The 498,796-nt window shown below is 39.8% G+C and overlaps 5 protein-coding genes and 1 long non-coding RNA gene across 10 annotated transcripts; 1 reads left to right on the forward strand and 5 right to left on the reverse strand.

The window, feature by feature from the left end:
• The first annotated feature begins 383 nt into the window (after window positions 1-383).
• LOC148187737 (uncharacterized) lies at window positions 384-1,127 on the forward strand. Its single transcript, XR_015778502.1, has 2 exons — window positions 384-605; window positions 865-1,127. It is a non-coding gene; the product is annotated as an uncharacterized LOC148187737 (long non-coding RNA).
• A 4,511-nt stretch (window positions 1,128-5,638) lies between these two features.
• Window positions 5,639-6,504, reverse strand: ventx (VENT homeobox). Its single transcript, XM_042502621.2, has 3 exons — window positions 6,372-6,504; window positions 6,078-6,277; window positions 5,639-5,893 (listed from the first exon to the last, which is right to left on the reverse strand). Exons 1-3 carry the CDS (start codon window positions 6,502-6,504, stop codon window positions 5,639-5,641), a joined length of 588 nt encoding a protein of 195 aa, XP_042358555.1.
• A 2,108-nt stretch (window positions 6,505-8,612) lies between these two features.
• Window positions 8,613-9,578, reverse strand: vox (ventral homeobox). Its single transcript, XM_042502622.2, has 3 exons — window positions 9,308-9,578; window positions 8,974-9,206; window positions 8,613-8,858 (listed from the first exon to the last, which is right to left on the reverse strand). Exons 1-3 carry the CDS (start codon window positions 9,576-9,578, stop codon window positions 8,613-8,615), a joined length of 750 nt encoding a protein of 249 aa, XP_042358556.1.
• A 25,904-nt stretch (window positions 9,579-35,482) lies between these two features.
• kndc1 (kinase non-catalytic C-lobe domain containing 1) lies at window positions 35,483-91,144 on the reverse strand. 2 transcript variants are annotated; one of them, XM_042502460.2, is made up of 31 exons: window positions 90,573-91,144; window positions 83,919-84,117; window positions 78,000-78,058; window positions 72,689-72,835; window positions 70,755-70,872; window positions 70,527-70,666; window positions 68,607-69,242; window positions 67,200-67,314; window positions 66,986-67,057; window positions 66,045-66,106; window positions 65,784-65,942; window positions 62,489-62,566; window positions 62,229-62,313; window positions 61,143-61,335; window positions 59,242-59,942; window positions 58,314-58,452; window positions 55,560-55,819; window positions 53,998-54,353; window positions 51,591-51,684; window positions 51,390-51,487; window positions 51,120-51,304; window positions 48,067-48,177; window positions 47,736-47,883; window positions 46,676-46,831; window positions 45,518-45,724; window positions 45,296-45,378; window positions 43,783-43,936; window positions 41,804-41,926; window positions 41,374-41,433; window positions 40,734-40,891; window positions 35,483-38,657 (listed from the first exon to the last, which is right to left on the reverse strand). In XM_042502460.2, exons 1-31 carry the CDS (start codon window positions 90,675-90,677, stop codon window positions 38,429-38,431), a joined length of 5,430 nt encoding a protein of 1,809 aa, XP_042358394.2. In that variant the 5' UTR covers window positions 90,678-91,144; the 3' UTR covers window positions 35,483-38,428. The 2 variants fall into 2 exon arrangements, with proteins under 2 accessions (XP_042358394.2, XP_087942646.1); XM_088086520.1 differs by lacking the exons at window positions 78,000-78,058; window positions 83,919-84,117; window positions 90,573-91,144 and adding an exon at window positions 75,577-75,730.
• A 19,687-nt stretch (window positions 91,145-110,831) lies between these two features.
• Window positions 110,832-377,551, reverse strand: adgra1b (adhesion G protein-coupled receptor A1b). Of its 2 annotated transcripts, XM_088086276.1 has the most exons (20): window positions 377,327-377,551; window positions 376,279-376,464; window positions 308,189-308,260; window positions 292,951-293,022; window positions 289,802-289,873; window positions 289,539-289,610; window positions 288,197-288,360; window positions 275,820-276,033; window positions 263,622-263,786; window positions 257,854-258,073; window positions 257,240-257,389; window positions 255,680-255,841; window positions 253,772-254,005; window positions 183,516-183,726; window positions 182,859-183,067; window positions 153,809-153,936; window positions 143,085-143,208; window positions 130,674-130,819; window positions 116,199-116,294; window positions 110,832-115,953 (listed from the first exon to the last, which is right to left on the reverse strand). In XM_088086276.1, exons 2-20 carry the CDS (start codon window positions 376,281-376,283, stop codon window positions 114,522-114,524), a joined length of 3,948 nt encoding a protein of 1,315 aa, XP_087942402.1. In that variant the 5' UTR covers window positions 376,284-376,464; window positions 377,327-377,551; the 3' UTR covers window positions 110,832-114,521. The 2 variants fall into 2 exon arrangements, with proteins under 2 accessions (XP_087942402.1, XP_042357818.2); XM_042501884.2 differs by lacking the exons at window positions 376,279-376,464; window positions 377,327-377,551 and adding an exon at window positions 327,584-328,373.
• A 2,090-nt stretch (window positions 377,552-379,641) lies between these two features.
• Window positions 379,642-447,493, reverse strand: gabrzb (gamma-aminobutyric acid type A receptor subunit zeta, b). Of its 3 annotated transcripts, XM_088086507.1 has the most exons (11): window positions 447,196-447,490; window positions 432,639-432,728; window positions 402,417-402,529; window positions 398,191-398,258; window positions 396,229-396,446; window positions 391,864-391,946; window positions 386,324-386,461; window positions 385,999-386,151; window positions 384,478-384,668; window positions 383,828-384,238; window positions 379,642-383,359 (listed from the first exon to the last, which is right to left on the reverse strand). In XM_088086507.1, the coding sequence occupies exons 2-10, from the start codon at window positions 432,689-432,691 to the stop codon at window positions 383,876-383,878; spliced, it is 1,380 nt and encodes a 459-aa protein (XP_087942633.1). In that variant the 5' UTR covers window positions 432,692-432,728; window positions 447,196-447,490; the 3' UTR covers window positions 379,642-383,359; window positions 383,828-383,875. The 3 variants fall into 3 exon arrangements, with proteins under 3 accessions (XP_087942633.1, XP_087942634.1, XP_042357878.1); XM_088086508.1 differs by lacking the exon at window positions 383,828-384,238 and having other exon boundaries at window positions 447,196-447,493; XM_042501944.2 differs by having other exon boundaries at window positions 379,642-384,238; window positions 447,196-447,489.
• Between the last annotated feature and the right edge of the window lie 51,303 nt (window positions 447,494-498,796).

The raw sequence follows: 498,796 nt of genomic DNA on the forward strand, positions 1-498,796 counted from the left end.
ACTCCCTCTACCACACACTGCATGGCATGTGTGTGTGTGTGTGTGTGTGTGTGTGTGTGTGTGTGTGTGTGTGTGTGTGGGTGTGTGTGTGTGTGTGTGTGTGTGTGTGTGCATGTGTGTGTGTGTGTGTGCTGGTGTCAGTGTCTCACTTCAGCACACCCTGAGAGTCCTTGTCTGAGACCTTGAGTGCTAAAAAGCATGGGGGCCCCTCTTCTGGGAGAGAGAAAGGAAGCAAAAAAAAGAAAGAAAAAAAAAACCCTGAACAGATAAGAAACTTCTCCAGCGGCAGGAACGAGCCGTCCTGAACCCTTCCTCCACGCTCCGTCTCTGACGTCCACAGCATGTGCAGATAGGAGATAATCACAACTGTAACCACTGTTGACCAGAGTCATCGGGACACAACAGACAATGAACAATGTGTATCAGAGTTGGTGTCCACAGGTGTGCCGCCGCCGTGGCTTCTAACCAAGGAGGGAGGAGAAGTGCTGAGTGTGCACGCACAACAGCTACTCTGTCTCTCTCAAACATCTTCAAGGTCCCTGTTGAGGGATAAATGGCCAAGAGGAGGTGCCTTCTCAAGGGAGACTCATCTGGAGCTTTACAGGGTAAGTCCTCTTCACGCCTCATTCATTTCAAAACTGCATTTCATTTTTTTAAAAAAAGGTTGGAAACTAGAAAATTGACTTACATGCATTGTTTTTTTTAAGATCTGTCATTTCTATACTCAACATTCAGTCCGCTGCTATGTGTCAAACGCTCTACCCGGTCAAAAAGCCAAAGAATATTTGAGTTATTACTTCTGTTGAACGTTTAGTCATGTAACTGACCAGTTTCTCTTTTTTATTTTCCTTCCCTGCCCTCCAGGCTCCAGCATGCGGAGAGAGGGCAGCAGGGCTCTTTGCACTCGCTGTTCCTTTTTCCTATGCATATACCTCTTTCAGATGTAACTTTAAAGAGGCATAGGGCATGGGAAAATGGGGCTGCAGAGGTATTCCACCAGGCAGACAGCCATTTCATCATCCTCTCTGCATGACGGCTGACCTCAAAGCACACTCACACACATGCACACACACACACACACACACACACACACACACACACACACACACACACACACACACACACACCATGCTCCAGCCTGCTTTGGACTAACAGTATAGAGGAAAGAAGACTGTAAAGTGCAGATCCTGACACACTGACCGCAGGTGATTTTTCTGTCTCTGCAATTTCTTTTTGTATTTTTTTCATAACTTAAAGTTCATCTTTTATTCATGTTGACATTGTGTGTGTGGAGTTTCATTTTTGCTACCGTATCGTTCCAGTAAAACTGCTTCTGAATCATTTGTCTGCTGTTGTTTTTGAATAAAGTACTCTTGGCATTAAATACTGGATTTGACACTTGTGCATTCTGACTCTTTAGACGGTTATTTATGGGGTCTTTAAGCTGAGTATATTCTTATTATTACCTGCACATATATGATTTAGGGTGGTGATACACTAGGCAATTTTTTTGGGCAACTGTGATGGGCAACAGTGCTCAAGAAACTGCCTCAGTATTGCTGCTTTAACCTCATAAAAAACACACATTTTGAACAGATTCTACCATTTTTTATTTGCCACTAAAAGTGTTGTCATATATACACTGCCAAACTGTCCAGTGTGTCACCACCAAATAACTTCTAAAAGTCTAAAAGTACTAAAAGTCTCTTAAAGCTTCCGTTCGTGTGTGTTTTTATAAGCCTCGGATGAGAATCTCAGTTTATCATATTATATAATTATCTATTTCATGCTTCATGAAAAGACTGAAACAAAAGGTGGGAGAAGTACTCAGACCACTATGTAAAGTAACAACATTGTATTAATACTCTATTAAAATTTTAGTTAGAAATTAAAAACTCTTCTTCAGTAAAAGTGTAAAAGTATAACAACAAAATGAATTTAAAGTATTAAAAGTAAAGGTCTACAGAAAATGGCCTCTTTGATTGATACAGTTTATTTACTGTATGATTAAGTACATAAATATAATTGTACTGTTTGGTGTGAAGCCAAGCTCACCAGCTAAATTTGAGGGGTACTGATGATTGATGGTCATGGAAAAGAGGAAAAGGGGATTTTAGACTGAATCATTGCTTTTATGTGAACTGTTAAATAAGTTGACCTCTTTGGGCTTCAAACACCTATTTTAATGAAACCATCTAAGAAAAGGGGGAATGACTCTTTGCTGGGAAAAAATATAACTCAAACATCTGAAATGTAAGTGGGAGCTCAACTGGACACTGCTTTTGAGGGTGCAAGCCAAAAAAATTGGAAACCACCTTTCCAATTTGTAGCAAATGTGTTGCATTATATCAGCTTCCAAATTTGTCATATGCACAGCGATTATAGAGATGGAGTTGCTGGCAATGAAAATCTTAAGTCTCAGGCTCCCCTCAACAATGCTTATGAAAATATGTATAAAAAGAAAATGAACATCATACAAGGAAAAACCATTTAAAAAATCTAAACATAACACATAAAAATATATATAAAATAAAGTTAGAGCAAACAGATAGTAATTACAAATTAATCAGCTGGTGGTAAGCAGCAGTGTAGTAAATATATAAACATGGTGTTAAGTAGCCTACAAATATATTATATATACAGATGTGTAAACAGTTGTGAAACACTACCTAAAAGTCTTTGAAAGTGCTGTAGGTATCATCATCATGGACAGATTATGAGAAGCATTGGGCCCCTGAGCAAAGATATGCAAGAGGCTCTCCCCTGCTACACAGACGCAAGAAACACAGACTTTGTGGTGGCTTTGCTGTTCTTTGTAGTCATTATGTATCTTTTTGTGGTTTTGTGACACTTTTTGGTAATTTTATGTTGTTTTTTAGTTGTTATGTGTCTATTTGTAGTAATTTTGTGTCTCCTTGTGGTTGTTGGTGTCTTTTTGTAGTTGTTAATGTCTCCTTGGGGTAATTTTGTGTCTTACTGTGTCTTTGGGTCACTTTTTTTAGTGACTCTTTGTAGCTGTTTTGACTATTTTTGCAGTTATTTTGTGTCTCTTTGCAGTTCCTTTATATCTCTTTGTGGTCATTTTAAGGCTCTTCCTGGTCAGAACATGATGATTTGGGTGACATTTTGCAAGCAAAGGCCAGGGGATCCCTTGACATATTTTTGGCTCCTGGGTCTGTGCCTGGCAGACCTGTTTATAAATCCACTGTGTTTTTTAGGAAAAGTAACTATCATATAAATGTTGTTGACTATAGAGTACTGCCACATTAATACTAACCTCTGAAATGTAGTGGAGTAAAAGTTTAAAGTAAAGTAAAATGGAAATACCTAGTACACATACCTCAAAATTGACTTGAATTGTTAGGCCTGTATACTATATCATTATGTATTGACTTCTGGGTTTTTTTGGGTATAACTTTAACAACATTTTATTATCTGACCAAACATTTTTTGAGTGATTTTCCATATGTAAAAAAAGTTGAAATACTTCATTTCGCAGCCACATAATGTGAGCTTGATTCCATCACTGTAATCATCAGTTTATGTTGCATCTCATTAGCTACCCTCTTCTTGCTGAACTTGGTGAACAGCCTTTGTCCTCTCCCCATCATCCAGCCCTGACTCCAGTCTGTCTGCTGCCATCCAGCTGCAGCTTCAGCGAGACTGTTCACACCTCTCCACCCAGGCAGCCACTCACCTGAGTCAAAAGGATCAGTGAAACACTCATTGTCATTCATGTCATCAATGCTCTGCCCTCTTCTCACAATGGATCGTTTACTGATGCTCATGTTTCCATTAGTGCCAGGAACTGTACCAGCTATTGCCACAGACTGAGGCCTTTGCACTGCATGCTGCTTCATGTAAATGCTGTGCATCAATGGATATATGGTCCAGTAAGCCTTTAAAAGAATAATGTTCCTCTCATTATTGTGGTGCCTCATGCATTGAATTGTCTCCTTTGATAATTGTGCCTCCTGGTGGGAGGTGTCAGTATTTATTTTCCTTTTAAACTGAACTTGTATGTGGAGGGAGATGGGCCTTTTGCATCCTCCTTTGAATCAACTGTGAACCATAAAACCCACAGAAGGCACCCAGATCTGACTGACAGCGCATATGTCAGCATCTGATAACCTGCAGTAAATGTAATCACTCCACCAGCAGGTATTAATCCCAACTCCAAATCATAACTTAACAAGGCATGTCTGCTTTATGACAGAGTGACTCAATCAGTTACCTATTTAGCTGGTGTCAACTAATGACTTTAAAGTGAGGCAATATACACCTCTGGCAGACTGGAGGGCGCCGTCCCTGCGCGCCTCTCAACTAGGTGCGAATTGTTCGATCGGGAGACAATAGAGCTCAATGGATCTCAATGATCTGGCAGTTAGCTCCGCTTTGATGTCCCTTTGAAGATTCAAATCTACAACGAGCAGAGAGCCATCGCAGCTTGGAGCCATGCCCCCGGATGCCAAAGGAAAATATTTACCTGCAGCAGCCAGAGACAGCATCTGAGAGCCTGTGATACCTCAAACTTCATCCTAATGTGTAGCTGTGGATATTTTAAATAAGCGACCTGAGTGTGAGGTAACTGGCCACTTTACTTGTCTATGATCCTCCGTGGCCGATGTGAAGTTTCTTTAAAGAAAAAGATGGAGTAAGAGACGGGGCGTGAGAATAAAGCGCAGCATGGTCGCAATATGGTGGGAACAGGAACACTAGACTGCGGCATTTGTTCCTTTTGTTAAAAGTTAACATCAATGTTGCAACAGATGGCAAGACACGATCTACTGGTTTAGTGGTGGCTTTGGTTATGTGGCCAAGAGTTCATGTGTTTTCTCTTTGAAGATATTTGGAAGGATGAAATCATATTTAAGATATGCGCAAATAATTTGTTTTTTATCGGAAAACATATCACTAGTCAGAATCCCTGACCCAGCCCCCAAACTCTGGCCTCTGACCCCCGAACAACTCGCAAAACTGACGAAGGGTTGGTACTTGATCAAAAAAAAAAAAAAAAAAAAAATCGGAGGGGTCACGACTTTCCGTGTCAAAAAAAAAAAAAAAAAATCAAAGATAATCATCAAAATGCCCCTTTAAAAGCACACGAACTTTTCGTGTAATAACTTAGTATCATGTTATAGGTGTTGTGATTGTTTAAAATGCATTTTATCCCTGGAGGATAAATAAAGTCTTAATATAACTCCTGGGGAAAATATCCCATGCAGCTTTGATTGTAAGACAAAGAAGCAAAACCACAGTTTCTGATCTTTAATTTTATTTTCGACACTGAATATATAATATTTGCAGCAAATACATTTACATTTATATCATACACAAAAGTTATATCGTTAGTGCTTCATGTATATATTAAAACATCGTTTAAAGCCTCTTTTAAAGAGAGCAATAATAAAGTATCTAGATTCTAGACAACACTGCATTTTCATGAGGCATAGTGCCCTTATTTCAAGAATATTTATTTGCAGGAAGCATGATTACTTTTAAACTTTAAAAATGTATATTATTTTGCGTGACGGGAGGTTGACATTTTAGGAATCCCATTGTAACCTGTTGTATTTGTACTGTGCATATGACAATAAAGGTCTTATATCTTGAACATTGGCTTTTTGGGTGTCAGAGTTCAGTAGAAGTGTGGCGGTATGGTGAGAGGGTGGGAGCGGTGCTGGTGATGGAGAGAGGCCGGCAGGGTCGTCCTGTGGAGCGGCTGCAGCTGCGGGTAGTGGCCGTTGCCGGTGGGGAACTGTCCACTGAGGGCGGGGTGCTGAAACAGCCGAGGCGGCAGCAGACCGGCTACGGTGAGCGACGGGAAGTCCGGACGCAGATCCTGGACCTCTCGTTTCAGCTTCATCCTTCTGTTTTGGAACCAAGTTTTCACCTGGGGGAATACAAAGCAGTCATTAATAAATATGCCCAGTAATTAAATAGGATATAACTGAACACATTCACCAGGAGCCTCACACTAACTATTTGAGGAGATTGAGCTCCAACTAATGAATTTTGAAATGTTCTTAATTTTACTGTGACTTTCGATGCCTCGAGGCTCACTGCCCCAAACTTACCTGAGTTTCGGAGAGATTCAGCTTCTCTGCAACCTTCCCCCTCTGCACTGCACCCAGGTATTTGTGCTTGCTGAATTCCTTTTCCAAATTGCTGATCTGCTCGGAGGTAAACTTGGTCCTCATCCTTCGTTGTTGGGTGGCCTCCCCCTCGCTGTCATCCCCCAACTCGCTCTCGGAGCCCGAAGTGTGACCGCAACTATCTGAAAGCGACAACAGGGCTTTTAATTCATTCATCCAGAATCAATAAGAGCCGTCAATCTCATCTTTTAAGACAAAGTTTATCAATGTACTTACTGTTTGGCGAGGTCGTTGAGTATTGGTTTCTTGATCTCTTTGCAAATTCCTCCATTTCTTCGTGGACCTTTGTATGGATCGCAGCATCCTCATAATAACTTCTGGACAGCCATTCTACAGAGAAGTTTGCCATGTTTAACCCGAGCAGAGGTCTCGGTGTGTGTGTGTTATAGTCGCTTAGGTGACTCTTGGCCGCTATGTAGGAGGGACACACGTCTTTATTTGCATATGCAAAGGGCTCTCAACGGAACGATAGAAACTTGATGGTGGTTGTAATTGAGGTTAATAGAGTCTGGAGTTGTGGTTTTTCTCACGTTCATGGCTGGCTGAGATGCTCTGGCGCCAGTGAGTCTGAGTATCATTTAGCTGGCATCTCACACTAAATGATCTCTGCATAAAGTGAATCAGGGCGGTATCCGCTATGAATACAAGGCCATCAATTAAAATATCAGCACAATAACAGAACGATTTCCAGTAGGCTTGATTCCTGGCCACAGACATTCTTAAAGTGATCCATATTCCATAAATATATATACAACAAGTCACGTGTTAAGATTTTAATAAAATCTTTTAAAATTAAAAACATTTTTCAAATTGAAATGTCTTAATCCTGGCTGGCAAATCTGTGGTTGGCTTTTGCAGCCACAGACAGATGGAGCCCAGCTGTCTGGTGATGATGAAGCCTTTGTTATGGTGGGACAGGCTGGGTGTGACTGCAGTCAGAAAGTGAGAAGGCTCTGTTTGATCTTTGTTGACTTTATTTGAATGAGACATTTGCTGAGGCCCCTTCAAAACCCATACAACAGGTAACCTGTATAGGTGTAGATTTTGGGGAGGATAGAGGGAGAAAGTTGCATGGGACTTTTATTTAGACAAAATCGGAGACATTTATACCTCTAACTGATGCAGAAGAGGCCAAAATCGGTGCATGAAGTTATTACTGATACACTAATATGTAAGCACTGTAAGCACACAATATTTAAGTACTTTGATTCTGTAGATGATCGACGTGGATAAAACTATACCTGATTTGTGAAACAAAGCACCATATTTCATATACTGGTCATGGTTTGTGCACAAACTCTCAGTCATAAATTGCACATTAAAATATTTTTCAATACATCTTTTAATTGTTCAGCAAGTGCTTTGTTTCTTCTCAATGCTAATGACTAATATACTTTTACTAATATTTATAATGCCAAGGCTAATCAAGGTGCTAAAGTGCATATGAAACATAAAAATAGAGTCTGTTCATGAAAAAAAAAATCCAGGGGATGACGCTATAATTTTGACTGGAAACACTGAAGAAATATCCCGACTCAACTGTAAACCCATGCAACCCTTTAATTATCTCAAAGTAGCTGTGAATCAAGCGTGTCTATCTCCACATCTCATCACATAATCAAGTTTTAACTTCAGGCCCCAGACTTCAAACCAGAGCTCAGATTTGTGATCCACATAAAAGCCCAGACTCTCTGGAGCCAGGCCGGAGGGCTCCGTGTAAACTCATCAATAAGCGGCTTAATTAGGACTAATTGTTGACCATGATCTCCCCGTTAGGTGCCGTTTGAAGTGCAGAGATGGGGACAAACAACGCACAAGAAAGCCGAGCATATGGTCAGTCTTTGTTGACAGTTGTGTGTGTGTGTGTGTGTGTGTGTGTGTGTGTGTGTGTGTGTGGAGACGGGGGTGAGACGCACATTAAGAATCTGATGCAGCCTGCTTTATTGTAGACAATGCACAGTCCTCAGTGATTGAATTTATTATGATTTGTTTATATGGACTGGCTTGACTGTGTGCTGGCCTCGTACCATATTGATATTATGACAGAATCAAAAGCCATACAATGCATGGTGATAAGCCTTTATGGACAACTCCCACCCTTATCAGTCTTTTAACCTCCTCCCGCCTTGAGATGAAACACAGGATGATCTATTCATGTTGAGCTAATCCTGCAATAAAGATAACATCATCACCTTTATCTTTGAGATATCCAGTGTTGTGGGCTTGTCTAATAGCTTAGATGTTATGCATGCAAGGCAAAGAATAGACAGAGTCCAGTGCTGCAGTGTAGCAAATAAACTTTAATCAACAATAAATATACTTTTTTTTTAGTAAATTATATATACAACTTTTATACCAAATATAATAAAAATCACACATCAAATAAAACAACTCTGGATTGCACTTGTTTGGATTCTAAGTGTTTCAGTAGGAAAAGTTTCTAAAGTTGGCATCTCTTCAGTAGAAACGTGGGTTGTGGATCATGACATGTTGAGGGTGGTGAGGCGGCATCTGGACCAGCTGCGGGACTGGGAGCGGGTAAAAGGCCGGGTTGGTAGCAGGGTAATGGGGTCGCTGTCCAGCCACGCTGTGGTACTGAACCGGGGGTAGAGGCTGGAACATCACGGGTGGCATTTGGGGGGCGAGGTAGTCCTGCACCTCCCGTTTCAGCTTCATCCTCCTGTTCTGGAACCAGGTTCTCACCTGTGAGAGAGAGCAAAAATGCAGTTAGTATCCAGAGCAACGCGCAATCGGAGAATTTGAAACAGTGTTATTAATCAATTATTCAAAACGTGATATTTAAAATCTGACATCGTACCTGAGTTTCTGTGAGGTTCAGCTTCTGCGCTGTTTTCACTCTCTCTCCTGCATCCAGATATTTGTGCTTAGTGAAGATGATTTCCAGTTTGTTGATCTGCTCGGGGGTGAACTTGGTGCGCACGCGGCGCTGAGGTCCGTCTTTCTCCATGTCGCTTCCCTCATCTACAGAAGGACACTCAGAGGAAGCCGCCTCGCTCTCGTATCCGGATGAATACCCGCTGATTTCTGAAACTGAGGAACAGGAAACTCTGGTTATGTACAGTGCTTGTGCGTAAAGACGCATTTAATGATATTAATAGGCTATAGGAGTTTTAGGCTACTGCTGTACTTACTTGGTGAGGCGCAACTTGTTGGATGAGAAGGTGAACATAGGCTGGAGTCCTGCCCGCTGCTCTCCACTTGCTCCAGATGTTCAGCAAGCTTCGACGCTTTGGGTTTTGGCTGCAGGTAACCCTTGCCAAAAGTCGGCGGCCGCGGCTGCACCATGCAGGGAATATGGGGTCTGCAGGTCGGCGCAGTGTCCGTGCCAGCTCCACGCTCCTCGGCCGCCGTGGTGTGGTGATGGCTCTGGGCCAGCCAGTCCACTGAAAAGTATTTCACCATGTTCGCAGTGCTGCTCAGTGACCTGTAAATCCACTAAAAGTCACAGGGAGTGTGTGGTGGCGGTCCCTGTCCAGGGTCAGCTTTTATAGGGGCCCTGGCTCTTGCTGGCTTGCAATTTGCATATGTAGAGGCCCTTGTTAACGCCTGATCGATCGCGATGATTAGGGGTTAATGGCTCGTTATTGAAGTCTTTACATATCCTGTGAGTGTGTGAAGACCTGGCGCCACCGAGTCTGTGAGAACCCTCCTGAGCTCATACATTTGTCCGCCCCGACTGAAACTCTGCAGAAACAGCTGTATCTCCTGCAGAGGTGGAGACATTACATTACTTTCATGTTGCTGCTGCATACAGGAGCACTGGAGGAGAGGTGTCAAAAATGACCTGGCTTCTCAGGCCAGGCTCAGTCAGGGCTCTTATTTTAAACAGTAATGTTCATGACTGATCTATCCCCCTTAAACTTCAAATAAGTTATCACATATAAAGCATCTGTAGTTGATTGAAAGCAAGGCTATATGTTTCGTTTCAACAGTGAGGTGTACAAGTCAAATATTAAGGGTCTGGGGGGTCCTCTGCCTGAAATTTTTGTGTTAAACACAGTGGTGTAGCCTAATGTAACAAAGTAATAACGTCAATTATATCTTGTTATATTAATGAAATAATTATGCTTTGTTACATTATCGAAGTAATTATACTTTGTAGCAGTACTTGAGCATTTTTTCACTTTATTTCAGTTTTTATAATTTTGACAACTTTCACTTTCTATTCACTACACTTCCCTTAATAAAATGTATACTTTAACTCAAATACATTTCCACTAAGTAGCTGAGTTACCTTTGACAAAGTAGGGAAGGAAGCAAAGGACAGATGGATGAGTGAATGGAAGGGAAGACAGAAATGGATTTTGTCCTTTAAGTCCTTTAAACTGTGAAAAAAATACCTTGTATTTCATCAAGTAGGCTCCATTTAGGGCTTTTTAGGGTGGCGTATGTTACCAAGAAATAAAGTATATATATATATATATTCTCAAAATTCTTACTGCTTACTTTTTGATTAACAGAATTTATTTGTAGTTATACATGTACTTGAAATTTGCCCTGTAATGTCCTGCATTCTGGTGAATCAAAATGCACCAATTTGTATATATTTCTGCATCACATTGTGGTTTAAATGTATTCAATTTTGTCAAAATAAAAGCCAGAGTGAAAGTAATAATTTAGAGCTTCTGTACTCTTATATATGTCTTTACTAGATTTCAGGAGCTAATATTTTACTCACAACTACTTTTCTGATCAAGAGTTTACACACAAAACATGATCAGTTAAGATACCCATTATTATAATATACAGTAGGTAAAAGCTGCTCCACTTCAAACCACTTTTTTTTGTTGTTGACAAAAATATGAATGTAGGAATGTAGGAGTTGCACTTGTAATGTAGTGTTTTGACATTACTTTTACATAAATAAATAATGTGGATACATCTTCTGGCACTAGATATGACGATTTTGTACCCTAGGGAGCCAAATATGAGTACTTACACCTAATGTATTAATTGGGACGGATGGATGGATGATGCTAAAAGATAGATCTAAGCTCTCAGTTGTACTTCGTTAAAATGGGAGGAAACACAAGCAATCCTGGATCGTATTGACATGTCTTTAATACCCTGGTGAGGAGCTGGCGCCGGCTACCCTGAGAGCCAGCATTTGGCACAGGCGCTTCAAACATTACAGATCAAAGGTATTACAGTAGCAACACAATTACGGCTGATTGTCGGCCCGTTCAAATGTAAATATGCTAAAACAAGCTGCGAGGAAGCTGGGGGGGCTGTGAGCGCAAAGCCCAGAGGATGATGAGGTAATCCTGTAATTGGCTGCTTCACATACCAAAGGCTACATAGATTACATATATTCATAATAAAATTAGGCAAGATCCAGCCCAAAGAATAATTTGGAACAGACACTTTCGGTTTTAAATGCTCAGTTCTGTCCACTTAAGTGTTGACACGATGACTGACAGATTCACATCATGTTCATTAGCTGTCCAATAACCCAAGCAGACAGAGCCTAAGCTGTGGGATCTGCAGGCCTCCCGTGAGAGATCTCCGCGTGAAGCAGCTCGGGGACAATGCCACCAAACTGATCGTTTAGTCATTGGACAAAGCAGATAAGAGGCCGGGCCCGGTCGTCTCCTTTATCGATGATCTGTCGCTGTGGAGGCAGGAGTCCCTTCAGCCTTTTGGAGCTCTTTATCTGGGGAGCTTTGAAGATGCGCCCTGATCCAGTTAGATAACAATAAAAAGCGCCCGGGACGTCGCCTTCACACTGCGCCTATTTCCTCAGCTCTGCCTGCCTGGACTCTGTCTGTCCCAGAGGAGAGGGCACTGTATTCTAATTTCTAATGGGACACTAAAGCCTGAGACAAATCATCCAGTGGTTAATATTTTGCAGTGTTTTCATTGGAAAGAAAACAAGAAGAAATCAATAAATTCACTCTTAGACAAGCACAGTGTTCTCAAATATTCAATAACTTCACTTTGAGAAAATTAACAAGCTTCGGTCGATGGATGTAATTACTGATCTTCTCATGTAAAACAAAGGTTTAAATTTTAATTTTGAAAGGTTTTCTTAACACTCAAATTATTATGTGGCACACCATTTAAATATTTCTCTCTCTCTCTCTCTCTCTCTCTATATATATATATATATATATATATATGTATGTGTGTGTGTGTGTGTGTGTGTGTGTCAGCATAGCAAAATGAGGTAGCTACACAAAAATATATGTAATCCAATGCAATACTTGCACACAGATTTGCGCATGTTGGTCGAACATTTTGCACAGACCCATACGTTTGCTGCTATACATTCATTGAATAACCATAAATGAAATATGTCTTCTAGAAAAAAATAGAAAAAAGACTGATAAGTAAAAGAAAAAAAGTTCTGTAACCTAAAATACACCTAACCTCACCTAAGTAAAATCCCAGAATTTAAGTTAAAGCACTCCAGTTACCTGATCCCAGAGCACCCCCAACACTCATCAAACTTCTTCCAGGATTTTTTGGGTCACAGGCACATTGTGTAGCTACAAACTTCAGAAATCAAAAAGTAAAACATGAATAAATAAAAATATATATTTTATGCTTTAACATATGTATTTATTTTTGAATTATCCTCTTCAAATTCTACCATGTTTATCTTTAATTTCTATTTTTCATTAGCTCCTGACCTAAATTTGGTGTTATGCCAAATTTGTGTTAATCCATCTACCTCTCCACAAATTTTACCCACACCCACCCATGACTGCCTCCTTCCATGTACATTGGCAAACACCTAAACAATATTCCATTTTACATTATTTCCTATAATCATATCAGTTTTTATAATTCTATCCCATTTTGATTCATAGTCAGCTTCTGTTTTCAATTCATCATGTTTGAAGCATAAGAATGATTATATGTACAGTAGTGGATCTAACATAGGGCCGGCTCAACCCAATTTGGTGCCCTAGGCGCCCTAACCCTAACCCGCACCTCCGCACCCAATAATGACACATCACATGCTCACACATAATTTAGGAACATGTCACTGTTTATTTATTTGTAATGTTAATATATATATATTTTTCTAGACAGAAAACACTAAGTGAGGGTGCCAGTGGGCATAGAAAATTATTATTTTATTATTATTTTCCCTCGAGGCCAAGGGGGACTGGCGGCGTGGCGGCACCCCTCCAGCAGATGGCGCCCTAACCGACCGCCTATATCGCCTATGCCAAGAGCTGGCCCTGATCTAACACATTTTCATACTTATTATTTCCATGGAATCATGTTTTTTTTGCCAATGTATTTATTATTGTTACTACTACTACTACTACTACTACTACTACTACTACTTTATTAATTTATTTTCTTATTATTTTATTTTTTAATTTATTGATTTTTTTCCTCTTATTCTTCTTCTTCTTTGTAAGATTTTGTATCTGTTCATCTATAATTATGTTTTTTTGGGGGGGGGGTTTGCCAGCAATACTGGAAGCTACATATCTTCATGTAATGAAACATGTACTATTGACTATTATGCATCTTGTATTTATTTTGTCATTAAACCCATGAGGGATGGGCCACTAGGTGGCATGACACTAAAATAAAAGCATTCATCCATTCATTCATTCATGTAAGGATTCATGACGATAAATGTGAGGGGAAAGGAGTGTGAGCAATCATCTCATGTGACAACGCTACATTTCACTTCTGTGTCTGGGAGCTTATATTAGCCTACGCTTCATTTTATTTCTTTTTTCGGCTACTTTTCACCAGGTTGTCCCCGTTTAGCCTTTTAACGTGAATTAAACAACGTGGCGAGTAGCCTACGCACGGAGCAAAGCAGGGCTGATTAACGTAGTAACGATGACAATAATTATATTAATAATAATTATAATTGTATTCATGATCATAATATTAATACTCAGAATTTATGGCGCATTATTTAAGGTCCACGTCACAAAGGAGAAGGCAGCAATAAAATTTTTTAAAAAGAAAACGCAAAGAAAACAATTACAAACAAAACTTTTTGCTGCACAAAAACAAAACAGTGAGAATGTGCTTTTTGTAGTCCATCATGTCAACATTGTAGTTTCATGACAGCAGACCTACGTCAATAACATCCGCCGTCGCATCATCACAGAACCCAGAAGTGCGCTCGGATTCTCGAAACACCGCGATCGTCTTTTCCGACGTCCTGATGAAGTTTCCTTCACATCTTTCCTTGACTTCTTGACGTTTTCTCTGGAGATGAAGGAAAAGTGGTCAGGAAAGGAAATTATTTGAATTTTTCGACCGCAGATTAGGTTGCCAGAGACTGACGGCAGGCCAGTTAGCAAAGACAGCTAACGTTAATGTGCGGGCTCTGTGGACAGAAGAATGGGCATCTGTGGTTCAGAAGGACCAAGGATGAGACAGACAAGGCTGAATCCATCAAACCTGCCGTGTCCAGGTATGGGAACCAAGCAAACGCCCTTTTTCTACACTTAAAGATCATGCTACAGAAGCAAGCTACCCCACTGCTCATCGCATTGCGAAACGTGGAAAGCCATTCACTGACGGCGAAGTATGTCAAGGACGCTTTCCTCTGATGCTCGGAGGTTTTGTTAAATGGCTTTCCAAACAAAGAGACAATAAAGTCAGGAATAAAAGACATTTTCATCAGAGAGCTAGCAGACAGCTGGTTTGAAAGAAGCCACTGTTTTTAGCATTGCACTTGATGAGACATGTCTGGCAGTCATGGCTGTGCTCTTTAAAACCTGACTGCAAGGTGCAGGACAAACTGTTTTGGACAGGTATGACAAGCGACATTGCAAGCTCCACTTTCCGCTACTTCACACACTTTGGAGGAGCTGTCCACTCAACACAGCATCAGCACCGCGGAAATATGCAAATGCATCAGCTGGCTGGAGTCAGAGTTCACGGCACGATTTCAGGAATATCAGAGGTGAGGATCCATGTTCTCTTTCTTGATCAAACCCGAAAGCTGTGGATGGACATGAACTGGATTTATCTCTGATGGACTGGCTGTATACACAGATTTTAGTGTGTAGTTTTGGTTATCCGCAGATAGCATACTTCCAGAGCTTCGGCCTGCCAATTGGTTGGCCACACCCCTGCAGCAAGATGCTTTAACGTTTAACTGTTTTTATAGGATTACTGCTAGTGACCTACTATATATATATATATATATAAAGCCAGGCATTTTTACCCATTTTACACTGACTGCTTGCTTTGTTATTGAAGTATTGAAGTTCACTTGTAGGTATTTTAATCAGGTGGTACATTATCTAAACATCATTAAATAAATCTATAGCTGTCTGGAATCTCAGTGTGGAGTGTGAAGGTGTTTGACGAGCATTTCTTGAGAAAGCTGCAAGCTGCCCATACCAAACTTACTTTTTCATGAGCACTGCGCTAGTGTCTTTGCAGACTTGTAAACTTGCAACACTCCCTTTTCACCCTGAGTCAGCCTGAGATCAGTTGAGTAAAGGTCTGGACCCAGGCGATGAATGTCTTAATGATAAAGGAAAAAACCTGTGATAAAACAGTGTGTCATAAAAAACTAAAGCAATGGCTTATTGGTATGTCTAGAAGAAAAGAAAACAAACGAAAACAAAAAACATAGTGTGTCAAGAAAGTGCAACAAAAGTTATGGTATAGTAATTCAAATAAACATAATTGTGTAGTATGTCATGGAACTGAAAAAAAAGGTCACAGTAGTATGTCAAAACATTGAAAAATTCATAGAATGGTATTTTAGAATGAGTCTTAATATAGTATGTCTTAAAATGCATTAAAAAAGTCATAGCATATTATGTAGCAAAATGTCAGTGTATACTATATTATAAAAATGTAAAAAAAAAAATCATAGTATAGTATGCTATAGAAATAAAAAAACACCAAAGAAGAAGTATGTCATAAATGATGATCATCAAAATGCCAAAAAGGTCCTAGTGTAATATGTCATCAAGATGCAAAAAAAGTCATATTAAAGTATGTAAAAAAACCCAACCTTCATAGTATATTATGTATGAAAAAAATGAAAAATAGAACAGAATAATATAATAAATAAATAAGATATAAGGCATAGTGTTGTATATGATAAAAATGTTATAGTATGTAATGAAAACTGAGAGAAAAGTAGTATGTCATAAAAATCAGGAAAAAGTCATACTGTAGCATGACAAAAAACATTGTATTATATTTCTTCTTCAAGACATAACATAATAAAATATGTCTTAAAAAATGCAAAAAAAAAAGTCATTGTATACTATTTCCAAAATAATTACATTATAACATGTCGAAAAAAACTCTTGGTACAGTGTTTTAAAAATGCAAAACAAAAAAAACCCCAAACAAACAAACAAACAAACAAACAAACCAAAAAAAAAAAAAAAAATTGTCATAGTATAATATAGCATAAAGTTTTGAGAAAAAAAACATCCTCACACAGTATGTTGTAAAACTGCTAAACAGTGTAGTGTAATCATGTCATAAAAATCGAAAAACAAATTGTCATAGTATACTATGTAATAAAAATCAGCAAAATGTCATAGCCAAAAAAGTCATAGCCAAAAAAGTCATAAGCAAGTAATATGTCGGGGGAAAAGTCATAGTATAATATGATTTTAAAAAGTCATAGTATAATATGATTTTAAAAAGTCATAGTATAATATGATTAAAAAAAGTCATAGTATAATATGATTTTAAAAAGTCATAGTATAATATGATTTAAAAAAAAGTCATAGTATAATATGTCAAAAAAGCATCACAGTAAAGCATGAAAAAAGTAATGGCATAATATATTGAAAAATAAGTCTTTGACTAGTATGTCAAAAAAAAATTAAAAAGTCTTAGTAAACTATGTTGAAATGAAGTCATTATACAGAATGTCAAAAAGTCCTGGAAGTCCTGGAAGTCCTGGAAGTCATATGTTGGGAAAAAAAATCACTGTAAAAAGTATGTTGAAAAAAAATGCCATTTTATACTATGTTGTAGAAAGTCTTAGTATAACACGATAGCATATGGAAAAAAAGTCATACTATAGTATGTTGAAATAGTAAAAAAAAAAAATTAAAGTATTATACATTGAAACAAAGTATTTATGCAGTGTGTTAAAAAAGAAAAACTCCTTGCATACTATGTTGAAAAAAGTCATTGTATTGTATTTTTTAAAAAAGCTATACTATTGTATTTAAAGAAAAGTCATAGCATAGTAGGTTGAAAAAAAAAAGTCATATGATGTTGGAAAAAACGTCGTAATATGGTATATCCAATAAAAGGGAACAGGGAAGAGCAGGCGGCTAGAGCAGCTTAGTGGCGGCGCAAGTGGGTTAAGCGAATCAGATGTTCAGAGGCGAATCAGCTGGCTGTCAGCTGATGAGGGCTTTCATGATATCAGCTGATATCAACAGTAGCAGCGCTCGACTCCGTGGCCTGCCTGAACTAACGCTACGCTCAATTTAATTCTTGGGGGTTGTATTTGACTAATTGTAATCACACCAGTCATTTTTTTCTGGTATTTTCCAATATGTCATTTTCAGCCATTTTTTCGACATGTCAAAATTTTACATTTTTTGACATACTATGTCGTTTTGAGTCATTTTTTTCAAAATGCCATATATCAGCTTTTTTGCTCTTTTTTTTCTACATGCCATAGTATGACGTGTATCGACATGCTAGATTATGTTGTTTTCAGCCATTTTTCGACATACTATACTATACCCTTTTCATCTGAATTTTCAACATGCTATATTATGACGTTTTTTGGCTGTTTTTTCGACATGCTATACTATGACGTTTTTTGACATGCTAGATTATTTCGTTTTAAACCATTTTTTTGACATGTCAAAATTTGCCATTTTTCGACATACTATACTATCCATCCATTTTTTCAACATGCTATATTATGTTTTTAGCAGTTTTTTTTTCCGACATGTTATACTATGATGTGTTTTGGCATGCTCTAATCTGTCGTTTCAGTTGTTATTTCGACATGTCAATATTTCACATTTTTCAACATACTATAGTATGTCGTTTACAGCTGATTTATCAAATGCTATATTATGACATTTTTGGCTGTTTTTTTGATTTGCTATTGTAAAGTGTTTCGCCGTGCTTTAATGTGCCGTTTTTAACCTTTTTGTTTGACATGTTAAAATTCAAATTTTTTTGACATACTATGCTATGTCGATTTGAACTGTTTTGTTTCCAACATGCTATATTATGAGCTTTTTGGCTTGTTTTCGACATGCCATACTATGACATGTTGTGGCATGCTCTAATCTGTGATTTTCAACCATTTTTTCGACATGTCAAAATTTGATGTTTTTTCAACCGAAAATGCCGAACTGTAGAATGGCGAAAAATGACATAACATGACATGTCCATAAAACAGCTGAAAACTGCACAAACAGGCATGCATAGCATAGAAGGTTGCAAAATCAGCCAAAAACACCATATAATAGCACGTCCAAAAAAAAAAGGAATGAAAATGCCTTACAATAGTATGGTGAAATGGCACCATACATTTGACATTTGTATTTGTCAAATTACGTATTACATTTATATTTGAAATGTCAAAATGTGACATGTCCAAAAAACAGATTAAAACCAAAAAAACAAGCATGCTGACACATTAAATAGCATAGAATGTGTCTGCCAAACTGGTATGGCAAAAATGTCAAAATCTGACATGTCCCAAAAACAGCTGAAAACAACTCAAAACAGTGTAAAATAGCGTGCCAAGACACACCATAGCATAGAATGTTGCAAAAATTGCCAAAAACAGCATAAAAATGGATGTTGAAAAAAATGACGAAAAAGGCAAGGCTATAGTATGGCAAAAATGTCAAAATATGACATGTCCCAAAAACAGCTGAAAACACCTCAAAACAGCGTAAAATAGCGTGCCAAGACACACCATAGCAAAGAATGTTGCTAAAAAGGCCAAAAAAGTATAAAAATGGATGTTGAAAAAATGATCAAAAAGGCAAGGCTATAGTATGGCAAAAATGTCAAAATATGACATGTCCCAAAAACAGCTGAAAACAACTCAAAACAGCCTGAAATAGCGTGCCAAGACACAGCATAGTAAAGAATGTTGCAAAAATTGCCAAAAACAGCATAAAAATGGATGTTGAAAAAATGACCAAAAAGGCAAGGCTATATATAGTATGGCAAAAATGTCAAAATATGACATGTCCCAAAAACAGCTGAAAACAACTCAAAACAGCCTTAAATAGCGTGCCAAGACACAGCATAGCAAAGAATGTTGCTAAAAAGGCCAAAAAAAGTATAAAAATGCATGTTGAAAAAATGACGAAAAAGGCAAGGCTATAGTATGGCAAAAATGTCAAAATATGACATGTCCCAAAAACAGCTGAAAACAACTCAAAACAGCCTGAAATAGCGTGCCAAGACACAGCATAGCAAAGAATGTTGCAAAAATTGCCAAAAACAGCATAAAAATGGATGTTGAAAAAATGACGAAAAAGGCAAGGCTATAGTATGGCAAAAATGTCAAAATATGACATGTCCCAAAAACAGCTGAAAACACCTCAAAACAGCGTAAAATAGCGTGCCAAGACACAGCATAGTAAAGAATGTTGCTAAAAAGTCCACAAGCAGCATAAAAATGCATGTTGAAAAAATGACGAAAAAGGCAAGGCTATAGTATGGCAAAAATGTCAAAATATGACATGTCCCAAAAACAGCTGAAAACAACTCAAAACAGCCTGAAATAGCGTGCCAAGACACACAGCATAGCAAAGAATGTTGCAAAAAGGCCAAAAAAGTATAAAATGCATGTTGAAAGAATGACGAAAAAGGCAAGGCTATAGTATGGCAAAAATGTCAAAATATGACATGTCCCAAAAACAGCTGAAAACAACTCAAAACAGCCTGAAATAGCGTGCCAAGACACAGCATAGCAAAGAATGTTGCAAAAATTGCCAAAAACATCATAAAAATGCATGTTGAAAAAATGATCAAAAAGGCAAGGCTATAGTATGGCAAAAATGTCAAAATATGACATGTCCCAAAAACAGCTGAAAACAACTCAAAACAGCCTGAAATAGCGTGCCAAGACACAGCATAGCAAAGAATGTTGCTAAAAAGGCCAAAAAAGTATAAAAATGCATGTTGAAAGAATGACGAAAAAGGCAAGGCTATAGTATGGCAAAAATGTCAAAATATGACATGTCCCAAAAACAGCTGAAAACAACTCAAAACAGCCTGAAATAGCGTGCCAAGACACACCATAGCATAGAATGTTGGAAAAATTGCCAAAAACAGCATAAAAATGCATGTTGAAAAAATGATCAAAAAGGCAAGGCTATAGTATGGCAAAAATGTCAAAATATGACATGTCCCAAAAACAGCTGAAAACAACTCAAAACAGCGTAAAATAGCGTGCCAAGACACACCATAGCAAAGAATGTTGCTAAAAAGGCCAAAAACAGCATAAAAATGGATGTTGAAAAAATGATCAAAAAGGCAAGGCTATAGTATGGCAAAAATGTCAAAATATGACATGTCCCAAAAACAGCTGAAAACACCTCAAAACAGCGTAAAATAGCGTGCCAAGACACACCATAGCATAGAATGTTGCTAAAAAGGCCAAAAAAAGTATAAAAATGGATGTTGAAAAAATGATCCAAAAGGCAAGGCTATAGTATGGCAAAAATGTCAAAATATGTCATGTCCCAAAAACAGCTGAAAACAACTCAAAACAGCCTGAAATAGCGTGCCAAGACACAGCATAGCAAAGAATGTTGCTAAAAAGGCCAAAAAAAGTATAAAAATGCATGTTGAAAAAATGACGAAAAAGGCAAGGCTATAGTATGGCAAAAATGTCAAAATATGACATGTCCCAAAAACAGCTGAAAACACCTCAAAACAGCACGCAATAGCGTGCCAAGACACACCATAGCATAGAATGTTGCTAAAACGGCCAAAGCAGCATAAAAATGCATGTTGAAAAAATGACCAAAAAGGCAAGGCTATAGTATGGCAAAAATGTCAAAATATGACATGTCCCAAAAACAGCTGAAAACAACTCAAAACAGCCTTAAATAGCGTGCCAAGACACAGCATAGCAAACAATGTTGCCAAAAAGGCTAAAAAAAGTATAAAAATGCATGTTGAAAAAATGATGAAAAACGCAAGGCTATAGTATGGCAAAAATGTCAAAATATGACATGTCCCAAAAACAGCTGAAAACAACTCAAAACAGCCTTAAATAGCGTGCCAAGACACAGCATAGCAAAGAATGTTGCTAAAAAGGCCAAAAAAAGTATAAAAATGCATGTTGAAAAAATGACCAAAAAGGCAAGGCTATAGTATGGCAAAAATGTCAAAATATGACATGTCCCAAAAACAGCTGAAAACACCTCAAAACAGCGTAAAATAGCGTGCCAAGACACACCATAGCATAGAATGTTGCAAAAATTGCCAAAAACATCATAAAAATGGATGTTGAAAAAATGACCAAAAAGGCAAGGCTATAGTATGGCAAAAATGTCAAAATATGACATGTCCCAAAAACAGCTGAAAACACCTCAAAACAGCCTTAAATAGCGTGCCAAGACACAGCATAGCAAAGACTATTGCTAAAAAGGCCAAAAAAAGTCTGAAAATGCATGTTGAAAAAATGACGAAAAAGGCAAGGCTATAGTATGGCAAAAATGTCAAAATATGACATGTCCCAAAAACAGCTGAAAACACCTCAAAACAGCGTAAAATAGCGTGCCAAGACACACCATAGCATAGAATGTTGTTGAAATGGCCAAAAACAGCATAAAAATGCATGTTGAAAAAATGACCAAAAAGGCAAGGCTATAGTATGGCAAAAATGTCAAAATATGACATGTCCCAAAAACAGCTGAAAACAACTCAAAACAGCCTTAAATAGCGTGCCAAGACACAGCATAGCAAAGAATGTTGCTAAAAAGGCCAAAAAAAGTATAAAAATGCATGTTGAAAAAATGACCAAAAAGGCAAGGCTATAGTATGGCAAAAATGTCAAAATATGACATGTCCCAAAAACAGCTGAAAAACAACTCAAAACAGCCTGAAATAGCGTGCCAAGACACAGCATAGCAAAGAATGTTGCTAAAAAGGCCAAAAAAGTATAAAAATGCATGTTGAAAAAATGACGAAAAAGGCAAGGCTATAGTATGGCAAAAATGTCAAAATATGACATGTCCCAAAAACAGCTGAAAACAACTCAAAACAGCCTGAAATAGCGTGCCAAGACACACCATAGCATAGAATGCTGCAAAAATTGCCAAAAAGTCTAAAAATGCATGTTGAAAAAATGACCAGAAAGCAAGGCTATAGTATGGCAAAAATGTCAAAATATGACATGTCCCAAAAACAGCTGAAAACACCTCAAAACAGCCTTAAATAGCGTGCCAAGACACAGCATAGCAAAGACTATTGCTAAAAAGGCCAAAAAAAGTATAAAAATGCATGTTGAAAAAATGACGAAAAAGGCAAGGCTATAGTATGGCAAAAATGTCAAAATATGACATGTCCCAAAAACAGCTGAAAACACCTCAAAACAGCGTAAAATAGTGTGCCAAGACACACCATAGCATAGAATGTTGCAAAAATTGCCAAAAACAGCATAAAAATGCATGTTGAAAAAATGACGAAAAAGGCAAGGCTATAGTATGGCAAAAATGTCAAAATATGACATGTCCCAAAAACAGCTGAAAACAACTCAAAACAGCCTGAAATAGCGTGCCAAGACACAGCATAGCAAAGAATGTTGCTAAAAAGGCCAAAAAAAGTATAAAAATGCATGTTGAAAAAATGACCAAAAAGGCAAGGCTATAGTATGGCAAAAATGTCAAAATATGACATGTCCCAAAAACAGCTGAAAACACCTCAAAACAGCGTAAAATAGCGTGCCAAGACACACCATAGCATAGAATGTTGCTAAAATAGCAGAAAACATCATTAAAATGGATGTTGAAAAAATGACCAAAAAGGCAAGGGTATAGTATGGCAAAAATGTCAAAATATGACATGTCCCAAAAACAGCTGAAAACACCTCAAAACAGTGTAAAATAGCGTGCCAAGACACACCATAGCATAGAATGTTGTTGAAATGGCCAAAAACAGCATAAAAATGCATGTTGAAAAAATGACGAAAAACGCAAGGCTATAGTATGGCAAAAATGTCAAAATATGACATGTCCCAAAAACAGCTGAAAACAACTCAAAACAGCGTAAAATAGCGTGCCAAGACACAGCATAGCAAATAATGTTGCTAAAAAAGGCCAAAAAAGTATAAAAATGCATGTTGAAAAAAATGACCAAAAAGGCAAGGCTATAGTATGGCAAAAATGTCAAAATATGACATGTCCCAAAAACAGCTGAAAACAACTCAAAACAGCCTTAAACAGCGTGCCAAGACACAGCATAGCAAAGAATGTTGCAAAAATTGCCAAAAACAGCATAAAAATGCATGTTGAAAAAATGACGAAAAACGCAAGGCTATAGTATGGCAAAAATGTCAAAATATGACATGTCCCAAAAACAGCTGAAAACAACTCAAAACAGCGTAAAATAGCGTGCCAAGACACACCATAGCATAGAATGTTGTTGAAATGGCCAAAAACAGCATAAAAATGCATGTTGAAAAAATGACGAAAAACGCAAGGCTATAGTATGGCAAAAATGTCAAAATATGACATGTCCCAAAAACAGCTGAAAACAACTCAAAACAGCCTTAAATAGCATGCCAAGACACAGCATAGCAAAGACTGTTGCTAAAAAGGCCAAAAAAAGTATAAAAATGCATGTTGAAAAAATGACCAAAAAGGCAAGGCTATAGTATGGCAAAAATGTCAAAATATGACATGTCCCAAAAACAGCTGAAAACAACTCAAAACAGCCTGAAATAGCGTGCCAAGACACAGCATAGCATAGAATGTTGCAAAAATTGCCAAAAACAGCATAAAAATGCATGTTGAAAAAATGACGAAAAAGGCAAGGCTATAGTATGGCAAAAATGTCAAAATATGACATGTCCCAAAAACAGCTGAAAACAACTCAAAACAGCGTAAAATAGCGTGCCAAGACACAGCATAGCAAAGACTGTTGCTAAAATTGCCAAAAACAGCATAAAAATGCATGTTGAAAAAATGACGAAAAAGGCAAGGCTATAGTATGGCAAAAATGTCAAAATATGACATGTCCCAAAAACAGCTGAAAACAACTCAAAACAGCCTTAAACAGCGTGCCAAGACACAGCATAGCAAAGAATGTTGCAAAAATTGCCAAAAACAGCATAAAAATGCATGTTGAAAAAATGACGAAAAAGGCAAGGCTATAGTATGGCAAAAATGTCAAAATATGACATGTCCCAAAAACAGCTGAAAACAACTCAAAACAGCGTAAAATAGCGTGCCAAGACACACCATAGCAAAGAATGTTGCAAAAATTGCCAAAAACAGCATAAAAATGGATGTTGAAAAAATGACCAAAAAGGCAAGGCTATAGTATGGCAAAAATGTCAAAATATGACATGTCCCAAAAACAGCTGAAAACAACTCAAAACAGCCTTAAATAGCGTGCCAAGACACAGCATAGCAAAGACTATTGCTAAAAAGGCCAAAAAAAGTCTGAAAATGCATGTTGAAAAAATGACCAAAAAGGCAAGGCTATAGTATGGCAAAAATGTCAAAATATGACATGTCCCAAAAACAGCTGAAAACAACTCAAAACAGCGTAAAATAGCGTGCCAAGACACACCATAGCATAGAATGTTGTTGAAATGGCCAAAAACAGCATAAAAATGCATGTTGAAAAAATGACCAAAAAGGCAAGGCTATAGTATGGCAAAAATGTCAAAATATGACATGTCCCAAAAACAGCTGAAAACAACTCAAAACAGCCTTAAATAGCATGCCAAGACACAGCATAGCAAAGAATGTTGCTAAAAAGGCCAAAAAAAGTATAAAAATGCATGTTGAAAAAATGACGAAAAAGGCAAGGCTATAGTATGGCAAAAATGTCAAAATATGTCATGTCCCAAAAACAGCTGAAAAACAACTCAAAACAGCCTGAAATAGCGTGCCAAGACACACCATAGCAAAGAATGTTGCTAAAAAAGGCCAAAAAAGTATAAAAATGCATGTTGAAAGAATGACGAAAAAGGCAAGGCTATAGTATGGCAAAAATGTCAAAATATGACATGTCCCAAAAACAGCTGAAAACAACTCAAAACAGCCTTAAATAGCGTGCCAAGACACAGCATAGCAAAGAATGTTGCTAAAAAGGCCAAAAAAAGTCTAAAAATGCATGTTGAAAAAATGACCAAAAAGGCAAGGCTATAGTATGGCAAAAATGTCAAAATATGACATGTCCCAAAAACAGCTGAAAACAACTCAAAACAGCCTGAAATAGCGTGCCAAGACACAGCATAGCAAAGAATGTTGCAAAAATTGCCAAAAACAGCATAAAAATGCATGTTGAAAAAATGACCAAAAAGGCAAGGCTATAGTATGGCAAAAATGTCAAAATATGACATGTCCCAAAAACAGCTGAAAACACCTCAAAATAGCGTAAAATAGTGTGCCAAGACACACCATAGCATAGAATGTTGCAAAAATTGCCAAAAACAGCATAAAATGCATGTTGAAAAATGATGAAAAAAGGCAAGGCTATAGTATGGCAAAATGTCAAAATATGTCATGTCCCAAAAACAGCTGAAAACAACTCAAAACAGCCTGAAATAGCGTGCCAAGACACAGCATAGCAAAGAATGTTGCCAAAAAGGCCAAACAAAGTCTAAAAATGCATGTTGAAAAAATGACCAAAAAGGCAAGGCTATAGTATGGCAAAAATGTCAAAATATGACATGTCCCAAAAACAGCTGAAAACAACTCAAAACAGCCTTAAATAGCGTGCCAAGACACAGCATAGCAAAGAATGTTGCCAAAAAGGCCAAAAAAAGTATAAAAATGCATGTTGAAAAAATGACCAAAAAGGCAAGGCTATAGTATGGCAAAAATGTCAAAATATGACATGTCCCAAAAACAGCTGAAAACAACTCAAAACAGCCTTAAATAGCATGTCAAGACACAGCATAGCAAAGACTGTTGCTAAAAAGGCCAAAAAAAGTATAAAAATGCATGTTGATGGCAAAAATGTCAAAATATGACATGTCCCAAAAACAGCTGAAAACAACTCAAAACAGCCTTAAACAGCGTGCCAAGACACAGCATAGCAAAGAATGTTGTTGAAATTGCCAAAAACAGCATAAAATGCATGTTGAAAAAATGACCAAAAGGCAAGGCTATAGTATGGCAAAAATGTCAAAATATGACATGTCCCAAAAACAGCTGAAAACAACTCAAAACAGCGTAAAATAGCGTGCCAAGACACAGCATAGCAAAGAATGTTGCTAAAAAGGCCAAAAAAAGTATAAAAATGCATGTTGAAAAAATGACGAAAAAGGCAAGGCTATAGTATGGCAAAAATGTCAAAATATGACATGTCCCAAAAACAGCTGAAAACAACTCAAAACAGCCTTAAATAGCGTGCCAAGACACAGCATAGCAAAGAATGTTGCTAAAAAGGCCAAAAAAAGTCTGAAAATGCATGTTGAAAAAATGACCAAAAAGGCAAGGCTATAGTATGGCAAAAATGTCAAAATATGACATGTCCCAAAAACAGCTGAAAACACCTCAAAACAGCAGTAATTAGCATGCCAAGACACACCATAGCATAGAATGTTGCTAAAATAGCAGAAAACAGCATAAAAATGCATGTTGAAAAAATGACCAAAAAGGCAAGGCTATAGTATGGCAAAAATGTCAAAATATGTCATGTCCCAAAAACAGCTGAAAACACCTCAAAACAGCCTTAAATAGCGTGTCAAGACACAGCATAGCAAAGAATGTTGCTAAAAAGGCCAAAAAAAGTATAAAAATGCATGTTGAAAAAATGACGAAAAAGGCAAGGCTATAGTATGGCAAAAATGTCAAAATATGACATGTCCCAAAAACAGCTGAAAACACCTCAAAACAGCCTGAAATAGCGTGCCAAGACACACCATAGCATAGAATGTTGCAAAAATTGCCAAAAACATCATAAAAATGCATGTTGAAAAAATGACCAAAAAGGCAAGGCTATAGTATGGCAAAAATGTCAAAATATGACATGTCCCAAAAACAGCTGAAAACAACTCAAAACAGCGTAAAATAGCGTGCCAAGACACAGCATAGCAAAGAATGTTGCTAAAAAGGCCAAAAAAAGTATAAAAATGCATGTTGAAAAAATGACGAAAAAGGCAAGGCTATAGTATGGCAAAAATGTCAAAATATGACATGTCCCAAAAACAGCTGAAAACAACTCAAAACAGCCTGAAATAGCGTGCCAAGACACACCATAGCATAGAATGTTGCAAAAATTGCCAAAAACATCATAAAAATGCATGTTGAAAAAAATGACCAAAAAGGCAAGGCTATAGTATGGCAAAAATGTCAAAATATGACATGTCCCAAAAACAGCTGAAAACAACTCAAAACAGCCTGAAATAGCATGCCAAGACACAGCATAGCAAAGAATGTTGCTAAAAAGGCCAAAAAAGTATAAAAATGCATGTTGAAAAAATGACGAAAAAGGCAAGGCTATAGTATGGCAAAAATGTCAAAATATGACATGTCCCAAAAACAGCTGAAAACACCTCAAAACAGCAGTAATTAGCATGCCAAGACACACCATAGCATAGAATGTTGCAACAATTGCCAAAAACATCATAAAAATGGATGTTGAAAAAATGACGAAAAAGGCAAGGCTATAGTATGGCAAAAATGTCAAAATATGACATGTCCCAAAAACAGCTGAAAACACCTAAAAACAGTGTAAAATAGTGTGCCAAGACACATCATAGCATAGAATGTTGTTGAAATTGCCAAAAACGCCACAAAAATGCATGTTGAAAAACTGATCAAAAAGGCAAGGCTATAGTATGGCAAAAATGTCAAAATATGACATGTCCCAAAAACAGCTGAAAACAACTCAAAACAGCGTAAAATAGCGTGCCAAGACACAGCATAGCAAATAATGTTGCTAAAAAAGGCCAAAAAAGTATAAAAATGCATGTTGAAAAAATGACGAAAAAGGCAAGGCTATAGTATGGCAAAAATGTCAAAATATGACATGTCCCAAAAACAGCTGAAAACACCTCAAAACAGCCTTAAATAGCGTGCCAAGACACAGCATAGCAAAGAATGTTGCCAAAAAGGCCAAAAAAAGTCTAAAAATGCATGTTGAAAAAATGACGAAAAAGGCAAGGCTATAGTATGGCAAAAATGTCAAAATATGACATGTCCCAAAAACAGCTGAAAACAACTCAAAACAGCGTAAAATAGCGTGCCAAGACACAGCATAGCATAGAATGTTGCTAAAATTGCTAAAACAGTATAAAATGCATGTTGAAAAAATGACGAAAAACGCAAGGCTATAGTATGGCAAAAATGTCAAAATATGACATGTCCCAAAAACAGCTGAAAACACCTCAAAACAGCATTAAATAGCGTGCCAAGACACAGCATAGCAAAGAATGTTGCTAAAATAGCAGAAAACATCATAAAAATGCATGTTGAAAAAATGACCAAAAAGGCAAGGCTATAGTATGGCAAAAATGTCAAAATATGACATGTCCCAAAAACAGCTGAAAACAACTCAAAACAGCGTAAAATAGCGTGCCAAGACACACCATAGCATAGAATGTTGTTGAAATGGCCAAAAACAGCATAAAAATGCATGTTGAAAAAATGACGAAAAACGCAAGGCTATAGTATGGCAAAACTGTCAAAATATGACATGTCCCAAAAACAGCTGAAAACAACTCAAAACAGCCTTAAATAGCATGTCAAGACACAGCATAGCAAAGACTGTTGCTAAAAAGGCCAAAAAAAGTATAAAAATGCATGTTGAAAAAATGACCAAAAAGGCAAGGCTATAGTATGGCAAAAATGTCAAAATATGACATGTCCCAAAAACAGCTGAAAACAACTCAAAACAGTGTAAAATAGCGTGCCAAGACACACCATAGCATAGAATGTTGTTGAAATGGCCAAAAACAGCATAAAAATGCATGTTGAAAAAATGACCAAAAAGGCAAGGCTATAGTATGGCAAAAATGTCAAAATATGACATGTCCCAAAAACAGCCGAAAGCACCTCAAAACAGCCTTAAATGGCATGCCAAGACACACCATAGCAAAGAATGTTGCCAAAAAGGCCAAAAAAAGTCTAAAAATGCATGTTGAAAAAATGACCAAAAAGGCAAGGCTATAGTATGGCAAAAATGTCAAAATATGACATGTCCCAAAAACAGCCGAAAGCACCTCAAAACAGCCTTAAATGGCATGCCAAGACACACCATAGCGAAGAATGTTGCTAAAAAGGCCAAAAAAAGTATAAAAATGCATGTTGAAAAAATGACGAAAAAGGCAAGGCTATAGTATGGCAAAAATGTCAAAATATGACATGTCCCAAAAACAGCTGAAAACACCTCAAAACAGCCTTAAATAGCGTGCCAAGACACAGCATAGCAAAGAATGTTGCCAAAAAGGCCAAAACAGTATAAAATGCATGTTGAAAAAATGACCAAAAAAGGCAAGGCTATAGTATGGCAAAAATGTCAAAATATGACATGTCCCAAAAACAGCTGAAAACACCTCAAAACAGCGTAAAATAGTGTGCCAAGACACACCATAGCATAGAATGTTGCTAAAATAGCAGAAAACAGCATAAAAATGGATGTTGAAAAAATGACGAAAAAGGCAAGGCTATAGTATGGCAAAAATGTCAAAATATGACATGTCCCGACAACAGCTGAAAACACCTCAAAACAGCGTAAAATAGCGTACCAAGACACACCATAGCATAGAATGTTGCTAAAAGGCCAAAAAAGTCATAAAATGCATGTTGAAAAATGACAAAAGGCAAGGCTATAGTATGGCAAAAATGTCAAAATATGACATGTCCCAAAAACAGCTGAAAACACCTCAAAACAGCGTAAAATAGCGTGCCAAGACACACCATAGCATAGAATGTTGTTGAAATGGCCAAAAACAGCATAAAAATGCATGTTGAAAAAATGACGAAAAACGCAAGGCTATAGTATGGCAAAAATGTCAAAATATGACATGTCCCAAAAACAGCTGAAAACACCTCAAAACAGCCTTAAATAGCGTGCCAAGACACACCATAGCATAGAATGTTGTTGAAATGGCCAAAAACGCCACAAAAATGCATGTTGAAAAAATGACAAAAAAGGCATGGCTATAGTATGGCAGAAATATCAAAATATGACATGTCCCAAAAAGAGCTGAAAACACCTCAATACAGCATAAATTACCGTGCCAAGACACAGCATAGCATAGAATATTGAAAAAAAAATGGCCAAAAACGCCATAAAAATGCATGTTGAAAAAATGACCAAAAAGTCAAGGCTATAGTATGGCAAAAAAATCAAAAATGACATGTCCCAAAAACAGCTGAAAACAACTCAAAACAGCAGTAATTAGCATGCCAAGACACACCATAGCATAGAATGTTGCTAAAACGGCAGGAAACATAATAAAAATGCATGTTGAAAAAATGACCAGAAAGCAAGGCTATAGTATGGCATAACTGTCAAAAAATATGACATGTTCCAAAAAGAGCTGAAAACACCTCAAAAAAGCATAAAATAGTGTGCCAAGACACAACATAGCATAGAATGTTGCTAAAATTGCCAAAAAACGCCATAAAAATGCATGTTGAAAAAATGACCAAAAAGGCAAGGCTATAGTATGGCAAAAATGTCAAAATATGAAAAACACCTGAAAACACCTCAAAACAGTGTTAAATAGTGTGCCAAGACACACCATAGCATAGAATGTTGCAAAAAGGCCAAAAAAGTATAAAAATGCATGTTGAAAAAATGATCAAAAAGGCAAGGCTATAGTATGGCAAAAATGTCAAAATATGACATGTCCCAAAAACAGCTGAAAACACCTCAAAACAGCGTAAAATAGTGTGCCAAGACACACCATAGTATAGAATGTTGCAAAAATTGCCAAAAACAGCATAAAAATGCATGTTGAAAAAATGACGAAAAACGCAAGGCTATAGTATGGCAAAAATGTCAAAATATGACATGTCCCAAAAACAGCTGAAAACAACTCAAAACAGCCTTAAACAGCGTGCCAAGACACAGCATAGCAAAGAATGTTGCTAAAAAGGCCAAAAAAAGTATAAAAATGCATGTTGAAAAAACGACGAAAAAGGCAAGGCTATAGTATGGCAAAAATGTCAAAATATGACATGTCCCAAAAACAGCTGAAAACAAGTCAAAACAGCGTAAAATAGCGTGCCAAGACACAGCATAGCAAAGAATGTTGCTAAGAAAGGCCAAAAAAAACTATAAAAATGCATGTTGAAAAAATGACGAAAAAGGCAAGGCTATAGTATGGCAAAAATGTCAAAATATGACATGTCCCAAAAACAGCTGAAAACAACTCAAAACAGCTTTAAACAGCGTGCCAAGACACACCATAGCAAAGAATGTTGCTAAAAAGGCCAAAAAAAGTCTAAAAATGCATGTTGAAAAAATGACGAAAAAGGCAAGGCTATAGTATGGCAAAAATGTCAAAATATGACATGTCCCAAAAACAGCTGAAAACAACTCAAAACAGCCTTAAACAGCGTGCCAAGACACAGCATAGCAAAGAATGTTGCTAAAAAGGCCAAAAAAAGTATAAAAATGCATGTTGAAAAAATGACGAAAAAGGCAAGGCTATAGTATGGCAAAAATGTCAAAATATGACATGTCCCAAAAACAGCTGAAAACAACTCATAACAGCGTAAAATAGCGTGCCAAGACACACCATAGCATAGAATGTTGCTAAAAAGGCCAAAAAAACTATAAAAATGCATGTTGAAAAAATGAAGAAAAAGGCAAGGCTATAGTATGTCAAAAATGTCAAAATATGACATGTCCCAAAAACAGCTGAAAACAACTCAAAACAACCTTAAATACCGTCTGCATTACTGCAGACGCTGCATCAATCCGCCTGTCGATTTCCTGCTCCACGCCCTGGCTGTGCCTAGAAATTCTTTCCATAAAAGTTATGAACAGAATCGGTGACAAAGGGCAACCCTCACTGGAAACAAGTTTGATTTACTGCCGACAATGCGGACCAAGCTCTGGCACTGGTCGTACAGGGAACAGACGGCCTGTATCAGGGGTCTGATACCCCATACTCCCGGAGAACGCCCCACTGGACTGCCAAAGGGATACAGGTGAATGCCTTCTCCAAGTCCACAAAGCACATGTGGACTGGTTGGGCAAACTCCCATCCACCCTCAAGGATCCTGCCGAGGGTACAGAGCTGGTCCACAGTTCCACAACCAAGACGAAAACCGCATTGCTCCTTCTGAATCCGAGGTTTGACTATCCGGTGGACCCCCCTCTCCAGTACCCCTGAATTGACCTTACCAGGGAGACTGAGGAGTGTGATCCCTCTGTAGTTGAAACACACCCTCCGGTCCCCCTTCTTAAAAAGAGGGACCACTACCACGGTCTGCCAGCCCAGAGGCACTGCCCCCGATAACCACACAATGTTGCAGAGTGGTGTCAACTATGACAGCCCCACAATATCCAGGGCCTTAAGTAAATCTGGGTGGATCTCATCCTCCCCTGGGGCCCTGCCACCGAGGAGCTTTTTGACCACCTCGGAAACATCAGATCCAGAGATGGGAGAGACCACTCCCGGGTCCCCAGGCCCTGCGTCCTCACCGGAAGGTGTGTCGGTGGGATTGAGGAGATCTTCGAAGTATTCCTTCCACCAATTCCCAACGTCCCGTCCAGGTCAGCAGCACACCATCCCCACCATACACAGTGTTGACAGAGCACTGCTTCTCCCTCCTGAGATGCCGGATGGTGGTCCAGAACCCCTTCGAAGCTGTCCGGAAGTCGTTCTCCATCCATGGAACTCCTTCCATGCCCGGGTTTTCGCCTCGGCGACCGCCATAGCTGCACTCTGCTTGGCCTGGCGGTACCTGTCTACTGCCTCCGGAATCCCACAGGCCAAGCAGGGCCAATAGGACTCCTTCTTCAGTTTGACGGCATCCCTCACTGCCGGTGTCCACCAACGGGTTCGGGTGTTGCCGACACGACAGGCACCGACCACCTTACAGCCAGAGCACCGATCAGCCGCCCCAACAGCGAGGCATGGAACATGGCCCACTCGGACTCAATGTCCCCCACCTCCCTTGGGACATGGTCAAAGCTCTACCGTAGGTGGGAGTTGAAGTTCAATCTGACAGGAGACTCTGTCAGTCTGACCGGCTACCTCCCCCACTATCGGAGCCAACTGACCAACAGGTGGTGATCGGTTGACAGCTCCGCCCCTCTCTTCATCCGAGTGTCCAAGACATGTGACGGCAAGTCCAACAACACGACTACAAAGTCGATTGTCGAATTGCAGCCTAGGGTGTCCTGATGCCAAGTGCACATATGGACACCCTTATACCTGAACATGGTGTTCGTTATGGACAATCTGTGGCGAGCACATAAGTCCAAAAACAAAACATCGCTCGGGTTCAGATCAGGGGGGCCATTCCTCCCGATCACACCTCTCCAGGTCACACTGTCGTTGCCAACGTGAGCGTTGAAGTCCCCCAGCAGAACGAAAGAATAACCAGAAGGAGCACTCTCCAGCACCCCTTCTAAGGACTCCAAAAATGGTGGATGCTCTGAGCTGCCATTTGGACCATAGGCATAAACAACAGTCAGGATCTGTCCCCCCACCTGAAGGCGGAGGGAGGCTACCCTTCGTCCACTAGGGTAAACTCCAACATACAGGCACTGAGCCAGGGGGCAACAACAAGTATTGCCACCCAAGCCCGGCGACTCAGAATGGAAGAGAGTCCAACCAGAGTGGCAACTCAAAGTGGAAGAGAGTCCAACCCCTCTCGAGAAGACTGGTTCCGGAGCCCATGCTATGTGTCGAGGTGAGGCCTACATTATGTTGTTTTCAGCTGCTTTTTTGACATCTCAAAATTTGACATTTTTCAACTGTCATTTTCCAACATTTTTTCAACAGGCTATATTATGATGATTTTGGCTGTATTTTCAACATGCTATACTATGACGTGCTTCGGCATGCTGTAATGTGTCGTTTTCAAACATTTTTTTGACATGTCAAAATTTTAATTTTTTCAACATACTGTACTATGTCATTTAAATGCATTTTTTTCAAAATGCTATATTGTGACTTCTTTGGCTGTTTTTTTCGACATGCTATACTAAGATGTGTCTTGACATGGGACACTGTCATTTTTCATATGCTATACTATGATGTGCTTTGACATACTAGATCATGTTGTTTTCAGCCATAGTATAGTATGTCTTCAAAAATGTCCCAAAATGTGACAAAAACATCATAGTATAGTATGCTGTCAAAAATAACCCAAAATGTGACAAATAAGTCATAGTATAGTATGTCATCAAAAATGACCCAAGATCTGATATATAGTTTGATGAGTTAAGTCATATTATCGGCAAAAGTCATAGTATCTAGTAACTCTCCTGGTATCGTAAAAGAACAAGTCATATCATAGTATGTCGAAAAAAACTTTTAAGACCGTCATAGTATAGTGTGTCAAATAAGTTTTACTATGGTATGGTAATAAAAAAAAAAGGTGATAGTATAGTATGTGGAAATAAAAGTCATAATATAGTATGTTGATTTTTTTTTAAGTTGTAGTGTAGTTTGACAAAACAAAAAAAAAGTCATCGTATAATATGTTGAAAAAGTCATTATATTGTATGTAGTAAAAAAGTAGTAAAAAAATCAGTATAGTAAGTACAAAAACAGTCATAGCATAGTAAAAAGTTCAGTGTATAATTTGATTTAAAAAAGTCATATTTTAGTATGTTAAAAAAATTTAAAAAGTCATAGTATAGTATGTTGAAAGAAGTCATGGTATCATATGTCAAAAAAACATTAAAAGGTCATAGTAAAGCATGTTTTGCTTTTTGGGGGTTGTTTTAGGTTCAGAGAAAGTGTTTTAATGATTAATTTTGACATGTTTGTTTTAGCTACAAATGGTATATTATATATATTGTTTATTAAATGAAATTGATGAAAATGAAAAATTTAAAGAAGAAAAAGTTAGGGGAAATACAATTGTAAATATTTTTTTGTAGCATGTGTCTTCATTAATCAGATTCCATTAAAAATAGCTAAATGATTTCTTTTTTGTATTTGTCCAAATAAAAGTTATTCATTACATTTGTTTTATATTCTCTTTCCAAAATGTATCAAATATAAGTAACTGTTGTTATTTTTATTTAACCATTTATTCACCATTTAGTGCATACATACAAACAAATACAAAGTCAACAAAGCAATAATATGGGGTTGAATACTGGATAGAAGTAAGAAAGAAACATCAGTTATGAACATAAATATGCTTAAAAAAAGAGTAATAAAATAAAAGTGAGGAAAAAAAGACAAAAGACAATGCAAACAAATAAACAAATAGAAAGAGTTTGCAGGATGAGTTTGTTTTGGCGTTACTAATTCTTTCTCCTAGTGTCTTCCCACATACTTTTTTTTTTTAAAAACCCCCTTTCTCTTTTCCTTTCCTGCGTTCCCCCTTTTCCCTTCCTTTCATTCCATACACTTCCACAGCTACACAATTGTGCTTACATTTATAACTGTATTGTATTGTGGCATCAGCTCACCGGCAATTTGATGGAGCTGAGAATTGTTGAATATAGACTAGTGAACTCTAACTGGTACACAAAGAAGCAAAATATACTGTCTGTTTTTCCTAAAAGTCAAACACATTTCAGCGACATCAGATAGATTTTCTTTGATGTTTGACATGGCTTGATTAATATGCAACAGGGCCAGCTGATATGTTTAAATCTAATTTAGGAATATGCACTTTGCAAGCACAATATAAGCTGAAAAGATGAAAGACTTACAACTAAATCTTGACACCAGTGGCAACAGTCCATCAGAACTGGTTGTCGCATGGCTGAAGAGACTCAGAATTCAGGGGCACTACGATTTCTGTAACTCCCTGATCCCACCTTCACTCCCACTTCACACAATAATTGGCCAGGTGCACAGAGGTTAGAGAATCCAGGATTTGAACTTCTGTCTCTTTCTTTCTTTCTTTATATCTGACACAACTCTGTCACATTTTGTACGTCAAAATAACTATAACACTGGGCCGTATCCACAAAAGGATTGCGCTTGCTTTTGCTGCTTTCGCTGTGCAAATGAAGAGGAAAGAAAGCATGTGATCCACAAAGCACCTGCAAAGGGTGAAATGCAGGCAAACTGCACTGCCAAGCAGACAGCGTCCTGGTTGCGCCTGTCCCATTTCCATGTATATAAATTAGAGAACAATCAAAATCAGGTGCAAAATTGCCCCTATGCCTATGCAAATAATCCTTGTAGCAAATATATTTTAATTCACAAAGACCAGCATTAATTGACACAGGCAGTTACAATGGTGCTATTTTTTTTAACGCCATCGAGACTTGTGTTTTAAATAGGTGCAATTTCTTTCTCTTCAAAGCTTGTGAGCTTCAAATGATATTGAATTGATATTGAGTCATGTTAGGGGTGAATTCTTAAGTCAGAGCGGGCAATCAAGTGAGTTCTGAGCTTATATCGGATTTTTGAAATGAAACAGTTCCGATGGAACAACTGTGTGGATATCGAGCAGAATGTGGAAAATTAATTACCACCAAATCCTGGCCGATCCTCTTAATGAAGCAACTGCAGTTTTCATTTTCATTCTGAATCAATCTGTGTTCTGAAATATGGAGAAAAGCCCGAAACACTGGGAATAGATCCACTTAGTCAATTAAACGATAAAGAAGGGCAAACTGCGCTCAGCTGCTAACCTTTGTGGGCATGTTAGCGCTGGCATATAATTAGTGCAAAGTCTTTTGTGAATAGAGTGCTAAAACAGGGCAGATTGCTGGTGCTAATTCATTCCATTGTTTGTGGATCTGGTCCTATAAATGTCATCCAGAAGACAGCTTGAAAGCATGCACCGTTATCCAAATTATCAAATGATTTTACTGCCTTGACCCCTCTATGATGGCCAGGATTTCACTCAGTGACCCAGTGCGCCGTTCAGGACTGCTTAACGTTAGGGCTGGGCGATAAATCAATTTTATCAGTTAATTTGAATTTCTGGTTTAGGACAATTTTTTAAAATGCAAATCTAGATTTACGGAAAAATCAACATGACAAGCAACATGACAGCAAACATAAATGACAGTGAAGTACATTCCCAAAAAAGTCTTGTCAGTGATTTGGAACTGGTTCGGTTTTGCTGCGACAGATACGTTAAACTTAAAAACTTTATATGGAAAACAAAACAAATCGTTGACTATTCACATTAAAAAGCCAATTCTGATACAAAAGGTATAATTCTCAGTCAGATACTGATTAAATTCATTACATTGAGAAAGATTTTACTAAATTTTATTGAAATCCATGTAACAGCTGTTGTCATATTTCAATCTGTGCCAGACTGGAGGTTTTCTGACAGGCGGAAGGACATGAAAAGAAAAAAGAAAAGAAAAATTCCACCTAAACACCCTTATCGTGTCAGTTAATATTGCGCTTGGGTGGTAAATATCCCCAAAGAAAGTTACAATAGACCTCCTTACCACATTGTTACACAGTCCACCTGTTGCTTTTGGGGGTCCCTTGGGGTCTCTGGGCCCGGTGCAGTTGCTCAATTTGCCAAGTTCTTGATCCAACCTTGATGTTGGACATGCAGTCTACATTGCTGCAATCTTCAGTCCATGTATGAGGCCTTAACAGCTAAACCACAGGGTCAATTCACAAAAAAATGACCAAAAAAAAGTCCATATATGAGCTGAAAAAGAATCACTACAAATTATAAACACTGCCTGATACTTACCATTGTGAAAGAAAAAGGATTATATCAAAACCAAAAAGATTTGTTAGGAAAAGTACTTGTGTAATCTTCAGGGTGTGAGTCCTCAAAAAGATTTGCCTGGGAGTTTAAACTGATATTACTTGACTTAAGTTAAGGGGCATGTGACTGATAGTGAGCATATGACTGCGGAAAAAGTTTTCCAATCCACAAGGCTCTGTTGCCAGGACAACGGAGACATCTGAGGATTGTGGTTTAGGCATGAAGCCTCAGTCTGGGCTTGGACATGAGGTGCTGACCCGATGGCGGTGTCTCGCTCTGGGCTGTGACATGTGACTGGTGCAGGGTTCATTGGAAAGTGGCCTTAACCCTCCTCATCGTGTCCTGGATCCTCCGTGTTTGTCTCTCACTTGACTGCTGGAAGTTGGCATCGTTGTCTGCGGCCAAGAGGTGGATGTCAGAGGTGGAGAGCCGGATGATGCGGCGCTGAAGGTAGGCCTGCAGATCCCGGTCTGGGCTGTAGGAGTATACGGCCTCTTGGAAGGCCTGGACCTGACTCACGACCTTTGCTATGCTCCTTCGGCGAAGGACGATGTGAGAGGACGAGGCAACATGTAATTAAAAAAAACAAAAAGGTAAGTGAAAACATGAAAAGTATTTTCATCTAGATGCATATTCTACCCAAGTTTCTTTCCTGGCAGCATCCTCAGCTTCGTCTGTGACCTGATTTGAAGAAGGCAGCTAAAACTGTAGGCCCACAGTAACCAGCTGTGTCTCTGCCTCTCTCTCTGCTAGATCTCTTGACCCCAGCATCTGGCTACAGCCAGTCGCCTCTCAGCATCTGGCCTAGAACCTCTTTTCCAATCAAACCCCATCCCACGGGCGCCATCTGGTGCAACACTGGCACCCGTACCAACAACCCAAATCAGACAGCTGTGCCATTACCATCCAACCGCCACTTGTTGTGACCTCGGCATCTGGTCAGCCATATTGAAGAGAAGGAGAAGGACACGGGGAAAAGGCGTCCTCATAGCGAGTTGGCCGACTTTGTCATAGATGGATACTTGGGATGTGGGGAGAGAGCTAATTTTCAGTTAATGACACTAACTGTTAATATAATGCGTCACTGCAAGATAGCCGAGAGGCATCAGGATTATCTCTCTGATTGTATCAATCTCACACCTTGAACAAAATTAAAAGAGTGCAGATTTCGTGCAGGTAAACTACAGTTGCAATGCTAGAGGAAGGGAGGAGACCAGGCATTTCATGTTTTTTATTCTTGTTGACTTACATAAGGAATTAGATTTTTTGTGAACGTCAAAACCCCCATCAAACAAGTAATTCACTACCAAGATTTAGGGCCATCTAGTTTGATGACAGAGCTTAGTCGCTCTGCTGGCAGAAGTTACCCGCTCGGGCACACTCAGCCGTGCTTGGCTGCCGTAAGTCTCTAGTGTAAGTCTCATGGGGCCGGTAATGCGGAAGATTTGGGTACCTTCATACCCTGGAAATAATTTGGGTGTTTTTTGCTTCATGCGCTACTGAGCAGCTCTTATAGGAATGAACGGGGCTTCGCCTCCGTGCCGTATATTCATCTTTTTAATAAATCCATGGTTGGGATGAGACGTGAATGGCTTCAGTTGCCCATCTTCATCAAAGCCACCAGACTCTATTGACAAAAACTGTCATTTTAGCTTGCTGACCACAGGAGCTGCTGGTGCACTGCTGTTTCAATCAGTTGTTTTATGTTACTGTGTGAGTTTTGTGAACCTGGACTTACCCTTTTTAACGCCACAGTAACAAAATAACAGAAACAAAATTTAGGCAGTGGAAGACCAGTAGCTTCTGTATTCAATTATGTTAAATCACTGTTTTTCTCAGTGGAGTCTGGCTTTGAATGGAGTTATATTACAGCTTCAGTTCACAGTCAAAAATCACTGTCTGACTGCAAGGTAGAGCATCGAACATATTGTAAATATCGCGTACACTTAAAATGGTAATAATTTCCTTTAATAACTTTTTTTGTGTGGCTAAAATATGTTTTATGTAAAATATGTCTACCCCCGTCCACTCCTGCCACATTTATTGTAAATAATACACTAACTATGATGAGTACGCCATACAACCCCACTCAAAAAGAACCAAACTAGTCCTTTAACCCTTTGAAACCTGGATCATTATCAGTTTTCTTGTGCCTTTCTCAAGCATTTGTGATTTCTTCCAAAAGCATGTAAAAAAAAAAAAAGGTAATAAATAATTTAGCATGAAAGGTCTTATAAATTGCAAAAAAAAATTGAAAGATGACAGAAAATTAACTGACAGAATCATTGGAAACTTTTCAAATAATGAAGGGAAAACACACAAAATATATATTTATAGTCTTTACAATCATCACATTTTTTTTTATTTCAGCACTTTTTTAGGTCATTTCCTGTTTTGGTTCTTGTACTTTTCTTTTACTTTTTGTTTGGCTAATATCGAGTTATTTTCGTCTAACTTTTTACTGATTTCTTGCAATTTTTTTTGGTCTTTTTTTTAAGTTGCTCATTGCCTGCTTTTAATTTTTTCGAAAAACATCAGGCCAACTTGAGGTTTTAAGGGGTTAATGTCAACAGCAGCTTATTTAACTAAAAATGACTCAGATCCTCCTTACCTGAGCTTGGTCCACTTGTAAGCCCCAGTAGTGAGCGTGAAGGCTCCGATCTCCCGCTGCTGGATGTGCATGGCGAGGATGTGCGCCGAAGGCAGTGTGGGCTTCCTCCTCGTGTGCTCCCCCCCCATCAGACAGAGGTCGTCACTCTTCAGAAACACCTGAGGAGACAGCAATTTATCCGCATAGTATACAAATTAGTTCGTACTAAAATAGAAAATTTAGACAATTTCCAATTAAGCCAAAGTCTCAGGTCCTTCACGCAGTAACAACCATGTCCAATATAGCAGTTTAATATGATTTAGACTCTGAGAGGACTTCCAATAAATAAAACCTCTTAACATTTCAAAGCTAGGAGAGTATACATGATTCTCTTTATTCTAGCTAAGAATGAAAGTTGGCGAAAGAGTGGTGCTTGTTGTTTGATGCATCAGTTTCTTCAGAGGGTAACTTTCAGAAGCAGAGCCAGCTGTAAGCTCTCAGCAAACAGGCGAGTTGCTGGAAGCTGTTTTTCTATTGATTTGTTTGCCCTGCAGCCCAGTTTCACAATATGTGACCAGCCTAGCCTTCAGTTACAAACAACATACGCGTGCGCTTGCTCAAACACACACACACACACACACACACACTCACACAGACACACCTGCACGGCTCGTAGCTCCTCCAGGATCTCACACACCTTGGAAGACAGATGTTTCCAAGCCTGTTGGCAAGAGAGGAGGACGTTTTATTTATTAGCTCCAAAAAGGAAGACTAATTATACCCTTCAAGACCAGAGTCAATGAATATAACCCATGGAAATATGGAAATTTCTTATATATTCTCAACACTGGTGTCTTTTAATTGTGTGTTGCTTCTTTTTCTATTTTAAATTTACTACTATTCAGGGGCCTCCTCACTGCGCACACTTTCAACATCATATTTGAATGAATTAATGCAAATTCCTCATTTGCGAAACTAATTAAACACCACCCAATTCTATCACAGCCGGAGAAAACATTTAGCTCGAGGGCATCTGACTTATTACAGAAGCTCAGTTTGTCTGAGGAGGAATTTGTGAGATGCAGCCTTACGGGTAATTGCCTGACAATCACGTTCTCCAGGCCTCCGAGGACCTGCATGGCTGTGGCAAAGTTCCTGGATTCGTAGCAGTGTTTTCCTATCCACAGACACTTGGTCAGCAGAGCAACTTGGGTCTGCAAGGGAGGAGAGAGTTGAGGGGAAAAATGCAAAAGAAGGCAAAATGCAAAAAAAAAAGAAAAACTCAGTAGGTCTTTACAGTGGTGGAGGCTGCAGGAGGCTGTATAACGAAGCATGTCCACTGGAAACGAGCAAGAAAAATACTGCATGGATTCATCAGTGCATTACAGTATACAGTATGCTGTTCAATAAAAGTGTGCTCTGTTATGCTGAAAACTGTAGCTGCTAACCATCGATAAATGTTAATTACACCTGAGATATTAAGTTTTATTTGCAGCTTCATCTATTGGCAGACACTGAATATAATACTCAGACCTATTTATAATCACCTAAAGCTGGGTTTTTGTAACCTAAGGATTCATAATAACCTAAAACTGGGTTTTTGTAACCTAACAATGAATACAGAGCAAGACTGCTTTCATGGAGTCCACCATGTTGTTTCTACAGTAGCCCAGAAAGGACAAACCAAACTATGGGTCTAGATAGGGCCATTCATGTTTTTGCAGGGTTTTTTTGCACTGGCCACCACAGATCTCAGGAGAAGTTTCAGTTTTGCAACATCATCCCTAAATGCCACTAAATACTACACGCTGGACCTTTAAGCTGAAGCACTGAAAACTGATTTCAGCAGCTTTTTAAGAGAAGACCTGAAAGCAGCTAAAATCAGTTGAAGCTTAATTGATGGAAGCATTCAGAATTTTAATTTCAAGTTTAAACTGTGTCAACTGTCAGCTTGTATGTAAGCAGCGCAAGCAGTTCAAGTGTAAAAGAGGAAAGCAGTTGAATTGTGAAAGATAAAAGCATGATTCAAAGTACGTGTCCACAAAGGTGTTTTTTTTTTTACGTGATGCATGCCTGCCCACACTCCCGATTTACGCGGGAGTCTCCCTTTTTTTAAACCTTTCTCCAGCCCTGCTCCCAATTGGTAATTACTCCTGCTAATCTCCTGATATCATACTGATATGACTCAAAAGGGTGTTTCACAGTTTCTGTGATATGTTTCGTGTATATTGTATTCATTTTTGGTGTAGGGTTATATGAGGGCAGGGATGTTGCAAGCAGGCCATTCCAACAGATACCCCAGAAAATCCCCCCCTTGTTCACAGCTCAATGTTAGCAGGTATGTTGATGGATTTGGCCCCTTCCCAGCACTGGACAATTGATGAGTATGTCCACTACAAGATTTAATACCATCTGACATGGTGTCTCGTTAGGAAACTTTCGAAAATATTACAAAAACAGTGTTTTTCTGGAAAAAAAGGAGGCAAGAAATAAGACATAGTTGCTGAATTTGTCTTCATTTTACATAGGCAGTGGTTAGTTTAAAAGTTTTCCAAGAGTTTCCAGAGGCGGCGGGTCATGCAATACACCCCTGCTTTACGTAAATAGCTTAGATTACATTTTATGCAAATAAGGAGTGGATGCCCTGTCTATTGAAACCCAATGCTAAACTACCAGAATGCATTTTAAGACTGCCTACAGGGACAATGAATAGGAAGTGTGACAGAGACAGATCCTGTGGACACGCACCATAAGAGATGAACGCAGTTGAAATGTCACAGGAGATAGTTAAAGTACTCTGTAAATAGCTGTAGTGTGTGTTTGCGTGTTTGAGCTGCCTCGTCAGCATGAGAGATATTTGCTCAGATACACAGATGTTCTAAACAAATGTAATCTATTTTCATTGAGATTCTCTTTTTTTGTTGTTGACAATAACGGCTTATGAAACTATTTTTGACCCATGTGTTTTTGCTCCTGTCAATAAACCATTCACTCATGAGACTACAGAAGCAACAGGAAGCACGTAGGCTATATGTGACTGACGTGAGAGTCTGTGTCCGATGCCTCTCACCTTGAGGGAGTCACAGATGACTATTTCAGCAGAGATCCAGTTAGCAACACTGTCAGCATATGTGAGCAGCTGCTGAAGGTAGCTGTCAGATGGCGTCTCCTCATTTACAGGTAGACTGCTGCCCTCTGCTGGCGGGATGTGTTGAGACACGTTTCTGGTGGGGGGGGCAGAGATGCAGGGAATCAATACCAGAAATTATCAGTGAAACAATAATAACCATACAATTATGTACTAGAGGGTTTGTTAACTGATTCATTGTTTCAGTTATTTATCGAGTTAAAATTGCTGGTTGAAGATTCTCAAATGGGATTTATGCTGTTTTTCTCTTCATTCTGGACAGTGATCTGGTTGACGTGTAGTTTGGGAGAAAGAAAATAGTTCCTACAGGAAACTGCTCACAAAAAGGTTTGTGGATTATCTTGAGTAACTGTTGAGTAACTACTTTGAGCACCACGAGCCAAATGCCATCTAGTTCCATTATATTTGAGAGAAGGCAGACTTTTCTAGCACTACAGGTAAAAGGGAAAATATGTATGTTTTGGGGTGAACTGTCCCTTTAAGAATACAACTGGGAGATCAATCAAAGGGCAGATGTGATTTCCTCCCCTCCAAAAAAGTATCAGCATGATAGTTGTTCCATAAACATTTAGAAAAGACTCACAAATGTATGTTCTATGTAACACTATGAGACTAGTGTCGTTCACACACTCATTAATGGATCTTGCTGTTGCAATGATACAACAATACAACAATATCTTAAAGAAAACAAAGTAAACTAATCTAAAAATTTTTTATGGTCAAAGACACTAAATTAAAACTGTTTGAATTCTAGTGGTGCTTGTGTTAATGGATATTAATATAATTTATTCATCTGGTAAGTTTGTTAGAATTTATATCAGCTCCTGGCAGCAGAATGAAGCACAGCAGCCTCAGTTTGCATTGATCTTGCTTCATGTGGAGCAGCAAAAAATTAATGTTAATTAACCAACATGAGCCATGTATTTACATTGTTTTCAATTAAAATGGAAAATGTAATTTCATAACTTTCATAAGGGGGTCTAAAAGTTCTGTCAAGGGGCAGGTTTGGACCACTGGCCACTATTTGCCGACCACTGCCGTACATTTAATGTATATAAATGTATGTGTGCTGCATATCCATAATGACAGTTTGCTGTTCCAGTACGCATATATTCAGACACGTTACCAAGACAACAGGACATAATATACTGTGCTGAAGAGTAGAAAAAAACATACTAGAAAACATATACTATGTTCTTACAGACAGGTGGCAAATTACAGGAAAAAGACAAGGCCACAATGATTTACAATGGAAAAAAAAAAAAAAAAGAGTTAACATTTTTTTGGTGGAATGGTGTTCATCCCTCCAGTCATGAAACTTAAAAAATCCATGCCATGGAGCACTGAATACCTCATTAATACACTTTGTTTTTCCTTTAACTTTGTCACCTGTCAGAAAGTAAACAGTATGTAGAGACAGAGATGCTACACTCACTTGTTTTGGGTCGATGCTTTGTCCCTGACTCCTTGTATTCGGGAGTTGAGGAAATGAACTGGATGGCATCTTTGAAACATTTCCTGTGTTACAAAAGATCCAACTTCAGTATCAGATCGGCTGTAATCATCAGCCTTACTATATATTGTTTGAGGCATGTCTCCCTCTAGTGTTAAAAAGAGACAACAGCGACTTGCTGGTGGAGTAGACCTACGTATGTACCTGCTGCAGGAGCGTGAGCTGTTGGCCTATGTGCTGTGCGCTGTATTCATTCTGGCTGAAGGGCAGTCGCTCCTCGCTGTGCAGGCAAACGTTGGAGAGGTCGTCCACCAGGGAGCCATAGCAAGGCACAGGCAGCGCTGCGGCGATGGAATAGGTCTTGTCTTTAGGCAGGGATGCAGAGGGCTCCACTGCTCTGGAGAATTTCCACTGAATAGTTTAAAAAATGTTTGACAAGAGAGGACACATGCTCTGAATAACACGCTGATGAAACGGTAAAAGAGAGAGGAGCGTTATTTTGTATGGCATGCAGGGTGCTTTTGATTTAAAGCAGCAAGACGGGAGAATTAAAAAAAAATGAGATTTATATTTTAAAGACAGTTTACTTGTCAGCAGGAAGTCAAAATGCAACTGAACTTCTCTAAAATAAATACACTGCCATACACTTGTAAACCTCCATGAGCCAGTCAAGTTCCACTTACAGTTTACATCCATGTCTGTGAAAACATGGATGCTTCGAACACATCGCCCACCCAGCAGCACAAAAGATCAGTTCAATCAGCACAATTTCAAAGTGGCCACCCAAGAATCTAAAGTTATGGCCAGTTACATATTTTATGAGGTAACTGTGACTGTGACCTTGACCTTTGATTTCTGACTACCAGATTCTAATCAGTTCATTCTTGATTCCAAGTGGACATGTAAGCCAAATTTGAGGAAATCTTTTAAGACCATCTTTAGATGTTGCGTTCGTGAAAATAATATGGATGTAAGGCCACAGTGACCTTGACCTTTAACCATCAAAACTCTAATCATGTCATTATTGAGTCTAAGTGAATGTTTGTGTCAAATTTGAAAAAAATGCCTCAGGGAGTTCTTGAAATACAGATTTGTGCAAGATCACTGTGTCTTTGTGTCTGAGTCCACTCAAACCTTTGTGCCAAAAAGGAATTCCCTCATGGTGTTCTTGAGATATATCACTGTCCAGAAAATCTTTGACTTATCAGCAAGGGCTGAACCTGCAGGTACTGAATAGCATTGAATGGCAAAATTAATTTGTCTTCAACTGTAGTTCATCACCATATAAAACCTTAATAAATTGATGACAGTGGTTAACGACAGAAGAAGGTATTTAGAAACTTTTCAACATATTATACTGACTTTTCTACCAAGATCCTCCATAGATGAATGCAAACACACAGAATCATCATCCTCCTCAAAGCTGGTTAGGCTTCCTCTTCCTTGGCTCACAGTCATACATGGAGGGTTGTGGAGAGCAGCAAGAAGGCCCTCCCCTTTGCCGTCTATAGGGATGACCTGTGGGGAGAAAAGAAAATAGGCAGCTGTAGAATATAGACATTGATTCATCATGTCCAAGCATCAACAATGTTATCAAAGTCAATGCAGAAATGTAAAAACTACAGTTACTGTTATCCGAACTGAGTACATTTGATTGTGTGGCAAAGTGCAGTCAAACTTAAAGTTTGAGATAGTACAACTTTTAGCGGAAAATTGCAGTCAAAGTATACACTCAGCCAAACAGTCCCGTGACTTCTGTGACACGCTGACCTGTGTTACAAAGAATTTCTTCCAATCTAACACATGAACATGCTTTCCAACCGCAGAAAAATGTAATTATTGTGTCAAGCCGCACTTTGCCTCTGCTTGATGTGTTTTGGGCCTAAAAAGTCTTGTTCTGCATTTGGTTAAACTAAAAGACCCTCTATGGAGTTGGAGGTTCAGTTTTTATGTTAAGTACATTTTGTTTTAAATGCTTTATGCCTGTTTTTTGCTAGAAAAAAGCATTAGCATTATTACAGTTAACCGTAGCTGTTAATGCACCGTGCTAACCAACCTAGCATCTAGGTTGGCTCCACACTTGTGTCCACATATGGTCACTTCCGGCTCCAAAAAATCCAACATGGCGACAGTTAAATTGCCAAACTTGAGACCTCAGAACAGGAGTCAGTGGACCAATGGATGACGCCACAGTGGCTTTGTCCAATATTATATATTCTATAATCATGTCACCATTTTATCTTTTACGATGCATCCTTTAACAGAAAGATTATAATTAACAGACAGTGGACTGTGAAGGTAGCATGGGTAGAAATAGCCACCTTCAGGATTTCACATTTTAGTCAGAAAATACTGTGTATCACAGCACAGCCTTTAGTCATCTACATTAAGTGCAGAGGAAAGAGTGTGTTTATGTGGTTACCTCAGTATTAAGGAAGTTTTCCAACGTATCCAGAAGGCTGGATTTAGGTGTGAAGTCCACCCGTTTACAGTCTGTTATCCACAACTGGAGCAGGTCCAAACTGCGATGGAAGATCTTTTCAGTGTCTCCTGACATGTCTGGACCTTGTCTGGCGTGGAAAACAAACAGAATCATCACACAATCTGTGCAAGATGTTTTATACTGTTTGCTTTAATGTTTTGTTTACAGGTGAGGCCTGACTGTGGATTCTCATGGGTTTGCTGACATACTGTACCATACTGTATGCTGTTTCTCCACTGTACGTAAATATGAGCTAGTGGGTATACAGTACCTTGCAGCACTGATGAATTTATCCATTATGAACTGCAGGAACTGCTCAGGAGTGCAGAAGAAACGATAGGTATACAGGAACTGCTGGATGTAGCCCTCCACAGCAGCATTTCTATGATGAAAACATGGGAAAGAAATTAGCAGAAAAATTAATTTTTTTCCCCCATTTCTTATGTTGGTCAACCTAAATATTCCTGGCATAATCCTTCAGGTCTCTCCGGTCGTTCGGGGGACCCTTTAAGCACCATGTGGGAGATCCAGCTTGTCTGGCCCAGGGTCTCCTCCCTTTTACTTGTGCCCAGAACATTTTGAAAAAGAGATTTCCCGGGGGTGTTCTCACTAGTTGCCATGAACTACTTTAAATGGCCCCTTTCAGTGGGAGTTGTACTATACCAAAGACATCTTCCCCCCTTCATCACAACACTGTTAGTTGTAGTGGGTGTCATGTGAGCTGCCAGACAAATGGGTATTCATTGTGGATGTATAAAGTATTGTTGATAAAGATCAACAAAGTCAGAGTTTCTTTAGCAAGAAACAAAATATATACACAATTTGATTTAATCCTCTTTATTTATATAAATTTCATATCATCTAGAAAATCAGAAATAGTGATTAAATTGGTTAAAAAAACATTTAAAAAAAAGCATGTTAGTTATGTTGGTTAAAAAGCAACATAAATTGCCTTATTATAATCATGCTCTAACCCAATCACCAATAATTTCCTTGACACAGATCTGAAAGTTATGCTCTCTCATTCTTTTAGCGAATGAGTCACTGTAAAACTGTAAAAATAAGGAGAACAAAGGTAAGATTTTTAAAAGTGAGGGGGAGAGGTCCCTAAAGGAAATTGCACCCTTGCCATTGTTTATTTCTTACTGTAAACGGATCGCTAATTTGACTGAAAAGCTTATCTATATACTAAGCTGTTAAATAAACCACTGTTTTGGAAGTAAACTGAAGACAACCCTCATCAATGCTTTTAAAAGTTAAAAAAAAAGTAAGTGCTTCAGCTGTAGGCAGTGGGCTGAATTGACTAAAAACACTATGTATTGTGTCCTTGTTTCTCTGGTTGTTGACACAGTTTCCCATGGCAACTCAAAACAGATGCTGAAATGTCAGACTTCAGAGCAGCTGTGCTTGTATCTTTGTTTACAGATCAGATTCGAATTAGGCATGGCAATTTCAGGCATTATTATTGTACAGATTGATATATTAGAGAACACGGGTGGTGATTTTTTTTCTTATTAAAAAACTAATAAACCACTGTGCCCTTTTAAAAATAAGGAGTATAAATTTCCAACTCATTTTTAAAGACCAAAGTCAGTGGGATTCAGTGGGAGCCACACTGCTGGCATATGTTGTATGCATCCTCAAACCAGTCAAGTTGCACTTACAGTTTACATCCATGTGAAGTCACTGATGCCTCACACACATCTTACACCCCACAACATAGAAGATCTATACAATCAGCACAGTTTTAAGATGCGCACCCAAGTTCAGTGTCACCAATTCAGTTTCTGGCTTTGTTATGACCTTGAATAATGGAATATTATGATATCACAGTGAAGTTGCCCTTTTACTTTTGAGATATATAATATCATCTCTTCATCATTTTATCCTCTTAGACACTTGTGTGAAATGTTATAATTAGCGTATTAATTCTGGAGTCATGGCAAAAAAAAAAAACGTGTTTTGTGAGGCCACAGTGACATTTGACTATATTCTTATCAGTTCATTGTTGAATCCAAGTGGCAGTTGTGCAAAATTTAGAGGAAAATCTCTAAAGGTGCTTTTAAGATATTGCATTCACAAGAATGAGATGGGCACAAGGTCATGGTGAACTTTACCTTGACCAGTGACCAACAAGTTCTAATCAGTCATTATTGAGTGCAAATGGACATTGGTGTCAAGTTTGAAAAAAAGATCCCACGAGATGAGATTGCATTCACAAGAATGAGAGAGACAAGGTCACAGTGACCTTAACCTTTGACCCATGACCACCAAAGTCTAAGAAGTTTATCATTGACCGCAAGTGAATATTTGTGCCAAACTTGAAGAAATCCCCACAAGATTCTTGGGAGTGCAACTATCGAGACTAAATGCATTTATTGTCTATTTATTATTGTTGTTTTGTAAATATTTGCTGTTGTTATTTAACTTTTGTCTATGTGTTTTTTACCTTCTACCACTGAGAGAAGATGCACTGAAATTTCCAGATACATTTGTGCACAACAAAGTATTCTACTCTAGGCATACAGACAGATGACCTGAAATCATCAATGCCTTCAGCAACAGCTGTTGCTGATGAAGAGGCAAATAAAGACATTACAGATACCAGCAACACATTGCTTTGAAACTAGCTGTAATTAAAGTCCTTGATTTAGGAAAAATATGTCTTGTTGTAATTTTGTAATTGTCTAACTAGTGTCCTTGTGAAATCCTTTTCCTGAAGTTGGCCCATTTTTCTGGCGGCCCATTGTTACGACAACCCAAAGCCAAAAAAAGGCCAATTGGACTGAAAGGTTCCATTTCCAAAAGCCCGTTATCCCCAAAACAAATGCCCATGTCTCCAAAAATACACTTTCCCAAGCTGAAGTACATGGTTTATTGGAAAGAATTTCTTGATGTACGCACATATGTAAATATTTGTAAGAGGTTTTATGTCTGGAGCAGCTGAATTTCAGTTCCGACAGCAATATTTATACAGATGCTCCCAATTAACTGTGAAAAAGAGGGCATGAAAAATTAGGAGGCAGAAAGAGTGTATTTTTGTAGCAATGGGCATTTGTTTCAGGTTAACGGGCTGTCACACAAATGGGCTCTAGTTGCAATAGGACATTTTTTTGGACTTCTGGGATTTTGGAATAATGAGCTCTCGAAACAATAGCATTTCACCTTATTGGACTGATCAAAAGCAGCAGGGAGGGTAAATAACTGAACACAAAAAGGAATCACAAAGGCTGCACAACATGCTGAACATTTCATCTGACTCGTGACTTGACTCGAGAAAAGCAAGGCTACCACATTTCAAATTTAAACCCTCATCAATAATACCTGGCGTAGAGGTAAGCCATGAGGCCCAGAGGAGATCCAGCTTGCAGAGTGCTCCTCCCTTTGCTGGTACCAAAGCTGAGAACAGACGGGTCTTCAGACGACTGGAAGTCCAAAGACCCAGGTCCACAGGCAGCAAAAGACGGGAGCAATGAAACCTCCAAACCCCACTGGTCTACACTCAGAATCTGCAGAAATACAAGGAATCATATCAAAGGATAAAGGAGCCAGGTTGTTGAAAGATGAAGGAGAAACAGCAGTGTTGGGAAGTACCTCAAGGTATCTCTTCACACAATCCAAGAAGACCACTTTGGATCTGAGTTCTTCAAGCTGGGCCTTGAGTTTGGACAGCATCAATTTGTTGTCAGAACCTTTGGGATACATGCACCATATTTGTTTGTTTAGATCACACTGGAAGCTACACATATTATTTCTATACAGTATATAAGAAGTGTTACAAAAGGGGTACACAACCTTTGTTTTTTCTCTCCTGTTGAATCAGTTTCTGGTAGAAATTTCTCGTTTTCTTTAGATTCCTTGTTTCAATCATCAGCTGCTGCTGCAGTTCCTGTTCAAAGGAAATCACGCAAAATCACACAAAAGGCCCAAAAATAACACCACATGCCTCTCACTGAAAGAACCCTTCGGGTCTTTCCACTGCGTATGGAGCAGGGTTTTCTTTTTTCCCCTCTCTTCACCCTGGCAACCGAACGCAAAAGCTCTTTTGAAGTGAAAAGAGTGAGAAGGGCAGCAGCATGCCTCTTAAGGTGTGTTATTAGCTGTTATACAAACGCTCTGAAGAAGCAGTGGTGCCATCAAAGTCTACAAACACAAAGACTGTTCATTAATATTCTTTTCCAAATGATAATAACTTCCCTTGCCAAGGGGCTAAGTTCAACATATTAATATTCAGATCCAGTTTGGAGAGAATAATATGCCAATTATCTTAAAGTCCCCAACACGTTCTCGTCCTATTTACCCCAAAGCCTGACCGTGTCCCACTTCATTACAGATAGGAAAACAATTCCTGCACTTATTCATGAAACCCAACCACGTGAGGGGGCTGAATAAAACTAGGAGGTGAAACTGCATTCAGTAAGCACTTGGATGGATACAATGCAGAGAGAATTGAAATGAAAACACTGAATACGTTCTTTAAACATTCTGTGTGTAGGATTTAGGGGAAGTAATTGGCAGAAATGGAATAAAATATAATAAGTATGTTTTCTTTAATGTACGTATAATACACTGAAAATTAGAATCGCTGATTTTTTTTGTTACATCAGAATAAGCCATTTATATCTACACATGGAGCAGGCCCTCATCAATGGATATCTACAGTATGTTGCGCTGTCATGTTTTTACAGTAGCTCAGAACGGACAAACCAAACACTGGCTCGAGACAGGGCTAGTCACGCTTTGCATCGGCCACTTTAGGTAACAGCCCCTCTGTGACAAGTGTCAGAAGAACTGATTCAAGACTAATGTTTTGGGGTTGTTTTTGTAATAATATTGCCTTATTCAGTGTTTTTAGCAGTTTTAAATTGTTGGGTCTGTTTGTTTTGGAGAGGAAACTCACTGGGTCAGTTTGTTTTAAAGAAGAGACCTCTGCAACTAATTCAGCTCCAGGTAAAAACCTTCTTAACATCTGGATGGAAAAAAGGTGAGCACAGACAGCAGGCGTTCGGTGAGCGGTGTCAGAGAAGCACTGATTTGTAACGTTTAAACTGCTTTATTCTGTGTTTTTACCAGTTGCTATCATCTGGTCAGCTTCCTTTGGAGAGACCTCGGCAGATAATTTGGCTCCTGGTTAAAACCTCCTCACATTGAACACTGAAGGAATTCTAACTGGGAGAAGTTTATGCTTTTTGCAATCTGCAATCTTCACCACTAGATGCAACTAAATGCCACTAAATATTAATAATGCTTCTATAAATTATACCATTTACTTTTCAATCTGAAGTTTATAACATCACATAAAAGTGATGAAACCAATAGCAATTATATCAGGCAGTATTTTGATTGAAATATACTAAGGCTGTCAGCGTTAATATGTTAATTGCGATGCTATTAAGGTCCGCACATATTGGGTTTTTTTTTATTACTATTTATTTAAAATCGTGTTAACCACCAGCCAACATTCTTGTCTGTAAGAGGCTGTATCGGGCTGAGTTTTAAAGCTCTGATGAAACTTTTATCATCAAACTAGAAAATCTAAGGAATCCAGTGGTACCAACCATGTTGTGCTAGCTTGTCAGGAAGGGGGAAAATAACACTCCAAATTTAGGCAGAATTTTGGTGATGGAAAACAGCATAATCATTTAAGAGGAGTTCCTTGACCTCTGACCTCAAGATGTCTGTATATATATGGATATCCGAGTCTCCCCTTCACAGACATGCCCACTTTATGCTAGTCCCATGCAGTTTTTTGCTGTCATTTGATTCTTAATCAAGACAATCTGGTACGAATTGATTCACCTTGTTAATATGGACTTAACTGTTCATAATGCAAAATAATGTAAATGAAAACATGTACATTAAAAAAGGTGATTCATTGCAATTAACTATTGAAATTCTGTAATTAATCTCAAAAATGAAGAATTTGACAGCACTCAAATATACCTTTTTTTTGTTTTGAAAACCTGTTCTTTCTTTCTTTTGAAAAAGCATCTACCAAATTACAGAATAGCAGCTTCTGCATTAATTTACCCAACTCTTCTTCCTCATCACTGCAACATACATTACATATGGAAACACATACTTAATGATATACATTTGTCTATGTTTATGCCATAGAATCTGATTAATAAAACATGCTATCTGCTGTTTGTTCAGACACAGGCTTAAGGTCAAATATGAATCACTGGCAGTGAGCACTCACCTGTGTTTTCACATCCACACACGGTGATCCTGTGTGCTGCCCCAGATTCACTGTGTACTGGATCACCTCTGGACTAAACCAATCTTCTCCAAAGAAGGCCAAGGCCCAGGCTGGGCTGCAGCTGAGGCCCAGCCCTTCTGCTCTAGATCCGGGCGAGAGGAGCCGCTCCGACACCAGAGACTCACTGTCCTCCATGTCTACCGAGCAGTCTGGGCTCATCTGTTCGTCGGGGGCTCCCGTTAGCCCTTCGTCTCTTCCCGATAGAAACTCAGCTTCAGAGGGGCTTTCATCGCTGCCCCCTGCCGAATGATCTCCTCCCTCCATGACCCCCGCGTCCGAACTGTCAGTGCTCACCCCTCGATCGGTAAACAGAGGCAGAGCAGAGAGAGGGAGAAGAGAAGAGAAAGAGAGAGGGACTGAATCACATGGAGAACAAACTGGATTTGTGAAGTAATAACCCGAACAGAGATCCAAGGGTGGTGCTGGGGGTATTTGTTGCTAACTCCGTCATGGCTGCACAATACACCCACTGTTAAACACATGAGCTCAAAGGCAATTCCAGCCTAACTTCTAAGTATTGCTGTTTCTTTATCTCAAGTATCTTGTAAGAGCCTGTTTGTAATCAAGACCACATGTCTGGCATATATTTTATTACAACAAAAGCAGATGCATGGGTGTGTTTGTCAAATTCATCAGACAGGAATGAGTCCCACAGGAGACAAGGATCTTTAGAGTTAGCTAGCATGCCTTGGACTCGTATGAATGTGTTTCAGTCTTAAGAACTGCATCCAACAGCCAGTCACCTCTCTCATGACTTCAGTCAGCAGGCAAATCAAGTGAAATATATCAAAACATTGCACACAGGTTGAGGTTAAATGCTTGTTGTTCTTTTCAAATCTAAAATTAGTATGTAATCCAATTAACAAATGCAAAGACTTCAGGGGGACAGCATTTCTTAGTGAAATACAGTGTAGTTTTAATTAGACTCAGAGGAGCAGTTATGGGCTATACCTTAGTATGTTTGCATGTCTATAAGTGCAAGTTTTAGGTAGACCTACTTCATGTTTTTTTAGAGGAGTGGGGAGTTAAATTTTAACAGATATTACATATATGTAAATAGTCTTGGCAGCAAATATGGTATGCCATAAAATGAAAAGGAAAGCCATAAAAAAACCAAACACAAAACTAAACCAAACAACAGCTCGGATTACATTATACAGGCAGCCAGACTTCATTCTCAGTTATCTTTACATAGCAAGTAGTTTGCTGCTATATTAATGTTCTGAATGTAATAAATAACTTTTGAGTAAAAATCCTAAAAGAACATTTGCTATCACTAATTTTGTGAGGGTGAAGGGTTTTAGTAGTCAGCTTTGTGTTTTAGTTCTGAAATATTAGCCTTAAAATTTACAATTTCTAAATTTGGATTCAAAGCTGAACTGGCTATCGGCACTCAACAGATCTATTTTCCCATGACCAAGACTTACACAGTGTTACCAAAACAGATTGAATCTTTGTTTACACAACAAAAATAATATTGAGTATCAAAGTTTCTCTCCTACCTTGATAGATGCAGCGTTGACTGTCCTCTGATCTTAATTCAAAATCTTCAAGTGCAGCCTCATTTTCTCCATGACAGGACTGGGCCTCGGTTCCTTCCCAAGAATCCACAGCAGCAGGACCGGATGTGTGAATGTTTCCATTCAGGTCAAGACAACCGTCGAAGCAAACTTCTCTTTTCTCTCCCCACACAGCGGCTGTTACGGGCGGGGTAAAGGCTGCCCTTTTCACAGCCTTTGATGGAAGCTGCTCATTAGTACGGCTGCAGGAGGTGCATTAGGTGAGAGCAAACACACATAGTGTGAGTTCAAAGCTGGCCAAATGTCAAAAACGATGACAATCAGATGCATTGAAGAATGTTATAAAAAAAAAAATCAGAATACAGCACACAACTTTTACTGGGGTGTGTTTACTGATTTAATATGACACAGCAGAGACCCCAAAGGCAACAAACAGGAATCAAACAAAAAAAAGTCTCATTTTGCAGCTTGTCACTCACTTTTCGGAGATCAGCACTAGCAAATCACACCAATCGATTAATAAAAAGTGTCTGCATCCAGACTGTACACCGTCTCATCTGTCAATAGAGAGCCTACAGTCCTCCCTCTATCCCACAGTGGAAAAAAATACCCCACCACAGCTGAGCCCTGTGAACAAGCCCACAGCCCGAGGAAGAGTGTCTATCTCTATGCAAAGCTGTGATGTCTACCCTCCACAGCAGATTAAAGGCTCTCTCCACATATTGCCCTGAGCATAAGAGCATGGCAACGGCTGGATAAAAAGATATCTGTGACAACTGACACGCTCTTCCCTCCACTTGTCTCCAGCATACATTTAAATGAAGAGAGACGTGCAATGTGTGGACTTTGTTGCCTTCGTTCATGTATTCATTCATGTACTTAAGAAACATTGATCAGTGACAATGCAGAGGAGGCTTTACATGTATGTTCAGTGTTTCCAGTCATGCACCCAACACTAATAGACATATCAGTTACCATAGGGACTGTTTAAGATGGAGGCATATGTTAATGTACGAAGTGCATATTGTACAAAGGCTCATTTGTATGCTGTATGAGTGTGACGGTCATGCTAAGTAAGGCCTGGACACACAAAAATAAATAAAAGAATTGCATCACAAGCAGCAACATTTTCATTTCACTTTTTAGATGGCAGTTCTGGCTGCTTTATTGTTAACAAGATATTCTTTTTCAATTTAGGGTAATTATTCTGGCACCAAAGATAATCTCTTTAAGTCATAATGTAGGCTAACTGTGCAGATTGGATTCATTAGCCAGCCCACTCCCTGAAAAACACTTATTTATCTTGAGGATTAAAAACTGATGATGATCATGATGATAAAATACATATTTCAGCATGAAGAATTCCATGAACTGAATACATGTGTAACTTTTCACATGTTGATGACTGGAAAATTCAGTGCACTGAGGCAGTTTTGAAAGCACTGCACTGGCATTATCAGGTGCAGGTAGCCTGATAATCAGAGCGAACTGACATTTTATCTTTATTTATTTATTATTTGAATTATTTAACAAATCTGAGCAGTGGATAAATAAATGGTCAGTTTTATTAAAATGCCCAAATGTCAATATAGTGAAGAAACGTCCATCATTGTTTTCCAAAGGCCAAGGTGCAACTTCAAATTGCTAAACCCCTAAATGTATTCAATCAGCAAGGGTAATTAAACCTCAAACCACCTTTTTTTTAACTGAAAACTAATGTATATTGGTATTTAGAAGTGTTGATTAATTTTGGTAGTAAGAGCAAGGCCTTTGAATTACTGACCTTTGGCCTTTTGGATATAAAGTATCCTCACTTCATCATTATATCCTGACATTTATGTGAAATTTTGTCCTAATTACCATACAGATTCTTGAGTTATGGCCAAAATATATGTTTTGTGAACTCACAGTGATCTTGACATTTGATCTCTAAATTCTAATCAGTTCATTCTTGAGTCCAAGTGGACATTTGTGCCACATTTGAGAAAATTTCCTCAAAGCTTCTTAAGATATTGCCATCACGAGACTAAGGCCGACACAAGGTTACAGTGACCTTGACATTTAACTCCAAAATCCAAGATATTCATGAGATATTGTGCTCACAAGAGTGAGACAGATGAGGTCACAGGGACCTTGACCTTTGGCCTATGAACACCAAAACCTATTCAGTTAATTGCTGAGTCCAAGTGGACGTTTTTGCCAAATTTGAAACAATTCACTAGCGGTGTTCTTGAGATATCGCGTTCATGAGAATGGGACGGGCAACCCAAAAACATAATGCCTCTGGCCAGTTATTGCTGGCGCCGAGGCATAAAAACAACTTATTTTCTGGTATAGCTTGTAAATGCCACATTTACAAAAACAATTGCTGTAGTGATCCAACAACAAGTAGATGTGTTCATTTGACCACCAGTCTCTTATAAGGAGCTTTCTATTTCTGTAACAACAAATCATGTTTAGCTTTAGGGAAGGCTGATTTGGGAATAAATGTATGAAGTAACTGTACCCTTATTATTAAGTGTTTGGGATTATGTTTCATTGGATCAGGATGTAAAATGCTTGAGGCACAGCTTGACATTTCATCCCTCACTCTTCACTTAGTAAACAGTTACTGAAAAGAGTGGTGGACCAAAACAACCAGCTGTGCCACTGGCTGCACTGACAAGATGTCCTTTGTGTGGTCCAAATAAAGAAAATGATGTTTAAAGAGACACAAGCGTTTGAAGTCCTACTCACAGTGTGGATGAGCTGTAGTTAACCAGGCAGTGCAATACACCCAGCAAGTCATCTTCCCAGTACAGATCACTGAATCTCTCCCTCACAACACCGGCAAATGTGTGGTACTGGAGGTCCTTCATAGAGAAAATATACTCCCCTCGGAGAAGAGAAAAAGACAGTTTTCTAAATGAATATGTCTGAAGATGATGATGGAGTGGGTCATTGTTTTGTTGTTGTATTTTAAAATGAAATCAGAATTTACGCATGGTGGTTGTATTCCTTAAAGCACCAGTCAAGTTGCAGTTAAAAATTTTCACCTATATGGAGCATCTGGTGGCTGAGTGGATAAAGCAATCGCCCCATGTAAATGGCAGCATCGTTGCCGCAGCAGCCTCGGGTTCAACTCTCGTTCGAGGCCCTTTGCTGCACATTGATCCCTCTCTCTCCCCCTTTCACGCTAATGATTTGTCCTGTCTAATAAAGACTAAAATGCCAAAAAAATAGTGTGTATGCATTGTTTTTGAGATTTCACATTCAAAAGAATGAGACAGATGAGTTCACAGTGACCTTGACTTACGACCTATGACCACCTAAATCTTATCAGTTCATCGCTGAGTCAAAGTGAAGGTTTGTGCCAAATTTGAAGAAATTCTCTTGAGACGTTCTTGAGATATCGCATTCACAAGAATGGGACAGACAGACACGCACCCATATGACAGACAGACAACCCGAAAACATAAAACCTCAGCTATCGCCGGAGCGGTGGCATAAAAATACCTGCAGGTAAAGGATTAAAGGAGTGTTTATTCTCTGTAATACTGCAGCTGTCTAGTTTAATTTACTAGATTTAGATATAGATATAGATATAGTAGGTTTTTCACCATTTATGTAAAAAGTGAATAAAGCAACAACATGATAATACAGTCTAAATATTCAAAATACTTACCCATGGCGATGTCCTCGTGTCTATTGTCCAAATACCCATCGAGGGAAAACTCTCCCCTGAGCAGGTCAATCACCTCCTGTAGGGCAGGGTGTACCTTTGGAGAGACGGACTCTGAAGGGGACCGCTTCTCACCTTGTGCTCCTGGATTTGATTGTCCATTGTTAGCTGTGGGCACATTGTGCTTCAGGAGGCTGTCAGAGATGACGGAGCTACCATTTAAACAGGACGATGGTGGGCCATAACTCCGGGGACCAGGCATCACAGGTACATTCAGACAGTCAATAAATGGACCATCAGTGCTCTCTGGAACTGTGATTAGTCCCTGTAAAGCCTGTGGCACTAAGGAGAGATTTATATCCAACCCGAGGAGTGCCTCAGGAGCCCTCACCTGCACAGGCACTAAGGAAAGATGTCCTGTTGTGGGATCCTGACGGAAGAGGTAATTGTTGAAAACACCACAACCACTGAGGTTAGTGGATAATGGTGGAGGAAGGGAGACTTGAAGACAAGAAATATCAGGGAGTGGAGAAGTATAGTTGACCAGCATTTTGTTTTTGGTAGTTGAAGTTACGTCTGCTTGATGAGCAGGCAACTCCTGCGTATGTAGACTGGGTTCAGTTGGTGTAGGACATGGGTACTCAGAAGTGAAATCAAGGTCCCTTTCCTCAATGTGTTCACAGCTTGTGAATCCATCCACAGTCCTGCAAAATAAGCAATCCTGAGTAAGGTACCTCCTTTTTATGTATAGTTATTACATTTACTGCTTTCTCTTCTTTCAATTCCTCCTTTGAAATCAAAGTTCTGTTCTGTGTTGGGGTTTAGAGTAGAAGACTGCTACCACTTCCATATCTGTCAATTGTAAAATATTAAAGATTAATAGTAAATATAAAGTTACAGCCAGGAGCCGAATAGCTTTGCTTAGCATAAAGACAACAACAATTGGCAATTTTACGTAGGATACTATGCTGGACTACTTTTTGTTCTGAAAGGAAAATATTAAAGGGCCAGTGTGTAAGATTTTGGGGGTATATTGGAAGAAATGGATATGTTTTCTTTAGTGTATAATCACCTGAAAATAAGAATCATTTTGTTCTTCTTATCCTAGAATGAGTCCATCTACATAAGGAGGAGGTCCCTAGTTTATGGGGCTATTATGCACCGCCATGTTTCTACAGTAGCCCAGAATGGACAAACCAAGAAGCCAAAAGCTGGCCAGAGATACAGCCAGTGCAATGAGATGCGCCAGGGTTTATAATGTGAAAGTGCTCAACTTAGTGTTTCTAGCAGTTTAAATTATCAGATTCAGTTGTTTTGAAGAGGAAGAGACCTTAGTGGATAATTCCGCTTACATGAAAACCTCCTGAATATCTGGATCCTAACTTACCAGTGAGAACAAGTGACTTCACTTGAGAATATGCTATTGTGTCAAAGCGCATTGGAAATACCTTCCATGGATTTTTAAGCTAAAAATGCTTTATTCATTTTTTGCTAAGTAGAAATCACCAGGTCTGTTTGTTTTGGAAAGTAGGAGACTTCTACAGACAATTCAGCTGACAGTAAGAACCTCCTGAAAGTCTGGATCAGAAAAAGGTGAGCACACATTAACTTATGAGAGAAGAGGGGTGAGCATGTTGTGGGCCTGCAGCCTGTCCCACAGGTTTCACTGATTTTAACATGAAACTGCTTTATTTGATGTTTTAGCTGTTTAATTGTCTGGTTTGTTTGTTCTGGAGAGGAAGAGACCTCTGTGAATCATTTGGCTCAGGATCAAAAAAAATTCTAAATAATGAAAACTTAAGGAATTCTCGCCTGGAGAAGTCTTAGCTGGTTGCAATCGACACCACCCTCATTTTTACACACTTAACTTTTAAAACCAGAAAAAAATGTATGGAACACCCTACCCTTCAATGGCAGCTCCAAACTGTTGGCTCTCCTCCTCTGAGTCCCCTTCATTGGTCAGGACGATGGGGGTGAAGTGTGTGGCAGTGGAAGTGAAGGCCTCTGGGAGTTGGAGTTCCTGGTTGACTGGATAGCTGTGGGGAACAGGGCCAGGCACAGGAGCCAGTCGGCTCTCAATGGCCATGGGCACAAAGCCTACGCACAGTTACAACAATGCCAGTTACAATATCAGTGATATTGTCTCATGCAATGCACATCTGTAAATTACACAGAGGGGCGGATTACACCTGCACACATATGATGAAAAGACACCGAGTAATGTGCCCCTAACTCTGCTAAGATCTGCTGCTATAAAAATCTTTTAAAATTATTAAAAGCCATGCTCCTGTCTTCACCATAGCCTTTATATGAAGATGGATGACACACCTCCACTGTCCCCACCCCCGCCGTGCTTAAGTGTAGCTAAAATGTCCGGGATAAGGCCGCTGCTATCTTGGGCTGGTGACGTCATTCGGAGCCGAGGCTGCGCAGTAGCAGTATCTGTGGTGGGGGAGTTCCAGCCAGAACACCCATCCGACCAATCGCAAACAGCTCCATTGAAAGCAAACACTTGGATTTGCTGTCACAGCTGTCAATCATGGCAGAAAATCCCCTTTTTGTAGAACTGAATAACTCATTAAAACTGAACTTAACATAAAAACAATCACCTGAACAAACATCAGGCTGATGAGAACTTTCTTCAGTGACAGACACCATCTTTGGGAAAAATTTATTTGTTGTGTACTTTGGGTTTTTATGTTTATCCCATATCCCATTCACTAATATGGAGGGGCGGGCTCTATGACCTATACTACAGACAGACACCAGGGGGCAATCGAAACTGAAAAGCTTCACTTTGGAGGAATTGTCATGTTGTCCATCTTTATATACGGTTTATGGTCTTTACTGAATATTCTGTCATGAATGTTAGAAAAAGGATATTTTTAGGGTCTGTCTGACATTTGGCAAATTTAGCACAGTCATTCGGCACATTTCAAGGTCAGCTATATTGCATGAGGGTCATTTATACTTAAGTGAAGATGTCCTACCGCTGTTTTGTGCAGACTCTTCACATGAGCTTTGTTTAATTTCAGTTGCATTTAAATCATCTGCATCACTGGATTTTGAGGCTGGCTGAAAGAAAACGGAATTGGTTCATTACAACAGAGAGAGACAAAACAGGACACAGTGAGAGGACGATCCAAAAAAAAAAAACAAAACTGACTCTGACATTGATACTTAAATAAAAGACTATTAGTAAGCACAAGGGTGTGAATTCATTAGTGGGCAAAAACAAAGAAAGTCTAACCGGGTGAACTCTGCTGATGAGGTTGATCCACACAGTCTCTGCATTCGTCCCTTGACATGATAAGTAGTCACGACAGCTCTGGAACAGATCCACATAAAAAACAAATGAGGTAACAGTATAGGACACTTTACACACAATCACACACAGACACCAATAATAATGGCAGATTAATTGTGCCCTGAAATAACTTAAGTGTTGATTGAAAAAAAAACATCAAGTAGCCTATTTGAAGAACTCACAGCTACTTCTACAAAATGACTGACAGCATAACAACAAAAGCAAATTGTGGTATTTTGTAGGAGAGTCCTTTGTTGACAAAATGACAAAGCACTTTTACAAACTGGATTCTCTATATTTAAAATTACAAGTGATTTTCTTTCAAAGAGGATATGACTATTGAGAAAGGTGCTCCTCTGTGAAGCCGTGCCCACTGAGATGTTCAAATCAAATCAGGCTTATTTTTAATGAGAACCTTTCCTAAAATGAAATTCTTTTCAAAGTGCTTTCCGGGAGAAGTTATAAAAGGATTAAAAAAAGGTTGTTTTAAAATATAAAACCAAATGTAAAACTAGAAAATAAATGAACATAAATACAAGGAAAAGTGCAATGAGAAGGAATTCAGTTTTGTTTGAGAATGTAATATACTAATGCCTAATTATAAGAAAAGATTAATAAATGTGATGCACAATTAACCCAATTTCATTCAAAAACATGGTAAGAAGGCATAAGAAATGAAAGAAGAAATGGGTCAAAAATGAGCAAGAATATTGCAAAGAAACCTACATGATAATTAGTTTTTTTTAAAAGGAGAGAAGATGAGGAAGAGGAAGAAGAAAAAGAAGAAGAGTATCTTTTTTCTCTAGACATTTCCCCAAGCTTTCTGAAAATGATTTATTACAAAGTTGCTCATTGCCTTTTTTCCCCATGTTTTTGAAAGAAATCTCACCAAATTGTTTGCGGATCAACAGTTTAACTTGGAGTCTAAGAGTGGAAACAGGATTTGTGGGTAAAACATTTGCATGCACAATTTAGGCACAGATTTGTGTGTACACACAGTTTTTGAATGAGGCCCATAGTGGACATGTTAAGCTGAAGTTAGCAATACGCCTAAAGCAAGTACAACCTCACAAAGCTGCTTGCTCTAGCTAAGCTAAACATTTGCTAAATATTAAATAAAGCTGAGGCTAATCGGAATGTCAGAAGTCTTACAGGTATTTGGTCATTAAACAAAGTATTGGAGACATTACAACTTTGACCTGCTGATCAAAGTCAGCGGGATTCACTTTATGGGCACCACAAATGCTGCACAAAAAAATTGTAATAATGTATCTTATAGATGTTGAGAAAAAAATAATACTTGGGCAGCTAGTAAGAAGCATTTTATTGCAATCCATCTAATAGCTTTTGGGAAATGTCACTAAAAGCCAATGAAGGTAACCTCTATAGTTGCTACACTAACCCCTGAAGGGGAAAGCACATCAGCAAAACACAAATCACAACAGCAATTTGCAAAACAAAGCACTAAAAGAGAGAACACAATGGCATTCAGACTCAAACCGGAGTAGTGTGTTGTATGTTGGACAATGATTCCTCATTGCTGATTGGATGGACTATTTGTCAGTCTACAATAAATGGAAGTATTTTTATTTTCCTTTGGATTTCCTGCAAACTAGTTCCCTTGCAACACATTACTGTGGTGCAGCAACGGCGTTTGGAGGCTGGTGGCAGGAGCCATAAAGGACCCAGAGGCAGCCGAGCGTCACCACCTGAAGTGTGGCACTGAGGGTGCTGCAGCACCCCCTGCTGGATTTTAGATGATATGAGTATTGGAGTATGTCAGTGATCATCAAATAGATCTGTTCAGGAGCCAACATTTTTGTAAGCAGACACTGTGGGGGCCAGACTTTCAGAAAAAAATAGAAAGAGTGTGTGTGTGTGTGTGTGTGTGTGTGTGTGTGTGACAGAGAGAATGCTTTAATGTTTCTGTGAGATGTTAGTTATTAGCTGCAGGACGCTGCTTTGCTCTTTTTAACATTTGATATTTTGATATTTTGAGCTTACAAACTCACCACTGCTAACAATAAGCTGTCAGATGGATTTATAATGCCCTTAGTACCTGCAGCTCAAATGCATGTGTGGTTGGTTAAATCAAAGGAGGAAGAAAAACACTAGATATTCTAAATAGGGTAATCCAATTTATTCCTCCACATACTGTCTGAATCAATTTATATTTGGGGGGCCAGATGGAAAGCTGTGGCGGGCTGGATATGGCACATGGGCCACCAGCTGGCGATCCCTTGAGTATGTTTTTACAGACACTTGAAATAAATCAGCACATTTGCAGCCATTACTGAAGTTGTGACTTTTGATTGTTGCATCAAATTAATTTTAATATCCTGATTTATGCACAGAATGTGATGTTTAGTTGTGTTCTTTGAATCACTGTTGTGCTTTGCCCTCCAGCGTCCACCGTAAGTTGCGTTACCAAAACGGTGAACCAACTGACTGGACCAGGGACCAGTATTGCCATTCATGGAGCTGTATCACTAAAGAGGTAAGATAAAGGGTTGTTCCGAACTAGTGAACTAGTGAACTAGTGATCTGACTCAGACAAGAGAGAGACTGTAAAATGTAACTGTAGGAAGTCTGGTAATGCATCTGAACACTCAAAACAACTAAAACCTCAAGTCAATATCTCTCGACTTCAGCTTCCCTGTGTAAATATCAGCGGTTCCCTCAGTGCTGTTTGAGTATGAAACATAACTTGGAGGAGAGGCTTCTGTTTAAGCTGTCAGTCTGTTTGTTCTCAAACAGTTCAAAACACACAACCAAGTTTACATTATAATAATAAAACCAAAAGTACATATATTAATCAAAGCCATTCTTGAAGTAAAACTGTCTTTCGTAATTTGCTTGTAAAATTCTTTTATTTTAGTAAATTTCATCAGGCCTGCTTTGATGCCAGTAGAAATACTGTTAGTCAGGGCGGATGAAGTTGGAGAGTTCAGTCAGAGGACTGGAATCAGAAAACTAGTGGGACAGGCAAAACACTGTAATGGTAGACACAAGATCAATTTCATGCCAAAGCAGTAGGAGTTTGAAAAAAGTAGTTGCTTGTTCCCAGTAAAAGAAGAAAACTGGATAACAGCCAGCTACTTATAAAACACAAGCTTTCTAGTCTGCCAGTGTCAGGCAGAGAGCCTTGCCAAACATTTGTCTGAAAAAAACACAAATAATCAAGTTGAAGGAACGATTTGTTCTTGTTAAGAGATTGATAAAACAAAAAGATGAATACCTTTTTAGCCATGACGATAGAAGGCCTCTCAATGGGCGTCCTCTTTGCCATCTCCAGGAGCAGTCTCTTCAGTTTGCGAGGCATTGCCAGTTTTTGATTAGGTGCTAAACTGAACTTGGCTGTCGCCCAGAGAATAGCAGCAACCCCATAAACACAAACCTGAGCCAGGAAAGAGGAGATTAGAAGAGTAATACATCTAAAGCCAAAGCAAGATATTGGTCAAAGTTACTTTTGAAAGTATGAAAAGGCAGACAGACAAACCTTCTCAGTCACAATTCCATGTTCTTGATATTCAGGAGCAAGAAAAAATTCATCACGGGATCCTAAAAGAACACTCAAAGTCAGTTTCTGAAGTCAACAAAACCTCCAGACACTGCTGCCGCATATATTCGTACTGTAAAATGTTTGACCATATATTTACAATAAATTACAGGCTACTGCATTTTTTCATGATGAGTTACTGTATCATTTTAACAGAAAATTATTGTGAAATATTAGTTACATCCTGTAAAATTCTGGAAATTGTTAACAGTTAACAAAGATGCCGTGACTATTTCCAGGAGTTTATAGGATGCAACTTTAATATTTCACCATAAATTACTTTAAAAAAAAAGGTTGGTTGTATATACATGTATATGAAGATGCTATCAATATTTCAAGGGTTTTACAGGATGAAACTTTACTATTTCACAATAGATTACTATAGAACTGATAGTATACAGATATGAAGATGCTATGAATAAGTCAACAGTTTTACAGCATGTAACTGTATTTTTTCACAATAAATTACTGTAAAAATATATAATTATATAGATATGAAGATACTATGATTATTTCCAGGATTTTACAGGATGTAACTTTACTATTTCACAATAAATAACTGTAATAATGAAACAGTTATATAGATATGAAGATGCTATGACTATTTAAAGAGTTTTTCACAACGATACTGTATAATTTCACAAAAAAATTACTGGCTACTAGTTGCATTACTTTCACAGTTAGTTACTGTATCATTTTTACAGTTATCCATTTTGAAATATTTTAGTTGCATTCTGCAAAATCCTGTAAATAATTAACAGTGTGGATTAAGAATGCATTTTTAACGTTTATTCTGCAAGTAAACAACAAAATATAAAAAAGGCATATCATTAGGCTGCTTTGCAGGAGCACATCAGACTGCAGCATAGCACTAAACCTACCAATGTTTTTAGGTTTCAGGAAAAGTACTTCCCCCTCACAGCCCACGTGCAGCGTGTCCAGGCAGAGATACCCTAAAGGAAGGGAGAGAAATCAGCTGCACAGAAAAAAAATGTAGGTAATGTGTGCTCTTACATAATACATGTTGGGACCTAAACTGTCCTGGAGCAATCAGTATTAAATACTGGTTTCATGCATGAAGAAGGTTCAGTTCACCTGGAAAGTCAATGTAGGTCTGCAGCGAGGACAGGCAGGTGTAACACAGAGCCCATAGCTCATTAACTGTCAGCCTCCGTCCACACCGTGTCAGTAACTCTCTCAGAGAGATCCACTGCAGAGAAAATAAAGACCAAACTGAATATAAAAAAGGAATAAGTTACTGAGCTGATCCCTCAGAAGGCCTCATTAACTCAAACTGAAGTAATCCCAAACTTGACTTTCTCCCAATGTGTTTCTGAATGTTCCAGCCTTCACAAGTGATTTCTCTCATGGAGCTTTCATTACAGGCTTTAAAGACAGACTATATCTACTGATTTTAATGGGCATAGCTCCTTTTTGTAAATTAAAAAAGCTGAGGAGACCTCAACATGTCTCAACACAAACTTATTTTTATCCCCCAAAAAAATTGCTTGGCAATATAGTCAGCAAGCTAATTAGCTCACTGGTGTTCAAGAATCAAAGTGCTCATTTAAGAATTTTGGAAATAGTAGGAAATAAAAGTAGACAAAGTAGGAATACAAGACTAAACCTAAATGGATAGTTCAGTTTTTTGAAGAGTGGTTGTATGAGGTACTCATCCAGAGTCAGTGTATTACGTTCAGCAGATGTCAGTTGGCATGCCCTCAGTTTGGAGAAGCAGGCTTGAGTAACGACACGGGGGCTACTGCTGTGGAGGTGTCAGCAACAAAATATATATTTTTAGCCACTCAAACAATTCAATGTGTAAGTGTATGCTATATTTATAGTATTATTGCTGTTTTACCTTACCATTAGATACTTATTTTTAAAAGGAAATAAAGCCTTTACATCGTTCAAAGCCAGACTCCAGTGAGAAAAACAGTGATCACATCAATGAACAGCACAGCAGATTGCTTGACGTCCACATAGGTACTCCCACCTGTTTCTCCAAACTGTGGGTGCGCTGACCGAATACCTCATACACTGACTATGGTACCTGATGCAACACCACTTCCACAAAATCTCAAACCATTTATTTTAATCTTAACGTGTTCCACTTACTCGCTTTCCCCACCATCAACCATCTGTTATCACATGCTTTTAGGTCACATGATGACAAAGCAAAGACTCAGTGCCAACTAAGCAAACTCCACTTGATGATTAAGATTGCTGGTGAATATGAACCTCGACTTAAGATTATTGTGTTGGTCTAACATCTAAACTCAGCTTCTTTTCAAGTTACCACCCACGCATTTCGCATTTCCAACTGTCTCCATTTTTAAACAGATCCACACCCACTACAAGAAACTTCCATGTTTTTATCTTTTTTTCTCACAGCTACTCTCTTTAGTGGATCTCCATGACAGCAGCAGGCATGACTGCAAGAAACAATCTGAGCTGCAACTGCAAAGACAGAGATTTGAGAGCCATCTGGCTTCATCTAACCTCATCCTGAGATTCTTCGTTGAGGCACAGCATGCTTTTGGTCATGTAGTTATTCGGGATGTAGAGGCCGCGGGTCAGTGAGCTCTGGTCTTCAGAAGAGTCCTGTTCCATGTCCAGCTCCTGACAGGAAGCACAGGAAGATGCAGAATCCTGGGTGCAATCCTTGGATTCACATTCATGGCACCCTTCAATCTTTGTGTCTCCGCTGCATAATGTCTCGGCTGTATCCTCATCTGATCGTGACATTTGGTTGTCCAAAACTGAGTTCCCGCAATCCTCAGAGCTACTGTGTGGGTAAGACTCGCAGGACTTGCCTCGGTTGAGTCTCTGAAGTCTGTTACTCCACACAGACGTGCAGTTCAAGTGTTCGTCTGCTCCGATCTCAGTCAGGTCCGATATAGGTACGCTGATATCACCGTGAGTTTGAGGGGAAAGACAGGGGGGGTTGTTGGAGTCTGGGACGGAGCAGGATCGGTTCAGAGCTCCCCTCACTCTGTTCAGCCTCTGCTGGGCTCTCCTCCTCACTGGAGAGCTGTTGTGGGACCTGCAGTCCAACTCGTCTGCCAAGATCATGCCGTCTCCTTCACCGCTGTCCATATCCTCCGCCCAGAGAGAGGAGTCCCAGCCCCCGCACACCTGCACATTAAATGAACAAAGAAATAATCCCAATTAAAGGCCCTACACTCTATAATGAAACGTGCAAAATCTATACACAAGCTACAACAACTTCCTATTTTGTGTCAAATAATGTGTTACCATGGCAATGCCATTCAATAAAAATTCAAAATATTTACTAGAAGGTATCAACAAGGTCTAAAACATGTCATTTCCTGTTGCCAGTAGTTGGCGCTATGACTATGAAAAAATATTGGCATGTACATGTTTTCAGGGTGGGACTCAACATCTACAAGTGAGTTACAAATCACTTCCTGGAAAAGAAATTTGATGCCCAGCCACAGTCACACAGTGTCACTAAATCTCAAGTTTTTAACAACCTTTAATGTCAAAGGTATTTGGCTGTCACACAGAAAAAAAATGAAGTCATTCAGATGAAATTTCTAGAAGGAGTTTGTTGAAGCATGACTCCTGTAAATGTGTTCTGAGTTTGTCACATCACAGAAAGATGAAAGATTAAACATCTGACCATATTTGAATGACCAAAAACAGCGGAGGCCACGCCCAATCACAGGACTATGCTTACGATGCTTCTCATTTTTATACTGCTGCATTGTCAGGGGCGGGGTTATGTTGAGTATAGCTCTAGTGCATCATCGAGCAACGGTTTTAGGCCCGCCTAAAAAAATCTTAAAACAGGAAAATGGTGAAAAAACAGTCCAACCGTTTAACTCCACAATTCAGTACTATATGGTAAAGGATCTTTGTAACATGTCTTCAACAATCAGTTTCCAACATCTATGTGTTTTGAAACAAATCTTTGAATTCACTTTACCCGGACTTTAAATTCAAAATAGCTGACTTCCTGTTGGGTTTAGGGTAAGGTTCCAAGAGACTTTTTTTGTATGTCTTCGCATGTCTTACATACACACACACACACACACATATATGCATATATATAGACACATTTATTGCAATTTGTGGGACATTTCTTGCTAAACTGCTTACTGCCTTTTCTGGAGAAATGTTTTCTGTTTTCTGAAGAAATCAAAACAATCTGCTTAGGTTTCAAAGGGTTAAACAGCTTGTAAAAGGCATCTGAATGCAGCATAAGAAAACTGATGTCAAACCAGATTTCAAAGGGTTAAATCCTATTATCACACTGGCATCCACTACTATGACATCTAATATTAAGAGGCTTCTTTGCTCTTAATTTGTACATTTTTCACAGCTTTAAAATGCAAACATAACAAGTGTAAGTCTGAAGCTATAAACAAATGTTTACAGCCTCAGACTGTCGCGTACCTGCTGCCTGGACAGACCATTAGCTTTAACAGAAGTGTCAACACACAGGTCTTTGGCATTATCTTCCGAGCTAAGTCTTTTAAGCAGACATCTGGGTTTGGGATGCTGCCATCTTGCCTCCCAAGAGCCTTCCTGTCCATCTGTGGGTACACAAAGAGAGCAATTAGTACCAGGAGAGACAACAGCAGACACAAAACAGTGATGTGTCAATTGAGGGGAAAAAATGACCTTGGAAGGTTGATACTGATTCAATTGAGAGCACTCGTCGCCCAACAGAAGACAGTTTCCGGCACACAGCTGCACAGGAGGTGTGACAAAGCCTGGCTTCAGCCACAGACAGGATGTCCTGAGGGACAACAAAACTTAGAGGTTTGCGATTTTCAAGAAATAATGATTATGCTCTACCTATAAAGAAACTGGTCTTGTCTTGAGAAGAAAAAGAGGAAAAACATTTGTATAGGATGCATATTGTGTGCAAAGTTGTCCGTTAAGTGTCTTATAACTTGGAATGAGTGATTCTGATTGTACATTTGAAAAGCTGTTTTCGTCACTCGTTTTATTATATATTATTGTACTGCATTATAGAGGTTCCCTAGATTATTCACCTATTTTTTGTCAAAAATGTTCCAGTGCATTACTTCATTGTTCTGTATTATGTTATTATGGTATAGTATTGCAATGTTCTATTGAAAGAATAATACACTTGCACGATGTCTACAGTAAAGGTAGTTGGCTTTATTTTTTTTTCATTTGGGTTTTTTTAGTGGATATGTTTTTGTTTTTTTTTATTTTATTGAATTGTCCAGCTTTAGAGGGGCGGCACGGTGGCTTTGTGGTTAGCACTGTTGCCTCACAGCGAGAGGGTCTCTGATTCAAATCCCAGTTGGGGTTCGGTCCAGTGGGTGCGGAGTTTGCATGTTCTCCCCGTATCTGCATGGGTTCTCTCCGGGGTCTCCAGCTTCCTCATGCAGACATGCAGCTCAGGTTAATTGGTGACTCTAAATTGCCCTTAGGTGTGTGTGTGGTTGTGTGTGGTTGTTTGTCTATATGTGTCAGCCCTGCGATGGTCTGGCGAACTGTCCAGGGTGTACCCCGCCTTGGCTCCAGCCCCCCCCACGACCCTTACGAGGACAAGCGGTTACAGAAAATGACTGACTGACTGTTCAGCTTTAGACTTTTAAAAGTGTATGGTGGGCATAACATGCGTGAGCGCTCTAAGAAATATGTAACATACTTATCAAGTGTACATCTGAGATAAATTATGTATAAGATTATGAGCCAAACCATAATAATACGAATATTATTATGATTATTATTATTATCATTAGTAGTAGTAATAGTAATAGTAGTAGTGGTAGCAGTAGTAGTAATGGTGGTGGTGGTAGTAGTAGTAGTCAGGTCACCATTAAAAAGTTTAGCAAAAAATTTACTTTTATTTTGTGTTTTTGTCTGACTGGGACTGATGCCTGAAGTACATTTACACTGTGTGCTTTGCACTGACACAACACTGCCACTTGGTGCTGCTCAGGAGCACTGACTCACTGTATGCAGTGTCAATTATTGTAGTTCATCTAATGGTCATGAGAGAAAAATAGAACTAACTTAATGCTACAGCCATAATCACTGTAAACATGCTGTACTGCACGGGGAGATATTCTATGATCTTGTTGTGTGAGGACATTATCAGGGCTGCCCAAACACTGACTCATGCTGCTGTGCAATCATTATCCATCTCCTCCAGTCAGGATCACTCTGTAGCTTTATGCTTGTGTTTTTATGGGTATCGTATATATATCTTACGTAAAAGCAGTTGAGAATGAATTGAACCTGCAATAATCACTAATACTAACTGATCACATTAAAATGTTCTTAATTTTCTAATCCCTACTTTTTGATTTTACTTCAACATTTCTATTTTTTTAATCACTGAATATAAAGCAAATCACACAATCCCACTAATTTGGCATATGTATTTAAAATAAAACTAATTCAGCAAATTACTGAGCGCTTCCAATGCCTTTGATTAAGACACTTTACCTCTTTTTAAATCTGGATGCCATGACAACGTATTTGCTCTAGTGAGATCTGTAAACATTCCACCATTTTCACACCTTTCTATGAATCATTCTAGCAATAAAGACGAGTCAGCAGAGTGTTTATACCTGCAGGAGCGGTCTGTCCTCAGGCTTCTCCTCCTGCATCTGCTCCAACAGCCTCTGGATCTCTTCTCCCAGCTCCGCCTCCAGCTCTGGCTCAATGACAAAGTTCAGTGCAGCAGAGAGCGTGGAGCCCAGAGAGTAAACATGGCCCTGAAGCCGGGGATAAAAGAGGAGAAAACACTATCATCATCATCATCAGGAGCCAACTGCAGCTGTGAATTTACAGTAAGTCCAGAAATCTGAATCTGTGAATGACTACAGCAAAGGTTAAGAAAACACAGGATCTTCTTACCATTCTGGGCAGTAATTGTAATGCATTGTAGATATTTATGACAGGGCTTTTGTTTTGCTTTGCTACCCTGACAGTGGGTATTATGGTCAGCTGGACGACAGCAGCGGATTTGAACCAGGTGCTTCTGAGTTCACATCAGACGTAATGATCCCTCCCAACAACTGAAGTGGACTGCACCCGTATTTATGTGGTAAACACATGCAAGGCGGATCCCAGTGTGGGTCACCAAAATAGTCACGTAAATACTCAGCTGAAGGTCTTAACTCTTGTTTTGCTTACGCTATTACTTTGGCAGTGAGTAATATCCCCCTCTGGAAAAACACACTTTAGAAAAACAAGAGAGAAGTGAAGGAGAAGGGGTTCATTTTTGTTAGACATTTTGTGTATTTTGACCGACAGCAAAACTAGAATTTATTTTGAAATTCGGTTATGTAAGTCTAGTGTAAATTTATTCATGTTATGTGAGAACAGTGACAGCAGTCAATGGGAGTGTGTGAGCTTCACATTTTATGCTGCATTTTTTTCCACAGAGGAAGCCAATAGCTTTGGAATCCAGTCGAATCAGAGGCAGCAAAAAGACTTACAGGGCAGCAGACACAGATGTTAAAGGATGTTTCTAAAGATGGATGTAAAGGTTACAGAGGTCAGTTCAGTTAAACTGAAAGAGCATAAGCAATGTATTTGGACATTCATAAACCTGCAAAAGTCATTGAGAATAATGCATACTTCAACAATAAGGACAGAATGGAAGCATAAAGCAGTAAAGACGATATATATACACAGACGCATCATGTATGAAGCTGCAGGTATATTCTGACATATGATCCATATCTATACACTGCCCCACTAATGAAGTTCAAGTTCAACCCCCTAAAACGTGGGCAAATTAGTTTGATTTCTTTCAATAACATGAGAGAAGGCAATGAGGAACTTAAGAAGACATGGTCCCGAAAAAATGCAAAAAAATAGCAATGAAGTTACAAGAAAATCACCTAAAAATAAGCCAAAAAAGGCAAAAAAAAGAGAGAAAAAGACATAAAAGAAAGTGCTGAAAATAAAAAGTATATATACGTGTGTGTGTATGTATATGTATATATATATGTGTGTGTGTGTGTGTGTGTGTGTGTATATACTGTATATGTATGCATGTAGATAGTTAACTGGATATTTTTCCCTATTATTTTGATATTTTCTGATAATTCTACCATCCTTTTAATTTTTTTGTGATATTTTCTTGTCCTCTTTTACTCATTTCTTGTAATCTGTGGGACATTTTTTGCCACGTTGGTCATAGCCTTTTCTCCCCATTTTTTTTTTTAAAGAAATCAAACCAGTTTGCTAATGGTTAAATTTGTCAAACAGCTTGTGAAAGTCTTGTGAATGCAGCATAAAAAAATGTATGTCAATACAGGTTTGATGATTGTATGCATTGCATTGGCCCTTTTAAGGCACTGAGTCAGGTAAAAATGACTGGAATGATAACAGAAGGCAGAATCAACCTTTCAGTAACAAGATAGCCGCTGCAATCACTTTTTGGAAAGTTGAAAATTGCATTTTACTTGTTACATTTGTCTTTTATGGGTATTTAAACAGTTAAAAGGGACTGGTGAGCTACAGTCTTTCAAATATATTCACTATAAATGAAATCCAGTGAGTATGAGGCAGAAACAACTTTTCAGTGACAAGTTAGCAGCTGCAATCACTTTTTGGCAAGTAAGAAACTGCACGTCATGCTTTGCATTGGCCCTTTAAAGGTAGTTGCACTGGTAATTGGGACTGAAGTGATTACAATTAGTCAAATAAAGCCCCCCAAAATTACATCTAGTCATTTTGAGGCAGAAACGACCTTTCAGTGGTGATATAGCAGCTGCAATCACTTTGGAGCAAGTTGAAAATTGCAGTGGCCCTTTAAAGGCATTTACACAGGTAAAAGTGACTGGAGTGATTACAATTAGTCAAATACAACCCCCAAGAATTAAATCTAGTCATTTTTAGGCAGAAACAACCTTCCAGTAATAAGATAGCAGCTGCAGTAACTTTGGCAAGTTGAAAATTGCATTTTATTTGTTACATTGGCCCTTTAAAGGTATTAACACAGGTAAGAAAGGACTCGGTGAGCTATAATCTGTCAAATATATCACTATGAATGGAAATCAAGCCATTTTGAGGCAGAATGTGTTGTATTGGCTCTTCAAAGGTATGTCAACAGGTAAAAGAAAATAAAAAGAACTGGAGTGGTTATAATCTCCGGCACAGAGCAGGTAATATAATGCAGACACATAAGGATAATAGCAGATATTACCTTTATTTCTAAATTATGCAAATGTAAACAAGATTTTAGACATATTAAACATATACAAACAACGGGAACCATTGTATTGTCCATAACTGCGTAAATGTCATGCCTGATCAAACTATAAATCGCAAAAACGTGAAAATTGGGTCTCAAGAAATATTAAAGTTTCACAAAGACACACCTATGCTCTTACCACGGACATCAAGTTATGTGTATTTACATGCTACGACAGTTTGAGAGCAGCTGAAGACGTGAATACTGGGCGATACAGCTTCAGCGCACTGCTCTGAAAAAGATAGATACCTTTGGCAGGTTTGTTAAGAACTCCTGTTTTTTTCTCCTTTTTCTTCCTTTTATGTGAACCGCTCTCGTAGCTACGCTTCATGGTTTATCTCGACTAGTCTCTCTGTCCGTGTTGTGTTTACATGAATTGATTCTTAGCGCGCTGGAATCATTTCCGCATAAGCGCTGCGCAGTACGGTGGTGCGCATCATGGAATAGTCCATGTAGTGCCAACTGAAGGGGGGTGGTACTTGGATATTCTCTGACATTAAACTTGTACATTAAAGGGAAAAGATACAGGAAAGTCAGGAGGAAGTTGGATGAATGAATCAAGCACATGGCTTTCACCAAGGACACCTGGATTTGTGTCCTTTGTGAGCTGACATTGGCTTATTATTTTGAGACTAAGTAACTTATTATTGTCAGTTTTTAGAAAGTATAAAGCTGCTGAATGTACACTGTGTACACAAACTGGGCCAACTACAGGACTTTCACTGTTGTTTAAAGCGTCCAAACAAGGCAACCCAATTAAGATTCAAAGTTCCAAAATATACATGCCATTACCTGGCTGCCATCAGCTGGACATCCTTCCTTGACACACTAGAATAGCAACTTTGAAATATGATGTTAACACAAATGGGCCAATTCAGCTATGCAAGGTATCTTCAGACAACGGTTCACATGATATCCTACAAATTTGTGCTAAAGAGCTACTCTGCAAAATTTTATGTGTACAGTGTGCATTTAGTAGCTTTATACGTCCTAAAAACTGATAGTAACAAGTCAGCTAAGTCTAAAAAATATTAAGCCAACAATAAGCAGGTTTCCATTAACCCTTAAATTGCACAAATTGAAATTGCAAATATAAAATACGCCTAATGGAAACGCATCAATTTTAAAAAAAAGAGTTGCTCCATTATCATTCGCATAACACGGCTAGGTCACCTTTAATTGGAAATAATCAGCAGTGGTTGCAACTGAAATAAACCTGCTAATGTTTTGAACATCCATTGCCATGCTTCTTCGAATGTTATTGAGGAGAAGTGCGTAACATCACTCAGTGGAAACACATTCATCTCGCAATTGTGTACTATAGAAATTCCAAAATATCGTTTAAATTTTGTGCAAATCTGTGACAGAAATCCATCCAATGACTTACATAGGACACAACCCCGTCTCCTTGGTGAACGTCCTGTGTTTGACCCATTTATCCATCACAACTTCCTCCCTGCATGAAGCTGCTTTTACACAAAGATTGCGCTTAAGTCCCTTCTTCACACTGCCTTGCATTTTTACACCAGAACCAAACAACTGCGGCATAATTCTACTCCAGTGTGCAATTATACACTACATCACGGCATCCCACAATCAAAAGAGATGTGATGGACGTGACATGCAATAAGGACAGCGTCAGTCTCTAATGTAACATATGTGTCTGCAGTGCTTTCAAAACGATCACAATGGCATAAGAACCATTTACCTTCTCTGTTACATGGCAGCTGATTTCCCGCACCTCATAGTTTCCCTAGTTTGTGGACATTATCAATTGATGTTCCTCTTTGAATTAGCTGCTAATTGCTGAAAGCCAACATAAAATGTAATCGAAACATCCCACCTCCCCAGCCATGGTCACGTGTTTTTGCCTTCATATTTTACACAGACCTTGTTTTGACACTGCTACTACATCTGTTTCCAGCTCAGAGGCGAAACCACTCCGTTCCCCTTGTCCGCAGTAGAACTTTTTTTACAGAACAGTGAGGCAGCATAACAGCGTGATTTTCCCCACTTGAAGAGATAGTATAAATGCAGCTTAAATCACCTGACCTTTGGGCAGTACAGTTCTGACTTTTAATTGATCACTTTAATCTGAAAGAAAATCCAAGGGTTTTTTTCTTTTAAATTTATAACTTTAATCTCGGGAATTCTGAGTTCTTTCTTGGAATATAACCCCTTTATTTATATATATATATATATATATATTCACTACTTCACCCAACTCTCTGCCAATTTGACTTGACTTTTTTTCTCGTAAATCCATCACCTAAGAAAATATCCAGCCTTTTTATTTTTGCATTGGCCACTTTAATCTCAGAAATGATGAGCCTTTTCTCCAAATATCCTCTCTACCCCAACTCCGTATTTATTTATTTATGTTTTACCTACAAGAAGGTGGAAGAGAATACTGTCACAAGCATAAACCATGCACGTTAGAGTTGTGCCTCCTCCCTATTTCACATTGTCAGATAGAGGTGACAGAGGTGAGCTTGTAGCTGAATGATTGCTGGTTTATGTGGGGGGATTTTAGGTGAGGAAAGACTGTCTCCTCCCTCGGCAAACATCACCAAGGTGCCCGTGAGTGCGCTGTGTACTGAGAAACTCCCAGGGGTTTACTGTGTGCAACTGTGACCAGAATAAAATCTTGAAGAAGATTTGGCATCTCTCACCTCGAACGTGCTGCCCGTGTTGTCGAATTCAGGAGGCACAAAGGAACCTTCCGGATCATCTGCAAGGATGAAAGCGTACCAATTAACTGCACCATTAAGCACGTCTGAAAAGCATGCAGCATCTCTGTCACAGAGAGGGAACAAACGGTGCAGCTGTTGTTTGATGTGAACACTGTGATGTATAGCCATGTCACTTCTGTACTGTAACCTACTTGCTAAGCCTCCGCTGTAATGAGATGCAAATCACAGTCCAGTGAGCGAGTGCAGCCGTTTCCCTTCATTTGCTTAATTCATGTGTCAGAGATAATCCCTGACAAACAAGACAGGAGCTATCTGCAGATCAGAAGATGAAGCAGCCGCCGAGGAGCAGTGTGGCATCCTCCTTCTCCTCCACCACCTCCTCTTCCTCCTAAATCAGACTTCTATTCTGTCCCTTTATACTCCCATAACTTACTGCGTGGAAGTGTGGGGAAAAACATGTAAAACACAAATCCTATCTCCAAGAGCCATAAGAGCTATAAATAAAACCACTTATAGAGAACCAACAAACCCACTCCTTATCAAATTAAAAGCACTCAAACTCAAAGACCCACCCCCCCTCTACATCAACGGTGAATGCGTGGAGAGGGTCCACACATTCAGGTTCCTGGGAGTCCAGATCTCCGACGACCTCTCCTGGACCGACAACACCACAGCGGTCATCAAGAAGGCTCAGCAGCGACTACACTTCCTGAGAATCCTCAGGAAGAACAACCTGGACAGGAAGCTGCTGCTGGCGTTCTACCGCTCGTCCATCGAGAGCCTGCTGACTTACTGCATCTCCACCTGGCACGGGAGCTGCACTGAGGCAGACAGGGAGAGGCTACGGAGGACAGTCAGAACAGCCCAGAAGATCATTGGCTGCCCTCTCCCCTCCCTGGAGGACATATACACCACCCGGTGCCTCAGCAGAGCACATAACATGATCAAGGACAGCTCACACCCTGGCGCTCAGCTGTTTGACCTGTTGCCCTCAGGCAGGCGCTACAGGTGCATCAAGGCAAGGACAAACAGACTGAGAAACAGTTTCTTTCCGAGAGCCATCACCACCGTGAACTCTCACAAATAACTACCCCGGACATCACAACAGACAATAGACAATGCACATCACATCTCTACCTCAATCCACCCGGCGCACACCCTAATTATCTACCTATGTGCAATATATTTCCTGTGCAATATATTTCTATCTGTGCAATATACTTCACATACTGTGCAATATGTCGTGCAATACACCGAGTCGCTCTACTTATATTTATTATTTAACTTATACCTCCACACCCATGTACATAGCTGTATTTAAGTCTATTTTTATTTTTATTTCTATTTTTTTTTTTTTATTCTTATTCCTATTGCTATTTTTTTTATACCTATTTTGTACTTAATTCTGTAAAAGCTTTTGTACTTTTGCACTGAAGGAATGGAGAAGCTCTCCAATCTCGTTATACACTGTATAATGACAATAAAGAGCATTCTGATTCTGATTCTGATTCTGATTTCAAAACGGTTCAAATCATGTACAGAGCTAAAAAATCAGCTACTACCAAGGCGTATTACGGCAGTATTACGGTATACCGGGTATTTAGAAGTCCCGACAGTGTGATTTTAAATACCGTCAAAAACATGGCCCCTTACCTTTCTATTAACTTCATACTGGAGAGGCTGTATTGAGGATGTTTTGAACACACTGTATGTGTGAGCAGTGTGTGTTCACATTGGCAGCATTTGTTGTTGCGGCGCTAATGTATTTCCACAATTAAAAGCACATGCTTTCTAAATGCTTCACAATAAAATGCCTTGTGTCAACAACTGAGGGAATTCTGTCAACAGAAACATTGTCAGAGGGCTTTTATTTTGAAAGAGGAAAGGTTGAGTAAAAGATACTTTGTACTTCCTCATCTCTGTGAACAATAAAGATATTGAAACTGTACTAAAAAGTGACACAGAGTTAATATAATTATCAAAAGACCATTTTGACCACAAGCGTGATGCAGAAAAAAATCAGTGAGACTCAGTGGATGTCTTAGTTTCTGTAAATGAAAATAAGGAAAATGAGAGTAAGAATATGACCTTATGCTGACATGCGCCCAAACCTACTACCACCTAACAGTATTCAAAATATGTTTTTAAAATGGAAGAACATTTAGATGATTTGAGAGGAATTTGTATGTTTAAGAAAGAGTAAGTAAGGAGCAATGCTAAATGTCATCATTACAGTCAAAGGTGTTCGTTTATGGAACAGCTGTAGTGTCAAATATGAAAACATAGAACATTTAACAAATTTAAAAACACTTTTTAAAAAAACATATTGAAGCGATATGAGACAGTAGAGCAGAGGGGGGAAGTGGCATGGTAAGACAGGGTACAACATAAGTCTGCCGCTTTTGACTGTGACTTTGTTTTGTTTGTCACAAGCGAGGCGAAACTAGAGTAGAGTTAGGATCAAATTTAAACAGGAGGACAAATAATGCAGGATGCTAAATGTCAACAAACACAATAAAAAAATAAAAGGAAATGAAATAATAAAAAATAAACAAAATAGGTTCAATTAATAAAAATAAATATAGACATGAAATGCTTCTGTTGTTTACTGAATATGTCCGATGGGCATTCTGGTGTTTTTTTTCTTATTTCTATATTTTATTTTTACTCTCCCATTTTATTTGGCATGATCGAAATAAAGATCAAAACTAACGAACAAACAAACTCCTCCTCCTCCAATTGCTCAGACTGGCTATAAGCAGGACACAGTGAGACATGAAAAACACCCACACAGACATGCTCTCCCTTCACTGGAGGTAGGACAAGAGAAGGAGAGACGCACATGGAGACAGAAAGAGAGAGAGAGATTGTATGCACAGTTGGAGGGGAAGAAGGAGAGAAGGAGAGAGGGGAGTAAAGTGGGTCATGACAGATCTGGGTTTGTCTGCTGGAGTTATGATATCCCCTCCCAGCTGGAGTGAGGCTGATCTCCATTTCTCTTTTCCGCTCCTCTCCTCTCCTCTCCTCTCCTCATTCACCTTTTTTAATCTTCTATCCTTCCTTTTTTATTTCCTTCCTATTCACCTCATTGCCTCTTTCCTTATTATTTTCCCGTCCATTTTTCCCTCTCTTCATCACCCTTTCCTCACATTTCTCTCTCCCCTCTTACTTTCCTCCCTATTCCCTTTGTTTTTTCTCTCCCAGTTTTCTATCTGTTCTTACCCTCTCCCCTCTTTTCCCTACTTTAAATTACCTTGCCCTCCCATTGATCCTGTTTCTTCCTTAACTCTTTTCCTTAACCGTTCTTCTCTCCTCTGCACCCCACCTTTCTCTTACACTCCTTTATTCTTTCCTTTCCCTTCTTACACTCTCCCATTCCCTACCTTTCCTTTCCTCTCATCTGTATTTTAACTTCTTTTCCTAATTATTCTTTTGCATCTCTTCTCATTTTCACTGTTCCCTTACTTATCTCACCTCCTCTTTCCTTTTTCTATCCCTCTACTTTTCCTTCCCTTTCAATTCCTCTCCTCTCTCCTCACCTTTTTCTTACTCACCTCTCTCCTTCCAATTCTATTTCCTTTCCTCTTCTCTCCTCACCTCTTTCATTTCCTCCCCTTCTCAGCTTTTTTCATCTCCTCTTGCTTTATCTATTTTCTTTCCATTCCTCTCCACTCTTCTGTCCTCCCCTCCTTGTTCCATCTCCTCCCCTCCCCTGTCCTCTCAAAGAGGTCGACAGTTCAAACAAACGATAAAAGGAAAGGGACAAACAGGAATACAAAAAGAAGACAAGATATCTGAACCTTTTGTAGTCTGGGGGAATTGTAACACGGTGAAATAGGCATTGAAAAATAGAAGAAAAAAAAAGGACAGCCGTTGTGAGTGACGCAGTTGCCTCGGGGGTGATGGTGAGAGCTCGGTGAGTCATGAGTGCCTACAGCGTTTTAGCACAACAGGTAGTGCAAGATGATTCTACACACTCTCCACATGGGCTGATCAGATTTCACACTGAGCACAGACAGCCCAGTTTGATCAGAAATGGAGCAGCTTGCGATGCTTAACCTTGGCAGCTTTTCTTGGTCATCGTCGTACGAAAACCATCAGAGGACATTTTGTTACTCTGTCTGGCTGCTGACGCCGGCGCCGCCACGGCACCCACAGTCACGAACAACCACCTCCCTGCCATTACTGCAGTAATTAATTAGCTGAAACGAACACTATTGATGAGTCGTTGTGGCAACAGCGATTCTCACTGAGAATCATAACCACGGCGCTCAAGGTCACTCTATTGTACAGGCGTACAGGGGGGAGCCTGTTTGTGTGCAAGCGGAGTGTGAGTCAGCTTGAAATTTCATCACAATCACACAAAGCGCTCAATTAAAAGGAATGAATGTGAGACGGTGCAGCAAGTAAAGCGGATTGTGTTTTGATTAACGATGTAGATGCACTGTGTTCAGAGCGAACACAAGAAGGGTAATGTCGGCGCCGCGGCTTCTTTTTCTATCCACAGGATGAATCACAGCCGAAGGACTCAACACAATCCAATAAAGCATGACAACAAATGAGGCTGCGAAGGATTTTAGCTGACAGAGTCATCAAAACAACTCTTCAAAGTTTCTGTGTTGAAGACTGGAGATTTGAGCGAAGATAAAAAAAATGAACACAACACTTGGTGGTGTGTGTGTGTGTGTGCAGGTTGACTGCTGACAGACGAACCAAGCTGTTACCACAACATCAATCGCCCCCGGCAACTCTAACTACTGCCTCACCAATCAATGCTTATCAGTTTTTTTGATGATTGGCACCACAGCATGGGATGAATGCTGGCTACAAGTGTTGAGATAGAAAAGGAATGAGAAAGAAAAATGGAGAATTACCAGAGAGAAAGAAAAACAAGACAGAAGACGGAGAAAGAGAAGCGGTGAGGAATGATAGGATGTTTTTCATTGGATGTCACGGAAAGAACTGTGAGGGAGAAGGATGTTGTCCGTGCAAATCAGAGCAGACCTCTGCAAAGTCGGACAGTGAGACGCTAATGTATTTTCAAGGAGGAATTTGCAAACCGAGACTTGTACAGATCAGGGCAACAAATCACTGAGGGGAAAAAGGGCCCTCTCTCTGAGCCAAACAGTGCTGAAACCACACTTGATGTCACATTTAACCCTTTGAAACCTGTATGAACATCAGTTTTCTTGTGGTGCATTCCGACGCCTTGACAAGTATTTAAACCTTCAAACTCCTGCTTTGATCCTGCTTTATTCTCTGCTTTTTTCTGATTTCAAAAAGATGGGAAAATATGATTGAACAACTAAGCAAGAAATCTCCACAAAATTGCAACAAGTAGGTAAATTTTGGGGAATAAAATTAAAGTGTCCAAAAATATATATGTAATAAATACATGTATAATTATAATAATTATATATTTAAAATGATTTTACAGAATTATTATCATTTTTAAAGTACTTTCCTTCAATCTCCTTGTTTGTTTGTTTTTGCTTCTTCTTTATTTTCTCCTTTTTTCCCAGTTAATTTTCTAGTGCTTTGCTATAATGGCTACTGCTACTTGCCAATTTTTCTGTAATTTCGTCTTAAGTTGCTCACTGATTTCTTCCCTTGTTTTGAAAAGAAATCAAGCCAATTTGCTCAGGTTTCAAAGGGTTAAACTCTGAAATTCAGTTTTAATTTCTAAACATTCAGATTACGATTCAGGATTTGTGCTGGAAAATATGAAAAAAAAAAAAAAAACTTGTTACTGGTCAACCTAAAGTCAAACCTAGACAGACTAAGATAAGACAAAACTCATGCAAAGGGTGCAAATCAAGAGGTAAACAATGTCCTGAAAATGGTGCTATTATTGTCCAAAAATAGAAATGACAGTGTGTGTCTGTGCTGTAGACTCACCACTGAGCTGCTCCATGAAACAAACATTCCCATGGGCGTTGAAGGCCAGCGTGTCCGGTGTGATACACAGGGTGTGGAAGAGGTGGGAGGGTCGGATGCTCTGCAGCGCCAGGACACACTCTGCACACACTGCCCACACCTCCTCTTCAGACAGACAGCTGTCCCGCAAAGACAGGATGTCTGCCAGAGACACATTCTCCTGTGGACAAACACATTAAAGAATGTCCTGGTAGGTCGAGTCAAATTTACTTATAAAGCACATTTCATACAACAGGCATACACTTAATGTGCTTTATATAAAAAGCAAAAACTATAGGCAAAGATCATACATTAGCAAAACATTAGAAAGAACATGTTGCACTGTTAAAAAAGAGAAAAAGATTTAGGTTGCTTGAATTTCTTAAACCTGATCTGTGTTTCCCACAAAATTACAGTGCTTTGGGCAGCTGTGGCTCAGAGATAGCACGAATCGTCCAATAATCAGAAGATCAGCGGTTCGATTCCAGCTCCTTTGGTCAACATGTCGAAGCATCCTTAGGCAAGATACTGAAACCCAAATTGCTCCTGATGCTGCGCCATCTGTGTGTCTCTGTGTGTCATTACATAAACTGAGTAGCAGCAGTCTCGGCCACCTGTGTGTGTGTGTGTGTGTGTGTGTGAATTGATGAATGTGACATGTGGTGTAAAGGCGCTTTGAGTGGTTGGAAGATTTAAAAAGCGCTAAACAAATGAAGTCCACTTATATTTTATGTGTGGAGCTAGCCGACAATACGTGGTGGGGGCAAGGTCAACAGCAAACCATCATTTTTTTGTATTTAAAAGCATCTTTGTCCCTTCATATCATTCTGTGTCCCCTCGCTAAATTCTTAGGTTTTTGCAGGTCTGTGAATGCAGCAGTTTGTGACTGATGGGCTGGAAAATCGATCCATCAATCTGTTCAGCTGTATCCATCTGCTCCTCTCATCCACTGATCTGATCCGATCAGTTGTGAGTGAATGCCAACATTTCAATTCAGCAGAGCGAATGGTTAAGTTTAACTTTCAATGCTCCTGACGCTCTGCTGCTCCATCTGTTGCTTGGAGTATGCTCTGAGCTCTGAGAGTGTGGTGCAATTAATAACCAAGAGGTATATATATTCCAATAGTGCTGCTAATGAACGGTCCTGCTCCAAAAGTAGAAAATCTATTCTTGACGCCGGATAAATGGATGGGTTAGAAATCTTACTATCAGTGCTCTGGTACAATCTAAGGTTAATATTAATGAGAAACTCTTATGAGTCCAATTCAGCCCTTTAATATAACCTGGCTCATAACATTCGGGCCACGGCTGGCTCACACAACACTTGCCAGTGCCGTATCTTAGTCACGAGTGCCAAAAATGGCCCAGATTAGGCTAAAAAGTGTTCGCTATCTGGGTACCTTATAACGACATAGAAACTAGAAACTTCCAAGTCAAGTTGAGCAACCCACTTTATTACAGTGACTCAGCTCCTTCAGAAAGGGCTTTTAACATGGTGGGGACTCTCTGCAGAGCACATCATACATTTTAATGCCCAGCAGTAGAGACCAGAATCCAGAGCATTCACGTTTTCCTTCCACACGATGAGCACCTAAACGCACCACCACACAAGATTTGTCTAAACAGTCCCTGCTCTCCAGTCAGCCGACTCATGTGGAACCAATTTATTAAAATGTAAATATGGAGTGTGCAAAGTTAAAGTTTGGCGTTAAGGCTCTGACCTCATCACTCTCTGCATCACCGAGGGGCGCTGGAGGAAGATAAAGCTTTACCTAAGGGCCTGGAGATTCTACAGGTGGATGCTGGGTGAAAATGGGTGCTACGTAGCACAGTGATGATGCAGTCCTACAGCAGTTTATATAGAGTGCCTTCTTGCAAAGATAAAGATAGGGAGATAGTACAACCAAATGTGATTGTTTTTGGCCAATCCAGTTATTTAAAGTTGCCCTGTGGAGATTTTACATCCAGGATTATTTAAAGTGATCAGACAAACAAATTTAATGTATTTGCTTGCAAAATATTAGCATGCACATGTTTAAGTTCTTTTTTTTTTCAATCCAGCATTGTTTAAATCCGGGTTAACTAGAAAGCAGTCTTCTTCTTTTCTGCATTTGAGGTGTATTTCTGTTTATTGTGGCACATTACTGTCATCTGTAGCTCACTGGAATACCAAAATGTATCTATGTCATGCTACTAGATATTAAAAACAAAAACTCCACAGGACACCTTTAAATAGCTGAGAAGTCAAATTGATGCAAAAACAGTTACCATAAAGCAGCAGTGATTCAAAACACTGCATTAGTGATTGCGTGCTACTGGCCATGTTGTTCTCTAGGGGCGTCTTAAATAACAACAAAAGATAACCTCAAATCTTTTTGCTCAGCAACTACTTTGAACTATATACACTCAGCTGACAGACCGCCCTCCCGCCCCCACCATTGCAAATGTCCCTGCTGTGGGATTAATAAAGGAATATCTGATTTTATCTTATCATACTGCTGCATATGTTCAGCGGTGCTGTTTAAGACTGCATTCCTGGAGAACTGCATCTCTCTCCGTGTAGCTGAGAAAGATAGAAGTTGCACATGTCCTTGAAAAAGAATCAGTTTTTCACTGCTCTTGAAACATTCTGTCCTCTATAGGGCGACTTTTCTTTTAGGTTTACAAAGAGGCAGTATGATGTCAGGTGTACTGTGGACTGCATTGAACAGTAAACAGAGATACTAAAGCTACCTCTGTGTAAACTGTGTTTCAGACTCTCTACAGGCTGGTACACAGTAGTCTATCATCTCCCAGTGTATGTTGTCATATTCCTTATCCTGGCCATGTACTGCAGAACGCACAAGGTGTCACATGACTGCAGTAACCAGTCTAGTGCTCCCAGGCTCCAATATCAGACATGATGACTAAGGCAACGTTTAATCGAGAACAGTTCTACAAAAAACAGAAAAGTCTTTCCTTTTTGTTTTTAAAAAAAAGTAGTTGTACTAAGAGTTAGCCTATGTCTAATTGGATTTTTAGTTTTTTAGTACATACATATTGTTTTAATTGTTCTAAGCCCGCTTTTCACTTACATAAATTAGAATTAGCATTTTAACCTTATCAGTAAATGCACCATCGATAGCATTATTGCTCGCATAACACGTCTATGTCACCTACTGGAAACAATGACGGCTAGTGCGGTGGCTGCAATAGAAATAAAGCTGCTAATGTTTTGAACATCCATCGCCATGCTTCTTGGAATGTTATCTAGAGAGGAGAGGCCGCATAGCATGATTCAACAGAAACGCAGTCTCCTCGCAAATGTGTTTTATCGACATTTTGAAAAAAAATTCAATTAAGTTTTGTGCAAATCTGCAATAGAAATTCACCTACAGTGACTACATCCATTGCTTTTTGCAATCTTTGATCTAATTCTCTGAATCACATCACCTGAAAAGTGCCCTAATTGTGTCACTAGCAGCAGAAAATCCTGCATTTGGTACACAAAGTACATGACATTCTGCGCACACAAACGCACACACACATGCGTTTTATGCCATTGAGAGTGACTCTGCACACCCACACTGACACACTACATCGTCTGTGATCCACTATCACCAAATGGCCCCATTTATCCTGGCAGACGCAGTGATCTCAGATATTCCACACGGCATCCGGCATAATGCTGCGGTCTCATCATTACGGGATCTTCTGTTCAGTTTGCAAGTGAACACAAAAGCTGGCCATAACTCAGACAGAGGGGTGGGAGAGGGCAGTGTGGGGCATCACAAAGCAACAACTGTCAAACACTATATCCAGCTCTTTTTTCTTCCATGACATTATTTATGCCACACCAGAGTATCTCAATGGGAACTTATTTTTACTCTAACTGTGAAAGTCTTAAAGCCTGGATTGTCTTTCAACAACTGAAAATGACTGTATTATCTCTGACCGGCTGAGGGAGAAGTGTCTTTCCGATTTGCACTATGACTCTTGGAGGTGCAGGAGAGTTGCAGCAGATTGCGAACAAAGCATATCGATGTGATGTAGTGGGGTAGAGCACAATTACAGGGCAGGAAAGTGCCACTTCAAGCAGCAGCAGCAGTAGCGGCCCCATAAATAGACAGTTTCCCCTGAGATCAGTGCAGAGGGAAGCTGGAAGTCTCTCTCACCCCCCTCAAGTTAAATATGCTGTCCTACATAAGTTTGCCTCTGAGCTCTGAGGTTCTGATGAGACTGGGTGAGCGCGCTGTGACAGAGAGGCACAGTGAAAGAAAGTGGCAGCAGTCAATATTTTAATGTTTGACTGAAGTTCCCTAACACTTTAAAAGTACATAATACTCTAGTACAATTTTGAAGTTTTCGCACTTCACTCGAGTATATCCATTTTATGCCACTGTACACTGTAAAAATCAACCATTTCTTTCAACTTCTGCAGGCTGCTGTAAAATTTAAAGTTGACTGAATTGGAATAGAAAAGTTGAGGTTATTTTGTTCAACTTGCCTTCTCCAATTCAGTCAGTTTAAAAATGTAACTTCTTAAGTTAAAACAAAAAAAAAGTTTACTTTTACAGTGTCAGCTTTCACAGTATTGTACTTTTACTGCAGAACATTTATTGGACAGCTATAGTTCTTCTCGGATGAAAATTTTATTCATGGTTTGTTCAAGCTTTTAAAATACATGCTACAAAAATTACGAAATAGAGGTGTCTTGTCACATTTAAAGGGAAACTGTGTTCATATTCAAAACTTCACACACATTAATGCTTTGGTCCAAGACAGTTCAAAAAATTTAGTTAACATGAATGGCTATCCTAAATCAAAACACTACAGTACTAAAACTCATAACAAAGTATGGAGGTGCTCCATTGGAGTAAACTGACTGAATGAAGATGTTTTAGATCAGTGGTTCCCAACAGGTGGGTCGATGTCAAAAAGTGGGTTGCAAGTTCATTCTGAGTACCTCAACTATTTTATAACCCTCTTTTTTGGTATTATTTGGCCTATTGACATGCTGGACCTTTAAAGTGTCGCTGGTCTTGAAGCGATATGTACTTTTTTGGTTGCAGCACTATTTAATCACAAATTTATAAATAATTGCACTTTATTCTTACATTGTGTTTTATTTCATTGTGTTCTAAGCCCACCTTCACATTTTGTGAAATAAAATGAAAAATGTGATAATTTAATCTTATGTGTGGACCGTGAACTAATGACTAAAAAGAAATCTGGACCCCATGGCTGGACCAGTTGGAAACCACTGTTTTAAATGACTGTGTGAGCACCTAGGGGAATGTTTTGAGTGGGTGTATAATAAAACAGAGTGCGTTTGGGTATTTTAAAAAAAGAAAAAAAACATTCTGTATGCCCACAAAATCCCCTTCATTATTTTGTGGAGCAGCTCCAGACTTAATACCCTATGAGATCACAAGTTTGAGGCTTACTTCTCTGGTTTCTGGCTCTAAGAGAGAGTAGCTCATATTCAAATATGGACTGAATTTTCCTAGACCATGGATATAACATTTTGGAATTCTTGATTTTGGTGGTTGGTTGGTTTAGGTGTGGTGTTCCCCTTTAAGATGTTAATGAGCTGCTAGCAGTTTCACCATAGAGTGATTTACCCTCTCAACTTCTCCCAAAGTTTAAATAGCTGTAACAAGGCTAAAATATAATATTATCTAATATTAAGGGTGGGAATCACCAGAGGCCCAACAATATGATATTATTGCAATATTTAAGTCACAATATTGCAATTTAAAATGTTTTGCAATGTGCAAAGAATTATGATAACATATACTGTGATACATACAATGTATTATACATCACTTTTTTTCAAATGCAAATTATGTCACCACAGAAAAACTAATAATCTAATAAAATAAAGTTTTCATTCTGTTCATCTCACTTTTCACATTTTCACTGTAGCAAAATGCATCTAGTGGACTGACAAAAGACATTTGTTTTATTATTCTAGTAAGCTATGAAAGTTTAACTGGTATTTGCAATATTCATGATTTATACAATAAAAACAAATCAATACTTGGCATCCGTGTGGATACAATATTATTGCCATGCAAAATATTGCGATACTATGCTATATTGATTTTGTTTCCTCAAAGCTGTATTTAATATTTAATAAAAAAGAGCAAAGACGAAGTCCAAAGTCCAAGGAATGAATACAAATGTATAATCTTTGTTTTTTTTCTTCTTTCCTACAAGCATAATCATCATTTATCTTGTGACCCCTAAACTACTTAACTGCATAGAAAATAGTTACAACAGTGCAAATTACTGTTACTGATCCTTTAAATACATTTTACTGCTAACACTTTTGTACTTTCCCTTGAGTATAATTTCAAATGAATGGCTTTTTTTGTAGATTATTGGTACTTTGACTTAAAGGATCTGAGTAGACCTTCCGTCACTGGTCATGGGTAGAAATTAATAATTACCACTGACAGTGACAATCTTTGGGTGACACATACATATATAGAAGAATGCAGCGTCAGTTTCATTGCCATTTGGTGCAGAACTTTGACATAAATTGACAAATTCAGAGTCTTGATGCAGCTGCAGGTGCAAATCCAATTAAATATGAACCTGATTTACCTTTTTTAAAAGGAAATAAATCATATTTATTATATCCTGTCTCACCTCATCTTCCAGCAGCGGAGGCAGATGCTCCAGATCATAATAACCGTCTCTGTCCTCAGTTTTCTCCAAGTATGTGACCGCTGCATCACTCCCAGAAGTCTCCATTGCAGCAACTTTGATTCCCTCAAGTAGTAAAGCGAATATCTGCCCAGACAACAATCGAGACAGATGGCATGCCTGAGCTCCTTGGGTGCACCGAGCACTTCTTGCTGCAGTCAGTCAGTCAGTCGGTCGATGGTCACTGCGGGACACTCGGGTCCAAAAACAACGGCGGAGAAAACGGGGGAAGCTTAGCAATGCGCCGGAGAGGAGCGTCCACAGCGAGCCGGGGGAGGAGGAGGAGGAGGTGGGGGGAGCTGGCCGGTGTCTGGGGCTGTCATGACTACTACACCTCCACACAAACAGGCGACACAGCGAAGGCGATCATGAGCTGCAGTTTAGTGAATCCTCCCCTCCGAGTGGAGGAGCCAGTGTTGGCAGAGCCGCTCACTGAGCTGCCCGCCTGCCTGCCTGCTACAGTTGGCTGCACGCCTCCGCTCACAGAGCCGCCTGAGTGACTCATATTCAACACTTTATTATCTCTTCTTATTCCTGGGATCTGGATTTGACTGGATTTTACGCTATTAATGCATGTGCTGTCACTTACATTATTCCACCACACCGTCTGTGTGTCTGTTTGCTAAAGGTCTGTGCTAACCCTGTAAATCCCGAACCATGAAATAATAACTAGAAAATTCATATTCTTTTTTAAATTGAAGTGTTATGGGCCCTTTTTAAAATATGTGAAAAAATATATATTTGGAAGAAAATGTTTATATGGAAATAATTTTGTATCATATTTTATAAGTCAGGCATTTGTGAAAAGTAATTACCTAAATATAAACAGAATAAATAATACAAGGCACAAATGTATAGTTTTTACATTGCGATTGGATCACTTCAACTGGTTTTTGTCATTTTTTTCCAAAGCACAAACCTTTTTTAACCACCTTTTAAGTGCTTTGCGGTGGGCAAAAATGCCACATTTTTAATCTAACATGGGCTTAATTTTACCACAGAAAACATTATTAGGACAGCCATCCATCCTTCGAATGCCCAATGATTCTAGTTTGTGGCTGTAAAGTTTCATCATGTATTGATTATCCAAGAGGTCACAATAGGTCATTTAGTAAAATTAGGTCAAGTTTTTTGTTTTTTTTAAAAATGGTCTTGCTACAATAAAATGGCAACTATGGGGGCTTGCATGACCACACACAAATAAAACTGAGCTCATCAAGTTTGCAAGATTCTCAGCTTTCCAGTCATACCCAAATTACGCAGTTCTAACACTGTTAAGGTACCAAGGTGTGCAGAAATATTCAAATTCACCATATTTAGAATAAACAAAAATAACACATTTATACTGCATGCAAAAAAACCTTAATGTTTATGCCAAAATCTAAATAAAGTGTCTGTAAAGGTGAGACCCATGAGTAAGCTACCTATAGAACCCATTTCATTCAGATTTATTGAGGTCAGAGGTCAAGGGACCCCTGTGAAATGGTCATGCCAGTTTCTTCAGTGCCAAAATTTAGCCCAAGTTTGGAGTGTTACTTATCTCCCTTTACTACAAGCTGCCATGAAATGATTGGTACCAATAGATGCCTTAGATTGTGTAGTTTCATATGATGCCACTACATCCACGTTAGCTTAAAAAATGAGCCTCACATACAGTCTAGATCAGTCCTTCGGGTTTGTTATGAAATAATACCTGCAGGATCATATTTGATACATACGTTTTCCACACACAATTTTACTACATATTAAGCTACAAAATATTTTGAGTTCCTTCAATCCAGAGAATGCTCTTTTACAGTATCTTAATGTTCTTAATATAAGCAAAGATTTCCTTGCAAAAACTCAAGTCTGAGAGGGAGGCCATGTTTGTTGTTTTACCTGAAGGACCTATACTGTCTGCAGTGCACTTACGGTCCACCAGGGGGCAGGTGACATGTATCAGATTGTATACAGGTTTGTAGGTTGTAAAAAGGTTATAGATAGGTTTTTCAGTAAAGTATTGTAAATATGGAGGTAGAGGTCACGGAAAGTAATGTATCAGATATAATACAAATGGTGTTATAGTGTTAAGTGTGGCTAAATTTAGCGTAGAATTACTTTACATTTTTTTGTAATTATTATGGTAAAGAAGTGACTGAACCAAACAGAACCAATAAAGGTTATAGTCATATAGTTTTCTGGACAATTCTAATAATTTTTTGATCTTACTGAAATTCCTTTTCAGGTCATTTTCTTGTCATCTTTTACTGCTTTCTTAAAGTTTTCAAAATAGTTTTTGTCAAGTTGCTCACTGTCTTTTTCCTTGTGTTTTCGAAAGAAACCAAACCAACTTTCTGAGGTTTCAAGGGTTGAAAGCCATCTCAAAGCAGCACAAGAAAACTGATGTCAATACAGATTTCAAGCATGTTGGACCTCGTCTATGCAAGCTATCAATCATAGATGCACTCCTGCTGTTTATAGACCAAATATTGACCAGATGGCTGATGGTGGTTATGCTTTATATGTGTATAATCTTCTACACATGTTTTGCTTTTTTATCTAAATATTATTTGTGATATATCTTATGATGATCCTGATGTGGGCCACAAGCCAAAATACAGTCCGACAATAATTTGGTCTTCTCCTTGAATTATAATAATGATGATAACAATAACAATAATACATTTTATGAATAGGTGCCTTTTAGAGCACTCAAGGACACATTAAAAACACACTTAAAAACAAGCAGCAAAGCATCCATAGATCATTAAGTCAATCATGACGATACAGAAATAAGTTAATATAATAATTTGACAAATTATTATTAAAAAACTAGGTATAAAAGATGAATCAAGGTGTGTGTGTGTGTGTGTGTGTGTGTGTGTGTGTGTGTGTGTGTGTGTGTGTGTGTCAACGTATAGTCAGAGCAGATTTGAAGGTGCAAGGGTGTCAGTATTCCAAATGCTGGAAGTTGTGGCAGAAATCCCAAACCCTGCTTCCCCAAATGTTGATCTGCTGACATTTGCCCAGGCTTCTTCACTGATATTTTCCTATGCTTTGCAGACTCTCTCAGACTTCTTACATGCCAGACTTTAACCACAGCCCTCAGTCTTGATACATGGTGACCTACTTTGCAGGCTCGGAAAACAAATCCATCGCTGGAGAGCACAGAACCTCAACCCTGACAATGCCTGGTAGCATCCTGCCGATTTAATTTATTTTACTGGCGTGGTGTGAAGCACGTCAACTCTCTTGAGGAGTATGAGCTCCTCAGCCATGCAACCCTTTCTTGAGCTTCAATATTACTGGTGCAGTTACACTCTTGCACACTTGTTCTGGATCAATACTATTTGTACACACTCTGATCCATCTTAATTGCCCACTCTATTTTGAATATCATCTTGCGCTGTGTGCTCGTGATGATGGAAAGCCTGTCTGGGCGCCTGCTGAGCCCACGGTGGCGGGGAATGAGATTGCTATTACGCCTGCAGTGCCCTGTGGCTGCTGAGCAGTGATAGAGAGGCCGCTCTGGCCAGGCAGAGGGGAACCACTATTAGATTTGTTGACTGCTCAGTGCTCTGGCATGTTGAGATAATAGACGGAAATACTTTTACTTCAGCAGCCAGGCAATTAATGCGATCATACATATTCCAGCATATCTCCTCAATGACTTATTATTTGAGAACAAGGCATCCCATTTGATCCTTGTTGGCACTGTACAGTAGCCAGCTGAGAGATGCATTCAGAATGTGTTTCATCTTCAAAAGGATTATCTCCTAATGTGGAAATGCTGCACAGCTCCTCACCACTGAATCATTAACAGTGAGGAAGCACTTGGCGTAACACTGGAATCTGAACTTATCTGATCGTATTGTGATTACTCAGTTTTGTCTACTCTCATTTGTTAGAAAGAGACCAACTGTTTTTCTCAAATCTAATTTTAGCTTCTGTTCTTTCAGATTTAGCCACATCTTTTTGCTCCTTTCAGGGATATAACTCCAGGCAGATCCATTTAAAGTATAAGTAAACGCTGAATTACAAATGGTTTTAATTATCTTTTGGGATTACTGCTTTTAAGAAATGTTGCACTTTACGCCGTACCTAATTCATGACATCACAACACAGAACTTTGAATTCATACCACAATAAGTGGTCTGCCAAAGACTCCTTCAGCATCTTTATGAAATGCACCAGGCTTTTAAGAAACTTCAACATGAACCTATATGCAGCCAAACTTGACACTGAGAGCAACTGACGAAGTATTAAGAGCGAGAAAGTCTGTGTAGAGCGGGAAGGAAGTGTAGGAGGACTGGTCAAACAAAACCGGACTTTCACTCAGGAGACTTTCGATTTGTGAAGTCATTTTGTCCTAACATAAGGATACGTGATTAACACAGAGTCATTGTACATTTATTTCATTACATTTTTTGAAACCCAACCAAGTAGTTTTGTCGCCTAAGCCTAACCACAACTGTTTCACAACATTACCTAAAATGTCACAATGTGCTGCATATAAACACTAAAGGGTGGCCTGTAAGTTTATACTGGTAAAACCGGTATATTACCTACGCATTAGTATGGACTTAAAATTTTGTTAGAGTCACTTGGATATAGTCTCTAGTGATTGGTTAGGAAAAATCGAAGCCACTCCCTCACAGAAGCCGGTTAGAGTGGACCCAATGTCAGACTGAAGATGGAAACAGAGTGTAAAGAAGAGTTGACAGTTCTGTCTGCTATCAGGAAACATCAAAACCTTAGTGATCTGCCTGCTAGTATATGCCCCTCTGGCAAGGTTTTCTCTTTTTTACTGCTTACCTGTTGCACATGTTTACCTGCCATATCAAACAAGAAAACCTGTTTTTTTTACTCCAACTGCCATCTGTCAGTCAGGCTTTGGGGTGCAAACTTTCACAAACTCATTCAGTCAGAGTTTTGAGATATGAAAGCTGATGTAAGTAAGACATGATGCAGCAGAGACCTTACCTAGGTAGCCAAAATGCCTTGGACCAACAGCAGTCTGATTACTCGACTTATGCTTGACTTACATCCAAGTACAATAATCCAATTACAGCTGCCAAAACTGGCCCAAAGCTGGCACAAGTGCTACTAGCTGGAGCTGATTCTGAACTTGCCTGCACCTCCAAACTCCGGCCAAATCATGCAAAACACATGGATCAGAGCCGGCTCACATTTGGTCCGATGTTTCCCCAACACAGATGAATGTCACATATCACACACAGTATCTTCATTATTCATAGCAACCCTGAGTCACTTGGCTTGATTTTTTGTAAAAACATCGAAAGAAGGTAAAACAAATTAGCAAGACATTGGTTAAAAAGTGAAAAGACAATAACCCCAAATTAGCAAAAATTTAAAAAAAAAACAAAAAACAACTAAAAAATAGCAGGAAACAGAAAATGACCTGAAAAGGGTTGCTTGCATAAAAACACATTTATTTCTATAATGTAAATTTAAATGTATAATTATATTCTAAATATAAAATGTTATAATTATAATCATGAAAAGCACAAGATTCACTGTCTTGATAGTTTTTTTCCATTCATCTGATAGTTATCTTTCTCTTTTTTAAATGTAATGTTTAGGTCAATTTCTTGCCACCTTTTACTTTTTCTTTTTGCAATTTACAGAACATTTCAACAACAACAAGTTGCTGATTGCGTTTTTCCCATGTGTTTGAAAAAAATTAAACCAATTTCCTTATGTCTCAAATGTTTAAATGCTTGTGAAAGGCATCACACAAGAAAACTGATGTCGATTTAGGTTTCAAAGGGTTAATGAAGAAGAAAACTAAATGTCCTGTTCCATACAGGAGCCAAATAAACATTTTGAAAAAGATTCCCAGTAGATATGTTATTCCCCATATAAATATTCATATAAAACACGATACAACAGAAAAGAACAGTCACACACACAAATGGAAAAGAGGTCTGCGACCCATAATTGGGACTCCGTGTGTATCCCAGGCTGGCTGACCTATGCAGTCTGGACCGTATTGTTCCGGAGCAGAACCATGACGAAGCTGGAAGGTCAAGCGTGTGGACAGTTGTCAGTCCTTGGGGAATGCTGAATACTGGCAGATGTGCCCCAGAAAAATACCCTGCGAGGCGTCAAAAGTTCCTGGAGCCGACAGTTCCAGCGTGGTGCTTTAAAAGTGGAGCTCGGGGTTGTGTCTCAGTGGGGAAGCTCCTCTGAGAATATCTGACTTAGCAAAGCAGCCAGAAAGGCTTTGGGATGTTAAGGTATGCAGGCGCTGAAGCGTTGTGTTGAAATGAGCGGGAGCATTGTGTGGAACCGGATGAAACCACAGTTAGTTGTGTTGATTCTGTGCTAGGAATTTGCAAATGTGGATTCCCCTATAACCTTTTACATCACATTTAGGATTTATAACAGCAAAAGCAAAATTATAGAGCGCTAAGGAGCTGGATCTGCTGCAAGCTGGGGGAAATGAGTGCGGTTTGGAGCATATTTGTTTGCTGATGCACTCTAGAACTGAGCATTTTAGAGGTCAGTTCACCCAGTTTACAAAAAACAAAAATCTCACTGTGGTATCTAACCATGCAGATACTTTTGGAATCTTGTTTCACACAAAGTGCTTTTCCATCCACGCTTTAATGTGCATTTCATATTTTTATGCCTTTTATTTTCTACAGCTGTGGCTGGAAGCATTATGATTCCTGGTCGTCCGTCTGTCTGTCTCTGAAACGCAGTATCTCAAGAACACCTTGGGGGGGTTTTTTTTTCAAATTCGGCACAAACATTTACTTGGACTCAAAGATGAACTGATTAGATTTTGGTGGTTAAAGGTCAAAGGTTAGTGTGACCTTGTATCTGTCTCATTCTCATGAATGCAATATTTCAAGACACCTTGAGGGAGTTTCCTCAAATTTGGTAAGACAGAATTTCACACAAATGTCTAATACTATATATAATGATGAAGTGATGACATTTTATATCCAAAGGGCCAAAGATCAGCTTCACTATGACATAATGTTTTGCAAAAACACTTGCCTGGCCACAACTCAACGTCATAACTCATAACAGAAGTGGGACATTTGGTCAGATACTGCACTGGTGAAAAAAAACAGAGATGGAAGAAGAAGTACTCTGATCTTTTACTCATGTCAAAGTAGCAATACCATGCAAAAATACTCTGTTACAAGTAAAAGTCCTGCATTCAAAATTCTAAAGAACTATTATTATAAGCACTCAGTATGCAGAATGGTGAATCTCAGAATAAGAATGAATTGCTGAACTATAAATAATAATGCATTAAAATGTAGCCTTAGTGTCACCAGTGTTGCAGCTGGTAGAAGTGGATTTATTTTTATATATATACATCTGCCAAAGGAGGTTGCATTTTCAGTTATGTTCAGCTTGTTTGTCTGTTGGTCAGCAGGAGTACAGAAAAAACTACTGGCCCGATTTTCACGAAATTTGGTAGAGGGGTGTAGAATGGCCAATGCAGATCTCATGACATTTTGGAGTAGATGTGATTCAAGTGACGGATACACAAATTATTTTTTGCTTCCGTTAACACTGTGAGATCGGGATTGTTGGTGGAATAAATGCCATAAATCTTGAAATCTATTAGATGGTGGTAAAGTTCAATTGTGAAAAACAGCCCATTGTAGAAATTAGATTAGAATAAATTAGATTAACTTTATTAATCCCGAAGAAAACTGAAGGGCCAAGTAGCTCACAGTAAAACGAATACCACAACAAGACAATAAAAGCAAGTTAAAAAGAACAGCTATAAACAACAAACAGATTTTTTAAAAAATGCAAGCCTAGAAAAAAACCAAAGAACTAAAACCTGAAAATTAAAATAAAAACCAGAGGGTCAATAGCAGAAAAACTTAGCAGTAAAAAACACTCTGAGGATAAAGTGCATTATAAGTGCTTCATTCCTGCAATGAAAAATACAGTGATTCCATATACTAATCCACATTCATGGGCACCAGTCATCCTCTCTCTCTGCCTTTTTTTATTGCACCTCCATTCCCTCCCTGTAGAGCTTTAGACATCAACATTTGCAGCACGTTGTACATCATAGTTGTCCTGGCAGGATTTGATGTTGTGAGTAGTGTCTTGAAGTAGCAGCTTTACTGCAAGTTCCCTCAGCACTCCCAGAGGTGTGTCCTGCTCTCACCTTTACTGTCACCTTAACTCTCAACTCATCTGCTTGAAAATACTGTGTGTTCAGGGTTTAGACAAGCACAAAGGGAAATGTATCTGACAACAGCAATGGTGACACCTGTTTCCCCAGGACTTTGTTTAGAAGCAGGGAGGGGAAAACAACCTATTTGGCCCCATTGGCCAGAAGGGGAACAACATAAACCCCCTGAACAGCAAACACATAGACACACACAGTTAAACACTTGCTACAAGGCAACTCTGCTCGCCTTGTAACTCCTCCAATTTCATTTAGCGTGACAAGCTTTCAGTGGGTAGACCTACAGTAATATCTGGGGGATTACATAATCAAACACTGGCAAAAGAAAATAAATGGAAACTGTCTTGATTGCTGTAGTTACAACATGATGTTGAAAGCTATTCCCATAAACAGGACTGAGACCTGCAGAGGAGAAGCTTTAAGTCTGTGTGTGTCACCAGAGGTGGAGCTGAGGGCAGCACAATCTGTCCACAGTTTGGAAAACACATTTTAGTTCAGTGATCCAGATCACAATGACTCATTTAAAGTTTTAACCTCTGAATGTGTTGAATGTTTTTGCCAAGTATAGCTCCAGTCTTTAGAGATACTCAAGTAACACAGACTTTAACAAAAACAGCTCAAACTATTCTTAACATAGAATAAAAAACCCTTCAAAACATCCTTTTGCAATCTTTTTCCAATCACTTTTCATGCCCAGGCTGTCATTTTCATAACTTATTTATTTATTTATGTTTTGAGTTCTAACATAGCTTAGTATGTTTATTTACATATTTTGTGGTGGCAGCTAAATGATTGGCACTTACACAAATTAGTCAGTAAAAACAAATCAGTCCCTTAAGCCAGATATAATTCTCGAGGTGAAAGAGACTCTCTCTGTGTTCTGTAGTGTGGCTCACTGATTTGGCCCTGCAGTTTGCATCAAAACAGCACTGCTCTGAGTCACCAGTCAAATCTGAACACACAGAAACGACCTATTTTTAGATTCAGTGTGACTTTTCAATGATATCATTTTCTGGCATTTCCATTGCGACTAAAAGTCAATAAAGCCATTTAGAAATCACAGAAAACTCCAGAACTTACCTGAGAATCTTCACATTAAGTTTCCTTCAGTATCTCCAGAAGCAGTTGTTACTGTAAATCCATTCATAACAAATAGGAACTGTTAATAGTTCATTTGGCATTCTTTTATTGGTGCCTATTTGGAAATGTAAACAAATATAGGCTAAAGAAAACAGGACTCAAGTTGAAGAGAATCTACTGTGGATGGCAACATTTTACTTCCTGCTTACAGGAGGGGTGGTATGGAAGCCCATTTATGCCAAAATGATTAAAAAAAAGATATTCTTTAAGTCGTTATAATGGGAAACATTCTCAAAATACTGACTTAGTTTAAAAAATAATGACCCACTATTGCAAAATTATGACTTAGTATTTTAAAATAATGACTTAGTATCCCAACATAATAAGAAACTACCTCTGCCTCTATAGTATTTTGACATAGGCACACCATCACAAAGTCGAGTGCACTAGCTAATGTTCTGTCATTGCTAAATCACTGTTTTGAGATACTACGTCATTATTTAAAAAAAAAAATCTCATGATTTTGAAATATTATGCCATTAATTTGAGATACTGATTCTTTATTTTTAACTACTAACTTATTATTTTGAAATAGGTTATAATTAAGGCTGAAAATTATTTTTTAAAAGCAAAAAAAGGAAAAAAAAGATGAGAAGAAGTTTTACAAACAAATACGGCAAACAAGACTTGAAGAAATCCTAATCTTGCATTTTACATTTCTTAGCAAGTTGCTAACTGCTTTTCTCACGTTTTTTTTTTTTTTTTTAAGAAATCGCACCAATTTGCTCAGGGACCAAAGGTTTAAATACTTGTAATATATGTCTAATCAGCACAAGAAAAGTGATATTGCTCGAGGTATCAAAGGGTTAAGGAATGAGTACTGTAGTTTATTATATTCCATTCTAGTTTGTACTTCCTTTATCTTTTTTTAATATAAAAATGTGTTTACTTCATCATTTTTGTATTATTTCCATTGTTTTTTGCATTTATTTTCTCCTACTGCTTTTATAATCTTGAGGATGTGAGACAAAGGTTCGTTTAAGCATATTAAATATTTCAATAATAATTACCAGATTTTCATCATTGACAAAAAAATCTTACACAAGCATACAAATTATTTAAAGAGATTAAATTACTGGCTATATTAAGCACAATGGTATTAAATCAATAAATTTAATGAAAAATGCATTGCTAGCAAAGTGCATTATTGCATTGCATTATTGCATATAAACCGTATTGTATGCATGTGGATTGGTGTTGTGCTCAAATGTGTGTTTGTGCAAGCCTGTGTGTGTGTGTGTGCTTGTGTGAGAGTGAGGAAGTACTCAGGCATAAAAGTCAGTGAGGGGAAAAAATGCATATTCATCAGGCCTCGCAGACAAAATATTACTGGCATAATCTCTAAATAGCTGCAGCAAGACTTGATATGTTACAGTAGCACAAACATTTATGAACTCAGCCCATGGACTTGCCATATGATAATGCTTCACAGGAAGACAGAGAGGAAGGAGTTGGAGTGTATCCCTGCATACATTTACATTTGGCTGGGGGGGGTGGGGGTGGGGGGTGAGTTCAGCAAAGGCCCCTCATTTTTCACCTCCATCTGAACACTTAATTACTTCAGCTGGCTAATCTTTCACTTAATAAAAAATCTATTGTGGGATGCGATTTAGAGAGACAATGCTCCAGTGTGTCTAGCCAAGACAGTATTTTGTGATGACAAGATCAAGCTTACACTTCCATACATGTGAAAATCTCAAACTGACTAATGTTTTGACCACAATCATTTGCATAATCTTTGATTTTGTTTTGTTTTTTTTTGTCTGTTAATAGAGGCAGCAGAAATAGTCTCTCCTCTGGTTTATGATGAGTTTCCCTTTGTAGAATAATCCCTCTGCAGCCACAGCTCATGCATTAACCTGCCTGTTGACCTCTGTCTGCAACTCACAGCTGCTGTAAATAAAGGCAGTTACACCCACTTGTGTCCCTCCAGTTACCAGTTTTAACCACTAGATGGTATTCCTGTATAAAGAGCAGAAAATAGCACAACTCTGAAACTAAAGACAGGAGTGGCAATCGGATGTTTCACTGCGTTTGCCCTGTTGACAGTTGAAGCCACTACCAGCTACGTTACATCATGCATTAATGTCACTGCCTGGTTTCTTTTCTGTGAGTAAATGTCAGTATCTCTTCCCAACTCACAGCATCTCTTTAAGTGAGAGCTCGATTTGTGGCACACTGAAAGGAAAACTCTGAGGAGCTCTCTGAAGGCTTCTCACATTTGCACATTTAACCACATGCTTAAAGCCTTTGAGAGTCCAGGGCACATTTGCAATCTGAGATTCCCCAAGCTCATGAAAACAAATGAATCTGATGACAGATTGACTTTCTGGAGCATACAGTCAGTACTATGAATCCTAAATGAGGGGATATCGAGTCTAAAATGAAAGATTGGACCCACTGTCACAGCCAGGATTTTAGAAATGCTGAAGCTCACTCACTGAAAATTAAGACTATAACCCTTATTTTTTTTCCTTGTTGTTATTCATTTTATTAGACATAAACAGAGGTAATGAGAGGAGAGAGAGATGGGGAGTGGCATGCAACAAAGGACGCAAACTGGAGCCATTGGAGTTCATGGCCTTTAACCCCTTCAGCACACTGTGCAGTGCCACTTTACTGTCTGCTAATGTAATTTCCCTAAATTAAGGTCCTAATGCTTTTTTAAGAGTTCTGGACCTGACAAAAGGCAGTAAAAGCTTTTACCCTGGCTGTAATTAACATTCCCTGCATCATCTGGTGTGATGAAATGATGAACGCTAGCTGCAGGTGGGTGGCATCACTGCTAATGCTACATGTTCATCCCCTAGACAAGAGGTCAGCAACCTTAATGATCAAAAGAGCCACTTCTGGCCAAAAAAAAGGGTGAAAACCCTATAATGAAGGCAGCACAGCCTATTAAGTTCAAATTAGACAGTCAACATTACTATTAGGTCTATATGTGCATTTTTTAACTTGTTGAACCACAAGGTGGCTACTCTGTAGAGGGATTTCTGTTTGGTGTTTTCATATTTACCTTTCACTGGAGCCACAGGCTGCCTAACCCTTTCCTTGACCAACCTTTTGCCCTGGACACACATGGACGCAGTGTCTAACTAGCGAAAATACATGAATAAATGAATAAACAAGTGAGTCAGTAAGTAAGTTTTAATGGATGAAACGTTGCTGAAAGGTTGCAATAACTTTTTAATTTATGATTAGTAAGTTAGCGTGTGGGAGTTTTTCTGCAAATTTTGTCTGCTACCTGTTATGAAATATATGTTGAATGTGAAATATATGTCATCGGTTCATACACAGACCCGCCCATGTCAATATCGTATAGGGTTATTGGTCGTGTTGAAGAAAATTGGAAATGTGCTTGGTAAAAATGTGGGGGAATGGCAAAATATTAAATGTGTGTTTTGATGAGCAAAAAATAATAATAATAAAAAAAATATGAAGATGAAAACTTAAATGAGCTAGTAAATAATAAACATAAGAAATTAATACTTTTTTTACTTCATCAACTGGTTAAAGTTAAAGAAAAAAATCTTTTTTTTTTTACTGATTTAAAGGTTAGAAAAAAAGATTTATATTTGTTTTAACAACATATCTTAATTATTTCACAATTTTATTTAATCAGCTACATTTTTGTTTTGTTTGATAACCTTTCACTATTTTTTGGGATCTCGCCATCACAAAAACTTTTTTTCAAATAAGACTGCTTTTGGACAAAACAGAATTTTGTCCAAAAGCAGTCTTATTTGAACTTACTAAGCTTAAAAATTGGATTAAAAATTGGAAGCCAATACCAAATACTTGGATTTTTTTCTTCTAGAAAGTAAAGTCTCAGCAAAAGAGAAAAAAAATGTATATAACCAACACATTTTAGCACACTGGTGTGTCACGTTTGATTTCACTTGGCACCCTTGTGCAGAGTTGTTTGCAGCTTTTTCCTTTTTTTTAACAAGCTATCTGATAATCACTGCAGCAATGGTTTTTATGAGTAGGGATTACTATTACTATTTCAATTTGCAAACTTCTGTTTGGTGGATAAACCTTCATCTTCTGGATATAGAGGAGATAGACACTGGTTACTGGTAGCTGCATGCAGGATTTAACACAGCCTTAACAAACGGCTAGTGTAGCGTAATCTCCTGGCTTCACTCTTCCCTCTCCATCCTCTCAACTCTCCTTCCTGCTCCCTGGTCCTTTGCCCGCCATGCCGTCCCCAGCTGTCCTGTTCTCTCTCTTCTGAAGGAGCAAGGAAGAAGTGGAGGGAGGAGGGGAAGGAGGGAGCTGGCCAGCTTCATCCCTGCATGCTTGGCTGTCATGTTCACGCCTTGATGTTACAGACTGCAGCAGCAGCCTCTTAGGCCACCATAATCCACTGGATTGTTGCATTAAAACCATCACACGATTCCTTGCTCCTTTCCAGTTGTGCCACATTGCATCACCATTCGAGGAAGCTATAAATAACAAAAGAGGATCTGGGGGGGGGGGCGACCGTCAAACACATGGAGCAACACAGATTGGCAGCTACCGGTTCCCTCTGAACCTAACACACAGCTTTGAGTTAGAGAGCGCAGTAATATTCACACTCACCTGAGTTAGTCTTTGGCACGCATCACAATACTCACAAAGGATCTGATGCATTTAGAAATTCAGCGGCGCAGCAGGGGCCAATGGCTGTGACAAGACAACAAGTTAAAGGAAATATGCAGACGTGTCACTCACCAAGACGTCAAAGTCTTTTTTTTTTTCCCCCCCAGAATGAGAAGCTTCCTCGGATTGTCACATCATAAACTGAAAATCAGGTGCGGCTGTGTTGACAGTAAGCCACTGTGAAATAGCAGAATGGGGTTGAGCTTGGTAAAATAGGTTGGGGTTTTTGTTCATTACTTTCATGTGCTTTGACAGGCAATGTAAGTCTTCAGAGGTCTTCTTGAGGGAAGCTGAGAGATAGGAATTGGCTGGAAGGCAACCTCTGCAGAGGGAGACACATACTGAGGCGAAACATAGCTATGACAAGCAATGAAACCAATAGAGCTGTTTTTTTGTTTTCCCATGTCTGGAGCCCCTGTGCACTGCATTAGCATACATCCTATCCTTTGCCCGCCAGGCAAACAAGTAGCTACAGTACACACGTCTGAGTGAGGAAGAGCAGGCTGTGTCTGTGAATATGTAGGATGACAGAGCAGCATGCTTTGTAGGCGTGGACGTCATTATCAATAACTGTGTCACTATGACTGCATCACTGCTAACGCTACCGTACAGTGGAGGGGTGGAAGTGTTCAGGTCTTTGGATATATAGCTGAGCTACTAGTTCTTATATTACAGGTGGCATTGTGCAGCAAGCTAAGATAGTGAAGCATGTGGCAAATTAAAGAGCCAAACATCTTTTTCAACAGTCGGTAGAGACCAAAACTAAACTAAAAGGAGTGTAAATATTTGACTTATATTCATAAGATTTGCAGAATCACAACGTCAAATGAATGATGATGTTGTTACATGTTGACTTGATGTGCAAATGGTCAATTGTTGGTGAACATGTTCACCACAACTGGTTTTACTAATAATATATGCCAGCATTTACAATACCACAATCTTGAAACTGAAATGGCTAAATGGAATTCAGCCGTTAAATGTATCAACGACATTTTTTACACCTGTGTTTTACCTACTGTGACATGTCAGAATACTGTGAAAAGGGCCTGTGTCAAAATTCTCTATTACAGATGAAAGTGTTAAAAATATATTAAAATATACTTAAATATCCAAGTAAAAACATTCATTATATGATCAGTGTCATGTTATGATATTAATTGCACACTGGATTGTTGCATTCAAGTATACGCAGCATTTTTATGTAGTTAAAGTTTGACTATTCTAAATAATACAGGTTTGGGTAGTTTCATAATTCTTTTTTTCTTTTATACAAATCAAACAGTATATTTTAGATGTCAAATCCTAATTTACAAAGTATCCGTCAGCTGTCAGATAGCTGTGTAAAAAGTACAGAGAGGTAGAAGTATAAAGTAGCATAAAATGGAAAGGAGTATCTAAAACTGTTCCAGAGTTAGTGATGCTGCAAAGTTAAAGATTTAAAAAAGGTCAAAATCCTACATTGACCTATATGCAAAAGTGTTTTTCATTAGATTCTTCCTGCCATGTAAATTCCCATATCTTTTACACTCCAAGTCCCTGGGCTTTTCATTAAATATTTAAAGTCCGCCTCTACTCAAAAATGTGTTTTTCTTTTGTTTATGTCCCCTAAAATGTCTGACCTTGACTATACTGACTTTCATCTGTGACAAGTTTGTCACTGGAGAGGTGTTTTCACATTCCTCTGCAGGAGGCTGTGGTGTCTGTGCAATTCCCAAAAATCTATGAATGAGAAGGTAAGCTGGACAAGCTTCATTAGGCACATCACTTATACCAAAGCCATCTTTTATAAAGGCCCAGATACCCCAAACCAACATCAAAGGACTAGCGTTGCCCGTGTCTTAGCCAAAAAATTGCACTTCAACACACCACAAAGACAGCTAATGGCCAAACACAGATTTAATTAAGCTGAACAGCCAATCGGAGTGATTCCTCTCGACTGGCTCTGTCGCTGATTCAGCATGGTGAATCGTGAGACCGATAATATATATATTAAATGTGCTGAATCTGCAAAAAAAACACTGATATTGACCGACAAGTGCCAACGCTTTGAGACGCACCTCAAAAACTAGGGCTCGCCAATGGCTAACCATCAACCTCATGTTTCAGGGCCTTAATACGTGCAGTGCAAAGCAGACTTGTCACAGTTAGCATTAACAGGGTGAAAGTTTTGACGGCAGGCATGGTAGAATGTATAGGTTTTTTTTAAAAAAAGTAAACCAGACCGCTTTCTTTCATTATCTACCCTACATCCCATCATTGCATATTTAGTACTGTATGTTTCACAACAACTACCGCTGAGTCAGCCACTGCCAGTTTGCATCATAGCTAATGAACTATAACAAATAACATAGGCAGATAAAATAAACTAACTGTACTTGCCATTCTATGGTCTGCTAGTTGCTGATTTTGGTGCACAGCAAGACTCCTGATTTGAGTCTGACTGAGGCTCAAAAATGCATGGCTGTATCGTTTGAATTTTACCTCAAATGCCAAGGTTCGCCATCTTGATGCTACCTGCTTTCTCAGGTCAACCTCATGAGAAAAAAAAAGGAAGCAAATTCTACTGTGGCCATATTCAGAATTAGCATGTGTTTTTACATACTTTAAAATGTGTCTGGAGGGGGACTTTGAGCCTCAAAGTCCAACCTGAGATAACCCTGATGACATCATTAGGGTTATTTTCTCAGACTTGTCAAAGCTCCTTTAGAGCCACAGAAAATGTTATACAACAGTGTTCACAGAATAAGCAGTGCTCCCAAAGATGACTAAGTTATTATTCATGTGTAAAATGTGTGTCTTATGTACAGCACTTGTAAGTTTGTAGCATTGGACACACACTGAGTCACACACACATCCCAACACAAGGGAAGATTTCATGAACACACACACACAGCCCCCCCATTAGAAATGTAGCTTCCAAGAACCCAAGTGATGATATCTAATAAGAAGTTTTGCCCACCTCTTTCTGTCTTCTCTTCCTCTTTGATCTCGCCACCTCACTCCTTCTGTTCCTCTCTTCCTGTAAGCCTCAAACTATCCCTTCAAATCCCCCCCTTTCTCTGTCTCTCTCCATTCACTCTGCGGCTCTGCCTCGTTCTCCCGCCCTGTGAGTCTGGCATGTTATTTAAGTCAAGGACGGCATTAGCATGACGATCACAGCCTTCTATCACAAGTCTTGTCTGCCAAGGCTGGAGCCGGAGGAGCAGGCTTCGTTATTAGGGTGGGGAGAGAGCGACTAAACATGTCGAATGCAGAAAGGAACATAGAGAGAGATGGAGCCGAGGGCATGCAGAGACAGGATAACACGGCCAATAAGAAATTGGAGATGATTTGTGATTACGCAAGACAAAGCATACATGTGTCTACATTAAAGAAAAACATAATCCATTTGCGTGCCCGATAGGTCTACACACTCGAACAAACACCTTTCACTCTCTGTCAATGAAAGACAAAAGCGTTTTTCGCAAGTGTCAAGAGATGGGCCAACAAAGAGACTCTGAAATCATGCCCCCATCACATGTGCGACTCCTACATCATTATGTGAAACACTCATTGAAATCAGATCCGGCTGCATGTATGAATCCCTGCTTGTTATTCCAGATCTGATTACTCATGCATGCCAACAGGAAAAAAATGCATGCCACTTATTGTCTTCTCAGGAGCACACATGTTTTTATTTATTTATTTTTTGTGGGGCAGATTCTCACTTTGTCTCCCCCAAGACAGTAATTAGAATATATATTTGAGGGGGGCACTTCCCTCCCAATATTCAAATATGCTTAAAATGCTTGCCCAGCCCCCACCGCAATATATTGATAAAAAATACATATAGAGACAATAAATACTGCCTCACAGTCACATGCCAGTCAACTTGCAGTTTTCATCCATGTTTGTTTGGATGTAGCTATGACAGTAGACAATGCAACAAATATGGATGTTGCTGCAAAGAAGCTACATATTCATAGATGCCTCACACGCATTTCAAACCCAGCAGAACAGAAGATCTATACAATCAACATAGCGTCAAGGTGGTTACCAAATATTATTAATGCCAAATGAGTGTATGAGCAAATGTCTCCCTTCTGTTCCTGAGATTTGACTTTGAATCATAAACAGATGTCTTATCTGGCAGAACATGATGTCACAGTGAAGTCTACCTTTGATCTTTTGGATATAAAATGCCGTCTGTTTATTATTTTAACCCATGAGGCATTAGTGTGAAATTTAGTCACAATGTATGTATGAATTTTGGAGTTACAACCCCCGAAAATGACAAAATGATTTGTGAGGTCACAGTTATCTTAACATTTGACCTTCGACCACCACGATCTAATGAGTTCACCCTTAAGTCCAACTGGATGTTCGTGCCAAATTTGAAGAAAGTCCTTCACTGCGTTCTTTAGATATCCCTTTCACGAAGAATGGGACAGACAAAACACACAGTGATCTTGACCTTGGACCACTAAAATCTAAGTTTGTCTTTTAGTCCAAGTGGACGTTTGTGCAAAATTCGAAGAGTTTTCCTCAGTGAGCTCTTGAGATATTGCTTTCATGTAAACAAGACTGCAAAATTTGTAGTAATCTTGACCTTTGAATGCCAAAAATTTATTAGGGTCACCCTTGAGTTCAAATGGATGTTTGTGGCAAATTTGAAAAAATTCCCTCAATGCTCTCCTGAAGTATTGCTTTCTAAAAAATGGGATGGTTGCCAGTCACAGTGATCTTGAATGGCTGCCCTTAATGTGGAATCCTACAAAATCTTCTATGCTATGACAGACAAGTACACACTACTGTCCAAAATAATCATTTTCAAATGTAATCATAATCATAAAAAAAGACAAATTCCCTGCACTATTAATGCTGGTTCTTCTATTGCAGTGCACTGCTGTTCTGTGTGTGGTTTTTACAAGTGATGTTGCCATACCCTGAGAAAAGCTGTTGCTTGACTGCTTTGGTACAGTCAATGTTAGCCATTGTTCTATCGCTCTAATTCATTACTTTTGAATGTATTAAAAAGGGGAAAACTGGTCTAGTGCCAATTGTTTGTAGTACGTTTCATGTGTATGTAGTGGTTTTTATTTGTTGCATATTGGTATAGTATACTGTAAAGCTTTACTTGCGTATGATAAATGACATAGAGTATAGGCTAATAGGAGTTCTGATTATTATTTTTTGGGTGGGGGTGCCCAAAACAGATTTGGAGCCCCCAGTGTTGACTCTACTGGCTACGGCCCTGGTCTCCCTCTCACTCTGCACATGCTCTGTATTTACACACCTATTTATTACAACACGAAATTAAAACACAGTTAATTGTATCATAAACACACATCTGTGTTACTAAAAGCAGATGAATTTTTAATGAAACAGATGCCATCCTGGGCCAATTTCTCCCTTCGCCAATCACCGCGGTCCAACCTACCGCGGCCTGCTGTCTTACAACCACATGGTGAAGAAGCATCCTTTTGCTTTACTGACTCTCTGTGTTTTACAACGACAGCATCTCTGTGGCAAAACACACTCACTGGTTCAAAGACACCCCCGGTAATTAAAGCCATCGTAGCCTTATCCTCATTATCTATATAATCACCACTGCAGCTCATTTGACACTGCAGCACACTTTTTTTTCTTGAAAAGATACTAGCTTCAGACGTCAATGACTCACCTTTAATGGACACCCTGCAGTACTCATGTTCAGTCTGGGTCTTCATAGCAGACAGAGAACGAGAGATGGGCTCTGACATTTCGCATGGCTTTCAGTCAGACGAATAATCTGATGGTCGGGAAGGAGGGAGGGGGGAAGCGGCGCGGCCTTGGAAAAGAAAAAAAAATCCAGCTGCATATTAAATGTGTTCAGGCGTTTCATGGCCTGTCAAACCTGGGTGTGATTTGTGATGCACGAAAGACACACTGTCTCATTTCCTGGGCGATGTGTGCATAGGTGGATGCCTGCGCATGTATGTGTACAAGGTCTGGGCATGCACACACACACACACACACATGCACACACACACAGCGGCAGTCAAGCCTGCTATCGTTTGAATTCCTCCCCTGTGGTGGCTCTGTAAGGCATCTCAATCTCCATCACGCTGTCAGAAGAAATAAACACATTACGGTGAGAATTGAGACAAAAAAACAACAAAAAAAACAGGCTTTTTCTTTCACTCACATTCATCGTCATACAAGCTGAATGCACACACAAACGTGGCGGACATACAAACACAAGCCAAAGATGCTCTCATCCGTTGCATGGTGAAAAAATACATTTATTGGAATCTGTGTCAATGTAGAAAAAAGTGAAAACTGGCTTTAGGTTTTGTCACAGTACCACAGGTGAAGAATTCCAGCAGCCGTCCGGTGAGCTGAAACTAAGTCAGCAAGCTTGTTTAGGGCAGTACATCTGCTACTGATGACAACAGAGAAGTTGGCCTACCGTGGCCCATGAACACATCGTCTCACAGACACTGAAAAAGCTCAGGCTGCCTCTAAGAAACCACCACCAGCAAATACACATGTTGTACAGCAATTAACCTAGCCCCGTGTTCTCTCACTTTAATGTGGGTTTAGCAGGAGATTTCAAATGTTTCGTTGTGATACTGTTACAAATCCCTTTCCAATAACTATAAAGCCAAGGGCCACTGACTGCCAGCATCTAAGGTAGCTCGAAGGAGCCCACACTGTGTGATCAATTGCGGGCCACTGTTTTATAACTCATAAGTTGAGCCCATAATATCCCATTTTGTCTCAGACCCTGGAAATAACTCGTGGCCCTGTGCAAAGCTATGAGGTTCATGCATCACTTCTGATGTCTACTAGGGCCTCCTTCCACTAGTCATAGCCTGATGTCCAAATAAAGGGAGTATCACATTAATATCTCTCTTTTGTCTTGTCACTTTTTTTTTTTTAATTCAAACAGTTCTGTCTGAACAAACATTTCTATAATAAACATAAGTGACAAATTCTACTCTGGCAGGCCAAATGTTATTATGGGTAGTGCATTTCTATTTCTGATATGACAGGATAAAACTCACAACACACGGCGAGTCTGCATACTTTATGAATTCAACTCAATTTGCAACAGAAAGAAAAGGCATTAGAAAACGAAGAATAAAATGACATTTCTAAACTCAGATACTGAGCATTAACATTGAGAGGTCAGGTTTTTTTTCCCCATACAACTTTCTTTACATATAGACTTATTTTTATTCTTAAATATCTTAAATCTCATATAAAATAATTCATCAGAAACTGATTCTATATACACAGACAAGAGTGCACAGGATGGATAAAGAGACGGTGCATGCCGAGGTGGTTTTTTCGCGAGAGCGGGCTTTGCTGTGAGATTATAATATGCCCTGCTTGGGTGTATCTTTTTTTTCGGGGGGTGGAGGGGTTGGCTTTTCTGACGAAATTTGCGAGTGGTTTTGCCAGGAGTATCATACTCAATATCATCATTCATAAAACAAACAAGTGCTGCTAGATCAATACAGAGCCTTCTCTTTTGAGTGGCAATTCTTCAAAGAGAATGTGACCTTCATGGTAACAAAATAAAGAAAAAACATAGATAAAAGATCTATATTTCAACCTCGACCTCTCCTGACACAAGTTACCAAAGCAGAACCGTTGAGCCACGAGCTGACTTTCTAAACTGGATTCTCAGATAAACTTAGCCTTGTTAAATCGAGATCACCAGTGGGGAATAGTACAGTAGTTGTTGGGAGTTAAGCTTAATTCAAGGGTGTAACAAAAATGATACATGGCAAGCTGCAAGGCAAATATGTCTATGGATGGGCATTCATTTATACAGTTAAAATACAGCACATGGCTAGATACAACAAGGCGTGCATGCTTTGGGGCTTTTATGAGACGAGTGAAAAATAAATAAAGAATACAGTGACTAGATTTGCACTAATTGCTGCCATGTGTCACTTTGAGGCTTTAGCTAATAGTGGGTGAGGTTGGTTAAATGTTTTATTAAATTCTATTAAGAGGGAAAATAAAAGAACGTTGGTCACAGGCAGCAAGGGTGTAGTGCTATTTGTTTAAGTACCGGAGCACACCAATGACATGCTCACGCACAATTTAGCTGTGGTATATTTCAAAGGTTATGTAACAGCGATGGTAAGGTAACATAAGTCTCTATAAAGTCAAACGTTGGACGAATTTTCTGAATATTTTCATCATGTTGAGAATTTTACATTTTTTTTTAGTCCTGTTATACTCTTTTATCTCAGTAGATGGTAGTATTTAGCCGTAGTTTCACTGGAGATGCTCTTCAAAGCAAACTCCATTTACTGCTGTTTACAACTATTTACATCTAGCATAATCTCTTCAAAGACCAAGTTCAGGACCCCTAACACTAACACTGTTTTTCATTGCTGTTGCCTGTCCAAATTGTAGCTACTTGTGCACCTTCACATATTTCAGATACATTTTGTTTTGAAAGTGGGCCTAAATTATCATCATCAAATGAATAAAATACAGATGCTTCTCATTCATATAAACTGATGCTGTTTTGTGGCAATGTAGTGCACAGCATGCACCAACAGAGGGCAGTGTCTACTGGTAGAGCAGGCAGCTGAGCCGAGAAGGATAACGTTGGGGATAACGTTACAGGATTTTTAAAAACTAAAAAGCCTATAACCCTGTTTGGGAGTATTACCACACCAAAATTTATCTTGAAATGACTTTTTAAACTACTAAAGCAGTTTAAAGATACAATATTTTACTTACCAAATCAATAAGTCCCTTGATTTTAATGGCTCTCCTGCTGAGATACGCTTCAGTGATCACTGGATCTTTAAAAAATTATATTGGAATTTCAACAGAAATTTGAGAAAAAAGTGGACATGGTGGTATTTGGTGCACTCCGGCAGCACTACACCTATAACAGGCAATTTTCCAAAAGCAGCTTGTTGTTTCTTTTTGTAATCACATTCACATTTTTCTCCTAAAATGTTTGTTTTATTTTTCAAGAGAACCATCTGCTCATTTTTTAATGCCTGATATAGCATGTGCAAGCTGAGAAACAAATGAAAAAACCTGCACACTAGTCTGGAAATGAACTGGCTGTGAGGACCTGGCTCTCTGTGGCACAGTGTTAATAAAAAATTGCACTGGATCCAATGAGTCAATGACACCAACTCTCTATTCACAACGGCCACGCTGTTTGCTGTTGATGCTGCCGTTATTTACTTCTCTCCAGCAAAAAAAGGGAACACAACAGTGAAGACATCATACAGACAGCACGATCAATACCAACCTGGAAGAGGATGCTTAATTTCACGTCTCTTTTTTTCTGTTGCTTTGAATTTTCACCACTCAACTGGCATCCACACACACCTCTGGCAAGCGACAGTATCCTTGTATATTATTTAGAAAATCTCTAGTGGATGTTCACAGTTGCTTGACTGAATGGCAAAAATACCCATGAAGTCTAAAATTGCTGGTTTAGTCGTCTAAAACATGGATGCCAAGAGTTCGTTAAAGTACTGGAGGTTCACTGTCATCATTGGATGGATTCAAAGTGTAAAAAAATCTTGCAGCGTGTTGCCTTTGAGCACTAACACACACATATTCATACATACAACCATTCATTTTCTTGTATATATATATAGAGAGAGATCTGTAGTAATATGGAACAGTGGAAATACCTTCAATTACATCTGATGGCGCGATGCGACACGTTTCATAAATTCTTCTGGGTTCTGTTTTTGTGTATGTTCGCTCTTCAAGGAGCATTTACATGGTATCAGATTTCTGTACAGTAAAACAGCACACATAGAAACATGAGGACATCAAAATAAAAATATCCCACGCTGATTGTGATGTTTAAAATGTTCAATTCCTTTTTTTTTTTTTAAATTCTAGAAAGGGAGGCGAGGGTTTATTTTTGGCGGGACGAGGCGTGCTGCCTATCTCCCGTGTTTTCCACACTACACAGTAGTTTCATTCTTCCAGGGTCCAGTGCGTATATTCCCTGTGCTGTCCGATGTGAACAGGAGTCCTTCGTGCAGGCCCCCCTTTAGAATCCCATTCTGATTGGGTGGGTTCTGGGGGTAGGATTGTCTGCGCGGGGCGTGCATCTCCAGATGGTGATGTGTCGCCATCGGGTCCTGCTCGGCCACTTTGCCGCAGCCGCACAGGAAGATGCCCGTGTCGCCGGCCTCTGCCGGGCACAAGGAAGGGAAAAGGTCTGCCTTGGCACAGCAGATGTGCCTGTGGCAGGGATTATGGCATGCCAGGGCCTCGTGCGTGGTGGCGGCAGCGGCGTGGCATGTGTGATGCCCATCGTGGTGGCCTTCGTGGGCCAGATGTGGACAGACGTGGGCGTGACGCTCATGTGTGCTGTGCGGGCTGTCAGTGTGTGAGCTGTGCACGCTGCCTCCGTCCACGCTGGAAGGGATGTGATAGGCGTACTCCCTCTCACTCGCCGCCCCACAGGTGCTGGCCCCAGCCCGGCGGCTAAAGTGACGGCCTTTAGTCCTACTGCTGCTCTTTAAGCAGGGGTGCAACTGGATCCCTGGCCGATAACCCTCTGGGTCGGCATGTAGCAGCACGTGTGTGGCCGCGGGCTCCTCTTCCATCAGCTGCTGGCTATGCAGTGCGGCGCAGCACGGCGTCACCGGCGCCAGACACGTTACGTGATTTTGCGAGGACGGAAGAGTGGCGTGTTTACAGTGACCTATACTGCCATGACTGCAGCTCATCAGCGCTTTACCCGGACATGGCGAGTCATGGTGGCAGTGGCTGTGACCATGGCCGTGCCCGGGGGTGTCTCCATTCACGTTGACCTTGGGCCGCGCCTGAGCGGGCCCATGGGCGCCAGAGCAGGCGTTGGCTTGTCGTCCGGGACAACAGGAACACCAGCAATGCCAGACATCATCACGCTTGGCACAGTGATGGATGAGGATGAAGAGGCCAAGAGTGACGGAGAAGGCACCATAAAGGCAGCTGAAGATCATATCCAGGAAGTGGCCCTGTGACACGGCCAGCGCCCCGAAAGTCCACGTGGCCAGAAACAGGAAAAGAGTAAAGGCCGCCGTTCGTAGCTGAGCCTTGAAGGAGTGCTCATTCGCCAGCAGTGCAGGGTTGATGGGAACGCCTGGGCAGCCAGCAGGACAGTGGCCACCACCGGTTGGGGCTGCCATAGCTCCGGGCTCGGCGCCCTGCTGGTGGCAGTGAGTCGGCACATCGATGGCAGCCAGCCTCTGCTGCTCCTCCGTCAGCTGCTTGAGCTCGTACTTCTTCTCGGGGTGTCGCCGTAGCTGGATGAAGGTGCAGAGGAAGTAGACGCATGTCACCAGGACGATGAAGGCCACGGGGCCGAAAAAGGCTCCCAGGCTGGGCTCCCACGCCATCCAGCAGCTGCAACACACACGAGTATCAGTGCATGTTAATCCTTTGATTTATGCTCACATTTTTTAAATACCTGCAGAATATCACCACTTGTTTAATAATTTCCAATGAAACCTTTAGCTTTAACACCCACATATGCTGTCTACACAGTGAAAACATAACCACATGTTTTGTATACACATATAACCTTGTTTTAGAAGCTTCAACACAGTGTGTTATTTAACCTTGAGAGCAGAAACAAATGTCCGACTTACTACGGCGCCTGCTCCCCGCTGCCATAGTTGTCTATATTGACGGCTGCCGTGACCCCGCAGATGATGAGGGGCACTCCACCGCTGACTAAATAAAATCTGCGAGGTGACAGAGGGACACACAGACGCAGAAAGAATAAGAAAGAAGAAAGTTTGGCGTGAAAAGGCATTTACAAATCTCACATCTGGATTACAACAGCATGCTGTCAAAAATGTGACTGAGAACCAGTTTTAGACAAGAGGAAGATAATAACCACACGATCCAAACAGACAAAATAAGATTACAGACTGGTGCAGCGACTGAAGCTCACCACAAACAAACAATGACACCCAGGAACAGGCATGAGAACATATCTGTCAGTTATCCCCCCATTTTCCTCAAATATGACTTTTGAGCTTGTCAATGTGTTTGTGATGATCACACTCCACGGGTGCGATCACACCTACAGTTTGTTTTCTTTGCCGCAAACCAAAGCGTGAATTTTACTCTGAAAACAAATCTGTTTCTCGACGATGTAAGCATGATTGACTTGTCAGCGCTCATTGCTGCAATTTGTGGCATCTGCTGATCATAACAGCTCAGGAGACGTGGAGAGAAACCTGCATTTGAGCAGAAGGAGACACTGAATTTAGATTCAGTTTTGGGCTGCAAAGCATCAGGAGTTTCTTACAGCCAGATGTCAACATGAATACACTTATGTTTGTAGAAGCCTTCTTTCTGAGATTGTACCTTTAGCTTAGATTGGGATACTTTGCAATGATCCTGACTGACAAACCTGCAAACATTCTCTAGTAAGTAGCTTTGGTTTCCTCTTTACATTCAAAGACTAAAGGTGTGAATTCACATCAGATGCAAGAAGTCAGCTGTGGCTACATTGTAAAATTATATTATATTGTATTATATTATATTATATTATATTATATTATATTATATTATATTATATTATATTATATTATATTATATTATATTATATTATATTGTATTATATTATATTATATTATATTATATCCATCAAGTTGAGTTTACTTAAACAAATCTAGGAAACCAACTGCCTTGAAAAATGTAAGTACATGAAACTATTAGTCTTAAATTAAGTTCACTTTTTATCTTAAGTTTATTTTAAATTTAGTTATAGTTACTTGATTTTTTTTTTTTAAGTTGTTGCGACTTAAAAATGACAAGTTTCTTAAATTAATCTTTCTAAGTTTTAGTAACTCAAGTGAACCAGGTATACTGTGCTATATATCTGTATTCTGCTGGATGCAAAGTAGTCAATCATATTTGTATTTTTGTAACTATGTTAACACAACAGAACTCACAGATCTCTTAACTTCATCATTGACAAAATCCTCTTTGTCATGATCAAGTTAAGTCAGTTGCTAACACTTAGAAATAACAAGGCAATTTCACTTGTTATTCTTAAATTGAAACAACTTCACAAAATTGAGTAAATACAGCTTGATTTTGAGTAAATGAATAAGATATAAAATAAACATAAATTAAGAATATAATAATAGTAATAATAGTTAATAGTTAATAAAAGTTATATTTACTTTCCTTTTTCAAGGCAATCTGTTCCCAAGATTATTGAAGTGAGATCAACTTGTCAGATTTTTTAGTGTACCCTCCTCTGTCCATCCTTTCAAGCAGAACTGACTCCGACCTTTGTTACGGCATCACTGCCCTCAGAACCAGCTGTCCTGTTAGCAGCGCCGCTCCCGAGAGCTGTCAGGACAGCAGCAGTACAAACTCTCCTCTCCACGCTCACTGACATGAAAAGCTTGGTAAAGCACTGCTCATATAAGGTTCATGAGGAGTTTACAGGTAGGAAATGGGATTACTTTCATTTACAGAATAATTTAATTTCCCTGCACATGGCACCTACAATGAAACTGTGCTCTTTGACAGATTGTTATAGATACAGTTCAACAAAATTAAGAAAATTAGATTTTGTGTGTGCTGATTTTGTGTGTGATAAGACATTCTTATCACATATAACATATGTAATATAATATTAGGCTTATTAACCCTATGACCCAAAAAAACAGCTCAAAAATTATAATAATTCTGTAAATACATTTAAAGAATAGAATAATGATCACAAATGTAGTTTTCTGGACATTCTTTCCAAAGCTTTTCTAAATCCACACATTTCTTCCAGTTCCCTAATTCCCTTTTTTAGGTTTAAAGTCTTGTCTGAAAGCAGCACAAGGGAAGAAGTGTTGCTCCAGGGGTTAAAACAACATTATGCTGATTCATATTTTTGGGATTTGGCGCCCCTAAAGTTTTGGACTGGCACATAATTCCTGAATACATACACCTGCACCATTACCGACTCTGTCTCAGGGCTAACAGGAAAGCAGCCACAATCCAGGAGCAGCATGTACATTCCTGCTAATGTAATTAATGAAAGATGCAGGCTGTAACCTTATTGAGTCATCCCTGTCTGACAGAGTCTCGTGGACATCTGTGCGCATGCATTTGTTGACAAACTGAACCAGTAAATACGAAAAGAACTATTTCAACTGAAAGGGCAGTGTAATATTACATGGTTTACACAAATATGACTCTGCACAGTCTGCACACGAATTGTGACACGAAGATGAACACTAATACAGGAATGAAAGAATGTTTTAGTTTTGCTGAAATACTGCTAACATTTCAGCCCACATACACAGTTTGCTGACCATCTGAATGCATCCACAAAACTGTGACATGATGACGCTGGTAACATTACAGCCAATGTTGGAATCTTTCATGATTAACAGTGACAGGGACGTACACTTGGCTGTTTGGCTGTTGTTAGTTGTGAGTAATGGTAACTTAAATGGTAACCAATTAATTTATTTTTTGTTTACTTCGTCTCTGGCCTTTTGCTCAGTTCAGTTCAGTACACATTGTTCTGCATTTCCATTGTGAAAAGTTGTTGATGGTACCCTTTGGTACCTTTGGAACTGAACTCAGTGTACCTAGCACACAGATCTGGTACTAAAAGAGCAACAAAACCCTGCAGTCTTTTCATTGGTCAGTAGAGAATCGACACTGAGTTGTGGCTGGTTTAACCACTGTTCATACTGTGACAAGTTTTCATATATTAGTTAACTATAACTATAAAATGAAAGGATGTTTTGTAGCCTCTTGCAGTAGCTACAGACTGAGAAAAAAATACTTCATGGCTCCATCAAAATCCATCGGGCTGACTGCCAGCAACTTTTAAGGTGGAATGTTTACTTGTAATGTTACTCAGTGCATGAGCTGACAATGTGAATCCATCAACACACGTTAAATTTCAGTATGACAACTTTTACCAGTCCATCTGTTTTTACTGTCTCTCTTGGGTGACACACACTTTTAGTAATGGATGGATCTTAACACCTTTAAAAAATGTATATTAATTGCAACTGAATTATGTGAACTGCATATAATCTAATCCACATTTGGGGAAAAAAAATGTGTCAGAGTTTTATTCAGTGTGCTCACCCCCCTGCTCTTGCCTGAAAATGAGTCAATGCACATACCCATTATTTTTATTATCCCATCGACAGAAACTCTCTCTCTATAGGTACTATACTGAAAGACTTTGATGGAAATTCAGCTATAGCACAGAAGCAGGTGTTTGTAATGCAGGTGGGCAAGCCCTGTTCCATGTCAGTGTACCATCAAAATGATGCAGATGCTGTACTTTTAATGGAACGAGTAGTATAATGCTGCTTAAACTTCAGAGGAAATGAGCAATAGCAATACATCACACAAAAAAAGTCAACATACTTAATGAGTGAGGCAATTTAAACCATCATAGCTTGATTTATGGCAGGGTGCTTGACACTTTTGAAGAGTGTCCTACTGAATGCAGGTCTGAGTCAGTGTAAATTGAAAACTGCTATCTCCATGGCGACGGCAGTCAAATCAAATTGTGCGATGAAATATGACGTTGTCTGCGATAAACATCACCAGGTGCGTGACATGCAAAGTCGGGTCGTGCAACCATTGCATACGTCATTTATGTCAGCTGACACTCTTCAAAAGTGTTGAGCACCCCACGCTTAACGTCTGCAAGGTGCAATTAAACAAGGCAAGGTGTATCAGACTGTGAAGTATAAGTTCAGCAGCAGACTGTGAAAAAATGACAATAACAATGGCATGGAGCTTTGAAAAGAAAAAACTATGTCGCTGTTTTCTCTGCCATGCTATTAACATTGACACGACTGTACCTCCCTGTGGTATCGCCATGATTAGTTATGCTTACGTGGTGTAAAATTGGAAGTTCTTAGAAAAAAAAAAGGTATTCTAATGTCGGCTTGGGATGATTCGGCCCTCATCTGCTGCCTCGTGAATACACGTTTTAATTCTTCAGGTACACGCAGTATGAAGGCAAGTATCTGCACAATGCACTTGCGTCACAGTATACATATGATGAGCCTTTAGAATTCAGCGCAGGAACAAAGCTAATCCCCAGCAGCTCCCTCTCTGCACTGTCCTTGTCCCCGCTCTCTGCACTGTCATCCACTTTCCTCCATAACACTATGCTATTTCCTCTTCCTGCCAGTTCAATCTCAACCTCTGTCACTGCCGTAACCTTTCCACCACTCCATCTTCCTCCATCTTCATCCTCAGCTTCCTCGCCTTTTCTCTCTCTCTCCCAATCTGTCCTCTGTCACACAGCACCCGTCGCAAAAATTCAATTACAATCAAGATGTTTGTCTGGGCTGGTTTGGCGAGGGAAGGTTGGGTGGATGGAAGAGGAGGGGGGGTGGTGATGGTGGTGGCGGCATTACCGGCCTGTCACTGTCTCTGAGTGGAACGGTTCCCCCGGGGGACTCTCCTCCAACAGAAAGCCATTTACACACCCGTCAGCCAGATAAGCATAAATGAGAAGAACTAGTGGATGTTAAAGCACCCTGCGCTTTATAAGCTTCATTCCCCTTTATCCCCCTCTCGGAAAGCCTGCTTGTGCATCCTGCAGGCCTCTCCCCAACAAAGCACATGTAGTGTCCATGCAAAAAAATGCAAATCACGTGTGATCTAAGTACCATCTACATGCTCTGTTGTATTCAAAAAGCGCTCCTTCACATTAAAATTCTTTTGCCGTTTCATCTGTGAACACACACACATTTCTGTTGGCCATTCTATTAAAGACGGCCTTCAAACTCTAACAAAATGGCTGTGTATGCAGGGTTGTGCTTTTTGAGTGAGTTTAGGAACAGCAATCATCTGATATAAATAGACCCTGAAGTGCTTTTTAGCCAGCAGCAGCTACACAGTGACTCTCCCCTCCCATCCTTGTTCCTCCGCTTATGCACTGTCCTCTGATTTGGGACTACGAGTTGTCCTCTCTCTGGACCTGGTCCAGGATATACATAGCACAGCTGGGGACAACGGATGGTCATGGAGCTCCAACACAGGGCAAAGGCTTATGGGTAAAGCTAAAAAATGCAACAGTAATATAAGGCTTGGACGGTATAGGTTTACCTTCATACCTGTCTGGAATTTCACTGGGGTATACATCATGTGTGTATCAGTGTGCTGTCTTGCCATTTTCAGTCAACTTAATACACAATGCACTCACGAGATGTCAACTAAAGGTAATATTCTTACACCAATTTTCCCTATTAAAACAGAGAAATGCAACCATACACCTGCTATATTTATGTTTCTCTCTTTTACTGAAACTAAGAATTCCATGTTGTGGAACCTGTTGCTTTGGGGTTTTTTTTTTTGGTCCCCATGTTACCATGTTAGAGGAGCCACACTGATGGCGTGAGCAGTGCTGCTCAGCTGCGGCACATCTAGAGAAACTAAGTCTTGCTGATTTTTTCAATGTAACACATATAGTTTTGGCAAAAACAGACAGTGTTTTTTTTTGATAATTATGTTGACTCTATATCAGCTTTTACAACAGTTTCATAATCTTCATTTGTCACAGATATGAGTAAAATGAGGAAACACAATACCCATAGTAGCTTGCATGGCTTCATAAATGAGTGGAGTATGTGCTTTTAATTGTGGAAATACAGTAGTTTTAATAGAAGGCAGCTCTGCAGCAGCGCCGCAACAACAAACGCTGCTAATGTGAACACACACTGCTCACGCATGCAGTGTGGCCCGGGCTTAACCTCCAGTGTATGTGATTTGCACTGCATCAAAAACATCTTAAATGCGGCCTCTCCAGTATGAAAGTTAAAAGAAAGATGAGGGTCTGTATTTTTGATGGTATTCAAAATCACACTGTGGGGATTTCTTAATACCCTGGTATAATGTGATACTAAGATACCGCCCATGCTTAATATACTCCCCTTAAAGTAAATTCCTGCATGTCTGAAGTGAGCTAATTTTGAAGCAGTAATTAATTTTGGGGGGAAATATGCACATTTGCTTACTTCTATCCATATCCATACAATCACCATTAAATATGAAGCTAATGCCAGCAGCCAGTTACCTTTGATTAGCATAAAGATTAGAAAATAGGGCAAGTGCTAATCTGGCCCTGTACAAAGGTAACAGCTCTTCTAAAACTCAGTAATTTACCCATTCAATTGCATTTAACCCGCACAAAAATTGTAAAAACTTGTAGGTTGTGGTTACATAAGGAGTTATGTGCCTCATTGTTTTTTGGTTATTCAGAAATTGTTACACTGTGGACAGAGCCAAGCTAGCTGTTCCCCTCTGTTTCAAGTGCAGGGAAGGAGCCAGATGTTGTAAACATTTGGGTCTAGACCCAAACTCAGGGGGGGCTAGGGGCATTTTTTCCCCCATTCACAGCAGACATATGCACTATTTTTCAAGGTATTTTAGAAAATGGAAGGGCCTAAAATCTGTACATAATTTGGGAAACACATAATGGTTATCAACGAAAAAAAAATCATCCTGTACAGCCTACATCCTATTTTGTGTGTAATTGCTCTCCAACTGTAACAATTAAGTAAAATGCTGGCACTCAGTTGGAGAGAAAGCACCACACACCATGAACAGTTTATCTGATCCAAATCTTGGGTGACTGGGGCTCATAAACATGAGGACAGTCGGCAAAGGCAGAAAAATGTGTTTAGGGAAATTACACATGAAACAAAGTTCATAAAACACAAGAGAGTCAAAAACCAGGGAATCAAACATGAGAACATGGCTGGAGAGCATGAACACACAAAGCCAACAATGACATCTGTACATCTGGCAAATAAATGAAGGAAAAAGTGGGCCTTAAATACAAAGGGGCTGAGTTCCAACCAAACACAGGTTAGTGAAAGAAGACAGGTGAAACACATGAGCTAATCAACAAAGGCCGGAAACCTCAAGAAGGAAAAATAACACTAAAAACAAGGAGAGCACTTTCAAAATAAAACGGGGACTGGACACAAACACATGAACATAAACTTGACTGAACATCACACCAACTGTCTTCATCATTCTGAAACCATAACACAACAAATGTTGAGGATGACTCATTTTCACTCCTGCCCCTAAAAAGAGTTACTGTTTTTAAGCTACATAACATATGGTGGGAATTTGGTTAAAACATAACATATTATCAACTTTCATTTAAAACATCCTAAGCCGTATCTTGAGTTTACATTTTTGGAGCCAGACTGTTCGACAGGAGCACTGTTGGAATATATCTACTGGAGCGCGGAGTGTACTCCGGGCACAGATGGAGCAGCATAATGCCAGCCACAATGAGAATGAAACTTGACCATTAATTGTGCTGGGTCTAAAAGTTTGCCTCTACTCTACACCAGCTGCTCCTCCTCTCATCCGTTGATCTGATCAGCTCTGATTGATTAAATCAATTATCCTCCATGACTCAAACTCCTTAAACTGTTGCTGAGGGGAAAAAAGCCGCCAATTCCACCTGTGCTGCATTCACAGACCCACAAAACGGGACAAAATTGATATAACAAGTTTGTTGTAAGGGCTCTAAAAGATTCAGGGCTTTTTGAGAAACAATTTGAGAAACCTCACTGCCCCCTGTTGAGACCCTGCTCTACTCTGTTCCAGAAATTAAGCTAAACTAAGCTAATTGGCTGCTAGTGGTAGCCTTATATTTAATGGACAGATATGAGAGTGGCTTCAATTCTCTCATGACTCGACAAGAAAGCAAACAACCAAATTTTCTGAAAACATCAAACAATTGCTTTAAGAATGCAAAGTGTAACAGTCTAGTGTATTCATTTAATGTTCTCTCCAGTGGTGTCGGGCCATTTTGTGATTTTAAGAGAGATATTAAACCTCACTGGACCATTTCATTTTTTAATACACTTATTTCATAGTTCATGCATCACCAGTCACTGGAACTAGCCATTTTCCTTTCAAAAGCTAAGAGTAGCTTTTCTGAAGCGTCCCCAACCAGAGAGAAGCTGATCTATGTGATATCATTTTACTCTCTGTCTCAGAATGGGCTTTTAAGAACTGAAATTGCCTGTTTGAAGTTCCTAATATTGACAGCTGGGGAGAAATGCTGGTGGTGACATTCAACAGATGCTGGGGATTCTATACTACAAGAGAAAATGTTCTTTCAAAGTCAAGTGTTGCTTTATAGGAATGATCTGCACCCATCAGGCCAGATGACTGTCAGCTAATGGCATGAACAGAGGCGTTTGACGTGTGCGGTCCAACACGGCGTAGCAAAATTCTGACAGAGGGTCAGTGTGATGGTCTGCTGGATCCGCCATCAGATCCTGTCAGGAGAGGAGGGACAGGCGAAGAGGTAGAGGAGGAGGAATAGGTCGGTTGTTGAGAGGGGGGGCTCAGAGGAGAAATTGATTTGTCTCCAGCTGCTAAGTCTCATTGCATGAGCCTGTCTGACGGGGAGCATTACAGTCAATCACTGTGGATCAACTCGACTGCCGCGCCACACGATCCCTCCGCCTGCCCCCAGACAAATTATCTCATTCACAAGAGCGGTGCATGATGGGAGAGCCTCGAGAACGTTCTACATTAAAGCCCCCAATCACGCAGGTGTCTGAGGATTTGCTTTGCAAGGAAAGTGCCGTTTATAGGGTGAGGGGATCCTTATCTGGCGGGCTCCTTATCCTCAGCGCTTTTCAGTGACTCTACAGGAAGACAATATTATTGAGCAGATTTTAATAATGTCAGACATATCATACTGCTCATTTATAGATTTTTATAGATATTAGTTTGAACTGTAACGTTTGAGGTTCACAAAAAAAGTAAATAAACCAGCAAATGCATGTTCATATTGTGACTAATATGCCCAATGATTGACGGCATATTACGGGGGAAGGACCCCCACAACTAAGGTTTGAACCTGCAATGTAACAGTTAAAAAAAACAGTTAGTTAAAGTAAATTTGTTTGTTTGTTTGTATGTTAATACATTTGAATAGTTAGTCCACATCCCTATATCCCTGCAAGATAATACAAGTTATTGGTTCTGTGTTGTTGTTTTTTTTAACAAATTTAAATAATATTAAATAGTTAAAATTTGGCTAATGCCATCAGGAACCCCTGAACCAATGAAAACTTTGTGTATATGGGTAATAAATATCCATGTGATTTCAACATGTGTCGCAATAATCCTCTAAAACAGCCCACAGAAAGCAAGTCTAAAAGCACATATTAAGTCGGGTTCATATTCAGTGCAGCTCCACATGTGTAAATCATTTTTGTCCGGGGTCATCCTCCATATCCTCTTCCAAATATTTTTTAATGAAATAAAAAAAAAAGAAAAAGAAAAAAATCCGGCAACTGAAACAGCCACTTCATATTTCCCATCAGCTTTAAAGAAAATGACTCTCTAAAGGCGAATACAAGATTAAATGACAAACAGGCATTTGTTACGGTGCAGCCTCTGTTTGCCTCCATATCTCTGCTCTCAAACCTTCCCTTAAAAGGATTTCTGGTTGATGCTTCTGGAGTGCAGCTCTGCGGCAACGGTTGCGTTGTGCAGAAGAGCTCACACAGCACCTTCTCACCACAGAGGAGGAGCACCGCATGTGTCCAAAAGCTGATCCTCTTAAACATGCCAAAAGTCGCGAGTAAGCAGAAAAGGAATGAAGTGGAGAATGAGTTGAGAAATTAAAAAAAGAAAATCACAAAAAGCAGAAATTCAATCTGATGTGTGTGTCTGAGCAAATAGGAATTTAATGGGTCAAAAGGCTAAATGCATTTAGATTTGTGATAAAGCTCCTGGCTCAGCAGCCTCCTGGGTGACTGAGGTAATTAGTTATAGCATGGGGGTGATGCCATGGTAACAGGTTGGTTTAAGTCGTTCGCTTCTTCCTCCGTCTTCCTCCTCCTCTGACATTCATCTGCCCTCCATTCTTTTTTGCCTCGCAGGGTAGGAAGCCTCAAACAGAATAACTGAGCCAAAACATTTTACTGCACACCCAGTTCAACTATTCCAGACATTTTCCTCTGACAAATGCCTGCAAGAATGTGGATCTGTACCTGTGGGAAAACTGCAGGATCTGAGGCTTCAAAATGTTTAAAAACTACAAAAATTATACATCATTGTCAGGCTGGAGCTCCGGTTCCTAACCTTTTTGTATGTGATGTAACTCCACATCCCTATCAGACAAACTCAACACCATCTGTCATGTTCGCTGTTGTTTTTTTGTTGTTTTTTTTTACTGTTTACCCATCACTTTGAGCAAACAACTTCACCTATAATTTTTTTTAAACCTGAGCAAAATGGCTTGATTTCTTCATAAATATGGGAAGACGACAATGAGGAACAACTGAAGAAATGACCCATACATTTGCAATAAATTGTAAAAAATTGTAAAAAGAAAACTGAAAAAAAATGAAAAAGATTGAGAAAGTTAAAAAAAAAAGCAAACAAGGAAATTAATAGAAAAAGTGCTTGAAAATGAAAAGTCTAAAGTAAAAAAAGGCTAGTAAAATCATTGTAACCCATCCCATGTCCTGTGTTCAGCACATGAACTGCTTCCATCAGACAGACACTATATGGTTCCAGTTAAATACTGGAGCGGATACCTGAATAGGTATAAAAACTCTTTCATCCCTCTATCAGTGTACTCAGAACATAAAGAGGGTGTAATATGAGAGGCTGTGTCACACATACTTGAATGCACTTTATGTTTGCACCTGTCTGTTCTGTGCATTTTATGTCTGTTTCGGCACTATGCATTTTTATGTGGCCGCCTTAATGTCCAAGACAAATTTCCCTTGGGACAAATAAAGTAATCTTTGATCTTGAGGATTTGTAGTTCTCACATTTATAATCCTATTTGTATCTAAAAGTCACTGTAAAATCTGACTAGTTGATTTTACTTTTTAAAAAAATATCTAGGATTGCCTTGAAAAATGTAATTATAACTATTAATCTTAATTTATGTCAACTTTATATCCAATCGTTAAGTTTACTTAAAATGTAGTTATATTGACTTAATTTTGTGAAGTCTTTGCAACTTAAAAATGACAAGTTTAATTCACTCAGTCTTTCTAAGTTTTAGCAACTCCACTAAACCAAGTTTACCCATGCTATTCTATTGGTTACCCATGCTATTCTGCTGGTTACACACTAGTCAGTTAATTCTTAATTATATCCATCTTTTCAAGCTTTTGTGACTTAAACCGAGTATACTGTGATAGATATTTCTATTTATATTCTGCTAAATGTATCATATTTGCATATTCTCAAACAAGTTAACAAAACAGAACTCGCAGATCTCCTGGCTTCATCGTTGGCAAAACCCTGACATTAAGTCAAACTAACTTGGTTTACTGAAGCTGCTAACACTTAGAAAAAACAAGGTAATTAATCTTGTCATTTTTAAGTTGCAATAACTTCACAAAATTAAGTAAATGCAGCTAAATTTCAAGAACACTTAACACTTAAGTAATTAAGATTTCCAGTTATTGTGACTTCACGTTTTTCCAAGACTATTTAAGTCAGATCAACTTGGTACTGAGATTAAAACAGCTGCTTATCAGTCCTGTATAGTTCCTTCTGACCAGCCGTTGCGTTATTTAAATTGCTTCAGTTAAACTTTTTCTGAACTTCATGAGGATCCCAAAATAGTGTGATGTGCAGACAAGCACAGCAGGGGAAGGCAAGAAAAGCTCTACTGATGAATGACATTAATACTAATTCATATTAACTTGACTGGCTGATCAGAAATGTTATAGAGATGCTCATCAGTGTTTTACCACTCCCTCTGTCAGAGTTATTGTTGCTGAGCAGCTTGAATATCACCTGAAACAGGTGAGTCTGAGCGAAAAAGGCCTCAGACCATAAAACCTACTGATTAAAAGGGAATTCACTCAGCTCCTTTAATTAGGCATTCAATTTTCACTTAACATCACCATTCTAAACCTACACTTCTTCCCTCGTGGCTGACAGTGACTCAGATTAAAAATGCAATTTCTTAACATGACATGAAGTCCACAAGGAGAGCCAAAAATGGTATAAACAGAAGAGCTGACAGCTATGTCACTACAGAGTGAACAAAGCCAGAGGCTTGAAAAAATGCAAACTAGCTGTGGACGTCTCTGCAGATAAACAATGCAATAACTCTTCTGTGTACAGCTATTGTTTCCGTCTAAAGGAAACATGAGCCAGCAAACACCTGCAAAACATTACGTAAGCTAGCATAAATCAACAAGACTTGCTTAAATATGTAGTCGATATACACATCCGCACACACAAACGAGAGGACGACAATAACAAACACACCGATGAATGAATACACACTTCACTTCAACAATATTCATCCTGATATTTGTAATTCTTTTTAAAAAAGTGAACAATATTCGATGGCAAGAATTTATGGTGCAAAATAAAGTATAACTACTCATCAGTATAAGTATTTAATCCAATGTTGCATTGTGCTTTACGGAATTTGTATTCATGCTTCAGAATATTTGACTAGTAATATTTAGTTACTTTCCAGGTTAAGATGTACATTAAAAACATAACAGCTTGCTAACTTGTTTGATATGTGATGTAAAAGGTCAACCAAAAGAAGGTCCTAGCTGAAAGAGGACATATTGCCACCCACCATGACGGAGTTGGACATACACCAGTCAATAAATGGATTGTCCCCTGGTGCTTCTCTACTGGGACGAGGACAGTAGTCCAATTAAACAGCCTAATTGAGCTGTAATCATACCTTAGCTTAACTGCATGTAAACATACTGACTGCCATTTTCTTCATCTGTCAGTGATTTTAATGTTAAAGCTGAACATTGTTTTTTTGTATTGATGCTAGGGATGTACATTGTTAATGTTTATTGATCGATCCAAGTTCTTATCGATACCACTATCAATCCTTTTCTATTATTTGGTGGAAAGGCAAAATATTTTTTTCATATATTTTGATTTAGATATTGACTTTGAAAAATCTTGGCATCAGTAGTTTTAATTATGTATTAAAAACCGATATGATAGGTTGTTAAACAGGTTGTTATTCCATCTCTACCAGCTGTTTTATATTGCTGGGAAAACTAGTTTCTCACCCAAACAACTGTTTTATTCAAGTTTCTCACCAAAAACAAAATTTTATTTTTCTTAATGTTACATTTGAACACATCGCGACAACGTTTTATTTACCTTGGCCTCAATGAAATCTTATGGAACCTCGTTTATTCAGCTAATTAGCTCTTTTTTCTGCCAATTTCAACTGGGGTTTCAAGATTGGATTGTTATTTTTAACTGATGGGACGTGTTACAAAGTTTATAAAGTAGGTGAACACTGTGCTGGCTGTGCCGACAGAGCTGGAGGAGTTGTTTCTTTTCTTTTAAACCCGAAGACAGTTGAAGGCTCTGCAGTTTTAGGTTTGATTTGATGCACAGTGTTGATGTGCTTGGCCATAGAGGTTGTGTTCCTCTTTGCTTGGTTAAATAAATGTTTGCTGGCCATTCAATTATATTCAAAAACTTTATTGGATAATTGATGTGTGCTGTGTTGTTGTGTTTGGATTTAAATAACGTAACTTGACTTGAGTGTAATGTTACATTACAGGACCCACAGGACTTGACAGCAATATTGATAAGCTCAAATGTTATCGATTTACAGATTTTGAGAAAAAAAAAAAAGTAACCGTGTCCTCAATAGAACCGGGTCTTGATCCTGATCCCTAGTTGGTACTTTTACTCAAGTCAAGAACCAGAATACTTCTCAAACCAAGCTTAAAATCATATTGCTGAGTTGGTCGAGGAAAAGTCTCGACTGTATAAAACTTCTACTTACATCTCACAGTCTCAGTTGGGTCATGTACTGATAGAAAAACATGAAATAAGGATGCTAATAATGGTGCAGTGAACCAGTCTCTGGCCTCTGAAGACACACACACAGCAAGCAGCAATAACAGCGCAAAGAAGATCAAGAGCACTGGCCGCACACACACACACACACACACACACACACACACACACACACACACACACACACACACACACACAATTACAAAGAAACATATGCACACATACATAGCCGTTTATGTGCTTTTCTGCTCATGGCAGTCAGGGTTGAGGAGGATTGGGAAGATGCTCGTGCTTACCTCAACAGGGGCTGTTTAGGGGGCGGTGGCGGGTCACCATCTTGGCTCTGCGGTGGCTTTTTGGTCACCTGCTTGTAAATGTTCCTGGCTGTCACCCCGAGCCACAGCATGGTCGACAGCGACGAGTAGTGCAGCACGACCCCGACCTGACAGAGAGCGAAAGAGGGTACGTCAAGATGTTTATTTGACTTTTGTGAACTTTTGCTTGTATATACTGTACAGCATGTCTCTGTGAAAACTGTCAGACTCGATTATATTCCTGTAACTCAAAGGAAAGATGTTCAGGAAGAGCTGTCACTCTCTCAAACTCATCATCAATGTCACTCCAAGGGTGTCTCCACAGACGTTTTCCTTCAAGACCTGCCTGCTTTGTCTCATCCTCCACTTAAAGACAATAATACAAGAATGGAAAGACAGGTTCAAAAAGTGCTATTGAATCATCAAGGTTGTTTGGGATAAGAGCATTATGGTGAGGTTATACTGGCAGATACTGAGCAGCTCCTTATCAGTTGAGTTAGAGGACATGAGGTGTGCTCTGCGAATAGCAAATCTGAATATAAATGATAGTCACGTTGACAACTATCAGCGCGTGATTGTTTTCCAAAATGTATTGTATACATATCTCTGCTCTCCCCCGTTTTAATATTCATGAATTATGTTTGAATGGGGGGAACTGATCTAACTTTGTTTAAAGGCTTTGCCGGCTCACGGAAAGAGCGCAGAGAGTTACAGGAAAGAGAGAGAAAGAGGAGAGCAGAGGGAGAAAATTAAAATGCGCTGAACATTTTCTCCACCCAGTCAGTCTGCTCATGAGGTGAGCAACCTGAGACACCCAATCAAATGGCTCCTCTGCAGCCTGGTAGGCCTAGGGACTGGAGCTGCTGTACCAGAGTCCAGATGCTAATTGGAAGTGTCCTTGAGCTGGTTGAGAGAGCAAAGAGCGGGTGGTAAGTCAATCACTGCGGCAGAGTTTCACACACTTCAGAGCTTCATTAGTGCAGAGAACAGACAGAAAGGTAGCGTGTTTGTAATATGGAAATAAGGCAAGAGCAGGAGTTCTCAAATGAACAGGAATGGTACAGGTAGGGGTGCACACAGAGATCAGAACTGGCTGATTAAGGACCCATGTCCACATAGAGTTTTTCTTGGGTTCTGGGGAATGCCTCTTTCCAACTAGGGATGAGGATCAAAAATCCGGTTGTATTGAGGACCCAGTTCCATATTTTTGAACACCCGAAAAGCTTATTGATATTGCTATCGAGTCCCGTGGGTCTGTATCAAACTAAACCTGAATGCAGCACCTTTGACTGTCTTCGGGTTAAAAAAACCTCCTTCAACTCCATCAGCTGCTGCTGCGGCACAGTATTCATCATCATCCACTTAAAGCAGCAGCAATAAGCACACCCAAACTCTGTTACAAGTCACGTCAGTTAATGTATAGTAATCCATTGTTGAAATCCAAGTTGGCAAAAAAAGAGCTAGTTCGCTAAATCAATGAGGTTGTGCAAGATTTCATTGTGATTCAAGGTCAGCTCAGTAAAACGGCTATTAGGCAGAGGTAAATAACATGTTATCATGAGGCGTTCAACTGTAACATAAGGAAATCGAAAATTTAGTTTTTGGCAAGAAACTTGAAAAACACACTTGTTTGGATGATAAATTTGTTTTCCAATTAATCTAAAAGAAACAGTCACTTGGCAAGCAATAACAGCAAAACCAGTTCTGTTAAAAAAAATATATTGTTGCCTCATCTTTCCACCAAATAATAGGAAAGTATCAAGAGTGGCATTAATAAAGACTCAGATCATTACTGAGTCTTGATAATGATATCAATATCAATAGAAATTAACGATCCCCATCCATATTTGCAACGCTGCATGAAAAAAAGTTAGCTGGGTAACTAACCTAACATTATGTCAGCATAGGGGTTGACAACAAGCTTACTTGTACAATGATAAAAGCACTTATCAGCATTATTTAGCGCCTGGCCGATACGCTTTTCTGTCCACTGTGGCAGTTTCCGACTGACATTTCATACAGTTAGGGATAGACAGAATAGCTGCAGGCGCTGCAGTTACAAAACCAGCGCCTCTGTAAGGTTCTGAGATATTCAGCTATTGGTGACTGCATGAAAAAGAGCTCTGCAAAAAGGCACAGCGCTTTGGTCATTGGTAGCAATTGCAAAAAGACCACGGCACCCACAAAGAAGAGCTATGTCCTAAGTTTAAATAACAAATAAATAAAGCACTATAGCCATGTTGTCAAATGGGCTGTTTTTCAAAATATCTAATACAGACCACACAATTACAGTCTTCATATTAGGGTTCAAGCATATCCCGTACAAATATCCAGTTAACATATTTAATCCCATTTTTTCTAACTATAGACCTTTTTTTTTATTATTCTGTTACTAGGGCAACGGCTTTGGTCACTGTTTACTTCCTGTCAGCTACTGCATTAACAATCATTCCAACAGGAGATACAGAGGGACTCATTTAGTGAACTCATTTATGTTGTCGTTTGAAAAGGTCTGTTTAATGCACATGTGCTGGCTTGGCCTGATTTGGTCTGACTGGGCGTGACAGGGATTTGCAGCAGGGCTACCCACGTAAAGGTGTGTCTCTAACTGATGCTCGTTTTTCTGTCCGCCGTGCTAGCATTTTTGCAGTCAACAACTGTCTTACTGTTGACAGCGTTTTTAATTTTCTGTCAGCACTGCATGAACGTACACCAGATGCCATCTCCTCCAGTTTGCTTTAAGTGTCAGTGAAGCATAAGTGTACTGCTGCCGCAGTGCACTAGAACAACGCTCAACATCACCTCTTCTCTCCAAGTGAGGAGATAGAATATTTACACTTTGCATAATTTGTTCGAAATTCATGATTTTTTTTAAGCCCCTGAATATCCAATTATCACTGAAGTGTATCCCATGCAAGAAAGCCAATTAAAACAAATGGAATGGTCAAAGTTGACAAATTGACATTTAAGGTGTGTTGATTAATTCACATTGTCTACACATGCAGTGAGTGACATGCAAGAAAAAAATCCACCTTAAAAGTTGGTTGGTAGCTGCTGGTAGCCTCTGAATGCATGTCTTTATTGTTACCCACATTGAGGCGGTTGGGCACTCTGGAGATGGGCCATCTTGGGCACGACTTGGTGTGACTTGGCACAACATGCCCGGTTAAAACTGGTAATGGAAACAACTCAGCATGGTTTGACTTGGCACAACCAGAAGTGCAAATGGCAAAGTCCTTCAGATGAACTTCTGAGGAGTCTGTAAATACAGTTTCAGTGACCTGCCCCCATGTATGATTCCCTCTTTATATTTTAGATTGACTTTAAATCTGGTTTTGGACATCCTCCGTCAAGATGAGCCCTCAGGGGCAACTTGCACCAATACAATTATCCCCTTGGCTGAACAAATGCCATTCTAAGTAATTGTGACAGCAGTGCATCAGGTTTTGACTACGAGGAAGAAACTGGCCATTTACCAACACGTCCTCTCAATCCATCAGCTGACACTTTTGGTTTTGACCAGAAAGTGAAAACCATAGTTTGATTAACGAGACGCCTCTCACCTTACCGGCAGCAACAACCCTGCAAGAGACAGTCAACACAACTCTAATACAAAATCCCATGATGAGCACACCCACTGATCTCAGACTGCCAGTGAGCACCAAGTAATGATGCCAACCCAAACCCAGATCATCTGCCAGGACAGCAAATGGGAAATCCAACAAGAAGCCTGCCATCTCAGACAAGTAACCCACAATGCCAGTAGTATCACCAGTATCACCACAAAAACTACAACATTGCTCATTTGTTTGTTTTTCCACATTTTGCACACTCCCTTTCACTGTTTCAACACTAAATTTGCAAAAGCATACATATTCGTGAGTATAATTTAAGTAAATGTGTATGTGAGAAAGGTTTGGAATTAAATGAGATAACATTTCAAACCTGGATCGAAATCACATTTCTTGTGCTGCATTCAGACACCATTCAAGAGTATTAAAACCTTTGAGCCTTAAGCAAATTTGTTTGATTTCTGTCCTAATTATGGGGAAAAGGAAATGAGCAACTTGGCCAGAAATGGCCCACGATTTGTATGGAATCTATGATTTAAAAAAAAATCTATATTTAAAGTTATTTCAGCACTTTTTTCAGGTTGTCTCCTTGTTTTTGTTGTCGTTTTTTTTTTAAACTTTCCAGCTTTTTTGTGTACTTTTTACTAATTTCTTGCTAATTTTGGGGCAATTTCTTTTTAAGTTGTCTTGGTCTTCCACCCAAGTTTTAAAAAAAAATAAAATAAATCAAGTCAATTTGATCATGCTTTAAAGGGCTACATACAGTATGTTTTGATAAGCCCCATAATCAGTCAGCACATGGACAGGTTGATTGAGACAGTTCAGTCCTATTTTGATGTTTTGCTGTTCACAGTTTGCGGTGTGCTTTCACCTGATGTCCTTTGGTTAGCAAAAATCTGGGAAAATACATAATTTCAGTGAGTGATCGGCTCAGTGAGCAGCACAATGATCACACAGTTAACACAACGGGAAGCTGGAAACAGCCCCAGAAAACTTGATCAATGTGTCCCTGTTAAAAAGCCACAGCTTCTGTCACCTCAAACTCCCTCTTACATCACGCAGGACGGGTGTCAATGATGCATGAATTCATTAAACTGCCCACCAGTAAAAAAATAGTTTGATTCAGACTCATGAAATCGTGACAGCAAAAGGGTAATTCTGTATTTTGCATACTACATGTGAGGCCACTTAAACAAATGTGTCTCTCTGTAGTATTAATACACAGTGTTAACAGCTTTACACGTACTATACAACAACATACAGTCGACTTGTTAACTGCAGTTAGCCAGTGAGCTCTGCAGTGCTTCTAGGTAAGTGCCCTTCATGGCCATTTGTGTAAAACAGGAACTGATGTGACAAGACAAAGACAAAGACGTCATGTTTGATACAAGTCAAGTCTTGATGTCTTCAGTGGGAAGAGACAGAGGATGTGACTTAATGTGTAATGTAAAATTAATAAGTCACCACAACAAGCTGTGCATTTTTCTGCACTTAACCCCTTGAAACCTGAGTAAACTGATTTGATTTTTTTTTTTCAAATACATGACAAGGAAGCAATGAGCAACGGAAAAAAAGAAGTGACCCAAAAATTAGCAAGAAATTATTAAAAAGTTCAAGAAAATTACCTGACAAATGATTCTAAAAAGTGAGAGAAAAAGAAAGTGAAAAAAAAACAGGGAAATTACCTTCATAAAAATCTTAAAAATTCTAATAATGTGTTTAAATAATTAATATATTTTAAATATTTATCATGATGATTCTTTCTAGCTTTTTTCTATTTGCTCTTGCTTTAAATACAAAATCTAAATCTACTAATTTCTAGCAAAACAATCAAGACTGAAAACAATTTAGATTGATAAATAGCACTACAAGTGAGAGAAAAAAAATGTATTTCTGATTCAAGGAGAACTGTCCCTTTAATAGCGCAACAATGTACACAGTACAAACCCACTGCCAACAGTTTAAAACAGCACAAAAGCAATAGTGCCACAGAGTTATAATACAAAACAGAACAATGCAGATAATAAGCTGCGAGCTCATCTAACAGCCTGAAGGACAAAACAAACCGATTGTTTGTTCTGGACCTAATATGTCGCTATTTAAACAGTGAGTAACTCACTCCATTATTCAGTTATTGACATGTGTGGCTGACTTCACTGACATCATTCTCTGCAAAGCTTTACACCTCAGCACTTTTAGTTTATTTAGAGTTTATTTAGAACAACACCTTTAGTGTAGTGTGGAATTTCCTTTAAAGGTAACACTGTCAGATGAATAGTTTTAACAACTTTAGCATATACTAACAGTGAGCTAAATTCAAAGGTCCCTCTAAGCTGTCTTCCATGGCTGTATTCATTATATCGGCTCCCTACTGTTTTAGATGCATAAGTAACCAGTCTACCGGAAGCATTTCACATGTGAGGGGAATGAGCTCAGGAACACTCAAATTGGACCCAATGGAAGTACAAAGCAAATCACTGCAGATACTGTAATATGTAGAGTTTTTTTTTTTTCCCACTTTGCCGTCACAACTAATTTCACAGTGGCACACTAATGAGGAAATCCTCTGTAAAGCATCTTTAAGCTGACAGTTGGATGTAACCTCAGATCTAGGTCACATCCTCAGCCGAGCTCTTTGCTAAATTAATAGGTTATTTAACGGTGGTCACACTCGCTGAACAATCAACTCATCCAAATTGTGATGGTCTAAGGTAAGATGAGGTGAGAGCGGGGGAGGGAGGGGGCAAGGATACGCTGCATGCTGTTGTGCTTAATACAAGCAAACAGAAGATGTAGTGTGACAGCCGGGGCGTTGCTCAAATCAATGACAAAACGAGCCCTGTTGGAGGAAAAGATAGAAACAGAGATCAGAGATGACTTTGACTTTGAGGCCGTAAAGACATCGGATGCTGCATAGCGGCAGTGCCACAATGGGCGGGGAGGCGGTGCAAGACTGAAGAGTGGCATACAGATAGAGAGCGGGAGGATGAGTATAGGATGCAGGTGGGGATAGGGAGGGAGGAGGGTGTGGGGTGGAGGGCTGGGTGGGGAGTGCATGCTTGAAGTGCTGCGAGAGCTGCCAGAGCTAGTTTCAGAGCTCCTTGAAGTTCCCTCTGTCGGAGGGAGAGCATGTACTTATGTGTCCCCCTGGGAGGAGGGAAGGGGAGGGGGGTGTATGTGTGTGTGTATAGAGGGGAGGTGGGATGATTGGGGAGAGAACTCAGCAGGCAGTGCGCGTACGAGTGTGTGCATTTCGGCGTGTATGTGTGCCCGTGTGCGTCGTGCGATCACACATCTCCTCGAGCGGTCCTGTAATTATCCCAAATTGTGTCTGGTGGGGCCTGCCTCCATCCCAGCGGAGCAGCAGACAATCTGGGCTCCTGCCCAAATCTGTGGAGAGTTGTCCTGTTAGCGGTGATTGGGTAAAGGAGGAGCAGCAAGAAACATGCAGAGGCCCTGGGATAAAAAAATTAGATAAATGAACGAATGTTAAATAAGTTAAAGAGCGACAGCAGGGCCGCATGACGGCACTGCCAGCGACACCTGCACTCGAACTGCAGGAGGTGTGCCACATGAGCAGACGTCACTGACATTTGGAATAGGGGTCAGCCTGGATAATTATTGGGGCTGATATTTGGCATCATCTGTATCTGCGTTTTATTTCAATAATCGCCGATAAAACTGATTGATTAAAAAGTGCGCCACTTTGGCTCTGCTGCAGCTGTGTCTCTCTCTCTCTCTGGTCTGTTTTCACCAAAGACTGTATAAAGATGGACGATGCACACCCGCTTACCCCCCGCATTGCTAAAGAAAAGAGCCAAAAGTGCAGTGCAGTGTTAACCACAGATCTTATTTAAAGCTTCTTAACAGAAACCCATGTTTTCGAAATGAGAGAACTGGACATGCTGAAATGCTAACAGATTTCCGGGTTCTCATTACTGGGGTTTTCTATAGCCAGTGCAATAAACACCCTAGTGGCTTGGCTGGATATTACATTAAACATGACTCAAATATATAGTTTCTGTAGGAACATATATACAAACTCACTTATATGTTTTGCTTTATCAAAATCCCTTTCTTTTTGTGACATTTAAACATTTTGACTCATCCTGCAATAGGGCCAATTGAATGTGATTTGGGGCAAATATCCAATCCAGGGGAGTGTGCTCAATGTTAGTTGGTGAAAAACTATGTCGACATATCCAAAAAAAGTTTTTATTTATCCATTTCCTACAGCACTGTATCACTGGGTATTCGCAAAGCCATACCCAATTTTGATCTAACCATGCCTGCATATTCATTTAACTCTGGAGTATCTTATGTTACTGAAGCTGAAGATGCTCAATTTAGCTTTTAAAATGTAACAGAGATTTGTACCAAACATGCTGCAGTTGGAAAATGAAGGTGAGATTATTCTCTGGTTTACACAATTTAGCATTGCATTGCTCTTTAAGTGCCTTAAACAAATCTTCGCCATTTGTGCTCTAACTTCTTGTTACTTATCATCCGCCAATCCAGTGCCAATAAATAATTGTAATTAATACAGGACTGACAATTTATTGGTCTGGCTCAAGCTATGACTTATACACCTTCTATAAAGTATGCCTCATTAGAAAATGATGATCATTTTCAGTATTAACACACTATTAAAGCTGCATTTTGATGTCTTCTGATCTTGCACGGGTGGTGGGGAGTATTTAGACTGTGAGCCACATCCTTAAAATGAGTGTCAGCAGACTAAAGAGTCAAATAGTTACTATATGTGGTAAGGTGATTAACGGGATGTTAAATAGCAGGCAGCAGGTGTGAGAGCGAAGCTGCCTTTTGAGAAAAACCTGACGGCCGTGACACGAATGGTGACTCCTTACAGAGTTCCCTGTCACTGAGCCTCGTGCTAGGAGGCTCAGGCATGAAATATGACGCTCTGCATTTCAGCATGTCGAGGTGGAGTCTTTACTCTGTGTAATACGTTGGCCACCTTAAGCGGTTATGACAGCAGGAGAAGCAGCTGAGTCCCAAACCGGCTGCAGCTCACAGTAAAGGCAGCGAACAAGGCCAGTTCATAGTGAACAGCGTGTGAGCGAAGGCAGTTGAAAGCGTGAGTGAAAAGTAGAAAAGAAGTGAACATCAATCTCTTTGTGGCTACATACAGCAAATGCACCCCCGCTCAGGTGAGCTGACAGTGGAGGAATACCAGCTCCAGCTGACGTTTCATGCTCACAACCTGAACAGGTCCAGCTATCAATCAACTGGAAAGGAAATCCACAGAGACCACATGGCTTTCCAACCATGTGAAAAAGTAACCAGAAAAAAGAAGAAAACATTACAATTTCATTCTCACATTCTCTCTTTTTGACTTTCATCTTGACACAGATTTCAACACCATCAAACATATGTCAAGTCTTATCCGTCTCTCCAAAATAGTTCCGCTGTAAAAAAAAAAAAAAAAAATGTATGTGAAGTTAACATCAAAGTGCTGTAAAAATCATAAAACTGTAAATAAAAAAAACAATAACACAGTGTTCAGTTTACAGTAGTATTGTGTAAAGCACTGGACCACAGAAAACAGCTGATTTTAAAGTAAGAATATGTTGAAATAATGATATTTCTTTGTAGAATTTAGATTACTGTAGGTTTTTTTTTACAGGAATAAAGTTAGATTTTACAATAATTTAATTTAATTTAATTTTACAATACAATAATTTAATATAATTTAATTTAATTTTACAGGGATAAAGTTAGATTTTACAATAATTTAATTTAAAAGTAATTTGTAGCCAACAAATGGATTTTATTACGGAATTTAAAACACTTGAGTGTTACATGTTCCTTAAAATTTAAAACTCTAAAAAATGATCAGCTTGTTTTTTGGCATAAATATTAGGACATTGATGATTTTCTAATGTGTAGTTTTTTAATAATTAATTAATTTATCTTTTACACATGATGTGACTGGTGATGGAACCCCCCAAAAAAAACAACAAAAAAATGTTTTACAGTGTATTTCCATCAACAACACACTTTGATTTTTTTCCAGTTCCTTTAAAATGTTATAGACAGTCTGTATTTATTACACATCTAGGTCTTCCGCCTTGTTGCGCCTCCATTTTTGACTTATAACATCCTAAAAATAGTGATGGGCCAGCAGGCAAGAAAGCTTTTCTCTGACCTGTTTCCAAATCTATCCTGACATCCCAAATCTCCATGTCTCTCACCAAGCCTCGCTCACTCATTCATAACTGCTGGCTGCAGAGATGGAGGCGCCACCCATGTGGCCAAACACACTGATTGCAAAGGGTCAAAGAGTCCAACTGAGGGGACACACCGCTGCATCACAAGATGGGGCCAGCTCCTCTTTATCCATCATCTCGGGCAGTGGGAGACGGTATTGCATGTACGGTGATCCAAGGAGACTTCAGAAAGCCATCTTTCCTCTTTTTCTATTCATATTTTGCAGACTAAAGGTTGAGTGTTTCCTATAGAGATCACCTTTACAAGCTGCACCAATATAAATGCTTCATGTAAGCAAAGAGATGAAGGTCGATGGAAGTAAAGGTAATTAGTCGCCAAGAGGAATTGTTGGCATTATATTTTCTTGCAAACCACAGATGCGCTTGTGATGTATTATTTGGGGTTACTTTGTCGGGAACGATGGATGGCATGACACCAAGGCGACACGCCTGCCAAGCTGCAGACCACTGTTCGAGACCATTGGGTTTTCAACTTGTTTTTAACAGCCAAACATGGGTGTTTTTAGTGACCCGTGTCTGTGTTTCCACAGGGGATAATATCATGAAAAGCTTTTGTTTTGTACAGTGACACTGCTGTTTTTCCACCGGGGACAGAAAAAAAGCGGTTATTTTTAGACAATGCAACATTTATGCCAGAATACTGTAACGAAAAGCAGTTGTTTTTTAGCTTGACAATGTCACATTTTCGGTCAGAGTACTGCAATGAAAAGTGGTTGTTTTTTTACCTTGACAATGCAATATTTCTGGACTACTGGAATACTGCAATGATTTTTTTTTTTTTTACTGAGACATTGTTGTGTTTCCTGCCAGGATAGTTCCATGTAAAGCCATTATTTTTAGAGAGACAATGTCACATTTTTTTCTGGGACTTTGCTGCCAAAAGTGAGTATTTTAATCCATTACATGATGTTTTCTTTACATAACCTAGTGGTTTCTGTCCCTAAACCTAACCACAGCGTTAATGGAATGTAGAGAAATGTTGTTTCAACATTTCTGCCACATAGTAACATACAAATGTAATGTATCCGGGGTTTGAAAACAATGCCAACATTTTGCTGGTAATTGCATTTAGGTGAAGCTAATTTGCAACCACATGAAAGAGCACAGAGTCAACATGCAAGACAATCTTAAACAAGATGGAGATCAAACAGCCATGCTCAGAGCTAAGGCTCTTTAAGGGTGTACTTAGGCTTAGAGACGCTTTGACAAAACACTAATGTGAGTGGATGCTCAGTGACAGTGCCAACATGCCTATGTTTCGCAAGTAAACTGTTTACCATCTTACCATCTACAAGTGGTCCTCATGGGAAAGTTGTTAATTTTGCAGGTATTCAGTCATAAAATATGAGAAAACTACAGTATGTGACTTGATTATTAGAGCTAAATGACGATCAATTTGGATACATCAGATCAGTATTGAGCTTAGTAAAGTACTTTTTAGTTTTATTATTTTGCACCAAATAACTGGGTATGTCACAAGAGGTATTGAAATGGTGTCTATTATAATGTGTCTGTCATTTTAAGTTTATGTTAGATGTACAGTACGTTGCTCCTGCTGTGGTTGATTCACAGACATGATCGTGATTTATTGTTTTTATTGTCAGAATTATTACCATTTGTTTTTCTGTTGTGCATTTTTTTCACTAGTTGCATGTTGGTTTGCTAGTTAATTTTGTTCACCCCTTTTCTTACAGATTTTATTGCAATCTACCACTTTTGACAGTCATTGCTGCTAGTTATTTGTTTTTATTGAATTTATTACTGTCATGCATTATATATCCTTTTAGCCTCCTGAAGGGCATCGCTGTAAAAGAGCTAATTGCTCAGTCAATTTTCCCTGAATAAACAAAACCCTCTGCAAACTATGGATATCTGTTGCAAATCCTTCTAATAGATGTTGAGATACCGGGACAAGTGAAAACTCTGACATGCTGATGGTGGAGTGTGATTAATCCTCTAGGGACCATATCATGGCAATACATCCAGTAGTTATTTAAATATTTCAGAACAAGCAACCGATCAACAGACTGACATCCATAAAGAGCATTGCTTCAAAATCCAACTGCATTGCTCAGGTTTCAAATGGTTAATCCCAAATTGTTAATGGATCAAAAATGTTAAAATACCTATGTTAAAGTCATCAAACAGCGACATGGTAAGTGCAAAGTTAAACCTCCATGGAAAAACACTTCTGTATGGAATTCTAATGAGCAGAAAATGGTCTGTACACTGCCACTTTTGAAAAATTTCCACAAAAATGATATAACATTTTGGCTACGCCACCCACCACTAACCCCAGGCAACAAAAGTGGACACAGACAATAGAGAGACAGAGAGTGAATGCATTCATGACGTGAAAGCCTGAATCATCGGGGCTCATTGTGTCAACACTTTACTGAAAGAGTGACTCGACCATACATGCAGCTGAAGCATAAAAGACACATAAAGCTGGGTTACTATACATCCACATACTGCACTCTGGTTCTGGTTGCCAACACCTGAATAGACATTCATAATCAATTTTCTGGAAAGCATTGAGAGTGGGACGAATGAAAAGGGAATGCACTTACTGCTTGACAGATGATGGGGTATTTGATTCGATTGATGCCGCCGGCAAACACAGCAAAGGTCAGAGCCGTGTGGAAACAGAAGTTGAGAAGCATATGCCATCCCTTCCGACTGATGCGGATTGCGCTGCCAAAAGAGAACAAGAATCAAAGTAATTAGCAGGTGAATACCATACCCCACAATGTTTCGTGGTTTATCATAAAGTAAAACCTCATTGAGATTCGGTTTTCGAGGTATATAGCCCATCAGTCACTTCGGGTATGATTTAAGACGGCCTTTTTTTACAAGGTCTGCATAAATCCTCCTTTTCTTTTACCTTGCTACTGCCATATAGATTAACAACCACAGGAGTGCCTGGGGAATGCTGCTCATAGACTTTGAGTACCGCAAACAAGCCATTACATACACTGCTGCAAAGACATGTGCTGAATAATGGAATGTTTTCAAGTGTACTGATAAACACTTCGACCTTGGCTCATCTTTGAAAGGTAGCTATTCACATTAATATTTCCAAGTTGTTCAACATAATTAATTGAACAAAAAAAACAAAATTTTCATGAGTTAAAGAAACAGTTCACCACAAATCAAAAATGCATATTTTTCCTCTGACCTGTAGTGCTATTTTACATCCAGATGTTTTTTGGTAGAGCAAGAGATTTCTGCCTTCTCACCAATCAAATGGAACTAGATGGTTTGTGGAGCTCAAAGAACCAAGAAAATACATTTAAACATGACTAATGTCTTTTGCCAGAAATCATGACCTGGTTACTCAAGATAATCCACAGACCATGTTGTGAGCAGTTTCATGTAGGATTTTTTTTCTTTCTATCAAAATACACCCACCAACTGTATCACTGGACAGACGGACGCATGCATCACTGCTAACTCAGCTAGCACTACTGAGCTAACTGACGCTACAGCTCAGCTGCGGAAGACGCCATTAGTGTTTTTATCGCTTCAAGCACCACATGCTAAGTGCCATATATTTCCATAATACTGGCAAGAAGGCAGACATCTCTACAACTAATATCTCCAACACTGCAACTCAAACCAAAGTAATCTAGATTGATAAATAGCACTACAGGTAAGAGAAAAAAAATGCATTTTTGATTTTGTGATGAACTGTCCCTTTAAGGCAAATTATTTAAAGGACCTGTTTTTTGTTGTTTTTTTATGTCACATACCATTTATTTTTTATGGTTGTTACCAAATCAAACATTGCAACATTTTAATTACACCACATTGTGCTTATCAATCTCTATTTTGTGCATTAGGAGCAACATGAGGTTTTATGACTGACCAAATACACTTCAAAAGAGAGTGAATTTTTACCGTAAACAAATGTTTAATTGGGTATGTCATCAATCATGCTACCACATGAACTCATAAAATCTACTAATATTACACTCAAATAAGGATTTTCAAACTTTAGCCCCTATTGCAGATTTAATTTAATCCAAATAAAAGAGTACACTCGTCAGAATCTAAAATAAAATCGAGACTATATGAATAATTTGAGTCAACATTAAAAGTCAAAATGTGAACTCTGATTATCTAGTAGAAATAAGTAGAACTTGAAACCATGCTGCTGTCTTTCACTTTTGGGGCGACTGTACAAAAAACAAATGCTTTTCTCATAAGATTTCCTTTATGCAGAGCTTAAACAACACAAACATTCAAAGAAGATCTATGCCATTCACTGACAGACACGTACTGCTTTTAAGTTCATTTTGACTGAACTTCAGAGGAATAGTGTTCACAGGAATGTTTATATGTGTTTTTTTTTTAAAGATTTGTTTTCACGATCTACAACTTCTCAAAAGGTCGAACCCTACGTGTATGCTGTGAAAGACAATAATTCGAATGTATTTTTTTTAAATTTAAACTGTCAGATGAGAAAATGCTTACACTTCCTACAAATTGTATAATCTGTATTTTGGTTGATGGACCTCAGGCGGAGGGCTTTTCACAGATCTGATTCTTAAAAGAGCTTAAACTCATACTGTACTGCACAATACATGCGGCGGTATATGCAAAGAAACAGGAATCACTGCTGGTTTGATGATAAAATAAAAAGAGATCGCTTCCAGTTGGCTGGGCCAATTGAGGTTTTCACTATGTGAAACTATGCACTCATATGCACTTTGTGAAATATGGCATCGGCCGCAGGGTTACATAGTCATGGGCAGGTCACTTAACCCACATTACAATTTTCCATCTAGCTGTTAGAGAGTAGGCTAAATAGGACAGACAATACTAACATATTTGTTGCAGTGTGCGAATTAAGAGACCATCCATTCATTTAATTATTTTCCTGTGTCAGCTCCTTCCCTACATGGTTACAGTCACTGTCACCATTTGAAATTATATAACCTTGTTCTGGAAATCTCCACTCCCCAAAATGGAGGAGCGGAGCCCCGGCTGCACGTGAGTCAACTGTAGATGAAGCAGTGGCTCAGCAGTGAGCTATGAGGCGTGTCTGGGGCCGGGCTTCACTGCTCTGTGGAAGAGGAGGGAGAGTTAAAGCTGCTGTTGTCGATGCCTGTGCCATGGTCCAAGTGCTGAACTCCATCCAGCAAAGAGGCCATAAATCAGGCCGGCTCCTGGCCTCCCTGGAAGGGGGTTTTCATAGGCTCTGCTCTGGGCTTTCATTGGGTCAAGTACATTAACCTGGCAACCCTCCATATCCCCGTCTCCCAGAGGGTAGGTGGTGGTGGGGGGGAACTGTCCTCTCTCTGCATCTGCTCTCTCACCCTGCACCCACTGCTGAGCCAACTGTAAGGGACAATAAAGCTATGCACAGTATAATATGACATATTATGCAATGGGTAGAGTCAACTGAGCCATTTCACTGGTGGAAGACACGCTCCAAACATGCTGATAAGTCCCATAAACCATAGGTAGCAGCACTGTTAAATGGAGGAATGGAAGTGGTTTCATGCTAATTATGATGGAGAAAAGGCAGCAACCTGGCAGCAACAGGCCTGCGCTGTGTGACTGAAATCAATAACACAATATAAAAAAATATCCCTGATACTAATATATGTATAAAAATCTGGCAAGTCACCTATATAAAATGTAATTTATGTTTAGGGCAATAAACTGTACATCACACAAAAACAGTTTTTTCTGGCCACTTGAGGATCGGAGCAAGCTGTTAACATGACAGTGACAAAGTATCTCCTCATAATATGTGGGGAATTATTTTTTTGCTCTCTTTTGGTCTCCAGCCTAGACTGTATATAAACCTGGACGACACACTCCCACTTAACCTCCGCTATGCTTAAGTGAGGCTAAAATATCCCTGATATGGCCGCTGCCACATTGCGCTGGTGACTTCATTTGGAGCCAGAGTTTGCGCAGTAGCAACATCCACGATGGGGGAGTTCCACCCAAAACACCCGTCCAACAAATTGCAAGCAGCCCCACTGAATGCGAGCGCATGGATCGGCGCACACAGCTGTCGATCATGGCGGAAAATCCTTTTTTTGTGGAATGTAATAACTCATTCAAAACAAACTTATTAAAATGATAACAAATGACTTAAAAAACACCATGCTGAAAAGAACTACCTTCAGTGACAAAAAACATCTTTTGGAAAAATGTATTTGGTGTACTTTGAGTTTTTAGTTTGGCCTATATCCCATTCACTTACATTGAGGGGAGGGCTTTATGACCTATACCGCAGCCAGACACCAGGGGGTGATCCAGATCGAAAAGTTACACTTTTAGGGGCGCTGTCATGTTGTCCATAGAGTCTATGGTCTCCACCAACTCCTAAGAAAACATGTAGCTCTTTTGCTGCTAAATTTTCTGCTATGTTCACCATCAAACTGCTAATGTCTGTCTGATGTGTGTTGCAGAGCAGGTGTTGTACAGTGGGCTTATCAGAGCTTTGTCACAGCAAACAGCTGCCTGATACAGCTGGAAAGGACACTGATGAGAGCCATGAAACTGAATTAAAACAGTAGAGGCTGTAAAACTGAAATGGTGAGTCAAAAGACGCTATAGAGCTTTGTAGAGCTGAATTAGATTAGACATAGTCAGCTGACCCTTTTTGAAGGGCCTGGATGCAAGATTCAGAGTATATATATTATCTGGCTCACAACATTGAGGCTGAGCCATAGGCTAGCAGCTAACTGTGCATACTTCAAAAACAGGTCTAAACAACAGTGCTTATGGTCTAAACCTGGTTAGCCTGGAGGGTGAGCCCCTGGTAACAACTGTGGTGCAAAGTGGTTGCACTGAGCTTGCCAGTGGGATAAACACCAACCACAACAAACCAGAGAGCAGCTTGGATTATAGCACAAACAGAAACATTACTCCACTATATCTTTACATAGCAAGTAATGGCTCAGTGCTTTATTAATGCCCTGAATCCTACAGAACCTTTAATATAAACATACTGATCAGAGGAGCTTTAAGTATCTTATTTTGTTGCCTGTGAATCTTTGATCTGGATGGAAAATACACACAAAACAGCATGATTAAATTGCCATTATCATTCAACTTAAAGCTGATAAATAAATTAATTGAACTATCGCCCCCAGCTCTGCATGAGAGTATATATTCATACTTAGTTTGTTTATTTAGGGCCATTACTTCTCTCTAAACATGATCAAATTCGCACAATCATAGTCATTATTAACCGCATAAGCACATCTCAAACTGTATGCAGTACATTTTTATCATTTCTTTTGTATTTCTCCTTCTCATGGAATCATTAGCAAGTAATTCTTTCACCAAGATTCCCATCATGCTTTGCATTAACAGAAAGTGTAATTATGTTACTGAGTGTTTTTTTTTTTAATTTTATTTATCTATCTATCTATTTTTTTTTTTTTTGCATATAAGCAACATGTCTTTGCATGTTGGCATCTCTACCACGGAAAGTCATCCTGTGTCAGTTGCTAACAAACTCTTTATCTACAGAGTAATTCTATTAACACATTAGTATTAGCACCACTACCAGCACAATGTGATAGTTGTCCACCTCGCAGCAATCTGGGCAAAAACCAAACTGTAACAAGATCTGAAGTCACAGGATAAATCCTACAAATTCTAAATTGTTTTAATATTTGTCCTCGTTTCGTATCATTGAGCACTGAAAAGACTACGTTCTTCTGACATCTGACTCCATCAGTATGTGCGTGACATCAGTGTGCTAATGGAATAACCTGCAAAAGAACTTAAATTTAGACACTCTTCCACCATTACAGCTGTTTAAATGCCTTTTTTCAGATCATGTTTTACTTGAGTTTAAATGTTTTTATTTGCACTTCTACACCACAGCATGTTTGTTATCCTGTTTTTCTTTATCTTTAGTTTTTTTTTCATGCTATTATTGTGTGCTGTTATCATGTATATTTTAATTGCAACTATTTGTTTTTAAAGTCATTGTTCATGCTGGGCATCGTTGAAAATAAGGGTCTCCGTCAACTGATTTCCCAAGTCTTAAATAAAGGCTTGAATGAATCTCTAAGAACACTTTTGACACAAATTGTGCCAAAGGATTCTGGGTTCAAAGACATAATGCAAGGGCTGGGTACTGGCACTCAATACCTTTAAGGTATCAATCAAAACAATCTAGTACTACCTGTATTTGGTCATTTTTGTATGCAGATATAGGGCAAAAAAAAAAGACTATTAGCATGGTTTTGCTCACTGCCAATCAAAGCGTTCTTTTTTTTTAATGTGATTGGCCCCCCACCATGGCACGTACAACCCATACAGCCTGTGGTATGGTGCAGTCGAGGGTGGTCTATTTGATAGATTTGGCAGTTTATCATGTGAAGATGGAACCTATTTATCAAAAGTATGGCTATACTACCCGCCAGTGGCATCTGGTGACATTTAACACAGCTGAATGCTTCCATTCACATGATGGGTATCAAATGAAGCAAAGAAAAAAAACATATAAAATGAATTACTTACTTGGTATTTCAATTTTTCAAACGATACTCAGCCCTACATGATAGCTACCATTGTGTTACGCGAGGCTCACACATCACATATCAGCCCTGCACCCATAATCACAGATCAGATTCCATCTTGCTGGCAGAGACAGAACCAACAGCACATGCTGTAGCCTATGCATATATTTATGCATGTGTGTATGTGTCAGCGAGCTGCAGTGAGAAAGTGACAAATTCAAACATGCACAATCTACTGTGCCTATTCTTGAACAGCCTCCCTCACATTCTGCCCATTTAACACGCAGTCCCGGGGCTTTGCGGCTCCGATACTGTCAGTCAGCTGGAGTGATACTACATAACTAAAGTGTTACTAAACAGAGATGTGTTTTAGTGCTGGGGAGTGCCTAGAGGGAGGTGTGGAGGATGAGTAGGTGTTGGATTTTGTTAATGTGAGCGCCGTTGAAAGAAAAACCCTCTAACCCTCCCTTGTGTGTGACAGACACCACAAAAGCTCTGGCTTCATATCTTAAATATGGGCTTTTTTTCTCTCTGGTTTGGATTGGAATTAATGTCTTTTAGCTCTGAAAAGCACTTTGTGAGGAATGGGTGTGTTTACATGCATGCAAGTATCATATTTTGGAGTATACCAGTTATGTTTCACCTATGTAAACACCTTATCCTGATTTCAGAAAGTAGGGTAAGCTCTTCCTCCGGTCTTAGTGCTTGCTGAAGCACTCCCATAGAAATAGGCTACTGTTGCATGTAAACATGCTCTGCAGGTGAAGACACACCCAAAGGCAAGCAATCACAAACCTGGATATTGCTATGTTTGTCTATACATGGATTTAAATAACTAGATTTTTCATGTTCCATATCAACTTCATATCCCAACTAGTTACGTAACCAATAACCAATTAAGTTGCAGTGACAGTTTACATCAATATCTGAAAACATGGATGCCACACACATCTAAAACCAGCAGCACAAAAGATCTCTGCAATCAGCACATTTTGTATGTTGTTTTTGCAAAACATTATCATGTCACAGTGAAGTTGACCTTTGACCTTTTAGATATAAAATGTCATTACATCATTATTTTATCCTATTTGACATTTGTGTGGAAAACTGTCATAATTAGCATATAAATCCTTGAGTTATGCCCAAAAAACATGTTGTGGAGCTTACCATGACCATGACTTTGACCTTCTGACCACTAATTTCAAATCACTTCTTTTCAGAGTCAAAGTGGACGTTTGTGCCAAATGTGTGGAAACTCCCCGAAGGCCTTCTGAAGATATTACATTCCCAAGAATGAGACAGACACAAGGTCACAGTGACTTTTGACTACCAAAATCTAATTGGTTCATTGTTGAGTCTTGTTGAACTACTGTGTCAAATTGGAGGAAAAATCCTCAAAATGTTCTTGAGATATCAAGTTCACAAGAAGGAGGATGGATTTAAGATCACAGTGACTTTGACCTCCAAAATCTGATCACTTCATCCTTGAGTCCAAGTAAATGTTCGTGCCAAATTTGAAGTAATTCCTTAAAGGCAGTTTTGAGATATCATGTTCAGAAGAAAGAAAAGATCTATGACCACCAAAATCTAATCAAATCATCATCGAATCCACATGGACATTTGTGCCAAATTTGAATCGATTCCCTCAAGTAATTCTTCAGTTTTTAAATTGACAAGAATGGTACAGATGTACGGAGTGGGGGACATAAAAATGAACAAAACCAGAAAAAGGGACACATACACGCCGCTTTTTTTTTCTGCCATCAAATCTATAGTTTAAGTGTAGATGGGCAGAAGGCCTGCTCAAAAGAGAAAGCAACACCGGCAAGCAAGTGTTCCTGAATGCCAGTTTTTAAGGGAGCAACGGTTGTGCTCTGAGGTAACCTTTTGAAATGCAAAAACACTAATGCATGTTATGTGACCAGGAACAACCGATCACAGCCAGTGGATATCTTTCTTTCTTTCATAACTATCAGTCTGTTGTAAATATGGAGAAGAAGTCATTTTAGTGCAGGGCTCACCAGAGATACCAGAGTACTATGGACAACATTTTAGGCCAAATACACACTTAAAAATAACGCCTGGAAGAAGAAACTCTGAACTTTGCATTTCTGGTTAAGTAGGCTTCAGCTACAGATTCGGGTGCTGGTTACGGTTGCTTAGCAACATCAGGCGCAACCTGCTTCTGCGCCCTTGAAAGTTGGCACAGACTAGGCACGGGAGTAGAACCCAGCGCCCCACCTCGCATTTTCCAGGCAGTAAAAGACACAGCATGTGTCCCAGCCTTAAGACCAGAATACTAATGCGTGTGAACACATTTAGTTCGCTCTGAAAGAAATATTAATACATTTGGCAAAACTGCAAAAGGCATCATTGCATGTTTATAAATGCAAATAATGATTTTTCACATATAAATTGTAATGGGGTGAAAGTTAAGATGCTAAATCTTAGACTTTAATGCAGACAGGCCCCATCTTTATAAAATATAAGCTTGCAAATCTAATATAATACCTGTTAAACAGCCGTTTTAGATCTTTATGTAACTTTGTTTACACTTAAATTCAACAATGATGACTTGGTTATTTTAGTTTAGCACCTATAATGTCAATGTTTGTTTCAAAGATTCCTTTTAAAGAGATCTTTTTAATATATGTTTTTTCCCATACATTAAAGGGGGCTCAGTTTTTTATATCTCATTTCAAATAAAATGTCTTCACACCCTCCAACCAACCCAACAATGTCATGGTTGTGTATTTTATTTTGCATAAAGTTTTACTAAAATACACAAATCCTGCACACAACACCAGAATCTCCAGTGGCGTTTGGAAAACTGTTTACATTTCACTCGAATCAAAAATCTCAATCTTCTGCAATTTTGAAATTGCTCCTGCTGCCTGTATTGCAGTTTCAATTTTTCCTTCAGTCAATACTGCAGTGCTAGACGACAGTATAAGTGATGCTGCTGTTTGGAGCCCCAGATGCTGTCATCACCGTCTGACTGCAGAAGGACGCACCCTGTCTCTGTCCCAGGTGTCACAGATGGATGCAAACTCAAACTGCTGCTGTGTGCTCACACACTTTCATGCATTTTGCGCTTTAGTCACAGTAACAACATGAGAAGATAAATAAAACCCAGTACTTCTGTCTAAGAAAATATCAGTCAACTGCGTTATTCTAGGAATAAAACAATATTTCTTGACAAATATGACATTTTAGACGTTTCCCATTTCCTTTATATTAAAATGGATGGGGAGCTATTACAATAATATTGCATTATTGCCATGGACATGATAAAGTGACTGATGCTCTACAAGAAAAACAGATGATGAATTGGTGTGCTGAAATAATATGCCAGTCAGGCTCCCTCTGCTTTAATAGCAGCATCTACAACAGATGAACCAAAGACGAGCAGACAGACGCCACAGAGCGAAAACCATCCTCTGTTCATCTCCATATGGAATAACACGAGTAGAGGTGGCCTAAATGCCCTGTAGGAATGTATTAGAAGCATACATTTCTGCTATGACTGTCAAACACACACACAGACACACACACACACACGCACAGTGGTGTATGTGTTTTAGATCCTCTTAGCCAGACAGGCTGCAGTGCTTTACGCCAGCCTAAAGCATCTGACTCACAGCCAGGATCTGTGACAGAGGAGTCAGAAATAAACCGCAAACCATGGAGGAAAAAAGGTGAGAGATTACAAAAGTGTCCAGATGTAGCAACGTTAGTGGCTTAAAGATGCATTTCACTGCTGGGAAAATGGCCTCTTTATAGGATGTCTATGCTGAGGAAAGACACAAATACTTTCCTAATTGGCGCTATATGGCCAGAGAAAACAGAAAAAAAGGATGCTTTTGCTCAAGAGGTAGAAAACCTACAACTACCAGAATGCACTGCGGTGCACCAGACCAATAAACACTCCTGCTGGTGGTTGATGTCACACAAACTGGTACGTGTGAAACTAGGCTGCTGCTATTCACAGTGCAGGAAGCAGTCTGGCTTCTACTTGCTGTTTTGTAAACTTTTGCTATTACAGCTTAACACAGCATCCCTCTGGTGGCTGTGGGGTGGTGGGTGTTCATCAGGTCACAGTTCCACCAAACATACCACCCACATTGTTTTGATGCAAAGCTGGTTACAAATTGGTCAAGTGTCATTTTAAATTGAAGGGAAATTTGAGCATTTTTTAACCTGGACCCCATTTTCCCATGTTTTTGCATCTGATGTGAACATTAATTTTTTTTAAGTTGTCCAGTACTGAGGGAGAGGGCTGTACAGCTGTGCAAAGCCCACAATGTAACCAAATAGGGCAGTTGTAGTGCAATATTGTTTTAATATATGTCAAAAGTGTCTCTTTACCTGATGTTTTCTTGGATCTGTTTGTTTTTGTGTCTAAGTCTTGCTCAAGGACACAATTTGCTCTGAAACGTAACGAAAATCTTTCAGATAACACTTAGCTGTGCTTTCTGTACTCCAACACAACACACTAATTACCACTTAAGGTCTTCCGCTATTCTGTCATTGACTTCCTGCAAAATAAAAAAATAACCACTTTTAATCGATGATCAGTGACAGTGCACAATTGCCCCATTTGCTTACATTGCAGGCATTGAGTGGCTGTCAGCTGTAGCCCTTGGCCTCAATACTGAACCAAATTCAAAAAATATTTTTTACACCAATCACTTAGAAACAAAAAAAGGGGACAATAGAGTTTAGCTTGAAAAATGCCAAAGTTATCCTTTAAGGTGAAGTTAAAATGTAAACTTCAGCAACTTTCTTCTTACCTGTGGTGCACTATGTACGTGATGATGGAGGCGAAGAGGCAGAGCAACATGACCGCCGTGCAGGCATACACGACCGGGTGCAGAAACTCCCCTGGGTACGGGGGGAAAGACAGCACCTTCTTCAGATCCTAAAGCAGAAAAAGGGAAAGAGGACAAAGTGAGGATCAGACAGAAGTCATCACAAATACAGTATCATAAATATAATCAGCAAGCAAGAGCCAGGCCTGCACAGTCCTGGCAATCCACCCGAAAGACGGAGATGATGAGCTCTCCACATGCATAGGCACAGTAAACTGCGCCGACGAGATATGCGAGCGAAATACAAATGAATGTCAAGGAAATGTCTCCGAGTCACAACGCCGTCCAAATCAGCATAAAAGAGTAACAACCCTGTCGAGTGAATATTCTTCCCCTTTGCATTTACATTTTGCATTTCAGGCATTTAGCAGACACTCTTAGTCGGAGCGACTGAGTGCAACAATAGCATAATCTTCCTAGTCAGCCAACATAAAAAGCAAAACAAAAATGGATAGCAGCCAGGCAAAAAGGAGGAAAAAAAGAAAAGAAAACAAAGTTAAGTCGCTTTTTGTGTCTCTAAGAGACACATTGTTAACAGACGCTCATTAAGCCCTTATCAACATCACAGTCCATTTTGCTTGGTAATTTATTCAACGAGAAACTCCTTCAACGCTCACAGCACACATTCTGACAGCTACGGCTTAAAACTCTCAAAGTCAAGACAACTTTTAAATTTATCGCATCCTTTAGATCTCTTCAATTAAGACACAAGACAAACTAAAATCTGTCCACCTGTTTCATTCGGCGGTGATGTCACAGTTTAGGCTCCGTCATGTTGACATAACTAAATAAAGAGCACCTTATCTCCATAACCTCACCAGCTCCCTGTGAGTTTTTGTCTGCAAGTGATCCCACAAACACACACACACACACACACGCACACACACGCACGCTGTCTGACTCCATCACTGTCTTGGTGAGTAGCCAAGTGGGATATTCTCTATCTGTGTTTATCCAAAGGCTGATGAGCCTGTCGGGGCCTGTGAGAGGTCGTGACCTTCAACGGGTATTTATAAGCACGGTTGTAAAATAGTGGCTCGAGATGAAATAAAAGGTTTGGGGGACACGACGCCGGGGAGATGTAGAGCAGGAGAGTGTGTGGTGCACACACTCGGTCTAACACTCATCAGTCTAATAAAGGCCTTACTGTGTGAATTGAAGGGAAAAAAAGAAAGGGACAGATTTGGAGCCAAGATTTAACCCTTTAGAACCTGAGCAAATTGGCTTGATTTCTTTGAAAAATGGGAAGAAGGCGAACGAGCAACTAAAACAGAAATGGCCCAAACATTTCCAAGAAATTAGTAAAATGTTTCAAGAAAGTAAAAAACAAAAGAGAAAATGACCCGCCTGCTAAAAAATAATCTAAAATCAAATTTTACGAATTATAAACAGTTTTCTGGAGATTTCACAGGATCTTTTTTTCCCATGTTTGCAAAAGAAACCAATTTTTCCAGGTTTCAGAGGTTTGAACGCTCATGAAAGGCATTTGAATGCAGCACAAGAAAACTGATGCTGATCCAGGTGTTAAAGGCTTAAAGTCAAGTTATAAAAGGGAATTTTGGTGGCTTTTTTATTTTTGTTGGAGGTATTATTATTTGATACTTCTGCTACTTCCAAGAGATCACTGGGTCTTTATTGCAAACTGCATAAAATGCATCACTTCTGATGCACTAAAAACATGCTACTCATCCATCATCTATACCCAGTTACTCTGTACAGACTCCTGAGGGTCTTAAGTCTTTTTCTGGCTCAGAATAGGTGAGAGGCAGAGTACACCTTGAGCAGGGCTGACACATATAGAGAACCTGAGCTACTCTCACATTCACATCTAATGTAAGACTCAGCATATTGTCCCGGTAAAAACACCTCGGTGTCCAGACATGCGCTGGTAAAACATCTCCAGATGCTACAAAACACCCATTTTTGGTGCCAAAAAAGTAAATGGAAACATAGCAATGTTTCGCTAAATCACAACTGGTTTTGTTGTTTGTTGGTTCTGAACAGTGGTCTGCGACTTGGAATGATGTCTGCAGTCTTGCCTACTATGCATCCCACCATCCACTGTAACTCCCACCTCCAAATGACAACGTCAGCTCATATACTACATCACTTTAGAAATGTATTGAATAACAACATTTCACATTCACAATAAGTGTGAATATAACGTATTTGTTGTTTGCAAAAACAAGTAGAAAAAGTAAGAGAAAAGTACAATGTAAACATTTTCTTCTCAGCCAGTGAAGACATTCTCAACTAACTCTCGGCATTAAAGTTAGTTAAATTAGCTACCTTGCTACAGCTGATCAAAGCTGCCCGCAACAATTGTAATATCAGGTGGTCAAATTGGTGGCTAGAAACTAGACGCCTGCTTTTTGTGTTCCTCTGAAATCAAGGACCTATTGTTTCAAAAACAACAAGAATTTCAAGTGATAAATCTGCCACTGTTATGATGTGCCATCTTTGGGATTTTGGGAAGAAACCAAGGCACCCACTGGAAATTTACACATCAGGAGAAAATGCTAACTCGCAGAGATTTTTTTTTTCTTAACTGGTGGGCTGTGCTGTGTTTTGGCTCAACTTTTTTTAAAACGGTGGCTGAGTAACAAACTTTCTCATTAGTTTAAAAGAGAAATAGACCTACTGATCACAACACAACAGAGAGACACCACAAAAATGTTCATACTTTGTTAAATAAAGTATGAACAAATGTTCCTCCAAATGTAAACAATACAATAGCAAGTAAAGTGCCAACAAAATTAAAGGGCCAAATAATTCAAATAAATAAGACTGTGTGAACAAACTTTTTTTTTTAACAATTTCATAAATGTATCTATATGTAAAATTAGTTGGGCACTTCTCTGGTACATTATTGCCTCTCAGGTTTTAGACTGAATTCCACCTATATAAAAGAAAATTCAGTTTACTCCTCAAATTGTTCAAACTGACTGGACAGCCAGTCATAACAGGGTGGCACCTGGGGTGACCAATCACATTTCAGGGGTGGCTCGTGCCACCTAATACCACACCCTAGACACACCCCTGTTTTAATGTGCAGTGTAAATGCCATTAAAAGCATCAGGAAGAGGCAGAAGAATGTGATTTTTTTTTCTCCACAGATGATCTGTCTCATGTACTACTTACTGTGTGGATACAGTGACAATTTCAGCAAAAATGATAATTTTCTTTTTAAACGAAGTTATCAGGGGTAAAACCAGAACTAAAAGCTAAAAAGTGCTAAAACAAACCATAGAGCTGAGGGGATTTGCAGTAGGGTGATAATTGTCTGAGGCTTTCTCACAGACTCCTTCCAGATACATGTAGGTATTTGATCCATTTCTAATAAAAAAAGTATTGATTAGAGCAGCTTTAAAACCAAGCATACTATCTCTGAAGAACTAATCTTGCCTAAGTTTAAAAGGCAATGCAACAAAAAAATATTGATCTTTAAAAATGACAGACATTTATGAGTTTGCAGCTTGTAGCTTGGCCAGAAAATTAAAAGATCACAAGATAGAGGGATAAAGAGAAGAGCTGGAGAGATGACTTTAATTAGACCTGAGCAATAAAATGTAGCATCATTTGGGAATGCAGCAGCACACAGACAGATAGAGGAAGGAAAAAAAAATGTGTCAAAGAGAAGGGAAGGACAGCGAGGGGGTGGCCCTTTTGGGGGAAAAACACACGACAAACATATTCCAAAATTGTAAACAGCTTCTCATAATTTGGTAGCTGCAGATTTACAGGGAATTATTAAGTTTGTATTTGTCCCCGGAGCGATGTCATGGAAGGACAATGAAAACGGGTGTTAATTACAGCTCAATGAATTGATGTTGCTGGAAAAAAATCAAGGCCTGAAGCATCAGCAAGAAATCCTGCCACAACCAAGCTTTTAAGTCAGTAAGCTGATTTATATACTTAAAGAGCAAATAACACTTCATATGGGTTTAGATCATGAAAAATAACCCCGCGCACAAACATCAACTTAACCAAAGGTCAAAGAGAAAACGTTCCCGCGGGAATCAGTCACTGCATCTGTAAAAACTAAACCGTGCTCAGACATATCGAGCGCCTCAGTGTGACGGCAGGCGTCACATGGTGAGTGACGGCAGCCGTGGTTAAATGGCTTTAGGTGTGAGGGAGGAAGTCAAGCGTTCTCATGGGATATATTATTATCATCACCGGGTTTATAATGTCGTCTGGGAATGTCCACCTCTTGCCTCCAGAGTCTAACTATTTCTCACCCCAACAAATAAAGCTCAGCGGCCCATAGCAGCACTCTGCTGCTTTGCTCAAGACGTCATGCATCTTAGAAGTGGTTAACAGCAAAACCATACATGTACCCCAGTGCCTTATTACTAAAAAGTAGAAAACTGAATTTGACTATTCACAAAATAAATGTATTCTGCACAAAGAGTGCACAGGCAGATGGCAACCGCAACTTTGAACGTTTGTCCATTTAGAAAACATTAAAAAAAAACAGCTTTTAGAAACATTTTTATAAAAGTGCTGCATTTCTTTATCTTTTATTTGATTTATTCACAGTGCTGTCTGCCATCTTTTTTTTTTTTCTTTTACTCCTCGCCGTCTCTAGCAGCTCCTCCGTTTCTGTCAAACACTGCTTTGTGAGACAGTAAAGTCCATTAACACAGTGAAAACCAAACAATGTCATTATGTGCTCTTTTTGAGCTTACTTAATTTATTTTCACTGTGTATGTGCTCCATGCTTGAAACACATTTTGAGTTTATTAAAAGCCTAAAAGCTCTGCTAACAGCAGAGTACCGTCCCCAGGCATCCGAATGAAGCAAGTCAGACTGACATCGCCATCACAGCTGAGCTGCTGATGGTGGAGCAAAAAATCTTGTGTGACTAAAGCTGCAGAAGAAGGAAAGGTCTTCATATCTGAGCAGTACGACCGGACACACACACACAAACACACACACACACACACACACACACACACACACACACACACACACAAACACACACACACACACAGGGCCTGCTGAGGTCTTAACTTCTTGCTATAGGGGGTATTAAAACTTCCAGTGATGAGTCAGTGCCTGCTTTTTTTAGTTTACTGTAAGGAATGGACAGCGAGCTTGCAGAAAGCCCAGGACTGATTAGAACAAGCAAGAATGTAGGTTTCCTTTTAACATTAGGGGGAATATATAGGGGGCTTGGGGTTCTTCAAACCTTAAGAATACCAAACAATTAATATCCTGCTTTCTGGTGAATTTATCTGCATCTATTTATGTCGTAAATGTCTTTAATTCTGTCAAAATAAAGGTCCTCCGCTACTTTCATGTTGTTATTGGTGGGGAGAATACATGTTCTAAATACTCAGGACATGTCCCCTGTGTTCCCATCCAAATGCTACATCTAGCAAGTGTCATTGGAACAAAGTGAATTTAAAAAAGATTACTCCATAGTTTTTGCAATTATAAATGACGGCAAATAATTATCATTCTTAATACATGAGAAAAGTCCTGACTTTTTCTCATTGCATGCTCACTGCATTAATTCACACAAGAGCTGCAGCAGATAATTAATGAATTAGTAAGTTGACAGAAGATTACATTTATAATAATCCATTATGTTTTGCATCTTTTTAAACAAAACCACAGAATATTCACTGATTCAGCTTCTCAGTTGTGAATATTTGCCGGTTGTCTTCTATCTTGTATGAAGTGCATATGTTTGCATTTTGGATGGTTGATCAGTCAAAACAGGCAGTCTAGATATGTCATTTTGGAATATGGAAAAATGTAACAGACATTTTCACTATTTTTTTAATATCTTGTAGACCAAATGACTATGTTATTTAGGAAATTGGAATAATGGGAAAAAAAAGAGGAAAAATCAGCTGCGGGCCTGTAGCATGTGAAACAGATGTAAAAAGTTAACATTATCAAAATCTGCGGAGCACAAAAGTGGGACAAAATATAGCTGAAACAATAGATCAATAGTCAAACAGAAAACCACTCTGCAACTATTTTTATAATTGATCACTCGTTTAGTGCAGCTCCACTACACTGAATCAACAGCAACACAAAAACTATAAAAACAGCTTCAGAGGACTAATGCCAACCATATATGAGAAGACTTTGAAAACATTTTGAAAAGACCTGAGTCTGACACCCTCTCACATCCAGAGGCACTGTGAGCTTTTGGTCACACGCTAAGATTTTGCTAAGACTGGGGATCTTGCAGGGTCACTATGTGCAGGACTAGAATTCTTTAAAGATAATAATCATACTGCTCCAAGTAGGAAATGTTACGCTAAACTCCCTTTAAAAAATATGACATATTAACAATTCCATGAGTCCACAAAAACACAGAACCTTAGAAACTCCTTAACTTGGTACCAGCCTCTGTTGGTTAGCTGTGCTACTTTGGTGGGAGGAGACCGTGGGAATGGTTTTGGAAATTAAGATTTCTCAACAAAATAGGAGTCAGTCGGTGGATTAGATACACACCAAACACGGACTCTTGATCACTTCATGACTCCTCATTTTCCACATTACAAGAGAGCTGAGACTTTCTCACAGTCTTGCACTTCCCTGGAGCCCCTTCAGTGTTTACTATCTACTTGGTTTCCTGCTTCCTGTTTGGTGCTTGTTGTTGGTTGTTGACAATGTTCATGTCATTGAACTTTAGTATTTGCATGAGCCAAGATAAATAACGTATGCTATTAAACGTGTTTGATTTTGTTGGAACTTCAAGGCGAGTTAAAGACTGACTAAAACGGACTAAGTTTTATGACCACCTTATACCACATGACCAAGATCACAGGAGCGCACACCAACTGAAGTAAAACTCTTGTGATTATGTTCTGACACTGGAAATGTGTCTGCAATAGTAAAATTGTTTACGAAGTGTAAGCTCGCTCAACAAACACAAACAGAAGTGCTAGTGGACCCGGCAGCATCCAGACCAGTCAAGCAAGGACAACAGTAGCCTAAAGCTTTGAGAAGAAGCAGGCTGGCTGGCAGAAAGTGAATGACTAACAACCCTTCTTCAACAGCTACTACAGAGGTACCCTGTCCAAGGTGCTGAACAGCTGCTCAGAGGCCAACAATAGAGGACCTGCCATTTTATGGGGCAGCATATATAGCAGGAGAGCATGAAAGCTAAGAAGGGCAAAGCTGGAATGGAGCATGCATGCTCAGCAGAACCCTCCCCTGGACAAATAAAGGTTAAAAAAAAGCTGGGGGAGAGAATAGAGAGAAAAGGGAAGAGGGATGAAGGGAGACTGTCCCTTTCAGCAGACGAATGGACCCAAACAAAGACTGGTGAGGCGGACTACAGGGTGCCCTGAACAAATTGTTCATATGGCTCCTAGAGGCACTGTTTATGCTCCCGGGGTGATTTGAGGCAAACTGCTGCAGCACATTCAGAAGAGAACAGGATGTACACTGTATATACTGAACACTAACTCACATTTATGCCAGTGCTGGAATATAATTAGGTATGTTTAAAGCACTGTACTTGAAGCACAAATTTGAGAATCTTGAAAGATTGTTGAGTATTTCCATTTTAGGCCACTTTCTACTTCTATTTCACCACATCTCAGAGGCAAAAGTATTTATTTCTTTTACTCCACTACATTTATTAGACAGCTTTTGTTTCTGGTTACTTTTCAAATAAGGATTTTTTTTTTGTGTGTGTTTGTTTTAGATTCAAATTCACAAAACTGTTGCAAAAAACACTGCTGTTAAATGTCCCGACGGCTTGTTAAAAATACCTGGTTTACTAGAAATGCGCCTGCTAAATGTCCTGATCCCACATTAAAGAAATACCTGGCTTCGATGACAACCAAACAGCCCTTAAATTTCCCAACCCTTTCGTTAAAAAATATTTTGCTTTGTTGCCAGAAAACTCCTGCTGAATGACCCTATCTCATGTTAAAAATACCTGGCTTTATTGACAGAGAAACAGCTGCTAAATGTCCTATCTTTTGTTTAAAAAATTCTGGTTTTGTAGACAGTAGAATGGATGCTAAATGTTTCCATGCCTCGTTAAATGTACCGGTTTTGTTGACAGAAAATCAGTTGCTTAATTTCCCTACAACGACCTACAAATATGTGGTTTTGTTGATAGAAGGATATCTGCTAAATGTCCCAATGCCTCGTTAAAGATACCTGGTTTTGTCGCCAGAAAACAAAACATTTTCTAAAAATCACAACATAACTTGGTTCTGATGCCAGAAAAATGCCCCTTAATGTTTAAATATCCTGACATGTCATTAAAAATACCCAGTTTTGTCACCAGAAAAACATCGAAAACACTCACCCTCTTTTACAGTGTGGTGTTGGTACTTCTACTCAAGTAAAGGATCTGAGTACATCCTCCACCTCTGGTTTCTGCACTGTTGTTATTCATCATTTCCTGGACAGCATGTGCAGATTCCTTTACAGTTGTGTCTCTTTCTATTTGTGTCTCTGTTTAAGCGTCGCTGCATTGGACTTTTACTCTGACTCCTGTACATTTCAGTTATGTATAGATCTCACCGTGCTGTGCAACAGATACACACTGTAAAGTTGCAATTCCCTTGTTGACCCGGCTGTCATGATGACTGATAGGCCATTGGCGTAGCTCGCGGCGTGCTCTAAACAACTCTTCCCTGTTGTACTCTTGCTTTGCAGAACAGCAGGATGTCAGCTGGGGACAGACGCAGCCGGCTTCAAATGCGATTCCTCCGCTATTATCATTATTGCTATCGTATTACATCACGGCACCACTGGCCACTTTATTACTGTGTCTGTGTGTGGCAGGACAATGTGACCAGCCCTCTGATGGCGCATTTCATTACAGAGGCAACAATATTACCACACAGGGCAGCTTAGCTTTGCCTATTCTGGATTAGCACTGGCATGTTACGTCTAAACATGCCTCCATTGTCCCCTAGCCTCTGCGGCTAAACAGGCCCCTGATCCCCCTGTTTGTGTTGTAGTTACAACTTTAATCCAGGATCCTCCCTCCCCATGCCAAAATCAGATTACCAGAGTCAATTAAAGTTGATCCATAATCTCAGCGCACAGGCACAGTGGGTGCAAGGTTATCAGGCCTGCAAAACAAAAATGGGACAAAAACACTGCTGATGTGAGAGGAATCGCAGGCTCTTGTTTCAGCCTTGTGATCAGTTATGATGAACCTGCAGAGGCCAAACTCTTGCAAATGCAAAGCATTTTGCTTTTAATTGATGCCGCAGAATCTGTAAGCCAATCTGTGACATATGTCTTCGCAAATGTGCTCCTTTCCCCCCGTTGTAATCACATTGGTGCACGCAAGAATGCACAAACATTGTGGGAGAGAGGGAAGAGAAAAGGGAGTGAGAGAAAAACAAAATTAAAATCCTCTAGTGAACAGCCTGCGGGCGCCCAGCTCCCAGCTCCCATCCAGTACTGTATTTTATCATCCTTGAGTGGCCGCGTGAACGCCGGAACAGAACCGGAGTGAGTGTGCAAATCAAACCCACTCTGGCTCGTCCCGTTCTTCGGCGGGTAACGGAGAGAGACAAGACGGTGGCGGGACGGAATAACCTCCGGACTTGACAACAGTCGGGGAAAAAAAAAATGGTCTTGCACCATTAACGCAGGTCATCAGTGTTTCAGCTGCACCTTGTGGCTGTCACTCAGCTCGTAGCTTTGAGATACGGTCGTGCTGGTAATCAGCCGCCTCGCCCGGAGAGTGTTCAACAGCGGAGGCAAACAAGGCCCACTGTGAAAAGAGTAATCAAATCACGTGGAATCAAGCACACATCCATCAAATCAACAAACATTACAAGCTGATGAGGAGCCCTCCAGATGAGCGCCGTCATCTGAGGCTCAGACGCATCCGTCGTGGTGTATTTATCTCCTCAAACATCAAGGGGGCATTGTTTCATTAGCATTAATTTCTCTAGAGCCTCAGATTAGAAGTGTTGTATTTAGCTTTAGGCTATTCAAATTCCTATACAAAAGTTATTGTAATCGCTGTTCTGTGGAGATGTTTAAAGCGTGACTATCAAATAAATGAGCCTTGTGCTCTGCTCAACCTTGCAAACAGAGTACAAGTTCATAATTCACTGTAGGCAAAAACCCCACTACAGTTGGAACAAAGAGACGTGAGCACTCACGTCTGCTGCAAACAGAAAGAATCAATATGAACAAATGTGAAAGCAGGGAGAAGATAGCTTTTTAATATAGAACGGAGACGCGGGAATGACTCTAATCTCTTGCTTTCTTTTTATTTATCCAAGGATGATTTGCTGAGCGTGATGCCTCCTTTCACACTCCTACAGTAAAAACACATGGCTACTGGGAGCTACCCAATTTTACCACAGACTGGTGTTTACTGAGGAGCTCCGCTTCGCTCAAAAGCTCTCTGACACACTGATGTGGGTTTTCTTTTTTTTTTTTTTGCAGCGCTGGGCTATAAAGAGCGTTGCATCAGATCTTAATCTAAAACTGAATTCAAATTCTTTTCACATTCCTTATTGAATATACTCTCAGTTGCCATTTTATTAAGCATACCTCGATAAAAATAATGCAGCATAACACAACAGTCCTGCAATATAACTCACCCTGCAGATTAAAATGTTCTCTTTTTTTGGCTAAAAGATTTTGAAAGGCAAATGAATGATCATTTTGGAGAATGTAGTTTGTGGTGCTGTTGAACTGATTTGCGTTATATGATCCTCGAAAAAATAACATTTTGTTTTCTCTGTGTGAAGTTTAATTGGTAAGGTAAAGTCCCCAGCTGACTGAAATCAGTCAATAACTATAACAAGGCTAGCATTGTGTCCAATACCACATACTATGCACTAGATATCCAATCCATCTTTTTAGAATTTGGATATTGTAATATGATACGTTTAGTCCTTTCCCAGTTTCAAAGGCTAAATTACAGGAAAGTGAAGAAATCATCTGAACTAACCAGACTTTTCTTTTTTAGTCATTATTATACATTATTCATGATTATTCATCAAAAATCTTACTGTGTCATCCTAATCTTACAATAGTCAACCTTACAATATCATAGCATTATCAATATAGAGATGGTAAAAAAAAGCAAAATAGTTCCTCCAGCACAACTACAAATAAAAAGTAGTATGCATCTTTTTGGGCGCACTGATCTGTAAATTATTATGTTCCTACCTACGAGCTTCCTTGCTGGTTGGAGACATGTAACCATGGTAACCCATGCTGACCTCAAAACTACTGGCAATTTAAAATGAATTCAAAACATACTAAGCTGAGCAAAGTGTAATCAAAACTAAATTCTTGCTGTTATTACACGGCTGTCTTAGTCTCTGTCCACCATTGTTTAATGTAAAAATTGTCGTCTTCCACATTGCATTGTGGGATATTTATGCCAGCGTAATGTCCAGTGTTTGCATTCATTGAAACCAGTACACAACTCACACACTACTGATTTCACACCAAGGTCTGCTGCCCCTTTTACTCTTTCACAAATGACCTTTGTTCAAAACAAAAACACCAGCTTGCTGAGTGCATGATGACAAAATCCAAGATTCATTTTATATTCTGCTGAGATTACTCACAGAATTACTGTAAAGTACCCTCTGCTGATACAATCTGCCATTTCAACCCATAAAGTGACAGTTGGTGCTGGCTAAAATGAGCAAAATTTGACCTTAATGTTTTGCATCTTGCTCTTTGATAATAAAAAGGAGCAAGAAAAAATTCTGTATGATATCTAAGACTTTTGTAAATCCAGGTGTATAGCCAACTTGGAACCAAATCTTTCCATTTGACCCTAACCCTGATTCCATGTTGAGATTTTTCAATCCAAACGTGGCATTCAAGCCACCACCCTGCTCCTCCTAACATATGAGAAAACCTTCCATCTCCTCAGTCTGGGAACATGAATCAATAAAAGTAAATCTACAGGAAGATTGTTTTAAAATATAGAGCAAAGAGGCTGAAATGAGACAAACCTCTCTGTTTTAAGCGTGATACTCTGCCTGCCGACATCATGTCTCCCATCGTCTTTGCACGTGTGTGTGTGCACACGAGAGAAGGAGAGGCAGAGAGAGATCGGTTGGTAGGTGTTGTCTGAGCGGGGTGACTCATCTCTTCCAATCGCTACATGCCACAGAATGCTCAATAGACTGGGGTCTGCGTGCGCTCACATGTGCGCACGTAAACACACACACACACACACACACACACACACACACACACTCAACAGTCACAGATAAAGCACACACGAGGGCTTATCTAAGCACACGCATGCCAGAAACACCTCAGCCCTCTTACACACACTGCTCACGCTCTTTCCTCAGGTCCCTGAGACGGCGTGCTGTTCAGCACACAGAGTGAGAGCATACATTACACCGGTCCGCACCTCGTTCACTCGCCGGTCGATACGTTGTACCAAAACATGCCATTTTTTTCCCCCCCTGTAACAATAGATAAGAATAGGGCAGCGCTCCACAGGTTCTGCTCTGTTAACACTTAAAGACGGCGCAGCAGAGAGGAGGGACTGTAAAGCCAGCATCTGCAAGCAGCACAATGCAAACAGCCTCTCTAGCAGAATGCATTGCTCTCTGGCAATGGAGGTCTCAGTGGGTAAATAAGCTTACATTTGCGTGTGTGGTGCTTAACTGCACCGAGCTAGTGCCTTTGCAGAGCCCTCTCTCTCACATACACACACACACACACACACACACACACACATCTGTTGCTGTCCACCATTTTCACATGCCCTCTGTCTGTCTCCAGTTACAAACCTCTAAACAAACAGCTCCTCCAATGAGCTCTTCTCTAATGTTGGGTATTACATAGTTCTATTAGCATTGCCATAGAAACCACAGTGCACATTTGCAGGTATGGGGTCCTGCCACCAGTAATCTCTATGAACGGATATCTGCACACTACGTATATGCAGAATCTGCAGCCAGTGGGACAAGATTTTGGTATCGAATGTGTTCTGGCCAAACAGTCACTACTTTTAGTGACTTATAAAACTGTTGTGTGATTTTATGTGAGTCTCATAGGTGCGAAGCTTTTTTTTTTCATGTTGTTTGAGACCCTAATTTGTAGTCTGAGGGGTAATGACCAATCACATTTGAGCAGCAGGTAAAACAGTCCATATGGAGAGGTGGAACACATTGCCTGGAATGGAACCTCTGAACCTATTGTCTATTGTTTGATGGTGAATTAGCCAAGTGCTTCTCAACAAGGGGCCCAGGGACCCCCGGCAGTCCTTGAGGGAGTTCCATGGCGTCCCTAGAAAAATGGGTAAGAGTTAATGTTCACTATTTTGTTCACTATAGAAATTGTATGCCAGAAAAGGCATGAGAAAGATTATTTTGCTTATAGGTTTCACTTCTTCCATGTTTAGTGCATGAAAGAGGAAGTCTTGGTCGGGATATCTTGTTGTTACGTCGAAATCCAACACATCTTCACTCCAAACTCATTAAATATTGATGCTTGATAAGTGGCCCTACATGTCAAACTATAATACTCTAGGTACCCCTCCAGCATCAGTTTTGGATGTTTAGGGAAGGAGTGTTAATTTAAACTCATAACATACATTTTGTCTTTTCAAAATAAGCTAAAATTTTCACTGTAAATGTATAATTTCCACTCAATAAAATGCATGAAATCAAAACACAGTATGAAGTAAAATAATAAAAAACTGTTAAATAATCTTTGTATTAAACAATCTTCATCAGTGTACCTCTTGTCAGCTTTTTTGATATTTCATGGGGATTTAAAAAAAAAATAAAATCATTTATTAATTATTTTACTTTCATATTTTTCCTCTTTACTCTTTTATAAGTCTCTATCCTTTAATATGTTTTATTGCTCTGAAAAAGCACTCTGAAACGCCCTGTGGTTTGAAAAATAAAGCTGCTTAGCCTTGTTTTTAGGTTTATTTCCGACAAAAGCATGTGGTGAGATTTAGAAAAAATAATATAATGGTTTGGCTTAAAATATGTGTGTGTGTGTGTTACTAACTTGTCACGTTATGTGACATATGTTTTGTCAAATATGTCACTGCACAGCACACCACATTGTTAATAAAATAACTCGGATGACTTTTGGCTGAACAAGGGATACAAACAGCAGTCTGCAGGGTGAAAGTCCAGAGTTTGTTTGACACGTCTGCCTTCCCTCTCCCCCATGACAGCTTTCTTGCTCTTTATACTATGGCAGCTGATCAGAGCGTATAAATATGCCATCAACCAGCGTGTCTCATACCGCCACTGAAGGGTGCCTTTGTGCATCTATATATATATATATATCTGACTCTGGGGCCCACTGACCAAGTGTCAGTATTTGACAAGTTGGCAGTGAGACTGGGTAATCAAATCTCACAAATTATGGCTGTTGTCCTCAGAGATTTATCATTGTCAGACCGATAGCCAGTGGGTAAAGACTGTGCCACCAACTCCCTGAAAAGGCAAAATAAAAGCCTTAAAAAACTGAATGCCCTTGTCATTTTAAGAGAAAGTGCAGCCAGTGCTGGACTTTTGCTGGCATGTTCCCTAACTGTGGCAACATATACCCCAGAGACAAAGGTGCTGAGAGGGGTGTGAGGGATGCTCTCGAATGACTGCAGTCAACCGTGCACTGAGTAAAAGCATGAAGAATGTCCTGCATCTAACAGACAACAATGAAAAGCAGCGATAGGGGAGATAAGGAGATGAAGAGTGATTATATAGACAAAAAGCATGGAGACAGATGGAGAGAGGAGAACAGACAGGTAAATCATTACCCCTTCTGCCCCGGAAACTACTGTATGTCTGACTTAGATCTCTCGCCTCTTTTCCCATCCCTATATACCCCAACCGCAATGCAATTTTCCTCCATTTTTGATTACAGATTGCTCGCCGTGATCTCAGCCCAGTTCCATTTTACCATCTGACAGTTGTGCTATCTGTGCCATTTAGGCCTAAGTGGACGCTCCATCTCCTCCAACAGCAATTTACATGTTTGCATCTCATTAGGGCCATTTGTACGGCAAAGGCGAAGTGTCAGGACAGTGAAAGGGGGAGGGGAATTTCAGTGCCCAGATTGGTTTTCACCTTTGATACCAGAGCGCATCGCTCACTCGCTGATAGAAAGGCCCATTCTATGGATGGGTAATTCACTCCGACATGCATATCTTCATCAGTACACATGAGCTCATACCAAGATGGATGCCCAGAGAAAACACTTGAGGACACAATGCCACTCAACGCTGCTGATAAACCCAATGGAGAAAGATTCCTTTTAAAAATAATCTCCACTGTCATCCATCAAGCTAACTTTGTTCCTCATGTTGTGCAGCATCAAGGAAAAGCTATCTACAGCCGGTGCTCCCCAATCTTTCAAACTACCTTGCTGCTCCTCCAAACTATACACCGATCCTAACCTGCTGGCACCCTATGACTGATCTTGAATCTTTCATGGACACGTTTCTTTGGACCCTTTCCTTAGACGTACATAATTGGACTCCTTTTATCAGATCACATTGTTCAATTATAATCCCATTGTTGCACTGTGTTTCTTTTTTCTTCTATTACTTTCTGTTCATTTTAATATCCATTTTTTTACCACCTACAGCAGCTGTTGAACACCCAGCTGTCCAAAGAGGAGAATTCTCTCTTTGAATAGACTCTCCTGAGATTTCCTCTTTTTTTTCCCCCCTCTGTGCTGAGGTTGTTTGAGGAGTTATTCCTTGTTGCTGTCTCGGGCCTGTAAAGCCCTGTGAGACCCTGTATGTGATACTGTGCTATGCAAACAAATCTGACTTTTGAAGCCCTATCTTACACCCTCTACAGCCCTGTTGATGTATGATCAATCCCCTTGTAAAATCCAAGCAGCCGAGATGGCCATTTCTAATCCTCCTTCAAAGGTCAGGCTGGCTTTGTTCTGTGCTGTTCTCATTGTTCAGGCTGTTCTCATGCAGTGTTTGGAGGTTTTCCTATGAAAAGTAATGCACCAAAATTTGTACATATTGAAACCTGGGCAAATTTAACAAATCCTATGAAAAGACCAAAACCACAATCCACTTCCCCAGGTTGTTTATGTCAGTCCAATGTCCATATACCTATAACAAAGACATATATCTTTAAAACTGGTAATAAATATATAGTGTCTTTATTTGAAAAAGACTCTGTAATTTTCCTCCAGCTGGGAACTGCAGTTTTATGCAAATTTTAAACAGGAGTGAATAGAGCATTTACAGGGACTCTTTCTAGCTGCAGATTATTACGCACTAGTGAGTATTTATGACATCAGGATGTTAAATTTAAATGGACTCCAAATAAACTACAGTGTGTGTGTGTGTTTACGGTAATGACTGAGCAGTGAGGCTCACTGATGTGTTTCAGTGGTTTTTGGACAACAGTGGAGCTCTATGGCACAGAGGAATAAGCTACAGGTATATCAGGCTTTGGCTCACAGTCAATTCTTTGTAAGAAGGATAAACATGTTGTTGTTTTTGGCCTTTTTATTGGATTTGTAGAGAAAACGGAAAGAAATGAATATCACTGGTGTTATCATTAATGTCAGTTTAATGTATGGTTCCTGCTAGTTCTCGGCACGTCCTATCAGAGAGCACAAATGCATGGTTGGCCTGCCCCGTCTGTGGAATAATCTGTCCCAGATATCATCAGGTGTTCTTGCAGTCCGTGATTGGATATGAAAAAATGGAAAATTGTGAACAATTTGCAAGGTTGGATGTAATCTAATAAATCCTTGGCAGCCCCGAGAAGCCAACAAGAGAATACTTCCCTGCATGAAAACACTGACACATATATATTCGTATCACATCCTAAAAAAAAAAAAAAAATCCAAAATGGTGAGACCTCTAATAAAAATCTGAAGGGCTCTTAATAGACCTTGCCTAAAGATATACCCCTTCGACTGTTATGTTATCGCACCCCCTTCAAAATTACGCAAGTCTCATTTTCTGCTGTCCTTATCTTCCCCCTACAAGTGCACAGGGGGCCACATTGCATCAGTAGCTGCTCCCTAATTAGAACCAGAGCAGCAGCAGCTTCACACCCGTACAGTAGAATTAAAAAAGACGCAACTGCGGGGCACTGCTGTGGAGAAGAACACACTTAAACAAAGCGCCATGAGGTCAAAAGTCAGGAGTTCACCGTGATCGTGATTAGCAGTGGCAGAAAAGGCCATGATGCATAATAAACCACTTGCAAGAGCTTAATTTTGCAACTTTGTTATGAAAATGACCGTTGCCTTTGACCATTTGGCCTTTTCTGTTTGTTTTTTGTGATAAACTTTTGCTAATCGGAGCCTGGCAGAAGCAGCAGCAGTGAAATGGAGGGGCAGAGGCGGACGTGCTGGAAGCCGCCGAGGTGGACATGCAGAGGACAGCCACAGGGTTGGATCACTTTCTACATCGCCCTAATAGAGAAAAAAAGATCAGCTCTTAATGTGTTTGTCTAGACTGCCCAGCATTGTGCAAATGAGGTGCTGTCCGGTTCGGTTAAACGCGGAGCACAAATACAGCAACGCAACTGAAAGTCAGTGTAAGAAACTCAAACTGAGGCAGAGAGAGAGGAGGAAGAGACAGACAGAAAAAAAGAGAGAGAGATAGAGAGGGAGGCTGTTTACACGGCATGCCCTCATTTCTACCAAGCTGTCTCTGGGGTTCAGAGAGGGTCGCACTGTCGACTAGGGAACAGCTGGTGAGAGGAGGGGGTGGGGGGGGACATTTGAACGCGGACAGTTTCAGATCAGATGCCATATTATGATGTGAACACTTCTTTTTTCCCCCCGCCTTTGCTCGAGGACTGTTTGGTGGAGACTGTGTGTACCGACTGCAAGGCATGAATCATGTATGTCAGATCTGTCACATTCAAACAACAAGCAGGACCTGCTTCATTTGAATCATTTAATCAGAGACTATGTGGCAGATGTAGCGAGTCCGCACAGTATTGCCATTAAGAAAAAAAAAACCTCATTTATACCTCATCCAAGTGTTCATATCTCCCTAATTGTCTGAGAAAATGTGTGCCAAAATCATCAACTTGGAAATAAAATTAAAATGCAACTGCATCATTATCTTTCATAAAGACTTGCTTGTCAGCAAGGACAGTTTTACATTTCAAGCAAGCGGTTTGCCTCTCTGTACAAAAAAGAAAAAGCGCAGCACAGTTTTGGCTGCCAATTAATCAGTGACTGTATATAAACAACATCAAAACCATGAGACCATCGCGTAGCCTATTAACTTTCTTCACATAAACACACAGGCGCACACATTAAGTGCAACAATCCCTTCTGCTGCGAGCAGCACTATTATAATCTGTCATACACTCAGTTGAGGAGCATACATAATTTGAATAACAATAGGTTAAAGCAATGCAATTTGTATCCAGGCTCAAAGAGGGATACACACTGCATTAAAAATAGAGCGTCCACTGCAGAGCGTTGGGGAAAAGGGCCAATAGTACACTGTAAAATCTGACAACTTGATCTTACTAATAATAATCTTGGAGACCCATTGTCTTAAAAAAGTAAGGGAAATATAGCTAATAATCTTACTTAATGTTTACTTTACATCAAATTGTTAAGTTAACTTGAAATTTAGCTGTATTTAATTAATTTGGTAAAGTTTTCTTCACTTATAAATGACAAGTGGAGTTACTTTGTTCTTTCTGAGTGTTAACTTGATCGTCACAGAAAGGATTTCCCCCATGATGAATTTAGGAGATCTGTTAGTTCTCTTCTGTTTAAGACAAAAACAACAAATATAATTCACTAGTTTGCAACCAGCAGAATACAGATAAAAAGCACAGTAAACTGAGTTTATTGAAGTTGCTACAACTAAGAAAGATTGCCCAGCTGGCAGGGAACGTTCCCACAACATTGGCTAATGTTACCTACAAGAGACAATAAAGCTTTTAAAGAAAAGCAAATGTCCCTATCAGGTTAAAAGTTGATCAAGATGTAATGTTACCACAGATAATAGTTCTAATTCATAAAATGTACCCACAATGTTATAAGAACAAGGGAGAATATTTTCAAAGCAGCATTCAGAAAATGTTATTGAGGATGTAATGTGATGTGATATGTCAACAACAAAAAAAAACTTTAACATTTTTTGATATATAGAGAGATTCTATAGAGGATGTTACCCTAACTTTAAGCAGAGCATTATGCAAACTAAAAGAAAATGTTACTAAAACATTGCATTGGTTGCACTGTACCGTTCTCATAATGTTATTAGAACCAAAAATTGCTAGCTGGGTGATTTTATTTTCAAGTTGCTTCACAAAATCAGGTAAATATAACTCAATTTTATGCAAACTTAACAATTAGATAAAAACTAAACATAAATTAAGACTAATAGTTACATTTATTTACATTTTTCAAGGCAATCGTGTCCTAGATTTTGAAGTAAAATCAGCTTGTCAGATTTTACAGTGCAGCTCAGTCCAGCAGTGCTGGGGCAAAACTGTTGATGTTTCAGATAAATGGTGGTCTGTGCGCTCTGAACTCATTAGTCAGGGAGAAAACAATCTGCATCACATGTCAGGTTACTGGCCAACAGCAATCTGTTCTGGGAGTGCAGGGGAAAGTGGGGGGGCTGCTGGATGAGCCCAGACCCTTCCCCTTTCACACCAAAACCGCAGTCAGCAAACACTGAGAGGTTAAAGCAACAGAGGAGAGTCTGCAGTGGTGATGTGGTTTCACCACACACACTCCCTTCACACACAGCAATCCCCCTGCGTTAAAGTAATCATGCCTGACATCAAATTTAAGTTAATGCTTACAAATGGAACATGAGTGCATGTATTAAATATTAACCTAAGCCAAACCTTGACTCATGTGCAGTTAAGTTCACACAGCGCGGCGCAGACCTTTAAGCCCTTAGTGTAACTGGTTAAGTCAGCGGCTGGTGAGGAAGCTCGCACGGCTGCCTCCTCGCCGACTGAGGTGGATTAGTGCCCGTCTGTCAGCTGCCACGTTCGGAGCGAGTGCAAGCGGGGTAAAAGGGTGAAAGGTAGCTGATGCTAAGTGGGCTGCAAATAATTAGCATTTGCTCTAAGAATTAACTTAAGCTGCGTAATTATGACAAAGCTTAACACCAACACAAACACATTATGCATTAGTGATTACTCACATCCTGTAAAACTATGTGGGCACTTTTACTTAGATTAGTGGTTTACTCTGCATCCGTAGAAAGTCATGTCTCACATTTATTAAGCGTTTAGCAAGTGTACAGAAGTGGCATCTCTCATTTAACCCAGAATCATGGCAAGGTGCAAAACTTCTGGAAAACACACCAATTTGCTGTCTTGTCTTGAGAGTTGGATGAGAGGATTATTGCCACTCTCATGTCTGTTTGGCAAATATGAAGTAAACCCAGCAGACAGTTAGCTTAGCTTAGCATAAAGACTGAAAACGGGGAACAGGTAGCATGGCTCTGTCCAAAGGTATCAAAATACAAGGATCTCTAAAGCTCACTTATTTACACACTATACCTTGCTTGTTTAATCTGTACAAAAAAGCTCCCTTTGTTTTTAATGTGTATCCCTTTTGTACCACTATGTCACCTCTCTAAATTCTGATGCTTTTGCGGGTAAATCTCATCATGAGACGTTTTTTTTTCCTCAGCAGCAGTTTGAGGAGTTTGAGTTGTAGTGTGGATAAGATCAATAAATAAATGAGAGGAGCAGCTGCTGAAGTGGCGAGTGAATGTAAACTTTTAGACCCAGCACAATTACTCTGCCTGACGTTCTGTTGCTCCGTCTGTGCCCAAACCGCTCACTGTGCTACAAGAGTATGGTGCGCATGAATAACCCAGCAGTATATATATTCCAAGAGCACTGCTAATGACCTGTCCAATTTTAGAAATATAAAATCAATATGTGGCGACAGATGTTTTAGTGACTTCCTTGAGACTTGGCATCGCAGTGAGGTTGTCTATTAAGACCCAGACACACCAAACCAAGATTAAAGAACTTAGTGATAAACGCTAACTGTTGCATTGCCTCAGGTCGCCCGTGTCATGGCCAAAATGTTGCACATGAACACACCACAAAGACTACAGCCAACGGCAAACTAACAGCTATGTTTTGTACCTACTTGAGAGAGAGTAACTCTCCATACCAGCATGTGGCCATAGTCTTTAATCATTATTAAAAATGTAGGGTTGATTGGATGTATTCAAGATGCTTAGTCAGTTAGCACATTAACAACACAACTAGATGTTGAAAGAACAAACAATTTTTTTGCTGTGCGCTAGTAAACAATAACACAAACAACTGTTTCAGCTAAAGAGCTCAATGGCTTTAAAAAAAAGACCTCTCCTAATACGAGGTATTTGTTAAGATCTCACTTCCTCTTGACTTTTGTTGTTTGTTTTCTTACCAAACTTCTCTTTCTCTTCTTGTGTACTGTACTGCCACCAGAAGGCTCTGCTGTCTCCTTATTGAAAATGCTGAGTCAGCAAAAAACCAACAACAAAAAAACCAACAGTGTGGGACACACCGTAAAAACTAGGGCAGACACACACCGACAGCCTGACATTAACCACCAGCCTACCGGCGGCATGGTGTGTCAGGGTCTTAAGCCTCTTCTCCAGAGGCTAAGACGCATGTATTGTGTTCCCTGTTCCTCTAACACAAACCTCCTTCGTTTTAATCCACTATCAGCTAACAAACACACAACCACAAGGCATTGCCCCTCTCTGTTGATATCACGCTCTGTCATCGCCCCGTTCCTCCTCCCTTGCCACTAAAGTGCAAAAGAAAATGCCAACACAGTGCTGTGAGATGCGGCTGTATATCTAAACAGGTCATCATCATTATCACTGTAAATCCCTTCATCTCCTTAAACACACACACCAAAGCTCCTTTAGTAAGAACATGTCTCAGAGACAGAAAAGTCCACAGCATGAGGATAAAGTTGACCCCGCCAAAGCTGGAGCGTGCTTGTGGGTGAACAATAAAAACTGGCTTGTTGTCTCATTATGTCTGCCTTGGGCGAGGATGTGGACAAAGGACTAATGAGGACACACAGCTCAGAGATTGCCATATGCTGAAAAACAGACAGGGAAAATGAGACACAAACACTGCGACTGAGACAGAGAAGATCTGAAGGTTGCCCGGAGGTTATATTAGCAGCACATATCCTTACAGTATGTGTCTATCAGCCATAAATTGCTAAACAAGAAAGCACCGTTGTGGATTGAATTTGAATAAACAACTCGCTTTAAAGGATGTTTTCTTTATAAATACGCTCACAATCAATTGGCGATTCCTTTCCTCCAAAGCACAGAAGGCTTTTTAATTTCATCTTTTCTACCCTTATGCCATCCATTCATCCTTCATTTCCTCCAAGTTAGTACCCTTTGAGTGACAATAACAGTGACTGAGTAGGCAATAAAGATTTTGCACCAAAACACAGTATAAGCTGATATATTGTTAAGAGCAGTCTGATTATTTGTGTGTTCCTCCTTATCAAGATAAGCAGTCTGAAGAACGGGTGGATTCTCACAGTCGCTCTGCTGTATTTTGTTCCTCTGCACGGGAGACAAGACCTTGTGGTCAGCTCCAGCAGTCAGCAGTAATGTCACACTGGTATCAAGCCTGTGGAAGGCTCAGCCAATGAGAACTAATGTATCAAGATGGGATCCTGTCGTGGTTGGTTTGGTTTAAGATGGAGGTGCAGCAGCGAAGACAAGTGAAATGTGGCCTGTTTGGCCATTTTTAAACAGCAGATACTCCAACTGAGGGCATGAAGGCTCAGGATGAGACAACCCAAAGGCCAGAGTAAATGCTGGAATTGTATTTTTCTGCAAAATATGGATATGTCAGATTTGTATGTTGTAGTTGATATGTTGAAGCTTTATATTTCAATTTAAGCATTGTACCTTGTTTGGACACTACAAACATGGCTAGAAATGGAGATGGATCGTGAAAAAAAATGCTTTTGTTGCTACATCACAGCTGGAAATGTCTCAACAAGTTATGAAAAAATACCAAATTTTATTACCACAAACACAGCTGGATATGCTGAGACATTTCGTGAAAAAAAAAATATTTTTGTTGCTACATCACAGCTGGAAATATCTCAACAAGTTATGAAAAAATACTCAGTTTTATTACCACAAACAGGGCTGGAAATGTACTGTTAAAAAATACCCTGCTTTGTTGCCAGAAACACAGTTAGAAATGTGTATTATTAAAAAATACTTCCTTTTGTTGACACAAATGTGGCTGGAAATGCCCAAATATGTTGTGAAAAACATACTCAGTTTTGTCATCCCAAACACAGCTGGAAATGTCCAAACAAGTCATTGAAAAATATCCAGTTTTGTAACCAAAAAACATGGCTGGAAATGTCCAAACATATCATGAAAAGAAAGTCTGTTGTCGCCACAAACACCGTTGGAAATGTCACGATATGCTGATAAAAACATCCGTTTTTGTGACCACCACTACAGTTGGAAATTCTCCAACATGTTAAAAAATACCCAGTGTTGTCACCACAGCTAGAAATGTCCCAACACGTCGTGAAAAGAGAACCCGTTTTGTCACCACAAACATAGCTGTAAATGTCTCTTTAAATTGTGAAAAAATATCCGTTTTGTCGCTACAAACATGCCTGGAAATGTGTCAGTTGTCTCACTTAGGTCTCATGCTTTGCACCATAACCTTCCTTCTCTGAATGAGAAATTTATATGTACATGTAATCTAAACCATGTCACTCTATAAATGTTAATATCAGATGCATGAAATGTGCAAAAGTAAAATATCCAGGATTTGAACACATTGCACATTTGCAGTGTACAATAGCAACATGTTATCCTGGCAAATGGGCTGAATGAGAAGTGAGCTCAATAGGACTATGTGAGAACATTTTTATGAAATAAAATCCTATTATTAAAATGCTATATAAAGCTGCCTTTTCTGCTGTGGGCCAGATTTATTAAAGTCCTGCTATCGGACACCAACAAACAAAAACATAGTAGTCGTGTTAGTGGACCTGAAAAATGAAAAAAAAAATATCATTACAGCTGACAAGGTTGCACCATGCCAGAAATAATGAAGCAATGATTTCACATTGAGGTTAGATGCTTAGAAAACATCTTTCAAAGATGTGAGCATCTACAATAATTACTTGATCGTCGTTTAGTAAATCAACAGGAAATCCATCTGCTACTTTGATATTTGTTTCAGTCATAAATCATCCAGAGATGCCAATTTCTCTCTGGTTCCTTCTCCTAAAATGTGAGGAGCTGCTGCTTCGCTCTGATTGCAAACTGAAATTCTTTGGGTTTTGGACTGTTGGTTGGACGTCATCTTGGGCTTTGAGAAAATTAGATTTTTTTTCACGATTAGTTTTCATTTCAGACAAAACCATTCATTGAGAAAATAATTGTCAGGTTAATCTCAAATGAAAATAATCACTTGTCACAGCCCATAATTACTCCACTAATAAAACAGAGAGGAGGTGTTGCTAATGGATTTCAGTAACATTTAACATTTAACTTGAAATAAAGTGTTAAGACCTATTGTTAAGAAACAACAGGTGTGACCCACATCGCCACTGTAATAAGACTGACACTTTCTATCCTACTAATATTTAAAAATCAACTCAAACTAGTCCAGTGGTGAAAAATAACTCAGTACATTTACTTAGTGCTGTACTTAATGACAATTTTGGAGTTGTACTTTACATGAGAATTTTCATGTGATGCTACTTGATACCTCTAATACATTTCTGCGTAAAATACCTTCACTTTCAGCTTATTTATTTAACATTTGTAGTTATTTCATAGATAGATTTAAACTAAACAATATATGATTAAAAGTAATGCATGTAGCTCTGGTGAAAGATGTTGATGTGAGACTTATTCTCAGGTTGTCAAACACTAATGTTTTGGGATGGTGGTTTCATCCTCCTAACATCCAAAAGCATCAGTATTTGATGACCTAGAACAATATTTTCCCAGACTTACATACTGCATCTCTAAACCAGTGGTTGCTAAACATTTTGGTTTGAGACCCATTATGGAACAGCAGTGTGTAGTTGTAGCCCCTTGTCACATTTCAGATGTTTATGTGTTGTTGGCAATTCCACCAAAAAAAAAAGAAAATTTCAGACTAAAATTCTCAGTTGCATTCATTTAAATAACTGTTAGAGGCCAAAACAGGTGAGTCTGAGGACGAAAAATTAATTTCAGTGCAAACTGAAAATGAAGTTGTATTGTATCATATGACTTTTATTTGTAGGATTTCTTGTGGGATTGTGGATTCATTTAAATAACTGTTAAGAGCCCCAGATAGTAGGTGGGTCTAAGGATGAAAAAGGGACTTCAGTGAAAACTGAAAATAAGGTTGTATTGTATCATATCGTTTCATATCATATGACTTTTACTTGTAGGACATCGTGTAGAGCTGTGGATTCCTTTGAATAATTGTTAGAGCCACAGATAATGGGTCTAAGGATGCAAAGGGGACCTTAGTGCAAACTGAAAATAAAGTTGCATCATATTGTATCATACTGTATCGTATTGTATCATACTGTATCTATCGTATCATATCATACAATTTAACTTTTAAGATATCATGCAGGATTGTGGATCCCTTTAAATAACAGTTAGAAGCCCAGATAAGAAGGTCTAAGGACACAAAAGGAATTTCAGAGTAAACTCAAAATAAACATCATATCATATTGTATCATATAGTATCGTATCGTATCATATTGTATGGTATCGTATCGTAGAACTTTTACTTGTAGTATTTTTACATTAATGTACTGGTATTTTTACTGAAGTAAAAGATCTGAGTACTTCTTCCACCACTAGACTCTCCTTTGCTCTCTTTATCTGTCTTCTCAATTATCTACCCTGCAAACCATCATCAACCTTCATCCACAGTTACAGCCCCACTGTATGAAACTCAACACAACACGTCACCTGCTCTACTGTAACTGATGCAGAGGCATCACCAGAGGAGCCTCCTGCTTCCAGGAATCCACTTCACTTCACATATTCATTAGATTCTGTACAGTGTATGGGAATACATCTCTGAAAAGCTCACCCCTTATTGGACTGCAGCCTTAGGGCCTTTGTTATGATTGGATGCGTACAAAAAGCCAGCCACCCCCTCCGTGTGTCTCTCGTTGTAAAGGTCTGCTCCTGCATATTAAACAGACTGGAGCGTTGCTGCAATCAAATGCAGGAACTCCTTCATCTACATTATCACTTCAGTGAATAAATAAATAACTAATCACTACTGAGACAATGAGAACATGAAGTACACAGTGTGGCTGCAGAGAAGAGGTGTGTCTTTTTTGGAGGGGGTCAAAAAGAGGGTTGGGGGTAGTGGTGGTGGGGGGGGACAAGACTTGTCAATGTGATGAAGACAGATGATGAGGCTGCATTGCTGTAAACGAGTGAGTCAGCCCTCCCCTCAGACAGACACAGGGCTGCGGGAGGCAGAAGGAGGGGAGGAGGAGGCGGGACAGAAGGAGGGAGATGAGGAAATGCATGGGAACTGTCCCCGGTGCTGAAATCTAGAACGGCTGCTTTCTAACAGTTCAGCTCAGTACAGGAAGGAGGAGGAAAAAAAATCCAAAGCAGAGGCATGCTGTCTTTCAAAAGCTGACCCACATCTGGAACAATCAGTATCACCAGTTTTAGTGTAACAGGTCAGTAATTGACCTGCTTTCTAATGCGAGAGAAACAAAATGATGCATTTATCACACCTGCCGAGCTCCAAAATCCAACGCGGGGGGAGTGTAATATATGCCCAAACAAAAGCTTTGCTGTTGAGTTTTTCCACACAGATGCCGTCCCAAGTCAGTTATTTGGCATTCTGATCACAAAGCCAGGGGAGGGAGATTCTCCACCATGTAATTCTTTCTGAGCCAAGTCAAAAAGATTCTCATTAAAGTGCTTTTTATATCCCAAAACCTCAGTCCCCAGGGACAATTGTATTGGGTTGTCATGCCATTTGTAGACTAATCATCTTCACACACACACACACACACACACACGCTTCATAAGAAGTGAATGTGAAAGGGCCTGGATCAACAGGAATTGGATATTGCAAATTGAAAGGCATCTACCTCCCCAATACACACACATATTCTTTGAAATTATTTTGTTGCATTATTCATCTTTCAAAGCTGTCATGCTTTGTGGCGAAACCCTCTGTCAGTTTGCTCCACATCACAGATGCACCATGAGATGGATTCTTACTCTGTGTGTTGCAGACAGCTGATCTAAGGAGGAATTCAGCTCTATCATTTAGAAGCAAGGAAGGTGATACAGCTATATTAGATAGTGATGTGACTGCCAAGATCAGGCTACAAAGCACACTTCACACTCGCAAAAAAAAACCTCAAGCACTGCTGCTGTCACCTTTTTGTCACAGCAGCTGAGATCCAACTTTGGTTGTATAGACTTTGTTACCCTGATTTTTTTTTCTCTCTCCACAACACCAAAGCTGCTTTATTGCCTGCTTTCATTTAAAACTCATGACAAATGAGAGCTTCACTGATGGAGCCTCCTCACTTGCAAATACTGTAAATTAAAAAAAAATGGTCAACTTGCAGTCAGGCAGCAATTCCTCTCAGTTTGACATGTAAAGATTATGCAACAGGTCTAGTACTTGCAGAAGCCACCCCATAAGGGTCATTGTTGCAAATATTGAGTGTTTTAGAAGAGGCCATCAGGAGAATGATGTCACAAGTCCGTAAATAAGGGTCCTTTTCTCGGGCACTGCAGAGACCAGGCGGGTGTGGTGACTGCATTAGTAGACGCGCAATCCCCGGCGCAAACGCTCGCACAAGACCACGATGTGGACATCCCTGTGACGGCTTTCCACCATCGCTATGACTACCTTCTACTTGTCGGACGTGTCTTGAAGTTCAAATCATTAACGTGCAGCCGGGGAGATTTGACAAATTCAACCGATCTCGCATTTTATTCCGACAGCCACAAGGTGCCCATTGACGGTGCGCCTCCCCAAACCCCGTGTTTGATAGACAAATACATGCACAATGACAATCTGACATCTGCTCCCCATCTGACAACAGCTTAGTATTCTCCACAGACACCCCGCTCTCTCCCTCAGAGCACCCCATGCCGTTTTTCTACCCCTCTGAACCCCACTCTTTCTCATTCCTATGCGGCTCTTTTTTTTGCTCTCTCTCTCTCTCTCCGAGCCAGCTTATTTCCACACACGAACAACAACGGAATTGAACAGCGGCTTCATAAAATATGCAGGTAAAAAAAGGTAACTCGGAAAGCAGCACATCACTTTTCATGCTCTGCTGAGAACTGACCTCCCAGTCTAACGAATCCCACTCTTCGGTAAACATCCGGAGGATTTCTTTTCATCCAAAAAAGCGGACCAGGCGCAGCGGCTCTATGGAGCGACTGGGCGATGCGATGCCATTGCGCTTTTGGTATTATCCTCATGAAATCAATTTGAACAGGGGGACGTCGTCAGGAGAAGGCATCTCGGGCGCCGTCGAGACCAACTTGAGAGCGACACAGATGAGCGATGCTACGCTTTACAGTCCAACATTTTTCGCTCGCTCGATGGTTGCAACCAATTAGCACACCACTTGCGCTCGGAGGCGAATAGCTCCTGACAAGGCGCTCCTTCTCTTGAGCCTCGCTGCTATTTCAGCTGCTGTGCTGCTTTTTGGAAAAAGGTGGCAGACTATACAACACAACGCAACTTCTCATTTCCAGGATATGGGGGGGTATTTAGCGTAGCGCACACTCCAAAGCCAATAAATCCCCCGTAGCGCATTTGACAAATCCTTTCCCTCTGCTGAGGAGCAACAATAAATGAAGCCTTTAAAAGGTCCCTGCATGAAGTGCCTCTTAAAACACGTGACTCCATCTATTCCATGGTGTGAAAAAAAGATGCATTTGATCCATAAAAGGCCCTAAGCAGTGGGAGACGCGTTATGTGAGGGGGCATTGGTGGGGCTTAAAAAAAAAGAAGAATGACACTACAGTAGACTTACTCACCATTAGCACTGCAAAGTTATTATGATGGGTGCAATGAATAGTGGTCGTGTTGCCCCCGGAGCCTGTTATGTGGCAGCCCTCTGCCCTCCAGCCACCGTGTCCATCAAGCAGGTCAAAATCCCAATAGGCTGCGGTGGGGTCTACACCCAGTGCGAAGTGCCTGAGAGCAATAGTAACGGAGTGCACGGCGCTCCCGAGGCTGCACCCATCTGCAAAACAAAAAAAAAAAAAAAAAGAAACACATTCAATTAAGGAAGCCAAGTGGAAAGTGGCCAAAAGAAGCGTGGACACAAGGCGCGCACGTTTCACATGCAAACACGCGCGTTGTGCAGACATTACTCAAGTGTCACGCTGCAGTTGACAGACTGTTTGTGTGAAGTGTTGTGCATGAACTTTCAATTTTTTTTTCTTTCTCTCTCTCCAGGGATAGAAATGCAGCGGTGATGTTGATGTGCATGCAGTGATTTTATTCATTTCAAATAAACAGTGATGTATTTTGGCACACTATGTCTGCAAAGCGTGTTCCAACATGTTGCGCAGAACAAACTGCCAGACTGCGTGCGTGCGCGTGTTTGTGTGTCTGTGTGTGTAAGCATGTCGGCAATACATACAGCGTTGACATCACAGGCATGATGATAAAAATGGATTTCCTCTTACCTAATTTGGTGAAAGCAACTGGTGTTGAAACGCTCCTACGCTTCCCATCGTCGGCGAGATTTGACGAATTCCCCGTGCAAGGGAAGAGTTTCCCATTGCGAAACACAATAAACTGCAGCTTGCAAGTGGAGTTATCAACAGATTGCAACGCAGAGGAGGAGATAGGCGTACCAGCCAGCGGTAAATGGATTGAGGCGACTGCCACTGAGTTCTGCGGATGGAACAAAAAAAGAGAGGAAAATAAAAATTAAATAATGTCTCCGAGATGCGCAGGGGGGAGAAAAGAGAAAAAAACAAACTCCCATAGAAAAAGACTGACAAATTGCTTTCCTCTCCAGGAGTGGAGGCGACCATAAACCACAAGTGACCAAGGGAATGAGAATCACGTTTGAAGCGCTCTAGTGCGCCTATTTGGTCAGGCTCCCTGCCGCAGAGGTGGAAATGGTTCTTACCATTTCAGCTTGAGGGCACATCAACACTGCAGCTTGATTTAAAGAGACAACCGGTCTGACTTTATCTTCTTTTCACCGACTATAAACACCGAGGAACCCCCCCGAAAAAGAAAAAAAACAAAACATCCTTGGGAACATTATGGGTGAAAAGGGGGTTCTGGGAGGAAGGCATGGCTTGTATGTCAAGGTGTAGACAACTCGCCATCTTTGAGCACAAGTGAATCCAAAGTGTAAAACTTGCTTTTTATTGCTATCACTAAAACCCCTCCAAGGATCCCCTGAGCACCCAAAAATCCCATCAGAGTCGAGATCCACTGTGATCATTTTGCATTTTAAACAAAACTGCACATGAGCAGTCAGGAATTCTGAGCCTTCCCTGTCCCAAGAAAATCTGTGCTAAAAATCAGGAACCAGCCTTTTTTTTTTTTTTTTTTTTTTTTGGAGCTGCATGATAACAGCTGCAGGAACTTTGCCACATGCATTAGTGAGCTGACGCCCCTGGTGGACAAAATGTTGTTAAAGGGTGTGTGTGGACCTGCACTTACAGGACAGTACGGACGGCACTTAACCCTACCAAAAGATCAAGTTTAATAATAAAAAAAGCTTTCAGAGTGGTGCTGTCAGCATATAAGATCCGCACACACTCCATGCATCCTATCAGGTGATAGAACTGCACCGGCTCTGATCTGCTCAATATTTCATAGAAGAGGTACATGTACAGACAAAAACACATTATTGGAAAGTAGAGGCTTCTGCACACATGATCCCAGCTGATATTTACTCAGAAAATTGCTAATCTTCTGGCCAGTGACCTTCATCAGAGTATGAGACACTCCAGTACCCAGAAGAGGCTGATATCCTCTTTATTGATGATTACACTGAAATTGTTTATTCATCAACTGAAGTTATTAACACATTTTTTGCACCGTGAACAATTTCCAAGAAAAAGCAAAAACACAATTTATCCATTAAACGGCCCTAATTGAGAATGATGCTAATGACGAGGCTGATGATGTGTTCATAGTAAAGATAATGATTGTGTTTTCAAATGTTTTGTTCGGCTTTCAATCACGTCACCCCGCAGCGTGAGGGGGATCAGCGCTTTGAGCCTAGAGGGGAGGGAAGCTTCCTGCCCAAGATGAATGTAGATGCCCATAAAGTGCCCTTACAGTTAATGGGGAGCTGCTTAGTCAGACGTTCAGCCCCAATCAATGTCAGGGTGAAAGATGGCCAAATTTCTTAATCAAGTTAAACAAGAGCTCTTTTGTCCATTCCTATGTTTCTTGTGCTGGCTACAGTGTTGTGGTGTTTGTTAAATGTGTGTAGGGATGTTAATTTTGCTTTCAACAGCCCAATATCCAGTAATCGGTAATTAAGCAGATACATTTTAAGGAGAAAAAAACTGACAAACACAAAATTGACATACAAAAGGCCTTTCTTTTTAGTTCAGTGCTCCATTGTCCCAGTGAGCGTTAGTGCTGCATTTAGGCTGCGTTAAAATGCAGAAACAAAGTGCCCAAGTGAGCAAGTGCACTAGAAACTTCTGCCGGTCAGTTTGACTACTTCCGGTTTAGCACTCTGCTAACTGGAATAGGTGTTATCAGACCAAAGTGATCAGATCCCGATAAGTCAATTGAGTCATTTTGCAGGGATTTGACTCATATATAGACATCCCTTTCCCAGGGTAAGTAGGGGGCCCAATAGCATCAAATGACAGACTCAGAGTTTGTAATTCCACTTAGGGAATTAGAAAAAATAGCTAGAAAAAACAGCTAGAAAAAATTTGCTTCAAAGCCCAACGCACTTCCTGCTGGCCTGGATACCAGTGGCAAATGCACGAGTGGCATTGCAAGCTAGCTCCCGCCAAACCTGAGCGGTGCGCAGTTCAGTGGTGGTTAACCGATTAACACTTAACCATTGACATTCTTAACACTGTAGCAATGACAGACTTTGTGGCCTCCTCAGATACAAGAGTCTGGGTTGTTTTGTTTCTCTGGCCTTTCTATTATTGTGGAAAATAATGCTACATAGGTGATAAAGAGCAGCAGCGTGCTTAAGCACAATGTCTTTACATTACACCAACCGTGTGTGAGGAGCCTGTGGTGATTTTTACAGCATCGGGTTAGTTCGCTATTAGTTTCTGCATTGACTCACACTTGAAAGGCTATTGATTTTCATCCTGCGGTGTGTGTATGTGTGCGGGGAGGAAGAAAGACACAGAATCCTTGCCTTGAAATTTATGTTGCATCATTTCCTTTCTCCAAACAGCTCAAGCCTGGCAGTCTGTTTCCGAGACGTCATGAGATACAGACATCAGAAGACAGAGGCGGAGAGGGGTTGAGCCTCGGTGACCATCGAGAGACGGGAGATATAAGGGGTCCCTTCTCACACGGCAAACACACATGTCAGGTGACCCCTACGCCCCTGGGGAACGTTTCAAGGCGTACGACTCACAAAAAGAAATCTTATCTCGTATACTTGTCTCCTCATCTCTTTTTACATCTTTTATCCCCTTTTATGTAGCGTATCAAAGGGATTTACAGCCCAGAGGGTGCGCTATAAGCCACGGCGTGTGCAAGGTCCCGTTCTAAGTGACAATCTATGTTCCTCCTGAGCAACCTAAACAGCTACATTTCCTCAACCCCAACGCCACCGGGGACCTCACACTTCAGAGTTGATTTAGCTGGTTGTACCTCAGCCGTCTGACCTTCCTCCGAGCCCCTGCCTTTCCAACAGGGCAGCATGCTGTAGCCTTAGTAACCATAATCACACGCTCCCCTCCGTTTCTCGCTCTAGCCTCGGGATCGTTCTCTTTCTCCCTTTTTTATTCTACTTCTTCCTCTCCTTACAGAGGGCATCCAGGTGAATGTCAGCTCCTATTTCAGGCTGTTCCCTCTCCAACTTCCTCCTTCCCTCTCTCCTCCGTCCTCCTCCACCTGCTCCGTGATGCAGGGCCCTGCTTGATTGAACCACAAAGCTGCAAAACAGCCTGCAGGGCAAAACACAACAGCGCCGTGTGACCCGGGGCAGCCACCAAATCACAGCATAAACATCACGCTTAAACGTGGCTCCTTGACTTCACAGGGGGGATTACTGTGGATGTGTGTTTAGACAAAGAGGTGAGAATTAAGAGCCAGCAAGTGTGCTTTTATTGCATAATCCAAAATTAGAAAAAGCTACGGCTCTGTGCCTTTGTAGATATATCTGTGGGAGAGATAAATTTATTTATTTGCGCAGGCGGCAACTTGAAAATTAACTATAAATGAAATGAATTTAGTTTAAAGGGCAGCCTGCTGAGCTCGGCCCCAGCCGAGAAGAACTGCTGATGAGCAGGATGGGAGATTTGCATAATTTTTTTTGTGTGTGTGTGTGTGTGTAGTCATTGGCAGTCCTGTCACCCCAGACGTGGTCAAAGACACAGTGACCATGACAAACAGGTAGACATCGGAGAACTTCACTGGGTCATTTCTACCAATAAATCAGTTTGCACACATTTAGTGAGACCTGGTGCACATGCCTCTGCAGGAGCTACTTTTGCGTTTTTATTGCCTGACATTAAAAAATACAAACAAAGGACACATAATTCTACTGAAGTGATTGCCATGGTTGCAGCATGAAAGGCGTTCTCCTTTTGAGTGTTATTATATTGTATTGTTATTAGCAATACTTATCAAGAGAAATTAAACACAGCCCTACGCGGTTGCCATGCCAACAAGAGTCTGTTTCCTCCAGACGGGTTGCGCTGGTTGAGGGTTGGGGGGGGGTGGTATTTGAGCAGATTTGAAGCAGGAAACCAGGCTCTTTGGAAAGGAAGGGATGTGCTTCAGCTGTCAGCTGCACTCCCCTCAGTCAGCTCTGACTCAAACTGTCACATCGCAGCGATGGGTCTGAACAAAACCATTCAAGAGGCTGCAACAGATGGACAACATTGTTTGACTAAAAAGGCATTGTGGATTACAGATTAATGAGTTTATTGTGTGTAAAAGCATAACTAACACATTAGCTGCGGGGTGGTAGATAATGAGCCAAAAGGAGCCAAGTCTTTGAAACAGAACAGATCTTAGGAGGGAAGTTTTTGGTGTTAATTAATGCTAATAAATGACTCTCTGCAGAAGCTCATTGGCTGTTGTCATCTTCCTGCGTACCTAGAATTGTATCATAAAAGTGTGTCTCATCAGTCTCCTGATACCACGTCAATGCAGCCGACATGCCCATTATTAGTGAAGGCAAAGATGACTGTGACTCAGTGCAGAGTGTCTCTTGAAAGCACATATTTTCATTCAGCATTGTCATGATAAGAAACAATTTGGGCACACAAAGAAAAAAAAAAACAAACATTCATATGAGTCATCGCCCATCCATTCTCAAAGGGTCAGTTCACCCAAATCCCAAAATAACATATTCTACCTTGGTGGTATCACGACATCCAGATAGTTTCTGTTTAATGTGCAAAGATTGAAAGATATCCCCCAATGAATCTTAAGCTTTAACTAGCAGAACAATGGCAGCTATTCACAGTGAGGTCTGTAGATTTATCCACAGTGAAAGGAACACGGTTTGTGGAAAGCATTCTTAAAGCCAGACAAAATGTTGATATCGGAAGATTCTGCGGAAAAAAAAAATCTGGATTGTGTGAATGAACGATTTTTTTATTTTAGGTTCAATCTCAACCTTTTTAAAGATAGGAGATATTACTTTTTCTTTTGTCTGTGCATGACAATTACAGAATAGTTAAGATGAGGGAAAGATAGTAGTGATGAGAAAGAAACCATGGTTAAATTATGGTTAGGTTTGGACAACTGAAACAAACTCAAGTGTAAACCTATCCGTGGCAATGACATATTATGAAAAGTGTGCATAATAGAAAGATGGTGGATAGGTCGAAGAACACGCAGGACTTTCACTCGAGAGACTGGTGTTCATGCTCAGTGTAAAACCAAAAGTCAGTGCTGAGGTTATTTATTTTACTTAACATCATGTCTCATACGTGTCATGTGACTTATGTCAAAGTAAACCTGCCTTTCCAGTGAATACAGAAGTTAATTTGAAAGGACACTTTAGTATATATAACAACCAGAGATTAACACTCCATCCCAATGCATCAAACACTGATGCCGGAGGGGAACCTGAAGTATCATAGTTAGAAACATAGTAAAAAACAGTTCTTAATGCAGCTTTTAATGCAGGAGGCCTCTTAATGTTGGTGTTGGATATTAATCAGAAAGTGCGGATTCATCCTTTATGAATGTATTTCTGGGGGGTACGAGACCGTATAAAGGCCAGACCTCTGATTTAATGGCCAAATTTCCATTTTTTTCAGCAGTTACAATAGATCTGTTTTTGTCTTCATTGTTGATGATGGCTGATTCCCAGTTGGGAAATTACTAATCCAATCTAAGCTTTGTGGGCCTGATTAAGAGCAACGAACACAATCTTCCTGCTATACAGCCAAAAAAGTATGCTACTTCCATGAATGATAGTGTCAGAAGAATAGCTGCAAATATGGATGAAATCAATGACACTGTCAGGGTTTGTTTTTTAAAGTCAAACTTAAAAAAATAACAAAGTTTTAGTCTGCAATCACTGTGACATACATTATCTTTAAGAATATAATTAAAACACAATATGGCCAGGTAGGTACAGAGGTACAATGTTGTAAAATGTAGTCAGCGGGCCAAATCCATTAATAAAAAATAAAATTACTTTTAAATGTAAATGAGACTGCCAATGTCTCCTTACTTCATGCATGAATTCCTCTTTATCAGTAACTGGGTTTATGCACTTTGTGATCCTGAGTACATATCTGGAGATTAGTGGAGTAAAACACACCCACACTTATATATATATATATATATATATATATACACTGAGTATATGGGTATGCTGTGTAACCCTATTTATCTATATTACCTTCTAATAACAACCGCTGCAATTGGTTTTCTAAAAACCTGGATGAATAAAACCAAAACTGTCTGCATGGCTGGATGCCACTAGGAGTATTTGAGAGAATATGATTTTTGCAGTTTGGATGAGATAACTCTTTAGCATGAATCAATCTTTGTTGTCTTTGAGGAAAATTTACATTTCAGTTCAACTGAAATGGTTTTTAAGACAACAGTCTTTTTTCTCTTCTGATTTTAGTTGGAGGCTTTGAATCAGAAAATAAAAGAAACTTCATAATAAGTATTTTGTTTAGACATCTCACTATGTTTTAAGAAATCAATACTGAAAACATGACATCTGTCTCTATCGTCTCACTGTTAATGAGCAGACAGAATAAAGGTTTGAATGCGTCACTGAGTAAATAACATTCATATTCCTGGCCACTGGAGGTGAAGAAACAGCTCTCCAAGCGCCTACAGAGAGCCAATGACAAAACCAGAGCCTTTTATCTATTCATGTATTCATTCACTCTCTAAACCATTCATTACCTGTTTATTCACCAACAACCTCTCTCTGAATACTGCTGAACGAGCTATAATTGGCCTGTTTGTGAAGAAGACTGACTGGAATCCCAAGAAAAGAGTAAGCGTTCGGTCCACAACAATATACCTTTTTACCGTGGGTTGAGATAGACTTTCACAAGCTCTCACACAAACAGTTGTGTGGTCCTTTTGGAGTCGCTCCAGGTCGTGTTTTACTATCACCACATTCTCTCTCCCACGCTCATCCTTCTCAAGTTTGATTCAGCTGCAGGGCATGAGAGACAGGATTAATGGACGGTCATTTGGTGCAGCAATAACAGTTGGATATCACACAAAGTGGGTGTGCGAGCACTGCCCGGGAGGTGAAACACAGTCATAACTTTGGATTAAGCCATGGGGATAAACGTATGAGTTCCCTTTAATTCAGTACATCCAAGAGCTCTGTTTTTTCAATTGCTCCCAGATTAGCCTTCACTTATTTTGGGTCATTGATCCACTGGAGAAAAGGACATGACAGTGATACAATCAAAGTTGTTTTGCGCCCCTAATTCATCAATAGATTTTTCTTTTCTGTTGCACCTGTCGGCTGGTGTTATTTCAGACACGCTGCATAAGCCAGAAATACTGCACCAATATCAAATGTCACAGCTCGTCCGTCCCTCGCGCTGCCGGCGTAGATTCAACCAGAAAGTGTGCATTCCACTCCAACAACGTGATTAAAGTAGATCTCCATTTGAAGAGAGAGGAGGGTGGAACAATTGCGGTCTCGTTGGGCCCCTTTCTCAGATTGTAATTTGAGATTCGGCTCGGAGGTGAAATGAATGTGAACTGGTGTGTGCGCTTGTGCAGATTGAATAATTCAATTACTTTTTCAGCCGCTATTTGATTTTCCTCTTGTGTGGTGTTTATGACAATCTCTCCGTTTTGGCGAGCCAAAGCCGAGTATTGATCTCGCAAACATGTGCCATTGCAGTGCTTGCAGTTTGAGTGGGAAAAGGTGAATTCGATGAATTAAATGCAATGAAATAATTATGCTGTGGAGTGTAACCCCAACAGTTCTTTTTGTAAAAAACACAGATGCATAGAGGACATTTAAGATCTTGTCTCTTTGGCATGATGTATAGTGTGTGTTCACTGATAGTAATAACCACTGAGATACAGCATGTTGGCCCATAGTGCCTCCTCCCATTTATGATTCACTGGCAAGAAGGTATAGAGCTGTCTAAGTGTCTCCATGGTAACCTGCCTATGAATCTGAGTGACTTAACAATTTCCTTCCACAGAGGCAGAGCAGGGGGCTAGCGGACACTTCGTGTGTTAAGTGCCTTTACATCAACATGGGTATGCATGAATATGCATGACTATGGGGAGCTGGGGGTCATTCATCAGCGAAACTAGAGTCCAACATGCTACAGTGAGATGGCTGGCTGCAGACCTACACTTGGGAACGTTATTAAGCACCCTCTCAACCTTGTCTTCAGCAGAGATCAAACTGTAAGGATTTCAAAGATTTAAAAAAAAGCAGACGCAATTAAATTTTTATATGTGATTTGATCAACCCCAAGGAAAGGGTAAATTTTCTTGTGATGATGCAAGATATAGAGTGGTCTGAGAGACGCTCATTGACGGTATTTTTACACAAGCCAAAGCACTGAGCACTGTAGGATTTCTCCTGCGCGGTGGTGTATCAACTCTTGCATTGCACCTTTAACACTTGGTTTAAGGACAAGGTTGCAGCACAGAGGAAACTGGGAACAGCTGGTGATGACGTTTACTGTTACAATTCAGCAGGTACAGGGCAATTAAACTGCACACAATGCTGTTCAATACCCTGGAAAAGCGCCTCAACAAAGTCGGGCTGGTTTGGAAGGCCGAACTGGGCAGTCGAGTAAGCGGTAGTGTTAGCCCAACAACAAACACAGTTCAGTTCAACAATAGGCATCTGTAGGATGGATGAGAAGGCAGGGGACGTAGTTGTGGAAGCTGAAAATCCGGAACCAGGTAAAAAGTCCAAGCAGATGAACCAGAAGAGGATAGGCAAAGTAGGCCAAAGCCAGGTGGAGGATCAAGAAGCCAGCAGGTAAGTACTACAGTCCGTTCTCTTTCTGAAGTTGTGAAATACTGCAGCTTTGTCAGTGCTTTCAGCATAAAATCCAGATGCTAAAAGCCACCTTTCACATCTGCATGATACACCCCTTCAGCATCAGCTGAGAAAGAGGCTGGACAGAACTGGTCGCATTGTTATTATACGCTAATGGATGGCTGGACAGTATCTGCAGCGGTAGCATGATATGCGGACGGATGGAACCTGTTGCGTGTGCATGATACATGGCAGGACAGTGTCAGGTTGAAATGCTGCCAGTAACAATGTAATATAAGGAGTGCAAGGGTGCCTGTAGGTTAAGATCTTTGGACCACATGAAACCACAAGTAAACAGACAGGGACAGTCATACTGTAGCCAAACCAGAGTCAAGGACACAGAAGCAGCACCCATGGTCAGGGACAGACAGCTGGTGTGTTTACCCGGAATCAGACAAAACAGGCACGTCATTAGCAGGCAAGGTTGGCAATGGGAGATCAGTCTGCGATAAAGTGCTGGAGAGTCTTGCCGGAGTGGCGAAGACAGATCTGGCAACAAGCGACTTTGAGTCTGGGGTTTATGTGCTGGCTGTGAGAAATGAGGAACAGGTGAACTGAGCTGCCTTGAAAAGGTGGGCGTGGCTAGTGCCAAGGCGCAGGAAAACCAGGGTGAATGGAAAATAAATGACCAAGTGCTAGGTGACTGGGCATGCATAAAAGAGCATGTAACCAAGAATGCTGAACAGTGACAGCACATACACACACCTGCTGTTGTGTAAACGAATAAGATGCTGGATCCGAGAGTCGCCGCTGTCTGCACAGCAAAGACAAATCACACTGAGGAGAGAGAACAAAGCTTTGGAATGAATCATAATGTCGACGGTCCTATTATTGTGGTAGATGATGCAACAAGCTGACTGCTTCCAGTTGAACCCTGTAGCAGGGAGGCAGCGAACCAATCGGGACACACACAAATGCAAAGACTGCACTGAGAATATTAAATGGCAAATCATCATTGAAGTCTTTACACTGTAATGATGCTGAGAACAATTAGGTAGTGCTACATGCTTAAAAAGGTGTTAATTGTCAATTAAAGAGTGATTTTGTTAACCAGCACAGCAAATTCAAATATCAATCCAGAGAAAAATGAGGCATTGCTTATCTTAAAGGTATTTAAGCTACCATTAGCATTGTCTAGAGATGTGATTGTCTTCAGTGGCCTGTTCCCTTTATTTTACATTTAACTTCTTGCCTGAAAAAGAAATGCCCATGGGCATTGCCAGGGCAAATCTAGTGGATCTGGGAAAGGAAATTAAAGCACAGGAAAGGGGGAGAAGGAGAGCGCCGTATATTTATGGCCTCCTTTCACCATATTAATCCCTTCCTACTAATCCTTCAGCTGCACCAAATAAAACTGTAATGGCTTTGGTGGTCATCTTTCTCTCATCAGGGTGATGATGAACTCGCCGGCAAAAATGACTAACTCATTCCCAGGCCAGTGGTGGGTTTATTACGCTCCTATATTGTTTGTCTCTGCCTGTACATTATTATTGCATATGGTTTGTGAAGGTACAGTCATGATACACCAGAGCTGAAAAATATGTGCAGCCCTTCACAGTTTACACATTAAGGACAGAGGAGTAACAGCAACAGCAGATCAGGATCTGGAGGTGAGCCGGTCTTCAGTGTTGCCCAAACATCTCAGATAAAGACAAGCTTCTGTTAAGCAATCTGTAGACATGGGTGTCTGTGAGAGTGTGAATGTGATGCAAAGCCAAATCAAAAAAGAATAAGTTTATTCACAAGCCAAACCCACCCAGAATAAAGCTTCCGCCCACTGTGCTTAGTCACATAACATTGGCTTTATTAAAATTCTAGCCTCCACATTTTAAAGTCAGCAAAGGTTGTGTTTCCTCACACTGTCATTGCCATAAACATATTATTAACTTTTCTACAGATTAAAGAATATCCTGTTGAAAAGTTTAGGCTTCAAAACGTTGGGGCAAGAAAATGTAAAATCTATAGAAAATACTTCAGCTTGATTTGTATTGTGTTGCAAACACAATAGGTTCTTCATAGCTTAGCAAAGCAAACTTCTGTTTTACAGTTCTTTAAAGATTTAAATCCCCAGTGTTTTGTGTTTAATGGATGGCCCTATTTATTAATTCTAACTAGGGCCATGTAAGGCATTGTTCAATTGCTGTGGATCTTGGTTGTTAATTAGTGGCAGATCCTACTTGAGTTGTGGACTAGAGTCACATGACTTGAGGACTTCCATCATGAATCTGATTACTTGACATGACAAACTCAAAATAGACTTGCAACTCGACTTTGTCCAATGGCTTTTGACGTCAAATATACTTTTGACTCGGAACAAGTTTTTAATGGTTTTGCAACACGGAGACATGGACTCAAACGCATGCAAAGCAATTGAAAGCAATCGATTAATCATTTGCTTGGTAAAAAGTTGAAGGCAGAGTTCAGAAAAAGGAAATCAGTCTGGAAAGTTGTTTTCAGGAAATGGTAGGCAAGCAGGAGGAACAAAGGCTAGAATGCTAAGAGTTGGTACATTGGATGATCTAGAAAAAGACTTGTGATCTACAAATCAATGGCTTCGTCCCACCTCTGCAATGTGCTGCAACCAGTGTTTGCACCAGTGTCACCAGTTCTATTCAGTTCAGTTGTGTTTTGGATCAGATTTAATTATCCTCGGGTTTTTCAACAGGTCTGACTATTCTCAGGACCTCTTTTGAATTGGTTCTCCTGTGGTTAATCATCTATGCACCACAGTTTTTGGTAGGTTTCAGTTAGTACTTTTTGAGTGTAGGTCACCTGCAATTTGGCAGTACTGTAGCTAACTAAGACTCGAAGGGTACAAATATGCCATGTAGCCTGTGTAGACAGCTGTGCTGATTAATGGAGAAGCCTATCTGTTCTGTCAGAAATGCGTGAGACAGACGACTGAAACTCCTCTTGTGCAGACAACCCTTAACCTGAATTGCTTTTGTCCCTGATGAAGGAACAAGCTGTCACTTTTGAAGGAGTGTTTGGACATTATGGAAAAATAATCTTATTTGCTTTCTTGCTAAGAGTTCAAATCAGCAGTCCCATAAAAACTACAAAATGTGGTTTTACACAGACCAGATATAACCTATTAATTAGTAAGTTTGGGAGGAATTGTCAGGTGCATCTTTATACCTTTGGACAGAGCCAAGCTAGCTCTCTCTTGCTGTTTGCAGTCTCTGTGCTAAACTAAGCCAACCATCTGATGGCTCCAGCTTCATACTGCACAGACAGATTGAGTGGTATTGATCTTCTCATCCAACTCTGGGCATGAGCATATTTCACAAATGTCAAACTGTTCCTTTATAGCCTACAAGTGGTAAGAATCTGATACCCAAAAGACAGATTTGCAGTTGAGTTTTCCTCTCATTCAAATGTAATTCTCTTTTTTTGCATATAATAGTGGAAAAAATGAAATTCAGATGTGAGCAAATTAGCACATTTTTCATAAGTAACAGTTACAAATCTTGCCATTAAACAACTTTCAAAGTTTCATCTACCAGATTTTATTTGAATGCATGCACTTTTGATGTGTTTGTCCACAGCTACTGTTTGGTATTCTGTACCAGTCTCCCCGTCTTGGTCATGCTGAGGGATTCAAGACACTTCAACGTGAGCTAGGGTAGGATGGGGGATTTATTGGAGCGCTCTTGTGCCTCAAACGCACATCCCTTTAATCGATCTGTTGAAGCATTACCATAGTCAGCTCACTCTGACTCTTCAGCTTTCTACCATCCCCCTCAATGTTTTGATCAATGAAGGTCCCATCCATAGTCTACCCAGCCCCCCCTCCAGCTACAGTGGGACCAGAGCCAATTGACTCATACATGTACTGAAAAGAGCAGAAGGAAGCATGTATTTCTCAATCAGGACCATCACTCTAACGATCCGGCAGGCAGCAATTTCTCCAGCGCCATAATGGCGATGGTCATGATGGGAATGGCAATTCTCTTAATAAGATGAAAAAAAGATGATGATCTGAGCTTACTACGAGCAAATGAAATCCCCCCGGGATCTGCACTCGATTCGTCAGCCGTTTAATCTGTTAAACAGGAGTGATAAACTGGTGTCAATCTACTGCCTGTTTGTCACAATGGCAGTAACATGGCCTGGCCTAGGCCATGTGCTAATAGAGGTGGGCTGAACTAGTGACATGCTCATGTGCCTTTAAATTTATTAAAATGTCCAGCTGAGATCCAAACAACCGGACATGCATTGTGTAGGCAGTAAGTAGACCTGCGGATTCACATACATAAAATGATGATAAAAATGCACTATAGGGGAAACATCACATATCTACATCCAAACATTCATTCTCTTTTGATGATTAATGCTTTCTTTATGTATTTTTTTTTGGGGGGGGGGTATGACATTATTAGACAGTAAAAAGCTAACAGCAAATGAGGGGAAAGACAAATGTGGAATGACATTCCAGAAAGGGCTCCGAACAGACTTAAACAGTGGGGGATTAGGAACACACATTCAGCATCTTAAGCCTCACCTCTATGCCTGATATTCCTGATCAGAGTGAACGGGTGCTAAAGTCTGTCTCAGCTCACCTGGAGGGAATCCAAGCCAACACTGATTCCCTGGGTCCACGCAGAAAGGTCACAGACGTGATTGAACATTTTTGCTGTAAGGTGACAGCATCGCTTGCCACTGAGCTGCCATTAATTTAATCAATTCGGACAGAACACGCCACATCATGAGAGAGCTATGCAGCTACTGTATACCAGCCAGCAGAGCTGAAAACATGGCTGAAATAAGCTGATGGACAGAAAATGAATTGGCAACTATGGTAAATATCTTTTTTCGTCTACTTGAGTAGACGAAAAAAGATATTGGCAGAAATCTGTCTGTTAAACAACCAAAACACGCCCCACTAGTTGTCAAACACAAGCTAAAAATGAGCAAGAAACATAAGAAGAGCAACAATTGAACTTATTGTAAACATGAGCGTCTTTATGCTGTTTAGTGTATTGAAAACATCTGAGTTAATGACAAACTGAAGCAGAACACTGATGTAAAGGCATGCTTACATGACTTTATATTGGTAATTAAACAGTAGTCTTAATGTTCTCTCAGTCGACTGGAAAATTCAGCTGATGTGAAGTCTACACACATTCTTCTTCATGTCATTATAACGGGCCGCATATCTGCTACATACAGTATAAGGACTACACAGAGCAACAATATGCAAGGAGAAGTAATGCATTACTATCTATTTGCAGCATTTGAGTATTTATGGACAAGTGTTGAGATCCTGCCAAGGTGTCAAAAGGAAGAACTATGTTATCCATTGGACATCTGCAAGTATGAAAAATGACAAGGACATCAAAACTATGCAATTTCTGCAAATATACAAAGCCTCAATGCAAAGTAGTACAATGGATAACAATTTATACTGCAAAAATGCCACAAAGTGTAGCTAAAGTGTCCAAAAAGCTGCAGTCTCTGCAAGCTGTAGTCTTTATTTGCTCTCTGGTGGGAACCTTATAGTGCTTTCTCTTTATAGGTTAGGATCAATCCCATCATGACTCTTTTAATTAACTTCTAGTTAATTGTACACATTATCCTTATGTACTCTGTATTTGTCTCCAGGCATGTAAAAATGAATGCAACGCTCTACTTGTCTTTGACCAAGGCCCAAGGTCAGTATCTATAATTAATGGCTGCACATAATAACGTCAGCGTTAGAAGTCCATTTATCAGGCTTTTACACAGTCACCCGTATAACATCAGTAAAATAAACAGACAGATGATTTGGATGGAGCAGAGCTGACTCGAGCCAATCTACCCACAGCACACACTCATCCATCTACAGAGCCCCCACTTGGCCCAGATTAGCATCAGACAAGAGGGCACACTTTGAAGATTCTGTCTCAAAAAGTGATTAGCTGGGAGCCGGCCATGTAACCCAATGGGGACTTATTAGCCATCCCACTTAGTGTACATAGTGACCACAGAGAGACGGAGATGGAGGGAGGCGGAGGGGGAGAAGTCATTCATCAGAGATTTGTTTTCACCCTGATTAGGAAACAAGTAAAGTAATGGTGTTAACAACCCACTGACCTTTGTCTCTTCGCCCTGCTTAACATATGCTTCAGAATGCTACAATCATCCCTGATCCAAGCGCTGGAGCCTTGAAAAGGTAGAACAAAGAGATTTGAAGCGATTGTTTCTGATTGATTTTTGTGCTTGTTCCAAGTTGGACCGTGCAATCGATGATTTACCTCTCCGGCTTAGTTTGGAGAACACAGCCTCTTTTTCACTGAAGACTATCATCCATTCTTTAAAAACCTCAGGCTCTTGCCTGGCTTTAGTAAAGTGATGCACACTGGTCACTGGTTGATTAATATCACGTGCACAACAAATGCTAACAGTGTGATGACGTTAGTTAAAATATCATTCATTCAAATGTTTTTAAATATTTACACACACACACACACACACACACACACACACACACTGTAAGCAATTATACTGTCATAAAAATTGATTATGATCAATTCTGTGAAAAAAACATGGTAATCCTGGGAAATGGGGTCTATAGCCATAAAATTGTTATGTTCTTTAAATGGTTATAAAATACTGGGGAACAGCCAGGTATTTTTGGGATCTAACTGATAACACCTCAGTTAGAGCAACTATGGTTTTGTAAATTTCATTTATTTTCATTGTTTTTTTTTTTAGTTTTGTTTTCAGTTCAGCTTAGCTTCAATTTGTTTTCAAAGTGGATATTCTCAATTAAGTTCAGAAGAAATGCACCAAAATTCGACTATATCACACATTACCGTGAGCCAGTAATTTGTGAATAACACGCATATTTTGGAGGGCTGCAATAAATGACCAATGCGCTGACAGAATTTAAGAAGGAAGCAGTCTTGAGTGGTCCCGTGGGTTAGGGAGGTAGATTTGAGTTGAGGTTGAGTCACTAAAACCACTGGCTCCTCATGCTTGTTGTGCTGATGAGATATGACCAAAGACTAGAACTATTCTTTGACAAAAAACATTTTCTGTGCAATTTTTGTTTTAGTGAGTTTCATTAGTACATTTTTTAAAAGCTTAATTTTTAATTTCAGTTTACTAAACATATATTTTACACCTAGTTTTTTCTTTTGTTTATATTTAATTAACTATAATAACCTAGCTGACCTGATCACAATATTTTTTTCAAAGTTTATTTGACAAAATACGGGGTAAGTATTCGAATGCACAAATAATTTCGCCTCAAGTAATGGTCATTATTTTTAGGTGACAGTTATGACAAAGACATGTAGGAGATAACCCTCATTATATGGAAGCCTGCTGTGTGAGGGGTGTAACATTAAACTGTTTTTATGTTGATAATATTGTGCACCTAGTAGTATGAAACCAGTAGGTAAAAAATTAATTGGTGCCTCATAAGTATCTCCTCAAAAAATCTCCACCATAATTTGTTGGCTGTAATTGATATCCTGAAAACACTTGTCTCTTGAAACAATTAAAATATCCATCTTGCAGGTCTTGCAAATATGGATATTTTTGCAGCAATGTCCTTAGAGAGCTCCTTGAACTCAATAAGACTATCAGCTAAATAAACCTTATAATGTATGCATAGACATATGCATGGCATTTCCATGAAGAAGCACAAGACATACTCCACCTTGACTCTCCTCTCCAGTGTCAGACTGGAGTGGGATTCAGCTGTGGTAATGGTGGAGGGAACACTGGTGTGTGTTGGGGGGTGATTTATACCAACAAGCTCAGTGCTGCTCTCCCCTCTGTCCTGAGAGAGACACTATCTCGCTGTTTGCCTGCGATCCTTTGACCCCCCGGCCACCACTGCGGGCCATCTCCAGCTCCATCAGACTAAAGAGCCTGCCATATGCCATCAGCGACCGCTGCTACGTCCCAGCATCTGAGCTACATGGATCTCAGGGGTGGGAGCTAATTGGTCACTTTATGGCAGTGAGTCTGTCTCAGCCACTCTCTTCAGAAGAGGTTAGCGCTGTCATCAAGGCGTCATTACGGCGAGAGATCGGACCGTAGCTGTGTTGGGGCGGATACGAAGATCTGCTCCTTGCTTCGACCTCAAATTCATTTAAAAGTCAATCTAGCTGCTTAATGCTCCTGTAATCAAGTGATATTACTTTAGGTTTCTGTGTCCTTAAAGAGGTCGTCCACTAGATCACCATTAAAAAAATGCTGACAGGACTGAGCTAAGTGCTTGCTATCCAGTTTGTGAAGTGCTTTTCCAATAGTTTAGTCGTCAATCTAACAGTTTACGGCGGACTTTACTTAAATTATCTTTTGATAGTTTGAGTTGACATATTTCTTAGACTGTGCAGCCATGGTATTGCTTATGTTGACTGCCCAGCTCTTCCTCTTTTTCTTCAAGTCAGACCATGGCTCCTGCTGCTGTAAACATTACGTGCATCACTTGTTTCAGGCTAATGCTGAAAAAAATAGTTGATACTGTGATTACTCAATCATCAGAAATGTAGGCAACCATTTAACAATGTGGGATTTAGGGGCATGTCTTGGAAGATATAGTATATAGTTTTCATAATTGGTGTGTTTCGTTACCTAAGACATGGTTGCCAAATATGGAATTACAATTTACGCCATTGGGCCAGTTGAGGAAGACACATTTGCAAATCAGTAGAAACATTTTTTTGGGACGTCACAACCCCATAATATGACTCATTTTAGAATCAGAATTTGATCCATTCGGTCAGATAACATTAAAAAAGTCTGGAAGAGCTGCAGGATTTTTATCTCCATTCAAGTTAGCAGAAGGTTAAACTGGAAGTTCGTTGCTGTGACGGTAGGGATGGGTATCCTTTGTTTTCCAATACCTATGCTGAAATGATATTTTCAAAATGACACCGGTGCCTAAACGGTGCTTGAACTGACAGCCATACTACGAACATATGATAATCTTATAAAACACAATGCATTGCTTTCAGTTAAAACTATCCAATAGAATTTAAATGAGTTAAAATGAGCACAACCCTAAACATCTACAGCAGTAGAATGCAACATCCAAAAAAAATAATATGTAATGTACTTAAAGCTTGCTCTATGGCCCCACAATGTGAAAGATCTGGATGACTTCAAATCCCAGAAATCAAGCTTTCTCGGTTTCATGTGCCACTGAACAACTTTCATAGAAATAAACAGGGTCCCGCCTCCAATGCTGTATCCTGGTCTCTTGATATATCAAAGTCCACAGTGTCGTTTCAGAGTAGAACAAACAAACCAGACACTATCTGTGGAGGGGGCTATTTGCGTTTTCGCATCAGTCACTTTAGAAGAGAAGTTTCAGTTGTGCAACCTCATGACTAGATGCCACTACATCCTTCACACCCCACCTTAAAAGTAATTTTTTAAGTAACAATTCCAAACTTTTTAAGCCTCTCAAATGTGAAGATATACTGCCTTTCCTTCTGTGAACTATACTGCATATCAGTGTTTTGGACTGTTGAACAACAGTTGGAACAAGGCAGCAAAAGCTGAAAACACCACACATAACCACATCATTCTAATGTCAGCAAACTGTTTTTCATTTACAGCTGACACAAAGAAACATTTGCATTAACTTGTTGTTGTGTTTCAGATGATTTGGTCAGTGCTTTACAATTCAGTCTCTTTTGAGCTCTGTTTTGGTCTCCACCAACTACAGAGGGACATATCTGGCTCTTGATCTACTCCACTGTGTTTGCCAGTCCCGTTTGGCACTAGGCAGGTAGTGTACAGTTGGTTTATCACTGAAAACAGCTGTCTGCAGCAGATGGAAATCAGGTTGATGAAAGCAGAGTTTAATGTCAAGAAAAACACATCAATGATCCAAAACAGAAAAAAAGGCTCAATTGAACTGAAGGAAACTGCAGAATTTAGTGATCATTTTCTGTGGGTTAATCACTACAAGTGACACCTTTCACACTGCAAAAGGTTATCTGACTGAAAACGGATAAAACATACTGATTAGTGCTTTTTAAACCATCTCTAACAACTGCAATCCCAGCATGGGTCCAAACTCCAGAAAACTACAGTACTATGATCAACTCTAATGGGTTCTTTTTCTTCTTTTTTTTTTAAATAACATCACACCTCTAATAATTTACTATACTTCAGAAATTCTGTTTTCCACCTTGTTAGTTATATGTGGCATACAACTTCTTTCTTTGCACTATTTATGGATGTTTTTATACTAAGGTTAAATATGAACAAAATAAATGTGGGTGCAATTCACTAGTGCATACAGTGCAAGGCAGATCTCAACAAACTCAATCATATCAGACAGGTGAAGAGGAGCAAAATGTGCAAATGCTGCATTGTGCTGCATCAGCTTAGTCATATCCACTGACTCATACGCATAAACAACCAAAGGTTGTGAGTGAGACAATGAGAAAGCGGCTGAATGAGACCACAGAGGTGATTGTGACATGTCTCCCTCAAACAAGCTGCTCAAAAGTGAGCTGCAAACCTGCAGCCTCCAGGGAGATTTGTATGAGAATGGATGCTTGACAGCGGCTAGCACCAGCCAGACTTTAGTTCCACTCCAGGGATGGACCTGCCTTTCCATGTCAGTGTAAATGTAATTTTCACTCAGCTAAAGCACCTCAGGTACCTCCTTTCCTCAGATTCAGGATTAAGGTGTGAGAGTGAGAGTCAGAGATAGACAGCAGCACAGAGACGACGTGAGAAATTAAATCAGTGTGAAACAATCGGTGGATAAGCTTGTATGCATACGTGCAGGCACGCCCAAGTGCATGCTGCAGAGGTGCCGTATCACCTGTACTTTGTCCCATATGAGCACAATACACAGAACATTTACAGCAGTCCTTCATCCACACAAGACAAGACCACCGCTGAGGAGTCGAAAGTAATGTCAAAGCCAACATTTTGACTTGAAGATCCCCAAACCTTTTAAGCACTGTGTCATTATGAGAGTTTGGAGAAAAGCTAAATATCTGTCTAAAAAGTTCAGTACTGTTTCCAGAGAGGTCTACATATTCATAATGCTGTGCTATAATATGATAATATTTATATGCTAGTTATAGAAATGTGAACAATAAACTGTTTATCATTGTAAATGATTTAATTGACTGAAAATATATAAAGTCACAATCTAAGAAGTGAGTGTGAGCTGTCAGAAATATTTGGTGCAGTACCAGGTTGGTCTTTGGGTGGTGCCTCTGTAACATCCTCCAATGGCTGTTCCACTGGGTTAGAATGAATGTTTAAAAACTGAGTAGCAGGTCGCACCTTGTACAGTAGCCTCTGCCACCTGTGTATGAATGTGTGTGTGAAATGGTTGATGTGACTCATAGTGTCAGTGTATCATGCTTACATATATAAAATAATGTCATCCAAGATATTTCCTTGTTGATTTTTAATTTACTTTTTCTTATTATTTTTTTAACTGAATTTCAGGTAATTTTATGTGTTTTTGACTTATTTATTGCTAATTTTTGGGTCATTTTGTGTTTCATTCCTTATTGATTTCTTCTGGTGTATATATCAAAAAAATCAAGCCAATCTGCTCAGGTTTCAAAGAGTGTATCTCATATCCAGAATTTATCTAGAACTGATTAAGCCTCATTATATTGCACTCTCTATGAATATGTCTTTAGTGTTCACATTGAGATCAGATCACTCGGGCCAGCGCAGAAAACCAAATAGTTGTTGTTTTCCTCCATTTGCTTAGGCATTGCCTCGTAAATGGCTTAGCTTCAGGTTTTGCTTGTATACTTATGTCTGACATAATTGAAAGGAGACACTTGTGCAGTGAGGTATCTCTGCCAGTGTAGTTGTTTTGTGTGGACTGAAAATACAATTGCATTTACACTTGTGTTCAATGTGATCACAAAGTGTCCCTGACCACTCTGAAGGTGGTTTGGCCGATCAAAGCATAATCCATTCTCAGTGCAGTTTGGGTGCAATTCCACCGCAATGTGGTCAAGCACTATTTGATTGCAATCCAATCATACAAAATGTGTTTTAATGCAAGTTGTAATGGGGGTCTGTGCTAGTTTATCTGGTATACAGGACATCTTTAACATGTCTGTCTGTCCTGGGAGAGGGATTCCTTCTTTCTGAAGCAATTTTCCATTTGGTTTTCCACGCTAAAGGGTTTACTTTTTTACCCCCCCTTATCTTAGCGTCTAAGGACAAAGGGCGTCGTATTTCGTACAGATTGTAAAGCCCACTCGAGGCGAATTTGCCATTTGTAATATTGGGCTATATAAATAAGATTGACTTGACTTGACTTCGAAGAGACATTCCACCTCTTCAGCTGTAAATCCAATTTACTGTTGGACATGAAATGTTCAGAGATTCCCTGGGTTGGTAAAAGTGGACAGATCGGTACAACTTATTTTATGATTGCTAGTAACAGCTGTATGCTGTTGAAGGCTATATGTTTTTTTTTGATACAAGATCTTACCAGCATTTTTATTTTCATCTACACTGTCCTACAATGAAACCTGCAAGCTGTGCAGCACCATTTGCTATATGAAATATTTTCAACTTATCATGCCATTTATTGTTTGACAAAAAGGAGAGCGACAACTGCAATTTTTGGTGAAGGCAATCATTTTTATCGATCTAAATTATTATTACATATTTGCTCAAATACATTATTTATGCAGCTATTGTGGTGATTAGCAGCCATGCCAGCATTTTAATTGCTATTATTGATTAATTATCAAGAAATTAGTGCGTTTTTAATGATTAGCTGAGTATTGATCATTAACTTACCCAATAATTGATTAAAGAAATCCCTTAAAATGTGCATCCCTTATTAGTCTTTTTTTTCTACCATTTACTGCTGCCAGACATCTTATAAATGGAACAGACAGAGAGCCTGTTTGAAATGAGAGATTTTTATTCCCAACAGTGATTTTGAAGCAATGAGATCTTAGCTTTTTAATAATGTATTTCATATTGCCTTTTTATAATGCATTTGCTGTCCTCTTTCTCTAGTGAGTGGCTGTTGGACACAATTTCTGCATCACATTTTATGTAAATGCTCGGGTTTCTTTTCTTTTTTTTAAAATCTGCATCTCGATAGAGTCTGATAAAACATAGGAAACATACAATAAAATGACATGCTTCTTAAAGACTCTTTAAAGAGAAAAGACTGGATAATATCTGGGGAGAAATTACAGACACGCTCACATGTTCTCAGAGAATAAAGTCGAGAAATGAAAATTAAATGACTTGTTGAGATTTTACAATGCAACAAGGGAGCAATTGGCAATTGTCCCCACCTCCTCTCCTCTGAGAGCAGCAGATATTTAAAGGCCTTTCCATTGATGCGGCAGTAATTGCAGCAGTTCCCTATCTCCACCGCAGAACAACATTCCACCTTATCTACATGACCTTCCATAGACAGCCCTCAGTCCCTGGTCCCAGGGCAGGGGAGGGCAGGAAGACAGAGAGAAAAAGAGAGGTACGCTGGATAACAAAGTACTAACTCCTCATGCGATCCCAAACATCATCGACCTTTGTTGGCTCCCCATGGGAACTCCAGCCTAGGTCTATATCTACTAGACTTAACCTAACACACTCTGCCATCCATCTCTTTCCTCAAGGCCACAATGGATCACATCTACCTTCTCATTTACAACTACACCTCCTTCCAGAGCTGCCAATCCAGGCCAAAGTACACTCCGGGGGCTGCAGGACCCAGATACATGCCCCAAACAGCTCAGTGTGTGTAAACAGGCGCTGTCAATCAATGCTCCTAGAGGGGACGAGATTCTTGTCGGTGTAAAACCATGGTAAGATATTTTATCCATATTCTGTCTCTTCGCTGTGGCCTACTCACTAGCCAGAGGCTCCTGAGTAAGCTCAAACTGTGAGCTGCCGATAGAGTAAATATTTCTAGTGTAAGGTCTGGATGTGGGTGTTGACTGTTGTAATAATATAACAGATACATCCCTAATATTTTCACAAAATAACAACCCAGTTTGTGATACTACTTACGGTGGACATTTTTTCAGCATTGCATTTACTTTGTGAAATTGCCTGTCCAAATAGAAGATTTTATTGTTAGTGGCAGAATCCGCCATTCCCAAGCTGGAGTCAAGTAACCTTCATACATAAGAGTCAGTTCACAGGAAACAACGTATGCATGTAACCCAGTGTTATGGTTGTAATTTGATCTCATTGATAACAGCCTCACTGTTCACTCACCGATGTTCAACTGGCAAAACACAGGGTGGCTTTAACTGTGAATCAGTCACAGGAAACAAAAGCCCACACGCCAGAAAAAAATTGGCATTGTACATTTCTGTTTATTACATTTGTATGTTTCATAGTATCATATCAAAATCTCTAAAGTGATGTAGTATATGAGCTGACTTTGTAGCCCTCAAGTACCAGCGTCTTTGTCTTTCAGTGCAAGATGGTGAAGTCAAAAGCTACCTTTCGCATTCACATGATATACCGTTGGTGATTGTCAACTTATAATACAGCTGAACAGAAGCTTTCACAGTGTTATTATATGCTGACTAACGGCACCTGCCATGGCAGCATGATAAGTGTACAGTTGGTGTACAGAACCTGCCGTGGCCGCGTAATACGCTGCTGGACGGCGTCAGGTTGAAACTCTGCTTGTAACGACATAACATAAGTAGCATGAAGGTCTCTGTTAGGCAGGCGGGAGGGGTGGATGATGGATCCAACACACTCTGGACTTTCTTGCAGAAATCCAGTGTTCGCTTTCCATCCAAACAGGATGTTTTTTTCTTCACCTTACCAATTGGTTCTTTTGCCTAACCCAAACCACCTGTGTCAGCAGGTGCTTTTGCTGCCTAAACATAACCACATGCAGCATAATACCACCATGTGCATTTCTTGACATCACGGTAACGGCATCCCAGAACATCAATAGCAGATACAGAAGGATATCTAGAGGGTAATATGTAGGCACGGATGTCCACTGCAAAGCGGCGATATGTGACAACTTGGGATGAGAATGTGTTGGACTTTGTCACTGAGAGGTGGAGGGGATGGTGGATGGCCTGAAGTCTAAGCAAGATGCCAAAGTGCAGACCACTATTTAAGACCAAGAAACAACAAAACCGAAGGGTGTGGGGTGGTGGTGGCTGAGGATGCTGCAGCACCCCCAACTGACAAGTGGTGGAACAACACAGTTTGTCAATATTTGGCTTTTTCACTGTAACTCATGGGCTACCTTGACATTTGCACATCATAAGGTGTCTGTCAGAAAATATATGAAAAAAAAGATGTTTTAAATGTGTGAATTTCTCCCATCTGTTGAAAAAACATCTTCACATCAGGTCAAAGTACAAGGGATGGGGTCAGCTCATGGGCAGCTAACTTGGAGAGAGATTTGCAGCATCAGGAGCTACTCAATAGTGCAGACAGGCTGCACAGGCTGAGAAAGACCAGAAATTTGCCAGGACAATTTTAAAACTGCTTTGTAGAGTCATAAAATATCTTGAATGTGAGAGACTTCCACTGCAGGGGCATATCCACCGGGGTGGAGTTTTACAGCAACTAATGATGAAGAGGATGATGAGCAGACCTAACTCTATGAGTTGCCCAGGGGACATGAACAGATGTGAAGCGAATAGACAACTGGATGTCCGTCACAATTCAAAAGGAAATATGAGAAATTTTGGCACATTAATTCCAAAGACAAATTGTGTCTAAGGTGAAAGAGCCCACATTTTTTGGGCTTATGATGGAGTGGCAGACGAGCAGACCCAAAGTTATGATTTGCCCAGGGGACATGAGTGGCTTCAGCAAAGAGACAACTGGATGTCGGACACCGTTCAAAATTAAATATTAGAAATTTTGACACTTTGGGTCCAGAGAGAAATTGTGTCTGAGGTGAGAGGGCGTACATTCTTCGGACTAACAGCTTACGGAACCATTGATGTAGGCACATCTTAGCAGTTTTCCTGTAGCTGCTAACTTTAACCATATGTTAACCACAGTGCTGTGAAATGTAGAAACTAACAAATCTGCTATAATAACATATACAGGTGAGGTATCCATGGTTTGCAGAACCATTGTCAAATCAATTTTATTTATATAGCCTATTATCACAAAACACAGTTTGCCTCAGAGGGCTTTACAGCATACGACATGCCTCTGCCCTTAGACCCTCACATCAACTAAGGAATAACTCCCCCCAAAAAACCCTTTACCCACAATGTTTTATCTAGCAGTTAGGTTGGAAACAAATGTATTTGTCACCAGTTTGCATCCACCATTGTCACCATTGTTTGTCTAAAATGTTTCTACAAAACAAAATAACAGTTTTTTTGGACATTTTATTTTGACAGCTGATCACTTTTTATTTGTTTAAGGGAGTAAAAGAACAAGAAGGAGCTGCTGTAGCATGCCATTAGTTGAGAAGGAGCTTTTGTGTGGAAAACTAATTGCTCAGTGTGCAGCAAGAAGTTGTATTGTGTTTGAAATCTTTATTTAAACAAAGTGAGTTTGTTTAGTTGCACTGTAAAACTGATACACTAATGGCTCCTCTGTTGTATTGCTGACAAAGTCGCTGCTGAAAAAGAAATCTGAAGTCTTAAGGATAACAGCTTTCAGGGCATGCTGTTTACTGTGGAGATGCAGATAATTAATCCTTTTTATTACAAACAAATCAAATGCTACAATGAATCATCTCAGTTTGAGGATTGAGGCTTAAAACATGTTTTTATAATTCAGTTTAATTCACTCAATCGTAGACCTGTAGCTCATATTTGAACAAGAAATACTGTCACGCAGTTATATGCCTCCACCTGTCAGGTTGCACTTACAGTTGACATCCATGTCTGTGAAAACATGGATGCTTCGCATCTTCCCCTGGGCAGCACAAAAGATCTGTGCAATCAGCAAAGTTTAAAGATTAATGTCACCAATTTAGTATCTGACAAAATATCTCCCCTTCTGTTCCTGACTTATGACATTGAATAATAGCCAGAAAAGTATTTTAGCAGAACATTTTGGTGTCACAATTGATATTTGACCTCTGGAAACAGAACTTTATCGTTTTATCTTATGAGATAGTTGCATGAAATCTGAGTGTATAAATTCTTGAGTTGTGCCAAAAAAGGTTGTATGAAGTCACATGACTGTGACCCATCACCACCAGATTCGAATCAGTTCATTCGTGAGTTCAAGTGGATGGTCGAGCCAAATTTGGGGAAACGCCCCTCAAGCCCATCTTAGGATATTGCATTCATGAAAATGAGATGGATGCAAGGTCACTGTGACATTAACCTTTGAACACCAAAATCAAATCAGTTCATCTGTGAGTCCACTCAAACGCTTGTGCGAAATGTAAAGGAATTCCCTCAAGGTGTTCTAGAGATATCACAATCATAAGACTGAGACAGACATGGTCATACTGATGTTCACATTTGACTTTTGCGCACGAAAAACTATTTAGTTCATTCTTAAGTAAAAGGGAACGTTGGTGCCAAACTTCCTTTGAGGTGTTCATGAGATAACGTGTTTTCAAGAATGAGATGGATGCAAGGTCACAGTGACCTTAAACCTTTGACCTATGACCACCGAAATCTAATTTGATCATCCTTGAGTTGAAGTGGATGTTTGTGCTAAATTTGAAGAAATTCCATCACAGCATTCTTGAGATATTGCGTTCACAAGAAAGGAGGGACTGACGGATGGACGGACTGCCTAACGTATATATGGACTGATGGACAGCCCAAAAAAATAATGCCTCCGGCCTCCATTATTGCAGGCACAGAAGCATAAAAAGGATAAAAGAAAGAGAAATATTAGATTGGGCTATGTTTAGGTAAGATTTAGGACTTCAAAGGTGTAAAGAGAAAAAGAGGATTTGACCCTGCCCCAAATTTGACCCCGTTTAATGGGCTAATGTCTTAATTGACCCACATAAAAGAGGAGAACACCAGCGATACTACACCACCGCCTAGTGATGATAACCAAAGTCCTGCACTGGCAGTGGGAGGAGAGGAGCCTTGAAAATCCCATTCAAATAAGTACTGAATAAGGAAATCTATGAGAAGGCCTGGACTGAATAAGAATGAGGGCATTAGGATAAATATAGAACAAAGATACTTTTTGGAGGACAGATTTTCAAAGCGGGGTAAACTGAAAGTCTGCAAAGACGACCAACAAAGAGAAAAAATAAAGTTCCTTTTCATACTGTATTCTGAGGTCTGTTTCACCTGAATGTAAACCCAGTTCATTTGCAGCGCTTAGTCACAATTAGTAGTACCCTGCGCAGTGAGGGCACACCTTCCACTGTGTGGTTTGCATGGGTGTGTGCGTCTCTGTTATTATGTTAATTGTCTGTTTGCCGCTGCGGTGCGACAACAGAATGTAGTGTTTTCCTCTGCTACATTATTCATGGGCTCTAGGAGAGGCTTGGCTCCATGTTTGGCACTGGCTTGTTTTGTTTAGCGTCCCCTGTTACACGGGCCCTATCCACCCCCACTTCTCACATTATAAATTCTTAATCGACGCCCGCACTCACTCACAACCAAAATCTTGCTGGCTCTTCTCCTGCGCCGCAGGCGTGAAGAGCTGGAAACAAGTTCAGGTGCATCTCTTCTTTGTCCTCACGTACTGTTTACAGGAACACACCATGCTGATTAATGAAGATAATCAGATAACAGCTTTTAATGAATAAATTATGACTGACTGGACGGGGTCTCACTGGGTTTTCCCCCAGGAGGTAAAAATGAGTGAATGAGTGCTTAAACAACAGTTTTTGCTTCATGTTCAGAAGCTATGATAACAGAGATGTGTGCAGGTGTCCGAGCACCAGTCTGTTTAACCTCCTTGGCTGAACTGAAGGAAAAAAAGATTTATATTTACTGCCATTGTTGCAAAATAAAATTAATAATAATAGTAGTAATCGCTAAAATAATAAAAACATGACGGAATGTGACGCAAAGTGACCCTGTCATGTGAGGCTGTACACTAGAATTTCTGCCTAGAACTGTTGAGGGCTCCTGGGGGTTGAGTCTTTTTAAATTGTGGGAATAAATAACAATGAAGGATTTAACCAATCGGATGCCCTATGAATAAAAATCTCCACATGTGCTTCCGAACAATGCACAGCTCGCACATTTGCATAATGTCGCGTATTATTACTTTATATTATGCTGTCACATGTACCAGTCTTAGCTCGCGAGCTAGCTGGCTAACACAAAGCCAGCAAGCTACATGCAAGACAGAGCCAGCAAAAATAGAGCTGAGGGAGGCAGCTGAGGGAGGCAGCTGAGGCAGGCAGCTGAGGGAGGCAGCTGAGGGAGGCAGCTGAGGGAGGCAGCTGAGGGAGGCAGCTGAGGGGAGCGCAACTTTGCAGAGCTGGATTCAGACTACCAGCAGATAACATGAATAGAAAATGTCATGAAACTGTCTTCTACATTATTAATTAATTTAATGGGAAGTTGACCATAGTATAGTGAATGGGTGTCACCTTTACCATGATGCTAAAGAATGTGCTGTAACGGGCTAACCCCAAAAGCTCCAAGTCAGAGAGCATTTGGGAACCTTGTGTGATTAACTAAAATACCTCTAATAATAAAGTGAAATATGGGATGGTAAGGCAAGAGAATATTATAAAATCTTTTCTGACATTTTGTAATTGTTCTGTATTCTAGCAAAACTTTTTAAATTCAGAATTTGACAGAGCCCACTCCAGTGTAATTTATGTGCTTCACCAGCAATTATTGAGTGGCTGTAAAGTAAAGCAAGCACAATATTTGCATAATTTGGTTGTTCTCTGAAGATCTGTAAACATTTGACAGTACCGAAAAAGACTTTTCAAATTAACCAGGTTTACTTTGGATGCGATTTTTTTTTCAACCTCACCCTTTCTCCCACTGCACATAAAAAAAAAAACAACACCCACTATCATCTGGCTTCTTAATGTAATGGAAAAGGTTACCATTGGCATTCTCACTGCCAGCACTCCCAGGTTGAACTGCTGTAGTCATAGATATTTTTTGGCTTAAAGGTCGATCGACTTTGATTTGAGAGTGATGGAACAACACCCAGGGGGACGTGTCCATTTAAGCCCCGACACTGGCATAATGCAATGACAGGTTGCTATAAAACACAGTTTGTCCCCGCCCAAGCAGCACTTGAACATTGTTCCAAATTAGTTGGCACCGAGTTTCAGTGAGAGACTGAATATGTAAAGAGAAAAAAAGTAAGAACCATAATTTTTCACTGGCCTCCATGCTGCTTTCTACTGTTTACCAATCTGTATTCTGGCCTCTCAATGACTTTGAATGTGGCACACCAGTACAAACACAACAGGGCTGCAGAGCAGTGTAGGCAGTTCTGGTCTACTTGGAAAGGGGAAATAAGTCTATGGTCTATTATATGCTGGTTTTGCATGTTTAAAAAAACAAGGTACATGCACTAATTTTGATGGAAGAGAGATATAACAGTGTGCATTTGTTTAATTTCATTAATTTTTAAATTTGAAAACAATTTTCAAATTTAAAATTGATTAGTAGTTAGTGACATTATCATATCTCTCATTTCCAGGTTGGAGCAACAGCCCTTAAAAATGTCTGCACACATCCCTGTATGACAGTATTCTTTAAAACAATATGGTGAATGTGTACTTGAGTGAATTACATCAGTGATCCAGTTTGAGTTTTTTTGTCCTCCAAATTTCACTTTAAATCCAATTTTTATTCATGCTGTCTTACACACACTGACATAAATCAAATCACTATAGAGAGAGGTTTGACCGTTTTCACCAAGGTCACTCAGGTACAGTAAAACAACAGGCATGAAGTCACTCACCCACGCCTGGAATAAAACCATTCACCACAATAATATTGATGGAGGCTTCATCTCGGGGAAGACAGATTGGTATTTGATATGGTGCTCACTGATATCAAAGGAGTTCACCGTGAACTAAGGGTAGCGGGGGCACTGAGCTGAAAATCAATGCCCCAACAAGTTAAAGCCACATCATCTGGAGCCAATTGTCTTAATTGAAAAGCGATCTGGAGTGCGGATAGCTACACGGCTATAAAAAAGCTGGTCTACATCAGGAGTGTTATTGGAGCGCACAGATGTGAGGAGGCCATTGGAGTGGAGTGGGAGAGCTCGTGACTGTTGGGACGGGTGGGCAGGAGGGCAGTGGTGGGTAAAACTGATTTTTATTGAACCATTAAATCCCCAGTGCCAAATGTAATTTGAGGTTTTTGTTGCTTTGCCACCATTAGCTGCTAACAACCCCGTCGCCCCGGGGCCTGTCCTGATAAAAATAGAGTGGAGAGACAAGGGCGAATCGGAACAACACCGTATTCAATCTGTGCAATTATGGTGCCGTTAACATTAGCCCACCTGATTCCTTAATGTCAAAGCAAACAGACGCATCACTCAGGGAGCTTCCAAATCTCATCAGAGAGGAGGCACAGGTGGAGAGCGCGAGCCAAACACCACGGCGTAATATTGTGATGAAGCGACAAGTGAGAGACAGAGTAATAGACAGTGAGGAAGCGATAGGGACGGATAGAGAGTGGGCGGGTGTGTGTTTGTTTGGGATTGTGTGTTTGTGTGCGCGGCCATGCATGTGTAAAGCTCAGAGGATAAGTGCACATTGAGCGACAAGGGACAGGGCGCATCACCATAAAATGTAATCTATTAAAGCTTATCCCAGACAAGATCGCTACATCTAAATTCATCTCAGTCTGTCAGGCCCTGTTCTATTCCCAATGCTGCCGCGCCATAATGGGATGTGACAGTACATGTCCTGAGGAATGAGGAAATAAGAGCTCTCCGTGTCACATAGCCGTGTCATTTTCATACAGCCGCTTGCCCCATAAAGACACAGAGCAGCCGGGCAAACACACTAAACAATGAGCACAGAATTAAAAGAGTGCATTATGGACTTTCATATACTGATACACACAGTCGTGCACAGAGCAGTATCATATTATCATTTTTGCAGAAATGTTCAGTTCTTACTGTAGTAAGCTACTTAGCCAGACATGCTAGTGATTGTGGCTTACATAAACCCTTTAACATCCTGCTCAGCCATTTGGTAGAGCACATTTTAAGTCAATAAATCTTACTGAAAAATGTGTTGAATTCAACTCAACCTCACTGAGCTATCTCTACCATTCGGTTTAGGTTTGTTATGCTAATCCACTAGATGTGGCTGCGTCTTTAAACAACGTCTTTTTAGTTCACCTCCTACAGGAAGTCGAGGGCTTTGTGTGTATGCGTGTGTGTGTGTGTGTGTGTGTGTGTGTGTGTGTGTGTGTGTGTGAAGGGGATTTTCAAGGAAAGGCCTATTAATTGGGCATGTTATAGTTTCAGAGATCTTAATGAGCAGATTGATGTAACTTTATAAAACAAAATAAATCAAATCAAATAAAAATAAAATAAGGGTCAAATATTTTTTCAAAAACATGCTTCACCCAACAGTTGATTTGGCCGTCTATGGTGAAAGTAGTGAGCAAAGCTGAAAGAAAGTTGAAATTTAAAATGACTATTTGTTAAAATATGAACAAACTTCTGATCATTCATTTTTGTTAGATGATACATTTAGTGTTATCCATTATAAATATGTTGAAAACAATTTGAAAGTATGATTTTTTACTGTCTAAAACCATGCTTTACCTAACGACTGAGTTGGCCTTTTATGGTAAAGGTAGTGATGATATATAATCAATTTACATTTTTTATGAAATAAAAAAAAGATGAATATTCCCTGTTGTTAATACCATATATTCAATGTTAGTCTATTATATATTTGGTGAAAGAAATCATATCAGTATGATTTTTTCATAATTTCTGAGACATTTTCAAAGGACTGTAGTTGTAAAAATGCTTGGAAATTATAGTAATGCTGGTAATACTACTCGTTCCACTGTCACAAATTGATATATGTTGGTATACTACTATGACTATACTACAACTTTAAAGTACTTCTAAGGGTTAAAGTGACAAACATGTGGTTAATCCCTTTCTTAGACTTTTTCTCTTGCGTTTTGGCCTTTGGAAAGGCTTAAAAAGATGACACCAGCCTCTAAACTCTGTAAATGCCGATGGGCCAATTCACAACAGTCTTGTGCAGCTTTTGAGGCAGCTAAAACCATGTAATACTCAAAAGCACCAGCAAAGTGTGAAATGCATTGGAGCGTACCTATTTTCCCCAGCTCAATATCCCCATAATATGAGTCATTAAGGAGACATTGCAAAACGTTTTATGTACTCAGCAAGGTTTTCCCCTTGGTGAAATGTTCAATGTATGTTTTCCTGGGTCTATATGTTGAAATCTCCCACTTGCAGCTTAAAGCCTATTCATGTTATACTCCTTGAAACTTATGCCCTCAAATTTGTACGATGACCCCTAAATGCACCCCTCACTGCACTGCCAAGCAAATTGCATCTCAGTGCTCCTGTGCTGTTTGTATTCAAATTGGGTAATATCCATAAATTTGGCACAATATTGCCCCTTTTCTATGCAAATAAGCCTCTTTGCAAAAACAGTCCAAATCATAAAAATTAGCGCATCTAGAAAAACAGAGTTATGTAAAATTATTACCATCTTCAGAGAGCTGGTGGTAACCATAGAATATATAAATATGAATAACTTAAAGTCTTAAAAAATAATAAAATAAAAAAGTAAACAGGTGAGTTATACAAAAATTCACCCCTAAATATTCTCATAAATGCTGACATGACCTATAGAGACCAAACAGTTACTTTTACCAGGCTGTTTATAGGAAGTGACTGATTCTGGAGCAAGCCTCAAGAGGCCATTCAGGGAACTGCAGTTTTTGGCACTTGCATGTTGGCTTCATTTTTCAGCTCTGGAGATTGTCACTTGGTTTGAAAATATCAACAGCACTTACAAACCAGGGTATCAAAGATCAAGTGTGTAGCATTTAGTGGCTCTTAGCAGTAAGGTTACAAACTGCAACCACCTGAAACGTATGCCCTGTGCCAAGTATGTACGAAATCTGCAGTTTCCAGCATAAAAATAAAGAAGAATACATGAATGGCCTAATAAAGAGTCACCTAATCAAGTGTTTGGTTTGTCTGGTACACTGAATGGAAGAGGAGCCGCTCCGTATGTGGATAAAAACAGCTCATTCTTAAGTAATGAAAACCCCAATGATTCTTATTTTGGGGTGATAAACTAATGAAAACATAAATATGAATAATATATTCCTTTTTTGACAATATATCACCCTAGATCCTCCCCACTGAACCTTTAAATCCCAAATACTGTTTCTCTCTCTCACACATTTAAAGACCTTGCCTCAAGATTTGAGGAATGCCTGATAGGGGTGTTAAAATCAATCGTTTCTAAAATGCATGTAATGGGGATGATCCTGCAACGATGCAGAGACAGCACACAATCGAAAAAAATTAGCCACGTAACACTGCTTGTTGATTTTCTGGCTGCGACTGGACAATTAAGTTGTCAGTTCTACAGTTCAAAGAACTTTCTGGTAGCAACTAGCACAATATGGTAGCAACGTCGCATAGAATTGTGGGAGAACAGAGCTAGGTGACTGCTTGTGTTTAGCCATGTGCATTAATATAATGATGGCAGCACATGTAGATGCAGAGGCCAGTAGCTTCTCAAATCCTTCCTACTTTTTTTGCTATATTTTGCTATATTTTTTTCGCTTCCATGGCTCCTTCTGCTTAAGCACGACTTTTCGACGATAGAGAAGCACTTATCAAAGTTTTGAAAGGTTGTGTGGGCTTTGGACTGAATGCAACGAAGTGTAAGAGGATCTCCACCAACAGCTTACGTCAGGCGGCCTGTAAGACCAGAGGAGAGAAACAAAACCGAATAGGCAGGAGAATAGATGGAAGAGAGCCAGCATCAGGGCAAGGATGACCCACCAAGACCTGTTCCTCTACCAAGCCTTCTTCTGGCAAATGTCCGGTCGCAGGAGGAGAAAGTGGATTAGATGGATGCAATGACAAATTATAATCGAATCAAATCGTGAGACCAGTGAAGATGCACAGCCCTTACACCTGTGGATCTCATCAATGAGGTCCTGTAGCTTGCAGTCAAAAAATTCTGTTTTACTTTTCTCTCTGTTGTTACTCTGCCCTCTGTGTTCTTGGCACAAAGGCAACATTTGTACTTTGACACATGGGTGATTGATATCAGATGCAAAGAAAGGGAAAATGGAGTCAGGTGACAACTTTATGGGTGTGTTTGCACTGCATTATCAATGGCATAATATCTGTTGTGAATCAGACCTTGAAACATGGCAGATAGCAGTTACAAGTGATGTAATCTCAAAAAACGTGTCATGCCTGGTCATGGTTGCTAAGCAATGATTGGACAATTGCTTTGGTGAGTACAATTCTATCATAATGGTAAAACAATGGTCGAAACTACAAAAAAACAAACCTTTAAGTAACCTAAAATTTCTGTTTTCTTGAGAAAGACCGTAAATAACACGGACCCTTTACTGATAATCACCCGGGTCTCATCAAATGTCTCCAAAACTGGGAGTAAGATTGCAAAGAAACCTGTTATCTGAAAGAGCAGCAGGCAGCAGCCACTTTTTTTTCTCTTCCATCCCTCACTGCTCACCTTCTCCCCTTCCTATCGGCCTCTTTCAATGCATCCCACTTCGTCAATCTGCCAGGCAGCGGGCGCCTTGAAACAATGCACCAATCATTGCAAAGGGAGTCGTGGCTCGCGCCTCCTCTCCTGCTGTAGTCCGGTGGGATTGGCTGCGGCCTCGTGCTCCGGGCTTTCCAGACAACAGCCAGATCCTCGGACCACTGTGCGGCTGCCAGGAGCAAAGAGCTCTAATGATCGCCCACTGCCACTGAAGCAGAGCCAGGGACACGCAGGCACAGAAAGACGTGGAAAAACCAGAGTGCTTACGGGGACAGAGGACGGGGGAAAAAATATCACAATTTCTCTATTTTTTAAAGGGGTATTGAAGGCTATCTATCTATCTGTCATCCACAATAATCATCCTATTTAAATTCAACTTGAGATGATCTTATGGGCCATGTCCTTCAGAATCCCTCAGCTTGTGAAAAATGTATTTTGTGTTTGGAGGCCAGTTCCAGGTATGGGCATGGGTAGGCAGTGCCCCCCCCTCAAATGCTCCACCTGTCCCACTAATGCCAAACACAGACATCTTTAGTCCCAAAAACATTCTAATTTTGAGTGATTATTGTCACTAAAGCAAGGATACTCAACTTGCATTAGGATTTTAGGAAATTTCTACGATTTTAGGAAATTCGTCGGATTTTAGAACATTTCTAGGATTTGCAGACATTTCTAGGATTTAGGACATTTTTAAGATTTTAAGACATTTTTCAGATTTTAGAACATTTTGGGGGTTTAGACCATTTCTCTGATTTTAGGACATTATTAGAACTAAAATTCTGGATTTTAGGACATCGCTCAGATTTTAGGACATTGCTTGGATTTTTGGATATTTCTAGGATTTTAAGGACATTTCTAGGATATTAGGATATTTCTAGGATTTTGGACATTTCTTGGATTTTAGGACATTAACTTATCAACTTATCTACATTTATCTACACCCGCCTAAAGAATAACTCATATTACCCACCAATATCTCTTACTGCCCCCCACATTCAAAGCAGTCTAAGACTGGGCCTGTGTTGAGGTATTGCTGGTGCAAGTTTATTGTGCAGGAGGACTCAGTGGTGGACTATTTTACTCTCTTGTGGTGCTAACAGCATCCTGGGACATGTGGTTGGAATGGCTACCTGAGCTCTCTCAAGGGACGGAGAAAACACTTTAAATTCACTCTCTCTCCCTCCTTCATCTATGCTTTATTTATGCCTACCTCTGTCTGTCCCTGTCTCTTCCTCTCGGCCCTCCACATTTATAATTACCCTCACCTTTCCTCTGCCTTTCGGTGCCTTTGCTCTATACGCCTTAATTTTATCCGCCTGATGGACTCTCCTTCCTCTCCGCCATCTGGCTCCTCGTCTCTCTCCCTCTCTGTCACCTGCTTTTTGTCTAAGTAAGGGAAAGCTTTTAGGTTTTAGTTCCTTATCAAACTCTCATGAATTATGAACGTCCACTGTCCGGCGGCCTGGACAGGAACACATCTCACTGTCTGCCTGGCTCTCTGTCGAAGCAGCTCAGAGAGGAGAGCTACTGCAATCCAGTCAGAAACACCTTGTTCTGTAGACCTTTGGGATGAATTATTTAAACTGTTGTGACCTCCACCCGCCCCCAAACTTGTGTGTGACGCACACAAATCACCCATCTGCCGACCAAACCTCAACCCAAACACGCCACGAGCACTGTCACCAGAGAGAGCTTGTCAATACTAAAGTACAGCCTGCAGACTGACTGCAGGTCAAACTTAACCTGTCATGAGAAAGATTCAGCTGGGATCAAAACCTTTTTTATTTAAATAAATGTGTTATTTGAGGTTTCTAAGCATACTTTTTGCCACAGGAGAAGCTTTGTTCTACCAACTAATTCATTTACAAATCAGCTCTAGTCTTGATCGTATTGCTCTAATTCCAAAACAATGAAATAACTCTAAACAATCGGGTCCAGTATCACTGGGACAAATAATGATCTTCTACTACCAGTGTTTCACAGCATTTCACTATCACACAGTCCTAAGTTCATACTACATGCTATTAGCGTACAGTTTGTTCTTTAAGATTCAACTGTTTTTAGGGCAGGCCACTAGGGATGAAGCCAAATTACATGGAAATCCCTCTTTTTCTTTGAAGACTTTTCACTGTTAGCCAGCCCCACATGAAGTCAGGGGGATGGAGGATGCTAGCCAGTCGCTCCACCACCTTAGTTTGCATTGAAATATTCCAACATTTCCTGCTGTAGCTGGCACAGACATTCATGAACACTACAGGATGATTAGGAGGCACTTTGGTGACCCTTTGGCTTGTTATCTAGTGTCATCAAGCCAAATACTTAACCAAATACCTGTAAAACTGACAATGCCATCACGCTAAATTTTACCTCTATGTTTAGTGTTTGTTACCTAAAAGCTAAGTTGGGGACCATGGTAAACATTAACTTTGAAATATCACCATGTCAGCACTCTCAATGGATGCATGTTGCATTGCAGACAATAGTATTTAGCCTAAAGCACCACTGTTGGCCCAGTATCAGTCTCCGGGGCTAAAAAATGAAACCAATGCAGAAATGCCAAAAACTGCAGTTCTGTGAATGGCCACTTGAGGCTGGCTCCAGAAGTGAGTCTATCGCCATAGCAACCAATGTTAAAATGACCAATTTTCCGAGCAGAAATTAAACATGTTGACAGCCTGGTACAAAAACAAAATAAAAAATTGGTCACTATATTTTATTTCAACATTCAAATCAATTCTCCGGGGGATGGGAATTTTTACACAATCATGCATGTTATTATGACTTGAAGTTATTCCTAAGTAAAGGCAGGGCGCTTTAAGTAACAGGGAGGTATCCTCAGGCTCCTCCAAAACTCCACCCGCTCCATCCAAATATGATCACTTCTGGCTCCAAACAAGAAAAAATAGACCGGGCGGCTAATATGCAGAACTCAAAGCTTGAGTCCACAAAATAATTGGTGATGATACTGATTCTATGTCCTTTATTTTTTATAGACTATGGTCTTGGCAAAAATGTGCTTTGTGCCATCTGTGTGCATGCACACATGCGTGGGCTGCCTTGTGCACGATATGAGCTCTGTGGTGCTACCGCAGGTCAAACACTCCACATGGAGCCTTTGAACTTCATGAAGACAAAGAAAAAAGTTTAAAGTTTAAATACTTGTTTCTTTGTTAGCTGCGAAAGCTGACCATCACAGTTCACAAAGTGAATGACTATTTGAATGTAGTATTTCTTCCATTTTATTTTCTCATTGCATTTTGGGATAATAGTGTATATATACAGCACACTAAAAGCCCAGCACATTTAGTTACCATACTGCATATTTTAAAGGATTCTTAATTTTGTCAGTTTTGTATTGTTAGCCCATACAAAGTCAGATTCATTAGAAAATCTGCTGGAGTGCTTTTGGGGCTTAGCAATATAGAGAAAATCAGATAACACAATATTTTTAACCAAATACCTCAATATAGATATTGCAATCATATTATCAAGGTGACTTTTGATGCTTTAATGAATTATTTACACAATGCCAATACATAAAAAAGTCACATCACTTTACGGTAATGCAACCTTTAAAAATGCGGAAAAGACAAATCTTACAATATCAGGATATCTAAAATAAAAGACGACATCGATAAGTCTCAAATCACGATAGATATCGATATATAGACCAGCCTTAACTGCTTTACAGCACAAAGTAGCTGCCAGGGCGGTAGTTACTGTCAAGGACTGACGTCATGTGACAAAAAAAGTCACATCTTCTAATATTGCCAATTCCGATATTTTTAGAATGAATATATCTACATTTGACTACTTTTTTGATGGACACAAAGGTAGAGAATACAGTATTTCCCAACCAGAATTTGAATCCTAGCAATGTGAGGAAGGCTGTCAGCTACCTTGAGTCATCAGACAGTAGCAGAACAATATGGCTGGAAGCAGCGTGAATGCAAAGTAAGTCAGCTAACGAGATGAGCCGAGCTGCTGGCAAATACATACAGATGATCCCTCGTCTTAGGATTGGAGTCGGGCGCTGTGCATAGAAAGAGTTGAGAGCTCCAGTGTGGATTAGTGGGGCTGGGAGTTGCTTATGCTCTTCAGGAGAACACAGAGCAGCGCCACACTGGATTACACAGCTGGGGAAAAGGTTACACACTTCAATGCGCGTGAGAGAGGGATGAACAGGAAGAACAAGCTCACAGCAGCAAAGATAATTAGAGAAGTCTACCTTTCCTCTCTCTGACAGTACAGTCAGACAGGTGTAGACTGGATGGGAATAATATTGGAACTCGGGCTCTGTTTACCTGTTTAAATGAACCACTTCCTGGCCCCTGCTTTCTATGTTTCTCCACTTGTGTCACCAAGACAAATTCCTGTGTATTTATTGTAATTTGGTAATTAGTGCGCTAGGATTCTGATTTTAATTAGCAGTAAGAAAGAAGTTAATCACGGTGGCCTGTTGCTTGACACAATGTGATCTGGATTGTTAGCAGATATTGTTCAACAGAAATTTAATTATGTTTTTTAATGAATTATGGATAATTTAGTATTATCATACCTGACGTAAAAGATGTGGAGAGGTCTTATGAGTGCAGTCAGACGCAACAAAGACCAAAGAAAATCAGACCACAGGCCAGGTCTGTGATTATCTGCAATTAAATGCTGAACAGTATGATTTTGAGGATTAGAATGGATACATTTAAGGATGAGGCTGGTGATATTGTGAATTTTACTGGTCTCACTCCCAACTTGTCAAATGATGCTTGATCAAGCACTGAGGCACCCTTCAGCAGCAATGTGAGACGCATCAGGCAGTGGCATTTTTAGATGCTTCAGGCAACTGCCGGAGTATGGGGAGAAAGAAAGTCCACACAGGGCGGGTGTGAGTGGAGTTGGATGGGTCCAACAAAGTCTGGACTTTCAGACAGGAGACTGCTATTCATGTCCCATGTAAAATCAGAAGTCAATGAAGTTGTTTTAAAGACAAGATAGTGTGCTATGTTTGCTATGTTTTGAATACTATACTAGTGATCTATGTTCTAAGTTTATCTTTTTATTTATTTTTTTTGATACTGTATGAATTTAAGAAGCAGAGACTGTACATTTCCAGTGAAAATAGAGTTTGTTTTTTTTAAAGACACAATTCATGTAACAAGAGGGATACCTAACACATCAGATTTTCATGTAGAGGGCCACTGACAGGGCATCAGTATGCTGGTGAGAATGTGCTGGTATTTTTATAACTGTATACAAATCCTGTTAAAAGACATAACTGTAAATATGCACTTGCAAAACGGCCTTAAAAAAAGTATACAAAAAAAAAAAGATTTAGATCTTCAGTGGCAATGAACTGGCTTGGAGCTGAGAGTGACAGGCATTCTGGAGAGATCATTTTAATATTGGTTTGGGTCTTTTAATGGGATTTCATGGAACAATGAAAAAAATAAATAAATAACCTTAACCTATGAGTATGATAGAGCAGAGCAAATGTGGCAAATCGCACGCTAAATTTGAAAAAATAATTGGAAACTTCTCATAAATTACTATCTTTAATGTAATTTACGCTTGTATGTTTATTTTTAACCAAGCTAATAATAATAAAGGACACAGAGTAAGGTTCAAGCCAGAAAATCTAAGTGTTTTTTATGCAATTGTGCTTGCTCTAGAGTATTTTTGAAAGTGACTTAACACAAGGCATAAGAAGACAGATGGCAGCTCTCAATAAAAGACAAGGGGAGTTATCTTTCAGCATTGCAATTTCTATTTGTCCTTCGAGAAAACTCTTAATACACAATAAACATCCACCAATGTGGTGATAAATGCAGCTTTGACGACATAAACCCCAAAACGTTCGCTCTGATTTCAACTTTTAAGGCTGCTGGAAAAAAAAAAATAGATCGGTTCCCTTGTCTTCCTCCTTCAGCTGCAGTTGTATGCAGCAGGCCTGATAAGGCATTAACATTCCAGGCCTGTGGAGCAGGATCAGTCTCCTCTATTGTAATTACTGCGGTCCACTCCAGCTCCATACTGTATCTACTGCAGGTAGCTATTACACGGAACAGAGTCAACATGCTAGCCATTTCAATGCAGGTATCACCAGAATCACACAGAATCTGGATCAGAATGCACAATGACATGCAAGGCGCAAGAGAAACAAGACGTCACATACTAATACAGAGACGCTGATGATAAATGGCAGGTTAAACACTTACAACTGGATGGGCAATTTACTCCTGAATGCATGTTACACTTCTACCTATAGCTACAGTCATGTTATATTCCCCTGATGCAGCCTGAAACATATTGACCGCTAAATCTTCTGGACAATAAAACTACAGCAAAGGCTCTGTGTTTGTGTTACGGGGGAGAGCTAATGTGCATTCTGAGTCCGACTCAAAGTGATAACAGGGTGTTTGTGAAGGAGTGTGTGGGAGAAGACTGCAGCAGGAGTGGGTGGGCAGACGCAGCGATGAACTCAAGAGGTGAGTGTGAATGAAGACTGAGGATTCCAGATTTCTGCCGTCATAGCACAGAATAATACATGTATTGTGGATTCTGAGGATGCAGCATCACCCTCTGTATAATGTATGGCGCTACTGAGCTGAGAGGAAAACAAGGTGGGGATTTGTTATACAGCTGTAAACTACTGCACCACAGCTGTCCGCAACGCTTGGAAAGCCTCATTTAAGACTGTTAAGATGCTTTAAGTGTTACTGTGATACAGATTTAAGAGAAACCAGCCAGTTTGTAAAACCGTCACAGAAAATATTTGACATAATGTTCGTCTGTAATTTTAATTTTAGGCACTGCAGCTCTTGCTATGCATTAACCTAAATATTCAATAATGCCTACATTTTGTTTGCCCTGAAGCACAGATATTTTTGTGTTTAATTCATTTAGGATCACAATTAGTCTCTAAGCATTGTGTGTAAACAAAAGTCCACAGGCTCAGAAGAAGCTCATTAACTAGACAGAGTTTGGCTGAGCTGTCATCTCGGTAGATAGGGAATCAAAACAAATCTGATCCAGGCTCCTGTAACTTTAATCTAAGTGTGATGGATTTGAGACAGTGGTTTGTCCTCAGTTCATTTTCTAATGATATGGTTTCCAAGAGTGAGCAACTGCTGGCTGCAGAACATCAATATATTTCCTATTAAACCCCGAGACCTCAGAATAACAGTTTGTTAAGACTGCATTCTGATTCTTGAAAACAGACTCTCTTAGAAATATTACGAGGACCAAAATTCAAATGTTTGCTTCACATTATGTTCTCACTTGTCTAAACACAGCAGACTAAATGAAGGCCTCTGACATTGTTTTGATGCATTATACAATATATTTTGGTTTTGGTCTGTTTTGCACACTAGTATATTACAAATCAAACGAGCTGTAAAAATGAACTTTAAAGACAGTTTGAAGGTATGCATGTTATAGGATGGTATTGCCTGTCAAAGTATTCATTTGATGAGTGGTAATGCAAAAAGCAGTTTTCTCTCAAGCTGATTTCATAGAAATGATCTCTGCCTCCTAACACCGCTTTATGTGGCGGTGGCACAGTTGGGTTTAGGCACCCAAACAACTTGGTTAGCTTTAGAAAAAGATTGTGGTTTCCATTAAAATAACTATGTGTGTTACGTATCAGACATAGGTACATCGTAAAGTGATTTAAGTACATAAAGGACACAGGTATATTAACTTAAAATTCGTCAACTTTGACTTTTGGTTTCACTTAGGACACAAACAGCTGTTTGCGTGTTTTTGGTATCTGTTAAAATAACTACATGTCTTATGTATGCATCATGGGTACATTGTTAAGAAGTCAATATTGACTTTAATTTCACACATCAACAGCCATCTGAGAGTCCTGTGCTTGCTTCCGCTAAAATAACTACGTTTGTTAAGGATGAGAAATGTCTTAAAGTGATGTAAGTGCATTCTGTAATATGATGTAACTACGTAAAGGACCTAAGAACATCAAGTTAAAAGAAGTCAACGGAGAGTTTTAGTTTCACATGGGGCACAAATAGTGGCCTCCTCGATGAAAGTCCTGTATTTGTTTGATCCAACCACCTAATTTTAACACATACTACAAAATGTGGTGTTAAAAGGTCATGGTCATTTCATTTATTTCTCTGAGATAAGATCAGTTTGTGGTGGTGGGCAAGATCCCATGTGTGACATGAATTTATTGATTTCCTTTTTCCAAACCACATAAAACTACAATCTTTCTCCAACCCTAACCAAATGTGTTTGCCAGGCATTATATTTCTTAATGCTGCACATAAGCAAACACACATAGATTATTTAAAATACTTATATGAATTGAGGGCATAACATACATGCCTACTAGGAACTGTCACGCAGCAGGAAACATGAAACAGAATTCAGTGTTTTTCTGGTAACGGTTTAAACATATCCACTACATTAATGAAACAACTGTGGAAGTATATGGATGAGACCATGACAAGATGGGCTACAATATTAAGACCTTGAAGAGGATTTTATTTTCGCATGTACCTGTTTTTTTCTAGCAGTACTAACATATACTGTGTACTGTTTATGGAAATAGGGAGATGGAAATAGGAGATCCCTTTTTGGTGAACAGATGGTTTCAATAGCAGTTCAGCTTTTGAATACATGCAAAAATGCACATTAGAAAATCAAGTGTGTTTGGTCTGCTTTCCTCTCATACTATAAACAAATCTCCCTAGAATTCACTTGGACAACAACCAGACCACTTGAGTCCTCACAGCACTCACCCTGGACTAAACGAGCACATGAATTTGTTTGAACTGTTTTGTTAAGCACATACAGGTTTGGTGCGTTTGGTTAAAACATCGCTAAGGACGCAGGGATACCTTCAGAACCTTGCATACAACATGGGTTAAGGACTATGTGTGTGTGCACTCAGCGTGTGTACCCATTTGCTTGTTCCACTCTGAATAACACACACACACACGCGCGCACACACACACACACACACACGCACACGCACACACACACACACACACACACACACACACACACACACACGTTTCATCAAAAATAAGCAGCTTATATTGTTTCAGTAAATCCCAAATTATGGACACTCCGTGGGAGGACTCGTAACTGCTATGCCAAATTTACAGCTTTGCACAGTGCAGTAACAGATACAGTAGGGGGGTGAAAACTACCGTTTCCACATGAGAAATGACAATAATTAGAGAGAAATATACAGAAAGAGAGAGAGAGAGAGAGAGAAAGGGAGAGAGAGAGAGGAGCACAGTGTTACTGTAATTACAACTTGTGAAAGCCGGTGCTCTTGCAGCAGATTCCATCTGAGCAAACACTGGCGGTGCAGTAAAACTCCAATCTCGTTGATCTAAGAATTCTAATTGAGAGAGCGGCAGAAGCTCCACAGATGGTGCAACATGCAAACACACTGCAGAGAAATTAGAAAAAAAGTCATTTCTTTCTCTCCTTTTCACGGCTATTAGAGGAGACTGCTGCCCCCAACACATGATGTGGATTGAACCGATAGGAAGGAAGGCAGAGGAGAGTGATTCACAGGAGGAAGGTGAAAAGATTTACGTGAGAAATGACGGATGTGTTTTTCTCAAAAGTGCATGAAAATGTTCAGATTTTATTCCCCAATAAAAGACTGCAACTGAGCCTGCAGGCATTTTCAGTGCTTCCCATTCATGCAGGTACAAAGTGGCACATCTTGTGTCGTATAGCCAAGCCTATCTCTCGAAAGGTCTGGCTGAAACCACCATAACTGGCCAATCCTAAGTCCAGCCCCCCTTAGTTATCATTGCTATCAGAACAAGCGCACAGGAACAGGGTATTCAATTTGATATAGTGGCTGAACTGTGGAATTACAACATCCAGGTTTGTCACTTGATGCCTCAGACTTACACTGTCAAAGTGATGTAGTAGAGTGTTTTTTGAGTCTGCCAGACCCCACAAATGGACTTTATTCACTATTGGGATTCAGTCCAAAACCATTTCAAAAGTCTCTGAGAGCCACAGGATTACACCATTTTACCCCTATTTACATTAGCAGAGGGCTAAACCAGCTTGGATTGCAAAAGTCTGTTATGTGCCAGCTCTGTGAGCCCCAAAATGTGGAAGCAGAGCTAAAGATCAGGTAATTTTAACATACAGAAATCAAACCTTTTGGGATTTATGCGCCCCTGAGCACCTTTCATAGGGATTAGTGGAGTCCCACCTCAGAAACTTTTATCAGTTCTCTTTATACGCCAATAGTTTGGACAAGGTTGACAAAAAGAAACATGGTGACGCCAGTTCAATTTCGCCGAGTGCTGCAGTGTGTATTAGAAAGGTCCTGGGCATCTGGCAATATTGCTTCAAGAAGTGAACAGCAACAACTACAGCATGCAATGGAAGGATGAATTCACAATGTTAACTTTTGTGAACAAGGCAAAATGACTCACTTTCAGCAAAAAAGGGAAAAAGACATCCATTGTTTGCATCAGTCAACATTTCTCCTGCACAGTTGGGTATGTTTCCCCCTTTCCCCTTCTATAGTATTCTATCTGTGAATTTATTACTGAATACGCACCATGGTGCTGACCTAGTAGCTTTTTACTGTAGGAAGTTACTTCAGGGCAGCACATAGTCTAACAGATAATAGAAACAAAAGAACCTGAGCCTTGATTTTTTATTGCTGAAGATTTTCATAAATCATCTCAGCAATATTTATCTGCTTGCTGCTTTCTGTAAGTTAGCTGGCTAATGTACCAGCACTTTGCTAACACTGATGTATATGGTCAAGATGTGACCACATGAAATAAAATGTGAAAACTGTGACAGTCCTTCAGCAACATCTTTTAACAATCTTTTCAATTTTGGTTCTCTTTACGGAATAGGCGTCCTAGCACATAGCATATCTAAAACAGGAAATATATAAGTTGACAGAGGTTTTGCCAGGTCCCAAGCTGCTATTGGAGGGCAGAGTGAAAAGAGGTGGAACTTTCTCCTCTACACAAAGGTAAAAATATCAAAACTGGCTTGGGCAATGCTAAGCCCAGGATGCAGCAACAGTGCTCTTACTAAAAAGTGTAAGAAGGGAACTTGTTTTGGACATTTGCACATTGGGAAGTGAGCCCTGGAATCAAAATATCACGTGAAATATTGACAGCGTTAGCCCATTAGCCTCGCTAGCTCAGGGATGGCTGTTGTTTCACACAAAAAAATAAAATGAAATGCGAAGACAGACTAGCTTTGCAAGTATAGTTTCACATAATGATGAGGAATGTCAATGACAGGCTTCTCCCCACAGTTTAGATCCTTTGCATATGTCTGCACTGTCTGAGCACTAACACAGCAGCATATGCTGTCCCCGACACATGCATCACACATATGACGAAAGTGCAGGTGCAACATATGTTTCCCATATGTCTGAACTTCTACAGCGAGCATCTCATAGCAACATGTAGGAAGAAGCACAGTTCAACATCAACCCAAGCAATACAGGATGCTACCTGACGCTCATGTCCAAAAGATATTTCAGCCCATTCCAATTCTGAATTAGTCAAATACTGCCGCTTTTGCAGTGATTGCGAAGCAAAGCCACCTTTCGCATCTGCATAATACACTGCTGGACGAGCAAGGTGACAAAGTGGCTTGACCAAAGTGTTTGTGAGTTTAACATACACTGCCGGATGCACCTGCTGCATCAGCATGATACGGTGAGGGTCAGCATGAGTTGAGAACTCATCTGGATGGAACCCTTCGCATTCGCAAAATACGTGGCTGGATTGCATGAGGTGGAAACGCTACCTGTAACAACAGAATATAAAGAGTACGAAGGTCCCCTTAGGTCGAGAGGGAGGGACTGCAGAACACTCAAACAATCCCTTGATTTTCATGTAGGACTCTGGTGTTCCATGTCCTCTGATGTCTTTTTTTCCTACATCTTGCCATGTGTCTCTTTTGCATTATCCTAACTATCTGCACCTTTGTTGCATAATCCAAACCATCTGTGCCAGCAAGTTATGTTGCTGTCCAGGCGTTGTGCTTGCCATGTGCTTTTGTTGTCTAAACATAACCACATGCAGTGTATTCCCATGGCATGCTTGTATTGACATCATGGTAGTACCATCCCGCAATGTCAAAAGCAGTCGCAGAAGGAAACCTAAAGCCTAATATAGGGTAGACAGTAGAAGTCTACTGCAAGGCGGCAATATGTGACGGCTTGGGGTGCGAACATGTTGAAAACTTCTCAACGTTCATTTTGCTGCAGTGTTTACATGGGTTTTGGATGCTGGCTGTCAAATAAACAGCTGTTCTGCTTTAATTTGCAGAGATGCTTTGGTATGCCAGACTGTCTTTGTGTGCGTCACCTGAGGCAGCATAGTACATCATACATATTAGATCAAGATAACAGTCAGTGTTAATTCTAGCATTCTTCATACACTGCTGGCCCCGACCTTGGGCAACCTGCTCTTACAGCATCCTAACACTCTATTAATTTACCTCTAATTACCCCACGTAGCGCAGGCTGTAGGATGAGAGGATAAAAGCAGCTTGCAGCAGACTGAGCGAAACATGGGGGGTAATGTGGGGTGTGTGGGGAGCGTGGACATAGAAGACATGAATAGCAAAGGACTCCCTGCTGCTGCATCCTAGTTTTAGGAGGAGGCACCTAGGACATGAGGGAGGGTAGAAGGAGAGAAAGGAGGATAGAAACGGGAGTCAATTGAGCTGTGATTTGTAGACCAGAAGCAAAGGTGGAAGATAAAGCAGGACAGGCCAGATTAACTAGCGCATGGGAGGCATGGGAGGCAAGCACAGCCAGTTGGCTCAGCATTTGCTGCTTTTAGCCACATGAAAAGAGCCAGAGAAGAAGGATGAGGGCAGCAGGAGGGAGAGCAGGGAGTGAGAGGAATAGTTGAAATGTGTGTGTGTGTGTGTGTGTGTGTGTGTGTGTGTTTGGATTTGTGTGCTTTACACTACTGTAATAAATGTTTATGAAACAGTAAACAGACCGAATCACAATGTTCATTTGAAATATTTACTTCCAAGCAGAAAACTGCCAGGTAACATATATATATAATCAAATGGCTCTAGATAAACTCTGCCTTAATTGATTACTTTGAGTATCTATATTTGAAAAATGGCGTACACTTAACCTTGCCGTAAGACAGCCCTTACAGATGGGGATTTGAAGCTAATAAAAAAAACCCCACCAAACCCCATTCAGAAAAAGTCATTTTACACCACCAAATGGTGGAGTTGCTGCTTTGCCGCTGCCTCGGTCAGCTAGTGTGTTAGGTAAAGCAGAGCAAATATTCAAATAAAGTGTACAATTAAAATTATATATATTTTTTAGGTGGCTAAAATATGTTTTTCTGAGGCCCCATTCACAGCAATACGTTGCTTAGCTCCCGTAGCGGTAGCTGTGGTTTATAAAGATGTTAGCAAAGCAAAACAGTTCATAAAATAAGCACAACAGAAACGTCAGATGGTTTCAGACCATCATGTCTAATCATAGGTCTTTGTATGTTACAGTTACAACAAAAAAATGACAACAGAAATAAAGTTTGCCAAATTTACGTATCTACACAGTTCAAAATAGTAACCAGTTTTCTACCCTGAAGTGACTTTTGTTGTCAGTGCGACATCACAGTGATTCGGTCTATATTAAAGGCCATATGTTTGTGTAGGAAGTAGAGCATGACTTCTGTAGCGTTCTAAACGGCATCTAATGGATTGAAGGTTTAACACTAATGCACACACTTGTGGTTCTTTAATCTCTGCACTATTTGAATCTCATGTAAAACTGAATTTGACGTTAAAATCTGGCATTGAACGTATTCATTTGTATGAGTGTGCGTTTGATGGATTATGAGACGGAGAAAAAGGGCAAGAAATCACACAAGTGTGCAAGTATGCAATGCGGGACTCTTTCTGGCATCTAGATGGGAAAATGCCGATGCTTAAACATGCTTCTTTATAACTCGAACGAAGGGTCAAGTAAGTGCCAATGAGAGGGCAGGGGATGATGAATGCCATCTGACTGTAGAAGAGGAAGAAGTTATGACAAGGCCATAATGACCTAATGTCATGTCAAACTGGAGACACGGTTAACTGGCTGCAGAGATGAAATGTCAGCGGCTGTCACAGAAGTTGAGAAAGTCATTTATAGTGCTAGAATCACTGTTAGATGTAATATATAGCCCCATAATATTTATATAAAGACAAATTTCTGCTTAGCACACATGGGATTTTACTGCAAAGTCTTGCCTCACATTTGGAGTGACACACATAAACAGCTGGCAGCTGCCCAATGCAACAGGCTTCCAATGCTGGCCAGTCTTCTAGTGCTGGCTTCATTTGTTATTTAGGGAGGAAAGATGTTGCTCATTCACTTTCAGAGTTACACTGGGACATGAACCATATTGCCACTGTTGGCAGAAAACCTTTGCATCAACAAAATCAGCATCCACTCTCCAGGAAAACAGCCCTGTTTTCAGCCCGAAAAAAATATTCAAATTTCAGTCTGCATGAGAAAACGTCCGGGTTTCAGGTGGCAGAGAATAATTATCTCATCTCATAGACAACCATGTAATCTCACAAGCGAAGTGAAAACATGAAACAGCACATGTAATTTTTCATCACAGTTAGAGATGTGCCAGTATGCCTTTCTTTGGTGGCGAAACATTTTCATGGTAATAATACCGCCGACGATTCCTATCACCATCATTGCTGTGATTATTATCATTTTCAGAGGGCACGGTGAACACAGCACAGAGCTTCTGGCTTGATCAGCAGTTTGGTTTTGATTAGCCACACGAGACCATCTATTTACCAGTCAGACAGAGGCAAAGCAGTCTCAACAGGACCAGAGAACCAGGCTCCCTGTCTGTTTAGCTCCAGCCACTCTTACAACGACGGTAAGCAAGTCACCGTACTGGAACGCCGCTAGTTCATCTGCGCTGAGTAGTGACGTTCATGGATATTATGTGACTGGCACATGCTGTCAGCTTGGTATCTGTTGGTGGTAATGCAGAGATGGTGTGCAGATGGGTGGGTGGTGCTGGTGGCTTCTGAGAGTCCAGTATGACTGAGCTGCGGCTGATTGCCATCAACACAAGTTCTGACACTTAGCCTTTTAACTATTAACACTCACTAAACAGGCAAGCAACGCAAATGAGAGGGACACTCAGAAAGCCCCCCGCCAAGGGCAAATGCCCCATCTCGCACTATGTTTACATGCACATAATATTCCATTGTTAAAAGACAAGCTAAAGCACACACACGGTACATTTTTTTCTCTAAGTTGTCTTTATTTGTTTAAGTTGCAGGCAGAAGAGAGAGGGGGGTAACAGACAACAAAAATCCCTAGGCTGAGCAGAACTTGGGGCGTTACAGTTATAATATGAGTTTTTTGTCTTTACCTCAGCTACTGAATGTTAACAAACTTGATAGAAAATCTTGTTAAATTTGAAAAAAAATCCCCTCTGATTAAATATCATAAAAACAACGTTTTGCTATGACAAAAAAAAATTAACTGCATATTTCTATTGAATTTCATGAGATCCAGGTACACAAAATGATGTTAAAGCTGAATTAAAGGTCAAGGGGGTAGGATTTGAGCCATTTAGCAGTGAGGTTGCAGGCTGAAAATGACAGTTTCGAGAATGCTAATAGCCTTATCTAGAGTTTGGTTTGTCCGTTCTGGGCTACTGTAGAAACATAGTGGTGCAAGTTGCAGAATTTGTGGATGAGATCCCGCTCTGTGTGTAGATATAACTGACTCATTCTACGATTAAACACAACACAATTATTTATTTTCAGGTGAATATAAACTAATAAAAACACAGTTATTAACATTATATTCCTTTTCTGCTGATATATTCCCCTGAATCCTATTCACTGGACCTGTAAGTATCCCTAAAACATATGTTTGCCTTTTGGCCCTTGGTCTGTCTCATAACAGAGCCCAGCAAACATTCTGACTTTGAATAGAGTCGACTCTGTGGCCTGCGCCGACCTGTATAAATATACTGTAGCACTGAAATGAAAGCCGAAATGACATCCCCGCTTTTTCATTCCCGCTACCTGCCTTGATTTGTGAAATCAGAACCCAAATATCTCTCCGCTGCCAGTTTTCAAAACCGTTTTAAAAGGTATTTCCGGAGCTGAAGTTTTCCATTTCATATTACACTGTGAAACTTCTCTGCTCAATCGAGGTGATGCCGCTGTGAGTGATGCAGGTTTACAGTGCAGCTACGGGCAGGGGGAAATCTTTACCATACTCTCTTTGACATGATTACAGAAGACACTATTCAGATGCAGATACAATATATAATTGAAAATGACCTATTTCTCAAAGGATTATTTTTTCCTAAAGCGGTGGGCAGGCCGGAGCTGTCACTTCTACAGTAGCTGTCAGGACGTGGCTGGCTGGGAATGTGGCACGGCTCGGCAGATAAGAGTGTGGCACATCGCAGAGAAAATTAGATCTTGGCTAAACGTATGAAAAAAAAAAAGGACAGTCAGTGATGAGCAAATACTTCCATTCATCTTCTCGGTGTGGTGCAGAGTGAGAAAAAAACATTGTTGTGCAGCAGTGAAAGACTGCATTGGACAACAGAGCCAACAGAGAGGCTTGGTAAGCACTGCACTGAAGTTCAGAGCAGAGGATCCAGCGTGATTCAACTGAAAGCAAAGAAACTGGTGAGGCAGGAAGAAAAGTAAAGGTGTGAGTGCTCCATTGGTTCTTATTATAGAGTTAGAGAAAGATGGGTAGATTATCAAAGACGATGGGTCAGGGGTCAACCTGGACCCTAACACCATTTCCTAACTAAATGCAAGCATCAGATTATCATGTCACATTGCGTTTGATCACACCTTCTCCATCCACACTGCATCCATTAACATGGAACTCTGTCACGTCATGTAAACAAACCACCATCACATGTGCACAAGACATTACCACTAAAAAGATGGGCGAGTACTTCCTCATTATCCATATTCATAACAGTACTATTGTGGATAACAAAATATCATTGCTGTAGCCTCCACACCCTATAATACCACCATCTTCACTTTGTAATACATTCACCAGATGCTAATTTATTGTAACGACGCCCACATTCCCATCATGCCTCTTGCTGGACTGAGTAGTTTGGAGTTAAGTTTGCTGTTTTATGTTCCGACACACAAATGTCACTATCTGCCAGTGTTAATAATGTGTCTATTGAGAACATGGTGATTTATGCTGATTATCATCTTTTTTTTGATTAATTTATAGTAGGGGTCGACAGATGATGGTCAAGGACGATAAGGCCGATGCCAATACCGATTATTAGTAGTTCATGAAACCGATCACCAATATTTGGGCTCGATATACACTAAAAATGGAAATCTTTCTGTCAATATTTAGAATTTGGAATATTAAAAACTCCAACACAAAACTTTGTTTAAATGCATTTGGCAAATGTTTAATCAAAACTGACATCTGACATACAGCAAGTTTCCAGCATCATTTTTTATAAAGTCGTGAAAATTTTAATTGAAAAATGAATAAATAAAAATATCTCACTGGGGTTTTACACAGTAAAAGTTCCTCCCATGGTGACACTTTCTATGCACGTTTTTTGTAATTAATTAGTTTTATCTGCAATCATTAAAATAATACACTGGTACAGATAATCTGCAAAATGCCCAATAATCGGCCAGGACAAGAATCTGTCGGTCCTATAGTTTACACCATTAGTGAGTTGGCTATTACACCTCATATTGGTGATGTGATATTCATATATAATGAATTTAAAAAGGTAATGACTGAGGTTAATCCCTCAGTAGTTCTAAATACTGAGATGTTTCATTCTTCTACTATCTAAGTACTTTTTCTCCTCCTTTTTAGGGATTATAGTAGGGCTCTACCCGACTCAAAATTTTACAAGTTGCATGAGATTCGGCTGTTAAATACAGACATTCAATAATTCAGTTTTTTTCCATGTAAACTTTGAACAGGCTCAGTTGGATGTTCAATGTGACAGTGGCATTCACCTAATATAGTTAACAAGCTAATGGTGCTCACAATGGGTAGTAGGTCCACAACATTTTTTGCCGACACTAGCTATCAAACAAAAACCAGACTGTATCTTTTTTAGCTGCTGTGAGCTGCAAATTCACCATTTCTAAGTAGAAGAGAGAAGAGAATTTAGCCTCAGAGCCTTTCAGTACAGTCTCTCTTCCTTTTAGTGCCCCTGCATCTCGTCACCTGCAGCTTCTATCAGTGTCATAAAAATCAAGAGCGTTCACTTGGCAGCAAAGTCTGGGGACCAAATTGTCTGCAGAAGTACACTACAGAGCATGCTGACTAGCAAAAAGGAAGCAGAAAACGGCTGCTTGACTTGAAGCAATCTTAGCCGACTGACGGGTCTCTGACTGATGAGTCGAATCTCCAACTTTCATGGTGCAGCACTAGATTATAGCACAAAGGTATAATTTATGCAGATAAATGGAGAAAGTTGTTGCAGATATCCTCATTTTAAAGCCATTTCTTCTCCATTGCTGCACTGTCAATGCAAGCAACAGGAATAAATTAGAAACAGGGCGTGCCCCAAAATTGTTGCTCAAAATGGCGCGCCGCATTGCACTGTATCGCACTGTCTCACTCGTGGACAGTTATGACAGTCCAATAGGAAATAATGTCATCAAACAGATTAAGTCACTGACACTCGCTTGCGTTGTATCCAGTTAGGCAACAGTGTAACTCCCACCCCCTACGCCCTTACCCTAACCTTTGCCCTGACCCTAACCCTGCTGGGACAAATGATTCAGTTGTGGACATCTTGTTCAGGACATACTCAGGAAGTAAAGGATCAAGTCCTCTGCTCCTCTACAAAAGGAAATAAATCTCTGTCTCTCATTCAGTATGAAATGGACAAAAGTCCCCAAGGCCTGCTGATCTCCAGCCACTGATAGGACAGTTTCTCTTTCTCATTCTTCTGCTCTGATCACTCTCCCTTGTTCCCTGCTTAGTCTCACCACCTCACTCCTCACTCTCTATTTCCTGGATATGTCCACCTGTCTGTCTCCAGCCCTTCATATGACACTTTTTTTTATTGCATCCTTTCCTTTTCAATTCCTTTTCTCTGTCTCCCACCCTCCTCCTCCTCTCAACTGCCTTCCTCTCTTATGATGTGTTTAGCATTCAAGGCCTCTCACTGCTGCATCACAGGCCTGTTTGTTTCAGCGAGCTGCAAAGAGAGAGAGAGGAAAAAAAAAGAAAAAGAAAAAAGATGCGATTCCTCAGGGACGGAGTAAAATTTCTATATGCCTTCTCACTGTGGAGTATAATGCATCTGCATGCGTGTGGGGCCACATGCACGTGAATGCTTCATATTCATAACTTTGCAAACACGGCGTGATGCAAGCACGCATATATAAATATTTTTACCTATAATGCCACACACAAGCTTTCAGATTTATACACACACATGCACAACGCACCCACTGTTGATTATCAAGCATAATATGAACTAATAAAACCTTAATACCCATCCAATGTTAATGCCCGCTGCCATTTGACTTTGACACTTCACTGCAGTTTAACACCCATACAATTAACCCCCCAGCCATTTGCATGTCAAATATGGAGGGAAGATTCCCTCAATCTGTGCCCCCTCCATGCAGGTCAACAAGCTAATGAAGAGTCCTTGCACTGTTCGTGTCGGAGTTAAGTACTTGAAATCCGCCGTAGCTTATTAGCGAGCTGTACACAAAGCATCCTTAACATATTCCAATTAGAAGCAAATTATCGAGATATTAAGCATTCACATTCATACAGCACCATGTTTACTGTATCGGGACAAACTGGGTCATATTCGGTTGTCTTAGATGCCTGTGCTGACACAGAGGATTGGTTTACTGCGCGGCAGCCCCCCGGCTCTGTTCTGCTGCAACAGTGTCCCCTGATAGAGTCTTAACCTGGAGGGTGGCTGACTCACACACACACATCCCAAACACACCCTCACACCAAATAGCACAAAAACATCCACATACCCCCCCCCGAAATAATGAAATAAAAAAAGGCAAACACAAACACACACCCACGCACAGCCGGGTGGTTGTAATTAAAAAGCAGTGGAGCTCTGTGGAGCAGAGAGAGGCTATCTGAGGAGAGAGGGAGGTGGGAATACTCCACCCGTTCAGCCTAAAGGCTTCCACTAATTACCTGTCAATGACAAGGAAGAGGGAGATCTAAAGTGGTAAATATTGTCCCAAACTGTCATCCTCAATGAACCATACACTCGGCAATTCAGTTCAAGGATAATGCCCACTGACTTGGGAAATAGGATAAGATGCCATATGTTTCTGTAATTTAGGCACAATTAGCTCCGAATCTGTTCCAAACAAAGTGACACTGTGGTATCAAACAGCGTGATAGCAACTAAAGGTCAGCTGGCAGATGCGCTGTCATCAGGTTAGATGCTGAAAAGATGCAGAGAAAAGTTGTGCTTTTTATTTAAAGCTCATTTTAATTTGAGATTTAAGGGTTTTATTTTTGGATGTAAAGCAGACAAACAAAATACTTTGTTGACAAATAAATATGAGGAGTTATATGTGAAATACGGGGATTGCTCCTTGGTCAGCAGGGTAGGTCAGATCAAAATGGTTTTAACCAAATGTCTTCATCTCTTCCAGCATCCAAATAAACCGGTGAGTATCTTGCAGACTTCTAAATTTTTTCGCAGCTTTGCCCTTTCCATTTTTTTTTTACAGTATTATAGAGCAGCCAATATCCAAAAGCTTTTATACTGGGTGGGCAAATCAACCACTGACCAGCCTGCCCTGACCCAAATGGAAGCATCCTCCGCTCAGATATCCCCTACAGTCATAGCTGTGCTCCCAACTACCAATGTCTCTCTCCACCATCAGTGTTATCCAAGCGGTTACTCAGTCTCTTAAAATATTGAGACAATGTAGAAAACATTTTGAACTGCACAGATCTTCAGTTTTCAGCCATGTAACATAGATTCTGCATTTCAGTTTTGGTTCAACAAGGACATATCATCAGTTAACAATTTATATGACAAGTAAATCTTTATGTGGTTTGTTTGACCTGTCAACCAAATTTCAGACATTTCATTCAGAAACAGTGTCCACATTTTCCAAAGTGTGTTTCTAAAACATTAATCAAAACTCTTCTGACTCTAGACCCAATGCAAAGAGAGAATATTTCTTATGTCCATAATTCCATGAATATTTAGTGCTCACTTTTCCCAAATCAAACTAGAGAAGCATGGGAGCAGGATCCAGCGATCAGCATAGATGATGACCGATGGGGCAACGTCTTTGGCAGGCAGGGAGGGTCTAACTTTCTTTGGGCCAATAAACCGTTGAGTAGGCAGTGGAAAATCTTGTACCTCCCCTAAATTCTAAGGTAGCTTTGCCCTTCCCAATGTTTTACAGTATTACAGCCAGTATTGAAAAGCTTTCATACTGGATGGGTAAATGAAGCATTGACCAGCCTGCCCTGACCCAAATGAAAGCATCCTCAACTGAGATTTTAACTACAGTCAAAGCTGTCCTCCCACCAACCTGTGCCTGTCTCTACCATCAGCAGTAGTCCAGTGGTCAAAAAATATGGAGGCACTTTTAAATGTTTTGACCTATACAGATCCTCTAATTTTGTTTCAACAGGGGCAAAACAGTTGTCATGAAAAAGGAAATCTTAATGTACTTTGCTGATGAGCGACCACATTTCAGCTACCAACATCTCACCTTTTTAGTTTCTTTTTTAATTAAACGTTTTATTCAGAAAGAGTAACCCCTTTATTTTCCCCAAATTTCCTCTTAAAAATGAATTGACTGTAGACACCAATCAGAGAGAAACATTTTTCACACATCTACAACTCCATGGACTCTGCCTGCTTTGTTTTCCCCCAGCCAGCTAGAGAAGCAGGTGAACGTCTTCTGTTTGTGCTCGACATTGAGCTGGTCCATCAATGTATAACACACAGAATTTATTATAAGATTGACTAAATATATACTACAATGTAAGATGTTTGTAACAGATGTGGTCAGTCACCAGCAAACCTTGTACAAATATGTTAACATCATTTCGGTCTATAATATTTGGAACATGACAAAAAAACTCAGTGAGTGACAGATCTAAATCATTTTTGGTATCCCACCAAACAAGGAGCTCTCAGTTGGGTCACAGCATGCCATGACCTTCACAGCTTTGCCAGTCAGGTGTTCAATTATCTTAAATTGTAAGCAACATCAAGGTTCAAGGAGGTTTTCCATCCAGCCATCGTCTCTGAGCTTGTGACCCCATCTCTAAGGCTGAGTGCAACCAACCTACAGAAGAAACTCATTTCAGCCTCATGTGTCTGCAATCCTATTCTCCCGGTCACTGACCATTGGGGAGGGTCGTAATGTTTAAGAACTGGTCAATCGAGACCTTTGCCTTTTGGCTCAGCTCGCTCTTCACCTTGATGGTCCTTTGTCATGCCTGTACATTGTTAAAGCTGCATCAAATCACCCATCCATCTCACACTCAATTTTACCCTCCCTCCTGAACTAGACCTTAAGATACTTGAACTCCTTCACTTGAGGCAGTCACTCATTTCCAACCCAATAGAGGCAATGTAAAGCTGGAAAAACTGAGGTCCTGTCTTCGAGGTTCTTCAGTAACTTTGAAAAGATATGCAAATTGTTTCAATCTCTCCTTGACACTCCTGATATTATGCCTGACAAGTTTGACTGAATTCTTTTGAACCTATAATTAAACCTTTAACCCCCCCCTTTAGATACAGTATCTTCCCTTATCTTATTTTATTTTCCTTTAATATTTGCTTTGTTTTGTTCTGTTTGCTGCCTGAGGCAGCGCAGTGGGTGTGGAGGGGGGTTGATTAAAAAAGTAAGCATTGTGTTTCTGCCTTTCCCTTTTTGTGTATATTAATAATTTACACTTTTGATGCTCAGTAACAATATATATTAAAAAAAATTTAATCACATTTTTACCTGATGTATGTCAACAAGTTCAAGGCCGACTGTTAAATCATTACATGTAGGGATCCACTCGGAGACAAATCTGAGGGGTCCTGAGGTGATTAATAAAATGCTGTTATCAAATTAAAAATAACAGCTTTTAATGGATATAATTAATAATTTAATCTTATTTTATATTGGAAAATATAGGAAATAGGAAGGAATATAGTTTCTGTGCCTCAGAATTATTGCTGCTTGTGTTGGGTATCAATCATTAGACTGTTTTGAACAGTCGCACAAAACTCTCGCAGTTACAACATAAATAACCTATGAAAACTGTCAATCACCTTAATATAAAGAACCTGGCACCGAACACGTCACCGCACCTGACCTTTTTTTTTCCAGCTCAAAACACCCAAGAAAGCTTCAAAAGTGTGACAATTTTAATCTGTGCCAAAAATTTGTTTCACAAATTCTCGCAGAAAAGTGCTCACATTTTAAATATTTGAAGCCGGAGTGTCAAAGCCAACTTTCTACCGCGTGTGAAGACAGAGAAGGCATGCAGATTTTGACGGTGACTTTTTGGGAACGTTCAATAAGCATTCGTTATGTCGGATTTTTCCCTACCAATTAGGGTTTAAAGCAGACCTTTGAAACAGTATGTGCTTGATAAGAATGTGGCCTGAGATCAAAAGCAACTGAGTAAGCGACTCCGTGACTATCGAAAAAAAATGTGTGTTCATTTACATATACTACATTTGTGCGGTGTTGTAATATTAATATGTGGGTGAGATACTCTACATAGAGAGATGTGAAAATAAAATTCGAGTGGGGATCTGAGGAACAAAAGATGTCTCTCACATTTGTTTGATGTTAGAGGTATGGGGCTTTTTCCCCCCCTATCTTTATTCAAGAGCGTGGTCTTTCAATTTGAGAGCATGACTCACTGATTTCACGTTCAGATTTTGTAATGCTTTCCCTCAAAACCCTAGTCTCGCACTCAAATAGCCCTGCTTGCGCTTAGATTTGCTCTGCTTCTGCTCAAACGGTATGCTTGCACTCTGATATAATGTTGCTTGCACAGATTTCCTGCACTCAGGCTTCAGCTCTTCTCCTCGCACTCGGGCTGCTTCTGTATCCTCATCAAACATCAAATTTCTCGTCTGCCCTCCGATTTTTTGTGCAGTTGACCAATGAAATGATCTCTGCCTTGTTGCTAGCATGTTCGCCCTGCTTCTTTGAGCGTCCCTAACAGGTGGTAACTCTTTACCGTGGTTTATCCGTGCTCACCCTCCAATGCTTTATTATACAGTATTTAACTCCCTTGCGTCCTTTACGATTTTCACATTAAAAGAAAAGTTAATATTATATCATGCCTGTAGCTTTTCTTCAACCATAACAGCTACATCGTCCTCCTAACTCTCAGCAGCTGTGTTCCCATGGAAACAGTGCTCACGCAAGTCCCGCAAAGTATGGCAGCTGCAGTAGTTTGGGAAACAGCGTTATGGGGCACTGAATTTGATGAATTTACTGTTCACCAGACCAAAAATGAGACAAGAATACCATCTATATTTGTATTCTGTTATTTGTATTTGTTCTTGTGTTTCATGTAGGTGTCGTTCAGTATTTTGTATTCTTTATTTTGTATTTGTCTTGGTTCTCTTTTGGCATTTCATGTAAAGCTTGAAGTATTTAGAAAAGCAAAATATAAATACATATAAAACAATTATTATTATTAAGAATTAGAGCAGCAAGCACGTCTTTCCACCTCACTCCCCATCGGGAGAAGATCAACTCCAGAGACGGAGCTTCAGTTAGAAGCCGAAGCAACTCGAATTCAGCCAGTGCAAGCCAAGGGTCTCATCCCGGACCGTCCCGCCAATTTGAGTTGCTGCTGTTACTCAGATTAGTCCTAGCACTGCGGCTGGCAGTGCAGGAACAAGGTTTTGAGGGAAAACATTTCAAAATCTGAATGTGAAATCAATGAGTCATGCTCTCAAACTGAAAGACAGGAAAGAAGCCCCTTAAAGAGGGTATAAATAATATGCGCAAATGTCAAGTCTGACACTGTAATTGCTACACCTAGTTTACTAAGTGCAGTTAAATGGAAAATCAAATGCACAATTGAATATTCTGGTTGATATTCAGGCATGACTTGAGTATGCACACTTATCAGGACAAATTCATAGCAAATTGATGATGATTGAACAATAAAACTGATTGCTTTCTTCAAGGTCGATAGATAATCTCCTTCAATTATGTGTGACCTACATACAGACAAACAGAAATGGATGTTTTGGGTATGCCAGTAGTGTGGCTTCATGGAAATGTCATCCGGTGAGTTGATCAACCACTTTGGTCCAAACTGAAATTTCCCAACAGCTATCAGATGAACTGCTATGGATTTTTTTTTTTTTTTTACAAATATCCATGTTGCCAAGATGATGCATCCATGTGACTTTGGAGATTTCCTTACTCTTTATCTAGTTCAAGCAGCAAGTCAAAGGTTTCAATTACAGCAAAAAAGCTGCAGGGTAAACAAATCCCTAAAGCTTTTACAGGTGCTGAATCAAAAAATCATTCTAAGGCTACAATCAGACAAAAGATCCATACACACTATTGGTGTATATAAAAGAGGGATAGTTGTTTACAGAGTTTTTTATATAAACTTTGTGAAGTCTGTTATGTAGGATGTGAATGTATTTATAAGGTAGGAATAAATAAGTGTGTACTTCCTACCACTTTTCAATCATGTGATATATAAGTTTAAGTGGCTTGAGTATTTGTTATCAAGACTGCTTTATAGGCTTCCTTTTTTTTTGTTCATTACAGTTGCATAAGGCTTGTTTGCTTTTATTTTATTTACATCTACTTGATGGATTGGCAAAACTTTAATACAGATATCCACGGTCTTTTAAGGATGAACCCTAATGACTTGATAATTCCCCAACCTTTCCACTTGTGCCACACATTTGTGGGTTTTAAGTGAAATGTCTCAGCAACTACTGGATGGATTATACCATCATAGTATCAAAGTATTGGGAAAAAGCTTACATTTGGCCCAATATGAAAAGTTAAGGGTCAAACACCTGCTGAACTAATTACATTTCCATCGTCCACAGCTGCACTTTGTTTTTAGCACTAGTTAGCTAATGTTAGTGCTAACATGCCAAACTGAGATGGTGGACATGGTTAACAATATACCTGCTACCCATCTGCATTTTACAACTGTTAACATCTACAGAGGGAAGATGTCAGCACAAGCGTTCCTCTAACACCAGGTAGCTTCAGTAAATTTTATTGTGTTTACAGGTTGGAGTACTCTGCTGCTTCAGTGGTCTTGAGAGATATATAAATTTCCTCTTTTTTTCTGTATTTTAGTGTTTATTTAATAGCTGACAGAGAACAACAAGAAACATTGGGAAAAGGAGGAGGAGATGGCACACAGTCCAAACTGGGCTCATTACATCAGACCACTGGGATGCTCATGATACTCAGGTGATTTATGATTTCTATTAAACCCTCTGAAGTTTGTTTTTTAAGGACAATGATATCTCCAATTTTATGTCCATACAGGTTTATATACAACAGGGGCATTATGGTGCTTTTTTTTTTTTTAATTCAACCTAGGAAAAGAATCTAAGAAAAAAATGGAAAAAGATACAGTCAGCTGAGATTCTTTTGACCTTCCTCTATAAAGATATTTAACTATGTGACAAAATGTACCTGTGAAAATACAGAAAATCAATCAGGAGACAAACGCTTTTTTGCAATACAGTGCATTATGTAAGGTGCCGATGTTATAAGGCTGTGTTTTATTATGCCACTTTTTGGCAAGGTGTTAGCACAGCAGGCCCATATGCTGTGTGTCTTAGTCCAGTTGGACCCAAATGGCTCTAAATGGTGCTGAGCTTCTGCCAGAGTGAGACAGAGAGCAGATCACTCAGCCAGTCACTCAGTTACATGAGGATGGAAGGAACAGCCTGAAAAAGAAGCCGAGTTTATGTGGAAGTCTGGAGGGGTTTAGGAGCTAGCCTATTAATCACTTTTAAAGCCCTTCTTAAAAAGTTTGTGTGCCACTGTTCTAGTTAATGACACTCAGACTCCTGGCTTCTGCTGCTGGCAAAGACACATCGGTCGATGAAGACATGTATGTCAACGCCACACAACCAGTTTGGCTTTCACTGACTGATTTATTGCGCTGTATATACAATTCACTTGTAATTTAACAAATTACAGTCTGACAATTTACTAATATGTCAATACAATAGTCGCAAACAACATGCATCCAGTCCTACATCTGTTTTCATCGGCTTATTTGGGGCAATGTCGAAGGGGCAGCAGGCAGAGCAAGGTGCTCCGGAAATCCATCTCCTCGGGAAGGCTTTCCAGCTCTGCCTGGGAGATCTCCAAGCCTGCTCAGGCCAGACGGGATATATAATCCCTCCAGCGTGTTCTAGGTCTAACCTCAAGGGTAGACTAGAACTGCTTTTGGTCACCTCCCAAGGGTCATGACCATAGGTGAGAGTTTGGACACCCAAGCCACCTCCACTGACACTCTTCGATGCAAATAAGCAGCAGCTCTACCCAGAGATCCCTCCAGATGTCTGAGCTCCTCACCCTATCTCTAAGGCTCAGCCCAGCCAGCCAACAAAGGATACTCATTTTAACTGCTTGCCTGTTGTCTGATTCTTTTGGTCACTACCCAAAGCTCATGACCATAGGTGAGAGTTGGGATGTAGATGAACCTTTAAACCAAGAGCATTGCCTTCCAGTCCCATGCAACACTTACATCACTCAGGATGCCGCCCCAAACCACCTGTCCATCTCCAACTCTGTTTTCTCCTCCTCAATCTGAGTTTCGACAGTCGGTTAGAGCCTATTCTCCAGCACCCTGAAATAAACTTTCCCAGGGAGGCTGAGCAGTGTGAAACCTTGATAATTGGTGCACATCCTCTGTCCCCTTTTTGTAAAAATCAGAACCACTACCCCGATCAAGGATCAGGCACTGCACCCGACCTCATCGCCACACAAGCAAAAAACAACAAAAAAACAAAAACTGGCTTAAACTTGATTAACTACCAAAAAACAACACTTTTTAGATAAGAGTCATGATTATGTGATGAGTTTTCCCAGCTTAGTCCTAGTTTTCTGCCCGTTCGCATCTTTGTAGAATCTCCTTTGCTTGATAACAAGCGGTGGTGCTGTGTGTCTATTGCAGCCTTCACAGTGTGCTGTTAAACTGAGCAGTGTCAGACAGCCTGACTGATGAGTCATGGGAGAGCGTGTGCGTGTGCTTTTCGTGCATTTATTTCTGTGCTCCTCCTGATACACCAAATGTATTTATCCCGCGAATTTGCACTGTGAACACACGTGCCACCTTCCTGGTGAGAGAAAAGATGGCTACTTTCACACAACAGACCTTCATTCTTTATTCAGAGTGGCTGCTTTTGTTATTTTAGATGATCTGATATGATATCTCCCTCTAGATCTGTGCTACTGCCTCGTTCAAACACACATTGGTTTCTGTTTTAAATTGGATGCGTCTTTTTAAAGACTAGTTGGTGTATAAGCTTTCCTTCATCCTTCAACTTAACACTGGCTTAGGCAGCCTGCTGTGAGACCCACAATTATGAGATTTGTCTCAGCTGAACGATGTGAAGTTTACTTATTGTCATGGCAACACTTACGCATGACACTTTGAGCATTTTAATATAAGATTATGTAAGGCCTCGAGCGCTGGAAAAAGTCTGAGATGAAACAACTTCAGCAGCAGTGTCAACAATACTGTAAGGCAACGGAACCAAGTCATTATCACAGCAAACTGTCCTATTGGCAGCCTTGCATGGCTGGGCATAGAGTAGGCATAGAGTCAGTTTAGTTTGAAAGGGGGCATGCTGAAGTAATTAAGAGAGACAATTAGGAATGATGTGGAACATTTCTGAGATGTTTCTGAGGGCCACAATGAAGACGGATGGTGGAGGTTTCTACTTTTCCTTATGAAATTTTGTTAAGTTATTGAAATTGAGTACTCTGAAAATGAAATGTCAATGGAGCATCGACACTAAGCAGTGTCCGACCACGAAGAGTGAGCTGACCCCAGGGCAGCAAGGACGCCCACTCTGGTAATATATATATAGACTGCAAATTTGTAAATCCTGGGATAGCAATGGAACGCCATGCCCTACTTTCTCGGTGATTGACTAGTACCTTTTGCCCTTGTTGGCTTAATTGCTTATGCTTAGGAAAGACACGTGGGCTTGGTTAGGATTCGAGAGAGAATGTCAGGGTAAGCCAGTCAGAGGCAGAGTAAGACGGGCCATTTCCTCCCCATTCTAGGACACAAAAGTTCGCATATGGGCAGCCCTGGAAGCACTAGATGAGTCTTAGCCCTAAAAAATAGTATCTCATGCTCAGGGTTGTGTTTGACATAATCAAGATGGTGAAAGATGGGTACCAACCAAAGATAGGTCCCCTGATAGCAGTACTTGTGATGGTCACTTCAAGACTATTTTTAAGGTCTCGCTCCCGTCTCAGATACAATCACATTTGTACTCGGCCTTGTCTTGGTCCTCAACAGAGGAATTTAATTTAAAGACCTGTCAAGATCACAACTGCTGGATTATCACTGAATTACCTGTGCAAAAAAATGAGTGATGAAAAAAAATGCATCAGTTGATTTCAGCTCTTTAGTGTGATTTGCTTGTGATAAACAAAGAAAAATTCCAACATGTAAAATAAACCTCTACAATATCTTTTGGTTATTTAACCAAGACATTTGTAATGGTACAGATACATATAAGCATGTGATTAATGTGGGTGTTTTTACGGGGAATTGGATCTTTAAGATCATTTTGAGAAGTGCCTACGGTTTGTATGTTCGACATTTTATCGTTCATGTGACATGCCGGGGTGTCTGCAGGTATGAGAAACTTAAATTCAGTGTCTTTTTAAGAACTTTTCAAGATCATTTTCACCGTATTTGAGATTGATGTTTGGACACTTTTTCTATTCAACACTGCAACTAAGTGTAAGTATTCATGTAGTCCTGTGTAAAGGTAAGTTTTATGTAGGAATATGATTGTGAGACTGATTTAGGTAATCTACATTTTAACAACAGGTAGTTGTTTAAAGTAAAGCGAAGTCAAGCATTAGGTTACATAATGGGTTTATAGATTTGTAGCAATAGAAACGCAAACTTTCACAAAGAAGACCTTAACTCATTTTAGAAATTGAAAGATCAATACATAAAATCAGATTAAATGTCTGTGGCAATTAAGACTCTCAAATTCAAATGTAACACCATGCAAGCAGTGTAGAACTGCACTGGTCTGGTCTGGGTCTGGAACTCTGTCTCCACTTGAGGAAGTCTTGGTCTGGTCTCAGTCTCAATATACTTTGGTCTTAAATGTTCTTGCCTTCAACATAGCCTGATTGTGAAAACTTTTTAATCTGTAGTTTCTTTGCACACTGTTTGCAGGAAACTAGCAGAAAACCCAAAACTTAAATTATGTCAAGATCAGCAGCAAAAGTTCAACAAGGCATTAAATGTTGATTAAAGGGATCCAATTGTTTAGTCAAAAAACATAGTGTTAATTAAAGAATCAACATTTAACAAACACAATTAAAAAGCAGATATGGATTAGTCTTTAAAGCAAAGCTCTTCAGGTCACATTAATCTCATTTATCAGGCAGGCTGTAGCCTTTAAAGCAGGGAATACTCTGAGCTTCTACCAGTACTAACGTAGTATTCAATTGATGTGTGGCAAAGCATGAGCAAGGAGCTCATCGCTCACTTGACTCTTGACATTTGCATTATGCAATTAAAATTGATTATTAATTTCATTTCAGTACATCAAACCCCCACTCACGTTATTTAACCTCTTGATTTGCTCACAGTACGGTAATAATATAACATTAATAAGAAGTGTGTTGGTGAAGGAGAGGTAGCCTCAGTTGTCTCGTGTCTATGTGAAGCTTAGTAAAAGTTCAATAAGGATCAATGATCTGCATGCTTACTGTGTTTACTTTGATTTTTATTCTTCATTTCATGCTTCCAACGCAGTGTGATGACTGATGACACTTTTCAGTTTAACCAGATGCTGCAATGACCTCTGTGGTTAATACTGTTCCTTTGTCTGCTGCCGTTTGTTTTTCTTGTTTTTTTCAAGAGTCAGATCGATGCGACCCGACTCCACCCTTCCACCTCCGTTCTTGATCAAAACCAGCTGTTCAGTGAATTTATCAGAAATTTTGCTTCAGACTACGTCAAAACGGATCCACACACATCCTGAGCTGCGTCGTCGCTCTTTCACCTCAGACACCTTACATATTGATTTAACTTTTCCTGTCGTGCACACTATGTCATACAAATGAATTCAATGACTCTTTAAGCCATTCTCTCCGTCAAAAAAAAGCAAGGAATTAATGAATGTGAAAATATGAAAAATGAAGGAATGAATACGAATGAATGAATATCTGGTCGAAATGAGAACATGATGGAGAACAAAAAGAGGACATTTACCTGTTTGCGACTTATATGTGACTTCATATAGGCATTTCATGATGCAATTTCAACATTTGTCAACGCACGGTCTGCAAAGTTACAAAGCACAAAATGAACTGGATATGAATTCTTTGTGTACTTATGCTTGCCTTTACTTATGTGTGACTGGTTGCCAGAACATGAGCTTAAGTATTCAGCCTACGAGACTTTCCCAGATTATCAGTAATTGGCAAAGTCTTTCCCACATGCCCTGTGAACGGCAGAGAGAGAGAGAGGTGGGAATGGGGGGTGGGAGAGAGAGATATTGTTGCAGGGTGGTGATACATCCAATAGATTAGAGCCCTTTTATAAGCTGTTGAAGTCACTTTCGTGTCCCTCAACAATTACCATTAAAGTGCTCTCGAGCAGGGCGCCGCTCTTCACCCCACAACTGTTCCAGGGGAGCAGGAGCTGTGGAAACTAGGCAGCTTGTAGGTGTGAGAGTGTGAATCGCCCAGGGAGGACAAGCTGTGTTCATTCTGCATGCTAAATGAGGTGGAAATAGTATTACACTTCTTCATCTCACGCTCAAAAACTGACCTTTCCAGGTTTTTTTTCTTCTTTTTCTTAAAAAAAAACCTACCCAAATATCAAGCCTTTAAAAAAAAGAGTGCAACCAGAAAACCTGGCTGTCTCTCTTGAAATAAAAGCCAAAATGCAGAATTATAGCAGCACACTTCCAAAACTAAGCACAGCCAAGATTCCTCCCAATGATATCTCTTTTTATTTACTGTTGCGCAGAAAAATGCTGCATTGACATCTCTTCAAAGCTCTTAACGTGTTTATACTTGTATTGTCTTAGTCACACTCTGGCAATAGCCAAGTAAAGCACCTTTTAAGTCTGATTAAAAATTGAATGTGTGTGACCCTCTTGCCACATGCAAGCACTCCCCGGAAATCCTGCTGTGAACTGGGTACTTCATTTATATGATGTTCTTAGTCAACATCCCTTGTTAAACCGAGATTAACTTAATGGAGACACATTATGGCTTTAGCCTCTAATGTTCTGCAGTCATATTATTTTGACACCTCCATGCCAACTACCCAGTGAATAATAGTCTCCATCATAGTCTTTTAAGTAGGCAATATATACATAAGACCAGTGTTTTTTTTTATTTTTTATTTTTTTACTGGCAATACAGGTGATATAGTCATGATATCACTGACTGTCTGGAGAAATAATACACATCTTCCTTTTTTGTATAACATGATAGAAAACATCTAAGATGGCACATTTGTGCTGTTGCAAGAATTGCAAAGACACAGACGTTTGTCTTATTTTACTTGGTTAAAAAAAGTGATTACAGGCAGCATCACTGCATGTAGACTGGTGAGATGGACACAGCAAGCGTGAACTGAGCCAAAGAAGTGTACAAGTCAAAATTTTTGGGCGAGAAATTCATCTGACGCAGTAAAGCAAAAAGGCGATGAGCTTGGAGCAAGACTTTATCCTCATGACGAGCTGGATTTATAAGCACAGCGTCATGAGCCGGAGCAAGTGGAGGACAAGAAAAGTGACACCAGGTTATACTTTGACTATGCTACAGTAGATACAGTTTTTAAGCAAGGGTAGTCACTTTTATCTTTCACTAATGTTTCACATTGCAATGCATATTTGCTATATAACTAACTGACAACTGGATTAATAAGTACACTGTCCTTTGACTAAGACCTGCTCAGACCACCAAAACCAACCTAGAGATACACCAGCACCACATAGCCAACACGATCTCATACCAAGTCATCACATATTACATATAGGAACATAAAGGAAGCGAACACCAGCCTTGAAAGTCTGGGGTTTGTTGGACCACCTCCTTCCCTCCCATTCTATAGGGACTGTCATCAGTGGCAGCATTTTTAAATAACGCTGCCCAGTGGCACATCATATCACTGTGACAGACGCCATCCAGCCGTTCAGTGGCATATCATGGGAAACGTGGTCCAGCCACATTACAAACTAATGCTACCCAGGGGTGTATCGTTACTCACGAAAGGTAGCTATTGGCATCGATGTCTGACGCCAAATCATTGACAAAGCAACGGTATTTCATGACTCTGGAATCAGAACAGACATAGCTCAAGTCACACTTCATCAGAATGAAAGGTTCTGTAGGCAACACTGTGTAAAGATATAGTGAACGAATGGCACCTTGAGCAGAGAATGAAGTCTCACTTCCTATGTGTGTTGCAATCTGAGCTTCTCTGTGGTTTGTTGTAAGCTCATCCATGTTAACGCACGTGTCTCCCATTAGCTAGCTCATTGCCGTGTTTATTGTTTATCTATTGCTAACATCGGAACGGCATCATCACAGAAGCGCAGAGCTGAACCCCATTTCCCCCCTTATTAACACCACTAGCAATGGCAGCACTGTTGTTTTTGTTTAGTGCTGTTTATTAAGTTAGCACTGTTCGCTGCTAGGTGCCGGCAACTCATATGCTCTGAATTTTGCATAAAGCCATTTTAACAAGCAAACAAAAATGATAATTCTTGAAATTAAATATGCTAATTTCTACATCAATATATGAAATACCGCCCCCTGCACAGCAATAATAATTATAATATTAATACATGTGTTATAAGTGTTTTTGCTTGCACTTTACTACTGCATTTACAATGCAACTTTGCAATGAAGCATTTTATTTTAGTCACATATTTAACAACTAACACCAAAAATAACTGCAAGCACTGACTGTACAGAAAGACTGTAAAATAGACAGGAGTATTTTTTCTTAAATATGAATCTGGCTGCTTTGAAAGAAAGACTCTTTTTGAGATCAGGCAATGATTAGAAGCTTTGGAGTGCACCAGACATCACCGCATCCTGTCATATTTACAGTTGGTGAAAAGCCAAATCCATCATACACACAGTACACAGAGTGCCAAGACTGGAGGCTATGCCCCACACCTGGCTTTAGCACAGCGAAATCAACAGCTTTTTTTTGTTCTGGATTCAACTAGAGTGTAGAGAAACCTGTCACAACTATGAAGTGCAGGCATGGAGACGTGCTCTCAAAAAGAAAAACTTTTCCCCACATTTGCCTCCTAATTTGACAAAATCCATCTGGAAATCATCGAATAGTGATTCTGAGCAAATTTGTGGAGTGGCCTCTAGAACTGCAGCATCGTCCACCCCATGATGCAGCTGACTTTGCTCAACTCCTAGAAACGCATACTAATATACATATACACACGCACTCTACACACAGCCTGGGGCTGCAACTAAGTGCTATAATTGCTGACAAAACCGCTGAGACTTGACACCGTCGCACCAGAGAAGTAGACGAAGATGAGGGAAATAAAATAAGCAGGCAGACCGAAAGGCAAACACACGCCCAATACACTCTCTCACACATTTCCATGCACAGACAGCGCGCGCTCACATGCACACTGATGAATTCATTGGCAGACTGAATAGCTAGAGGGTGCAAACTGTTCAAATGTTGCACAACTATGCCATTTGAGCGCCAGGGGAGTTGAATGTTTTGCCTGCTGTCTGCACACGCACAGTCCCCCCTTGTCTGTTGATTTCTCATTTGGTGCGGCCACAACTGGAGCCAAGGTGATTTAAAGTGACAGCGACGCAAGGCCATCTTTTTCATCACATGGGAGTGGCCCAAGCTCACTGACTCCCACATTACCATCCTATTTGCAGGCCCTGCCCCTGCTACAACCTCACCTATCACGAGCTGATCTACGGCGTGGCAAAGAATCTAAACAAGGTGTCATATCGCCGGGACAAATAGGCAACAACAGACTTAAGGGCAGGTGGTAATCCTTCCCACATGCTTCAACTGTGTGGTGTTGGAGAATTCATTTTATTGTGCCCACGAGCTGCTGTACAAGCTGTTCTCTCTTTCTCATATTTTATTTCTCACTCTTTTCTCCTCCGTAAGAACATCTTCCCTCCTTCTTTTCCCACTCCTGCATTTGAACACGGTGTCAAAAAATTACAAAAGTGTGTGGCCTTTAAAAAAAGAAGAACCCCGCCGGGAGTGAGAAAGCGAAGCAGTCAGAGAACGTTGTTTCCTGACCTCGGGCTGGTTTCGGTGGATTTTGTAAAGAGAGAGAAGAACGGAGTGGCATGTTTTAGGAAAGTTTCACACCGTTTATTAACTTGCGCCTTACCTTGCTGAGCTGACTGGCCGGCGAGCCGCTGTTGTTGACAGTGTGGCATTTGAAGTTGAGCAACGATTCCCCCACGGCATCACGCTCTCGGCTCGCGTCCTTGTCGGCGTGGGAGTGGCTGTCAGGGACGGGCGACGTGGCGGATGTGGGGGGGCGTTGGAGTGCGGTGCAGGACAAACCAAGGAAGTTAGACGGGCGGATTAGAAAGGCCTCCAGAGCGATGTTAGCAGATACCTTGGGAGGGGAAGCCAAGAATTAGAAGTGGTGTAGAGGCGGGGAAGAGTGGCAGACATATTTACATCATAAAAACTATTTGTTTTAACTTAAAAAATGTTAGTGTCCAGGCTGCCTTAGAATTTCAAGTTGACAGAATTTGGACGGACAAGTTGAGGTAATTCTGTAACATTTTAACTTGTCTTCTTAACCATTTGAAGCTTGAGCAGACTTGATTTCTTACAAAAACTTGGGGGGGAAGGCAATGAACAACTGGGCAAGAAATGCCACAAAATATCAAGAAATTAGTAAAAAGGTGACAAGGAAATTACCTTAAAATTAGTTGAAAATTTATTGAAAAAAAGCGTCAACAGAAACTATATTTATATTTACTATCATTTTATATAAGTGATACCAAAAAAACATGTATGTACAACATGTATGTATGAATTTTAAACAATTTTGTCATAATTTTCTCTTTTTATAACACTTTTTTTGTGCTTATTTTCAGATCATTTTCTTATAACATTTATGAAAATTAATTTCCTGCTATTTTTTAAATTGCTTTCCTGCTGGGGTCATGTTTTGGCAAGTTGCTCATTGCCCCCTCCCCATGTTTTGAAAGAAATAAAATCAATTTGCTCAGGTTTCAAAGGGTTGAATTCCGAAAGCTTCGAATGTTCAATCAGCCTGGACACTAAGTTTTTAAAGTTAAAACAAATAGTTAAAAAAAAGGGAATAAAAATGTACAATAGATGAAACTCTTCATTTGCCCTGTCCTATCATAAGAAGACAACATTGGTCGCAGCTTATCTTTAAAGGTACACATTTCAATTATCCTCACTATTTAAAACAGTTAATGTTACCTTTTACCTTGACTTGCCATTTGTGAGTCTCTACACAGCTGTTTTTTTCTGTTCCTACAGTCTTCAAGTCATTAAAAATGCCCTGTCCTCATCAGTGGTGGAAAGTTGCTAAATACATTAACTCAAGTACTGCATTTAACTTACAATTTTAGGTACTTGGACTTAACTTGAGTATTTCCATTTTCTGCTGCTTAGTAGTTCTATTCCATTCCACCTTGGAGGAGGATATTGTACTTCCTCATGACAAAGGTGGGATCCAAGGAGGTTCTTATAGTTGGGAACATTTATTCTCACTAAAATTTTTGGCGAAACTTAATGAGACACGCAACTTTAATATAATATGCACATTCTAACTATTTCAAGCCACGCCTCTAGAGGCTTTAAGTAAATGTACAATGTTATTGTCCACCACTGCCTCATGAAGAATGTCCAGAGCGGCACAGGACAGACTGAGGAAGTTGGACGGGCGGATCAGAGAGGCCTCCGGAGCTATGTTAGCAGACACCTGGGGAGGGGGAGGCCAGGAATTGGGAGTGGGGCACAGATGGGGAGTGGTGGCGGAAGGAGATTTTTATATTAGTCATTTAGCAGATGCTTTTATCCCAAGTGACAGCACAGAGGGAAAAAAATAGACGGAAGCGAGAAGAAACAAAGGAAGCAATTTATCTTTCTCTTGCCTTATTCCAGCTATCTGCTCGAGCCAAATTAACTTCTCATTATTCTGGGCTGCAAGAAAAAAGGTAAAGCTACGGGACATTTAGTCAGATAATCAACCTTTGCCCTGGCTGAGTGTGGCCGTAAGCGTGGGTGATTCAAAGCCTGGCTGTACCTTAGAAATGACCCGGTTGTCTCCGGTCAGCGCCAGGTCGGCGATGCGCTCCACGCACTGCACGATCCGAGTGCACGCCCGGGCCTCATTCTGCGCCATCCACAGGATATGCTCCTCCACGAGCATCATGTTGCTGGCAATGTCGGATATATAGTCCCCGAGCTGTGGAAACACAAGCAGATATGGATGCAACTACACAAACTGTACACACACATACACACACACACGGCAAGGCAGACTCATCGTGCACATCAATCATATCCGCAACAACAGGCACATTTATAATCTCCAGTCAGAATAGTGAGGGAGGCAATGGTGGCTTCATTCATTATAGAGAGATTTAATTTAGATTAGCGGCTCCAATGGGGCATAATCGCTTCCTTGGGATGGCAGTTCGCTATTTACTTACTGTACTTTTCATTGTTGCTTCATTTGACTATTCTTTATTGGATGAATGAGGGTGGTCTCATCAGCATTGTCTCAGGAATGATAAAACTCTAAGTATCTCCTAATAATATCTCCTCCCGAGTGACCTATGAAGAGTAATTGGACAAGTGAGAGCTAATATTGATTCTTTTTACTGACTAAGCTCGACACCCTTCCCCTCGCAAAAGCTGACCTTCAGTGTGACGTAAAGCCCCTCAGACTGCCTCCGGCCACAGACGGAAAGGGGAGTTCACTTAAGGTAGAACGCGGCTTTGCCAAAAAAAAAAAAAAAAAAAGAGATGCGTCTTCATAACTATGATTGCCACTCAGGTCCGACGCCGCCGCGGGCAAGAGGAAAGCACATGAGGTGAAAAGTTAAGCTGTCTGGAATCGATTGAAGGATTGAAGCCAGAGCGACCACGTGTTGTCATGTCTTTTTGGGAAGCCCCCGCTACCTCTGTGGCTGACATCCACTGAAGTGTCCTTTCCTGTGCGCCTAATTAGGGCTCCAGTTAAAAGTTTACATGATAAACCTCATCGACGGCAAATTATTGCATTCAGAAAACTGTCACTCAACACAGTCATGAATATTGTCAGAATATGAGCAGCAACCAACATAAAGCAGAAAAAAGCAGCAACAGATTGAGTGAAACAGATGTGTTTAAACTGGAAATTTGTATGTATTATGGCATTCATCAGTATGTTTGTAGGGGTTACTGATTTATCTGGTTTATTATTTATTATCTATTTGTTTATCTTCCTCTGTTTTCTGTATATAATAATGAAAACTGTAGATATCTGATTCTGTGTATGTGGGTGTATGCATATACTGTTTGTTAAGTTAATTATGGGTGTAAATATATAACAAAATATGTTATTAAAAATTCAAAGACTTATGGAGAAGGGATGGGATTAAATAAATTGTACTTCTTCTCATGTATGTAAACAAAGCCATCATGTGTTTGACTGTTTGTTTTGCATTATGTTTTTCACTGTCACATTACTTCTTGTCCGTTTTTTTGTATGAAGCTCTCCACTTTCTTTAGTACATGCCCAAAATAAATCAAGTCAGTACAAATCAAATAAAAAAAACAAACAAAAAAAACTATGGCGCATCTATGCGTTCACTCTTACGTCTCTACGTTTCTCCACCAGCCTCGTCAGTCTCTCCACCAGGTGCGTGACAAAGATGACATCCATGACGTCTGTGAAGTGCGCCGCCTTGCTGGTGAACGCCACCAACTGCTGGCCTAACGGCTGAGCATTTGTGGTATTAATAGTAATCTGGAACACAAAGGCAAATTCAAAGCAGCGTTCAGAGACGACGATCACACAGTCCACCGCCACAATTCAGCAGAGACATAACATGAAAAAGCTCCGACAACATATAATAAATAATAAATCACCGTAATGCCATTTGATGTCATGCATGTAGTTTTGAACTTAACGTGGTACAGCAATCCCCTGAGAAATGTAGAGTGAAACATCAGTCAGTTTGCATTATGTGTATAAAGGCTTACACGTACAGATCTGCAAACACCTGCAGGCTATACATGAATCAGTAAAGAGGTTTGTTTCTGTATTCTAGGAATATGAGGGTATCAAATAGTTCTGTTAAACACTCTGAGTAGGCTGGCAAATATGTAAAAGTCAACATGTGGAGCATTAACTTGCAAAATCAGAGCTGATGCTCCGACAATGGAATGAAAACTGTGGAACAGAATGTGTGAATATGTGTGTGTTTCTACCTGTGTGAGCTCGTGCAGCACACGCGTCAGCTCACTGGCATACGGGCACTGAGTGTAGTCCTCCTCAGCCCACCGCCCAGCGCGGTCGCAGCTCCGCCACGCCTTCTTCTCCTTCTGGCCGGAGGGGTGAGGAGCACTGCCAGCGGGGTGGGGGGCAGAGCCAAAGGTGGCGGGAGCGCACGGCAGGAAGGCGAGGATGCCAGCTAAAGTTTTTGGCCACCTGCCACACGAGATATCAGCAATGGAGTGAGTTTAGCAATCTACAATCACTGCACCAGATGGCAATTTCATACTCCCTGTACTTAGGAAATTATTAATTTGCATATTTGATTTACAGCTAGCTCTAATTATTTTTGCAGAAGACTGCCAGATTCTAATAGTTGATTGTGAAACAATGCGTTGTCTTAGTGATGATTTCTGACTTAATTAACTTTGGCTGCTAACTTTATTAATCTACTGCATTGTCTTTCCACTCTGCGCGCAGTCAAACTAAACATTGTGTTTCTGGTTTAACGACAGAATGCACTAAAAGAAGAACGGCACCAATTTTCACATATCAAGATTAGTTCAGTTGTGATGGGGGGAGACTACTGCCTGTGAAAACAGTTGTATAATGCCAACCAACTCACCAGAATAAATGCTGGCAGTGCACATGAATATGTTTCAATTATACATTATTTTGTAGCGGAAATGTTGAAACTTAACATTTTTAACACCACTGTGGTTAACGTGTGGTTGGGTTTAGGCACAAAAACCAACTGCACTATGCAATGCTTTTAGTGGCACTATCCCCGCTGGAAACGCAGCGATGTCTACTACTTTCCCTGACACTATCTAGCAGGAAATGCAACAAGGACTTGGTGAAAACCAATTGCTCTTCGTGGCATTATTCCTGCTAAAATAAATGCAGCGATGTCTCTGTAAAAACACCTGGAACTATCAAAGCAGGAAACATAGTGATGTCTGTAAAATACAACAACTTTCTTGGCATTAACCAGGGAGGAAACACAGCGATTTCTCAGTAAAGAAAACGACTGCTTTTTGTTGCTCTATCCAGCAGTAAATGTAGTGAATACTCAGTAAAACAACCATTTTTTCGTGGCACTTTCCTTAATGGAAACACAGTGACAGGACGCTTAAACCACCCACATTTGGTTGTTGAAAAGCCGCTGGAAACACAGTGAAAAAAACGGTTTAGTTGATTGTCGGTCACAAACATTGCTCTGCAGTTTGGCAGGTGTCTCGCCTTAGCACCATGCCATCCACCATCCCTTCCACTTCCGTATGACAAAGTCAGCTCATATAATACGTTACTTTGGAAACTGATAAAATACGTATGAAACATACAACTGTCATGTTTACACGGTTTGCAGAAACCTACAATGCCAACATTTTCTGCTGGTGACTGGGCTAATATTGAATTTTGTGTCTCTGGATTAGCTGTCTTAATTTTTGTGGTTATGCCTTTGATTTTTTTTACTTATTTATTTTTTAACATTATTTTTGGGGTCCTTATTTACCTTTATTTGATAAGAGATGCAGCAAAGGGCTGCAGGTTGGAGACGAACCAGCGGCCAATGGGATAAGGACACCACCTTTGTACATGAGGCTTCAGCTCTACCAGGTGAGCTACCGGGTGCCCCAAGATTAATATTTTTAACAGAAAGCTTTTGTAACAAACTAGAGGCATGGAGGGTGAAAGACTTGGGAACTTAGGAGGCAGTCATAAACGGCTGGGTCATACCAGGTCATAAATGTCAAGATATCTAAGCCTTTGCTGCTCAAAGTTGAACATCAACTCTTTCATTTGTCTCTCACAACTCCCGAATTTTATGAATGTGCAACACTAAATTCCCACAGATGGAAAACAACAGAGAGAGATGTATATATGCAGAAGAAACCTGCCCATTCCCTCCTGAGGGAGAAATCCAGCCTAAAAGACTAATTACAAGTGTTGTTCATATGGCCATGCAAAGTTCAGCAAGTCTCCTCTCAAGCAAGAAATGAGTCTTTGTCAATAATGTCGTCAAGAGCCAAGTCCACGAGCTGCTCTACTGACCAACCTGTGATAGGGGCTGGGGTGATTTTACGGGAAATGGGAATTTTTCATTTTCTGGGTAATGCCTGTTAGTGTTTCAATAAAATAAAGCTCGTTTGAGTGTAAAAAGTCAGCCAAACATTCAGAGTCCACGACTTTAGCCTCCATTTTCCAAGATAATAAAAACCCTCCAGGTTTTGTTTCTTGGCTCTCTTGCAGATTAGAGGTCTTATTTCTGTGCAGCCTGAGGAAAGAGTTGTTTGTGCACACACATACTGATCAATTTGTCTACAATCAGGGGAGAAAACATGCATCTTGTGTTTTGACACTTTCTCCTTAAGCAAACGTTTAAATCCTGCCGCACAAAAGTAGCTGAAGTAATGCTTAATATGTTAACACTTTTGACTTCAACTCAATGAAAATAAAGGAGCAGCGCACTCATGAGGCAGGTAATCTGTTAGAGACCTGCCATGCTGCCGCTCCCCACCCCCATCCTCATTTTTTTCTCCCCTGTCTCCATCCATGTTGTCGCAGCGGCAGCAGCTACTTAGTAATAAATGGCGTTAATTTCGCCCCCAACAAAATAGGGGGCTCATTTTCCAGCCCATTACTCCAATGCTCCGGCAGAAACAAAGCCTCGCTGCTCGCTGCACTGGAAGGGGGCTGTAAAGTACAGCGGCTACAAAGGAGCGTACACGACAGCAGCACGCCTGCGGGGGAGGAGAGGTGGAGCAAGAGAGTGTGTGTGTACAACCACAAGGTTTTAAGGTGGTCACAAGAAGTGGAGGACAGAAAAGAGGAGGATGGATGGAGGGCAGGAAGATGTGTGGTTTTTGTTCCCCTCTTTATGTGAAACTTGAGTCATGGGAACAACTGCTCCTGTTTTTTTATAGTCCTGCTGTAAAGCTGTGCTATACTGAGCCATAATGTTGGTGGGAGTTTTCATATCACATATCTAATTATTATTCAATATATGTCTGGGCTTCACTGCAGATATACTTAACTTGCTTTGCTTGGGGGCCACTTTGCAAAACAACAAGAGGCCAGGGGCCAGTCCCAGCAGCCCGATACATGTTTGTAGGATTTCAGGATATTTCTAGGATTTCATGGATTTAGGATGTTTCTAGTACTTACAACATTTCTCAGATTTTATGACATTTTGTAGATTTTAGCAGTTTTTTAGGATTTTAGGATGTTTTGAGGATTTCAGGACATTTCAAGGATTTTAGGAAATTTCTAGGATTTGTAGATTTAAGCAAGTTTCTAGCATTTTACAACATTTCTAGGATTTCAGAACTTTTCTAAGATTTTTGAATGTTTCTAGGATTTTAGGACATTTCTCGGTTTTAGCCAGATTTTGGGATTTTTGGAGATTTCAAGGATTTCATAACATTTCCAGGATTTTTTTTTAAATTTCTAGGATTTTAGCACATTTCCAGGACTCCAGGATATTTTTAGTATTTCAGGAAATGTCTAGGATTTACCATGTTTCTATGATTTAAGACATCCTGGTTTCAGGGGATCCTGCACTGGAACTTTCTTTTGTTAAATAAGCTCTATTTTGATGCTGTTATATGCACCCTGGCACCTTATGTATACTAAACGTACAAAACCAAGGAAATTCCTTGGATTTTGCCAAGTCTGTAGGATTTTAGGATGCTTCTAGGACATCCTCTATTTTGATACTGATTTAGCATACACCTGATGTATGCTAAAAGTACAAAAACCCGAAAAAACTTGGTTTCTGGAAAATAATTCCTAGTGTGAACCACTACACACTCATTTCTGGTCTTTGAGTTAATGAGCCACATCTGGTGCGAGGCAGACCAGGTGTGGCAGATTTCTTGACAGGTGGAACAGAAAGCAGCACGACAGCGGCAGGAAACAGACTTAAGTACCTCAACTGCACTGAACATGTAGAGATAATAGCAGAGAGCGAGCGCACTGATTACAGTATTAATTTTATACAGTAGACTGTGTGATTGGAACTGGTGACTTAAATTATAGTGAGGTTAAACTCTTGCCTTATTTTGCTGGAGACCTCCTGGTATCAGCTTTGAAAACCAGCTATTACTGTCCATTACCACTAATTACACAAACTGGCTGGTAAATGAAAACTACACTTAGGATTCGGGGATGTTCTTATTTATAACATCCTATTTTTTTAACTTAAGGCAAGAAAATCATTGCAGTATAGGCGTATTTGATTTCTTTCTGAGTTAGATAGATTGATACCGATGTTTCTACCGATATGAAGCAGTTAGCAGATCACAAAGACTGGACACATGGGGAAACAGCTAGTCTATTTCTGTTCACGGCTCACCAATTAATACATTGTATCTCCTTTCATTGATGTGTGCAAAAAGGACATGTTACAGGTTGCACTCGACCCTTGCTTTATCATTTTTTAGTCACACTGATTCTAAAACACATTTTCAATTTCATACACTGCTGGAAAGAGTAAATCCTTAGCTTTCTGATGTATTGTTTAGTATTGTTTTTATACTCCAAATATTAAGCAAAATACATCACACCACATAATGACTGTTCTTGAGCCATGATTTTGAGAAAAAGGACTCCAAAGTTTGAAGAAGAGGGGCCAAAAGTAAAGCAAACCCGTTTGTCTTCTAAACTGGGAGCACATGCTGTACTGCAGGGGCTCTCCCAGAGTGGAAAATACACAGAAAAGCTGGAGATGCTTTTATTTTGTAGCTAGAAAGTTGACAAAAACAAGCATACCCAACATCACAGTGCAGGTAAACGAGAAAAGAATGTTTTTTCGGTTGAACTTCACACGACAAAATTCACGACTTGGATTCAATGTTATTAAAAACCCTTTTGATTCTTTTGATCGATGAACCCTTACTTACTAAAGGAATATAGATAATCAAGAAAAAGGCGTCTTTATTTTGTTACAAAACCAGTAAATCTAAATGAATGATATATTGGTGCTCATGGTTTTTGTAAATTGGAATGACAGCTGAACTGTAGAGAATCTAACCGAGCTTATGATGTGTAGGACGTGCATTTTGACAAAAGTTTAACATGAAATTCAGATTTTGATGTTAAGCCTCTTAGAACTAGCTTCAGTGAGTCGCTGGTGGGGAGCTGATGGGTTTTAAAGTTTCAGTGCACCTGACCTGACCCGAGTGCTTTTTGCTTTTGTAAAGTATTTGCTCCTAGCTCTGCACAATTTCAAGCTTCAAAACTGTATTTATCATCTGAGCTTGGCAAAAACAGTTTCATGAGAGCAAAGCTTTTGTTAATTCAAAATAAAAACAAAACCCCAAATTGACCAAAAACCAAGAGCCGTTGACTGATTTTGACAGAGCATGCCACATTTCTTAGCAGGCTGCAGTGCTAAAAAAAAATAAACCCCCCTAAACCAGTTGTATAGTTTGGTTTTTGTAAAAATTGAATAAGCGATATATTACATTAATGAGTGAACTTTAGGGGTGCTGGTAGGTGGATTTTTTGGACATGGGCAGGTTAGTTGTTTACCTCTGTTTACAGTCTGCTAAGCTGCCAGCAGTTTTATTTAATGTACACACATGAGAGTGCTATCAGTCTTTTCAACAAACACTTGCCAAGAAAGTCAATAAGTGTACTTCCCAAAAATGTCAAACTACTCCTTTAAGACCTCTTTGTTTCATGATGCTGGAGGTGTCAGTGTTTGGAATTGAACCGACGTGGTCGAGCGTCCATATGTGACCGCTGAGAGGTGACTCACCTGAAGTCCCCCTTGTTGTTGGTGACTCTCTCAGTGGGGCAGTACGGCGCTGATGTTTCCAGGACAACTATCTCCATTTCCTGAGAAGTGTTGCCACGGGAACTGGTCACCAGGCACTCCCAGATGCCAGCTATGCCCACGTCAATGTTGGAAAGGATGACCTCACTGGAGGAGGAGAACAGAGGCGTTTTCACTGAGAGTGTGAGAACTACGTGTCCGTGTGGTGTGTGTGTGTGTGTGTGTGTGTGTGTGCGTGCGTGCGTGCGTGCGTGCGTGCGTGCGTGCGTGCGTGCGTGCGTGTGTGTGTGTGTGCGCACTTGTGTTTGTGTTAGTGGACTTCTTCCTATGAGCCTCAAATGTCCTTAAAAGGTTTGGACAAGGTGCTGGATTAGGATTTGGTCCTGGGTTTAGGGTTAACTGTAGACTGAGGATTATCTTTGTGTTTGGACTTAAATTTGGGGTGGTTTGGATTATTTTGTGGGGATAAGGCTAAGGATTAAAGTTAGTCATGCAGTGGGAGGGTTAAGGTTAGGGTGACATCTAAAGGATTCTGCAGTCAGTGGATGCTCCTCCTCGGGACGGGCCCACGGAAATGTGTGTGCATGTATGTGTGCGCCTCACAAAATCTAATCCATTTGAGAGACCCTCGTGCTTGTATGAGTATGCAGTGGCTTAAAATGTTGGCCGTGACTTAAGATGATCATTACTCACGCTTATCTTTCCTACTTTGTCACAGCGATTTCTATCTCAATGGAAAATGCCTGATTAAACAAAGGATGGTGAAACAGTGACAAAGAGCCAATGCAGGCCATTTGCCAAGGCGACTAATCTTGAGGATTTTACTCCTTGTGGAAAAAAAGGCGGAGATTGCTTAGCAACCAGCATTATCACCATGGAAATACTACCTCCTTCAGAAATGCCAACTGTTTAATTTCTACATACAATTCATTTGTAGTCAAATTTGCTTTATGTGCACTATTTTTGCCCCTAATGCCTATTTTCGTGATTCAATTAAGCTGCGTGTGTTGTTAATATAAGTCACAGTATACCCTCGCAATTCTGTATAAAGTTTTTAAATGCGACTTAGGGAACAATTATTCACAAACGAGAATGCACGACAGTTGACATTAAAAATTATAAGCGACACGCCGGACAAGAAAGTACAATCTCTCAGAGTAAAGATGATTAGTGGCTGAGCGGCTCGGATGTGGAGGAGCTGTAATCCCAGAAAACGATTCTCAGAGGATGGGAGAGAAATATTAGTCCGAAACATTAAATGCCTTCTTTTTGTCTGCTTCTCTCTCCGCCACCCGTTTTTCTCTCGGTATGTTTATTACTAGAACAACTATTTTCGGCCTGAGCCGGTCCCAGCATGCACAGGGGGGAAAGGCAGGAAAACACCCTGGCCCATTAGAAATAACACATAAACACAAATATTATAGTTTCAGATTCACCTGATCTCCATGTGTTTGGACTATTGCAAAGAACTGCAGAACCCAACCCATGTAAATGTATGGAAGGGGGCCAATTATACAGATTTTTCAACAAGTGACCACCAAATTTTCAGGCAATTTTATGTAAAATACTGGAATAAAATTACAAGTCAGTCAGTGTTTTTTTCATCGTGATGTTTTGATAAAAATCAATCAAGTTTCATTTTGTCGTGTGTTTTTAGTCTCATTCTCCTCAGCACCAAATACAGTAGACTAACTTTTTTAATAAGAATATATTTTAATCAACATTGGCGCGTAAATTAAGTCCTTATAGGGGTCACAGTCGTGGAAATTGAATAACTAATGTAGCTGACCCTTTGCAACCTGAGCAAACATGGGAAGAGGGCAAGAAGCAAATTAACAAAAATGACCCCAATATTAATAAATTCTAAGTACATTACCTAAAAATAAGCACAAAAACAAAAGCAGAAATGGCTTAAATCAATTTTAAATAAAAATTTTCTTCTGTTTTTCTGTTTGTCTGTTTGATTTTTTTGTCCTTTTCTTTTTTTCACAGCTTATTTTCAGACCAATTTCTTTGCTGTTTGCATGACATTTCTTGTCCAGTTGCTCATTATGTTTTTACTGTGTTTTTGAAAGACACCATACAAATTTTTCTCCGGTTAAATGCTGCAAAACCGTGTCCGAATGCAATACAAGAAAATTGATGTCAGTCCAGGTGTTAAAGGTTTCAGCGGTCGCTGAGTTCCTAAATTACCTTGTGAATTTATGCCTGAGGTACCATAATAACACATACATATCGAAATTTCCCGAAATACAACAATCAGTTTTAAAGCCCTAATGTGATTGATTGATGAAGAATCTGATGTGTTTATATATGAAACAAAATATGAACACCAACAAAAGAAATTAACACTTCATGAAGTCTGTCAGTCAAATGCTTTCAGTCTATACAAAGTAACAAAGAAGGTGTTAAATGTAATAGAGAGCTAACCTGTGTATACCTTAAAATCCCACCGCTGTCTGTTTTGTGAGAGAAGAGAAGCAGGAATCAAAGAATGCTGTTAACGTTGCGCGTACCGAACGGATCTGCGACTTTGCCGCGATGACTTTCTGTAGGCGAGTTATGAAAATGAATAAAATAAGTCCTGATTTCATCTTCTGTGTTCCACTAAAGCTGTCTTTTCTGAGTGCTTTTCTAAAAGGCCCCTAAATCAGATTTGAACGCTTGACTGAGATGACGACATTGTGAGCTAGAGAACAAATGTGTGTGTGTGTGTGTGTGTGTGTGTGTGTGTGTGTGTGTGTGTTTCAAGTGTGACTCTCTGTAAATGCATATGAGGCGTCTCGCATGTAAGTACATTGTAAGTTGTCTGAAAAGCACATCTGGGCATTTTAAGGTAGTTTCGAAGAGTTTTTGCAACAATCATTTAATATTTTGGACAGGAGCTTTCAAAAAAGTTTTGACACGCTGGAGGAATCTTACTGTAGGAATGAGTCACTCTCCAACTGTGATGATGTCCCTAAGTGTTACCTTTCTTTCACATGCTCATTCTGCCTCATACACACATTATCTCTCCCTCTTTCACTCACTTTCTCTCTCTCGGTCTCTATGTCCCCCTCCCTCTTTAAAACAACACCCTCCCTCTTCCACAGGACGCAATTTGAGTTTAAAGTGTGGATGGGCTTTAAATTGAAACCCTCTGGGCTCAGTCGAGCTATCAGCCTGCCTCTGCAGTGCAACAGTTACATAACAAACCACAATGAGGACATGTGCTGTCTGAAAAGCTAATCTAAACTGATAATATACAGTAGATGACACATCAGACTCTATTAGACTCTATTTGCACAAGACTATTACATCCGGATGGCAGTAATTCATAGAATAACCCTGAAACTGATTTTCATTGTCACACAGGATAATGAAATTGGGATGAAAATACCAGTTTATGTCCTTGTAACAGATACTGTATATTTAGTCAAGATCTTTCACTTTGCTTATCGATTTAGCGGAGTGGAACTTGAGGGATTTGAGCATTCAAGATGTTCCTCTACAGACTCAACAAGATTGAAAACAAACAAAAAAAAGATCATTTGCAGAGGATTATTAGTGGAAATCTGTTTTCATCAAAACAAATGTTTCTATAAACGGTGCTCGGGTGGCGATTGATAGAGCTATAACCCCGCTAGGGATTACAATAGCTCTAGCAAAGCCCAGCTGACAAATTGCCAGACATTTGATATCCAGAATTGCATCTGATTTCCGGTATCTGGCTGGTGTTTCTCTTATTCTCCACATCATCTGGTCTAAAATCGCTAATTTTTTCATCGTAACCTTCTATAAACTGTAATCAAATGAATGACTTGATGCTGCTCACAATAAACACTGCACATTTTACTTAAAAGTGTCACGTGGTGTTCTCTCATTATTAAACAAAAGTTCAGTGTTATTGGCCTCAGTGGATTTTGTGTATCAGTGATGATGACCAACAAGCTGAATGCATCTTCTTTCTATTACTTTTCTACAAAATTTGGAATCCTTGTTTACACCATATGTCCTTGCAATCAGCCATCTTCTTTCCTTTGCTGGTGCTTTGTTGCACCCTAAATCACCGCCACCTGCAGATCAGTGGACTAGTCTGTAACTATTGGCAGTGACAATGCAAGTGAGTGTCTATCTTCATGGGAGTGCATGGGCTGCAGCTTATCCCAGCTGTCATTGGGCGAGATGCGGGGTACACCCTGGACAGGAGTATTACAGAGCTGACACATAGAGACGGCCACTCACCTACACCTTCACACCTTTGGGCAATTTCAAGTCACCAAAATCTAATCTGCATGTCTTTTAATTGTGGGATGTAGCCAAAGAACCCGGAGAAAATGCACGCTAACATGCAAACCCCACACACACTCCCTCTTGCTGTGAGACAACGGTGCTAAGATCGAATCCTGCCAAAGCTGGGACACACTCAGGAAAAAAACAACAAAAAACAGGAATAGGATCCACTCATAGAAAAACCAGAAATGAACAAAAACTCTACTTCTGAGTACACTATTCTAAATGGTAAATGGACTGCACATATACAGCACTTTTCTAGTCTTTTGACCACTCAGTGCTTTTACTCTACATGTCACATTCACCCATTCACACACTGGTGGCAGAGGCTACTGTACATAGTGCCACCTGCTACACTGTGACCATTCACACGCACTCCGACGACGCAGCATTGGGAGTTATTTGGGGTTCATTGTGTTGTATCTTTGACATGATGCCCGGGGGAGCCGGGGATCTGCTGACCTCTCGATTAGAGGGCGACCCGCTCTACCTCTGAGTCACAGCCATATATTCTAGCTTTACATTGATAACACAGCCTCAAACTACAAATGCTTCAGAATTAAATGACCTAACTCGTCGGTTTTCCAGAAACTAGTGAAAATAAGCAGGTGAGGGTAGACATCGAGAGACATGTTTAGACCAGCGGGGACAGGCCACCTGAGACATGCTACAGTAATAAGCTCATGCAGTGTTTTGTTTACTCCCGGCAGTGCTGTTAGTGTTGTTAGACTGGGGTGCTAGGGTTAATATAAAAAGGCCTCATGGCTCATATATCCTGTCACAAAAGATTGAACTTTATGTGTGAGCATTTACTGCAGTATAGTATTTATCTGTGTTGCTTGTTTTTAAAGACATACGCTGTGTCATTTTTTTTTGTTGATTTTTTTAATATTTTCTCTTTAACTTACCTGTTGGACCAAAGGTTTATCAAAGTTAAGTGTTATCTGTTTTTGCATGTCCGCCTTCTGACTGCTCTTGTGAGTATTCAATATTATCATCTTTTTTGACTTAAAGGAATTGTAGTGTTTTGTTTTGTTAGTTGAACTTTTGAATCATCTCCAGCATATGATACATGAAATAGATTTTTCAACTTCCCACATATGCACATCGTTGGTGGGATACTTCTAAAATGTATTCCACTACAGATAACTGGTTACATGGCCTAAAAATGTGATCTGTGAGCTAATTTCAGACGCTGGATGTGGGCATACATTTAAATGGCACACTTGTTAATGAACTCTGACTTCACTCCAAGCTAACAAAGTTCCCCAGGTGTGTCGAAAAGGTTCTGGGATTAATACCAATGTTAAATTAAAGCACAAATGTTTGTATTCAAAAGCATCTGGTGAATGTTTACATAATAATTGAATGAATGGAACAATGGGTGTCCTTGTACAATACATAAAGTAAAACAAATTAATGTGAATTTTTATGGATGATGATGATGATGATGATGATGATGATGATGATGATGGTGTGCTTGGCATGTGTATTGCAACAGTATTATTACATGCATGCAGGCGTGTGTGACAGAGCTGCTGCACTTGTCCTCTCTAACCATGACTAGTCTGCAGAGGGGACAGTTACATCATCGCTGAACATGGGCCAACTGTCTGAATGCTGGGAAATACACAGGGAAATACCCCCCCAACCCAACACACACACACACACACAAACACATTGCCCACCACTCCTCTCCCTTTGCTCCTCCCTCCCTGTCTCCCACCGCCTGCCTCCCAAACAAGAACTTCACTAGTGAAGGCAAAATCTGCTGCAGCCTGATCCCAAACGTCCCCGCTGAACTGCTGCACCCAGACAAAACAAGGAGAGCAGAGGAAACCATCCAACAGCCGGTCCAGTTTACAGAAAAAAAAAGGTCATCCTCACATAACAAACATATGAAGAAATGGCTCAGGTATGTGAAAAGCAGTAGGGCAGGGGCACACATAAACCATACACAAAGCACTGACCTACATCCACACTAACACTGCGCCATTGTGGAGCAGCTCCCCGAGGACTCATTAGGAACATTTATGCTTGCACGCTGATATTTAACAATTTGTTTACATAATGTTGCTTAGGGGACTGTAAACTTTCAATCTGTCCCCTCTACCCGACAAATGTTCCAAAGCTGGGGCATTTTCATGCAAAGCTTGCTCGGTGGTGAATTTGTGCTTCATCACAGCTTGTGAGACAACATGGATAGCTTTTCTGCGCTGTTTATTTTTGTACGTTCTCTACTACTTTTTGTTGATATCTTTGTATTGTTTTTTTTGCCTTCTTCCTTTTCTTTTGTTTTTCACAGCTTTCTTTTACAAATTTATGCTGTTTGATTTTTGCTGTCGAAGCACAGTGCAGGAACTGTGGAGCATGCGCAGAACGCCTACACTAGTTCAGGTCCAGTTCAGGTATAAATATAAAAGAGTAAGAACTACATGATCTAGGTGTGTCACTCCGACTCCAAGTAATTCGACTTGTTATGATTTCAGTTGGACTCACATGTTGACGTGTTTTAAAAGTCCAGTTTTAGTCGCACTAACACAAAAATTCCACTTTTGCTAACGTCATGTAAATAATAGATCTTCTCTGTAATGCCTTTGGGATTTAAGTATGCAGTAAACTCACTATCACTGCGTCGGAGAATGCACCTTATTGTTTCCCTGATAATGATAATTACAACAAATCCATGCGTAAAATGGCAGGAGAGCTAATTAATATTAGCCGCTAGCAGCCGTGGTGGCAACTAACAGCTGATAGATGTTGCACTGAGTTCCTTTATGATGCATTCAAACTCTATTCAGTGAAAAACGAGTATTACGTGAAGATAATTCTGATGTTTTCATGATGTGTTCAAATGTCTTCTTGCACAATGCAGTTTTTGGTGAGAAAATAAAATAATAAAAGCTATTTGAAAGAATAATTTGTTGATGCTTTCACAACATAAATTCCGTGTCAAAAAGGGAACTATGGTATATTTTGAACAGTTAAAGTAGGGATACACAATTGGATTGGATTTTTTGCCAATATCCGATATAAAACAACTCATCTGGCCAGTAACTGATACCAATATCAATATATACATACACTTTCCCCCCACAATTTATGTGATCATCAAGTCTCTTCTGTAGTGGAATTAACATCATATTATGCACACTCTGATCATGATGACCAACCGTCAGATGGAGACATAAAATACAATGCTTTTCAATATCTGTATTATTCATTCTTTGTGCATAATAAAAAAAAAAAACTTTTGTACATCTTCACTTTGTCAATAAAAAAATATACTGGTTTGTGATATTGGAAAAACTCATCATGTTGATTTTGATATTTCATTTTAAAGCCAACTTCTGCCAAACCGATGGCATGGCGATATTATTGTGCAACCCTATTAAAAAGGATTATGGGGGAGTTTTTTTAATGATAAAGATATAAAGGGTTATTTTGAAGTTTGTTTGATTGAAATTGTGTTTATTTAAAAATAGTGTAATGAAGGACTTAATTACTTTGAAACAGTTCAGTTATTTTTTTATAATGTCAATTTATTTGTTTGCCTTTCCCTAAAGGGGGAACAAATAAAGAAAATCGACACTGGTATCAGCTATCGAGGATATAATGTAGACTGTGAATCATCATGTTGCTTTATCCTTTTCAAACCACATTCAGTGTAAAAAAAGAGCTTTTTTTGAGTTTATTGACATAAACAGGTGAGCAGTAAAGTAATAAACCCAGAAATCAAAATTTTCTATATGTGGTCATTATTTCACTTAGTCTCCTAAGAACCAAAAAAGCTTGTAAACAGAGTAAATTCAAGATGGAAAATGAGGGAAAAATAATAAGTGCAACAGAATTGGGGATTTAATGACAGCACATTGACAGTGGAGAGAAATGTAAGAGAGAGGTAAATTTGAAGAAATAATGTTTGTAAGCAGGAGCAGAGACTTTTATAGAAAAAGAAAGAAGAAAACAGAAAGAGCTTTGAGGAGAACACCAGCAGAGACAGCAGGAAAGAGGCAGAGAGATACATTTTCCTTTTTTTCCTTTGCCCTCAGTAATATTTCCGAACCAGGTTCTTCATTTTGTGCAAGATTAGCCTGATTAAAAATGGAGAGGATTAAGTAAGATACATCCAAAGTGTCTGCCGTAGCTAGCTACAGGGCTCTAAAATGTTTGATTAATGAAACATGAATCACAGGCTGGTCCCACTGCTGCCGCTAGCATCGCTAATACTTGGAGTTTGGCTTGACACCATTACTCAGCAGGAGTCTGGCCCACATCGCAGAACCACCGGGCCTCATGGGGCCTGGTTCTTTGCCGCTGCTCACTGTGAGCAATGTAAACGGATCAGCTTATCGGCCCACCTGCGCCAGTGAATAAGAGGCTATAATGACACGGCACAGAGTGAGAGTGGGAGGGAGCTGAAAGATACAATAATAAAACACAAAAACTACAAAAAAAACCCACAAAGCATATTTCATAACATGATGCCCGTTTGAGTGAGCGTGTGATGTTTTGAATGTCTACGCTGGCCGTTTGCCCGATGCAGCCCAAAGCGGGATAAGCAGAATTTAGCTGAGAAAACAGCCGCAAAACATTTTGGGTTCACCTTCAAAGAGGTCACTTCACTGAGGCTTTGGCATCTCCGCTCGCATTGCTGCAACACTGTGCGACAAATCCAGACGAGGGCTTTAAGCCACACGCTAAATCCTGTGTATTCAGTCTTTCCCCTCTGATGGGGCATGCAGGGCAAGGCTGACTGACTCAGAGGACATTTATCCAAGGTGAACGACATGAACATGGGCCGTAATGACTAATATATTGTCCGCCGTGGCTAAACGAGCACTGACAGCGTCTGGCATGTCAGAGGTCAGAGCATTAGTTAAGTTTTTTTTGTTTTTTTTTAATCTTAACGAGTGCCGGACCAGTGAAATCACAGGAGTTTAATGTCCCCCACACGTCTCTCTCAACGCTGCAATTTCAGATGGAGCTCAGGGCGAAGGGTGAAGTTCAGCCCAGTCACGGCAGATTGTTTTTGTTGGATCCAGCTCTGTTACAAACTCATCAGTTATGGAAATGATGTCTGCTCCTCGCAGGTTTTCTGCAGGAGGGAGACATTTTTGGTGCCAAGAGCAACATGACCCGAATGGGTTCCACTTGGGGGGAGAGAATTGCATTATTTGTGCATACAAAAGGAGAGCGGTGGGTAATTGCGAGCGGAGCCCTAATCAGAATGTGAGCAATGAGAAATTCATCATGTCCGTCGGGACACCGAGCTGGAAAAGTAGAGTCAAAATTCTGGGAGACTCATTTTTGAATGGGGGGAGAGACGGGGACCTGTAGAGTCTGTGCTGATGGGGCTGAAGGAGCAGACAGCTGGGACAGGAGCCCACATACGTCACCAGTCAGTACACAGAAAACACAGAGGGTCAGTTACATAAGGAGTCCTTATAATGATCAACAATGAGGATTCATCTTCTCTCTGATGGACTTTTGAGTGTGAAAACAGTAATTTCAGACGTAAATCTCACTCTACTGTTGCTGTAATTGCTGTTGAAAATGGTATCAATACATAAAGCATCATTTAAAGGATCAATATTCAATAATTTTGTTTGTGAAAGTCTCTGCTTTGATTTCACCCCATGCTACAATGTGTTTGACTCCAACACTGAAGGTACCAGTCAGAGATTATTGAGATCTCTACATGCCTTTATTAACGGCAGCTTTAACATGGCGTGAAACGCTGCAATATGTATAATCAACTAAACCTTAACTCAGGAAAGTATCTTTTACAGTGTTATATTATTCAAAACATGTGTATTATATTAATTAAGTTGTTATGTAATGCCATTTAGGTTATATTAATGCTGCTTAGACCTATGAGCAGCTGTTGTTGTAGAGTGGTGGAGATAGGCAGTGTTTGCCTCTAGGTGTGACTCATCACATGCATCATATTTACTAAGCTGATTATGTTTTTATGCACAATTTAAATCTGTGAATAACTAGCTAATAAAGCTGTCAAATAAAACGGCAATTAAAAAGTGCAATATTTGTCTTTGAAGTGCAATATTTGTCTTTAAAATGCAATTAGGCTATTAAGTATAAAGTTGCATAAAGTTGAAAAAAATCAAGAAAATAAGAATTGTTCTTAAAGGGGGCCTCTTAAACATTTCACTCCTATGGCCTAAGGGCAAAAATATGAGTAAACATCAACAACTCTCTCCAAAATCCCCAAAATAGAGTGCTAAAATTCAAATTTTTGATGTCATAGGGTATAAAGTCCGGAGCTGCTCCACAGACTGATTGGTGAAAGCTGTTCTCGATGACATTGAGAGCAGCCAGAGGAAAGTTCTGAGTATTTAAGAACTTTTTATGTTTAACAACCGAGGAACACCACAATAGAAAGAAGCTCATTTGGGTATACAAGAGAAAAAAGTTATTCTGTGGGTCCACAAAATCAGGCTCCCAGCCATTGTCTGTGGAGCAGCTCCTGGCTTTAATACCCAATGAGGGTACAAGTTTGAGACTCACTTCTCTGGTTTCTAGGTTTGAGAGAGAGCAGCTCATATTCACATACAGTATATTGCTTGAACTTTCCAAGGCCGTGGGATGAACATATTGAGATTCTACATTTAGGTAGTGTTCCTCTTTAAGTATAGTACTTGAGTCTCACAGCTGTTGATAATGGCAAGCAATGACTAGAGAATGACACAGTATTACATTGACCCTTATTGATTAATGCCTCAATAAAAAGTCCATGCCAAGAAACATCACTGCTGAGACACTGAAAGCTCACTAAAAGTTCTCTCTCTTCGCTGTAATCCAATTATTCAAGGCAGCGCTTTCACCACAGGGATCACTGAGAATGTCAAACAGAGAGCTGGTACATAATGAAAAGAAAAAAATATTGATATTTGTAGCATTTTTTTTAGTCAGGGGAATGGTACACCTTCCCAGAAATGGAGCGGAAAAGTAGCTGGCATTCTTGTTGCCAAATAAACCACACAACAAGAGGCGTCCTGGCCCTGTTGACACAGGGATACATATTTCTGTCAGCACTCCATCAATATTTATGTTAGAGCGGCCGAGTAAGAGCAGGCAGCAGTTAAACTAATCAACAGCAATGTGCTCCTGCATCTGAGCCCTGTTGCCACAGCATTACGTCAAATGCACTTACTGTAACACACACACACACACACACACACACACACACACACACACACACACACACACACACTCTCTCACACACACACACACACACACACACACGCGTGCCGCAGACCACCTAGAAAACAAAGACAGGAAGGGGATGGAGGCTTGCGGCAATGTCTTCTATCAAAAAAATGTGCAAAACCAGCGTTGCCAGTCTACTTTATCACCGCAATTATGATTCAGCATCTGTTCCCTTTAGTGTGTGATCAGCAAGCGCTGGCGCTGGGGGAGCGGCTGGTCGGCCAACCTCTAGAGACGAGCCGCAGATTGCTCTGAGGTGTTGGCATGCTGCCAAGCCAATTCTGTCCTGTCCTTTCAGATCCTTATCAAGGGCGCCAATAACAAAAGGTAAATCACAGCCCGTATGGGTGAGTGAGGGACAGACAGAGGGACGTCTCTCTGTGTTTATATATATGTTACATCTGTGTGTGACCCCTGTGAACATGTGTGAATGAATGAACATCTTTGATCTGCGTTGTCTGCAAGTGCACATGTGCGTGTTTCTCTGTGTAACATGATGAGACTGTTTATGCAGCAGATTATTTGCAGGTGTATTTTGACTCTACTTGCATGGTTGGACTTAAAAACACCCTCGTGTGTCAGTGCAACAGGCCAGTTAGCAGCTAATCAGCTCACAGCTCACATTCCCCCCATCCATCCTCCTTCCTTGCCTCCCCCTCCTGTCTCCTCTGTGTGTACCTGGTGAGCAGGCAGCAGTCGTGAAGCAGGGTTTCCTCTACGTAAACACCCCGATCCTCTTGCGTGGTCACGATGTGGCCGTTGTGACGCCACCGCAGCTCCACCGAAGGGTCCAGGTAGGAGGCAGTGCACTGCAGAGGTAGGCGGTCCCCACGGAAAACCAGTTGCCTCTGGGAGGGGATGAGCTGGAAGAGAGGCATCTCCAGAGGTCCTTCTGGAAGACGGAGAGAGGATAAAACAGGAAGGTCAGCTTGTAAACCTTCCCTTCCCCCTTCACAAGGAGGGAAGGCAGAGGAAGACAGACAGAGGTCATTCTTCCATCCTTGGGTGAAGAAGATAAATGTAGAATCGAGGTTTCAGAGGATCGGTGTTGGGTGGAAATTTGAGATACACGTGTACACGACATGTCCCTCAGACCAAACCCACCAGTCATATAAGACAAAGCCACCAGGTTTGGACGTTATGCAATATTTCATATCTTCACACATTCCTTAAATTTCGCTGGAGCTTACACCACTTAGCTGCACACTTTTACAACATATTAATACACAATAGAAACCCAGAAACTGTGAAGACAAGTAATATCTTCACACCTATTTCATTTAAAAAAAACAGACAAATAGAACTACACACCTTTTTAATTAATCTTTCTCTTGGGCACAGAAGACTGACACAGCTTAATAACCTTGTTAGCTCAACACTCCTGATTCAAACTTGATAAAATCAAAACAAAACTCACACAAACCATCTTCGTTACTGTTGCTATTAATCTAGTTAGTACCTTCACTGTTCCAACAATCACCAGCTCCAGTTTAGTCAAAATGAATCCTTAAATAACCAAGTTAGATGTGGAAAAACATGCTGTTATTCCCCACAGTCTCTTACTGCCGTTGCTGGCCACTGGCTGTTCACAGTCCAGTAATTATCTATCTACCATTAGGTGTTGCTGTGTGTTTAAGTAGAGCTATGCTTGCTCCACCAGAACAGACCAGAGACTGAGCTCTGGTGATCTGGCTAATTCATGATACATGAAGACATGATTCACTTTATAAGTAAAAGATGCATCCTTCCCATTACCCTCACCCTAACCTTAACCATCTCACTTTTAAAGTAATATTTCATACATAGCTCATTGCTAACTTCTTAATTTTTGTTTGGACTCCAGCTTCTGGGCCAAGGAGCAAAGGGGGCGGATCATGGAGTGGTGTTCAGGTACGGTAGGGAGTCCTGTAGCTAGAGGGGGGTTCATGTAGCTGCTCTTGCTGGAGAAGTTTGCCAGCTAGCAAATATGTTAAAATGTCAATTGCAGACTTACATGGATGGACGAAAGTCAGATTCATATCAATTCTACCACTGTGGCTGAATGAGCATTGACAGTGTTTAGCATGTCAAAGGCCAAAACAGTAATTACATTTTTTGGTGTTGTTGTTAACCCTAACCCATGCACCTACACAGAAACGCATGTGCATGCACCTGAGATATTGTGAACACACATACCCACGAATGCACAGACACATTCTGTCAAGGTCACACCCCTCCCCCCCGTCGTTACCACATGTTGTTGCTGTTGCTGTGTGAGATGAACAGCAGCTGATAAAGAAGAACAGCCTTGAGCGCTGCCCTGGACTCTCCTTGACTCCTTACATGTTCACAATGGAAACCTGCCGCAACACCAGTGATAGGATTATTTACCTAGCAGCTGGCTAAGTCCTCAAGCCTTTTTTTTTTTTGGGCCAGAGAATAGTGATAAGAATGAGATTAGAAAACAGGAGAGAGTGTTTAGCTCAGTGCCAGAATATAAAAAGGGGGTTTGATTTTGATTGAAAATCCCTCAGGCTATGATTGATCTAATCATACCGCGGATACAGAACATACAAGACAATGTTCCTAATCATGATGAGCCAGTGTTTCCTGGCTTGGTGAGCACTGTACTGGCCATGTATCTTTTTTTTTTTGATCCAGGATTAGCCATGTGCTTTGCCAGCTCCCTCTACCACCTCGGGAATTCCTTTGGTTTGTTCATACAAGACATTTCCTTGGACGTGCTCCAAAGAGCAGCGTAAGCAAGCGCTTTGCCTTCGCTTGTATACCAATCAATTGTGGATGTTGCTGCTGACAGGCAATTCGATATAGGGGGTCATAAAGTCTTTTATTGCTCCATGCATTGGTTTGAAAAAAAAAAACCAAAAAAAAAAACACTAAAAGATCCATATCAGGTGAATGTCTACAGCCCACAACTTAACACTTCTTTTGAGCCGAAAAGAGCAGCCAGCGTATTTATGGTAATACATAACCCGCTAAGCAATCATGGATATTAACACATGCAGAGCTCTGACCTCAATTTTCTACATAAGTAATTCATAATCACAGGTGCATAATCAAAAGTGCCATGCTTTGGAGAGTAACATTAAAAATCTGTCACTAATATTGGCTCCTCCATGATGACATCTCTGTGTAATTACTCGAGCCGACCCTGTTAGAGTGCTAAGACTCTATGATAGTCTTCGGCGACAGTGGCTGAGGCTTTGTTATCTCCCGCGGGTGGCACACAGCAGAAACAGCATGGGGGCCATTGACTGTTGACTTGGCTGATGCTGATACTGTTGAAACAACGCTTTGAGCCAAGGATCAGAGTGTGGCTGCTTGCCTTCAGCCGTAGGACACTGCCAGAGCAAAATGCAATTATTGGTTGTGTGTGTGTGTGTGTGTGTGTGTAGTAGAAGGAAAGGAAGGGACAGAGGCATAATGATATGTATGCCTGTATCTGCGAGCGTGAGTATATTAGCACTGTGGCTCAATATGTGCGACAAACACTGATGCACCATGACTACCAGGGCTTTGTTAGGATACAGATAACTAATTACCAGTTGCAGTCTTTCTCAGTGGAGCCTGGTGTGTGTTTTTACAGTGTTCGATCCATACGTTCCTTTAACTACACACACATGAAGATCATAAGATCGCAGCCTTATTTTAAGAGGCTGTATTCTTGCTCTGCTGTCAGTCATGAGTTGCCTTTATTTATGACTGATGGCTGTATATTGCGGTTGTATGGACACAGCAGTAGAACGACATTTTAAGGGGAAATACTGCCCCCCATGCCAATGTTTTTTTTTACTTTTAAGTGAAGATGACATTAGTTTGCGATGTATTTCTTTGTATGTTCATATTCTCCGGTTACGTTACTTCAAGTGTTCACATTACGTAGTCTACACTGCTCCATGCAGCTACATTCTAAAATCAGGGAAATATGTAATCTGGGTTGCTGATATTCTTAATTTCTCCCTGTTTCGGTTCATTTTTCTCCTGGAACATGTTCAGTTGTGAATATTCTGGTTTAGAAGCTTATATAATCTATATTTTATGGTAGAAAGTGTTGCTATTCTCCTTTTATAGTCATTCCCCACCTGCAAGTCCATTACTACATGTAGCTACACGCTAACATCAGACAAATATGTAATTTTGGCTGCTGATGTTGTTTATATCTCCTCGATTTTGGATCTTAATTTTGCTGAAACATGTCCTGTTTTGTTGAGAAGCTTTAATTTGATATTTTTTATGGCGATGCAGTGCAGAGACGGCATGATACGAAAGACGGAGAAACAATAACCAATCAGAGTCAACTTTCGGGAGGGGTGCTCAGAGATAGAGGCGCTAAAATGGAGTGTTCAAGATAGAGGTTCAAGTGTTTTTGGGCCATTAAAGCATGCAAACATGTTCCAGTAGAAGTCCAAAATGCAAGTATGAACCTGAAAATGAGTATAACATGTCCCCTTTTAATGTCTGATTAAACCAAAGCCCAGTTTGATTCTATTTCTGTATTCAGCCTGCCTTCATACTGCATGCATGTAATCTATTTAGTCTCATTGATATCAGTCTCACAGTTTACTGTTTGCTCTCTTCACTCCATATCACAGCTGTATTAAGTTACTGCTGATGCAAATGAAACATCCTACCGCGTCTGCTTCACATTAAACGGCTCTTGTTGTGAAGCAGCCACAGGAAACGTAATGTATTTGTTACCGTAGTTAAAGCTGACTGCCATCGTTCATCAAAAGTGTGTCTGCAAAACAAGAAAAAGCTTATTTATAGGCCTAATTTTTAACTGCAGTCTTACACATTATAAATACATTTGCCAGGCAGCAATTCTAATTCTCCGTTCTGTCTTGAATTTGTCTATTGATGTCTTTGAATTTTAAAACAGGATAATGAAAACTGTTCTAAAGACTTTCACATTTTTACTTTGTATGATCTGATTTACTTAACGGTTTGCCTTCATTCCTGCCACACCTTCAGTTTTTTGCCATTGTGTCCCAGTTAACAGTTACATGCTTTGAAGTCATGACATAGCATGAACAAGTAATGTCAACTGAAAATGTAATGTCCAACCTCCACAGAGACAACAGGAGCTTGATGTGATTCGAGTCTGAGGCCAATCCAAGCTCCCGCTGTGCTGCATCATTAAATGTAAATGAAATTCATCAATTTGTAAAAACATTTTAAATCTATCAATTTATTAATCATCCCTGAATTCTGAAAAGTCAATAATTACTCACATGCTGGCACACGCCAGGCTCCATAATTCTCAGTTAGCATTACAGTTATTGTGGAAAAGATTTTTTGGGGGTGAAAATGACAGATGGATGGATATAAATCTGGATAGAAGAACGGTGATTGATGGATTTATTTCCTTTCCTTGTTTATTAACACAACAAAAGATTTCAGTTTTGAAATGTGATTGTGACGTTGTTTTTTTCATAGTTTCTCAGACTGATACTTGTTTCTAGAGTCACTTTATTATCCCTTTCTTATAGCAACTGACTCCTAAAAAGGTGGCTGAACTTCAAAGACCCCTGTGACAGACTGTCAGGTTATTTCATGATATTAAATGTTATTAAATCATTAGAGGCGCACCACAGGCTAAAAGACACGGGCCTGCATGTGAAATTTCATTTAATGACAAAATGCCCATAAAGGGCAGTTGCACTGCTGTGTCATCATGCAATAAATACTTGCTTTAGAAAGCAGAGGCTTGTCCTGCAGCGCATAATATGCCATGTGCTCCGGACTTTATGTCTGCGCTGCGGCTCCCCTCCCAGCGGTGTTAAAGAACCAGACGGCCGTAGCTAGATGAGTCCAACAGACGCTTGCCCTGACCTCAACACAGGAAGCACCTGATCCTAGCAGGACGCTTCGTGCGCTCCTCCGTTCCCCCTCATTTGCAGGCAGCACCCGACCTGCATCAGCGCGGGGACAAGGGCTCATTGCTGGAATGTACGGTGCAGACATCTGCTACCCATCACGCTGAGGCCGCTGGAGAAAGAAACAGATGCATCTTGTGTGACATGTCTTCATAAAAACAATGGGGGAAAATCTCTGCGGAGAAATATTAATATTTTCAATGAGGTGTGAGCGTAGAGAAGGGATATTTTTGTCCTATCCCATCATTTTTCTTGATAACAAGAACCTTGCATCAGGTGCTGAGCAATATCCCATCCACGCAGCCTTAACAAGGTCCTGGCCAGTGTACGCGGCTGGACGACATTCCCTAACAAAGTGAAGCCTCATGAAAATGACAACCATCAAATAACATTAAAAAATATGGCTGTCAGAGCACCATGCTGTGTCCAATTGAAAACTGTTTGCTGCCAAGTGAATGAATGAGGTATTGTAAGATGGAGTTGTGCTGAGAGGTGGATGGATCCAAGCATGGCGAGAGCAGGGAGCCCAGAACGTTATCATTGTAATCCCATAATGGACGCTTTAGGGCCTGAAAGGAGCGCTTCTCGTCCTGCCACTGGATTCCACTCATGGCTCTTTGTCTGTGGACTGCACAGAATTACCCTGTAATTGCTTTGGATTGTTCTGTGTAAATGAAAAACACATACAATTAGGATTACATAGAATAACCCCACAGTGTCTGTGGTGCAGACGTCTCGGGACGGCGCCGTCTGTGTACGCAAAAAAACCTTCAGGTGGGAGGACATGTGTATGCTGCAGACTGGGACACATTTTTCCTCATTACTTTGCTGCAAACTGTTTCGCATCATGCATACAGTGCATCTTCATATAATGCCCTCCCCCTCACTTCACACATACACACATGCACAAACACACACAGGCACTACTAACCAATGATTTTCTCATTCCACAGCAATATCCCCTACGTGAACCAGATGTAAGGAGAAGAGGAGGATGATTCTATCACATATGAGATACAATTCCCCTGTGGACCGCGGCACAGAGCGGGGAGATAGAGCAGCGGAGGGGAGACGGGGAGGGAGGCATGGGGAGATTGCCTGTCTGTAACCGGTCTTTCAGAGAAATAAAAAAAAAGAAAGTAAAGACTCTTGGATTTCTCTTAACTGTAGCTAACAGCTTCCAGTCAGCAAAGAGGTCATTTTGTTCTGCTTAAAACCCTGTTTGATGCACCCGTTGCAACATTGTCTATATTGATCTTTTTAGTCTTAAAATTAATTTAGCTTTAAAAGTCTTTTGCATAAAGTGTGCATGTTTAAAAAAAAATCACTTTTCTAAAAACCCCTCTTGGATCAGCTGGAAAAATTGTAGCAAAGCTGAAAACAGGGCTGTTTTTCAGAGTTTTTAGAGATCCGTGTTTCTCAGCCACGCTACAATCATGTAATAATCTTACAAAACACAATGCATTGTTGTAGATGAAACCACCTGATACAAAGGAGTTCAAATGAGCACAACTCTAAACATTTACGGCAGTATAACGCAACATACAAATTAATGCAGCAGTGGCACTCATCCAAAAAAAAATAAAAAACAACAGGGAAACAATGATAGTTACAATTTTGCTGCACATTGACTTCTTTTACATGAAGTACTTTTAGTATATTTTACTAATAGGGTTGGGTATCCTAAATCTGCAAAGGCAAAGTTAAACTTAAAAAATGTTACAGCATAGTTTTCAGTCTAAGTATACTAAAATTCATACATATTTATATTATTAATCTGTGCTCACCTGCACACACATTTGCTCGCTCACTCTATTTTTCTCACTCACACTCACAGTCTGTTTCATTATTCACACAATCTGACACCAAAATAAGGCTACGAAATCTGCATTATGACTCGTTCCTGTTGGTACCAGTTGTATAAGAATCTGTGCTATGTTGGCACCGAATTTTGGTACCCAACCCTATTTAGTAATAGCACTTGCATAGTTCATTTTACTTAAGTGCAATTTTAGATGCAGGACCACCTACGTATAGTAGAGTATTTTCCCAGTGTGGTATTATTAGTTCTTTTACTGGAGTAAAGGATCTGAATACTCTCCTCCACTGCAGCTCAGTGTACAGGTGCTGTCAATCTCTCCTCATTCCTTATCAGAGAAGCGCTGCTGTAAATTTACTTTTAACCGGACTACCACTGCGCTGATCTACTACAGCAAAGTGCCAGCACATACTCGCAGACTGTCTCTGCAGCAACAGCCAAATTCTCCTCTGTGGTACCCGACCAGAGCTGCTGCTAATCAGGCTGACCTGTGAGCTAGACAGAGCGAGTATAACTGCAGCGACGGTGAACAGCGAGGGTCAATCAAAGAAAGGTGAAAGGCCACCCTACTGCATGCATGGTAAATGCAAAACAAAATGCATGGACTTAATTTCTTGCAGCGATGTATGCTCATTTCAGCAGCCCGACCTCATTCACCTGGTTCACCCCAGAACGTTGTCCTCACAGACCTTCTCCCCCATTCTATTTCAATCTCCTCGGATCTGCACAAATCACATAAATGGCCTATTTTTGTTTCAAAACAGCTACTTTTGCTTAAAAGCGAAAAGTCTGCACCCCTGTGAAAAAGAAACAAGGACGGACAAGTCTTGCAATGCAGTCTTCTTTCCTTTTGTCTTTCTCAGCATTTCTTGTGTTTTTCTGCTTCTCTGCTGTAGGTAAGGGCAAACACACACCATGCTGTGTAGTTTTCAGATAAAGGGCCCCCCCATTTTCCAAAACTATAATTATAGGGAAGGTTTTGCTGAGCACACCTGATCTTTTCCACCATCCTCCTGCTGCATATTCAGACATTTTCACAACTGGCAACTTCCCAGCTCAACTGCAGTCCTTTAAAGCTGGCCACAGAGCAACTTCAGTATGACTACCAGTTCAAGTATTATATGTTTTACTGAAAGAGCTTTGACAGAAATTTGAGAGGCAGAGGAGAGCACAGCTCATTTATTTTCCTGGCACTTCCTCGGCTGATCTGAGGATTTGAACGAGTGACTTCTGTAGCACAAGCTTCTTCCTCTGGCTCTTGAGGCTATTGCTGCCCCCAACACAAGTGGCACATAATATGGAAAAGACTGCACAAGGATGGCATCAAGACACAATTTTTGCCTGGGGCTTTCTCTCTGGCAATTTTGCACTAAATCACTGCTTTATATCAGGCCTGTCAAACAGTTCACAGCAGGTGGAGAGATAACACTGGAGAGGGGAACCTATTATCAGAATAGATTACTTAATCATGTTCTAATTGTGCTAATCACTTGAAAATGCAATGTTAGTGAAATGAAAGTGTTTCTTGTTAATGAGAAGTCTCAGGAGGCGTACCTAAAGTGTAAAGATACCCCTTATCTTACAGATTGCTTTTTGTTAGCGTGCAGCAAAACATCCATCCTAAAGGGAACCCATTATGCTCATTTTTAGGTTCATACTTAGATTTTTAGGTTTCTACTAGCACATGTTTGCAGGCTTCATAGTTCAAACAACACTTTGTCTGTGTGGAAACACCTGTATTCACCCTTTGTCTGAAATGCTCTCTTGTAGCACCTTTCTCTTTTTTTAAAAAAAGATTATTTTGGGGGGGATTTTTCCCTTTATTGATAGGACAGCTGTAGAATGACAGGAAATGTGGGAGAGAGGGAGAATGACACGCAGCAAAGGGCCACAGGCTGGAATCGAACCCCGACCGCTGCTAAGGCCTCAGCATGTGGGGTGCACACTCTAACAGGTGAGCTACAGGTCACCCCAGCACCTTTATCTTTAAGCCCCCCTCCCAAAAAAGCCCTGTCTGCAGCCATGAGAATAACTGTAATAGAGTATGATGGCACATTCAAGATGAAAGATCACCAATAAAAGCTTCTTAACACAAGCAAACATGTTCCAGCCAAAACTTGATTTGAAATAGGGGGAAATTAACAACAAAACTGTGCAACCAACATGAGCTAATGTATTTCCCTAAAGTTAGCATGTAGGCTAGCTACATGTAGCAGTGTGCTTGCAGCCAAGGAATGACTGCACCTGAATATAACAGCACTTTCTACATGAAAAATCCACGATAAAAGCTTCTAAACCAAAATTGTGACAACCAGACATGTTCCAGCAGGAATATGATCCCAAATCTAGGACAAATTTACAACACTGGCAACAAAGGTAAGATTTTTACCCGATGTTAGCATGTAGCTACATGTAGCAGAGTAGGTTATGAAATATAAATACTTGCAGTAATGCACCCGGATGGGATGACCACATAAAAAAATGAGTCAGGATGTCCCGTTAGAGGTCTTAAAGCCAGATCCAATTGCTTAAACTCAGAATAGTACTATCCTTGTTTCCACATTACAAAATTTCACACAGGCACAGACCCGTACAGGACCTTGCACACTCATGCAAACAAAAAGTCTAAACCTTAAAATCATATATTTTACCCCAAAATAAAGTTGAGAACATACCATCATGAAAGCCAAAAGACTCAAACATGAAATAAGATGTCTTTCTTTTGAAGCTTCACAACTTAAAATAAGTGTCAAGTCACACGGGAGGTCCTGACACAGATGTGCTATTGTGTATCTTTTGCATATAGTTCCCAATATCCACTAGTTCTGAACTGCTAATTGACATAAGATAAGACAAGTAACAAGTAACATGTATGTTACTTAGTTATTAGTGCATTTTTTACCATATACATACTAAAAACAAGTCAATTTCATATTAAATGTAAATATGCCATCATCTCTAGTTTTTTTTGCAGCAAGTTAAGAGAAAAAATATCCCCTACAATCTATTGTTTACAGGTATGATGATTTAAAATGTTTCTCTGCTTGCTTATAAATTAGGGGATACACTAACATGCATGTCAAGAGTTTCCCCTTACTGGAAAAATCTTGAATTTCATGGAAACCAAATGACATCATGTTGTATATTTACATGTGTTTAATAAACACCAAACAGAACCACACAGGCCTGGCATCATTCTCTGAAATATAAGAATCCTCTTCCCTGACTGTTACTCTATTATTTCTCCCAGGCCTTAATCCCTTCAGGAATTGTATTCAATTACATTTGCGACCTGCTTATCTTAAATCAAGATGCATTTGCAGCCTCCTTTGTGAATCATAAACAAAACCAAAATGCATTTATATGCTGTATTCTGTCATTATTTTTCTTGATAAAATTCACATTGTGAGACTATTTCCCCTCAGAGAAAGTAAACTTTTCAGGCATTTCCTATCTGGCTGTCTCTTAAACAGATGATTTCAAAACTCACAGACCTGCTGCTTTCATTCTGGCCTCACACTCAAATAATAATTTTCACCTGGGATGCCAGGTGGAAATCTATTAATGTACTAATTAACAAAAGTGCTAATTCTGTGGAACATTATTTGGGGACTATGGGCAGGATATCAATTTGATGATTCAAATTCAGTCTGACGCAGGAAAAATATTAAGTTCTCTGACTTCAATTATGACTATAATTTTTATGCAAGCTTGCATAAGATATTACACTTCTCACTCAGTTAGTGAGAATATTGAGTATAAAAGTGGGCGTGCTAAGACATTACATTTGTTCTCTTTGAAGAATATATTTGGACTGTTTTTATTTCACACGAAACTGTATTTAGAGCAACATGCTACAAAATCTAAAACAAACTACTGTTAGCCATGGACATATATACATAGACGCCGCATTGCTCACTGAATCGTACGTCATTGTGCCGCCATACTGGATGTGGCAGCAATCTGCCAGGCTGGAAAGAAAACCGAAAAAAAGCTGTGCAAGACGATTAATTTCCGAGGGTTTTAACTTATCTCCATGAGCAGAGCTTCCTACCTGAATATATATAAACAAATGTTGCGTATGTCTCTTTATGCCCACTACAAGTAAAGTAATTTTGAATTTTGAATCAGAAAGTGTTTAGTATTAATTATGCTGGTACTTTTCATCCTATTTTTACTTTTCATCATATTTCGAAGAGGAAACGGAAATCCCTTCACTTGTTTAACCAGTCAAATCATCTCAAGCACTTTGTAACCTTATCATATTACTGGCAAGGTTTCATATCCACAAATGTCAGGAGTTGAGAACTAAACCCTCTTTTCATCCCCTCAAAAAGGAAGCTGAATCCTACATTAGAACACGATATACCTCAAGCTGTATAAAAGCTGTGAATACGAGAAATCTGTGCTCAAAATTTAATGTTAATTTAATTTTAACATATACTTTACTTTTATTCTATTTGTGTATGTATTCTTTTTAATTCATATTCCTCTATTTTCAGCTGGTTATTTTTTTTTCCTTTTTTTTATCATCCCCTGGTGCTGAATGTTTGTATGGCTGTCTGTTCTTTGCTTTTTGTTATTGTTTTATATTCATTTGCTGTCTTGAAAATCAAGTTTAATGCCAAAAAAATGATATTGACCAAACTTTGGATAACTGACTTGCATAAAATTTTGTGCATACTTATAATAGTAGCCCATTACCTGTTTACATATGTTTTTTAGAATAAAATAAGGGTACCTAATTTTCGGAGTATATCACTTCACTGCTAAAAAAAAAAGAGAGCAGACTCACTGCCAGTTGCAGTTTCATATCTTGATTATCAGACTTTGTTCATTTTTTTTGTCTAAATTATTGTATATTAATCACTGAATACAAAAACGATTCATCAGAATCAGTTAAAGGTAAACGTTAATGCTTTTTATTCAGAAAACCCACAGTTTTTACCTCTAATTGTATTTGTTTACAGGGCAGAGCTGCCACATCCAATATGGCGGACACAGTGATGTATCACAGCAACGGGCCAACACTGTCAATGCGGCGTTTACGTATATATGTCAATGCTATTAGCTAGCTAAGAGTACAGCAAGTAACACGCTTAAGTGCAAACCCTACAGCTTTTGTAGTTTAATTAATATGCAAGCTAAATGACAGCAACAAAATACATTTAACTGCAGAAATGTTAAAAATCTTGGTGGTATTTTTATTTTTATCTCATTTTTACTCACACAGTAGGCTCTCTCATGTTGCACACCACATTGTCAATAAAGTGCTTGCTTTAATAGAAAAAAAATAATTAAAAAAATAACCAAACATGGCACCTCTATGTTAACCTCACACTAATACTGTGATTCCTTACCACATTTAAGTTGCTGTTCACGTAGGTTGCGAAACTCCAGTCCGTGGAGATGGGTGGGGAACACACACACCGTGTCGTTGCCAATCCTCACCGAGCTGCTTCGGGCCCAGAGGAGCAGCCACTTCAGCTGACAGTCACAGAACAAAGTCTCAGTGCTGAAGTGCCTGGTGGGAAAACCAGCGTGCAGTTAGCTACAACCTGTGTGACTTGTGTTACTGAATTTGAGTGACTTCCTTCATCCTGTGTTGTCACAGCAACAGGGAAACACAGGTGTAAATGTTACAGTAAATTATGGTTTTATTTAACTTATGCCTTGTGCATGCTGACTCACTGCTTACTAACCCACCCGACAGATCCATCATTAATGTCATTAGTCCAGCTGTGCCTTCCCTGCTATAATCAGTCAAAACATCTGTAATGACTAGAATAACCACCTCACACTCCAGGTGTATCTGCACTCACAGTTTACATACATGTCTGTGAAAACATGAATGCTTCACACACATCTTCCCCCAGCACAGAAGCTGTACACCATCGGTTCAGTATCTGACCAAATGTCTATATCCCTCTGTTCCAGCGGTATGACATTGAATAATGGCTAGAAAAGCTTTTTTTGCAAAACATTACAATACAGGGAAGTTTATCTTTGAGATTTTATATATAAAATGACATCACTTCATCATTTTAACCTATAAGAAATTTTTGTGAAATTTGGTCACAATTACATATGAATTGTTGAGTTTATATGTCCAAAAACATCTTTTGTGAGGTCACAGTGACCTTGACCACTGACTTTTGATCATCAAATTCTAAGCCCTTCAAATTTGGCACTCATGTCCAAGAAGACATTCCCCTGAGGCCTTCTTGAAATAATGAGTTCACCAGAATGAGACAGACACAAGGTCGCAGTGAACTTGACCTTTGGCCACCAAAATCTAACAAATGGATCATAGAGTCAAAGTCAATGTTTGTGCCAAATTTGAGGAAATTCCCTAGAGGTATTCTTGAGATATCGGGTTCACAAGAATGATACGGATGCATGGACACAGTGGCCTATGACCACCAAAATCTAATAAGTTCATCATGGAGCCCAAGTGGACATTTGTGCCAAATTTGAATAAATTCCCTCAAGGCGCTCTTGAGATATTGCATTCATGAGAATGAGACAGACAGACAGACGGATAACATAATGCCTCTGGCCTTGGCTATTATTGGAGCAGAGGCATAAAAACAGCCTAAATTTGTGACTGTATCCTTAACATAACAACAGAAATTTAAATGTTTTTTAAAACTACAACTTGAGGTGAGTGAATGCATTAAATAAATGATAAATTTGCCTTACAGCACTCGGAGAGCCACGAGATGCGTGAAGAGTCCCACAGTCAAAGTGGAGAAGATGTTCCCAGATAGATTCCTGGAAAAGATCAAACACAAAGACATAAAGACATTTATCCAGAAACAGGTCACTCCTCCTCACATGCACTGAAGCCACACACCTGTGCTGTGCCATGTAGTACTAAATTCACATCAAACATCATATTCTAAACAGACAGAAATTTAGCATAAAGCAGCGTAACACATGTTTTTAATTTAGGGATCACTCACAATTTTGAGAGGTTGCCCAGATCGAGGAACATTTCAGGCGAGAGACAGCCAATCCTGTTGTTGGACAGGTCCCTACAAGGACAAAAAAAAAGGCAAAGGAGAAGAACGGCCATCAATTTTACTGATATTCTAATCAGCACAAGAGACAGCAGTTGGAATATGTGTCTGTTTTAGTGTCTGTGTTTATGTTTGCTTTTTTTTTTAATAAAGTAAACCGTGTTCATTTATCTGCTAAACTTCCTGGAATATTTGTCCTGATCTTCTGTAACCTTTACTCTTCATATAACGGTTGTTGGCACACATACGCACACACACACAAGCACATACACACCCACGTGCAAATGCAGTGGGCTTCCGTGTGCGAGTGGCTAAGCACTGTCGCGTCCGTGGCTCCGTGCCCTCGCACTCTGTAATTAAAGAGCTGCTTTGCTGGAGCAGCTGTGGGAAAATAAGCAGAGCACTCGAGTAATCACCAGTTGGGGAGCACTTAAATTAGCACTCTGCTGCTCCCCGAGCTTGGCGCACACGCGCCCCGAATCAGCACAGCTAACTCACTGCCTGCATCCCTGCCAGCCCGGATCCCACTAACTATCAGGCTGCAATCATGTCACTCACTCTGATGCCTATATGTAGAAAGCCAGGACGAGAGCAATCGTCGAGAAAATTACTCTCGTAAAAGAAACCAGAAACAAAGAAAAAAAACTCTACTTTTTTCTACTTTCAAAATCATTACTTTGTGCATGTTTACAATGCAAGTTCATGAGACATTTCAAGTCTTATGTAACACTGAAAGTCCAAGTTTGGAAATTGTTAATAAAAACCTGAAGAAATAAAGAAGCTTTGTTCCAATTAATATGCATGCTGTCATTTTCTCAACAGTGGAGTGGTAAAGCTGCCTTTTGGAGATATTTACTCCAAACTTAAAAGAGGCTTTTGAAAGAGAAAATAATGCAAATTTTCTTTTACAAATAAAACTTTTAACTCATGAGAAAAAACTCACTCTTAGTAAATTCAGTGAGGTACACTTTGGGGTGCTGCCATTACAGTATTTGGTTTGATGTGACCTGTAGTTTATGGTAGATGGGAGACTTTCAATGGACTGCTACGATCTGCAAGGTGAGGGTCACACAACAGACGGAGGCTCCTCAATGTCAGCAGGCTAATTTCTAACTAGCCTTGTCTATTTGTAGTGTAGAAGAGTGTATAACAAAATTGTCCTTAAACCTGCCATATCTCTCTTCTCTAAGATCTCTATTTAATTTCAATAAATTGTCATTTGAATAATGCTTTTTTTTTTTTCAAATGAAGCGTATATTTAAGAAACAAGTTAATGATTTGTAGAAGGTCTAACCTCCCTGCGGAATACAATCAGATTTGGAAAACATCAAAAGTTGAATCATCTTCTATACTACAGTGATATTATCACTGACTCGTTAATATTTGGGTCTGTCACCCACCAAACGACTTCCACCAGCTCAGTTAAAAGGTGTGCTGAAGAAAAAAAACGGATAAAGTCAGCACAGGTCAACACCATATAAATTAATAAGGACAACAAGCATCATTTTCTATAATCAAATCTCACTGGAATGTGTCCATTTTATGTATTTATTTTTTGATGAAAACTACTACTATAATAAAGCCTGACCAGGCCACAACTTTGGGGTTAGTTTGGCCAAACCACTCAACAGCAATTTCCACGTGATAACACTGGGTCTGAAAAAAGACTTTTTTTTTTTTTACAATAGACTTTTGTTGTGCAAGAGACATCTGTGCATGATTTGATTTTATCTCCAATCGAGTTAGCTGAGGGCTTAAAGTTGCTGGCCCAGCCAGCAGAAGTTAGCTGTTCAGCCAGAACCTAAGATTGAAGATCAGTTTTTTTGGCTTAATGCTTCACCACTGAGCAACTTTCATAGGAATGAAAGGCTTCCAATGTAGGGAACAATGACATCAAATTTTGTATTTGGTTTTTTTTTCTTTTTTGGAAATGTGTGTGTATCTATTCTGTGTCCTCTCAAAATCCAGAGGTTCTTGCCGGGCGCAGATGGAGCTCTCCATGACTTCTTTTTTCCCTCAGCAGCAGTTTGTGACTTGTGAGGTGGATAATTGGTTCATCACTTCCCTCAGAACTGACCATATTAGACCGATGGACTAGAGGAGCAGCAGCTGTGAGTGAATGCAAACTTTTAGACCCAGCAGAGTGAACAGTTAAGTTTCACTTTCAATACTCCTTATGTTCTGCTGCTCCATCTGTGCCCAGAGTATGCTCTTTGCTCCAGGGGTGGTGAAACGAATAACTGAACGGCACACATTTTTCAACAGCACTCCGAATGAATGGCCTGGCTCCAAAAATAGAAAATCAATTTGCGGTGGCAGATTTTTTTTTTTTGGACTGGGCTGCCATGAATAAATGATCTTTGGGAAACCCGAATAGTGGGCAGCTAGCAGAAACAAGCATGCTAGCATATCAGACTGCTAGCTTCCGCACTAGCTCGGCTGACTCCATTGGTGACTCTTCTTGCAGGTTGCAGCAGTCCATCTAGAGTCTCTCCACGGTGGCTTGTGTTAGCCATCTGACGGATTTCTGCTTCATCTTGCTGACTTTATGTATCTCTTCCACTTTTGCTTCTGTCAAACATTTTTAACTGAGTCATGTCTCTGATTTTTCCTTAGAGAAACTGCATCAGGAATGATGGGAAATCGAGGGAAATTCAGTGAGCCTTTAGCAAAGGGTTACAAAGTCTTTCTTTGACACACTAAGCGGCATAAGATCAGTGGTTCTAATCTCCAAAATCTCAACGGACAAAGTGAATGACAAATTATCTCCCTGCTGTTGTGCCCTCTAGCAAAACATGAAAACCCTTAAATCCTGCAGATCTGGTCACACCAGGCAGCTCCGAGATGTCAGTGTGTCTGTGTTAACATGGAAATGTTGCTTGAGAAGGGGCACTGTGGCCTCACTTAGCACTGCCTGGACAAAGAAGGCTTAAAAAAACTGAAGTAGTAGTTTCAACACTTTCGCATCAGTTAAATGTTTCAGTCCTCTCTTCACTCTGTACTTTAGACACTCCTTCTCGTTGTCTCTAAAGCCAGAGGACTTGTCCCCGTGTCCCCTGGAGAAGGCTATTACAAGGCTTCATCATACTTACAGTCTCCTCAGAGCCAGCAGACCACGGAAGGCCCCGGGCTCCACTGTACTTATCAAATTATTCTTCAGGTCCCTGGAGAAGAGAGACAGAGAGAGAAAGAGTCAGACGACAGTTAAGTCAGTGATTATTATCTATCTACATATCTGTCTGCCTGTGTCTCTGTCTGTCTGTGCACTGACACTAAGTGGCGGGCAGGCATTGGTTTTGACACGAAATTCACTTGAGCTCGTGCTTGCTGACCGTATAAACATTCCAAGGAAACATGATTCATTGAAATGGAGAAGAGGATGTTTACATTGTTCACACAGTAGAGCACAGTGCACGAAATAATGGCTTGCTAGTTGGAAATAAAGGGATGGACTCAAGAAAGTTTGTAGTCTTGCGGACAGCTGGAACCAATATCAAGTGTGGACCACAGCATTTTCCCTGTTAAGTTTTTAAACTATTTGTATGTTCTTATCTAATCTTATCTTATCCTATCTTATTCTAAGTGACAACTAACCCTTTAAATGCTTGGTCAACATCACTTTTCTTGTGCTGCTCTCAGACGCCTTTCAAAAGTAATTAAACCTTTGAAATCTGACCAAATTGGTTAGATTTGAAATTGTTCAGAGAAATGTATTTTTAATTATTATAAGTAAATATATAAAATTATTGTACAGAATTATTTTAATTTTTAAGTAGTGTTTTTCAGGTCATTTCATCTTTTTTTTGAAAACGTTCCCATGTTATTTTCATAATGTTTTGTTTGTTTTATGGGGTTTTTTGCAAATTTTGAGGTAATCTTTACTAATTTCTTGCTAATTTCTGAGTCATTTCTTCTCATTGTGCCCATTGTCTTCTTACTGTGTTTTTGAAAGCAGTTTGCCCAGGTTTCAAAGTGTTAAGTAACACTGCTATCCGTTAATTAACTTCTAATTAGCACTTAACCTTACTTCATGTATTATTCCAATTTCAAAACACTGGGCCATTTATTATTGCGTTAACTTGCACCTGTTAGCTGGACAGCACACACTATTTCCTGCACGCTTAAGACCCAGACCACATCCAGCCAAGACGTAAAAGCACACACATGTTGAGCATTCAGCCCGGCGCTCCTCATCCACCCCCACCGCTCACCCCTGAAACCTCCAACGCTACTAAAAATGGATCTCAGAAAAATCTCCTCTCTGGTTTTCTCTGCAGGCCAAAGAAAACTTCCTGAAATTGTGTCCCTGGTTTCCTCTAACTTTGCACTGTACGTCCAGTGTGATGAGAATGTGAAGAAGGGTAGCGCCTTTTTCCAAATGCGAGCAACAAAAATTTTTTTTTTTTTAAATTAACAGTCATACAGGCCAGACCAGGGCCAGCCAAAAGAAACAAAACTAGCCCAATAGGACAATCAAAGCCATAACCATAGTCCCAAAGTGAAAATAAAAGTAATGCTTAAACTCTTTATTTGACCAATGGTAGCAAAATGCTCCCTTCTAACTAATCAAGCAGAAGCTAAATAACTCACCAGGATACACTTAGTAGAGTGAATGATTAATAGGAACCATATAATAATGCCCATTTTCTATAAAGAATGTCTACAACACACAAGTGTGGTTGTGTTTCAATACCTGGTGTTTCTTTTGGTCAATGTAAAGCATTCGTTACACATACAGAAGACGAGCCATCATTAGCGGCAGAAAAATGACTCTCATCTGAGGCTAATGATGTGTATCATGTGTAAATTGGTTAAAACACACCATTAGGATTCCCCAACAGCCGTCCAACCAGGTTGTGACCACACCAAAGGTCATCTGACAAAAAACAACCTAACAAGTTATTTTTGTAATCTGGCATTTGATGCAATCTGTGTGCTTGGTTTGAGCACCTGAATACACCAGCTTTCTATTTCTGCTGACTTTTCACAAGAAGGAATTACTAATGAGACTTTCTGTAGACATCCTCCAGGAGACGTCATTCACACAGCGAGGTGTAGCACGCCTTAGGAAGAGCACTGAAGTTGCCTTCCTGACAGACTAACCTCCCGGTCCAGTCAGTTTGGCCAAGGGCTGGCTCTCATCTCCGCTGTCATCCAAAGTTGCCTTTGATCATGTACAATACGATACAAAAGAGCAGGCGGAGGGTGGAGGTCAAGAGGTCATTCGCTGTGCCTGCAGCACCTCCTTTTATCCTGAACTGTCTTGCAGCTCACCACTCTACCCTCTTTGAATGTGCTGAATGTTCAGAACCACCCTATCGAAGGTTCCACCTCGACTGATGGCCATATGACAGGGCAGAGGCCACTGCTCAGTGGGTCTACAAACAGGAAATGTACTAAGAGTATCCAGGAATGCTGAATCCAATTCTGTAATGTACATAAAGAGCGGAGACAATCATAGGGGACACCTTTGTAAGAACTCCAATGACCTTTGTAGTAGAGCGGGTCGTCCACTAATCGGAAGGCTGACAAACGTCCTGTCGAAGATACTGAACCCCTCATCACTCCCGAAGGCTATACCATTAGTGGGTTAGTTCATTCACATGGTAAGCTCGGCCATGAGTGTATGAAAGTCCATGAATAGTTGAATTTGACACAAAGTGTAAAAGCACTTTTGAGTGGTCAGAGAACTAGAAGAGCGCAATACCAATGGCTATCTATTTACCATTTCCACCACTTGCATGTGCACTGCGTTATGGCTCCACTGCGGTTTTGCTCCATGATCCCTCATCCGACAATTCCCACCGGTTGCAATTTGAGTCCAGCACGGCGAGACTGAGGATCAGCCGGAGCAGCGAGACTGAGGAATTCCCACGGTAATTATAGAATCACGCGCATTATATCAGTACAGAAGAAGTAACAACTCCATTCACTCCATGGATTAATTATCGTGATGTTGATTCTGGTAGAAATTAGGGGTTACCATTTGCCTGAAAGACCCCCCTTCACCTAAACCAAAACTATTATTAATCAAAACTAGGTATTCGAACTGAACCATTGCTGTACAGGGGTCACAGTATGATGCTGAAGACCAACAAAGGATAAACAGTATGTAGATTGTTGCAAGAACCAAAAATTACAATTGCAAGGTCTGCCCAAAAACTGTATTTATTTCATTTAAAAGGGACCACTTACAGTTTAAAAAATAAATGTTACCATTTTATGCATCATACCAGATTATAGCTTAGAGCACCACCAAGGTGGAACTAATTGAAACATTTCTAATGCACACAACATTTTCTTTCATTATTCAGTTTATTTCAGTATTTTCAGCTTCATAGCATTAGGGTTGCATTTCAGTTTTGGAGCCTATTGTGGCCTTTTGGGAATGTGTTTTGTCAGTGTTCATAGAATAAAAAATGTCCCTTATTTTATAATGAAAATAGTTTGCCAAAGTCACCAGTGGTCTTTGACATTTGCACTACTGTCTGTTGAAAATGAATGAACAGAAATATGCTTTTGGGTCCTTGGAATTTAAACATGTATGTCTGAGTCCCCTCCAGATGCTATTATATGTCACTATCATAATATTCTCTAGAAAATAATAGTGAGTTACTGGCTTCCTGCATGAGGTCATTTTTTAAAAGCATATAAAACAAAGTTTGGCATCAAAGGCAACATAACAACCTTTTACAGCCATCAGACATGAGCCAACAAATATCTGCAAATAAATGTTATAAATTATGGCTGTGTTATAAACTGCTGAGGTTCCAGACGGGTGGGGTGGGCAACATAATACAACAGAATGGGTGCCAAAAAGATTCAACAATCAGAGGAAACTATTTGAAAGTCCATTGAGCACCCCTTTCTGCATCTTTGTCTGTGATTAATGGTGTTGTATGCAGGGTTTCTACAGCTGAAGGTTAGTTAGATTTAAGCATTTCAATAGACGTTTTAATACCACTTGGAATTGAAATTAAGACCGATTTTTACAATGACAAAAAAATTAAGGAAAACACATGAACTGACATACATTACTACTATTTTCCCAAATGTTTATTTTAACGTAAGAGCATGACCGTTTTGGTCAATTAAAAAAAAGTAAATCGATCTACTTAAAATGTAAAAAAGGTTCTTCTATGCTGATCTGCATGACGTTAATGCAAGAGGCATCCAGTAAATTATTTGCAATATAGATATTAGCAGTTATTTTGAACACAACGTCAGAACAATGTCTTAGCATTTTTGAGACTTTCGTAAGATATATTTAAGACATTTTAACAGTCATTTAAAGCCTTATAAGAATTTTTAAGGATCTGCTGGAACCCTTACATGATCCATAATGTCCTCAGTTAAGTTCCACATGTCTGGTACTACAAAAAGGATGAAACAAACTGAAAAAATGTACACTGTCCCTTTTTGAGGACCCTAGACAGAATTTGATAACATTTCCTGCCCTATTCTTAACACGTTAACTACTTAACTTGCCCTTGGTACAATACCAAATTTGCATTTAGGAAAGAGCAGCACTGATGAGTTCATGAGGTCTCTTTCCCCGTTTCCCTGTCTTTTCACTTTGTATTACCCACACAAACAAGGACACTACCATTGGTTCCCAACTGGTCTGGCCTCGAGGATGCATATTTCATTTAATCAAACTCAACACATAAGCTACCTTAACAACCATTCAGATCTGTTTCCATTTGTCCTGTTAAGGATCACAAGGAGCTGGAGCCAATCCCAGAGCACATCCAGTGAGGGTGCATCTATACAGTACCAGTCCAACACACAGTTGATCACCTGCGGAGCTTTTAATTTACCTAGGTTGCTTGTCTTTCGACTGTGGGAGGTATACTGTGAACTCAACAAATAAAATTAAGGTTAACCCTGAACCTCCTTGCTGTGTTAGCCACTAAACTGTCTAATTTAGGCTCATGCAGGATTCTGAAAGTGCAGAGTAACCTGTGAAGGGGCCTGGCAACAATAAAAGGTCAATAAAGCAATCGAAAGACAACAGAGAAAAGTAGCTGCCAAGGTAGGTTTAAGTCATGCCAGCATTTCCTTGCATACACGACACTAGGTTGTTTTTGTGTAAGTAAAAGTTTGAAATATTGTATGTCATACTTGTGCTGAGCAGTTCTGTAGAGCAAGCTAGCTTCTATTCTGTCATCGCTACTTGCAGGAGTAGAGCAATAAAATGCTAAACAAGGACAACGTATCTAAAACTGCCCAAATCAATAGGGTACTTTTACTTTAAAACTGTACAATTAGTGTACAGCAGACATGAGTACCTCAAAATATATATCTTTCTTTACAAAGTGGATCCATAGTATGGCATGGCAATATGGAGACAAACAAATATCACAATATTTTTGACCAAATACCTCAATATTTACATTGCAGTAGTTAGGACTGACTACTGGGGGGTTTGCTGGATAAGCAAACAATCTTTTGCATGTGTTTGTTCCTTGCGGATGATTCTGTGCCCGCTTTTTTAAATTCTGAGAATTTTTGTGCGTTCATGAATGAAGCGCAGGGCGGATCTCTTCGAATTTTACTTTTTCCTCACTAGCAGTTTGTTGAGTTTCAGTAACTGGATGAAAAATTGAGGAACAAACTGTTTGGTGATCACACTCAAGACTTCCTGTTGATCAGTTTTCTGGTCAGATCAATCAGAGCTGATCTAATCTGATCAGGTCAATGGATTAGAGGAGCAGCTGCTGCAGAGGTGAGTAAAAGCAAATTTTCTTTATCCCAAATCTAATATTCCAAATCTAAGAAAATATCTAGCCTCATATCACAATATCGATAGTGTACTGATTTGTAACCCAACTGTGGTCCTCCCACAATAGATATATCCAATATTTCATTTTAAAGCCAATATCTGCTGATACCAATGATGTGCCAATACTGTTGTGCATACATACTGATTTGCATTTACATACAACTTCACCTTTCCAACAAGACCCCAACAAGTTATAGAGGGGTCTAATGCAAAAGCACACTATGACACATGTTCTGCAGTTGATGTTCACGTGCTCACAAGCATACCCATAAATACTCCTATAAAATCCAGCACTTCTATAAAGGTCACAAAAAAGCAAAATGACTGGTACCATTACGACTTGCATAATAAATTCAGCATAATCTACATTTCCACGACATTATTTCCATCCGTGCAACAACACTCACCACTCCATTAGTCTGAGTTTGGCTTATTTTTAGCAGAAATACTGTATTCTCAATCTGATTATTCAGTTGCACTTTAAAATGCAGCTGTTAATGACAGTCCACATTTCCAATATACCACAATACAGACGTTCCAGGGAAAAGACGAGAATTTGCCATATGAGGCTTTAAATATAAAACAGATATAGAAAGCACAGCATTTGCAGTAAGAGCAGAAAGCAACAGAATATTAACAGTAAAGTGCAGCAAATCAGAAAACAGAGAGTCTTCTGAATGCAGTATATTAAATATACTTTTGGAACAGGGGAAATAAAATCTAAGTAGTGCCTCTGATAATAGTCTGTGTCAAACAAAGACCTGTTTCTCTCTTTAGCCGAGGTAAACAAAAGCCCTGGCCACTATTTGAGAATTTACGGTACACATGCACACACACACACGTACAAACAAATGATAACTACCTTTGGGGAGACTTGCCCCACATATCCACTGTAGATACAGCTGGAGCAGCTCAAATGAGATGAATGTTTAAACAATAACCATTTTCTACTCCCCCGGCCCTGCCTGTTTGAAGAGCAGGAGCAGCCCTCAGTATAAACTCCAACGTTTGTGGTTAATGTTTGAAAAGCTACTGAAGTGCTTCCCAATTAATTTAAACTGCACTGTATATCTTAGCCTGCTCAATTTCTCCCGAGCCATGTGACCCTGAGGACATCAGCCTGCTCACTATGTGACACTAATGGGCAGATTCCTCCCTGAATCTAGATGATTACCACATCACACAGTCACACTGAAGCAGAGGTGTGCGCACACAAATGTGTTGGGTGTGGGTAAAAAATGCACGCAGTAACACTGACCAGACCACACACAATGCTGCAGGCAAAGCCTCCAGACACGGTGCTGCTCTCTCTTTGTGAGCAAACAGTATTTAATCATGCAGAGTCTCATTAAATAGATCTCAATGTTGATGTCATTATCAAAATCAGATTCGCAAAAGGTCACATTCTACATGAAGTACGTAAGCAAATAAAACTGCAGCTTGCCGCGGCCACTCGGGCACTCTTCCAAATGGAAAGTGATACTGCGTGATGTACTCCATTGTACACGCACTTAATGAAATGAGACGATGACATACAGTACGTTCATTAGTATAACTCGTATCATATTTCTCAGTGGCATGTTGGGGTCTACAGCTGGATGTGTGTATGTACTGTGAAGCCAACTTGTTTCCTGTAAACAACAAGAATCTCACATTATGTAAAGGGCTCAGGTCAGAGCACACACACATACACTACATCCAGTTTATAACATATTTCAGACTGGAGAGTTGAGAGTAGAGTCAAAACAATTTGGTCATTTGGTCGGCTGACAGAATTCTGAAGCAATTTAGATAATAAATTGTTTTGGTTTTTTCATCCAGCAAAACATTTGCTGGTTCCAGCTCCTTCAAATATTACCATTTGCCTTTTTTAAAAATTGTTGTATATTGAATATTTGGGGGGTTTTGCACTGTTGGTTAGACAAAACAAGACATTTGAAGACATCACCTTGAGTTCTCAGCACACAGGTGCTGTGACTCTAGAGAGGGCAAGGTCAGACTGCCCACTACTTTCCTCCACACTGAAAAATCTCAAGTTTTCAAAGACGTTTGATGAAATTTTCAGCCCAGCTGTAACAGGAAAGGTTCGCACTGTACGTTTCTGCAAACCATGGATAAATTACATTTGTATGTTTCACACCAATGTTTTTTAAAGCGTTATCGTATATGGGCTGACTTTTTCTGGGGAGGGGATGATGTATGCTGTGTCACATCCGCGAGACTGCCAAGCTGCTGACCGCGGTTCAAAACCAACAAACAACACCAGTTGTTTTTTGGCAACCCTTTACAGTGACTAGTCAGCGGTTTTTGTGGAACTGAACCGGGGTGTTTTTTGGCGACACATTACACCATTTCCCAGCAGAATTTGAGCCACTAAACCTGTGTGGTTTTTAAAAACACATGGCCACTTTCCCCTGCAAACTCATACACCAACCCTGGGTGTTTTTCACCAACACATTGTAGAGTTTTTTTTTTTTTTTAGCAGCAGTTAACCTACCAAACCAAGGCGTTGTTAAATCACCTGTCCTTTCTTTCCCAGCAGCTTTTGTGCTACCAAAAATTGGGTATTTTAAGCCAAAACATGATTTTTTCCCCCCTACCACAGTCAAAGCCATTTTTATGTTCCTAACCTAATCATGCTCTCTCCACGGTGCTGTTGAGAAACGTTACGTTTTTAACATTTCACAGAACAATATACTTATGTAATGTATCTGAGGTTTGTAGGAAATACAAAACAACCTTTTTTTCTGGTGATTTGTCATTTTGTGCAGACATTCATGATTACCAGAGGATGAATCATACTGACTTGGTTGATAGTCTGACTTTTCCTTAAGAGACAGCAGCGGGCTTATAAGTCCTTTTTTTGTTTTTTTTCAGTGAAATATGTACATGAATTTATCTTTAGTACTGCCATGAGGTTGGCATCTGTCTTTTTGAGTCAAATGTCTCAGCAGTTATTGGATGGATTACCATGATATGTAACCATGTCCTCACTAGGCTGAACTGTAATAACTTTGGTGATCCCTTAACTTTTCATCAGACTTAAAGTCTTAATTTGTCCGATTCTTTTGTTCAAAAGAAAATACCTTACTCAATACCTAACCAAACTACTGACGTTCCGATCATTCGCAGCTTTACTTTGTGTTTCGTACTGGTTAGCAAATGTTAGCATGCTAACAAGCTAAACTACGATGGTGAATGTGATCAGCATTATACCTGCTAAACATCAAAATGTTAACACTGTAACTGTAAGCATGTTAGCATGCAGATGTTAGCGTTTAGCCCTAACTGGATCGCGGTAGACTCTGTGCTATGAATTAAATAACTGATCAACAAATAATTCCAAGAGTCACAGATTATTAATTAGCCGTTACAAGTACATACCTTTGATTCTCCACAAAGTGGGGATACTGAGACAGAGGCAGATACGGTATATAGCAACAACATATTTCAGTTTCACAATAATGGAGTTAAAAATCATGCAGCATATCCTTTACTTCACCTCTCTCATCTCTAACTGACTCTAACATTAACAAGCCTAAGTGTAACATATATATTGGCACCGACTGTGATGCTAATGTGGAATCTGTTTATTAAAACCATTTATTCATGTGTTAAATATTCATGGGTCAGTTTGCAAGATGCTTTGAGGACGGGCCTGGCTGCACAGTCCGAATTACAGCAAACACTCACCGAGACAGAAAACCACCTACAGGATTGTAAATTAATATGTGCTGAAAGCTCACTGGAAAAGGTGGACACTCGGACAGTTCAGTCCAATTAAACAGGCTGAATGTGTACGCATTGTGACAGGCCTGTGGCTGCCGCTGCCAGAGCATCAAATGGCTTCAGACTTGTACTCTATCTGTGTTTGCATTATAGAAACATTACATACACTAAAGGGCTGGAGGCCTGTGGCCTGCATTAATTATTCAACCTTCTTGGCAAGACATACAGCACAATCAAATAGCCTATTTGAAACTGTCAACACAAATCAAGTAAAGCAAGTAGTATTTTGCATACATTTTTACAGTATATGTAAAGTCAGACAGGGTTTAAAAAAAAAAGTCTGTGACACTTAAACGTCTCAACAGTCTGAACCCAGTTGGGGCGATGATTAACATTTCTCAAACACCGCTGGAGTGCAATTTATTCCTCGCGGGTGGATGAGCAGTGCTTATGGGATATTTGCAGTGATTTTCTCCGAGATTACAGAAAGGAGTGAAAACAAGCTCGTCACTTTTGTGCGGGCGCCTTCGTTTCAGCCAACTCACAAAATTAAATGAGTCACATGGAGCCAACGGAGGCAATTTTACAGCAGATGGAGTCAAAAAACGCTCCAAGAAACCTTGAACTGTGAAGATGATGCAGTCGTGGTTAACAGCTCAGCAACTGTGTCCTATTTTGGAACTACTGTTCTCATCAGTGTGAGATATTTCTATCAGAACAAAGCAAAAGTTCAAGGAGAGTGTGAAGCAAATTCTTCCAGGAGATGCCTTTGATGCATGGCCCTTTTGCTCTCTTGCTATTTTTTTTTTTTTTTTTTTTTTAAGTAGCATAACAAAACAAAACATGGAATAACTCCTGAGATAGAAATAAATATTGTAAATCTCTCTATGAAGTTATCAGGCTTCCAGCATCCAACTGCTCCTTGTGTAAATTCCCAGAAAAGTCTTCTCTGTGTCTCTCCAAACATGGTCAGTAATGGTGCTCACATGTTTTGCCTCAACTGTGACCCAGCGATGCTAAAACAACAATAAAACCATTCATATTTCAAGACTATGCTTAGATCCATTAAATGCTTCATCTTACTTCATGTCCTCTCAGGTAAACAGATAAAAAAAAATAAAAACAGGCACCATTAGGGAACAAGGAGCAAGCACACATCCGTAAGTAAGTATAAAAAAATAATTCAATGTTAATACCCATATTTTATAGTTAGGAAACTCAATTAAGTACAAATTATTTCTTACTTACATATCAGGGCATGATTTCTGATTGACAAAGCAACACACGATTTAAAATCTAAGATTGAGTGATCCTCTTCCTTAATCAAGTGTTATTGATCCAAACAGGTCAATAATGCTCTTTTTTTTCCGTTGGCCCTGTTAATAACCTCCGACCTCTGACCTGGTGATAACCTCTGGGTCAACACGATTTTCTCTGATCATGTGATCATTGAATTTGTCCCGCCTGCACTCTTCTCTCACAATCTGTCACACATTCTGATGCTCAATGAGCCAGAGGGACGCGTCCGCACACCATGCCCTCATCAATCACCTCCCAAGGAGACGCATTCATGAGGGAGACTGAATAAACGCCACCTCCGCGAAGGGGACAACAGGAAACTTTTTAAAGGACGCCTCCTCTGACATCTACTTTTCAGAGTGAGCAATTGCAAACGCCACTTTGAATCCTGATAGTGTCTCTGCCCCGTGTCGAGGTCCACTCTGTCTCTTCAGCCAGCCTCTGAACTCCTCAGGCTGGATAAGTAATGTTTGGTCACACAGAGCCCGCTGCTCTCAATGAAAAAACATTTAGACGGTCTGCCGAGGATGAAGCGGCTGTCACATCCACCACCACAACAATAAAAATAACCACAGCTGTAAAAAACACAATGTGTTTGTAAGCCAAAAGGATCAGAGGGAATACTTGACAATCTGAAAACACAGTTTTGGTTATATGAATATATTATTCTGAGCTATAGTTGTCTATGTTGTTGTCTAACAAATGGATTGACATCAGCATTTAACCTCTGAAGCCTGAGAAATTGCTTTGATTTCTTTCAAAAAAATATGAGAAACCATAACATAACAAGCCATAACAAGCACCTTGGCAAAAAGTGCCTTGCAAACTATTCCTACAATTTTCTTCATTAAATATTTAAAATTATGTTACAGAAAAACAAGTACATTTTTTTAGCACTCTCTTGAGGTAATTTCTTTATTTTTTGTTTTTTCTTCCTTTTTTCTTATTTTCAGATAATATTCTTATAACTCTTATTTCTTTTTATTTATTATTTTATTTGTTTTATTTATTTAATTTATCTTTTTTTCAGCCCTCACGTTTTTGTGATAAATTGAGCAAATTTGCTTACATATCAAAGGGTTAAAAGTATAGTGAGATTGTACAACAGTCAGAAAACGTGTTTTTTTTTAACTTGTGTGATTTTTTTTTTTTTTGATCATTCTGTTTCATCTCTAAATATGGACATTTCACTGCGTGGCAGCAGATGTTTTAGTCATGCCACAAATAAACGAATGTGTGGGAAACCCTGCATATGTTCCAAGCTTTCCGAATAAAAAAAAATAATTCTACATTTTCTAGATTCAATGCATTTCCAGTCCAAAATATCTACAGAAACATCATCACACCAGCGTCAAATCCGATGCAGTGTGATCAGTATGAAAAATATGCCAGCCTCATCCGTTTCTCACAGATTCTTCACACACTGAGCGCCTCTGCGGTGGGAACCCATGATGAAGCGGCAAAAGCTAGATTCAGTGTCCTGACCAGAGAACAGTGATGGGCTTTGTTCCCGCTTTGCTCCCATGGGACCCAGTTTGGCCGATGGTAATGGGCTTGTGTCCATATGGGGGGATCCAGGCCATCATCCAACATACAGGGACCCTCCATTAAGAGGACACTTCCTCGGCTATAGAGGCAAATCACATTAAGAGCGTCGCCCTGAGGGAGATTAATAAAGTTGCTGATGTGCTTTTGACTTGAATGCCATGATGATGATGATGATGATGATGATGATGATGATGATGATGATGATGATAAGTATATGGATGAAGCAACTAGTGAGGACTGATTAGATGCTAAAAGATGATGCAACTTTACCAGGTTTACACCCTCTGACCTTTGATTTAAGGCTTAAATAAGCAGAAAATTAGCATTTTCCATCTTACCCTTAGAGATACCTAACAATGCAAGATCTCCACCCCCAGTTTCCTGCACAATTATTTGTACCAGTTTGCCATGATTAAAACATCTGCCACCACAAATAGATTTTCTTTTTTTACCAACTGGACTGTTAAGTCAATGTTAAAATAAATATACCTAATAATAAAATAAGATAAATAATATACTTTTCACTGCACCATACTCTCGGAACGTAACATGTACTCTGTGCACAGATGGAGCAGCAGAACATCAGGTTCATTGAAAGCGAAAATTTACGGTTCAATGCGTCTGCTCCTTTCATCAACGTGATCAGCTCTGACTGGATCGACAGATTAATTATCCACCCAGCAACTTAAAAAACTGCTGCTGAAGGAAAAAGAACTGACCAAGAGCTCTGCCTGTACTGTGATTACAGACCTGAAAAAAACTTCAAATTTAGAGAGGGGACACACACACTTTAAAAAAACAAAATAAAACTCATAATTAAGTTTCTTTCACCTCCTTCGTATTTGAGGAAGAAGCATGTCTCAAGATCAGGAAAAAATTCAACCAAATATATCTGCATAGCAAGATACCACCAGAAGTAAATACAAAAATAAGTTTTGGAATTTGGGCAAAGTAGCCCTTTAATCAGGAGAACCTGGTTTTATTTGCATTTTATACAAAGAAAAAGTTTCTTTCTGGGATTACCATGTGTCCATTCCTGCCCTACAAGGTCCACAGCTGCAGCACGAGTGCTTCAAACGCACACCCATGCGTTATTAAGCTTGTCAATCAGCTGCCAGTTCACCGCAACCCTCACATCCAGTCCGGCAGCCAGCCGGCCAGGCAGGCAGGCAGTCGGCCGGGCCAGACGAGAGAACAGCTGGCCGCCACTTTCAACTCACCGAGGCTACCTGGCTTGGCATCGACTGCTAGCGACGGACACATCTCTGCCAAATGCTGCATGTGGCGGGACGGATGGACAGGCTGTACCCAGAGAGCGAGGTGAGGGAAGGGATAGGCCCCGCAAAACGCTGCTCCAAGAGGTCAGCTTAGACAAACCTTTGGCTGAGCATCCTTTAAAGCCTCACAATCAGCTCCATCACTCCAGAGCTAGAGTGGATGACGGCGGAGCAGTTTAATGGCGCTAATAAGGCCCGGGGAGACAGGTGACATCATCCTGTAGGTCGAGCGGTGACACAGCCACCCAAAAAGAAGTGGAAGCGGGGCAGAATTACTCCACTGACATTACAATCCGAATTTAACTGTCAGGGAGACGTGGGGCCGATGAATAATATTCAAAGCAGTCGCCTGCATGCGTGTGTGTGTGTGTGAGCTTAATATGCACGATTATAAGTGTGAGCGCATACATCTGAGGATGATTGACTGAAAGGGGAGAGTTATTAAGCCTTCCTCTCTGTGTGATTTCGGCCCCTCTGTGATTTCCTCATCATCAGCCCATGTCAGTGTCACCATCAGGTGGAGGAGCAGTGATCACTGGTGCTGGACGGAGGTGAAGGCAATCAATAGTTGACTTCAGGGGGGCGCAGGCGGGAAAAGACAGCCATCACTGAGCTCATCATCAGGCTGCACGCACACACCCCTCCGGGACATTGTATATGATGTGGACTCATCAACATGGACTCGGCGCTGTCAGTCCATCTGTCGGAGCGCGCTGCATTAGGCCCGTATATGATGCTATATATTATCCCTTTCAAGAAATTTACTGCGGCAATTGAGGTTAAACGCGAGGGCTGAAAGGTGAAAACCAAGAATTCTGCAGGGTAAACCCCTAAACAAGGATCTCCTCATTCCCACCGTGCCCCTTCTTTGCCTTTTCCCTGCTACAGAGCAGTGGTGGAATCTGAGTACATATACTCATATATGATTTTGAAGTACCTGTACTTTAATTTAGTATTTTACTTTTTATGCTGCTTTATACTTTTATCCGGACTACATCTAAGGGAGAAATTTGGTACTTTTTATCTCACCGCAGTAATCTGACAGCTTTAATTACTTTACAAAGTGAGATTTTTGCATTAAAAACATGAAGAGTTTATAAAATATGACTTTATGTTATAAATTCAATTACCAAACTGTTTATACAAATACAGCTGCAAAATTAGATTGATTAATCAATTAGCAGATAGACAGAAAATATATTTTCTTATTTTTTAATTTGTTTTTTTTAATTTTTTTTATTTTAGTGTTTTTAGATATATTTTGAGTTTCCCAGGTTTTGTTGTTTGGGTGGGTTTTTTTTTCAAAAATGTTTGAGGAGCTTTTTTGGGGGTGTTTTTTTCTATTTTTTTATTCTATTCTATTTTATTTTTTTTTTGTGGGGTTTTTGAGTGTTTTTCTATTTCCCTTATAATTTAGAATTTTTGGATTTGTACTTTAGTTTTTCTACACTGCATACTTAAAAAAAAAAAAAAAATACTTTTGGTACATGTTCCTGAATATATTTTATTTAAGTACCATTGTCAAAGCAGGACTTTTACTGCAACAGTATTTTCAAAGTGTGGTATTAGCACTTTTACTTAAGTAAAACATCGGAATACTTCTACCACTGCTACAGAGCAATACAGCTGATGTGACAACAATTATTAGGACACTAGGGAGGACAAAGCAGAGCGCCTGATTTAAGTACTCACAGTTTTTCCAGGGCAGCCAAGCCATAGAAGGAGCCATTCCTCAGCAGGGAGATCTTGTTGTTACTCAGGTTTCTGTTTAGGGGCAAAAATTAAAAAAAAAGATGTGAGGGAAAGAAGATGAGGTGAGAATGCAGAACAAGTAAAGCACATATAAAAAGAGCTGCGGGAGAAATTATAAAATCACTGATAAATTGTTTATCCTCTGACTGTCAATATGCCGGCAAAAGGCAAGGATTTACGTCTGATGAGATTGCGGATACAAATTACTCATCCTGACCACGTCTGTCTTGTTTATGGACGTTGGTGGTTAAGATGGGTAATGATCCTACACCCAAGCTCCACTCCTCCATGTCAAAATATCCGCCTGATAGAAAACCCCTACAGAAACACCGCTTCAGCATAATTCAACCATCCATTGCTCACATTACAACAGCAAACGAATCGATGAAACGCACCGCAGGGATCTTTAAGTGATGAATTAATATTCAGAGGCGATGCAGCGCCTCCATTGTGATTATTTCAGTGACAGTCGTCGCTGTTTCCTTTTTTTTTTTGCTCTTTTTTTTTAAATGAATTATGTCTGAACACAAAAACTATATGTTCTTTGAATTATGCATTTGTCCAGCACGAAAAAGAGAACTTGGACAGGACTTCCTGCTGAGTGTTACTGCAAGGCACAAACACACAAAACTGTGTCACATTATTCAACACACTGGGCCTCAAGACTTGAGTTTTCCCTCAAATACACCAGAGTGCAAACACAGACACACAGACACACACACATGCACCGACGCAGACTATACTTGTGAGGTGTCTCTCTGTTTTATTCCCCCCCGAGTCTCCCCTTAATCATGAGTACTCTAATTTTAACCTTCAACCTTTGAAACCTGAATCGACAGCTTTCAGACGCCTTTCACAAGAATTGAAACCTTTGAAACTTGAGCAAATTGGTTTGATTTCTCTCAAAAACATGCGGAAAAAAGGGAATCAACACCATGACATGAAATGTCTCTGTAATATGGCTGTGAAATATTATCACGATATTCTAGGTTTTTTTTGCGAAAACAATATTCTTCACAATATGACAGAAAATACTGAGAATATTTAAATATTAATTTTGCAACATGAGTGTGTTACAGATGTAAATGTCAACATAAATGTAGATCACCTTCAAATAATCAGTACAAATGAGCAAAAATGATCTCTCAGTTCTTTAGTTTGTAAACAACAACAGAAATTCAGAGTGAGATCCAGATTCTGTATAAATATTATCGCAACAAAATAAAATTGATCAAAAAATACACATCCAAATAATCTCCAAATATAAATTGTCTTTATCTATAACTAGTATATATATACATGACGGAGCTGTTTTCTCCACCTGGACCTGTATGTGCTGCTATTTTCCCACCAATATACCGCCATTATCACGATATGAATTAATCTCATCAAATTAGAAATCATGCTGATATTATCGTAGACAAAATGATAAGGTACACCCCAATCCTCAAATTGCAAAAAATAGTAAAAGGTGACTTCATAATTAGTTAACACAAAAAAAGGGAGAAAGAATCATTTGAAACTAAAAGCAACTAAAAGAAAAGTACATTTACAATTACTTATTTAAAAATATGTATTATTATTATTCATATATTATTTTTGTATTTTATTCTAGCATTTTTCAGGTCTTTTGTTTTACTTTCACTTTTTTTGTCTTTGTTTTCTAATTACAGGTAATTTTCTTGTAACTTATTACTAATTTCTTGCTTTTTTAAAAGTCATTTTTGTTTAAGTTTCTCATTGCCTTTTTTTCTATGCTTTTATAAGAAAAAAGGCAATTTGCTGAGGTTTCAAAGGGTTAACCCACAAAACCCAAGTCTTGTAGAAACGAGAATGACACATTGTTAACTAAACAGGAAGTCTAACAACACTAAAACACACAGTCTACAGTGCGTACAGTACAGTCCGCAGATTTGATCCCACAGTGACTTGTTAGACCACATCAGGCCTGTGTTACCTGCTGCTGGAGTGTCCGGTCTACTCGTCCACCCAGTTAATAACTTCCACTGTTTGTCCAAACACTGCGATACCAAAAGACTTAACAGGTAGAGCTGTGCACCACATGAGGATAAAGACATGTGTTTGGTTACTGGCAAAGGCAGCTAGCTGTGTGTAAATCCTTACCAATGATTCAAAATATTTTCCGTAAAGCAAATAATGAACGAGATGAAATTCAATAAAACAGAAACAATGATTTTTTTTTTTTAACTGCATTCATAAACTACCCAAAGTTTAAAGGTCATGAAATAGAATTTCTCGATCAGCTTCTCACTTCTCACAACATTTTCTACCAGTGTTTCCACGTTTTTCTCTTGAGAGCTTTCAGTCTGTGCTGTTTTGTCTGAGTTCTTCTCGCTGGTTTGAGGTGCAGCGCTCAGTGAGAAATAGGTGACGTCATGTACATCTGTGCACCAATCAGTCAGAATTCAACAATCCCATACTGACACCGGATAGATGAATCAGGTATTGGTCGATCTATTTAACTCATCTCAAAGTTTACTTCTTCTACTACACGCATGCATATTAGACTGTTTAAAATAATTTATGTATCTATGACAATACACAGACAAATTTAACAAATAAGTGGTAAACATAGCAACAAAAGCAAGCTGTGGAGACCAAAACAGAGATAAAACAAGAGTGCATTCGGGCATGCGTTAATGGTGAAGCTATCAAACATTCAGTGACTTAAAATGACTTCTGTGCCAGTCTTTGCGCACATTCACTGTCACAACTTACTGTGATTGTTATGTTTCAGTTGAAATGAGGACTCAAATGCAGGACTCCAAAACAGACAGGCGAGAAAACTTAAAATAAAACCAAAAATGAATCTGAAAACAAACGGGGTTGTCAGAATGAAAGCAAAGATGAACTCAGGAAGGTAGTGACGCAGGCTGAGAAAACAACTAATCACCCAAAAGAAAGGCTGAAGGGTGGGCACGGGCACAAGGAGAGAAACATGGGGATTGGCTGTCAACAAGTGTGTAGCAGGCAACAGCGGGTGGAGCATACAAGACTAAAACAGAGCAGGTGTGCAGGGAAGACTCTGGGAACAGAGAAGGACTAACGAGACTGACAGAAGACAGGCGTGACATAAAACAGGTGAGAAACACACAAAAGCAGGAAGTGACACAAGAAACGACACTTGAGGATCTTGACTTTCAACGTAAAACAGAATAAACTACAACAAACAAAACCTATGATCATGACAGTGTGTTCTGAATCACAGTTTTTCTTTTTACCTTCAGCAGGTACCGCGGCTGCCCTTACACAGTATGTACTGTTGCATGAAGTACGCACACAGATATGCTACTTCTTCATAGCACCGCCCCCTGAACTTTGACACGCTCGCTCATACATCTGTTACCATGACGATAAAGCCAAATGCCATTTACCAAGCTTGTCAGAGACTGAGGTCAACCTGCAGAGCTCTGATGTTGCTACTTTGCAATGCATGTCTGAAGTTATATCTGCATACATTGTAAATTCTAACAATTTATATTCAGTGAAATTAACCAACATCTGCATTTCTATATCAGTCTTTTCCCTTTTTTCTTTTTGTCACTGGTTATCTTTATGATTTCTTTGATCACTTAAACAATTTATATTCTTATCATTGCTATTCAACTGGTCATTAGTCACTTTCATGCGCTGTCATCTATCGTCACAGCATTAGATAACAAGTTCTTATGTGTTTGTAGCTCAGATGATGTGACATATCTTCCACTGCGCAGAGGATTGTGGGTTAGAATAGCTACAAAAGCATGCTGGTTTACAAAGGCTACTGCAAAATCGGACAGGATGTGGAAGAACATCATGGTGTTTTTGGCATACTGCATTTGAAAAATGATGTATTGGGACATACTAAATCTTTTTCTGACATACTATATAGTATGGTAGTACAGGTATTCAAGCTGAACTGCGCCTCACCTGGAAAGAGGACTAAAGCAGGAGGTTGTGACAAAAAATCAGGTCGGACAGTTTTTTGAGTTTTCCAGCAGCCTTCGGTCTTTACATCCTGCACGATTTGATTCCAATTCATTAACATCTTATCAGATCCGTATATCAGTTTGTTCACAATCTCTTGTTGTAATTATGACACAGTAACCTTTGACAAAGCGATCTGTAATTTCTGCTCATTTCACACACCCCACAAAAACACAGAGTTTCATACAAAGCTGTAAGCTACATTCCAACAGGACTGGCGGCTAATGATTTATACTGCGCTTATTCTACTGCCCAGATTCACATCATTTTAAATACACCTTGGACGGCGTTTCTAGATTTCATATCTGCTGAAATATTGATTACTCCAGCCAGCTCTTAAATCATCCGCTGCAGGGCTGCTCTGTCTCCGTGACGCTGTGGATTTGTGCATGCCCATGTGATCTGCTGGCAACACAGAGCGCTTCTTTGCATGTGTGATGTCGCGTATCTCCTGTCAGCATATGACCACCCACACCCCCCCACACACACACACACAGACACACACACACTTGCGCAAGGTCAGATCCTTTCGTCACCATCCCCCACCACTTTCCTATCTTCTTTTAACAAGGTTCTGGGAGTGATCGCTCAGGTTTAGATAGAGAGGGGTAATTGGGATGTGTCACCGCTCTCTGTGACGACTGAGCGCTCGTTATGGCTGCAGGGAACGTACACTCAATTTTAACCCTAGGATTAAGGAGTGGGATCCCACAATGCATTGTGCTGAACGGGCAAATTGCTGGCCAAACTGCTAGGGGAGCAGAGCGGAAGTGTGTACTCTGAAAACATCACGCTGAAGACTCACACTGCTCAAACACACATGCGAGCTAGTTATAAACTGAGAATGAGAAACATTTGGTCAATTTGGTCACAGGAATGTATAAAAATTGTGCATTTTTTCCTCACGAAACCAGACAAGAAAGACAGATTTTGCACATTTCTAGTAAGTATATTTTGTTACTTTAACAAGCTTGCATATTCTTTTGGGGGGAAAGTACCCATCTCTCCCCCAGAGTGATAACAGTTGTTTTGGCACAAGATGCAGGGCTGAAACTAGGAAGTCCCCTCTCAGCGAAAGGCCAGGATGGACACAAACTTGTGTCAGCAAATTCATGTCAACATCCAAGGTTGTATTTACATTTGGTTCTGCCCCAAAAGTGAACTTCTGAGAATATCAATTTCCTCAGAATTAGACACATATACAAAAGCACTAGTGTCCAAAAGTCAGATCGTAAAAGATAGTGCTGAGCATGTCAGGACAAAATCAGCAGAGCCAGATCAATACACATAGGAGATAGGCTACATGTAATTGTAGCAGTTAGATGAGATAACTGACTGATCCCTACACGCAGCCTCCCTTAGTTACTGTTGCTACGCCTGTCAGGCTTCCTGTTTTAGCAAGAGGCACATGTGCAGTTTACAGCGTTAACACAGGCAGAAATATCACTCAAAATTTATAGTTTTTGTTTTTTAATTGGTTTAGATATAAACTCAGGCAAGCTTTTCATTTCAACCAATTTTATCGGTTGAAATGACGGATGTTGCCAGAATATTTGCTTTAGCTAAAAATGCTACGACGCCGTTGGCTGAAAACTCTTCAACTGACTTTTTAATGTTTTCCACTGATTTGTTTCAGTATGACGAATCTATTAAGGTCTACAAATAAGCACACAATAGATATCTATTGGATATAATGCTAAAAGACAGAGAATAAAGCTAAATGTAACAGGCAATATGTTAACATCTAGATGACATAAAGTAGCCTAAGGAGCAGCATTGGTCATGTAGGCCTATGGCGTGATTAGGCCTAGTACCTATAATTTATAGTTAGCTGATATCACGCCCCGTGTCTTTGTAAATAATATTAGGTTATCGTCATCTTGACACAAAGCTCTCTGACAGAAGGAAATTGCAGCAGATATGAGCCAGTATGGAGTCAACTGGACATGGCGAGAAACTACTTGGAAGACTTAAGTCTGGTTCAATTTCACAGTATTTCATGCACAGATTTATTGAAAAATAACCAAAAGCCTCATTATAGTATTTTAATGTCATTTTTTTGGCTTTGTGGTTAAGCACTGTTGCCTCACAGCAAGAGGGTCTCTGGTTCGAATCCCGGTTGGAACGGGGTTCGGTCCGGGCGGGGGCCCTTCTGTGTGGAGTTTGCATGTTCTCCCCGTGTCCGCGTGGGTTCTCTCCGGTGGGTCCTCCCACGGTCCAAAGACATGCAGCTCAGGTTAATTGATGACTCTAAATTGCCCTTAGGTGTGACTGTGAGCATGTATGGTTGTTCGTCTATATGTGTCGGCCCTGCGGTAGTCTGGCGAACTGTCCAGGGTGTACCCCGCCTTCCGCCCGATGACAGCTGGGATTGGCTCCAGCCCCCCCGCGACCCTTACGAGGACAAGCGGTTACAGAAAATGACTGACTGACTAATAAATCTACCTTTTACCTTATAAGAGGTAGGCTAATTAGCAAGATAAAGGATGTATAAAGAGAACTGCAGAATTCGGGTAGGGGCATTGTTCACTCGAATGAATATTGCACAGTGTTGCATGTAGCCAAAAGAAGTTCAACATCCTGAGTACAAAATTACCCAGATCTTCCAAATCATTGGGCTCACAGGGCAGGCACGCTGCAGACTTTTGCAAGACAAACGGCTAACTTAGGCTAGACTAGAGAAACGGTGGAATATATGGAAATACAGTACTCATAGTACCAGACAGCCTTGCAGAAACGTCACAGCTACAGCGCTGCATTTTGGCGAGGTTGACATCATGTGCTGCTCACACATGCAGTGTATTCCAGGTGTAACAGTTTAGCCCTCTGCTGATTTTAATGGGTTGCAGCTTTTCTAGACTTCCGAAACGCTATTTGACAATGAACAAGTCACTTTGAAAAGGTCTGAAATTTTAACACAAATGTCCACTGATTTACAAATGTCTCTTTTACAATGTCAGTCAACAAGGAAAAGTCATCTTGGGCCCAATTGCTTCATGTGACCAAAAAAAAAAGTTGTAATTCCACTGTATGTCCACTACGAAAATTTGCTTCAAAGCACAGCACACTTCCTTGGGGGCCTCAGACAGAGGTGCTAATGTTTGAGAAATCCAAAGCTTCATAGGCCTGTTGTGGCTCGTCACAGTTTCTATTGGACAATGGCTCTTCGGGGACTGGAGATTGGCAAACAAGAGTCAGACATGTGAGAGCTTGTAAATTTCAGTGAGCCAAAATACCTCTTTTTCCACAAATCAGTCGGAACAGTTCTACCTAAGCTGTGTGGGAATGAACCGCAAGATTTACAGGCAGCCATTTAGGGAGGCAAAAAGTGAGTAAGCAACAATTCATATGGATTTTTATTGTTGTTGATCCACACATCAATATCCTACTGGGGCTCTGTCAGTTTGGATTCATCTTGACACAAAGCTCTCCGAGAGCAGAAAATTGCAGCAGATATGAGCCAGCATGGAGTCAACTGGACATGGTGAGAAACTACTTGGACGCCTGAGTGGGTCAATTTCACAATATTTCACACACAGATTTATAGAAAAATAACCAAAGCCTTCATTATAGTCCCAGTTTCTGCAGCCAGTGAAATTTACTCAGTCATTTCCAGGGCCTAACTGTAAAATAGACTCACTTCAAGCCCTTTTTTTTCTAAGCCCCATATGGATGGTGTGATTAAGTGAAGGTAGTCAACACTGAGATCATGAGATACCAGTGCTGTCACTGTGTTTTGTCCCAGGTCTCCCTTCTGTTCCCCAGACCACTACACCTCCCTCTGCGGACGGACGTCCCACTCAGGGACAGGCAGCCTCTGTTTGTGCAAACTCAAGCGTGTCCTGTGCTGTGCTATGCTGCATGCATGTGTGTGTGTGTTTGTGCGTGCGCGTCTGCTCGCCGACCTCTGCATGCCTATCTCAGGCTTCTGCGTAACGTCCAGGAAATCACAGGAAAAACAGAATTGAACATTGTGTAAACAGCCCCTGACAAACTTCTGGAGCGTCCGTCCAACTCTCTATTTACGTTATCAATTATGCTCACTGCGGATAAGCTGCTTTCAATGAGGGAGGAGTGCACGGATTCAGCATTGTCTCTGTGGGCTGCAGCAAATGGTTTATGTCATTGCTAACTGCGTGTCAGCGGGAGCCACAGCCAGACGTGTAGCATACAAGACGTCTGACCACAGGTTCAGCTTGTAAATGCTGCACTTTCACAGTTCCCTCATATGCCATAGAATGTGTTTGTGCTCCAAATTATAAGGTTAAAAAGTTCATGGAGTCAGACAGATTATCCAAGGCCACAGCTATGGAGGCATATTGGGCGAGCCAGGGGGAAAAATTTGAAACTACAACCACTACATTTGATTTTGTAAGATGTTTATTATTTATATAATGTATTGCTCCTTTCTGCCAGTTTTGCACTTGTGATACATTCTTTTTTTTCGAGCCATATAATGCTCATTTTTGCATTAAATTACATAATGAGTATTTGAACACATATTTTGATAATAACACATCATTCAACTACTTTTTTAAAATATAAATGGGAAAAAAAAGTTGGTTCTCACATGTTAAGACTTGCTGCATCACTTGGTATTACATAACAGTAAACTAAAAAACCATTGCCAACCAGTGCTGTTGGTTGAGCAAAACAAGCAATTTGAGGACTTAACTTTATGCTTTCAGGAGATACGATGGGTATTTTTTTAAAAAAATATTATTAATGACATTTCAGAGACAAAGTAATCAACAGATTAATTGAAAATGAATATAATCAGCCATGAATCCAAAGTCACACTATGCTTCAGTCCTTAAGCTTTGAGGCTACAGAAGTGATTAAACACAGCCAGTGAGATCCATATCAACTCATCCCTAAAACAGGAGCTCTGGCTTTCATTCTCCCTCCACACCACAGCTGGGATATTTCTGTGAGGTCCAACTAAAAAGTCAGCGCTCTAGAACGTAGCCAGGCTGCCATGCACCAGAGACAACCAACTATATTATTACAGGAGAACAGAAACAAAAATAGCATCAACGGACGCCATCCAGCGCACAAATCATGAGGACCAAGTGGAGTAAAGATCGCAATGTGAACTATTACAAACATTTGGATCCGTTGGCCTCAAGGTTTCCAGCCACTTCTTTTCAAACAGCCCAAAGGATGTATTATTTTAGAAGATCGAGTTACTAGACACAGCTAACCAAAACAACATATTTCATTTCTACTAACACTGACCTTGGACAAGAAACAGACACTGCCTCAGGAGTTACCTACTGATGTGCTGGTTGTTAAGGTTATAACATTCTGATGCTAAAAATGAAACCAAGTGGTTAATTAGCTGGTGGTACACAGATGAAATACATTATTGCAAACTTAGACTGGAGTCTCTTCTGACCTTCACACTTCAGTTTTACATTTTGTGCCACTGCTGAATTTCCACCTGGCACAAAATGAGCTCTTGTTAATATCAAAAAAGGGGAAACAAGGAGAGGCAGCGACTCCCCTCTCTTGACAGGAAGCAAGTGAACACCTGGGAAATGTAGCCCCAAATTTGGGTTGGGGTCGCATCATGCCTCTTTCAATGCTCTCAGACTCTTGCCATATTAAGTCAGCAAATTAATAATTCTGCATCAGTAGCCTCAGTCTTTTAGTGCCTGTATACAACGAAACATCATTTCAGATTTCTACATCTTTGAATTTAGTTGATTAAAATTGAAGTGAACTAAAGTGGTGAAAGTTAAACCAAAGCAGATTCCATACAGTGGGTGAATTTAATAGTGAGTTCAGGTTAAGGAAATACAGCCGAACATAAACCCTAGAATTGTTTTTCAGCATGAGCGTATAATAATCACCCTGTTTAAAAATGGTTTTACATTTTTTTTTGGTGAGGTGAACAAAACAGCCAATCTCTGTTCACCACATTTTTGTTTTTCACTTTTCTTTTCTTATTTTTGCCTATTTGCAGATAGTTTTCTTGTACTTTTTTTTTTTCTTGCTATTTTTTGGGCCCATATCTTGTCCCATTGCTTGTCGCCCTTGTCCCATGTTTTTGACAGAAACAGGCTAATTCACGAGGTATCGAGGTATCAAAGGGTTAAGGGCATTTTCTTAACACCCTACAGCTTGCTACTAAAACTTTGAGTCATGAGTGATCTAAAAGTGTCCCGCTCACCACCATGTGATAGAACCACATAATATCAATGGCTTGCATTGATTGAACCGTGGTCTCATGTGGTCGAGGTGCGGGGGCCTTTTCAGTGACAAATATACAACCTGACACTTGCCAAGACTTCTATATATACAGCCCGAAACCCATGCACTGCGACTCCCTTATTCACACAGCATGCACACACACACACACACAGTCAAGCACGTGAACACACACAGCAGCACGCAGCGCTGATAAAGGCCTGCCAAGGCCCCTGTGAGACAGCTAATATGCTTCCCACTGTGATCACACCCTGCTACAGAAGCAACACACATCAGGGTTTTAATCACCTTGTTTTACAATGAGTCGGAAAACGGCGAAAAGACAACAAGCTGTAAGTTACACCTCCTCCGCTCTCAAATTTATGACCGCTTTAAGTAACTTTTACTCAGCGGTGTCGGGAGGAGGCAGGGATAGCAGAGCGCAGACGTATCCTTGGCAGACGCTGTATTTATCTTTACCTAATATTTTTAGACGGTAAGTCTGGCTTTGGACACATTCTTGGTTTTTCAAGGCTGTATGGCAGAATTTACAGACTCCTCCATCCCCCTGCGGTCATGAACTCTCGATAAGTGAATCATTACTGCCGAAAGCAAAACCGATCAGCTGTTTCTTTAAAGCACACCACATGAGCGCTAGTTACAGAGCCTTTTCAGGCAGCCAATCTAAAGGCCGGCAGACCCGCACTGAGCGGAGTATCAATACACATCTGCAGAAGCTTGGCTGAGGGCTTGACAGAGTGCTAACCCTTTGCTGTTAAAGAGATTAATCAATAGATGCTTATTAAGACACTTTCTCACATGCAACAACATTAAGGATCGGACCCTGACCCCACGGTTCCTGAGCGCACGGATAACTCAAGGGCAAATGTTCCTGGCTTTAGCTACCGCAGAGGTGAGAGTGCCGGGGATCTAAAAGTATTATACTCTCTGGGGCTTAGTCGACTGATATCGAAGAGTGCACTCATCTAAAGATGAACCTTTTGCTTTCTTTAAATCTTCCATATCAGTGGAGATAAGCGCGAGAGGAGCCAGCGGAGGGACGGGGAGAGAAAGGGAAGATTGGCATGAACTCCTCGCAGTGTGGGATGTTTGATACAACACATTCTATCGGGGTCATTTTGGTCACGTCTCTTTAGATTAACAGCCAGCTCTCTATGTATACGCGTGACATATCATTTAGGGCATTTTACGCTGTGAATGTGTGCGCACTGGCAGGATTTGTCAGCGGAGGTAATGCACAGGAGAATATGGACGGGCTATGTGTGCATGTCAATGAAATATTCATGCAGAAGTACTCAGAACTCTGAAGAGGGTAGAGCACAAACAGCACCTCGGCAGACGAGAAAAAAGCCCCCAAGGAATAACAGCGAGGGAAAATAAGAGAGAGGGAGTGAATAAGAGACGAGGAGTGGGGGGGGGGGGGATACACAGAATTATATTTATAGCGATACCAAAAAAAATAAGATGAGAGAATGCAGAAAGCCATTTTAGGGAAAGGAAACAAGAAAATGAATTGTGGTCTGACGTGTTTGTTCACACGGATCAATACTAGCCCCTGACTCCTTTGATCATGCTACAGATGATATCAGTGTCCACCTACAGCGCCGCAGCACATGATGTAAAACCAGCAGCTATTTTACGGCCAGTGCTTCCCGCCGTGCCTCCTGGGTCTCTCTCTACCCTGGCAACGATGACTGACATGTTCTTGTAGTGGTTTGGAGCCGACCACGGTCCCGTCCGGATCGCTTCCCTCTAGACACCACAAACAGCCCCTCCTGTCTGTCTCTGGAAGGATGATGATGACGGTGATGAGGGCCCACAGAGCAGGCTACTTTATGCCAAACACCTCCAGATTTTGGGTTGGGTCCAGACCAAATGCCCTTGTTTTCACTCCTTCGAAAAAAAGGAGACAAGCGAGCTTTGGATGAGCTTAGCGTGGTTCTATCAGAGAACACGCATTAATCACCTCCAGCAGCTGAGAGTGCAGTGAATCAGAAGCACTGCATCTCTCCTGCACTGCTGCAACACCACAATTCAAGGAGGATTTAAATGAAAAATACGTGTCATTTCTTTTTCTTCAAGTAGGAAACAAAACAAAATCTAAGAAATAGTAACCTTAAAAAGTGTAAATGATGATTTAAAGTTATACATTTTTTTGCTCGATAATTATTATTAATGTAAAAAAAAAAGTTTTCCCCAATGGCTGGCATATTTCAGTAGATTCGTGCGTTGGTCTGCAGCCCACGATGTGAAAAAACAGCTGCTCATCTCCCAGAGAGTATCTTTTCTCAGAGGTTGATTTTACCACTCGGCCTGTTGCCAATTCTTGGAAACAGATTAAAGGCTTAAACACGTGCACAATCCCACTTTAAATTACAGCTGGAATACACCACTTTTTTTTTTTTAAATTGTATTACTATGAACAACCTGTCTGCTTCAGACAAAAATGCCCATGAAAGCAGTAACAATGAACCGTAATGGAAAAAGTTCTGAAACATAAAAGCAGAATCCATTTAAAATAAAAAATGAAAGTCATGTAAAGCAAATTGGGGGGAACCAGAGTGATAATTCTCTATAGGTTCAGCACAAGCTACCCTCGTCACATACAATTAGTAATGGGACCTATTCTTCAAATAAAAATAGAGATTACTGTCAGTTTTACATTACTTTTAGGATCTTACTTATCTAAATCTTCTGATTAATGATCATAAAAGAAATATTATTGCATAATATTTGATGTTTTAGCTGCTCGTCTCAAGACTAAAAGTAACTAATCTAATGACTAAAATTTGACTTCAAATAGGGATGGGTACTGAGAAGAAGTTCAAGCTGAGAACTGGTTCCACAATATCCATTTCATCAGAATTAGATTCCTTCAAATTTATCAGTTCCATTTCTTGATGTCTGCATGTTTTTTCTGACAGTTTTCAGTTTCAAAACAATGTCAAACTTATGGGTCAACACTGCTGGAAGCTTGCAGCAAGACTGAATCATAATGGAGAGGAATAAAAAGTCCAAAAATTGGCTTCATTTAGGAGAGGAAGATGAGAAAAGTGCTAGCGCTGGGCAATTTATCGATGCTATATTATTATGATGATATATGAAGACTATATATTGTCCTATTTTGGATAACATAATGTGTTGTATTTTTCTGGTTTTAAAGGCTTTATTGCAGTAAAGTGATTGAATTTTCTTACCAGACAGTTGCAGCTGTTCTGTTATCTGCCTTTACCCATGTGGTCATTACATATTTATTACTGATGATTATTTATTATTATCTCATTGTGTAAAGATTTTGTGAAAGCATTTATAGTCAATCCCACAACATGGTCACAATGTCAAAAATATCAGATTTTATTTTCTCGCTCAGACCTAAACAATACTTCTTGTAATGTTACTGTAAATAATAATGCATTTTTCCTCCTATCCTACACTACGTGTGTTTAGAATCAGAGAAAATAAAACAGTTGCAAAGACACTAAAAAACTTTTTTTTTTCATGCAGAATGTTTAACAGGGTAATAACAGAGTAGATGAAAAGCATGATTGATGATAGCACTGCCACCAATAAAATCTTATCAATTCCCAACCCTAAATTCAACTAATATAGATATTTTTCAAAGGATCAATATCAAATCCAGGTGCCACACTAACACTACCCTGTGTTGTACTAAAAGACTTTTGACTGCAGCACAGAGTAATACTCCTGGATCTGCCACCATTGTGTAAAAATATGTTAAAGTCAATTCAAACCCCACACACTGGGCTGGCTGCACTCAGCAGGTAATAACAAGTAGTCAGAATAATATGCAAATGATGCAAACAGGTCTGGTTGCTCAGCAAGAGCGAAAGCAGCAGCAGCTGTAGCACTTTATGAGAAGTTTGTAAGAAGTTTGTAGTTATGTAAGTGCGCAGTGTGTTTCTCTTTGCATGCAGTTTCCAGCAGTGAAGAGTCTCAGACGCTCAGCTACAATCAGCTGTGACTGTGCAACAAGCACCTCCCCGACCAAACAACGTGTTAGTGGCTGCCACATCATCTCAGTCAGCCTCGGCTATCAGGTTACGTTTTAACCAAACACTTCCCATCCCCACTCTCCCAGCATCCTCTCTGTCACTCCCTCTACTCCTCTCATGGCTCTTTCACTGCCTCCCCACGTCTATCTCCCATCTTCACTTTATCCCCCTGTCTCTTCCACAATCTGTCCCTCGTCTCTCCTGGACAAGCGGGGCGTCTTCCTGTTAGAGCGCAGCCTGAGACAGGTGTCGGCTACAATCTCAGCTGCTGCTCTCTGCAGAGAGGAGGAGCTTCTGCTGCATTGAAACCGTTCCACCACATAGTTCCCAAGGTCAACAGAGCTGTCAGGCCCAGATTCAAACTCCTCGACTCCCGATTCCTCCCGTGGACGATAAGGAAAACAGTCAGAAGTGTTAATCGAGGCCATTCAAGGCTTTATAGTGTGAGCAATTCACTCGGAAATTTGCCAAAAAATTAATATGTGCAATGTGGGGTTGACAGATTATCAGCCTGGCAGACTATTGGGGGCGATATTTGGCATTTTGCCAATTATCTGTATCTGCGTTTTATCTTTATGATCGGCAATAAAATAAATTAATTAGAAAGTCCAGAGTTTCAGTGTGGGAGGAACTTTTACTTTGTAAAACCTCAGGGAGCTACTTTTATTTACTCATTTTTATTTAAATTGTATATAAATCAATTTAAATTGCTGTATATGAAGTTTCACTTTGATTAAACATTTGCTAGAGGAATTTAAACAAAGTTTTGTGTTGGAGTTTGTTATATTCTAAATTCTAAATATTGACAGAAAGATTTACATTTTTATTGAAAATGTATATTGATTCCAAATATCCAGTATTGGTCTTATTAATACTACTAATGATTGGTATCCAAAACAAGCCCCTAGTGCAATTAAGAAAAATAATGTGGGAAGCACAGTAAGTGAAGACCAGAAACGCCTTCACAGAAATGTCATTTTAAACTAAAGGGCTTTTAATTTGAAATGAGGGATACAGGAAGTGGGGACACTAACCTCAGTGACAGCACCTTCATCACACAGTCACGCACAAACGACTTTGGCTTGCAAAAACAGTAAGGATACAATAGCTGACTACATGGATAAAACTGAAGCGCATTCATTTTTATTTTGGCGGAGACAAGAGGAAGAACCCGGCGAAGGATATTCACGAGCAGGGTCCGACATTAAAAAGTGCTAAATGCGATTATATTTTTTGTTTGGCGAGAAAATCTCAGAGGGTCAACTGCCACTCTGGAGAGTTACTATTTGTGGCAAAAAAGTCATGTAATTAAATTTTGTTTAAAGTCTCTGTTATGATTTGGTGTCATTTAAGGGTGCAGAGCTCTGCTGCTCCTAAGTTTCTCCCATATCACACACACTCACACACACCTGCTGCCCCACTTTCTGCACTGGACATCAACCTTAACTCTCGTGGTCTGTCTGCTACTAGCTAACATTGTATCCATATTTATGAAGATTATAAAATAATAACACGGCTGCTCTATAATTTGAACCATGATGGCAGACTTTATATTGCCTCTTACCCTTCACAATAAAAGCCTTAGACATAAGCAGTGCATCACAGCTTACCAGAGGGAATGTATTCTCATGCTGAGGCTGTGGTGATGACTTGTTCAATATATTTGAATAATTTTGCCTCAGATTTTGCTCTTGCCTCTTGTTCAGATTCGCCTTCAACATAATACACTATTATCGAAATGAAATGTACTGAAACAAATGTGTATATACATCAAAAAAGGAGAAGATTGAAAAAAGAAAAACTGAATGCAGGGGCGCCTGGTGGCTCAGTGGATAGAGCAGTGCCCCATGTGCAGCGACTGCGTCCTCACAGCAGCGGTCGTGGGTTCAAAACCAACCTCAGCCCCCTGCTGCATGCCTCCCCCTCTCTCCCCCCTTCATGCTCACAATGTTCTGTCAATTAAAGGCAATAAAAGCCCCCCAAAAAATATATATCTTTAAAAAACTGTATTGCAGAACCAATAGTTTAATCAACTTCGTTTCGGAACATTTTCAAACTGTGCTAATTTTCTTTGAGTGCCCATAAAAAGTTTTTCATTTTAGAGCACATGTGCTCCTTGGGGGAAAAAAAAAAAAGTTAGCATAGAGCCGCGCCGTTGTGCTGGATTTACTGACACACTCTTACATACAGTTCATTTTCATCTTTCTTGTTTATGCTAATATTCTTTTATTTGCTTGTTAAGTTGTTTTTCTTGGCATTTGCAAGGCGCTGCATTATTGCAAGGTTTGTTCCTCATAAACATTTTATAGACGCAATAGTAAAAGGCAAAAAGAAAAGCGACAAAGCCCGATCCGCGGCTTTAATTAGAGGTGGCATTTGGATCTGGGTTAGTGTATTTGAACGTGACGCAGTTGTCATTGAGGAAACGGCTCAGCTCAGAGGTGGCGAGATCAGGAGAGAAATGAAGGGAGCATGAGGGGAGATATTTGGGAGATTTGTCGGGCAGTCTACAAGGGGGGTGTCGGTATGTGCATACTTCCCCTGATATATCTGTTTATTTGCACAGCACATCTAAACAAAAGAGCGAACAGGGAGGCCACTTCAGCCTGACAAAGGTCACATTTCCTAACGCAGGAAAACTGCTTCCTGTCCAGAGAGGGCTCGGCTGTCGGATTTAGTTCACCAAGTAATGAGTGAGGAATAGACTTATTTGTACTGATCTAATCACAACAGTTTCTCAAGTGAACGCAGAAAAAAAATGTCATTCTTTGACGCTCAAAGCTCCAGTTGGTTTGATACGTTCTGGATGTTTTTCAGGTAAAACCTTAAGTCTTAGTTTATCTCTGTCGACCAATTTAAAAATCAAACTTCGTTAGTACCTGCGAGCTCCAAAAACCGCCGCGCTTTGATAAATGCTGCAAACAAAACAAAGCCTTTAACCATTCTCCACTTAAAGGAACAAAAGCACCCCTGCCTACACGGAAGCAAACAGCACTCCAAATAAATTGCAGTAAGCAAAGTGCTACCATTAATCAACTGTGCTCTTAGTTCAGAATTAGTGGTCGGCTGTAACTTGTCAAGGGCCTTTGCATTTAGCGTTTGCTTTTACACTCCGAGAGGCAGACCTCAAGTTTCCAAGAATAAAACAGTCTATTAATCTAGCAGTCAATCTGTGCACCTGCAGAGAGAGAGAGAGGGGGAACGTGTGGGGAAAGTTATCAACCCCTCGACTGTTTGAAGTGCTATTTCATCTACAAGAGAGGCGCAGATGAATACTAAGGGAGGTTTCTCAAAGTCCCCGTCGAAGCACAAGATCTATGTTTGAATAACTTTGAATACAATGCAAATAATATCCCTAAAGAGCGCAGGGAAAGGCAAAAGATTTATGTGGAGGTGGTAACAACACAAGACAGGTGAGGCTCTAATGTGGCGAACACGGGGACGGCGTTTCTCAAATGTGGGTTCTGGGGACCAATAAGGGTGGTTTTCTTTGCCATCAGTAATTCAGTAATAACAGCGAGATCTTACAGTGCAGACAGAGTGGCTGTGGACTATATAAAAAGTAGTCTGATCCTCACCAGGAACAAGAAGAGAACTACACACTATCATTTTAGTTTATAAATGTCTCCCACTAAAGCTGCCACATTCAAAACTGTTCATCAGAGCAGATCCCAGAACTGCTTAACTCTTGATACCTCACAAGTGAATCTGGGAAGGTCGCCTTTATATTTTCTGTCCACCAAATAAAAAGAATGAATTACATATAACATCACACACCATTGGATGAATTTAAACTTTTCATTCTGGACCACTCTGGAAATATCTGTTATTGTTTCTGCTATTTGAATGTGAAGTTTCCTTGCAAAACAGATTGTGATCTCAATGAGATTGCTCAGTTAAATTATAGAAATATTAATCTACAATTTCAATAAATCTGATTGAGGTGTCATCTTTTGAATGTCTTTTTTTAAATGACCAATAACCCAAAACTCTATTATATTCCTAAAAAATGATATAATACACAAAAATCAGTAGATTGTCACATTCAAAAGGCTGGAAGCTGCAAACATGGCATTGGCTTTTTTCATATATAATGACTTAAACAACTAATCAATGGAGAGAGTTGTTACCAATTTATTTCCTGTCAATGGACTTCCTGTCAATTAAATCACTAATTGCTTTACATTGTATAGAAAGGCATTTAATTATGAAACTAAATTAGATTTAGTCCTTAATATAATTATTTGTAGCTCTTTGATTTTGTATAATACAAAATAAAACAAAATGCCACTGTGATAACCTGAACTTTTGCTTAGTCAATTAAAGTTATCCATTTAGTTTAGTTTTTCTATGCTTTCTGAATGTGAGGCATCTGAGGTGAATTTAGCATCAGTATTGTGGTATTTGAACCTATGTTGTAGATTTCATGGAAGCTGCAGGGGACACATCCCTCTCTACATTTAGAACATGTGCATTTGTCTCCCTCAATAAAAAGCAGCTGAGGGGTTTTATTTTGACCAAATTTAAGGTATTTAGACCATAAATTAATACAGAAGCGGCACAAATTAGTGCAGAAAATTCACCAAAATGCAGTATTTGAAACTTAAATCTTCTTGCGGAGGACCCTAGAATCCTCCATTTCACATATGTCCCCCACAGCTTTTTTTTTTTTTAAAAGGTACACCCTTGCTTATGGGTGTCATTGTACTATAATATTTTTCTGGAATAATATTAAGTAAGCTGCAGTTTATTGATTCATTTCATTTGTGTGGCATCCTTCTAAACCTCACTTGACCTGAAAAAAAAAAAGATTACTAATGAAATGTGTCAAAACTCTTGAACCTTGTGGAATCAATTTATAACACTTAATGCATTTAGGTCCCATAACTGGGGTTTAAGGATCTCCGGGGGCCCTTTAGAGAGCTCTAAGCCCCCCAAGAAAAATCCCATCCACTAGACAGTATCCCCATTTTAGTAAAAAAAAAAGAACACGAAACTTTGGACTTGTCATCATTATATATTCCTAAACAGTTGATATAGTGACCTGTGGTTGGGCTCCCTGGGACACACACTGTCCTTCTAATTCAGGTAGGAGGTAAGGTGGGCAGTGCAACGTACTTACAGGGACACGGTCCTGTTAGGTAAGAAGCTGGGTGGAAGGGTGTCCATCAGGTCCACATCATCACACACGACTTTGACTCGGACGTGCTGCCTGCTCAGCTCCTTGGACCTCTCCGCCGAGCAGTGACAGCTGTCAACGATCAGATCCGGACAGTTTCTGTTACTCAGGCTCGACTCCCACAGCCCGACTATTACGCACAGCAAAGTCAGCACTCTCATGGTGGACTGAGATTCTTTTATAGATACTTTCAAGTTATATCCTCCCAGCTTTTGGGACAAATCGGGACCATTTCACATCGCCTTCCGTCAAGCACAGCCTGTGATCGAGCTGCAGTCCAAACCTCATGCCCCGCCGGTCACCTGCTGCGTGCCCAACAGCTGGAAACTTTCTTTTCAAACCCGACAGGAAAGTAAATCACCAGAGGTGTGAAACGGTGAATCTTTGCCATTCTGTGTCATAATAAGTCCTCCAAAGTGTTTGCTGTGCGGTGACATGCGGGAAAACTTCCAACGGCGCGCTTTCAAAGTCCGGACAAACTTTCCTGCGACACATCCTTTCCAAGCTGCAGCATGTGTGAATGAAAAATGTGCTCGAGGTGGTAAAATCGTACCTAATTATCCACTAATGATCCGTCTTCTGTTTGTGCTCCTGCATGCCGCGCAGCTATTCACTCTTATCATCCACTTCTTGCGCCCTAACTTGTTGCGCAGTGTCCAGAAAGTCCCTCCCCGCCGAGTCCTGTCAGACTCCAGCGTGGGCTCCCATACCCCAAACAGACACACGAGGCCACAGACACACATTTCACAACATCTGAAATCAATAAACCACAAAACACAACCCTGTTTCCTCTCATTCCTTTCACATAAGTTCCTATGGAGCAAAAGTGAAAGCAAATATCTGATCCAGGTCTCAGGATGAAATAACAATGGAATGAATCTATTTCTCCACTGTGCCACTCCCAAGGGTCCCCGGAGGTCCCTGGGCCCCACTTTGCAGCAGTGCGCACCGCATGTGTCAGGCATGATTTCTCAGACACAAACATTTACACCGCCCCGATGAAAAGTGTCGCTGTTTGTTTTATTCTCTTCATTTACTCGGGCACAGCTGCAGGAGGAACTGTTTGTATCCACTTTCTGCAGCCTGTACACAAACTGAAAATGATCTAAACCTCAAATCACCTCTGAATCACTGTGATACTCCAAAACTGTTTCATAACAAGTCTACAGTGGTTATCTCCCTGCTGTAAATATTTCTATTATAATACCTTCTACTTTATTGTGAGAAAAATCCATACACTAATGTTTATTTCCAAAAGCTTTACTGCAGGCATGTCCAAAGCGCAGGGTCGATCAGGGCCTGCGGACTGATTTTAAATGGCACGTGGCTTGTTTTTCAAATATACTATATGTGCCACACAATATTGTTTAATCGGTTAAGTTTACTTGCATTTTTTTTCTTTGGCAGGACTATCACACAGTATGTAGACAATGCACCAATAAACAACTACGCAGGTGGGACTAATATTTTTTCACAAACAGAAGGTGAACACGCAAATGAACGATTACGCAGTTGCAGACAGAAATGCTACAGAAAATAAGCATAAAGTCATAAAGCCGACAGCCAGGGCCAGCGCTCTCAGGAGCAGTGGAACGTTGAAATACTTTTTCCCTCAAAGATGAAATAGTTATGGTTGTCTTATTTGTATGTGATTTTTTTTTCTACTCCCGATGATGTGAGGAGCAGCTGGCCCCCAGTTATTTTGACGTTATCTAGTTTGGCCCTTAATCATAAAAATTTGGACACCCCTGCTTTACTAGATAAATTACCGCGATACATATCCAGTTTAAAGATATATTACTCTAGTAGCTATAGGTCATCAGAACGATCTTTTCATGCTCCTGACCACCCAAACAGAGCTGTGTAAGCTCTCCGCCTTTGCTTTTCAAGCCAATTGCAAATTTGGGATGAGCTACAATGCACACTGAACCTTTACCCTCTCTAGACATGTTTTAAAATCAATTTGTACAGACCATTGTTATCGCATCTAACAAGTGCCATTATGTCCTTTGATTCTTTTTAGCCACTGACTTCAGTGAAAGTGGAGGAGACACAGGCGGTCTCGCCGCCATAGTTCCAAATATGGTCACTTCTGGCTCTAAAAAAACAAGACGGCAACAGCCGAAATGCCTAACTCAAGGCTTTCAAACAGCAGTCCACAAAACAATGGGTGTTGTTAGGTAGCTACATGCATTATTTTATACAGTCTTTGGTCTTGGTATGTTTTTTGTGAAACTGTCTGTCCTCATCTGTACGTTTTTTAAATTTTTTTAAATTGGCTGCCCATCTTGACCTTGAACTTGGCAGAAGAGATATTGTATTCTCAATGGGACCTTTCTGGTTAAATAGAGGATACATGATGAATAATGCAGAATCCTAAAATCGTTCTTTTTTGCCAAGTGTCCTTCAGAAGAAAGTCTTTTTTTTCTCTTTTTTTACAGCGTCATGTTAATATACCAAGAGCCATATTGCTCCACTTTGATTAGCTGCAATGAGAAGCTGCTGCGGGCATCGGGCGCTTTACGAGCAAAGGACACACTTGTAAACCTGACATTCACTTTGAACGATGGCAATAAATAAAGAATATGAGTTGGAAAGTGACCAGGTTGACACAGTAACACAAGGCCGGACTCGTGGGGGGTGATTAATGGCTCGCTTCTTTAGAGCTGAACTTGAAATATTAGAAAAATGGTCGAAAAAGAAAGAGATAAGAGTGCTTTAATGGTCTAAGAAGTGTCTTTTTCCTTTTGCAGTGTCTGAGAAAGTAAGTGTGATTTGGAAATAAACACGTCTGCCTATGATACATGATGATAGAGAGGTATAACTACAGGTGGAAATGCAGTTTCAGCTTTGTTACACCACTGTGTGCCAATAAAAACCATTTCAGCCCCAGCACTCTTGACATAAAAAAGCGAAGAATGACGCCCAGAAGTGACACTTGTTACTATAACAGGATGGAGGTTTCGAACAACAGCGTGTTCAGTGACATCAGTCATGTATGCTGATGGTGAATCCTGTGTATAAAGTGTCTTGCCCCGGGGAGACAGAAGCTGAGACAGCTGGCTGGTTGGGCTCCCCGGGGCCAGGGAGAGGTGCTTCCCCTGCATGTGTGTGTGTGTGTGCGCTGCACCCCGCGCCAAAATTCCTCCCTCATTATCCACATTGTCTCCAACGCAGGCCTGAGAGCACAAAGAAGGATTTGAGGCCGCTCCCACCGTGTTCCCTATTCTCCTCTCTGACAGGCAAACATGGACTCCGTTCTCCCCACAGGAGCAGGAGAGAACACATCCCTCACCTCTGTGTTTATCCACATATGGAGGCCTTATTCCCTCCTTATTGTGCTCCCATGACGCCCTCTCGGACTGTCACTCACGCTTGTTTACACAGATGTATATTTACCTCGTGAGTGTAAGTGCAGAGGAGGATCTTCCCGCCAGCTGACCCCCGGGAAGCCATAGAAAAGCCACCCGGCGTAGCTGACATTACCATTTGAAGTGATCCATCTTTAATGGAGCCTGCAGAAACATTTCCTTGGACGAGCGCCATGGCTGTTCACTGAGCTACTTGTATGCTCTTAATGGAAAACAGAACCATGAACACGAGCCCGTTCTATAAAGGTTTTCTTTCTGGCAGCGGCTGTATTTTCACACCGGCGGCCTGTTTTGAAAGGGATCACTAATCAGCACAAACAACATTATTTAAACTATAAAATACTTTACAGTTTAGCGTAAACGTTAAAAACGACTCCAGATCGTGGCGTAAACTCAAGATCAAGACTCATTAGCGCACAATGCAGCGATGGAGGCAATTGTATGGGAGCAATGCAAACAGTGAGCCTCCTCAGAGCATGTTCTCGTGTTTTCCCTCTCTCACATTAGTGTTCACGGCTCTCCATTATTACGTGGTGACAGAGATGAATAGGCCATGGCCGGCGGCAATCACAGTCCTCACTAAATATTTACCTGCTCCACTTGAAGGGGCCAGGCTACAGCAGGATGACAGACTCTCATTACTACTCCATGACTTTTGGGATAAAGGCCGGCGGCATTTTGAGCTTCTTCTGGTTTTATGGACCGTGTTGTTGGTGTAGTGTAAAAGAGGGTGATGTTTTGGCTTTTAGCAAATGTGACAGGTGGTTTGTAGTTTCATAGCACGGTCATTAATAGTGGTGTTATCTGTAGGGTGTGAAGCCGTAAAAAGAGGCCAGAACGCTCCCTCGGTGTTTCAGCCTGAAGACAGTCAGCTGAGGTTCAAATACATGGACACGTTGTTTCTATACCTGAACTTAGGAAGCTTTTCTATTTTTTGTGTTTTTTATGTATTTGCAGGGGAAGTAAAGACACACTTTTTTATTGTAATTTAAATGCAAAGCTGAAATTACTTTTTAAAACCAAATGTGTGTTTGTACAGTATTTACATATCATTGGTATTAGATACTAAGTCCCTTTATTTCATATTATTATTTCATATTTAAAAAATAGTTTAAAATAAAATGCCAAAAAGGTTGTTATTTTCACCAAACTCTACAGTGCTCTTCAGCTGTAGGTGCATTTTACCAGCACATTGTTTTGGTTTTAAGGCCCACTACTTTTGTTTTAGTCTCACTGTTCTCATCAGTGTCAATTATGGATGCACTAGGCAGCTGTTATTAACAAAAAAAATTTTCTACCCTACCCACCCAGCATAGTGAAGCATTTAGCAACTACGTAATGAAGTATTTCCCCTCAGGAGTTGGTGGAGACCAAAACAAGAGCTAAAAAGAGAGTGAATATTGGACTTCATTCTCCAAGGGATTAAAAACATGAATTCAGTTCTGATGTAATGCTGCTATGTGTCCTTTAGATATGTAAATGGCAACTGTTTGCTTAAATGTGCATCATATTATGTGTTGAAGATGATAATTCCTCAGTGTTATGTTTATTGAACTGCCCCCAAGCAGACAAAAAATAAATTACCACAGCTTAAAAGATCCCGAAAAAGTATCGAAATCAATGTTTAATTTGTGCAAAACTCCCGAACACAATACTGAGGACATGACCTGTATCATAAAAGCCTGTATTCAATGAGGTGGGCATCTTTCTTTCCTGTTTTACTTCCTTTGCCTTGTCTAAAGCACTTGGTCAGCATTTCGCATGCACACCAACAACTTGCTGCTTCTTACACATAAAATAAAGTAATTTAACTGTTTGTGTAGATTATTGTTCATTCTTAGCAACCTCAGCTGTGAAAAGTGAGACACGTTCATATCTAAATCCCTGAAGGTCATGAAGGTTATTTTTGTTTTATTAGTCAGAAATAAGTTGTCCAGACATTAAATCAGAATATTCACTCAATCTTTTTTTTCCCCCAACTATTAACATGTGCTGGTTGAAGTTTGATGAAATGCGAGTGGGCACTGGGCACCTGTGACATGTATTGTTTTGACACACTGAACACCAACATGAGCCCATGGCTTTTAACCAGCTTAGAGCCCAGAGGATTTTGGTCAAGAAAAGTCAAGTCAAATCAAGTCAGATATATTTATAAAGCACTTTTTAAAACATCTTTCTAGAACAAAGGAAGAGGAGATGTAGGAGGTGACTTAGACTCTGAGGTCAGCATGACAATTTAATCCCAAGAAACAGAATTCCCTGCAATACACGACTAATCACGAGAGATGGGAAAAAGACACCTACAAAGTATATGTTTCACTGCAGAAAAAAGCCAGTTCTTTACTAAAGTCCTTTACATCCTCAAAACTCAGCAGAAACACAGTAAGTCTCATTTGGCCCTCCAAATTCATCTATTGTAGACGAGGTTAATCAACCACCCAAACAGGACTGAGAACAACTGGACTGAGACAATAACAGGGACAAGGAAAGAGACTGAGCCTTTTGGTATTCTACAAGGTGTTGGCACGTTTCAGAAAGAGGGCGAGTGGCAAAGAGAAGGAAAGAGAAGGTGGAAAGTGGACTATTGCACTCATTGTTTCCGTAATTTATTAATAACTTATTGGAATGTTGCTTTGTCACTTTCTGACCCATCCAAATCTGTAAAAAGCTCACCAATCCGTTGTGGGTCGACTTGCGCATCACTAGTTGATTAACATAAATGGCATTCTTTTGCCTTAATATTTAACACCACCAAATAATGCACCGAAGCAGTCAGTTTGGAAACTCATAAGTTATGTGTGCATATTTTTACTTGTTGCATTAGGTATTTCTTGAATAATGTGTTTTGACTGTAGGACAGGTTATACCGTAAGAAGAAGTCAATTTCCTGTGGTGCCTGGGACAGTGTGTCTCTACTCCTGGGACAAAAAAATGCCACTCAGCTGAGTGTATTGCAAAAGCTTCCTGCTTGTTCACAGGTCGGACATTAACCAAAAATAATTTTAAAAATTAAAAAAATAAAAACTACTATTCATGGGAAAGTGCAGGAATGTCTGCTTTAGTTATTTATACAATATCCATCTGTCGGACACCTGTATTCCAGAAACTAAAGTGTAGGTGAAGGTACTGCATTTAGCAGGATAACTCAGCCAGGTAACTTCTAAAATGGCATGCAACAACTTGCTCAATATTTGTTAACAAATAACAATAATCAATAGTAATTGTGGTCAATGGGGGTTCAATTATAGTTGAAAAGCAATAGTAAAATAAAAATACAAAATAATTTCTTTCCTTTTATGGCCCCAAATTGTTTGCTGTTTCAGTAAACTACACAAAACTACACAAAAAATGTGTTAAAAAAAGGAAGTGACAATGCTTATCCTAACCAGAGAGCAACAAGTACAGCGACAAGGCGGTATAAAAAGCTAATTACATGTTATGCGCTGGACAATCTGGCTTCCTCTCCTAGTTAAAGGGGGTCCTGGGATGAATTTACCATCAATAAACTGAGACTCACTATAATGAGGTGCCAAGAGGATTCGGGGAAACCAGTGCTACTTTTAAACTTGAGAACGGAGGACGGTGTGGTGTGAGCTGGCGTGTTAGTGTTCCTACAGCAGCAGGGTGGACCCACTGACCACCAACCACCAGGGTACGGCACAAGGACTTCTGTAAAGGTTTGGAACATGTATAACGATCTAAACAGAGACTACTGGAATTAATCTGCTGAGAGCCCTTTATGAGAGAGTGGATTTGTTATTGCCTCCACACAGCCGTCTTCCACTTTCCCCTCGCCTGAGAATATCAGCACCGCATCACAAACCAGATGCCAACAATGAGTTTGAGCTCCAGTCGTTTTCACCTCATTTACAATCCGGGCACATGACAGCTTTTTCTCAAAATTGTTTTCAAGGGAGGCTGCGGACAAGAAGTTGAGTATATTCATTTGTAATCACTGTTTCCCCTCAAGTCTCATAAAGGCGCTGCACATAAACTCCTCGCTTGTTTTCACATCTCAATACGATCATCGTGAAATTTCATCAGCTTGCTCGTTTGTCATCATTAGCGTCGATGGAGGTCACTCCGCTCCCGTCTGCCGAGCCTCAACAGTAAGTTTGACACAAATAAAAGCTATTTTGGCTCCAAGTGCTCCAAGGCTGTTTACTGTGGCGTTTATATTTTGTTGTTTTGACACACAGTATTGGCGGAGCGATGGGGGCTACGTAGCCCGGCTCTGTCTGTGGTGCAGCAGTGAACCCGGCCTTATAAGTATTCTAGTCTCCATCCATAATCCGGCCTGCGTGAGTGGGGACCCAATGAGGAGATGAAGTACCATGGGAACGTTTCCTGGTAGAGGGGAAGAAGAGGAAGGGCACTGCAAAAGAAATACTATTTCAACAAGTCATTTTATCATGTTTCCAGTCTTAAAAATAAGACTTTTATGAAACACAACATTGAAAACAATCTGCCAGCAGGGAGCACAAAACACACTCGCACCTTTGAGCTCATCTCAGTTCTCTTTTAAAACAAGGAACAGGATTGTGAAAGATATCACGCCATTCCTTGGGTGTACAGATGTCTTCCTGTGGTTTTTTTTTCTCTTTTTAAAGACCTTAGAATAACAGATTTATTTCTGTTGACATTTTTGTTGCAGTATAAAAAAATAAAATTTCTGCTGTTTTTTACTCATCATGTGCGATATTCTTGGACTGTGTGCAGTATTATCTATGTCAGAGAGCTGGGAAAGGGCACGATATGTATGCAAACATAGAAAAAGAGAAAAAGAGACACATGCAAACAGTCCCACCAGTGTGGGAAAAAAAGCTACAGTAGATATCATCCAGAAAAGTAACTCACTGTCATATTAGTGTGAACTGTCACTCAAACCAACACATTCTCATCCCAACTACTCAAATATTGCTGCTTGGTAAGTGGACTTCTACAAACGAAGTGCTAGGTATCCTCCTGCATCCGTTGTTGATGATCTGGGGCAGCTTGTCAAGTTAGAACTGTTGAATGCATTGCGTCTTCTCAAAATAAATTTATACGTCAATAAGACAACTTAATTATATATTTTTTTTGTGCAACACAATGACATGGTTATGTCTAGGCAAAACAAAGCATGTAGTTCGGGTGTAGAAAGACACATCATGGTTTGGCTCAACATTCATATGGGAAGCGAACAAACAGCGGATTCCCTCATGCTTCCAATATATTTGCAAGAATTCACTGCACCTGAATGAAATCAACCAATCAGAGCCAGGACAAGTCCCCAATGCAGCGTCGATCACATGCACAAAAGCGCACATGGGTCACTTTCACAGAAGACAGTCATGTTTACTTGTCTTTGCCTGCATTAAAGACTCCACTTAATGAAATAATAATCAGGTTATAATGCATCTTGCTGATTATGTTTAGAGAATATTTATCTCAGAATGTTTTTCGGCATACTTCAGAAAGGATGTATTGAGTCATGATGACAAAGACTGGAAAATAAAACATTCAATGTGTTTTAAAACACAACTTTAGCCACTGAGTTAACCATCCATTAAAAAATAAATAATCTCACTTTTTTTGTTGAAAAAGGTCTACTAAATCCATTTATTGTCATTTTTACCATTAGGAGAGTTATGTGGTGAGATTGCTAAAAATTGCTAATGATTTATCAGTCAATTTAAAGTGGAAATGCACCATTACAATATATTTTTTTGTGTTTGGGACATAATTGGACTCTAAAAGGGTTAAATTGCAGTGGTCTTTAAAACAGTGGTTCCCACCTGGTGGGTTGCAGTCTAAATGTGGGTTGCAGGTTCATTTTGATTGGACTGCAAGTGACTTACACACACGTCAAGTTTCTAAAAAACTTTTTGCCACAGAGTTGTTACTTTGAAGTGATATTTCTGTTAGCTCTTCTAATGTGTTCTATACATCGTGTTCCTTAAATTTTGTGAAATAAAAGTGAGTATATGGTCATTTTTTGATGTGTGGACTTCTGTGGAAATCTGGACCCTGTGGCTAGACCAGCTTGGAACCATTTGTTTAGAATATGGGGTGCTCAGACCAAAGGGTTTCTTACTATGTCTCACTGGATTTTCGTTGTTTAAAGTACAAACAATGAACAGGAAACTGAAAAGCAAAAACATATTTCAACTGAGCATATATTACCAGAAACTATTTTGGACTTAGTTCAAACAAAGATGTATTGTCCGATAGGTTGAATCTAAAAGCAGCCCTGAGGGCCGGCTTGCATGTGAACTCTGACCTCGACGGCTGTAAACTTAGAATAGCAAGGGGCAGCAGACAGGGCTCCCATAGCCTGCCCTATCATGCCCATTTCTGTAGCATAATTGCTACTTGTTCTCAGTGGTGAGATAGGTCATCACAGAGTCAGAGCTGAGACTCTCCCATGGCAGATATTTCACGCCTGTCGGTGGATCTCTCTTCATCTCTCTCTCTCTTCCTCTATTAAAAAGACATGCTTTGCCTCATTCTGGGGATGTCTTCTTCGCTGCTGCAGAGCGAGGCTTACAGCCGGACACTTTGGTGGGAGAGTATCACGGCCCATCCCGCTTGCTGCACTACACCGCGCTCCCAGTAAGTGCTTCTTTTTTTAACCATCCTTAATTCATTGCAAATCCACTCATCTTTTGACATAGCCTTCATACAGAAACGTCTCTTTTCTGTTTTTCCGCCCCCATCAAAGAGGATGGATAGGAGGAAATCAAGAAAGCATATGTCTCTCACCGCAGGAACCTCCAGCTAAGCCCTGCCTCACCAAGAGACAGCTCGCCAAGAGAGCGAAGCAACTCTGGGCTTTTCAGCGACACATTCTCATGGGCATTTCATGGTCAGGATGAGCTGGTGGCCTTTTTTTTTTTTTTTTCCCCCACCGCCTGCGTCCGGGTGCTGCAACGCTTTCGCACTCTCGTGAGCCCCTCAGTCTGCCATCCAAACCGAACCCAGCGCTCAAAACGCTCTCTAATTGGTCGAAACCGCTTATTTGGCTCGTGCGGCATGGCCTCCCCACAGAATGTTCCGCCGCTGCTCCGCCACAGCAAAGACTGGGAGGATGCAGCGGGCTGTGGGCACAAGGAGGAGGGGCGTGGCTGGCATCGCCCGGGAGAAAAAGAAAAAAAAACATGGCCTCGAAACCCAGAGGGTCATACATAGAGCATTCCCAGATGAGCTAAAACAGCAGAGAGCCTTGAAGAGCTGAGCTCATTAAATCTGAGGGCCTCTATGAGAAAATCGAGACGGCTCCTCTTATTAAATTTAGTGACTGATTCTGCAGCTGGAAGGCAGAGCAGCTATCATACCTGTATTTTATTTGCTGCCCATGTTGCCTTTTGGCACAGTTGCAGTGAAAGTGAACATATCAATATAATGTACCAACAAGAATCATCCAAACTGGCAGAAAAGAGTAAATCCACTTCCAGCACAGAGACTGGATGGTGTCTCGGGCTATCTCAGATCAGTGCGCTGCTGAGCACTCAGCATGTGTTGAGTATTTGGCAGCTGACTACAGGTAAAAACAGACTTGTATGCAGTTGTGAATAATTCATTTTGACTGCTTGGAGTACCAGATGGAGATTTACCAAACTGGGAAAATCTAGATAGTGTTAAGTATGTTGTCACCGGCAGAAAATGTACAAAACTCATTCCCGAGTACTTTTCTCCGATAGTCTCTTTTTGGTTTCTTTAGCAGGAAATCCCCGCCCATCTGTCTCCATTTACTAATCTGCAGTTCCTATTGACCCTTGTCTGGGCTTCATTCTTCACTTACTGGACCACTGACATGTTATATTGACTGAAATGCAACAAGAATTTTAGCAACGTTCTTTTGTTTTACTATTCATGTCAATTAATTCCCTTCACTCTACAAAATACAGACACGAAACCAGGCAGGGTTTCAATGAAATATGTCTCTCAACATGTTAGGACTTTATGGACACTGTTAAAATAGCTACATAAGTTTAACACATGAATAAGCAGGGAATTTATTACCTCTGTTACGTAATTGTCATGAGGCAATAAAGATGTCAGTCCCTCTAACTTTTTGGATGCCATAGCAGTGGGCCTCTGAGCAACTGTAGGATTTTTACGACTGGTTTGTGCTGGAATTATCGAGCATAACACACTTTCTCTGACCTCACTGAAAATGTAACGTTAATGGTTGCAGTTTGAAATAGACATATTTTTCACAGACAGGCTCAAGTAACACTTTTTTACACCACAGAGAAGAGAGTCCTAATTCAGCGTGGAATTTGGTGAGCAACAGCATTAATGAAGGATGGATTGCAAAAGGTGCTTCAACAGATGGGTGCTGAGGTCTTTGGGCTAATGGCATCTTCATGTTTTCAAGGGGGGGGGGCAAGCACCTGATGGTGTCCTGCGTTGACATCTGCTGCCCTGCATAGGCAGAGAACAGTAACTACAGAAACTGTGAAACTGTTTCATTTTTTGCCATTTTCCCCCAAAAAATCATTGCCATAAAACATAAAAATCTGCAGTTAACGGCAAAATACCTGAATTTTCTTCTTAGGATGCAAGAGCTCTTCCAGCAAAATGCCTTCTTTTAGCTCTCTTATCCATTTTAACAAGCTAGATCAATCTTAATTATGAGTCTGTTGTCTTCAGAGCTGTTTTTGGTTGTGTCTGCTTGTCCATGTACTGATTTTTATAGCCTATTGAAATCTATGTGCTAAATAATTTGAATATATCTGTAGATACAAAGGTTGCTTAACCACTCCAAGTCATGTGAATTCAACTGAAAATCAGAGGGGGGTTACTGCTACTCTAGCAGGTGTTTAGCTTGGTGTACCTATTAGTTTTGGACTTGGGTACCAACTTGTGCAGTTCTCTTAAATAACAAACTGTAATGCAAAATGCCAGTTCATCATAATGGACATTACATTACAGGGAGAAAGCTAAAGGATATTAAATTTTAGATTTAGTTAGGTCTAGTTGTGGCTAACAAACCAGCTAGCTAATACTAAACACAATGTTAGCTCTTGCTGTAGCTGTCAGGTTGTTTGTCCATTTGACACCAAAGGTGATCTCTACCGTACTCTTCCCCTACCGAGCAGAAGCCCGGGCGCTAGCCTATAAATGATACCTGGGGCAGCCTTTTGAATTGTATCTCAACGCAAAACGGGTCGGCAGTAAAAAAGGGGTCAGCAACAAAACCAGAATCAGAATCGAATCAGGTTTTATTGTCAAGTACGTTTACACATACAAGGAATTTAACCTGGTGTTTTGGTGCAAAACAAGATAAAGAATAAAATAGTAACTTTAAATAGAATAAGATGTGAGATAAAAATAAAGAAGCAATATAAAAAATATAAAATGAAAAATAGAATTAAAAGGAGGAAATGTACAGATGTTGCCAAAAGACTCTGACTGTAAGTGGCACAAGCCTGGTGGTAAAAACTGATTGTGCAACAAAACTACTCTGTTATGCTTAGGGAAAGATTGCAGGTTTGCAATCTTTGCTTTGAGTGGCACAAATGCGCCTAGAAAGGTGTGACGCTACATAACACCTGGCTTTGAGTGGCACAAACTCAGTCAACGATGTAGCAGTGTGTCAAGACAAAACATCTGGCTTTGATTGTAACTACCATGACTGTAAAGGTACCGGTGTGTATTTGCAAAAAAAAAAAAAAACAGAATTTAAGAGGCATTAACACAGCTGGAAAGTCACTATTGTGTTGCCAGAAACACCCAGCTCTGAGTGAAAGAAACACGGCTGGAAAGCCAGCGGTGTGTCACCTGGCTTTAAGTAGAACAACTGGAGCGGCACTTAAAAAGAAAGAAAGAAGAAAATAAAAAACAGCTGTAAAGATACTGGTGTGATGCTTAATGCCCAGTTTTGAGGGGCACAAATGCCACAACTGATGCTGTTTGCTGGTTTCACACATTTGTCTTCTGGATCAAAATCTGGTGTTTGTTGGACTCATCCACCCACCATCAGCAGACTCTTAAAACAGCATCCATTGCTCTGAGCGTCTCCCAATAACACAAAGGTTACATTTGAGTTTGTGGCAAGCCCGGTAAATCTCACACAGAACTAAACGGTGCCCCGGGCGCTATTATTGTGATACCAGGAGCAATGCCCGAGTGGCATATTTTGATGCCCTGGGAGTTAGACCAATCTTGTACACTAGTTAATGCAAAGTGGGCAGCAATACAAAGTCAGAGTGGCAGTTTGTCTTGTTTTGAAGCTGGTTTGTAGTTACTGCAATGCTGTTTTCAAGGAAAATATATTTCTATTGCACAATCTGTGATATAACAGGTGCCAAAAAGTCAGACTTGAGTGGTAATTTGATTTTGACCAAATATACATGTGCAGTGTGCTTAGCTTTCTGGGGCAATAGGTTCCTATGGAGAGCAGATTAACCCTGTTTAAAGTCAACTCACCCCAAAGGGTTTCTCATGTTCACACATACTGTACTCTCCAGGGAGGTCTTGGAACAAGATGGATGTAACTTGAAGCTGCAGCGCCGGAGTCCTCAAACCCCCGAGGCCGGCTAACCTCTGCTCCGCTGCTCTCTGCTCTGCTCGGCCCTGATGTGTGTTTTTTTTTCACTCTCTCGCTCTCCCCTGATTTCCTGGGCTTATTGAGTCATGATTGCGCACCGGCGCCCAGTGACAGAGGATGTCAGTTGGCTGTCAGGCATTCGGGAGGCTCCAGCTGAATCAACAGTCGATGCACAGAAAACGGCTCACTCAGACACACGCACAGCATTTCAGGCTTGTATATACATAGAAGAGAAAAGCTATAAAAAATGTAGCTATAAAAATGGACAAGGAGATATTTACTACCTCTTTCAGACATCATGGAAACATAACCTGAGGCAAACTGCATGTTGTGAATGACTTCAGACGCTGATGAAAGATCCTGGCTGAGGATACTTCTCCTTCTGGCGGCTCTTATCCTCAGCAGACGGGCCCATACATCTCAGTGACGCACTGCAGGAGTTAAAAATATTAGCTCTTTTTCCTGTTCTCGTTTTTTTTTCTCCTCATTCCTTTCCCTTCCCTTTCACTCCCTCCAGTTCATGACACTGGAAGAGTGCCAAGCAAAATGTTGACCCTGATTCCCTGGCGTCACTTGCAAAGCTGGTTCTGGAGGGCCTCGGCTTTGGACATAAGCAACAGCAACCTACGGTTAGCTGTCGAGAGACAACAGGTATACCTTTAAGAACTTGCTGATGCACAATGACAGGACATGCCAATCGAAAAATAAATGTCTTTTTTGGGCTTGAGAAAAACATTTTCTGATTTTACTTTTTGAAATAACTTCCGCACTGTCTGTCCCAGTCTCCAAGGAGACGGTCCAACAGGATTTATCTTCAAAGAGGCTTGACATGTCTAATGTGCCTGCTGGTCAGTCACCAAGAGGTCAAGCTATTCTCAGAGCCTCCAGTGGAAAAAAACTAATTCAGCATCGAAAGACTCCAAATGAGCACACTTGACCTCCTTTCATTCAACAAAATTGAAGAAATTCACTAAACATTCAAAAATAAACTACATTTACACAAGCATATTCACAGAGAAGTGCCCAGACACTCTAAATATGGATTGAAATAAACCTTCTGAGCCCTCGATTCCCCTACACTGGTTTTGTATGCGACCGAGCTCTTTATAGGTTCCTCATTTGTGGGTAACTGGCCACCACTGCACCAAAGATGCCAGCAGGCCCCAGCCCAAAGTGCCTGCAGCCTGGAGACTGGTACTGTGTGACATCACATCCTGTCATTGTGTTGGGAACACAGAGCTGAACAGACGAGAAAGCGGGCCAGTAACATCCCAATCAAGACTCTGACTGCTCCCAGTCCACCAAGAAAAACACAACTTACAATTAGAGGAAAACTATAAGAACAACAACAGAGTTTAAGTCCAGATGTGTGAGTCATAAGAGATAATAGCTAAAAACAGCCAGTTCTGTCATGGATTGATAAACATTAAGAAAAATGTGTTTTGACGATATGTGACTAATTGAATATGCTGATTGTCTGTACGAAGCTGACCACATTTATCCTCTGACGGCTGTGAACAATAAACACAATAGGTCTACCCAGTTTAGCTTGCCCTTCGATAGTCTGAGAGGCCAAAGGTGTCAGGTCTTTGGAGTTTGTGCAGAGTGCTGGAAATCTATTATAAGTGTTTTTAAAATGCACTGCCTTGTTGGAGAACAATGAAATTACAGAGCTAAATTTCATTAAAAAACAATTTACAATTGTCTTAACTTATCATTTTATCATCATAATCAACAAGATATTCTTTTTTTTGTAACTCTTTTCTACATTCTGCATGGTTTACCTCACCAGGCCTCTAAAACTACTCTAAAAAAGTGATCCAAGAGGAGAAAATCTCTCTTCCGTTCTGCTCAAAATACATGCACATGCAACCTGTGATGAGAGGTCACATGCAGCCTTGACATGGCTTTATATTATGAAGCCCTTCTTATTTCCAGGTCATACTGTCACGCCCCTCAGCATCTCAGAGGGTAATCTTTAGTGCATCTATTAGACGCACAGCTGAAACACATCAAAACACTGTGGTTAAATGTTGTGAGATGGTGACGGTTAGGTTTAGGCAACAAAAATACTTGGTTAGGTTTATAAATGCTTTGGGTTGAAATTAAAATGTTTATTACGTAACCCAAAGTGACATCAACTGTGGTCTTCTGGATGAAAGTTTGACCCATCAACCTCTTCTTCCTCACGCCCTACACTGATTTTCTCGCTCTTTTCTCTACATCAGTCGCTCTTAGTGTCAGGTACTGCAGCGGATTTGTTATCTTTACAGTTAGTTGTGAGCCCAGTGTATCTCATATTGACGCTAATGGGTGCCTTTGGTTTTGAGATGCTATGTCGAGGGGCATGACGAAGGGATGGTATTTGATGCCCTCAGCAGTGGTGTTGTGGTATTAAGGACAATCAACCTGCATAAACACAACATCACTTGCTCAATTTGTCTAGTACTGCAGCAGATTGGTTAACATTAAAGTTAGTTTGGCACCTGGTGTGTCTAAAGGGTGCCTTGGGTGGTTACATCCCATGCCTGAAGGGTCTGACAAAGAGATGGTGTATTTGACACCCTCGGCAGTGTTGTAGTAGAGGATTTAGGTTTACAGGTTATACACACCTTTTTTTCTGGCTATTAACAACATATCCAGCTGTCAACCAAAAAAAAGTTAGAATATATAGGAGAGTACACCCACTTCCTCTTCGGTAACTTACCAACTTAAACTAAACCCCTGGCCCCCTGTGTAAACGTCTAAATCTGTTTAGGCATCCTAAAACTGTCTCTTTTCTGACTCATATGGATAAACAAATTCGAACTGCATCCGAGAGAAGTTGCTGATTCATATTAGCTCAGAAAAAATGAAGTTCTACTGCACATCTGAGTCATCACTGATCCAAAGTGATTGAATAAATGAGATTCCCAGTCATTTATAATCTGTTTTGATATGTATTTGATCTAAATCTCACACTCCCTCCCTCAGTGTTCACCACCAGTACGTCTTGTAAATATATCTCCTCTGCTTAAGTGTTGTTCTGATATGTGGGGCTAATTTAAATGAAGGTTGATAAATATACATGAACTAGCAGCTGCCCAGTATCTTTATACCCACCCTTACACTACACAGTAAAGGCCAAAAAAATGTTTGTGTTACACTGCGTCCGTCAGCTGAAAGTGGGTCAGAATCTCAGTTGTTGTTTTTTTTTTTTTTTAATCTCATTCATTCCTCACCTGTAACACAACTCGTCTACATCTTGTGGGATGGAAAATTCAGCTTGACCTTTACTCAGGCTGCACAATTTTCATTGAAATGTTATTACTGTGCTTCTGTCATGCAAGTGCTTTTAGACACCTGTCAGTTTCAAGTAAGGTTGCAGTTTTCCAACTCAGTGGATGCTGAGGCATTTTATCACCCATCAGGCTCTCTTGTCTCTCAGGGCTGAGAAGAGATGTACCTCACTTCTGACTGTGTCATCTCATGGTGCCTTAAAGCAGGGATTCACAACTACCTCTGCAGATGACAGGGGGTATGCAGATAGATTTGGGAGTAGCAGAACTAATTTTAAAAAACAGAAATTAGGATCTCATTAAAACATACATATCTACATGTTGAACCATATAATGTAACTGATTGCTGGTAGCAATTGATAATGTGAAATAGTTGGCTAAAAGAAACTGAAAACGCGGAAGAGCTGACTAAAGTAATGGATCATGTGAAATAGTTGGTTAAAAGTCATAGGAAATGAGACAAAGATGGCAAAAAGTCATAAAATAGTTGGCAACAGAAAATCGGTTGGAGTAGTTGGCTAATACAAATGGATAAATGGTTTGAATAGCTGGATAAAAGTGATGGAAAATTTGAAATGGTTGGCTAAAAGTAATGACAAATGTGAAATAGCTGGATAAACATAATGGAAAATTTGAAATAGTTGGGTAAAAGTAATGAATAATGTAAAACTGTTGGCTAAAAGTAATTGAACATGTGGATTAGTTGGCTGAAAGTAGAAGGTAATGTGAAATAGCTGGCGTTGAGCAATGGATTTAGTGAATGAAAGTTGGCTGAAAATAATGGACAATGCAAAATACTTGGCTACAGCAAGAAATGGCGGATTTGAGACTGTCAGCTAAAAATAATGTATAAATGGGTTGAATAAAAGTAATGGATAATGTGAAATGGTTGACTTAATGTATTGAAAAATGTGAAATAGTTGGATAAACGTAATTAAAATGTGAAACAGTTGGATAAGAGTGATAGATAATATGAGATCATGGATAAGTAGTTGGATAAACGTAATGGATAACATGAATAAGTTGGCTTAAAGTAATGATTCGTGTGAAATAGTTAGCTAAAATAAATTGTAACTACGAAAAAAGTTGGCTAAAAGTAATGGGTGATGTATAATAGTTGGCTATATGCAATGGACACATGGTTTAAAAAAGTGGCTAAAACTAACTGATAAATTGTACTACAAATAATATGAGTGCAAACCTAAACCAACTCAAATATTCACTTTGATTGTGCAAAAAAATGTTGATTCAACATCCACTTTTAAATAATCAATGGCATTGAACAACATTTTATCAACTCAAACGTTTCTGACATGTAGTACATCTCATATTCCCTTATTTACTGAAGAATATTCTCATGCCACATTGGAAACACCGCTTTTCTAATTAAGGCTTTGAGATTAAACGGCATTTAAAGTCTATTTGTTGTAACATATTGAAGGTAGCAGTTATGTGTGCCCATCCTCGTTCACTTCTCTGGGTCCAGAGTGGCAGATAAGCGCTCACTAAATAACGAGGAGCAGCCAGCAGGCCAATCTGCCCAAGGATAAGACACCCCTAGAGGACTGTTGCCCTCAACTTCAATGACAAGTTAATCTAGCGATGGCTCCTCTTCAACTGGTCTTATTCCTTTGAGTGTTTGTGTGTGATGAAGGCATGTCGGCACCAGGTGTTTGTGCAGCACGCACACACTTCACTGCTTTGACAATAAAATCATAGCTCTTTCAACACATTCCCATCCCCAACTATAAATATTACACTGACCCTGCTTTTACTGTTCCCAGATGCCTGCAATCCCATATAATGAATTGAAGAGACAGGCAGGTAGTATTACTTGAGTGGGAATATTAAAGGGTTTACACTGTATTGATCAACAGCTTCATGTTAATGTGTCTGAGTATAAAGAGTACCAGGGGAGGCATCTGTCTCTTCCTAATATGTTTCTGTTGATGTTTACAGACCGGAAACCTGACGCTCACTAACTGTGATATCTATCTAATATAATATGTGAGTGTGCATCTTCGTGCACCCTCCTGTGTGTTTATGTCACGCACGTATTGTTGTGTATCCGCTTGTTTGTGAATGTGTGCCTTCGCTGTGTGAGGTTGTGTCTATGTTTATATCTACTTGCTCTTAATTAGGGGAAGCAGTGAGCATCGCAGTTCTGGAGGGGATTTTATGGCTATATAAACATCATACATCATGATTCAGCGAGGTGAGGCGAGCGCAGCCCAGCGGCTGCCAAATCTCACTTAGATTGCTGTCGAGATGGTAACAGTCAAGGGTGACACAGCCGGCGAGGAAGCGATGACTGATTTGTTTTCTCCGGGTCAGAACACACGAGGGTGGATAAGATTTAAATGTAAACATGATATTTGTCTCTGGGTATTGCACTCCAAGTATCACATAAAATTAAACCGAATGATTTAGTCACATATTTCATCTTATGTGCTTATTTCTTCCAGCATCAGTAGAAGATAGTGTCAGTTACTGCCAACTTAAAGGAACAGTTCAGAATTTTTGAACCGGGGTTGTATGAGGTAATTACCCATAGACAGTATATTACATACAGTTGATGGCGGTTGGCATGCCCCTAGTTTGGAGAAGCAGCCTTGTGTCCGCCATGGAAGCTAAGCAATCTACCTCTGTGGAGGTTTAGCCTCCCATAAAAAGTCCCACCTATGAAAATCAGTATCACTTTGAGTGCATGCTATATTAAGAACATTTTAACTGCTTTATCTTACTGTCAGTGATTTCCAACGGGAAAATGAAGCTGTTATGTTGCTCACTTCAAAGCCAGATTCCACTCAGAAAAATGGTCATTTAACGTCACTGAACACAGGAGCTGCTGGTCTACTGCTGCCTCTATACGTTCGTTTTGTGATATTGCAACATGTTCTCACCCCAAGTCGTCACATAACGTTGCTTTGTCAATGGACTTTTGCATGTTCATATAATGTTCTAGGTATCCTCCAGCATCTGCTGTTGACATTTTGGAATGCTTCAATCAACGCAGATGTCAAGAAAATCACATGGTTAGGTAAGAAAGACATGGGTGGTCAAGTGGTTCGGTTTAGAAAAAAATATCACTGTTTGGCTCTGCATTCATACAGGAAGCGAATGGTGGGCTCCTAGGTGGAACTGCAGGATTCGTTGATCCCATTCACCATCCCTCCTGCCCACCTTGTAAAGACCTTCCAGCTCCTTGTGCTACGTCTTTACTAGCAGCGTTAAAATCGGCATATCAAATTATGGTGCCAAACCGACAGTATATTGTAACCAGGGGTGTTGTAGTGGGGGGAAAAGTGGGATTGACTACCCAGGGATCCAGTGGGGAGGGGGCCCTTAATAGGCCTGAAATAAAAATTATTTTTTTATTTTCATTTTTTTCTCTCTAAGTTATAACTTCAATAGTTAACTAAAATTGTCTGAAAAAAAATAAATTAACATGAAGAATTCCTTTCTGGAAAAAAATTTGGAGTGGAGTGAGCCGCTCTCACCCCTACTAGATGCGCAAAATGGTTTAGTCCGCCCTACGCCAGTGGACTGGACTGATCTGTCAGTAATCAGTCACGCGAGAGAGTTAGTGATGTCAGGGTATTAAAAAAGGAAAGAAAGAAAAGAGAAACAAAGGAAGCAAGCTGATGGAAAACAACATTTAACAAGTTTCTTTCAAAAGAAAGGTGGGCACACCTTACACAGTTTAAGAATGGTTTAAGCTAATACCAGCAATTTAGATTCAAGGCAGTCAGCCTGCATGAGTCTAACTTGGATTGTGTTTGCATTTTATATAATTAAGCAATATCACACGAGAGGGAGTGACGTTGTGCTCGATTATCTTCGGCACTGGGACTGCGTCCTCATGCCTATGACCGAATCACAGACGTGATGACATATAGCACAACACACGACCTCGAGTGTTCCTGCACGCTTCTTGCTGATCTGTGTTAGCTTGGTCTTCATGTTCTGCACAGAGCAGCTGCTTCGTATCATGAACATTTATTTCTGTGTTTTCAGTGAAATCAGAGTCTGTTAACAGACACTTTGTGAGATTCAGATAGTTTGATCAGACAGTTTGTCGCTGCAGTGTGTGTGTGTGTGTGTGTCCACTCACTAACTAAGTGACAGATTTTGAATGGCCGTGAAGCGGAGTGATACATGCAACCCAGTGATGCCGTACTCCTATATCAGCACTCATGAAATGCCTCTCGACTAATCAAAATACTTGGCCGGAACAAACTGTTGCATAAAAGTTTATTATATTAATACATTACTCAGCATCATAGGTGCAATCTCATATGACATTATATTTATGAATATTACTTCGCGGTAAAGTCAGTCAACTTTGAAACAATATTTAGCCAATTTCCAGGTGAACTTGCTTAACATATTTGATATCAACAGATTCATTACAATCTCTAGAGTCATATGATATAACTGACTTTGCACTAGCTTTAAAAGCCTGCTAATGCCCCAGAACACAGTGTATTTAATTTCAAGTACGATTATTTCCATAAGTGTTAAAGAAGTAAACTAAGAGCTGAGGGAATAATTCCAGTTTTAGGGTCATAGCATCAAGTGTGGCTCAATCTGACTGAAAGTAAACTTTAGTTTTTGGAGGTTTTTCACTTGAGGGGTCAGATTATAACAAATAAGCCTTCGTTATTCAACAAGTCACTTGGCTTCAAATAATCTTGTTTAAAGAGGTGGGGAGTCTGAAGGGCAATATTATGCATGGTAGGCATATACTCATTACTGCTATATCAAGGCAGTGAAATTTGTGATTTATTTGTTTTTTTGTTGGTATTTTCAGTCCAGGTAAACATAAAGGCCTCTAGTGGTTGTAAATTATATATTCCAAACTTACAGCAGGGATGTGATGTTAATGTTAAAATGTGTCTCTGTGTTTGTAAAAATAAATATCAGATCTTGCTGAAGAAACATTACATTAACTCTTTTGATCCACAATTTTCAGGGGTGTAAAACAAAGTTATATTTATTTATTGCTTTTAATTGATCATTGTGTAATGCGGGTGTGGTTATAACAATTGTGCAAGGTTGGCTTGGGCCGTGGTGATGGGGCCCAATGAGATATGTTTTCATGGGGCCCAGAATTTCTGGCGACTCCCCTGATTGTAACACCCCAGAAGGTTGCGTCTGACAATGTTACAAACTACACCACCTCGCAGTGTATCATACAGCGCAAAAGATGGCTCTGGCATCTGTGTCCATTGCCAAAATAACTGAAAAAGCATTTGATTACTTTGGAATTAGAACTGGCTGGTTATTGTGTGATTTTGGCATTTCAAAGTGTTAGTTCAGATTCATCAAAATCACACAATAACACAAACTAACTGATCGAGACAGTTGTAGACCTTCAGCTCCTTTGTTCAATGCGCCAAAATGATATTTCTGTCAACGGAGTCCAGTGGCTTTGACGAGAACATAGACGGAGCACTGAGGCTGTTACCAGCTTTCCCGTCAAAACAGACCGTCTGACAGAAAGGTGAAGCAATGAAAATACTTTTAATATAGTGTACGTTTAAACCAGTAATGATTTCTTTTAGGTGGGAATATTTTAGTAGTCTCAAATATCTTCTGTTACTGACTCCCAACCACAACAGTACATTGTTTAGCTTCCAGGCGTGCCGACTAACATCTACTACTGTATGTAATACTCTGAATATACATAGATAGGAACCCCATACAAACCCACTTGAAAAAAATCCAAACTATCCCTCTAATGAAAAAACTCCCTTCACTATAGTATAAGGAAAATCACATCTGTCCAGTGGATTATTGTCAAAATAATTACACTTGATGCATAACTGCAAACAAAGGAGAATATTTTGAGTATGTATCCTGTATTTTACCCACTATCTCTCTGTTTTTATCTTAACCAAAGAGGGTAAATATGTTTTTCCATCAGCACTTCAGTCCTTCACTTGTTGACACAGACTGTGAAAGCTTTAGTTCAGTTTTTGTTAGATTCTTTTTCCCTGTTTTGGCAATCCAACACATGTACCTCTAAATCTATACTGTGGCACAAAAAGCTGCACGGCTTTTATTGTGGATGTTGTAACAAGCTTTAATGCTAGCTGTATTTACAGGAGCAAAAAAAAAAAAAAAAAATCAATTCCGTTTTCAGTGTACAGTAAAGCTCCCATTTGTTTTTACCAATCCCACAATATCCACTCTGCTATTCATTTCACTGAGAGATATTTAACCCGCTGGCTGTTGTAGCGCCGCTGCAACACATGATGGATGTGTTGTGGATTATCAGGCAGTGCTGTGCATTTGTTATGTATCTGAAGTTTTACATGCTTTTATTCGTTTTGTCACAGGGAACGACAATCACGGCAAGGAGAGGGTTTATACTGGGAATAGCTCTGCTATATCACTAAATGCAAATGTGTCATACAAAACAGAAAAGGTAAAGATTACTTGTTTTGTTTCAACCTGTTCTTTCAGAGAAAATTGCTTTTCGAAGTTGGTGAAGTTATAAGTCTATGCGATAAACAATCCCTAAGGCTGGAAACATGTAAGGGACAGCATGCAGCTGCCACAGAAGACCAATCACAGTTCTTACAGTCTCCACAAAGCCCACGCTGCACCGATGCATCATTAAATTCTTGTGTTTTAGCTCCGCTGGGACCCTTTACACGGGTATCCGACATTCATATATTCCTACACTGCTCTGATCAATGTGATCTAAGAGCACACTCTGACATGCCTCACACCAATTTTTATGAAGGAGCACTGAAAAGTAACATTAAAATTCTGCACTGGTTATTAAAAACTATATAGTGAGTTAAAAGAAAACACAACTTGTCAACTTCTAAAAACAGTAAACACTTGTATGCAATTTAAAAGAAATTAACTTGGTGTTGGAAAAAAATGAATAATTGATTAGTTATTTGGAATTAAGTAAATTGCCAACAATTGTGATTTTTAAGCAATTATCAACCGAAAATGTCACAGATGATTACCGCACCTTAAATGTAAGTATTTGCTGCTTTTCTTTGTCAACTATTAGTGAATATTGAAAAGTGTATGTTTAATTTTTGGATTTTTTTGTTTGAAGACATAAACTTAAGTTCTGGGAAAACAGTGAAGAGACATTTGATAAATTATGCAATTAATCTATTGAAATAAAAAATAAAAACTTTTATTTCTTGTTGATTAAATTCCTTTAAAGGAAGAGAGGTGTAAAGAGTCAATGGTCTTAAAGCCTAAATGACACTGATTCTTCGACAGGAGACATGAAAATCTCAAAGAAATTATATAAGTGCTTTGAATTTGCAAATTTGTAAAACATCAAAATGTTGCTTTCAGCTCAAAGAAAGCGACACCCGCAGTCACCAGGAACCTCAACTCAAACAGGTGAGAGAGAATAAACGCACTAACTTGGTCTCACATACACTGCAAAATGTCATGATTGTTCTGTAAATGTTGAAACATGCTGCCAAATCGATTCTTTAATTATTTTTGTGACAAAGTTCATGGTATTTTTGGTTAATGTTGACTGAGCTACAAACAAACTGTAACTTATAAAGGAGGAGTCTGCAGTTGTAATAAGCATAAATTAATATACTCCCATAATTAACAAGAAAGCTGTGAGATCAGGTTGAAGACAGGAAGAAAATACTGACAGAAGCACAAGGAGCTGCTTTCAGTTCAACCGGACTAAATGCCGTTTGATGAAGAAAAATCTATTTTAAGGCCCATAAGCCTCTACCGAACAGCTGAGATTGTCATTCATCGTAGTGGTAAAATAGAAAGAAAGAAAAATCAAAATAACAAATAAAAAGAAGAGTTATCAATGTTGTAAAATGTTTCCCTCAATTTGTAACTATGGAATTAGTAGCATTACCAGCACTAATATGATTTCCACCCAGTCCCACCACACAGCGCTAATGTCTTGAGTGACTTTTTTTGTTATTAACCTCCTGTAAGAGGTGAACTGAAAAGCCAGACTGTTCAAAGACACAGCAACATCTTGTGGAATTTTTTTATCATAAAAAAATCTAAACTGAACGGTAGAGGTATCTCAGTCTGGCTGAGTGAGTTCAACACATTTTTAATGAAGATGTAGTGAATCAAAATTTGCTCCACCAAATCGGCTGAAGTATGTTTAAGTAAGTTAAAGTTAAAGTAAGTATGTTAAAATTACTGGCTCACTGATTAGGTAGGATATGTACAAATTCAGGTACATGGCTTTTCATGCATGAGAACAGCCTGGTTTGTATATGATGTGTGGACCAGCTTAAAACATTTCCTGTCCAAGTCTTTCTCCAGGGACCTGGCAACTCAGAGCTACAACCCTGCTGTGCGGCAATCTTACTGAGTGCGAGCTTCAGCACTTCAAGGTTTGACGGCTGCTTTAGGCAAGAGGCTGTATGCAAAGACCTTGGGGTGGTACACCAAAACAAAAAGACATAATTGAATTTCCGGAATTCTATTATGCTGGTGAAGTATATGGACTTGTTGAGAAATATGTCAGTATGGGGAGTTAAGGAATCGCATACTGATATACTTTGTTTCTTATTTTACAGTTAATATTACTAATTATCTGATGTACATACAATTATACTATCACAGTTAACATTTTGAGTTCCACAACAATCATCTTTTATCTATTCATGTGTTAGGTGTTTCAATCTTCTTCAAAAAGGGCAGGTTGTTCTTCTTCTTTAAAATAAAAATGTACTGCTTTAATTTGAATCAGTACATTGATTGTAAAGAACAAAACCTTTTTTGAGAACCTATTGAACCCACTTTCATTCTTAAAAATAGACATGCCGGTCTCTACCTCGAAAAAATTTGGCCAACACATGGAGCATTATTTAGCCCCCTTCCAGACAGGCTAATCTGACGTAGTTTGTACCAGTGGATGCCTTGGGTTGTCAAGTTTTACAAGATTCCACTCTGGGTAACAATAATTCCATGTCTAATCCTAACATCACAATAACGTAGAATACTTAGGTTTTTTTGTTAAGTAACCTAAAGCCAGTGTCCTCCAAATGCCTCGTGCCAATGTCACCTTGACGTTAAATAACATTTAGTTGTAAGGTATGACAAATAAGACCAACGTCTCCTTTGTTGACAAGTCATCCAAACAACCCCCCCACTCACCTCGCAGGCAGTTGCAGATTTAATGTGTGCAAATAAAGTCACCATGTGGATAATCATTGCTTCTTTCATAAAGGACATGAGGGGGATATGGTTTCTCTGCACCATTTCTCTTAATATGGTAATGATTTCTAGATGCTAAAAATGCACACATCAAACCTCAGAGTTTTTCAGACTGAATACTTGATGACAGCTGTTATTTTTACAGTAAAAGCTCCTCTCCTCTGCATCGAAGAACCGACTAGTCATAGTAAATTTAAAGTATTTGTTCGGGTTACATCGGGTGAATGCATCGGAGACTGTCAAGGCTTTCATTATGTTCGCTCTTTAGAGGCAGTTTCAGTTGCTCTTGAGTGTCTTTTCGTCTGCCTCATTTTGTCCCATCTTGTCTGCTACACTGTATAAAGAGAGTTTATTCTTCTTCCTTAGGAAGTCAGTGTGCTCACAGTGGGACTAACCTGATTTAATAAAAAATAGATAATAAAAATAAAGACTTATAGACACTGGGAGGTAAGTAGAGTGGAGGAGGAAGTGCTAGTGCTGTTTCTAATCTCAGAGTGTTCTACTCTTTTGCATTTGCTTGAACTTGTGCAGTTTCTGTCCCAAAATAAACTGATTGCAAAAGGATTTAGACCCATCACGAGTGTCACCCAAAGCCAAATATTAGCATTTATGGCTGCATTACATGAGTGCCCTGGTTATGGGCCGAACATTATCCAAAACCCCACGGGAGCATTAACATTTGATTGCAGCACCCCATTAATGAGCAGAAGGTCACACAGAGTCCAGAGTGAAACAGGGTCCTGTCGTAATCTTCACTTTATAAAAAGTCCTCTGACACCTGCTAATTAACGCGGCCCTGCGCACAAGTCAAAAACCACAGCACCTCCCTTTCCGAGCGAGTGGGTGGTTAATCAGCCTTAGCTGCAGATGTGTTATTTCTGATAAACACGGCGCCTAAACTTTCTGATTTAACCCAGGCCTCGAGGCCATCCCTCCGCCAGCTGGCCCCTGCCCACTGGTACACCCCCCCTCCCCTTTTCTTTTCTCTCTCTCAGCAGCGAGCTGTGTGCAGCTACTGACCCTAATCCCAAACCGCTGCTGTCACTTCTGCTTAGCCACTGCTTCTGATTACTCTACAGGGGTATGCCATAAAAACCCACTTTCTCCATTTTCTCCAGCTCAACACATGGCACGGACTGCCGATGAAATGTGATATGAGAGATTTCAAGAACATAGATTTTTTTTCTCTTCTTCGGCTGCCACTCTTTGCCCTCACCCCCTTGTGTGCTGCATTCGCTGACAATCTCAACAGCATCTGTGGAGCAACAAAGACGACATACGAATTCTGCAGGTGTGGAATTGCTTTCCTTGTGGTTGTTTTTTTTCCAGTCTCTTGACATTTCACACCTTCCTGTGTCTCACATGGAAGAAGCCATTTTGAAAGGTTCTTTATGAGAAATTGCGCAGGCGTGAAAGATGCCGTTGCTCACCCTCAGCAACCTCAAATGTGTGTTTGAATTTCATGAAAAGAAGATTCAAATTCCATGAAAAGCACTCTTATTACTTACTCTTAAAATGCCTCACCTTGATCTTCATCATGTCATGATGCTTTCCTACGACAGTTTTCATTTAAGCAGCAAAACCTTTTATACAAAATGAAATAAAAGCAGGAAAAATGCCATATTCGGCAGGGCACCTGGTGTATAAAGAGGAAACCCAAAAAACAGGCTGATCAAAAGCTGCCCAACTATTATGAGCATCTTCAGAGTTGTTTGCCTTTTTCCTCAAGAAAGGATCTTCTTAGTTAAACATGATTGAGCTAAAAGAGTTTGATGATGCTGTGGGATCAAACAGATGAAGATCTGTACGGTAAACACTTGAGAAGAAGTTACTACAGAGCTCCACAGACTGAAAGCTGTAGTCATCTGGAGGAGCTCGACTCTGTGGATTGTTTTTATCCCTCAGTTTGCCTCTTATAAATCATGGGAAATCCACTTAGATGCAGAAAATAGAAGCCAATGACTGTGTTTTATGGGAAGTACAGGTCTGTGCGTGTGTGTGTGTGTGTGTGTGTGTGTGTGTGTCTAGTGGGAATGTGCACCCGTGCTCTAATCTAGTATTGTATTATAATTTAATTTAAATTTTCCTTAAAGATTTTTTGTAGTCGATTAATTATGTCTTGCTCCTTGTTTAATGATGAATGATGATGCCCTTTTTTTAAACTTGAAAAATCTTTACATAGACTCCATGTCTCTTTATAGATGTAGTTTTCAAAGAAAGGCAATGCATGGAAACATGTTGCAGTTGGCATAAAGGAAATAAGATATTTACAGCCACAGTGTGTGTAAGTGGAATATTTCTGCTGCCGTATGGTACTGTAGTATCAAAACCAATGGACTTGAGGCAAAACCTTACAGGTGCATCCTTGGGGGCAGGCAAACTGGCCAGAGCCAAATCTAGCCAAAGATCCCAAAGTCCCCAAATTGTTTGTCTAGCAAGATGTATGTTGTTTGCTTGGTAATATGCACTATTGAAGCATGGTTGAAAATGGTACTGGGTTGCAGCAGAGGAGAAGACCTGCTGACAAGTGGAAAGAACATTTTGAGGAACTCCTGAACCTGGTCTTAACGTCCTCCATGGAGTAGCTAGAGTGTGAAGACTCTGAAGACCTCGTCCATATACCTGGCAGAGGTCACTGAGGTAGTAAAAAGCTCGTCTGTGTCAAGACACCAGGTGAGGATGGCACTCACCCTCAGACGCTGAAGGCTCTTGGCATTGTGCTTTAAAGGAGGCTTTAAGATTGTCAACCCTTGTATTCAGAAGGACCAATGGGGAATCCGTCCTATAGTTGTGAAACAGTGGACCAGCTCTTCACCCGTGCAGGGTTGCTGGAGGGGTCATGGGAGTTTGCCCATCCAGCCTACATGTGTGGGAAAGCTTATGACCTCATCCTACAGGGAGTCTTGTGGGGGGTGTTTGCCTCTGCCAGGATTGTTCCTTTTCACTGATTCTGTTTGTGATATTCATGGACAGGATCTTAGGGTGCAGCTGGGGAAGGAATGGGTCCAGTTTGGGGACCTCAGAATTGCATCTCTGCTCTTTGCAGATGATGTGGTTCTGTTGGCTTCATCACACCGTGACCTCCAGCGTGCACTGTGGTGGTTTGCAGTTAAGTGTCAAGCTGCTGAAATGAGAGTCAGCACGTCTAAGCCTCAGGCCACAGTTTTGCTTACTAGTTTTTTGTTTACTGGTTCAACATATCCCAACACTCATCTATGGTCATGAGCTTTGGGTAGTGAGCAAAGGAATGAGATCATGAGCCTCTGACATGTGTTTCCTCTAGAGGATGGCTGAGCTCAGCATTGGATGGGTGAAGGGCTCAGACATACAGAGGGGGCTTGAAGTAGAACTGCTGCTCTTTCCTGTGGAGACGGGCCAGCTGAGATGGTTTGGACATCTGATCACGATGCTTCCTATCATCCCCCTTAAAGGTGTTCTAGGCATGTCCAACTGGTAGGAGGCCCGAAGGCAGAGCCAGAAAATGATGGGGGAAGGAGAAGGTTGTCTGGAGTACTTTGCCCAGCCTGCTTTCCCTGCAACCAGGCCCCAGATAAGCCATTGAAAATGGATGGATGGAAGGATTAATATGGTACAGAATAGGCTGGGGGAACGTATGTATGGGGAGGGGACCATAGAGGCCTCAAGGTAGTTTTTGCCCATGGGCCGCCCCAGCAGATTAATTCATCCTTGTCCAGAGGGATAAACCTAGTACTGGAGAGTTGGTATGGTCATTTACTCTCTGTTCTATTCTGACCAACTACTGTGAGTAGGGCTCTTCCGCTGATTTAATGACATGTTCAAAACTCGTTCAGTGTGAATGTGAAAGAAAAACATTAACACCACTTGCTGCCTGTCCCACAACTGCTCTGAATCAGCGAAAAGCTCATAAAAACGATGCTCCTGTTGCTTTTCTAATGGTGTATATTCAAAATAGTGTCACCTTTTCAATTTTTATCCAAATGGTTCAGATTTCTAACACTGAGTGAAAATGTAAAGCAGAACCTCGCACTAAAGCCTCATAGGTTTTTTGAGGGTTAGCTTATGGGAGGCTCCAGGTTTTGGTTAAAAGAAGTTACACTGGTTAATTTAAATGAAAATAACTTTTTGTCAGATCTTATGGAACTGTCACCAAATTCCCATGAAACAAATTCTACTGCCGATGTTAAAAAAAAAATCAAAGCAGAGAAGTTTCCAAAGCAGCTGACAATTATGTCAATCACTGCTCGTGAACTGCTTTGAATATTAATCAAGACCCTGGAGCTGCACTGCCTATTTCTCACCTAAAAGAGTTTCAGAAAAATATCTGAGTTTACTGTTTAGCTGTAAAGTGAGAGTTTGCTCCAGTGACAAGAGGGCTCTGTACTGTAAAACTGCTAAACAGTACACTAAAGTATGTTTTTGAATATTTCTTTTTCAGTTTCACCACAATTCAGAAGCAGTGATTTTTATGACTGACAGCTTTGGAGACTTCTTGGCTCTAATTACTTGCTTTTGTTCAAGTACCGTAATTAAAGTACCTCCACTAAGAGGAGGCAGAGGAACATATTTTTATTTTCAAAGATTATGTACCTTGTGTACTACTGTGTGAATATAGTTTCAGTATGACTGATTTTTTTTTTCATGACTTCATTACAAGTTACTTATTACAGCTTTAAAGCAATATCTTGACATTTTGGGAAATACCATGGTTTGTGTTCTTTCCAAGAGTTATATGACAAGATTGTTACAACTCTGATACCTTTCAGCTCAACATACAACTAAAGCCAACAGTCAGAAGACTGGAAACCAGGGAGAAACCGCAAGCCTGGCTCCATCCAAAATCAACCTACCAGCACTTCTAAGGCTCACTAATTAACACACTGTATCAGATCTATTTAATCTGTAAAAAATAAAAATAAAAAAATAAAGTGTAAAGAGGATACTTTGTGATATATGGGGGAATACGTGTCTGAAGCAAATTTGTGTTTCCTGGAATAGCGAAGGCATGGCCTGCCCTACCTCTTCTTTGATTAGCTAGTAGTTGTTGCCTTTGTTGGTTGGGGAGTTAGGTTCAGGCACGAGGAGTAAGCTTGGCTAGGGTTTGAGTAAGACTACCATAGTAAGCAAATCAGAGGCAGAGTAAGGCAGAGGACGGGCCATTCCTCTGTGTCCTAGGAAACACAAATTGACATGCCTGACTACTCTTTTCAGGTACAGCGACTTCCTACAGTCTTGTTGTCAGTACTACGTTACCATGCAACCAGCATAGATAAGTCATGAGGAGTACACACCAGCCTGTTGATAATGTCTTCAGCAGCTTTGGAGGGAATATCCCTATCCCAAAAAATTAACCCTAATGATGTCATAATGAGATTATCTTAGCTTCAGGGCGGCAAACCTTTAATTCTCAAAAAAAAGCCTGCTTAATAATAATAATAATAATAATAATAATAATAATAATAATAATAATAATAATAATAATAATAATACATTGGATTTATATAGTACCTTTCTTGACCTCAAGCGCGCTTTACAAACAACAAACAAAAAGATGGGGGGGGGTTTAGGCAGTGAGATGAGAGTCAAGATGGGTTTTGAGGCGGGACTGAGAGACGGCAAGGGACTCAAAGTCACGGATCTCTTGGGGGAGGGAGAAGAGATTTGTGGAGGCAGATCTGAGGGATCGTAAGGGGGAAGGAGAGCAGTAAGGTAAGGGGGGGCCAGAAGGTGAAGGGTTTTGAAGGTGAGGACCAGGATCTTGAAGGTAATCCGCTGGGAGACAGGGAGCCAGTGAAGGTTTTTTTATGACTGGGGTGAAGTGGTGCCAAGATTTGGTGCTTGGAAGTGGTATCATGCAGTCTCAAAGACATAGGCAGTAATCAATTAAGGAACACAGAGATGCATCATGGGAAATGTAGGATCCAGCTGCTTTGGAACTTAACCCATGCTGGGAACTAAACATGGATATCTCAGCTTCTGTTGCACAAATTTGATCAATTATTAAAAAAAACAAATTTTATCCCTCGCAAGTCCTAAAACTTTGTTACAGTGCAATACTAGCTTTCTGGAGCACCTCTCTAAATCCACTACATTTTTGAGTTTGTAACTTGGTCTGCAGGTGTGTGTGCGTTAAGGTGCTCAGACATGAGCAGGCTGACATCCACAAAGGTGGTTTAACCTTATTCCTTTCTTCCTACCTTGCAGTCATACTGCAGTATTAAAGTGAGTTCACAGGCAGTGTGTGCTCTACAACTGAGACCCAGGTGCTGCATGCTCAAATACACCTGATTTGTTTACTGAATGCAACTGTGAGTAGACCACCTGGCTTCATTCACGGACTGTATTGTGTTGCTGCAGGACATTTGGTATATTACAGTATGAGCCAGAATGCGAATCATGACTCATCTCTATGCTTTCGCTTGCTGGAGGCCGCATACATTCAAACTCCCAGTAAGGCTCACCTGAGTAAATTGAAGACAGTTCTCATCTCTGCACCCCTTTATTCACTTGTGATGCGTTCTATTACATAGCTCAAACCCCCGTCATTGATCAGGGTAGCGGCGGAAACTTGTTTAAGATGAGAAAAGAGCCTCGCCGACGCAGAAGCTCCCCAGCTAAACAGTTTCCAGGGTCGGTGTCACGACTACATAGCCACCACTGCAGCACAAGAGCGAAGCGGGAGAAGAGAAAAGAGCGGTAGTGGGGGGAAAAAAGGAGGGGTTTTAAGATAGGGTTTGCTGAAGGAAGTAGCTGAAATATACATCACAGCATGCTGTTCTTTTGAGATCCCGCTGCAGTCTCGGGAGGTGCAGGGGTGGGAGAATGGAAAACACGCTCTTTAGTCACAGAGAGATGAAACTCAAATACTGTGCGGCGAGAGATGGCAGGGATACAACAGCGGAAACTGTCTTAATGCAGCGATGTGTTAGGTGGTAGCGTGAATTTCAATCACGGCGCAGAGTGAAATTAATCAGGGACACGGAGGGCTCTTGACGATTCCAGCAAAAGTGAATAAGATCACAGGAACGTCACAGTGCTGCATATTACAGGATCAGGGTTAGACAATAAGATAATCTGCTGCTGGGGATGAGGCATTATTATGAATAACAATGTCTGTGAGTGTGCATGCGTGTGTGTGTCCATGAATATTTTTTTTTTTTGTTAATTGGAAGGTATGGCTCCTGAGCTTACACCTTGTCAAAGCCTTCACCTTTGAAAACGCTCCTTCTACCGCAGCGTCTCTGTAGCTTCATCTGAAATGCACACACACACACACACACTTCTCCTCTCTGCATATTTGGACGAGTGCACTGTCATGTTGCTCGTGAATCTGTCCTCCAGTCAGTTTCCCTGCCCCTCTGTGTGTTTGTCCGCCTTCATCCATGTGCATGTGTGTGTTGGTAAAACGCTGGCGCTGCTCTGTATTCCCGGCTCCCCACTGTGATGCAGAGGCTCCAGACTGAGCTATGACTCATCATGGGCTCTCAGCGAGATCTCTGAGGTCAGACACAAAAGAATACAGGCAGACGGAGCGGCAGAGAGACATACCAAGAGGAATAGGCTTAACAAGCGCGTGAACATGGGCTTGAAATCCACCGCCAGGTTGTAGCTGCTCCACTAAAATAACCTCTGAGAAAATATCCCCCTAAAGAGGTAGAGGAGGGGGAGACACACAGAGAAAAAGACATCACGAGGACATAAAGCTTTGGTTTCCAAGCTACCTGACCATACAAACTTATCCTCGTTGTTAATTTCTGCTGTTGGTTACGCCTGAAATGATTTCCACCAACTACAAGAATTACTGCCCTGGGGTTGTATGCCTCTGCTCACCAGTCAAGTTTCTCTTTCAGTTTACATCCATTTCTGTGAAAAAAGAGTGTTTCACACACATCTTCCCCCCAGCAGCACAGAGAATCTCTGCAGTCAGCACAATTTCAAGATTACTGTCACCAATTCAGTATCTGACCAAATGTCTCCCCTTCTGTTTCTGAGTTTGACCTTTGATCTTCAACCACAATACCCAAATTGCTCTTTTCTTCAGTCAAAGTGGACGTTTGTGTAAAATTTGAGGAAATTCCCTAAGGTGTTCTTGAGGTATCATGTTCGCAAGAATGAGATGGATGCAAGGTCCCCGTGACCTTGACCTTTGACCACTAAAATCTAATCAGTTTATTGTTGAGTCTAATCACATGTTTTCGACAAATTTGAAGAAACTCCCTCAAGGCTTTCTTGGGATACAACATTTAAAAGAACGAGACAGACAAAGTTACAGTGACCTTGACCTTTGACCACCAAAATCAAATCAGTTCGCTGTTGAGTCCAAGTGGACATTTTTATTGAATCTGAAGAAACTCCCTTAAGGTGTTCTTGAGATAAGGCGTTCACGAGAATGAGATGGATGCCAGGTCATATTGACCTTGACCTTTGACCTACGACCACCAAAATCCATTCAGTGCAAACCTTTGTGTTAAATTAGAAAAAAAACAAAAAACAAACCCTCAAGGTGTTCTTGAGATATCACATTCACAAGAATGCGACAAAGTCACAGTGACCTTGACCTTTACCCTTTGACCATCAAAATCTTTTCAGTTAATCGTTGAGTTCGAGTGGATGTTTCTGCCAAATCTGAAGACACTCCCTAAAGGCGTTCATGAGATATTGTGATGGACAGACATCCCGAAAATATAATGCCACCGGCCATGGCTATCGCTGGCGTAGAGGCATAAAAATGTGGCCGCTCCTGATGCCTCAGAGACTCGCCTGGAGCTCTGGATGTAAGTCAGCAGAAAAAAGAGACAGACAAACGAACAGAGCGACAGACAGCACAGTGGCCTTATCACACCAAATGCTTGTTACATAAACAAGCTCAGATCCTGCTTCCAATTTGAGCCCAATTACATGGTGCTCACAGGCCATGGGGAGAAACACAGATCCCAGGGCAGATTAGGGATCACTCCAGCACGCCCAGCACGGGGGCTCTCAATAGAGACTAAATGTTGCCATTCTGATGTGATCTCGTAGATGGTCAAAGTGGGGGGCGGATAGAGGTATGTATGTGTCTGTGTATGTGCCGGTGGATGAGGCAGTGAGTAAGGCTCTAACATGACAACGAGCGGGGAAATACATTCGATAAGACTTTGTGCCCCATCTGATAGGACTGTTTGATTGTGTAGGACTGAATAACTGAAGAAGGCATGATAACCACAGCGGAGATTGTGAAACCGCTTCCTCACTTTACATACAGTTACCTGTTTAGTGGCCACATTCAGACTTCCTTGGGTTGAAAAGATAGGTTTGACTTTGTGAAGACGGTAAATTAGAAAAAAAAAAAAGGGTGCAGACAGAGGCGTACTGCAATAACCCGCTTCAAATCTGGTGCTGATGATATTTCATGGAGCTTGTGAGATAAACACATCGACTAAACAACCAAATTACATAATACAATGATCAAAAGGGGCAAAGTCCATCAAAGTCTGCTAAATTGCAGCAGCCGAAATTCTTCATATGTTGACCTACTATAGTTACACGTCAAAGAAATTGGAGTGTGAGCATATCCAACCGCAGCAAGCCTTAGGATGGAAACATCAACCAATCTGGCAGTTGTTAAGATAAAAAACATCCTTGACGAGTAAATAAATAAATAGTGCAATCTGGTGTAATGTGTCGTACTACATGTTAGCTGTATACAGTTTGTACTATATTAATCCTTGAAATAAACAATTTAAGTGGTTAGTACCAAAAATCAACATTCTTTAGATAAAATATACAACGTGCCTCATTGTATATCAAAGTGCATCTTTCGGCTGCCACTGCCAATTAAATTTTGAATTTAATCCTTAAAAAAACACGTTTCACAAAATCTGTCTGGAGCTCTTGCGTGACCATTCATGATTTATTTTTATTTTCTGCAGCTGTGGCAAGTGCCTCCCTTTCCTTTGAGTGTTGCACAGTGGAACAAAGACGTACATCAATAGCATCAAAAATCAAGCAATATTTAGTCTGTGTACTGACAAATTTCAGCAGCAAAACCAATGTGGTTACACATGTCAGTATGCGTCTACAGTTGCAATGATCATCTTACACGTCAAGGCTCAAAATACCACGTGCACATGCACAGAGGTGCACATGAAAAACGATCTGATTCATATACCCGTTTCCCACCAAAATCAGCATTTGCATGCAGGTTTTCAAGACACAATTTAACCTGCTAAATATAGGCGATGGAATACATTCCCATTGCCAGTAGCAGACCTGAGAGCACAGCTGAAGCAGAGAAGTCAGCCTGTCTGTGTGTGTGTGTGTGTGTGTGTGTGTGTGTGTGTGAGTGCGTGTAGTTTTTTGTTGGTGTGTTTGTGTGATGTCACAGACAGGCCTGAGAACAGGTAAACAGTAGACAGCAGCAGGAACAGAGGTCTGAGGAAACTTCACTGTGGTTTCATCTCTTTATATACCTCTTACTTGTTTAGTCTCTCCTTCAAACTCAGTGCAGACTAACTTGGAATAATGTTTTAGCACAGCTTATGAGGAGACAGACAGTGATTTGTGGCAGGTCATTGCAGCTCGCTGGTTAAGGAGTTGACATTACCTGGGTTTTGTGTTCTCATGAATGCCGATTGGAGCAGGAGGCGATAAAAACCTTTGTCATTTGACCCGGGTCTGAATGCTGATCATACGCATTCCCATTGCATCAAAAAAGCCAGATGTTAGCAGAATTTTGTGTGGGGGGGTATGAGACTACACATTTGGTGATACTCTCAATTACACAGAATTTTAAGCATTAATAAAATGTAATTGGTTGAGTCATATAAAAAATAATCTCCCATATAGTTGTCATGAATGATGAGATTACCTAAAAGAAAAACTGTTTTCAGTACTAGGCTGTAAATATGTTTATATCTACATTAAAGTTAAGCATTTTAACATGAAGGTCTATGGGGATTGACTTGCCTTTAATAAAACTATATATATATATTTTTTTTCCACTATCCTTTAACTCGTTCCTGATAAAGATACAAAAGCTCTTTGACTTGATTGACAAACATAAAATCATTATATACAGCAGTGCTCTAGCAAACCAGAAAATTACCCACGAGCACAGTGTGCAGGTAAAGATGACAACCTGTGCAGTAATTTTCTTCCCCATGCCGCTAATCGTTGAAGTCCCACAATTTTTTGTGATAACACAGCTGGTTTCAAGAAAGAAAAAGGTGAATATTAAAAAATGTATTGGTATGATAGCATTAAGTTAATATAAGTACAAAAAAATAAAGACCGTTATTATTATTATCATTATTATTATTATTATATTTATTTTGAAACGGGGCGTTGTGTGGCTCAGTGGATAAAGCGGGCACCCCATATATGAAGGCAGTGTCCTTGCCGCAGCCACCGCAGGTTCGATTCTAGCTTGCGGCCCTTTGGTGCATGTCATCCCCTCTCCCCTTTCACACTAGCAATCTCCTGTCCTATCTAATAAAGGCAAAAATGCCAAAAAATAATCTTAAAAAAAATCTATTCTGAAACAAACACACACATGCTGAGTGAAGGAAAATAAAACAGTACCACAGAACAGATGTCAAATCAGTGTCAGTATTTAAAAAACAATTTCAATGTTTCAAAAAAGTTCTGTTCCAAACCCAGTTTTCAATGTGTCAAAATTTCAAAAATTCAGTTTTTAAGTTTTAAAAAAAGCCATGTCAATATTTTAAGGCCAATGCCTGGTGAGTCTTCCACTTCAGCAGTCGAACACTGGTTTTTCACATCATAATTGAACACAAGGATAAAAAGCACACAAGAAGTATAAATATGCATGAGAAAATGTTAGTATGTACTACAATCTTTTTCTTGAACATTTTTCACTGTGCTTCTAAATGTCTTTGTGTGCGCCTAAATTATTTCATTTAAGAGCACATGTACTCCTTGGGGATAAAGTGAGCGTAGGGCCATGTACAACAAGCTCATTTTGAACAGCATATTAGCTTACTAGTGTTTAATATCACCATTAGGTTGGCCCCTGTATTTTTCTTCCCGCTCTTTGCTAATATTAAAAATGCTCAGGTTAGTTACAAAGGTCTATAAGTTTTGTTTGCCCAAATAAAACCTGAACATTTCACCCTCTGTGCAGCTTTCTTTATTTTTTTTTATACTTACAACTGATTCTCTGTCTACCACTTACTGAGAGTGTAAAAGAATTCAATCCATGTAAAAGAAGCTTATTTGCATCTATACTTCTGTAGCAGAAAAGAAAGTGGTGCATTTCACATTTTGGGACCTTATTCTCTCCTCATTGGCTCACAGGCCTGAGGTCCCCACATGCAAGGTCTGCAGCTGAACCTTTATGTGACAATGGAGTTTTATTTTAACCTTCAACTAATGATTTGGAATAAAATGCTGGTGTTAAATAATAGAAGCAATATCATTAACATGCTACCTGACTGTTCACCCCAAAATCCAAAGTACGTATTTTTCCTCTGACCTGTAGTGCTATTTGTCAGTCCAGATTTTTTTTGATGTAAGTTGACGAGTGTTGGAGATACTGGCCATAAAGACGTCTGTATCATATTGCCATGAGGACAGAATTGTGGATCTACTAATGGATGAGAGGCTTGTGACAGTGTGAGATGTAAACATTTATGGCGTCCTCCTGGGCTGAGCTGGAAGATACTGTTGCTTTTGCACTGATTTCTGCAAAAGATCTCAATGCCAAAAGTCACCTTTCGCGACTTTATGACGCGCGGTGTCAACTGAGAACGCGGCTGGACAGAACTATTTGTGGTGTTATAATATTATAATCCTGATATGCAGATGGACAACGTTAGTTGAGAACACCAGCAGACAGAATTTGTTGCATCTGCATGATACGCCTCTGGATGGTTTCAGGTTGAATGGTACCGGTGATGATGCAATGAAAGGAGCAGATGGGTCCCATAGGGTGAGTGGGAGGGGCGCTGGGTGGATCAAATAAACCCCGGACTTTAACCCAGGTGTCCAGTGTCCCCTTAACATCTGAAAGTGATGTTTTTGGGGTTTTTTTGACACCTTACCATGTGCCTCTTTTGCCTAAACCTAACCAATCGTGCTGCCTGATCGTAAGCATGTGCTTTTGTTGACGTCACTGCATTGGATGCAATGTGCTTTTGTTCCCTAAACATAACAAAGCGCAGCATCCCAATCCCACCATGTGCTTTTGTTCACATCACCATAGCGGAGTCCTCGAAAATCAACAGCAGACACAGGAGGATACCTAGAATGTAACATGTAGATATGGAAGTCTGCAAAGTGGCAATATGTGACAACTTGGGATTAGAACATGTTGTTCCAGGTGAGCAAGCAGAAGATGCATGTTTCCTTCTGAGTGTTGATGCAGTTGGCGGCTGAAGTTCACTAAAAGGAAAATTGTTCCGACATCAAACTGTTCACAACAAGGTCTGTGGATTTATCTTGAGCAACCGGGTCATGATTTCTGAAAAGAGACATTGCTGTTGAGTTTTTCAAATGTATTTTTTTTGGCTCTTTGAGTGTCACAAGCAGAGTGTAGTTCCATTATACTGGAGAGAAGGCAGACATCTCTAAAGCTGATATCTCCAACACTCGACAGCTCGCACCAAAACAATCTAGACTGATAAATAGCACTACTGGTAAGAGGGAAATTTGTGCTTTTGATTTGGGGGTGTTCTGGCCATTTAACGGTGCTTGTTTTTTCTGCACAAAAGATACATTGAAAATCTGGAGTAGGAGAAACAATTTATAATGATTATTAATTGTTAATAATGAAATGAATGATGGCTAAATTGCAGTACATTTAGCCTCTTATGTCTCACACTCCTGGTGTTGTGCATGCTGGCTCACTGTCACACTGTGTTGGCTTACTGGCACAGCTGAATAGAAAGGAGCCATCCTTAATGTGATTAGTAACACCTGTGCTTTTCCTACTATGACGCGTCAGAATGTCTGCAGGATGCAGCGCATGTTCTGCAGTGTGACACAGCACCACATGCGCCTCAACTGTTTGTCCTTATCAGATCCATTTGAATACCACAAGTGAGAAATTTCTTTAAATTGTAAAGCTGGGGTGATACATATATATATGGTAAAGATTTGGCACACAGTGAGGTTTGGATAAAGATCCTTTCATTTCATAGTACAGCAGATAATTACAAAATAGGCTCCTAAAATTTCTTTTTGGCCCTTCTTACCAAACTGGAACATTTATCTCCATCAACCTCAACTCAATAAATAATGTATAATTTACATCCAAATTTGTAGGGAGCTTTTGAAAGCCCTTCAAATAACCCGTGGGCATCATCAGACCTACAAGTAACACTGCTATGAAAAACTTGGGTGTGTGTTAAACATAGTGAGCTAAACGCCTAGTGATTAAAAGGTTTGATTGAAATTCAATTTACAGGATTATGGTCCCAGTGGTCTGAATTTGCAAATTACATTGAAATCTGATTGACAGGGTATGGGCTATAAGAAGTGGGTAACACTACATTTAGTGCTGTAGCTGTGAGAAGGTTGGAGCCCCTTGTACCAGATCAGCTTTTTTTCTTGACTTCTTTACAGTTTTTCTCTTTTACAGTTTAATCTATATGTGAATAATTTAACTGAGTACCACATGTTTTTTTGACATACTGCTGCTTGTTTTCTTAGATATTCCCTTTGTAACTCTTATTTGTCAGCACATTTCCATCAATTTGGTCTAAATTCATTTGATTCTATGTCATTTCAAATGCAATATGACAAATTAAAGCTTATGCTACAGTTTAAAAACTTTTCATAATGCCAATGCCTTAACTTCTGAATGGCATGATTTTGAGAATACTTACAACACTCACTTATTCACAATTTTTGCACTGGCTGAGTGTCTACAAAGAAAGCATTTTTGATGTGTCTATTTTAACAATTTCGGTTGTCTGCACTAGTCATGTAACAGCTCAGTTTTTATCAGCAGTGTACATTTAAAGGGTTGCTGTGAAACTGTGTGCTTCAAGTGTTTGCTTCTGGTTGATTGTGTGTTGACAACCCAATCGCCAGAAACAATTTTGTACCTTTCTGCAAACCAAGGGTAGGAAAAAAAAGCATGTTTGGGCTTGATTTACCAGATTTGGGGGTACAATCCCTGCAGGAAAAGCTGAAATATCTGTTAAAAACAGATGTACATGCCTAAAAAGCACAGCCATGGATTGCTACAAAACACCCATGTTTGGCCTAAAAAGCTGCTGAAAGCACAGCCACTGGTCACTTCAAGACACCCACATTTGGTGCCTAAAAAGCTGCCAGAAGCACAGCAGAAGGTCAAAACACCCACATTTGGTGCATAAAAACCCAGCAGAATCACAGCAACGGGTCGCTACAAAACATCTACATTTGGTGCCTAAAAATCCAATGGAAGCACAGCAATGTGACACTATAAGTCACCCACATTTGGTACCTACAAATCTGCAGAAGCAAAGCGATGGCTTGCTACAAAACACCCACGTTTGGTGCTTAAATAGCCGCCAAGGCACAGCAACTGGCCACTGCAAGATCTGTGGATTCAGCTTGAGCAACCGGGTCATGATTTCTGAAAAGAGACATTGCTGTTGAGTTTTTCAAATGTATTTTTTTTGGCTCTTTGAGTGTCACAAGCAGAGTGTAGTTCCATCATACTGGAGAGAAGGCAGACATCTCTATAGCTGATATCTCCAACACTCGATTTTGCCATTCTGCCATTTTAGTGCCCAAAAAAGCCACCAGAAGCACAGCGACTGGTTGCTACAAAACATACATTTGGAGCCTAAAAAGCAGCCACATTAAAAGCAACAGGTTGCTACAAAACAGCCAAATTTGATGACTAAAAAGCTGCCAGAAGCACAGCCACTCGTCACATCTGATACATAAAAAGTTGCTGGAATCACAGAAATGACCTCCTAAACCTCCAAAGGTTTTGTTCCCTGTTGGGACCAAACAGTGATCTGCAGGCTGGCGGGCATCTCACCTCTGTGTCACTCCATCCAGCATCTCCTCCACCTCCTGATTACAAAGTCAGCCTGTATACTACGGCACTTTTTAAACGTTATGATATAAGTGAAGCATGCAAACTAACATATCTGTGGTCAGCAGAAATGTACAACGCCTACATTCTCTTCTAAAGACTGGGCAGACGTTGGGCCTTATTTGCAGGAAAAACAGAAGAAAAGTTCTGCTTATCTTAGAACTGATGATGATTTCACATACTCATTGTTTATTGCTTGCACTGAAACTTCAGAACACAGTCTCAGGAAAAATATATTTAATATATCATGTTGTTCAACAATGTCCCATTAAAAAATACATGCAGTGCACATTTTCTGAAAGCAGAAAACCACCTTCAAATCACTCATGCATTTGTTAATGAACAGTGCATATGGAATAAAGGATTTGAAGTCAAAGGTGTGAAAAGAAAATGCACATAAGAGTGCACTCACACCAAATAAAATGCTTAAATTATAATATTTTACTAGAGATAAGTCTCCACTGTCAATAAGATCACAAATTCACAAATGTACAATGAATGAAACATCAACTATTGCTTTTAAAGCGGCAGAAGTGCAATTTAAAAAAAAAAAAATCTTCTTTTACATCACAGTTCTATTATTTGTAGGGGATTGTCAGGAAACATCAGAGAAATCAATCAACCAATCAATCGATTGATTCGTCTTTTAGTCTAATCAATTTATTAGGTTGCTTGTCCACACTGGAACATAACAATCAGCTTAAACAATCATCCATCACCCAAGCTGAAAGTCTCTTTAATAAGCATCATGTTTCTGCATGTTTCCCCCTGTGTGTGGAACCTGCAGCTCCCTCAGGACGGCAACACTGACAATTAAACAACAGCCTAACAAGAAACACACACAAGTCTCACACATGTAATCCGCTTAAAATATTGAAAGAGGATTGCCAATAAATTCTGATAAAAGCTTATACTTCCTCAGTGCATCAACATGTGAGTGCATCTCATTGCTTTCATGCTTTGTTGCACGGTGCAGCTCCTGTGCACTGCGGTGGATTTGATGGTGAAATGTGATTCCACACTGCCATCGTGTGGTCACTCAGAGCAGCGCAGTTTGCTCTGCTGGCTGTGTCAGGAGAACATGTTATGGTATTACAAGGTTAAATGGTTTACTGATTTAAATTAACAGTGTGACCGTTTACAGAATTAACAGGCTGTGGACACGTCACACCTTTTACTCTCAAACACTAAAAACAGCCATGTGGAGCTTAATAATGGGTTTGATGTGCAGAGCTGTGGGCACAAACAAAACAAGTCTGTAATGTCACCAGCCCTCGAGACAAGCAAACAGGCAGTGATGGAATAATATCTAAGTACAATTAGTAGTAGAGTGTGGAAATACAAGCAAAATTCCTGCATTCAAATTCTTTTTTGTGTAAAAGTAAAAAAGTTTTAAATTGAAAAATAATATATTCTTTTAAAGAAATATGCAAATATGTCAACCAGAGCTGTTGTCCATGAGCACAGTCTTTGCGTCACATCATCAGCAATCTGTAATGTTGTTTATGTTAATTTGGCAGTACATCCAACAGCAAGCCACATGTATCCAAACCTGCTCAGGATCTCCACATCCAGCATCTTCACCTGCAAGATCATGTGAGAGCAGTCACCTTAACAGCTGATGCAATAACTTGTTTGTACGCCTGAAGAATTTCTGCACCAGCCTTCAGAAACTGTCTCTGGGAAGTTCTTATGCTCAAATCACATGCTCACCAAGTCTTGACCTGACAGCAGTTTGTCATGGTTGGATGTACTGCCGAACTCACAGACACCGAAAGCTCTCGTGGACATTCCTGCAGTCTGCATGCCAGAGGCACGCTCCCTAAAAAATTTGTAACATCTTTGGCACTGTGATCGAACTGCACACATTAGAGTGGCCTTTAATTATGACCAATCCAAGGCGCATGATGCTGTTATCAGCTCCACCTGTCATGTGGAAGAGAAATGCCTACCAACATCGATTTTCTTTTTACAAATTTGTGAACAACATTTAAGAATAATATCTCTATTAAGGACATTAAAGAAGCCATATATCTTTAACATAATATTATTGTTGAAAAATAGCAGCAAAAATAAAAATGTTTTTTTCATTTTTGTTCAGTTGGACATTGAAAAAGGAAATATTAGCACTGGAAAAAAAAGATAATTATTGAATATATTTTGCATCGCTTAATGTTTTTTAGTGAATTTATTCTTCATTCATATTCTTCTTCATTTTTTTAAGTGTCTTTTTTATACCAAAACAGTGATTAAATTGAAACTGAGAAAGACATTGAAATGCAAATTTTGTGAAAAATTATTCAAAACTGACACTGAGCATTTCAAGTCATAAAATATCAAAATGAAATAAAATAGTTTTGATGCCTGTCTTATTTTTCAGTGGATTTTTTTCAGTGCTTGTGTTTTGAATGCCAAATTTTGCTTAAAATGCCAAAAAGTATTGTCACTGTTGTTGCTCCATAAAGGTGGGGATACATTTAATAGTTGTATATAGTGCTGGTTAGATTAACCTATAACAGCATGTCATCATTTATAAGTTAATTTATATTTTTTATAAAAAAAATATAAATATGCACAGTAACTAAAATTAAAAAATATATATATTGCAGTAAAGTGAATGGTATGCGTCCCCATCTTTAGCGCAGTAAAGTATGAAGTAGCATTAAAAAACGCATTACAATTTTGTAGTGCGAGAGCTTGAGTAACATTCACACCACAACTGCATACAAGTATACTTATGGAGGGCTACATTGACATCTTCCCAAAATCCATCATCCACAAACACGCACACTCACGCTTACACAGCGATCAATTTCATGCATGCTTTCTAGAGGTCTCATCAATTCTGTGTCAATACTCTCAATGACTGTAGACATTTATCTCCTCAGTAATATCGTAATTATTCGTGGCCTCTACCTTCTGCCACTGTCCGTTTGATTGGACCTGTATTGATGTTCCGCGGACTGTGAGGAGAAATGATTGCACACATTATTTCATTCACGTCTGCGTGACTCTTGTGATGAGACCAAAGCTGTATCGCTCTCACTCATGCTGAATCTGCCTCCCTGAGATCTGTTTTGATGTTGAGATAACTTTCTCTGCCATGCTCCTTCAAACCACATTCAGCCTCTGCGGGGAGAGTCACAGGCTGCACAATATGACTCTTATCAGTTTTTACACTGATGTAACTGATATCTGAATGTGCCATGCAGCCTCGATACAGATACGCTCTGACTGTTAAAGAAGATAACAGCAGATGTTGAGAAGCAGTGTGTCTGCAGTCCCAGTCACTCCAGAGTGCAGTGGTCATTTGATGGGGACTTTTGAAGTCTCTTCTTTAGAAATGTTCTCTTAAGTTCTCTTATGTTCTCTTAAGGTACTATTTTTACATACCTGACACTGAAGTCCATTTATAATTGCCTGGGCTTAGAGATGTTTCCTTGCGCAAAAATTTATGTTTGATCACAAAATGATGTCCGTCTATACTCGAAAAACACTCAGTCTATAGATAGTATTAACACACGTTTGTAGCTTTTTTGCATATGATGTCACAAATCGGTGCACTTTCCAGAAGGAGGGCAGGCGACAGGGGGCAGGTTCTGAGGCTGTGGCCACCAGCACTGCAGGAATGCCAATAGCTTGCACTGTTTAAGGTGATTAAAAATCAGTGTTTGTTAGAGTACAAAATCACTGCCTCACGTCATGATGAGCAGAAGGACCCTCATGCAGGAGAATGCAGACATCTAAAACAAATCTTTATTCTAGGGCCGAGCGGAGACACAGCAAACACAACAACACACGACCAAAACAAGGATCCAACAAAAAGCAGGTGTCCATTACAGATTTGTGCAAAACTTACGCAATATTTTTAAAATGTCAATAAAACACAATTATGAGATGACTGTTTGTAATGATTACATTTTCAGCACTACTGTTGTTGTCCCATTCTTTATATATAAGCTAATTTGGGATCAAATGAATGATTTTTCTTTCTTTTTTTTTTTTTTTTTTTTAAATGGTGCATTTTGCTCTAGTTTCTTTTTGCATAATCTTGAGGAAATGACATCTGCAGACTCTGGGTGAGAGTTTCTTTTACATGATAGCATTATTTGATGACCATTTTATTTTATATTATGACAATAATTCATTTTGAAAACTGAAACTTTAACCAAGCTATTTTATAAACATCAGACTGGTGCATTAGGTTGGGGGTTTAATTGGTCATGAGATTTCACATTCAACTCAACAATTACTACAAAACATGCAAACAAAATGTATAAAACATTTGTAATTTCAACTGCTTTTTTCCCCAATCATGTGGCATTTTCCACAGCCTCTGCTCATTTTGTTTGATATTCATGACAATTTCCTCACTGCAGGGATCACTGCACCTTCCAAAATACCCGAATAGCAATTCTACCTGTAATATTCATGTTCATTTATAATAACTGTGATTATCTTTTGCAAGGGATCACATTTCATTTCAAGATTGCGGGAAACATATAAGGGGGGTCCTACACCAGAAAATATTGAATGTCAAACACTTTGCCTGCATTTTGATTAATTTTATGCAACAATTCTGCCTTTTCTGAATAAATTTATAGTGGAAATGTGTTTATTTTGTTGTTTAATTTTTTTGTTACCATGGCCATGAGAATTCTGGCTATCTGAACTTGTATGCCTGCCTCTTCCTCTCTCTGCCACAATAACTTGTATTCCAGATTGCACCGAAATGCCTCCAGTTCACACTGAAAACATCTATTATTGAAAATAGATTTATGAATCTATAGGCTGAAATTCAAATTCAAATGTCCCATGCTGTCAGAAAAGTCTGCAGCAGCGTTTTGGATCATTTGTAGACAGTCAAGGGACAACTTGCCACTGCACGTTAAAAGGGATTAAGGGGTTAAAAGGGCATGATATCAAAGCTTGATCATCTCTGGTTCAGGTTGTGATACAGCAGACCTGAGTTTGGCGATGTTTCTTAAATGGAAGACACAAGTTGCCTTCAGATCAGCAATTAAATATGTTGATCAAAATAAATATCAAATATAACGCAGAGATTTCTCAGTTTAGACTGTACAGCTGAGGGAAGGGAACTGAGCAACCTTAGCTTCATGCTTTCTGAAGCAATGATATGGTCCTCAGTCTTATCTGCATTTGGCAATAAAACGCTGTTAGCCATGTAGTCCTTAACGGCAGTTGGGCAATTATGGGAAAAAGGGGAAGCATATACAAAGCAAATAATAGAGGACGCAAGACAGCACCCTGAGGCACACAACAGAGACAAACAGCAGATTCAGACAAGTAGGGACCAAGTGACGTAGAAAAACTCCTCCTCTTAGAGGCTAGAGGAGAACCAGTCCAGGGCGCTCTTAGACACATACCCTCTGCATAAGCCTTTCAGTCAGAGTGTTATTATCAGCAGTATCAAAAGCTGCACAAAGATCCCGTAGCACCAGTTCAGAGCATTCACTTACATCAAACGTGGATCAATGACCCAACACAGTATCCAGATATCACTTATCCAGACAGGTGAGGTGTTGTCTTTAATTAACCAGCCTGGTTAATCACTAGTCTGACTGCACTGCAGAAGCCTTTAACTCCAACTAGATAGCTATTTATTGGAACTGTCACTAGCATCATTTAGAGATTTCCCAAAGTGGACAGTAAATATTCACTTATCTCACTTTGAAAGCCTTGTTTTACCTGCTACACAACAGCTGTTTGGCATTTTCCTGTCTCTCTCCTTGTATGACACATTTTGGAGCTCTGGCCCAATAGTGGCCTCAAGAGTTGTCACATGATGAAATGTTGGGGTGCATTTGCAACCAGTATGTGTTACCACTAAGTACAGTATGGGAAAGAGGATGTTAAAAGCATGTGTACAGATTGACCAGACTCAGAAAGAGGATGGATGACCACAGAGAACAGAAACAGAGGAATCATACATAGATTTTTGGCTGCATATACTGAATGCTTAGAAAAGGTGATAAATAATTGGGCTCTCCAAGTTCAAATTACACTGCAGTTGTATTCACATATTCACTCAGAAAATAACAAACTAAAAATAAACTGTGCACACATAAAAAAAAACAATGAATAAAAAAACAAGTTATGTAGGTCAATATCTCTTTAAGTATCACAGTTTTCAACTCTACTCAAGTGTGAGACTGGTACACAGGAAGGTATGTTTTTTCCCTTTCCTCAGAGCTGTTTGTGTGTGTACAGTTCAATCCTACCTCATTTGACGTACGTGTTCAGTTCACAGCCCCCTCGCTGGGGTAACAGGCTCTGCAGCTGCCATCCGGTGCTAAAAAATGCTTCTCTCTGGAATCGTCTCCATATGTGTGGAATCTCCTCTGATAGCTCTGAGATTTCCTCCAAAATCTTGGCTCTTCTTAGAGGGACTCAATAAAAATCCTGACCTATAAATGAGGTCAGATTGTTACCAATATGGTAATTCTGAGCTTTACTGATCACAGATTACAGCTGATGACATCAACTCAACGCTCCAATTTATGCATTAATAGTTCAACTCAGTTTAAAAAATTACAATTTCACGCATATCTAAAACAAAATAACTAATTAAGAGAGCTGCACTTGTAGTAAATGCTGCAGTTAAAGTGCATAAAATAAGACTCAAACAGCATTCATTTAGTAAATTCAGTGAATCTTTAAAATATTCAGTTCCCTCTAAAATGCATTGGTATCATCATCATCATCAGTATCTGCTGATATTGGCATTAAAATGAAATATCGGCATGTGCCAACATGCTGATTGCATGCCAATAGGAAAAACTTTATTATATTATATTAACTATTTTTTATTTATTTATTTATTTATTTTATTGTGAACATATACAAAACATCCGCCCTAAATTCGACATAAGCATAGGTTATCCGTCAAATGAGTTGTTATATATCAGCATATTGGATAATGCCAAAAAAAGATCCAATAGTGTGCATCCCGAGCAGGCTTAATGGAAAAATGCAATAGCAAAATGCACCTTAACCACAAGTTAGGCAGCAGGAATGAACTATTATAGAAACGAAATAAATGTCTTTTTAATAAACCAACGTAACGGAACACACTTATTGGCAGTGGGTTTTTTTAAGTATTAATTGTCATGCTTTCCAATCACCAACAGCATCCGCAAATTGGATTTTAAATGGCTCAAATTTGGATTAAAGCTAGCGGACAGTTACATGCTAATGTTTTTAGCACATGTGAATGGAGTTTTAACATGGCGAAAATTAGCATCACGGCTAGCGGCTGATTCAACTCACCTGTGGGCAAATTCTCACTGAAGGAAGCGTCGGTCCTCTGTGCACGCGCTGATACAGGCGACGTTTTCTCTTCTTATTTTTAATCAACACTGTGGTTTATATAGTCAACATAAAACATAAATAGAAATATGAAAACATAACAGTATCTTTAAGGGAGTTTTGTCTTGTTTTTAGCTGTTTCTTCTAACTTCAGCGGCCAGGTTTCACTCAACCAAACTGCTTCTCTTAAACGTCACCAACGTAATCTAACCTGTTACCTGGAGGGCGGGATAAACACTCTCATTGGACAACGAGAACGACCCGATAACAATTGGTTGCCAATCAAAATTAATAATACACAAACATTTTATATAGCCTAAAGTAATATTTAAACACTGTTATTTTTTTTAACTATTACATTTCAAGTATTTAATAACATATTATCATTACTGTAGTTAACTTGTTAGGCTTTATTTATTTATTTATCTATTTACTTTTTAATCCCCATTTCTGCTTTGGGCAGAAAAAAAGTTTTTTTTTAGAAAATAGAATTATTATTATTATTATTGTTATTAGTAGTAGTAGTAGTAGTAGTAGTAGTGTTATTATTATTATCATTATTATTTTATATAAGCTATATGATGATATCACCAGGTGTTAGTTGAGAAAATGTCAAAGTGAATGGAAAGCCACAGTACTACATATATGGAGAGGGTATGGTCATACAGTGGCCTGACTGACCATCCGACACTACATTTATTATCAGAGCTCTGCATTAAATATTTGCAGTGGAGAATAGCCTACTTGAGAAGGTGAAAATCTGCAGCTTTGATATGTGCTGTGTCAAGCTGATGGTCTCTTTTTAAAGGGATTTTTGAATTTACAGAGATTGGCTGAGTTGAGGATCTGGAGTAAGTATAAAGACATTAGAGGCATTACAGCACCAGTAGTCCCACTGATGTTTTTAACTCTGAGGCATCTATGGTATTGACTTGAGGTCAGGCCGTCTGGGCTTCATTAGTAATGCCCCTGATTACACTGCATTGCTGGTGGCAGTTGTTAAGCCTACATGTAACATATTAAAATGTGCACTATGCATGTAGTGTTTACTCTAATTCTATTCCAACCTGGTGCTTGCAGAAATAAGTGTACTTTGGTTTAAGACTAAACTATTTGAGTTTTTCTTATTACTTTGTTGTGTTGGTAAATACAGTATATGGAAGCAATAAGAGACTTGCGTATTTAAATTAAACAGCCACTGAATAATTAATATTGAACTTCACTAAATTTACGCTGAATGCATTGAAATATTGTATTTGAAAACCATGTATCTGAATATGTTTGCACTGAATTCACCTCATTGAAACTAAAGTGTGAAATTTCTTATTGAAAAAGCTTCAAAATTTTTACAAACAGAGATTCAGAAAAAACAATCAGGTTGCTCAATTTTAAATTCTGTTTTAAATATTGCATCAAAAATTTCTAAAAGCACGCGATAGGCCTGAATCTGAATACTTTTTTTTACTTGTTTTTTTCCCATGAGGAAATTCATATTTTTATTTCAAAGAGGTGAATTTATGACTATTGAAAAAAGAAAAGGACCAAATAAAATCTGATTTTTAATAGCCCTTCAAAAACAGTCACTCTTTATTTTAAAAATGTAAATTCAGAACAAATAAATTCACATATGAGTTTTCAAAGTAAAATATTTAGATTCAGTGGTTTTTAAATTTCAATATTTAGTATTCAGTGGCTATAAAAAATTCAAATATTTTTTGTCTCATATTTGCTTCCATACAGCACAGCATAATGAATGAATGGAACCACATAGCATGGCCTGGGCATAGTCAGGCTGAACAAAAACACAAATGACTAAAAATAATCAGTCCTTCTAAATCTTAATACGTAAAAATGTAATTTATAGACTGCTCAAATTACATATTGTGATGCTTCCACTTGGAGCCGCCAAAGAGCTGAGTGGCCTTGTACATCTGCAATGGAACACATCTTACAGAATTCACCCATAAAAGTAATCCTGTCTGTGTGTGTGTGTGTGTGTGTGTGTGTGTACTGTATGACGATATCACAGCATCCTCTCATTCTGTATTCTGCTGACTCAGAGCTAATGGAGCTGCAGGGAATTAATACTCACTTCTCCTCCACTCCCACTGGGACATGCTGCCTCAACATCTGCAACACACAAACACACACATTTGCATTCCTGCAGGATATAGCTGGTCTATCCCACTGCACTTTTACTTCACATGTTTGAACAATCACCATCTTTCCTCACATCTAAGAATAATGCAATAACTATATAAAGTGTCACCAATACACACGTTAAACCTCTTTATTGCTATCATTCATATTCATACACCAAATAATCATGCACAGTGTTACTATTTATTTACAACAGGTTAAGCAAACCGATGCCTATATTAGCATGGTACTACAGTGTATAAATACATTTCACATGAAGATGTCCCAGGATCTGTGAGGTTGGTAGCCAACGTCACCTTGAGGCATTATTAGACACGTCCCACAACAGGAAAGAGAGGGCAGTCCAACAGTAGCCATTTTCCATATTTCTGGTGCTGAAAAGTTGCCCCACAAATGTTCCAGTATTGTTGCCCGTAATGTTCGGTTTCATGCCTTTGTTTCTGCAATGAACTCTCACTGTCCTTGGGTATCTGTAACCATCCAAAATGCTGTTCATCCAGAGCAAACCAGCACTGATAATGTAGTTGCGACCGTGGAGCCATAGGACGATTGATACCCTTGAGCTTTGTGTGAGTATCAACTTCATCGCCGAGTGAAAAAAAAAAACGTTCTATGTGGTTGCTCTTGTGGTTCTTTGGCTCCATATTGGCATTCATTTCTTGTACTGTCCTCTGAGAAGATGACTATCAAAACTACATCCGTGGTGCATTATTGTATAAAAGCTGACAGTCTGTGTTTCATCATATTAACCATTTCAATGGGTTGGTGCTCACTGGCTTCCACTGAGCAGCTCAAAGGCAAATGAACACTGTCACTGATCACTCACTCTTTTAAATAGATTCAAATAACTGAAAATGAGAACTCAAGTTCAAACATCGTGCACTTTTGAGACCCCAAATCAAAGTTGCATCATTAGCAATCAAAGAACTAATCCTTCTAATAGCCTCAGCTGAGCATGAACACCGTCCTATGATGATTTCTGTCCATCATAATAAAATAAAACAAAATCAAGCAAAGCAGAAAAAAAGAAAAGTTGCACTTGATAACCATGCAGGAAGAACAGAAACAAAAGAAATCCTACTTTTCTATTATCATCAGGCAAGGAGAGCAATCAAAATGTTTGTCAGTCGATGACATATTCAAAAATAGAGTAAAATATGAGAAACGATGCAGATAAAATACTAATGGAAACAGTTTAAAAGGCGATGAAATCAATAAATAGATATTACCAATTTAGCTTATGTTCAATACACATCGAATGGTAGGGCTTAAAAATGGAATGGAATGACTGAGCATGTGTTACAGTAATATTAACTACAGCAATAGATAAACATGCACCCCTGTAGTTAAAGTGAATCCTGTTTTCTATCGGAAATGTAAAGTGTCATGTTCATCTGCTCATTGACTGCATGCTATTTCAGTATAAACCTATCAATAACAAACATGATATTAACATCTGAAAAATGCACTTAAATTCTCGTAGTTAAAGAACTAAAGGGAAAGAAAGAGGAAATAAAATTGGAATCTTTGGCTCTTTGGTTCACATCACTGGCAGCGAACGTACCATATCACCTGAACTGAAATACTCGATAGTCGCACGGCGAAAGAAGACAACAGCCTCAAAAAAAAACGAGGAGAGAACTGAAACCTCAAGCATAGCATATCCAGGCCCTTTTCCATGTGGATAATGCACAGATGATGACATCCTGTTGAAATATTTTGGCCATTTCATTCATATTCAAATCACTCTACAGTGTCTAACACGTCTAGGTCTGACTACTGTGTTATGTATTACAAAGAGAAACACTATCAGCAGCACATAAAGAGTGCTGCATATGTCACTGTGACATGGCACCTGTCTGTCTACGTGTTGAACATGTCACAGTGTCACCAGTGACAGAGACACAAAATGTTCAGTGTTTTTAAATAAATAAATAATGACAGACAATTTCGTAAAATGTAGTAACATTATTAAATGAACCAATAAATTGTGAAATTATTTAATAAATTTCTAAATATCATCCCACTACAATAAAATGTTGTTGTTTTTTTTAACCCATAATGCAAATAAAAAATGATTAAAGGGGACCTATTATGCTCCTTTTCAAGTTTATACTTGTATTTTGGGTTACTACCAGATTGTGTTTACATGCCTGAATGGTTAAAAAACACTTAATTTTTTTCACATTGTCTGTGCCGGAGCACTTCTAAAATGCTCTGTTTAGTGCCTGTCTCTTTAAGCCTCCCTCCAAGAACAGCATAGTCTGCTCCCTTAATTTCCAGGTTTTCTTTTCCGTGTGTGTCTTCCCTGTCATTGTAGCCAGGGAATTAGCAGCACTTTCTACTATGAAAAACAACCAATAAAAGCTTCTAAACACCATTGTTCCAGCAGGAATATGATGAAATTTAGGAGAAATTAAGAACATCTGCCATCAAGATTACATGTTTTCATGACTTAACCATGTAGCTACACATAGCGGTGCTCTTGCAGCTGAGGAATAACTGTAACTGAGAAAACTTTATATCGTGAATAAGAAATAGAACCTTCTAAACACAGTCCAACAAGTTGCAGCAAAAATATGTGTAACATAACATGTATATGTATATGTATATATGCATATATAACATGTTTTCCAGATATTAGCATGTAGCTACATGTAGCAATGTACTTGCACCAGACTGTAACAGAGCATAGTGGCAAAAAGTAGCCAAAAAAAATCACACACACACGAAAAAAAAAAAGGTTCTTAACAAAAGTAGACATGTTCCAGCAGGGTTATGGTCCATAATCAGAGAGAAGTTTACAACACTTGCAAAAAAGTTGACATTTTTCCTTGACCTTTAGCATGTAGCTACATGTAGCAGCGTACTTGCACCCATGGAATGATTGTAGTGGAGTGTAGCGGCACGGTCTACTGTGACAATACACAGTCAAAATCACAACCACCAATTAAAGCTTCTAAAATTGAATCTTCACAACTAGATGTGTTCCAGCAGGAATATTATCTGAAATCAGGAAAAAAAAAGAACATTGGCCACTAGCTTGACATGTTTTCATGATGTAAGAAAGTAGCTTAATGTTGCAGTGTAAACACTTACATGCACTAGACTTGGAGCAGATGACAACGTAAAGAAATGTGTCACACTATGACATCATTCTGCAGCCAGAGTAGGAAAAACGTTGGAAACAGTGTTCAGAAAGGTAGGAAACCTTGGGTTTTTTCTAACAGGGATTATACTGACCTCATTATTTGAAACTTTGGCCACACTGGATACAAACACCCGAAATTTTACCACTATACACAAGACAAGAAAATACAGAGAAGCATAGTAGGTCCCCTTCACAAAAATAAGTTACAATAACTAGTTGAGGTTTAATATTTAATTATTTCAGAACGTATCTATATTTCACCACTACTCATTTGATCATTAATTTAATGGTGTTATATTTATGCCATGTAATTTATTATTCATCATCATGTAGTTTCATTTCCTTCCTCGTGAATCTGCAGAACAGACCTGTGAGATGACAAGTGCCATAACACTGTTCATGGTGACCAGATTTCCAGAATACAACTGCAGGGATCAAAGGCCACTACATTTATAGTGTCGATGAAAAAATAAACACAAGCAGAAAGAGTCAGCGCTGCCCAGTGAATTCAAAATAACTCATAGAAGGACACAGAAGAAAGAGAGATCTCAACAGCGAACGGAGGCGATCGTCCTTGGGAGACTGGTTTATCGTTTTAAACACACTCTCCTCGTTGAGTTATTTACTCCCTCGTCTCTCTTCTCCCATCCATTATTTTTGCTGTTTCCCTCTAAATGTTGTACCTGCAGGCAGAAATGGAAGATGAAGTTGTAAAGTTCAATAATCAATCCATCACAACAGGGAATGAAAGTGGAATGGGCTGCTCTCCCTCAGCAATACTGGCATATTCCGCCATAAAGCCTTAAATTACAGCTCCATCTTTGGAGTGTCCAGCAGTAACAACCTGCATGGTGATATACTAAAAATGGATATACTACAGCCAAAAAGATGCAAACTGGCCAAGTTTTTCTTTGTGAGCAATGTTCAAATCTCACCGCTGTTTAAAATTTCAAGCAATCCCTTAGTTGGAGTACACAATTTTAAAAATGGAGCTGTAATAACAAGCATTACTTTTACCCAAAGACGACCCTGTGAGTATGCTACTTCGCTCGTGAATCCAAATGCAGAAATTTTACACACTCATCTCGAAACACACCTAAATAACACTTAGTGTACATACATACAGTAAAATACACTTCTTGTCTACATACACTTTCTGTCTCACACTCTCTGGGACGCATGCTGCGCTCAGGCGGATGCTAGAAGTACAGATAATATGTCCAGTAGAGCAGGTTGACCATGACAAAAGAGAGGGGGAAGGTGACTCTGGAATAGTTGTCTATGTGGTGGGGGTTCTCCACGTGACAGCAATTTATGGAGCGGAGCACTTTGCGGACGGTGGCCAGAGCAGTGAGGCACCAGTTGGTGTGCTCCGGGGGCGACGCCTCGGGCTTAGGCTCACTGCCCGAGGGGCTGGACGGGCTGACAGTGAGTTCTAGGGAGGCGGGGGCCGGGGCGGGAGTCGCAGCAGCCTCTTTGCGTCTCTTGGCCCTGTTGTGATTAGCGATGGTGGTGATGATGCCGTTCACCTCATCGTCCAGGTCGTGCATGTGGTGGCCATACTGCAGGAAAGTGAGAACCAAACAAAGAATGAGGTCTGACATGAGACCAAATCATGACTCCTTAATTTGAGAGCACTTGTTCAACTCACCCCTTTGTGCTCATGATGATGATGATGATGACGGTGATGATGATGATGGCGATGACGACAATGACCACCATTACTAAGACAATGACGGTGACCACAACAATGGCAATGAACACAGTTAACAACAACACAGTAAATCCAGGAGGGTCTCACCATGAATATGTGTGAGTCGCTGTGAGTGAGGGTGCAGAAGTGGGCCACGGCGTACTCAATGAGTGCTCCGAAGATAAAACTGAAGCAGATTCCCAAGTAAACATCGATGGCCTTGATGAAGCAGTTAGCGTTGGGCAGTGACGTCCGGGCTCCCATCATCAGAGTGGTCATAGTTAGTACTGTGGTCACTCCTGGCACAAAGAACACACAGAGACACGGGCGGAATACAGATTGTTGGATCAGTGAGTCAATGGTTATTTTTTTTTCTTTTGCCACTAACAAGCTTAGATTACAGTAAATACCCTACAGAGATCAGCCTTTTTATCTAAGACAAAGATCCTTAATGTTTAACAAGAAACAGCCACGAAATCACCATCGCCAGTTCCACAAGACTCCATTTAAAACCTGAAGCGTCATCACTTTTCTTGTGCTGCTTTCAGTGGCCTTTCACAAGTATTAAAACCTTTGAACCCTAAACAAATTTTGTGGTTGTTTCTGACAAAAAGGATTTTACTGCCAATAGCAAAAACAAACACTTTCAGTTGTTGCTGACTATGCAAATATGCCCTTAGTGGTTACACTGCCCCACCATTCACAGCTGCCAGCTGCCAGGAAAATAGTGGCCAGGTTAAGAAATGCTAAACTTACCCTTTTAACACTCATTTTGTCAATCAGCCTATCATTATATGAGTAATGGAGCGCTACATTTACATGCAATTTCTGACAAAGTTAAAAAAAAATTTTGTTGTTATTGTTGTTTTTTTACATGGGAGATTCTGTCTGTATTGTTTTAGCAACAATATATAGGTTAATAGTATAGATAAACTTATTTAAGGGATTCAAATACGTACACAACACTTCCAGTGCCAAGGCTTATGAAAAACATTATCATTATCTGGCCATCAATGACCTAGATGCTGCTCAGCAGGGTGCTCAATTTTTGTACGTCAACTGTGGTAACTGTGACAGTGAAGGAAGTTGGAGAGGGAATGGCAGGGGTCTTGGGGTCTCACAGAATTAAAACTCAAATGCAGCAAATCTGTGCACGTGCCTGAGCATAGGCAACAAAGATCATCTGCCCTGACCTCACCTAAATTAAGCCCTTTAAATCAGTGTGCCATGAAGTAAAACATCTTGTAGTTTTGTTTGTTTTGGGAACCTTGTGTTCTCAAAGCCCCTTGCAGTAGTAGTGGATTTAATTCAATGCTACATCTATGTTTGGATGTTCCCATTTGATAACACTAGTGTCACATATGCTCTCTTCAACCCTCAGCCCTCTAAAGTCAAACCAACACTTGTGCTCACCAAAAGACAGCAAAGGACTCTAATATATTTGTAATAAAAACATCTTACTGATGCCTGACGAAGAAAGAAATATAGTGGATTTCATAACAATACACAGCACCTACAGTGACACAAAATAACCATATAATGTTTGATGCAGTGGAAAAATGTACAATATGACAATAGCCCAGGCACATTTGTACATTTGAGTGTAGAAAAGAATGCTTTGTTCAGTACCTATACAAATACGAGCTGGAACAGAGGACAAGGAAATCCAAAAGGAAACCCATGAGAGGACAACAAGCAGGCTGGAAGGGACGTAAGTCTCCAGGATGAAGTACAGAATGCTCCTCTTCAGCTCAAAATGGAAGACCAGCTTTGGGTAATTGCCTTTGAGAGGAGGGACAAAAGTCTGTCAGTGTACTGGATAACAGAAAATGTGTCATGAATCAGAAATCCTACCCAGAAGGGCTCTAATTTTGCAGTATTTAATGACTGATGTTTTAACATTAGTATCACCCTGGGAGTAACTCAAAGCAATGTTTTTGAAGGTCATTGTTACCGGTTTCATAAACGGCCTCTGAGACAGATGTGTAGTGGTCCTCCACTGTGTACTGAGCCAGCTGTAGGGTGTCCAACCCACTGACAGACTCATTTCCTCTGGTCCAGTAGAACATGACATCATTGACGTTGTAGCCCCCTGTAGGAGAGAAATGGCTTTCTTAGGAAGAGTACAGAAAATAACATAAAGTACACCTATTATGCTCTGTCAAGTTGACATCAGTTTGTGATGTATTTCTTTATATGGTCACGAGCTACAGGCATGCTACTACAAGGGTTTACATGACAAAGCCTACACTGCTACATGTAGCTACATAATAACATTGAAAATCCGGAAATGTTGGTTGCCTATGTTGTTAATGTTTCCCCATTTGTCAATCACACTCCTGCTGGGAAATGTCTGATTGTGTTTAGAATCCTTAATTAGTGATTTTTCACAAAAATGCCCCTATTCTCTGTTCCGCTCATTCTCTGGCTTCAAGGACACTGCTACATGTAGGTGCATGCTAATGCTTAGGAAATCTGCAATCTTGATTGATATTGCTCTAAATTTCTCCCTGGTATTGGATTATATTCCTGCTGGGACATGTCCATGTGTGTTTAGAAGCTTTGATAGGGGATTTTTCATGTTAGAAAGTCCTGATATACAAAGTCATTTCCTGGCTGCAAGTACACTGCTACATGTAGCTATATGCTAACATAAGGTGAAACCAAGAACCTTAGATGTTGATGTTGTTTATTTCTGCCCAATTCTAGATCAAATTCCTGCTGGAACAAGTTTGGTTGCGTTTAGGTGCTGAATACAGGTTTTCCGGCAGAGACAGTCCGGGAAAAATAAAGTGTTTTTTTAAAAATTAAAGCGTGTAAATATGATCTAGTAGAGACCTAAGAAACTAGTATAAACTGATCATAATAGGTCCCCTTTTAAGCTGGACAAATCAAACTTTTCAAATCAATATTAAATCTAATAAGTATGTCCAATATGACACATGCTTCTTGTTGTAAAGAACCCACAGAGAATCCAATAATCAATCTTTAAGTTCCCCTTAGCTGAGACAGACAGATTCCTTCTAACTCATTGTTTTAGTTGTCCAGCCCACAACTTTACTTCCTTGGTTCTGACTCCCAGCTCTCATTAACCTCGTTTCTAGCTGCAGACAGCAGACAGCAGACAGCTGTTTTTCGCAAAAAAAATTCTGATAAACCCACTGTACAACACCTACCCAGCAGCTAACAGTAGCCAGCCAAAGTTAGGGACTAGCTGTTAAATATAGTGGAGCATTTAACAACTAAAGATCCAGATTTCCCATAGAACTCGACTGGTGAGTGAATATTTAACTTACATTCATCAAGTGGGCATAAACACCACTCCAAATGAATGCTAATGTTGCTCCATGTCTGCTGGATGTGTATGTTGGCAGCTGTTTGCTTGTAAAGGTGGAATTATGACTAGCACATTACACATTAGCTTTGAAACCTGCTATAATTCATAATCATTGTGATGATGAAGATGATGATTATGACGATATAGAAACAGAATTAATAAGTTTTACTAAACCCCAAAGTAGCTATGGAGGGAACAGCTGGGAAGGTTAATTGCTCAAGCTATGCAAAGCCTGATCCTCTTATGGTTGAGTTGTTGGGGATTGCAGTCCATAGTGGGTGGTAAATTCCCTCTAATGCTAAACATCAGCACAAGAGAAACATTTGGCAAGAACCAAAGGCAACGAAAACCCTTTGACAATCTAGCTTAAGACATTATGTTACCCCTGAGAAGCAAACGGTTACAGTCTACACTGTGCAACACTCAAGTCCTGCGTCTGCCTTTACAACAACACATGACACTTTAAACACTTAAAAGACAATGTTAATGTTTCATGTGTGTCATTACAGTCACAGCGGAAACAGAACACTCTCCCATTATTCACCCTAACACAGTTTGACACTCACAGATCCAACAGGATTTGCTAATGGAAATGCATTTGTGGTGTTCATGTTCACTTCTTCAAAGAGTCCTGATGAAGAGCTTAACTCTTGCATCATACCATAACAGACTAATCATGCATATTGCACTGGGCCCCAGAGAGCCCTGATAACCCAAATAAATCTTGGAATAGGAAGGCATGCAAAATGAATATGGTCAAAGATGCCACTGCTAAATGTGGCAATGCTTTTGATAGTACAATGATGCTATGAGGACATCAATTAATAATAACTGATGAGGCGAAGAAATCTGCTGAGGACAGAAAGGTGTGATTAACAACGTCTTTGGTGTATTTTTCTCATTTATCTGCAGAGGGAGCAAGAGATTAAGAAAAGTAAGAGGAAGTGCAGTTGGTTGGCACTGGAACACATCTCTGTAATCTGTTGTACGTGAAAGTCCAATTAATTTGCAGTAACCCTCCCCATTTAAAACCACAGAGTCACATATTATTGACCAGGGCGAGCCATGGTGCTGGGAGCGGTCCGCTAATGAAGGGCGGTAGTGACTCTGATGCTGAAAGGTCCTGTAAATCCACTGTTTTCTCTCTCATTGTTCTCCTCCCACTAGAAGATCTCATTATTTCCCTGACCTAGAGCCCTAACATTACTGTACAAATTAGAGACACAAATGGATAGTGACATGTTGTGCAATAGCATGGAAAGAGTTACATGGGGGTACATTCAACCTTGCACGGCCCTGTTGCCCCTTGAAAACAAGAATCCACACTCAAAGAGTTTTTTTAGAGCCACCAACAATAAAGCACACATCACAAAAGACTGCGTCATTCTTCTGATTCTTTCTGCTGTCAGAATGCACTAAATATTTTACCGCAATCCTGATCTAAACACCCCGCACCCTCCCACAACGACGCTCTCTTTAAACCATCCTCCTGTGCAGAGGATCCACTTTTGGCACAGCATTAAAAGAAATAAATCCTTGAATATACATCTTCATAAAGAGACAGAGCAAGAGGGAGGTAGAGATGAGGTACGGAGAGAGAGACACAGAGAGAAAACAGCAGAAAGAGCAGCAGGATGAGAGAGAGATCGTAAGAGAGAGGGTGGGAAAAGAGAGCGAGAGAGAGAGAGAGAGAGACAGAGGGGGAGATGCAGATATTTAGCCTGGAATTATTGAAGCGTTGGAGGATGGATCCATCATCCTCTCAGTTACCTAACTTTAACCTCCAGATGTCTTTTTGTCTGCTAAGTGGGTCTGGAGCTGCCGTTAAATGTTTTATTTGGCACTGAGGTCCTGGTGGGCTTCTGGCAGGGATCAGACTTAGCTTAGCCTGGCTGGCTGTCGTTTAATAGCGTGGAGCAGGAGTGAGCTGGAAAGCAAATATGGCAGATGAGTGAAGGAAGATGGTGAAGAAATGAGGGGGGGAGTTCCCTCTCATTCCTTGCACTGCCAAAAACTCCATCTTGCCATCTTATTTAATCTTAATTGCAATTTGCTTTAATTATAAACATACTGCCACTGCTTTTCCACTTGGAACCATTGAAAACGTGTCAAAATGAGACAAATCACTCCTCTTATTTCAGGAAAATGTCAACAAATTTCGGAATTCTTAACATCTTAATTTCTTAAGTGAACTCTTCTCTAAGCTCACTGTCAAAGGTTTGTATACGTATAGATGTATAGAAATTATTTTGGAATTTAAAGGATTTATAAATGTAGGTGGGCTTGTTGTCAAGGACAGGACCAACCCTAAAATAAGCCTAATGGCTTAGGGGGAAAATGTGTTATTAAAAAGCATTTTTTTGGATCAGTATTGGACTACTTCATCATTTTGGGAAATAAGATGTTTGTCGATAATTGGATGGGAAGACTGATATCACCAGTGCTGGAACTAGCACATTCGACAACCACCAAAATTCCCCTTGTATCAACACTAATAAACAAGCAAGCTCATAAACAATTATAATAAATATCAAAAACTAAAAGAATGTGGTACGTGCCAATTTAAAAGTTTCAACCTCTTTTTTTTCTTTTTTTTAATCATAATGGGCCCTGAGTGGCTTTGTCGCCTATAGGAAGATTAGCTACTGAATATCTCTAAAATCTGCATTATGGTGTAGTTTTGTAAAAAACAAAACAAATGTGTACAAACATTTGGTTTCTCACAAAAAAATACAATGCATATATTATTAATGTCCACTTAAAAGTGGTGGGTGCATTTCCTTCCTCATTAAACATTTGTGAAAGAGATTTATTGAACATTCAAACTGTGCAGTGTTTACATGTGTGATTGTTGGCGGTCCTCTTTTCCCTGCTTTTTGTTAGCACGTTGCCATATTTCCTTGCATGTTACTGCCACCAACCAAGCACGTTCTACAGCATGACATGAAAAGAATGGTGACCAAGTCATAAAAAATAAGGCAGATGCTATTTATGTAAATAATCAATGTGGCTATTTACACCCAGTTGTATATAACATCATATTGGGGGCAAGCACCCAGGTGTCTGTTGCCAGCATTACTATTTGCACCCAGGTGTACATCCCTGGGCGTCCTGGCATGAACAGATCTATTCATCCATCCTACTTAAGTTAATGTACACAGTGTACATTCATCAGCTTTATATTTCCTCAAAACTGAAGAAAATAAGTCAACTATGTCTACACAACCAACAATGACTCACACAGGACGGCCTCTTGTGTGCTCAGCCCACTCAACCACCATGTCTTAATACCTTATTGCCTTTTTCGCTCTTTAAACTACGTCACCTGACTTTTTTTTTCTTATAAATTTACCACGTCAATCTTAGAAAATATCTGAGACTGGCTAGAACTAGCCTTAACTATGACCTCTTTGCCCTTTTCGTGCATGCTTCCAAATTTCAACGTGATGTGTACTAGCCTAACACAGCACGCAGTGGGTTCTGTCATTAAGTGTTGGAAATAGCTGATTAGATGCAGTTTCTCTGTTCTCACCCAGGTGCAAACAGACACTCCTAATGGTCAAAAATTCCACAGGGAATCTTTAAGTATGGTGCTAGAGCCAGGAGATCATTAGCTTAGATTAAAAAAAAAGACTGGGAGCAGGGAAAACAGCTAGCCTAGCTCTGTCTTAATGCCTCCTGCCTTCAGATTCATTCTTTTAGACTTAAGAATGGTGTCTATCCTCTCATCTAACTGTAGGCAGAAAGGTCAGGAGGCATATTTCCCAAACTATTCTTTCAAGGGGCAGTTAATTTTCATATAAGTTACTTCCAAGCTTTATCTTCCTTTTCATGACAGTAATTTATGACAGTAAGACATGCACAGAAAAATACTCAATCACGACCGGAATTGCCCCTACAATATCTATTTGCTGTGTGACATAACCGTGCAGTCTTACACACACGCACACACACAGACACACACACACAAACACACAGAGGCACATAAACACACAGGCACATACACACACCAGCAGTTTAGAAGATGAGAGCAAGTGATCTGTTTGATCCTTCGGTTTGATCAGATTCATTTGACATCACGCCCACCCACCAAGTCACTGCCGCAGCTTCAAGCTGCACAGTTCAGATTTTCTTTATTAAGTATGAAGTGTCCTTACAGCTCTCCAGTTGTAGCGTGCAGGTCTGCTTGTCCATGGGGTACTTCGTCAGATCCATGTTGCAAGCCACAGTGGTGGTGATCCTGAAAAAATTAAAATCGCGATGTTGTTAAAGGGAAAGAGGAAATGTTTTGAGGTAGAATCTGGCAAGTGGCTGCAACTTCAACCAGGCATTTCTTCAAACGAGCAAAGGAGCAGATTTGTGAATAATTTCCCCGCTCTCTGCTTGATATTCTGCTGATGGTTGGAATTGGAATCTGCTGGCTTGGTTTTGGTATAAATGAAATTATGCATGAATTGAGCCCTCTGTGGCACTTGAACAGTTGATGAAGTTTTCACTTTGCATCACTGTCATGCTGCAAATCTGGACCAGTGAAAGCCTCTTGCAGTATAATTTTTGGTGCACTAAATTCAAATAATGATGCAACTCTAGTTTTAGAATTAAGATAAACGTTTTAATCCCACACTGGGGATATGCACTCGTTACTTAAGAGTCAAAAGCAAAGGAGAAACAAAAATAAAAGTGACTGATTGATAAATAACAAGACGTGTACCATGGACTGTGTACAGTGGTTTCCTTCAGGGACTTTCTTTACCATCATTGACTAAACTAATGACATATTTAAGGGATATTTCTTTTTGTGTTAAAATCACAACAATAACTGTAGACAACAACTGATAAACTTAAAAATGAACCCAAATGCCTAACTGAGGGAAGTTTGCGTTAGGTTAGCAATTATGATAAATTTTGATCATTTTATTTTCAATATTGCAGCAAAGATACGTTTTCCTGATATTTGTTGAAACTTTATAGGACTCTACATACCTACAATCATTCACTCTTTAGAGGCTTCTTTTTTGAGAAATTGCTTTTGGTTGGACATCTGTAGGATGAGGCCTTTGAACAGAGAGTTAACGCTCTGTGAATATCACTTGTGTGCCCCATGAGATTAAAAAAAAAAAGTATATCTTGAAAATGTATCTAAATTCAAAATAATGCAATTGCAATTAGTTGTCTCTGCAGAAATTAATGGAAGGCTGAGATAAGCCTACTGTACATTTTATTCTACTTTTAAAATCAAGAAGTGGCATTTATCAGTTAGTATGTACGGTAAAATGGAGCAAATGTTCAAATATGGTGTATACTTACACTGATATTAAGTTTTTAGGTGGCAAAAAATGTATTTTGCTACAGCCCCATCCACAGCAGGACATTGCTTGGCTTTCCATGCCAGTAAATTTTGTTTATCTATAACTATATATAACTATACATCTTTATATGTTACAGTTCTGGCTGAAAATTACAATTTCACCCACATTTGCAATTCAAAACAATTGCCAGTTATCTAACCGTAAGTGTTGTTAGCACAAAGTCCTGGTGATTCGGCCCATACAGTATATCTCCTTATATATATCCGTATGTCCATTATGAATAATTTCACAGGATAATTGTTTTATACTGTTATAATGTTCAAATTCTCAGATTGTCATTATCAAACTCTGTGTTGTTATTCAGACCAAACTACAAACCCAAAGGATCAGTAATGACAACCTGAAAAAGAGACTCACCAATCTACTATCATTCTCCACAGTTACATACAGCACCTTTAAATATTTTATAAGACACATATACACCATATGTGTAATGTTATAATATTTATATATAAATAATATAATACTGTGTGATTAGGGGCGGCACGGTGGAGTCGTGGTTAGCACTGTTGCCTCACAGCAAGAGGGTCCCTGGTTCCAAACCTGGTTGGATCGGGGTTCTGGGCAGGGACCTTTCTGTGCGGAGTTTGCATGTTCTCCCCGTGTCTGCGTGGGTTCTCTCCGGGGTCTGGCTTCCTCCCACAGTCCAAAGACATGCAGCTCAGGTGGATTGGTGACTCTAAATTGCCCTTAGGTGTGACTGTGAGTGTGACTGGTTGTCTGTCTATATGAGTCGGCCCTGCGATACCCTGTCCAGGGTGTACCCTGCCTTCCGCCCGATGACAGCTGGGATTGGCTCCAGCCCCCCCGCGACCCTTATGAGGACAAGCGGTTACAGAAAATGACTGACTGTGTGATTAATATGTATAAATATGTATGATATGAATACATAGGGTGTACTGTATATGACCTAAGGGAAATAGTGCTAGCTGTAAGTGGTGGGTGATGGGAATTAAGAATAAATGCCTTTGCGCTGAGTTAACACTCGGTCTCAGCTTATTTCAGAGAGCTTCAGGGGTCTGATAAGCTGGTTCGGAGTAAGGCAGAGACATTGGCTTCATACTTATATATTTTAGTGTTCTGTGTTTTGGAAGAACAAAAACAATGAAACATGGATTTTATTCATACATTTTTGTACAGAGAGCAAATTTGTGCGTCCTTGCAGAGCAAAAGCGTGATCAGCCCTACTCTGCCTTTTACCGGTTTACTCTAACATTCTTTATTTTATTTTCGTGGTTTAACAAAATCAGCCAACAAAGGCAACAATTAACAGCCAATCAGAGAAAGAGTAGGGTGGGTTTTTCCTTCACTATTGTAGAATATGTAAATTTGCGTAGAGTAAATACAGTGTCCTCTATAAGCTTTCCTCTTGCCAATATATTGAGTCTCGGAAACGTTCGATAGAACTAATGATGAGGTGGCTAAATCATGACAAGGTGTGCATGAAATTCTGATGGTTGATGTAATGCACCTACGATACATCATCTCTGGGGGCTTTCTATTGGCTGATTCAGTGCTTGAGGGATGTTTTAGACATACCTTTAATCCATATTTCATAAGACATAGGAGCCACTGCAGTCAGCATTTTGAGAATTACATTTTGCTAAAAAGTTACAGAACTTTTAAGTTTTGCAAGAATTCAATTACTTGTGAGTCATTTATACAGTTTCTTAGATTTTTCACACATAATTGAGATTTATAATCAGTGACATGGACACTTTTGTATATGAAATTAATATTTGAATGTCTATACATAAATGCGCTGCAGCACAATTGACTTAGGAACATAATGATGGGCCCTCAGAAAATCCATCTTACTGACAGTTCTGATTTATGACTTTGTGATATTTTTTCATTACAAGTATGAACTGGACCCTCCTGAATCATCAAAGCAACAAACAGTAACTCTAATTAAATCTGCCCTCTTAACTGCTCAACCTTTAGCTTCGATCACCACAGTGCTTTCTCATGTATTCCCCCTGGCGCAGCACTGAAACATTTACCACAGCTGTCCAATCCTTCAGCACCTTGCATCTCTCACTTCCCGCTGTCCCTTTTCACAGAACCAATTCCCCGAGGTGGCCATCTCTCTCCTGACTATCTTTTTTGGCTTGTTTTACTCTCACTAGTCCTGCTCTCCGAATGTGAAGCGCTCCCCTCCTCCGCATTCCCCTCTGTCAGCCCAGAAACTGTGCTGCTCTCTCCATGGAGGCAAACGTCCATGAAGAGCAGGGCGCGCACACACATAAATCAACAGAGTCACACTGTATATAGGCACAACAATGTCATCGCTTGTTAAAAAATAAAAGCATAAATCAAAAACTCTCAGACAACTGTGCTCACACACACAAAAGCAATGCAGTGCCCTCTTGATATTTACACTGTACAGAGACATGATTAACTGAGAAGCGAGACTGAACTGAGCCCGAATACCCAGCCCAATTTACTATAACATGACACCCATGTACATTCCTCCCCATTATGGCCACAAAGTTGCTATTAGAACAGCAAGAATGTCTCCCATGTAGCGCTTTTGGTCTGTTTCATTGTGTAACCACGGCTGAACCGCATAAAGAAGTTCAGAACCACTGGGACGAAGGCACGCAAACACTGAGTGGGGGAAATAAAATCAGCACCACGGACAGCTCTTATACAATCCATAGACAGGCTGAGGTTAAAGCATGTGACATAAATACAGTAGGATATGTAAATCCCATCATCACAGGCTTATAACAGCTCAACACATTCACCAGTTGGATCATCTTTAACCTTTCTATCTATAACCTGTCTGCTTGGCCCAACGTCTAATCAGAAAGCTAAGATATTGCATGTTTTAGAAACCTGCCAAGAGCTTGACAAGCTCTGACGCACAGAACAATCAATGCTTGAGAGATTCTAACGGGACATTGCTGTTGATTTGATAGCCCACAGCTCTTTGTATTGACAGATCACATGCTTTAGTATTCGTGCAATCCAATACCCAAGTAATAGAATTGACACAACTCCCTACAGTGCAATCAAATTATCTCAAATTCAACCCACGCTTCCTCCCCCGGCCAATTTCATCTCCATTCCCCGACTTACTTTTCATTGTCTGTTGGAGCAGAAAAAAAAAAACAAGCATTACACCAACAAGCATGTTTGTTATCCCACCTCAGAGCGTAAAGCACGGTCCCGTTGGGGAAGATGCGTATCAGCCTGTTGGCCACGGTGATGTCATGGAGGAAAGACTTCTTGGAGTCGACGATGAAGGTGTCGGGGACCCAGAGGAGCTCCACCAGCCGCCCGTCAAGGCTTAGGCTCTTGTTACCCTCAAACACCAAGCGCTCGTCCGTCCAGCGTTGTCGGAGGAATATGGTGGCGGTGTAGTCCTGCAGGATTTGGGCTCAAAGGTCAAAACAGCACTAGCGGACTATTTTAACAGGCATGCCATAAAATGCTGACAAGCAAGTGAGGTTTTTGCAAACTAAGCCTCTCCCATGTATACGTATTTCATTAGTCAGCTTGTGGCTTTTTTTTTTGCATTGTTGGGTATTGATGGCGTCAGGTCCCTAAGCCCTTCTGTGCCTGAAGCAACAGAAATCCACAACATTGCTTCGTGTCAGCAAGTCTGTTCAGGTTTTTATGACACTGAACATATTTTGTGTCTATCCTAAAAGTCCTCATGTTACATCATGTGTAGCTGCGTAATCAATTTTTCTGTTAAGCGCCAACAAGCTGTGAGTGCAAACATGTTCATCCCCACAAGAATTAATCAGTCCCAGTGGAGTGCCCTCATCCTGTCAACTATTTAAGTGATGCTTACCCACGAAGTGAGCGGTGAATCTCTCTGCCAGTCAACATGTCAAAGGCCCAATTACTTACGAGCAAAATGAGCTGCCGCGCTTTATTATAATCTGTCCCGGTGTGTTGCTATTGAGATTCAAGCAACATTTGCATGTCAGGCTTGCTTGAATCTCTCCTGATTCAGGGGAGAAGGCTTAAAAACAGTGATGGTCAATTTGCCCACTGGCAAAATCTGGCCTGTGATAGGATGCCAGATAGCCAGCAGTGGTGCTTAAATTGAATGAATTCACACATATTTGTACTCTGAATGTAAACATGGTACCAGAGTGGATAAAAATATGCATCAAAATAGAGCTTGTTGAGCAAAAAAGCGCCAGGAGAGGACCCCCGTATTTCACCAATTCCCAGAAACTGGTCCCTCCTGTCATTTTGGAAAAGTGAATTAAATTCCTTATTAGTTAATATACCAAGTATTTTCTAGTATTTTGATATGTAAAATATTGAAATTAACATTTCCTAAAGCCTAAGCTGACATTTTCTAATTGTTTACTTTGTACAACCAACACTCCTAAATGCTAGGATATTCGTTTTGCTGTCATAGAAAACAAACAAACAAACAAACAAACAAAAAAACATCTGCAAATATTCACATTTGAGAGGCGCAAAATAACTTTTAATTTTTAAATCATTTAGAAGGAAATGTTGCTGACTATTCTTCCGTCTGTGGACTAATCTTTTCGATCAAATTCATTATAATGTATTCGTAAATAATTCATAATATGCCAGTGTTGACCCCTGACTAATGTGAAGTCAAACAGAGCAGTGACATGATCTGACTTGTGGAAAAGTTAAATAAAAGTTACTTTTAGTCACAGTTTGTGGCTGCACTTGATCAGTTTTGCCTTGTATTATTTATGTGCTTATATTTGCTGCCAGTCAGACTAAAACCCTCACAGATTTCACTGATTAGTTGGATTACTGTTTTGTAATGAGCTTTCATACTTGATAGCTTCAGAATTCTAAAAGATGCATTTTGTAAATCGTTTTTTCAAGGAAAATATTGACTGCAACTATTAATTTTTTAAACAATGTGGTTATTGTGGGGGAAGAATTGATACATCTACTGTGCAGCACATCTGTTTGAAACTTTAAAGGTAGATCAATGAAATTAGAACAAAAACACAATTTTAGGCTTGTGATCAATATGTACTAAGCACACAAAGAGGCATTAGTGAAAACAATAACCCTTATAAACCTAACAACTCCATGTTAGACTTAATAATTTACATGGTTTTGGGTTTGATGTTGGGCAGGAAAACATTGTCTTACCATGTTGATCTCTGAGATGGTGTCAATGCTGGCGATGTCCAGGCTCATGCCCACCGTTACAGGACCATCTAGAAACAGACAAACAAACAAACAAACAATAAAAATAATGCTGAATGTGTAATCTATAGTATGTCTACAAAATACATTACCTCCAGCTTTTGAAAATATACCTATGTGTGTGTGTGTTATTACAAATGGTTTGTGTATTTGTACCAAACCATCAAAGGACGGGGTAAATGTCCGGTGCACACAGCTGCAGGAAGAATACACAGAATGTTGACTGATGCATGTAATGTGGACCCAAAATTCAAAAGTGCAATTCAAACTTTTAGCCATACATCATAAGCCACATGTACTTAGGTTAGCACAGGGAGCTGATCGGCGAACAGATCTGTCACAGACGAGCAAGAATTTAACGCTGTAGCTTGTGGACCCGCCTGCTGGTTCCTGATCAGCTCCACCAGCAACGGAAAGAGAGTTGGTTGATGAGGTGGACAGTTTGTCAACGTTGTTCTGGCATTGTGAGGTCTGTTAATCTGAAACTCATCCAAGATGCTTAAACACATTCAACGACATCACCCAAATGTGCTGATCAACAGAATGTTCTTTGAATGTTACATATAGAGAAGGTGAAACTGATCATAACATTCCTAATAATGTAAGAGTTTAAATTTTATGTTATTCAGTCAATTTTGGTACTTTCAGTTCCATAACATCACAGATACTTTTGAGTTTTATACCCTAGTGTGACTTGTTGGCTTTCAGCAAAGTGTTTTGGACAGTGTTCATACAGTGTAATATAAAAGTGTTGAAATGTTCTTTACTTTATGTAAACATAGCTTACCAAAGTTGGATGGGCAAAAATGCTACCCCTGTCCTCAGCAAGAGGATTTTGTCTGGCTTAAAGAAACACATCCTTATGCATTGTTTTACCCCTCTGTGCCAAAGTGGCACTTAACTGTGACATTTTGTGAGGTTACACCCCAACATACACACAGATGCTACCACTGTATATGTGACTGAGTTATATGAGTTTACTGAGGAAGCATAGAGATTTACGGTTAAATCAGAAAGCACAGTGTTGTATAATAAAAGGTTCTTGAAGGACAGCATATTTAAAAACACTAAAGACCCCACATAGCTGGCACATCAACAGCTGCAGTCTGTCGAGTGTGAACCTCCTTGAGGGAATTAGTTCTCCCTGATTCACCATCAAAGAGGGGGAACTTTGCTGCTCTCCCACTGTATGTTTCATCTTTCCGTTCTTTTTCTCTCTCACTTATCAGTCTTCATTTTTGTGTGAGAGACTAATGAGCCTGTTGTCATATTGCAGATACTGTATGTGTCTTTGTGTGTGCCTACTGTATGTGTGTGGGTGTGTATTTTTTTGCATGTGTTTCTACAGTAAGCAAGTGTTTGTCTATTTCTTCATATTCATTGTCTTTACAAAACATCAAACAATTAAAAAAGACACCAATATTTAGGCATTTAGTTGATACTTTCATTGGAGCTTAGCTTTAAAGGGATAGCTCTTCATCTTATTATTAAGCCACTGCTAGCAGCCTGTTAGCTTAGCCTAGTATAAAGGCTGGAAACAGTAGAAAACAACTAACTCTGTCCAAAGGAAACAAATCCACCCACCAGCACCTCTAAAGCTCCCAAAAAATATGTTAGATCTCATTTGTTGAATCTGTACAAAAAATGTCAGCATAGAAATCATAGATTTAAAAGGGAAATAATAAATAAGGCATTTAAAAATCTGAGGAGTAAAAATGACGCAAAGTTCCACAAGGCTCGATATTGGGGCCTCTTCTATTTCACATCTGCATGCTTCCACTGGCACAGATTATGGAAAACGACAAAATTCGGTACTATAATTATGCAGAGGACAAGCAAATTTAGATAACCATATCACCAGGGGGAGATGGTCCAGTACAACCTCTGCAACCTCTGACTAAGCGTTTTAAAGAAATCAGTGGCCAGATGTTCCATAATCTTCTTCAGTTAAGCTAAGACAAAACTGAGGTAATTGTTTTTGGAGCCATGGAGGATTAATTAAAAGTCAGCACTCAGCTTCAATTGGCAATTTTAAAAACCACGGAGCAAACCAGAAACTAAGTCCTGAATTTCAATAGCCACACTAAGACTATGTCAGCCCACTATCATCTTAAGAACATATCAAGGGTAAAAGGACTTAAGTCTCAGCAGGATTTAGAAAAACTTGTCCACACGTTTATTTTCAATAGACTTAATGTAGCAAAGTCTTTACAGTTAGAGACACTGTTGCCTGGAAATAGAATAATTTTAAAGGACAACTTTTTGCATGCATCATTTGAGGGTAAAGGAAATGGCTATTGTTGTTAGTTATGGAGACATGACACATCACAGAGGCCTTTTACATTTACATACTACTCCACTGCTTGTTTGGTTGTTACTGCAGAACCTCACCTCAGTGAGTTCTCGACTTGCCGAACATTGGTTACTTTATATGGCAGTTTATATGGCAGTTAATTGTTGCTATGGCAAAGGTACATGTAAAAATGGCTATCACTCTGACCATCCTGCTGTGTTTATTTGAATGTGAATGTCCTTTCTAATTTACCTCTATTTCAATTGTAAAAAAGGCCCATGCTAGCTGTTTCTAGAATTAGGGTGGAGGGGGGAATAGATACAGCATAGTATCACGATATTTTGTGGGGCAAATTGTATTGTTACATAGACGCTAAGTATTGATTTATTTGTAAGAAATTGTTAATAATGCTATAAAGAAATCATTGTCGTTTTCAGTCCACTATATATGTTTTGCTGCAATAAAAATGACTAGAATGAGATGGACAGACTGATTACATAAAACATTCTGATAAAGTTTTCCTTCAGTTGAAATTTGCAGTTTGCAGTTGAAACAAGGAAATAAACTGCAATGAATCACAAGCATATTGCAAAATGTTAAAATTGTAATAGCATATCATGACTTAAATATTGTAATAATATTATATCGCTGGGCCTCAGGTGATACCCACCCCCAGCTGTTTCCCCTCTCCAATTTTAAGACTAAGCTCCACTAACTGTCTGCTTTAGCTTCATAATCAGCCTGCAAACATATAGAGTGGTGTTAATCTTCTCATCTAACTTTGGGCAAGAAAGTGAATAAGCATATTAACCAAAATGTCAAACTAATCCTTACAATACTTCACCATTAGACATAATGATTAAGTTTTGAGTAAGGGGGCGATCTGCCTTAGAAATGTCTGGTCAGACTGCATGGAGTGAACCTGCTGGCTGTGCCTGGGGCTGTCTGGCTGGAAGATGACATTGACAAGCAGTAAAATCCTGCACCTTGCACCAAATGTTGAAAATATTTTAGCTTGCACGGTATGAGTGGCTAAAAATCCCATGAAAACACAAAGCATGAGAGAGGAGTGCATTGTGACAGCGTTACAGGTGTCAAATATCTGGCGGAGCATTGCTAGGTTAGGGAATGAATAAAATCAATGGAAGTTCTCACAATGCAATGCAAATAGACTTGTGTGGGTGCATGTATTCTTGTGTTTGCAAAGCTTTTGCCATCAGCGTGTACCAGACTTGTGCTTCTAAGCAGCAGGACTAATGATTATGCTGAATAGCACAGGGCTTGGTAAAGTCCGAGGTGCTATTACAGATCATACAGCAAGTAAACAAACCATAATCACATTGTGACGGATTCCCAGAGCTTAGAACAATAACGGTGGCGAGGGATTTGCAGGGAATGACATAACATCGTTCCTCTGAGAGCGTACACTGAGATAGACTTTGCTTCACTATTGGAAGTAAATAAGTCGCCTGCTGGAAATTGGAATCTAAATCACAACAAATATTAGCAGCTTTGATCTTGGTTGAGCGACTAACACATTATCTTTTCAGATTTATATAGATATTAGTATTTATCAGGCACTCTTTTACTGGCCTCATATCAATGCCTGCCTTTTTTTTTCTCTTGCATGTATTTTCTAATATCATTTCATTACACCCAATGCAATTATAGGACAAACCAATTTCAAAGATTGATTGGACTTCATCTCATATCATTACATACATATGGAGTAGATTTAAATGTGTCAGCAAATATTACTCAAATGGGACACACAAGCACAAATTGCAATATGAACCCGTCTCGTTCTCTGTCGAACACGCATTTCCCCTGAGTGTTCTGTCATTTCCATGGCTGCATGTGTCTGCAGTTTCCTTACTGTCAAAGAAAGGCCTGAGGTACTTGTTGTATCCTTTCATCAGCCTCTGAATGGTAGGAGGCAGGATCTCTCCCTCCTTCACTTCTGCGTTGAGCAACGAGCTCTCTAACAACCTGAGAACAAAGACAGAGAGAGAAAGACAGAGGTAGGGAAAAAACAGAAATAGGAATTATTGTTCCTTATTCCTCCCGTTGTGCATCTACTAGGCAGATTCCTCTTCACGAGCGCCTCACTATTCAGGGAATCTGCAGGGTGTCGATTGAGTTCCAGAGCGAATGTTGGAGGCCATGCTGAGTGGGAGAAAAGAGGGGAGATTAAAATGGCTACATGGATCTGAAAAACTTAAGAGAAGCGAAACAAAAGAATGTCTTTTAATTGTTTGATTACCTTGAATTGACCAGGTTTGGAATATTTTAAACCATCCATCTTATGTTTTTCCATTCACTTACTCCCTTTAAAATTACCATTTGCTTTCATGAGATTTGTTTTCCCGTTGTTTCTGAATGCTATCCTTAAAGGCACATTGAAGTGTGGGAAGATGATTATATTGCTGGCAATTGCGGTGGGGGAAAAGAACACTCATTGCGTCTTCCCCAGTGGTATGTGTGTTTGTGCATAAATCAGGCTCTAAATACAGAACGCCGACTCTGTAGAGAAAGCCCGGGGGCACGTGCCATGATGTAAGAGGGGCTGAGGCAAGACAGATCAGGCCATGTGCAGAGGCAGAAAACATTCATCTCCATATGCTGGCAGCATTTCAGAGCCCCCTCTGTCACTTGTACGCTGCTGTAGTCAAATGAGTGACAAGGAGAGCGAGAATATAGAAGCAAGATGGGATGCTTTTCTTATCACACAGCATCATCAAATACCCACACATTCAGTCATTCATGGTTAGGGAGAACATGCAAAGTGTTTTTAAGCATCAGTACGTTGCCGAAAATGATTTGTGGTACCTTAATTGCTGTAAACAAGTTAAACAATTTGGGTCAATGAGATTGGTTATTTCAATGTCATACACTTTGTTTAATAGACCATGTTGCTTCTTGTTATAAGGTGCGGGAAGACCAACATCCTCTGTCTGTTTTGGACAATGAAGCTTTTTTTTTTTAGTTTTTGTTGTGAAGTAATCCAGTAGCTTCTGTGCTATGTGTGACCCTGTGGTACACAGTTTCTTCTTGGTGATGACCTTGTTTGTATATGTTAATTATAGAAATGTCTCAAGACAAATGCAATGATTTATTGATGATAAAATGCTGCATGTAACCCTTTATAGTTTTGTTTCCAGCAGGGAGACACATAATTGCATGTTAAAGAACAAAACGACAGTCTATAAAAAGGTCTACAGCCATGCTGCCAGCTCTGGGACACTGTACTTAGACACAGTAGTACTTTGAGAAAAACGCTAGTGGCAACATGTTGACAAGGACTAACACACCAACGTTGAACAGGTGCAGTAATATTTACCATGTTCATCATCTTAGTTTAATGTTTAAGCATGCTAACATTTGTAGTACAGCCAAGCTTAATGGAAGGTCATTCATTTTGGAGGTCTTTCAAGAATCGATGTATTGGACCAAGTGATATTTTTGCCTCATGATGGCATGAGGGGAACACAAATGTCTGTACAACGTTGGCATACCCCATCAGGATGTGATACTAATGCAGCCTTTGCCATCTGTATGAGACACACCGGGCCTTCAACTAATGCCAATGTACAACCATAGAGGGAGAAACAGTGCACATGGTGGGTGACAGATGTGGTCAAACAAACAATGACTTTCACCCAGGAGACCACAGTATCTGTCCTGTCTGATGGCAAATGTTGACTTATTGTAACTTATTATGTATGTAGCATGTAGTATGTAGCATTATGTAACTCATATATGATGTAAAGTACCTTTGCTATTTGTAATTGTTTAAACCCAGAAAATAGACTCTGGTGGAAATTCAAAAAATGCACTGCAGGAATTTAATAATGCCACCAGCAGCAACATGCCCAAAGAACTGGATGGAATCTTCACAGTAGCTGGTGATTTTAATCAACTCATCCTTCAACTCCAAAGATGTAGCAAGATCAAGGGCAAATGTAATTTCTTTTTTTAAACTTTGTTTAAAAAATAATTAATCTAAATTAATCTACCTTCTACCTTCTTCTAACTAAGTTGTTATGTATCCTAAACCTTGCCATGACCATTTGACAACATTATTCAAGTGTAACAAGGTGTTTCACCCAGGAGACAGCTGTTGGTCACATACAAACACTGATGAATGCGGTTTGCTTTGGTATCAGATGCTGAGGGGGACTCAGCGTCTGTGTTTGACTAACTGGGAATAAAATGGGGTTTCCCACTAACTCTAAATAAAAATCAGGAAACCACTTATTAGGATTCATTCTCTGACCTTGATTATCTGTTCAACATTCCATAGAAATCCATTCAGTATTTGTCAAGATATTTCACACTAAACCAAAGAATGTCAACAGGGTGGTGCTGGAAGAAAAGTCAGGGGATCACCAAAGTTTTTAGCATAATATATGTTGGCATCATTGATGTGTGTACCAAAATTCACCCCGATCCATCTGATATTTCAAGAGATATTTTAGTCTGGACCAAAGTGGTGGACCGACCTTAGAGTTGAATGCTAGCATTGCTCACTTCATTTTATTTGTTTTTCACATCAAAGATGCAATTTCCTTCCTAAAATAACCACTTCATTTGTACATTCAAAATCTAACTGATTTAACTAATGATTAACTAAGACAGACAGGGGGGTTACAAAGATGTATAAATCAAATTAATAGCAACTGAAAAAATGTTATTTGAAAAGTATTTTTCTTTACTGAATTACTTTAGAGTGACTGTCCAAATCCACCTGATTCACTTGTCCCTTCTATTTCTTCCCTATGAGAGGACAGGTTGTTCTACTGGGGAATGAATACACCACATAGCCTGAGAGCCGAAGCTCTAAACCAGACAGCCTTCTGCAAAATCGAAAAGCACAGAAAAAGTCCTCCCCACGAAACTCAGAACTTGTTTTACCTGACTGTGTCAAATCAGCTTAGACAGTGGGGTGACTCGCTCCCAGCACACTGTTGCTATGCTGCATAAAATCTCACTCACATGGCTTGTAGCCTGTTGTTTCAGCAGGCAACTGACTTGGATGGGAAAGCCATGTTAGTGATGGTAGTGGCAGCACCCTGCCTCTGGCGTACTGCATTATCAATCTGGGTCACCCTCTATGACCCTCATTACATTCACAAATGGTTTAGCATCTGTGTAACTGTTGAAGTGTTTGTGTGTATTTCAAAATGTGTAACTACAGTGGCCTAAAATTTGAGCCAAACACGGACACATACAGCCATATATCATGGCATTGATTTCCTTGCACACACTGATAGCAACAGAGCTATTCATCTTTGATGTTCGTCATTGGTAACAGTCTGACAATCAAACACAGCCTCTTTGACCAGAATTTGTGCTAAGAGCTTCCTGCTCCTCTCACGCTATCCATCTCTGTAAATCCCCAGACTCTCTAACTGTTGGCTGTCTAAACCTTCACCTGCAGACGGGGATGAGACCTCAGCTCTCCAACCTGCCAAACAGTCGCTATCCACTGAGCCCTGACAATGAAAAAAAAGAGAAAAGGATAGAATCCTCTCAGAATCACGCAGGCTACTAATATTAGCAACTCCTCTTTGTTATTCATGCGCAAGGCAGCATGATCATGAAAACAAGAGGATATTTAGGCTGCGTGCCGCAGTGGAAAACCCACACAGTCACTGTGTGTACACACACACACACACACACACACACACACACACACAAACAGATACACACAAACAAACATCACTCATATTTATGTAATGTAGGGTCCCTCTCTCCCCAGATGAAAGCACAGTCTGCGGAGTGCACAATTTCCCAGAATGCACGCTGACAGACCTGACACACCTGCCCACCAGGCTGCCTATCAAGAATAACAAGATGACATGTTGAATGCCCTCAACTGAGCTGCAGTGGGCCTCTGCCATACTAAGTCACAGACTATTGCTTAGTTTCGTCACAATTTAAAAAACATACAGAAATTTAAACAAGCTGTTTTCATTCACTGTAAGTAGGTTTTCCTCCTAAAAGCAATGCGTCAAAATTCATACATATCCCACCTAATCATGAGCCAGTATTTTGCGTTTAAACCCACGCATGTAGGAAGGCTAAGGCAATGTGACTAATATGCTGACAGGGTTAAAGAACAGAGCATTCCCATAGGCACTAGGAGATCTGTGTTTGGAATCATGCGATTTTCCAAGTTCTCATCCCATGTCATCACATGTTGCCGTTTTGCAATGGACTTCCGCATCTACATATTACGCTCTCAGTATCCCTCTGTGTCTGTTCACATTCTGGGATGCTGCTACCGTGATGTCAACACATGCACATGGTGGGATGACACTGCATGTAATAAAATTTAGGCAACTAAAGCGCATGGTAAGGTGCAGAAAACACACCACATTCCGACTGGAAGCGAACACCAGACTCCCACATGAAAGTCCAGGGTTTGTTGGATAAATCCTCCGACCCTCCCACTCACCCCATAGGCACCCTTGTGCTCCTTATATTACATCGTTACCAGCAGCATTTCAACCTGAAGCTGTCCTGCCACACATCATGTGGATGCGACAGGTTCTGTCCGGCCATGTTCTTAGGTGACGCTGGCAGGTGCTGTCTGGCCATCCGCTGGTGTATAATAACACTGCGACCAGTTCTGTCCGGCAAGGTGGCTTTTGCCGTTGGGATCTTACGTCTAAAGCACTGACAAAGTGTGGTGGTATTTGATGACTTCAGAATGTGAGCGGGTTGGAAATTTACTCATTACAACATACACCATCACCATGTTCCTTGTCTTGAACCTAACCACAGCTAGTTAATTTGATGTCAGGAGCAGATGATATTTTGCAAGTCTTGGTAGGGCTTTTTGTGGCTGGTGTTAGACAGTGGCAGTGGATGTGATTGTAGGTCACTCATCAGGATGAGGACCATTTAACCAGGAGGCTCTGTTTCTATACAGCGATCTGACAGAGAAGAGGACTTTGGTGAGAGACAATGAGAAGGCTTGTGCTTTACGGTAAAAAAGGACTCGTGTGTTGGTGGGAATGTGGAGTGCTCCCAGTCTTGCTGTGGATAACTGCTATAACATCACACCATGCAGAGGCGGCTGCAGTTTGGCGCTGCCATGTTTAGGAAGAGTCCCCGACCATGCAGATGTCATGTTCAGGTCATGATGTGTGGACAGTAAAATTGTTCCACAGCCAGAAGCCATGGAACACTGGAACCATCCGAAGACATGGACAGTTACGAAGCAACAGCCAGCAATGTAGGAGGACGCAAAAAAAAAATAACTCAATAATAGTGCACAAGTGAAAGGAGCTGATGGGAACACAGTTTACTAGAATTGTACATTGTGTAATTTTGTGTGACAAGTAAATACGATCCTTATCAAAACAATCTGGTAAGAATTGCTTTACCTTGTCAATATGGGCATCATATGCAATAAAAAAAATTAACTATTAAAATTCTATGATAAATCATGATTAAAATATAGATAAAACATGTTAAAATGTGCTTTGTGACTACTTTGTTTCTACCGGTAGATGATTTTGTGGCACTACAAAGGCTAAGAAGCACTTTCACCTCACACTTCATCACATGAACGCACCAGCTGAGTTACCACCCACAAACTAAACACATGCAGGTTAAACTTGGATTGCCTGCAGCTATGAGTGTTTCCTGTCTATAAGGACTGACATCCTGTCCAGGGTACCTGACCTCTGACCTACTGCATGCTGAGGCGGGCTCCAGCCCCCTAACAACCTTGAACAGGACAAGCTATATTTAACAGTTGGATGGGTGCATGGTTTTTAACTTTACATTTGACATAAATCAATTACATGATTAAATCCCAGTGACTGACACGTGATCTCTGGTTAGTGCAGTGCATAATGGATACTTAAGTGACACTAAAGAGACGCAAAATAACTTGCATCCAGCATATTAAGACTTCAGCTCCTAGCTCAACAGGATGTCGACATTTGCATCACAGTTGTGTGATATCAGCTGATTTCTGAGGGCCTGATATGTCATGGCACTAGAAACAGCTACATTATCTGCACAGACTACATGACACTGTGGATGTAAACAACATCTTCTGATGTGCTAATTGGCCAGTCCCAATTGATTGCTTCTTAGCCTTCTGAACTTGGTGGGAAGGAAATGCCGGCAGGGGACAAAGATCAGCCTGTCTCTTTTTGTCACGATCAGAGTCTTTGACTATTCTCGGTAATGAGCCCTTTGGTTTGCTTATTGTGCTCCGCTTCTCTCTCGTCCGGGTCTTTCATTATGTCTCTCCTCATCTCTCATTCGTCTTCCCATCTCTCTCGCGCAGACTTAACAATCAATTTCTGAGTTCTTTAAGTGCGTCGTGATGAAAATAGCTATAATATTACCAGTGAAAAAAGAGCATGTAGAGACTGTGTAGTTTGAAAACACAAAAAACAAAATAAAATCAACGCAAGATATTAAGATTTTTCATAAAAGTGTTAAAGGCTGGATGAAGCAGAGATATGAGCATTTTTATTATTTTGTAACGTCTTTTTTGTACTGTCACAGTATGCTGTAATTGGATGTAATCTTAATATTTACCTTTTTACATTTTTTTTTATCATTACTGTTATTGTATGAATGCTATTGTATGTAACATTGATATCTCTTCTTCTTTACTAAAAGCCTAACTAGGGACAGGAGTTGGAGACTAGCAATATTCAATTGCTAGTCTCCAATAGTCAATGTTAAATGCATTGGCCCTATCAAATAAACTATATAGATAAATAAAAAATAAATACTCTTATTCGCATTTGTGAGTAAGTTAAGAGATAAATACCAATCTTTTATCAATGTGTGAAGTATGGAGCTGCAGCTACGTGATTAGCTTACTGTAGCTTAGCATAAAGAAAGGAAGCAGCAGGAAACTTCTAAATTCATTACACCTACTGATACATCCAATGCTGACCATATGTTATGTTGTAGCTTGTTTTATCTATCAGAGAAAGAGATAATGCCAGCATGTAACTCACCCTACAACCACAAATTTTCATTTTTTAATGCGTCTTTTAAAAAAAAAGGTATACACATTGGGAAACATGTTAGTGAGCTTTTGAACTTTAAGCAGAGTCAAGCTAGCTGTTTCCTCCTGCTTCGAGTCGTTATGCTAAGCTATGCTAATTCCCTCCTAGCACGGGCTCAAAAGTGGATTCATTTACACAAGATTGATATAGAGCTTCTCATTATAAATTTGGAAAGAAAGCAAATAAGCTTGTTTTTCAGAACTTTGAACTTGTTTATGTATCCTATATGCTTGAGTGGGCACTGAGAATCGTTACCTGAGTTAAAGCACAATCACTCCCAAATAAAAAAATGTCTAGTAAAGGTAAAAATGACCTTTTTAAAAAATCTACTCAAGTAAAAGTATGGAACCACATGGTCAATAACCTATTCACAGTACATGTAGGCTACAAGTTACTTTTTAGTGTGTGCAGGCCAGAAATTTTTACAAATCATTTTGTGCAAGTCAATTCTTGAGTCTTTGGGGCACAAATCCAAAGTTACTAAGTGTTAGATCTGTTGCACATCAGGTAAGAGATAGCCACTGTGCAACATAGTTCTTTACAGGGAATGTGCTTTGCTTTGTATGTATGTTGATTATCACTTCAAAACATTATTTGCTAACTGCCTAGCCTGATATCATTGCCTATATCTGTTGTTATCTTGATATAGGTAGCTAACCATGCTTTGATATAAAGGGTGCTGCATATGCAATAAAACGATTGTTCCAAATGCATCTTCAAACGTAATCTTAACAACAGTTAAAAACACAGGAGCACCACATTGTTCAAAAAGTAAAGAAAGCCTATATACAGAACTATGCATCAAGGCTCAAGCCCAACAGCACTATTTTATCCAATCAATTATCAGTTATCCTCTGCTTCTTATAATTGATTGCATAATTGATTGCCTAATGAATGAATGAATTCAGTCAGTCAGTCATTTTCTGTAACCGCTTGTCCCCGTAAGGGTCGCAGGGGGGCTGGAGCCAATCCCAGCTGTCATTGGGCGGAAGGTGGGGTACACCCTGGACAGTTCACCAGACCATCGCAGGGCCGACACATATAGACAGACAACCACACATGCTCACAGTCACACCTAAGGGCAATTTAGAGTCACCAATCCACCTGAGCTGCATGTCTTTGGACTGTGGGAGGAAGCCGGACCCCGGAGAGAACCCACGCAGACACGGGGAGAACATGCAAACTCCGCACAGAAGGGCCCCCACCGGCAAAATTCGAATTAACAGATTCATCATTGCTTTGTCAGATTTATCGGTTTTCAGTCAAATCACAAGTATTGCCAAAGTTAGATCATTTCTTTCGTTTAGTGATGCATGAGCTCTCATTCAAAATCAATCAACCGCCTCAAACTTACTTATTACAAGGACTCAGAAATATAAGCACATTTGCCCTATTCTCACCTCATTGCATTGGTTACTCGTGGTGTTCAGGAGGGATTTTTAAAATTTTATCAGAGTGGCCTTGCTCCTTCATACATCATTGACCATCTTGCTCCTTCCTCTCCTGCTCATCCTCTCAGATGTGCAGACCAGCTGTTGCTCTCAGTCCCCAGGGCAAAGCCTGAGACAGAGGGTAGCAGGGCATTTGCCGTAAGGGCTCCACAACGGTGAAATAACCTTTTGGGGCTCAGAGAAGCTACCTCAGTGTCCTCTCTTAAAAACTGTTTTAAAAACTCATTTTGATTAAATGGCTTTTATTTGGAGTTTTTCCTTTGTTTTATGCTTTTATTTATTTGTTTATCCTCACATTTGTATTCATTATTTTAACTTTCTTAGCTGCCTTTAACTTATTTCAATCTTGTACTTGCTCTGTGTCTTTCTGTTTTCTGTGAAGCACTTTGTAAACTTGTTTTTGAAATGCTAGATTAATTAAGTTTATTTTATTACTATTATATAACAACCCATGTGAATTGGAGAAAAGTAACAGACTAATCTCCAAAAGAAAAACATTCTCTGTGCAACAAGAGCACTGTTAATTTATCAATTCAGTTATCATCTGACTATGTTCTTTTGTATTCTGCATAGACCAAACACTTTTAATATGCCGTTAATGGAAAATGAAAGTATTCCTGTCGGCTTGTAAAGGGCAATGCAGGTTGCTTTTCAACGCAGCTACCAGTGTCATGGGGTGCTTTTACTGGATTTGAGTTACATTAGTACAACAATCAAACCCAAATTGAAAATGTATTTGCCTGGTTTTTCATTAATATCTGCATAATGGAATAGCTGTGAGGAAGTTAGTATTGGCAAATGTAGTAAAGTTAAAAGCAAATTACTGGCCCAGAAAAATACTGGAATGAAAAGTAAAAGAAGAGCTTTAAAAAACTAACATGAAAGCTGTGAAACTGTAAAAAAAAAAGAAAAAAAAAGGTTCACTCATTTGTGTTACATGTAACAAATCACTACCCACCCCTGCTTTAATGCAGATATTAAACATGTCACATGTAAGGGACTGACCCATTACACTACACGGTATTAGAGAGAGAACAAAAGAGATAGCATACTTAAGGCAGTGAATATTCAGGGCAATCATGCTACATACACGAGTTAGCTGGTCAATATCTAGCGCAACTGTGTTACTTAATGATTAAAACAAATGTATTTACAACCACAACACATTCTTAACGTTCACAAATGGCATGTCGATTTATTTGTTACATGCATTGTGTCTTTTCAGAATTTACTTCAGTTTTCACAGGAAATCTACAATTTAAAAATTGAAGAAAAAAAGCTCTTTGTTTTTAGATTATTTTCCTGAAGATTAGGCAACAAAAGTCCAGGGGTAAGAAAATAAAAAACATCATTATTTGGCTTAAAATAGGCACAGTTATGTATGTAACGTCATGTGACATACACTAGGCATAGGCGGTATTATAGAATACCAGGGTATTTCAAAATCTTGACAGTGTGATATTAAATATCGTCAAAAATACAGACCCTTATCTTTCTATCAGCTTCATACTGGAGAGGCTGTATTGATGATGTTTTTGCATGCAGTGCACATCACATGCCCTGGAGGTTACACCAGGGCCACACTGCATGTGTGAACAGCGTGTGTTCACATTGGCAGCGTTTGTTGCTGTGGCTCCTGCAGAGCAGTGATCTGTTATAACTAGGATATTTCCACATTAAAAGCACATACTCCGCTTATTTATGAAGCCATGTAAGTTACTGCATTTACAGCAACACGGTCCTGCAAATGTTTCAAAGTAAAATGCCTTAAGACAACAACTAAAAGGACAGAATGGACAGAAATGTTTGAGTATTGAGTGGACTTAAAATAGCAAGACAGCCTGCAGAGTGTAGTGAACTTGCGATTGGCGGTGCATGTGGCGCTGACTTAAAACAATAAAGCCATGGTATTTGATGAGTTGTGTTGGTGCCTATTTCATCAACAACTGCAGCCATGTTAAACCACTGTGAAAGGTACCTTTGTGCATTGGCGAGACGTTGAGATCACCGACAAAGCGGCCGTATTTGACGAGTTGGGAGTGAGAACAGGTTGGTATTTATTTGAATATGTGAACTACTTGAGGATGTAAACGTGAGTACAGAATATCTGGTCAACTGATGTGGTTCAGCCATAAGCCTCCAACACGACAGGATGGCCTCTCTGCCGATACACTCTACACTTCAATGGCCTATAGGCTATGCTTATGTGTCTGTTTGATGTAGGATGTGTGGGTGGAAGAATAGGTTCAGACAGAGTTATGCAGGGGTGACAGGGTGGCTTGGAATGAAGAACTTAAACCCTGTGGCGGAATTTGCCTTTTCAGATCTTGTTTCATGACATAGCCTCCCAAGATACCCCCCCATCCCCCCAATCTTACTCTTCTTTCAATCTCTCAAGGCATCAGTCCAGGCAGCACTTGCACATTTCACAACAGATTAATTCAGTTGAACATAACCCCTGCAGAGAGCTGAGTAACGCTCTCTGTGGACCCCCATCTTTCCATTCTTCCTCCCACTCGGCAGCATGTTCGGCTCCAACCCGCTTCTCACTCTTCTCTCATTGATTCATGTCATTCCTTGTTCCCCAAACTCCCTCCGCTGGCCTCTTCTCAGCTGTCGGCATGCAATGATACCCGAGCTTTACAAAGGAGCACAGTATGTGCATTCTATGTGTGCACAGGGAGCAATACGATTGAACATTTCCAATTCAGGAGCATGTTCAAATCAGCTGAGCGGAGTGGGATTAATGAAGCGGGAGTGCAACTCCATCACTTTTTTTGTTGCTCATTTGCACAAAGCAGCACATGCACAGGTCCCCTGATACATTTTCCAAAGATGAGTTTCCTGATTTGTTGCAGTCAGTCAGTTATATGGACTCTACTGCAGGTTAAATGATAAAATAGTTTAGTTTCCCTCATTATGCTATTAAATAATTAGTTACAATGAGCATTTAATTACACTCCATGTGCTAAATAGTAGAATTTGTGGGTTCCAATTATGTGGGTTATGTAATCCTGATTTAAATAAGGTCACAGACGCATGATGATTAGTTATTCAACGCACTGTATGAAATTAGGCAGGTCCTCAGTTGACCTTCAAGGTCAGACAGAGAATCAGGTTTATTCATATTCAAGTGACAACTAATGACATTTGTGACTTCATTCGGAGCCCCAGATAAAATGGTGATCCATAGAAATTAGTTCATTTTCTCTCTATGAGGGGCTGAAATGACACTGCTCCACTGCATGAAAGGTACCCTCGTGACTTCCTCGGTACAGTAAGTCAGAGCAGGCATCCATTGTGTACTGACAGGCTGCTGCAGAGAACAGGTAAAACATACGGCATTAGCTCAATCCTCAAGGTGTGCTCGAAACATTCGCTCCACACTGGATGCTTCGCCTGTCAACTTGCATTAAATGTCTTCTTTTCTTCTTTTGCAGAGAATATTCATTTTTTGCCGCTGTGAAATGGGATTTGGGGAAAGTCGCTGCTGCTCTCATATACAGAGATTATTCTCTCGCTCATCAGGGACTTTCGAGGCTCCCTCAGACCCCTCAGCCACTCCAGGCTCGGAGATGCAGAGGCAGGCAACCAGGCAACCAAAAAAAAAGTACCCCTGAGTTCATGTCGCAGGCTTTTATGGATAAAAGCAGCTGTTTCTCCCTTTCATGCTATCCAAGGCAGCTCCCCTAAGCCCCTTCTACATAGGAGAATAGAAGTACTCCCTCTTGCCAAATACTTAACATATACTGTCTTTATAGGTCTAAATCTCACAAAAAAATGAGTTATGTATAAAAAACGTGTCTTTTTTAAGGCATATGTAGATGGCACACTTTTATATGGCTTTGGTTACTTGAGTCTCATTTCTAGCCTTAAAAAAAGAAGACGCCTGCTGCAAAATCATCTCGGTAAATTGGTTGTAATTAACCAGCGGGAAGGAAAAAAATTATCATTCCTGCCTTACATATCACCCGGATTACAAGGCTTCATATGCTTAAACATCCTGATAGCTTTACTTTAATGTTAAACTTCCATTTCTTAATCACTACAGATATGGATGTATAGCCCTTTGCTCAATGGATTATACTATTCCAACTTCGTTTTCATTAATATTTCATGCAGGCCTGGAAACTCTGCTCTGCTGATTATTGAAGGGCCAGAATGAGATTTGTCAATGAAGTGCTCTGCTCCATCACCCCCAGCCAATTAAGCTGAAGTATTGCTCACTTTGCGCGATCAACTTGTCATGCACTCTTATATCCACACAGCATTCAATCAATTACAGCACCGGTACAATCAGAAACTAACCAGTATCCTGAATCACACAGTAAAGTGGCTGCATTAACATGTGAGTGATACAGCATGTTCATGTGTTAAAGGAGCAGTGCGTAAGATTTAGAGAAACGTAATGGCATCTAGTGTTGAGGATTGCAACTTGCAACCAGCTGTAACTTCTCCCAGTTTGAATTCCCTCAGTCTTCATCATTCAGGAGGTTTTACCAGGAGCCAAATTATCTGCAATTATTTGGTCTTAGATCTCAAGCACATGCATCCAGATATGACTCATCCGAGAGCTATCCAATCAGTTCAGAACTTCTTCTCTTATTTTAAATGTTTTTTTTCCAAAATTTCCAAAATAAAGCAGCCTAACCGGAGTGGAGCATAAGGCAGATTGTTCACATCGTAATGACAGCAGGTATTTCACAGTAGGTCAACTAAATCAGTGCTTAGCAACACTCTTAAACTCTATAGCTGCATACCTGTGATTTGAGAGCTCTCCCCAACACAAAGGGCCTCAACTAGAACTGGTGCTGCAGTAACTTATCTACTTATGGGTTGAAAACAAATCAAAATCAATTCATCAAATATTTGGCTCAAACTCAACTATATGTGGCTAGTACTTGTTGCTTTTATTGGTGCAGTTGGTTTGGTTTGGTTTGGTTTGGTTTGGTTTAGTTTAGGAAAGAGGAGTGGGATTGGTTAGGGTTAGAGTAAGAATGTCAGGGTAAGCCAATCAGAAACCATTAAGGCAAAGGAACTCGAGCCATTCCTTTGCTATCCTAGGAATCGCAAATTTGACATCCACTCTCAATTAAGATATACACAGTTTATTTGAAGGTAAAAAAAGCATAATGATTCTTTTTCAGGTTATTATACACTAAAGAAAACATTCTTATTACATTATATTTAAATCCTGCCAAGGTATCCCCCAAGATACTACACACTGCACCTGTAATTGTGCTTTTCTTGTACATCAGCTGCTGCTTTTATGCAAGACTGCTCTCCACAGGTGGTTTGTCACTCAAGCAGCTGCAAAGTTGTGAAAGTACAATGTGTGAAAGTGTATTATGTGTATGGCCAATAAAAAATGTCATTGTACTGACAAAACTGCATCTCAACAAAAGAGAATATAACACAACACTCACACAAAATGATAAAACTCACATATGGCTGTCTAAACAACAAGCGGTGCATGATTTGACAAGTGCAATTCAACAAAATGTTTTTCAGAGTGATTGAACACAGCTTTTGTGAGCCTGCTGTGAAACAAATCGAGCAGGCGGTGGCCAGCATGGCTGGCCTGCTTTCAGTCTGATGTTTATAGATTCAAACTCTTGCTCACCTCTCTTTATGCAGTTACAGCGAGATAGCGCTCGGAGAATCAGCCATGAGTAATTGATTGAATGTGTGCACAGTCTCCTGAGTCGGCTGCTGGTTGTCATGAGGGCCAGCAGGTCCCTTACTACTTTCCATCAATGCTAAAGTGTTTTGCTCTGACTGCAAAACACTGATGCAAATTTGAATGCCTCTTAGAAAAAATGGTTTAACTGACATGAAGTAACTCAGACTTCCAAGCGCCATAAGCTGCACAGTATATAGGTATAGCGTCATGTTGACAAACTGACTGAGCTCATCCCTTATTGACTGGTTTGGAATACTAAATTTTGTCTGTTTTAATTAGAGACAGTGTGACACTCACAGGACGGCTGTGTTTGACAAGACTTGAAAAGGGATTCATGAGTAGCCAAGCAATTTATCCATGTTCCACATTCTTCTCCTGTCCAAAACTCAGGGAAGATTGAATTGTAGCGGTGCCAGTGCATTCACAAGACAATACTACTAGTGCAAAGACATTTTGTTTTATTGCCAGGCTAGAAGCTCTATGGCAAGGTCTGTCTGTCAGTATATTGGTCAGTCTACCACTCTTTGTCCAGACTGAAACTTTGTACATATTTTCAGAAAATCTGCAAAAGAAAATGCAATGCATTTAATGTGCATTTCCAGCCACTACTGTTAAGTAAATATTAAGAGTTGGTTAAATGAGGTAAAAAGCTGCTGGTACTAAATTTCCAGCTGGCTGCTTTAGACCATTGTGAGGATGCAATGAGATGACGTAATTAATGGAGCGCCATTCAAACCTCAAACGGTGGGAAAACAATGTAGATAACAAAATAGAAACATGGCATGTATAAATTTGAGGAAGGTTTCATTCATATAAATGTTATGTTTTTGTCATTTAAGTGGAAGCTTGAGTGCCATTTAAGTCACATGCTTCATGCTTGTCTTGATATATTTGCCAAGTCTCTTTAGATTGCCCCGCTCCCACTTTGTTTATCAATACATCAACTTTTTCACCCCTGCCAAGCCTAAAAAGTTTTTAAATTTTAGAAGTGTACTCAATGCATCCTAATGACTCCAGTGACCTCCTGACTGTTCCTGTAGCACAACCAGCAATTAGTGGCTTTGTGTGAAATGTGAAATATCTAACTACTGGACACGTTTGCGTTCCCTCAGGCTGACCTGTAATTATTTTGGTGACCCCCTAATCTTTCGGCAACCTTTTAGCTTTTAAAACTTCCATTAGATCATATTCTCAGTCTGTCCAGTTCTTTGTGTTTTGACCGGACACAAAGAACTGGACTGAACAGGCAGCTGTGTTTTTGTCAGACTCTCATGATGCAGTCCTGATGCTGCACTGCTTGTCTTGTCTGCAACTGATGTTTGAAACCACGTAACAACAAGTGGACAAGTTGTTTCAAGGTATGTTGTCACCATGTTTTCTTGCCCTAAACCTAACCAATGTAACTTTTTATGCCTAAACCAAGCCTACGTAACTTTACTTGTCATCACCCAACCTAACCTTAACTTTACTTTATGTACGCAACTTTATGTACGTAACTATATGTTACGATTCTAAGGTCACTTGTTGGGCTGTAATTTGTTAGATATCATATGAGCCACGGTATGAAAATTTACTTGATATAGAAATAAAAAATAGCCTACAACATGATCAGAAGGTAGAAAAAAACAAGTAGTTGTTTTCAAGGGCTTGAAACAAATGTAATTTTTCAACTTAAACTGAACCATGCACAGAATCTGAAGTTTAATATTAAATATTTTGCAAAAGAATCTTAATCCTATCAAATCAAATATACTGTAATGTTAAACTGAAGCTCAGTGTTGTATTGACGGAAACTATAGACGTCACTCTACCAGATTTGCAATCAACAAGTTGAATTTTCATTAAGGGAAATCATGCAAGATCCATTTTATGCCCCTCTGGGTAATCTATAAGTACTCTTAGAATCTCCTCTCTGCCCATTACATGAAGAGTTAAGCCATTACTGAGGATAAAAGTCATTAGTTATGAAGAAATATTTAACCATCCAGAAAAATCCCATCAGCAGCATAATTAACTGTTTTCTTTTCAACGCCAGATGAAACAGAGTAACAAGCATGTTAATGGATGCCTCCACCAAACATGTCCACACATAACATGCAAATTTATGCTGAATTCAAAGCTATCATGTCGTAAAAAACAATGTTACTGACAACAGTGAGGCTCCATGTGACATTTTTGGTCCAATCAGAAAATAAAACTTCGAATGTTTAATGCCAGCATCAGGTAATGTGTTTGCATATGGTTAAATAATAAAAGTAGACAGCTATTAAGCATCTGCACCAAAAAGACAAACCAGCACTACATCTAACATAGAGCCATGGAAATACAAAGGTGTGTTTCCAAACTCAGGAGAGTGTAAGACCCCTGAAATCACTATTGTCAAGCCAGACACATTTGAAGATCAACCACACACTGAAGTTCACAGTTGTCCAGGTTGAAACACCTCCTCCACCACCCCCAGCTCTAATTAAAGGCTGTCAAAAGTGAGTGGGGCTGCTGTCAAAGAACATAACAGTTGAGAAGAGTTGGCAGCAGTTTCGTCACATCCATAAGACAGCACATTAAATCAGATCCCCGGGGTATTCCAGGGTTAGTCAAGCAACGCTTAATAGAGTTTTGCCGAGCTGAAACATTAAGGTAGGTATGGAGAATGAGAATATCTCCAGGGCAAGTTTAATAAGAGTCTAATTACATTCTGAAAAAGCCACCAACCTACCACTGTATCATTGTGCAGATTAATTTTTAAGGCAGGGATTTGTAATGCATAATTTTGTTTAATATAGGTTTTTTTTTAAAGTTTGGATGGATTCATTATGGAGGAAGAACTATCATCACAGTTACATGCTGCATTAAGTCTCCACGCTGCACAAAGCACACACACTCTGCTAACTGTGATGCATTTATATTCTGCTAAAGAAACCTTGAAGGAAGGACTTTGGCTTGAAAGCTAAAACACGTGCTCTTTGACAATATGTTGCAAGAGTAATTCTCTACTCCAAATGCACTGAAAGAGCACACCAGGCACCTGTAACATTTGATTTTGGTAAATGAGCTTGAAAGTTTAGATCATTAGTATCACTTCATCAGATAGGACTTTTTCGGTTTCCCTGTTAAAGGGCAAATGCATTCATCAAAACCTTTTGCCAACACATTTCCACCGCACAATGTGGAAAACGGTGATTTTCATCATTGAGCTACTCACCCCCGCCCAAAAAAATCGATATTTCAACCAGAGACACTAATTAGTCAAATCAGCTACTGCAAAGTTGGAATATAAACTGACAGACACTGGGAACTAGACAAGAGACTCATATTTGTGATGCCATCAGGGTAAAAAGTTCATACAACTCCCCAGTGGAAGTGTTAAGTGGGAAGCGAGGGACTGGGAGAGCAACAAGAGGGATATTGTTGAGAGAAAAGCATGTTTTGTTTTTGAACAGAAGCTATAAATACTGAAAGGTTAAATGAACTTTTTGAGGACATTAAACTTTGCCTGCACCTTCATTGTGTCTTTTATTGTGAAGAGGCTCAATGTTTACTACTGGTATATATTCAAGAATCACCTGAGAGGACTTCTGGAGTGCTGCACCATCAGCCTTCAACCATCACAAAAAATGTTGACATTTTACATTTCTGCAAACAACTAATACATTATATTTGCATGCTTCATTGTTATATAAATGTTTCTAAAATTATGTGGTAGCTCACTTTGTCATCTGGAGGTGGAGAATTTAGCAATTTAACATTTAGAATTTAGCCTTAAGGCCGCAGACCACTGTTGGAAACCAACACTTATAACTGGTTGTGCTTTAGTTTTTTCCATTAGCTTTTTAGGCTTCAAATTTGGGTTTGTTTTTAGCAGTCCATCTGCGTTTTTAAATTGGATTTTTAGGCTTCAAACATGGGTGTTTTATAGAGGCCCATCTGTGTTATTCTATCATCTTTTTAGGCTGCAAACATGGACCCGTTGGTGTGTTTCCATCGGCTTTATAGGCTTTGAACATGGCTGTTTTGTAGCAAGCCGTTGGTGTGTTTCTATCGGCTTTCCAGGCTTCAAACATGGCCATTTTGTTGTGACCAGTTGGTGTATTTCAATTGCCTTTTTAGGCTTCAAGCATGTTTTCTTTTTGTAGTGACCCTACAATGAGGGTTGAGCCACAATTTTTTAATTTTATTTTTTTAATGTGTTTACTTCTAGGACAATGGCAAGAGAAGCGGTTGTTTTTTTAATCAAGAAACTGCCACATTTGCTGCAGGGAACTCTGTATTAAGCCAAATCATGATCTTTTCCTGAATATGACCAAGTGGTTTTTGTGCCTAAACAACAGTGTTGTTGAAATAGAAAGTTTCAACATATCCACTACATAATCACATGCAAATGTAATGTATCTGTGGTTTGCAAAAACATATGATTCCTACATTTTTTTTCTGGCAATTGGGCAGTTAAATTCTCCTGAACCATAGGCTGGCTGCTTGTTTTAATGGCTTTTTTTTCCTTTTCTGTAAACACCAAATACTGCAGATTCTTTGAAACTACTGAAAGGACTGTAATAAGTGATGTAATGTAATGAGTAATTTATCACAGTTTTCATGTATCTTGTTAATCACTGATACCCCATACCATCCATCAGGGCACTGACAAAGTTATCTGAGAACAAGGAATGAATGCACAGCCTGTTTAATACTGCTGTTTAATATTTAATGTTGAGTAAAACATATCTGTACAGGGTGATACCAATCTGTAAAAACCTTTTGAAGTTTCTCTGTTTGAACTTTCTGTGCCCTGAGATAATGATTCAATTACACTGTTACTCTTGAAATTTATCCTGGGATCATCAGGAAGTGAAGCCTGTAAAGCTGTGGCGTATAAGACAACTGAACACATAAAATCAGCTGGCGAGTGGCTTTTAACCTTGAGAGAGAGGTTTGGTTAGTGAGGAAAATACAAAGTAAACCTCTATGATCTTGAGTTTAGAGTCCCCGTCCAACTGGATAAGCTATCAGCTACAGTCACATCCTTGTTAAGGCGAGGATGTGCTTTCTTTATTAAATCTTCCTTTTTTTTACATGAGCCCTGAGATTTCGGGAGCTCAAAGGAAGGCCAAAATAAGATCTCAGTTGGTATTAATTAAATGACACTACAAAGCGTTATCATGGTAATAAGGGCCTTATCCCTGGCTCTAGCTTTGTAGTCTTGTAATATGAAATGGACCTTCGAGCTTTGGAGGAGCTCATGCACAGATACTGTACATACTGTACGGGCTTAGTTATTTAAATATTCCCAGAAGTTACTGACTTACTTATGTAAATTAATGAAAAGATCACATCCAGACACTGGTATGACAGCTTGCAGGCTATAAGTTAGATTTGAGTTTTTCTATTAAATGTCATTTAAGAAATGAAGTTCTGACTTTTCCTGTTTATATGTCACAGATGAAGGAATCTAACTACAGGACTGAGCCAGTCAGGGAAACCTGGTCATTTTTTAACTATGGGAGATCTGTAATGGTTTTTGCAGTCCCATGTGTATAGTCAGATAATGCCAAGTGATAAATCAGCTCACAGTTGCTCACTGTGAAAGGTATTGAGTGTCCCAAGACCGAGGTCTAAAACGTGAAAAAGTCAATAGGTTTTTGGTTAGTTGCCCAAAGTAAGGTTTGTGGTTAACACAAGCTGAAGAGGCTTTTATGTTTGGTTCTATGACATAAATAACAGTAAATACCCCAACTGTGAACTTTAAAGTTTTTATGTGTCTTTAAAAAAGCGATTGCTAACAAATAGTTAGAACATCATCACACCGTGCTGCGCCAAATATGGCTTTATAGCCTTATTGTTCTGATGATTTTAACTCATGCCACAGTACATTTATAGCCCGACATTAGCTTTTTACTTACGGCGATTGAATTTAGGCTTCAAAAATCCTAAAAGTGGTGTTCATTTGTGAAGATTAGCTTGCTGAACAAAATGTGTAAATATCATGAACATTTGTGCCATAGAGCTTTTTTTTTCCTTGCAATTATCCAAAGGAAAAATCCCATAGGTTTTTGACCAGGGAACCAGGGTGACACTTATGTGGAAAGTAACAAAGCAACAAAGTGAATAAAATAAAGACAAGAATATGTCAGGGTAAAGATAAAATACAATCGGTGAAAGACAGTGATACAAATTTTACCCTCTGATCCTATGAGTAACATCAAACCAGTAAGTTTAAACATGTAATTATTACCTTTTCATTACTGGATGTTAAATTACATTGGTGATAATTAGAGTCAGTTGTATTGGTCAAGTACGTGTGCAATCAAGTTAATAAACAGTTGAACAATAGTGCAAAGGTGCTGAGTGCAAAGGAATGAATATAAGTTGATAAATGGAGCATGTCGCTTATATACATGATGTAGGTGGATCTGACAGTATGGACAGTGTTTACAGCACTCCAGATTATGTTTGACAGATGTTTACATGATAACAGTGTATTCAAAATATAAAAAATATGTTACCTTGTGGTAATCACTAAAATTAACAATTTTCCCTACCATATAAATTAAAAGTAAGATATGACAAAATATATACAAGATATAGTCAATTCCAGCTGCAAACTTGTACATATTGTACAACTGTGAGCTACTCTTCGGGAGCATATTAATTATGACTAGGGCTAGACTGGGCAATAGGTTTTTCAGTCAATTATGTTCAAAGGGACAAAAAATGGAATATAATTTGCCACATTCAGTTTTAATGAAGCGTAAGGACAGGGCGACCCCAATTAACAATCATAATGCCTTAATGTGAATGATTTTAGAGTTTAAATGTGAGAACAAAATTCACTGAAATGAAATATGATATGAAATAAGACTTCAAGCAAAATGAATATTCTGTTAGATATATTATCATCATGTATTGTCAGTTTACTGGGAGATGTCTTAGATTTCCTGATTTTTATTCACATATATTTCAGCACAGAAACTTTAGCTTGTTTCAGAGTGAGAGAAAATTTGTTTAGCAGGTCACTTTGGTACATTGTCCATTATCATCCTTTGTTGCACCTAACAGTGCTACATGCACTGTTGTCTGTAATATTCCCATATAAAACCTTCATTTTACTTGCCAACAAAGCCTTTTTGTAGTCTTATTGGCAATTTCAGGGGTGTGATTTATGGTAATGATGAAATCTTACAAACACACCTCGGCTTGAACAGGTGGTGTTCATCTGGCTGAAACAAGCAATTTACAAGTTTATCCAGTTAAAGCCAGTGAATCTAACTGGGAACACTTGCAAACCTCTGAGGCAAAAGAAAGAGAATTTTCAGGTGAAATTTAAAATGTTCTTGCATGAAGACAAATTATGTTTAACCTTCAATGCCAATGTTGTAAATCTCTATCTTTCTACAGTATCAGTACAGGGAAATAACATGGCTACAGTCAACAAAACAATTGTTGTAGCAAATTAGCTAGTTAATGTAATGTCCTGCTTATCTTTAATGAACAACTAGCTACTTAAATACTTGGCAAAATCATTGGTAGGTTAAAGAAAGCATAGACTTTGCAAGACTAGGTTCAAGGGTGTGAGGTGCAAACTCCCAAACAGTTCTCAGTTTGTCTGATACCAATGATTTGTCACACCTTTCAACATCCCATAGCAACTCGCAGGCCACCTTTTAACAAATCCATGTGACACACAGCTGAAACACACTGTAACATGTGATTATTTTGGTGAAATGAGGGCAGTAAGGTTTAAGCAATAAAACTACTTGGTTTGGTTTTGTAAAAAGGGTCATGTTTTGGGTTAAATCAAGTAGGTTTGCTGTGTAACCTATTAGATGTAAATATGTCACATAAGTGATGTAAGTGTGTGACAGCAGGAGGTCAATAGCGTAACATCATATGGAAACAACAATGACTTTTGGTTTCACCTTGGACACAATCTGCAGTCTTCTGGATGAAAGTCCAGCTTTGTTTTACTCATCTACTTAACGTGCACTTTCTTGCTCTTTATCCTATGTCCCTTGCTCTCATTGTCAAGAACTGGCGTAGATGGGTTTACATTGGAGTTAGCTGAAAGCCCGGTATGTCTTTAAAAGACACTAAAAGCATCAATAGCATACACCGAGGGGCATGATGAAATGGTCATATTGGACGCCCGGGAATGTAAATGGACTGACAATGAAATGAATGCATGTTCTAATTTTGCAAATGAAATTCACAATATTCAAATGACTTTTATGGTTAAGTCGTTACTCTTTAAATCATGTGCCTAAAAATGCGTCACTTCTGAATGTAGAACATCTGTTACATTTGTCATCTGCAGGCAGGCAGTGAAACCAACTCCTCATACAAATTTAACATCGTATCATTTGTTAAGGACGACTCAGTTTGGAGGAATACGTTTCACCCTCTTTCACAAATCATAGTGGTGGTAAGTGCTTTCATTGCTCTGCAGTGACATGTTGAGTTGACGATAAGTTTTTTTCACAGTAATAGAGAGGCCAATGAGGTTCAAAAAGTTTAACAGTATAGAATAATCAGGTCTCTAGTGAGAAAATGCCATGCTGAGGGAAAATATAAGCGACGATGGTACCATGACAAACCGCTGTGAAAATGGAAATGGCAGCGAAACCCAACAGAGGGAAGATATTGTTCCAGATAGGGGACCTACAATTAAACTTAATGAACATGAAAAACTGGTTTTCACTTCTCTCTGCTGCAGAAAGTGATAAATGATGGATCTCAAATAGGCGAGGCGAGGGAATTTCTAACAGCCGCTGTAGGAAGGACAAAAGAGGATTTTGTAAAATTTAAAAGAAGCTCAATTGCCTTCTAATTTACCTCCGAAGAAAAGGGGCACCATGGTTTTTTGTGGGGGGTTTTGAGTAAAAAAGTTAAAACATTCTCTTTTGACCCACAGTTCTGACGCCATCAGTAACTGTAGACCTATTTCTAACAAACTCCCTTCACCAGCCTGGAAGCTTTTAGTAAAATCTCTGACAAACTCATGGATTTAGGTTATCTTGCGTTTCTATGGAAACAGCTGCAATGACAACAACAGCAACAACAACTGTGGTTGCAGTTTTAAGCCATGTAGTATAAAAGCTCAAGTCTCAACTTATATATATTTTGTCTTTCAGTCAAGCTTTAAATGGGCTGTGGCATCAGCTCTGAAACATCAGTGGTATATTTTGGTAACCCCTGACAAGTGACATCAGTGAGCAGCCTCGAGCATTAACTTGTCAGAAGCAGTAAAATTGAGGATCACTCTTCCAAATCAATCTGCCAAAGCACTTGTTGGAGTTCAGTTTCTGTTTTTTATGTGATCTCCTGGAAACTCAGTGTTCAACATACCTTCAAACTGCATGTAGACATCATTTGACACTGTTCAATCCTTTGTATCGACAACCTTAAATACTCCTCATGGACATAGATATTGATTTAGAAAGGGACCGTTCTGTATCTATCAGAGTAGATAGTGGCTGGGGGGTAACTTTATTCATGAATTTATTTTTCATCTTGACCCTCCTTGAAGCTATGACTTTTTCTTTGGGGTAAAGGCATGACTGTCCTTCCATAATGTTCATAATATTTTCATATTCAACCTTTCAAATCTGCCAGTGGGTTTGGGGTTTCAGAGGATATGTAAAATTAACACAAAATATGAGGATTCAAAGTTGGGTGTCCCTCCTCTAAGCCAAAATGAAAAATACAACTCCCTCCCAGTGCTTAGGGATCATTTTACATGCCTCCCCCATTTTTCACCATCCCATTCCCCCCATATATATAAAAAACAGTTCCTAAATTACACTAAAAACACTATATATTTCCACTTAAACATAGAAAAAACAAAGTACATGGTACAATATTCTCTCAAGCCGATTATCTCTCCTCATGTACCACTGAAACGCTCCCTTTCGTGGCGGTTTGAGACAATTCAGTCATGTAATTATCTGAGCATAGGGCTACACTAATCTCTCCAGTGACAATCAATAAAAAAAGCTGACATGGAATGGATTTCTATACAGGAGTAAGTCGTGTCTCTCCAGTAAAGGCAAGAAAAGCATACTGTAAGCCTTTAATCTGCCTGTAATAGGCTTCAGTAAAAATTTATCCATGCTTTCTGTAACCAGTGCCGTGAAACCATCGCTTCCTATATGCAGTATTATGGTTTTACTTTATATTGTTAAGCCTCTATTGAGAGAGATTAAATGAGAAATGAAGCAGGGTTTGTAAATGTGGGTTGCTAAATGACTTGCAGGGAAACGCAGTGACGTTTGGTTACAAAATGACATATATTCCCCCTCTACCCTGTGGCTGTTTTAACAGAGACATTGAAAGATTATTGTTAAACAAAGGAGGGCTATATAGAATATTTTTTTTAGATTATTTTTGACTTTATCATGGATTAAACTAATTATGCCAAACCCCTCCTCTGAACAGTGATTAATTAATCACAGTTTAGCAACCATACTAGTCATGGCAAGTATGTCAAGCTTAGGATTTATCCACATGCAGATGTATGGTAACAAGCCCTGTTCATGACTAATAGATCCATTTGTTATGTTCAGCAGTGTTGTGGATGCTATTAGAGTCCAACATGAACAGCTCTTTCTTGGATATGATAAAGTTCATTATAGTGCTATGTTTGCCAAACACATTTAGTCCTCATCAGTGTTGGGAGAAATTACTGAACGCGTGCCTTAAAATGTTATTTATGATATTCCATTAAATTATTCAAGTTAAGTATCTTAAATTAGCATAATTCTTAATATTTAGGGATAGGATAAGAGGTTACAGATATTGGATGAATAATTCTTTGGATTACTTTCGGAAAACTTCTGAACCCATTTTCTGGGTCACTTTGATTTTGGTTAACACTTGCTTTTGGGAATGACAAAACACCACAATACTCGCCAGCTTTAGCGATCGTCCACAGTCTACTCTTGTTGTGAAGATAATAAAGTGCAAAGGCTAACATTACCTTTTTTTAAAGGAGCGACTGGATATATTATCATCGACTCCCCTTCAATAATAAGAACAGAGTTTTCCTTCCACTCCTCAACAGCAATCACACTCTCTATATTATCCCACCACCTGTTCGTGCAGGCCTGATCCAAAACTGTTGTTTCTGGCAGTTTGCTCATAAAGTGGAACAGCAGTACCAAGTACAACTGTAAAGTATTTTTTATACCAAGCATTGCTGACAAAACTTAAATAAACCAGTGGTCCACTGTTGTTGTCGTTTCATCGCCTGCTCATTACACAAAGCAACAACTGACATGCACAAATTAAAGAGATGATTTCATTGTTTCCCAAATGCTGTGTTGTCCATACAGAGTTTTGAAAAATCTCCACTTTAGAAGGCATTTTAAAAAATGTGACTCCGAAAAGTTTAATGCAAGAGATTGCACTGTATCGCAAGTTTTAGCATCATATCATATAATGTAGCCATCAGAGCCTTATTTAGGACTCCTTTTTCAAGGTTTTTGTTTTAACACGAGTCCGCTGGAAAACATTAGAAAGTTGCCATTTTCACTGAAATGACATAGAGCTGCTGTTGTCTGATTTGCTGGCTAGCTGCAGCTGATAATATCTGCCGGTGACGATTTTAATTTTAGCCAACAAAGTCGACGGATGCCAGTAAAACATGAGCAATATGCTTTTATTTCCCCTTTCTAAAACCAAGAGAACAGAATTGTTTAATTGTTTAATAGAACAGTTTAATAAATTTAAACTATAAACAGAAAGTGCTAGAACTTCACAGTAAACACAAAGTTTAGCAACAGTAACAAAGGGGATGGGGCTTCGAAAATGTCAGTAAACATAAAATAATACAGTCACATTTATTGTTTGGGTTTTTTGGAGGAAGAAATAAAATGCTTTTCATGTTGTCAGTTGTTTTTCTTTTCTGATGCTTTGTTTTCCCCTGCATCTTTTCCTCGCCTTTGGTTGTTTCTGAATTTTGGCTCTCTTGCAAAGGACACTAGCCTCAATGTGATCAGAAAGCTAAAATTAGATCAGATGACTCAACACTTAAAAGAAATAAAGTGACTTTAAAGAATATGTGGTCTGCACCATTGTGATGTTTAGTCAACAATCAGTAAATACTTCATGTGCCAGCCTGATCCACGGCCTCAGATGACAAAGGCTCTGTTTTTTTGAGCAACAGCTTTTTTTTATATATATATTTGAAATAACAAGCTCAGCTGTGATCCTCTTGAATTTCTTGCTTTGTTCTTTTGACTCGGGGAGTAAAACAAAGCTCCAGCACTGCCAGGGTTTTCACTGAGCGCCACAGGAACATGAGAGGAGGAAGTAAACTGAGGCGAGATTGACACTCACGCATTTCCCAACGTGTCATTATAGAATTCAGCTACGTTGGTGGTATACGGTATCCTCAACGTGCCCCAAGATATTAATCTTTCCACAGAGTTCAAGCACGCCATTTGTGTCTCTGTGCGCCTGTTCTGCTGGATGAATGTGATACTTTCATGACCCTTATGAGCTTTCCTTTGCTCTAAGGTGAGGGTCCTCGCAGTTTTAGCATCGTCAAGGTCACGGATCGCATCATAAAGCTATTCAGGTCAATAATGTGGCCATGTATGTTGCTGAAAATGATTTTAGCGCATTTGTATTCCAGTGGCAAGCTGCGTTTTCTAATCACTAAATCACCAAAGCTATCAAGGCTTCTGAGCTGAGCACCTCATGCTGGCAGGGTTTGCTGATAGGCTGCAGGCCACGGTAAATCAACGTTCCCGAGCGCTCTTACACACAGTCTCACAGAGGTCATAACAATTACATTACATACATTACTGAGTAGTTTGTTATCATTTGCAATCACTGAATTCACGTCATAAATTACACAGGAGTACTTTATCAAGTGCTAATTAAAAAAAGACGAGATTAAAAACAAAACAAGATTCTGATTCATTATGTCTGTGCATTTGTGGCAACGATATAAAGCTCTAGACTTGAAAATTAGGGCATACTGGGCAGGATTTTCGCCTTTGATAGGATAAACTGTCCTAAATTTTCCCTACTGAATATTATTTATTGACAAATAGCAGTCTGAGCTAAAGTCTGTCCCACATGCATGTGAATATCTGAAGCTGAACGCTGTGAACCACAAGTCAAAGTGTTCACTTGTCACTAGGTTTAATTCAAATTTTCAAAAACAACCCCCTTTTTTTATGGTGGGCTGCACATCGCTGAACTGAGACACAGAAAAGAAATTACATTGTTCCATTTTCCAGTTGCAAGCAGGAACCAAAGCCAAAGCAGATGAGCACTGCAAGGCAGAGCTGCACACCAAGTTAACCAAAGGGAAACTGAGGACACTCAGACCGTGTCTGACTAGACCTAAGGATAATTAAAACCAATCCAGAATTACCAGAATTAGCATACAATGTCATCAGTGCTGATAGCAAGTCTGCTTTTACTGGTAAGAGTCAAACTGACACACAGAACTGAAACCCACTGCAGTAAAACAGGAACCTACAGATTAGACTGACTAGTACATACTGTGTACCTGGTCAGAACATAGACTGTATAAATGATGGGTGTAGCTGACTGACATTGCCCAGTGGTTTGTGGACTGTTGTTCTGAAGGCTTGAGTTTACATTTCGCCCCTCACCCCCTTGGTTTTTGGGAGCCAGAAGTGATCATATTTGTAGAAAAGGTTGGAGCTGTGGAGGAGAGAGGGGTAAATCTGACTCACAGACTGTAGCAAAGACTTACAGCTTTTCACCCAAAGCTCCCCCTCCCTTAAATATGCATAACTTTGGGCTTTAATAAAGTACAGTTGTCATGAGTGTTAAAATAAGCTGCAGAGTACAAAACTGTTTTTGTACCAGGCTGAAACATGTTTATTTCTGCTGTAAAGTTGGGCATTTTAACACTGGGGGTCTGTGGGGATTTTTGTTTAGGAGCCAGCCTCAAGTGGTAATTCCATGAACTGCAGTTTTTTTTGGCATTTTCGTATCGGCTTTACTTTTCATCCGTGGAGGGTCACTGCCACTTGGGTCAGGCTCATGATCCGGGTCTTGGTGCCCCTAACGACCTTTGTGGGAATCAAGTTTTGGAAGCGGGTATTGAATCTGCAGCACCTGAGCAGACTTGTGAGGGCATGATTCTTTAAAATGATGGTAAATTATTAGCTGAATAACAATACTCAGTTTAGTGTAAAACAGGGGTATTAAGCGTTTTTTCAGGCCAAAGAAAGAGAGATGACCCAGGGACCCCATGCTATATATAATAAGTTGAACTTGAGGTAATTTTGTGATTGTACTCAGGTATTCTCTTGTTTGCAGTTGTCTGTAGCTGCCAAGTCATTTGAATTGGTCATTGTGTTTCAATAGTACATGAAAGTAAGCTGACTAGTTTACTTTGCTGATATGGATCAGTGCCTCACAGTAACATTGCATTAGCTAGCTAACATGGGTAACAGTAAGCCTATCATTAATGATGTGTACTGCAAATTAAAGGTTCGTTGTGGCCAATATGTCTTTTTCTATTAACATTTTGGATTTATAGAATAGAATAGAAATACTTTTCTATTAATCCTGTGAGGGAAACTGTTTTGTTACAGCAGCAAATAAGAGAGCAGCAAATGAAGAGAATATTTGTTAAAAAATACAAAATTATGCATATATATATATATATATATATATATATATATATATATATATATATATACACAAAGGAAGGCACTTGACATAGAATAAAATATAATAGAAAAAATAACAATAATAAAGATATTTACAGTATGCATAGAGAACAAAAACAAACAACAACAACAACAAAAAGATTAAAAAGAGCAATAGAAAAGTAAAAAATGTGAAAATAAGTGTGCAAAAAGTGAAGATGGATGTGCAAACATAGTAAGGTGTAATTTATTTTGATGTGTCATTTCAGACACATTTTGACTTAAAAAAATGAAGCAAAACAAAAAAAAAAAACAACCTTCCATTAACATTAATTAAATGGTCAAAGACTAATTTGGTGGACTCCCTGCAGTGAATCTGAAGATTGCTGAGGGATTGCGTGATCCCCTGAAATAAAATGTGCATATATTGGCAGCTACAATAACATTTTAAAGCTATTTTTGTTGTTGCTACATAAGTTTCTCCACAAATGTAAAAAAAAAAAGAGCTGACTGACATTAATCAGTGTTATAATGTCCACAGTGAAGTGACTAAAGTGCCATGACTTACAGGAGATTCACTCAAACACAACAATGATAAGCACAAAAGTAATCTGTACGGGATGTTTGAAAGCTCCCAGATTCATGAAATGCTGAAACAGTCGAAGTCTGCCATATGGTGTTTCCGCTAAAAGCATACATTTGGCAACATACTAGTGTGGCAGGCAACCTGCTACAGCACATTAATCCCAGAGCTGATTGTGCAAAGAGGCGCTTCACTATACAGAGAATATCTTATAGCAGGATTCAGCGAGACCCAGAGGGTTTGGCTTATCTAAAATGTGCAAAGTGCATTCTGAGCTTTGGAAATAAACTGTAAGAAGAGGAGAGGCTTCTCTTCACGGTAACAGACAAATGTGCACCAAAACATCCCATCATTCTCTCTGTATGACCTCTGCAGGGATTATAACACCAATTGTATGCAATGACTGAAACATGTGGAGCCGGATCCTGCTGCATCGTCTCCGCTCAGCAGCACCCTGAACGTGGCGATGGAATTTCAATGCTTCTTGTCTGATGCACGGGGAGTTGTTATTTGAGTATTGATGGTCCACGAGCAAATGATAAAACTGAGAACCTCTCTATCTCCTTCTCAGCTCATTGTATGCAAAGTGCTGGTGATGTTACAAATTAGAAACTGACATGAGTTGATTATGCTCCCTGCCTGTTAAGATAGCTCAGTGGCTGCAGATCCCAGCGGTTGTATATTTACGCAAGCAGTCTTACCTACTAATGAGGAGGATGGTGAACACAGTCCCCCCAGATACAAAGAAAGCCATGGCTACCGAAGGAGTGGAGACGCCAGGTGGAGTTTATCTGAAACAGAAGCACACAAAGAACAATCACATGAAATTTAGTGAGACGCAACAGATGATAATAGATTCAGAGAACACTGAGCGGGTGTTACTTTGAAAACCAATATCGTTTCAACCTTTTGATACCTGGAGCGACATCACTTTTCTTGTGGTGCATTCAGACACCTTTCAGAAGTATTTAAACCTTTGAGCTCTGAGCTAATTGGTTTGATTTCCGTTAGCAACACGAAGAATGAGCAACTTGGCAAGAATTGTCCCATAAATTGCAATAAATTAGTAGATTTAGAACAGATTTAATGTGTGGGGATCAGGCGGGGATTCAAGATTCAAGATTCAAAGTGTTTATGATATGCACAGTATGGAAACATGTTTCCGTGTACAATGAAATTCTTACTTTGCTGTCCACAGAATGCCTAACGTGTAGTGATGTGTGTTTGTGTGTGTCTGTACATATGTACATACATATGTATAAATTTGTGTGGTTGCGGACACGATTTCGTGATGACAACTGTATATAATTGCAGTGTATTTGTGGATAGTATCTTAAACATAATTAGGTCACAAAAATTTGATTTGTTGAAGAAACAATGATTATGTAACATACTGAAAATTAAATCTGCACTTTTTAAGATTGTGCTCATTCAATACAAGAAATAATTATTGATTTAAAAAAAAGCTAGGGCAGAAATGTCCATAGAACTAATTTTATAATAATCACAACTGTATATTTAAAGTTATTTTTACAGAATTATTGTGATTTTTACGCAGTTTTTCAGGTCATTTACTTTTTGTTTAACTTTCCTTTTATTGTTTTGTTTTGTTTTGTGTTTGTTTGTTTGCCAATTTTTAAGTAAGTTTCCACTTACATTTTACCAATATATTGTTAATACCTGTGTCATTTCTTCTGAAGTCACCCACTGGGTTGTTCCCATGTTTTTGGAGGAAATCGAGCCAGTTTGACCATGTTTTAAAGCATCTCAGCATGGATGTAAGATGGTACTTGTGACTCCTACATCTTCATTTTTCCAGAACAGTTTTCATTTGGCACATAATACAGACACAGAAATACCTTTTTATTGAGATGATATCTATCACCCAGGTAATGGTGGCTTCTAAGTGCCACCTGGTTATCCTCCACAGACACCATAATGTAGGACAATTCTTCAAGATGTATTTCTTAATCCCACAATAGCAATCCTCAGTATCGACATGCCTGAGGGACATTCTCTCAACAGCACAATGACCTCTTGTTGCTGACACCCCAACGCCAAGGCTGGCACTGTAAGCTCCAGACTTGGCTGAAAAGTAATAATGCAGTCTCCTTCAAAGAGAGTCGTCTTCCTTCCTATATCTCCGTGCTCACTTTCTCTCTCTCCCTCCATCCCTCATGCCTCTTTTAAGATGAAAGCAGACAGGAAACCTTCAGAGACTAGAATGACTTAACCACTGAGACCTGACTAATGTGGACGGCAAGCTGGGCTGTGGAAATATTTAATGTAAAGTTGAAAGTGAGCTTCTGTGGCTGTGGTGTTAGAAGTGACTTTACAGTGGAGCAGGCTTGAAATACAGTAAGACTTAAGGGTGGTAATGTTACCTCTCTGCCGCTTTAATTACATAATACACAATGTGTGGTTCTCTAACACGTAAGACAAGGCCAGTGTTGGGGCAATAAAACAGAAAAGTCCTTGCTTATTCTTTAATATCTAGATTCTGCATACATTTACATGGAATCTGTAGACAGCAGGACCAGATTTTGATATGGGAAGTGCTTTGGTTTCAGTTTGTTGAGTGTTTGTAAAATTTGTAAAGTTTAGGCATGAGGTAAACAGTCCATGTGGAGAGCAAAAGAGGTGGAATACACTGACAAAAAAGAAGCACATGGTATTAGAGTTTTGTTTGTATAAAAAGTGCTATACAAAGAAAGTCTTACTGATTGATTGATCGTTTGATTGATTGGCTGAAATGCACTCGGAAGTCTTGGTGGGATACCCGCTGACTACACCAGATCAGCCCAAAATATTGACCAAAAGTCATATCAGCATCAGGCAGATAGCCAATCCGTTCAAAAGTTGCTTATGTATAGTTAACAAAACATAACTTTAGCCCTGATTTTCCACTAACCAACAGTTTTTGGAGCTCCTAGACAAAAGTCACGGATCAGAGAGAAAGCAGCATTCACTATGGACTCGCATATCAGCACTCAGTGGGAACTGCTCAAAGCTGCAAGCTGAGAATGTGTGTGAGTGTGTGTGTGTGTGTGCGCGCGCACGTGTGTGTGTGTGCGTGTTTGCGAAGAAGAGATACAGATTGACAGAGATCATGCAAGGGATGGTGGAAGGTGGACTATTATACACATTGTTACTGTAGGTTATTAACCTAATAACTTACTCGGAGAACATAGTCTTGTCACTTAATGCAAATTAAAAAAAGAGAACCAATGGAAAACAATGCTCAAAATTTGGGGCAAGTATTGACAAATGAATAGAGGCTGTCTGGACATAGAGACCACGCCTTGTAAACCATCCTACCCATGATAGTGTTGCACGTAATTATGTCCCAACAGATTCTGCTGCTCAAAATATGCCAAAATAAGACATCCCAGCACGCTGAAAAGACGCAAAACAACAGAATGATTGTTTTAGTCTATTGTACCACAGTAACAAAATTCAATATGCAATTTTGATTTGTAGTCAGAAATAAATTTTCTTTTATTCCTGACATTAATTCTCAGAGCTACAACTCCTGGCAAACTACAATTTTGGTAGCCAAGCAATCAACCAAAACACAGTGCACACAGCTACAATTAGGACTTATCTACATACTGAGCAATTTTCTGTTTGTCCCTTTGCTGCCAACTTTGTCACAGTCAAACAGACTGCAATTAATGACATTTTGTGTCCCCGAAGAGAAGCAGAAATGTTTAAAGTTTTCACTCACTGCTGATGAACTCGTTCGACAGCCATGCTTTAATAACTCATGAGCAGCTTTGTTAATCTAGCCTTGATAATACATGCAGTCCAAATTCAGCTCATATTCTTTTAATTTTTTTAAATCATTACTGACAATCCTGCAATAATAAATTCTACAATCACATGCAACATTTTGTTTTTCTATATTTTGCCTTCCTCACAGGTGCAGCATAGATATGAAACAGTAGAGAGCTGACAGGAGATGATGGCAGAGAGATGGAGGTGAAACAAATGTCCCAGTCTAAGAATCATACCAGGTTTGTACCACATAACCAGCATCTCAATCCCCACGCCACAGGGAAACAAAAAACTACCTGCATTTCTTTTATGGCCTGTCAGTGAGACCCCATTTGTCACAAACTGGCTCCTGGAATGTGAGAAAGATGAAATCCATACAATAATTAATAACATACATGATTGAAAATGGGGCATTAGCCAAGTCAGTAATGAAAGCCATGTATGGATGTGTGTCAAGTGCACAATTGAGGTGTTGGAGGTGCAAAAGTAAAAGGCAATGATGTGGGGTGGAGGTCTGCTGTAGCAAGGAAGAGACAGGGTTAACACACAGGGGAATAGCCTGGAAGACCCAGGTGAGCTCAATCAAGCCAGTGACCCACCTATGTCAGCCACCTGCCTGATGAGGTTGGCCAGGACCAGCCCAGTCACCAGGATAAAATGTTGGCATTGTACCTTTCTGCAAACCACAGATGTTACATTTTTATATTTTTCTACTTATGAAGTTATGAACCCAGTTTCTTATCTGTAGAAGGAGCTAGTGGGTAGCCTGACACAGAAGTGTGACAGCTGCCAAGAGGTAGACCACTGTTCAAGAACAACAGTGGGTGTTTTTTAACAAGAGTTTGGTATATGTCCAGCTGTGTTTGTGGCAACTACAGCAGGTATCTTAAGCCAAAACATTATGTTTTCATAACCTATCCTACCTTACCATACATAACCATAGCTTTGTCACAACAGAAAATTGAAGATTGAACTATGAAGTTTCAAAATGGTTGTTGTGTATATAAGATATATAAATGTAACATGCCTGTTGTTTGCAGAGATGTACAATGCCAACATTTATTTTGGTGACTGGGTGGCCAGGACATCCTCCAAGGGTGTCAAAGAATCAGTTTAATTAAAAAAGATAAAAAGGGAAAGCCGTTTTATAGGCTATTTGGATGTATAAGGAGACATGGACACAGTATTGGAGGCAGACTTCCCTTTAGTCCTATGAAAGTTCCTTGTTGGTGCATGAAGCCAAAAAAGCTCTATTTCCATGGTATGAATGGCCCCCTTAACTTCTGCATTAGAGCGAGCATGGCTACCTTCTGTCAGCCGAATGGTTAACTTCTGGTTAAGCATATGCTAACCTGAATGGAGATAAAATGATTTGATATTTCAGCTCTAGAATTTCAAAATGTTATCAGATCAAATCAATTGAATCCAGAAAGTGAAAAAAAGTCATTTCACAGGGTTGAGATGCTCAAAAATTTTAACTTATTAACAGATTTATTGACATCTCATTCACATTGTAATTGTATGGGAAAAACTCTTTTAGGGCCCAATGGCATCACATGACGGATGTGGACGGTGTCATTCCACTTTTGTCACCTTTTGCGACCTTTGGTCACCGTAAAATTGGCTTCAGAACCCGGCACTCTTCCTAGGGGGCTTGATAGGCTACCATATAGAGTGCCCCAGGAATGATGTTGGACTTTGGGTCATTGCAGAAAATAGGCTCTGTGGTAAGCCAGTGTTTATGACACTTACATGTTTCATTCAGCAAGATAATCTTCACAAATGGACACCAGTTTTTAGATTTTGTAAACCAAAATGCAATCACCAGAAGTAAAAAGCTATTGCTAGGCCAAAACAAACTACACTACAGTTGCGTCCCTAGAGCTACAAGGCTGTGAAGCCGTGTCTGGTGCGGTTCAGCGTGATGACATTCTGTAGTCTTATTTAGCCACTTGTTGGCAACTGTCTTTTTAAAGACACATAAACGCTTCAAAGTTTGTGAGTGGGCTATTTACTGATATATTTTATGTTGTCGAACAAAATGTAAAAGTCCTTTAAGCTTGTGTGAACGACAGACCTTATTTCAGGCTTCTAAACGAAAACCAATTCAAAAACCCCACAGACTTTGAGACAAGCGAATCAGAGGTAATGGAATGCTAATTTATTGCTGGATTTTAGGTTTCTCTACAGTTCCAAGAAAAAAAGGTTTCAAAATACCAATGATGCTTAATGTCACAGTTTTAATATAAAGCAGAAAATAGTGAAACTTCAAAAGCGGTAGTCAATGAATGACAAAAACATTCAATGAACATGCAGTCAAGTAACCTACTGTACCTTTAGTTCAGTCTCTTGGTGATGTCTTCAGCTACAGTATTAGTAAGTCAAGCAGTCTCTTTACTTTCTTTAGGTTATTAGTGTAAAATGAATTAAACTTTTTCCCTTTTGAGAGATTAATATTAAAATAGAATCCATGCGCTGCTCATGTGAAGAGGCAGCTCAGTAGTACACACTCTGTGTGGTAGTCCAGTAAAGTGAGCTAAACGAGTTATACAGAATATTACCATCATGTAAAGCCTAATCATTTAAGCTTCTTTCAAATTAACAGCTGCTAAAGCAATATTTTTGCAATGCTTTACATTAGCAAGAAAAATAAGATCAATCATCATATTTCCACTGCGTCCATCTCCTCGCTGACCTGTCAGTCACTGCAGACTGAGCAAATGACTGAGTGTGCTCTATTCAAACCCCAGCGTACACCACTTCAGAGTGATTTAAGCTCAATGAAGGATGTTAAAAACCAAATATAAAAGTGTTACTTTTAAACAGATGCACTGGAGACTGTATAAACTCAAATGCACTCAATGTGCTGCAGACTTAGGGGAATAAGTGGGAATTTATTTTCAGCATTTTAAAAGCACAAGAATCCAGAGCTCAGAAATATTTTGATGCATAACATATTCATTTTTTCCCTGCTCCAGCAAATACTAATTACAAGGTGCCATTTTGTACGTTAAATACTTCAATTACATGTATTAGACATTCTGTTTCTTCCTCAGCACTTATGCATGGACCCCTACTGTGGACTGCCATTATACATGATTACACATGCAGCCTGGTAATGCATTAAAAGGTCTGAATGACGCCCACTCATATGGAAGCAATTCAGTCAGTGCATTACAGCACATAACCAGGAGATCTATTCATGGCATCAGGGATACCCTTTTAAAACTTAAACTGCTCATTCAATGCAAATGCTTGACTGCATCTGATAGCGATAGGAATGAATGTCAAGAGGATAGTTTTAGAGTAAAAGGCTCCTCTTCTGATTGGTATCACATTCAAACTACAACACAAAAGAATGAAAAAGATAGAAGATTCTTGTTGTACAGTGATATGATATGTACAGTCTACATGGATTATTTAAATCTGCTGCTACAACAATGCTTTTTGGTGTGAAAAGTGTCTTGCAAAAAGATGATTTGCATGCTCCAGTGCATGGATGACAGCGTTACCAATCACATACTGATCAAAATTAGTTTTTCCTCCAGTGTAAAAAGGGAGAAAATACTCAAATTAGCATGATCCACGCAACAGACTTGCAAACAGCTAGAGTCCTGAAGTGCTTTTGATCATGCTGATGTGTCCAGTGTTTTCTACAGAATTGGTGTATGTAGTGTGTATGTGTGTATGTGTGGTGGTAGCTGATGATTGGGGGTTGAGGTAGGAGTAGGGGGAGAGACTATGTTTTTTTTTTTAATGGGTGTGTGTCACTTTTATCATTATGTGTCCCCTCACTAAATTCTGAGGTTTTTTGTGGATCTGTGAACATAGCGCAGGCAGAGATCGCTGTGAGTTCTTTATTTCCTCAGCAGCAGTTTGTGCATCACAGAGTGGATAAGTGATCTGTAAAGTCATTCAGAGCTGATCAAGATCAACAAGGGGAGCAGCTGCTGCAAGTGAATGGAATTTTTTAGATGCAGCGGAATGAATGGTTTCAAAGAGTCACTTTTAATGGGCCTGACATTCTGCTGCCCCATCTGTGCTCAGAGTATGCTCTGCACTCCGAGAGTCTGATACAACACATAACTGAGCTATATATATATATTGTTTTTAGAGCTGGACTGTTCATTAGGAGCATATTAATATTAATATGCTCCTAATGAACAGCCCAGCTCTAAAAACAAAAAATCTATTTGTGGTGACAGATGTTTTCATCATGGCTAGTCCAGCATGTAAATTAATGTGGTGGATACCCTGGTGTCTCCTCTCTTCCCTCAAGCAAATGTGTTTTTCCTAGAGAGGTAAATGTATGACCTGCCCCACTGTGCCTCTAACTGGCTTACCCTGACATTCTTAGCCAAACCCCAACCAATCTCACTCCTCATGTCTTAACCAAACCAACCCATACCAACAAATGCAGTGGTCAATCAATTATGCAATCAATTATCCACCCTGCTAATGCACTGAGTTGCTCACCCTACTCTCTCTCTCCCTCAGTGTGTAGGTAGTACTTCTTGCCTTCATTGGTTGGATTGGTCAGATTTACGCAGAAGGAGTGAGATTGGTTAGGGTTACGATTAGAATGTCAGGGTAAGCCAATAAGAGACAGAGTAAGGCGGGCAATTCTTTCGCCATCCATAGATTTGCAAATTCATTTCCAAGTCGTTGGGAGTAGAGACAATGTGAGGAAGTTAGAATAATAAGAAGTACCACAGGACTCTTTGTTTAACTGGGGAGACAAAACCATGTCAATTTCCTCTTGTAACAAAGTTTTTGACTTCCATCATGAAAATGATTAGACATAAGATTGTTTGTTTCGTTGTCTGTATATGCCCCAGTTCCTCAGTAAATGGATCTGATGGATCAGACAGCAAATGAGAAAACTACAAAATAATTTATTTTTTTGTTTTCTCCCCATCAGATATAATTGAAATCATCTGTCACTGTCTGTGGATAAAGTTTTGAGCTATAAATAAAGTAAATACACTACACAAAATCAAACCTTTGTGGCATACACAACTTTAGACCACGATACACTTGTAAATATACACATGCAAAACTGTGCACATTAAAGCTGGCTGTTGATGACCACTGTTTTGACTCTAATCTTCAAAGCACCATATATTTGCTTACTTGTTATTTTAGGAGATGAAATCATAATTTATAAGCGCCCCAGGTTAGGCAGCGCTCCATCTAATGCACCTATATCTCTACTCTCTGGCCCGCGTTTGTCTGTCAAATCGGTTCTGGCATGCACCCGAGCTCAGTGACCATCATGATGAAGGACACTTTGACGTGGGAGGATGGGTAACAGCCCTCCAAAGTGAAGCCTGTCTTTCAGCTGTGTCTTCAACTGTTGGCGATTTGATTTTAAGCTGACTTGAAAAGGGCAGTGGCAAATATAAAAAGATGTGTCAGGCAGAACTGAGTCACTTCATCTAATTCTCTGGCTTTTCTCTCCTTTGTCGCTCTTCAAGGTACTTATTCTAGGCATACTGGATGAGTCACATCAATAGCATGACAACCTTTGTGGCCTGCAAGCTGCTAGTTCATACCCAAATTCAACCTTTTACCCCAGTTATTCTCATTTTTCCACTACAATAGCCATTTTTGAATGATGGCAGTGATTTTCCAGAATCATATCATTTAATCATACAAATATTGTTAAAAGGATAGTAAAGTTTTTTGAAGTGAGGTTGTATGAGAAAGTATAGAAAGTATATTACATTCAATGGATGTTAGTCGGTATGAGTTTGACACAGAAGCTAAGCAATCTACTGCCCTGGAGTTGACAACAAAACGGCAACAAAACAGATTTTAGCCACAGAAAAAAGTCCCACCTGAAGAATTAATATCATTGTAAATGTATGCTATATTGAGGGATTTTCTTAGATGGCTAAAATACATTTTTGTTGCTGACCCCATGATTCCTGTTATAGTGGCCCTTGTGCACACTGGTTACTCTTAAGGGCACCTATCAAAAAATTACAAAACAAATTGACAACAGAAAAGCTTTTCCTGTAAGGATCACATTTGCTAACGTTTGTTGCATGAAGTGTGTATCCAGTGGACACCAAAGCCACTTTAGCAGGAGAAGGAAAATTATGGTGTCTAGTTAGCTACTGTCTTGTTAACAATAGCACATTCACACAGTGTATTTGTATGTTAACATATCTTGTACAAGCTAAAAGCACATGTTGCAACACAGCTGCATATTAGCAGATATGTTTCCTTTTTAGAGTTAAGTGGGACTTTTTTTAGCAAGTCAGCTAGCTAACTATGCTAAAAACAAATTTGTCATGGACTTACCAAATGGGCCATCCAAATGCTATCCAAAACGGCTTCCTTGTTCAGTCATTTAGCCACTATTAATTACAAAATAAACACTATCTGGGTGAGTAGTGGTAGTGCTACATAGCTGCAACAGGCCTCTTTCACAGCAGACATTTTGACAGAAGCGCAGGTGTTACTAATAACACTAACGATGGCTCTGTTCTTTTCAAGTGCTCCGTTGAAAGTTGCAGTGAATGGGCACGCACTAAAACAGGACACTGAAATCAAAAGAGCTAAATGGAATTCAGCCATCATTAATTTCATTATTTACACCTGTGCTTTTCCTACTGTGGCACGTCAATAAAAGGCCTATTCCAGTAGGGCCCTGCTATTGTGGATGCTGGATCACAATCAGAGCTTACAAGTAGAACAGTACTATTCTTGCTGTAACAAATCTTTTTTTTGTGTGTGGGAAAAAACCCAACCTATTTACCCGTTTATCAATGCAAAACAGTACAACTGGGAATTCTCAGCCAAAATGATGTATTATATATATGCTATGGGCACAATTTTTTAAATGCTTGTTTTTACACTATACATTTTTCACTTAGAATTCAGGCATCTAATAGGAAAGAGGAGTGTAAATAGCAATCACTAAAGGTACAAGGAAATTATGTTGGGCCTTGTTCCCGGCCACTTTTTTTCTTTTGTCCAAATCTCTAGGGATGAACATATCTAACTGTTTATCACTGCTAACTTATTTTGATACTTCAGCTGGGGGGAAAAACAATACAGAGTACTTAACTTATACAATGGTCTCATAAATATATATATCATCATGTAAGCTTTGACCATACTTTAGCCAGTGATTGCTTTTGATATATTTCAAGCATGTTATTATCTTGTCTCGTCTACCAGCATCAGTAATTTAATATATGGTCCTGGCAACATGCCCTTACACCTTCAATCTTTGTTTTTTTTTTGTTTTTTTCATCAGATTTTACAATATGTTAACAAATAATTTCCCACGTATTATTGACCAATTCAGTCTGGTAGAAAAACTATGAAACAAGGACCAAAAAAAAACAGTGCCAACTATTAATGGGCTTGCCCTGGCCCTCTGCCACAATCATCTATAATAAATGAAAAAAAATGTAGTAGAAACCATTTCATGACACCATTTCAGATATGCTTTATACACACATAATATGAAAGCATTCTTCCTCACTGTCAAACTTCAGTCAAGTTCCCTTATTTTAGATTTCTTCAGAAATTCCACAAGTACACTGGAACAAAAAAAGCTCTTAAAGAATCCGTAATGTGAGAGTGATGGAATAGAGTGGGTATTTCACTCGAATAATCTTTGTCTCTGTTATCAAAGCATCTTAGCGATGTTGTCAGCGTAGGGTCTTTAAGGTTTTTGCCACAGTGTAACCAACATTTCTCACTAAAGTGGCTTCACTCTGTGTAGCCCTCAGCACACCTTTCGACAGAGACCTTTCACTTTCACTTTCTTTCTCGCTCGGTCTCTTTTTCCCTCTTTCAAACACACCACGGCAACGCCTCACAGAAACATTGGGGACTCTGTGGACTTCATCTAGGCGGAGGCCTCTCCTCCCCTTGTTTCATCTGTGGGTTTAGAAGTCTCGAGTTGAGTCAGGCACTGAGTGACTTCTACTTCTCATCATCTCAGACAGGTCTCCAGTGTCCATCGCTCTGCATTATTATTGGGATGAGTCAGCAGTGTTGCTGCTCAAACGCACTGTATGGGGAGAGAATCTGCGGGTTTGCAATTACAGCAGTGATGATAGTGGTGAGGATGAGGAGGAGGAGGAATCAGACACAATGGAAAAGCCATAAAAAGGAAATTATAATGATGGAGCAAGGATGGTGTGTAAAAGCAAAGTTCCAAAGTTCCTCACCACATCCTCACCACCTTGTTGCTGAGAATTAGATTAGAGGAGTTACAATGCACATGCTTGTATGATGAATATGAAGTTACAGACAGAAACACGTTTGCTTAACACAAAGCCTGGAAACAGGGAAACAGCTAGCCTGGCTAATTAACTATTTTAGAGTTGCGGAGCTGCGAGGATCTATTTTGAGCGCCCTTTATTTCAGAAATGAAAGTATCATTTTTTTCCCCATAGAAAATGTTACAGTTAAGCACTTCCACAGCCTGGATGGACCAACAAATTCTTACTCCAAACTCATAAAATACCAGTGCTGGGTCAGCAGCCCTACACATTGAAATATGACGCTCTAGTATCCCCCAGGGTCGTTTTTGAACACTTGGGTATGGCATGTCATTGAGTCTTTTCAAAATAAACTTCTGTTTTCACAAAGAAATGTATATTTTCTGCTTGTTAAATGTATACAGTCCCTTTTCAAAAATAAACTTAGTATGTGGGTAAAAACTTAATTTTTAGGTGTACTTCGTTTAGGCAAGAAAGTAGGTGGTTTCATCTATAAAGATGTAATTGTATAACCAGTGCTAAGGTACTTAAATGTAAAGTGACATATGTCGCTCGTGGAGTACGCTACACACTAACACTATGTTGTTATCAAAAGAACAGTACATTTTTTTCACACTGGATGAACAAAAAAAGGAAGAGGAAGAAAAATGATCACATTCTGGGTTAAAGTTTGTTATGTAACATGACTAGCTTGACAAACATCCTGTTAATGACAGCTACAGGGTGCCTCGTGCATCAGTATCTGACCCTGAGGGCCACTAACCAAGTGTCAGTATTTGACGAGTTGGGAGTGAGACAGGGGTAAATGTACAGTAAAAAAACGGTACCGCTATGTTTAAAAAAATGCCCAAGGTGGAACCCTTGAACATAAAAGCTTTTGGGGGAGAGGTTACTCCAATGGTGCATTTCTGTAAGAAAAATCCCTTCACCAAGCTTAGAATTCTGTTAAGTGTGCCACTAAGGTCAAGGAGAAGCTAAAAATCACACTGTGGAAACAACTACAACAATCTAAAGATAAAGTTAATTCACTTTTGGATGAATTCCCAACTGTGACAGCATAGTGTTTTGAATTCACTACTGCTCTGAATCTTGCTTCTATATCTGGCTTCCTCTTCAAAGGAATACCAAACTAAAATGACGGACAAAACAAAATTGAAATAATTTTCATGCTATAACCTACACCTATAGTGTCATTATTTTGAACAATCCTGTGTTTCTCTTTTATGTAACATTGAGAATGTCGCTTCTGCCACAAAGTGAATATAAATATTTTCCCAATATGTTAAACTTTTCCTCTGAGAAAAATAATGACATATGAAGACAGCCTAGACTCATTCACAATCCACTGAAACATACTGCATGTAGCTGCTTGAGAGCTTCTGGTCCATCAAGACCGCTCCTCTGGGCTTTGGCCACATTTCACATGTTATTAATATGTTATCCTTGAGAAGAAAAGCCTGTGGGAAACCAGTTGATCTGAAGACACATTTGGATACGGTGACAGCTCAAGAATGGACAGTACCAGAAGGACTTCGGCCATCAGATTGTATTACCAATGACACATGACACTGCGCCCTTGAGTCAAGGCAAGATCCCATAAGACAAAAGTCAGAAGTGACGAAACTGCTGCCGCGATACACCTGCACTGCAAAGAACCCAGTGAGTCTGAAAAGCTGCTTTGAATTCAGTGCTAAAAATAAAAACGCAAACAAACTGCGGGGTCATAAGGTCTGCACCTCACATAAGGGATGTGCTCCACAAGGCAACACTCCCATTTAGCTCGTTTAACCACAGAAAGCAGTCAATAAGCAGGTAAAAGAAGCAAACAGAGATAAATCAATACAAAAAAGAGAAAACTCAAAGCCACTCCAGTTCTTCAATATGTTGTTTGAGTCTGCCATATTTTAATTCTTCCATGTTGTCCGTCTGAGAAAGAAAGCACACCCCAGCTCTGGAGTTTTGATGATAACAGAGAGCCTTTCCATTATCTCTACACAACTCTATTTATGCAAATCTCATTCCTTCTCCCTCCCCGTGCCTTCTTGAGACGACCGGCCTGCACTGCCAGAGTTAAATCTGAAAGGCAGCTGGCAGTTTTATATCCAAAGAGAGACCAAAAATCTGCACCAATTAAGCACGTCTCACAATCTGTGCTTATTGCGCTGATTACAGGCATTATCATTGTGGTAAATATAGTTTGAGAAATTAGAAGAGGACTTGGGGAAACTCATCACAGGGCTTCGTGGAGTGTTAGCGTTGATTTTAATTAGTTTTTATCAGAGTGGAATCATTGCGTTGCTGGGAGCATTTGTCTGTTGACTTGACAGCTTAACTGTTTTTATCTGATGTGGAGCTGCTGGGTAAAGATTGGCCAAAGTAGACACCAGCGTTGATAAGAACTAATACACAAGGTTAGACTGGATTGTGGATGTCTACAGGCTGTAGTGTTTAACCCTGATAAATTCTCCATATACACTCCTGGCAACACACTTCCTGAAAAAAACCATAGCTATAAGGCAGGTTGCACATCACCCTAAGGGTGTCTATTAAATCCATTCCCGACCTTCACCTTCATGTCACTCTAATAACCGTCATCCTTAAAATCCCTCCAGTGCCCACCTAAAGGTTACAGTTTGCTTGATGAGCTCACTTGGATGTTGCTTCTATTATAAACTGAGCACAATCTCCAAAAAAAAAAAAAAAAAAAAAGTCCCTGTGGGGGAAAGTCAATCAAAGATTTAAGTGGTGGTTAAGCAAAAACTTGTTAACCTCCCAACCCTCATTCGCATCAACAAAGAGCAGCATCTATGCACTGGTGCACCGACAGCTTACACTGGCAGAATTAATTAAAAACAGCAGGATTTAAGGAGCGTGCGTGTGTGCGTCTGGATACACACACGCACACACACACACAGGGAGAAAAAAAAACATGCATTTGGATGTTAAGTAACACCGCCTGCAAATTTTGACTACGCATGAACATTTTTACATATTTTTGGCCATTTTGAAGAAAATATCACTCCATACTTTAAAGTTTAAATCGTCAACTGACTTTTGCATCCAGCCTGAATTAGACTGCACGCTCTATTCAAAGGCGCGCTGGTGAGAAAAAGGCGCACGACAAGACAACAAACGTCTCCAAAATCTGAGGCGCAGCAACCACAAACAGGTTGCCGCCCACCATTCCAACAAAAAATGACCCAAAATGATAAAGTTAAAGTCCGAACTTTACCTGGAATTTCCGATCGCAGCGAGCATTTCATATGTCAGCGCATCCTGCGAATAAGGAGTCCGCACCGTTAGAATTTCCCGTCAGATCGGTACTGCTGTGACCGTGACTTCCATCCAGTTTTTGTCAAACACAGCACCTGCTGATCCGCGCATACATATGCCCGCACAAACAACTGGTTGTGCTCTGTCAGCGGATTCCCATTAACCACTATGGGCTGGACGCGCTGCTGCGCAATGACGCACGCCATGGACTCGCGGCTGATTTGGAGTCTCCAAAGCTGCCCAAGATGAATGCCAGGAATATCTGTCATGATGATGTCGAGCTGTGCATTGCCCTGCCATTACAGTGTGAGGAGGGGAAGCAATATTTTAAGACACAACTGGGGAGTTTGTGTCTTTTATCAAGACATTCACACAAGACAAAGAGGCATTTGGGGAATATTTGACTCACAGCGTGTCACATCTTTGAAATCAAAGAGATCAGAGTGGGAAAATAATATTTTATGACACACAACACGTGCAGTATTTTATCATCCTCATCTCTATTTTGGTGCTTTGAAGAAATCAAGTGACATTAATCCTGTCAGTGCACGTTTAACGCTTCACAGCAGCACTTTGAGCTATTATACTTTCTAATCAGCTCCACAGATAGCTCCAAAATAGGTTGGCTTAAAATTCAAAAGAACCCTCAGGGGCTACAAGCCAGGGTAGAGAACCTTGTGCCAAGGTGTTCACCCCCTGATGGATGAAGCTCGACAACCTTCCTAGGGCCTCACCTCTTCGCCTCTGCGTGGTACACCGGGAACACTTCTATCCCAAACACCCCAAGGGGCTGTGATGGGAGGTCAGTCAGGCAGCAGCTGATCCAATCTTAGCTCACACGTGGGCCATAACTGTTGCCACTCAGTGGCTGCATGGTAGGGCAGGAGAGTGCTGGAGACCACCATTCAAGCGGGAGAGGGTTCAAGCCACTCAGCTGAAGCATGCTTAAGTAGGACAGAGAAGCATTTCCACTCATTGATGTATTAGCCTCTACCTCCAGGGAGGCTGCTCTCCCTCTGATCCGTGATCCCTGACCATACTGTGGAACGGAGAAAGCAGGAGGAGTTCCCTGTGGGGATCTTTGAGACATTAGCAAAATAGAGCTACAATATAGACTGCACTTTTTAAAAAAAAGCAGAGATTGCATGGATGCGGTTTTGTTCAGCTCAGTGACTAAAAAATTGTACAAGAAAAAAATCTAACACAAATTTGGGAAACAATTTCTGTTTTATGTAAATAAAGGGTTTAACAGTCAGGGGAAGTGGCATTTTAGGAACATTCACACTTTTTTTTTTACTCATTTGCACTTATTTTTGCCAGGGGGGGCTAGCAAAATCAAAAGGTCAAAAGCGCTGTGACCTGGCAACTGAAGTTGTATAAATGTGACATCATTGGTTTGTATTTGGCCCAGCACCTTTGTCACATCTCATCTGCCTGACAATATTCTGTCTCTATTTCAAGTTTTTATGAATGCAAAAATAAGGAAAGTAATTTGTCTGCTACCTTGAGGTAAGGATATAAAGATAAATCATGAACGTGACTATTATTAGTTTTTTACCGCAATGAGATATGATCTATTATTAGTGACTTCATTAAGTGGCCAATAACCTGGGGATGCAAAGGTCACAAATAAATAAATCTCAGTGGTCACAACATGAGCAATGGGGAAGAAAAGCATTTTTTTTCTATTCTATTTCTACAATAAAACAGTCTATTTTTTCAGATTTTTTGTTTTTGTCCTGTCAACAAGTGGCAAACTCTGAGGGTGAAGAATGAAGCCAAAGTGAAAGTGCCAAAAACTGCAGTTCCTCTGATGGCCATTTGAGGCTGGCTCCAAAAGAGAGTCAGCCCCCACAGATCCCCATGTTATAGGAAAATGCCCAACTTTAAAGCAAAAATAAACATCTTTACAGCCTGTTACAAAAAAAAAGCTTGGGTTCCTCTCGCTTATTAAAAAAAACAAAACAAACAGCAGAAATGAAATCAACTCAATGTAGCTACATAGCTACATCCATTTTTTTTATACAGTCTGTGCTTAACAATAACTTAACAATTTCACCTCCTCAGGCTTCTACAAAGTAGAGTATGTATGTAGAATCTGAGAAGGAAAAGTATTTTAACTGTTCGTATCCCACAGAAAAAAAAAGAGATTACTTAGGTCTTGAGCCAAGAACTTAGTAACCAGTGCCATCAGAATATGATTACATCATTTTGATGTAGGGAGTTAAAAATGCAGGTGAAAAAATATTCACTTTCACAGACACACTGTATGTCATAAAATATGGGAAAAAAAGAAGTACAGTCATGAGAGTATTGAGATATTGATACTTCTTAAAAAGCCAGCCTGTGCATCTATCCATTACATTAATCAGCAGCGAAATAAATTTCCAGAAATGCCACCTTCCTTGTCTTTCTGTCCTTGTAGAGTGTTACGGGCTTAATATCTTCTAAGTATCCTTGAAGTTCCCCGTGTCATCCTTTATGCATGTGAGAGGTAAAAAGATGAGGCCGCTGACTCGAAGGACACTAAGCTCTCAACCTTTTCGCTCAAACGACATGCCCCCGCTTGTGATTAATCTCTCTCTTATATCTTCTCTGTCACATTTGAATCCTGGTATTTCACTACGTGCACCTGAGCCCTCATTCATCTGCTGCTGCTGCTGCTTTCACCGAACCATTCTACACAGCGTTTTATAGCTATGTGCATGTTTTATGCATGATTTATGTGGGCCGTGTTCTTCAAGTTCCATCACTTAGACCCGGGTCACCAGAGGAGTCCAGATTAAAAGTGCACCCTGAAACCAAAGCTTTCAGTGCAGTGATCTCTTGAGTCCTCAAGGGGTCAAGTGTGAGATACATTATTCATATTCGATGAGTTACAAGCTACTGCATATACAGATATGTGGAGATGAAGATATTTTTCTAAGTGTGGCAGTGAAATAAGTCATGGGAATAATTCAGCTTCAACCATCCAATCTTGTCCAATTATTTAACATTTGACCACAGTGCCAGTAGAGATTGCCGGGATATTACCATTGCCATGCATTACGCAACATTTCAACACATACAATCTTTACCTTTAAACAATTCATCTATTTAAAAAAAAGCATTTTCAATCAGATGGCAGGTGACCTTGCCCTCCCCATCTGCGTGATGGATTTCAGCGCAAAGCCTCAGAAATCACTCATCCACAATTTATCAAACGCACAAGAGTGTGCAGCTCCGCTGAGCTGGTTCCATGTCATCGACTGCCCTTCTTTGGGAAAGGTGAAGATCTATTATCTATATGGAAACAATTTCTGGGCCATTGGAGCATCATTATTTCTAAACTGACAATAACATGTTGGCCAACAATTTATCTTGACTCTATATTTTGAATAATTCAGAACCATGGACAGCAATCATGTGAATAAAATAAATTGGATAAAATAAATAAACAGTATCAATGAAAAGATGCTAATAAACACATTTAGCAATATATAATCACATGAACCCAGAGTGAAAAAGGCCTGTGTGTAAGAAAGAATAATGTTTAGCAACTTGGAATAGGAGAAATTAATAAAACTCAATTTATAAAATGTTGTTTCATCATTCATTTCCATAATAAAAGAATTTCAGTGGATGTCATTTTTACTCCATCAGACATTTATGTTTTAAAACGGCCAAATTCAAAAGGCTGGTTTTTCTTTCATAACGACACATTTTATTTGTCACTTTGTGTTACAGTGGTATAACCGCCCTCTCATCTTTCAGACACCCTGAAGCAAGCCAGCTTAACCACTGCTGCAAGATTCAGCCTGTTAGCTCCTGTTTGCTAGACGCGTGGGTCTCAACCTTTTTTTTATTATTTTTTTATCAAGGACCCCAAAATTAATACACATTAGGTCGACCCCTCTTTGATAACATTTCCCTTCGGGGACCTCCATCTAAAAAGATTTTGGTTGTCAGATTTGACTAAGACCTAAATGACCCTTGATCAGAATAGTCACTATTAAGACTCTTACTCACTTTTATAGTAAATTAAAAAGTGAGAATAAACTACTCCCCATTTCATTAAGGACCTCGTGGAACTCTCCCAAGGACCCCTGGGGGTCCCTGGACCCCTGACTGAGAACTATTGTGCTCGAGCAACAACAAAAGGCTGCTTAAGATATTTTGAATCAACCATCTGAGGATGTATCTGAATAGACACAAAATACAGATGTGGCAACTGAAACTCTTTGGCCTTTAGCTTAAAAGGCTGCTCATGCCACCTATATAGGCTATTTAGGCGGAGCTGTCAGCTTGAATTAATACTCAAAATCAAAGTGAATGGCAAGTCTTACTTGTGTTGGCTAGCTCCTGTTGGCTGGAGTGAAAAATAGTTTTTATCCTCACAGTTTGAGTCTTTCTTACAGGAAAAATAAAATAAAATAAAATAAAATAAAATAAAATAAAATAAAATAAAATAAAATAAAATAAAATAAAATAAAATAATTCATTAATAAATACATTAATTAGTTTTTTTTGTTTTTTGTTTTAATAATTCCTTAAATATTTCACATTATTATTATTATTATTATTATTATTATTATTATTATCATTATTATTATTATTATTATTATTATTATTATTATTATTATTACTATTATATGCTTGACACAGTATATTCATGTGAATATTTCTTTATTTAATATTGAACACCCCATACAGCTGTAGCCATAAACAGGGGGTGTTCAAGGGTGGGACGGGCCCCACTGGGATGTGACTGGCCACCCCAGGTGCCCTCCTATTAAAGTCAGAAGGTGGTATGTAGGTGGCTTTATAGACTGATTAATGATCAGGCCAGACAGGCACAGGCAGGGCCACTGAAACAAAACCTTTTCATGAGGTGAGGTGATACATTTCTTGTTGCAAAGTCAACCAAACAACTATAAAAAAAATACCCAAAACGAGTACAAAGAGACAGAGAATGCCACTAAGAGACGTGGAACGACTGTATAGAGATGTAAAACTACCACAAAGAGGAAAACCAGAAAATGACTACAGAGACACAGAATACCACTAGGAGACACAGACTGACTACAGAGACATAAAACTACTAAGAGACAAAATAAGGCCACAAAGTCTGAAAAATTACTACAAACAAACAGTGCTATTATTAGTTTGTTATTGGTTTGCCTCCTTTACAGGAGGGTTGGGGGTTATTTTATATGTCTCTATGTCTCTGTCACAGGGTCTGTTGTTTCATAATCTGTCCATTGCTTTATGGCAGCTATTCATTAACCCTTAGAGGCTGTTTTGCACATTTTATGTGCTACTTATTCTCGATTTTATTTTATTTTTTTGATAATTTTGGCTATGTTCATGCATATGGCATACATTTTGACAAGACTGAGTTTTTTTGTTTAATCTTGGAATTTCCAGCTCAGCTCCTACAGTTAGTCTAAAAAAAAGTCTGTGTAAACAAAATTGATACATTCAGTCCCATTCAAACTGCAACTTTTCATCCCACAGCCATAAAAACATGCACTGGATTTTTTGGGGGGAAGTCATTCTGGGCTTTTGCCTTGGAATTTGTAATTTCTTTACTATTTTAAACCCGATAACTAAATTTTTATTTCATTTCAAAGATTTGGCATACGGGGAAAATACATGCTATTTCCTCTAGGTGAACTGTCATAATCAGTGTTGCTGCTGATTTCAAACATATCCTATTTTGATAATCAAATAAATAAACAATAAAAAAAATACTTTCCATGTAGTAAATTGCAAATAATTATTTTTTGTGTTTTTTTTCTTCATCTAAAAATATACTGGCATCATGACAAAAACCTGACATTTAAAGTGTTAAATTTCTGAAAATGAATAAAAAAGAAGAACATTTTGTGCACAGAGCGAGTGTTACAAGTGTGTGTAATATTAAAGAGGGCCCTAATGGTTAATATTATTAGCCTATATATTAGAAGTTGTTTATTTGGAATTCATTTATTGCAGTGAATAAACACACTGTAAAAATAAAGTATTTGTTTTAACTTAACAGTCAACTTTTTATTTTTAGGTCAAATCCAAAACTTTATTTTCACAGTACAATGTAGCTATTTACTCAGGAACAGTTTGCTACTTCCAAAAATCAGGGTTTTAAACTTGAATCCATCTATTTACTGGGTCATATACAGGCCATACTGTAATCACTATAATAACAGAAAAAAGGGTTCGATGCACATCTTGTGTAGCCTATTGAGAGGTGATGCAGAATTGATTATCTTTAATGGAGAAAGACCACAATTTCTCTCATTTAGCTATCAGTCACACCTCCCAGAATTATTGTCAGGTTGGAGCCCCTAAGGGGCAGTGAGTAAAACCCACTACATTAAACTTTAACTATGTCCATGTCATTATGTGACTAGTGCTCGGCTCGTACCCCGGAAACGAGACAAGGAAATATTGACTAGAAGCACCCAGTCGGGATGTTCCCCACGCAGACCCTCAGATAGATTTTTCTAAATGTAAAGAGAGATGAAGCATCTGGATACGCATTGGTAGAATTAGATTTTTTCGACATCACCTCTCTGAGACATCTTACATTTTGAGCTTTTTCATCCTCATTACGTAGCGCCTTCTTGAAAAGTTGGAAAAACCTCACGATATCAAAGCGGCGTTATGTCTGGCTTCACAGGAGCTCCTGTGCACCCTCATTAGACAGATGCTGCTGCCAGAGGGGACCGTGGTATCTGGGGTAAACTGTTAGTGGCGTCCTTACTTTCCTTTCACAGGAACAGATGTCAGAGAGGAAGCTGGCTGCCTTGTCATTCCACCTGAGGTTTCCATCCTTTCATTTGTTCTGGTGTGTTCATATTAAATTGTTTTTGTGTCGAATGTTCCCCGACAGTGGCGCTGCTCTGATGACTGGAATAACCCTGGCGCACAAAGCAAAAATGATGTGTCACAAAACAGCCGTGCAAGAATGATGAATAAATCAAAACATGCATGTTGCAATGCTGTGTCATTAGCTGAGAAAGTAATTATGGCGCCAAAAAACTGTGTCACTTTCCGGCTAAATAATTTTAAACTATGCACGTCTTTTTTTTTTTTTTTTTTGCACAGCTAGAGGGGATCTTGATTCATTACAAGTATCTGCTGTCTTTTTCCTTTTTTTAATTTTTTTTTTTTTTTTAAAATAAAGTAATTTTAAACAGGGACAAAAGAAGGTGATCATTTTTGTAAGTTTAATTTAAGCATTGGTGGAGCAGGCAGAAGCAAGCATAATTAGTTCCCACAACACATTTATTTCTGTTTTCTTCCTCTGACATCCTCCATGTCTCATTCCTCTCTGTAAATATTTTCTCCATTTGATCCCTCACTCATTCAACCACGCTCCCCATCTTTCTTTCTCTCCGCCTTTGTTTTACTCACGTACGTATGCCCACACACACTCGGGAAAAGCTTGCTTATTTGGCAGAAAGAGAATCCAGGCACATTCACACTGGCAAGCGTCAATATAAGCATTTCTACTAACAGACACATCTAGGTGGAGACAGGAAAAACTGTCTTTTATCTTTCAAAAGTGGCATCCTTTTTGTGTCTCATTTCCTGTCAGAATAGCCTTGAGGTTACTTCACCTGTCAGTCTGACAGCGGCTTAATTTGATTTTTATCTTTGCAGGAAAATCGCTACAAATACAAAATCCATCAAGTTACAACAATACAGTACTGTTGTTCAACGAGCCAGCCTCGCAGAGACTGAGGTAAACAAAAAGCTATAAAAAGATGAGAGGCAAACATTACACCTACAATGGGATCATGCTGAAGTTATTGTACTAAAATGTGAGTCATCCGAGCACGCTGGAGACCATCCCACTTTGAGAACTCACACCCTCAGTTTGTTTCTCTCTGCTCCAAACTATTGTAGAGACATTTCACCCAGAGCTGCTTCGTTACAAATGACCCAGCGCTTGCAAATAACAAGAAAAGTCACAAGGGCTCGCAAGTAGTCTGAGAGTTAGTGACTTGTTGTCCCTGCAGGTTGGAGATTTTGTCAGAGCAAACGTAATTCCAGATGATGAAATCTCATCTAAGAATCGTGGTCTTTTGTGGGCTCTTCTTCTCTGGTGTTCACTGTGGTTACTTGAGAATGCATTGAAAATGGCTGAATATGATCTTCAGCCCAGACTGTGGTTTGCCTCTGATTATGTTCCTTTCTGTCAGCCTGTTCACCTTAAACCTGCAACACCTGTGTTTTCTTGAAAGAGATGTGCACTTTTGGATGCCAAAGAAAAACCTGATTAGTGGGGTAAATTCTGCAGTGTTTCCCTTAAGGACATAGTCTAACATTCAGGCTATTTGCTTTCTCACCATGAGTTAGAGGAGATCATCAGTGCCACTTTCATGTCTGTGTGTTAAGTACGGAAGAGCCAGGAGGTGATTAGCATAGCTTAGCATAAAGACCAGAGGCAGGAGGTAACTCACTGTAATTATTTCTTAGCAAACAACAGCTGGATGTAGAAACTTCCAGGAGTCTTGTCATAACTATGAGGAACTTGACTATTTTTGGAGACTGTCCTCCCACAGAATACAACCCATCATTCTGTACAAGCAGCTTATTACAAAGTGTATATGCATTAATTTTTGGCAGTGACCTCTAGTGACCATAGTAAATATGATGGAAGCATAGGCGGTGGTCAGGTGATATTGTATAAAGAGTTACAAAGTTGGTGTAGGGACAAGGTCAGGGTGTACAGATGGGTCAAAAATCACAGGACTTTCACCAGGAGACTGCTGTTTGTGTCCCACGTAAAACCAAAAATCTAGATTTATACTTATTTCAACCCAAACCATAATCTTTTCTTAAACCTAACCAAGCCGCAGCAACAGTTTCACGTTAACCACGTTTAAAATTGCAAATAGAATTGTTAACCAACGTTAAATAATTACTTTAATCCGTAACACATAAATGAATTAAATTTTCTCAACTCAATTTCCAAGCAATAGTGTTTTCAAACTAACTAAAAAAAATTAAAAATTCATGCTTTTGACTAAAGTTATCATTTTAAGATGGTTAACAATTCTCTTTTTTCTTTATTGATGGTCATATATGTCGGTTTTGTGTCAATCTCCTGCAACCAGTAGGGAAGCTAATTTGGGAAACTTTTCTGTGAGTCTAATAAGAGGAACAGACGATCTTGGAGGACTTATTGTGTTCTTGTAACCTCTCTGACAGCATACATTTTGGACAAAGCATACAGCTATTTTAAAAGTAATCCTCTAAAAACCCACTGTGCACTACCTGTTCAGCCTTAAACAGTAGACAAGTCCCTAACTGTGTCATGTGACTTGACATGGAACAGTCTAATGTGCAAGAGTTGGTGGTATCTAGTAGTGAGGTTGCAGATTGCAACTAACTGAAATTTAGTGTGCCAAGTCAAGTAGAAATATGGTGGCCCACACAAAAACACAAAAGTGCAAAAATACCACAAACACGTATGGCCCTATCTCTAGCCAATGTTTGGTTTGCCCATTCTGAGCCACTACACAAACAACACGGTGGACCCACTCCAAAATGTACATATAAACGGCTGGAGAACAAAACTGTCATGATTCTTAGTTTCAGGTGTTTCTAAACTATTAAAACATGGTTCTTAAATATTTTATTCCATTTCTGCCAATATATCTGCCTAAATCCTACACACTGTTCCTTTATGCGTCAGATATTTCCCTCAGGAGTCAATTCAGACCGAAAAGAGTTTTAACCCATAAATAAATATAGGGCTTACTTTTGCCGTGATGCCAGAAACACCACTCCAAATCAATAATATTGCTTCTATGCAACTCCTGGACGTGTAAATATGCAACTGTTTGCCAAAATATCAACTAAAAAGGCGATGATATATCAATGTTGTATGCACAGGCCCCCGAGTGGCAAAAAAAATCAGTTTAACGCACAGACAAGAAAGCAGTATCAATCTTCTCATCTAACTCCCAGCAGGAAAGCAAAGGGTGAGCATATTTGAAATCCAAATATTGACATACTGCGCTGCAAATCCAGTGCAGGATGCAGTGTGGTTGTATTTGGAGAAAAGCACTTTGGATTTGCACTGAATACTTTAGTGTTGGCTTCGACCAGATGGATGGAGGGACGATGTGGTGGGTGAAGAGAAAAAAACTTGAATATCTAGTGTTGCATTCTGTCAAGACTTTCTTGGGAAACATACTACAAACTTCATATGCGGGTGAAAAATTGCAGTTGTGGTGGTTTATTCTTAGTGTGGTGTTTTCTCACTTACATATTAACATACCCATTAGCATTCAGTTCAGTTTAACAGAACAATATTAGCAAGTACACTCCCAATGTGCTTGTTTTGTTTGACAAACAGACCAATTAAACGCTAAAATACACAAAAGCAAATGTACAATTTACTGTCGGTTCATGCAGAATATGTTTTGTTTCCATGGTAACATCCCAAATATGCTGTGCGTTGATGTCTGCGGGGATATCGATGAATAGCATACGAAGAGGCTTTAACACAACACCTTAAACAGACTGGAGCTTGCATGTAAATGCTCCAAACATCATCAAAAAAAAAAAAAAAAACAAATCACACTGCAGGGTGAGCCAGTTTCCACAGGACAGTTTTATGTTGCTGTTCCTGGACTATTGTTTGGGCGGCATTTGCATTTGAGCAAATTTTGGCACCTTGGCAGCGTTTGTGTGACAGAGTGGAACTGTTGGCACCTCTTTGTATGTATATTTACTTCCTCCCCCATCTGTCTCTCTTCTCCCTTTTTCATTCTCCCTCTCACACGCTTTCTCTCCCTCTGAATATCTTTAGGTCAGACAAAGAAAAGTCTGAAAAATAGATGTGTGAGAAAACAAAGACGGCAGGACCACCGGCTCATACCCCCATATATTATTTAGAGAGGTTGCAAATCAACTGCACACTCCAGGCTGTACAACTGAAGGTGAGGTGCCTGTCAGTAAATAATAAGCTGCCAACAAGTAAAATTTAAAAACCCAAGCCACCTCATACTGTATCTGTAAAGATTTCAAACCCCAGAAAATAAATATTTCAACTCCCAGAACAAAGGAGTAAGGCACGGCCTGCTCAGGGCCCTAAGTGTAAATAACTCTATTCTTAGTGACTGGAAGTTACAGCTGAATTGAATCGACAGGTTCAAAGAGTTTCTGTAAATATTTGTATTTCTATCACTGCTAGTTGGCACAGAAAAGTTCGGCGCATTAATAATCTCCTGGGAGAGCAAGAACTTTCTGTTGGGCACATAGTTTGTTGCTGGTGCTTCAGTTTTCTGGGAGATTGCGGCTGCTGAAATAAACTGTAAGAGGGTACCAGGAGAGCTGTGTAACAAGCAGTCAGCTAAAGGGTCACACAGACACAGTGGTAATGTACCACACAGTGGCTAGAGATTGTGTTGGAGACCAACATGGAAAGGTCTGATTGGGGGAAAATAACAAGAAACTGCTATGGCCAAATTATCAACTACACCCCTTTAAAAATCTGTTAATGCAACACCAGTCTCAACAAAAATTACATAAGTTATAGTAAGCTTTAGTGCAGAGCTTTTGTTTGGTATTGTTATATTGTTTGTATAACACTGTAGTGTGGAAAAAAATGAGTCACACATAGACACAGTGAAAATGTATTACACAGTGACTAGAGATTGTTTTGGAGACCCACATGGAAAGGTGCGATCAGATCTGACCAAATTATCAGTGCAATTTAATCACAAAGTACCCCAAAAATCTGTTAAAGCCACATCAGTCTCAACAAAAATCATACAAGATATACTATCTTTACCACAGAGCTATTGTTTGTGCTGTTGTATTATTTGTACAATACTAAAGTAGAGAACATATTTTTTTTTTGTCCAACAACTCAATGTATTATTCAGCCAATGCCATTGAGGAACCAGAGTGCAGATATCAGACCTGTGCAGAATACTTGATCTTTTCCACTTTTCCTCTCCTTACCTTGGAATGAGAATATAGATTTGCCTCTAATTTAGGGACCAGCTGTGTCTTGCAATGAGCTGTCACTTGTGTTTTCTGTTATTCTTGCACCGTGTGTCAGTATGAATGTTGAAAATTAGTGCTCTTTTACCTTAGGCGATTTAAGGATAATCAAACAAGTTGTTGAACATATAGGTGGCACTGCCATACCAATTTGCAAATGAGAGTTCATTAGTCTTGATTTTCAATTTCCAAATTTCCAAGGGGTGTTATTAACACCTGTAAATCAAAAAAAGGCTCTGAATGCCTACAACCAAACAGAGAAACAAAAGGTGAGCTAGCTGAGTGACAGACCAACATGGACAGACCACAGCATGCAGAGATGAGCTGTGATGGTGTGGCATCAATCAGGACATTTACATGATGTTAGAGAAAGTCGAATTGTTCTCTGACTAAAGCTGGACTTTTAAAATACATGTAAACATGTTAGTCTGACTGACATTGTGCCAAATCAAATATCTCAACATCTGACTAACACACCCAGATAATGTGACTGGAAGTCAAGCTATTCTGTCATTTAAACAACTTAGTTAGACTTTTACTGGACTTGGCGTTCTGTGTATGCTCCTTGTCGCCATGCCGACCTCCATTGGAGGGTAGGGATAGGGACTGTTCGTTAATTATGAGGACGGAAAGGAATGCTGCAAAATGGGTAAGGCATTAAAAAAATAGTAAGCACTGAGGAGGGACTTGTTTTAATTTTGGCTCAGGTGAGGGGCGTACAACTTAAAAAGGTAGCATTTTATATTAATTTCAAATGAAAAAGTCACATCCCAGCCACAACCCTCCTCTGATAAATCAAGTACAGTCCTACAACACCGGCATGGAAGCTGAGCAATTTACTGCTGTAGATGTAGCTGCAGCAAAACATATTTTAGTCACCTAAAAAAAAATCAATATCCATTTAATTGTATACTATGGAGGATCTCTGCTGTTCAGTGGAGTAAAATAACTGTTTCTCATTGGAGTCTGGTGTTTTTGATATAATGGCTTCAAATCCCTGTTGGTAAGGGCTGTTTTACAGCAAGGTAAAGTGGTAAAAAAATTCTAAATATAGCATACACTTAAACTACTATTGTTTTTTTTTTAGGTCACTTAAAACTTATCAGTGAAGGCAGAGACTGTTTGGCGCCGTTTTATTGTATATTATACATGACACAGCAATTTTAGACCCCTAAGTTATTGTAAATAGAGAGTTTTGATTGTGATTTGGTCAATAGCGTAGACTGTATAAATGATATAGGTCTATAGCAACTAGCTGAAAGAAGAAATATCTCTTGCTGCCTTAGCGAAGTCTGAGTTATGTCCCACAATAAATTGATCGACCTAAGACCATAACACGACTAAACTGTGCATGTAAATGTGATTAACAGGTGTTGAATTTTTTTGCCATCAGAATTTTAAAAAAAGTACTTCAACAAAAGTTTCCATATCAGTTCCAGCCATTGTCGAGTAAGACTAAATTCTCATGAATGCAAAATGAGTGAGCTCTGATAGACAAGCGAAATGTCCAGGGTGTCTCCTGAGTCTGGCACTCATGACCCTTAAGAGAATAAAAGTCAAGGAAGTCATGTGATCACAAGAAATTTGAGAATACAATAGTATTGAAGCAAAAGGGATCAAAAGATCTGGGCGTAACCCACGTGTAGTTTGTCACTGACTGACGGATGATTGATGATGATGGATGACGGTTGCAGCTAAACTAGAATTATTTACATGCCTTCTCACTGCCTGCTTCGCCTGCATTAGGGGACTGTCTGCTCCACATTTTTTATGGGCTGTAATTAGGACACAGTTTTGCATAAAGTGTCACCATAAGGGAGACTCCATCATACTGTCTCTGGCAGCACGTTGTCAACACAAACGCATCATGTGACAGAGGGAAAGCCAAGAAACACACGCATGGTATTTATATACTGTAGACAAGCATTCATTGGCAAATCAATTCATGGATTTGACATACACCCAATTTAGGGAATGTTGTCCCGCAACGCATCTGAAACATGCTGCACATACAGTCGCATCTCTGAACAACATATGGACATTTGCATTTGTGAATAATGCCTTGCTGAGGTCTGAATAACACTCTGCAAACGAAAAGCTGCTAACCTCATGACTCACAGCATGAATTACTATTCCAGAGCACACCAGAGGAAGTCTTAGAGTACTGTATTTTTTGCACCATGTATTTGAAGTTGCTTTTCAAAGTGACTATAAAAATGTTCAAAGTTACCTAAAATAGTTTGCAAAAAGATATAAATATGCTCAAAGCAAATGTGAACAATTAAAGTCTCATAGTTGAGCCTCTTGGCTTTTAAAAAGGTAGTGTGGACTCTGTGAAAGTGTGTCTCTTGGAACATGTTGCGACACTCAAAACCAAGAAGGGAAGAGATGGGTCTCTCGCGGACACACATTTCTAGATAAGAAATTGTCTTTATGTCTGCGAAGTATGATTAATAGCCCACACGTTTATGGAATACGAGTCTTTGTTGGGGGAATCTACGGTTTTGCGGGTCCGGGAGTAATTACAGAACATGCACAACAAGCATCGATATACGCTCCACCAGCTCCTCGTGTTGTAAAAGGGTGTAGTTTCTTTTATCAGCAGATGAGAGTTCCATAACACCAGCAACCAATTATAAAGAAATGATATTGATTAATGACCACCAACCTCAATAGACCTTGGTTGCTTGCAAACTATCAGCATGGGCTTGTATGTATACAATTTGTATTGGAACAATGTTGACCTTGTCAAGTGAAGTGAACTAAGACTTTTGAAGTGCTCTATGAAGATTAATTAATTTATCTCACAGCCTACTCAATGGATTCTCCACCTTTCCTGTCCTTTATATATGACAGATCCAATTAAACAGACGATATATTTCACTGAGTGGTAATTTAAGTTGCCGTGCTACATGATGACATTTAAGTTTATGTGTTAAATCATGAGATTTGCTCTCATTCAAACACATTAAAGCTGATTGAACATTATAATTTCACTGTAGACGGAGAGAAAGAAAGAAAGAAAGGAGGAAGCCCTGTACCATCTTACAAAACATTTTTTAACTCTTACATTATTCAGAAGGATTCAATTTTGTAACAAGGTCCTCTTAAAGCACCCTTAGGGCAAAGGATGTGACACAAAATGATTTCTTAACTTCATGACACAAACTTGATCTTGCTTTTCTAAATGTCCTAAATGAGGCAGACAATGTCTCTGCAGCATCGTTATTGTATTATGCTGGAGAGAGATTAAGAGTGTGATCCTGGTTAAATGACTGTGGACTCTGAATAATGGATTGTCTAACATTTCCTCTGCTTCATGATAACACAGTATCCCTAACTCTAGTTTTAGCACAATCATGTAAAAGTGATACTAAAAGTATTTAACAGCAGTGATACCCAACTGGTCCAGCCATGGGGTACAGATTTGTCCTAAGTCTTCAGATCAAGGTCCACACAGTTTCATATATTCAGCATCAAACTTTGGCCATGTTGTCGAGCTAGTTTGCTGTCTCTGTTAAGTAGCTGTGCTTTATCCATTCGTTCTACAACAGGAAATGGGACTTCAAAATAAAAGCTCTGTGCCACAAATGTGCTGTACTTTAAAATAAAGTACCTTTTTTTAAAAAAACTTTTGCAAATCATTTGCAACACATTTGCAAGTCACTTGCGGTTCATTCAGAATGGACCACTTCTTTAGAATGCATAAATGCACCACACTGATACAGTTATGATAGTGGCAAATACTCAGACAAATGTCTCCATATCCTTTTATTTTGACAGAAACCATCCACTGTATCCACAGGTACCTGAAGTGTTTCTGTTAATAGTAGAAAGTTTAAAAGTTCTTAATGTGAGATACTGATAAAAAAAAAAAAAAGAATGTTTGCTTGTATGTCAGCTCTGTACAATGTGTGCAAAATTGTTGCCGATTTTTGCTAAATTTACGCTCTTACGTCTACTGAGAGCAAGTCTTGGTGATGCGTTTTGTGGTTGACTTTGGACAGTCATGGCATGTGGCTGAGAGTCACTCACTTGAGTTTGGGCATAAACCCATCAGTCTGTAAACTCTTGTCCAGTTGACACCTTGCTTGCCAGCCATGAGTTAGGTCAGGTCAAGGTTTGCACCAGCTGAACTTGCATCTTGCTAACCATTGTATGGAAAATGAACTGGATGGCCGTTGTGCTGCATCAATTTACAACAGGATGTCAGGACTGTAACATCCCTTGATTCACCAAAATTTGGCTAAATTTCATACAGTGCCATTTAACTAAGTGACTCTTTTTCTATATGCCAGTCTGATGGAGGTGTGTGCTTTATGGTGAGACAGGACTGGTGTGTCAGTGGGAATGTGAGGTCCTGTCCTGTTCCTGCTCTGGATCATTGCTATACACTATGTACATGCGGCTGCAGAGCGCAGTCCCTGACCCTGTTTGGGTGGAGCAGCCATACAGCCATTGAGGTTGGGATGCGTGGACAGTTAAATCTTTCCACAACCAGAAACCATGGATTACAAGAACCATCAGCAAACATGGACAATTATGAAGCAGCAGCCATCAATGTACAAGATGCAAAAAGGACTAATAGAGGAGCTGATGACACTACATTTCACAATTGATTGATTGATTGATTGAATTAATGAACTTGATCTGATGATGTGCTAGATGAAAAGTCAGAAAAAACAATCATTTTGTGGGGACATGAATTTCAAGGAATCCAATAATATTTCACTCAAAACTGCAAATGCCAACCCAGTGGTGCTTTTGGAAAGGTCAGGGCCAAAGTGGTGGACAGACCAATATTAATATCTCCACAGTCATATTGCTAGAGCAGCTAAAAGTTTGAAAAGAAGCATCTAAATCTTTCACATTCCCTTTGTCTCATCCTAATGTTGAAATTAATGGCTTCGAAAAGTATTAAGCTGGTGCAGCACAAAACATGATAATAGGCCTATAAGACCTTAAAAGCTTAACAGCTTGATTGCTGGGGTAAAAGAAGTTCACAGAACATTTGAGACTTAAATCCAGCCACAGTGTATCAAAAATTAATGATCTGCAACAGCTTTCTAACTGCATTTCCATACATGCCTGATGTCAGCTATAAAGGATTTCTGAGATAAAGGCAGACTCCATATTGCATACACAAATATAATAAACCAAAGTGCATGCAATGGGCAAAAAAGATGTGTACGTACATGAATTCTAAGCGGGGATGAAGCAGTATATGGCCTCACTCTGACCTACATGCACTTCAAACACATTTAAATAACACCCTGTCCTCCACACATAACATCTTTATCTGGGAAAGCAGGGCAAACTAGCAACTAAGCAAACTAGGTTACTAAACAGCTTACTGTAGCGGTATAGTTGCAATGTAACAAGTACAGTATTGCAGGCATAAAAAGACATATTGTAGGCCTATGTTTTTTTTCCTCTTAATTGGTCATTACAGCATGCCCTCAGTGTTTCAATGAAAGGGTGAACAGAACCAAGGACAGGCTAACTCATGTTGAGATCATCAGAACACGCTGGTGAAAGGTAACTATGGTCTGACTACCTTTTTCTTACCTCACAATACTTTTTTGCAGAATTTACAGCAAACTGGCTGTTGCTGTGGCTGAGGCTACAGCTGTGGCTGTAGCTGTATTTATTGGCTGTTATTGTCAGTATGGTTATGATATGTTCATGGCTTTGGTTGTTGAATTTCAAAGCATACCATTTTCATGTAACATTATGGAAATAACAATGTGGGAGTTGTGAAGGAGTAGTAATTGACAGTAGCTGACAGATCATTATAATAAAGCTATATTTCTCCTAACTCTGTGCTTTAAAGAGTCTTGCAGCCTTAATAAGACATAGCCATATCTAGCCTATAGACAGCCCCTATCCACAGCTTTAGCTTTAGCCAGGACAACAGCCATAGAAACAGCTATGGCTTTTGCTTTGACCTATTCATGCCCATAGAGTCACTGCTACAGCTATAGCCATAGCCAGAAGCCTGTTTACACTGCCTGTTCAAGGCAAGGCATATTTATTTATATTGTACATTTCATACCCAACGGCAACCCCAAGTGTTTAACAGATTTGTTAAGTCAAAGTTCACTGTAGCCCAGTCTATGTATGTAAGTATGCCTCAAAGGGATGTATAAATAAAAAATTTCAACTCAATTTCCTTTTAATCTATAAAGTCCAGTAATCACAAATTACAGTTAGACTTAGAGGGCTTTACAGCATACAACATCCCTCTGTCCTTGGACCCTTCAGCTTGTTCTCATTCCAAACTTGTCCGCTCTGTCAGTGCTTTCAGCGTACAAGCATGATGCCAAAAGCCACCTTTCGCATCCACATGCAACCCACACAAATGGCATCTGATGATAACACAGTCAGACAGAACTGGTGGCATTGCTATTGTATGCTGGTGGATGGCCAGAAGGCAGTGGGTGCATCCACACACATGGACGCCGTCACTTGAGAACACAGCCGGATAAAACTGGTTGCATGTGCCTGAAACACTGAAGGACAGCGTCAGGTAATACTGCTGGTGGTAACAAAGTAATATGAGTGCAAGTGCGCTTATAGGGCGGGTAGATAGGGAGGAGCACAGACCTTATTTAAGACTTCACCAAAAACACACTGAATTTGAGACAAGAAAACTAGAGATGCTGAAATACTGGTTTTAGGTCTCATCACTGGGGTTCGCTGTATTTCGCACTAGAAATGTCATGTCTGTTCTGGTGCTTTTGTTTCTGAAGTGCTGGCATGCTGTCTAAAATCAGAGCAATGTTAGGTCCTATGTAATGCAAAGACGGAACTTTATTGTGGCCCCATACTGGATCTCTATGTAAAAAGGGCTATAAAAAGCCCTAGATTTGACCTCAGCCTTGGCAATAGCAATAGCTCTACAAACAGCTACAGCCATAGCCTTAGGCTAGCAGTAGTTATAAAAACTGCCTGAACTATAGCCATAGCCATAGCCAAATGTCCCAACACAACCTTTCAACAGCTCAGTGGAGCTTACCAAGCAACACAGTATCCAGAGATATGGTTTTCTGTTGGCGGAAACTGTAGAGTTTCAGCATCTCAGGATCAAGTAAAATGAATACAAATTCTTTATGTACCTCTACTATCTATAGTTACCATAATCAATCATGTCCTTGAGCCTGGAAGTGAATAAAGAATCTCCTCTCTGTATGGTGTAGAGTCTATCATATACTGTATATAAAGTTTATGAAAGCTTGTAACAGAAGTTAAACACATGGCTTATCACTTCAATGCAATGGGCAAGTTTAAGTCTGTAAGCTTGCACCCAGTGTAAAATTTATTGCCTTGCATTGCTCATCTATCATGCATGCGCCATCTGTCTGGGGATTCATTCCATTTTTTCCCTCTCCCTCCTCATATGTATTGTCTCTCTCTTTCACCGTCTGTCTCCTTCACATTGGGATGCTGTCTTTTTAATATCAGGATTCTGCCAGTGATCAGGTGACAGGGGTGTACACCATGTCAGATTAGCAAGTCTGCCACATTATTCAGATATGTGTGGGAGACTACAAAGCCCTGTCAAGTGCCAGAGAGGCTCACTGTATAATCTCTCAGTACAAACTCTGCCGCAGGACACAGCAGCTGTTTTTTTTTTCTACAACGCCACAAAAAAAATGAAAGAATAAGGGAGAGGGACCATTCCTTAATCCCAGGTTCAGCCAAACCTGGCTACTATGGTTTTCAAGTAAAGGACAATATGCTTTTGCGGTTATGTCCACAGTGATTATAAAAGATTGGTCATTAGAAGGAAATATCATGACAAGACGACAAATGGTACAGAGTCTAATGTCTCTCAGCCACAGCTGGTGCAGCTGTTATTAGTCAAATCCTTCCCATGGGAGGGGAGGAAAGATCTAGTTTTGAACACTGCAGCATTGCACAATTTTTTACGTAATTTTCCCACCCAGAATTATCAGCAAATAATTGATGCAGTAAAGACAGAAGACTATTTCCTTGCAACATTTTTCATGTAATATAGGTCCATCTTCCTGGGAGTCCATCTCCTGAGAGACTTCTGCACTTGATGTTTCTTCGACATTATGAACACCATTGAACAGATTCTTCTTTCAAAACACGGCCTAATCAAAGCCAAAGAGGGAATGGGAGAACATCTAGAAAGTTCACGATGAAGAGACGCTCGTTTCCACGGCTCCAAAACACCATAAATTGACTCTTCAAAGCTCAATGGGTGACCTACTTTTGTGCAGCCAATTATATTATGTCTCCCGCTTGCATCTTTTTTAAGTGGGTCAAGAAACACGAGAAATCTGAAAACAAAGTTTGTGCGTTTGTACACAGAAGGTGTTGTATTTGTAGTTCTTTGACTGATGATTAATAAATGTCTTGGGTTGTCAGGATCATTTAAACATGAATTACCTCGACAAACACAAAGCTGCTGACATGAATGGAGAGATATTTAAGGAGAAGATGTACAGAGATCTAGGATAAAAGAAGTATTTTGTTGAAAGGGGTAAGGCATGGGCGCTGAATATCAACTTGTGTTATGCTCTTGCAAATGTATCTCATATAGTACAGTACTCTAATAAACCCAACTTAACTTTGCCCTGCTTTAGTTTGACATTTCTGTAAAAGTCAATGTCTTGTGGGCTGTTTTGGAAAATACAAAATAAATCTACTCTGAAAGCACTATTAGCATCATGTCATGAGCATGTCAGACAAACAAACTGTGAGTGATTACCTCTCGGTTTATGAACATCCATGGTAGCAGAAAAACTGGCAACCCCCAGAACAGCCTGCTACTAAACAGTTGTCGAGACATGATTAATGGTGTCCAAGCATCTGTACCTGTATGAGTCAAAATATGAAAAACAACAGATTGGGCTTCTTTTTGTGTTGCATTTATCTATATTACATATTATGTAACAGCATTACAGCTAACAGTGAATATGGGAAACAAACAGGGAGATAAATCAGCCCCTGCAGTCAGAGCATTGTTGTGTGGTATGTAAATGTAGTGTTTATTCACATTTAGATATCAGTTTGTAAGCGAGAATATTCAAAATGCTGTTCTTCTTGTGCTGCAGCCTTGCCAAAAAATTACAGTTAAGCACAGGTGGGATGTGCTGCTGAATGCAGATGTGACAGTGTGTTAAATGAAGCATAAAATGTCTTTTAGAGCTAGAACAGCTTTATCTGATGCTTGAAGATTGAGTGGAAAGCAAGCGGCAACCACCAAGGCTGAAAAATGAAACCAAAGTGGAACTGTCAAAAACTGCAATTCCCTAAATGGCCACCTGAGGCTGGCTTAAAAAATGAGTCAGTCTTCACAGACCCCCATGGTCAAATGCCCAACTTTACAGCAGGAATAAACATGCTTACAGCCTGGTGGAAAAAAACATTTGCACTCTATAATGATACCAACGCTATTTCCATTATTTTTTCACAATCTGCGATGTAAAGCTGAACAAACATTGTATAAGAAGCAAAAGTATGCACACTCATACAATTCAAACTTGGAGGAGGGGCTGAACCAAACATGAGTATAAAGGAAAAAGACAAAAATGGCTCGCACTCTTCAGGGCTCCAGTTATCACTTATTTAATACACTAAAGTGGCATTTTGAGGAAGACGGCTCTTCATCAGACTAGATTTACACTGGGAAATGCCAACATAAATATAGGTAACATTCATGTGATCAATCACGTGAACAAGATGTTTCAAAACACATGTCAGTAAATACATATCAATAAATAAATACATAATGACACATGAAATACATGTGAAAATATGTGTATAAATATTTGCATTGTACCGAGTTCTCAGTTCATTCATTATCTGATAAAAAATATAGAACTGAACATTCAATCAATGTCTTGCAACTATAGTGTCCTGGAAAAAAAGAGCATACACATACATAAACACAGACACACACACACACACACACACACACACACACACACACACACACACACACACACACACAAACGGGCTGCCAAATGCAGATTTGACAGTATGTTTAATGAAGCATTACATGTCTTATGAAGAAGGAACAGCTTCATCTGATGCGTGTAGATTGAGTGGAAAGCAAGCGGCAACCACTGAACTGAAAAATAAAACCAAAGTGGAAGTGCCAAAAACTGCAGATCCCTAAATGGCAACTTGAAGCTGGCTCCAAAAGACCCCCATTTTCAAATGCCCAACTTTACAGCAGAAATAAACAGTGTTGGGTTTGTATTCAATCATGACGAACTGTAACCTACCCAGGGGTTGGTATAGCACTGTCACTTGCGCTTTGATGAGTCAAAATAATGCTGTATTTTTAACACTTTATACTGTACATGCTCAATAAAGCCTTCACCATCTATTTGTCCATCTTTTCTTCCATTTTATAGTTACAAGTCATTGTTTGTGTTTTTCTATGGTTTAAATGGCTAACAGACTTGGCGGTTGCTGGTGTTGCATTGGCTGTATGGCGATCAACGTACACTTACGTGTGGACCATTCAGCATACACTAAGGTCACTCATGATTCCTCTTGTGCTGGGAGAGTTCCTTCTTTGAGCTAAAAAAAAAAAAGTCCCTCAAAATGTTGTTCTAAAAACTCTGTTCTTCTCTGTATTTAGTCGGAAAAGGAGGTTTCAATATCTATATAGCTCTTTGTAGCTGTTTGGTGCTGGATAGGTAGTTAACAGGAGGTTTATGAGAGCTTTTAACTAAATAGCTGTCAGCTCTGGAAATGAGATAAAGCTGTGGACTGCAGAAACAAAATAACTGGCTGAAAGACACTATAATGCTCTGGAAAGCAGAGGGAACCTGCCCAGTGATAATTCTCTGTTGGTGTGTCACTACAAGTAATTGCTTTCACATTACACATACTTATTTGATTTGAGCCATTGATAATATGGACATTTTCAATTAGCACAGATTTAACTTTATGTGGAACTATTTCATACAAACGTCACCAGCTCGTTCTCATTCCATAGTCATTATATACCACCAATTTGTCTGTGATTTCAGCATAAATATGATGGCAGAAGCTACCTTATTTTATGGTATGATATGCTGACAGGCGGCGTCAGTTTGTAACCCAGCCGGACGCAAACTTTCTCATTGTAATGACACACTGCCAGTGTGCCAGACAGCACCTGGCATGGCTGTATGATATGTGGATGGGTGGCGTCAGTTGATAACGTGACTGGATGAAACCTGTCATGGCCATATGGTATGCTGCCAGACGACGTCAGGTGGACAGACTGCCAGTAACAAAGTAATATAAGAGGCACAAGGATCCCTATAGGGTAGGACGGAGGGACAGTGGATTGTTGCAAACTAACTATGTGCCTCTGTTGCCTAAACCCACCCACCCATGCCTCGTAAGCTAATGCTAACCATGTGCTTTTGCTGACGTTCCAGCTTTGGTTGTCATGTGCTTTTGTTGCCTAAACTTAACCATGTGCTTTTGATGCCGAATCCTAACCCTGTCCTTTTGTTAATATCCCAGCATTGGTTGTGGCATCCCAAAACAGAAGATGCAGGAGGATACCAAGAGTGTAATATGTAGATGTGGAAGTCTACATATTACTGACCAAGCGGGCAATATGTGACGTCACATTGTGTCATGAAAAAAGTTGGGAAAGGCCTATGAGGGAAAAAAATCTCTCCAGATCATCCACATATCATTTCTTGTGTTTTATCTTACCATCTTAGCATAAGGCGTCAAAAAATTATCTAAAGCATTTACTACCTCAAGCTTTGTCTGTGTGTGTGGTGTATACACACTGGAATGTTAAATATACATCAGCAGTGATCATTAATAACCCTCACCAACCGTCTCACTTAGTGTGATGGAGGTTCTCTTTATGCCGTGATAAGCGTGCTGTGCAGGTACCTGTAGAAAACCCCTCCATTATCATACAAATGGGATTAGACAGGAGCTCTCCATCAGCAGAACAATGGTGTCTTTTCTTTACTAGCCTCAGAATGTTGTTTACAAATGCTACACATATAACCCAGATTGAGGTACGTGTGTGTATTACATAAGTGGCCTAAGTGTTTTTCTTTCTAGCACACACACAATGAGATACTGACAATTCCTCCCTCTCTTGCTGTCTCTCTCAAATTCGGTTTAAAAAAACAAAACAAAGAACATTGGCACACACGAGACTACTGAGAAGCAATCCACTAAAGAGAAAAAAACAACTTTGCCGCAAAGCAGTCAAATACTTTTAAAACCCTATTACTGCCCCAACAAGACACAAGACAAGCAGAGGTCTGAGAGGAATTTCGAATGCCGTGGCGAGGCGTGAAACAGGGGATAAAGCTCCTTAACATCTCGTATGAGTTTCTATTTCTGCAAAAAAACAAACAGCTTACACCTCCACCATAACAAAACACCTGTCTGCTAAACTGTCGGAGTTAACAAGGCATGAAGTCTCTGTTCCAGCTGATATTTTACCTTCCACTCTGTTGTTTCCCCTCTTTGACTGGATTTCCATCTATGTTTTATTCTTCTCAGGAGGACTGAGGAAGTTTTAAAGGCTAGCGCCAGCACTCTTTGGACTAAAGCTGCTGAAAGTTCAAACCAACACTCAGTACCAGGGAAGCTGACCATTTTCAATCCGAACACTTCCCAAAAATAGTATTTGCTGTTTTCCTCAGGAGATTTAAAAGCCACAGAGACAGTCTTTAGAAGACAGAAATTCAAAATATGCTTTAGATGCAAATTAGGGTTTGCTGTGGACAGCTTAACAATATGAAATCAGCATATAGTCAAACAAGTTAATCAAAGTCACCATAATTAAAGGTCTTTTTTCCATTATTTTCAGAACAAGAGGCTCATAGTGTTACATAACAAATCCATCAGATGAAGACATTTAAGTTATATGATTTATTCAGTCAACCCCAGGATATTTCATATAAAATATAGTGGTTAGATGGCTGCAAAAATATATGATTAATAGAAAAAGAAAAACAATAGTATTGAAAGTAATAGCATCTGATAAAAGTAAATTGTCGTCTGATTCTCATTGATAGTAAAGGGCAAAAGGTGATCTAAGAAGTATTAGGTAATCTTATATGTGGCATTAGCATTAATATGCTTCCACTCTGAAAGATTTTGGTCTTTTAACAGTGTTTGAGTTCTGATATGATCTAGGATGCAGCTCCAGATCTTAAAATGATGAGCCCCTCATTATCTCTAAGGACTGCACTAAACCCCCCCTTTACCAAAATGTTACTGTGGGAGGAGAGTCTTTAACCCATTTTAATAGCATGCATTCATGAGCAAGGAGCAGAAGTTTGTCCAGCAGTTTGTGATGATTATTGCAGAGTTCTACTTCTTATTTGTCTTATTTGTCACATATAATTATACAAGGTACAGCTCCACAGTGAAATGTGATCCAATCTGCTCCTTTCACCTATGCACTGTAATTTAGTCCTTTTTGCGTATTCTTACACGTCTGGCTGCTGCTTTGTAATTGTCCATGTTTCCAGATAGATCTGGTAATTAGTGGTTTCTGGCTGTGGAAGGATTTTGCTGTCCAAACATCCTGAAGTCAACAGGATGGCCACATAGCCATTCAAAATGTTCTCATCCCAAGTCATCACATATTGCCACTTTGCAGTGGACTTGCACGTCTACATATTATGCTATGTGTCCTTCTGCATCTGCTATTGATGCTCTGGGATGCCAACTGTGATGTCAACACGTACATGGTGGAGTTACGCAGAATGTGGAATATTTAGGCAACAAAAGCACATGACAACCAATGCCGGGACATCAACAAACATATACTGACACGGATGGTTAGGAGCATAGCAAGAGCATAGATGTTTAGGTTCTGTCTGGCCATGTTCTCAACTGACGCCAACTGTCTGTGTGTTCAGCAGCATAATACTGCGAATAGTTCTGTCCAGCCACATGACATCCAGCTGAGTATCATGCAGATGTAAAAGGTGTCTTTTGGCATCATGATCTTCCACCAAAAGTGGCGGTGCTAGACAACTTCAGAATTAGAGCAGGTTGGGTCATTCCTCCCAAATGCGGGCAGCGGTGCCCTGCAGCTGCTTCTACATAGTGTATAACAGCAGCTGGACAGCAGGAACAGGACAGCACCTCACATTTCCACTGTCACACCAGTCCTTATTGACCGTAAAGCACATGCCTCCTCTCCTTCTCTTGCCAGAGTCCACTGCTCTGTCTGATCAGCAAACAGAAAAAAAGTCTCCTGGTGGAATGGCACTGTGTAGGATTTAGACAAGTTTTGTTGAACAGGAGGATATTACAATTCCTGAAATCTTGCTGGATCTGATGTAGCATGGTGGTCATCCAGTTGACGACTGTACAAAACTAGCAGGATGCTAGTTCAAGTGGTGCCCATTGTCTCCATCTTCTCTTGATGTTTACTGGTGTTTGAATACCTCAAACCGGCTAGCTAGCAACTAGCTAGCTGGAGAAGGAGAGATCACAGATCGTTGTATTGATTACATCCCAATGAGTGACTCGCAGCCCCATGCCACCACCATCCAAAGCATCTACAAAATGCATCAGAACACTTGCAAAATAGACATAAGAGAAGTGACAGATAGGTGACTGAAAACGTCATTGCCTACCTTTATTATTAGAGGGCAAACCTAGTTTGATTAGCGTTGTATCCTCTCTTTTTGAAGTCTCAAAGATCCTGCTCATTTCATGACCTTTGTAACTCCAGTGTCTACTAAGATTGCACACCCAAAAGTTGTGAAAAGTCTGATGGTCTTACACTTACGGTAAATGGGAGAGATGGCCTGAGATATTTTGTGGACGGTGACAGGGCATATATGGTGCCTATTTAATGTTTTATATTGAATCGCCACAAGCCAATTGCAAGTGAAGGTTAACTGCAACAGATGTAGCCTACAGCCACCTCCCAGTCTTCTTCATTGTATTCATCCCTAGTCTCCCTCTCATTTTTGTAAGAATCTGGTAGTGTCATATTTATTGTATGAGTAAATCACTGAACAGAAAAATGGATATTTATGGATGATCCTTCTGCTCATGAATAAACTTTTCTGCCTCACTCTAGATGGAGGTGTCCTGTGGAGGCTTTAGAAGTGATTAAATAAAAACCTTAATTGTAAATTTCCAAAAAAGTTATCTTTAGATAGAGATTCAATTTTTCTTGGGGCTTCTGAAAGAGCATCAAGTTGTTATCCTCAAACATATCCTCTACTACATGAAATCCTTTGTCATGTCATGTTTCAAATAAAAGAAGCTCAAGCTGGGTAAAAAAATATCTGATTATTAGATGTGAGACAGCATGGATATGACACCCCATCTGTCCATGTATTCAGAGATCTCCTGGCATATTACAGGTCTTTAATAAAGATGCAAACCAATATTTCAGCTAAGCCCTTAATGATGAGGGGTATCAATCTAGTGAGAGTTACTGTGTGCTTTTGTGACTGTCAAGCAGCCGAGACCATTTGGCGAGCAGGGCTGCAGTCTCTGTCACCGGGAGGAATACACAGCAGAGCCCCGAGGAGAGGAAAGAAGTGTAAGAAGGCAAAACGCCAGCGGACACTCAGGAATAATCACTCTCTCTCTCTCCCCCGTCACCCACACACTGAGTTCTGTCAGCGCAGATACAGCCGCCCACCCACTTCCCGTCCGCGGTCCTACAACCACTGCAGAGCCAAACCGACACAGTTCAGCAGGTTTCTGGAAAAAGCATATGCCTGGTAATCACAGCCATATGCAGACAATGGCAGAGTCCTCTGTACAGCGCAAACAGGTCACGCAATATGTGACAGCAAAGTAAACAGCAGCTGCTCTCAAATGTTTAATGAGAATGCCTGAGTTACAGCCTGGGGAGAAGTGGCGGCTCGGCTGTTGCTGTTGTGAATTTAGTTATTAATGTGGATTTTTTAAATGTGACAGCTACTTTATTATGAATAGACCTAATGCACATGGAAATCTTGTTTCAAGCGTCTGTTTTAAAAATGAAATATCTGTGAGAAATGAACAAGTATAGAAAAGTTTGAAAATATAAAGTGATAAATAAGAATTACAAATGAGAAAAGTATAAATCAAATTTGCTTCTTCAATATATTGCAGCAGTGGCGTCTTAAAAAAAAAATAAAAAAGGACGACTGTCATCAAATTCTGATTCTGTTTTTGTACTGTAACATTGTAGGTGGTAATACTGTAGTTGGAAGGTAGAAATACGTCAACTTATGCCAACAGTGGCTTACTCACCTCAAATCTTACTGCCAGGCAAGAATGTTGGGCGATATATTCAGTGACATTTCTTTACATAAATTGCCTTTGTTTTGTTTGTTTGTTTGTTTAATTTTTCTGCACATGGCAAGTACAGAAAAGTCAAGATCAGGCAAAGATTGTGGTTAATAAACAATAGTTAAGGTCAGGCATCTGAAACACTTATATGAAGGATATGGAAATTCTGACTCCATGACAACCTCATGGTAATTTTCACCTAACAGCACTTTGGAAGCTTACTAATTAAGATGCTACATCTCATTTGTTTAACAAAGTATAAAAATGACAAGTTGTTAATTTACAGGGGCGATGTTTACGTGTCAGACTGTTTCCTGTAGTCCTATCATCACCTTGAGGTTGACATGGGGTCTTTATTTCCTGATTGTTAACCATTAAGTGATTGTACAGCGTGAGGCTATTTCTCCAATCCAATTGCCACAATAAATGTTGGCATTGTATATGTAACATTTGTACACTATCATGCAGCAGATATGTTGAAAGCATCTTTATGTTTCAACAGTGCTGTAGTGTTGATGCCACAATGACGTCTGGAATTGCTACCATTTTTAACTACCACTTTTGTTGGCACAATCATGAACTGAACAAAAAAAATGGACATAGCCACTGTGATGTCACCCACTGGTTTGTGGACTACTGTTTTGAAGCCTTGAGTTTGGCATTTTGGTCATTGCTATCTTGTTTTTTGGGACTTACAGATTGTAGTGACACCTCACAGGCATCCTGGCACTCAAGCAGCTCTGCCTTTAATGTGTAACTTTAAGCCTTACTAAGTTTTTAAAAAATCATCATTAGCTATAGACACCAAAACTGTTCTTTGTATCAGGCTCTAAACATGTTTATATCTGCTGTAACACTGAACTCTTTAACATGGGGGTTTATTGGGATTTACGATATTTTGGATCCAGCCTCAAGTGGCTAATTCATGAACTATTATTATTTTATCAATTTGTTACCTGCTGTTTTTATCCCAGTGTAATAGCCATGGGTCTTTTAACTTGCTTTGCTTTTATTATGGTTATTTTATCTTATTTTATCCTTAAGTCATAGCTGCTTTTTGTATTTGCCATCACTGTTATATTATCTTACGTTTATCCTTGTGCATGTCATTGCCATTATTTTTATCTTATCTTTCTTGTCTTTTTTTTGTCTTCATTTTATTTTTGTGTGATTACATTGCTCTTTTTTTTGTGAAATATTAATGTTGTTGTGATCGCAGAGGCTGGTGCAATATTACAGGGCAGGTGCAATGCATGAGGGCCATTTAAACTTTACTTCCTCATTTCGAGGTGACATTTAATCCGGGTAATCAGTGTAGACTGTGTTTTGTCTTTTGTTTTTCTGTGTGTCTCACCTCATCGTAATGGCTGATTGTCTCTAAACTATTGCTGTGATTGCAACTTTGCATGGTACTGTAGCCCAAGACAAATTCCCCTTAGGGGACATGAAGTTCATCTTCATTTTGATCTTGACCACTCCTCATGATATAAAGGGCACACTGTTTCCTGCATTGGCATGGAAATTAGCATTGTGAGGTGCAGAATTGGCCAGTTTGTGATTCCTAGGAATAATGGGCTAGGTGAGAAAAACCCCTAATGCAGAAATCCCCAGTAATAATCTAACTTCTACTTTTAACACTGTGTTCAAATATGACCGTGTCGCTTGAAGTAAGAAGCTACAAGAGAAAAAAAAACCTTTAAAATCGCAAACAGCAACTTAACATTTTGCATATCACCAGTGGCAGCTTGTGGTAACATATAGTTCACTACATATAGCCTGTTTTCCAGTCTTGTTGGACTGTGATGATTTCAGGCAACGTCATTCACAGAAATGGAGAAAACTTTCCAGTGTCAAGCTTTACCTACATGCTATGCCACCCAGAGAGCGGTTTCAAAGAAAACAATGACAGGGTATGAAATGCAATTTGCTTTTGAGGGATTGTTTCCATCCATTCGTCCTGTGTGCATTGGGCGATTGACAGCAAACAGAGTGCAGAGTATTACAGCACTGATATGAAAACACTCAACTGAGGGATGCTGAAATAAGATTAAATAGAAACTTTGCCAGAATCAAATTAAAAGTGGGTGCTTACTGTTGAGGTCTCGCTCTGCTGAAGTTGTTGTCAGGCTGTCGGGAAATGAGTGGCAGCCATTCAAGGACAAAAATGAGCCCTGCTATCTGATTATATGTATCTTATCTGAGTAAATATGATTTCATGTGTAAAAATGTATCTGCGCCGCATGTGCTGGAAAGAAAGATTAGGAAAAAAATCTGTCCAACACTGGCATTTATTAATATCATCTAGCCCACAGCTTTCACACTTGTAAAGGAGAATACAGCCACTCCATTACTGAGTAGTATTGTGTGTGTTTTTGTGTGAGAGTGAGAGGGAGAGAGAGAAAATGTGTAAATGCAAGTGTAACGGGCTCCATCAGGAGCTGAGATTCACTGATCATTTTGGGATGCATATGGTAGGAGGACAGAGAGGGTGGGTGGTGAGAGTGGAGAGGATGAGAGCGAGAAATTCTAATTTGCTCAGGGTTGCATGGCAAATATTTTCTGCTGATATGTTTACAGAAAAACAGGCTGGTGGGATGCATGCTGCTGTTCTTGCAGCACTCACGAGTGCACTCCAAATGTAGAATGTGTCACAATACAATATGCTGCAACTGTTATTATGACTTGGGCATTTTTCATCACCTGTTAACACATTTATATGCAGAAATGTCAAGTTTTGAGCTAATACGAAATTTTCCTTGAGCTGGAAGTTAACCCTTTGAGACCTGGATCAGCGTCAGCTTTTTGTGCTGCATTCAGACACCTTTTACAAGATATATGACTCTTTGAAACTGAGCAAACTGGTCTGATTTCTTGTGAAAACATATGGAAAAGAAGCAACGACCAATGTAGCAAGAAATGTCCTGCAAACAGCAAGACATTTCATAAAAGAGGGAGGATGGATTATTAGAAAATGGTAGGAATGATAGGGAAAATGCCCCCAAAACTATATTGATAATGATTTTATGTATAAAATGATATTACTGAAAAATATAATAAAATGTGTCATTTTCCTTGATTTTTGGGGCTCTTGTTTGTTTTTTTGAGCCATGCCTTGTTAAGTTGCTCATTGGCTTCTCCTCATGTTCTTGAAAGGAATCAAATCAATTTGTTCAGGTTTCAAAGGGGTAATACTGAAGGCTGTAGTGTTCTTGCTCTTTGTCCTTCATAATTAACTTTGTCACGAGAGCTGTCATGAGGTTTGTCACACATCATGTCCCACTTCATCATGAATGACTCAAAGAAGTGTAGCACACCGAAAAAACACCAGTGTCACTTTGTCAGTGTGTGTGTGTGTAGCAGCCACCATGAGAGGGGATGGTGGGGGAAGGGAAGCCTTTATATCACGCATGAGATTTTCTTTTCTACAAAATAACAAAAATAGAAATAAATAGATATTCATACCACAAGTTTGCCTGTGGCACAGCTCCTGTTTGAGCTGAAATCAATGTTTGAAGCCTGCTGTGTAATGAAAAATAATGAAACTGCTGTTGTGACTTAAAATACAATTTTCCATTTAAAACCGGCACGTAACTCATTTGCAGCTGTAATTGTAATGTTTGATTTTAAATGATACTCTATCCACTGGAGGATAATAGCACTACACACAAGCTGCCAATTTAACTGTAAAAAAGTGACTGTTTGGAATATATTGTGCAAACAGATGGACAGTAGAGAGGTAGATTATCCTGCAGGAGGGGTTTAAGATATTCTAATAGATATCTCTCCAACTCGAATTCTTGCTGTTTGGAATCTATTGTAACTGACTGAAATTATAAGCCCCTAACTTTTTTTAAAAAAAAATAATAAAAGAGGGATTTAAATGGATTTTAGATTTAAAACAGTCTAGACACTGGATGTGGTGAAGGAAAGAAGAACAGCCTGGCTGAATATCTAGTTGGATGGGATCTGGATCATGACTCCTCTGAGCTCACAACATTAGGTTGCGATGAAAGTTTGCAATGGAGCAGTGGAGGTGAATCTGGAAAAAGTTGTTTTTTTTCCAGTAAAATGAATCGCCAAATTGTTGAGTGCTTGACCGCAGCTCAAATGCAAATAAATGCACATGTTAGGATGATGAAGCAATGATGTCAACAAAAGCACATGATAGGACAGTGCAGCGGCAATGTCAACAAATGCACATGATAGGATGATGCAGCCGTGATGTTAACAAATGCACATGATAGGATGATGCAGCCATGATGTTAACAAAGGACATGATAGGACGATGCAGCTGCAATGTTAACAAATGCGCATGGTAGGATGATGCAGCATGTTGCTATGTTCACACAACATGAGCACATGGAAACCAAGGCAGACCATCACAATGGTTAAGATAAGCCAACAAAGTCATGGATGGTTAGGTTTCAGCAAAAGAGGCAAGGAAGGAATAAAAACTCACATCTACACAAGAAGCGAACACTGAACCCCCTCATGAAAGTCAGTTGTTTGTGGGACCCATCCACCACCCCTCCCACCTATCCTATAAACACACATCCTCCTTGTATTACGTTGTCAGCATCAACTTTTCAACCTGATGCCTTCCTTCGGCGTTTCCGTGACCACTTCTGCCCGGCTGCTTTCTTAAGTGACGCCGCCTGTACGTGTATCATGTGGACATGCCTCGTGCCGTTCAGCCATATAATAACAACTCCACCAATTCTGTCCGGCAGCATTCTCAGCTGACCCCATTCAGCTCTGTTCCAGCTGGATGTGGAAGATGGCATTTGGCATCATGCTTGTGCGCTTAAAGAACTGACAGCGGACGTAATTGACGAGTTTGAAATGACGGTGGGCTGTCCTACTGAACTGAAACACAACTGAGGGTCAGTTTAGCTCACTGATCAGTGAACTGAGAATTTAGTTGGATTAAGATACCATTTGCAAACTGAAAGCTGACATGCTACCCTATTATGTCCAGCACATAGTTTTTGTGCCACCTAACTATAAATAAAGTATTTAGTACTACTCCCTATTTCAAGACCTCAAGATATGAGAGAGAGGAAAAGTAGTGGCCTTAAGTGACTCCACCACTCATTTAGGGCTCACTTCCATTGTGTAGTAAGTTCAGTGAATTAATAACTGACCATGTACTGTCCCCTCGCAGTGCTTAAAGAGAGCTCGACTGCCTAAAGTCCCACTCACTGAACTGAAACACAGCTAAACATTCAGTTCACCTTGCTGACTAAGGAACTGAAAATTTTGTTGAAGAAAAGTTAAAGATACCATTTGATAACCAGCGCTCAAGTCCTACCCTATTTTGTAGCCTGCAGCACATGTATTTTCACAGCACCTTGTTATTAAATCAAATATTTGGTACTACTTCCTACTTTGAGACTTCCAAGACATGAGAGGGAGGGGGAGGGGTGGGCTCAAGCAAATCAGTGACTCACAATGTTGTAAATTCAGTGAACAAATCACTGAACATACATTGTTCACTTGCAGTGCACTTGCAGAGATCAGACTGCACAGTCCCACTCAATGAGCAAAAATAAGGTCAAATTTTCAGTTGGGCTCACTTACTACTGATCTTGCAAACGATCCTTCTTGAAGACCTCGAAGTCAAATCAATGTATCACTCACTCAGTATGTACCAGTATGTTTGCTTTAAACTGTTTGAGGGCTCAACTTGACTAAGAAATGACAGAATCATTTCAAGTGATTCAGTTCACCTAAAATATTTGTTCTTTTGAATGAATCATTTGCTAATGAGGTGACACTAGGGGGTCTGATGACAGGATGGTGAAATCAGAACTGACAGCAGCAGGAAAGGGAACACATTTTAAAGTCAGACTGTAGGGGATGCTTGGCTCACAGAGGCTGTGGCATATCTGAACACTACTCGTCAGCTGACTGACTTGGAATCGAGAAAGGAAAGAAAATCCAATACACAGTGAGCATGAATCAGTCTTCCTAATTAAACTTCCCATTAAGCTTGTGATGTCGAAAATACATTGCAGCCATCGGCTCAGGGGGTAGAGCAAGTTGTCCACGAATCAGAAGATCGAAAGTTTATTCCCTGGCTCCTCGAGACGGCATGTAGAAGTACCCTTGGGCAAGATATTAAACGCCAAATTGCCCTGGATGGCTGTTTCATTAGTGTGCAAGTGCATGTGAATTTTTAAGTGAGTAGCAGGTGGCACCTTATGGTAGCCTCTGCCACCAGTGTATGAATATGTGTGTGGATGGGTTAATGTGACAAGTAGTGTAAAAGCGCTTTGAGTCTTCAGAGGACTGGAGAAGTGCAATACAAATGCAAGTTATTTTACAAACAACCAAGGCCACATGATAGATAATCTTCTGAAGTAGTATTTTTTAATGTTTTATCCACAATTCAGATTTAATTGAGATTCAAATAAACATCTTCCACAACCAAAACACCAAGTGTCAGAGCACCACCTAAATCAACAGAAAATCCAAGAACAAGAAGTGAAAGTCCTGGACAGTTCAATTGTTAACATCTTCGAAATGCAAAACAAAGTCATATAACTAAACCACCAGTGGCTGGAGGGAAAAGTTTGAACGCAACTGGCTGGCTGATTGGATCACCAGTTCCTCAGTCTGCATGTTGAGGTATCCTTCAGCAAAACACTGAACCCCAAATGGCTCCCAATGGTTTTGCAGTTGGTGTCTTAGTGAATGTCAATGTTAACTACCACTAGACAGTAACCTTAAAAGAGTTATGAGTGATCAGAAGAATAGAAAGGTGCCATACAAGTCAAAGTCAATTTTCTATTTACCAAGTCCACATAATACATAATCTTCTGATGTAATATTTTTTCATATTCTATTCATAACAACCAATTCATATTCAACTTAACATCAAGCCTATTTTCCACAGTAAAAACACCAAGTGTCAGAGTACCACCTAAATCGACATCTACAGAAAATTCAAGAACAAAGAAGTTAGAGTCCAGGAGTGTTTGATTGATAATGTCTTTGAAATGCAGTACAAAGACATATGACCAAAACACAAGTAAGACTGAAACTGAAGTTTGTGTTCATATATTCTTAGTCAGCTCAGAATTTGTGAACAAAAGCATCCCTTTCTCAGTAGTTGAAATGGAGAACATCTGCGATGGCACCTCACGCAACATAAAAACAAAAGTACACAATGTAAGTTTAATAGGCTATAGCCAGCAGTGTTTTCAGTTTGATGTCTTTGCATCTGCTGTAAGCAGCAGAGAGGCTGTCTGTTCACAGGAGGTGTCTTCAACATCCTTCCACAACATAATACGCATCAAGCTGGGATCTGAGCCCTCAGGATCTGTGGGGTTTGGGTGCAAGTTTCACAAAGGATCTGAGCTAATTCTTTAGAAAAAAAAAAAGCCCTCTGTTGGTCTGAATTGATTCTCAGCAAAACGCTTGCATATTTTCAAGTCTATTTTTTATACTTGTTCAGCATTATTTGTATCACAATATGAGATGCAGAAATAATTCTTCTATATTCCAGCCAATATTCAGCACGAGTGTGCCTTACTGTATGTCTCTTCAATCTGTATCCGTTTTTATGCTGCTGTCAAGCCTGTGCACGCTCTGGCTAAAGCCTGAAAAGAAACTGCGTGATGCCGGGTCATGACTGGACTTCTCTGGCACTGTGACAGGACCATGACAGCTTGGCCAGAGTAACCCTGATCCAAGGAAACACTAAATGAAGTAGTAACAGAGTGACAGCATGACCTTCAGGACAAAAAATAAACTGGCAAGGGTCACTGGATGAAGCAGGCAGTCAGCACTTGGCCAGCAAGGTCAGTGTGTCGTAGGAAGAGGAGGAGGGTGGAGGATATGAGGGGTAGGCTTTTTATAGGGCCATGCATGGCTCAGAACACTCAGCCCCTCCAGGCTCCTCAAAAGAGTCAATTGAGCGACAGAGTTATGGAGGGTGCGGACATGAGAGAGAGAGACAGCAAAGGACAGGAGGGGAGGGAGAGAAGGGTTGGGGATAGCCTGCGTAAGGTTGAACTTTATGTCTTGGCTCACAGGGGATAGGTTTTCAGGAGCATAACAGCCCATCTGTCCCCTTACATAAAGTGTTTCCCCTCAAGTGGGATTGTGAATTGAGAGGGAAATGCCCTAATCTGTGCCACTCAGTCTGGTGAAAGAAAAGCCATGTGAACCGTAAAAAAGCTGGGACCATCCTTCAGGGCATGCAATGACAAAGAGGTATCCTGCCTGCCTCAGTCCCACTCTGATGTTCTCTTTTTGAAGCCTGGCTGTCATCCTTTACTACAGTAAGCTTTAGTAGTGACTTTACTGTAAACACCGGGGGCTTCATTTGTAAAACTGCGTGTATAATTGAGGTCAAAAGGATGCTTACACAATAAAATACATATGAACAAAAATATTCTGTTTTATAACAATGTATGCCCCATGCCAATAAAATTCCCAATCTATTTGATATTTTTACACCAGTAGTTGCCCATAAGCCTCTGATTAATAGTAATTTATACTTTCTACATGCTTCGAACGATGGCAAAAGGAAAAAAGACAAAAAAGGAATTTTACCTACTGTGAGATTGAAGTACTTGTTGTGGAGGCAAAAATATTGTTTGGTGGACACAGTGTGGGCATCAGAAATGCCAAAAAGGCTACAGATTGGCAGCATGTGCCGGAGGCACCGATTGCTGCCAGCTCTGAAGGTCGGACCCTCTCCGAAACAAAAAAGAAGTGGTCCAACATAAAAGTCGAAGCCAAAAAAGTGCAAAGCTATTCACAGAGTGTTTGTGCCACGGGCGGGGCAAGGTTGCCTGGGAACTGGACAAATGTGGGAGCTCATATTTTATTTGCTTGAGCAGATGTGTCTGGTCCCCCTCCAATTACAAGTGCTTATCTAACATGGGGTGTGTTTGGGACAAAGAGGAGTGTTATTGAAGCTTTTTTCTAAAACAAACAAGATGGTGGCAGATGATGTGGAACTTTTCTGTAGAACCACTATCGCATCAGTACTGAACAAACTGGATAGTGCTTATCAGCTGAAAGAAGAACCATCAACAGCTTTTCTTGAGACAAAAGTTTGAAATACGTTCCGACGTCATCATAATGTAAATCTTAGCTTAGCAGAATCTAAAGTTGGGGCCGTCTAGAGAAACACTGAAGCACATATTCAGCTGGACTAAGGAAGTAAACCCAGAAGCTAAATTTGTTCGGTGTACGCACCGAGTGAGCAGCACCATTAGAATGAATAGAATGAATCTTGTCATCTGGTGTCTAGTTATTATTATATAGTCCTGACAGGGTGTTAATTAATCAGGCTCCACCCATGGTATGCACAGAGTACAGTAGGGGGCGGAGCCTGTATGAGATAGATTAAAGGTTACCATATTGTACTCCTAGTTCTATTTCAAAGGCGGAGCCCATTTACTTGGGGGCCCTGTCGTTCCTATACACTAAAGTGAGTGTAGGATAGCAGACAGCATGTGCTGCCTTATATTGTGAGACCTACATGTATTTAGGTGGTTACAACCTTATGGGATGGCTATATTTATGCAGAATTCAGTTGGTGAATGTGAGCTTGTGACTGGAGGAGAGTATTACGCAGCGTTCACATGGAATCTGGAAGACAGTAGACGGCAGATCAGCGACACCTCGTGGACGCCACGGGAGAAAAAGAAAAAAAAATCTGACGGATTGGCAGGATAGCAAAATACAATATGCATGTTGAAAAGTAGCTATGGTAATGTGTCCAAAAATGGAATAAATCTATTGAATATAATTATTCTGTGTCCATTATTCATGTTATTATTGTGGCAATTTCCTTTGCCATAAAAGGAAGTTGTCTCTTCATATTCTATTACAAACGTAAAATTATTGTTAAACTCCCGACAAAATGTAAAGAAAGTTAAATTCCCTCCATAGGTCGTTGATTCAATCTTTTACTGCCTAAGATATGTCTGCTTTTCTTGTAACATCTTAGCAGGATTTCAATGTTTGATCATACAATTCCAGGTGATGTTACACCAAAATAATAAGCTTTTTGTTGTCCAGATCACCCAGATCATTTTGGAGGACTGAAAAAAGTTTAGAAAAATTTTAATGCCGTCTTCTGTCATTGTTGCAGGTAATACATTAAAATAAAAAAAAAGAACTGCAATGGTGATCTAGTACCTTTGTGAACTCCATATGTGCTATGCAATTAGTGTTCAATACTTGCAAGTATTGGACGCTTGAGTAGCTTGGAGTAGCAGCACAATGAGTGGCTGGGCTTTAAGACATTAGTTTCACGGTTACTATGGTGCTGTACACATAATGTAAAGCGCAACCTATTTTCTGAAAGGACTACATTATAATAACATCTCCATTATCCATCCCACCCTTATGTTACATCCTGATTTCCTGCGCCTTTGATCGAGATTGCATTTTCTGACATTTTTTACCCCTTTTTAGTCAAATATGCTCTTCCTTTGAAGAATAAAATGGAATATATTAAAACAAAAACAATGGAATACGGGAAGCTTAAGTTCATTAGGACTTGCTTTGACTTTCCTGTTATTAAATTGTGAGTTGCTCTGTTTAGAAAATCATGTAGTGAGGGCCAGTGGGATGCCTTTTTTTGGCGTGAGTCCTGAGGCTACAGCCAATCTGTTGGGCAAACAGCCAACGAGCAACAGAGAAAAGACAGAGCGCCAGGCTGTTTTAGGAATCATAATACTTAAAGAAAAGACTCTACAGTTTCCTGCAAAGCGTTTAAATATAAATTATGAGTGATCCAAATTAGTTTCTCTTAAATTTTGTTCTTTGACACAAGATTGTTCTTTTTTTTCAATCATATTGTGACAGCATTGCATTATAAGTTTCTTCAAGCACATGTTACTTTTCTTATCATCAAAGAGAAAAAAGGGAGAAAGAGTGAAGAGTGAGAGGAGGAGGGGGAGAGAAGGAGCAGCTCCTACAGAAATTGCTTTCATAATGTGACCGCAATGTGAACTTTGTCATCAGTGGAGCATGTCAACAGTTCTCGAGCAGATATATGTATTCAGTCAGATACTGCTCAATGACCAGATGCTAACTGTCACATGTGTTAGAATATAGTCTGTTTTAACAATGAGAATAGGAGAATAGAGGAATAAAAGAGATAAAATGGGACAGTGTCAGAGGGAGGAGGGCGGTTCTGGCTGGTTACCATGGTACCTGAGCTCAGCGATGTTGCAGAAGTATTAAATATCACTGAGGGTCCTTTTGCTTTTCATCCAGCTCCTCCAGACGCAGGCTGCCCCCCCCCCCACATCCTGGCAGGACCAGCACCTGGCTAGAGAAACACATCTGAGACACCTGAGGAAAGAGAGATAGAGAGAGAGATGTATTCATACACAGTAACACATACTCACAGACACAAACTGATATAACAGAATGATGAAATACAGGGCCTCATTAGTTGAGGGTAGCATTCTGTGAATGACAAGTTCCTCCTGAAATATTCATAAAATGTATCATTTTCATCTAGTTTTGAAAGGATGGTGTCAAATTTTGTCACAGTTGATATCAAGTCGGATATCTATGGATTTTGGAAAGCTCCCTGACACTATGCATAAAACTATCTTTCTTATTGTTGTCATTATTTACAATTTATAGAACATTAGCAGCCCTGCCATAAAAAAGACCAAGGAATGTGTTTTCAGCTGAGAGGAATTTGCATGCAAGAAGGGTGCACAGTTCTTGAAATACTGGCATGAATAATACAAATGAATATGTAAAGGTGACATGAAAGCATCTGTTTACCCAGGCAATTTAAAGCATGGCGCATTGAGTCATACAAAAACCAACACCTGTGCCATCATGTATCACTCCTGTCTACATCAGTCATATTTTCACATTTGGAAACACATATCTCATATGTCTCATGCAGAAGGCTGTGAACTTAATGAGCCAGGTGAAAATTGTGGCATGAAACAACATGAAACATATTTGACATATTATTCACTTGGCACTGTTAATGTTTGCCTTTTTTCAGACTGTTGGCCTGCAACTCAGGCAAAGGATTTGTCAGCGGTAATTCATTGCTTATGAGTTCAACAACAGTTCTGCAAGTGCTCTTTGTAGATGACATTAATATGTTTAACTTTTGGCAAGCAACATGAACATTCAGTTTGCTACTTTAGGCGGGCTTGCATATTATTACCAGGCCCCCAGAAAGTGTACCGGGCTTTGAGACCAGTTTCTGTAGTGGCCAAACAGTGTAATGACATCCATATTGTGATGCTATGTGGCCCAAAAAGACTTTTAGCCACATAATTACATGCGAAAAGAGATGTCTCTATATCAGTTGATACATTTTTCATATGCATCATAGCCCCCCACTAAATTATTTGTTTCACTATTTTAATTTGGTACTTTCGGTCAACATTTTGAAAAAAGAGCTGCATCATTCCATCATTTGATAGCACATTCAAGTTTGCAAAGCGCTAAACCCCAAGCTGCTGGCTCTGCCAGTGAGGTTTCTGGTGCACCTGCTCTTTGGGCCATACAGTGTGGAAGCAGTGCTAATAACTACTCAATGACTTTTTGGGCCTCGTGTGCCAATGAGCAACTGTCATGGGAAGAAATTGACCCCCAACTGCCAGCACTGTTTCTAGCTCTCTTTGTACATCCATGGATGCCGCAGGCCAGCTACTTTGTATCATGTTCATGTGTCTGTATGTTTTAGTTTATTGAGCAACCAGTGAAATAGGAGTCTGTTGACATTTGTTTTGGTGGCATGTTTGACTGCGATGACTTTAACAGTTTGATCAGTGAGTACTGCAACATCAGCTGATATCTTATAAGCACACCTGGAAGTTTGCAAGGAAATGTTCAGGCTTCTGTCCTTCCCCTTTTTTGTCTAAATTGAATCAAATAAGAGTTGTAGGAATTTGTTCATCTTTTCAGTGCAATTTGTTGTGACAACCATTTATGTAGACTAATTACAGTTTAATGTAAGGGCTTAGAACACCTGTAAAACTGAGAGGTTATCGCAAAGTTAAAGCCCTTCTGATGCTTCACTTTATATCAGGCTGTATGGAAAGCCTCTGCTTTAATCAAATTAAGAACTGACTGCTTTAAAATGTTAGATAACAGAAAGCATACGGAAGTTATCACATCAAAAATGTGGTTACAGATCACTCTACCACTGAACATGTCACGAAAAAACAGCCATGATGCTGGAGAACTTTACACAATCTAGATGGCAGCAAAAACAGTTAGCAAGTCAAACTACCAATGGAAATGCTAATAAACAGTCAATCTCAGAACTTATCGGCTATTGGTCTGACAAAGATAAATCTCTGGGGGCATCGTTCAACATTTCAGGACATCCTGTGTTGCAAGGCGATATCAGGGCCAAGACTTGCTGCTATACTATATGTGTCACATTGTGGCTTATCTTCATAAAAGATTTTAATGCTTATCAATTTTAAAAAGCTAATATAAGCTAAATCGTCGTTGTGCGATAAATGATTAGTTCTAAAATTGCATTTCAACCAACGCTTTTCTTCTCTCCACACTGACTGTTTACCTATCACTCAAATGTTGTTGTTTAATACAACTCAGACGAAAAAAAGGGAATGCCTGTGATACCAAAATCTTGTCCTGTTGCCTATAGATTCAGCATTCATTTGCAGAAATTTCTTTATAGACATCAATCAACAGCTGACTTGCAAACATTAAACCAATCGCTCAACGGCCAATTATATAAAGGTACTATAGGTGCTTTAGTCATAGCCTTTATTACTTGATGTCTGCCTGCATAGTCCTGGGATGGACTGTCAGAAATGCTGTTTCCCTTTAGCTAAGTGATCAGTTTTCATGGGTAAAGTACATCCCGTACTCTCATCGGCAACACCCTGTTTTTCATTTGGATGTAGATTCAAACACTGGAGCTAACACTGAATAAGAGTCACTCTTCTAGTTTTGGCAAGTGACAGTTGTGTTTAACAGTTTGGAGTGAAGTCTTTATACCTCATTACTCCTTTCCAACGTCGACACTATTATCTCACTTGAGAACAAGATTAAAAGATTTTAAATAGAGCTGCCAATCTCGTCACCACATTTTTTGATTGTGCCCCACCATTACGCTGTAGGGAGGCACAACTCTAGAGAAACAGCACTTCATGATGATGGCAGGCTTTTTCCTATGGGGTGTAAATGCATAAGCTACAGAATATTTATGTCAGTGAGCATGAGTGATAATCCCCCGGGCGAAGTGACTCAGGGTGCAGTCATGTCTATGAATATGAGATAAGGTTTATGTTTAGGTCAAGCTGTACTAAAGCACCGTTAGACAGCAGAAGATGGGAGGTAAAAGTGCAACCAGCGTGTGTCTGTAAGTGCTTTATTGATGCCTGTCAAAGGGGAACCACAGTGTGGCTAATCACAACTGACACCGTGTCTCTGTGCTGAGTGAATGGGTTAGAGATGGCGGTGTTGGAGCCTCTTAATGAGATCAATCAGCCTGCCTGATCCTTTCTGCAATCCAAAGGGAAACCTGATGTAAAGTCTATAGTCATTCTGCTGTGCTGTGCAGCTGTGATCATTACACACCTGAAAAGTTGGATTGAGAGACAATTTTGCAATCTGTTGATTGTTCATAATTGGGGCAAAAGTTTTCAGTCAAAAAGGTTCCTTTTTCTGACACAGATACCACTAGCACAAATGTTGTCTTACTATCTTTGTTTCCCTGATGTACACTTTAACATTTCCAGAGCATCGGCAAAAGACAATGCTCGTTAATGCATGTTTTCATCAAAAACTGTTAGTATAAAGAGTTGGGCACATCAGAATAAACAGCTGATGGCTCAAATTGACCGACTACTAACCCCCAACACCTTAGCTTACCCGGACAAACAATGGGCGCGCTGCCTAAACTAACAATGGCGCCTGTCAGTGTCAAAGACATAAGCGAAGATACTATACAGAACTTTGAGGCTCCTTTGTTCACATAGAAACCATCGAAAGGGTCTTCACTATGCCGTGGTGTTAGCGTTAGCCAACCTTTGCTTTCTTTGTTACGTTAAAGCTAAGCTGGTGCTAATGGTTTTTCGTTGGGTGGGCTTTAACTACAACCTTTTGCTACAATTAACATTAGCCTCATTCCCACAGCACAAAAAATCTGCTATCACGCGCTAACATTTGGCTTTTTAATGCAATGGGAATGTGTACAATTGGCATTCACACCCAGGTTAAATGACTCTGCAGTAGACGTGGGTTTTTGTCACCTCCCACTCCAATCAGCATAGATGGGAACACAACAGCTGATAGAAAGGCCGACTCGCTCTCCAGCTGTAAGTTCAGTGGCAGTGGGAATAAAGGCAATAAGCAGGTTTAACCATGTTTAAAAAAACAAACAAACGTGCATGTGCTAATTGCGGTGGGAATGAGGTAATTGATATCCCATTGTCAAAGAACAAAAATTCTAAGACTAAGTTAAACATTTGACATGAGTTAATGTTACAAAGCTCAGGTTGATTATAAAGCTCAGGTTGATAAAGATGTTAGCTAGCGTAAGCTAACGTTACTTAGCAAAGTTTGCTGCGAGGTGATACGATGTAACCAACATGATGTATGGGGTTATAGCCACTTAGCAGCAAATTTTACTACGACTATGTTGCCTTACCTTAGAACAAATGTAGCCACCCTTGTTTGTTTATCTTCTTTACATGCCACACAGCTTAATCCAAAGGAGACACTGTGCTGTTGTTCATTTGAGGTTAAGGGAACGGGATATAAAACACTCCGTTCTCTTGCCTCTCAGGATACCCCGTATCAATGTTGCATTTACCCCATGCACATTGTTTGATCGTTTTTTTTTTAGTTATAATTGCATAAATTTAAATAAAAGAAAATCAAAATTCCTGATGCTTTTCTGTGGAGGTCTACGAGCAGGAAGTTCGAGTGCATTACGTAGCTGTATGAAATGTGATTGGCTGGTGGAATTTGAGGGCGGGGCTTAGCGATAGGTCAGTTCTTGGGGTCATTTAATCATTGCAGAAGAAGGCACAATGAGATGACAAGAATAAAAGATCTGCAGTTAAACCTCAAAAGATGGCAAACCATGTAGGAAACATTATCAAATTATGGCATTAGTTTGTTTCACCTATTAATTTGAGGAAGGTTACAGTTTCCTCACTGAACTACAAAGATCTGATGTTTTCTTCTCTTCGGTGGACGCTTCAGTGATGTATTAATTTAAGGCCTCATGTATGTCATGGATCATCTGCTGTGTCTGTTTCTATTCAAATGTGTCACATTTTGTTTTGGGCAATGCACTCTTCCACCATTATCAAGCATAAATTGTAGTATGTTAACTTTTTTTTCACAGCATTTCCACTCAGGTTTTTATACATAAAATGTGCATTAAAGCAGCTATGGAAACACAACTTACTGAGTGAGACTCTGAATGGTAAAACAGATGATACCAGCCACTTCAAATATTATCACTTTATTAAACTGGCCTTTGGATTGGTTATGACTGTTATAGATATAGGTTAGAAGCCTTTTACTACTGCGTCTAGTATGTTTAAAATGTCATAATCAGCCGTTAAACAGCCGTTGGCAAAACTTAATGTTTCTTGACCTTTCAATGATGCTGTGGTTAATGTGTGGTTACATTAAGTCACCAAAAACATTTGGTTAGAGTTGGGAAAAAATTGTTTTGGCTTTAAACGCTTACATTTGGTGGCACACTGGAAAGGCAGTGACAATTCACTGAAAAAACATCAATATTTGGTTGCAGAAAGGCAGCTGGATAACCTTGATGTGTTGCTAATGAACAAGAGTTGTTACTTTTTTGGTCTTGAACAGTTGTAGGTAGTGGTCTACAGCTTGGCAGCCATCACACCTCGATGTCATGCCTTTACTCATGCCCTCCACTGACACAAAATATTTCCAATCCGACTCTGCAGAAGTAGCCCAATCTCACACTCAATCTTACTAAATTGCCTTTTAATTTCACTTATTCAATCTGACACAAGGTTTGCCCTTTTCTTGAAAGGAGTGGTTGTTAATTTGTCCTAAACAATCAACAACAACTGATGTACCGGAGACCTAATATGACCTCCCTGAATCACTGAAAAAAAAAAAATCACTGCATTTGTTGCGTGTTAAGTCTCCAAGTCTGTTAGCATGGGGGAATTTGAACATTCAGCAAACTTCAGAGAGAGCTTACCTTTGCTCTGCATTCACAGAATTGGCTAAACCTTCATTAAAGTAAGCTTAACAATGATCTAAGGATCAACTGCTGAATGTTATGTTTACCATGTTACCATGCTTGAGCTAACCCTTTATAGGTAAAACTGGACAAGTGAAAAACAAGATGATAAAGTCAGGATTATTCCTCTAAACATGATAAAATTCCTTCTTTGGGGATCAAGAATAGAACAAATTTAATTGAAGTGCATCCAATAACGATCTTATATAGACATAAAACTGTGGCCCAATGTAATGGGCCAACAGATTGACTGTCAGACCAAACAAAATTGCAGTCCTGAGAGTCAAGCCTCTACTGTGGCTGAAAAAAATCATTTATCTTTCATGCACTTCACTGTACAACTGATTAATCATTTCTGAATGGATCATCAACATCCATCAGATCACATTAGGGTGTTTTAATCAGTGTGTTGAGCAACTGCAATAAAGTTAAACACTAAAACTGTCAAGTGCTGATTTAAGTGTTTTAGGAGAGACCTTGCCAGAGGAGACATTTTTTGTTTTTGCATGGGTGCAAGATAACCACGCCATAAAAAATGAGATAAGCAACCAAGCAAGCACGGTACAACACTTTGTATTCTCGTGCAGAGTTATGAAATGCGAAGTACTGCAGACATCAGTAAGACTGCATGTACCTCGTGTATTATTTTACCCTTTTTTAAGAGTACTAACAGAGCATGAACATGGTGTATGCATTTAGCTTACATATATCAAATCTACTTTAAAATCCGATTTGCATCATACATGTATACTATATGCAGCAAAAACCTTGAGTGTAATGCTTTGCTTGCTTTCAACTTGATATTAGCAACTAATCTCTATGGAGTGAAACCAAATCAGCAGATACACGCTGTGAAGGATTGGGCACCGTGTCAGTTATTGCTAAGTATGCATCCAGGGCGCCATCAAATCCAATCCCCACGCTGATGATGTTAAAACAAATCAGTGACATCCGTCATCTCCAATGAGAGCGCAGAGCAATGAGTCAATACCCTCATTAGCCGTTTGAACACATGCTTGCGTAGATAAGAAACTGTGTCTGTGACGGTCCAGCTCTGACAGGCCAGATTATTTTCAAATGTCGCATTGTTTAAGGGAGCAGATTGGGAGACCACGTCATCCTAAAAGTGTGTTTTCCTATTGTGCACAAAGTAGGACACTCGAGTGCAGGACACGTAAACTGCTGGGTGCAAATTAAGGGGAAATGCAAACATCAAACCACTCAGTGTTGGAAAAATCGGATTACAAAAATCTTGAGGGAATCAAAATCAAAGAACCCCTAAATGATTTATTGCTCATGATGACTCAGCATCACTCGGGGAGGGTGGTAGTCGGTTCTGCGCCAAAACTGCTCTGCATGAAAATGCTCCAAAGCTGGATTCACAACACTAATAGAAAAACCTCATTCTGAAGAGGAACTGAACATTACATTACTGATGTATGAATAAAAAGAGACGGCATGAGGACATTATAGTTTGACACATTTTTGTTTGGCCAGTCTATTGATGTCTCCTTAATAACTTGTTGATTGATTGCCTGACAGGACTTGAAATGGACACTTGGGACGGGCTTAGAATTTAGCCTGAGGCTCATTATCCAATCAATGGCTGTTTCTACCATATGTCTATTTATTTATTTATTTTAGAGAGGGCTTCTGTTCATGAAAAACTAATTACACCCAGCTCAACGTGGGCTTTCTTTGCATATGCACAGTGAATCTTGGATGCATTCGTTTACATGACTAACACCTACGTCTGTTTAAAATTCAGTGCTGATTGAGTTATATCTTATAGTTACATGTGGGTGGTCTCACTGATTAGTTGCCAAAACTCGCTGTTGCAAAGAACACTGCAGTTATCACTTTGTACTTTGTGTTAAGTGCTCATTAGGAAATGCTTACACTTAAACCAAGATGAACATGATATACATCATACCCGCTGAGATTCACTATGTTAGCTTTGTTATTTCACCTCACAGTGGACTTTTTGTCCTCTTTATATTTCTAAGGCATTTCTATACAGTTTCTAGTGTGGTAGCGAAATGATGCTGTAGAGAATGAATGGGGCAAAAATTTGGATGTGTATACTTTTGCAATAGTATCAGACAGTGGTGCCCCCAAGTTGTGGCCATGCGCACATACCACCCCCACCCCCCACCCCAGTGAGCTCATGAAAAGAAATGTTTTATGATGGTTTGATTTATTGATCACTGGCGGATGGTAAATATGCTTTGTTCTTTAAATATTGGACAGTAATGTGCTAACTGGCTAACTGGCGTCAAGACGGTCTTCTGGTGATTATAGACTACTGCCATCTGTTGGTATGGAGAGTTTTGTCGTCTCTCACGGGCGCAGAACGTGTTGGTTGGCTGTTGATTGTAGTCTTTCTTCCTGTGTTTAAAACAAAATGCGCACATGTGCTACTACTGTTGTATGTGCTTCCTTAACTTGATATGTGAACATAGTTTTCAACTAGCATTTTTAGACTACTAAAAACATAATGATCTTATTTCTGAAATTCAGTTATGAATTTTGGTCAAGATTTTCAGTGGCCCCATCTGGCCACCCCTATGAAAAATATATGGAGGCACCACTGGTTGAACATCATTTTAATGAGCCTATCAAAGACACACCACATCGTGCTAATACAATATTGATAACATTTCGCAAATTTTACAAATTACAAATTTCACAAACTTGTTTTCATGGCAATGTGTGATATCTGAATGAATGGCTATTCCTAAGTATTGCTCTCCATTGCAGTACACTCTGCTCTCATAGCCTGAAGTGTTTTGTAAACATACAGATAAAGAAATCTCTCTTTTCAATCATAGATGAAAATAAAAGTTGTTTTGCTTTGGATCCATAAGCAAGAAATTTGGTATTTCTTCATAAATTAACATAGTTTGGACTTGTGTGTGAGGAGATAAACAACCAATCCTTGATTTTTAGGCTGATGTAATCACAGTTTGGCTGCTGCCACTCTTGTGTGTGAGGGTCTCTTGTGTGAAAAATGCTCAATTATTGATAACAATTGAGAGCTGATCAATAATGTATTTGATCCTGCTGATTTAACATCTTAAGGATATGCTGTCCTGGGGATTTTTTTTTCAGAGTTGTTGAAAGTTATCTCATCAGGGGGGCAGATAATGCAAAAGAGTTTATTCCACACAATGCCTTTGATTCATTATGAATGTGAGGTGAAGTGTGCATGTGCGCAGCTTGACGCAAATACTTTTATACAAAGATTTGATACGTAAGTGCTTGTTATCAAACAGTAAACAGTTTGATTAGAACTCCTAAGTAGTGGAATTAATTTAATGGAATAAATTAAAAAGAGTTATGTGACAAACCGGCTCTGACTCCTTTTATTTATCTGAATGCATGTTCACAATGAGCTTCCTGGTGTGAAACACAGGAGCGACAGCCTTTTGGGTTTTCGCTTCTATTCATCTCTGGCAAATGTTGGGGGTGATTAATGTAATTTCGCTGCTGGTGGTGCATTGTTTATCTTTGTTCTCCACCTTGGTGTGCATCAGTGGCTCTGACAAGATTGTGACATGCGGTTATATCCTCATTAAATGTGGCTAGTGTCTGTGCGCTGGTCCAAAGATAACTCACAGACACGGCTAATGGATTATCACTTAATGGCATTTCAATTTCCTTTCTCATTTTACAAGAGAACGCGACCCAAACATGCCGCCTTTTCAGCAAAATAGTATTTATGATGGTGTGACCTGCCAAGGGACTGCAGATGAAGATAAGGATGTTAACATAAATCTGCGACAATACATCAAATGGCAACATTTAAGTTTAATATTTTGCATGGTCCCTTTACAAATCAAATGAAAAAAAGAATACATTAAATGGAATCTAAAGGGAACTAAAATCTGCCATTGAGCCCTAACTGGAGCTTAGCCTTTATTTATTGGATTGAACTTCAACTCACTCTTCAGTCCCTCAAATTAAATTCTGAGAAGAGTCCAGACTTGTTATTTATGTAATCCGAGACAGTTAAGTCTTTCTTTGTGAATATGAGCCCTTCCTGGGGCAGCTCCAGCAACAGTGAATAAAAGTCAGATATTGTGGACACAGTCAACATGCCCTGCTGTTTTCCTTGGAAATACTCTGTTTTATACTGTAACTGTTAATACTTAAACAGCCACAGTAAACATTTACTCTGTCAGTGAAGTATTGCCTTGACATTACATGCTGAAGCCATAGATTGTATAAAAATAATGGACATAGACACTGAAACGTCACCCATTGGTTTGTGGACTGCCATTTTCAAGCTTCGAGTTCAGACTTTCAGCTATTGCCATCTTGTTTTTTTTTGAAGCCATAAGTGACCATATTTGGACAAGAGGGTGGAGCTGAGTCATAGACTGTGGCAACAACCCACAGGCAGCCTGTCTACTCAAAGCCACCCTGCCCTTATGCATAACATCAAACCTTAATAAAAATGTGACTCCCTTCTGGATGATGAAGTGCAGTTTTTGGCACTTCAGCATTGGCTTATTTTTTCTTCCCCAGGGGTTGCTACTTAGAGTCTTGGCTCTGGTATCTATATTCTTCACCTTTATCAATATTGACAGAATTTTATGGGATTATAGCGATTTAATCCAGCAACAACTTCCAAAATTGAAAAATGAAGCTAATGCAGAAGTGCCTGAAACTGCAGTTCCTCAGACAGCCAATTGAGGCTGGATGAAGAGGTGAGTCAGTCCCAACAGACACCTATCTTGAAATGCCCAACTTTACAGCAGAAATAAACACGTTTACAGCTGGTAGGCTATGCCAGGCTACGCTACAGTCCATGAGTCAGATTAACCCCTTGCTCATCCACAGCTCCAACCTCTCCTCCAAATATGGCCACTTTTGTCTTCAAAAACGATGGCGACAGCCAAAATGCCAAACTGTGGGTATCAAAATGACAGTTCACGAACCCAGGGGTGACATCATGGTAGCTATGGTAGATACTTATTTTTTACAGTCCATGAATTTATTACATTGTATAAATTCTATTTCACAAAATTATACAACAATAACAATTCTTGTAAGCTACACAGCTGCACAGGTGTGTTGTAATATACTCGATGACAGCCTGAACAAACACATTAAGAGCCTATTAATCATCATATAGTACCATCTGCAATGGCCAGATTGCCTGGATGCTGACTTTGTGAAGCCAGACACACCCTGAATTGATTACATCACCAACATAAAAACAAAACTATTCGCTCTGTAGCTTAATTTTAAGAAGTTCATTTGGTCTTAATCAGTTTAAATGAGCATTTGCAGTATAGGTGATCTTCCTTATCACTGATAATTTGAATTGCTGGTATTATGATACAAAGGCTTTAATTCATATTTATGAGACATCTTTTGAATATGAGTACGAGCACATCCCACCAAAGCATTCTTAAAGGCCCATTCACTGTAATTTGTTCATCACTTCTCTGAAATGTCCAATAATTCAGCACTCCGGTTCTTCTCTTTGCAGCTCAACAGTGAGCATACAGTAAAACTCACATTCATGAGCAAAGCGCTGTTGTTGCTCTGACAGCTGTGAATTTTTAAACAACAAATAAAAGCACCAACTCAAACCATTAAGTAGGTCAAGTGACAGAGGAAAAATCTCTTCCAGTAAATAATTATATATTTCACAGTTAAAGCAATCCCAAAGGGTGAATATTCTCTTTGTGTGTATATTTAGACAGATCCCACGATGAACTGCTTAACAGATTTGCTTGAGGGCCACTGAGGAGCTATGCTGCTTTGAAATTGTGGCAGGTAATACACGATTCTGTCAATTAAACCTCAAACTAGGAACTCCAGGTCCATGATAGAGAGAGGCACTGTAGTTTGCCTTGCCTCACTACTTTGTCTCCTCCCTGTCACATCAGTGGCAGTATTTGGTTTGACCAAGAAAATTATATTTGCACACTGAGTGGCCTGATTTCTAATGATGCACTTTGAAGTTGAGAAGCACTGGGACTGCAAGCATGAAGAGGTGCTTTTTGTACCCGTATGTGTGCATGTGTATGAG

The sequence above is a fragment of the Plectropomus leopardus genome, chromosome 13 (genome assembly GCF_026936395.1).
Source record: "Plectropomus leopardus strain MGB_pleo_1.0 chromosome 13, ASM2693639v1, whole genome shotgun sequence".
Classification (NCBI taxonomy): domain Eukaryota; kingdom Metazoa; phylum Chordata; class Actinopteri; order Perciformes; family Serranidae; genus Plectropomus; species Plectropomus leopardus.

What these genes read in the sequence shown, in the direction of transcription:
- adgra1b (XM_042501884.2), bottom strand. Translation starts at nt 327,801, where the DNA reads ATGAGAGTGCTGACTTTGCTGTGCGTAATAGTCGGGCTGTGGGAGTCG. An exon ending in TGAACAGCAACTTAAATGTG is followed by an intron (nt 276,034 to 288,196) that starts GTAAGGAATCAC and finishes TCCGTCTTCCAG; the next exon opens with AAGGACCTCTGGAGATGCCT. An exon ending in AACAACAAGGGGGACTTCAG is followed by an intron (nt 258,074 to 263,621) that starts GTGAGTCACCTC and finishes CTCGTGTGGCAG; the next exon opens with GTGGCCAAAAACTTTAGCTG.
- ventx (XM_042502621.2), bottom strand. Translation starts at nt 6,504, where the DNA reads ATGGCAAACTTCTCTGTAGAATGGCTGTCCAGAAGTTATTATGAGGAT. An exon ending in CTCAACGACCTCGCCAAACA is followed by an intron (nt 6,278 to 6,371) that starts GTAAGTACATTG and finishes TGTCGCTTTCAG; the next exon opens with ATAGTTGCGGTCACACTTCG. An exon ending in TGAATCTCTCCGAAACTCAG is followed by an intron (nt 5,894 to 6,077) that starts GTAAGTTTGGGG and finishes GTATTCCCCCAG; the next exon opens with GTGAAAACTTGGTTCCAAAA.
- kndc1 (XM_042502460.2), bottom strand. Translation starts at nt 90,677, where the DNA reads ATGGAGACTTCTGGGAGTGATGCAGCGGTCACATACTTGGAGAAAACT. An exon ending in ATGGCTTACCTCTACGCCAG is followed by an intron (nt 48,178 to 51,119) that starts GTATTATTGATG and finishes TTTTCATCATAG; the next exon opens with AAATGCTGCTGTGGAGGGCT. An exon ending in AAAGCATCGACCCAAAACAA is followed by an intron (nt 43,937 to 45,295) that starts GTGAGTGTAGCA and finishes CCCCCCCACCAG; the next exon opens with AAACGTGTCTCAACACATCC.
- gabrzb (XM_088086507.1), bottom strand. Translation starts at nt 432,691, where the DNA reads ATGGCTTTCTTTGTATCTGGGGGGACTGTGTTCACCATCCTCCTCATT. An exon ending in CCATCTCAGAGATCAACATG is followed by an intron (nt 396,447 to 398,190) that starts GTAAGACAATGT and finishes CAAATCCTGCAG; the next exon opens with GACTACACCGCCACCATATT. An exon ending in ACCGTGCTTTACGCTCTGAG is followed by an intron (nt 391,947 to 396,228) that starts GTGGGATAACAA and finishes TAATTTTTTCAG; the next exon opens with GATCACCACCACTGTGGCTT.
- vox (XM_042502622.2), bottom strand. Translation starts at nt 9,578, where the DNA reads ATGGTGAAATACTTTTCAGTGGACTGGCTGGCCCAGAGCCATCACCAC. An exon ending in AACAAGTTGCGCCTCACCAA is followed by an intron (nt 9,207 to 9,307) that starts GTAAGTACAGCA and finishes CCTGTTCCTCAG; the next exon opens with TTTCAGAAATCAGCGGGTAT. An exon ending in TGAACCTCACAGAAACTCAG is followed by an intron (nt 8,859 to 8,973) that starts GTACGATGTCAG and finishes TCTCTCTCACAG; the next exon opens with GTGAGAACCTGGTTCCAGAA.